Raw genomic sequence first — 560,345 nt, 5'->3', positions numbered from 1 at the left:
TGTCTCAGTGCTGGGTGAAAGTACAAAGAGTGTTCTTTATGTCCTTTTGCGTAACAGGTGATTTCAAATAAACCGTGACGTTTGGTTAAAGTCCTGGCGATCGTTCTGTCTGAGCAGAGCACACACATATATTTGTGGAGTTGCAGTAATGATGTTATACCGCAGATTGAGCACCAAGGTTTTTGGAACAACCTCTGCCCTCATCAGTCTTGTTAACAGGGTGATTATGCATTTGTCTATTACGCCCGCTATTCTATTTACGACTGGACGAACCTGTGTGAATGCCAGATGAGACTGTGTCCCATATTTATTTGATGTGCTGTAAGCCTCTTCATTAAGAAGTCATTAGAAACATTAACACTTCATCAGCCCCTGGCTCCAATCTCTTGTCAATAGAATCCTCGGGATTCTCTTGTTGTTTCACTGCTGCCGTTGGGTATACAGAGGACTAGATTGGCAAACCGACCCAACAGAATAGAGCTGTCAAAGAAAGGGCCCATTCTTTATGACAATGTTTCTGTTTCCTTTTCTTTTGAATTGGCTGGAGAGGAACAGAGAAAATTAAATTGCGACGTGATGAGTTTTTTTATTTATTTTTATTTAACCTTTATTTAACCAGGTAGGCTAGTTGAGAAAAGTTCTCATTTGCAACTGCGACCTGGCCAAAATAAAGCATAGCAGTGTGAACAGACAACACAGAGTTACACATGGAGTAAACAATTAACAAGTCAATAACACAGTAGAAAAAAATGGGCAGTCTATATACAATGTGTGCAAAAGGCATGAGGAGGTAGGCGAATAATACAATTTTGCAGATTAACACTGGAGTGATAAATGATCAGATGGTCATGTACAGGTAGAGATATTGGTGTGCAAAAGAGCAGAAAAGTAAATAAATAAAAAACAGTATAAAAACAGTATGGGAATGAGGTAGGTGAAAATGGGTGGGCTATTTACCAATAGACTATGTACAGCTGCAGCGATCGGTTAGCTCGGATAGCTGATGTTTGAAGTTGGTGAGGGAGATAAAAGTCTCCAACTTCAGCGATTTTTGCAGTTCGTTGGCTCTGTCATAACCTCACATGGTCTCTCCTATCATTGCTATGCAGACGACACACAATTAATCTTCTCCTTTCCCCCTTCTGATGACCAGGTGGCGAATCGCATCTCTGCATGTCTGGCAGACATATCAGTGTGGATGACGGATCACCACCTCAAGCTGAACTTCGGCAAGACGGAGCTGCTCTTCCTCCCGGGGAAGGACTGCCCGTTCCATGATCTCGCCATCACGGTTGACAACTCCATTGTGTCCTCCTCCCAGAGCGCTAAGAACCTTGGCGTGATCCTGGACAACACCCTGTCGTTCTCAACTAACATCAAGGCGGTGGCCCGTTCCTGTAGGTTCATGCTCTACAACATCCGCAGAGTACGACCCTGCCTCACACAGGAAGCGGCGCAGGTCCTAATCCAGGCACTTGTCATCTCCCGTCTGGATTACTGCAACTCGCTGTTGGCTGGGCTCCCTGCCTGTGCCATTAAACCCCTACAACTCATCCAGAACGCCGCAGCCCGTCTGGTGTTCAACCTTCCCAAGTTCTCTCACGTCACCCCGCTCCTCCGCTCTCCCACTGGCTTCCAGTTGAAGCTCGCATCCGCTACAAGACCATGGTGCTTGCCTACGGAGCTGTGAGGGGAACGGCACCTCAGTACCTCCAGGCTCTGATCAGGCCCTACACCCAAATAAGGGCACTGCGTTCATCCACCTCTGGCCTGCTCGCTTCCCTACCACTGAGGAAGTACAGTTCCCGCTCAGCCCAGTCAAAACTGTTCGCTGCTCTGGCTCCCCAATGGTGGAACAAACTCCCTCACGACGCCAGGACAGCGGAGTCAATCACCACCTTCCGGAGACACCTGAAACCCCACCTCTTTAAGGAATACCTAGGATAGGATAAAGTAATCCTTCTCACCCCCCTTAAAATATTTAGATGCACTATTGTAAAGTGGCTGTTCCACTGGATGTCATAAGGTGAATGCACCAATTTGTAAGTCGCTCTGGATAAGAGCTTCTGCTAAATTACTTAAATGTAAATGTAATGTAATGTTCCAGTCACAGGCAGCAGAGTACTGGAACGAAAGGCGGCCAAATGAGGTGTTGGCTTTAGGGATGATCAGTGAGATACACCTGCTGGAGCGCGTGCTACGGATGGGTGTTGCCATCGTGACCAGTGAACTGAGATAAGGCGGAGCTTTACATAGCATGGACTTGTAGATGACCTAGAGCCAGTGGGTCTGGCGACGAATATGTAGTGAGGGCCAGCCATTTAGAGCATACAAGTCGCAGTGGTGGGTGGTATAAGGTGCTTTAGTGACAAAACGGATGGCACTGTGATAGACTGCATCCAGTTTGCTGAGTAGAGTGTTGGAAGCCATTTTGTAGATGACATCGCCGAAGTCGAGGATCGGTAGGATAGTCAGTTTTACTAGGGTAAGCTTGGCGGCGTGAGTGAAGGAGGCTTTGTTGCGGAATAGAAATCCGACTCTTGATTTGATTTTCGATTAGAGATGTTTGATGTGAGTCTGGAAGGAGAGTTTGCAGTCTAGCCAGACACCTAGGTACTTATAGATGTTCACATATTCAAGGTCGGAACCATCCAGGGTGGTGATGCTAGTCAGGCATGCGGGTGCAGGCAGCGATCGGTTGAAAAGCATGCATTTGGTTTTACTCACTTTTAAGAGCAGTTGGAGGCCACGGAAGGAGTGCTGTATGGCATTGAAGCTCGTTTGGAGGTTAGATAGCACAGTGTCCAATGACGGGCCGAAAGTATATAGAATGGTGTCGTCTGCGTAGAGGTGGATCAGGGAGTCGCCCGCAGCAAGAGCAACATCATTGATATATACAGAGAAAAGAGTCGGCCCGAGAATTGAACCCTGTGGCACCCCCATAGAGACTGCCAGAGGACCGGACAGCATGCCCTCCGATTTGACACACTGAACTCTGTCTGCAAAGTAATTGGTGAACCAGGCAAGGCAGTCATCCGAAAAACCGAGGCTATTGAGTCTGCCGATAAGAATATGGTGATTGACAGAGTCGAAAGCCTTGGCGAGGTCGATGAAGACGGCTGCACAGTACTGTCTTTTATCGATGACGGTTATGATATCGTTTAGTACCTTGAGCTTGGCTGAGGTGCACCCGTGACCGGCTCGGACACCAGATTGCACAGTGGAGAAGGTACGGTGGGATTCGAGATGGTCAGTGACCTGTTTGTTGACTTGTTCTTTCGAAGACCTTAGATAGGCAGGGCAGGATGGATATAGGTCTATAACAGTTTGGGTCCAGGGTGTCTCCCCCTTTGAAGAGGGGGATGACTGCGGCAGCTTTCCAATCCTTGGGGATCTCAGACGATATGAGAGTTTGAACAGGCTGGTAATAGGGGTTGCGACAATGGCGGCAGATAGTTTCAGAAATAGAGGGTCCAGATTTTCGAGCCCAGCTGATTTGTACGGGTCCAGGTTTTGCAGCTCTTTCAGAACATCTGCTATCTGGATTTGGGTAAAGGAGAACCTGGAGAGGCTTGGGCGAGGAGCTGCGGGGGGCGGAGCTGTTGGCCGAGGTTGGAGTAGCCAGGCGGAAGGCATGGCCAGCCGTTGAGAAGTGCTTATTGAAGTTTTCGATAATCATGGATTTATCGGTGGAGACCGTGTTACCTAGCCTCAGTGCAGTGGGCAGCTGGGAGGAGGTGCTCTTGTTCTCCATGGACTTCACAGTGTCCCAGAACTTTTTGGAGTTGGAGCTACAGGATGCAAACTTCTGCCTGAAGAAGCTGGCCTTAGCTTTCCTGACTGACTGCGTGTATTGGTTCCTGACTTCCCTGAACAGTTGCATATCACGGGGGCTATTCGATGCTATTGCAGTCCGCCACAGGATGTTTTTGTGCTGGTCGAGGGCAGTCAGGTCTGGAGTGAACCAAGGGCTGTATCTGTTCTTGGTTCTGCATTTTTTGAACGGAGCATGCTTATCTAAAATGGTGAGGAAGTTACTTTTAAAGAATGACCAGGCATCCTCAACTGACGGGATGAGGTCAATGTCCTTCCAGGATACCCGGGCCAGGTCGATTAGAAAGGCCTGCTCACAGAAGTGTTTTAGGGAGCGTTCGACAGTGATGAGGGGTGGTCGTTTGACTGCGGCTCCGTGGCGGATACAGGCAATGAGGCAGTGATCGCTGAGATCCTGGTTGAAGACAGTGGAGGTGTATTTGGAGGGCCAGTTGGTCAGGATGACGTCTATGAGGGTGCCCTTGTTTACAGAGTTAGGGTTGTACCTGGTGGGTTCCTTGATGATTTGAGTGAGATTGAGGGCATCTAGCTTAGATTGTAGGACTGCCGGGGTGTTAAGCATATCCCAGTTTAGGTCACCTAACAGAACAAACTCTGAAGCTAGATGGGGGGCGATCAATTCGCAAATGGTGTCCAGGGCACAGCTGGGAGCTGAGGGTGGTCGGTAGCAGGCGGCAACAGTGAGAGACTTATTTCTGGAGAGAGTAATTTTCAAAATTAGTAGTTCAAACTGTTTGGGTATGGACCTGGAAAGTATGACATTACTTTGCAGGCTATCTCTGCAGTAGACTGCGACTCCGCCCCCTTTGGCAGTTCTATCTTGACGGAAGATGTTATAGTTGGGTATGGAAATTTCTGAATTTTTGGTGGCCTTCCTGAGCCAGGATTCAGACACGGCAAGGACATCAGGGTTAGCAGAGTGTGCTAAAGCAGTGAGTAAAACAAACTTAGGGAGGAGGCTTCTGATGTTGACATGCATAAAACCAAGGCTTTTTCGATCACAGAAGTCAACAAATGAGGGTACCTGGGGACATGCAGGGCCTGGGTTTACCTCCACATCACCCGCGGAACAGAGAAGGAGTAGTATGAGGGTGCGGCTAAAGGCTATCAAAACTGCTCGCCTAGAGCGTTGGGGGCAGAGGATAAGAGGAGCAGGTTTCTGGGCATGGTAGAATATATTCAGGGCATAATGCGCAGACAGGGGAAAGGTTGGTGTGCGGGTACAGCGGAGGTAAGCCCAGGCACTGGGTGATGATGAGAGAAGTTGTATCTCTGGACATGCTGGTTGTAATGGGTGAGGTCACCGCATGTGTGGGAGGTGGGACAAAGGAGGTAACAGGGGTATGCAGAGAGGATCTAGGGGCTCCATTGTGAACTAAAACAATGATAACTAACCTGAACAACAGTATACAAGGCATATTGACATTTGAGAGAGACATACAGCGAGGCATACAGTAATCACAGGTGTTGAATTGGGAAAGCTAGCTAAAAACAGTAGGTGAGGCTAATCAGCTAGCACAACAAACAGCAGGTCAAATGGCGTTGACTAGGCAACTGGGCCGACAGATAAAACAAACAAGCAGAATGGAGTACCGTGATTAATGGACAGTCCAGCGTGCGTCAGCTATGTAGCCAAGAGATCAGTGTGGCTCCCTCCATTTAGTATGATATGTAACATTCCGTATGGTATGTAGTTTAATTTGTGGATGTATGTCCATCATCCACTTTGTATGATATGTTACGAATTTAATTTTGTTGTGACTAACTTTAGCTAGGTGGCTAACATTAGCTCAGGGTTGGGGGTTAAGGTTAGGATTAGGAATTAGGGTAAGGGTCAGCTAACATGCTAAGTAGTTTCAAAGTAGCTCAAATGTAGTTGCAAAGTTGCTCATTTGCTAAATTGCAATGTTTCATTCCAAAACGCTATATATCTATTTTCAGGTTATATTTTGTTTTAAAGAAATTATGAAAGAGATTGGTGTGTTTTTCACTATCTAATCATTGCATGGGGTTGTTCAATGACATATGTATTTGTTTAAAATTTGTCACTCGATGGTTTCATTTCAGAGAAACAATAATCATGTTATTTTCTTAAATTCTTTATATCCGCCTCACTCTCATAGAAATAAGCAGTACTGCTAGGTTTTACACTGTCAAATATAACATATAACAAATAACGACATGTTTTGTAAAGTTGTTAAATTATTCAATACAGTAATATGTGATCTGTATGTAAAACATGTAAATTTGACATTTCAGTCATTTAGCAGATGCTCTTATCCAAAGCAACTTACAGAATGTGCATTCATCTTAAGATAGCTAGGTGAGACAATCACACTATATACAGTGCCTTGCGAAAGTATCCGGCCCCCTTGAACTTTGCGACCTTTTGCCACATTTCAGGCTTCAAACATAAAGATATAAAACTGTATTTTTTGTGAAGAATCAACAACAAGTGGGACACAATCATGAAGTGGAACGACATTTATTGGATATTTCAAACTTTTTTAACATATCAAAAACTGAAAAATTGGGCGTGTAAAATTATTCAGCCCCCTTAAGTTAATACTTTGTAGCGCCACCTTTTGCTGCGATTACAGCTGTAAGTCGCTTGGGGTATGTCTATCAGTTTTGCACATCGAGAGACAGATTTTTCCCATTCCTCCTTGCAAAACAGCTCGAGCTCAGTGAGGTTGGATGGAGAGCATTTGTGGACAGCAGTTTTCAGTTCTTTCCACAGATCTCGATTGGATTCAGGTCTGGACTTTGACTTGGCCATTATAACACTTGGATATGTTTAAGCGCATACAAATTGTCTGTCCTCGGTTGCAACACTCACCACCAAGTTCCAAACTGCCTTTGGAAGCAACGTCACCACAAGAACTGTTCGTCAGAAGCTTCATAAAATGGGTTTCTATGGCCGAGCAGCTACACACAAGCTTAAGATCATCATGCACAATGCCAAGCATCTGGAGCAGCAGAAATGCGTTCTCTGGAGTGATGAATCACATTTCACCATCTGGCAGTACGGACGAATCTGGGTTTGGCGGATGCCAAAGGTGAACGCTACCTCCCTGAATGCATAGTAAAGTTTGGTGGAGAAGGAATAATGGTCTGTGCCTATTACAGTAAAATATACAGGATTCAAGCATTCCATTCCAGCTAAACAGTGGATATACACAGATTTTAGAAAACATTAAGAACAGTTTCCTAATATTGAATTGCTTTTCTGATAACAGTAACATTTTAGAAACACGTGAAGGTGCCCATAAGCAAAAATGTCTGATGAAAAAACGTGAAAATGAGTGGATAGAGCTTTTTGGAAATAGTCTTCAATTGCTAGTTTCCTCTGAGTGTGGTGGTGGTGGTGGTGCAGGCTAGATCAATAGCAGCCCCAGACCCAGACAAACTCCACTGACGAGGGCCCAGATCAATTGGTGGAAATTAGCTTGGGGGGATGGGCAAAACAATAAACAACTATCTATCGTTTTCTTCAGGGAAAAGACTGAGATATAATGCGGTGCGTAACCGTCTCTGGGCAAAGGCAGAATTCAGTAGTTTATGATGACAGGATTTCATGGGGGAGCTTATCGACATATTGTGACATGTACATTTAATTGCCACTCTGATTTCTTTCGAGAAGTCATCTGAAGAATGTCCTGCATGAATTCCAAAATAAAAAGTGGACTGTGTCATTCCATGAAGGGGCAATCTATGATTGGTAAAAAAAAACAACTTTTAAATGAATGATGTATACCTGTTGATTCTTGAAGAATGTAAATTATAAATGCCTCATGAACTTAGTTCAACTGCCATACTCCATCAGAACCCAAAATATAGGCTTGTTTTACTCAAAACATACACTTTTTGATGGTGGTAAATAGTAAATAGTCTGTGGTAGGTATCCTGCGGACAGTACTGTTTATAGATATTTCAATAACCCTTTATTTTAAAGCCCGCTATTTACCAGGTAGTGACTTTACTTAAATCAGGTTGTTACTTAAATCAGTAAATCAAATCAAATGTTATTGGTCACATACATGTGTTTAGCAGATGTTATTGTGTTTAGCAGAACCTCGTCTGCAGTGAAATGCTTGTGCTTCTAGTTCTGACAGTGCAGTAATATCTAACAAATTACATTTACATTACATTTACATTTAAGTCATTTAGCAGACGCTCTTATCCAGAGCGACTTACAAATTGGTGCATTCACCTTATGACATCCAGTGGAACAGCCACTTTACAATAGTGCATCTAAATCTTTTAAGGGGGGGGGGTAGAAGGATTACTTTATCCTATCCTGTGTATTCCTTAAAGAGGTGGGGTTTCAGGTGTCTCCGGAAGGTGGTGATTGACTCCGCTGTCCTGGCGTCGTGAGGGAGTTTGTTCCACCATTGGGGGGCCAGAGCAGCGAACAGTTTTGACTGGGCTGAGCGGGAACTGTACTTCCTCAGTGGTAGGGAGGCGAGCAGGCCAGAGGTGGATGAACGCAGTGCCCTTGTTTGGGTGTAGGGCCTGATCAGAGCCTGGAGGTACTGAGGTGCCGTTCCCCTCACAGCTCCGTAGGCAAGCACCATGGTCTTGTAGCGGATGCAAGCTTCAACTGGAAGCCAGTGGAGAGAGCGGAGGAGCGGGGTGACGTGAGAGAACTTGGGAAGGTTGAACACCAGACGGGCTGCGGCGTTCTGGATGAGTTGTAGGGGTTTAATGGCACAGGCAGGGAGCCCAGCCAACAGCGAGTTGCAGTAATCCAGACGGGAGATGACAAGTGCCTGGATTAGGACCTACGCCGCTTCCTGTGTGAGGCAGGGTCGTACTCTGCGGATGTTGTAGAGCATGAACCTACAGGAACGGGCCACCACCTTGATGTTAGTTGAGAACGACAGGGTGTTGTCCAGGATCACGCCAAGGTTCTTAGCGCTCTGGGAGGAGGACACAATAGAGTTGTCAACCGGGCAGTCCTTCCCCGGGACGAAGAGCAGCTCCGTCTTGCCGAGGTTCAGCTTGAGGTTGTGATCCATCGTCCACACTGATATGTCTGCCAGACATGCAGAGTTTCGATTCGCCACCTGGTCATCAGAAGGGGGAAAGGAGAAGATTAATTGTGTGTCGTCTGCATAGCAATGATAGGAGAGACGATGTGAGGTTATGACAGAGCCAAGTAACTTGGTGTATAGCGAGAATAGGAGAGGGCCTAGAACAGAGCCCTTGGGGACACCAGTGGTGAGAGCGCGTGGTGAGGAGACAGATTCTCGCCACGCCACCTGGTAGGAGCGACCTGTCAGGTAGGACGCAATCCAAGCGTGGGCCGCGCCGGAGATGCCCAACTCGGAGAGGGTGGAGAGGAGGATCTGATGGTTCAAAGAGCTTCCTAGGGTTAGAGGCAGATGAAGGTGGCAAGAGGCAGATGAAGGTGGCAAAGAGCTTCCTAGGGTTAGAGGCAGATGCTTGGAATTTAGAGTGGTAGAAAGTGGCTTTAGCAGCAGAGACAGAAGAGGAAAATGTAGAGAGGAGGGAGTGAAAGGATGCCAGGTCCGCAGGGAGGCGAGTTTTCCTCCATTTCCGCTCGGCTGCCCGGAGCCCTGTTCTGTGAGCTCGCAATGAGTCGTCAAGCCACGGAGCGGGAGGGGAGGACCGAGCCGGCCTGGAGGATAGGGGGCATAGTGAGTCAAAGGATGCAGAAAGGGAGGAGAGGAGGGTTGAGGAGGCAGAATCAGGAGATAGGTTGGAGAAGGTTTGAGCAGAGGGAAGAGATGATAGGATGGAAGAGGAGAGAGTAGCGGGGGAGAGAGAGCGAAGGTTGGGACGGCGCGATACCATCCGAGTAGGGGCAGTGTGGGAAGTGTTGGATGAGAGCGAGAGGGAAAAGGATACAAGGTAGTGGTCGGAGACTTGGAGGGGAGTTGCAATGAGGTTAGTGGAAGAACAGCATCTAGTAAAGATGAGGTCGAGCGTATTGCCTGCCTTGTGAGTAGGGGGGGAAGGTGAGAGGGTGAGGTCAAAAGAGGAGAGGAGTGGAAAGAAGGAGGCAGAGAGGAATGAGTCAAAGGTAGACGTGGGGAGGTTAAAGTCGCCCAGAACTGTGAGAGGTGAGCCGTCCTCAGGAAAGGAGCTTATTAAGGCATCAAGCTCATTGATGAACTCTCCGAGGGAACCTGGAGGGCGATAAATGATCAGGATGTTAAGCTTGAAAGGGCTGGTAACTGTGATAGCATGAAATTCAAAGGAGGCGATAGACAGATGGGTAAGGGGAGAAAGAGAGAATGACCACTTGGGAGAGATGAGGATCCCGGTGCCACCACCCCGCTGACCAGAAGCTCTCGGGGTGTGCGAGAACACGTGGGTGGACGAAGAGAGAGCAGTGGGAGTAGCAGTGTTATCTGTGGTGATCCATGTTTCCGTCAGTGCCAAGAAGTCGAGGGACTGGAGGGAGGCATAGGCTGAGATGAACTCTGCCTTGTTGGCCGCAGATCGGCAGTTCCAGAGGCTACCGGAGACCTGGAACTCCACGTGGGTCGTGCGCGCTGGGACCACCAGATTAGGGTGGCCGCGGCCACGCGGTGTGGAGCGTTTGTATGGTCTGTGCAGAGAGGAGAGAACAGGGATAGACAGACACATAGTTGACAGGCTACAGAAGAGGCTACGCTAATGCAAAGGAGATTAGAATGACAAGTGGACTACACGTCTCGAATGTTCAGAAAGTTAAGCTTACGTAGCAAGAAAATGATTAAATGATACAGTACTGCTGAAGTAGGCTAGCTGGCAGTGGCTGCATTGTTGACTTTGTAGGCTAGCTGGCAGTGGCTGCGTTGTTGACACTACACTAATCAAGTCGTTCCGTTGAGTGTAATAGTTTCTACAGTGCTGCTATTCGGGGGCTAGCTGGCTAGCTAGCAGTGTTGTTTACGTTACGTTGCGTTAAAAGAACGACAATAGCTGGCTAGCTAACCTAGAAAGTCGCTCTAGACTACACAATTATCTTTGATACAAAGACGGATCAAACAAATCAAACCGTTGTACTGTAATGAAATGAAGTGAAAATGTGATACTACCTGTGGAGCGAAGCGGAATGCGACCGGGTTGTTCTATTCGGTAGACGTTGGCTAGCTGTTGGCTAGCTAGCAGTGTCTCCTACGTTAAGGACGACAAATAGCTGGCTAGCTAACCTCGGTAAATTAAGATAATCACTCTAAGACTACACACCTAAACTACACAATTATCTTGGATACGAAGACAGCAAAGACAGCTATGTAGCTAGCTAACACTACACTAATCAAGTCGTTCAGTTGAGTGTAATAGTTTCTACAGTGCTGCTAAATTACACAACATATACCCAATACACACACATCTAAGTAGGAATGAATTAAGACTATATACATACAGTTGAAGACGGAAATTTACATACACCTTAGCCAACTATATTTAAACTCTGTTTTTCACAATTCCTGAAATTTAATCCTAGTAAAAATGCCCTGTCTTAGGTTAGGATCACCAGTTTATGTTAAGAATGTGAAATGTCAGAATAATAGTAGAGAGAATTATTTATTTCAGCTTTTATTCATTTCATCACATTCACTAAATTAGTATTAGGTAGCATTGCCTTTGAAATTGTTTAACTATGTCAAACGTTTCGATAGCCTTCCACAAACTGCTCACAATAGGTTGGGTGAATTTTGTCCCTTTCCTCCTAAAAGAGCCTGTCTTAACTGAGTCAGGTTTGCAGGCCTCCTTGCTCGCACATGCTTTTTCAGTTTTGCCCACATATTTTCCATATGATTGAGGTCAGGGCTTTGTGATGGCCACTCCAATACCTTGACTTTGTTGTCCTTAAGCCATTTTGCCACAACTTTGAAAGTATGCTTGGGGTCAATGTCCATTTGGAAGACCCATTTGCGACTAAGCTTTAACTTCCTGACTGATGTCTTGAGATGTTGCTTCAATATATCCACATAATTTTCCTTTGTCATGTTACCATTTATTTTGTGAAGTGTACCAGTCCCTCCTGCAGTAAAGCACCCCCACAACATGATGCTGCCACCCCCGTGCTTCACGGTTAGGATGGTGTTCTTTCCTCCGAACATAACGGTGGTGGTCATTATGGCCAAACAGTTGTATTTTTGTTTCATCAGACCAAAGGACATTTCTCCAAAAAGTATGATCTTTGTCCCCATGTGCCGTTGCAAACCGTAGTCTGACTTTTTTATGGCGGATTTGGAGCAGTGGCTTCTTCCTTCCTGAGCGGCTTTTCAGGTTATGTCGATATAGGACTTGTTTTACTGTGGATATAGATACTTTTGTACCTGTTTCCTCCAGCATCTTCACAAAGTCCTTTGCTGTTGTTCTGAGATTGATTTGCACTTTTCACCAAAATACGTTCATCTCTAGGAGACAGAACCACGTCTCCTTCCTGGGCTGTATGACAGCTGCGTGGTCCTATGGTGTTTATACTTGCATACTATTGTTTGTACAGATGAATGTGGTACCTTCAGGCATTTGGAAATTGCTCCCAAGGATGAACCAGACTTGTGGAGGTCTACAATTGTTTTTCTAAGGTCTTGGTTGACTTATTTTGATTTTCCCATGATGTCAAGCAAAGAGGCACTGAGTTGGAAGGTAAGCCTTGAAATACATCCACAGGTACACCTCCACTTGGCTCAAATTATGTAAATTAGCCTATCAGAAGCTTCTAAAGCCATGACATAATTTGTTTAAATTTTTCAAGCTGTTTAAAGGCACAGTCAACTTAGTGTATGTAAACTTCTGACCCACTGGAATCGTGATACAGTGAATTATATGTGAAATCATCTGTTTGTAAACAATTGTTGGAAAAATGACTTGTGTCATGCACAAAGTAGGTGTCCTAACCGACTTGCCAAAACTATAGTTTGTTAACAAGAAAATTGTGGAGTGGTTGCAAAACGAGTTTTAATGACTCCAACCTAAGTGTATGTAAACTTCCGACTTCAACTGTAGATGGACGAGCGATGTCAGAGCAGAATGGACTAATCTACAGTAGAATAGTATAGAATACAGTATATACATACAGTGGGGCAAAAAAAGTATTTAGTCAGCCACCAATTGTGCAAGTTCTCCCACTTAAAAAGATGGGACGGTAAGCAAATTGAAGTGGGTCTATCGTGGCAGGTAAGGTAGAGGTGATATGATCCTTTGCTAGCCTCTCAAAGAACTTCATGATGACGGAAGTGAGTGCTACGGGGCAATAGTCATTAAGTTAATTTACCTTTGCCTTCTTGGGTACAGGAACAATGGTGGCCATCTCGAAGCATGTGGGGACAGCAGACTGGGATAGGGCGAGATTGAATATGCCCGTAAACACACCAGCCAGCTGGTCTGTTCATGCTCTGAGGACACGGCTAGGGATGTCGTCTGGGCTGACAGCCTTACGAGGGTTAACACGTTTAAATGTTTTACTCACTTCGGCCACGGATAAGGAGAGCCCACAGTCCTTGGTAGCCTTGTGGAGTGAATAACTACACTGTTTATATTCTGTCATATTCCCAGTCACCTTGCCATGGTTAAATGTGGTTGTTCGCACTTTCAGTTTTGTGCGTATGCTACCATCTATCCACAGTTTCTGATTAGTGTAGGTTTTAATACTCTCTGTGGGTACTACATCTCCTATACACTTCCTCATAAACTCAGTCACCGTATCTGTGTATGCGTCTAGATTATTTTCACAAGCTACCTGGAACGTATCCTAGTCCACGTGATCAAAACAATCCTAGAGCGTGAATTCCGGTTGGTCAGACCAGTGTTGAATAGTTCTTAGCACGGGTACTTCCTGTTTGATATTATGCCTATAGGAAGGGAACAGGAAGATAGAGTTGTGGTCAGATTTGCCAAAAGGAGGGAGGGGGAGGGCTTTGTCAGCATTCCGGAAGTTTGAAAAGCAATGGTTGAGAGTCTTAGCAGGGCGAGTAGTACAGCCAATATGTTGATAGAACTTCAGCAGCCTAGTCCTCAAATATGCTTTGTTAAAATCCTCAGCTACAATAAATGCAGCCTCAGGATATGTGGTTTCCAGTTTGCATAAAGTCCAGTGAAATTCTTTGAGGGCCATTGTGGTATCAGCTTGAGGGGGGATGTAAACGGCCGTGGCAATGATGGAGGAGAATTCTCTTGGGAGATAATATGATCTGCATTTGATTGTGAGGTATTCTAGGTCGGGTGAACAAAAGCACTTGAGTTCCTGTATGTTCCTAGAATTACACCATGAGTTGTTAATCATGAAACACACCCCTCCACCATTCTGCTTTCCGGAGAGATATGTATTCCTGTCTGTGCGATGTACTGAGAATCTTGCTGGCTTTACTGACTCTGACAGAGTATCCCGAGAGAGACACATTTCCATGACACAAAGTAGGTCACAATGTCTCTCTGGAAAGAAATTCTTGCTCTAAGCTCATCAACTTTGTTATCCAAAGACTAAACATTAGCGAGTAATATACTCGGAAGTGGTGGGTGGTGTGCGCTCCTGGTAAGTCGAACCAGCACGCCGCCTCGAGCGCCTCTCCTCCGTCGGTGATGTTTTGGGTCGCCCTCTGGAATAAGTTCAATTGCTCTGGGGATAGTGACCAAAGGATCTGCTCCAGGGAAGTAGTATACCTGGTCGTAATGCAGGTAGTTCTGGTGAGTTACCACCACTCTAATATCCAATAGTTCTTCCCGACTGTATGTAATGACACAAAACATTTCCTGAGCCAATAATGTAAAAAATAGTACATACAAAAACAAAATACTGCAAAATTTCCTAAGAGCAAGACGCAATGCTGAAAGTCGCACAAGCATCACTATGTACTGTTTTGTACTACTACGTGGTTATCAATTAAATTATTTGAGATAAGTACCAAAAAGTAGACAAACAAAGAGGTGTAATGGGTTCACACTAAAAAGGTGTGTTACATAAAGCTTCATTATTCAATGTTTTACATTTTTTACTGCATCAGGGATAGCGTACACAGATGTTTCGGCTTTACAGCCTTATGTTTGTCTGAATTTGCGGGTTTTACGCACCAGCCAAGCTTTTGGGAGACCGCGTCGGTTCTCTTTAGAATAGGTACCATAAAGTATCCATTGTTCCCACATATTTTCTTAGTTACATGTAAACATCAGGTACAGTACAATACAGTAACAGCGTAAACTGGGATTTCAAATAATTGTACTGGTATGCTTAATGACTCGTGAATTCTGTCAAGTCCTCCATGAACATTTAACCCTGATATTTCTGCACCTCATCTATTCAACCCATGTCAATGTGTCCTCTTCCAGTCTCACCCAATCAGAGGCCTCGAAATGAATTACATTTCCCTTGTCGGGTAAGTTGGCATTGATAACTCTAAAGCAGAATTAAACTGTTGGAAGCAGTTTGTTGGAGTGACAGTTGCAACAATCAGTGTGTGCAGTCTCAGTAATTTGTGAGTCGTTAATCTTGTTTAGCAAATCCTCTCCCATTTAGATGAAGGCTTGTGTTGTTCATATGTGACTCGTTTCAGGAAACTAGGCATATGTCGTGGGTCATTATTTCACAGGAGCGCCATTTGAACATAAACTTTTTTGTTGTTGTTAGAAATGCCTTCTAGAATATTGTGAACTTTCATGTTCCTTAATAACAAACGTGTATGCCATCTGTAAATACGAATACAATTGTTAAATTATGAGCCTAGTTGGTTTAGCCCTGGAAAAAGGCAGCAACCTTCCCGCTAGCCATGGTTGGCTGAGATAATGAGTGGGCTGGACATGTCAAGAGATGAGTTCGGATTGGTCTGCCATGTAGCTCGCTTCTGTCTATAATATGAGCTGGTCAGAATGTGAGGTAATCCTTTTTAACGCAGCTTTTTTTGTTAAAGATATCATGTAGTAAAGCTGCATAAGTGTTGCTCTCTACTTTCTGGAAGACCGGGTTTTGAAATCAGTAGAATTAGAGTATGCTAGCTAAGACAAATTCTGCTGTTTGATTGCAAATATGCAGACGGAGTTGAAAAGAGAACACAGAAGATTGTTGTAAAACACCTGTCTCCGGATTACATCTTCAAACTAAGGGAACCATTGCATTTCTGACATAGAGGGAAAAGCGTCCATCCATGTATATGGGTAAGAGAGTCTTAGCTAGATTTTCAAATATTATACGTTTCCATTTTTGTCAGAAAGTCGTTTTCATTTCAAGTTCAAAGTGTACTATTAGCTAGCTAGCTAACGCTAGCAGGCTCGCTGGCTAGCTAGCTAACGTTACATGAATGATCTGTGTGGTAATATTATTTGTTTCTCAGAGCCATTTGCATGTGTTGATCATATCAGCAGGCATGGCAGGATATGTGACATACCCTAAACTCTTAGAGAATACGGTTCCAAAAGGGTTCTTCGGTTGTTCCCATAGGAGAACCCTTTACAAATTAAATTTTATTTGTTACATGCACCGGATACAACAATACCATGAAATGCTTCCTTAACCAACAATGCAGTTCAAGAAATAGACTTAATAAAATGTTTACTATAATATAAACTAAATAAAAAATCAAATAAAAAGTAACACAATAACGAGGCTATATACAGGGTACCGAGTCAATTTGCGAGGGTACAGATTAGTCAAGGTCATTTTTACATGTAGATAGGGGTAAAGTGACTATGCATAGATAATAAACTGCGAGTAGCAGCATTGTAAAAACAAATGGGGGGAGGTCAATGTAAATAGTCTGGGTAGCCATATGATTAATTGTTATATGGCTTGTGGGTAGAAGCTGTTAAGGAGCCTTTTGGACCTAGACTTGGTGTTCCGGTACTGCTTGTCGTGTGGTAGCAGAGAGAACATTCTATGATTAGGGTGACTGGAGTCTTGTTTTGGGCCTTCCTCTGACACCGCCTAGAAAATACAGTGGCTTGCGAAAGTATTCACCCCCCTTGGCATTTTTCCTATTTTGTTGCCTTACAACCTGGAATTAAAATAGATTTGGTCCTTGCATGCTCTGAGTACACGTTCTGGAAATCCGTCTGGACACGCGTCCTTGTGTATGTTGACCTGTTTAAAGGTCTTGCTCACATCAAAGCGAGCATAAAAGGCATTTAGCCCATCTGGTAGGCTCGCTTCACTGGGCAGCTCGTGGCTGGGTTTCCCTTTGTAGTCCGTAATAGTTTGCAAGCCCTGCCATATCCGACTAGCAACAGAGCCGGTGTACTAGGATTCAATCTTAGTCCTGTATTGACGCTTTGCCTGTTTGATGGTTTGTCTGAGGGCGTAGCTGTATTTCTTATAAATGTCCGGATTAGTGTCCCGCTCCTTGAAGCGGCAGCTCTAGCCTTTAGCCTGTGTGTGGAGTAAAGGTGGTCTAGAGTTTTTTCTCTCTGATTGCATGTGACATGCTGGTAGAAATGAGGTAAAACGGATTGAAGTTTGCATGCATTAACGTCCCCAGCCACTAGGAGTACCGCTGTTGGATGAGCATTTTCATGTTTGCTTTTATGGCCTTATACAGTTCGTTGAGTGCGGTTTTAGTGCCAGCATCAGTTTGTGGTAGTAAATAGATGGCTATGAAAAATCTAGATGAAAACTCTCTTGGTAGATAGTGTGGTCTACAGCTTATCATGAGGTACTCTACCTCAGGCGAGCAATACCTCGAGACTTCCTTAATATTAGACATCGCGTACCAGCTATTATTGACAAATAGACACACACCACCACCCCTCGTCAGACCGGACATAGCTGTTCTGCCCTTTTGAAGAACCCTTTTTGCTTCCAGATAGAACACTTTTGAGTTCTACATGGAACACAAAAGGGTTCTACCTGCAACCAAAAATTGTTTTTCAAAGGGTTCTCGTATGGGGACAGCCAATGAATCATTTAAGGGACAGAGTTGAACCATCTATTGAACTGTATACGTGTTTACTATAGACATTATTGGTAGAGATGCCGTATAGAAACCACCCCTGTAGTTATTTGAGGTATGAAAACATCTAACAAACTATTCCTTTAAATGTGCCATTAAATTATATGATTATATAATTATAGATTGATCTGCAGTATGCCATCTTAGGAGACCATGCCTATTGTATTGCTCAGCATGTGTAATATTTAAAACGTACCTTGATCAAAAGATCAAGTTTTCCAAAGTAGAACATATACATTCAGTGAGCTTACACTATTGCAGACCCTGTGCGTCTATTCATATCAGGACGGTGCTTAATAAATATTCACCTGATCAAGGACCTTTATAATTGGTTGAATGTTGTCCTAGGGCGGGCGCACACTTCAAAGGTTGGCATGCTCAAACAGACAGAGCCCTGCCAAACATCCCATCCAGAAATCCAATGCATCTTCCAATCTGTCACAAAGCACACAACATCAACTCATCATTTGTCTCGTGTTTCTCCTTTCATCCCATTCATCTGTTTCTATTAGAGTTCTATCACGTAATGACAACATATCATGATGTGTATCCCCATATCTATCTACTATACACCCAGGAGGGAGCTCTGGTGCAGGCAAGGTATGGGTTAATAACAGCATTCGTGTCAGCCGATTTTGCCACGGCAAAGGTGAAAGACATGAACATGATAACAAATGATAACCAATGATAACATGATAACCAGGGCTACACCTGTGTGCTGGGTAGAGAGGCATTGTTAAGATGACGCATGAAGGGTCATTCTTGAGTTGCAGTGGCTTTTGGGCATTTTGGAAGCAATAAATAAATGTTCTATTAGTTTTATTGATTTGAATGTATTTGGGAACATCTTCCCATTCTAAATCAAGTGTACTGAACAAAAATATAAACGCAACGTTACAGATCATATAAGAAAATCAGTCTATTGAAATAAAATAATTAGGCCTTAATCTATGGATTTCATATGACTGGGAATACATCTGTTGGTCACAGATACTTTTTTTAAAGGTAGAGGCATGGATCAGAAAACCAGTCAGTATCTGGTGTGACCACTATTTGCCTCATGCAGCGCGACACATTTCCTTCGCATAGTTGTTCAAGCTGTTAATTGTGGCTTGTGGAATGTTGTCCCACTCCTTTTCGATGACTGTGCAAAGTTTCTGAGTATTGGCGGGAACTGGAACACGCTGTCGTACACCTCGATCCAGAGCATCCCAAACGTGCTAAATGGGTGTCATGTCTGGTAAGTATGAAGGCCAAGGAAGAACTTGGGCATTTTAAGGATCCCAAAATTGTGTACAGATCCTTGCGACATAAGGCCGTGCATTATCATGCTCAAAAATTAGATGATGGAGGCGAATGAATGGCACGACAATGGGCCTCAGGATCTTGTTATGGTATCTCTGTGCATTCAAATTGCCATCGCTAAAATGCAATTGTGTTTGTTGTCCTAAGTTTATGCCTGCCCATACCATAACCTCACCGCCACCATGGGGCACTCTGTTCACAACATTGACATCAGCGAACCGCTCACTCACATGACGCCGTACACATGGTCTGTGTTTGTGAGGCCGGTTGGACGCACTGCCAAATTCTCTAAAACAATGTTGGAGGCGGCTTATGGTAGAGAAATTAAGATACAATTATCTGGCAACAGCTCTGGTTGACATTCCTGCAGTCAGCATGCCAATTGCATGCTCCCTCAACTTGAGATATCTGTGGCATTGTGTTGTCTGATAAAACTGCACATTTTAGAGTAGCCATGTATTGTTCCCAGCACAAGGTGCACCTGTAATAATCAGCTTCTTGATATGCCACATCTGTCAGATGGATGAATTATCTTGGCAAAGGAGAAATGGTCACTAACAGGGATATAAACATATTTGTGCACAACATTTGAGAGAAATAAGCTTTTTATGCATATGTAACATTTCTGGGATCGTGAGACCAACACTTTACATGTTGCTTGTATATGTTTGTTCAGTATATTTAATGACATGTCTTTAAAAAATGACTAGACTATTATTAATTAATACTGTAATATTCAGGTTTCCATGACTTTTAACAGAGCTGGCTTTTGTGTTTTCCGGACTCCCTCTTCCTCTTGGTTTGGAGGCATTGGGGAGATGTGTTGATGCATGTCCCATGTGGCTCAAATGCGATCAACTCAAAGCTCTCCTCAAACCAGAACAGATAGCAGTCGGGGGGAAGGATGGGGGGATGGGGTGTTAATTTGTGTACTCTAGCACTAACACTTTGCGATTGAAATGGGTAAAGATCCTTTTTTCTAAGTATTACACAAATATTGGAATAGCTTTGATTGCATTGAAAACACTGGCTGCCTGAGTTGGGCCTTTATTTGTAGACTGATGCCCCTTACAGAAAAACAACATGAATTTCACGTGATCTTATGTGAAGTTAACGTGATTAAAAGGAACAACCTGTAAAAGCAATGTGGTAACATGAATCTATACATGTGAAAACATTTGAGCACGTGAAAATATGATCTCATGTGAAATAAATTTGACAAGGGGGAAGGGAAATTTCAACGTGATACCATGAACCTACACGTGACAACATTTGAAGGTTTGTTTTCACGTGATAGTGCATATTTGATTTTCACATGAACGTTTTTCACGTGTGAAAATGCAATTCCACATGTGAGAGTTTTATTTTCATATGTGAGGTAAAAACATGTTATTCTCCTCACACGTGAAATGGTGGTGTTAACATGTAAACTCTATATTGAATACATGTGAACATATAACTTTTTTTGGTAAGGGAAGTACTGAAATGCTATGGGGGTTTTAAAGCTGGAATCCTTAGTTGCTACATCCATTTTGGGAGATCAATTAATGATATATACCCATTGAAGCTTGAGGAATCTAACTTATACAGTGGGGCAAAAAAGTATTTAGTCAGCCACCAATTGTGCAAGTTCTCCCACTTAAAAAGATGAGAGAGGCCTGTAATTTTCATCATAGGTACACTTCAACTATGACCTGTTATGCGGGTGAGTGAGGACCCAAAAGCGGTTTAACAGAAACAGAGTCTTTTAATGTCCAAACACAGGGAAGACATATATCCTCTTCAGATGTATCGATTGACAAAATAGACAACCCGCAGAGAGGGCGACAAATAAATCATAAAGTCCTCTGATCTTTACAGGAGAGTCCCCTTCTAGCAGCAGAGGAGAATAGCAGGGTTAGTGGCAACAGACTGCTGGTCTCTCCGGGTAGGCGCGGGTTGTAGAGGACAGAGGTCCCTGATCACACGTAGCATCTGATGAAGAGGCAGATTACGACAGGACGGGACAAGGGTGAAGCAAACGAGAATCTAACAAAGACAGAAGCAGAAACAGAGAGAAAAATAGAGACCTAATCAGAGGGGTAAAAAGGGAACAGGTGGGAGAGAGTAAACGAGGTCGTTAGAGGAGATGAGGAACAGCTGGGGGAAGGAAAGGAAGAGAAGGTATCCTAATACGACCAGCAGGGGGAAATGAAGTGAAGAGAAAGAACAGGAACAAGACATAACATGACATGACCGACAAAATTAGTAGAATAAAATACAGAAAATCACATTGTAGGATTTTTAATGAATTTATTTGCAAATTATGGTGGGAAATAAGTATTATAAGCCTAAAAACATGGTTAAAACTTTCATGGATGGTCAGTCCATAGTATCCATAGCTCTGTCTTTGAATTTGAGAGTGGTTACGTTTCTCCAGGCCCATCCCGCCGCTTTTCATCAAAACACAGGCAGGGTAACTGCTTTCTTATTGTTTCAATTAAGGATTCTAGATTTAAGGTAAGTGGTACACTGTTGAGATAAAAAATGTGAAACTCTTGAATCAATGATAATATGATTACATTTTACATGATCACTAACTACTGACTTTGCAATATGACCCCACCTTGGATTTGAACTCACAACCTCTGGATTTGGGTTACGCTGAGCTTTCTGCTGCACCACAAAGTTTGTAGCATTTTCAGAAGTCCCCTACACATTCATTACCTATAATACATCTCATCACTTAGCAAAAGAGTGCCAGCTACGCTGATACACCATACAGTAAATACAAAGTATGTGGACACCCCTTCAAATTAGTGGATTCGGCTATTTCTGCCACATCCGTTGCTGACAGGTGTATAAAATCGAGCACAGAGCAATGCAGTCTCCATAGACAAACATTGGCAGTAGAATGGCCTTACTGAAGAACTCAGTGACTTTTAACATGGCACCGTCATAGGATGCCACCTTTCCAACAAGTCAGTTTGTAAAATTTCTGCCCTGGTAATGCTGCCCTGGTCAACTGTAAGTGCTGTTATTGTGAAGTGGAAATGTCAAGGAGCAACAACGGCTCAGCCCCGTAGTGTGTAAAAAAAAAAAATCTGTCCTCGGTTGCAACACTCACTACAGAGTTCCAAACTGCCCCTGGAAGGAACGTCAGCACAAGAACTGTTCATTGGGAGCTTCCTCAAATGGGTGTCCATGGCTGAGCAGCCGCACACAAGCCTAAGATCACCATGCGCAATGCGAGGTGTCGGCTGGAGTGGTGTAAAGCTCACCGCCATTGGATTCTGGAGCAGTGTAAATGCTTTCTCCGGAATGATGAATTACGCTTCAACATATTTTTTTAATTGAACCTTTATTTAACTAGGCACGTCTGTTCAGAAGAAATTCTTATTTACAGGGATGGCCTACACCGGCCAAACTTGGACAACGCTGGGCCAATTGTGATCTGCCCTATGGGGCTCCCAATCTGTGGTGGTGGGCCAGCCAGTGGAAAATGCGGAGCATAGGGGTTGATTATGTTCTCCAGTTGTGCTGTGATTGGCTCAGTATTCTGTCCCTCATGGGGACACTACGTCGCTGCAAAATCTACAGGGAGAGCTCGAAAAGAAGGCTCAAGGTCATTGGCCACAGATAAAATGAAGTCAAATCACATTGTATCTACCATAGCTTTAATTGGACTGATCATGTCAACATCATACTTTCAAAATCTTAGCATGCAAGCTAGCAGTCATCATCATGAATCAAGTCGACAATCTACTGGCAAATCCTTTTCAATCCTTGTCGTATGAAGAGAAAGTATGAAGAGAAATTATATATAAAATGTATTGGGGCTCATCGGCCATTGGACATTAACATTACACCAGGTGAGCAACTTTGGTTTTAGAAGTGGGTGGGACATCACTCATTTATTAATTTTATTTTTTAATCCAGTTGGATAAACACTCCAAAAATCCCACCTAACAGCTCGGAGGCATCCGCATGTTCCTAAAGTACACAGTTGTTTTGGTTTTGTATCAAAAATGCAATTTCAGAATGTGGGTGGGACATGTCTCCCATCCCCAGTGAAGGTTGTGCCCCTGCATTACACAACAAGTTGGAAATCCCAAATTCAATAATGAGTGGTTTGGAAGGGGTCCGTGGCTTACTGCAAGCATTGCAAAGCAATCACTAGCCTACTATTCAGTGGACTGGGTGTGTGGTCCAAGTCTGGGTTTAAGGGCCTCTTTTCCATTCTTTAAAGGATAAACATTCAACATTGGTACTGCCACGTTCAAAACAATTGGAAATCTCAGACTTCAGTAAGTTCACCACAACTTGGAACTCAGGAATAAAAATTGCTCCGACTGGAAAAATACGCTTTAAACGGTGATCCAACTTGGAATTCCAAGTCGGAAACTCTGGCATCTTTCTACAGCTTTGATCTGAAGATCACTGATGTCATGATTCAACCTTGTATTTTTCAGAGTTCCCAGTTGTCTTGTAAGTACCATAAATCCAAGGAATGCCAGACTTTGATGACAAAATTTGTCCACGAAGGACCGTTGTGTCACCTTCCTGTTCAAGTGAGCACAGCACAAGGTGAGTCCAAAAATGGCTTGTATGCTGCTGCAGAAATGATGTAATATGCCATGGAGATATGTATACTGTAACTAAGAAAGTGATAGTATGTTGTGATACACAACATACTAACCGTATGTTGTGTAGTAAGCTGTTAGTAGCCCATGTGCCTCGCCCTAATAATTTGGTCCCTTTTCCCCTAATAACTTAGCCTACTGTTCGGACTTGGTGGTGCACATGAAGCCTCTGCCTCATGTAGCCTCTCTAGTTTTTAGAGAAATGTCATCATTGAATATTGTAAAAGAGCTTTCATTGTGTGCTTATATGCCCCCTTTATTTATCCTACGGTTCTATAATAATGGCCCATGTTCTGAATTCTGTCACTTCAAAAGTGCTGTACAAGTAATTATATTGACTATGTCCTTCCTAGCTCAATCTTTATTGTCTTAATCGAAATTATGAATTGCCTCTTATCCACTCGTTGTCCCCTTATGCCACAGTTTGTACATCTCAATTGTCAGTAGAGACCGCATTTGTTTAAGCAAGTTAGCTATTTCAGCTATGTGTTTTTAAAGACAGTAAATGAGGCTGAATTAACTGTTTCGCTGCCAGACAAGGCTCCGCTGATAGCCAGGTGTAGCAGTTGTAATGTGTTGGGACTTACAGCTTTATGTAGGCCCTAATAGTTTGTAGGCACTGTTTGTCACCATTATAGTGCAATAAATGTGTTTTCTGGGGGGGGGGGTGTAGTGGCTTTGTGTAGTGGCTTTGCTGGCAGGCATAAACATTTTTTCTTTAAATGGTTTGCTCCACAAAGATTTACATGCAAAAATTGCCACCGGTTCCAACTCATGTGTTGATGTTAAAGCCAACTTATTTTTACATCGCATGTACACTTTCGATAACCATTTTATGTATGATTTAATTTGGCTTGAGGAACAGTATTAGTGATATTAACATATCTGTGTATAATCTAAAATCTATGTCATGCAGCAGCAATACGACCTGTGGCCTTCAATATCATGATCAAAATGTAATGATATGATTAGGGTTCTATCTTGAACATTACAGCAAACTTATGTGAGCATGGAAATAGGAACTTTTCACTCACCATAATTCATGTCTGTCTCATTTGTATTCAAAATATGGAGGATGGAGTTAATGCACAGAAGGCTGCACAGCATTCATAAAGAAAGCATGAGGCATGTGTTACCCAAATGTTGTTTTGAATTTCATCAGATGTTTTTAGGACGCTTAACATGCAACCTAAAAGGATATCTCTTTAGATATTTTATTGCATTGTATATCCCGGATATAATTTAACATATCCTCGCTGCATGTGATAGACATATATCTTTCAGAGGTCACACCAGCTAGTTGATATCTATACCATATTGTTCTCGGATATGATATCCTATAGCATCAGGTTTCAGGTAAGACCCAAATGCAGACTGCGTTGAAGTGGCAATATGTATTACAGCAACAGGGGCAGGCAAACGACAGGTCAAGGCAGGCAGGAGTCGATCATCCAGAGTAGTGGGGCAAAGGTGCAGGACGGCGGGCAGGCTCAGGGGCAGGCAGAGTGGTCAGGTATGCGGGCTCAGTGTCAGGCCTGCAAGGGTCAAAACCAGGAGGGCGAGCAAAATTGACTGGGAAAAAGCAGGAGCTGAGACAAAATGCTGTTTGACTTGACAAACTGGCAACAAATAAATAGAGAACACAGGTATAAGTACCCAGGGGATAATGGGGAAGATGGGCGAAACCTGGAGGGGGGTGGAGACAAGCACAAGGACAGGCGAAACAGATAATAGACCCAGCACCTTCCCTCCGGGCCATAACCCTCCCACTCAACCAGGTACTGGAATCACATGCCCCGACATCTCACCCTGTACGCCAGTTGGCCGTCGATGAGACGGGGGAGAGGGGTGGGCCTGGAAACAGGAGACAAAGGACTGTGAGACATGGTTTTAATTCTTGGGTGGAAGGTCTCGGCTTCAGGGGCTGTAGCCGCGGGACTATAGTGGCGTTCCAGCACATCTGGCTTGACCTTCTTGGAAACCGGTCGGTGCTGCGGAAGCAAAGTGGCCCGGGCCTTACTGAACCCCTCCGTAGATCCTGGTACTCCGCCCGGCTGGCGGAGAGGTCCGGGGCAATTTCCAAGCCCCCAGGAAGACGTCCTATGGCAGGCAGAGCTGATTTCAGGCAATGAGTGTGGCAGAACAGGCCCCAGCCCCCGATGGCACCAGTAGAGCGGTCAATTGAGGGATTGTGTCGCTGGAGCCAAGAGATTTCCAATACCACTGGAACCTGCAGAGACTCAATTATCAGGAAGTGGATCGTCTTGCTGTGGTTCACTGACACTCGTAGGTTGATGGGGATGGTATGGTGGGTGACCCGGCCTATAGAGCACCCGTCCAGCGCTCTAACATCCATGGGAATCGAGAGAGATTGAGTGAGGATGCCCAGCTTGGACAACAGGGTAACGTCCATAAGACTCATATCGGCCCCCGAGTCGATGAGTATCTGGAGAGACTTGGACTGGTCCCCTCTCTGCAGGGTGGCATGGAAAGGGGTGCGAGTAAGGGGAGAAGCAAAATTGTCCTAAAGACACACCAGAGTACTGATTCTTACAAATGAGCTAGGCCTCTTGAAGGAACAGGAAAACACATATTGTCCGGCAGTACCGCAATACAGACATCTCTGGGGGTTGAGTCTGCGTATGTGGTCGGCTGGAGACGACAGGTCAAGGCAGGCAGGGGTCGATAATCCAGAGTAGTGGGGCAACGGTACAGGACGGCAGGCAGGCTCAGGGTCAGGTCCTGCAGAGGTCGGTATAATCCAGAGTAGGGGCAAAGGTACAGGACGGCAGGCAGAGTGGTCAGGCAGGCAAGCTCAGAGCCAGGACAGACAAGGGTCAAAACCAAGAGGGCGAGAAAAAGAGAGATTGGGAAAAAGCAGGAGCTGAGACAAAGTGCTGGTTGACTTGACAAACAAGACAGACTGGCAACAGACAAACAGAGAACACGGGTAAAGTACAAAGGGGATAATGGGGAAGATGGGCAACACTCGGACGGGGGTGGAGACAAGCACAAGTACAGGTGAAACAGATAAGGGCATGACAATAGAGGGGGTTCAAATAGACGGACAGTTGGAATAGAAAGGAATGATTTGTATGTATTTTTCAGTAGCCTACAGAGACAATACTCGGAGTAATAATCGGGTTCACTTCTTAGTGTTTCTTAGTGTTTCACACCCCCTCTCATCGCCGTCTCTGCAGAATCGTCATTCACAGAGGCTAGCTTACAGGGGAATACATCACCAGATAGCTCTTTCGCACCACCATAGAATTAAATATTACAGCGCGCCACCACGTAAAAACGAGGAACGCTGACTGCGAGCTGGCGACACGAGTGCAAACGTGCTCGGAGTGGGTTCTCGGTTCAGTGGTCCCATGGGGGGCTTTCCACGTGTTCATTTAACAATTTAGGGCATGTATTTTTAGAAGGCAGCAGCATTACACTTCACATGGCAGTGTGTTCTGCCTTGGAGCATCTAAAGAAGTCTCGTTTCTCAGCAAAGCACTCTTCTAACCAATACCGATGAAGACGTTTTTCCATGGTGCGCGGCTGATGCAAGAGACTTGAAAAAGCCTCCCCACATCTTATTCCCTTAAGAATGGTGTGAGAAAGAGAGAAAGGAAGAAGAGATTGAAAATAGATGAGCAATGGTAGCAGTCTAGCAGCCTTTGTGCCAGACACAGGTCCTATGAGGTTGGAAGGGGATGTTATTGTAGAAAGACCCACTGATTGTGCCCAGAGTAGGGTACTGCTTTACATTTCACATAGGGCATTAGAAAGTCATAGGGGTTTCAAGGGAGAGCTTGTTGGTTTTATTAAGCATGTCATGTCGACCCCTCTACTATGCAAGCAAGCTGTCACGTTCTGACCATCGTTCGTATGCGTTTTCCTTGTTTTAGTGTTGGTCAGGATATGAGCTGGGTGATCATTCTATGTTGTGTGTCTGGTTTGTCTATTTCTATGTTTGGCCTGATATGGTTCTCAATCAGAGGCAGGTGTTAGTCATTGTCTCTGATTGGGAACCATATTTAGGTAGCCTGTTTTGTGTTGGGTTTTGTGGGTGATTGTTCCTGTCTCTGTGTTTGCACCAGATAAGACTGTTTAGGTTTTCACACGTTTTTGTTAGTCTATTCATGTATAGTGTCTTTATAAATTAAACATGAATAACCACCACGCTGCATTTTGGTCCGCCTCTCTTTCACCAGAAGAAAACCATTACACAAGCAACATATTTGATAGCTGCCAATGCAAACCCACAGGCTTACATAGTTATCCTTTTGAGGCACACACACTCTCTTTTACACAGACAAACACACACAAAAACTGCATAGCTGCCGAGGGCTGCAGTGCTGACCTCCTGTCCCCCTGCTCCCTCTCCTGTGTTCCTAGCCGGCAGCGCAGAGGTTGTGGCGTGACTGTGATTTATCTCCTAGGGTGCAGGTGATCCGTGGCAGATTCAAATGCCCGGGCACCCCCAGAGCCCAGGCAATTAGTGCTGCTTCCCTCTCTCTGCTTCTCCCTCTCTCATCCTCTCTGTATCTATTTATCTTTCTCTCACTAGCTCTGACTCCCACTTACTTTCTTTCTCTCTTTCCATCTGTCACAATCATCGCGCTTGAGAGAAAGTGTTTTTCCTCTCTGTTTTGAGTGCATCTAGGAGAGAGGTATCTGAGGGGGGAAATAATGTCGTAATAAAGCTGACCCCCGAGGAATGGAACTTGTAGAATGATTATACACTTGATCATCTCACAAAAGTTACCCACAGTTAACTTTTGAGGAAGATTTGACAATGAATTAATAATCGCAAAATCCTAATTACAAACAGTACAGTAATCACAGTTGCCATATTTTGGATGTGGTGGGAGTCAATATTAGGAACTGCGTTGTAGTTTCCAACACAGATTTGGCAATACAACTTATCTTGTTGACTTCAACTACACATATCCTCTAAATCTCTGTGACTATCTGCATTATTATTATAAGGATGTTCATTTGTGAAATTTTCAATACCAAAGTTCCATAACAAAACAGGCACCAGTAGCACGAATAGAACGCAAAGGGGAAGTTTATTATGGATTTTCGTACACGGGGAAAGAAGAGAGAATTCACCAATCACCTCACAGTCCACAAGTCATTCTCTTAGTCTGTTCTGTTTTCCAGGGGTAAATCCTCACACTCGGGTCCTTGGTTAGTCCGACAGTCCAGGTCACAACGTGTAATCTCACAGATAGTATGCTTTTTATTTGTTTTATTTTTGCAGGCTGCTTCCACCTTTATCCTCAAGCACTCCGTGGCTAATGAAATACAGTCTTGCCTCGTTGGGGCAGGAAGTGCATTTAAGGCTTGTGGGTGGATTCAGCAACCTGCAAGATATCTCTCCTCAATTACCACTCCCCTCGCCTCTCCCTGCCGGCTGCCACAGTAGTTTGAGTCTTTGAGATGAATAAATGATGATCTAACAATTACTTCAGCAACAATTAAACATTTCTAAGACATCAGTCACTGCAGGGTTAACATTCCAAGGAAGTCATTTAGATGCCAGAGGTGTCTCTTTACTCAGTAATTTGGAGAGACCCCTTTAGACTCCTGAGGGAATCCTTGTACACTCTCAACATGATAGCATTGACCGAGGAGGCCACTAAGTCAACCATGTAGACTTAATAACCAAGTGGAATTGACCTTGTCAATTAGTCGACAGAGAGAGGGAAAGTTTCAGTGTCGCCAGAAAACTTAATGACTCAGGGAAATATTTGAAGTGGGAGGGAGCTCAGCATTAATCAGGCCCACAGCGGTGCACTCGCCTGCTCTCCAAAAATCGTTGACGAGCCTCCCCACTGATGATCAATAGGTCACAATGCCCTCCAAAGTAATTTTTCACTGGCAGAGCTCCCCATGACGCTGGCTATTTATTTTTTAAATACAATTTCATTGGCAACTTATAGAGGGGACATGTCTTGCTGTTGAGGCATATTCCTGTGCGGGTCATGTTTATTAGAGCACATAACAGAAACGTTTTGAAATGTTTTGCAACTGAAACCAACATTTGCATTTCATATTGGACAAGTCCAGGTTGTCCCTTCCGGTTTCAGTCCCTTTCCCTCCATTTGGTGCTGAATGACCATGTCCCTTATTTCATTTTGGAGTTTCCGATCAGGGGATGTGAACACAATGGAAAAGTGGGCTAATGTTCAATTTGACCCTGTGCCCTGTGTTGCCTCCCTGCTGAGGCCTTGGATGATTATGGATTCTACCCGGTGACTTAGTGTCAGCACACGTCTCCCCAACAGTAAACCTTTCATGATAAGCCGGCAGGACTTGGGGAGAATTCCTTATCCGATTAGGATTGGCAGGAGAAGATTTGTCGGCGGATGGCTGCGAGAGGCACATCTTGAGTCAGCCATGAAATTTGGAAAAACTCACCTGACAACACGGTGACCGTGTATACATGTTCATGATCAAATTATATATATATTTAAGATTGGAGACCTTTTGACATGCGTCTATCTCAACCAATCATCAGCATGTTCCAATTGAGTTTGTCTTGGTATGAAATACATGTGCTTCAATAAGGAGGATTAAACTACCACTAATGTTTGCTTGATTTGATTCTTTCATTTATTGTCTGAAGACAAAATGTGATAGTCATTAGCCGACTCACAAGGCCCCAGCTGATTAATGGACGTTATGGCTTCTCTAGTAAGAGTCAATGGGCAGAACTGGCAGATATGTAGAGGAAGGCTGTTTCTTGCGAGGGACATTTCCAGAAGAGGTGCATTCCAGAAGAAACAGGCCCTGTTCGAAGGTGTTAAGATTGGATCCTTTCTTCCTCCCTTCTTGGAGGAATTTGCTGCTCTGCCATGGCTGGATTGGTGAAAGCTATGTGATATGTGGTTAGTGACACTTATCAATTTGTGTCAAGTCAGTGAATACCAGCACTGCCCCCAGTTTCTGTTGTAATGTCAATCTTCTCTGAACTCTGTAAGGTTCTCCAAAGGATTTTACTAGGAGTTTATTTTTTCTATGATGCAAGATATCTTATGTCCCAAACCCAAATCCCATTTTAGTGGTGTTTTTTTTTACATGTGTTATACAGCTATTGTTGTGTAACCTATGATGGTACAATGTCGTTGCTGGGAGAATCTGTAAAGACCTGAAGCCTTTCTAAAAACAGACAACTGTGTTTATTGAAAAACTGTCTAAATGTTGTATTTTGTGAGGATCATTCTACTGTTTTGGAAAAGAGTATTGGGATCCCTTTCTGGGCAAAGACCCAGCTTAGCAGAGATTCTCATGCAATTGTTGATGTTAGGGATAAGTGTCTACTGTGAGGACTCTTTCATTCTCTATCAGGCTTTATTGAGGTATCTACTGCAGGAGACTGATGGTGTTGTGAGCTCAGGTTGAGCTGTAGTCTGTTCTGCACTAAACTTGGCAAGCAAGGCTAGGAACTGTCTAGCTAATGTAGAAGCTCTCCGTGGTTCTGACTGACTGGCTTAGACCTATATGGTGCTGAATGAACTGCATGGGAGTCAGGAGTTGTCCATGGTCCTGAAAGACTTGTGGCACTAAAGGAAAGCAGGGTTTTGACCACATTCTCTCCAATGTTCAATAGTTTGGCAGCCACAACGTGCCACACATCTACCAAATAGAAACAAAGGTCAGATATTCTCCAGAGAAACACTTTTGAACAGTACACTCTAGAGGAATTGTTTACTGAGTACATCAATATAACTCATAGCAATCAAGCAAGATCCTAGGCCAATTTGACCTCAATACCATACCTTGATACAGTAAGAGGGCTCTCTTTGTAAGAGGAGTCCTTGAAAGGTGAGGCAGACTTCTCTTGAGACTGGACCAGGCATAGGTACAATGGAAGTCTGCCAAAACCAACTTGAAATATGTCATTGTTTGTTAAAGTGTCAGAAAGGGCAATTTGTCCTCTTGCTCTTCAAAATGCCTAACTCTGCATTCTATTCCGATATTGTTGAACTGTTACTTTAGAAAACATAAATAGCTTATTTTGTATCTTTTTTTGGCATGCCTTGACATTTTTCCCTTGTTAATCTTTCATGTCTTTTTGGCAGGTTTTCTTTTTGAGCTTGTGTGTGGAATGCAGCAACTATCTTCAGTTTCTTTTGCAGGAAATCCCAGGGTTCAAATAGGAAAAGCTGGTTACTTAGTATCCTGATTTCACATGGTTCACAACCTAATATGAAATAGCCAAAGAGACAACAATATCATTAAACACTTGAATAGAAACATGTTTAGAGAAGTATATGCTTTGATAAAATCATATAGGCCTATAGGCTAATTCTGTTATGTGCATATCATATGCCATGTACTGTGAGATAGGCTAATCACAGTTGGACATCGTTTTTGTATAGTTTAATTTTGGGGGGGGGAAATCAGTCTACTGTAGTTTGAATTAATATAGTGTGTATGTATAGTCACACTTTCTGTCACGCTGTTAAAAACTTTAATAACGAAAACGTGTCAGAGTGATATTAGCCTACTTCAATTATTCTAGGCAAAAACAATGCCATCTTTCTTTGAAACCAAACAAGGTATCATGCGTCGTTTGAAGAAAGATATGAGGCTATGATTATTGTAGCATTCAAATTGTGATTGTTCGCATTTATAATTTATCTAAGGTTTTCGTTATTATAGTAATATTACTATCATAGGAAATGGCAACACGTAGGGCTCGTTATAGGTCACACTATAGTCTATAACAGGTGGCGCCTTAACCCCTTCGAGATTATGCTTTGAATAGAACTAGCTGGAACCTCCGGAGTAGCATACATTTTTAATGAGGAGTTCAAGGGGATATCTCACGGAGGCGATAAAAGCTGGTCAAATATTTCTGTTAGAGCTTGTATTTTTATAATTATGCTACTCTCCTGTAGAAAAAAATGGAAAAAGGCTAAACGCATTTTCTGTTATTTCGGGGGGGGGGTGTATGAGGTAATAGGCGTGTAGGTGATAGGTGATTGTCCCTACCGATACAAAATATATCATCTACAAAAACTGCATGCAATTACAGAATTTTTCTCAAATAAAAGAAAATCTATGAAAAATAGAGGCAGGTTTGTAGGTTTCTTTCTCTTCTTGGAAGGAGAGACAGTCATTCATACAGCTTTCATCCATATTAATGCATGCTTTTGAAATCAAAAGTGTATTCCACTGGGGAAAGAAAATACAAATGAGCTTCTGATTGACGAAATGTGTGAGCAATATTAGCAAAAAAAAAGTTTTATATATATTTCATATTGCTTTAACACATTTTAACATAGACCTAAATATAAAAAATAATCACGAGCTGAAGCCCACAACGTTCATTCCTTAGGGACATATTGTTTTATTAATCGTTAAGGTTCACGCAACGCAGACGCCTGTCGCCTGCCACTCCTAATCTCGATTTCAATTCATCTTTATCACATTAGGATGCTTTATTGGACATATTTAAATCAGTATTGTTCTTCTAAATACTGTAGCCTGTTTCAATGTTTCTATTTTTCCTAGCCAGTTTCTGTTTGTCCTAGCCACGGTAGTCAGTCGCTTTGAGATTTTACGTTTTTGCCCAGAAAGACAAACAGCAGTATGGTCTCTTGCTTTCTCTCCCTAAATCAATGAAGTGACTCGGTGTGTGTGTGTGTGTGTGTGTGTGTGTGTGTGTGTGTGTGTGTGTGTGTGTGTGTGCGTGCGTGCGTGCGTGCGTGCGTGTGTGTGTGTGTGTGTTCGAGTGAATACTAAATGATTGACTGCTTTATCTCGTTTGCTTCAAAGCCATGAATGAACTCAACATCCAAAGATCTTGTTGCCAAAGACACCTGTCAACATCATTGAGTTAGGTCAAAATCAGCTGTGATGATTTACACACAACCAATGTACACATTTTGACAGCATAATGTAGGCTACACATTTTGGAACAAAACTACAAATAGTAACATGTTCAAATCTGAACCACACACTTATTTTCAAACATTAACTGTTTTATTCAATATTCGTCGTACTTTTAGCAATCAGATTTGTTATATAATAATCAATCTATTTTTAAAAATGTTTGGGATAAAGTATTAGTATATATATTTTCAAAATTCCTTATATATACATAGTCTCTTATTTACTTACATGATTTGAAATAGTGAAGTGTTATATGCAACATCCCCAAAAACAAACAAACATAATACACATATTTTGAAGGCAGTAAAAAGTGGTCTATGCAACATCAAATAAAGCTAGCTTAATTTCTTTTCATCCAGCTATTGATTTCGCGTTCCGAGTATTCTCGTGCTACTGTAGCCTACTTTGGAAAATTATGGTTTCATGTACACTATACCCCATGGGTAGCTTCTATTTGTTCGTAAATTGATGGGTAAAGTGCCAACATAATGGCAACAGTCATATCACTCTCCGGCCACTGTTTTCGTTCCCTACATTGACCAACTTTGTCATCATATTGCCATACGCTACTTTTCACGTAATAACCAAACTACCATTGAATGCTTGTACTGTTTTTTTCAGAGTACTCTTTTTTTTCATTCTTATTACTATGCTATTTTACATGTATTTTTTCTAGGGTGATAGTTAGGTTATTAGCATCGTGTGAAGGTAGAAACATCATATCCTCAAACAACCCTTTCCATTTATACTTGGCTCGACATGATACATTTCGCAAAGTAAAGTAAATAACATATCTAAACGGTGAATATTGGAGACCGATCTGGAGATTTCGTTGGGCTAAGCGCACCTCGCATTAGCCTACAGAGTACGAGCAGTTTGCAATCACCTGAAATAACAGATGTCAAGGCCTAGGCTACTAATATAAATAATTCATCGTCGACTTTAATAGTAAACGGGCGAGGATCCATCTAAATGTCATCATAATTTAAACTCAATACCTGCTAAATATTTAATGTAATTGACCCCATGTCAGAGAAATATGGTGCACCAGTCCCGGAAGACGACCCGCCAATGTCTCTAGCAAAATCAGGTCGCCTTCCCCGGATGAAGTATAATCCATTTGGGTGTAAATGAATTCAAACGTCTCTTTTGTTTTGTATTTTTGTGTCAATAGCTAGCATTTTTTCCCCTTTATCTTCTTCTTTGTTTGTTTTTGCTAAAATGCAAGCCAAGTCACTAAGGCAGAAAGTGCCGTTAGAAGTATGATGAGACCTAAAGCGACTGTGGATTTGGAGGCCCCGTTCCCCCCGCCACAGAGTTCAAACAAGCTCCCTCGGAACTCTAAGTTTCTGGACTCCTTTTTGAGCTTCTCCCATAGGTCTGTGGCTCCCTCTTGGCAATCCACCAGCGCAGTGGTCGCACATGAGTGGAAGTCATCCCAATATCTGCAAATCAAATGCAAAATAAACAAGACAGGCGTTAGAGTATTATATTACTGTTATAATCCTGTTCTCTCTCTTCATCAATTGTCCATGCTGTATTCAAATAGAGTAAATAGTTTTCTTTTAACACTGTTTTAAAAACAATAGAACGCCAAAAATAATTCCAGTAACAAATGCATAGGCCTAAAGTCTTGTTTAACAGCTCCCTAGTAGGAAAACAAAAGCTACATTGGTTTTAATTCACAAGCTCTGAAAAAGATTCCCTGAAGTCACGTGATTTTATCCAACCCCTCCAATTTCTCTCATTCTCTCTCTCTCTCTCTCACACACACACACACACACACACACACACACACACACACACACACACACACACACACACACACACACACACACACACACACACACACACACACACACACACACACACACACACACACACACACACACACACACACACACACACAACCTATTCCTGTCTTCAGGGCCGTCCTCCACCTTTGGGTGGAGAGACATTTTTGCAGTTTTAAAACTAATTTCCTGCAGTTCTACATAATTTGCCAAAACTTATGCCATGTTAAAGGGATATTTCGAAATTTTGAAAAGGAAGCCCTTTGTGTACTTCCCCAGACTCAGATGATCTCGTGGATACCATGTTTGTCTCTGCATTCAATATGAAGTAAGTTAGAGATAGTAGTTAGCATTGACATGCAAAACTAACTGCTAACTACTAGCATGCTAGCAGTTACCATTGACTACCCATTGTGCTAATGCTAGTTAGCAATAGCAATTTCCTTCAAAGAGCATGTAGAGACATAAAAATGATATCCATGAGTTCATCTGACTCTGGGAAAGTAGACAAAGAGTTTCAGGTGCCTGGCCACATGGCCGGTAGATATTCGGCTATGATTATTCCAAGTTTAGATAGCTGGCTAGACTAACTTACAAAACAAAAAATTGTTAGCTGAAATGGCTAATTGAGTGACTGTCAGTGACTGACATAACAAGAGAAAAACCACTGATGCACAATTTCTTTTTTGCCGAATAGCACTTTGTAAATTCTACTATTCTGAGTGTATTCTACTATTTGTTTTTGTTTTTTTGAGGGGGAGCGCTGACGGCCCGGGGGCCCTAAACGACCACTTATGGCGAACTAGCTAGCCAAAGACAGATCATCAGCACCCATGCTTGTCGATCCCCCATTCTCACATGCCTAACGTCCAATCACATGTACAGTTTTTGGGCTATAATATTCCATTTCCACATAGGTTGTTCATTTCAAATAAGCCACTACCCCATTTTTTCCCACATTGAGCTGGCACGTGGCTCCCCCTGAACCCGACTCTGTATCTAATCCAATGGAGCTGTCGAGTTAAACTGGGCCCTCATGCCATTTTGCACCAACCGGTTTGGAATACAGGGTGGGGGTTGTGCCTACTTGATCCTTTTTGGAGTTGATCAAATGTAGCATGTTTTTTTTTTCTTTCCTTTTTTAAATTCAACTTACGTGCAGATGGTCTGTAGGTTTTCCTTCTCATCCAGCTCCTGTGGATAGTTAGCCATATTCTCCCCCAGTCTCAGCAAGCAATTGGAGAACCCTTTGAATACTGTATCACATTTCCCCGTTGCTCTCACCACATGTAGCAGATAAACTGGAATTGGGGGGGGAAATAATTTATTCACTTTTGTATAGGGCTGTCAGAGTTATTAATCAGTTAAAGCAAGTTCACTTTTTGTCATTTTAGTGCACTCTTTTTCTAATCATTATTAATTGCATTGTCTGAAAACATCAACATTTCATAATCTATAAGGCTAAAAACAATGCAAGGCCAAAAGAAGTTTAACATTGAGGTTAAAGTAAGTATGCTTTATCAATTGACCAGATTTAGCTTACTGTTACATTGGACAAAATCAAAACCTCAATATTCTTGTAATGCTTTTTGAATGACAAAAATCTTAAATTAGGCCTACAGCTAAATTTGAGCAAAGGACATAGAGGAAAGCCAACCAATAAAAGCACAGCCCTCTTCATTATCGACGCATTGTGACACCAAATAGTCAGGAGGACTTAAAGGGTTAGGTGTTAGGCCAGACTATGTTTCATATACTAATAGTTCAAAATTAGCCATATAACTTAAGATCAAGAAATATCGGAATGTTTTCCCATAGTATAATGTTCGTCTTAATATGTCCAACAATTTCCTTGCACTTGATCATACACTAAGATTTGGAGATTACATCCGGAGATCCCAGCATTGAACGCCACGAAAACAGCAACAAAGGAGGATGAGGTAACGCACCGCCGAGCTACAGTGAGAAGGGGGGGGGTCTCACTGCATGGCTTTTGTATGCATGTCAAATCACATTTTTTATTGGTCACATACACATGGTTAGCAGATGTTATTGTGAGTGTAACGAAATGCTCATATCTGTGCTTGCACGTGTGCGTGTGTTTGTGTGGGAGGGTGTGCGGGGGGGGGGGGTACCCTATGCTATAATACATTTTAGTCATATCTGTGTCTGTGTTTATTCAACCAGATTATGGGGCGTTCTACGTCTTTTATAATTCGTTAAATAGAGAAAATGACAATGTTGTTGCCAAACGTGCACGTCTTCAATCCAACCCTTTAACCCCCTCGAACTACATTTGTTGTTTGCCAATGGTGGACGCACGGAGCATCTCTGGTTCGTTACGCGGGAGAATCGCTCGATTGACCATTTGTTACAATGGTGTCCAAGGTCGATTGGTTGTAGAATAATGCACAACCTCTGTTATAGGCATTTAGGTTTAGGTCATATGTTGACAATATCTGCATCACGTTTTCGTTAAATAGTGTTGTAAAACATGCGAGGCTACTCTTATTGCCATCATGCCCTTTAGTAAATCGGGCTGTAGCCTACAAGCAATCCAATGTCACCAAATACATTATGCGGATTTGTAATAGTCTCTGTCGAGGTCAGATTAATGCGTAAATTCGAAAGGCAATAATTCATGTCGCTGCGTCTCGAGGAGCAACCTGCTTGCATTACACATTTTGCAGGGATTATTTATAAAGTGGCAACGAGCGAGATTATATGATCATTTGCATTGTAAAATGACACATAACCCCCATATAGCCTAGCAGTTCACCGTGTGCCTCTTACACTTGGCACAAACTCTGTCTCTATATTCGACTTCGAAATGCAATCATCATTATGGTCAGAAATGATATGATGCCAGATCGCAAGTTTACAGCAATGTACTACATGCCACCTTCTAATTATAGAATGTTAACATTCGATCCGATACAGTCTATAATGCAGAACTGCATATATCAAGACAACCTAGTTTCAATCGTTTTAGTAGCCTGAGAATAATATTATCTTGTAAATGGGGTAATTATTTTGACAAGTGCAATAAAAGGTTTGAAATAGATATGCCCTCTGATTTAAATTTTAGGGACCCTTTATTTTAATGTGTGAAATGAGGACAGCGTTTTAGAGAATCCATCACACGTGTTTCTCGCACTCAGCATAGACTCAGCTCTTAGCTCTGTAGCTAGCTACAGTAGCCTTCGTGCTACTATTAGTCAATCCTTCACACCCACACTATAGATTTAGCTAAAGCAAAACACCGCACATCAACGTAGAATAACACTCTAAATGCCACCGATGCGGACGACCCTGCAGTCACAGACAAAACACCAGGTAATATCCAAGTGATAAAAACGACTATCCATAATTTACCAGTTGCCGTTTTCTAGGTTAATGCTAGGCTACACGATGAAACAAATGGATATGGCTAGCCTACATTCTTAGATATACTCTAAATTATAGCCTCAACATGAAATAGACCAAATAGCCCATATGCATATAATAAACACTTAATATCTATGCGGTTGGCTACATTTGTTGATTTTTAACATTATCTTCGTATACTAAATTTAGTTTAATAGTCATATTCGTTAATGAAAAATGATCTCACACTTTTTCGAAATCCTACGATACATTAGACAGTTCGACAATAGCGCACTCAATGCATTTCGTTTGAAAAAAGAGACGACGCACCTGCTAGACACTCATATATTAAACGAGCGTCAATTGCCTTTTAGATGTATTTCTGTCAAATGTTTCATTCACAAAGCATGTCAAGTCAAATCATTTCTGTTTTTCCAACAATGGCTCGGCTGCTATGGCATGCATTATTTATAATGAATTCCCTTGCCACCACAGGACTCTAAGGAGCAGCGTCTTCCACTGACAGCGTTATGCAATGCAAACGAAACACTGGCCTACTTGTGCGAACCACAGGCGGCTGGTGGCACCTTAATTCGGGAGGTCGGGCTCTTAGTAATGGCTGGAATGTTATCAATGGAATGGTATCAAACACATCCAACGCATGTGTTTGATACCATTCCATTCACTCCATTCCAGCCATTATCATTTGCCGTCCTCCCCTCAACAGGCTCCTGTGGTGCGAACGTCCCCATACACGTTTCCAATCGAATTTACATATGCATTCGCATAGATTAATACAAAATAAATAATAATTGGTTTCACATTTTTTCATTATAACTACTAAAACGTGGAATGTGACAGCATTTGTTTTGTTGTGGCTATGTTTGCATGCATCCCATTGCAACCCGAAAATAAACTGATTTCATGCATTCCTTGCAATACAAAATCTATATATTTTTTTCCTGAAATTGTCAAATAGTTTACATTCCAAATAGTTTGACTATACTTCTTACAATTCGCTATTCATCATCTCAAATATAAAAACAAGACAATAACGAGTCGACTGTGACAGAGTCACTCACCTAACTGAACAGCAAGAAACAGTGAGATATATTTGCCGGACCAAGTTAATCCCATTCTACGTGTGGTAAAACCATTGGCATATGCAGATCTTAAAAACTCTGATTGAAAAACGATGTTGAGGTCTGAGCATCACACATAGCCATCAACTTCCAGCAGCACTCGGGGAGCTTTTTCTCCCGTTGCCTGTTACACAGCGTGGCGAAGAGGAGTGAAATGGTTTACCCCTTGTAAAGCGAGGGCGTCTCTCTCTCTCTCTCTCGCTCTCTCTCTCTCTATCTCTTTGCTTCACGCCCACATGGCATGCTTGGTGTAAAAGTTACAGTTGGACTCCCGCTTTCTACGTTTTTTTCATTTGCTAGGCAAGGGTAGTCTTTCCCCCTTGCCCACACCGTACAGTCATTAAAAGAGATGTGGTGATATCCGCATCTGTGTCACGGGCACACGTTATCGCCAAGGACCACATTGCTGGTGTCTAGAGAGCGTGGAGCGTCAAGAGAGAAAAACAAATAACGAAAGTTTGTGGTGTATTATTTATTACAATACTGTATGCTCATAATAATTTGACCAAAGACGAAAAGACTCCGCTTCTGACAAAAATCAGTGTTGTTTAGCTATTATAAAATTGTCCACAGGCCTGTATACTATACGGGCCAAATCGCGTTTAGCTTTCAGGTGTAGTTCCCCTAGGAATCTAGCCAAAGTGGGGAGATCCAACATTTAGAATGACTGCCGGGTTAAGAAGGTTAAGGTATGAGACTACCTAATAGCACTCGTTATTAACACCAACCCCGGGGTTATTTTTAACACGTACAGTAAAATATCACACATGAACCAACACTATAAATGTTACTGAAAAATCAACACTAGCGAGTTTGCTGTGTATACATACAGAGTTGCCAATGCAAAAGAATTCAAGGATACTCCAAATGAAACCCGAGATGACTGCAAGTGGTAAATACATTATAGGCTATGTAGAGCTACATATTTCAATCACTTTGAAATACATTTTTATATTCATTCAATTGAATTATATTTAGCTAATGCTAGGGTCTGTATTTTGTGCCTCAATATATTTCAACGGGAATTATTTGTAACATGTGTGCGAAATCTTAAATGCATTATTATAGGGTAGCCTAACTTTTTAAAAATGTAACCTTTACTGAACTAGGCAAGTCAGTTACGAACAAATTCCTATTTAAAATGACTGGCAACCTGAACGACATTTTTTTACCTTGTCAGCTCGGGGATTCGATCCAACAGCCTTTCGGTTACCGGCCCAACGCTCTGACCTACGCATGTAGAACACGCCGCCTCAGTATTTGCAGCCACGGGTGGTATTGTCAGTGTTGTGGAATAATTATAATTCTATGGTAAGATTTGAATGGAGAAAGCTGATCCGAGAGCAACACTGTTTTTTCTCTCTCAATCTTATCATTATTGACGCATGGTCTAACGACGCATTTAGCGAACGTTTTCTCGATGTGGTTGTTTGTCAAACACTTAAAACTGGGAAACGAGGACCAGACACATTCTCATATTTGACTAATTTGTTTAATCATACGCTATTCTGAAAATGTCTAATGGAGCTATTGCATGCCTGCCTTTGAAGGCACACCAACAATATAGCCTATTCCGTGCCAAGACTAATATTTTTTTTTTTAATTCACATTAGTGACAAGGAAAAGGGAACCTCCCCCCATTCCTCCACATTAAAACTGACGTGAATGACTTACCCACTCACCCAGTAAATTCAGATTCAGTGCCCGTCGCAAGGTGTTTTATGTGAAGCTGTGTTGCAAGCTGCATTGTTTGTAGGTGCGTACGTTTGTAGATAGGTAGCTTGTCATTTCAGATTCACTTGAATGTGTCATGGACAGCTGTGTGTGTTTCTGTGTGTGTATGCATGCATGTGTGTGAGGAAGTCATACAAATTGTTTGCATAATGAAAAAAATAGGGAGGATAATATAATTCTCTCTCCTTCGCTGACGTCAGCAGAATTTATAGCGAGCCAATGAGTTTCACTTTTGTAGTGCCAGACCCGGGGGCACTCGCCAGAATACTAAAACGTTTCCGTCAGGCAAATTGCTAAAGGAGAATCCTCACACAATGAGAACGGTGGACTGCAAGCTCCATCTGCCTCGGCGGGTTACTAGCCCTCCAAAAGTTAATTTAGAACAGAGACCGCGCTGCAATAAGCCTTTAATGAAGGACTAGAAACGGTAATATTGGCCGGAGTCCAAAAGATTGTCCCTCCCCGTTGATAAATTAACCAGCATAGTTGTTAAACAAACAGCCGTGGATAAATGTATAGCCTACTTCCAATTGATCCTTCATTATGCAAAATATAATAAGCAAATGGACTCATAGGAATATCGGAGTATTCTGTTGAGCTATAAGGCTCTTTGGAGTCTTTTGTCGCAATTGTCTGATAAGATCCATGTTCAAATATGATCATCTTAAGATCATCAACTACAGTAGTAGCCTAGTAGACGTCATCATCGGGTGTATACCTTTTTTCCATCGATAAACTGATATTTAGTCGCCCTCTGGTGGTGGAAGCTTGTTTCTACAGTTAGAATGGTCGTAATCTCACACACACAAATTAAACTAATAGTGGAGATTTCAGAACCATGGACACCTGAGCTGATTTTCGAAGTTCCAACATTCAGCAGCATATGGCAGTGGATAGTGATAATAAGGCGCATCCCCTCCCCACTGCGCAGAACAGCTGGCAGGCATATTCACGGTCATTTTCAACCACTACCTGTCCCAGTCTGTAATCCCCACGTTTTAAAATTACCACATACATCCCTTTTCTTAAGAACTTTAAGGCATCATGCCACAAGGATTACCACCCTGTAGCTCTCACTTCTGTAATCATGAAATGCTTTGAGAGGCTGGTTATGGCACACATTAACTCCACCATCCCAGCCAGCCTAGACGCACTCCAGTTTGCATACCGCCCCAACAGATCCATAGATGACACAATCTCAATAGCACAATCTCCACACTGCCCTCACCCACCTAGATAAGTGGAATACCTATGTGAGAATCATGTTCATTGACTACAACTCAGCATTCAACGCCATTATCCCTTCCAAGCTCATCACCAAGTTCAGGACTCTGGGTCTGAACACCTCCCTCTCCAACTGGAATTCTGGACTTTCTGACAGGCTGACCCCAGGTGGTGAGGGTAGGCAACATCACCTCCACCACGCTTACCCTTAACACAGGGGCCCCACAGGGGTGTGTGCTTAGTCCCCTCCTGAATTCCCTGTCCACCCTTTGACTGTGTAGCCACGCACGACTCCATTATCATGTTTACCAACAATGACGAGACTACAGGAATGAGGTGAGGGCCCTGGTGGAGTGGTGCCAGGAAAATAACCTCTCCCTTACCTTCAACAAAATCAAGGAGCTGATCGTGGATTTTAGGAAACAGCAGAGAGAGAGCCCTCCTATCCACATTGATGGAACCTCAGTAGAGAAGGTGGAAAGCTTCAAGTTCCTCAGCGTGCACATCTCAAATGGTCCACCCATACAGACAGTGTGGCGAAGAAGGTACAACAGCGCCTCTTCAACCTCAGGAGGCTAAAGAAATTTGCCTTGGCCCCTAAGACCCTCAGAAAATTTTACAGGTGCACAATTGAGAGCATTCTGTCGGGCTGTATCACCACCTGGTATGGCAACTGCACCGTCCACAAGTGCAGGGCTCTCCAGAGGGCGGTACGGTCTGGTCTGCCCAACACCCTCCAGGACACCTACAGCACCCGATGTCACAGGAAGGCCAAAAAGATCATCCAGGACATCAACCACCCAAGCCACAGCCTGTTCACCCTGCTGTCATGTAGAATGCAAGGTCAGTACAGGTGCATCACAGCTGGGGCCGAGAGCCTGGAAAAACAGCTTCTATCTCAAAACATCAAACTGTTAAATAGCCATCACTGGCCGGCTACCACCAGGCTACTCATCCCTACACCTTAGAGGCTACTACCCTATATACATAGACATGGAATCAGTGGCCACTTTAATAATGGAACACTAGTCACTTTAATATTGTTTACATTTACATTACATTTAAGTCATTTAGCAGACTGCTTAACTCGTCTCATACTGGATTTTAATTCTACTGTATTTTAGTCAATGTCACTCTGACATTGCTCGTCCTAATATTTATATATTTCCTTATTTCATTCTTTTACTTTTAGATTTGTGTATTGTTGTGAATTGTTAGATATTACTGCATTGTTGGAGCTAGGAACACAAGCATTTCGCTACACCCACAATAACATCTGCTAAATATGTGTTTGTGACCAATAACATCTGCTAAATATGTGTATGTGACCAATAACATATGCTAAATATGTGTATGTGACCAATAACATCTGCTAAATATGTGTATGTGACCAATATATAGATCCATATTTTTATTTTATTTGGCTCACACCGAAGCACACAATTTAGCAAATTTATAAAACCAAAATTGGAAATATCACTTTTACATAAGTATTCAGACCCTTTACTCAGTACTTTGTTCAAGCACCATTGGCAGTGATTACAGCATCGAGGCTTCTTGGGTATGACACTACAAGCTTGGCACACCTGTATTTGGGGAGTTTCTCCCATTGTTCTCTGCAGATCCCAGAAGCTTTGTCAGGATGGATAGGCAGCGTTGCTGCACAGCTATTTTCAGGTCTCTCCAGAGATGTTTGTTTGGGTTCAAGTCCGGGCACTGGCTAGGCCATTCAAGGACATTCAGAGACTTGTCCTGAAGCCACTCCTGCGTTGTCTTGGCTGTGTTCTTAGGGTCGTTGTCCTGTTGGAAGATGAACCTTTGCCCCAGTCTGAGGTCCTGCGCGCTCTGGAGCAGGCTTTCATAAAGGATCTCTCTATACTTTTCTCCGCTCATCTTTCCCTCAATCCTGGCTAGTCTCCCAGTCCCTGCTACTGAAAAACATTCCCACAGCACGATGCTGCCAACCCATGCTTCACCAAAGGGATGGTGCCAGGTTTCCTCCAGATGTGATGCTTGGCATTCGGGCCAAAGAGTTCAATCTTGGTTTCATCAGACTAGAGAATCTTGTTTCTCATGGTTTGAGAGTCTTTAGGTGCCTTTTGGCAAACTTCAAGTGGGCTGTCATGTGCCTTTTACTGAGGAGTGGCTTCCGTCTGGCCACTCTACCACAAAGGCCTGATTGGTGGTGCTGCCGAGATGGTTGTCCTTCTGGAAGGTTCTCCCATCTCCACAGATGAACTCTGGAGCTCTGTCAGAGTGACCACCGGGTTCCTGGGCCCCGTCCAAGGCCCTTCTCCCCCGATTGCTCAGTTTGGCCAGGCAGTCAGCTCTAGGAAGAGATTTGGTGGGTCCAAACTTCTTCAATTTAAGATGGAGGCCACTGTGTTCTTGGGGATCTTCAGTGCTCCAGAAATGTTTTGTACCCTTTTCCAGATCTGTGCTTCCACACAATCCTGTCTCGGAGCTCTATGGACAATTTCTTCAATCTCATGGCTTGGTTTTTTCTCTGACATGCACTGTCAACTGTGGGACCATACAGCATATAGACAGGTGTGTGCCTTTCTGATAAAATAATAAAATAAATGTTGAAAGATAATGATGAAATAATTCACTCTGAAACCTTATAATTGTATGAAATGGATTAGAATCATAAAATTATAATCTGATAACTGTGTGTAGTTTTAGTCAGTAAAATTATAATTAATGATGTGTGTAGTTTTAGTCAGAATTAGGGTAAAACAATATATCTGTACAATATATCTTTATAGTATCTTAAACACAGACTGTCTGAGCAAAATTCGGTGCCGACCTGGCTCGGCCTCTGAGAGATTTGGGAGGGGCGGGGAGTACTCCTCACGGTCTCCCTAATCTTGGGGGAGGACAGGGAATACTTCTCACGGTCTCCCTAATCTTTGTCGGCTGGGTAGTGATACAGTATGTGTGTAGGATACCTGCTGTTTGTGTGTGAAGGTATGTGCGTAAGGAGCCAGTATAGCGTAGCCTAGTGGTTAGAGCGTTGGACTAGTAACCGGAAGGTTGCGAGTTCAAACCCCTGAGCTGACAAGGTACAAATCTGTCGTTCTGCCCCTGAACAGGCAGTTAACCCACTGTTCCCAGGCCGTCATTGAAAATAAGAATGTGTTCTTAACTGACTTGCCTGGTTAAATAAAGATAAAAATAAAATGGATGTTTTTGTACAACGGACTGGACGTCCTCGGGAGTAAACATTTGACTATTGTTGGGCCTCGGTCTGTTTTCATTTCAACCAGTATCTGGGGAATGATTTAAGATATCTTTGATTTGATGTTCTAAATACTTAGAATATATCAATAATAGGAGCTTGGTTATTCTGAACAGATTCACTTGGAGGCTTTTACTTTGTGTATTAACCTCTCTGGGATATGTTGGAACTGGTGTTTTTCTGGATCAAACGCGCCAAATAAATTGACATTTTGGATAAAAGCCAGGGAAAATGCAGAGCGCCAAATTCAAATAAATTATTATAAAAATCAAAATTTCATTAAATCACACATGCAAGATAGCAAATTAAAGCTACCCTTGTTGTGGATCCAGCCAACATGTCAGATTTCAAAAAGGCTTTTCGGCGAAAGCAAACAATGCTATTATCTGAGGATAGCTCCCCCGTAAAGAAAAGGGAAAGCATATTTCAACCCTGCAGGCGCTACACAAAACACAGAAATAAAAATATAAATCATGCCTTACCTTTGACAAGCTTCTTTTGTTTGTACTCCAATATGTCCCATAAATATCACAAATGGTCCTTTTGTTCGATTAATTCTGTCGATATATATCCAAAATGTCCAATTATTTGGCGCGTTCGATCCAGAAAAACACCAGTTCCAACTTGAGCAACATGACTACGAAATATCTCAAAAATTACCTGTAAACTTTGCCAAAACATTTCAAACTACTTTTGTAATACAACTTTAGGTATTTTTTAACATAAATAATCATAGAATTGAAGACGGGATGATCTATGTTCTGGTCATGCGCCTCTATCTAAAAGTACACTTCAAGTGACCCTCGTTCAAGATGGCCATACTTCTTCATTACACAAAGGAATAACCTCAACCAATTTCTAAAAACTGTTGACATCCAGTGGAAGTGATAGGAACTGCAAGACGGTCCCTTGGAAATCTGGATTCCCAATGAAACCCATTGAAAAGAGAGTGACCTCAAATCAAAACAAAATCTGAATGGTTTGTCCTCAGGGTTTCGCCTGCTAAATAGGTTCTGTTATACTCACAGATATGATTCAAACAGTTTTAGAAACTTCAGAATCTTTTATATCCAAATATATAATACTATGCATATCTTATCTTCTGGGCATGGGTATCAGGCAGTTGAATTTGGGCATGCATTTCATCCGGACGTGAAAATACTGCCCCGTCACCAAGAAGTTAACCAAAATCGATTGAGGGAGCAGGTCCGCAATGACCTGAGGTACATGTGCACTACCATAAATAAAATAATAATGGTAAAAAGTACATACACATAGATTGTGAAAATAAGTATGAAACATGGGTGGTAAATCCTCTAAGGGAATCCCGGAATTATCGGGAGATGAGAAATATATGCAGGGAAAAGATAAGAGGAAGATCTATTTTGGCCCGAAATGGAGGAAAAAGTATGATTTTGACGGACGTTTAAATATAGAAAACCTGGAATCAATGATTAAACAAATAAATAGGGTTTGTGATGACAAGGTAGAGAAGCAACGGACAGAAGGGCTCGACACCGCTCGTATTTGGCTGGCTGAAGCTAGAAAAAGAGCGGAGGGGGCCAAGAAAAAGAGGAGTAGTAGGAGCAAAAAGGCAAGTGTAGAGAAAGGGTGAGGGAAATGCTTGGACCTTTAAATTGTCGCTATTTTCTGGGAATTGTCTCGGTAGTACATGCCTGATTTTACGACTACAGACAATTATAAAAATAGTTATTTGTGTGGAGTCTCTGTCATTTCAAAAAGTGTTGGTGGTCCAGCGGTAGAATTCTTGCCTACCATGCGCGAGACTCTGGTTTGTATCCCAGCCTAAGCACCAATTGACTCAAATCTGGGTTTTGGATAGTAATTGAACTATTGATGTGTTTTGCCTGGAAATATATGGTTGTTAGTGTTTGTTTAAGATATAAACTGAACGTTTTAATAGCTTGTTTAGGTTAAATTGAAAGACTAATTCATTCTAAATAATAGCGAGGCGATTTCGATGTAATACGCTGTCTTGCCTAACTGATCTACTGGAATAACCTATTGAGAATGGAGTCGTATTTAAATGACTGAATCATAGAAGAGACAGTTACCTAAATCTAATGAATTCTAAATAATAGCGGAGAGATAATTTTTGATAGAGTTGTGCCCATCGACATTTGTTTTTATTCTTACGGATTGACTGATGTCGGATAAAAGTTTTGTGATAGTTTCTGGTTATTGATTCTTGGTTTGATTGTTTAGGTAACACCAGTGAATTGGAACAGAAAGTTAATGTATTCTAACATTATCATCTGTTTCCATTACGTGGAACAATGTCAGGTCAGCAAAGTGGATTGCAGGTTGAGTTCATTTTATTTTGCAGGGACAGTGCACATTCATCTCAGTCATGTGTGTCTAATGGCAGGGTATTCCTATCAAGCATTTTGAGAGACTGTTTGCAGACAGATTGAATGGGTTTTAATGTTGCAAAGCAAGCTTGGGTCAGACTAGTCAAGTAGTATGTTAAGTAGGGGTATTTCATAGATTTCAAGTACAGTATTGTATCCAAGGGTAGCACATGCTCAATTAAGTACATACAACCATTGAGGAAATTTAAAACTAATGATTGGAGGGAGTACAATGGAATTATCATTATTATTGGGTTTTGTTTGTAGTCAACGTTTGGGTTTCTGAATCGGGGTAGTAATAATGAATGCTGACCAAGTGTTTTTTTTTCTGGGAAAAGGAGTGCTTCATTTTCTATCTTCGGAAATGTTTTATGGGGGCTGTAATCTTGAAGGGAGCGAGTGAGATAGAGGCATATTTCTACTAAATTGAAAAGGTCTGTGTCACGCCCTGGTCGAAGTATTTTGTGTTTTTCTTCATTTATTTGGTCAGGCCAGGGTGTGACATGGGTTTTTGTATGTGGGGTGTATGTATTGGGATTGTAGCTTAGTGGGGTGTTCTAGGTAAGTCTATGGCTGTCTGAAGTGGTTCTCAATCAGAGGCAGGTGTTTATTGTTGTCTCTGATTGGGAACCATATTTAGGCAGCCATATTCTTTGTGTGTTTCGTGGGTGATTGTCCTTAGTGTCTTGATGTCCTTGCTCTGTGTGTATGTGCACCAGTATTAGGCTGTTTCGGTTTTCGTTACGTTTATTGTTTTGTAGTGTTTGTATTGATTCGTGTTTACGTTTGTTCATTAAACATGGATCGCAATCTACACGCTGCATTTTGGTCCGACTCTCCTTCACCACAAGAGAACCGTTACATAATCACCCACCACAAACGGACCAAGCAGCGTGTCAACAGGCAGGAGCCACAGGAGAAGCAACAAAGGCAGCAACAGCGGCGCAATGAGGATTGGACATGGGACGATATATTGGATGGCAAGGGTTGCTACACATGGGAGGAGATCCTGGCGGGAAGGGTTCGCCTTCCATGGGAACAGGTAGAGGCACTTAGGAGAGCAGAGGCAGCCGGAGAGAAGAGCCGGCGATACGAGGGAACACGGTTGGCAAGGAAGCCCGGGAGTCAGCCCCAAATATTTCTTGGGGGGTGGCTCACAGGGAGTATGGCTACGCCAGGTAGGAGACCTGCGCAAACTCCCTGTGCTTACCGGGGGGCTAGAGAGACCGGGCAGGCACCGTGTTATGCAGTGGTGCGCACGGTGTCCCCAGTGCAGGTGCATAGCCCGGTGCGGTATATTCCAGCTCCGCTTATCGGCCGGGCTAGAGTGAGCATCGAGCCAAGTGCCATGAAGCCGGCTCTACGCATCTGGTCTCCAGTGCGTCTCCTTGGGCCGGCTTACATGGCACCAGCCTTGCGCTCGGTGTCTCCGGTTCACCTGCATAGCCCAGTGCAGGCTATTCCACCTCGCCACACTGGCAGGGCGGCCAAGAGCATTCAACCAGGTAAGGTTGGGCAGGCTCTGTGCTCAAGAGCTCCAGTGCGCCTGCACGGTCCGGTCTATCCAGTACCACCTTCACACACCAGCCCTCCGGTGGCAGCTCCCCGTACCAGGCTTCCTGTGCGTGTTCTCGTTCCAGGCCCACCAGTGCCAGCACTACGCATCAGGTCTACAGTGCGCCTCGCCTCTCCGGAGCTGCCAGTCTGCATGGAGCAGCCAGAGCTGCCAGTCTGCATGGAGCAGCCAGAGCTGCCAGTCTGCATGGAGCAGCCAGAGCTGCCAGTCTGCATGAAGCAGCCAGAGCTGCCAGTCTGCATGAAGCAGCCAGAGCTGCCAGTCTGCATGGAGCAGCCAGAGCTGCCAGTCTGCACGGAGCTGCCAGTCTGCACGGAGCCGCCAGAGCTGCCAGTCTGTAGGAAGCCGCCAGAGCTCTCAGCCTACATGGAGCAGCCAGAGCCGCCAGTCAGCGTGGAGCAGCCAGAGCCGCCAGTCAGCGTGGAGCAGCCAGAGCCGCCAGTCAGCATGGAGCAGCCAGATCCGTCAGTCTGCCAGGATCCGCCAGTCAGCCAGACTCTTCCAGATCCGCCAGTCAGCCAGACTCTTCCAGATCCGCCAGTCAGCCAGACTCTTCCAGATCCGCCAGTCAGCCAGACTCTTCCAGATCCGCCAGTCAGCCAGACTCTTCCAGATCCGCCAGTCAGCCAGACTCTTCCAGATCCGCCAGTCAACCAGACTCTTCCAGATCCGCCAGTCAGCCAGACTCTTCCAGGTCAGCCAGACTCTTCCAGATCCGCCAGTCAACCAGACTCTTCCAGATCCGCCAGTCAGCCGGGATCTTCCAGATCCGCCAGTCAGCCGGGATCTTCCAGATCCGCCAGTCGGCCGGGATCTTCCAGATCCGCCAGTCGGCCGGGATCTTCCAGATCCGCCAGTCGGTCGGGATCTGCCAGAACTGCCAGTCGGCCGGGATCTGCCAGTCGGCCAGGATCCGCCAGATCCGCCAATCAGCCAGGATCTGCCAGTCAGCCAGGATCCGCCAGTCAGCCAGGATCTGCCAGTCAGCCAGGATCTGGTAGATCCATCAACCTGCCTGAGCTTCCTCTCACTCCTGAGCTTCCTCTCACTCCTGAGCTTCCTCTCACTCCTGAGCTTCCTCTCACTCCTGAGCTTCCTCTCACTCCCGAGCTTCCTCTCACTCCCGAGCACTCCCGACTCCCGAGCCCTCTCACTCCCGAGCTTCCCCTCAGTCCCGAGCTTCCCCTCAGTCCCGAGCTTCCCTCAGTCCCGAGCTTCCCCTCCCGAGTCCCCTCAGTCCCGAGCTTCCCTCAGTCCCGAGCTTCCCCTCAGTCCCGAGCTTCCCCTCAGTCCCGAGCTTCCCCTCAGTCCCGAGCTGCCCCTCAGTCCCGAGCTGCCCCTCAGTCCCGAGCTGCTCCTCAGTCCAGTGGGGTTCTGGGTGAGGACTACTAGGCCATGGTCGGAGGCGAGGGTGGACTATCCAAGGACGCGAGGAGGAGGGACTAAGACAGTGTTTGAGTGGAGTCCACGTCCCGCGCCGGATGAACAGACGTGAACAGACGCGCCACCATGAACAGACGCCCACCCGGACCCTCCCTATTGTTTTGAGGTGCGTTCGGGAGTCCGCACCTTAGGGGGGGGTTCTGTCACGCCCTGGTCAAAGTATTTTGTGTTTATCTTCATTTATTTGGTTAGGCCAGGGTGTGACATGGGTTTTTGTATTTGGTGTGTATGTATTGGGATTGTAGCTTAGTGGGGTGTTCTAGGTAAGTCTATGGCTGTCTGAAGTGGTTCTCAATCAGAGGCAGGTGTTTATTGTTGTCTCTGATTGGGAACCATATTTAGGCAGCCATATTCTTTGTGTGTTTCGTGGGTGATTGTCCTTAGTGTCTTGATGTCCTTGCTCTGTGTGTATGTGCACCAGTATTAGGCTGTTTCGGTTTTCGTTACGTTTATTGTTTTGTAGTGTTTGTATTGATTCGTGTTTACGTTTGTTCATTAAACATGGATCGCAATCTACACGCTGCATTTTGGTCCGACTCTCCTTCACCACAAGAGAACCGTTACATAATCACCCACCACAAACGGACCAAGCAGCGTGTCAACAGGCAGGAGCCACAGGAGAAGCAACAAAGGCAGCAACAGCGGCGCAATGAGGATTGGACATGGGACGATATATTGGATGGCAAGGGTTGCTACACATGGGAGGAGATCCTGGCGGGAAGGGTTCGCCTTCCATGGGAACAGGTAGAGGCACTTAGGAGAGCAGAGGCAGCCGGAGAGAAGAGCCGGCGATACGAGGGAACACGGTTGGCAAGGAAGCCCGGGAGTCAGCCCCAAATATTTCTTGGGGGGTGGCTCACAGGGAGTATGGCTACGCCAGGTAGGAGACCTGCGCAAACTCCCTGTGCTTACCGGGGGGCTAGAGAGACCGGGCAGGCACCGTGTTATGCAGTGGTGCGCACGGTGTCCCCAGTGCAGGTGCATAGCCCGGTGCGGTATATTCCAGCTCCGCTTATCGGCCGGGCTAGAGTGAGCATCGAGCCAAGTGCCATGAAGCCGGCTCTACGCATCTGGTCTCCAGTGCGTCTCCTTGGGCCGGCTTACATGGCACCAGCCTTGCGCTCGGTGTCTCCGGTTCACCTGCATAGCCCAGTGCAGGCTATTCCACCTCGCCACACTGGCAGGGCGGCCAAGAGCATTCAACCAGGTAAGGTTGGGCAGGCTCTGTGCTCAAGAGCTCCAGTGCGCCTGCACGGTCCGGTCTATCCAGTACCACCTTCACACACCAGCCCTCCGGTGGCAGCTCCCCGTACCAGGCTTCCTGTGCGTGTTCTCGTTCCAGGCCCACCAGTGCCAGCACTACGCATCAGGTCTACAGTGCGCCTCGCCTCTCCGGAGCTGCCAGTCTGCATGGAGCAGCCAGAGCTGCCAGTCTGCATGGAGCAGCCAGAGCTGCCAGTCTGCATGGAGCAGCCAGAGCTGCCAGTCTGCATGAAGCAGCCAGAGCTGCCAGTCTGCATGAAGCAGCCAGAGCTGCCAGTCTGCATGGAGCAGCCAGAGCTGCCAGTCTGCACGGAGCTGCCAGTCTGCACGGAGCCGCCAGAGCTGCCAGTCTGTAGGAAGCCGCCAGAGCTCTCAGCCTACATGGAGCAGCCAGAGCCGCCAGTCAGCGTGGAGCAGCCAGAGCCGCCAGTCAGCGTGGAGCAGCCAGAGCCGCCAGTCAGCATGGAGCAGCCAGATCCGTCAGTCTGCCAGGATCCGCCAGTCAGCCAGACTCTTCCAGATCCGCCAGTCAGCCAGACTCTTCCAGATCCGCCAGTCAGCCAGACTCTTCCAGATCCGCCAGTCAGCCAGACTCTTCCAGATCCGCCAGTCAGCCAGACTCTTCCAGATCCGCCAGTCAGCCAGACTCTTCCAGATCCGCCAGTCAACCAGACTCTTCCAGATCCGCCAGTCAGCCAGACTCTTCCAGGTCAGCCAGACTCTTCCAGATCCGCCAGTCAACCAGACTCTTCCAGATCCGCCAGTCAGCCGGGATCTTCCAGATCCGCCAGTCAGCCGGGATCTTCCAGATCCGCCAGTCGGCCGGGATCTTCCAGATCCGCCAGTCGGCCGGGATCTTCCAGATCCGCCAGTCGGTCGGGATCTGCCAGAACTGCCAGTCGGCCGGGATCTGCCAGTCGGCCAGGATCCGCCAGATCCGCCAATCAGCCAGGATCTGCCAGTCAGCCAGGATCCGCCAGTCAGCCAGGATCTGCCAGTCAGCCAGGATCTGGTAGATCCATCAACCTGCCTGAGCTTCCTCTCACTCCTGAGCTTCCTCTCACTCCTGAGCTTCCTCTCACTCCTGAGCTTCCTCTCACTCCTGAGCTTCCTCTCACTCCCGAGCTTCCTCTCACTCCCGAGCTTCCTCTCACTCCCGAGCTTCCCCTCAGTCCCGAGCTTCCCCTCAGTCCCGAGCTTCCCCTCAGTCCCGAGCTTCCCCTCAGTCCCGAGCTTCCCCTCAGTCCCGAGCTTCCCCTCAGTCCCGAGCTTCCCCTCAGTCCCGAGCTTCCCCTCAGTCCCGAGCTTCCCCTCAGTCCCGAGCTGCCCCTCAGTCCCGAGCTGCCCCTCAGTCCCGAGCTGCTCCTCAGTCCAGTGGGGTTCTGGGTGAGGACTACTAGGCCATGGTCGGAGGCGAGGGTGGACTATCCAAGGACGCGAGGAGGAGGGACTAAGACAGTGTTTGAGTGGAGTCCACGTCCCGCGCCGGATGAACAGACGTGAACAGACGCGCCACCATGAACAGACGCCCACCCGGACCCTCCCTATTGTTTTGAGGTGCGTTCGGGAGTCCGCACCTTAGGGGGGGGTTCTGTCACGCCCTGGTCAAAGTATTTTGTGTTTATCTTCATTTATTTGGTTAGGCCAGGGTGTGACATGGGTTTTTGTATTTGGTGTGTATGTATTGGGATTGTAGCTTAGTGGGGTGTTCTAGGTAAGTCTATGGCTGTCTGAAGTGGTTCTCAATCAGAGGCAGGTGTTTATTGTTGTCTCTGATTGGGAACCATATTTAGGCAGCCATATTCTTTGTGTGTTTCGTGGGTGATTGTCCTTAGTGTCTTGATGTCCTTGCTCTGTGTGTATGTGCACCAGTATTAGGCTGTTTCGGTTTTCGTTACGTTTATTGTTTTGTAGTGTTTGTATTGATTCGTGTTTACGTTTGTTCATTAAACATGGATCGCAATCTACACGCTGCATTTTGGTCCGACTCTCCTTTACACAGACAAGCACATAGGAATTTAAAACCATACAAAGCAGCACAGATAAATCTTAAAGAAGATAAGACATTTGAGAGAGAATTGTTACAGGATTGCCAAGAACGAAGTTCATAGAAGTGAGCGCTGGCCTCTAGCTGATGATATGTTCTCCGGGAAAGGTTGGGGATTTACAGGAGTGCTGATCGGTCTGAGCTGTCTGATTGTGGGAGCCAAACTCCTAATACACCATGATCCAACCGAGAAGGTGGTAACTTGACCCATAGTGTAGAAGATGAGGATTTTGTATTAACAAAGTACATAAGGTCACTTAATCTGGATAAACAGGAAGTGAGAGTAGAGCTAGGGAAGGATGTCTCAGTTGAGTTCTATGTAGACCAAATGGGGTCTCTAACCCCTTGGCAGTCTAGGACTATGAGCCATTATGGAAGATATCTGTGCAGGTCCCTTGTAGTTCATGGAAACAGGTCATAGCTCACACCGAGAGAGACTGCTATATAAATCCACAAACCCAGTATGGAAGAAAATGGAGTATAGTGAAGGTGAGGGTTTTTGACTGTAATCCGGAGCAAGGGAAGTATTGCATAAAGGTACGAATGACCATTAAAAACGTAAAGAAAGAGGATCTCAGGTTAAGGTATGTTGGTTTTGACCAGGTTTCGGTCGAGACTACGGTACCATTCCGGGTAGCAGAGGTTAGATCTGGTGATAGGTCTACAGCCAGCCAGAATACCAGCAGTACCCCGGACAAAACGGACATTACCTGTCGAGTCGTCCAGAGCCAAGGACCGGTGCGGATAGTTCAGACGAAAGATCTCAAGGAAGTGATTGAGGTGGAAACTGGTTATGGGGATTCCAACCAATGGTTGGAATGGATCCTGTATACAGCCAGATCAGTAGATAAAGAAGAATGTTATGCCTGTGCCACAGCCAAACCTCAGTTGACAACCATCCCCTTTCCACTTGATGGAATTGATTCACCCATGGGAATGGCCTTTATGGTAAAGCTGTCCATGAAGGCAGGGAAGCCAGACAATGACAGTTGCATTGATCTGCATTATCTGTATCCCCATGTGCCCATTACATCCAGACTTCCCCCTTTCACAGTTACAGGAGGAAATTATTATTGTATGGCTCGATACACCACATACGGACGTAATGTAGGGGAAGTAAGGACATGCAACCGGACAAAGAATGTTACCACAGACAAGACAATGAGGGACCTGACTGGGTGGTTGAGTTCCGAGGACTTTAGCAAGATAACAAGGCCTAGAGCGGAGGTTCGGTGGTTGTGTGGAGGTATGAAGCTGTGGCCTAACCTGTCCTTTGACAATAGAGTTTACATCGATAGCATTGGGGTTCCAAGCCTGATGAGTTCAAAGCTAGGAATCAGATACGGGCTGGATTAGAATCAAGCATTTTCTGGCGGTGTAGTCAGTTTCCTCCTCTTCTTCCGAAGAGGAGAGGCGAAACGGATGAGGACCAATATGCGGCGTGGTAAGTGTCCATGGTTCTTTTTAATACGTTAAGGTACACATGAACAACTGACTACAAAAAAACAAGAAATGTTAAAACTCAAAACAGTCCTATCTGGTGCAAACACAGAGACAGGAACAATCACCCACCAACACACAGTGAAACCCAGGCTACCTAAGTATGATTCTCAATCAGAGACAACTAATGACACCTGCCTCTGATTGAGAACCATACTAGGCCGAAACATAGAAATACCCAAATCATAGAAAAACAAACATAGACTGCCCACCCAACTCACGCCCTGACCATACTAACTAAATACAAAACACAGGAAATAAAGGTCAGAACGTGACAGGTGGTTAACTCTCAGTAAAAATGTAGATTGGATCAATTATATCTACTATAACCAACAGCGTTTCATCAACTATACTAGAGAGGCGATAAAAGGGTTAGCAGAACAAACAGCTACTACTAGCTGGATGGTATGGCAGAAGAGAATAGCATTGGATATGCTACTGGCTGAGAAGGGGGGTGTGCGTGTGATATTTGGAGCGGAATGTTGTACTTTCATCCCCGATAACATAGCTCCAGACGGATCAGTGAGCAAGGCCCTGGCTGGTTTAACCTTTCTAGCGCAGGGGTTCCGCTAGCAACATTCCGCTGAAACATTCTGCTGAAAAGGCAGCGCGCGAAATTCAAAAATATATATTTTGACACATTAACAAGTCCAATACAGCAAATGAAAGATAAACATCTTGTTAATCTACCCATCGTGTCCGATTTCAAAAATGCTTTACCGCTAAAGCACAACATATGATTAGTTAGATCATAGCCAAGTCGAAAAAACACAGCCATTTTTCCAGCCAAAGATAGGAGTCACAAAAAGCAGAAATATAGATCAAATTAATCACTAACCTTTGATGATCTTCATCAGATGACACTCATAGGACATCATGTTACACAAAACATGCATGTTTTGTTCGATAATGTGCATATTTATATCCAAAAATCTCAGTTTACATTGGCGCCTTACGTGCAGTAATGTTTTGATTCGAAAACATCCGGTGATTTTGCAGAAATACTCATAATAAACATTGATAAAAGATACAAATGTTATTCACAGAATTAAAGATAGACTTCTCCTTAATGCAACCGCTGTGTCAGATTTTTTAAAACTTTACGGAAAAATCATAATTTTACAGAAAAAGCATAATCTGAGAACGTAGCTCAGAGCCCAAATCAGGTAGAGGAATATTCACCATTTTGGAATCAAGTTAGAAATAACACCATAAATATTCATTTACCTTTGATGATCTTCATCAGAAGGCACTCCCAGGAATCCCAGTTCGACAATAAATGACCGATTTGTTCCATAAAGTTCCATCATTTATGTCCAAATAGCCACTTGTTGTTAGCGTGTTCAGCACAGTAATCCATCTTCATGAGACGCGAGCATTTCGTCCAGACAAAAGCTTGAAAAGTTCTGTTACAGTCCTTTAGAAACATGTCAAACGATGTATGGAATCAATCGTTAGGATGTTTTTAATATAAAACATCAATAATGTTCCAACAGGAGAATTCCTTTGTCTTCAGAAAATCATTGGAACGAGAGGTAACTCTGTCGTGAGCGCGCGTCATGAGACCGAGGCTCTCTGCCAGACCACTGACTCAAAGAGGTCTCATGAGCCCCTCCTTTATAGTAGAATCCTCAAACCAGTTTCTAAAGACGGTTGACATCTAGTGGAAACTCTAGGAAGTGCAACCTCATCCATATCTCAATGTGTATTCGGTAGGCAAAGCTTTTAAAAACTACAAACCTCAGATGTCCCACTTCCTGGTTGGATTTTTCTCAGGTTTTTGCCTGCCATATGAGTTCTGTTATACTCACAGACATCATTCAAACAGTTTTAGAAACTTCTGAGTGTTTTCTATCCAATAATACTAATAATATGCATATATTAGCATCTGGGACAGAGTAGGAGGCAGTTCACTCTGTGCACGCTATTCATTCAAAAGTGAAAATGCTGCCCCCTCTCCCAAAAAGGTTAACCACATTAGCCCATGAGTTAGCAGAGAACTCTGGGGTGGATAATTCTCTAACAAATTGTTTGGGAAATGGAAAAATTTCATAATCCCTGTGTTGTGGGCAACTTTCACCCGTATGAGTGTTTTGGTACGGTGTGGATGTTCTTTGGTCCCATGTGTGAGAGGTTTCATCACCAGGACTCTGAAAAGATCAATGACGAATGAGATGATGAGATACGGACCGATTCCGAGCTCCAGCTAGTGGGATGACGAATACAGGCCTCCAGGCCTAGGAGTTGGCTCCGTTTCTTTTAACAACGAGGAGCCTATGTTGGATAAGACCATTTTTTATGTTTAGACTGTTTTTTTATGAGGATTGTAATAAAAATCCTAACAGGAAGAGTTATAATTTGATATAGGCCTAGAACAGTCATGGATGAATATCAAATGTACATACAGGGGGGAGAACAAGTATTTGATACACTGCCGATTTTGCAGGTTTTCCCACTTACAAAGCATGTAGAGGACTGTAATTTTTATCATAGGTACACTTCAACTGTGAGAGATGGAATCTAAAACAAAAATCCAGAAAATCACATTGGATGATTTTTAAGTAATTTGCATTTTATTGCATGACATAAGTATTTGATACATCAGAAAAGCATAACTTAATATTTGGTACAGAAACCTTTGTTTGCATCCAGCGCTGCCACCATCCCCACCACTACCACAGTCTACAATGTGTAGGGAAGGAGGAGGCCCAATGGAGGAGGCCTGAACCAGCTGGCTAGCAGGTGCCAAATGACAGGGACAGGTTCAGGCCAGAGCACTTACAGTAAATTGACCTATCGGCTGCCTTCGATACTGTGAACCATCAGATCCTCCTCTCCCACCCTCTCCGAGTTGGGCATCTCCGGCGTGGCCCACGCTTGGATTGCGTCCTACCTGACAGGTCACTCCTACCAGATGGCGTGGCGAGAATCTGTCTCCTCACCACGCGCTCTCACCACTGGTGTCCCCCATGGCTCTGTTCTAGGCCCTCTCCTATTCTCGCTATACACCAAGTCACTTGGCTCTGTCATAACCTCACATGGTCTCTCCTATCATTGCTATGCAGACGACACACAATTAATCTTCTCCTTTCCCCCTTCTGATGACCAGGTGGCGAATCGCATCTCTGCATGTCTGGCAGACATATCAGTGTGGATGACGGATCACCACCTCAAGCTGAACCTCGGCAAGACGGAGCTGCTCTTCCTCCCGGGGAAGGACTGCCCGTTCCATGATCTCGCCATCACGGTTGACAACTCCATTGTGTCCTCCTCCCAGAGCGCTAAGAACCTTGGCGTGATCCTGGACAACACCCTGTCATTCTCAACTAACATCAAGGCGGTGGCCCGTTCCTGTAGGTTCATGCTCTACAACATCCGCAGAGGACGACCCTGCCTCACACAGGAAGCGGCGCAGGTCCTAATCCTGGCACTTGTCATCTCCCGTCTGGATTACTGCAACTCGCTGTTGGCTGGGCTCCCTGCCTGTGCCATTAAACCCCTACAACTCATCCAGAACGCTGCAGCCCGTCTGGTGTTCAACCTTCCCAAGTTCTCTCACATCACCCTGCTCCTCCGCTCTCTCCACTGGCTTCCAGTTGAAGCTCGCATCCGCTACAAGACCATGGTGCTTGCCTACGGAGCTGTGAGGGGAACGGCACCTCAGTACCTCCAGGCTCTGATCAGGCCCTACACCCAAACAAGGGCACTGCGTTCATCCACCTCTGGCCTGCTCGCCTCCCTACCACTGAGGAAGTACAGTTCCCGCTCAGCCCAGTCAAAACTGTTCGCTGCTCTGGCCCCCAATGGTGGAACAAACTCCCTCACGACGCCAGGACAGCGGAGTCAATCACCACCTTCCGGAGACGCCTGAAACCCCACCTCTTTAAGGAATACCTAGGATAGGATAAGTAATCCTTCTTACCCCCCCCCCTTAAGATTTAAATGCACTATTGTAAAGTGACTGTTCCACTGGATGTCATAAGGTGAATGCACCAATTTGTAAGTCGCTCTGGATAAGAGCGTCTGCTAAATGACTTAAATGTAATGTAAATGTAAATGTTTGCAATTACAGAGATCATATGTTTCCTGTAGTTCTTGACCAGGGTTGCACACACTGCAGCAGGGATTTTGGCCCACTCCTCCATACAGACCTTCTCCAAAAAACTACTTCCTGAATGTTTCTCAGACAACTACTATGATTATTATTATTTGACCATGCTGGCCATTTATGAACATTTGAACATCTTGGCCATGTTCTGTTATAATCTCCACCCGGCACAGCCAGAAGAGGACCGGCCACCCCTCCTCTCTAGGTTTCTTCCTAGGTGTTGGCCTTTCTAGGGAGTTTTCCCTAGCCACAGTGCTTCTACACCTGCATTGCTTGCTGTTTGGGGTTTTAGGCTGGGTTTCTGTACAGCACTTTGAGATATCAGCTGATGTACGAAGGGCTAAATACATTTGATTTGATTTGATCCAGAATTCCGAATGCTGCCCCCTACCCCAGAGAAGTTAATTGAGATTCAGTTTAGGAACATTGAGAACATAATTCTCATAACACTTTCCAAGTCATGTCCAAGAAAATGAATTTACCACAGGTGGACTCCGTTCAAGTTGTAGAAGCATCTCAAGGATGACCAATGGAAACAGGATGCATCTGAGCTCAATTTCGATTCTCATAGCAAAAGGTCTGAATACTTATGTAAATAAGGTATTTCTGTATATTTCTTTTTATACATTTCCCAAAATGTATAAAAACCTGTTTTCACTTTGTCATTATGGGGTATTGTGTGTAGATTGATGAGGAGAAAATGCCTTTCATCCTTTTTAGAATAAGGCTGTAACGTAACAAAATGTCTAAAAAGTGAAGGGGTCTGAATACTTTCAGAATGCACTGTATTTATACTTTGTGTATAATGTGTCAATTTGTGTTCTGGTTTGCAGAGCACATTTGAAATAGAGATCTAGGTCTCAATATGTCTTCCCTGGTAAAATAAAGGTATCACCTGGAACCATCGATATAAAACCTGTTCCTGGAACATCAGAGACTGATGAACACTGTCTAATAGGATGTCATCCCAGCCTGCTATAATGTTACTGATTTAAGACTGAAGTGAAAGTTAGCTATTATTGCACTTATTTTAATGAAATTATAAATTTCTTGCACTTTCTCAAATTCATTTACAGTGGTTAATGAGGAACCTGTGTCGAGTTGATGGTCTGAATGTTTTCTAGCACTTTGTGCAAGCCTGTTTTTTTTTGGTCATAAAAAGGTTGGAAGGTTTGTAAGGTGTTTTAGAATTTTTTCATGAAACGGGACCAGTGAACATAACAATAATATTGGCAGTTAAGGGTGGCCTGTTAACTTTATCCCACTCCACCCGGAAATGTTTAAAAATACTAAATGATACAAAAAATGTAATGATGTGACAGTATTGATTTTGAAAATGATTTTATTGTTAATCAAAAGCAGTGCACAGCTGAAATTTTAAAAACAGTAAATGGCAGTGAATTAAAATGTTTAGTTTGATGCAAAGCCAAAAATGACGGTTTTCCAATATTACTGGCTATACAAAAAACAATCAAAAAAAATAACTGAGGAATGGTGCCCACATCCTGCTTTACATTGTGATTTTCTTCTTTTTTTATATCATACAATTAAATTATTTATATAAGGATGATAGGTGGGTGATGTGCAACATTTTGGCAACGAAAATCCCAGTCTAAAAGAAACATTTTTCACTTTGTTTCCCAAATACGCATAGCTTCTTTAAATGCAGCACCTTTTGTGCTTGATTAAAATCTACTGCAGATAACACTGGACCGTTGATTAGATTGAAGGTCATGATTGTGTGAGAAAGTCACATTCGGCAAAGGTTTGTAAGGTCGTCAATAACAGAAACCCGAATCTGAGTCGGCTGATTCGAAATCAAATTAAATCCCTGATATATAAATGTAATCTAATTAGACTGCATAAAAAAACTCTATCCATCATATTCATATGGATCATAACTTTTGAACGTTTTTAGTCCGAGAGTCTTTGGAAACACTTGTGAAGGGTTAACTTTTATGAAAAAACTATGTCAACAACTGTAAGTTTACACAGGATGTTTAGAGTCGACATGCAAGTGATGATACTCTGACATATCAAAAAAGTCACAGCGGTCTAAGGCACTGCATCTCGGTGCAAGAGGTGTCACTACAGTCTCTGGTTCATATCCAGACTGTATCATCTGACCGTGATTAGGAGTCCCATAGGACGGCGCACAATTGGTCCAGCAATCGTCCGGGTTTGGCCGGGGTAGAACGTCATTGTAAATAAGAATTTGTTCTTAACTAACTTGCCTAGTTAAATAAAGTCAGCTTGCAGTTCTACTGATTATGAATGTGGCATATATGGCTACTGAATGGGTGATGAAGTCCTTATGTAGGTGCCCTTCAACTTTAAGTGTCACCAATGCCTGAAAATACATTGATTTGATTGATATTTGGCATTGCAGAGAAAATAAAAAGATAAACTGATGCGTTTATTGCGGTTTGGCCCTCCCTCTTCTGCCCAATTCCAAATCAACTCCTAGCCCTTTCTGTAACAAATCTTATCGGTGTAAGCAATCCCTTACAGAAAAATCACATGTATTTCACATGTGATAACATCTGTGACAACATGTAAAAGCAACATCTGATAACATGAACCTACACATGTGAAAACATGATCTCGTGAAATAAATGTGACAACATGGGGATGCAAAATGCCTACGTACGATACCATGAAACTACACCTTTGAGAGTTAGATGTTCCTATGTGAACGTTTTCCACGTGAGGTGAAAACATGTTATTCTCCTCATATGTGAAAAGGTGGTGTTAACATGTGAACTCTAATTTGAATACATGTGAACATGTGGTTTCATATGTGAAGAACTGACCTCAAATCTCTTTTTTTATGTGAAAATTTCAGGTACTTCACATGTGAAAATGTGATTTTACATGTATTTTTGTGTAAGGGAATCAAATGATATGTGGGTTTTAAAGTAAATGGTACACTATTCAGCTAAAATAGTGTACAAAATATTTCATCAGTGACAACATGATTATTACTTAGTAGTGATCACTTAGTAGTGACTTTTCAATATGACCCCACCTGGGATTAGAATTGACAACTTCTAGGTTACGCTGATCTTTCTGCTGCCCATCAAAGTCTATAGCATTCCTATACACATTCATTATCTATAATACATGTCTGCACTTAGCAAAAGAGTGCCATCTGCACTTCTATTTTAGTTCATCTCATTATTCTCTCACCATAGATTTCATAGTTATTTCAGAATAAGTATAGTTTTCTGAATAGCTGTCTACTGTTTGTGGGGGATATTATTCTGTTTTAATGTTACTCCTGAATCACTATGATAACTATAATCGTTTTTTATAATAGTGTATTTTTAACAAAGCTGATTTCTACTTTACTCAAACCCAAAGTGTACAAATACAGGTTCAATCTGTAATTGACACCGATGTGATGGTGTAGCAGGAAGGTCGGGATGCTCGGAACCAAGAGTTTGTGAGTTCAAAACCCAGCTGAGGACATGTTCAATAATATTTTCTGTATAAATAAACATACACAATGTGATTATGTATGTCAAAAATGTACATTGAAAACACTATGTTAAAAATAACTGTTTGTGTGTATCCTAACGACTCAATTTTGTTTGCAGGGCATCATCTCTGGAATCTCATTTGAAAAATATTCACGTGACAGGTTATGTGATCACATTTAAAATCCACATGTAAACGTCAGTGTTCCAAAGAAACATGGTTGCACATGATTTCCCAGGAGGAAATTACACCTGTGAATCATGTGTTTTTTCCGTAAGGGGTATGTTATTTGCTTGCCCTCACCTTCTCATAAGCTAGATGGAATTGCTTATCCAGCAATCAAATCCTTTCAGATCTATACAAGAGCCTCTATTCGTCCATGGTTCTCCGGTCGATGGCAGGCGATTAGCAGGTGGGAAGGGCTTCCTGGGCGATGATCAGGCCTGGATGCCGATGGCCCAATTGCCTTGCACATTCCCAAGGACCGAGCAGTCCAGGACAGCAGAGACCATTGTATTCCCAGACCTCGTAGGGACAGAGGACTCTATCCAGGTGATGGAGGTGCCGGTAGCGATCTCACTACAAACACACACACGCACACACACACACACACACACACACAAACACACAGATTGACATACTAAACAGACTACATCTGTTTTTGTGATTGTGAGACTAATGTAAGTGTGAACATCCTCATGATGTGAGGTCTTGGAGTTGTAAATCCTCTTACCTGTACAACTTTTCCCGGTATGAGATGAAATTAGGCCCTTGTATGGCCATCCTCACGTTATGCAGGCTGAATGGGAACGGGTTGGTGAACTCCACCTTGACAAATATCTCCTGGTTCACCTTCGCTGGTCCACTCATCTGTTCAAATAGAGATGGTCCATTCACAACAATCTATGGTGATATAAGTCATTATTATAATCTAGGGATTATCAACTCCCCTGCGTTGGGAGCATGGATGTTTTTCGGAATGGCTGCTTTATCAAAGGCGAGGAGAGATGCAGCACTCCAGCAGCACAAATATGTTTTTAATTGGGTACACTACTACATTAGCTCTTGGGGAAAAACTAAATAAATGTCATATATACTTTTACGGAACACTTTAAAGGATAGTTCACGCAAATGACAAAAAAACAGTTTTCCTTACCATGTCAGCAGTCTATGGACAACGTAAGCGAGCAATCCATGATTTAATTTTGTGTACATGGCCACTGTCACCAAATTACTGCTGATACGGTAAAGATGACATTTTTTATTTGGGTGAACGATCCCTTTAAGGGAGGAAGGAAATACATCCTAATAAAGAGGACTAATGAAACTTCCAGACCCACCGCAAAGGTCAACTCGGGGCCTTTCAGGTTCACTATCTGTATGGCCATCAAGTCCTGGTTGTTCTCCATGCTCTTGGCCGTCACCACAAAGCGGAGGCTGGATTGGCAACCCAGCTTGGGCATGTAGTTCTGGGCCAGCACGCCCACCTGTATCCTCGACGCTGTTGGTTTTAGGGAGACCGAGTTTTGACAACGAAACAAATTCAATCAACAACAGGAGCATATTGTTAGGCAGAACATAACTTTTATAATTATTACCTGATAATTCATATTTAGATTATTTGGGATTCACCATTGTTTACCATTTGGTACCAGGTTGTTACCTGTAAAGTCTTTTGAGGTAAGTACTAGAGAGCATCCCATCGTTACCTCACGTTCTCTTACAATACAATACATACACACACCTGCTGAAACAGGACGTTGCCATAAAGCTGTAAAAGGACTGCAAAGCATTTTCTATAAACTGTTGAGGATTTTATTTCAGAGGAGGGGTCTGAAAGCTTTGCAGGACTATCATACAAAGTTGTGATACATGGAGACAAGCCCAAAAATACCTACAGTACAGTACGTATGTAAAGGATCACCCTGGTTTCTACTCACTCTCCATGGGTTTCAGAGTGATGTCAAAGGTCAACTGCTTGAACTGAGCCCTTTGGATGTTGGTGTAGTAGATCGTGGAGCCGACCAGGAGGCCATGGATGGTGCGTGTTTCTTCACTCATGTTCCTGAAGACCACAGCCATCTGGAAGTTCTGGCCAATCTTCACACGCTCCTGCGGGATCTCCAGCGTCATCGCCACGCCCTGCTCATCGTCATATTGCAAATGCGTCTTGTAGGTTCTCTCTGCATTCTTCATGGTCTCCTTATCTTTACTACTGCCTGTGTGTGTGTGGGAAGTTGGAGGGGAATAGAGTTAACATGGGACTGGTGGCCTAGGCTGGTCTAGGGATCTAAACCGCTCTCTTCGGAATACATATATCGCTGCAGCAAGGGTTTGAATCCGGCCCACTGCTATTTTAGCATCTCTCTTCTATATTTTCTTTCTCGCTATCAAATAGAATAGACAGACAAATATGAGAGGACTGGGACTTAAAAGAACAACCATGGGACTGATATGAAACTCTTGGCAATTGTATTTCACATATATATATATATATATATATACTGTATATACTGTACAGCCCAGGACCTCCACATCTGGCTTCTTCTGAGACCAGCCACCCTGACAGCAGATGAAACTGAGGAGTATTTCTGTCTGTAATAAAGCCCTTTTGTGAGGAAAAACTCATTCTGATTGGCTGGTTCTGGCTCCCCAGTGGGTTGGCCTATGCCCTCCCAGGCCCACCCATGTCTGCACTCCTGCCATTTGAAATCCATAGATTAAGGGCTAATACATTTATTTAAATCGACTGATTTCATTATATGAACTGTAACTCAGTAAAATCGTTGAAATTGTTGCATGTTGCGTTTATATTTTTTTTGCAAAGTAATTTGAAAAGCAGTAATAGCAAAGTCATTTCTATTCTTCATTCTTGTTGCATTAGTTTCATGAGACATTTTGCAAACTGCCAATAACAACCTTTAAAATGTGCAGTTACACCCTTGCCAGCCTACTCCATTGTCCAGGTGCCACATACCTTCTGGGTATTTGTACATCCCTGTAATGTCCATTGGCTCATAATTGTTTCCACCAATGGACTTTGTCAGGATTTTCATGCCGACATAAGTTGTGTCTACGCTTAGTAACTCAGTTTTCCCAGTTTGTGTATTTAGCTTGTATTTGTGAACGTCGCTATTCACCTGAGGTTAAAAGAAAGAGATAAATGTGAATATGATGATTGATTTGAATGAAATAAGATGTATTGCAAATTATAAAGCATAACTGTGTTACGCTTCATCATGGCATAGTGTGATGATGAAGTCATTATGGCTGAACATTCAACAGAGTGTTACTGGTCAAGCATAAAGAAGACGTATTGTTTTACCTCAGCAAACACAAACGGGGCATCAAATTGATAGCCAAGCATTCCTTCCTTGATGGCTTTGACAGAGCAAGGTCCACAGCGGAAATATCCTGCAAAAACAAATATCAACAACCCATGACCCTGTCTATTTGACTTTACAAGGGACAGTTCACGTTTCTAAATGTTTTCTTGTTTACGACATCCCTAGGGTGCTGTTATTTCATCCAAACGGTTTTGATATTTTGTTAGCTGGTTATTTAGCATCTTCTAGAATATATTGGCTTGCATTTTTGGAGAATACAGCAACGCAATTGGAAACGGATTGAATTCATTATCAGGGTATTGGTACATTTTCAAGATGCAGTCAATGCTTTTCAGAGCCATTTAATACATTTAAATTATTGCCTGTACAATTGCAGCCTAATATATTGGCACCCTTGCACTTTTTATCAATAATTCCCAATTTATTCTAAAATGAGTTTAGATTTAAAAAACTATTTGGTGAAATGACATGGACAAAATTATTATCACCCAAGAGCTAATACCTGGATGCAGAGGTTTTGGCCAGATAACTGCCAACAAAAGCTTCCTGTGGACATCAATGAGCTTGCTGCATCTTTTATTGGATCCCTAAAACTGCTGAAAACTGCTCCAATTCTGCAATATTTTAGGGATGCCTTCCACCAACTGCTGTTTTCAGTTCTTGCCATAGATTTTTGATGGGATTCAGATCTGGACTCAACACTGGCCACTCCAAAATAGTCCAGCTTTTCTTCTTGAACCATTCCTGGGTGCTTTCTGGTGTGTGTTTTGGGTCATTGTCCTGCTGATTGACCCAAAACCTTTGACAGAGACTCCTTTCTAGCAGAGGCGATGCTGTAATTCCATATTATCATATTTACCTGCAATCTGTAGGGCTGATCAGGTTAGTTGTAATTTTGCATAGTAATGCATCTTAATCCTTTTTTTCTCCATCAGTCACAATCCCTGCAGCCCACAGACAAGTTTGTCCTTTTCATGACTCATCTTTCACTGAATCTGAAGCCGAGGGATCTGGCCCACAGATTCAACATCCACCAGCGGACTGTGAGCTGCATCTTGACAACATGGGGCAACTTTCTTAACACATTTCTTTGTTTCAGCCCCATACGGAGGCTCTGTCAGTGAGGAGATCCTGAAGCAGTCCGACATCATTTCTCTGCTGAAACCAGCGATGGCCATAATGGTGGAAAAAGGTTTCCTTGTGGATGACTGTGTGCCCTGTAAGGTCTACAGACCATTGTTCCTCTGAAAGAGAGCACAGACGCCAGCAGCAGAATTCAGGGAGACGCAATACATCTCGGCTGATGGTCCCTGTGTAGCAGCTGACTTGCAAGAGAGAAGCATCAACCAGCTCTACACCTTTGCCTGCCTCGTCGTCAACTACCAGAATGGGCCCCTGGTCAAAGCATGGACTAGCGATGCTGTCAATTTCAATACTATTAGACTGGTAACTGATTTCCCGGTTTTTTGTTTCTGCTGCAGTTTTTCTCCAAGTCTACAGCCTGTGTTAACAGCTACATTCAGACACTTTCTTGAATATAAATGCCATTATGTAGGCCTGCGCTCTACTATTTTGTCCAGTGTTCTCAATAACAAAGCGACACGTTTCCCCAAAACATTTGACGTCACTATCATTTCAACTATATTGTTGGATTCAGGGGGATAAAACTGTTACCCACTGTTTTTGTGCAAATCTTTCAAAATCTAAAGCCTTATACTTCATAACTTTAGGGAATAATAACATCTGCTGAAATAATCACAGATGTGGTGAAGACGTACAAAATGTGTTTAATCTTTTAAGTTTAAAAATCATTAGAGACAAACAACAGGAACTGGGACAATTACATAATGCTCATTCGGGAGCTAACATGGCTGCCATAGACTATTGTAGTGTTATGTGAAGTCATCACAATGCAGAAACCTCAATGTCCCAACTCTCTAAACACATGGCTCTGGATATGTGAAACAAGTGTGTTGGGTATCTTGTTTTGCAACACAACACATTCTAAAGTAAATGTTTTACGTACGAGAACAGCCATAAACATAGAAAGGGCCCAAGAACATTCATTTCAGATGAAAAAATGCAAATGTGGAAAAATATACAGCGAGGTCAATAATTATTGCCACCCTTGATAAAGATGAGCAAAAAAGACTGTATAGAATAAATGATTCTAATACAAATACTGAGCTACTGTATATTGTATAAAAATATATATGTTCTATTATACTAATACAATTGCTTAGAGAAAGAGAAAAAACTAGCTCTATTTTCATGTTATCTGACCATACAGTAGCATCACCTAGAGTTTAATAAATGGCATTGGCACATGGATTGGAAACAGCGCTATGGTCAGATGACATGAAAATGAAGCTCTTTGGCCACTCGCACCAGTGGTGGGCTTGGTGTTGAAAAACAGAAGTGTATGCATAAAAGTACCTCATACCTATGGTAAAATAAGGTGGTGGATTTTTGATGTTTTGGGACTATTTTGCTTCCATTGGTTCTGGGGCCTTTAAGGTTAATGGCATCATGGACTTTACCAAGTACCAGGATATTTTATCCAAAAACCTGGTTGCTTCTGCCATGACGCTGACACTTGGCTGCAAGTGGATCTTCCAGCAAGACAATAACCCCAAGCACTGATCAAAATCCACAAACAAATGGTTAATTGAGTACAAAATCAACCTGTTGTTTGAATTGAAGAGGGCAGTCCATAAATGCAGATTAAAGATATCAAGGATCCGGAGAGATTCTTTATCGAGGAACTGTGATCTAATATCACTCCTAATGTGTTTGTTCTCCAATCTCATAAAACATTGAAGAAAAAGGCTCAGTAATATAATAATAATAATATATAATATATAATATAATAATAATAATAATATATGCCATTTAGCAGACGCTTTTATCCAAAGCGACTTACAGTCATGTGTGCATACATTCTACGTATGGGTGGTCCCGGGGATCGAACCCACTACCCTGGCGTTACAAGCGCCATGCTCTACCAACTGAGCTACAGAAGGACCGCTCAGTGTCGTTATCCTCGCAATGGGAGGGTGCTGGACTATTGAAAACAGGGATGCCAATCATTTTGACCCTCTTTTTTAGATGGTTGTGTATTGCTTGTTAAATAAACAAAATATATTTTGCTGAGCAATTGTATTAGTATAAAATAATGTAATGTTTTTCCATACAATGTAGCTCAGTATTTGCATTTATTTAGCCTTCAAATTATCATGGAACACACTATCTTAAATGGCTGCGTTTTCATGAATTTCATTATGCAATTTTGAATCCCATTCTAAGCATACAAAATGTGTATACAGAAGTGAAAATTAGGTCTCTCTCTCCCATTATCCTAATTTCTCTCTTACCATCACTGGTTTCCTGGGGGGTGGAATCCACCACCTGCCAGCCACCTAAGTTCTGGTATGCAGGGAGGTCAAATCTGGACAAGTAAGCCTCATTCCAGCAGTGGTAGTTCCTGTGGAGACAATGCACACCTCTCAATAACACAATAAAATCTGGCATCGTGCACCCATCAGGAACACTATCTGGCATCCTGCACCCATCAGGAACACTATCTGGCATCCTGCACCCACCATGAACACTATCTGGCATCCTGCACCCATCAGGAACACTATCTGGCATCCTGCACCCACCAGGAACACTATCTGGCATCCTGCACCCATCAGGAACACTATCTGGCATCCTGCACCCATCAGGAACACTATCTGGCATCCTGCACCCATCAGGAACACTATCTGGCATCCTGCACCCATCAGGAACACTATCTGGCATCATGCACCCACCATGAACACTATCTGGCATCCTGCACCCATCAGGAACACTATCTGGCATCCTGCACTCATCATGAACACAATCTGGAATCCGTCACCCATCAGGAGCACTATCTGGCATCCTGCACCCACCAGGAACACTATCTGGCATCCTGCACCACTCAGGTACGCTATCTAGCATCCTGCACCACTCAGGTACACAATCTGTCATCCTTCACCACTGAGATACACTATCTGGGATTTTGCACAATCATTTTCTTCTTGGGGCACATTGATTTAAAGATAACAGGGACATCTAGTCCATTTCACCCCCCATCATGCTATGACTAAACTGTTTTTACAGTACATACAGTGAAAGATAGGATTATAGAAACCTACGTTCTGGGATTTCATTTTCATTCAATACAAATGTATAAGCAGAAATATAACTACCAGATTGAGTCTCTGGTAAGGCGCTCGTTCAGTTCAAGTACATTTCCCACTGAGTTGAAGACGAGATCTGTGATTATGTTCCCTGTGTTGTCGTGGGCGGAGTTGAAGTTGGTGATCACCCTGGCAGGGATGCCCAGACACCGCAGAACTGGGGCAGGGGAGGGGACACTGTTAAAGAGACTAGGCAATACTTCAAAAATAAGCATATATTAATTAACATGCAATCGTTAACATTAATAAATGTTTAACTAATACATTAAATGTATTCAATCAATTGATTATGAGTAGATTTACCGATATAACTTTCAGAAGTGTGTTTTACTTGCACAGCAGCGGGCCTTGTCTGAGGAAACTGCTACCTATTTTTATCTGCTAATAGGATTTAATTACACATTTTCTACATCTCCTGCATACCTAGAAAGTGGCCTATGCTCCAGACTAGTCAGAAAACCGGGATTTGTGTATTGAGCTATGGCTTAGCATAATGAGCATGGCCTTATTTCTATTACAGCATACTGGATGACTGTCATTCAATGTAACAGCGGTAGGTTTAGGCTACTACACGATACAAAAATGTTCCCTGTACCCATCATGAGGTTCCTACAACCTAGTCTATGAATGAAAGTTTGCAACGTAGGTGCGCAGGTCGGGAGAATTTTGAGTAATCAAGGTGACAGACAGTGACACATTCAATACCGCCTTGCACACTCAGCATCTAGCTGATCTAGGGTGTAATATGTTTAGCCCTGTTTTGTTCCGTTTCCTTCAGTTTAAGAAATGTATTTCAACAGAATCGCCGGAATTAAAACACCTTTTATCACATAGCCACATAAAAACAGCACGATCACTTTACTTGTTGTTTACAGTTGAAGTTCAAAGTTTACACACACTTAGGTTGGAGTCATTAAAACTCGTCTTCAACCACTCCACAAATTTCCTGTTAAGGAACTATAGTTTTGGCAAGTCGTTTAGGACATCTACTTTGTGCACGACACAAGTCATTTTTCCAACAATTGTTTACAGACATATTATTTCACTTATAATTCACTGTATCAAAATTCCAGTGGGTCAGAAGTGTACATACACTTAAGTTGACTGTGCCTTTAAACAGCTTGGAAAATTCCAGAAAATTATGTCATGGCTTTAGAAACTTCTGATAGGCTAATTGACATAATTTGAGTAAATTGGAGGTGTACCTGGGGATGTATTTCAAGGCCTACCTTCAAATTCAGTGCCTCTTTGTTTGACCTCATGGGGAAATCAGAAGAAATCAGCCAAGACCTCAGAAAAAGAAATTGTAGACCGTCAACAAGTCTGGTTTATCTTTGGGAGCAATTTCCAAACGCCTGAAGGTACCACGTTCATCTGTACAAACAGTAGTACGCAGGTATAAACACCATGGGATGGCGCAGCCATCATACCGCTCAGGAAAGAGACGTGTTCTGTCTCCTAGAGATGAACGTACTTCGGGGCGAAAAGTGCAAATCAATCCCAGAACAACAGTGAAGACGGACCTTGTGAAGATGCTGGAGGAAACAGGTCCAAACGTATCTATATCCTCAGTAAAACGAGTCCTATATCGACATAACCTGAAAGGCCGCTCAGCAAGGAAGAAGCCACTGCTCCAAAACCACCATAAAAGCCAGACTACGGTTTGCAACTGCACATGGGGAAAAAGATCATACTTTTTGGAGAAATGTCCTCTGGTCTGATGAAACAAAAATACAACTGTTTGGCCATAATGACCATTATTATGTTTGGAGGAAAAAGGAGGAGGCTTGCAAGCCAAAGAACACCATCCCAACCTTGAAGCACAGGGGTGGCAGCATCATGTTGTGGAGTGCTTTGCTGCAGAAGGGACTGGTGCACTTCACAAAATAGATGGCATCATGAGGAAGGAAAGTGATGTGGATATATTGAAGCAACATATCAAGACAGGAAGTTAAAGCTTGGTCACAAATGGGTCTTACAAATGGACAATGACCCCAAGCATACTTCCAAAGTTTTGGCAAAATGGCTTAAGGACAACAAAGTCAAGGTATTTGAGTGGCCATCACAAAGCCCTGACCTCTATTGTAGAAAATTTGTGGGCAGAACTGAAAAAGCGTGTGCGAGCAAGGAGGCCTTCAAACCTGACGCAGTTAACACCAGATCTGTCAAGAGGAATGGGACAAAATTCACCCAACTTAATGTGGGAAGCTTGTGGACGGCTACCCAAAATGTTTGACCCAAGTTAAACAATTTAAAGGCAATGCTACCAAATACTAATCAAGTGTATGTACATTTCTGACCGACCTGAAATGTGATGGAAAGACATAAAAGCTGAAATTAAATCCTTCTCTCTACTATTATTCTGACATTTCACATTCTTAAAATCAAGTGGTGATCCTAACTGACCTAAAACAAGGAATCTTTACTAGGATTAAATATCAGGATTTGTGAAAAACTGAGTTTAAATGTATTTGGCTAAGGTGTATGTAAACTTCCGACTTCAACTGTATATAATTTATTCTCGTAACTATCTACAAGCTCTCCTCCTCTCACTTTTCCCCTTCCCTTGTGGACTCCAGTGCACAACACAACAGCTGTGGGTGACCAGGTGAAAAAACCTTTCCAAGCCAAACCATATCACGACCGCTAACCTCTATAGACAGCCTGCATACTGTAGTTGTCATATCATTGTCAACTAGAAAAAAATTGAACTAACACATTCCTTGCTGCTACAATCATGCTGTACAGTGTACAGTCAGAAAGCAGTTTAGCAGTTACACCAGCGGACCCCGATGGCAATAAATTAATGATGGAGTTGAAGTGTTTGATGAAGTGTGTACAACCCTCTCAAAAAACTAAGCAGAGCTCATGCCTTTGGTGCAACTTTTTTCAAATCATCATTAGAGGCGCATCATGCAGACTTACAATGCATTAAAAATCAAAACATATTCCCGAACATTTGTATCACAACTAACGTTGCATGAATAACTAAATGAAGCAACTGGAAGTGTCTGTTTCTTTGTTAAGCGCTCAGCAAAGAACAGCAGCATGTGCGCACTCCCTCAAATCATGGAGAAAATACCCTTTCTGTTTTATTCATCTATGTGCCTTTAGAGGCCATGCAATTCAATACTTATCTTTAAAATAAAAGCAATTTAGGTAAAAATTATGAAATAGAGGGACAGATTAATAGCAATAAAAACTTTCCCGTAGAGGCACAGAATATGTTTGAGGATAAACAAAAATACATTAAGGAGCTTATTCAAGAAGTAATATATTATTTAAAAAATATCAAACTAGTTGGAATGTGAGGGACAAATGCACCAAATCATTTCTTATCTTCAACATAGAAATGCTACCAAAAATAATTTACTGAAACTTGTTACAACTAACAGTCACCCATGATTTACCAAATAATATTTTGAAAGAGGGAAAGTACTTTTAAGCATAAGTTTTGGTTTCAGTCTCCTCCATCTCCAATATCCAACATTTTTTTCTATTAATAATGTAAAATGAACAGCTGTACAGAAAGACTCATGTGAAGGCCAAATTACAGAGGAGGAACATCTTGGTGCAAGTCCAGGAAAACCCTATGCCTGGATGGCATACCAAACCTTTTTTTATGTACTGTACTCAGCGGACCGTTTATTAGGATGTTTTAATCACTCCTATAAAACTGGTAGATTATCAGATACTCAACCAGGTCTGATTTCATTATTACTGAGGCATAAACCAAGTGGTAAATATATAAAGATCCAGTCCATTGTCACGCCCTTGTCGAAGTATGTATGTTTGTCTTCATTTATTTGGTCAGGCCAGGGTGTGACATGGGTTTATTTTGTGGTGTGTTTTTGTATTGGGGTTTTAGTAGGTATTGGGATTGTGGCTGAGTAGGGTTGTCTAGGAAAGTCTATGGTTGCCTTGAGGTGGTTCTTAATCAGAGGCAGGTGATTATCGTTGTCTCTGATTGGGAACCATATTTAGGCAGCCATATTCTTTGAGTGTTTCGTGGGTGATTGTTCCTGTCTTTGTGTTTGCACCAGATAGGGCTGTTTCGGTTTTCACATTTCATTATTTTGTAGTTTCTTCATGTATAGTTTTTTTCCTTCATTAAAATATCATGAATCATCACCACACTACATTTTGGTCCGACTCTCCTTCTCCACAAGAAAGCTGTTACATCCATTAAAAAAATTGGAGGCCCCTTACAACTAATGAAATATACTAACACAAATGCGTAGCGCACAGAATATTTTTTTTAATTGTTGGATATTATTCCATATAGATCGCAAAATACTTGAAAATAGATTTTTGATGTACAGATTCCATGGCACATGGTTTATGAACGGATACACAAAACGATGCTGGATTCTAAACTTATTGTTTTTCAATTTAAATTACTATACAAAATTATTGCAATGAATAGAATGTTATACTGTATAAATGAGGGATACAACCATCCCAGATCTGCAGATTTTGCTGCAAAGAGACAGAATATTTAGGTCATTTGTTTTGGTACTGTTCATGTTTACCTTGTTTGTGGTCGCAAGTTCAGGAATGGCTGAAGAATTATTGCTAACTCTGTAAATATAACTGCTGGGTGATTTAAAAAGCCATAGTGTCACACCTTGGTCAATATGTTTTGCGTTTTCGTTATATATTTTGGTCAGGCCAGGGTGTGACATGGGTTTTTGTGTTGTGTTCGTATTGGGGTTTATTAGCATTGGGATTGTGAATGATTAGGGTTGTGTCTAGTTAGGCTTGGCTGCCTGAGGCGGTTCTAAATCAGAGTCAGGTGTTTCTCGTTGTCTCGGATTGGGAACCGTATTTAGGCAGCCTTAGTTTCGCTTTGTATTTCGTGGGTGATTGTTCCTGTCTTTGTGTAGTGTTCACCAGATAGGCTGTAAATAGTTTCACGTTCTGTTTGTTGTTTTGTATTTATGAGTTATTTCATGTTACGCACTTCATTTATTAAAGTCATGAGTAACCAACACGCTGCATTTCGGTCCGACACTCTTCCTTCAACAGAAGAACGTTGTTACAGAATCACCCACCACTCACGGACCGAGCAGTGTGTAAACTGGCAGCGACATCGACAGCTTCAGCAGCGAAAGGAGGACGTTATGGACGGTAGAGGCATGGAGTATACGACGTGGGAAGAAATCGACAGGTGGGCGGCCGACCCAGAGAGAGTGCAGGCGCCCGCCTGGGATTCGCTGCAGCAATGCGAAGAGGGCTATAGGCGAATGGAGTCAATAAAAAAGAGAAGGCGGCGCAGAGCGAAAACCGAAAGTCACCCCAAAAAATGTATTGGGGGAGGGCTCAGGGAGAGTATGGCTGAGTCAGGAGATAGACCTGAGCCAACTCTCCTTGTTTATCGTGAGGAGCCAAGGAGGAGACCAGAACCAGAGCAAGTGTTAGAGGTGAGCGAAGCAGAGACTGTGAAGGAGTTAATGGGGAAAGTGGAGTGGAGAGTAATGAGGGAGTTGCTAGCTTGGTGCTATAGATACAATATTCGTCCGACGGATCGTGTCGGGGATTTGATAGCACCTGAGTTAGCGCTCTATACTCAACCTGAGGTGCGTGTTAGTCGGCTGGTGAAGTTGTTGCCAGCCTCACGCACCAGGCCTCCTGTGCACATCCCTAGCCTTGCACATCCTGTGCCTACACTGCTCTCAAGATCTCCTGTACGCTTTCACGGTCTAGCTCATCCTGTGCCACCTCCACACTCCAGTCCTCCGGTGGCAGCTCCCCGCACCAGGCTTCCTGTGCGTGTCCTCGATCCTGTAGCACCAGTTCCAGCACCACGCACCAGGTCTCCAGTGCACCTCGCCTGTTCAGCGCAGCCAGCGCTTTTCTCCTCTCCTGCGCTGCCGGAGTCTCCCGCCTGTTTAGCGCAGCCAGAGCCTTTCTCCTCTCCTGCGCTGCCGGAGTCTCCCGTCTGCCCAGCGCCGCCAGTGCCGCCAGTCTGCCCAGCGCCGCCAGTGCTCCCAGTCTGCCCAGCGCCGCCAGTGCTCCCAGTCTGCCCAGCGCCGCCAGTGCTCCCAGTCTGCCCAGCGCCGCCAGTCTGCCCAGCGCCGCCAGTGCTCCCAGTCTGCCCAGCGCCGCCAGTGCCGCCAGTCTGCCCAGCGCCGCCAGTCTGCCCAGCGCCGCCAGTCTGCCCAGCGCCGCCAGTCTGTCAGGATCAGTTAGATCCACCAGTCAGCCAGGATCCACCAGTCTGCCAGGATCCGCCAGAAGTGCCAGTCAGCCAGGATCTTCCAGTCTGCAGAGAGCTGTCAGCCTGCATGGAGCAGTCAGAGCTGTCAGTCTGCATGAAGCAGCCAGAGCTGTCAGTCTGCATGAAGCAGCCACAGCTATCAGTCTGTAAGAAGCAGCCAGAGCTGTCAGTCTGCATAGAGCAGCTAGATCCGCCAGTCAGCCATAATATTCTAGATCTGCCAGACAACCAGTCTCTTCCAGATCTGCCAGACAACCAGTCTCTTCCAGATCTGCCAGACAACCAGTCTCTTCCAGATCTGCCAGAGAACCAGTCTCTTCCAGATCTGCCAGAGAACCAGTCTCTTCCAGATCTGCCAGTCAACCAGAATCTTCCAGATCTGCTAGTCAACCTGAATCTTCCAGTTCCGCCAGCCAGACAGGATTTACCGGAGCCTACTACCTGCCTGAGCTTCATCTCAGTACTGGGCTTCCTCTCAGTACTGGGCTTCCTCTCAGTACTGGGCTTCCTCTCAGTACTGGGCTTCCTCTCAGTACTGGGCTTCCCCTCTGTCCCGGGCTGCTTCTGTCCCGAACTGCCCCTCTGTCCCGAGCTGCCCCTCTGTCCCGAGCTGCCCCTCTGTCCCGAGCTGCCCCTCTGTCCAGTGGGGTTCTGGGTGAGGACTATTAGGCCATGGTCGGCGGCGAGGGTGGATTATCCCAGGACGCGAAGGGGAGGAACAAGGACATTAATGGAGTGGGGTCCACGTCCCGAGCCGGAGCAGCCACCATGGACAGATGCCCACCCGGACCCTCCTTATGGTTTTGAGGTGCGTCCGGGAGTCCGCACCTTAGGGGGGTTTCTGTCACGCCTTGGTCAATATGTTTTGTGTTTTCGTTATATATTTTGGTCAGGCCAGGGTGTGACATGGGTTTTTGTGTTGTGTTCGTATTGGGGTTTATTGGCATTGGGATTGTGAATGATTAGGGGTTTGTCTAGTTAGGCTTGGCTGCCTGAGGCGGTTCTAAATCAGAGTCAGGTGTTTCTCGTTGTCTCGGATTGGGAACCGTATTTAGGCAGCCTTAGTTTCGCTTTGTATTTCGTGGGTGATTGTTCCTGTCTTTGTGTAGTGTTCACCAGATAGGCTGTAAATAGTTTCACGTTCTGTTTGTTGTTTTGTATTTATGAGTTATTTCATGTTACGCTCTTCATTTATTAAAGTCATGAGTAACCAACACGCTGCATTTCGGTCCGACTCTCTTCCTTCAACAGACGAACGTCGTTACACATAGTCAATCCATCAATAATATAATAATACTCAAAATGTTTCTCTTTAATTTACAATCTGTAGAAACTATGAGAATAGAAAGGTTCAGAACTTTTGTGAAACATCACATTACAGTTGAAAAATATTTGGCAAATAGAAATTAAAACTGGACGGTCTTCAGAAATAGATGGGAGGGTTTGAGGTTTTCTGAAGGATGGGATTCAAAACCAACAAAAGAGAACAATTTTAAAATATACTGTGTCTGTAAAATGTATATAGTATGTATAAGCTGGAAGTAGAAGCCTAAGTGTTGTTGTCCATTAGTTTACTCCAATTAGGGGAGGGTGGTAGGGTTAAGGCAAAATAATAAAGGAAAATATAATTTAAAAGATATATATGGGAGATTAAAAATGACAGACAATTATTATTGATGGAAGCCACAATCCATCTGCAATATTAAAGCTGATCTACCCACTAAAAGAAGGCAACCTTTTCTCAGTTGAAAACTGCAGTTTATAACTGGATGGGCCTGTTTTCTATTGACCATCAATCCCTCAGTGCAAATCACAGGTCATTTGGAAGACACATGACCTATGTTGTGGGGTGGACATTGAAAATGAAAAGGGAATTTAATCAGGCACTCACAGGTGTTGAACGTCCCGGCGTAGACCCAGCACTGGGCGAAGCTGACGGGCCCTTTGTTGACGTACTGGAGCAGGATCTGGTCACTGCCAATCCAGAAGGTTGGTGCAGTGCCGAGGGAGTAGTCATCGCTCCAGTTGCCCACCAAGACCCCGCGGTCATCCTGGGAGTTCATCTGGTTCCACAAGGAATGGAAATATATATAGAAAACCCCCCAAAGAGATTAATGCACCAGGTATAAGGATAGGTTAGTTTGAAATGAAATGTTCAGAGTAAGTTGGTAAAAGCATGCAAAAGGAAATTGAGTGTTTAATTAAGGCCAGGTACCGGGGTAATTGTTTCCTTTATTCATATCACAATCAACTTTTACCAGTTAAATGTAAACACAAATATACACTTTTTTTTAAAACACTTTTTCCTGAAATATTATATCAAAATAATCTAGTGAGGCAATATCTCATTCAATATGCACTGTATATGTGTAAGGACCGACCCTGGAGATTAGAAGCAGGTACGGGGAGTTGAACATTTAATATGGAACAGACAACAAACAGGCATACCCCGTCAGAACCGGGTATGCAACGTCAAACGAACATTAATCCTGAAGCGGGGAACAGACAGATATAGGGGAGATAATGACACAGGTGTTGAGTCTAGGTGAGTCCAATAATCACTGATGCGCGTGACAGGGGGGGGCAGGTGTGCGTAATGATGGTTGCAGGAGTGTGTAATGCTGGGGAGCCTGACGCCTTTGAGCGCCAGGGAGGGGGAGTTGGAGCAGGCGTTATTATATGTATAGTATCTACTGCGAATCACATTCTGTGGATGTAGACTGAAGTTCAGGTTAAATGCTTGGTACGTCTTGTGGTTGTGAAAAGCACTTGGCTGTTAGTGCTTAAACTAGGGCTCATTTTGGAATTTGTGTAGTGTGCTTATGTTATCTGCAAATATCACTCACCATTGCAGAGCCTATCCTGCAGACTTTGACAGCATCGCCTCTGTTTACTAGAGGCATGTGTGAGTCATCCAAGATTTTGATACAGGCATCAAGAATCCCTTCCACAAACTACAAGAGAGAAATATAGCCCACAGCCTCAAAAAAGGAACAATAATGACACAAATGTAAATGTGTGTGTAAAGTATACAGGACATTAAGGTATTTGATCTGTGTGTGTGTGTGCGTGGGGCATGTGTGTGTAGTCTTTTGATGTACCTGACCATAATACCATTGTCTTCCATCACCTGATTCCTCCTGGTATATGTAGCCATTTTCATTCATCACATACTCCTGCCTTTCTTCCTCATTGGGCATGTACACCTCATCATCTAAAGAAATCAGAAATAAATTGCAGCCTCATTACCAGAATATGGTCATCTGTTACTTTAGATGTGACTTGTAAGGATGAGAATTGGATGTTCATCATTGATTTCTAATGCCTGACCTGTGTCTATAAATTAATTTGTGTCACGTGAACTAATTGAGACCGTGGTCACATGTCCTGGAAGGAAGCCACATCCTGTTGAGCTCCGTGCTCTGTCTGGTGTCCAAGACTTTGCGTGCACACAGCTGATGTTCCACTATCTGAACCCTTCTAACAGTGCATTACATTGGTGGCAGCTGTGTCTTCTGAAGTTATCGCTGGACTAAAGTGACATGACCTCGCAAGGCTGCATGCATGCTAGCCAGGCCTACTCTAGCCCTATGGAGTAAGCATACGACGAGAAGCATGGGCAGCTTTCTCTGCACTATCATCTCCCTCACTGCTAGCTTATTGGATGGGTGAACAGTGAGTACTAGACTGCCCACATGTCTGAAATGTCATTACCAACTAAGTACATTTTACCCAGACTTTGACACATACTGGACCTTCCTTTTGCTTTGTGGATGTGATGGGAATGGAGCTTCTCCCGCCATTCTGGACGGGTTTGAGCCGTGGATTATACAACTTGGATGCGACAACAATTCTGCATGGAGGCACCCTCGAGTGGAAGAACTCTGCTCTCCGACCGGCTGGTTACCCATATGGGATGGATGGAGCTGTGTGGGAGAACTATGTTACCGGCTACTGTTTGTGTGAGGGACTTTTGTATGAATGTGAAACCGAAGGAGGCCTTGGTGATGCGTTTCCCATATGACTGTGGTCCTGCTACCTGCATGTGGACCGCGCCTGATCCTCTTTGATGGTTTGGTGAAAAAGTTTGTTTAAAAGAGAAAATATGGACTGAATGTTATTTACACTGTTGTTGTATCGGCTTTTGACATTTCATATTTTGTCAGTAGAATTTTGCATTTAACCTTGGAGCTTTAACAAAAAGAAAATTAAAAAAGTGACTCCATGTTTTTCTTTTGTGAATCAAAATATACTTTTCATGCAGGCTACAGTATCTCATCACTGTCAGATTTTTTTGGTGTCATGAATCAACAAATTAAACATTTAAATATTTCCCAAATGTTCTGTTCCTAAACAAGTATAGTGTATTTTTTCAATTTACGAAACAACAACATTTCTTAGTGGGAGGGGGATGAATGTTAGGATGAGAATTGATTTTCATCATTTAATACTCATGTCCAAGTCTTAGCTTTCATATAGCTGATGTTCCACTCTCCGAATCCTCCAACCGGCGTGTTAAAAATGACACCTGCCACCATGAATTACACTTGATAACATGTGTTTCTCATGTGATTGCATGTGATCACAAGCTAATGTGATAACTTTTGTTCACATATAAAAGCAACATGTGATAACATTGAACTACACATGTGAAAACATGATACCATGTGAAATAAATGTGACAACATGGTGATGCAAATTTCAACATGCGAAAAATGCAACTTTGTATTTTCAAGTGAAAGTTGTTTACATGTGAAAAATGCAACTCCACATGTGAGAGTTAGAATATTCAATTCAGGTGATGTGAAATGTTCTTTCTTTTTTTTAAACGTAAGAAATCACATTTTAAGCGTTTTCATTTTCAGTTTCACATATAGTGTCTCTTTTTTATTTACATGTGATAATTTCTGCTCAACATGTGACATTTTTTAATTTAATGTGATAATCTATATATATAATGTGATTTCACACGTAAAAAAACATAAAGGGGAATGAAATTATAGGGGGGTTTCAATGTAAGTGGTACGATGTTCAGATAAAATAAATACTTTTTACACTAATCAAGGATAATGAGATTCCATTTGACATGATCACTTAAAACTGACTTTTCAATATGACCCCACCTGGGATTTCAACTCACAACCAATGGATTTGAGGTACGCTGATCAATCTGTGGCGCTGCAAAGTCTGTACTGTAACGTTCCTCTACACTTTCATTACCTATAATACATCTCTGCACATGAGTTCCATCTGAATATTCTCTGATCATTGATGATGTGGTTTTCTGTATAGTTGTCATATGTTTGTGGGGCATATTATTATTGTAAATATGTTTTTTCTTGAGTGTATTTTAAACAAAACTAGGATTAAATTGACTTAAATCCCAATTTTTGGTATACTCATTGGTTAAATCAGTCATTGAATAAGACGTGGTGGAGTAGCAGGAATATTGGAATACCTTCAACTAAGAGGTTGCGACTTCATATCCCAGGTGAGGACATGTTGAATAATAATTACCATGTAAACATACACAATGTAATCATGTGAAAGTGTCAACTATTTACATAGTATGTTAAAAGCACTGTTTGTGTATTCATCCTAACGTCACATTTTTTGTTTGCCAAGGCATCACCTGTGAAATCCTGTGAAAAATATTAACGTGAAAATTTGAATCCACGTGTGAAAGGTTATGTGAGATATCATCACTTTAAGTTAAAAAAAAAACATTTCACATGATTTAACATTGAATGTCACATGTGAATTCATGTGATTTTCCATGTGTGAAATCATTTGTTTTTTCCCGTAAGGGGTGTATAATGCATATGTTTTATCTTATCTTAAGCGGTCCGAAGAGGACAAACAAAAATCCACAAAGATTCCACTCACTGGACGCCCAGGCGTTGAACAGGAGGTAGAAGTCTGTTCCAGAGTCCTTTTGTGTCCTTGAGACTCCATTGGACCCGATGACCGCCACACTCGTGTAGTACTTCCCGATGATGGCGTCCGCAGAAGGGGTGATGCCCACCACGCACTCATCCCCTTGTTGCTGTATCATGCGGCCGGTCCAATTCCCAGATTGTGAGCCGTCAAAGGAGATGATGATCTTTGTGCCATTCAACATGTAGGTATTGATACCTGAGGGAGAAGGTGACATGACAGGGGAAACGTCAACACATGTAGACACTCATGTTTCCACAGGAACTATCTTAGTATTTAATATGATGTTATGTGGTAACAATCAATACTTTCTGGTACATTCTTCAAATAATTAACCTCAGTTGGTAACAAATGGTACCAAGTAGCTACTTTTTTAATGAGTATTGAAGAAACAAAGCAAGTAAATCATAAGTTATTACTGTGTACTTGATTGTGTTACCATGACATTTATTTTATAAATACCTGATCATTTTCTGTACTGTAAAATAAAGTGGCACCCAAAAAATAGTTAACAACACATCAATCAACACAAGTCAAGGTCTGCTCAATATCACAACAACATTACAAAAGATACTGTTGTCGGTAGTCTGTGCAGCGCGACTGCAATAAAGGTGACCTGGAATGCAACAAACCATCAGTAGTGGAAAAAGTACTCAATTGTCATACTTGGGTAAAAGTACAATCTTTACATCAAATTCCTTACATTAAACAAACCAGACGGCAGGATTTTCTTGTTTTTTTATTTATTTATGGACAACCAGGGACACACCTCCAGCTCTCACACATCATTTACAAATGCAGTATTTGTTTTTAGCGAGTCCATCAGATCAGAGGCAGTAGGGATGACAACAAGTTACATTGATAGGTGTGTGAAATTGACCATATTTCTGTCCCGCCTGAGCATTCGAAATGTAATGAGTAATTTTGACTGTCAGGGAAAATATATGGATTAAAAAGTACTTATTTTCTTTAGGAATGTAGTGGAGTAAAAGTAAAAAGTTGTCAAAAGTATAAATAGCAATGAACAGCTACTCAAAAAAAAGTAACTTAAGTAGTACTTCAAAGTATTTTTTACATAGTTACTTTACACGACTGCAAACCATTAACTGCAGATGGATTGCTAGGGTATGCTGCTCTAGCTGCACATATTTAAATTCACATACTCTATCTTCATTCATAACACTCTCATAATTTCAACAAGGATGATGCATGTCCATTTGCACCATTATTTTAGAAGTGCCTCACAATTACCACGCAACCACTCTGCTTAGTTTTTTTATGTCCTATTCTCAAAACCTTTTGAACACAGTAAACTACGAATTTCACCGCAGATGTAAGAGACAACATCACATTCAGGGAGATAAAAAAAATATATTGAGCATGAAAGCCTTTTCAAGGCATAAGTGAAAGGTAAGTCGCTTGAAGGTTAAAAAAAAATGGTGTCATACTTCTTAAGCAGCCGTTTTGCTGTCGTTCCTATTTTGTTTGTACTTAGTTGACATATTGCAGTTTTGTAGCTGACACTAAAGAGCTCGATACAATCCGTGTCGCGGAATTTCCGTGGTATAATACGATTTAAATTTAAAGGCAATGTTCGTTGTCTCTGATTGGGGATCATACTTAGGCAGCCTGTGTTCCACCTGAGTTTGTAGGATCTTTTCTTTGTATAGTTGCTGTTTAGCGCTACAGAGCGGTACGTTCGTTTCGTGTTTTTCTTTGTTTGGTGTTCATCTAAAATAAAGAAAGATGTACGCTTACCACGCTGCGCCTTGGTCTCATTCCAACAATGGACGTAACACCTGGACACATCCCTATTCTACACCCTTCTTCCGAAGTGTACACTTGCACACTCTCTTTCATGGATTCAACAATAGTGGAAACTCCCTAAATCCATGATGGGAAGTGTGCAAGAGCACACTTGGGGAGAAGTTTGGAGAATCGGGAGGCACCCCAAGGTTACTATCAACAGACGTTACAGATGTTTAGATGGGAATATGTCAATAATCTGTTTTTCTTTCAACTTGGCACTTTTATATATTAGTGTTTCTGATTGGCTACAGAGGCAAAACACAGATGACAGAGAGAAGACTAGGAGAGGAACAATTTTAGTATTGAGATGCAACTTCAGCTCTAACACACCGACCACTCCCATTAAAACTATTATCAAATGGTGAACACTATAATTCATACATCACCGTCAGTGAAGTCAAGCAATGCATGTCATTTCATTTTTATCCAGCTAAAAGGAATTTACAGGGCATTGGTGAAAATATGTCAAATCTTCTTACCAATGTAAAACTCAATCTGGAAATTGTCACTGGGATTTACGGGCTGGTTGAACTGGAGGGTCATCTGAAACTCTTGGGCTCTGCGGACGATGAGAATGTTGTTTTTGCCTTCGTATAAGTGACAGTGGTGGTCGCTCTTGTTCTCATTTTGCATCATGTCCACTCTCACACATTCCAGGGTGGCTGCAAATAAGGAGATCACAAGCAAAATAATGATGTTTAGATAACCAGGTAACAAACGTAAAATCTTTTAGATTAAACTTTTTGGGCAAAAAGGGTACTTTTCAGGATGTCAGGCCTGAGTGTGCAGTCAAAATGGGAACAATGATTTCTGCTGACCACTTCGACCGTGCAGAGTTGGCACACATATACAGCAAATTCTCCATTGATAAAACAAGAAATCAATCAAAACGGAAACAGTTGAGTCTGTGGACTCATGTAGACACCAGAACAGTGGTAAATTAACACACTGCTTAGTGTAAAGCCTTAGTCAAACATTTCCCGGAGTGCCTTGCTTTTCAAGTAAATTGTCGATTTAACACCCATGACTGTATTTGTTAGTGACAGAGACATGATTGTTGCATTCATCCAATTTATGTCCTATACGTAGAGGAAAGGGTACCAAAAGGTTTTTTTTGCGGAGGGATAGGGTTCTACCAAGACTCTTTAACATCCTAAGAACAGTTTTTGGAAGGAAGGGTTCTTTGATTGTTCTTTGGAAGGCCAGAAGGATTCTACATTGAACCATATATGATATTAAACAACAGGCTCATTTGCAGGAATATTTTCAAAATGGTTTGTTTGACTATAATGTGTACACTTTGATTGGTTGGTACATTTTATGCTACACAAAACTAAATTGCATACAGTTTTCTAACCTAATCCAATCTGTTAGGAATTGGATGTATTTGACCAGTTACTGAGATGGTTGTTCCAGTTTAGGTGATTGAGGAAGACGGTTTTTAGGAAGAACCTTTATATGATAAAATGGTTATTGGTAGAACCCTTCATACGGGGTTCAAGGTAGAACCATCTACGTAGGTTTCTTTGAAGAACCCTACATAGAGGGTTCTAGATAGAACCCTCTACAACATATTCAGTCCAGCACCAAAAAGGGTCACCCTATGGGGACAAACCGAAGAACTCTGTATGGTTCTACTTAGCACCTTTTTCTAAAAGTGAGATCCTAAGTGATTATGTATTTATTTTATATATTATATAACACAATACCATATGTTCTTCCTAAGGCTTTATTTTGAAGGCTTAGTTTTACCCTAATACAGCTATTGATGTTACGTTTGATACCGAAGCTAAGAGGCATGTGTCAAAATCGCTAAGCAGTTTACTTCGAAGCAGTGTGCCAGTGCCTCTGACACTTTATCAGAAGCATTTGATTAACAATGTCCAAAACTTTGTTTTGTCAACCAACCACCTGATTGGTTTGGTATTAGTTTCGGTAGAAGAGAAAAAGACTACCCTGCGCAAACGCTATGGCAGCGTTTCCCAAACTCGGTCCTCGGGACCCCAAGGGGTGCACGTTTTGGTTTTTGCCTCAGCACCACACATAAATTCAAATGATCAAAGCATGATGATGATGATGATGATGAATTCATTGGTTGAATCAGCTGGGTAGTGCTAAGGCAAATAACAAAATGGGCAGCCCTTGGGCTCCCTAAGACTGAGTTTGGGAAGTTTCATCAACACAGTGTAGGCTTGTGGCGCCGTAGCACGTGCTCACTGTGCTCACTCTCCAGCTTCAGAGATTTTTGCAATTCGTTCCAGTCATGGGCAGCAGAGAACTGGAAGGAAAGACAACCAAAAGAGGAATTGGCTTTGGGGGTGACCAGTGAGATATACCTGCTGAAGCGCGTGCTACGAGTGGGTACTGCTATGGTGACCAGTGAGCTGAGATAAGGTGGGGCTTTACCTAGCAGAGACTTGTAGATAACCTGTAGCCAGTGGGTTTGGCGACGAGTATGAAGCGAGGGCCAACCAACGAGAGCGTACAGGTCGCAATGGTGGGTAGTGTATGGGGCTTTGGTGACAAAACGGATGGCACTGTGATAGACTGCATCCAGTTTGTTGAGTAGAGTGTTGGAGGCTATTTTATAGATGACATCACCGAAGTCGAGGGTCGGTAGGATGGCCAGTTTTACGAGGGTATGTTTGGCAGCATGAATGAAGCGCTTTGTTGCAATATAAGAAGACTATTCTAGATTTAATTTTGGATTGGAGATGCTTAATGTGAGTCTGGAAGGAGAGTTAACAGTCTAACCAGACACCCAGGTATTTGTAGTTGTCCACGTATTCTAAGTCAGAGCCGTCCAGAGTAGTGTAACATCACTAGTTACAGGCCATATCAGACATGCAAGTCACATTATGCTAATTTATAAGGCTATGTGTAATTCCTATTAGAATTCAGACAGTGTGTGGATATATCCAACTCTTCAAATGTGTTTCATCTGCAACCAGTATTCAGAATGACTTGAAGAATTGACAAAACACATTTATAAAACTACCCAAACCATCAGTAATGGGTGCAATAAATCCGAGTAACATATTGGATTACTTTAGAAAATGTTTGTCATTTATATTTCAGTAGCATAAGATTAATGATACTGAAACAAACAATTAAAAAAGTCTACCTGCAATAGAGCATGCTGGGAAATATGATAATGATGTGCATGGTTATGAGCTTCAGGCACCTGTGTTAGGATAAAACTAGGCCCTCAAAATAAAGCCTTTTGAAATACATAATTGTATTGTATTGCTTTATATATCTCTCTCTCTCTATATATATATATATACATATATATACATTAATCATAAAATATTTGCTTAGGATCTCACTTGGTGGATGAATGCAACAGCCATCTATCTGTCACTAACCATTTATCTGCCTCGCAATTGGTGCTGCATCTCAGTGCTAGAGGCATCACTACAGACCCTGGTTTGATTCCAGGCTGTATCACAACTGGCCATGATTGGGAGTCCCATAGGGCGGCGCACAATTGGCCCAGCGTCGTCCAGGTTAGGGTTGGGTGGGGTAGGCTGTCATTGTGAATAAAAATGTGTTCTTAACTGACTTGCCTAGTTAAAAAAAGGTTCAATAAAAAATAAAAAATGCAGTCATGGGTGGTAACTCTACAGTTTACTTGGAAGGCACTCTGGAAAATATTTGAATAAGACTTTACAATAAGCAGTTTCTTCATTTAACACTTTTCGGTGTCTATATGGGTCCACAGACTCTGGTATCAGTGTTGTTTTAACACTCTTAGTGTTAATTTATCCTTTTTTTTAACACTGAAGAATTTGCTCTGTAATGTGTGTTGATCTCATTTATCATAATCGGCCAAGGACTGGGGTAAGAAATGGTAATGCACATTTTTTTTGTGTATGATGAATTACTTACTGATGACAGAGAATTGACTAGTTCTCTCTCTTTTTTCTCTCTCTCGCACATTCGCACGCACGCACACACAAACACATACTCTCAACACTTCAATTCTATTTATCTTGTACCATCACTGGAGGGGCCATGGGGAATTGCCACAGCCTCTCCAAAGTCCTCAAACTTGGGAAGAAGGTGGTCATCTTGCTCAGCATTGGAGCTACAGATGGGGCTTTCCAGGCGCCCGGGGAAGTTGGACCCGGTACAGTGTGCAGAGGAAGACATGTTGAAAGCAGGGATCAACAGTTTTCGCTGTTCTGTAGATCAAAAAAAAAATGTTTTTGTGGTCAAGGAGATATGTATTGTATTTACAAGCAGAAAATGCTTGTATCTATGATAATTGCATAACATATTGCAACCAGGGCCGCACCCAGGACCTCGGAATTTTTTTCAAAATTAACAAATCGAAACTTAGTGGGGTTCTCAACTACAAATCAAATCAAATTTTATTCATCCCATGCTTCGTAAACAACAGGTGTAGACTAACAGTGAAGTGCTTACTCAAAGGAACTTTACTGTTGAGAGTTAGGATATCAGAATTCACAAGGTGCAATTTCAAAACTTGGTAGTGCATCAGTTAACCCATGTCAGTTAAAATGTTTTAGATTGGTATATTAATCTACTGCTAGGTATAGTTGTAGTAATCCTGGCCAAATTACCAATTTGACTGTGCCCGGAGTACCTGACCTTTAGGGGGCCCCCATTGATTTTGTTCGTCACTCTCATATTTAGATATCATATTAACATGGCATAAGTCATGGATAAAACAATATATATATACACAAGAATTCGTCAAAATGCATTGAAATATTTCAGGATGGACAATCATCTGGAACCACTGGTACAGGCACGTCAATATTCATGAACTAACATGATACATCACTGATTTGATTGTTATCAACAGCTAGGTTTCCATCCAATTGGTGACAGATTTTCATAGGATATTCTAAAATCCGCATTCAAAACCATATGCGCAATTCCCCACATTATGTATTTCCATCAAATTGACTTGTTACAGATAAAAGACTTAGCATTGTCACGAGTCCGACCGAGGGTGTTTCCCCTTCCCGGGCGGGTGGAGCTCGGCGGTCGTCGTCACCGGCCTATTAGCTGTCACTGATTGTTTCCCCCCCCCCTTCCTTGTATGTTTAGTGGTAGCACCTGTTCATGTTAATTCGTTTGTCTTTATTAGACAGCCAACCCGCCTGGTTGTTGTGCGGGATTATTTCATTGTAACCTTCGGCTCTGTTGTAAAGGTACGTGTTTGTGCCTGGTCGTGATTTTTTTTTCCATTGTATTTTTTGATTCCCTGTGTTTGGGTACGTAATTTTTGTGAGCACCCTGTGTTGCGTTGGTGCTATTAAAAGACGCACAGCATTGAATGTCTCCTGCATTTGACTCCACACCCACGACACCTGGAGCATTACAAGCATGCTGATGTAGTGTACATAAAAATGACTTAAAGGGGTTGAATTCCGATGTATCACATTTTCAACTCTACTGTTGGTTTTGTCATGAAAAATGACCACTCTGGTCTTGGCACGTGTGTTCTAGTCAACAGCTTGTAGATACAGTGTGGGTAAAGCCTACATGATGAGATTGTTATGGACACAACAGCAAGATCATAATTTATTTCATCTGTAGCCTAATAAACTGCAAGCTTTCATAAATTGTAGTGGGAGGACAGTTACACCCCCCCCCCCCCCTTTAATTCATATTAAGACCACCAAATTATTTTTGGTGTCAGATGTCACCATATTATTTACTCAACACCTTCCCTGACGGCAACTGCTCTTGCTCAACAACAACAAAAATGTTTTGAGATATTTAAACAAAATTATTTTGTGGTAAGTTGATCAAATTGTTTAACTTTTAAAAAGAAAGTTCTATATATATTCCAATGAAGTTAGATCTATAATTTATAGAGAGAAATTTAGATAACTTTTGAGTAAAGTAGTGATATGTTGGATGAGCGTGCTGTGGGCAACTCACAAAAATGGCAAAATTTTTCAAGACGATTTGGTTCTCTGGTGAGTACTATCATCAGAACAAATTAATCCTACTTTTTTAACAGGCTAAGGCCGATTTATCTATTTGGAAATCGTTCCATACAACTCAAATGTTTTTCCTCATTTACCATGATACATTAAGACCACCATTATCCCACATGTAATTTCCAAGTTATGTAATCCATTAATTAAAGTGTATCTTTAAATGTATAGTATAGTATAGTCATTTCTTATTAAGATCAGGGGGAAATATCCCTGCACTTTAAACATTTGAAATGTGTAACTAAATCAAGTAATAGTGATGCGTTATTTAATCTATAATTTTTCACGAATGAAAATGTAGGCTAATAAAGTTATTTCAAACGGAACACGTATTATTTTGCCATTTTAGACGAAACGTTTGAATAAAGTATAGTCCTACTACTCCTATATTCTTATAAGTATTGACGTTCAGCAGCCTTACGGTTTTCGATGATCTTGATAGGTTGATATTTCATTGGAGGCGGGAATAGAGAGCATAGACAAGGAAAGTTGCAGCTGTCTGGTATCAACGTAAGATCAGCTAAATCGCTGGTTTGTTCGTGTGGGTTTTTCGTTGCAATCAAGTTTATTTTAGCATGCAGGTGCACGTAATCTCCTGTTACTGTAGTATTGGTTTAAGAAAACCAGCATTTAACACAGTGCTCCATGTGAAGTTCTGTGTCTTCGTTCCAATCCAGCCTATATGACTGCAGTGTTACTGATTATAATGTTATTATTGCCAGCCAGAGTAGTATAGGCTCAGTATTCAGGAAATAAATACATTTGCCTTAATTAACTGTTTGCTATATTTATTAAACATTGTTAGATCGTTAAAAAAGGCTTAACAGTTTATAAGCTCATTATAAATCCTTTATACATCCTTTGTAACATAAAACTTTATGTAAAGTATTACCCTTCTGAAAGAAGATAGACTGTTATGGAAACCATGATGGAGAGCTTGAATATTGATATATCCAGCCATATATCTTCGTTTGGAAATTAGATTTACAAGCAAATTTCAGTCACAAAATAGGGCCAGTTTCCCTGACAGCAATTAAGCAAAGTCCTTGACTGAAAAGCATGCTTAATGGGGAATTTCCGTTGACATATATTTTTTTGTCCAGAACTAGGCTTAATCTGTGTCCAGGAAACTGACCCACAAACTACTGAGAAGAGAATTCCCACTCACCTTCAAAAGCTCAGGTAGAGATGCAGTTGGATGAAGAGTCACGCCAACAGATGTCAAGTGAATGTCGCCCATGTGTTTATATAGACCATAGAGTTCCCCTTCCCAAACCTTCCCCTGTCAGTGACAACTCTCATCCTGTGTCATTTAGGGGAAGTCCAAAAGAAGTTGCTGACAGGAGATTTTTGAGAAGAGGTTGTTCTGACCTTCATGAAAACTGCTTTGAAAACATAATTCTGTCTTTTTTCAATTAAAATATAAATGATTTATCAATAGTAATGGAGGTCACAAAGGACATGAATTGAACTGAATAAACCTTATTAGGTTACACTTTATTTGGATAGTTCCATCAAGATGATCTACAGATCCTCAAACTACCAAATGCAACTGATATACAACAGCTTGCTCCAGTTATGGCTAGGTTTAGGGTTAGGAGATGGCAGGGTTAAGGTTAGGCTTCGTGGATAGTTAGTTGAAATATTGACAATTAGTTGAACACCTACTAAACATCTACGAACCATCTATTTGGGACTTTTGAAATAAAGTGCTACCAATTATTAAGCTCTAAGGGGGAAATATGGATTCATCACCATCATACAGGAGCAAAACAACAACAACAACATAGGCCCACTTCAGTGATAATGCCCGAGAAACCAATGTTAGGAGGATATATAGGCATGGGTGTTGTTAGAGACAAAGTCAAGTTATGAGGATGCTATTTAAAATGGAACTAACATTTCAGTAACTGGTGCAAATAATTCAACTAACACATTGGATTAGTTTATAAAATGTATTGTATCTATCTTTGTGTAGCGTAGGATGAATCAATGAATCAACCTAAATGCACAAACATAGATATTGAAACAAAGCAATAGAGCATGCTGGGAAGTATCATAAAGAAGGATGTGATATTGGTTCAAAGTGATCTGTATGAGTTATTTTTTAAATGATAACATATTTGTTTAGGATCTTACTTGGTGACGTTTATAGGACCAGAAATTGATAAATGCAACAACAATGTCTATGTACTAATAAAAACAGGCATAGGTGGTATCACTCTACAATTTACTCAAAAGGCAAGGCTCTCTACAAAATATTTGAACAAGGTTTTACACTAAGCGGTATGTTAATTTAACACTGTTCTGTTGTCTATATGAGTCGACGGATTCAACACTTTCAGTGTTTATTTAACACTCAGTGTTAATTTAAAAAAAATATATACTGGAGAATATCCTGTTTCAGTTTTGGGTTACTAGTGGATAGAGCAAATTGAATTCTAATCTTTCATATTGATAATTTTGAATGATTTTGTTAGGGATCGGAGGACCAAAATGCGGCGTGGTTATTCATACATCTTTAATAAAGATAATGGCGAACAATACAAAATTGTAACGAGAAAAAACAAAACAGCCCTATCTGGTGCAAACAAGCACAGAGACAGGAACAATCACCCACGAAACACTCAAAGAATATGGCTGCCTAAATATGGTTCCCAATCAGGGACAACGATAAACACCTGCCTCTGATTGAGAACCACTCCAGGCAACCATAGACTTTTCTAGACAACTCCACTAACCACAATCCCATTACCTACAAAAAAAACAAGACAAAACCAACACATAATTCACCCATGTCACACCCTGGCCTGACCAAAATAATAAAGAAAACACAAAATACTAAGGCCAGGGCGTGACAGATTTAAAGAAAAATCAGCACTTGGGGCCAGAGTTAGGGGAGAGGGGGTCCCTTACAGGAAAAACACATGAAAATCTCAGCTTTATATAATACACTCAAGAAAAACTATTATATTCAGGAGTAACATTAAAACAGAATAATTTCCCACACAAACAGTTGACAACTACCCAGAAAACCTTCAAATTGCTGAAATAAGTAAATTAAATCAATGTTGAGAGAATTGTCAAATCAACTGATAACTAAAATAGAAGTGCAGATGGCACTCTTTTACTAAACGCAGATATGTATTATAGGTAATGAGGGACAGAGGACTTCTGTGACTGGTACAGACTAGTTGGCACAGCTGAATGATCAGCATACAGCTAATGCAGAGGCTGTGTGTTCAAATTGCAGTTGGGGTCATATAAAAATGTCACTACTAAGTGATCAAATGAAATCATATTGTCATTGATTAAATATTTGTACACTATTTTATCTGAACAGTTGCAAAATCCATGAATGAATAAAACATTTTCTGCTGTAAAGACAGAAGGCTATCATCTTGATTAGCTTAAAGACATGCCTCCACTTCACTTAGCAAATGAAAATAAATTGTGTGTGGGCTAGTGACGGCCCTGAATTTTTCTGAACCGTCTCAGTGCTTCTCCTTCCAATAGGGCGCTTCCCCTTTCATTCCCAATTAAATAGCCAGCATCAGCTGCACAAAAGTGGGGTTGTGATGGAGACTGAGGATGTGTTCAACCCTCAGTTCCGAAGCTTCTCTATTCCATTTGTTTTGTTGCCTTTAAAAGTGTGTTTTGTAGCCTAATAGCAAGTTTACCCAGGGTCGGATCCACTCTTTGCGTCCGTGGACTTACACCTCTCCGTTGTTCTTCGTGGCCTTTCTCAGCAGGAGATCTGTGGCCTTTCTCAGCAGGAGATCTGTGGCCTTTCTCAGCTGGAGATCTGTGGCCTTTCTCAGCTGGAGATCTGTGGCCTTTCTCAACAGGAGATCTGTGGCCTTTCTCAGCTGGAGATCTGTGGCCTTTCTCAGCAGGAGATCTGTGGCCTTTCTCAGCTGGAGATCTGTGGCCTTTCTCAGCTGGAGATCTGTTGGCGGATTGGATTGTCTGACTGGCCACAACCTTTTTGTATACGGTATTTCATTTGTTTAGTTGTAGTTGAGGTCACTTGAGTTCCATGAACTTTTTTACCGGCCTGGACTCTTTTAAGGCCTGAGAAACATAACATTTCTGGAGGAACCAGAGATCATTATTTGTTATATTGTGATGTGTGTGTGTCATCATTTATGTTGGTAATACAACCCACGTAAAATAATAGTTGTTTTTGAAGTTCTTTTCAATGTTTTAAGGTTTATGAAAAGTGTATTTCCATCCTGACTTTTACATAAGTCCTTTGTATTGGTGTAGACTTGACGTACCAGATGGGACTCATTCCCTCCCAAACCAAATGAAGAAACCAATGTTTTCTCTGGTAGGCACAACCTACCTGGCACCCCTATAAATAATAACTTCAAGTCAAAACCGTTACAGACTACAATCACAGATATTGTAGAACAAGGAGCATAAACATATTTGGTTCAGCTGTCCGAGAACTGCCATTCTATTCTATTCTATTCATATGATCTATTCTAAGGATTTGTCAGTGTGTGGTTAGACAGACAGAACCTCACCCAGAGAGCTGTACATGTCAGTGTGTGGTTAGAAAGACATGTACAGCTCTCTGGGTGAGGTTATGTCTGTCTAACCACACACTGACATGCACAGCTCTCTGGGTGAGGTTCTGGTCTGTCTAACCACACACTGACACGCACAGCTCTCTAGGTGAGGTTCTGTCTGTCTAACCACACACTGACACGCACAGCTCTCTGGGTGAGGTTCTGTCTGTCTAACCACACACTGACATGCACAGCTCTCTGGGTGAGGTTCTGGCTGTCTAACCACACACTGACACGCATAGCTCTCTGGGTGAGGTTCTGGCTGTCTAACCACACACTGAACTGACATGCACAGCTCTCTGGGTGAGGTTCTGACTGTCAAACCACACACTGACCTGACATGTACAGCTCTCTAGGTGAGGTTCTGGCTGTCTAACCACACACTGAACTGACATGTACAGCTCTCTAGGTGAGGTTCTGGCTGTCTAACCACACACTGACATGCACAGCTCTCTGGGTGAGGTTCTGACTGTCTAACCACACACTGAACTGACATGTACAGCTCTCTGGGTGAGGTTCTGGCTGTCTAACCACACACTGACATGTACAGCTCTCTGGGTGAGGTTCTGTCTGTCTAACCACACACTGAACTGACATGTACAGCTCTCTGGGTGAGGTTCTGGCTGTCTAACCACACACTGACATGTACAGCTCTCTGGGTGAGGTTATGTCTGTCTAACCACACACTGACATGCACAGCTCCCTGGGTGAGGTTCTGGCTGTCTAACCACACACTGACCTGACATGCACAGCTCTCTAGGTGAGGTTCTGTCTGTCTAACCACACACTGAACTGACATGTACAGCTCTCTAGGTGAGGTTCTGGCTGTCTAACCACACACTGAACTGACATGCACAGCTCTCTAGGTGAGGTTCTGGCTGTCTAACCACACACTGACCTGACATGTACAGCTCTCTGGGCGAGGTTCTGGCTGTCTAACCACACACTGAACTGACATGTACAGCTCTCTAGGTGAGGTTCTGGCTGTCTAACCACACACTGAACTGACATGTACAGCTCTCTAGGTGAGGTTATGTCTGTCTAACCACACACTGATATGCACAGCTCTCTAGGTGAGGTTCTGGCTGTCTAACCACACACTGAACTGACATGCACAGCTCTCTAGGTGAGGTTATGTCTGTCTAACCACACACTGAACTGACATGCACAGCTCTCTGGGCGAGGTTCTGGCTGTCTAACCACACACTGAACTGACATGTACAGCTCTCTGGGCGAGGTTCTGGCTGTCTAACCACACACTGAACTGACATGCACAGCTCTCTAGGTGAGGTTCTGGCTGTCTAACCACACACTGACATGCACAGCTCTCTAGGTGAGGTTCTGGCTGTCTAACCACACACTGAACTGACATGTACAGCTCTCTGGGCGAGGTTCTGGCTGTCTAACCAATGCCACTTGTCTCTCGTCTTTCATCTTCTCTAGTCATTCAGAACAGATACTGGACCTATAAACTTTTTTTTCTGATGGTACATGTTAGTCATCATCCCCCTCGTGTGGTGTCCCATACAAGATAGTTCCCTGACATATCTCTCCCGTACCATTCAATAATAACTAAAGACAATGAAAAGTTATAGATGTGTCTCGTTTCATTTTAATACAGAGTATAAGGTCTCTTCCGGTTCAGACATCTGTATCAACTTGTCTTTTAATTAAGGGATTCCATGACAAACCATCTCTCCTGTCCTCCATCTGTAGAAACACAAGGTGATGTTGATGCACACAGCACTGCTAACATTATCAATGGTTGTTAGGTCAAATCCAGGACAGACAAATGATAGTATTTTGACCTATAACCAGACAACATGTGACCAACCTGAAGTGTGACTGGTGCCTAGCCACTTACTGCCTCAGCCTTCTGCTCCTGATGAGGTAGGGTGGTTTCCCATGGCACTGCTGAACAGTTTAAATGAACACCACATGGCAGCTGGGGCTGGACCACACCTTGCTGTCTCTGGGCAATTGGGCATCATTGGCAATGTAAATAATCCGTACCCGACTCATCCATACCTGTCGTGCCACACTCAATTCCAAATTTCACTTTGGACGAGACTGAAGTTATGACCAAAATGATCCTATTTACTATCTGTAGTCAATTTTGACATCAGAATAATTGTTTCTGACTCATATTGATGCCACATATCCCGTTTTATATCCAGAAAAGTTGCTTCCAAGGAGGCAGTTCCCTTTTAATATCACCTTTTCACATGTGAGGAGAATACGTGCTTTCACCTCACATGTGAAAAACAAATGAGTTTAACCTAACTCTCAGAATGTGAAATAGCATTTTCATGTGAATATTGAATTTGCACTTTCACATGTGAAATTTCAAGTTTTGTCATGGTATCACATGTTGAAATGTTGCATCCCCATGTTGTCACATTTAATTCACATGAGATCATGTGCTTTGACATGTTGTCACATCTTATCACATTAACTTCACATAAGATTGCGTGTTTTTTCCGTAAGGGGTAACTTCAGCCAAAGGATTAGTTTAGCCACCCCTTGTTCCTTGGAAATATTTAGGAAGAGGTCGTCATTTCATGGCTAATATAGTAAAAATGTTTGCCTTGGGGTAAGTTGAGCCAATGGCCACCATACCCCATACAAATTATGATTCAATTGTATCAGTTTAATGCATAATATGCATAGTAGTTTTGCAATGTGTCATGCATAAGAGCATTTTTCTTGTTACAGAGTAGACCTCATCATGCCTGTGTACACAAATGTAAAACAAGCAGGAGTTATTGAGAGGGTTGCCAAGGAAGTGAGAGAAGGGAAGACATCAATTTGAGCAGCAGCAAGGGTAATTTTTTTTTTAAACATGTACCTGTGTGAATGAGATGCTATGATAAGGTAGCAGAGGCACACAAGGTCTTTTCTGATAACATAGCGTCTGAGCTTGCTAAATATATCAAGAATCTCGCGAACCAGTTTCATGGGTTTAGTAGCTTCAAATGCTGATAGCTTGCCTATGAATTGGCACATCGAAACAACATCCCTGTCCCAGACAACTTTTCATAAAAGTGATCGGAAAGTGATATTGAACAGAGATATACAGTATACCAAACCCCCATTCCATGAATTAAACGTTGACCTACCTGCACTATCACCAACTGTCACAGGACTCAATCAACCACTTGCCACAAGGCGACTCAACTTTCCTGTCCCTTAGATCGACTTACCCCATACCCGGGCCGGGGTAAGTTGTAACAAGAGACCACTTATTTTGGACAAGCTATGTTTAAAAAATATGTTTCCTTGAATTCTGATTATTTTCAGGGATATGCAACATCCTGAAATACATGTAGATATATTTGTTAGAAATAACTCTATATTTACATTGATGTAGTGATGCTGAATAAAAAAGGGCTCAAAATACCCACGTTGAAGAATTTCTAATAAGAGAATAATTATAAATAAATGCAAATAACATTTTGATTTAAAGTTGTGCCAAGTGACCCCTTATTTTGGAAAAGTTGTTTTGAATACTGTTATGTTTACATGAATTTATCATTTGTTTCCAGGTTTACACAACATCCTGAAATATATGAAGATGTCTTTGATAGAAAGAATACTATATTTTCCTTGACATAGTGATGAGGACTATAAAAAATGGCTCAACATACATAAGTTGAAGAACTTCTAATTAAAGAATCATCTTTAATCTGTTTTAAATAAATGCATTTTTTTTGTTTCTACTCTAGTCTTTCTATACTTCTTGGGAAGTACACAGGGAAGAAAGTTAACAGGGTACTCTGCAGTGGCTTATTACTTGAAAGTAGGCCAACTATACTGAAAACTCTAGTAGAGCAACTTAATACACAAGAGCAACCATTCATAATACACTTGCCATTATTATATCTTGAGGCCTACTGAACTCATTTAGAGCAGCAGACACTGATTTGTTTGACCTCTTCTTCTCTAAATGTCAGATATTAAAACATGACAGTGCACTTTCTGCGGCTAGTTGAATTTCCTCATTTGAACACTTCCTACAATCCAGATTGAGCACAAAGCACCCTAGCTGGGTCACTCAGACCCTTTCTCAGTAGATCACTGGCTGCTGACAGGGCTTTGACATGACTCGCACAAACTACTCAGCATGACCTTTGTTGAGATTCCACAAACATCTCCTGTTGATGACTCTCTGAAAGCGATGGCCGTCACGGCTCATTTTCCCAAAGAGACTCAGTCTATAAAAATATTTATAATCTATTAATACAAACAAAACGAAGTTAAATATTATCTTTAGTTTGAAGTAGAAAATAGACGGAACATTTTCAATCTTATTTGACCTATGCACTAACAAGGCTTTTCAGCATTTGCATCTTGACACCTGCTAGATTACTGTGAATGTGTTGATATATGTACTTCAACAACACATGTACTCACATTAAATGTGTTGATTAGGATTCAAACCTTCTCTCAAACAGCCTAATACAAACTCTTAGAATAGGTTTACTCCATTAATGTACTTGGTCACGTAAAAGTGTTTTTTCATTCCATTCCAGTTCTTTCTAGTCCAGGACTTGGTGTAATATGTGTCTGTGTAACTGCTGCTTTACATCAATCAATCACATTTATTTTTAAAGCCCTTTGTACATCAGCCGATGTCAAAAAGTGCTGTACAGAAACCCAGCCTGAAGCCCCAAACAGCAAACAATGCAGATGTAGAAGCACGGTGGATAGGAAAAACTCCCTAGAAAGGCCAGAATCTAGGAAGAAACCTTGAGAGGAACCAGGCTCTGAGGGGTGGCCAGTCTTCTTCTGGCTGTGCCGGGTGGAGATTATTACAGAACATGGCCAAGATGTTCAAACGTCCATAGATGACCAGTAGGGTCAGATAATAATAATAATAATAATAATAATAATAATAATAATAATAATAATAATCATCATCATCATAATGGTTGTAGAGGGTGACCGAGACTAATACATGTGACCTAGACTAATACATAGGCCTACTCCCTAGACGGGAAATGGACAAGGTAGTTGACAGATTTTGGAACATATTTTGAAGCTGTAGATGGTGTATGACCCTGCATAGGGCAAATTAAATGTAGAAATTCTCATCTTTTTTGACTTTAGAAACAAGGTCATATTTCACTTAAAACATTTAAATAATATATTTCCTCAGAAGGTGTGATACATTGGTGATTTCATCTGTGTGTGTGTATATGTGTGTGTGTGTGTATATGAAATGTATAGCTAGTTAGCAGTGCGCTAACGGTGATGTCATCCGCTCTGAGACCTAAAGTTGTTGTTTCTCTTGCTCTGGAAGACCTGTGGTTTTTGTGGCACAACTGGTAGCACTACCTTGTGGAGACACATGTCAATGTGTTCAGAGAGTCACTGGTTCAAGCCCAGGTTGAGCCAAGATATGGAAGCAACACTGTTATCCTCAGACAGCTCACACTCCCTGCAAGGACACCAATGTAATAGTGACACCTGTTGTAATGTGATACAATGTACTGATACTCACACTTTTTGACTGTGACACAATGTACATATACTTATGTATGGCTCAATTGATGATAGGAGTACACATCAACATTAAGCTGTTAAAAACAAATATGTTTTAAGTGGGAATAAGCATTGGTCTGAAGCCAAAAAAGAAAGGAAATTCACATGAGCACCACAATCCCTATTCCACCCATGCTCTACCAAGCACACAGCTTTGGTCTACTAGAGTAACTACAGTCTTAGAAAAAAAGGTGCTATCTAGAACACAATATGGTTATTCTGGTGTCCCCATAGGATAACCCTTTGAAGAACCCTTTTGGTTCCAGGTAGAACCTTTTTGGGTTCAAGTAGAACCGTTTCCAGAGGGTTCTAATAATGAAACCCAAAAGGGCTGTACCTAGAACCAAAAAAAAGGCTATAGCTGGAACCAAAAAGGGTTCTCCTATGGGGACAGCTGAAGAACCCTTTTGGAACCATTTTTTCCACGAGTGTATGTTGGTATTGTACTGTAGGTGGGTTGCTTATGATTCAAACCTTCTCAAACAGCCTAATTCATACTCTTAGAGGACGTGCTTCCACAATAATGTGATTTGTACCACATACCACATTGGATTTTTCACACACTACAGTTAGACACTACACTATATTTTCATGTTTTTTTTAATGGAAGCAAGCTTTGTCTTTATACTTACAAGACCATTAGGCTTGATTGAGTGGTTTGTCTTGTAGTAATGTGGCGCATGCTTGTATTTCCTTAAACCTTTATTTTAGCAATACATGTCATTGAAAAAAACCAGCAACATAACATCCTTTTTGGTCAGTACTGTAGGCGCCCAACAGGTGGTGGTGTATTGGACACAGTAGCTCAGATAGATAGAGCCTGTCTGCATTCCTGATTCCAGTAACTGTTCATATTGACGTAAGCTCAGAACCACTTGTTTCAGAGATGGTGCTATTTTATCAATTGCTGTGCTGATCAATGGACAGTTCATTACCTCTGTCAAAATAATATGTAGCTTAAAGTTATGTTTGTACCTGTATTTGTTTTAGCAATAAAGATGGTGATCAATTCAAATGTTATTAGTCACATGCGCCAAATACAACAGGTGTAGACCTTACAGTGAAATGCTTACTTACGAACCCCTAACCAATAATGCAGTAAAAAAATGAAGATAAGAATAAGAGATAAAATTAACAAGTAATTTAAGAGCAGCAGTAAAATAACAATAGCGAGACTATATACAGGAAGGTACCAATACAGAGTCAATGTGTGGGGGCACTGGTTAGTTGAGGTAATATTTACATGTAGGAAGAGTTATTAAAGTGACTACGCATAGATGACAACAGAGAGTAGCAATGGTGTAAAGAAGCGGGGGGGGGCACTGCAAATAGTCTGGGTAGCCATTTGACGTGATGTTCAGGAGTCTAATGGATTGGGGGTAGAAGCTGTTTAGAAGCCTCTTGGACATAGACTTGGCGCTCTGGTACCGCTTAACGTGCGGTAGCAGAGAGGACAGTCTATGACCAGGGTGGCTGGAGTCGTTGACAAGACAACTGTCTTGGTGTGATTGGACCATGTTAATTTGTTGGTGAACTTGAAGCTCTCAACCTGCTCCACTGCAGCCCCGTCGATGATGAGAATGGGGGCGTGCTTCGTCCTCTTTTTCCTGTAGTCCACAATCATTACCTTTGTCTTGATCACGTTGAGAGAGAGGTTGTTGTCCTGGCACTACATGGCCAGGACTCTGACCTCCTCCCTATAGGCTGTCTTGTCGTTGTCAGTGATCAGACACTGTTGTGTCATTGGCAAATTTAATGATTGTGTTGGAGTTGTGCCTGGCCGTGCAGTCATGAGTGAACAGGGAGTACAGGAGGGGACTGAGCAATCACCCCTGAGGGTCCCATGTGTTGAGGATCAGAGTGGCGGATGTGTTGTTACCTACACTTATCACCTGGGGGTGGCTCGTCAGAAAGTCCAGGATCCAGTTGCAGAGGGAGGTGTTTAGTCCCAGGGTCAATAGGTTATTGATGAGCTTTGAGGGCACTATGGTGTTGAACACTGAGCTGTAGTCAGTGAATAGCATTCTCACATAGGTGTTATTTTTGTCCAGGTGGGAAAGGGCAGTGTGGAGTGCAATAGAGTGCAATGGAGTGCATCATCTGTGGATCTGTTGAGGTGGTATACAAATTAGAGTGGGTCTAGGGTTTCTGGGATGATGGTGTTGATGTGAGCCATGACCAACCTTTCAAAGCACTTCATGGCTACAGACGTGAGTGCTACGGGTCAGAACTCATTTAGGTTACCTTAGTGTTCTTGGGCACAGGGAAAATGGTGGTCTGCTTAAAACATGTTGGTATTACAGACTCGGACAGGGAGAGTTTGAAAATGTCAGAAGACACTTGCCAGTTGTTCGGCGCCTGCTTGCTGTACACGTCCTGGTAATACGTCTGGCCCTGCGGCCTTGTGAATGTTGACCTGTTTAAAGGTCTTACTCAAATCCGCTGCAGAGAGCGTGATCACACAGTCTTCCGGAACAGCTGGTGCTCTCATGCATGTTTCAGTGTTATTTGCCTCGAAGCGAGCATAGTAGTTTAGCTCGTCTGATAGGCTCGTGACTGGGCAGCTCTCGGCTGTGCTTCCCTTTGTAGTCTGTAATGGTTTTCCAGCCCTGGCACGTCGGAGCCGGTGTAGTACAACTCGATCTTAGTCCGGTATTGATGCTTTTTCTGTTTGATGGTTTGTCAGATGGCATAGCGGGATTTCTTATAGGCTTCCGGATTAGAGTCCTGCTCCTTGAAAGGGTCAGCTTTACAATAGGCCTATATCTAAAAAAAACATGAAGCTAATTATATATACATTACCAGACAAATTTTGGACACGCAGCATTTTTCTTTATTTTTGAATATTTTCTACATTGTAGAATACTAGTGAAGATATCAAAACTATGAAATAACACATACGAATAGAATTTATATTTGACATTCTTCATTGTAGACACCCTTTACCTTGATGGCAGCTTGTCACACTCTTGGCATTTTCTCAACTTGTGATGAGGGAGGGAGAAGAATGAGGGAGAAGAATGGCACATTTGTCCTACCAACGGGACATTAAAAACGAATATCTTATGTTTCACTGAGTCGTGGCTGAACGACGACATTAATAACATTCTATGGGCAGGACAGAACAGCAGACTCTGGTAAGACATGGGGCGGGGCCCTATGCATTTATGTAAACAGCTGGTGCACGATATCTAAGGACGTCTCGAGGTTTTGCTCGCTTGAGGTAGAGTATCACACGATAAGCATGCAGCATGTGTATGCGTGGGCACACTGTTTGTAGGTGCGTACGTGTGTGTAGGTAGGTAGCTAGTCATTTCAGATTCACTTGAAGGTGTCATGGAAAGCTCTGTGTGTGTGTTTCTGTGTGTGTATGTATGTGTGTGAGGAAGTCATACAAATAGTTTGCATAATGAAACATAGGGAGGATAAAATAATTCTCTCTCCCTCGCTGAAGTCAGCAGAATTTATAGCGAGCCAATGAGTTTCACTTTTTTCATGCCAGACCCGGGGGCACTCGCCAGAATACTAAAACGTTTCTGTCAGGTAGCTTGCTAAAGGAGAATCCTCCATCTGCCTCGGTGTATTGCTAGCCCCCCAACACTTCATTTAGAATGGAGTCCATGCTGCAATAAGTAATAAGTGAAGGGCTAAAAAATGTAATATTGGCTGGAGCCCAGAAGATTATTACCCCCCCCTCCCCTTTCTGATAGGTTGACTATGATAAGAACCTTGACTTTTTTAATGAGATTATGGTTCTTGAACTTTTCCTAAAAAGCTTTTCCCTCACCGTTGATAAATTAACCAGCATAGTTGTTAAACAGCCTTGGATAAATGTATAACCTAACTTCCAATGGATCCTTGGCAGTGTGGTGCCGGAGCAACAACCTCTCCCTCAGTGTCAGCAAGACCAAGAAGCTGATCGTGGACTACAGGAGACGGGGGGGGGAGCAGTGGAGCAGTGGAGCAGGTTCACAGCTTCAAGTTCCTCAGTGTCCATATCATTAATGACTTAAAATGGTCGCTACCCCTCAGGAGGTTGAAAAAGTTTGGCATGGACACTAAAATCCTGAAAAGGTTCTGCAGCTGTACAATTGAAGGCATATTGACTGGCTGCATCACTGCTTGGTATGGCAAAAGCACCGCCCTCGATCGCATGGCTCTACAGTGGGTTGTGTGGACAGCCCCGTACATTACTGGGGCCAAGCTCCCTGCCATCCAGGACCTCTATATCACACGGTGTGAAAAGAATGCCCGGAAAATCAAAGACCCCAACTACTCAAGCCAAAGACTATTTTATCTGCTGCCGCACAGCAAGAGGTACCAGTGCATCAAGTCTGACACCAACAGGCTCTTGAACAGCCACTAACTCGTGGCCGACGTGAGTAAAACATTTAAGTGTGTCAACTTCTGTAGCTCAGTTGGTAGAGCATGGCACTTGTAACGCCAGGGTAGTGGGTTCGATCCCCGGGACCACCCATACGTAGAATGTATGCACACATGACTGTAAGTCGCTTTGGATAAAAGCGTCTGCTATATTTCATATATTATTATTATTATTATAACCCTCACAAGGCTGCTGGCGCAGACCAGCTAGCTGGAGTGTTTACAACTGGAGTGTTCAACCTCTCCCTATCCAAGTCTGCTGTTCCAACTTGCTTCAAGATGTCCACCATTGTTCCAGGACCCAAGAAAGCAAAGGTAACTGAGCTAAATGACTATCCGTAGCACTCACTGCTGTCATCATGAAGTGCTTTGGCAGGCTAGTCGAGGATGATATCACCTCTACCTTACCTGACACTCTAGACCATTTATATTTGCTTACCACCTTAATAGACCCACAGACGATGCAATCGCACTGCACACTGCCTTATCCTATCTGGACAAGAGGAATACCTATGTCAGAACGCTGTTCATTAACTATAGCTTAGCCTTCAACACCATAGTACCCTCCAAGTTCATCATTTAGCTCGGAGCCGTGGGTCTGAACACCGCCCTGTGCAACTGGGTCCTGGACTTCCTAACACGCTACCCCCAGGAAGTGAAGGAAACAACACCTCCAACACAGGGCAGGGGCCCCACAAGGGTGTGTGCTCAGCCTCCTCCTGTATACCTGTGACTGTGTGGGCATGCATGCCTCCAACTCAGATCATCTAGTTTGCAGACAACAAAAGGCCTGATTACCAACAATGACAAGACAGCCCACAGGGAGGAGGTAAGGGCCATGGCGGAGTGGTGCCAGGAAAATAATCTTTAATAATCTTCGAAGGAGCTGATCGTGGACTTCAGGAAACAGCAGAGGGAGCACACCCCTATTCACATTGACGGAACCGCAGTAGAGAAGGTGGAAAACTTCACGTTCTTCGGCGTACACATCACTGACGATCTCAAATGATTCACCCACACAGACAGTGTGGTGAAGAAGGCGCAACAGTGCCTCTTCAGCCTCTGGAGGCTGAAGAACTTGGCCTTTTTCAGGTTATTTACTCAGTACTTTGTTGAAGATCCTTGGGCAGTGATTACAGCATCAAGCACCCATTCCTCATAACAGAGCTGGTGTAACTGAGTCAGGTTTGTAGGCCCCCTTGCTCGCACACGCTTTTTTAGATCTGCCCACAAATGTTCTATACTTTCTAGGATTGAGGTCAGGGCTTTGTGATGGCCACTCCAATACCTTGACTTTTTTGTCCTTAAACTATTTTGTCACAACTTTGTAAGTATTCTTGGGGTCATTGTCCATTTGGAAGACCCATTTGCGTCCAAGCTTTAACTTCCTGACTGATTGCTTGAGATGTTGATTCAATATATCCACATAATTTCCCTCCCTCATGATGCCATCTATTTCGTGAAGTGCACCGGTCCCTCCTGCAGCAAAGCAGCCCTACAACATGATGCTGGCACCCCCGTGCTTCACGGTTGGGATGGTGTTCTTTTCCTCCAAACGTAACAATGGTCATTATGGCCGAACAGTTGTACTTTTGTTTCATCAGACCAGAGGACATTTCTCAAAAAGTACAATCGTTGTCTCCATGTGCAGTTCAAACCGTAGTCTGACTTTTTTATGGCGGTTTTGGAGCAGTTGCTTCTTCCTTGCTGAGCGGCCTTTCAGGTTATGTCGATACAGGACTCGTTTTACTGTGGATATAGATACAAGATGCTGGATTGACTTGCACTTTTCGCACCAAAGTACATTCATCTCTAGGAGACAGAACGTGTCTCCTTCCTGAGCGGTATGACGGCTGCGTGGTCCCATGGTGTTTATACTTGCATACTATTGTTTGTTCAGATGAACGTGGTACCTTCAGATATTTGGAAATTGCTCCCAAGGATGAACCAGACTTGTGCAGGTCTTGGCTGATTTCTTTGGATGTTCCCATGATGTCAAGTAAAGAGGCACTGAGTTTGAAGGTAGGCCTTGAAATACATCCACAGGTACACCTCCAATATACTCAAATGATGCCAATTAGCCTATCAGAAGCTTTTCAAGCCATGACATCATTTTCTGGAATTTTCCAAGCTGTTTAAAGGCACAGTCAACTTAGTGTACTTCTGACCCACTGGAATTGTGATACAGTGAATTATAAGTGACATAATCCATCTGTAAACAATTGTTGGAAAAATGACCTGTCATGCACAAACTACATGTCATAACCGACTTGCTAAAACTATAATTTTATTAACAATACATTTGTGGAGTGGTTGAAAAGCAAGTTTTATTGACTCCAACCTAAGGGCAAGTCAACTTCCTTCTTCAACTGTATGTAAATAAAGTATTTCTGTTTATTTATTTTCTAAAAAAATGTATATAAACCTGTTTTCACTTTGTCATTATGGGGTATTGTGTGTAGATTAATGAGAAAATGCCTTTAATCCTTTTTAGAATAACAAACTGTCTAAAAAGTGAAGTGGTCTGAATACTTCCAGAATGCACTGTATTTATACTTTGTGTATAATGTGTTAATTGTGTTCTGGTTTGCAGAGCACATTTGAAACAGTGATCTAGGTCTCAATATGTCTTCCCTTGTAAAATAAAGGTATCACCTGGAACCATCGATATAAAACCTGTTCCTGGAACATCAGAGACTGATGAACACTGTCTAATAGGATGTCATCCCAGCCTGCTATAATGTTGCTGATTTAAGACTGAAGTAAAAGTTAGCTATTATTGCACTTATTTGAATGAATTGATACATTTCTTGCGCTTCCTCATTCATTTACAGTGGTTAATGAGGAACCTGTGTCGAGTTGATGGTCTGAATGTTTTCTAGCACTTTGTGCAAGCCTGTTTTTTTGGTCATAAAAAGGTTGGAAGGTTTGTAAGGTGTGTTAGATTTTATTCATGAAATGGGACCAGTGAACATAACAATGATATTGGCAGTTAAGGGTGGCCCGTTAACTTAATCCCACTCCATCCGGAAATGTTTTAAAATAGCAAATGATATAAAAAATATAATGGTGTGACAACAGTATTGATTTTGAAAATTATTTTATTGTTAATCAAAAGCAGTGCACAGCTGAAATGTTAAACAGTAAATGGCAGTGAAATTAAAATATTTAGTTTGATGCAAAGCCAAAAATGCTGGTTTTCCAATAAAACTGGTTATACATAAAACTATCAAACAAAATAACTGAGGACTGGTTCCCACATATGGCTTTACATTGTGCTCTTCTTTTTTACATTATACAATTAAATGATTTATATTGCAAAAAAAATCTCAGTCTAAAGAAAACATTTTCATGTTGTTTCCTAATTCTTTAAATGCAGTACCTTTTCTGCTTGATTTAAAATCTACTGCAGATAACACTGGACCGTTGATTAGATTGAAGGTCATGATTGTGTGAGAAATTTACAGTCAGCAAAGGTTTGTATGGTCGACAATAACAGAAACCCGAATCTGAGTCGGCTGATTCGAAGCCAAATTAAATCCCTGATATATAAATGTAATCTAATTAGAACACATAAAAAAACTCTATCCATCATATTCATATGGATCATAACTTTTGAACGTTTTTCGTCCGAGAGTCTTTGGAAACACTTGTGAAGGGTTAACTTTTATGAAAAAACTATGTCAACAACTGCCAGTTTACACAGGATGTTTAGAGTCGACATGCAAGTGATGATATTGTCACATATCAAAGAAGTCACAGCGGTCTAAGGCACTGCATCTCGGTGCAAGAGGCGTCACTACAGTCTCTGGTTCGTATCCAGGCTGTATAACATCTGCCCGTGATTGGGAGTCCCATAGGACGGCGCGCAATTGGTCCAGCATCGTCCGGGTTTGGCCGGGGTAGGCCGTCGGTGTATATAAAAATGTGTACTTAACTAACTTGCCTAGTTAAATAAAGTCAGCTTGCAGTTCTACTGATTATGAATGTGGCATATATGGCTACTGAATGGGTGATGAAGTCCTTATGTAGGTGCCCTTCAACTTTAAGTGTCACCGATGCCTGAAAATACATTGATTTGATTGATATTTGGCAATGCAGAGAAAATAATAAGATAAACTGATGCGTTTATTGCGACTTGGCCCTCCCTCTTCTGCCCAATTCCAAATCAACTCCTAGCCCTTTCTGTAACAAATCTTATCGGTGTAAGCAATCCCTTACAGAAAAATCACATGTATTTCACAGGTGATAACATCTGTGACAACATGTAAAAGCAACATCTGATAACATGAACCTACACATGTGAAAACATGATCTCGTGAAATAAATGTGACAACATGGGGATGCAAAATGCCTACGTACGATACCATGAAACTACACATTTGAGAGTTAGATGTTCCTATGTGAACGTTTTCACATATGAAAAACAAATTCCACGTGAGGTGAAAACATGTTATTCTCCTCATATGTGAAAAGGTGGTGTTAACATGTGAACTCTAAATTGAATACATGTGAACATGTGGTTTCATATGTGAAGAACTGACCTCAAGTCTCTTTTTTTTGTGATTCTTCTTTTGTGAAATGTGAATTTCAGCTCAACAATGCGATTTTGCATGTCTTTTTGTGTAAGGGAATCAAATGATTTGTGGGTTTTAAAGTAACTGGTACACTATTCAGCTAAAATAGTGTACAAAATATTTCATCAATGACAACATGATTACATTTGACATGATCACTTGGTAGTGACTTTTCAATATGACCCCACCTGGGATTAGAATTGACAACTTCTGGGTTACACTGATCTTTCTGCTGCCCATCAAAGTCTATAGCATTCCTATACACATTCATTATCTATAATACATGTCTGCACTTAGCAAAAGAGTGCCATCTGCACTTCTATTTTAGTTAATCTTATTATTCTCTCACCATAGATTTCATACAGTTATTTCAGAATAAGTATAGTTTTCTGAATAGTTGTCTACTGTTTGTGGGGGATATTATTCTGTTTTAATGTTACTCCTGAATCACTATGATAACTATAATCGTATTTTAAAATAGTGTATTTTTAACAAAGCTGATATTTACTTTACTTAAACCTAAAGTGTAGGAATACAGGTTCAATCTGTAATTGACACTGATGTGATGGTGTAGCAGGAAGGTCGGGATGCCCTGAACCAAGAATTTGAGTTCAAAACCCAGCTGAGGACATGTTGAATAATAATTACTGTATAAATAAACATACACAATGTAATTATGTATGTCAAAAATGTACATTGAAAACAATGTATGTTAAAAGCACTGTTTGTGTGTATCCTAACGACTCAATTTTGTTTGCAGGGCATCATCTGTGGAATCTCATTTGAAAAATATTCACGTGAAAGGTTATGTGATCACATGTAAAACCCACATGTAAACTTCAGTGTTCAAAAAAACCAAACACGGTTTCACATGATTTCCCAGGAGGAAATTTCACCTGTGAATCATGTGTTTTTTCCGTAAGGGGTATGTTATTTGCTCGCCCTCACCTTCTCATAAGCTAGATGGAATTGCTTATCCAGCAATCAAATCCTTTCAGATCTATACAAGAGCCTCTATTCGTCCATGGTTCTCCGGTCGATGGCAGGCGATTAGCAGGTGGGAAGTGCTTCCTGGGCGATGCTCAGGCCTGGACGCCGACGGCCCAATTGCCTTGCACATTCCCAAGGACTGAGCAGTCCAGGACAGCATAGATCATTGTATTCCCAGACCTCGTAGGGACACAGGACTCTATCCAGGTGATGGAGGCGCCGGTAGAGATCTCACTATACACACACACACACACACACACACACACACACACACACACACACACACACACACACACACACACACACACACACACACACACACACACACACACACACACACACACACACACACACACACACACACACACACACACACACACACACACACACACACACACACACACACACACACACACACAGAGAGATTTACTAACCAGACTACATTGGATCTGTTTTTGTGAGTGTGAGACTAATGTAAGTGTGAACATCCTCATGATGTGAGGTCTTGGAGTTGTAAATCCTCCTACCTGTACAACTTTTCCCGGTATGAGATGAAATTAGGCCCTTGTATGGCCATCCTCACGTCATGCAGGCTGAATGGGAACGGGTTGGTGAACTCCACCTTGACAAATATCTCCTGGTTCACCTTCGCTGGTCCACTCATCTGTTCAAATAGAGATGGTCCATTCACAATAATCTATCGTGATATAAGACATTATAATAATCTAGGGATTATCAACTCCCCTGCTTTGGAAGCATGGATGTTTTTCAGAATGGCTGATTTAAAAAATGCGAGGAGAGATGCAGCACTCTAGCAGCACAAATAAGGCTTTAATTGGGTACACTACTACATTAGCTCTTGGGGAAAAACTAAATAAATTTCATATATAGTTTTACGGAACACTTTAAAGGATAATTCACTCAAATTTCAAAATTACAGTTTTCCTTACCATGTCAGCAGTCTATGGACAAGGTAAGAGAGCAATCCATGATTTGGTTTTGTGTACCTGGTCACTGTGACCAAATTACTGCTGACAGGGTAAGGAAACCAAGATGCCATTTTTTTTATTTGGGTGAACTATCCCTTTAAAGGACTAAGGAAATACATTCTAATAAAGATGACTAATGAAACATCCAGACCCACCGCAAATGTCAACTCGGGGCCTTTCAGGTTCACTATCTGTATGGCTGTCATGTCCTGGTTGTTCTCCATGCTCTTGGCCGTCACCACAAAGCGGAGGTTGGATTGGCAACCCAGCTTGGGCATGTAGTTCTGGGCCAGCACGCCCACCTGTATCCTCGACGCTGTTGGTTTTAGGGAGACAGAGTTTTGACAACGAAACAAATTCAATCAACAACAGGAGCATATGTTTGGCAGAACATAACTTTTATAAATATTACCTGATAATTCATATTTAGATTATTTGGGATTCACCATTGTTTACCATTTGGTACCAGGTTGTTACCTGTAAATCTTTTGAGGTAAGTACTAGAGAGCATCCCATCGTTACCTCACGTTCTCTTACAATACAATACATACACACACCTGCTGAAACAGGACGTTGCCATAAAGCTGTAAAAGGACTGCAAAGCATTTTCTATAAACTGTTGAGGATTTTATTTCAGAGGAGGGGTCTGAAAGCTTTGCAGGACTATCATACAAAGTTGTGATACATGGAGACAAGCCCAAAATGACCTACAGTACAGTAGGTATATGAAGGGTCACCCTGGTTTCTACTCACTCTCCATGGGTTTCAGAGTGATGTCAAAGGTCAACTGCTTGAACTGAGCCCTTTGGATGTTGGTGTAGTAGATCGTGGAGCCGACCAGGAGGCCATGGATGGTGCGTGTTTCTTCACTCATGTTCCTGAAGACCACAGCCATCTGGAAGTTCTGGCCAATCTTCACACGCTCCTGCGGGATCTCCAGCGTCATCGCCACGCCCTGCTCATCGTCATATTGCAAATGCGTCTTGTAGGTTCTCTCTGCATTCTTCATGGTCTCCTCATCTTGACTACTGCCTGTGTATGTGGGGGGAGTTGGAGGGGAATAGAGTTAACATGGGACTGGTGTCCTAGGCTGATCTAGTGATCTAAACCGCTCTCTTCGGAACACATATATATCATAGATCGCTGCAGCAAGGAGTGGGACTTTTTTAAGGAGTGGGACTACAATTTTATTTCACCTATAGGAATATACTGTATATACTGTACAGCTGGGGACCTCCACATCTGGCTTCTTCTGAGGCCAGCCACCCTGATGAAACTGAGGAGTATTTCTGTCTGTAATAGAGCTCTTTTGTGGGGGAAAAACTCATTCTGATTGGCTGGTTCTGGCTCCCCAGTGGGTGGGCCCAGGTGCCCGAATGGGTTGGCCTATGCCCTCCCAGGCCCACCCATGTCTGCACTCCTGCCCAGTCATTTGAAATCCATAGATTAGGGCCAAATACATTTATTCAAATTGACTGATTTCATTATATGAACTGTAACTCAGTAAAATCGTTGAAATTGTTGCATGTTACGTTGATATTTTTGCAAAGTAATTTGAAAAGCAGTAATAGCAAAGTCATTTCTATACTTCATTCTTGTTGCATTAGTTTCATGAGACACTTTGCAAACTGCCCCAATAATTAACTTTAAACATGCAGTTACACCCTTGCCAGCCTACTCCATTGTCCAGGTGCCACATACCTTCTGGGTATTTGTACGTCCCTGTAATGTCCATTGGCTCATTGGTCTCACCAATGGACTTCGTCAGGATTTTCATGCCGACATAAGTTGTGTCGACGCTTAGTAACTCAGTTTTCCCAGTTTGTGAATTTAGCTTGTATTTGTAAACGTCGCTATTCACCTGAGGTTAAAAGAAAGAGATAAATGTGAATATGATGATTGATTTGAATGAAATAAGATGTATTGCAAATTATAAAGCATAACTGCGTTACGCTTCATCATGGCATAGTGTGATGATGAAGTCATTATGGCTGAACATTCAACAGAGTGTTACTGGTCAAGCATAAAGAAGACGTATTGTTTTACCTCAGCAAACACAAACGGGGCATCAAATTGATAGCCAAGCATTCCTTCCTTGATGGCTTTGACAGAGCAAGGTCCACAGCGGAAATATCCTGCAAAAACAAATATCAACAACCCATGACCCTGTCTATTTGACTTTACAAGGGACAGTTCACGTTTCTAAATGTTTTCGGATTGTATTAATTACCAGGGCATTGGTACATTTTCAAGATGCAATCAATGCTTTTCAGAGCCATTTTATTACTTTTAAGAATTGCATGTACAATTGCAGTGTAATATATTGGCACCCTTATAGTTTTTTTATAAATAATTCCCAATTTAAGTTTAAATAAAAAAAATATTTGGTGAAATGACATGGACAAAATGATTAGCACCTAAGACATTTACATTTACATTTAAGTCATTTAGCAGACGCTCTTATCCAGAGCGACTTACAAATTGGTGCATTCACCTTATGACATCCAGTGGAACAACCACTTTACAATAGTGCATCTAAATATTTTAAGGGGGGAGGGGGGTGAGAAGGATTACTTTATCCTATCCTAGGTATTCCTTAAAGAGGTGGGGTTTCAGGTGTCTCCGGAAGGTGGTGATTGACTCCGCTGTCCTGGCGTCGTGAGGGAGTTTGTTCCACCATTGGGGAGCCAGAGCAGCGAACAGTTTTGACTGAGCTGAGCGGGAACTGTACTTCCTCAGTGGTAGGGAGGCGAGCAGGCCAGAGGTGGATGAACGCAGTGCCCTTATTTGGGTGTAGGGCCTGATCAGAGCCTGGAGGTACTGAGGTGCCTAAGAGCTACCTGGATGCAGAGGTTTTGGCCAAAATAACTGCCAACAAATGCTTCTTGTAGCCATCAATGAGCTTGCTGCATCTTTTACTGGATTCCTCAATCTGCTGGAAACTGCTCCAATTCCGCAATATTTTAGGGATGCATTCCACCAACTGCTGTTTTCAGTTCTCGCCATAGATTTTTGATGGGATTCAGATCTGGACTCAACACTGGCCACTCCAAAATAGTCCAGCTTTTCTTCTTGAACCATTCATGGGTGCTTTCTGGTGTGTGTTTTAGGTTGTTGTCCTGCTGGTTGACCCACAACCTTTTGACAGAGACTCCTTTTTTGGACACTGATGACTCACAAACATCTCTAGCAAACTGCAGGGCTGATCATTTCAGTTGTAATTTTGCATAGTAATGCATCTTAATCCTTTTTTTCTCCATCAGTCACAATCCCTGCAGCCCACAGACAAGTTTGTCCTTTTCATGACTCATCTTTCACTGAATCTGAAGCCGAGGGATCTGGCCCACAGATTCAACATCCACCAGCGGACTGTGAGCTGCATCGTGACAACATGGGGCAACGTTCTTAACACATTTCTTTGTTTCAGCCCCATACGGAGGCTCTGTCAGTGAGGAGATCCTGAAGCAGTCCGACATCGTTTCTCTGCTGAAACCAGCGATGGCCATAATGGTGGAAAAAGGTTTCCTTGTGGATGACTGTGTGCCCTGTAAGGTCTACAGACCATTGTTCCTCTGAAAGAGAGCACAGACGCCAGCAGCAGAATTCAGGGAGACGCAATACATCTCGGCTGATGGTCCCTGTGTAGCAGCTGACTTGCAAGAGAGAAGGAGCACAAGCTGTTTGACACCGTCATCCCTCTCACCATCACTGGAAGCATCAGCCAGCTCTACACCTATTACATAATGCTCATTCGGGAGCTAACATGGCTGCCATAGAATATTGTAGTGTTATGTGAAGGCATCACAATGCAGAAACCTCAATGTTTCAACTCTCTAAACACATGGCTCTGGATATAGTGTGTTTTGGTCTGAAACAAGTGTGTTGGATATCTTGTTTTGGAGCAAAGCACATTCTAAAGCACATCAAAAGTGAATGTTTTAAAAGTATGAGAACAGACATAAACATAGAAAGGGTCGAAGAACATTAATTTCAGATGAAAAAAATGCAAATGTAAAAATATACAGCGAGGTCAATAATTATTGGCACTCTTGATAAAGATGAGCAAAAAAAAGACTGTATAGAATAAATGATTCTAATACAAATACTGAGCTACTGTATATTGTATAAAATATATATGTTCTATTATACTAATACAATTGCTTAGAGAAAGAGAAAAAACTAGCTCTATTTTCATGTTATCTGACCATACAGTATCACCTTGAGTTTAATAAATGGCATTGGCACATGGATTGGAAACAGCGCTATGGTCAGATGACATGAAAATGAAGCTCTTTGGCCACGCGCACCAGTGGTGGGCTTGGTGTTGAAAAACAGAAGTGTATGCATAAAAGTACCTCATACCTATGGTAAAATAAGGTGGTGGATTTTTGATGTTTTGGGACTATTTTGCTTCCATTGGTTCTGGGGCCTTTAAGGTTAATGGCATCATGGACTTTACCAAGTACCAGGATATTTTATCCAAAAACCTGGTTGCTTCTGCCATGACGCTGACACTTGGCTGCAAGTGGATCTTCCAGCAAGACAATAACCCCAAGCACTGATCAAAATCCACAAACAAATGGTTAATTGAGTACAAAATCAACCTGTTGTTTGAATTGAAGAGGGCAGTCCATAAGTGCAGATTAAAGATATCAAGGATCTGGAGAGATTCTTTATCGAGGAACTGTGGTCTAATATCACTCCTAATGTGTTTGTTCTCCAATCTCATAAAACATTGAAGAAAAAGGCTCAGTGTCGTTATCCTCGCAATGGGAGGGTGCTGGACTATTGAAAACAGGGATGCCAATCATTTTGACGCCCATCTTTTTTTAGATGTATTTGTATTACTTGTTAAACAAAATCTCTTTCGCTGAGCAATGGTATTAGTATAAAATAATGTTATGTTTTTGCATACAATATAGCTCAGTAATTGTATTTATTTAGCCTAGCGGTGATCAAGGGTGCAAATTATCATGGAACACACTATCTTAAATGGCTGCGTTTTCATGAATTTGATTATGCAATTTTGAAGCATACAAAATGAAGTGAAAATTATGTCTCTCTCTCCCATCATCCTAATTTCTCTCTTACCATCACTGGTTTCCTGGGGGGTGGAATCCACCACCTGCCAGCCACCAAAGTTCTGGTCTGCAGGGAGGTCAAGTCTGGACAAGTAAGCCTCGTTCCAGCAGTGATAGTTCCTGTGGAGACAATGCCCACCTCTCAATAACACTATCTGGCATCCTGCACCCACCAGGAACACTATCTGGCATCATGCACCCACCAGGAACACTATCTGGCATCATGCACCCACCAGGAACACTATCTGGCATCCTGCACCCATCAGGAACACTATCTGTCATCCTTCACCACTCAGATACACTATCTGGGATCCTGCACAATCATTTTCTTCTTGAAGCACAATGATTTAAAGATAACAGGGACATCTAGTCCATTTCACCCCCCACCATGCTATGACTAAACTGTTTTTACAGTACATACAGTGAAAGGTAGGATTATAGAAACCTATGTTCTAGGATTTCATTTTCATTCAATACAAATGGATAAGCAGAAATATAACTACCAGATTGAGTCTCTGGTAAGGCGCTCGTTCAGTTCAAGCTGATTTCCCACAGAGTTGAAGACGAGATCTGTGATTATGTTCCCTGTGTTGTCGTGGGCGGAGTTGAAGTTGGTGATCACCCTGGCAGGGATGCCCAGACACCGCAGAACTGGGGCAGGGGAGGGGACACCATTAAAGAGACTAGGCAATACTTCAAAAATAAGCATATATTAATTAACATGCAATTGTGAACATTAATAAATGTTTAACTAATACATTAAATGTATTCAATCAATTGATTAGAGTAGATTTATGAATATAACTTTCAGAAGTGTGTTTTACTTGCACAGCAGCGGGCCTTGTCTGAGGAAACTGCTACCTAGTTTTATCTGCTAATAGGACTAGTCAACTTAATTACAAATTTTCTACATCTCATGCATACCTAGAAAGTGGCCTATGCTCCAGACTAGTCAGAAAACCAGGATTTGTGTTTTGAGCTATGGCTTAGCATTAGCATCTACGGCAGTGGCTGTCAGTGCCATTTAAGATGATGTAGGATTACCTAGCATGGCCTTATTTCTATTACAACATATTGGATGACTGTCATTCATATTCTGTTCACCAAGCTCAATGTAACAGCGGTAGGGTTAGGCTACTACATGATACAAAAATGTTCCCTGTACCCATCATGAGGTTCCTACAACCTAGTCTATGAATGAAAGTTTGCAACGTAGGTGCGCAGGTCGGGAGAATGTTGAGTAATCAAGGTGACAGACAGTGACACATTCAATACCGCCTTGCACACTCAGCATCTAGCTGATCTAGGGTGTAATATGTTTAGCCCTGTTTTGTTCCGTTTCAGAAATGTTTCTCAACAGAATCAGAGGAATGAATACACCTCTTATCACACGCAAACAGTTCACTCTCATAGCAGCCAGATAAAAAAAGGATGATCACTTTGCACATTGTATATATAATACAGTACATTCTCGTAACTATCTACACGCTCTCCTCCTCTCATCTTTTCCCTTTCCTTGTGCACAATACATCAGCTGTCTGTGACCAGGCAAAAAAACTTTCCCAAGCAAAACCATATCACGATCGCTAACCTCTATACACAGCCTGCATACTGTAGTTGTCATGTCATAGTCAACTAGAACTAATAGAATTAACGCATTAGTAAACCCGCTAAAATCATGCAGTACAGTGTACAGTCAGAAAGCAGTTTAGCAGTTACACCAGCGGACTCCGGTGGCAATAAATGGATAAAACCAAAAGAGTTGTGTTGGATAGCCATAGCCAGCGTTGGATAGCCATAGCCAACTAGCTAACATAGCATCCCTCTCTGTTTGATTCGGGTGTATGAGTAGGCTAAACTAGCTAGCTGCATTTGCTAGCCAAGGGAAGGTGAAAGTAAAGAAACAATACAACCAAATTAAGCTATCTCTCTCTCTCTTGCTTCTTCTTAATGTTGGAAGAAATTAATTTGTTCAAAACTGTTCAACTTTTGTTTTTCTCTCTCTGAGTCAACTACCCGCAACATTAGCACTGCAGTGCTAGCTAGCTGTAGCTTACACTTTTAGAACTAGATTATTCTGTTATTTTTTTGATGGGTGGACTACATGCCTGTTCTCTGATAAGCCTCTGATAGGTTGGAGGACGTCCTACAGATGCTGTCATTATTACTGTTTAAGTCTATGGAAGGTGGTGAAAACCACGAGCCTCCTAGATTTTGCATTGAAGTCAATGTACCCAGAGGAGGACAGAAGCTAGCTGTGCCATGGTGCTACCATTCAGAGTGCTGCTGGGGCTACTGTCGACCTTCATTGCAAAACAGTGTTTTAATCAATTATTTGGTGATGTGAATATATTTAGTGTAGCTTTACCTAAAAAATTATAACGCTTTTAATGTTTAACTACAACGACCTTAAGCACACAGCCAAGACAACTCAGGAGTGGCTTCGGGACAAGTCTCTGTATGTCCTTGAGTGGCCCAGCCAGAGCCCGGACTTGAACCCAATCTAACATCTCTGGAGAGACTTGAAAATTGCTGTGCAGCAACGCTCCTCATCTGAGTAAGTGCTGAGTAAAGGGTCTGAATACTTATGTATATGTTTTATTATTTAAAAAAAATGTTTTTATACATTTGCTAAGATTTTAAAAAAAATGTTTTTGCTTTGTCATTATGGGGTATTGTTTGAAGATTGATAAGGGGAAAAAACTATATAATCCATTTTAGAATAAAGGTGTAACATAACTAAATGTGGAAAAAGTCAAGGGGTCTGAATACTTTCAAAATGCTCTGTATTGGAACTAGTGGATATATGGAAGCTTAAATATCCTGACCTAGTGAGATAAACATGGCTGAGGCTCAATCAAGTTATTCGTCTTGACTACTTTCTTATGTCATTCTCACTGGCAAAAGTTTAAAAAGTGTTGATAGCGGACAGAATATGGTCGGACTAGGGCTGTCACAGTGACCATATTACTGCCACACCGGTGTTCATGAGTCAAGATGGCAGTCAAATTCCATGTGACTGTTTAGTCACGGTAATTAGGCTTCTCCAAGCTCTGATGCTGCTGATGATCATTAGTAGCCTACCAAACTTGCTAACTGCCTGGTAATCAGTACTGTATTGTCCCTCTAATCACTCTGAAATCAATGCAAATGTCATTGAAAATCTCCTCAAACACTTCATGGGAGCCCATGAGCTCATGTTGCGCAACATTTCTATAGGCTATACAATTGCATGAGAAAACAGAGGAGGAAACAGAGGAGGATCCCATCCGCTTTCTATAGGCTAGGCCTACTATATTTTCCTAATATAAAGCACATTGCTTCTATTTACAACAGGAGTATAGCCTACCTGGCTGGCATGAAAATGAACCACGGGAAAAGTGTCCTCATTTCACTATATAAGTGCATAGACGACCTGCATTTTTTCCCACTGCACCTGTTTCGAGAGCGGTGCATGATAATGATCCATTCTAAATCAAAACCAATTTCACACATATATATGATTTAGTATATGTAAAGACAAGATTAAATCAATAATAATGTTATGGGTGACAGGGTAGCCTAGTGGTTAGAGCATTGGACTAGAAACCGCAAGGTTGCAAGTTCAAATCCCCGAGCTGACAAGGTACAAATCTGTCGTTCTGCCCCTGAACAGGCAGTTAACCCACTGTTCCTAGGCCAACATTGAAAATAGGAATTTGTTCTTAATTAACTGACTTGCCCAGTTAAATAAAGGTAAAAATGTGTCTATTTTGAATGACATATTATCACATGTGAATGATGCCCAGCTTTTTTTTACATTTTCAAATCATAGTCGCACACATCATGTAGCCTAGCCCATAGATCTATATGTTTCGATAAGGTTTGTAATCACAACTAAAGTGGCCAAATAACTTCTTAAAATGAAACACAAACAACGCACCGAATTGAAAAATAATCAATAACACCTAAGGAAAGAAACAAGTGGAGTGACAGATATAGGGGAAGGTAATCAAGGAGGTGAAGGAGTCCAGGTGAGTGTCATGAGGCACAGGTGACAGTTGTGCGGGATAATCAGCAGCCTGATGACCTGGAGGCTGGTGAGGGAGTATACGTGACATCACTACAATCAATCTTTAATTGAAAGTTAGCAAAAATAGATAAGACCTTGCTACCATGGAAAGGAAAATACCTATCTATTTGTGGAAAAATCACCCTGATTAACTCTTTAGTCATATCCCAGTTTACTTTTGGCCCTGCCTTCATCAAGTGACTTGTTTTTTTAGAAGTATATGGCAAGCCAGACAAAGTTGAACAGGCATATTTATATACTGAATATGAATTCAGAGGGCAGAAATTATTCAGTATTAAACTGAAGGCTTCAGTCATACAAAAGTTACAGTATACTTAAATCCATTCTGGTTCTCTGGCAAATTAGTAAGAATGTCTCTCCCCCTGTTCAAGAATGGCCTTTTTCCCTTTATTCTGATTGCAACTTCTCGCTTTCGGTTATTTGAAAATGAAATCATCTCCAAAATATTGCTTTTTTAAAAACAAGCCATAGAAAGTTGTTAGCAATTTCAATTTAATCCACCAGAAAAGACAGAACAAATATTACAACAAACATTATGGTTAAACTCAAATATGCTAATAGATTTTTTTTTAATTAATTGAACAAATATTTAGAAACTGTATAATCTTTGTAAAAAATATCATAAATGGGACTAGTGGAGTCATGTCACAGATGCAGCTAACAAAATTATATGGAAATGTTTGCTCTTCAAAAAATTACAACCAACTAATTGCAGCATTACCGCAAAAATGGAAGAGGCAAGTGGAAGGGTGAGATAGTAAAGAATTTGTCTGTTGACCCCCCCATTAAAGACCATTAACACCATTAAAAAATGGTGTTAAATAAAAAAGTATATACATTTAATTTAGAGCTGTGCCATATAGATGGCAAGATAGTTGAAAATAGATTTTTGATGTACCGATTCCATGGCATATGGACTACGTCATTAGCCTTTTTCCCTACCTGTACTGTTACCTTTTTGGATTTTCTGTGTATGACCTTCTACCTGTCCCTGGACCATGCTACCTGCCTCCTCCTGCCTCCTTGGCCCTGTACTAAATAAACACCTGATGCACCCTGCACTTGAAACCAGCACTCTGTCTCCCATCATACTCATTACACAATCAAAACATAACTATTTTTTAAATATACTGTATCCGTAAAATGTATATAGTATGTATAAGCTGGAAGTAGAAGCCTAAGTGTTGTTGTCCATTAGTTTACTCCAATTAGGGGAGGGATGGTAGGGTTTTGGGAAAGATTGGAAATGATACAGACAATTATATTGATGGAAACCACAATCCATCTGCAATATTAAAGCTGATCGAACCACTAAAAAAAGGCAACCTTTTCTCAGTTGAAAACTGCAGTTTATAACTGGATGGGCCTGTTTTTTATTGACCATCAATCCCTCAGTGCAAATCACAGGTCATTTGGAAGACACATGACCTATGTTGCGGGGTGGACATTGAAAATGAAAAGGGAATTTAATCAGGCACTCACAGGTGTTGAACGTCCCGGCGTAGACCCAGCACTGGGCGAAGCTGACGGGCCCTTTGTTGACGTACTGGAGCAGGATCTGGTCACTGCCAATCCAGAAGGTTGGTGCAGTGCCGAGGGAGTAGTCATCGCTCCAGTTGCCCACCAAGACCCCACGGTCATCCTGGGAGTTCATCTGGTTCCACAAGGAATGGAAAAATATATAGAAAACCCCCGAAAGAGATTAGTGCACCAGGTATAAGGATAGGTTAGTTTGAAATGAAATGTTCAGAGTAAGTTGGTAAAAGCATGCAAAAGGAAATTGAGTGTTTAATTAAGGCCAGGTACCGGGGTAATTGTTTCCTTTATTCATATCACAGTTAACTTTTACCAGTTGAATGTAGACACAAATATACCCTTTTTTTCAAACTTTTTCCTGAAATATTATATGAAAATAATCAAATGAGGCAATATCTCATTCAATATGTACTGTATATGTATAGTATCTACTGCAAATCACATTCTGTGGATGTACACTGAAGTTCAGGTTAAATGCTTGGTACGTCTTGTGGTTGTGAAAAGCACTTGGCTCTTAGTGCTTAAACTAGGGCTCATTTTGGAATTTGTGTAGTGTGCTTATGTTATCTGCAAATATCACTCACCATTGCAGAGCCTATCCTGCAGACTTTGACAGCATCACCTCTGTTTACTAGAGGCATGTGTGAGTCATCCAAGATTTGGAAACAGGCATCAAGAATCCCTTCCACAAACTACAAGAGAGAAATATAGCCTCCAGCCTCAAAAAAGGAACAATAATGACACAACTGTAAATCTGTGTGTAGTATATACAGGACATTAAGGTATTTGATAAGTGTGTGTGGTCTTTTACTGTACCTGGCCATAAAACCATTGTCTTCCATCACCTGATTCCTCCTCATATATGAAGCCATTTTCATTCATCACATACTCCTGCCTTTCTTCCTCATTGGGCATATACACTTCATCATCTGAAGAAATCAGAAATAAATTGCAGCCTCATTACCAAAATCTGATCATCTGTTACTTTAGATGTGACTTGTAAAAATTGTAAGGATGAGAATTGGATGTTCATCATTGATTTCTAATGCCTGACCTGTGTCTATAAATTAATTTGTGTCACTTGAACTAATTGAGACCGTGGTCACATGTCCTGGAAGGAAGCCACGTCCTGTTGAGCTCCGTACGCTGTCTGGTGTCCAAGTCTTTGCGTTCGCACAGCTGATGTCCCACTATCTGAACCCTCCTAACGGCGCATTACATTGGTGGCAGCTGTGTTTTGAGCGTTTTTAACGTCTGTGGAACCTGTGTCTTCTGAAGTTATCGCTGGACTAAAGTGACATGACCTCGCTAGGCTGCATGCATGCTAGCCAGCCCTACTCTAGCCCTATGGAGTAAGCATACGACGAGAAGCATGGGCAGCTTTCTCTGCACTATCATCTCCTCACTGCTAGCTTATTGGATGGGCGAACAGTGAGTATTAGACTGCCCACATGTCTGAAATGTCATTACCAACTAAGTAAATTTTACCCAGACTTTTACACATATTGGACCTTCCTTTTGCTTTGTGTATGTGATGGGAATGGGGCTTCTCCCGCCATTCTGGACGGGTTTGAGCCGTGGATTATACAACTTGGATGCGACAACAATTCTAACTACTTGGCTGCATGGAGGCACCCTCGAGTGGGAGAAATCTGCTCTCCAACCGGCTGGTTACCCATATGGGATGGATGGAGCTGTGTGGGAGAACTATGTTACCGGCTACTGTTTGTGTGAGGGACTTTTGTATGAATGTGAAACCGAAGGAGGCCTTGGTGATGCGTTTCCCATATGACTGTGGTCCTGCTACCTGCATGTGGACCGCGCCTGATCCTCTTTGATGGTTTGGTGAAAAAGTTTGTTTAAAAGAGAAAATATGGACTGAATGTTATTTTACACTGTTGTTGTATCGGCTTTTGACATTTTGTATTTTGTCAGTAGAATTTTGCATTTAACCGTGGAGCTTTAACAAAAAGAAAAAGTGACTCCATGTTTTTCTTTTGGGAATCAAAACATGCTTTTCATGCAGGCTACAGTATCTCATCACTGTCAGAATTTTTGGGGTGTCTTGAATCAATGAATGAAACATTGAATTGTTCCCCAAATGTTTTCTTACTAAACAAGTATAGTATATTTTTTCAATATGACCCCACCTGGGATTTCAACTCACAACCAATGGATTTGAGGTACGCTGATCAATCTGCGGCGCTGCAAAGTCTGTACTGTAACGTTCCTCTACACTTTCATTACCTATAATACATCTCTGCACATGAGTCCCATCTGAATATTCTCTGATCATTGATGATGTGAGTGGTTTTCTGTATAGTTGTCATATGTTGGTGGGGCATATTATTATTGTAAATATAATATTTTTCTTGAGTGTATTTCTCTTAATTTGACAAAGCTGAGATTAAATGTAAGTCCAAATTGTTGGAATACAGGTTAAATCAGCCATTGACAGGAGTAGCAGGAATATTGGAATACCTTCAACTAAGAGGTTGCGAGTTCATATCCCAGGTGAGGATATGTTGAATAATAATTACTGTAAAAACATACACAATGTAATCATATATGTGAAAGTGTCAACTATTTACATTGTATGTTAAAAGCACTGTTTGTGTATTCATCCTAACGTCACAATTTTTGTTTGCAGAGGCGTCACCTGTGAAATCTTGTGTAAAATATTAACGTGAAAATTTGAATCCACATGTGAAAGGTCATGGGATCACGTAATAATCCACATGTGAAACTTCATGTGAAATATCATCACTTTAAGTGTTCCAAAAAAACTATCTCACATGATTTAACATTGAATGTCACATGTGAATTCATGTGATTTTCCATGTGTGAAATCATTTGTTTTTTCCCGTAAGGGGTGTATAATGCATATGTTTTATCTTATCTTAAGCGGTCCGAAGAGGACAAACAAAAATCCACAAAGATTCCACTCACTGGACGCCCAGGCGTTGAACAGGAGGTAGAACTCTGTTCCAGAGTCCTTTTGTGTCCTTGAGACTCCATTGGACCCGATGACCGCCACACTCGTGTAGTACTTCCCGATGATGGCGTCCGCAGAAGGGGTGATGCCCACCACGCACTCATCCCCTTGTTGCTGTATCATGCGGCCGGTCCAATTCCCAGATTGTGAGCCGTCAAAGGAGATGATGATCTTTGTGCCATTCAACACGTTGTCATCGATACCTGAGGGAGAAGGTGACATGACAGGGGAAACGTCAACACATGTAGACACTCATGTTTCCACAGGAACTATCTTAGTATTTACTATGACGTTATGTGGTAACAATCGATACTTTCTGGTACGTTCTTCAAAGAATTAACCTCCGTTGGTAACAAATGGTACCAGGTAGCTATTGTTTTAAATGAGCCTTGAAGAAACAAAGCAAGTAAATCATCAAGTTATTACTGTGTAATTATTGTGTTACCATGACATTTATTTGATAAATACCTGGTAATGTTCCGTACTGTAAAATAAAGTGCTACCAAAAAAAACAGTTCAGTTAACAACACATCAACCAACACAAGTCAAGGTCTGCTCAATATCACAACAACATTACAGAAGATACTGTTGTCGGTAGTCTGTGCAGCGCGACTGCAATAAAGGTGACCTGGAATGCAACAAACCATCAGTAGTGGAAAAAGTACTCATCTGTCATACTTGGGTAAAAGTGAAAAGTAAATGCTATTCATCAAATTCCTTACATTACACAAACCAGACGGCAGGATTTTCACACCTCCAGCTCTCACACATCATTTACAAATGCAGTATTTGTTTTAAGTGAGTCCATCAGATCAGAGGCAGTAGGGATGACAACACATTGCATTGATAGGTGTGTGAAATTGACCATATTTCTGTCCCGCCTGAGCATTCGAAATGTAACGAGTAATTTTGACTGTCAGGGAAAATATATGGAGTAAAAAGTACTTATTTTCTTTAGGAATGTAGTGGAGTAAAAGTAAAAAGTTGTCAAAAATATAAATAGTAAAGAACAGCTACTCAAATAAAAGTACTTATTTAAGCAGTACTTCTAAGTATTTTGTACTTAGTTACTTTACACCACTGCAAACCAATAACTGCAGATGGATTACTAGGGTACTACTAGTACGCTTCTGTAGCTGCACATATGTCAATTCACATACTGCATCTTCATTCATAACACTCTCATAATTTCAACCGGGATGATGCATGTCCATTTGCACCATTATTTTAGAAGTGCCTCACAATTATCACACAACCACTCTCTCAGACCCAATAAATGTAGGCTAAAGGATATTTTGTGTAATATTGTGCTCTCTGCTTATTTTTTGTATGTCCTATTCTCAAAACCTTTTGAACACAGTAAACTAAGAATTTCACAGCAGATGTAAAGAGGACAACACCACATTCAGGGAGATAAAAATATATTGACAATGAAATCCTTTTCAAGGCATAAGTGAAAGGTAAGTCGCTTGAAGTTTTTTTTAAAAATGGTGTCATACTTCTTAAGCAGCCATTTTGCTGTCGTTCTGATTTTGTTTGTATTTAATTGACCTATTGCAGTTTTGTAGCTGACACTAAAGGACCTAGGGCGTGATACAATCCGTATCGCCGAAGTTCCGTGTTACAGAGCGATTGATATTTAAATGCAATGTTCCTGTGTTTGTGGAGACTGCATTCACAGTAAACGCTGCCATCTCAATCGGAAATTACCTTGAAATTTCAATCGCTCTATACCCCGGAACTTCCGCAATATGGATTGAATCGAGCACATAGATATATTTTCAGCAATTCCCATGTGATTATAATGTAAGCATTCAGTATAATGTGTGAGAGAGACCCTGGACTCATCCCTGTTCTACACCCTTCTTCGGAGGTGTGCACTTGCACAATCTGTCATGGATTCAACAATAGTGGAAACTCCCTAAATCCATGATGGGAAGTGTGCAAGAGCACACTTGGGGAGAAGTTTGGAGAATCGGGAGGCACCCCAAGGTTACTATCAACAGACGTTACAGATGTTTAGATGGGAATATGTCAATAATCTGTTTTTCTTTCAACTTGGCACTTTAATATATTAGTGTTTCTGATTGGCTACAGAGGCAAAACACAGATGACAGAGCGAAGACTAGGAGAGGAACAATTTTAGTATTGAGATGCAACTTCACCTCTAACACACCAACCCCTCCCATTAAAACTATTATCAAATGGGGAACACTATAATTCATACATCACCGTCAGTGAAGTCAAGCAATGCATGTCATTTCATTTGTATCCAGCAGAAAGGAATGTACACTACATTGGTGGAAATGTGTAAAAACGTCTTACCAATGTAAAACTCAATCTGGAAATTGTCACTGGGATTTACGGGCTGGTTGAACTGGAGGGTCATCTGAAACTCTTGGGCTCTGCGGACGATGAGAATGTTGTTTTTGTACAAGTGACAGTGGTGGTCGCTCTTGTTCTCATTTTGCATCATGTCCACTCTCACACATTCCAGGTTGGCTGCAAAATAAGGAGAGCACAAGCTAAATAATGATGTTTAAATAACCAGGTAACAAACGTAAAATCTTTTGGATTAAACTTTTTGGGTAAAAAGGGTGCTTTTCAGGATGTCAGGTCTGAGTGTGAAGTCAAAATGGGAACAAGGATTTCTGCTGACCACCTCGGCTGAGCACACCACAAACCTGTGGGCCTATACAGCAAATTCTCCAGTGATAAAAAAATAAGAAATTAATACGGTGTTCAATCAAAATGGAAACAGTTGAGTCTGTGGACTCATGTAGCCACCAGAACAGTGTTAAATGAATACACTGCTTAGTGTAAAGCCATATTCAAACATTTCCCAAAGTGCCTTGCTAGTCACGTAAATTAGATGTAACACCCATGACTGTATTTGTTAGTGACAGAGACATGATTGTTGCATTCATCCATTTAAGTCCTACATGTAGAAGAAAAGGTTACAAAAGGGTTCTTTGTGGAGGGATAGGGTTCTACCAACTACTTTCAACATCCTAAGAACAGTTTTTTGCCAGGAAGGGTTCTTTGATGGTACTTTAGAAGGCAAGAATGATTCTACATAGAGCAGTATATAATATTAACCAGCATGCTCGAATTGCAGTACTATTTTCAGAATTGTTTGTTTTCCTATAATGTGTTTTTGCATACACATTGATTGGTTGAAACATTTTATGTGACACAAAGATAAATGATATACAGTTTTCTAAACAAATCCAATCTGGTAGTACTGAAATGGTTGTTCCAGTTTAGATGATTGAGGAAGACAGTTTTAGGAAGAACCTTTACATGATAAAATTGTTATTGGTTTAACACTTCATAGGGGGTTCAAGGTAGAACCATATACAGGGGGTTCTTTGAAAAATCCTACATAGAGGGTTCTAGATCGAACCCTCTGCAAAGTATTCAGTCCAGCACCAAAAAGGGCCACCCTATGGGGGACAAACCGAAGAACCCTGTATGGTTCTACTTCGTACCTTTTTCTAAAAGTGAGATCCTAAGTGAATATATATTTTTTATATATATTATATAACACAGTACCATATGTTCTTCCTAAGGCTTTATTTTGAGAGCTTAGTTTTACCCTAATACAGCTATTGATGTTACGTTTGATACCGAAGCTAAGAGGCATGTGTCAAAATCGCTAAGCAGTTTACTTTGAAGCAGTGTGCCAGTGCCTCCGACACTTTATCAGAAGCATGTGATTAACGATGTCCAAAGCATTGTTTTGTCGATCAACCATCTGATTGGTTTGGTATTACTTTTGGCAAAAGAGAAAAAGACTACCCTGCGCAAACGCTATGGCAGCGTTTCCCAAACTCGGTCCTCGGGACCCCAAGGGGTGCACGTTTTGGTTTTTGCCTCAGCACCACACATAATTCAAATAATCAAAGCATGATGATGATGATGATGATGATGATGATGAATTCATTGGTTGAATCAGCTGGGTAGTGCTAAGGCAAATAACTAAACGTGCACCGCTTGGGCTCCCTAAGACTGGGTTTGGGAAGTTCTCAATAATTTCTCAGCATGCTCTATTGCAGGTAGATATATTTAAATTGTTTATTTTAATATCTATTTTTTGTGCAGGTTCATTGATTGATTGATTAATCTCATGCTACACAAAGATAAATAGGGTACGTTTTTGTAAACTAATCATAGCTGTAAAAAAATAAATGGCACTCATTACAGGAATGTTTGTTGCAGTTGAAAGGTTTTTAGGTAGTCTCTACACAATGTTCCTAACTCTGGCACTCATTCCGAATGCAGGTTGTAGGTGAATAAAAAAAAATCTAACTATTGCTTATTCTAACTATACATCACTTTGCTAGTCAGCATAATGTGACTTGCAGGAAGGTTTGCAAAATACTGTTAACTTTCCCAAAACTCCTAGGTTTCCAGAAACCCTGGTTGGAAGTTTCCTGGAAACAGAACATCCAAAATCTTTCAAAAACAAAATGTGAAACTCTACTTGCAGGCCTGGTGTGGCCTGACGTATGAACTGGGATACAATAATGCACTTATAACTAAAGGTACAAAGGATGACCTGACAGTGTACCACTACAGTGACAAGTGTTTGTACCCCTGTAGGAACAAATCTAAATCTGAAACTCATGGTTTACATTAGTGATGGGGAAACAAAGCTTCTTGAAGCATTGAGGCTTTCCAGCCAATTGTGTTGAAAATACGTTCATTACTAGATGCTTTCATCAACACAGTGTAGGCTTGTGGCGCCGTAGCACATGCTCACTGTAGCCATGTCAGGTGGTTGTTCGACAAAGCAAAGCTTCAGACATCATTGATCACAGTTTTCTGCTAAAATACAGGCATCGGCAACCTGCTACAAAGTTAACTGTATCAAACGTAACATCATTAGGCCATATCAGACATGAAAATCACATTATGCTAATTCATTTTAGAATAGAGACAGTGCAGAGATAGCCAGCTCCTCAAATTATTATCACCGCAACCAGTACCCAGAATTACTGGAAAAATTGACAAAGCATGTTAACAAGACGAACTAAAACAACTATTTCAGTAACGGGTACAAGAAATCCAAGTAATAGTGGATTAGTTTAGAAAATGTTTGTCATTTCTATTTAGTAGCATAAGATGAATGAATTAATAATGTACAAACATAGATACTGAAACAAACAATTTAAAAATCTACCTGCAATAGAGCATTACTGTGAAATATAATAATGATGTGCATGGTTATGAGTTTCAGGCCCCTGTATTAGCGCTTAGGATCTCACTTGGTGGATGAATGCGGCAACCATCTATCTGGTTGCCGAGTGGCACAGCGGTAGAAGGCACTGCATCTCAGTGCTAGAGGCATCACTGCAGACCCAGGTTTGATTCCAGGCTGTATCACAACCAGCCATGATTGGGAGTCCCATAGGGCAGTGCACAATTGGCGCAGTGTCATTCGGGTTGGGTGGAGTTAGGTTGTCACTGTAAATAAGAATTTGTTCTTAACTGACTTGCCTATAAAGGTTAAATCAAAACAATAAATAATGCTGTCATGGGTGGTAACTCTCCAGTTTACTCGGAAGGCAAGACTTTACACTAAGCAGTTTCTTAATTGAACACTTTTCTGGTGTCAGTATGGGTCCACAGACTCAATGGTTTCAGGGTTGATTTAACACTCTTAGTTTTATTTCTATATATTTTTTTAACACTGAAGAATTTGCTTCGTAATGTGTGTTGATCTCATTTATCATAGACAGCCAAGGACACTTATTCTATTTATCTTGTACCATCACTGTAGGGGCCACGGGGAATTGCCACAGCCTCCCCAAAGTGCTCAAACTTGGGAAGTTGGTGGTCATCTTGCTCAGCGTTGGAGCTACAGATGGGGCTTTTAAGGCGCCCAAGGAAGTTGGTCCCAAAACAGCGAGCAGAGGAAGACATGTTGAAAGCAGGGGTCAACAGTTTTTGCTGTTCTGTAGATCAAAAAAGATAAAAACATGGTCAATGAGATATGTACTGTATTACAAGCAGCAAATGCTTGTATCTATGATAATTGCACAACATATTGCAACCAGGGCCGTACCCAGGACCTGGGTGAAATTAATCAATTGAAACTCAGTCGGGATCTCAACTTCAAATCGAATTTTATGCAGAATAACAGTGAAGTGCTTACTCACAGGAACTTTACTGTTGAGAGTTAGGATATGAGAATTGGTAGTGCATCAATTAACCCATGTCAGTTAAAATGTTTTAGATTGGTATATTAGTCTACTGCTGGGTCCATTTGTAGTAATCCTGGCCAAATTACAGTACTGACCGGGCTGTGCCCAGAGTACCTGACATCCAGGGGTCCCCCGTTGATTTTGTTAGTCACTCTCACATTTAGATATCATATTAACATGGCATAAGTCATGGGGAAAAAAACAAATCTGTGAAATATACACAAGAGTACATCAAAATGCATTGAAATATTTCAGGATGGACAATAATCTGGAACCACTGGTACAGGCACATCAATATTCATGAGCTAACATGATGCATCACTGATTTGATTGTTATCAACAGCTCGGTTTCCATCCAATTGGCGACAGACTTTCATAGGAATATTCTAAAATCTGCATAAAAACCATACGCAATTTCCCACAGAATTTCCAGCTTTCCATCAAATTGACTTGTTGCAGATAAAATTGGCGACAGACTTTCATAGGAATATTCTAAAATCTGCATAAAAACCATACGCAATTTCCCACAGAATTTCCAGCTTTCCATCAAATTGACTTGTTGCTGATAAAAGACTTAGCATGCTGATGTAGTGTACATAAAAATGACTTAAGGGGTTGGTTGAATTCCCATGTATCACATTTTCAACTCTACTGTTGGTTTTGTCATGAAAAATGACCACTCGGGTCTTGGCACGTGTGTTCTAGTCAACAGCTTGTAGATACAGTGCGGGTAAAGCCTACATGATGAGATTATTATGGACACAACAGCAAGATCATCATTTAATTCATCTGTAGCCTAATAAACTGCAAGCTTTCAAAAGTTGTAGTGGGAGGACATCACAATGTAAGGTACTAGGAGGTAACTTCCCCCCCTGTAATTCACATTAAGACCACAAGATGTCACCAAATGATTTAATCATCACTGTCCCGGCTGCTACTGCTCTTGCGCAACAAAACTTTTTTAGATATTTCAACAAATCGATTTTGTGGTTAATTGATCAAATTGTTTTAGATTTTGAAAAATCAATCAGTATTTGCATATAAAGGTGTTTCCTCCTCCGTTTCTCAAATAATTAATTTTACAGACACCAACAGATCCCACCTTGTCTTGCGCATTATGTTTTTTCGTTAAAGAATGACACATAAACTACACACATCCAAAGATTGCACCTTACATGAATGTATTAATTTATAAATGGTTTATAAGTAGTTACATTAACTGTTCCTTATTCGTTTTTACATATTTTATACATTTGTAATAAACAGTTATAACACAAAGGTTGGACTTTTGTGATTATTATTTTGGTGCTTGGCAAATAGTGATCTTGTTGGCCTATTGTAACGAACCAGTGTACTAACACCAGGTAATATTTCATTAAACCTCACAGCTGATCTCAATTGCAACCATCAATGGACACGATTTATCACTCACTAAATCGGATGTCGAGGTTCTCTTTTAGTCCTAATTGGTGGCAACATTTTTCAAGACTATTTATTCCTCTGGTGAGTAATTTTCATCAGAACAAATTAATCCTACTTTTTTGAACAGGCAAAGGACAATTTATCTATTTTGACAATAGTTCCATACAACTCAAATAACGTTTTTCCTCATTTACCATGGTACATTTACTGTGGTCATTTATCCCACATGTCGTTTCCAAGTTATGTAATCCATTAATTAAAGTGTATCTTTAAAAAGTATAGTCATTTCTTATTAAGACCAGGGGGAAATATCCCTGCACTTTAAACATTTGAAATATGTAACTAAATCAAGTAATAGTGATCAGTTATATAATCTATCATTTTTCACAAATGAAAATGTAGGCTAATAAAGTTATTTCAAACGGAACACGTATTATTTTGCCATTTTAGACGAAACGTTTGAATAAAGTATAGTCCTACTACTCCTATATTCTTATAAGTATTGACGTTCAGCAGCCTTACGGTTTTCGATTATCTTGATAGGTTGATATTTCATTGGAGGCGGGAATAGAGAGCATAGACAAGGAAAGTTGCAGCTGTCTGGTATCAACGTAAAATCAGCTAAATCGCTGGTTTGTTCGTGTGGGTTTTTCGTTGCAATCAAGTTTATTTTAGCATGCAGGTGCATGTAATCTCCTGTTTAGTATCGGTTTAAGAAAACCAGCATGTGAAGTTCTGTGTCTTCGTTCCAATCCAGCCTATATGACTGCAGTGTTACTGATTATAATGTTATTATTGCCAGCCAGAGCAGTATAGGCTCAGTATTCAGGAAATAAATAAATGAACCTTAACTGTTTGCTATATTTATTAAACATTGTTAGATCGTTAAAAAAGGCTTAACAGTTTATAAGTTCCGTATAAATCGTTTATACAACCGTTGTAACATAAAACTTTATGTAAAGTGTTACTCTTCTGAAAGAAGATAGACTGTTATGGAAATCATGATGCAGAGCTTGAACACAGCATGTCAATATCGTGAATGGCAAATATTGATATTTCTCTCCTTCAAGAATATGCAATCAAGTTGTTCAAGTGATCCAGCTAAATAACACAAATACATATCCAGCCATACATCTTTGGTCGCAAATTAGATTTACAAGCAAATTTCAGTCACAAAATAGGGCCAGTTTGCCAGACAGCGATTAAGCATAGTCCTTGACTGAAAAGCATGCTTATTGGGTAATTTCCGTTGACATATATTTTTTTGTCCAGAACTAGGCTTAATCTGTGTCCAGGAAACTGACCCACAAACTACTGAGAAGAGAATTCCCACTCACCTTCAAAAGCTCAGGTAGAGATGCAGTTGGAGGAAGAGTCACGCCAAACAGATGTCAAGTGAATGTCGCCCATGTGTTTATATAGACCATAGAGTTCCCCTTCCCAAACCTTCCCCTGTCAGTGACAACTCTCATCCTGTGTCATTTAGGGGAAGTCCAAGAAAAACGTTGCTGACAGGAGATTTTTGAGATGAGGTTGTTCTGACCTTCATGAAAACTGTTTTGAATTCATAATTCTGTCTTTCATAAGATTTTTTTCACTTAAAATATAAATAAATTATCAATAGTATGGAGGTCACAAAGGACATGAATTTAAATAAATTAACCTTATTAGGTTACACTTTATTTGGTTAGTCCCATCTACAGATACTCAACCTACCAAATGCAACTGATATACAACAGCTTGCTCCAGTTATGGCTAGGTTTATGGTTAGAGTTAGCAGAGTTAAGGTTAGTGGATAGTTAGTTGAAATATTGACAATTAGTTGAACACTTACAGTACTAAACATCTACAAACCATCTATTTGGAACTATTTAAACAATTACCAATTATTAAGCTCTATGATTAACCAATGAATCAATGTACATGCACAAACAGATATTGAAACAAACCAATAGAGCATGCTGGGAAATATCATAATGAATTGTGTGATATTGGTTCAAAGTGATCTGTATGAGTTATTTTTTTAAATGATAATATATTTGCTTAGGATCTCACTTGGTGACCTTTATAGGACCAGAAACAGATAAATGCAACAACCATGTTTCTGTACTAACAAAAACAGGCATAGATGATAACTCTACAATATACTCGAAAGGCTCTCTGGGAAATATTTGAACAAGGCTTTACACTAAGCGGTATATTAATTTAACACTGTTCTGTTGTCTATATGGGTCGACATATTCAACACTCTCAGTGTTAAGTTATTTATTTTTAACACTGGAGAATATGCTGTGAAGGTTTTGCGTTACTAGTAGAAAGAGTAAATTGAATACTAATGTTTCATATTGATCATTTTGAACGATTTAAAGAAAAATCAGCACTTGGGGCCAGAGTTAGGGGAGAGGGGGTCCCTTACAGGAAAAACACATAATTTCACATGTGGAAAATCTTAGCTTTATATAATACACTTAAGAAAAAATTATATATAAAATTATATATATTAGACAACTATTCAGAAAACCTTCAAATTGCTGAAATAAGTAAATTAAATCAATGATGTGAAAGAATAGTCAAATCAACTGATATAGCAGTGCAGATGGCATGCTTTTGCTCAACACAGATATGTATTATAGGTAATGAGGACAGAGGACTTCTGTGAAACAGTACAGACTTTGTGGCACAGCAGAAAGATCAGCATTCCCCTAATGCAGAGGCTGTGTGTTCAAATTGCAGTTGGGGTCATATTGAAATGTCATTACTAAGTGATCAAATGAAATCATATTGATTAAAGATTTTTACACTATTTTAGCTGAACAGTTGCTAAATCCATTTTTGGACTTATGAATGAATTATATCTACCCATTGATTCTTGAAGAATATTACTTATAAATGCCTCATGAGCTTAGTTCAACTGTCATACCCCATCAGAACCAAAGATGAGAATGGGTAGCCAGGCAAGGCTACATATGAACATTGCACAAACATGGCCAGCTTGAGTGTAGATACATGTATCAACAAAAAAATCAATGGGTGTGTTTGTGTTACAAAGACAAAACATGTTCTGCGGTAAGACAGTAGGCTATCATATTGATTAGCTTAAAGACATGCCTACACTTTATCTAGCAAATGAAAATAAGTTGTGTGTAGACTACAACCACAGATATTGTAGAACAAGGAGCATAAACATTATGTACAACTTCAGCTGTCCCAAAACTGGCATGGCATTCTATTCTATTCATATGATCTATTCTTAAGGATTTGTCTGTCTAACCACACACGGACATGTACAGCTCTCTTGGTGAGGTTATGTCTGTCTAAGCACACACAGACATGTACAGCTCTCTGGGCGAGGTTATGTCTTTCTAACCACACACTGACATGTACAGCTCTCTGGGTGAGGTTCTGTCTGTCTAACCACACACTGACATGTACAGCTCTCTAGGTGAGGTTCTGTCTGTCTAACCACACACTGACATGTACAGCGCTCTGGGTGAGGTTCTGTCTGTCTAACCACACACTGACATGTACAGCTCTCTGGGTGGGGTTTTGTCTTACTAACCACACACTGACATGCACAGCTCTCTGGGTGAGGTTCTGTCTGTCTAACCACACACTGACATGTACAGCTCTCTGGGTGAGGTTGTCTGTCTAACCACACACTGATGCACAGCTCTCTGGGTGAGGTTCTGTCTGTCTAACCACACACTGACATGTACAGCTCTCTGGGTGAGGTTATGTCTGTCTAACCACACACTGACATGTACAGCTCTCTGGGTGAGGTTCTGTCTGTCTAACCACACACTGACATGTACAGCTCTCTAGGTGAGGTTCTGTCTGTCTAACCACACACTGACATGTACAGCGCTCTGGGTGAGGTTCTGTCTGTCTAACCACACACTGACATGTACAGCTCTCTGGGTGGGGTTTTGTCTTACTAACCACACACTGACATGCACAGCTCTCTGGGTGAGGTTCTGTCTGTCTAACCACACACTGACATGTACAGCTCTCTGGGTGAGGTTGTCTGTCTAACCACACACTGATGCACAGCTCTCTGGGTGAGGTTCTGTCTGTCTAACCACACACTGACATGTACAGCTCTCTGGGTGAGGTTATGTCTGTCTAACCACACACTGACATGTACAGCTCTCTGGGTGAGGTTCTGTCTGTCTAACCACACACTGACATGTACAGCTCTCTGGGTGAGGTTCTGTCTGTCTAACCACACACTGACATGTACAGCTCTCTGGGTGAGGTTCTGTCTGTCTAACCACACACTGACATGTACAGCTCTCTGGGTGGGGTTTGTCTTACTAACCACACACTGACATGCACAGCTCTCTGGGTGAGGTTCTGTCTGTCTAACCACACACTGACATGTACAGCTCTCTGGGTGAGGTTGTCTGTCTAACCACACACTGATGTACAGCTCTCTGGGTGAGGTTCTGTCTGCCTAACCACACACTGACATGTACAGCTCTCTGGGTGAGGTTATGTCTGTCTAACCACACACTGACATGTACAGCTCTCTGGGTCAGGTTCTGTCTGTCTAACCACACACTGACATGTACAGCTCTCTGGGTGAGGTTGTCTGTCTAACCACACACTGATGCACAGCTCTCTGGGTGAGGTTCTGTCTGTCTAACCACACACTGACATGTACAGCTCTCTGGGTGAGGTTATGTCTGTCTAACCACACACTGACATGTACAGCTCTCTGGGTGAGGTTCTGTCTGTCTAACCACACACTGACATGTACAGCTCTCTGGGTGAGGTTCTGTCTGTCTAACCACACACTGACATGTACAGCTCTCTGGGTGAGGTTCTGTCTGTCTAACCACACACTGACATGTACAGCTCTCTGGGTGGGGTTTGTCTTACTAACCACACACTGACATGCACAGCTCTCTGGGTGAGGTTCTGTCTGTCTAACCACACACTGACATGTACAGCTCTCTGGGTGAGATTGTCTGTCTAACCACACACTGATGTACAGCTCTCTGGGTGAGGTTCTGTCTGCCTAACCACACACTGACATGTACAGCTCTCTGGGTGAGGTTATGTCTGTCTAACCACACACTGACATGTACAGCTCTCTGGGTCAGGTTCTGTCTGTCTAACCACACACTGACATGTACAGCTCTCTGGGTTAGGTTCTGTCTGTCTAACCACACACTGACATGTACAGCTCTCTGGGTGAGGTTGTCTGTCTAACCACACACTGACATGTATAGCTCTCTGGGTGAGGTTCTGTCTGTCTAACCACACACTGACATGTACAGCTCTCTGGGTGAGGTTGTCTGTCTAACCACACACTGACATGTACAGCTCTCTGGGTGAGGTTATGTCTGTCTAACCACACACTGATGTACAGCTCTCTGGGTGAGGTTCTGTCTGTCTAACCACACACTGAACTGACATGTACAGCTCTCTGGGCGAGGTTATGTCTGTCTAACCACACACTGACATGTACAGCTCTCTGGGTGAGGTTCTGTCTGTCTAACCACACACTGACATGTACAGCTCTCTGGGTGAGGTTCTGTCTGTCTAACCACACACTGACATGTACAGCTCTGTGGGTGAGGTTATGTCTGTCTAACCACACACTGACATGTACAGCTCTCTGGGTGAGGTTATGTCTGTCTAACCACACACTGACATGTACAGCTCTCTGGGTGAGGTTATGTCTGTCTAACCACACACTGACATGTACAGCTCTCTGGGTGAGGTTATGTCTGTCTAACCACACACTGACATGAACAGCTCTCTGAGTGAGGTTCTGTCTGTCTAACCACACACTGACATGTACAGCTCTCTGAGTGAGGTTCTGTCTGTCTAACCACACACTGACATGCACAGCTCTCTGGGTGAGGTTCCCCTTTAACACTACATTTTCACATATGAGGAAAATAAATGTTTCCACCTCACATGTGAATTGCAGATTCACAAGTAGAAATTACAGTGTGACATGAAAAACTGTCATGTGAAAAACAAATGATCATTTAACCTAACTCGCATGTGGAATTGCCTTTTCATGTGACTGTTCACTTTCACATGTGAAAATCGAATTTCCACTTTCACATGTGATAAAATGTCAAATGTTGTCACGTGTAGCTTCATGGTATCTATGAGGGCACAAGGCGAAACCCAAATGCAGACACAGGAGGCAGATGGTAGGGGTCCGATATTTATTATAACAAAGGGAGTAGGCAAAGGCAGGTCGGGGATAGGCGAGAGTTCATGAACAGGTCAGAGTCCAAACTGTACCAGACGACAGGCAGTCTCGAGGTCAGGCCAGGCAGGGGTCAGAAACCAGATCCGAGTCCAAAACAGTACAAGAGGATAGGCAGGCTGGTAGTCAGAACAGGCAGAGAGGTCAGGCAGGCGGGTTCAGAGTAAAGACAGGGCAAGGATTAAAACCTTGAGAACTAGAAACAAACCGAGACTGGGGAAAACCAGGAGCAAGGAAAACCGCTAGTTGACTCTGCAAACAAGACGAACTGGCACAGAGAGAAAGGAAACGCAAGGATATATACACTGGGGATAATAAGCGACACCTGCACGGGGTCGAGACAATCGCAAGGACAGGTGAACAAGATCAGGGTGTGACGGTGTCACATGATGTCACATTTATTTCACATTAGATCGTGTGCTTTTACACGTTGTCACATCTTATCACATTAACTTCACGTGTTTTACCGTAAGGGGTAACTTCAGCCAAACGATTAGTTTAGCCACCACTTGTTTCTAGAAAACCGTACACAAACTTAATCATGTGGCCAAATATTTAGGAAGAGGTCATGATTTCATGGAGTCTGTGAAGGAAAAAAACACATGGAAAAAGTGGTGAGAACGTTAGTCCAAAAAACAGGTTTTCACAAAGTCGAATTCATTTGTGTTACAGGTCATGCTTGCGTCTAAACCAAAGTACATAGTTAAAAAGAATGTACAACGGGAGGCCTCCCGGGTGGTGCAGTGGTCTAGGGCACTGCATCGCAGTGCTAGCCGTGCCACCAGAGACTCGTTGGCTTAGCAATTGGCTTAGCGTCGTCCAGCTTAGGGAGGGTTTGGCCTTTAGGGATATCCTTGTCTCATCGCGCACAAGGGATTCCTGTGGTGGGCCGGGCACAGTGCACACTAACCAGGTTGCACGTGTTTCCTCTGACACATTGGTGTGGCTGGCTTCTGAGTAGGATGTGCGCTGTGTTAAGAAGCAGTGCGGCTTGGTTGGGTTGTGTTTGGCTTTTGACATTCGTCTCTCCCGAGCCCGTACGGGAGTTGTATCGATGAGACACGATAGTAACTACTAACAATTGGGTACCACGAAATTGGGGTAAAATTTAAAAAATTATTGTACATCAGTTCGGGCATCTATAAAATACAATATGAGGTCCTAAACTGAGCATGAAAGTGCATCCTTCTAGTTGCCTGGCTATTATAGTCAAAATGTTTGCCTTGGGGTAAGTTGAGCCAATGGCCTCCATATCCCATACAAATGATGGTTCAATTGTATCAGTTTTATTTGTTATTTTTTATTTCAACTTTATTTAACCAGGTAGGCAAGTTGAGAACAAGTTCTCATTTACAATTGCGACCTGGCCAAGATAAAGCAAAGCAGTTCGACACATACAACAACACAGAGTTAGACATGGAGTAAAACAAACATACAGTCAATAATACAGTAGAAACAAGTCTATATACGATGTGAGAAAATGAGGTGAGATAAGGGAGGTAAAGGCAAACAAAAGGCCATGGTGGCAAAGTAAATACACTATAGCAAGTAAAACACTGGAATGGCAGATTTGCAGTGGAAGAATGTGCAAAGTAGAAATACAAATAATGGGGTGCAAAGGAGCAAAATAAATAAATAAATAAAATAAATACAGTAGGGAAAGAGGGACTGTAGTTGTTTGGTGGCCTATGTACCGATGCAGTAATCTTTGAGCTGCTCTGACAGCTGGTGCTTAAAGCTAGTGAGGGAGATAAGTGTTTCCAGTTTCCAGTTTCAGAGATTTTTGTCGTTCATTCCAGTCATTGGCAGCAGAGAACTGGAAGGAGTGGCGGCCAAAGAAAGAATTGTTTTTGGGGGTGACTAGAGATATATACCTGCTGGAGCGCGTGCTACTGGTTGGTGACCAGCGAGCTGAGATAAGGGGGGACTTTACCTAGCAGGGTCTTGTAGATGACATGGATGACGTTTATGCATAATATGCATAATATTTTTGTAATGTGTCATGCATATGAACTCAAGAACTCAAGCATTTTTCTTGTTACAGAGTAGACCTCATCATGACTGTGTACACAAATGTAAAACAAGCAGGGGTTCTTGAGAGAGTTGCCAAGGAAGTGAGAGAAGGGAAGAAGTCAATTTGAGCAGCAACAAGGATACAATTTTTTTACTGAATGACACTGAATAGGTACATTGATAAAAAAAAAATCTAATGAACATGTACCTGTGTGAATGAGAGGCTATGATAGGGAGCAGAGGCACACAAGGTCTTCTCTGATGACATAGCGTCTAAGTTTGCTAAACATATCAAGAATCTTGCGGATCAGTTTCATGAGCTTAATAGCTTCAAGTGCTGAGAACTTGCCTATGAATTGGAACATTGACACAACATCCCTGTCCTAGACAACTTTTCAATACATTTAACAGTAAGTCATATTGAACAGAGAGATCTATATCTAAATGTAGGCATGCATTTAAGATATAATGTATACCACACCCCCATTCCATTAATCAAACTTTGACCTACCAGCACTATCACCAACTGTCACAGGACACCATCAACCACTTACCACAAGGCGACTCAACTTCCCTGTCCCTTAGATCGACTTACCAAGAGACCACTTTTTTTGGACAAGCTATGTTTAAAAAATATGTTTACATGAATTCGGATTATTTTCAGGGATATACAACATCCTGAAATACATGTAGATATATTTGTTAGAAAGAACTCTATATTTACATTGACGTAGTGATGCTGAATAAAAAAAAGGGCTCAAAATACCCACGTTGAAGAATGTCTAATAAGAGAATAATTTCAAATTAAAATAAATGTGTTTCTACTCGACTCTAGAGTCATTTCTACATGGGAAGTTCTACAGCTGTACCATCGAGAGCATCCTGACTGGTTGAATTACAGCTTGGTATGGCAATTGCTCGGAATCCAATTGCAAGGCGCTACAGTGGGTAGTGAGTATGGCCCAGTACATCACTGGGGCTGAGTTTGCTGCCATCCAGGACCTTTATACCAGGCGGTGTCAGAGGAAGGACCTAAAAATTGTCCAAAACTCCAGCCACCCAAGTCATAGACTGTTCTCTCTGCTACCGCATGGCAAGCAGTACCTGAGTGCCAAGTCTGGGCTCAAAAGACTCCAAGCTTCTACACCCAAACCATAAGAATGCTGAACAGTTAATCAAATGGCTACCTGGACTATTTGCATTGATCTTCTTATTTATTTATTAATACTACATTTTGCATTGACTTTCTTGCACAGCCTCGATGTAAACTCACTGGACTCTAACCACACACTCACACATACTACACTGACACTCCAACACACACGGACACACACGGACACACACATTCCTTCACACTCTTCACATATGCTGCTGCTTCTCTGTTTATTATCTATGCATTGTCACTTTATCCCTACCTACATGAACATATTACCTCATCTACCTTGACTAACCTGTACCCCTGCACATTGACTCGGGAACCTACCGGTACCCATTGTATTTTAGCCTCGTTATTATTGTTTTATTGTGTTACTATTTTTCCATTTGTTTATTTAGCACATGTTTCTTTTACTTTTTAAAAAACTCTGCATTGTTGGTTCAGGGATCGTAAAGCATTTCACGATAAAGGTTGTATTCTACACGTGACAAATAACATTTGATTTGATTTGATTTAATTTGATTTTTGATTTAAACCCCTTATTTTGGAAAAGTTATGTTTGCATGAATTATCATTTATTTCCCGGTTTACATAACATCCTGAAATATATGAAGATATCTTTGATAGAAAGAATACTATATTTCCCTTGACATAGTGATGTTGAATCTAAAAATGGCTCCACATACACTAGTTGAAGAACTTCTCATTTAAAAGAAATGCATTTTTTTGTTTCTACTCTTTCTATACTTCTTGGGAAGTATACAGGGGAGAACGTTAACAGGGTACTAAAACTCTAGTATAGCAACTTAATACACTTATTGGGGGCAGCAGGTAGCCTAGTGGTTAGAGCGTTGGGCCAGTAACCAAAAGATTGCTGGATAGCTGACAAGTTAAAATAGTTGACAAGGTAACAATCTGTCGTTCTGCCCCTAAGCAAGGCGCCGAAGGATGTCAAATAAGGCAGCCCCCCGAATCTCTGATTCAGAGGGGTTGGGTTAAATGCGGAAGACACATTTCAGTTGAAGGCATTCAGCTGTACAACTGACTAGGTATCCCCATTTCCCATTAGATCACTCGCACAGAACTGCAATGAACATCAGGGGTGACAGAGAGCTAGTCTAAAGCACAGGGCGCAGCAGGTTTTTATTGCAAAGGACCGCAGGTAGCTGGGTCCAGGGTCAGGCAGAAGGTCATACACAGGTGGTCCAAAAAGGGCAACAGTACAGGCAGGGAGAAGGCTAGTAACGTCACCCAGGAGACCAGGCAATAGGTAGATAACAGAAAATCCGATAGGCTAAAGAACAGGCAGGGAATAGGCATCATTAGTGAGGCAGGCAAAAACGATCATACACAGGAGTACATCACGGGAACCACAGCGCTCTGAAAGCCGTGTGTCACAAAATAAACAGTACCTCACAGTGATGGGGTGCAAAGAACTGAACTAAATAGTGTGTGATAATGACATACAGGTGTGTGAACAGGTGATTAGAATGCAGTTGATTGGGATCTGGAGAGTGAGCTGCGTTCAGAGGATCTAGGTGTTTGAGAGTGTGAGCTAGAAAGTGGCCTGGAAAGTGAGCTGCGTTCAGGGGATCTACATGTTTGAGGGTGTGAGTTGGAAGTAGACGTTACAAGAACACAAGAGCAACCATTCATAATACACTTGCCATTATTATATATTGAGGCCTACTGAACTCATTTAGAGCAGCAGACACTGATTTGTTTGACCTCTTCCTCTCTAAATGTCAGATATTAAAACATGACAGTGCAATTTCTGCGGCTAGTTGAATTTCCTCATTTGAACACTTCCTATAATCCAGATTGAGCACAAAGCACCCTAGCTGGGTCACTCAGACCCTTTCTCAGTAGATCACTGGCTGCTGACAGGGCTTTGACATGACTCGCACAAACTACTCAGCATGACCTTTGTTGAGATTCCACAAACATCTCCTGTTGAAGACTCTCTGAAAGCGATGGCCGTCACGGCTCATTTTCCCATTGAGACTCAGAGTCAAAAAAAATATTTATAATATATTAGCTTTTGTTTGAAGTTGAAAATAGATGGAACATTTTCAATCTTATTTGACCTATGCACTAACAAGGCTTTTCAGCATTTGCAGCTTGACACCTGCTAGATTACTGTGAATGTATTGATATACTGTACTTCAACAACAGATGTACTCACATTAAATGTGTTGATTAGGATTCAAACCTTCTCTCAAACAGCCTAATACATACTCTTAGAATAAGTTTACTCCATTAATGTACTTGGTCACGTAAAAGTGTTTTTTCATGTAAAACATCATCCCATTCCACTCATCGCATTCCACATATTTCTAGTCCAGGACTAGGTGTATTCTATGTCTGTGAAACTGCTCCTTTACCCTACATGTGACTTAGACTAATACATATTCCCTAGATGGGAAATGGACAAGGAAGTTGACAGCTTTTGGAACATATTTTGAAGCTATAGATGGTGTATGTTCCTGTTATAGATAATGGAGTGGTGCTACCTTGTATTTTTCAGTTACGATATGGTAAGACAGTTGCGCTATGCTCTTAAGACATTTACAAGCTATATTATTTAAAGGGTCAATCTGCAATGGATACATACATTTTGTGACTTTAAATGACTTACACATTAAATGACTTACACACACCCATTGATTCTCATGAGCATAGTCATGAGCATAGTCCAATTGTTGTAACCCATCAGAACCCAAAATATGTGCTTGCTCTACTCGATTTTTAGATTGCAGATTGAATGTGTGTCTTACATGAAAAAACATGTTTACGTTACCAAGCACATTAATGGGGTAAATGCAAATGTGAGCACATCTGTTGTTGAAGTACAGTAGATTTACACTACTCTAGCAGGTGTCAAAAGCAATATATGCGAAGGAGCCTTGTTAGTGAATAGGTACCATTTTGGCTTTAGAAACAAGGTAATATTTTACTTTAAAGAAATGTATTTATTAATTTCCTCAGAAGGTGTGATAATAACACAAGTCCTGCCACATTATATAAGCATTATATAAGATTTATAGTGGAGCAACCATGACATTTAGCTAACACTGACTCCCACAAGAAACACTGCTTTCTTGGAGCCGGTTCAAGCTCGCAGGTGTCTGGAACATTGGTGATTTCATCCGTGTGTGTATATGAAATGGATAGCTAATTAGCAGTGCGCTAACGGTGATGTCATCCGCTCTGAGACCTAAAGTTGTTGTTTCTCTTGCTCTGGAAGACCTGTGGTTTTTGTGCCACAACTGATAACACTACTTTGTGGAGACACATGTCAATGTGTTCAGAGAGTCACTGGTTCAAGCCCAGGTTGAGCCAAGAAAAGACATGGAAGCAACACTGTTATCCTCAGACAGCTCACACTCCCTGCAAGGACACCAATGTAATAGTGACACCCGTTGTACTGTGATACAATGTACTGATACTTGTTAAGTGTGCTATATGTCCAGTATGTTTTTCACACATATTGGAGTGAGAATCTGACAATAAGGGCCCAGAGATAAGGGCCCAATTAGAGCACACACACTTCTTGACTATAACACAATATACAGATACTTGTGTATGGTTCAATTGATGATAGAAGTACACATAGGAGTACACATCAACATTAAGCTGTTAAAAAAAAATATATATATATGTTTTAAGTGGGAATAAGCATTGGTCTGAAGCCAAAAAAGAAAGGAAATTCACATGAGCACCACAATGCTTATTCCACCCATGCTCTACCAAGGTTTACCAGCACACAGCTTTGACCTACTAGAGTAACTACAGTCTTAGAAAAAGTTGCTATCTAGAACCTAAAATAACCTATTCTGCTGTTCACATAGGAGAACCCTTTGAAGAACCATTTTTGATTCCAGGTAGAACGAGGTCTCTCTTGGAAAAGAGATGTTATCTCAATGAGAAAATACCTGTATAAATAAAGGTAAAATAAATAAAATAAAGAACCCCTTTGGTTCCAGGTAGAACTCTTTTGGGTTCAAGTAGAACCATTTCCACAGAGGGTTCTAATTTGAACTCAAAAGGGTTGTACCTGGAACCTAAAAAGCGTTATACCTTGAACCAAAAAGGGTTCTCCTATGGGGACAGCTGAAGAACCCTTTTGGAACCATTTTTTCCACGAGTGTATGTTGGTATTGTACTGTAGGTGGGTTGCTTATGATTCAAACCTTCTCAAACAGCCTAATTCATACTCTTAGAGGATGTGCTTCCACAATAATGTGATTTGTACCACATACCACATTGGATTTTTCACACACTACAGTTAGACACTACACTACATTTTCATGTTTTTTTATGGAAGCAAGCTTTGCTTTTATACTTACAAGACCATTAGGCTTGATTGAGCAGCTTTGTCTTGTAGTAATGTGGCGCATGCTTGTATTTCCTTATACCTTAATTTTAGCAATACATGCCATAAAAAAAAAAACGTAACATCCTTTTTCGGTCAGTACTGTAGGCGCCCAACAGTTGGTGGTGTATTGGACACAGTAGCTCAGAAAGATTGAGCCTGTCTACATTCTTCATTTCTATAACTCTTAGCTTCCGTGTCTAATATTGACATGAGCTCAGAACCACTTGTGTTTCAAACATGATGCTCTTTTATCAATTGCTGTGCTGATCAATGGACAGTTAATTACCTCTGTCAAATTCATATTTAGCTTAAAGTTGTTTTTACCTGTATTTGTTTTTGCAATGAAGATGGTGATGCAACAGTAATACATATTTACAATAGGCCTATATCTAAAAGTACATGAAGCTAACTATATATACATTAACATTAACAGTCAAAAGTTTGAGCACACCTACTCATTCAAGGGTTTTTCTTAATGTTTTACTGTTTTCTACATTGCATAAATATAGTGAAGAGATCAAAACTGTGAAATACACATATGGAATCATGTAGTAACCAAAAAAGTGTTAAACAAATCAAAATATATTTTACATTTGAGATTCTTCTAAGTATCCACCCTTTGCTTTGATGACAGCTTTGCACACTTGGCATTCTCTCAACTTGCTTCATGAGTGAGAAGAGTGGCGCCGGAGGGGAAGGCTGCCGTCTTATCGTCTCTTAACCAACCACGATTTTTTGTTTGTTTTTCTTTTGTTTTGTTTGTATTTTTGCGTTGTTCGTAACTTGTTTTGTACATAATGTTGCTGCTACAGTCTCTTATGACTGAAAAGAGCTTCTGGACATCAGAAATGTGATTGCTCACCTCAAACTGGACGAACAGTTCTTCTTCAATGAGTCGGATCGGAGGGATATAATACAAACACCCGACCAGGCCCGGATCCCCGTTATTAGCTGGAGAAGGAAAAAGAGGTTTCACGGATAGAAATCAGGGTGCCTTGTAAGGATCGGCGGACGAGTGGCTAATCTGTCCTTGCCTTCCGTCCTGCTAGCTAACGTTCAATCGCTGGAAAATAAATGGGGCTAACTGAAAGCACGTCTATCCTTCCAAAGGGACATTGAAAACTGTAATAACTTACAGTGGGGAGAACAAGTATTTGATATACTGACGATTTTGCAGGTTTTCCTACTTACAAAGCATGTAGAGGTCTGTACTTTTTTTAAATCATAGGTACACTTCAACTGTGAGAGACGGATTCTAAAACAAAAATCCAGAAAATCACATTGTATGATTTTTAAGTAATTAATTTTCATTTTATTGCAAGACACAAGTATTTGATCACCTACCAACCAGTAAAAATTCCGGCTCTCACAGACCTGTTAGTTTTCTTTAAGAAGCCCTCCTGTTTCCACTCACTCTCCATGGGGTTTCAGAGTGACGTCAAAGATGTCCTGCATGAACTGAGCCCTTTGGATGTTGGTGTAGTTAGTAGAAGCCATGGATGGTGCGTGTGTCTTCACTCAGGTTCCTGAAGACCACAGCCATCTGGAAGTTCTTGCCACGCTTCACCGGCTCCTGCGGGATCTCCAGCATCAACTCCATGTTGGGATCTCTCCTCTGGGATCTCTGCTGGTCGTCGTATCGCATATGCATCTTCTAGGTTCTCTTGGCTTTCTTAATGGTCTCTTCATCTTTACTGCTCCCTGTGCGTGTGTGGGGAGAGAGGAATAGAGTTAACATGGGACTGGTGGCCTAGGCTGATCTAGTGATCTAAACCGCTCTCTTCGGAATACACATATCGCTGCAGCAAGGGTTTGAATCCGGCCCATTGCTATTTTAGCAACTCTCTTCTATATATGAGAGGAGTGGGACTGCCACACTCCTTAAAAGAATAACCATGGGACTGATATGAAACTCATTGGCTATTTAATTTAATCTATAGGAAACAAATATATACAGTATGTCATACTGGCACCCTTGCACTCTAAAATAAATTGAGATTTATGGTAGCAAAATTACAAGATTATGTTAAGATACTGTTTTTGTACCGGATGGTTGTTTTCATGTTCCAAAACTTCTCATGTTGCTGTTATACTGGTTGGCAAATGGACAAGACATTATAGGATTTGTGGTGGGGCTCAGGTGAGACGTTGAAATTGGGACAATGTCATGAGCCATCCACTTTGAACTGTCAAGCTACCTGATGACGAAAATTCAGAAATGCCATAATATTGAGTTCCGGGAAAGGGAGCAGGTTGGTCAACTGTGCCCGTAATTGATTTAGACTTGTCTGAAATTGTTATTTTGGGTTTCAAGTTGATTGAGTAGCTCAACACACTGCTAAATTTATAGTAATTTAGGCTAAGAATGCATTGAGATGCTGATCTGTAATTATAACCCTGATGAGAAGGCTAATGCTATAATTATATTGTATGTTTATATGAATGTACATTCCGCCAGTGTTGATGTGTGTTAAGTTTTGAGTGATAGAACCCATGTGAATCATTGAGAAATGTCACGGATCACTCTGGAACTTTCATTACGCACACCTGGCCCCTATTCCCAGTGATTAGTAATTGTATAAATCCCGTAATCAGATGATTACGGGTCTTGCCCCGTGTGTTAATCATTGTGCGCTTGTGTTATTTATTTGATGTACTCCTTGCTTTTTTGTTTGGGTTTCTACCCTGTGTTTTGTATAGTGTTTGATTGGTCTTCGTCCCCTTGCCTTTACACAGCATGCCGTAAGTTGGGTAAAGAAATAAAAAGCCCTATTATGCATTCCTGCGTCTGTCTCCCGACCCATTTATACAAGCTTGACAAGCAAAGTCATTCTGGATTTTTTTGGTTGGATAATTAATTGGGTTTTTAATTATGCTTTGGAAACTGACTTATTCCCTGTTCCTGACTACATCTCTAATGAAGAGAACCCCAAATCTGAGCATAAGGACCCAAATGTGGAGCTCATTTTCCACATTGTGTGTACAAAGTGCCCAGAGATGGGTCTCTGTCACTGGTGTAGGAAGGGTTCATAACTGTTTGGACATTTTCATCATGCTGACCCCTACCTTTGTGCATGGTTCAGGCAGAACGACAGATTTGTACCTTGTCAGCACTGGCATTACAAACTTGCAACCTATCGGTTAATAGTCGAACGCTCTAACCACTAGGCTACGCTGCTGCCCCATAAGCTACCGCCCCATAAGCGCAGACAAAGAAAATCAAGGATCTGGAAAGATTCTGTATATGGACTGGTCGAAAATCCCTACCAATGTGTGCTTCAATCTCATAAAACATTTCAGAAAAAGCCTGTGTCATTATCCTCACATGGGTAGGAAGCTGGGGTACTGAAAACAGTGGTTTAATCATTTTGACCCCTATGTTTTTTGTATTTTTTTGTATTACTTTTTAAATAAAATATCTTTCTGTGAGCAATTGTATTTGTATAAAATAACATAATTTCCCAATTTTTTTGGAACATACAATAAACCTCTGCATTTGTATTATTTATTTTAAACAAACTTTTCGGGGTAATCTTTATCAAGGGTGCCAATAATTATGGACCCCACTTCATCTTAAATGGATGCGTTTTCATAAATTTGACAATGCAATGTTGAAGCCCATTCTAAGTCTACAAATGTGTATACAAAAGTGAAAATTATGTCTCCCTCTCCCATTGTATAGCATTAATGTGTTTGTGGGCCCTATTTAAATATCCTAATTTCTCTCTTGCCATCACTGGTTTCCTGGGGGGTTGAATCCACCACCTGCCAGCCACCTAAGTCATAGACTGCAGAGAGGTCAAGTCTGGACATGTAAGCCTCATTCCAGCAGTGGTAGTTCCTGTGGAGACAATGCCCACCTTTCACAAACACTATCTGGCATCCTGCACCCATCATGAACACTATATGGCATCCTGCACCAGTCAGTTACACTATCTGGCATCCTGAACCACTCAGGAACACTATATTGCACCCTGTACCACTCAGGAACACTATCTGGCCTCCTACACCACTCATGCTCATTTTCTGGCATCCTGAACCACCCAGGTACACTATCCGCCATCCTGCACCACTCAAGTACACTAACTGGCATCCTGTACCACTAAAGTACACTATCTGGCATCCATTTTTGTCCATTTGGAACATGACCCACCATTCTACTTGAATAAACTGTTTTTACAGTACGTACAATGAAAGATATACTGTAAACATAGAAGATCTAGAAACCTACATTCTGGGATTTAATTTTCATTGAATGCGAATGAATAAGCAGAAATATAACTACCAGATAGAGTCCCTGGTAATGTGCTCGTTCAGTTCAAGTCAATTTCCCACTGAGTTAAAGACGAGATCCGTGATTATGTTCCCTGTGTTGTCATGGGCGGATTTGAAGTTGGTGATCACCCTGGCAGGGATGCCCAGACACCGCAGAACTGGGGTAGGGGACACCATTAAAGCGGCTAGGCAACACTTCAAAATAAGCATATATTAATTAACATGCAGTCGTTAACATTAATACATCTGTAACTAAACTGCTACCAAGTCCAAGGGAAATGGGCGTTGGGGTTTGTTCACCTTAGTTACAAATCTTCCACATCTTATGCATACCTAGAAAGTGGCCTATGGGCAGTGGTGGAAAAAGTACTGAATTGTTATACTCAAGTAATCGTAAAGATACCTAAATAGAAAATGACTCAAGTAAAAGTCACCCAGTAAAATACTACTTGAGTAAAAGTATAAGTGTTTGGTTTTAAATATACTTAAGTATCAAAAGTAATTGGAATTGCTCAAATATACTTAAGTATCAAAAGCAAAAGTAAAAGTATAAACCATTTAAAAATTCCTTATATTAAGCAAACCAGACTAAATCAATTTATAACATTTTTTACATGCGTTTTTCTGGATTCTTTTGTTGTTACTCTGTCTCTCACTGTTTAAATAAACATACCATTAAAATTATAGACTGATCATTTCTTTGTCAGTGGGCAAACGTACAAAATCAGAAGGGGATCAAATACTTTTTCCCCCTCACTGTATAGACAACTGGAGACCCATTAGCCTGTTGAATAATGATGGGAAATTATTTTCCCTTGTATTTATTTGCTAACAGGTTGAAACAAGGCTTGCATCATATAATTGATGACACACCATCAGGTTTTATGCATGGTCGACACATTAGTAATCATTACATTTACATTTAAGTCATTTAGCAGACGCTCTTATCCAGAGCGACTTACAAATTGGTGCATTCACCTTATGACATCCAGTGGAACAACCACTTTACAATAGTGCATCTAAATATTTTAAGGGGGGGGAGGGGGGGTGAGAAGGATTACTTTATCCTATCCTAGGTATTCCTTAAAGAGGTGGGGTTTCAGGTGTCTCCGGAAGGTGGTGATTGACTCCGCTGTCCTGGCGTCGTGAGGGAGTTTGTTCCACCACTGGGAGGAGGACACAATGGAGTTGTCAACCGTGATGGCGAGATCATGGAACGGGCAGTCCTTCCCCTGGAGGAAGAGCAGCTCCGTCTTGCCGAAGTTCAGCTTGAGGTGGTGATCCGTCATCCACACTGATATGTCTGCCAGACATGCAGAGATGCGATTCGCCACCTGGTCATCAGAAGGGGGAAAGGAGAAGATGAATTGTGTGTCGTCTGCATAGCAATGATAGGAGAGACCATGTGAGGTTATGACAGAGCCAAGTGACTTGGTGTATAGCGAGAATAGGAGAGGGCCTAGAACAGAGCCCTGGGGGACACCAGTGGTGAGAGCGCGTGGTGAGGAGACAGATTCTCGCCACGCCACCTGGTAGGAGCGACCTGTCAGGTAGGACGCAATCCAAGCGTGGGCCGCGCCGGAGATGCCCAACTCGGAAAGGGTGGAGAGGAGGATCTGATGGTTCACAGTATCGAAGGCAGCCGATAGGTCTAGAAGGATGAGAGCAGAGGAGAGAGAGTTAGCATTAGCGGTGCGGAGCGCCTCCGTGATACAGAGAAGAGCAGTCTCAGTTGAATGACTAGTCTTGAAACCTGACTGATTTGGATCAAGAAGGTCATTCTGAGAGAGATAGCGGGAGAGCTGACCAAGGACGGCACGTTCAAGAGTTTTGGAGAGAAAAGAAAGAAGGGATACTGGTCTGTAGTTGTTGACATCGGAGGGATCGAGTGTAGGTTTTTTCAGAAGGGGTGCAACTCTCGCTCTCTTGAAGACGGAAGGGAAGTAGCCAGCGGTCAGGGATAAGTTGATGAGCGAGGTGAGGTAAGGGAGAAGGTCTCCGGAAATGGTCTGGAGAAGAGAGGAGGGGATAGGGTCGAGCGGGCAGGTTGTTGGGCGGCCGGCCGTCACAAGACGCGAGATTTCATCTGGAGAGAGAGGGGAGAAAGAGGTCAGAGCACAGGGTAGGGCAGTGTGAGTAGAACCAGCGGTGTCGTTAGACTTAGCAAACAAGGATCGGATGTCGTCGACCTTCTTTTCAAAATGGTTGACGAAGTCATCTGCAGAGAGGGAGGAGGGGGGGAGGGGGAGGAGGATTCAGGAGGGAGGAGAAGGTGGCAAAGAGCTTCCTAGGGTTAGAGGCAGATGCTTGGAATTTAGAGTGGTAGAAAATGACTTTAGCAGCAGAGACAGAGGAGGAAAATGTAGAGAGGAGGGAGTGAAAGGATGCCAGGTCCGCAGGGAGGCGAGTTTTCCTCCATTTCCGCTCGGCTGCCCGGAGCCCTGTTCTGTGAGCTCGCAATGAGTCGTCAAGCCACGGAGCGGGAGGGGAGGACCGAGCCGGCCTGGAAGATAGGGGACATAGAGAGTCAAAGGATGCAGAAAGGGAGGAGAGGAGGGTTGAGGAGGCAGAATCAGGAGATAGGTTGGAGAAGGTTTGAGCAGAGGGAAGAGATGATAGGATGGAAGAGGAGAGAGTAGCGGGGGAGAGAGAGCGAAGGTTGGGACGGCGCGATACCATCCGAGTAGGGGCAGTGTGGGAAGTGTTGGATGAGAGCGAGAGGGAAAAGGATACAAGGTAGTGGTCAGAGACTTGGAGGGGAGTTGCAATGAGGTTAGTGGAAGAACAGCATCTAGTAAAGAGGAGGTCGAGCGTATTGCCTGCCTTGTGAGTAGGGGGGGAAGGTGAGAGGGTGAGGTCAAAAGAGGAGAGGAGTGGAAAGAAGGAGGCAGAGAGGAATGAGTCAAAGGTAGACGTGGGGAGGTTAAAGTCGCCCAGAACTGTGAGAGGTGAGCCGTCCTCAGGAAAGGAGCTTATCAAGGCATCAAGCTCATTGATGAACTCTCCTAATAATAACATCAGGTTGATCTTAGATATGATTGACTATAATGACCTCATCCTTGATAATGTTTGTTGATTTTTATATAGCTTTTGACAACTGTAGATCATGAGTTTATGTTCAAGGCAATAATTATTTGGGGGTTTGGTGACTTTTAAAAAAAAGCAGTCCAAACTTTATATAGTGGTTGTACTAGCTCTGTAAAATTAGCTCACGGGACATCCCAAAGATTTGATATTGGCCGTGGCATTAGGCAGGGCTGCCCAATTAGTCCATTTGTATTGTTATTGGTTACTCAAATTATGGTTCTTCATATCAAAAAAGGGAATTTTCAAGGTGTTTCAGCACTTGGCAAGGAATTTAAACTATGTCAACTGGCTGATGATACCACCATATTTTTAAGAGAGGAATGAGGTTTCTAAAGCAGTTTCCTTTATTGAAGACTATTCCTTAGTTTCGGGTTTGAAAATTAATATCAACAAGTCAGTCTTATTTCCACTCAAGGATTGTGTTTTACAGGAAGTATATGGTATCCCAATTAAATATGAGGTTACTTATCTTGGAATTGTTATATGCAAGGTTGAAAAACAAAGGAGTGAATTGAACTTTAACCCCATTATTGAGAAAACAAAGAAGAAATTGAACCCCTGGTTGATGAAAGATACAGTGGGGCAAAAAAGTATTTAGTCAGCCACCAATTGTGCAAGTTCTCCCACTTAAAAAGATGAGAGGCCTGTAATTTTCATCATAGGTACACTTCAACTATGACAGACAAAATGAGGAAGAAAAATCCAGAAAATCACATTGTAGGATTTTTAATGAATTTATGGTGGAAAATAAGTATTTGGTCAATAACAAAAGTTATTCCTTGTGCTATATGGTAGACCAATCAATCTCTCGGGATGTCTAGCCCACTCATTATCTCAGCCAATCATGGCTAGCGGGAAGGTTGCTCACTTTTTCTGTGGGTAGACCAACTAAGCTTGTAATTTAACCATTTTATTAGCATTTACAGATGGCATACAAGAAGCCATTTCTGCCAAAAAGCACATTTTAAAAGATAAAAACGTAAATAACGTTCAAACAGCTCTCCTGTTTTGTGTCACATATACTCTCTACCTATCTCCCAACACATTCCTGGTCTCCAAGCCACCAACATCTCCAATGACCTTCTGAATTCTACTACAGTATACCTGTGGATAATACTCTCTCTTTTGCTCAGGTTAGATCGGTCCCAATCTTCTGGGAGATATGTCAAGTGTTTGCTGGCTGTTAGAAATGGGGAAGAGATGAATGACGTTGGAAGAGTATCCAACCTAACAAAAAGGTTTCTTGAAAATTGACAATAATTTCCTAAATGCCAACACTATCTCTGCTACTCTCACCATGATCTGGGTATGTGTAACATTCAATTTAACATCCTAATAGTCTCTATATTGTGCAGTTAGCTGTCCTCCCTCTCCTACGAGCTATCTCCTGTAACAATATACATAGTGGTATAATCCCAACCTTAATTTATGAGCCCCCACAGATCTCCCACAGTCACATTGCCTTCTGCTTACACCCTTATGTAAACATTCTGTCTCAAACACAGGCCTCTTATGTACCCCGCCTCCTGCTACAAATACAATGCACATAACTCATTCCCATCTAAACCATAACACATGATCCACTACTATAGTTGTAACCATACTAAAATATTTTCAAATCAATTAGTCCATTTCCACCAATCCCTCATCTGGAACAACGATCACTCTTATTGTCCACGACACCTAAAAACATATTGACTTGAACAGGGAATGAGAAAGAATACAAGTTTAATCATTTCACACCACCCTTGATGCGACTAAGACTGGGGAAAGAACCGTCCATCTGTTCCATTCTATGCTCATGGGATGCTAGTCTCAATTCCTGTCTCCTTCATTTTCATCCTTGGGTGTTAACGCAAGACACAGACTATGAGCCTTATATGCAATAGATTGTACCGTATCATCCACCAATCCATATGTATTGATGTGCTTTAACATTAGGATTATGATGACATTGTAAAATAAAAACCCTTTCCTGGTTGACTCAAGCTATCATCCAGTGAGTTCTCTAATAACCTTCTGGGGAGAAAAACCCTCCTTAGACCCAATACATTTGAGCAGTGCACCCACCCCTCACAGTTTGACAAATTATTCAAATCAAATGTAGAATGTCAGTCCTTAGTGCTTTACTTTGAGTCTATCACTTGAATTCAACCCCCTCAAGCTGCCTGGCACATATCATCATGGTTAGAATGTACATTTATAAACGGGAACAGATATTACCGGAAATAACTCCTCTCATTACAACTCCCGTTTGTTCCTGTTTTATGTTGTGAGTGGTATGGTAATGCCAGATCGGTATCTCAATGCATTCTTATTCTAAATTACTATACATTTTACAGTATGCAGACCTACACAATCAAACTGATACCCCAACTAAACAATTACGGGCACGTTTGACCACCCCCCCACCCTTCTCCCGGGACTCATCCTTCAAGCGTGTCTTCATAGTTTCTTCTTCAGATAGCGCTACAGTTCATTTCCCAACGGCACATTTGTAACTTATGCCTGTCACAGTTGATGGCCCTCAATAGTGCGCCGATTTCAATATCCAAACATATTAATCAGGTTTTCCCACTTATACGAGTCTCTCACCTGAACCGCCACCACCATTCTGTCTGGTCTATTTTCCCACCAGTACGCCAGCAGCATGAGAGAAGAGTAAACATGATCTCTCTCCATGCTCACTCCACATGCACGGTCTCAGGACTCATGGCGCACTCCTGCCGCCCGTACCCAGGTTGATAGCTCAGGTCACAGATAGGAGTGTGACAAAGACACGGTCGTATTGAACGCCTTTGTCACACTTTCTTCAGCCGGTTATGGATGGTTTTGTGCTTCACACACTGTTCGTGGTCAAATGATCCCTTCCCATGCATTAAAACATCATCTGATGCCACATTTGCCATAACTTGAGAAAGAACAGAGCAAAAGACACTTAAGAGACTTCTGAATCTGACAATTCAGACCATCCATTTGCCCTATGATAAATTATTACAATCTCAATTTTCCTAATACCAGTTACTTTTCTGGAGACTTCTCCGAATAGTTACCAGATCAGGAAGTTAGAACTGTTACCCATCGGGAGGAATCTCAAAAATTCAGCAGACCCAATCTCGTGAAATTTGTATCGAAACAAAGACAAAAATGAAATCAGCAATACACACTACCCTGAGACACGGCAACCTTTATCTCGCAAACCGAGTCTTAATGATTCACTGGTCTCTTTTTCCCATGATTCTCCATAACCACCACACCACAATGCCCTTCATGTTCATGAGCAAAAACAATTAAAAGTTAATTTAGGTTTGGTAACCCCAATGCTAATTCCTCCATGATCTGTCCTCCCTTTCATCCATTCTGCAAATCTATTTCATAACAAGATGACATAAAATGTCTCACGAGATTTAAATCCCCCCAAGGTTTTCTGAGTTTGCAAGAAGTGTTTGGCTAGATAATGTTGTTTTGTTAGCTCTTGAGAATCCATTCCCCTGGCATTTCGCATAGATTCTTCAACCCCAAACACCTTTTCCTTGGCAAATTTAGCAAATTTCTCATCATAAGGAATCTGTGATATTTGATCCCTGGCATCTATAAAAAAAAGTTGTGTAAGACGTGGTCTCCAATGTCTCCCTTCACATAAAAACAGTCATCTCTATGTACAACTAATGATCTAACCGAGGCTATACACTGCTATGTACCATTTTCCTGTCCCGCTTCTTTCAAGAGAATTTGTTGCTGCTCTTTTGAAAAAGATGCAAACACTTGCATGGCAGCATTTCCTCCGAATGCAGCAGGCTCCATTCCCACCGTACACTCTCTTTTCCAATGACCATCAGCCCCACACCTAAAACAGGACTGTTGATTTTCCCTTTCCTCCCTGTTTCCTTGTCTTACTTGGGCCATTGAAATCACTGTTAGTGACATTCACTGTGGCTGCATTAACCACCCGTACAGCTGTGGAATGAATGGAATTAGCTTCTACTCTCAACGCTGCTTGTACTATTTCATCGCAGTGAAAATGCTGGTCCACTACCTCCCCCATCAAAGCCGAGGTACAAATTCTATCAATGTTCTCACGTACCCAGTCTTTCTGCAGCTGAGTACGTCTTCTAATTCAGGGTTTATCGGTGTTTAGATTTCCTCACTCCCGGCTCTGATATACGCCTTTTATTAACTATTTTCCAAGGTAGCGATACCCACTTCCCCGGAGAATAGTTATGGTATTTGTGCCTATTAATTGGTCACGGCACTTAATACCTTGTATTAGAACTAATACTATATATTACTGGAGAATACGGGTGACCTAATGTCTTATTCCAGTGTTACACCTCAAATATCAGTGTTGTTGATAACTCACATTACCAAAATTATTTACACTTGTCTTCCATTTAACCATGAATGTGGCTTTCTTTCAGAATTTATAGGCAACCATCTATCACTATCCACATACACTCTACTGCCTCACTGCCACTACAGCTGGGACTTTTGTCCCTCTTACAGATCTCGCAGGGGAATACCTTGACTAGGGACCTATCCTATACGGAACATACCATACACTGTAATGTCACTCATGTATATCGCAGAGGAAAACCTCCACTTGGGACCTATCCTTAATGGAACCTACACTACACCTTATATTTATATGGATCTTACAGAGGATCACCCCTACTCGGGACCTATCTCTATGTAACCTACCCTACATCATTTATTTTCCTGGAACTCGCAGAGGTACCCCCAACCCCCCTTATTCAGGAGGTTCCCTACCCTACACCATATATTTACGACCGGTCGATACACAATGGGCCTACTGGATAAACTCTGGCTTTCTAGGTCCATATCCTACTTTTGTTCAGCCTACGATTCTCATATCCCCAAGTTGTCAAAATGAGTGGAAACAGGTGTAGGGACTGTGCCTACCTTGTTTGTTGCCAGCTCTTGCTCCACTGATCTGGACTCTCTGGTTTGACTATAAATCGTGGTGAACCCTGCTCGCAGCGCCAACTGTTAGGTTCTAAATATCATAGTAAGAAATTGACGGACACTATAAAAGCTCCAACCAAGTTTAATCACCCAAAGGATTGAACAGCTAAACAGACAAATATATATTTCCACCAGTGGTAGCATATATACCCCAATTTGGGTGGAGTCTCCTCCTTCTGTCTTAACATTACATCTTTATTACTAGGCAGGGAGTTAAGTGATACGGGCCACAAACTGTTACTTCTCCCTTAAGGTGACCTGACCTCAACCTCCTTCCTCACTAATCCACATCTCTCCATCTTTATAAGTGTCTGCCAACATGTGATTATCTTTCCTTCACTCAGTACATTCCAAGCTTAATTGCATCCACCATATACATTCCTCCTACAGATAACCATTAACATCTGGTGTAGACCCTAGAGACTTATGACACCCCTCATATCTCTAGTATAATTGATGATTGCCAATATCTAAAGTTTAGACATACGAACCCATCAAACTCAACTGGTTTTGGCATGAAGCAGCTCACAGAAGAATGACATCGGTAGCCGGTAGGGTAGGGAAGACATTTCAACTTATGATATTTACTAGTAAATGCTAACTAAGGCGACAATGGGTGTGCAAACCAGGTATTGAAAAAGTTTAGTCCGACGTGTTGGTTAGTAGGGTATTTGTCATCATGCACTGTTTGCATCAGGGGCTTATACAGGGATGGGCCTGGGTGGACAGAGGCTCAGTCAAAAATATGAAATACCCAGTTTATTTGATTTATTCCAGTTTATCTAATTTTAATTTTATTTAACCTGCTACAAAACCAACTTCATTAAAAAATATAAAAAAAATATTTAAAAAAGCCATTTAGCAGACGCTTTTATCCAAAGCGACTTACAGTCATGTGTGCATACATTCTACCCTGGCGTTACAAGCACCATGCTCTACCAACTGAGCTACAGAAACTTAAAAATAAGTTTTATTTGACTCAACGTTTCATGACGTACACTAAGGCTGTCAGGGTTTTCATGTGGTGAAGGAAAGTCGGACCAAACAGCAGCGCGTATATTGTGATCCATGTTTATTTACACAACGTAACACAAATCCAAAACACAAACTCTACAATACAATAAACGTAGTGAAAACCGAAACAGCCTTAACTGGTGCAAACTAACACAGACTAAGGACATCAAGACACTCAGGACAATCACCCACAATACAACCAAAGAATATGGCTGCCTAAATATAGTTCCCAATCAGAGACAACAATAAACACCTGCCTCTGATTGAGAACCACTTCAGACAGCCATAGACTCTCCTAGAACACCCCACTAAGCTACAATCCCACTAAGCTACACACCACATACAAAAACCCATGTCACACCCTGGCCTGACCAAATACATTAAGAAAAACACAAAATACTTCGACCAGGGCGTGAACAGAACCCCCCCCCCTAAGGTGCGGACTCCCGAACGCACCTCAAATCAATAGGGAGGGTCCGGGTGGGCGCCTGTCCATGGTGGCGGCTCCGGCTCGGGACGTGGACCCCACTTCACAATTGTCTTAGTCCGCCTTATTGTCCGCCTCCATGGCTTTCTCACCATGGCCACCCTTATCAATGACCCCACTGGACAGAGGGGCAGAAGCTCGGGACAGAGGGGCTCTGGCGCCTCTGGGTTGAGGGTCTCTTGCGCCTCTGGGTTGAGGGTCTCTGGCGCCTCTGGGTTGAGGGTCTCTAGCGCCTCTGGGTTGAGGGTCTCTGGCGCCTCTGGGTTGAGGGTCTCTGGCGCCGGACAGGCGGGAGACTCCGGCAGCAGCGCCGGACAGGCGGGAGACTCCGGCAGCAGCGCCGGACAGGCGGGAGACTCCGGCAGCAGCGCCGGACAGGCGGGAGACTCCGGCAGCAAAGGAGATGCGAGGCGCACTATAGGCCTGATGCGTGGTGCTGGCACTGGTGGTACTGGGCCGAGGATACGCACAGGAAGCCTGGTGCGGGGAGCTGCTACTGGAGGGCTGGGGTGTGGAGGTGGTGCTGGATAGACCGGACCGTGCAGGCGCACTGGAGCTCTTGAGCACCGAGCCTGCCCAACCTTACCTGGTTGAATACTCTCGGTCGCCCTGCCAGTGCGGCGAGGTGGAATAGCCCGTACTGGGCTATGTAGGCGAACCGGAGACACCGAGCGCAAGGCTGGTGCCATGTAAGCCGGCCCAAGGAGACAGACTGGGGACCAGATGCGTAGAGCCAGCTTCATGGCATTTGGCTCGACGCTCAATCTAGCCCGGCCGATACGCGGAGCTGGAATATACCGCACCGGGCTATGCACCCGCACTGGGGACACCGTGCGTACCACTGCATAACACGGTGCCTGCCCGGTCTCTCTAGCCCCCCGGTAAGCACAGGGAGTTTGCGCAGGTCTCCTACCTGGCGTTGCCATACTCCCTGTAAGCCCCCCCCAATACATTTTTGGGGCTGATTCCCGGGCTTCCGTCCGCGCCATCGTGCTTGCTTCGCCAAACTCATTCTCCTGTAACCTTCCGCGCACTGCTCCATTGAATCCCAGGCGGGCTGCGGCACTCTCCCTGGGTCGACCGCCCACTTGTCTATCTCCTCCCAAGAAGTATAGTCCATAATGTACTCCTCTTTGGGCTGCTCCTGTTTCCTCTTCTCCTGCTACACCTTTGGGCGGCTACACTCCCCTGGTTTAGCCCAGGGTCCTCTCCCGTCAAGGATTTCCTCCCATGTCCAGAAATCCTTAATATGCAGCTCCTCTTTGGGCTGCTCCTGCCTGTTGACACGCTGCTTGGTCCGTTTACGGTGGGGTTTTCATGTGGTGAAGGAGAGTCGGACCAAACTGCAGCGCGTATATTGTGATCCATGTTTATTTACACAACGTAACACAAATCCAAAACACAAACTCTACAAAACAATAAACGTAGTGAAAACCGAAACAGCCTTAACTGGTGCAAACTAACACAGACTAAGGACATCAAGACACTCAGGACAATCACCCACAATACAACCAAAGAATATGGCTGCCTAAATATGGTTCCCAATCAGAGACAACGATAAACACCTGCCTCTGATTGAGAATCACTTCAGACAGCCATAGACTCTCCTAGAACACCCCACTAAGCTACAATCCCACTAAGCTACACACCACATACAAAAACCCATGTCACACCCTGGCCTGACCAAATACATTAAGAAAAACACAAAATACTTCGACCAGGGCGTGACAAAGGCATTGTTGGCAGAATAGATGGATGCAGTTCAATGCATGATTCATGTAATTCACCAATACATTTCTTGGTAATCCAAAAAATATTACTATCAGGTTGTAAATCACAGCCGGCCTGGTACATTGTTGACTGCCTCCATTTGGGATGCACTGTTTCAGTTTCAAAGACTCAATATTCTGGACAAAAACAGACAAATATAACTAAGGCTGGGAATGTCAATACAATCAAACTAGCAAGGGCAATGAGCACAAGTCAGTCATAACGTAGCTAATAGGCTAGTGTATCTATTTATGTAGAAAGCTAAAAACACAGAGCCTAACGTTAGCTAGATATCTAGCTAGTTTGCTACTAGGAGGATGTCATAACATGCCATTGGAGGAGTCGGTGAGTGACTGACTTTTTCCCCTCATGTAGTTTTTTGGTGGCTATATACAGGTGATGAAGATGTCATTTGTTTATCTAGCAAGAACGTGAACAACTGTTATCCAGTTTGCATATCTCTTACATTCACAAATTCACTCTGGCTATCTACCACTCTAGCTATCTACTCCAATTTCAGAGTACTCTAGTCTGAGTGTGCCAGAGCGCAGAACAACTGATTAATTCAGGAATGTGCAACACCCAATGAATATGAACGGCAACAGTAAACATAGGCAAAATAATAATAGTAAGTCAAGAACTCTCTTGAACAAATGTGAACAGCCTAACCGGCTCTGCTACGGTAAGTAAAATGGTCAGAGTGAAGTATTCTCTCATTTGTGTCTGGAAGTAGCTAGCTAGCAAGCTAGCCAACTTTAGCCAGTTAGCTTGGGTGCTTGGTTGGGACAAACATGCAACCCGCAGAAGGAATACGAGACTACAATTTCCCATCTTTATCAGTGCAATTTTTACACCCAACTGGCTAAAAAAGTTTGAGAGGGTTTATCTAATGTTCATTTGTTTGATTTGAGATCATCTTGCTCTGGCTAGCATTAGTTGTTGATCTTGTTGTTGAGGTGCATAATTAAGGGAGAGAGAGCCTTCCTTTTCATGGTTGTTTGATCAATAGGAATGTAAAGTTCCCAAATATAAGAGCATACATTTGCAGAAATCCATTCAGGTGTATTTTGTGGCTTTTGGCGAATGCCTTCTAATAATCTAAAGTCGCCCTGTTGCAACTGCCTGTAAACACGCAGTCCAGATCAAAGTGAATGATAACATGTTGAACATTTTTAAAGTGTTATTTTTCCAGGGGTTGTATATTAACAGATTTTAATACGATTATGTTGCTAAAATGCTGTCAGTTCCACTTTAACTACAACGTTTCACACACGTCATTTTCAAAGAGATGGCTAAAAACAGAAAGCGTGTTGCAATAAGAAACACACTTCCACTCACCAGATAATGATAATTTTAAACTTATTTTTGCAAGTTATTCTTGAAAAGGAAGAAGCTAGCAAATTTACAACAACATCCTCTTTGATAACACCTGCTGCAGCCACTGCAAACTAGCTGACAACAAAAGCTAGCTAGCTAACTAGGCCGTGGGAACACTACTGCTAGCTATTGCGCAGTGACCTGTTGGCCTTCAAGTTTTTCTATAAATGGTCCCAGCCTTAAAGTCAAAATGTGATTGCTTGATTCTACTGTCACTCCAAAATGTTGCCCTAATACAGTTGAATGGCAGATGCCTTTATCTACTGTAGCTACTGATGGCCTAGCCAATGGCTGACTTAACTAGTTAGATTTATCTTCCCTGAGACCAACAGAGAAAAATCCTGATTGGATCTTTTTTTTCCTCCTCAGTGTTAAACCTTTCCAACACAAAACTGAATAGACTAAATAAGAACATAATTGAAAATAATAATATAATTGTATTATTATAATAATGATTTTATAAATCCTTAGCCCTTCTCTGAAGGTGTAAAATGTCCATTGTTCGTTCTCCACTATGTTTGGGTTAGTAATAATTTGTATAGTGGCTCTATTTCCCTCAGCGTGCATTTTTTCACTATTCTGAATGTCTAAAAAATGCCCATGTTATTCTGAAATATGAACACAGAAATAGTGGACATTTTAAACTCTTATTATGGTGATTTGAAAAAATTGAATTTGACTAGCATTTTTCTAGTCTCGGCCTTGACTCTCGGACCCCTTGTCCCCCTCCCGGTCTCGGTCTTGAGTCGGTCTCGCCCGCCTCTAGTCTTGGTCTTGAATCGGACTCGATTGGCTCTGGTCTTGGTCTTGAATCGGTCTCGGTTTAGGTGGTCTAGAACACAACACTGAATTCCCAGCAGCATGCATGCCTTTTTTAGATAACTGAAGGAAGCACACACATTCTCTTCAGGAAATGTACCTTTTCTAGTTTAGTTATATTTATCATACTTTATAAGTGTTTACTTTGCAGGTTGACTAGCATATTTTGAGTTGCAATGTTCCATACATTGAATGCCCAAATCACCTTGAAGTTCTGTATCTACAAAACAAGTTTTGCAGCCACGTAATCCAAAAGGAAAGCTACAGCTAATGTTTGTTCCCAAAATTACTGTTTGCGATTCACAAATTATTCCTTTGTTCCACATGATTCAATTCACCGATTACAATGGCGATGTAAATTGTTCATTTAGTTTAAAGAATCGATTGATATGAATCAAATCCATTTTTCAATTAAAACACAATTGAAATGTGAAGCAGGCCATCTGTTAAAAAGTAAATAAACTTTGTATGGACTTTATTGTCCATGAGATTATGGGTAGTTGGTTATTTGATTCAAAAGACATAGTCGAAAAACGGAAAACAGCTAGATTTTCGTTTTTGGTTTATGCATTAGAAAAACGAAAATTGGAAGTCGACTTGTTTTCTCATTTATTGTGTCAAAATTGGATATGGAATAACAGAAAAGAAGAATCACTGATCAACAAATAGTATTCCCTGCCAAATAACAGGCTTTGTGAAATTAAGATATGTAGAAATATGCCTCCCGCTACCAAACACACACGCAAAACCAGACTGTAGCATAGAGTAGGCCAGAAGGCTAAATTGAAAAACCTCTATCAAATAAAAAAATGGCGAGGCCGCAAAAGTACTTCTGTGCAAGGGTGTTTATTTACATAGTGATTCTGGGGGGAAAACAATACTGCCACCAAAAGTATACATTATGAGATAGCTAAAAACAATGCTGCCCCATCAAAAGCTCAATCAAAAGAATCCCCCTTTGAACTGAAATAGAGGCTCCTTTGTAGGGGAAGCCCCTCCCATCAGAACATACCAAACACTTTAATTAATTAAGCAAATACCAACATCCAAGCCTACATTTTCACTCAGCTAAACATATCATGAATTAGATACATTGCACCTTTGCAATCCATTTATAATGATACAATATAACACAATATAACACATTTACAAAATCCCGTCACTACTGACATGGTGTCTTCCAATACGTCCATTACCATACAAAAGAGCCATTCGGGACAGGCACTACAAAGCCAGCCCGATTGCTGAAGCTCTGGTCCTTATCCCAGCATACCCAGAAGCTACAGGGACGGAGAAAGAGAACAGAAACATACAAACACTGCATTCATCCATAATATTGATAAGTACAATAAACATTGCTTAAATTAAACATGAACTCTTGTTTGTATATTCTTTATACCATAACAAACTGTTACTGACGGGAGGAAAGAATAAAGTGTGTTAATTACAGTACACTACTGGTCGAAAGAACACCTACTCTATCAAGGGTTTTTCTTTATTTTTACAAGTGTAGAATAATAGTGAAAACATCAAAACTTTGAAATAACACATATGGAATCATGTTGTAACCATAAATGTGTTAAATCAAAATAGATTTTATATTTCAGATTCTTCAAATAGCTACCCTTTGCCTTGATGACAGCTTTGTACACTCTTGGCATTCTCTCAACCAGCTTCACCTGGAATGCTTTTCCAACAGTCTTGAAGGAGTTCCCAACATAAGATGAGCACTTGTTGGCTGCTCTTCCTTCACACTGTGGTCCGACTCATCCAAAGCCATTTAAATTTGGTTGAGGTTGGGGATTGGTGGATGCCAGGTCATTTGATGCAGCATTCCATCACTCTCCATCTTGCTAAAATAGCCCTTACACAGCATGGAGGTGTGTTGGGTCGTCATCCTTGTAAAACTATTGACAGTCCCACCAAGCGCAAACCAAATGGGATGGTGTATCGCTGCAGAATGCTGTGGTAGCCATGCTGGTTAAGTGTGCCTTGAATCCAAATACATCACAGACAGTGTCACCAGCAAAGCACCCCCACACCATGACACCTCCTACTCCATGCTTCACAGTGGGAAATGCACATGCAGATATCATCCGTTCACCCACACCGCGTCTAACAAAGACACAACGGTTGGAACCCACAGTTTCCAATTGGGACCCTCGACCAAAGGACACATTTCCACCGGTCTAATGTCCATTGCTCATGTTTCTTTGCCCAAGCAAGACTCTTCTACTTATTGGTGTCCTTTAGTAATGGTTTCTTTGCAGCAATTCGACCATGAAGGCCTGATTCACACAGTCTCCTCAGGAACAGTTGATGTTGAGATATGTCTGTTACTTGAACTCTGTGAACCATTTATTTGGGCTTCAATTTCTGTGCCTGGTAACTCTAATGAATGTATCCTCTGCAGCAGAGGTAACTCTGGGTCTGTCTTTTCTGTGGCAGTCCTCATGAGAGCCAGTTTCATCATAGCGCTTGATGATTGTTGCGACTGTACTAGAAGAAACCTTCAACGTTCTTCAAATGTTCCGTATTGACTGACCTTCATGTCTTAAAGTAATGATGGACTGTCGTTTCCCTGCTTATTTGAGCTGTTCTCGTCATAATACTTTTACAAAATAGGGCTATCTACTGTATAACCCCCATACCTTGTCACAACAGAACTGATTGGCTCAAATGCATTAAGGAAATAATTCCACAAATTAACTTTTAAGAAGGGACACCTGTTAAAACTTCTTGGCGCACTGATCTCTTTAGCGGGATCATTTTCGTCAACAACCGCTAAATTGCAGAGCGCCAAATTCAAATTAAATTACTAAAAACATTTAATTTTCATGAAATCACAAATGCAATATAACAAAACACAGCTTAGCTTGTTGTTAATCCACCTGGCGTGTCAGATTTGAAAAAAAAATAAGCTTTACAGCAAAAGCTATCCAAGCGTTTATGTTAGGACATCTATCTCAGCAGACAAAACATTACAAACAGCTAGAAGCAAAGTAGATTGGTCACAAATGTAATGTTTTGTCTTAATAAAATGAATTTTGCTTTTCCTTTGATGATCTTTGGATGTTTGCACTCTCCCTTCCTCTCTCTCTTCTCTCTATCGTTCGCCTGCTCCCAGTTATTCCCCTAATCAATCAAATGTTCCTTTTTTCCATAAAGATTATTTTTATGTCCAAAATACCAACATTTGGTTGGCAGTTCTTGATCGAGTCTCCAGTCTGTTCTCGTCATTACGAGTGGAATTATGTCTTATGATTGTAGATTTACTTTACTGGATTAAAGACTCTGTTTTCGCCAAGTCGCTTAAAATGAATCGTCTTTGGATGTTTGCACTCACGACGCTCAGAAATCCACAGGCTCGATCGGTCAGAACGGGGCAGACGAAAATTCCAAATAGTATCCGTAAAGTTCGTAGAAACATGTGAAATGTTTTTTAATAATCAATCCTCAGGTTGTTTTTACAATAAATAATCAATAATATTTCAACCGGAACGTAGCTTTTTCAATAGGAGAGAGAGAGAAAACGTCTGCTCCAAGCTGTTGCGCATGCAAAACTCTGCTGGCACCCAGCCATCCACTGACGCGATGTGATCATACTCGCTCATTTTTCAGAATAAAAGCCTGAAACTATGTTTCTGAAACTATTTCTAAAGACTGTTCACACCATGTGGAATCCATAGAGAAAGGAATCTGGTTGATATCCCTTTAAATAGAGGGAAGGCATGCAATGGAACAGAGAGGTTTCAGGAAAAACAGCACTTCCTGGTTGGATTTTCACCTGCAATATCAGTTCTGTTATACTCACAGACAATATTTTGACAGTTTTGGAAACTTTAGTGTTTTCTATGCTAATCTGACAAATATATGCATATTCTAGATTCTGGGCCTGAGAAATAGGCAGTTTCATTTGGGTACGTTTTTCATCCCAACATCAAAATACCCCCCACACTCAAGAGGTTAATTGAAATGCATTCCAGGTGACTACCTCATGAGGCTGGTTGAGAGAATGCCAAGAGTGTGCAAAGCTGTCATCAAGGCAAAGGGTGGCTATTTGAAGAATCTCAAATATAAAATATATTTAGATTTGTTTAACACTTTTTTGGTTACTAAATGATTCCATATGTGTTATTTCATAGTTTTGATGTCTTAACTATTATTCACAATGTAGAAAATAGTACAAATAAAGAAAAACCCTTGAAGGAGTAGGTGTTATAAAACTTTTGACTGGTAGTGTACGTACTAAGATAGCGAAGTTAACTTGTGTTTTGACCCACATTGCTAATGTATCTGAAAACAGAGCAGGGAGGGGGCGATGAGTTTTTGTGTGTGTATTAGTATACCAAAAGCTGCCTGCAGCCAGTGACGGACTTCTCCGTCACATTACTTTCCTCCTCTCCCGATGCGACCAGGTTCAGGAAGCCGGGATAGGTAGTCCACCGTGACAGTTCATTTTCCTGCCTTGTGACAGATACAGAACCGTAAGGGCTGGAGCTCGAGATACCACCTGGTCACACAAGAATTCCGGTCCTATGAATTCCGGTCCGGTTTTATGATCTGGATCTAGGTCAGAGCTCTGTGGTCCGTGTGTAGGTCAAATTCCCTCCCAAGAAGGTGGTACCGGAGGCTATATAGTGCCCACTTTATAGCCAGGCACTCCTTCTCGATGGTCGAATACCTGGTTTCCCTGGGCAACAGCTTTCGACTCAGGTACAGCACAGGGAGCTCTTCTCCTGGCTCCCCATGGGCCAGTACCACCTTGGCATAGATTCTACAAGTGTCTGGAACTTTATTGGAGGGATGCAACACCATTCTTCCATGAGAACCTCCATAATAACTTCCATAATTTGGTGTTTTGTTGATGGTGGTGTAAAATGCTGTGTCAGGCGCCACTCCAGAATCTCCCACAAGTATTCAATTGGGTGGAGATCTGGTGACTGAGACGACCATTGCATACTGTTTACACTGTTTTCATGCTCATCAAACCATTCAGTGCCCTGTGGATGGGGGCATTGTCATCCTATATGGGCATAGCCATAGTATCCAAATTAATGGTCTGCCCAGAAAAGCTGTACTGGCTCAACGCCCCATTAAGACACTTCATCTTGGTTTTTTATTTATTTTGGCAGTTACCTGTACATAAGCATAATAACACAGTCTGTATCACATTTAAACACTTCATCCAAAGTGCTTTACCTAAACACTTTTTTACATAACTAGGCAAGTCAGTTAAGAACAAATTCTTATTTACAATGACAGCCTACACCAGGCAAATCCAAACGACGCTGGGCCAAGTGTGCGCCGCCCTATGTGACTCCTAATCATGGCTGCTTGTGATACAGCCTGGAATCAAACCAGGGTGTCTGTAGTGATGCCTCTAGCACTGAGATGCAGTGCCTTAGACCACTGCACCAATCGGGAGCCCCTTAAAAACAGGTCTAAATAAATGTAATACTAGCTGAAGTGGATGGTGAATGAATTTGGGCAGTAGTGAATAGATGTGCAAATAAAGTAAATGTCATGAAATCTAATTTTGTCTTAGCTTTTAACTTATAAGATATTTGATTTTATATCACAGGTAAAATGCAGCAATTACATTCACTTCTAATACTCATCAAGAGAAGGATGGGAAGTAGGGGGAAAGGGAGTTTCTTCAACCAAACCCATCTACACCAATCTTCCCCACACCCAAATATCTCAAAACAAGTGTAATTTGTCAACTTTCAGTAAAAAACACACTTGAAGCTAATATAATATAAATATTGAATTAAACCAACTTAATCAAAGAACAGTTGAACAAGTGAGACACAGTTAGGATGAGGGTGTGCAAACACCATAAATCAACTTCCCCTAATGACTCCTGGAGTGAAAAAGAGAAAGCATTGGGCAGTTGAGGAATCATTCAATTTCTATGAGAGGGACACAGTATTTAAACACACAAGTAAAACGTACAGTGCATTCGGAAAGTATTCAGACCCCTTGACTTTATCCAAATTTTGTTACATTCGTTACATTCTTATACTAAAATTGATTATCTTTTTTTTCATTAATCTACACACAATACCCCATAATGACAAAGAAAAAACAATTTTAGACATTTTTGCAAATAAACTCTGCAAAAAAAGAAATGTCCTCTCACTGTCATTTACGTTTATTTTCAGCAAACTTAACATGTGTAAATATTTGTATGAACATAACAAGATTCAACAACTGAGACATAAACTGAACAAGTTCCACAGACATGTGACTAACAGAAATGGAATAGTATGTCCCTAAACAAAGGGGGGTCAAAATCAAAAGTAACAGTCTGTATCTCCTCCCCATGGACTGCACCAGATTTGCCAGTTCTTGCTGTGAGATGTTACCCCACTCTTCCACCAAGGCACCTGTATGTTCCCGGACATTTCTGTGGGGAATGATCTTCGCTGGCCATGGCAAAACACTGACATTCCTGTCTTGCAGGAAATCACTCACAGAACGAGCAGTACGGCTAGTGTCATTGTCATGTCATGATGAGCCTGCAGGAAGGGAGGGAGAAGGATGTCTTCCCTGTAACGCACAGCGTTGTAATTGCCTCACCTCGCTAAACAAAGCCTTTCTCCACTGATTGCTCAGTTTGGCCGCGAGGCCAGCTCTCGGAATAGTCTTGATATTTCCAAACTTCTTCCATTTAAGAATGATGGAGGCCACTGTGTTCTTCGGGACCTTCAATGCTAGAGAAATGTTTTGGTACCCTTCCCCGGATCTGTGCCTCGACACACTCCTGTCTCAGAGCTCAATAGACAATTCCTTTGATCTCATGGCTTGGTTTTTACTCTGACATGCACTGTCAGACCTTATATAGAGGGGTGTGTGCCTTTCCAAATCATGTCCAATCAATTGAATTTACCACAGGTGGACTCCAATCAAGTTGTAGAAACATCTAAAGGATCAATAGAAACAGGATGCACCTGAGCTCAATTTCGAGTCTCATAGCGAAGGGTCTGATTACTTATGTAAATCAGATATCTGTTTTTTAATTTTTAATACATTTGCAAACCTTTGAAAAAAATCTGTTTTCGATTTGTCACAGTATGTAGATTGATGAGGAATATTTTAGAATAAGGCTGTAATGTAACAAAATGTGGAAAAATGGAAGGATGGGGAAGGAGATGAAGGTCTCAGATGAAGTTCAAGCATTCTATCCAGATGTCCATCAAACAGGCCTGCAGGTGCCATCAACCAAGAAAGATGGTCAAGAAGGAGAGCGAGCGAGAGGGCAAAAGATCAATAATCACTGTTGAGCGTTCAATTTAAAATAGTGTCAAACTGTTCTAGTGTCATATTGTTTCAGCACAGTAGGGTACAGCAGGGTACCCTTGTAGGTGCCAGTAGTGCAGGACCTTGAGAGCATCACGTCCACTGTATAGGGCTGAGTGACTGAACTATGTGAAAGGTCCTGTGTGAGTGTGAGATAGCGAGGAATCAGAGTAAGGAGACAATGGACCTGATCGGACAGCTCAGAGCCTTTGCTATTTTCTGTCCATAAGAAACAATTGGATTGGTGGAAGAGGCAGGGCAGGCCTGGAGCAAGGAAGGAGGGTGTGGTCAGCAAGGCATCCCCCGAGGCTGAATGCTCTAAGGTTTTTATCAGAACGGTCGTAGATTAGTTTTGCCTTTTTGCTTTTCCCGACATGGAATCAGTAATTGTTATGCAGGTGAGTGAGGACCCAAAAGCGACTTAACAGAAACTGAGTTTATTAAAGTCCAAACAGAGAAAACATAATCCTCAATCCTGTACAGGAAATGTCCAAACAGGGAAAACATAAATCCTCTTTAGTTGTTGAGGAGAATTGCAGGATAAGCGGCAACAGACTGCAGGTCCCTTCTGGTAGGCGCGGGCCGTAGCGGACAGAGACACCTGCTCACACGCAGCATCTGATGAAAAGGCAAAACACGACAGGACGGAACAAGGACACAGCAAACAAGAATCCGACAAGGACAGAGGCAGAAACCGAGAGAGAAATAGAGACCTAATCAGAGGGCAAAATAGGGGACAGGTGTGAGAGAGTAAACGAGGTCGTTTGAGGAGAATGAGGAACAGCTGGGAGCAGGAACACTGGGAGCGTTTGAGGAGAATGAGAACAGATAGAGAGAGGGATAGAGAGAGAGAAAGAAACCTAATAAGACCAGCAGGGGGAAACGAAGAGAAGAGAAAGCACAGGGACAAGACATGACAATACATGACAGTAATCAAGTAACATCTTTTATTTACTGTATTGGCTGATGTAAGTACACACTAGCTTAATTTGATATGGTTGCATGTGTAACAATTGCTAAGTTAGCTATTCAAAGTGCCAGATGGGTAGAAGTGCCACATAGTAACTGCAGTTCATTATTACTCAGTCAATAAGCACCATCAGTCAGCCAGAAAGTCTAGCAAAGTTAGCGACTAAAAGTAATGGAGAATTCTCACCTTTCTTCAGCAGGTAACTCTGTCTGGGCATTCATCTTGTAGCATGTTGAGGGACTAACTTACTTACACTAGCTAGTATGACTATAGAAAGTATGACTATAGCCAGTAGCCATGTAGGGCTAGCTCGTGCAAGCCAACTTTGTTCAGTTGTTGTTGAGTTTGTTCTATTGGCACAAAATTAAAAATGGAATGAAATGTGTTATTTGTTTTTTGTAATTCCATGTCCCGTTTTTTACACAATAAAGGAGAAACAAGTCGATTTTGGATTTTCAAATTCAGAAACCAAAAACGAAAACGAGTCAATATATTTTCTGTTGTCTTCTGAAATAAATAACTAATGAACGTACGATAGACGGACCGGGTCGAATACAGTGGATTTATTCGGTTTTCATCGTTACTGTTGTTTTGCTTTCAAGTAATCGGTCTGGCTAACTGCACATAGCACAGGGACATTACGAAATAGACAGAAGTGAAAAATCGGTTAGAAAAGGCGACTTGATCGGACAGAAACCGTACGAACGTTAGCTAGCTAATCTCTGTCAAATTAAATTGGTCAAAAGGGATGCCGCTGAAATCCAAATCAGACGGATATTTGGATTTAATGTCGTCTCATTTAATCGGCAGAAACAGTTTTCCGATAAAAGGTTGTACGATAAATCAATTTCGAACGAGCGTATTTTTAAATTGCTGAATTTGAGGAACTAAACGTTAGTAGGTAACCTTAGTCTGACGAATTGAAATCACGGACCGAAAGTGCTACGCTAACATACTAGCTAATTTGGCTGGGCAGACAACAACAGCTCTGTTTTGCATTATTGCAAAATAAACATTGCGAGTGAAATTGGTGAAGACGTTTCAGTTCCACAAAAAGTGCTGACATTATCTTTGACTTTGGTAAGAAGGATTGTGTACATTAGCTACCTAGATAGTAGCAGAGGTTTTTTTAGTGGGGGAGGGGATTAACGTTATCTAGTAAGAAAGAAAGGGGTTGCTCGTTTTGGGACTTTACTTTTTGTTTACCTTCTATATGTTTCCACATACGGGGGTGTCTCCAATGATGTGTAAATGCTGATTATCTAGTGCTGAGCGATTAATGCTTTTTGAAATCAGTTCGATTATTAAAAAATAATCACGATTTCGGTTTCGATTCTTTTTTTTAAATATGACATATTTCAGTTGTTGTGTATATTACGTTTGTTTTATTTTGTTTACTATTATTTCATTCTAAGTTATCATGTCACCTCTTTAGAGCTGCTGTCTGAAATCACTATTTTGTAGTTCAAGGGGTCTGAATACTTTCCGAATGCACTGTATAATGCATACTCCCGAGTGGTGAGGTGGTCTAAGGCACTGCATCTCAGTGCAAGAGGCGACATTGCAGTCCCTGGTTTGATTCCAGGCTGCATTACATCCGGCTGTGATTGGGAGTCGCATTTGGGCAGCGCACAATCGGCCCAGCGTCGTCCGGGGTAGGCCGACATTGTAAATAAGAATTTGTTCTTAACTGACTTGCCTAGTTAAATAAAGGTTAAATAAAATAAATATGCATTTGGAAAGTATTCAGACCCCTTCCCTTTTTCCACATTTTGTTCCGTTACAGACTCATTCTAAAATGTTCCTCATCAATCTACTCACAATAACTCATAATGACAAAGCAATTTAATATTCAACATTTTTTTGTGATCTACAGTTGAGTTAACAGAAAAACAAACAAATGAAATGGAATTCCATTACTTGATCCGAAGTCAGTCAATTCGTTAAATAAATAAAAAAGTAACCACTATTTTGGTTCATCGCTCAGCACTAGTGGAATTCAGACCATTTTCTGCTAACATACCTTTCTGGGAAAAATTTGATCAGCCCGGTCTGAGCCAACCAAGTAGATCAATACCTACACCGTAGGGATAAAATATATTTGATACACCCCTCAGGAAGCAGTGAAAAAGTATTATTGAATGTCCGATGGACTGTCTATTTTAACATTTCCCTTTCTTCTCACAGGCAGCAATGAAACTGTTAGAGAACAGCAGTTTTGAAGCTCTGGGCTCTCAACTTTGTGTTGAAACGGGAGAGTCTCACATCCTGGGCAGGTATTTACCATTACAGCACTGGACCAGCAGTATCAGTAGATCAATTGATCTCATATCTAATCACATGGCACAAGGTGTTCTGCAAAGCCTGCAATACTTATTTAATATTAATATAAATAATATTTAACAGGGTGTACTGGCCATTAGGAGGCTTGTGTGTGAACTGCAAGTACATAGCAAATAGCACATATGAATACCCCTCCCCCCTCCACTCAGGGGTGTATTTCTGATGGGGTTAAGAGGCTCTATTTTAGAAGACAAGATTAACACTTTGGGTCTCTGGGAGCTTCAATAACAACATATGTCAGGGCTGAGGGCACTGGCACTGATATGTAAACACAGAGATAAACAGCAAACTGTCTGAATAAGATGGTCAACCGAACTTAAACAAAATAAACCGTACCTGTCAAAAGTTTGGACACCTACTCATTCAAGGGTTTTTCTTTATTTTTACTATGCTCTACATTGTAGAATAATCAAAACGATCTATCTGGAGCTCCAGCCCTTCCGGTTCTGTGTCTGTCACAAGGCAGGAAAATACACTGTCACTGCTCCGTTATCAGATACATTAGCAATGTGGGTCAAAACACAAGTTAACTTCGCTATCCTAGTACATACACTAACAGTCAAAAGTTTTAGAACACCTACTCATTTCAAGGGTTTTTCTTCATTTGTACTATTTTCTACATTGTATAATAGTGAAGACATCAAAATTATGAAATAACACTTGGAATCATGTAGTAACCTAAAAAGAGTTAAACAAATCCAAATATATTTTAGATTCTTCAAAGTAGCCACCCTTTGCCTTGATGACAGCTTTGCACACGCTTGGCATTCTCTCAACCAGCTTCACCTGGTATGCTTTTCCAACATTCTTGAAGGAGTTCCCACATATGCTGAGCACTCGTTGGCTGCTTTTCCTTCACTCTGCGATCCAACTCATCAGAAACCATCTCAATTTGGTTGAGGTCGGGTGATTGTGGAGGCCAGGTCATCTAATGCAGCACTCCATCACTCTCCTTATTGGTAAAATTGCCCTTACACAGCCTGGAAGTGTATTGGGTCATTGTCCTGTTGAAAAACAAATGATAGTCCCACTAAGTGCAAACCAGATAGGATAATGTATCGCTGCAGAATTCTGTTGTAGCCATACTGGTTAAGTGTGCCTTGAATTCTAAATGAATCAAAGCACTCTTACACTATCACATCTCCTCCATGCGTCACGGTGGGAACCACACATGCAGAGATCATCTGTTCACCTACTCTACGTTTCAAAAGGACATGGCTGTTGGAATCAAAAATCTCAAATTTGGACTCATCATGCCAAAGGACAGATTTCCACCGGTCTAATGTCCATTGCTCGTGTTTCTTGGCCCAAGCAAGTCCCTTCTTCTTATTGGTCTCCTTTAGTAGTGGTTTCTTTGCAGCAATTCAACCATGAAGGCCTGATTCACGCAGTCTCATTTAAACAGTTGATGTTGAGATGTGTCTGTTACTGGAACTACGTGAAGCATTTATTTCGGCTGCAATTTCTGAGGCTGGTATCTCTAATGAACTTATCCTCTGCAGCAGAGGTAACTCTGGGTCTTTTTTTCCTGTGGCGGTCCTCATGAGAGCCAGTTTCATCCTAGCTCTTGGTGGTTTTTGCGTCTGCACTTGAAGAAATTTTCAAAGTTCTTCAAATGTTACGTATTGACTGATCTTCATATCTTAAAGTAATGATAGACTACCTTTTCTCTATGCTTATTTGAGCTGTTCCTGCAATAATATGTATTTGTATAAGGTTATCTTCTGTATATCACCCTTACCTTGTCACATCACAACTGATTGGCTCAAACTCATTAAGAAGAAAATAAATTCCGCAAATTAACTTTTAACAAGGCACACCTGTTAATTGAAATGTATTCCAGGTGACTACCTCATGAAGCTGGTTAAGAGAATGCCAAGAGTGTGCAAAGCTGTCATCAAGGCAAAGGGTGGCTACTTTGAACAATCTCAAATATAAAACATTTTGATTTGTTTAGCAATTTTTTGGGTTACTACATGATTCCATATGTGTTATTTATAGTTTTGATGTCTTCACTATTATTCCACAATGTATAAAATAATACAAATAAAAACCCTTGAATGAGACGGTGTCCAAACTTTGGACTGGTACTAATATCTTTATATTATACAGTGCCTTCGGGGAAGTGTTCAGAGCCCTTTATTTTTTCCACATTTTGTTACGTTACAGCCTTATTCAAAAATGTATAAAAACATTTTTTTTTTATCCTCAGCAATCTACACACAATACCCCATAATGACAAAGCGAAAACAGGTCAATATCGTGTGTTATGCAGTAGAATTGCCATAGAAATGTTGCCCTATTCAATCCCTGTAGCAATTACTGGTAATGTGGAACGTTTAGCTAAATAGGCGTAATCTCGCTTGCAAAAAGTCTTAATCCCGCAAATAGGGTGGATGGATGAGTGTTTTGTGTTATGCGACAGAGGGTTAGATTAACTGAACTGCAGTTAGCCCACCAACTTTGATAAACAACCAGAAATAACTATTTACTTTCTGGTTCATGAAGAAAGCTGAACGTCTTTGTGTTTTTGATTGTTGAGTTAAGCCTGAAATGGGCATGGTCTACTTATCTTTAAAAATATTCAGGCAAGTTAGCAGGCTAACTCATTGATCCTTCTTAGTAGGAAGCCCTTCAGGCTTTGAGGTAACAGTAGGAACAGGGATGTTGCATAATGGACTCTAGGTTATGAGACCAGTGGATACAGTAATGGTGGTGATGACCCCTGTCCTGGCTATGATCAATAGGGGCAGTCTGATGCAGGACAGGGTGTACTCTTACAGGGCTTTGTGGCTATTTGTAGACTGTGTAATGGGGAGTGGTATGGAGCGTAAACCAGGGGAGAACGACTGACCCGTCTCATTGAAGCCACAACGTTCAAGGCCGAATGCTGAACTGCAGCATTGTTTTCAGAAAAACTATTATAGGTTAAATCTGTATGAATTCAATAACTTTTTGACAGCATCTCTTTTGATTTAGACAAAATTTTCAATGCATGTTTGCCCATGGAAGAAGAAGTCAGAAAGTTACTTTTTGGACTTAAATGCAAAAACATTCAGGGGATAGAGGTGCTCAAAGTTGACCCATTTTTGTCTTCATCACTAGAAAATATAAACGGTTGAGTTGGATATCATTTAAAAGCTTAAACAGGGTTGTTAAACTATTTTATTTCAGATGTTTTTTTTTGTTTTTTTTACTTCAATTATCTAAAAATGCGTAGCCTCCGATTTGTTTTTTCTTCTTCAGACTAGAGGTTAGCTTAGACTAGAGGTCGACCGATTAATTGGAATGGCCGATTAATTAGGGCTGATTTCAAGTTTTCATAACAATCGGAAATCTGTATTTTTGGGCACCGATTTGCCGATTTTTATTTTTTATTATTATTTTTTATATATATATTTATATTTTTATATTATATTTTATATTTTAAAAAAAATAAAATTAATACCTTTTATTCGACTAGGTAAGTCACATTCTTATTTTCAATGACGGCCTAGGAACGGTGGGTTAACTGCCTTGTTCAGGGGCAGAACGACAGATTTTTATCTTGTCAGCTCGGGGGATCCAGTCTTGCAACCTTACAGTTAAGTAGTCCAACACAATCACGACCTGCCTCTCTCTGGTTGCACTCCACAAGGAGACTGCCTGTTACGTGAATGCAGTAAGCCAATGCTAGCTAGCATTAAACTTATCTTATCAAAAACAATCAATCATAACCACTAGTTAACTACACATGGTTGATGATTTTACTAGATATTATCTAGTGTGTCCTGTGTTTCATATAATCTGACTGAGCATACAAGTATCTAAGTATCTGACTGAGTGGTGGTAGGCAGAAGCAGGCGCGTAAACATTCATTCAAACAGCACTTTCGTGCGTTTTGCCAGCAGCTCTTCGTTGTGCGTCAAGTATTGCGCTGTTTATGACTTAAAGCCTATCAACTCCTGAGATGAGGCTGGTGTAATATATATATATAGACACACACACACGCAAAGATTGACCTTTTCTCATTCTCAATCCCCTTGACTTTTTCTATATTGTGTTGTATATTGCCTTATTCTAGTTGAAGTCGGAAGTTTGCTTACACCTTAGCCAAATACATTTGGACTCAGTTTTTCACAATTCCGGACATTTAATCCTCGTAAAAATGCCCTGTTTTAGGTCAGTTAGGATCACCACTTTATTTTAAGAATGTGAAATGTCATCACATTCCCAGTGGGTCAGAGGTTTACATACACTCAATTTGTATTCGGTAGCATTGCCTTTAACTTGGGTCAAATGTTTCGGGTAGCCTTCCACAAGCTTCCCACAATAAGTTGGGAGAATTTTGGCCCATTCCTCCTGACAGAGCTGGTGTAACTGAGTCAGTTTTGTAGACCTCCTTGCTCGCACACACTTTTTCAGTTCTACCCACACATTTTCTATAGGATTGACGTTAGGGCTTTGTGATGGCCACTCCAATACGTTGACTTTGTTGTCCTTAAGCCATTTTGCCACAACTTTGGAAGTATGCTTTGGGTCATTGTCCATTTGGAAAAACCCATTTGCAACCAAGCTTTAACTTCCTCACTGATGTCTTGAGATGTTGCTTCACTATATCCACATAATTTTTCTCCCTCATGATGCCATCTATTTTGTGAAGTGCACCAGTCCCTCCTGCAGCAAAGCACCCCCACAACATGATGCTGCCACTCCCGTGCCTCACGGCTGGGATGGTGTTCTTCAGCTTCCAAGCCTCCCCCTTTTTCCTCCAAACATAACGATGGTCATTATGGCCAAACAGTTCTATTTCTGTTTCGTCAGACCAGATGGGGTGAAAAAAGTACTATCTTTGTCCCCATGTGCAGTTCCAAACCGTATTCTGGCTTTTTTTATGGTGGTTTTGGAGCAGTGGCTTCTTCCTTGCTGAGCGGCCTTTCAGGTTATGTCTATATAGGACTTGTTTTACTGTTTTATCTGTTTCCTCCAGCATCTTCACAAGGTCCTTTGCTGTTGTTCTGCAATTGATTTGCACTTTTCGCACCAATGTAGGTTCATCTCTAGGATACAGAACGCGTCTCCTTCCTGAGCGGTATAACGTGGTACCTTCAGGCATTTTGAAAAATTTCCCAAGGATGAACCAGACTTGTGGAGGTCTACAATTTTTTTCTGAGGTCTTGGCTGATTTCTTTTGATTTTCCCATGATGTCAAGCGAAGAGGCACTGAGTTTGAAGGTAGGCCTTGAAATACATCCACAGGTACACCTCCAATTGACTCAAATGATGTCAATTAGTCTATCAGAAGCTTCTAAAGCTGTGACATCATTTTCTGGAATTTTCCAAGCTGTTTAAAGGCACAATAAACTTAGTGTATGTAAACCTCTGACCCACTGGAATTATGATACAGTGAATTATAAGTGAAATAATTGTTGGAAAAAATTACTTGTCATGCACAAAGTAGATGTCCTAACTGACTTGCCAAAACTATTGTTTGTTAATTATGACTCCAACCTAAGTGTATGTAAACATCCGACTTCAACTGTATATATGTCATTTTTGTGGAAGACAATCATTGTACCAATATTTGCTTCTATTATGCAAACTGTATGTTCTTTAAGCAATTTATTTAAATATCGCACACAGAAGAAGTTATAAGGATAATTTTAATTGCTAATTGCAGCTGTCAGTACACCAGTCAGCCTTCAGCTTGAGATACTCAGTGAGAGGGCACAGCCCTGAGCTAGCTTGCAATGTCACTTCCTGGAGTAGCTGAAACTGCAAATTTTGGACGCCATCTTAACAAATGTTATTTGCTTCAAATGCGCTATTGAGTCTACACATAGGAATGAATGGTGTCACGTGATCAATGACTATCTATTTATACGCAGTCATTTGCATAGAGACACATACACACACAGCTAGGCACTGAAATAGCTACCAAGTGCTGGTGTTTAGACTGCTGCTTACTGAATTAGAATGGGCAACAATGGCAGCAAGACCCGTGCTGGCACCATGTGACCCAATGAGGCTGCTTCTTTCCACCCTAATAAAGAGCCTAAATCTGCCAATACTCAGCAAAGTTCAACTGGACCCATTACTAATGATAAACGGAGCACACACTCGCACATGAATTTGAGGAAGTTCACAAATTCTGTCAGTGATAGTTTTCCTTAGAATGTCAGTTTCTGGATAAATAATAATACTATTTATTTGATTGAACCGGGAAGTCTGTTTTGTCTGTAAATGAAAAGTAGGCCAGTCACGTCACCACCCCCGTGACCTTTGCTCCTTCCTATAATAAGACTGGGCCACAGTGTGTCTCTGAGCCAGATTTTGGGTTGCACAACCCCTGCTCTTACATAACTGGGGGTGAGGGGAAAATAAACACACGACTGGACTCTGCTCCACTCCGTCTGCATTCCACCCATACCCCTCAACTGGAACACAGTGAAACAGAGACACAGACATACAGAACACTGCCTTGCACAAGTATTTAGACCTCTTGGATTTTCTTCACATTTTATTGTGTTACAAAGTGGGATTAAAATAGATGTCAAAGTGGGGGGGGGTGACCTTTTTTTAATGATAAAACATTTAATAACTAATATTCAGCCATTTTGTTTATGCAAGCCTAAATTAGTTCAGGAGTAAAATGTTGCTAAACAAATCACAAAGTTACATGGACTCACTCTGTGTGAAGTTATAGGGGTTGACATTCTTTTTTAAATTTCTAACCCTTCCTCTCTCCCCTCAGCCAAGTATTGCATTTCAAGCACAGATTCGACTACAAAGACCAGGGAGCTTTTTGAAGGCCTGGTAAAAAAATAGGACAGTGATTTGTAGGTGGTTAACAATAACAAATCAGACATTGAATATATCTTTAAGCACGGTCTAGTTAATTATGCTGTGCGTTATGCATGGCTTGACGTAACTTTTTTTGCCACTTGTCCTTTTCTTTTACTTGTCCAATAGCACAAGTCACATATATATATATATATAAAAATATATATAAAAATATTTTTTTAAAGCATTGAGGCTGATGCAACAGATCAGACCGTTTAGCTTAAAATGTTTAAGTTTTATTTCTTCATATTATAAGCTCAACAATGCGCACATGGCTGTTGGCTACATGCGAATGTTCCAAAATGCAATTAGCAGGGAAACACCTTTCTCAAAAGCGCACCTCACGCGCAAGTGGTTTCATGTGACAGAGATGAAAGTATGGGGAGATCTAAAGATGCATCAACTAGCATGGGTTACTAATATGACTAGTATTATGCGTTTGGCTGTAGGACAATTAACGAACGTTGATTTGAAAGCCAGTAGAACATGATAAATGCTGGTTTTAATGACATATTAAGGGTTTATAAAATAATTCCTTCATTTCAGTGGTCGTATTTTGGCTAGGCTACTTTGAAACAAGACATACTTCATAAAATGACATACAATGTCCAGGTTTTAAACAATGAAGTTTTATGGTTAAATAGTTTTCAAATGTTGACCGCCTCCGCTCAGATTCAAGGTAGGTGATGTTGCGGTGCACAGCAGGCACTGTCCTTCTCTCTCTGGTCTTGTGATCATTTGATCTGCTGTTAATTATCCTTCATTATGTTAGTCAAACATGACTGGTGTTTCGCCTATATGTATGTAATTCAAACTCTCATTAAAGTTTGGCTACATTTTCCTGGCGCCTCTGTCATGTCAGCATCGGTTTGAACATGAGGCTGTAGCCAATATGCATATCACCTTCACTGTGACATGTCATTTTGTATTTTATTTATGTAGGCTACATGAAACAGATTTTAATATTATTCCAGTGTTGGTCTCTCTGATTAAATTCTGATCGGAGTAATTGTTTGATATTGTGAATTCTATGTTTTACATTTCTACTTTTCCATTCGGACTGCTTAAATCTACAGTGTATTCTTATCTGAATTTATTTTTTTAAATGTTACTTGTCGCAGACGGGAGGACTAGCGTTAATGTCGATTCCCACCTTATGTATTAAACCACCCAGAAACCTAAAAGATATAGTCGTCCTTCTGAACTGAGCTGTAGGACAGGAATGAAACTGCTCAGGGATGAGGCTATTGATGCTTTTAAAACGGTGTGGTAAACCGTTGGGTTGAGCGTGCAGAGATTGACACAGAGACAGGGAGGTTTTAGTCCGCAAAAAAACAACTTTACTAGGACAGAAAATAAACATTACAAAGAAAATCACTTAGGTCTTGAAATTCATCCACAATTACACCTCCAATTGCCTATCAGATGCTTCTAAAGCCATGACATAATTTTCTGCAATTTTCCAAGCTGTTTAAAGGCACAGTCAACTTCTGACCCACTGAAATTGTGATACAGTGAATTATAAGTTAAATAATATGTCTGTAGAAAATGACTTGTGTTAAGCACAAAGTAGATGTCCTAACCGACATGCCAAAACTATAGTTTGTTAACAAGAAATTTGTGGAGTGGTTGAAAAACTATTTTTAATGACTCCAACCTAAGTGTATGTAAACTTCTGACTTCAACTGTAGCTAGCTACATTTCCTAATGTTTTGCTTGATGTTAGTCTTGCATTTTAACTTGCTACCGGAAAACTACACAGCTGGAGGAAAGCACCAGAGAAAAGTAGCTTCACAACAGTCAGAGCGCTGTCTGGTGATCCAGTGGTGAAAGCAAAGATATTTCATCCAAGTGGAGAACTGCAACTGAAGCACAAAATTTGTCCATTTTAGATCTGCATTTTCAAAACACAGCAAGATATTGTTTGTGTTTTATCCTTCATTTTATGAGTAAAAAAAACGCAAAATCCTGCATTAGCATGACCCCTGAGTATTGAATAATATGTAGTTTGATACAATACCCATGTTCTCCTTAGTCAGTAGCTAAATGGATGTCCACTTGACAAAAGTTAACTCTGGGATTTTTATCTGTCTCTATAGGATTGAGAGCTACTCCTGCAAGATGGCTGGTGATGACAAGCACATGTTTAAGCAATTTTGCCAGGAGGGGGAGCCACATGTCCTAGAGGCCCTTTCGCCCCCCCAGTCCAGCGCCACCAGCCCACCCCAGTAAGTACCACAGCCACACCCCTTATTAATGTTTACATCACACTAGGAATGAAACGGAAGCAAAGGGAGGGACTGCCTGTTTTCCATTGCAGAATGTTTTGCACTAATGCATTGATACTGGTGTTGTGTCACAGTATTAGTCTCTTATGTGGCACACTAAGGGGGTGGCAGGTAGCCTAGCGATTAAGAGCATTGGTCTAGTAACCATAAGGTCACTGGTTCGAATCCCTGAGCCGACTAGGTGAAAAATATGTCTGTGCCCAAGATAATTAATTGTAACTTCCCAACCAAATTACTGAACTCTCTCCCTCTCTCTCTACTCATCTCACTTGTTTTGTGCAGACTGGGGAAGAGCAGTGAGGATGCCGAAAACCCTCTGAGTGACAAGTGTTGCAGGAAGACCTTGTTCTACCTCATCACCACGCTCAACGAGTCGTTCAGGCCCGACTACGACTTCAGCGCAGCCCGGGCCCACGAGTTTAGCCGTGAGCCCAGCCTCAACTGGGTCAGTAGCACTGCCTCTGCTCCTCTCATGATTACACCACTTTAGAATGACTTAAAACCAATCTAATTGGGCGGTCATTCATGCCTAATTTCAGAATTGCCCAGATACTCATATACAGATACGTTGCATCATCCCATGCAAGTCCCGGAAGCACATTGTTACAAAGCCATACACATAAGGGGAAGGTAGTGAGTTTTCTACAAGGGGCTTATGGAATATCACAGGCTGTAAGATAGGTGTCAAACTTAATTCCTGGAGGACCATGTCTGCTGGTTTTGTTTTATTTCGTTTTGTGTCTAATGATGACCTAAACCACCAGGTGACGAAGCATTCACCTTAATTATAACCTGATTTATCACAATAACCTTAAACGATCAATCAAGTGCAGACACTCGGCCCTCCACAAGATTTGAGTTTGACAGGTCCACACATCTGTGATGTGAATAAGTGGTCCTAACGATGGTGTGCCCGTGTCTCCTCCAGGTGGCGAATGCAGTGAGCAGCAGCCTGTACTCATCAGTCGGGGTGGAGTTCAACTCCCTGGGGCCTGAGCTGTGGAACTCCATCGACCAGGAAATTTGCCTGCAGGATTGTGACATTTACAGGTGTGCGTGGGAGATATGGTGGTTCCGCGTGGCTCAGTTGGTAGAGCATGGCGCTTGCAACGTCAGGCTTGTGTATTCGATTATCACGGTGGACCAGTAACATAAAATTTAAAAAATGCATGCATTCACTACTGTAAGTCGTTCTGGATAAGAGCGTCTGCTAAATGACTAACACGTGAGCGTAAATGTATATGCTGCTTGTTGTGTTTGTCGCCGGTATATGTAGTATATTTATAATGTCCTTATTTGTCCTCAGCTACAACCCTGACCTGGACTCAGACCCCTTTGGGGAGGAAGGCAGCCTCTGGTCCTTCAACTACTTCTTCTACAACAAGAAGCTGAAGAGGATTGTATTCTTCACCTGTCGCTCCGTCAGGTGAGCAGCCACAGCGGGCTTCAGTCGGACTCCATTATCAATGCAGTCTGTGACGATACACATATGAGTTTGTTAGTTCTATTCAGCCAGTCCGAAGCAGTTTCTGGCCTGTGGATGACTTTCTATGGTCCACTGTGTATGTTCTTAAAATTGGAGTTGAAAGTTGATTGGGCTTGATGTGCCGAGGCAGCTTGTTCACAACCCAAAGCCTGTCCTATCTCATGATGTGTCTGTGACTGTTATCCATTACCAGGAGGTCAAAAGGCCAGGAAAGGGGACTACCAGGTCAACTCCAAAAACTCCACAAACAATCTGTCAAACAGAGCAACCACATGTACCTGTATGATTGATTAATGAGGCATGGTTTTTCTGCTTTATTTCCACAGTGTCTTGAGTGGGTATGGCTGCGGTTGTCTGGACAACGAGTTGGACATGGAGCTGGATGATGAAGAGGAGATGGATGGATTCACTGAGGACAGGTGGGATCATGTTACTATAGTAATGTTACTACCTGCTTATACTCTTCCAGTGCACCGATGGGCCTCAGTCTTACATATATATACTTTTGTCTGTGCGTGGCGGTTACATTTAGGTTTTGTGTCTAAATAGAGCCATGATTGACACTGCCTTTTTCTCTCCCCGTCGGCAGGTTCCCCAGAGCTCTTTGTGTCTAGGCACACCCATGCCAAACTTCTACGCCTACACAACCTCCTCCCCCTTCACCTATCCTGTTTATTTTTTCCTCATCTAGTCTTGTTTTTTTTCTTTGTCTCGATGTTCTGTACAGCCTGACCCAGGAAGCCATTTGCTCATGTAGAGGAAAAACATTTTTTCCCCCCCATTGACAAGTGCATGTTTCACGCCTTTCACATCAGCTCGATCCGACCCATACCGTGAAGGACGTTTTCGAAATGCCCACGGTAACTGGGATCTAGGTCTCCTGTTTATTGTGCTTCCTCTATCTTCCGTTGTCGCTGAGCTAAGAACTGACTCTGTGCCTGATCATTTGATGGAAGGACCTTCCTATGCCTCTCAAACCACATCCTCGTCACCTGAAACCAGCCTCTGCTTGGATGCTGCACTCTTAAAGAAACCCTCCCAATACTTATTGGATCTGTCTTGGATATTTATGGTCAAGAGAGACCATGGACAGCTAACCCTGACAAGCAAACATTCTCTTTTATTAAAAATCGCAGCAGATGATGTCACAGAAACGGCTGTGTAAGTGGAGATAGAAGTCCACAGTGCAACACCAGCATGAGTAAGAGCCATGAAAGGGGAGGGACTTATTACATCAAACTTCTCCAATCCCACACTGGGTAGACGATGGAACAACGACAGCTAATTCGATTGACTGTCTATCCAGCTGATTTCCATTTGTGACTGCTTCCTTTGTGTGGCTTTTATGCTTGACAGTGGTGTTAATGTGAGAACTGAAAACTTTTATAGCTCCCAAGTTTTTAAACGAATGCTGCTTTTGTAATGGAAACATTGTAATATCTTATGTTGTCTTATTACTGCACATGACATGTGTAGATGGGAGATGGAGATGACTCTGCCAAGGAAAGCAATGACATCAGACTTGCAGCTTATACAAGATCACTTTCATGAGCGCCTCTGTCACATTGTTCTGCCTATCAGTAACCATGTTCCTCAATGTGTGTTTTTTCTGATTCCCTTATGATTTAGGCTAACCTATTGTAAAACTTGTACCCATTTTCCTCTGCTACAATCATCCACTTATTTTAATGCTCAAACATTACAAAGGCTTTGATGTAAAGCCAAGTGAATGTACTAAACACAGACAGCAAAGGCATCAGCGATAGTTCCAGTAATGTTATTAAAGTGTTTTACAGTATTTTTTAGAAAGAAAGACCCATTTATCTCTGTGTTCCCTGTGTAAGGCTTGTGAACCTCCCATGATGACCTCCGTTCAGGACCTGTTTTGATTATACAGCATATGTTAATAAAGTTGTGTTTGAACCAAAGAGTGTCCTCTGTGTTGTCATAGAGAGTGGACACGGGCAGCTCACCCAACACAACACATCCCACTCACAGGGAGGAAGAGGACCAAAATGAAGATGTTTTGAACAGTAATGACAACAATGTGATACAGCAGTGTAAGGTATAGTTAACCATGTTTCCTACAAGAGGAACGTGTTATGTTACACCTCACACCACAACCTTTTTAATAACTAAAAGTGTTCCTTTTGACATTTTTGAGTAATGCAAAGAAACATGGAAGGGGCTATAAACTTGGTCCTGCTCAATCGTCTTCCTTAAATTAGGTAAGAGGCAGTGAACAGACCTCCTATAACAATGGTAAACCTTCAATAAATAATTGGAATAGCACAAGCTATACTTCACCATGGGCGCAACTTTGGTTTTAGAATTGCTATTTCAGAAAAAATGCTTTTTCAGAATTTGGGGGTGACTTGTCCCTCCCGTCCCCAGTGAAAGATACGCCCCTGCTTATCACGACTGATTTAACATTTTAATGTTCTTACATTGTAAATGGCGGTCATCTTCATCTTGGAGACTAGAGGTATGATCAGTGGAGAAAAGGACCAGTGCATGAAAGTCCAGAAGCGAACTATGGCTAGGGAACACCAAACCAGGCAGCTAGAGGTTGACTTCAGACAGATGGATGCTACAGCTAGATAGAGGGGCTCAGAACCCCTCATGCAGTGGGGATGAAGCAGAAAAGAGAAACATGCAGTGGGGTTAATATCTCATTAAGCCAATAACCAAAACTTCTGCACTATAACAACACAGCTACAGAAACAAAAGGAGTCTAGGAACACAAATGAAAAGATAATTGAATGAAAAGTAAAAGTACAAGAATGGATAAAGGGGTTGAAGGGGCGAGAATGGATGGACAGAGAGAGGTTATACAAAGTTTTTACCTAATATAGAAATCCCTGCATGCTCCTCCTTCCTCCCTACCTGCCTCCCGCTTCCTCCCTGCACACCACGGGAGGCTGTTGAGGGGAGGACGGCTCATAATATTGGCCAAAATGGAGCAAATGGAATGGCATCAAACACCTGGAAACCAAAACGTTTGATGTATTTGATACCATTCACGAATACCGCTACAGTCCTTACCACGAGCCTGTTCTCCCCAATTAAGGTGCCATCAACCTACTGTGCTGCACACGTCCTCCTTAATCCGTGTGACCTGAGTGAAGCCAATGCAGCCGCTAGGGGCACACATAGCTCACAACACATCAACACAGTTGAAGATTGCTCCTCCAAGTTGCTGCTCCTTCCTCTCTGCGTGTGCAATCCTCCTTCCTTTCTCCATGTGACCTGAGTGAACTCAATGTAGCCGCTAGTGGCACAACAAGCTCAATACACATCAGCACAGGGAAAGAAGGCTCCAAGTTGCTGCTCCTTCTTCCCTGAGTACGCATCCTCCTATGAGAGAAATGGCAGTGGAAATGTCCTTATGCACAAATATTGATATAATAACCACCATATCGAAGTAAACTTGGAGTCATTCGATGATATGGTGTGTGGTCCTTCCCTACTATGACTCGGGAAACCATTGAGTTTATTAGGCTACAGATTAAATTAAGTTATGATGAACTTCACAGGTTGGTGAACGTGGCAGATAGTGTAAAATAATGCATTTGAAAAATGTGTTAGCTAGCTAGCCAGACAGTTTTAGAGGAATGATTCCAAACATGTTTAAAAAAAATAAAAAAATCTGTCCTTATTTGCAACACTCACTACTGAGTTTCAAACTCCCGCTGGATGCAGCATCAGCACAAGAACTGTTTGTCTGCAGCTTCATGAAATGGGTTTCCATGGCTGAGCAGCCGCACAATGCTCAATGCAAGCATCGGCTGGAGTGGTGTAAAGCTCGCCGCCATTGGACTCTGGAGCAGTGGAAACGCTTTCTCTGGAGTGATAAATCACACTTCACCATCTGGAAGTCCGACGGATGGACCTGGAGGAATGCTACCTGCCCTAATGCATAGTGCCAACTGTAAAGTTTGGAGGAGGAGGAGGAATAATGATCTGGGGCTGTTTTTCATGGTTTGGGCTAGGCTCATTAGATTCAGTGAAGGGAAATCTTAACGCTACAGCATAAAATGACATTCCAGGAGGACTGTGCTTCCAGCTTTGTGGCAACAGTTTGGGGAAGGCCCTTTCCTGTATCAGCATGACAATGCCACAGTGCACAAAGTGAGGTCCATACAGAAATGGTTTGTGGAGGTTGGTGTGAAAGAACTTGACTGGCCTGCACTGAGATAAGGGGGGACTTTACCTAGCAGAGTCTTGTAGATGACCTGGAGCCAGTGGGTTTGGTGACGAGTATGAAGCGAACGTCAGCCAGCGAGAGCGTACAGGTCGCAGTGGTGGGTAGTATATGGGGCTTTGGTGACAAAATGGATGGCACTGTGATAGACTGCATCAAATTGATTGAGTAGGGTAGGGGAGGCTGTTTTGTAAATAACATCGCCGAAGTCAAGGATTGGTAGGATGGTCAGTTTTACAAGGGTATGTTTGGCAGCATGAGTGAAGGATGCTTTGTTTGCGAAATAGGAAGTCTTCTGGCACGCGCTCCAGCAGGTATATCTCTCTGGTCTCCCCCAAAACCAATTCTTCCTTTGGCCGCAACTCCTTCCAGTTCTCTGCTGCCAATGACTGGAACGAACTACAAAAATCTCTGAAACTGGAAACACTTATCTCCCTCACTAGCATTAAGCACCAGCTGTCAGAACAGCTCACAGATTACTGCACCTGTACATAGCCCATCTATAACTTCCCCTACTGTATTTATTTATTTTGCTCCTTTGCACCCCATTATTTCTATCTCTACTTTGCACATTCTTCCACTACAAATCAACCATTCCAGTGTTTTACTTGCTATATTGTATTTACTTCTCCACCATGGCCATTTTTTGCCTTTACCTCCCTTATCTCACCTCACTTGCTCACATTGTATATAGACTTATTTTTCTACTGTATTATTGACTATGTTTGTTTTACTCCATGTGTAACTCTGTGTTGTTGTATGTGTCAAACTGCTTTGCTTTATCTTGGCCAGGTCGCAATTGTAAATGAGAACTTGTTCTCAACTTGCCTACCTTGTTAAATACATTTTAAATAAAAAATAAATTAAATAATGGAACGCAGACTGCGAGCCAGGCCTAATCGCCCAAAATCAGTGCCCGACTTCACTAATGATCTGGTGGCTGAATAGAAGCAAGTCCCCGCAGCAACGTTCCAACATGTAGTGGAAGGCCTTTTCAGAAGAGAGGTTGTTATAGCAGCATAGGGAGGACCAAATCCATACTAATGCCGATGATTTTGAAATGAGATGTTCAATGAGCAGGTGTCCACATACCTTTGGTCATGTAGTGTATGTTAGAGGCTATTGATATAGAAAATGTGTGTAAAACCCATGTAAACTGCATTTATGATTATATGACAATATTTTAGGTTGACAATGATTCTGTTACACAATTTTTGAAGTATCTCATACCTTTGTTTGATTTCCCGGCATAAGTAAAATCAGTATTATGTCTCTACTACCGTTCATTCCAATTAGAGTGGTTTGGATTTCTCCCTGATCAATATGCCTGCCATTTTCACACCATTCTGGAACTTCAAGGGTTTATGACTTTTCCCCTCTAGTAATTGAATAGGTTCTTATCAATACAATGTCACAATAAGGCAATAAAGTAAAGAATGTTTGAAATTTCCGATTATCCATGCAAAACAATTGCGCACATTCAGCTCATTCATCGTGTCATTTCAGATATATTAGGATAGCCTCAATATATCTCAACATTTTGGCCACCATAAATTGGATATTTGAGTGACATAAAGTAAAAGTACCTGACAAGTATGAGTGGTTTAGGTGAATTTTCATCCTTTTGGGCTCTGCCTGTCAAGCAGCCTAAGGGGGCATATTCCCGTGTTGGCTAGCCTACTGTTGATAATGTTTACTTTGCTAGCTACTGGTAGCTAGAAAAGTTATCCAGTTGGTGGTATGTAATGTACTAAGTAAGCTAACATCCCCGTTTAAACATTGTTTTAAGAGTGTTTAATCACGATGGCCGCTGAAAGACATGATAGGCTAGATACTGTGCCTTCAGAAGGTATTTACACCCCTAGACTTTTTCCACGTTTTGTTGTGTTACAGAAATATTGTTTTATGGATTCATAATGTCAAATTATGTTTTTTTAATTATGTCTTTTGAAAGGTTTACAAATGAATTAAAAATTAAAAGCTGATATGTCTTGAGCCAATAAGTCTTCAACCCCTTTGTTATGTCAATCGTAAATAAAGTTTAGGAGTAAAAATGTGCTTAACAAGTCACATAATAAATTGTATGGACTCACTCTGTGTGTAATAATAGTGTAGAATCGGACACATTTTTTTCAAATTTAGCCTAAAATGACAAGTCTAACTGCCTGTAGCTCAGTACCTGAAGCAATGCTAAGGCATGAAATTAATATTGCCAAAAAATGTGGTAAGGCAATTAACTTTTTGTTCTGAATATAGTGTTATTTTTGTGAATAATTCAATAGAAGTTACAGTTTTGAGTACCACTCTCCATATTTGTTTATTTTCTCCTGAATTAACTAGGCAAGTCAGTTAAGAACACATTTTTATGTATAATGACAACCTACCAGGGAACAGTGAGTTAACTGCTTTGTTCAGGGGCAGAATGACAGATTTTCACCTTGTCTGCTCAGGGATTCAATCCAGCAACCTTTCGGCTACTGACCCTATGCTCTAACTACTAGGCTACCTGCCACCCCAATTTTCAAACATAGTCGTGGCTGTATCATGCAAATGTTTCTAATCGTTAAGGACTGGGGAGTTTTTCAGGATAAAAAAAATATATTGAATGGAGCTAAGCACAGGCAAAATTCTAGAGGAAAACTTGGTTCAGTCTGCCTTCCAGAGACTGGGAGATTAACTCACCTTTCAGCAGGACAATAACCTAAAACACAAGGCCAAATCTACACTGGAGTTGCTCACCAAGAAGAAAGTGAATGTTTCTGAGTGGCCGAGTTACAGATTTGACTTAAATCTGCTTGAAAATGAATGGCAAGACTTGAAAATGGTTGAAGAATTTTGAAAAGAATAGTTGTCAAATTATGCACAATCCAGGTGTGGAATGTTCTTAGAGACTTACCAAGAAAGATACTCAGGTGTAATCGCTGCCAAAGGTGCTTCTTCAAAGTATTGACTCAGTGATGTGAATACTTACGTAAAAGAGATATTTCTGCATTTAATCTTCAATACATTTGCAGAAATGTCTAAAAACATGTTTTCACTTTGTCATTATGGGGTATTGTGTGTAGATGGGTGGCAAAAAAGATTTAATTAATTTTGAATCAAAGGGTATGGACCACGTCAAATTGGCTAGCTACAGCTAACAAGCTAACTTTCAGGGGATAAATTAGATACCTATATACAAATATTGTTGGATTTGTATGACATCTAGAGTAGTAATGATAGTAGTCAGACTGACAACTTTACCAGGATGAGTTGTGAAGAAAAGAAATGGCTACTTGCCTATGTCAAGCTCTTTCCAGAAAGCCTAATCCCTGATGAAGCAAGCTAAATTACACAAATGTTCCTCTCTGCCCCATAGCATGTGTACAATTGCCTGAAATTAACTTTAAAAATACAAAATTCTCTGTGCCTCATTGCCAAATGTGTAGAATAGCTTGAGATCAATTACAAAACTACATATTTTTCTCTCTGCCCCATGCAATATATGTAGTATTGCGGGAAATCATCTTTACAACAGCAATATTTTCTCTCAGCCTCATGGCAAAATGTGTTGAGTAGCTTTCTTTTGGGGGGTAAAAACAGCCCCAGACCATACAAAACTATCGGTAGTTGAAAATGAGTTGGAAACACACTGAGCTTTAGAGTTTTATTCGGTACATGGAAACTTAAACGAAAAAGTAAAGTTTGTGTGCACTATGTCATCACGCACTGATTTCTATCCGCAGCAAGTCTGTTTGGTGGAAACACCAATGGTGGGAAAATGCGCATATGCTGATTTGAAAATATATGCATGAAAATCTGTTGCCAATTGGATGGAACACGAGCTAGTGGCATGTTTATTTTTCTTAAAATTTTGCTTGTTATACTCTTTTTGATCGCACCTTTCAGTTAGTTTGGCCTTCTGAACAAAAGGTTTTGATTTGAGTCAGATTTGGCAGATGAACTGACAGATGTCAGCCTATGGGTATGAGTTGTAGAATAAACAAAGAAAGTAATATGAAAATATAACAATGGCAATATGACAGTATGTCTAGGTCATAAGGATGATGATAACAAACTTGGATACCTCCTGCGCCTCGTCGTGTTGCTTCGGCCTGTTGTTGACGAAGTTTTACTTTGTTTTATAATTTTCTTTGTTTTAGAATTGCTTGTGTCAACACCTGCTACCAACTAGCCAGCTAGCTAGCTAGTTTGCAAAGGCGCCTGCTTCACCTGGAATAGCTAACAAACTTTTCCAGCGCTGTAGAAGCTGTGTTTATTACATTCTTGTCCAGGACAATATTGACAATCCAGAGTTCCAATGCGGCAATTGTTTGCTAGCAGAGAAATATAGGAATAAAGTGGCTATGCTTCGCAAGCAAATATCAATGCAAACAGCACAGGAATGAAATCATCAACATGTATTGATCACATCTTTACTAATGAGCAGAAATTTGCTTTAAAGCAGTATCCAAATCTATCAATTCCAAATCACTTGTATAACACCCTATGCCATAATCTTTTACATTTACATTTAAGTCATTTAGCAGACGCTCTTATCCAGAGCGACTTACAAATTGGTGCATTCACCTTATGACATCCAACTGGCCCCCGGGGGCGGGGCATTTACCACGGTACTTTAAAAAAACGCACCTTTTCAAAAAGCAAAATTTCATGAAATAGCTAAAAAAAAAAGTGTAAACTGAGGCCATTTATTTCCCTTTACAGTTTATTCGCCTAAGCATGACCTTCATCCACATACCATATTCTTTTCCAAAACGTTGCTTTTTTTTGTGTCAGCAATTAGACATTGTTCTTATGGGGGGCTAGTTACACCCTGGTACCCTATACCCAAACGCACTTCAGCCCAGCTCAAATGAAAAAGGGGAGATCAGTGAGGGACATGAAAATCCCCAAAACATTCCTTACCCCAGGACACTTCAACTGGTGACCATGTGGGAGAATACAGAAAAGGAGCACTCTGTTTCTGCATAAATCCGATTTATTGACGGGACAAGCAAGCAATAGGTTTATGTTTCGGCATGAATCACCTTCCTCAGAGCCTTGAGTAGGAAAATGGTGGGAGTCACCTATATACCCTCGCAGGGGAGTGTCCCGCTCGTCATGTCAGATATGTCAATACCGCCAGTAGTAATGGCAAACTAGACAGGTTATTCAAACAAAAGTAAGATCATCATTCAAGGTTCCTACACATACATTCCACTTGAATAACAAAAGACAGAAATAAACAAAGAAAAACAGATTTACAAAAAAAGATGAGAAAGAGAACTGTTCATTCAGACCATTTGGCTTGACGCAATCTGAGCTGTCGATCCAAAGTGCCTCTCCCTGTAACAATTTCCTCACAATTATTGCCCCCTCTGGAGTAAAGAGAAACTTTCTCAATTCCCCAGAATTTCAAGGTTGAGGCTGAGCCATGATTGGCATTCACTCAATGCCACCCGATCGTATAGTCCATATTTTTGGTGTGGATAGCTGTTTTGTGTTTACCTATTCTTAATTTGAGCGTGCGTTTTGTCTGATAGATAGCTGCCTCCCACAGTTTTCCTACTCAAGGTTCCGATGAAGGCGATTCATGCCAAAACATAAGCCTATTGTTCATTCTAATATTGTTGGGATCCTAACATGGTCCTCACCCTTACGGAAAAACCACATGAATTTCAAGTGATCAAATGTGATCTTATGTGACAACACGTGAAGCAACATGTGAAACAACACAATTTCATACGTGAAATCGCGTGTTTTTTCCCATAAGGGCATTGACGTTCTCGGAATGTTGTATCATGGTCCCCTGGAGGTTTTGTCTAAGCTCCCAGTTTGTTCCAGGGATGTCGCCGAGGACAAGTTTGGGATGTTCTCGGGATATTGTCTCGTGTTTTTCTGGAGTTTTTTGTCTAGCTCAAATATTGTCACGTGTAGTTTCATGGTATCCCATGTAGAAATGTTGCATCCCCATGGCCACATTTATTTCACATGAGATTATGTTTTTACATATGTAGTTTCATGTTATCACATGCATTTACATGTTGATATTGTGTGAAATGCATGTGTTGTTTCTGTAAGGGAATATACATAACATTTTAAATCAAAGCTTCAAACTTTCTGCAGTTGGGTTGCAAAATTCCAGTTACCTTCCCAATATTCTCAGATTTTCAAAAAATCCTGGTTGCTGATTTCTTGTTTACTCCCTCTTCATCATGGGAATTTTATAACCAGGATCTCTGGACAACCTATGAATTGGGGGAAATCTACCATCATTTTGCAAACCCATCTGAAACTAGGCTCTGAGATGCAGTTGTTAAGTGTCACCTCAGAGACTCACAGACAATGATCTTCCGTGGACAGGTTGGGCTCCCAGATGTTCCAGATATTGGTCTTGCTGTCAAGGTGCACGGAACTGGGCTTGGCTGAGGGGCTGTACACAGACAGCATGGTCTGCCTCTGCACCAGGGAGAAGTGAACCAGGCTGATCGGACGACCTGCAGGCAGGGACAACAACAGCACAGAGACAAACTAGCTCGTATACAAACATGGCAAAAATACCATTGGTTGTTATGGGCGACACCTTTAGGTCCACAGGGCAGACCTTCAGTTCAGGACAGAGGCAAGACACAAGTTGTTGATTGAAAGTGCATGGTATGTGCTAATTAGGAGCAGGTGCCTTTTCTAGGGACTGTTCTGCACTGCAACGATTGAGGATTCACTCCCGGGCTGGGGTCCGCCCCTATATATAGACCCCATGGCCTCGACACATGTTCTCTTTAATTTTCTCGGCCGACATCCATAAGGCTTGATGTACACATTTTCTAAAGTTTGCTTGGTAAGTCACTGGTAAGTGTGAATATCTTGAAAGTATACTCACTAGCTGTTTGCACATGGCCCCTCATCTTGGGTGCTCCACTCACTGCTGCGGTTGGTCTGTATCTTCCGCCCGTGTTTTGTTAGCATTACACTACAACTCTGTGTACATCCATTAATATGGTGGCTCTTGCTGCCACAAACTGTAATTTACCTTACACAACTTGCTGAATGGCTTGTTCCATGTGTGTTGTGAATTTCATTAACATGCTGTTCCCCGTGCCAGGTTCCTATTCCTCCAAGCGGGTCACGACATAAGCTCTCCCAGGGCGTTGGAACCCTGCACCGTGGCCCTGTTGGCTTGGCTGAGCTTATGGCTACCCTTTGTGACAGGTGTGAGGGTGGCATCCCCCCTGGGGATCCACATACCTCGTGTATGCACTGCCTGGGTTTGAGCAATGCGGAGAGGGTGGTGGAGCGCCCTACTGGATGCCTGTTTTGTGTGATGTTCTCAGAGGGCCTACACCTGACGCGATTGGAGGCCTTGCGCGAGTGGGTCGGCCAGGCTCTGGCTCAGGCCGGGGACGAGCTCCCTCCCTCAGGAGTGGTGCACCAGCGAGCTGTTAGTCCATCCACTGGGACCACTACCCCTCCCAGGAAGTGTGGCGGAGTCCATCTGCTGCCAGTCCTGGATGGGGGCAGGAATCAGACCACTGGGACCACCTTGAATGGAGGGCGCATGCCCTGCGTCAGAAGGTTGATAGCTTCAATGGCGACGACAGCTGTTCCTTGTTGGCCAGTGACAGGCTGTTCCTGCAGGATGAACCTGGCACTGTTCACCACCGTGAGCGGGGCTACAAGGCCATCAAAAGCCAGCAGTGGGGCTTCCTTGCCCCCAGCGGCTCGAGAGCCTATGAGGAGCCAACTCACTTGGGTAGCAACTGCACTGGACATCAGACTGGTGGACAGTGATGGCTCTCCATCCATCCCCATCTCTGCTGAGTTCCACAATGGGGTGCTTCCGACTCACAGCAGAGACTGGACCATGGAGTTATGTTGCGGGTGCAGAATCACTCGGCCTCCGGGAGAACCTTACCATGGACACCATGATAATTGCCATGGTCCTCCCGGAAGATAATAAGGTGGAATTTGATGCGGACCTGAAAGCCACATATGGGTCCCTCTGCTCTCTTGGCTGCCTTTACTAACGCGGCCATGCTGCTGCAGGCCTACGTGCTGACTCTGTTGCCACGGCTGCAGGAGGGCTCAGAGGAGCTCCTCCGGGAAGCGATGGCGTTTTGCCTGCTTTCCCTGCTCCAGAGGGATGTGGCCCGCACCAACAGATGGGCCATGGCGCAGGTGGTTACCTCCCAGTGCCATCTCTGGCTGGTCCAATCCTGTCTGCCACTCTCCCCATCACCTGACATTTGGCCCAGGGGTTGATGACATTCTGGAGCAGACCGATAAGGTACGTACGGCCCGGGAGAGACTGAAACGGTTCATGCCGCCTCCTCAGGTCCCAGGTCCAAGGCATGGCCATCCACTTGCAACCAAATGACGGTGGGGTCCCTCTCCTGCCCCATCGCCTCGCACTGAGGGATAACAGCGGGAAGGGGCACAGCGTGCAGTGGAGCAACAACTTGTAAACTGTCACCGCCATAGGGACGTGCATGGGAGACCCAGGCACTCGGAGCGCCAGAGGAGAGGCGGGCCCTGGCAGGACCCCTGACACACCCTTCCCCGGCCGCTTCTCCCAGTCTCAAAGGGCAAAGTGGGAGAAGGGTGTGGCCTCCTCTGGGTGTTGTCCACAATGCTCGAGGGGTACCGATTCCAATTTCGGTGCCGGCCCCAGTCTTTCAGGGGCCTTTGTGTCACCACTGTGGAAGATCCCCTGAAGAAGAAAACCATTAGCATTGTGAGTCTGGAAGGAGAGTTTACAGTTTAACCAGACACCTAGGTATTTGTAGTTGTCCACATAGTTGAATTCAGAACCGTCCAGAGAAGTGATGCTAGACGGGTGGGGTCAGTGATCGGTTGAAGAGCATGCTTTTAATTTGACTTGCATTTAAGAGCAGTTGGAGGCCACAGAAGGAGTATTGTATGACATTGAAGCTCGTTTGGAGGTTTGTTAACAGTGTCCAAAGAAGGGCCAGATGTACACAGAATGGTGTCGTCTGCGTAGAGGTGGATCAGAGAATCACCAGAGTGACATCATTGATATATACAGAGAAAAGAGTCGGCCCGAGATTTGAACACTGTGGCACCCCCGTAGAGACTGCCAGAGGTCTGAACAACAGGCCCTCCGATTTGACACACTGAACTCTGTCTGAGAAGTAGTTGGTGAACCAGGCGAGGCAGTCATTTAAGAACCAAGGCTATTGAGTCTGCCAATAAGAATGCGGTGATTGACAGAGTCGAAAGCCTTGGCCAGGTCGATGAAGAAGGCAGCACAGTACTGTCTTTTATTGATGGCAGTTATGATATCGTTTAGGACCTTGAGCGTGGCTGAGGTGCACCCATGACCAGCTCGGAAACCAGATTGCATAGTAGAGAAGGTACTGTGGGATTAGAAATGGTCTGTGATCTGTTTGTTGACTTGGCTTTTAAAGATTTTAGAAAGGCAGGGCAGGATGGATATAGGTCTATAACAGTTTGGGTCTAGAGTGTCTCCCCCTTTGAAGAGGGATGGATGACTGCGGCAGCTTTCCAGTCTTTGGGGATCTCAGACGATACCAACGAGAGGTTGAACAGGCCATTAATAGGGGTTGATTTGTAGGGATCCAGATTTTGCAGCTCTTTCAGAACATTAGCTGTCTGGATTTGGGTGAAGAAGAAGCAGGGGGGGGGCTTGGGAAAAGTTTCTGCAGGGGGTGCAGGGCTGTTGACCGGCCAGGGGTAGCCAGATGGAAAGCAGGTCCAGACGTAGAAATATGCTTCTTGAAATTCTCGATTATCGTAGATTTATCGATGGTGGCAGATTTTCCTAGCCTCAGTGAAGTGGGCAGCTGGGAGGAGGTGCTCTTATTCTCCATGGACTTTACATTGTCTCAAAACTTTTTGGAATTAGTGCTACAGGATGCACATTTCTGTTTGAAAAAGCTAGCCTTAGCTTTCCTAACTGACTGTGTACATTGGTTCCTGACTTCCCTGAAAAGTTGCATATTGTGGGGGCTATTTGATGCTAATGCAGAACGCCACAGGATGTTTTGTGTTGGTCAAGGGCAGTCAAGTCTGGGGTGAACCAAAGGCTATATCTGCTTTTTTAAGATGGCGAGTAAAGCACTTTTAATGAGCAACCAGGTATGCTCTACTGACGGGATGAGGTCTATATCCTTCCAGGATACCCGCCACAGGTCAATTAGAAAGGCCTGCTCACTGAAGTGTTTTAGGGAGCGTTTGACAGTGATGAGGGGTGGTCGTTTGACCGCGGACCCATTACGCACGCAGGCAATGATCACTGAGATCCTGGTTGAAGATAGCAGAGGTGTATTTAGAGGGCAAGTTGGTCAGGATGATATCTAAGAGGGTGCCCATGGTTACAGATTTAGGGCTGTACCTGGTAGGTTCCTTAATAATTTGTGTGAGATTGAGGGCATCAAGCTTAGATTGTAGGACGGCCGGGGTGTTAAGCATATCCCTGTTTAGGTCACCTAACAGTACGAACTCTGAAGATAGATGGGAGGGCAATCAATTCACATATGGTGTCCAGGGCACAGCTGGGGGCTGAGGGGGGTCTATAAGAAGCAGCAACGGTGAGAGACTTGTTTCTGGAAAGGTGGATTTTTAAAAGCAGAAGCTCAAATTGTTTGGGCACAGACATGGATAGTATGACAGAACTGTCAGGACCCGGTTACGAACCCAGGTCTTCGGAGTGAGAAATAGTCACTTAACCAACTGAGCCATGAATAGTCGGCAGAACCCAGAAGATGAGGCAGACACAGCAGTACTTGAGACGGTGTATTTAATGAAGTAAAAAGTGAAGTTCTTCAGGAAAACATGTAACTCCACAACCTCAAAAGGAATTCCACAAGAACAAAGGTAATCCTCCAAGACAAAAGGTAAAGCCACAAGGTGGAAGGTAAAGCACAAAAAGCCTCAAAAGATACTCAAAAACAAACAAACAAGAACAAAAAAAACAGAATTCCACAAGAGTCCACCGGGATCAACAAGAGTTCACAGAGTACTAGGGCTGGGTGCTAACATACAAACACAGAGCAAAGAACTGAGGAAAACAAAGGGTTTAAATACAATCAGGGGAAACGATGCACAGGTGCAAATAATAATGGGGATCAAGGGAAAACAAAAGGTCAAAAGGCACAATGGGGGCATCTAGTGACCAAAAACTGGAACAACCCTGGCCAAATCCTGACAAGAACTCTGCAGGCTCTCTCTGCAGTAGATTGCATCTCCGCCCCCGTTGTCAGTTCTATCTAGTCGGAAAATGTTTTAGTTGGACTAGAGGGAGACGCAACGAATACAGCAAATAACTACTATAACTGCTGCAAATAACTGCTATAACTGCTGCAAATAACTGCAATAACTGCTGCAACAACGGGAAATGGTGCACGAGGCAGAAATAATGCAGTGCTACTTTAGTTCCACAATCAGCTGGAAGACTGTGTCCCCTTTTCTAAGCGGAGGGAAGGAGGGGGGAAGGCGGGGTGAGTTAGGTGAAGCTAGCCTCACCACTGCTCCCTCCCCTCAGACTGACCATCAGATGCAGGCCATCGATTCAGTAAAAATAAAAAGCTAATTATTATGCTCACTTAGCGGTGCCCCACAAGTAATACAATATATGATCACATACCTACAGTATTTAAACATTATTTTAAAATGCTCTTTGAAGAACAACATTGGCCGGGCAATTCAAGCATAGCCAATCTGCATTCAGTTTTGTTCAGCATTAACTACTTTGCGTGGCGGTTTGTACTAAATGACATGTTTCCCCAAAACGGTGCTTATTCTTACTTTTCGGTACGTTTGCTCTCATTTTGTGGGTGTTGTGGGGTGTGGCCTGGTCAGTATGGGTGTGACCATTTGAAATCACCAAACTTATGCAACACACCATACACAACCACCCTCTGGGCCATCATAATCACGCCATTCTTCAACTGGTCGTTCTGGGGTGTATTTTTTCCACTGATTCTGCAAAACTTTTCCTAAATGAAAGTACACAGACAAATACACAGTGTTTACAGTAAAAAGGGTATCCATGTGAACATTACCATGCAACAAGCAGGAGCAAGTGAAGGCAAGCAAAGCAATGAAGCCACCAACAGAAGGTGCCATTGCAAACATTTGCCAGTGAACAAAGGAAAAATATCAGGAAAGAGTAGAGAACACAATGCTGTATGTCTATAGACAATGTTGGTCCACCTATCTGATGTTAGATGCACTGAAATCAATACCAAATGCCTCAATCCATTTCGACACTCCCGATTTCAACACACAATGGTCCTGGTCTTCATAAATAGCCATGCTCTATTCTCATGCTAGCTGAAGGGTTGACGACAGACAGATATGGCCATGAGGGAAAACCCCCATTATCAAGTGTTATGGGCTCCTCTGTGTCACTTCATTGTTTCTGACTAGACCTCGAGGGTGACTCAGATCGCATCACTACTTCCTGGAACACAAAGGGAACACAAAGGAAAACAGAGTCATGAAAACCAATATACTTTATATGAGGAGTGTCTATTGAAAAGGGAGAGGGACTGTTAATGACTTGTTGATATCTCCATATTCACTTTCTCCTTTTCCCTATATTCATGTTTTCTTTTTGATTATGTAAAATGTGTTTTATAAATTACAATTTAATATGCACTTTGAATAAACTCGGACTTGACTTTGGAGTGATACTAACCTTAGCTTTAACAGGTTCTGTCTTTTCCTTTTGAACTCTGAGGTCAGAGGATGATGATTTCTTGGCGCTGGTCTGTTCTTTGGGATCCCTCTCAGGGTCAGCTCCTTCTCTGTGCCTCCTCTCTCGACGTTTACCCCTCTCTTCCTCCCTCTCTCTGTCCAACCCCTTATGTTCCCTGTGCACTTGCTCCTCTTCTCTGGATTCACCATCATGTCTCTGACTTTCACCTGCATCCTGTAACACAAATATACCCCAGGATGTGAGCCAGCAGTCTGTAGGGTGAAGTTGCCCCTAGCCTAGATGCTGATCTTGGGTCAGTTTTGCATTTCCCCCACTAATGGTTAAGGTTAGGATTGGGGGAGAGGAAGATTATCCTAGATCTGTACCTATACTCAAAAAATAAAGGTGCATGATGGAACCAAATAAGGTTATTGAGAGCGATGCCATAGGACACCTGTCAAACTCAGTCCACGGAGAGTCGAGTGGCTGTGGGTTTTCGCTCCTCCCTTGTAATTGATTGATGAATTAAGGTCACTAATTAGTAAAGAACTCCCCTCACCTAGTTGTCTAGGTCTTAATTGAAAGGAAAAAACATGGAATGAGTTTGACAGCCCTGACATAGGGGAACAATAAATGGAATGGTTATTTTAAGAATTTAGGGTTTTTATTCACATATTTCCCAGGGTGCCTTTTAAAGTACATTTTTGATTTGCCTGTACCACCCATGACTGTGTTTACTAGTGACAGAGATATAGTTGTTGCATGCACTCATTTTCAATTTTGTGGCCTTAACCAAGTGAAATCCTAAGTGAAGATGTGAAGATGATCATATAAATGGTGTTCTTGAAGACAATACATTTTGTATAGTAGTTCATAGGGCCTAGATTTTCCCTAATAAAGTGGCCTGAAGCAGACAGTTTTACAGGCCACATCAGGCCTGCATGTCACATTATGCTGGCTTTCAAAGTGATGTTAAATTCCTTTTGGAATCCAGCCAGTGGGGATATGCAACATATGGAATTTCTATTCACCTGCAACCTGCATTCAGAATGACTGCTAGGGTTGAGAAGACTATGATATGAGATTAACTTTTTAACATCAAACTCCAAGTAACAGACTGGAATAGTTTAGAAAAAATATATTTATATGTGAGTAGCATAAGATTAATGAATCAATCAATGCAATTTAAAAAAAATCTGCCTTCAATAGAGCATGCTGGGAAATATAATAATGATGAGAGTGGTTTTGGTTCAACTCTGGTTATTAGCACCAACACTGGGGATATTTAACACTACTGAGTGGTAATTTAATTATTTACAGGGCTAATTTAACTCTTTAATCAACACTAGAAATGTTACACTGAAAAGCAAGTGTCACACCTTGTCAGACCTTATATTGTCTCTATTTGGTTTGGTCAGGGTGTGATTTGGGGTGGGCATTCTATGTTAAGTTTTCTATGATTTTGTGTTTCTATGTTTTGGCCGGGTATGGTTCTCAATCAGGGACAGCTGTCTATCGTTGTCTCTAATTGTGAACCATACTTAGGTAGCCCTTTTACACTCCTTTTGTTGTGGGTAGTTAACTTTGTTGGTGGCACTAATGACCTGTCAGCGTTGTGGTTTCATTTGTTGGTGACATTTTGAAAGGAAAATGTTCACTCCCCACGCTGCACTTTGGTCCACTTATTCCTTCCAGGAAGACGACCGTGACAGCAAGACTAGTTAAAACTGATGAATTTGCTGTGTGCTATGAAAGGGACACAGCTGCATGCTTCCATATATTTCAAGAACCTTTTGGAATTCTGAAGAACTATAGACACAACGTCAGAAAGAACCATATAATAAGCTTTATTTTTTTCAGTGTAGGGGAAACTTCACCCCAGAGTGTGAGCCAGCAGAGCCAGTCAGGCTTTGTTTGTGTGTTGTTATCTAACATTCAATTTTTTTGGGGGAAAAAACTGTTTGGACAATATTGAAGACTCTTATGTGTTGTACTCTATCTTTGTGTCTCCTTACTTTCTCCTCTTATTTTCTATGTTGCTCCCTGTATTCTGAAATCAAGATGCAAAAAACAACAAAAAGTACTACCTCACTAATCATAGTCATTTAATATTTTTGTTGTCGCTGGCTCACACACTCTGGGGTGAAGTTTCCCCTTGCCTAGTTAAATAAATGATTAAGTAATCATAACTTTACCTTTGTCCTCCTTTTGTCCTGAATGCTCTGTCTGTGTATTTTTTTTCTGTCTGCTACTCTCTGCTACTCCATCTTTGTAGCATTCTCTCTTTCAGATGCTCCCTCATTATGTTTCTCTCTTCTCACGATCATGGTCTTTATCCCTGTCTCTCCCCCCTCTCCTCATCTCTCAGACCTTCGCTTCCTGTCCCTCACCTGTTTCTCTCTCCTTCTCCTTCTTTTTATCATTCTCATACGGCTCATCTCTTTCCCTCTCCCTTGTCCCCTCCTTACCCATTTCTCCTGCCTTTACTCTCTCCCTGTAGTTTGCCCTGACTGTCTGTTCCTATCCCCGTACTTGTCATTGTATGTGCCTTTAACCCCATCTTGCTCTCTCTTCTCCTTTCTTTGTCTCTCTCCTCCCTTTTGCCTGTCCTTTCTTGCGAGTCGTCTTTCCATCTGTCCTTCTCTGTCTCTGGGTTTTGACCTCTCACAGGCACTCTCTCTCTTTTGGCCTCACTCTTTGGTGTCGGTCCACGACCTCCTCAGTCCTGTGTCTTCTCATGTTCATCTCTCCCATAGTCTTCATCATGTCCTCCACCCGACATTGCACTTGATACAATCGGGACAATGTATTTTAACCCCTTATTCTCCCCAATTTCATTGTATCCAATTGATAGTTACAGTCTTGTCTCATCTTTGCAACTCCCGTACAGACTTGGGAGAGGCGACGGTCGAGAGCCGTGCATCCTTCGAAGCACAACCCAGCCAAGCTGCATTGCTTCCTGACACAATGCCCGCTTACCCCGGAAGCCAGCCGCACCAACTTGTCAGAAGAAACACTGTACACCTGGTGACTGTGGCTGCGTGCATTGCACCAGGCCCGCCACAGGAGTCGCTAATGCACGAAGGGCCAAACCCTCCCCTAACCCGGACGACGCGGGGCCTATTGTGCGCAGAGCTTGGACAGAGCCTGGACTCGAACCAGGATCTCTAGTGGCACAGCTAGCAGTGCGATGCAGTGTCTTAGACCACTGTGCCACTCGAGAAGCCCTGGGGGACAAGGTTATCATAACATGTTTAGCTCCCCTTATCATGCTGCCCCTATCATGCTGCCCCTTATTTTCTTCATAATTCGACAAGTAGCTAATACAATATTATTCTCATTGACAACACACACAGCAATAACAAAGACTGGCTTTGCTGCAAAGAATATTGGTGTAACGTTATAACCACTAACAAAAGAGTTGTGTACAAACATGTGTACAAATGTTGTGTATCTAGTCACCAGTTTACCTTCTCAGGATGCATGTTATTGCCTGTATGTTCTTCCTTGTGAAAAATTCAACTGAGTTCAGAAATAAAGATTCCAAACTTGTGTTGACATTATCCAGTGCCATGGCAACAGATTTCGATTGCACAATCGCACTGAAACTAAGGTAAATGTGTCATGTTCCCTTGACAACAGGCTCTTTAATCGATCAAATAGCAATTTCTGCAAGAAAGAACAAATCACCATGGATACACAGTTCAGTCCATAGAAATAGAATGACTAAATTCTTAGATTACTCAATTCCATTTCTATCGGGAAGCCTTTCATTATTTATTAAAAATTGCAATCTGTATTTAATAGTTTTGTTTAGTGTAGCCTGGGAGCCAGTCAGTTAAAATGATGATGGTGATTATTAGGCAGAGGTACTGCATTGATCACACTGAAAGCTATTCAAAGTTTTTATTGATGTGTGACAGAGATGATGAGACTAGAGAATGTTGCTATTCCTGAAATATGTAGTGGTCTCTACAGATGTTGGGCATGGGGTGGCGATTTTGTGTCACATGAAGCTATTCCTTGACCTACAGTTCCTTGAAGGAGGGTTTCCACTAGCTGAATGTGATTGGTTAATAATCTAACACATCTTGGGTGTGTTGTATAGTTTTCCACATTTAACACATTAACTGCAGGGATTGACACAAAATGTCTTGGATTTTTTTTTACACAAATCATGTTTTGCCAACACTGGGATTGGATGAAAAGTAACACCACCTGTCATCCCTAATTAGACACACGGATGTCTTTTTTTAAATCACTCAGCTGAGTGTAGAAATGGGCGGGGGTTATGACTTTGTGGAAAGAGATTGGTAGAAGCTCGTGACGACCCTGAAGTAGTACAGAACGCAAACGTGCGCTGGGAGAGGAGTGCGTTGAAAGAGTGCGGCTGCTGTAGGTTATTGCAAGTGGAGGACTATCCGGACTCTGCGTGGTATGAGGGAAGCAGCGTGATAATATTGAAGAATGAGACAAGAAAATTAGGCAAATGAGATGGTTGCGCGTATACTTTATTGCAGCGTGGAAGAATAATCAATGCCCACTTTTTCCAGGGCAAAATGGGCTCAGATGCGGTTGAACTAACGTGAGCGCAATCTGGGGTTGACTCCGAGAGGCTCTGCGCGCTCTCCGCGCATGAGGTTTAACATTGGTGACAGTTTAATAAAGAATAGAAGAAGGTTCTGTTGTTAAGGCCTTTACTCCAACATCCCATCAAAACTGTGGGCGCAAAGAAACGAATGTCAATAGACAGTATGACGGCTGTACGAAGCGCCCATGCACATAATGGGAGCTCCGTTGGATCAAAGGAGGATGGACAAAACACACCGAGCCCGGTTAACACCGGCCCCAATACAAACGTATTTCCACCGGCAGACACCGGCGATGACAAGTCTGGGTCTTCCGTCGGTGAACTAACTCAGACATGGATTCAGTTTACAAAGACATTCGTGCTCATTTTTCCCATATATGTTTTGGGATATTTTGAATTCAGTTTCAGTTGGCTCTTAATAGGACTTGTAATATTTTTCTGGTGGAGGAGAAACACAGGATGCAAGAACACCCGACTGTACAGAGCCTTGGCGTTCTTTGAACAGGAGGAGAGAACTGTCAAACAAAGTCTGACAGCTTCTGATTTGCCATCATGGGTAAGACCAAGATGCATTTATAAAGGGAGCACCAAAAAAAAGTGCACAAAATGTTATTTTTATCCCCCTATTCAGTTAGCCACTCTGGATTATTATTATATGGCTATATTACTACCACATTTGATTAGCCTACATCAAATGTATTTGAACATGTTTTTTCTATAACCTAAATAAGCCTAGTGCACAGAACACATGAATCATTTAGTTGTTTTTGAGTTTCTAAGAAAACCATCACTCTGGGATCTGAACACAGAACAGTGTTGACCTGTAAAGCTCTGATCACACAGCTGTCCCCAGTAGTGACATTAGACAAAGCCCCTCTAAATACAGCATTGCACAATGGTAAACCGGACACCAGAGTGGGAGGGACACATGGGCCCCAATCACATAACTAATAACACCTTGCATGCATGATTATGCCTGGAAGATGCACCCAATCGAACCATCACTTATTGTTTGCCTGGTTCTAGGTCTGATTGTACAATCATTGGCATGACGACGAGTGACAAGGAGTTGGTATGATGGCAAAAACAGTCTGGCACTCAGGCGAGCAAAACGTAGGGCCTTAGGAGAAACCCCCCATCTTAAACACAACTTGTCAATAATGTGCCTGACTCAAGTTGAAGACTTCAACTAGGTCTATACTTGATGAGGATAATTATTCATAATTTATAAGCTGCTTGAGATCTACTCAGCAAGTGTCAAATTAGGATAGTATCATTGTTTGTCTGTCTCTTCCTTTTTAGCTGACAAGGTGACTACTCATTTGGTTAATGGGGAAAAATGTGGGTGGAAATCAACTTTCACCCTATTTTTATCCTAAATGTTTGGCTTGTCACACTGTCATGCCTTGTGACTTCTCTCCTAAGACACATCTTTCCAAAGGGCTCTGTTAAAGTAGTTATTGCGGGTACTTCATCAACTTTTAGTGTGTATAGAACCCTGCTGGAGTTAGTGTGATGAACTAGCTCTGAAGGTCTCTCTCTAAAGAGGACTTAACTCGATTTAGAAGTAAATGAGATGTCTGCCTCAGTGCTGCTCCAAGCCGGTAGCTGCCAGCAGCAACGATTCAGTGAGTCAGTATATTATACTATTATACTTGCCTTCTTACCTTCTTCTCCGGGCTTCAGACAGCCAGGTATCTAACCCTCGACCTGCTGTTTCCCTCGACTATCTACACGTCTTATGTATCTACTTTATTGTTATTTTCCTACATCTAGACGTCTCTCAAATTCATACTTCTTTATCCATTACTACGGTATATTCTCACAATCTACGTATATACCTCCTTTCCGTTAGTTTACATAGGTAGTGGCCACAGATAGCATTTGGTAGTGGCCACAGATACCTCGTGTCATTCCAGACTCACTAATATACTCTTGATCAGGTTCCGCTTAGATCTCAAAATTAGCTAGTTTACATTGGTACTGCAGATACCTCGTGTCATTTCAGACGAGTCACTGGGGACTTCTTCCTTCCTAGGTGGCTTCTACGTAGAATGTATGCACACATGACTGTAAGTCTCTTTGGATAAAAGCGTCTGCTAAATGGCATATATTATATTATTATTATTACATCCAATTTCTGTCTTCCAATTGCATAGAATACTACCTATATCAGGGTTCTCTACACAAAATTCTAAAGACAGGTCACCAGATCAGTGTGCCCATCGGATTCTAAAGATCAATGTCCAAACCACACAACAATCATTAAAAATATTTCTCTAAATGTAGCCCGAACGTCAATTCCCCACATCCGTGAATAAAGATTTACTGATCTTTTTCTTGTAGGATGGGAAAAGCAATGATAGTTGGATTCCGTCACCGTCTCTGTCAACCTTAGATATATACCGGCCTGTTATAGAACCCCAATGTCAGGGGACAGGTCTTTCATTTTTGGGTCAAGGAACCGCAGGTGCACAGTTTTCGGAGTGTTACTTCGGGACGACAGGGGCAGGTATTGGAATCCGGCTCGAAGGACCAAATTGTTATGAGAATTTCGTTATCAATGTTCATAAATTTCAATTCATCTACTCAGTCTGCAACCGAGTTTGTAAGGTTCTGGTTTAAATGAAACGGACAGAGTTCCCAGTTTACAATAGTCAAAATGTGTATTCACGAGAGCATTCTCAAGTCTATTATACAAAGACATCCATTTTATACTTGTGCACATACTTCCACACAAACAGTAGGTATCCTACGCACATGCATACACACAAACAGTAGGTGAGTTCTATCCTTCTCCAGAGTTCTCACCCCTGTGTATCACTACTCAGCCGACAGTTCCATTCCCCCGAGATTAGGGAAACCTTGAGATGTACTCCCTGTCCTATCATAAGTTTCTCAGAGTTCTTGCCAGGTTGGGTCAACCACAGTTTAATTGTTCTCAGTATTTTCTTAGGCACACACAAACACACACATTTCTCTCCCTCCCAGTCCAACCTAGTTGGACTTATGTTTAATACTTTAATTATTCCTTATACATGCTACATAAACTATAATCCCTAATGGTTAAGTTTCAGGGTAGAATTATTTAATCATTATCTTTAAACATATCAATTATTTTATCACCAATTAATTGGAATGGCCGTTTAATTAGGGCCGATTTCAAGTTTTCCTAACAATCGGTAATCTGCATTTTTGGACACCGATCATGGCCCATTACATTGCACTCCACAAGGAGACTGCGTGGCGGGCTGATTACCTGTTATGTGATTGCGGCAAGGAGCTAAGGTAAGGCGCTAGCTAGCATTAAACGTATCTTATAAAAAACAATAAATGTTAACAATCACTAGTTAACTACACATGGTTGATGATATTAATAGTTTATTTAGCTTGTCCTGCATTGCATATAATCGATGCAGTGCCTGTTAATTTATCATTGAATCATAGCCACTTTGCCAAACGGGTGATTTAACAAGCGCATTTGCAAAAAAAAGCACTGTCGTTGCACCAATGTGTACCTAACCATAAACATCAACGCCTTTCTTAACATCAATACAAATATTATATATTTTTTAAACCTGCATATTTAGTTAATATTGCCTGCTAACATAAATGTATTTTAAGTTGGAAAATTGTGTCCCTTCTCTTGCATTCTGTGCAGCAGAGTCAGGGTATATGCAGCCGTTTGGGCCGCCTGGCTCGTTGCGAACTGTGTGAAGACTATTTCTTCCTAACAAAGGCAGCCAACTTCCCCAAATGGGGGATGATTTAACAAAGGTGCATTTGCGAAAAAATCACCATCGTTGCACGAATGTACCTAACCATAAACATCCATGCCTTTCTTAAAATCAATACACAGAAGTATACTTTTTTAAACCTGCATATTTAGTTAAAAGAAATCCAGGTTTGCAGGCAATATTAAACTAGGGAAATTGCATTCATTGCACGCAGAGTCAGGGTATATGCAACAGTTTGGCTCGTTGCGAACTAATTTGCCAGAATTTTACGTTATTATGGCATAACATTGAAGGTTGTGCAATGTAACAGGAATATTTAGACTTATGGATGCCACCCGTTAGATAAAATACGGAACGGTTCCGTATTTCACTGAAAGAATTAACTTTTTGTTTTCAAAATTATAGTTTCCGGAATTTACCATATTAATGACCTAAGGCTCGTATTTCTGTGTTATGTTATAATTAAGTCTATGATTTGATATTTGATAGAGCAGTCAGACTGAGCGGTGGTAGGCAGCAGCAGGCTCGTAAGCATTCATTCAAACAGCACTTTCGTGCAGCACTTCAAGCCTATCAACTCCCGAGATTGGGCTGGTGTAAACAATGTGAAATGGCTAGCTTGTTAGCGGGGCCGCGCTAATAGCGGTTCAATCGGTGACGTCACTCGCTCTGAGACCTTGAAGTAGTTGTTCCCCTTGCTCAGCAAGGGCCGCGGCTTTTGTGGAGCGATGGGTAATGATGCTTCGAGGGTGGCTGTTGTCGATGTGTTCCTGGTTTGAGCCCAGGTAGGGGCGAGGAGAGGGATGGAAGCCATACTGTTACACTGGCAATACTAAAGTGCCTATAAGAACATCCAATAGTCAAAGGTATATGAAATACAAATGGTAGAGAGAGAAATAGTCCTATAATTCCTATAATAACTACAACCTAAAACTTCTTACCTGGGAATATTGAAGACTCATGTTAAAAGGAACCACCAGCTTTCATATGTCCTCATGTTCTGAGCAAGGAACTTAAACGTTAGCTTTTTTACATGGCACATATTGCACTTTTACTTTCTTCTCCAACACTTTGTTTTTGCATTATTTAAACCAAATTGAACATGTTTCATTATTTATTTGAGGCTAAATTGATTTTATTGATGTATTAAGTTAAAATAAAAGTGTTCATTCAGTAATGTTGTAATTGTCATTATTACAAATGAATAAATACATTTTAAAAATTGCCCGATTTTAATCGGTATCTGCTTTTTTTTGGTCCTCCAATAATCGGTATTGGAGTTGAAAAAGCATAATCGTTGACCTCTAATAGGTATGCCTCAGGCACTGAAGGAGAGACTGAATGCTGGTGCTCAGCTTTCTCTTTCTGGACACGACCAGCTGCTCACTCAGACTGAGACGCTGAAACGTGCCACTTGGTTTGTGTTTCTGAGGAGAAGGAGAAGGAGGGGGAGAGGGCGGTAACTGAAACCATCATCTATACAAAAGCTTCCTGTCCTTCCTGTCCTCTAGGAGACACATTTGCTCAGCAAAGCTGTCATTTAACCTCTCTAGGGTATGTGGGACACTAGCGTCCCACCTGGCCAACATCCATTGAGATTGCAGAGCGCCAAATTCAAATACAGAAACTCATTATAAAAATTCAGAAAAGATACAACTATTTTACATTGGTTTAAAGATTAACTTCTTGTGAATCCAACCATGGTGTCAGATTTCAAAATTACTTTATGGCGAAAGCATACCTTACGATTATTTGAGAACATAGCCCAGCAGACAAATCATTACAAACAGTCAGAAATAGAGATAAAATTAATCTCTTACCTTTGATGATCTTCATATGGTTGCACTCAGAAGACATTCATTTATTCAATAAATGTTCCTTTTGTTCGATAAAGTCTCTCTTGATATCCGAAAACCTCCATTTTGTTTGTGTTTTCTTCAGTAATCCACTGGCACAAACGGCAGACAAAAAAATCAAAATTGTATCTGTAAAGTTCATAGAACCATGTAAAACGATGTTTATAATTCAAACCTCAGGTTATTTTTAGCCTAAATAATCTATTATATTTCAACCGGACAATAACGTCATCAATATAAAAGGTAAACAAGAAAGGCACTCTCTGGTCGCGCGCAAGAAAAGGCTCTTTGACACGGCAGTGTCCACTCATTCAGACTGCTCTTATTCCCTCATTTTTCAGAATACAAGGCTGAAACAATTTCTAAAGACTGTTGACATCTAGTGGAAGGCATAGGAACTGCAATTTGAGTCCTAAGTCTATGGATACGGTAATGGCATTGAATAGAAAACAACAACAACAAAAACATTCCTACTTCCTGAATGGATTTGTCTCAGGTTTTCGCCTACCAAATCAGTTCTGTTATAATCACAGACATTATTTTAACAGTGTGAGTGTTTTCTATCCAAATCGACTAATTATATGCATATCCTATCTTCTGGGCCTGGGTAGAAAGCTGTTTGATTTGGTCATGCTTTTCATCCAAAATTCCAAATGCTGCCACCTACCCTAGAGAAGTTTTAAAAATATATATGTTTCACCTTTATTTAACCAAGTAGGCTAGTTGAGAACAATGAATGTGCAAGTAGAGATACTGGGGTGCAGAGGAGCAAGATAAATAAATAAATACAGTATGGGGATTAGGCAGTTGGATGGGCTGTTTACAGATGGGCTATGTTTAGGTGCAGTGATCTGTGAGCTGCTCTGACAGCTGGTGCTTAAAGTTAGTGAGGGAAATATGAGTCTCCAGCTTCAGTGATTTTTGCAGTTTGTTCCAGTCATTGGCAGCAGAGAACTGGAAGGAAAGGCGGCCAAAGAAGGAATTGGCTTTGGGGGTGACCAGTGAGATATACCTACTGGAGCGCGTGCTATGAGTGGGTGCTGCTATGTTGACCAGCCAACGAGAGCGTACAGGTCGCAGTGGTGGGTAGTATATGGGGCTTTGGTGACAAAAGTGTTGACACTGTGATAGACTGCATCCAATTTGTTGAGTAGAGTGTTGGAGGCTATTTTGTTATTTTGTAAATGACATCGCCGAAGTTGAGGATCGGTAGGATGGTCAGTTTTACGAGGGCATGTTTGGCAGCATGAGTGAAGGATGCTTTGTTGCGAAATAGGAAGCTGATTCTAGATTTAATTTTGGGTTTTGAGATGCTTAATGTGAGTCTGTAATGAGAGTTTACAGTCTATCCAGACACCTAGGTATTTGTAGTTATACACATATTCTAAGTCGGAGCCGTCTAAAGTAGTGATGCAGGACTGGCGGGCAGGTGCGGGCAGTGATCGGTTGAAGAGCATGCATTTAGTTTTACTTGCATTTAAGAGCAGTTGGAGGCCATGGAAGGAGAGTTGTATAGCATTGAAGCTCATCTGGAGGTTAGTTAAACACAGTGTCCAAAGAAGGGCCAGAAGTATACAGAATGGTGTCATCTGCGTAGAGGTGGATCAGAGAATCACCAGCAGCAAGAGCGACATCATTGATGTATACAGAGAAGAGAGTCGGCCCGAGAATTGAACCCTGTGACACCCCCATAGACTGCCAGAGGTCCAGACAACAGGCCCTCTGATTTGACACACTGAACTCTTTCAATTAAGTAGTTGGTGAACCAGGCAAGGCAATCATTTGAGAAACCAAGGCTGTTGAGTCTGCCAAGAAGAATGTGGTGACAGAGTCGAAAGCCTTGGCCAGGTCAATGAATATGGCTGCACAGTAAAGGCAAAGGGTGACTACTTTGAAGAATCTCAACAATAAAATATATTTTGATTTGTTTAAAAAATTGGTTACTACATGATTCCATATGTGTTATTTCATAGTTTTGATAGTTAGTAAAAATAAAGAAAAAGCCTTGAATGAGTTTGTGTGTCCAAACTTTTACTGGTACTGTATATCATAAGACCTTTCATTGAGGGCCTAGTTATACCCTAACACAGTGATGTTAGGAATCTCCTGGTTTACAGGCCACATCAGGCCTGCAATTTACATTATGCTGGCATACAAAGTGATGTGTAATTCCTATTGGAATCCAGGGAAAGTTAGGATATCCAACAAGTGGAATTGTTAATCACCCGCAAGCTGCACTCAGAATGACTGCCAGGGTAGGGAAAATGTAGTATTGAGACTACCTCAATCATGTAAACTGGAACAATCATCTCAGTAACGGGTGAAATAAATCAAATTACTAACAGACTGAATTAGTTTAGAGAACTGTAGGTTATTCATCTTTGTGTAGCATAAAATTAGTGAGTTGCATCAGAACATTGCTAAAATGTCATACCTAAAATTGTGTTTGCCGACTGCTCCTGTTTGTTTTGGTTGAAAAATAAATCTGCTGTGAGTCCTAGGCTGCTGCGTAGCACTGCCCATACTAATGTAAAATCCTGCTGCTTATTCAGGCTCCTGTGAGACATAAGTAACATGTCAAGGTAGCTACTGTATGGAAGTTGTATACCTCCAGGTGTGTAATGTTTTTTAAACAAGTAGATCCAAGTTGCTTCTATAATATGCTTTGAAAGTATTTCCATAGTTAAATAACAGCATCCCCATTCAATCCACTTAAATGGACGGTACTGCGTTTAAATTACATCTCAATTTCTGTTGTGAGGTGTGAAGTACCTCTTGACTGTTGCACAGTAATTTGATATCACTAATTTATTCGTTGAGTAAATTATGTATCCGCAAGGCACTATCCTCTGACCACTATTTTGTGAATTTGTTGCTGTAACGGCGTTCGTCTGTTGAAAGAGAGTCGGACCAAAATGCGGCGTGGTGGTTACTCATGTTCTTTAATGCAAAATGAACAATACATGAAATAACTAAATATACAAAACAACAAACGAAACGCGCAAACCTATACAGCCTATCTTGTAACAACAAACACAGAGACAGGAACAATCACCCACGACATACTCAAAGAATATGGCTGCCTAAATATGGTTCCCAATCAGAGACAACGATAATCACCTGACTCTGATTGAGAACCGCCTCAGGCAGCCATAGACTATGCTATACACCCCACAAAAACCCCATGACAAAAACACACCACAATAACCCATGTCACACCCTGGCCTGACCAAATAAATGAAGACAAACATACATTACTTCGACCAAGGCGTGACAGTTGCTTTATAGTATGTGTCAGGCTAATAGAAACCATATCCACTTGAGTGCTCCTGATTGCATAACAGAGGCACTTGTGGCATGTAAAAAAAGCTAGGCTTGAATCTGTCAAACCCAGCAGTAGTTTATCTCCCTACTTCCCACTCCTCTCACTGTCTGATCCTATGCTCCTCTAAGCTGTCACGCTAATGCTGCATCAGCTCTTTTCTCACCTGCGTTAGCATTACTGCCTCCTGTAGCTCTCACATGCAATCTCGTTCCACGGCTACACCGCTGGAGCCGCTGCTCCTAAGGGGATAACGCATGACAGCACATTTCCTCTGTGTTGTGCTGGAAAGGTGTGGTAGCCTAATTAGAAAATATTTGCTTTTTGACTATGATGATTGTTGGCTTATGAGAGCCAGTGTTATTTATTTATGTGGTTTGTGTGTGTGTGTACGTGTGTACGTGTAGGTACAGTATGTGGGCAATGTGTATGCTCAGGGCTCTCCTCTCTTTCACTGATGCTCATACTGTGCGGAGTCTCCAGCTCCAGTACTGTTATGTCTTTGTAATAACCAGGAGGGGTTCAGGAGTACTGCAGGACTACGTCCCAAATGGCACATTCCCTAAATAGTGCACAAATTTTGACCAGAGTCCTATGGACACTGGTCAATAATAGTGCAATATAGGCAATAGGGTGCAATTTAGGATGCAACGCAGGCAGCAGCCATACTTCTGCTAAACCTAGGCAGAATATCTCATGTCCAACAGCTATTTCACTTAAAATAACAATGTACAATGTGTTTGTTTAGATGGAATCAGTGACTACTGGTACTGGGCAAATAAAACAGTTTTGACCATGTAAACAGTAATGATGTCTTTACTTTTTTTCTCTTTAGGTCAACTTCCCAGATGTGGAAAGAGTAGAGTGGCTGAACAAGGTACAAGAACAAAGAGGAACATACTGTTAGAATTTCCACTTCTATTTAGATGAAGACCTACTTTTCCTGCTTGGTTTTGCGGTGTAGATACATTTTGGTTCCAGGTCAAATGTTCAAATAGGGTTCTACCTGGAACCAGAAAGGGTTCTTCAAAGGGTTATCCTATGGAGACAGCTGAATAACAGGCACTTTGTGAATATGGGACCTGATATTAAAGAATTAATTCAGTGAATTCAGCTCCTTCACTCTGCCTCCTACATTTCTGTGTTGACTTACTGTATGATAGTCAGAATGCCCGGTACCAACTTACTAATCCGTTCCCCCTCCCTCTGGCCCTACAGACTGTGAGACAGATGTGGCCGTATATTTGCCAGTTCATAGAGAAGCTGTTCCGCGAGACTATCGAGCCGGCCGTGAAGGGAGCCAACTCCCACCTCAGCACGTTCCGCTTCAGCAAGATCAACATGGGGGACAAGGTGAACATCAAGACTTATCAGCAGGAGTCTCTACCTAACCATGCCATATGTTTATAAGATGGTTTTCAACCATTCAACAGGCGGTCAAACATCCCCAATCTGGTTTTAAAGGTCCATTGCAACCGTTTTTATCTAAATATCAAATCATTTCTGTCTGGGTAACAATTAAGTACCTTACTGTGATTGTTTTCAATTAAAATGGTCAAAAAGAAACATAATAGCTTCTTCGCAAAGGTGCATTTCTCAAGCAGGAATTTTGCTAGTACTGTCTCTGAGTGGGAAAGGGGAAAACAGAAAACTAGCTGTTATTAACAAATTCACTGCATGGTGATGTCACATTGGAAAGGACAAAGCTCCATCCTGTTATGCAGGTGAATGAGGACCCAAAAGCGACTTGGCGAAAACAGAGTCTTTAATCCAGTAAAGTCACTTTACAAACAAAAGGCATAATACTACTCGTAATGACGAGAACAGACAGGAGACTTGATCAAGAACTGCAGGTTGCCTCGGGAAGGCACTTGAACCTAGCAGACTCAGACACCTGCTCACCACGCAGCATCTGAGGGAAACACGACACGACAGGGCAATACATAGACACAGCACGGTGAATAATAGACAAGGATCCGACAGGGCAGGAACGGAAAACAAGGAGAGAAATAGGGACTCTAATCAGGGAAAAGGATCGGGAACAGGTGTGGGAAGACTAAATGATTGATTAGGGAATAGGAACAGCTGGGAGCAGGAACGGAACGATAGAGAGAAGAGAGAGCGAGAGAGAGAGAGGGAGGGGGAGAGAGAGGGATAGAAAGAGGGAAAGAACCTAATAAGACCAGCAGAGGGAAACGAATAGAGGGAAAAAGCCAAAATGACAAGACAATCTAAGACAAAACATGACAGTACCCCCACTCACCGAGCGCCTCCTGGCGCACTCGAGGAGGAATCCTGGCGGCAACGGAGGAAATCATCAATGAGTGAACGGTCCAGCACGTCCCGAGACGGAACCCAACTCCTCTCCTCAGGACCGTAACCCTCCCAATCCACTAAGTATTGATGACCCCGTCCCCGAGAACGCATGTCCATGATCTTACGTACCTTGTAAATAGGTGCGCTCTCGACAAGGACGGAGGGGGGAGGGAAGACGAACGGGGGTGCGAAGAAAGGGCTTGACACAGGAGACATGGAAGACAGGATGGACGCGACGAAGATGTCGCGGAAGAAGCAGTCGCACAGCGACAGGATTGACGACCTGGGAGACACGGAACGGACCAATGAACCGCGGAGTCAACTTACGAGAAGCTGTCGTAAGAGGAAGGTTGCGAGTGGAAAGCCACACTCTCTGGCCGCAACAATACCTTGGACTCTTAATCCTGCGTTTATTGGCGGCTCTCACAGTCTGTGCCCTGTAACGGCAAAGTGCAGACCTCACCCTCCTCCAGGTGCGCTCACAACGTTGGACAAACGCTTGAGCGGAGGGAACGCTGGACTCGGCAAGCTGGGATGAGAACAGAGGAGGCTGGTAACCCAGACTACTCTGAAACGGAGATAACCCGGTAGCAGACGAAGGAAGCGAGTTGTGAGCGTATTCTGCCCAGGGGAGCTGTTCTGCCCAAGACGCAGGGTTTCTGAAAGAAAGGCTGCGTAGTATGCGACCAATCGTCTGATTGGCCCTCTCTGCTTGACCGTTAGACTGGTGATGAAACCCGGAAGAGAGACTGACGGACGCACCAATCAAACGACAGAACTCCCTCCAAAACTGTGACGTGAATTGCGGGCCTCTGTCTGAAACGGCGTCTAACGGGAGGCCATGAATTCTGAACACATTCTCGATAATGATTTGTGCCGTCTCCTTAGCGGAAGGAAGTTTAGCGAGGGGAATGAAATGTGCCGCCTTAGAGAACCTATCGACAACCGTAAGAATCACAGTCTTCCCCGCAGACAAAGGCAGACCGGTAATGAAGTCTAGGGCGATGTGAGACCATGGTCGAGAAGGAATGGGGAGCGGTCTGAGACGACCGGCAGGAGGAGAGTTACCCGACTTAGTCTGCGCGCAGTCCGAACAAGCAGCCACGAAACGGCGCGTGTCACGCTCCTGAGTCGGCCACCAAAAGCGCTGGCGAATAGACGCAAGAGTGCCTCGAACACCGGGATGACCAGCTAACTTGGCAGAGTGAGCCCACTGAAGAACAGCCAGACGAGTGGAAACAGGAACGAAAAGGAGGTTACTAGGACAAGCGCGCGCGGACGCAGTGTGCGTGAGTGCTTGCTTAACCTGTCTTTCAATTCCCCAGACTGTCAACCCGACAACACGCCCATAAGGAAGAATCCCCTCGGGATCAGTAGAAGCCACAGAAGAACTAAACAGACGGGATAAGGCATCAGGCTTGGTGTTCTTGCTACCCGGACGGTAAGAAATCACAAACTCGAAACGAGCGAAAAACAACGCCCAACGAGCTTGACGGGCATTAAGTCGTTTGGCAGAACGGATGTACTCAAGGTTCTTATGGTCTGTCCAAACGACAAAAGGAACGGTCGCCCCTCCAACCACTGTCGCCATTCGCCTAGGGCTAAGCGGATGGCGAGCAGTTCACGGTTACCCACATCATAGTTGCGCTCAGATGGCGACAGGCGATGAGAAAATAAGCGCAAGGATGAACCTTATCGTCAGACTGGAAGCGCTGGGATAGAATGGCTCCCACGCCTACCTCTGAAGCGTCAACCTCGACAATGAATTGTCTAGTGACGTCAGGAGTAACGAGGATAGGAGCGGACGTAAAACGTTCCTTTAGAAGATCAAAAGCTCCCTGGGCGGAACCGGACCACTTAAAACACGTCTTGACAGAAGTAAGAGCTGTGAGAGGGGCAGCAACTTGACCGAAATTACGAATGAAACGCCGATAGAAATTAGCGAAACCTAAAAAGCGCTGCAACTCGACACGTGACCTTGAACGGGCCAATCACTGACAGCTTGACCTTAGCGGAATCCATCTGAATGCCTTCAGCGGAAATAACGGAACCGAGAAAAGTAACGGAGGAGACATGAAAAGAGCACTTCTCAGCCTTTACGTAGAGACAATTCTCTAAAAGGCGCTGTAGAACACGTCGAACGTGCTGAACATGAATCTCGAGTGACGGTGAAAAAATCAGGATATCGTCAAGATAGACAAAAACAAAGATGTTCAGCATGTCTCTCAAAACATCATTAACTAATGCCTGAAAAACAGCTGGCGCATTGGCGAGACCAAACGGCAGAACCCGGTACTCAAAATGCCCTAACGGAGTGTTAAACGCCGTTTTCCACTCGTCCCCTCTCTGATGCGCACGAGATGGTAAGCGTTACGAAGGTCCAACTTAGTAAAGCACCTGGCTCCCTGCAGAATCTCGAAGGCTGATGACATAAGGGGAAGCGGATAACGATTCTTAACCGTTATGTCATTCAGCCCTCGATAATCCACGCAGGGCGCAGAGTACCGTCCTTCTTCTTAACAAAAAGAACCCCGCCCCGGCCGGAGAGGAAGAAGGCACTATGGTACCGGCGTCAAGAGACACAGATAAATAATCCTCGAGAGCCTTACGTTCGGGAGCCGACAGAGAGTATAGTCTACCCCGAGGAGGAGTGGTCCCCGGAAGGAGATCAATACTACAATCATACGACCGGTGAGGAGGAAGGGAGTTGGCTCGGGACCGACTGAAGACCGTGCGCAGATCATGATATTCCTCCGGCACTCCTGTCAAATCGCCAGGTTCCTCCTGAGAAGTGGGGACAGAAGAAATGGGAGGGATGGCAGACATTAAACACTTCACATGACAAGAAACGTTCCAGGATAGGATAGAATTACTAGACCAATTAATAGAAGGATTATGACATACTAGCCAGGGATGACCCAAAACAACAGGTGTAAAAGGTGAACGAAAAATCAAAAAGAAATAGTCTCACTGTGGTTACCAGATACTGTGAGAGTTAAAGGTAGTGTCTCAAATCTGATACTGGGAAGATGACTACCATCTAAGGCAAACATGGGCGTAGGCTTGTCTAACTGTCTGAAAGGAATGTCATGTTTCCGAGCCCATGCTTCGTCCATGAAACAACCCTCAGCCCCAGAGTCAATCAAGGCACTGCATGTAGCACCCGAACCGGTCCAGCGTAGATGGACCGACATAGTAGTACAGGATCTAGATGAAGAGACCTGAGTAGTAGCGCTCACCAGTAGCCCTCCGCTTACTGATGAGCTCTGGCCTTTACTGGACATGAATTGACAAAATGTCCATCAAATCCGCAATAGAGGCACAGGCGGTTGGTGATCCTCCGTTCCCTCTCCTTGGTCGAGATGCGAATACCTCCCAGCTGCATGGGCTCAGTCTCTGAGCCAGAGGAGGGAGATGGTTGCGATGCGGAGCAGGGAAACACCGTTGACGCGAGCTCTCTTCCACGAGCTTGGTGACGAAGATCTACCCGTCGTTCTATGCGGATGGCGAGAGCAATCAAAGAGTCCACACTGGAAGGAACCTCCCGAGAGAGGATCTCATCTTTGACCACTGCGTGGAGTCCCTCCAGAAAACGAGCGAGCAGCGCCGGCTCGTTCCAGTCACTAGAGGCAGCAAGAGTGCGAAACTCTATAGAGTAATCCGTTATGGATCGATCACCTTGGCATAGGGAAGCCAGGGCCCTAGAAGCCTCCCTACCAAAAACTGAACGGTCAAAAACCCGAATCATCTCCTCTTTAAAGTTCTGGTAATTGTTAGAACAATCAGCCCTTGCCTCCCAGATAGCTGTGCCCCACTCTCGAGCCCGGCCAGTAAGGAGTGAAATGACGTAAGCAACCCGAGCTCTCTCGCTAGAGTATGTGTTGGGTTGGAGAGAGAACACAATATCACACTGGGTGAGAAAGGAGCGGCACTCCGTGGGCTGCCCGGAGTAGCAAGGTGGGTTATTAACCCTAGGTTCCGGAGGCTCGGCAGACCAGGAAGTAACAGGTGGCACAAGACGAAGACTCTGGAACTGTCCAGAGAGGTCGGAAACCTGAGCGGCCAGGTTCTCCACGGCATGGCGAGCAGCAGACAATTCCTGCTCGTGTCTGCCGAGCATGGCTCCTTGGATCTCGACGGCAGTGTTACGAGCCTCTGTAGTCGCTGGGTCCATTCCTTGGTCGGATCCTTCTGTTATGCAGGTGAATGAGGACCCAAAAGCGACTTGGCGAAAACAGAGTCTTTAATCCAGTAAAGTCACTTTACAAACAAAAGGCATAATACTACTCGTAATGACGAGAACAGACAGGAGACTTGATCAAGAACTGCAGGTTGCCTCGGGAAGGCACTTGAACCTAGCAGACTCAGACACCTGCTCACCACGCAGCATCTGAGGGAAACACGACACGACAGGGCAATACATAGACACAGCACGGTGAATAATAGACAAGGATCCGACAGGGCAGGAACGGAAAACAAGGAGAGAAATAGGGACTCTAATCAGGGAAAAGGATCGGGAACAGGTGTGGGAAGACTAAATGATTGATTAGGGGAATAGGAACAGCTGGGAGCAGGAACGGAACGATAGAGAGAAGAGAGAGCGAGAGAGAGAGAGAGGGAGGGGGAGAGAGAGGGATAGAAAGAGGGAAAGAACCTAATAAGACCAGCAGAGGGAAACGAATAGAGGGAAAAAGCCAAAATGACAAGACAATCTAAGACAAAACATGACACATCCCACCAAAACAGGCTTACATTTCAGGCAATCTTTTCAAACAGCTCTTACATTTTTCTTATAGGTGGGGAAAAGGGCAAGTGCTCAAGCACCCCTAGACCCGTATCTGTGCATGTGTCTGTATTGTAGGGACAGCTGGTGGGTGTTTCCCAAATAGTTTCCAGGAGGGGACACAGAGTAGTGGTGATGTTCATACTGGGTAGAACACAAGTGGGGGGGCTGAGGCCTAGTGGTGATATCGTGATGTCCTCTGTCTTGTGTTTAGCCGTTAAGGATCAACGGTGTCAAGGTTTACACAGAGAATGTGGACAAGCGTCAGATCATCATGGACCTACAGATCAGGTGACCTGACTATCTCCCTTTTTTTGGCAGATTGTAGCCTTTGGCTTGTAATAGAATGTACTCTGTGCAGTATGTAATTTTTTTTTTTACATAGATAAACATGTGATTTTGATGATGTTGAACTTTTTTCTCTAGTTTTGTTGGAAATACTGAAATTGATGTGGACATCAAAAGATACTACTGCAAAGCTGGTATTAAGAGCATACAGGTAATGCAGAAATTATGTTATTGTCTCATTCTGTTGTTTTAGGATTAATTAGAGGCATAAAAACCTAACGTAACATTTTTTGGGTGATAATATTTTAATATGCCATTTCTTAGGGATGTAAAACACTGGGGGGGACAAGTTTTATTTTATTTCATTTAACAAACACCCTTCACTTGAAGTCTGAATTGGATCTGGGGTTGGCCATACAAATATATTAACTATACAACTCTGTAATGGATGCTCTGATCGTTGATAATGTCACTAATAACCTGTTCATCAGAGTCGAGGACAGTAAACTCCAACCGAATGTTGTGAGTGCATGTAAAAGTGACTTTAATGATGCCTGCTTGCTCAATTACACTGGCTTGCAAACAACATTAGATTTGTTTTTACTGCAATGACTTGCGAGCAATATACTGTGTGATCAGTTACCCTTGTATGTGGTGTTAGTTTAGACTTCGGTTTTAGATGTAGTTTTAGTCTTAGTCTTTTGACTAAAATACCTTTTCATCTTCGTCGCATTTGAGTCATTTCATCCTCCTTATCAGTCGGCTAAAACTCTGGACAATTTTTGTCTAGTTTCAGTCACAATCATTTAAGTCACCTATTAGTCAGTGTGTTTCTTTACCCCATGAAATCATTTATATTTACCTTTTAACTTCCATCATGTGCACTTTCAGATGCCCTTTTTTATAACCCCCCCAAAAAATGTCCTATAAATATTTGACGACAATGTGATGAGAATTCCATGTGAGACTAATAAACATAACATTTGACATGAAGCTCCTTTTCATCTGTTTTGTCCAATCATAAGCATGCATGCCTTTGCAGAATATTTTTATGCAATCCTCTCATTGGCAGAATGAACGTCTTTCAGTTGCACAGTCTGATTGAGCTGATCTGTCTGGCTCTCCCATAGGCTACAGCTCTTGGCGGTCACTTCAGTCACTCGTCTCTTTTTGAACTGATGCGCAGCCAGGACACTTCAATTGTAACTAACCTCAACTAGAAATAATACTTTTTACTCTCTTACTTTCACGTAGGCTGTTTTTACTTTGACCACAACAGAAGCTCTATTTTGCCATGTGCGTTGTTATACATCTGTGTTGCTGCTCTCGCAGTTGGCAAAATGCGAGTGCAGTTGTTTTTTCTCTATTGAAAATGTTAATTATATTTGCTGAGTATTAGTACAGTAATAATTCTGACTTTGTTGGAAAGCTTGGATTCTCCACGTTTTTTCTTTATGGATTCACTGTTATGGCCACCCTTGTTCCTGTACCCAAGAAGGCAAAGGTAACTGAACTAAAAAAGACTATCGCCCGTAGCACTCACTTCTGTCATCATGAAGTGCTTTGAGAGACTAGTCAAGGATCATATCACCTCCACCTTACCTGCCACCCTAGACCCACTACAATTTGCATACCGCCCCAATAGGTCCACAGACGATGCAATCACCATCACACTGCACACTGCCCTAACCCATCTGGACAAGAGGAATACTTATGTAAGAATGCTGTTCATTGACTACAGCTCAGCATTTAACACCATAGTACCCTCCAAGCTCATCATTGAGCTTGAGGCCCTGGGTCTCAACCCCGCCCTGTGAAATTGGGTCCTGGACTTTCTGACGGTCCGCCCCAGGTGTTGAAGGTAGGAAACAACATCTCCACTTTGCTGATCCTCAACACTGGGGTCCCACAAGGGTGCGTGCTCAGCCCCTCCTGTACCCCCTGTTCACCCATGACTGTGTAGCCATGCATGCCTCCAACTCAATCATCAAGTTTGCAGATGACACAACAGTAGTGGGCTTGATTACCAACAACAACGAGACCGCCTACAGGGATGAGGTGAGGGCACTTGGAATCAGGAGTCAGGAAAATAACCTCTCACTCAATGTCAACAAAACAAAGGAGATTATCGTGGACTTCAGGAAACAGCAGAGGGAGACCCCCCCTATCCACATCGACGGGACAGCAGTAGAGAAGGTGGAAAGTTTTAAGTTCCTCGGTGTACACCTCAAGGACAAACTGAAATGGTCCATCCACACAGACAGTGTGGTGAAGAAGGCACAACAGTACCTCTTCAACCTCAGGAGGCTGAAGAAATTTGGCTTGTCACCTAAAACCCTAACAAACCTTTACAGATGCACAATTGAGAGCATCCTGTCGAGCTGTATCACCGCCTGGTACGGCAACTGCACTGCCCACAACCGCAAGGCTCTCCAAAGGGTGGGGCTGTCTGCAAAACGCATCACCGAGGGCAAACTACCTTCCCTCCTCGACACCTACAGCACCTGATGTCACAGGAAGGCCAAAAAGATCGTGAAGGACAACAACCACCCGACCCACTGCCTGTTCACCCCACTATCATCCAGAAGGCGAGGTCAGTACAGGTGCATCAAAGCTGGGACCGAGAGACTGCCTATAGCTTCTATCTCAAGGCCATCAGACTGTTCAACAGCCATCACTAACACAGAGAGGCTGCTGCCTACATACAGACTTGAAATCATTGGCCACTTTAATAAATGGATCACTAGTCACTTTGGTAATGCCATTTTAACAATGTTTACGTATCTTGAATTTCTCACCTCAAACACTACCAGTCAAAAGTTTTAGAACAGCTTCAAGGGTTTTTCTTTATTTTGACTATTTTTACTAATTAAAAAAACATGTTTCTACATGGTAAAATAATAGTGAAGACATCAAAACTATGATATAACACTTAAACGGTGTTGGGGTAGGGGGCAGCATTTTCACTTTTGGATAAATTGTCATGTTTTGTCTTAGATTGTCTTGTCATTTTGCTTTTCCTTCTGTTCGTTTTCCCCCTGCTGGTCTTTTTAGGTTCGTTCCCCTTTTTCTCTCTCCCTTCCTCTCTCTCTTCTCTCTATCGTTCCGTTCCTGCTCCCAGCTGTTCCTATTCCCCTAATCAATCATTTAGTCTTCCCACACCTGTTCCCTATCTTTTCCCCTGATTAGAGTCCCTATTTCTCCCCTTGTTTTCCGTTCCTGCCCTGTCGGATCCTTGTCTATTGTTCACCGTGCTGTGTCTGTGTATCGCCCTGTCGTGTCGTGTTTCCCTCAGATGCTGCGTGGTGAGCAGGTGTCTGAGTCTGCTACGTTCAAGTGCCTTCCCGAGGCAACCTGCAGTTCAAGATCGAGTCTCCAGTCTGTTCTCGTCATTACGAGTGGAAATTGTGCTTTATGATTGTATTTTTACTTTACTGGATTAAAGACTCTGTTTTCGCCAAGTCGCTTTTGGGTCCTCATTCACCTGCATAACAGAAGGATCCGACCAAGAATGGACCCAGCGACTATGGATTCTCTCTACTCTACTCTCGAGTTCCAGGGAGCGATGCTCGGCAGACACGAGCAGGAATTGTCTGCTGCTCGGCATGCCGTTGAGACCCTGGCCGCTCAGGTCTCCGACCTCTCAGGACAGTATCAGAGTCTTCGTCTCGTGCCACCAGCTACTTCCGGGTCTTCCGAGCCTCCGGAACCTAGGGTTAATAACCCACCATGTTATTCTGGACAGCCCACTGAGTGCCGCTCCTTTCTCACCCAGTGTGATATAGTGTTCTCTCTCCAACCCAACACATACTCAAGAGAGAGCTCGGATTGCCTACGTCATATCACTCCTTACTGGTCGGGCTCGGCAGTGGGGCACAGCTATCTGGGAGGCAAGCGCTGAGTGTACTAACAATTATCTGAACTTTAAAGAGGAGATGATAAGGGTTTTTGATCGCTCAGTTTTTGGGAAAGAAGCTTCCTGGTCCCTGTCTTCCCTATGTCAAGGTAATCGATCCATAACGGATTACTCTATAGAGTTTCGCACTCTTGCTGCCTCCAGTAACTGGAACGAGCAGGCGTTGCTCGCTCGTTTTCTGGAGGGACTCCACGCTAAGGTTAAGGATGAGATTCTCTCTCGGGAGGTTCCATCCAGCGTGGATTCTTTGATTGAACTCGCTATTCGCATTGAACGACGGGTAGATCTTCGTCACCGAGCTCATAGAAGAGAGCTCGCGTTAACTGTGTCCCCCCCTCTCCCCGACACTACCAGCTTTCCCCACTGACTCAGGTGTTGAGCCCATGCAGCTGGGGGGTATTCGCATCTCGACTAAGGAGAGGGAACGGAGAATCACCAACCGCCTCTGTCTCTATTGCGGTTCCGCTGGTCATTTTGTCATTTCATGTCCAGTTAAAGGCCAGAGCTCATCAGTAAGCGGAGGGCGACTGATAAGCGCTACTAGACGGTCCTCTCCGTCAAGTACCTGTACTACCTTACCGGTCCATCTACGCTGGACCGGATCGGCAGCTTCCTGCAGTGCATTAATAGACTCTGGGGCGGAGGGCTGTTTTATGGACGAAGCCTGGGCTCGGGAACATGACATTCCTCTCAGACAGTTAGGGGGAGCCCACGGTCATGTTTGCCTTGGATGGTAGTCCTCTCCCCAGTATATTATATGAAACACTACCTTTAACCCTCACAGTATCTGGTAACCACAGTGAGACTATTTCTTTTTTGATTTTTCGTTCACCTTTTACACCTGTTGTTTTGGGTCATCCCTGGCTAGTATGTCATAATCCTTCTATTAATTGGTCTAGTAATTCTATCCTATCCTGGAACGTTTCTTGTCATGTGAAGTGTTTAATGTCTGCCATCCCTCCCATTTCTTCTGTCCTCACTTCTCAGGAGGAACCTGGCGATTTGACAGGAGTGCCGGAGGAATATCATGGTCTGCGCACGGTCTTCAGTCGGTCCAGAACCAACTCCCTTCCTCCTCACCGGTCGTATGATTGTTGTTCTGATCTCTTCAAGAAGCGTTTTGCATCCGCTCCTATCCTTGTTGCACCTGACGTCACTAAACAGTTTATTGTTGAGGTTGACGCGTCGGGGGTGGGCGTGGGAGCCATTCTGTCCCAGCGCTCCGATACTGACGATGGGGTCCACCCTTGTGCGTATTTTTCTCATCGCCTGTCACCGTCGGAACGTAACTATGATGTGGCTAACCGCAAACTGCTCGCCATCCGTTTAGCCCTAGGCAAATGGCGACAGTGGTTGGAGGGGGCGACCGTTCCTTTTGTCGTTTGGACTGACCAAAAGAACCTTGAGTACATCCGTTCTGCCAAACGACTGAATGCGCGTCATGCTCGTTGGGCGTTGTTTTTCGCTCGTTTCGAGTTCGTTATTTCTTATTGCCCGGGTACTAAGAACACCAAGCCTCATGCCTTATCCCGTCTCTTTAGTTCTTCTGTGGCTTCTACCGATCCCGAGGGATCCTTCCTGTTGGGCGTGTTGTCGGGTTGACTGTCTGGGGAATTGAGAGACAGGTTAAGCAAGCACTCACGCACACTGCGTCGCGCGCGCTTGTCCTAGTAACCTTCTTTTCGTTCCTGTTTCTACTCGTCTGGCTGTTCTTCAGTGGGCTCACTCTGCCAAGTTAGCTGGCCATCCCGGCGTTCGGGGTACGCTTGCTTCTATTCGCCAGCGGTTTTGGTGGCCTACTCAGGAGCGTGACACGCGCCGTTTCGTGGCTGCGTGTTCGGACTGCGCGCAGAAGAAGTCTGGTAAAAAAAATTCTGCTTCTGCTCCTGGTCTTGCTGGGTCTCAGTCTGTTCCCTGCCATCGCATCTCTCCTGTTCTTGTTCCTGCCCTTGCTGTGTCTCAGTCTGTCCCTAGTTGTTACTCTCCTGGCCTGTTTGGTCCTGTTTGCTCTAAAGCTTTCAGTTCTCTACCCGTGTCTCATTTTTTTTTTAGAGTAGTACCCTAGTTTCCCTTATCGTTTTTTTTGTTACGGTCCTGAGGAGAGGAGTTGGGTTCTTTCTCGGGACGTGCTGGACCGTTTGATCTATGATTTCCTCCGTTGCCGCCAGTGTTCCTCCTCGAGAGCGCCAGGAGGCGCTCGGTGAGTGGGGGGGGTACTGTCATGTTTTGTCTTAGATTGTCTTGTCATTTTGCTTTTCCTTCTGTTCGTTTTCCCCCTGCTGGTCTTTTTAGGTTCGTTCCCCTTTTTCTCTCTCCCTTCCTCTCTCTCTTCTCTCTATCGTTCCGTTCCTGCTCCCAGCTGTTCCTATTCCCCTAATCAATCATTTAGTCTTCCCACACCTGTTCCCTATCTTTTCCCCTGATTAGAGTCCCTATTTCTCCCCTTGTTTTCCGTTCCTGCCCTGTCGGATCCTTGTCTATTGTTCACCGTGCTGTGTCTGTGTATCGCCCTGTCGTGTCGTGTTTCCCTCAGATGCTGCGTGGTGAGCAGGTGTCTGAGTCTGCTACGTTCAAGTGCCTTCCCGAGGCAACCTGCAGTTCAAGATCGAGTCTCCAGTCTGTTCTCGTCATTACGAGTGGAAATTGTGCTTTATGATTGTATTTTTACTTTACTGGATTAAAGACTCTGTTTTCGCCAAGTCGCTTTTGGGTCCTCATTCACCTGCATAACATAAATAGTGTGCCCAAACTGAACTGCCTCCTACTCTGTCCCAGATCCTAATATATACATATTATTATTAGTATTGGATAGAAAACACTCTGAAGTTTCTAAAACTGTTTGAATCATGTCTGTGAGTATAACAGAACTTATTTAGCAGGCGAAACCCCGAAAAGTCACTGTCTTTTCGACTTTCCTGCAGTTCCTACCGCTTCCACTGGATGTCACCAGTTAAAGAAAGTGTAATGAAGAAGTACCAAAGCTCAGAACTAACGTCACTTCATGTGTACCTTTTTGATAGAGGTTCGTAACCAGAAAAGTAGCGTCAGTTTGTTTTGCTCCTGTATTTAACACAGATCATCCCGTCTTCAATTTGCTCAATTATATATGTTTAGAAATACCTCAAGTTGTATTACAAAAGTAGTTTGAAATGTTTTGAGTATTGTTAGTATTGGTTTGATAGTACTGGTTTGTTTTCAGAAATTCAATGATAAAGGCCTGATTCACACAGTGTCCTCTGAACAGTTGAGATGTGTCTGTTACTTGAAATCTGTGAAGCTTTTATTTGGGCTGCAATTTCTGAGGCTGTAACTCTAATGAACTTGTCCTCTGCAGCAGATGTAGCTCTGGGTCTTCCATCCCTGTGGCAGTGCTCATGAGAGCCAGTTTCATCATAGAGCTTGAAGATGTTTAAGTTCTTGAAACTTTCCGTATCGACTGAATTTCATGTCTTAAAGTAATGATGGACTGATGTTTCTTTGCTTATTTGAGCTGTTCTTGCAATATTATGGACTTGGTCTTTTACCAAATAGAGCTATCTTCTATATACCCCCCTACCTCACAACACAACTGATTGGCTCAAATGCATTAAGAAGGAAAGAAATTCCACAAATGAACTTTTAAGGAGGCACACCTATTAATTGAAATGCATTCCCGTTGACTATCTCATGAAGCTGGTTGAGAGAATGCCAAGAGTGTGCAAAGCTGTCATTAAGGCAAAGGGTGGCTATTTGAAATATATTTTGATTTGTTTAACCATTTTTAGGTTTCTACATAATTCCATATGTGTTATTTCATATTTTTGATGTCTTCACTATTATTCTACAATGTAGAAAGTAGTAAAAATATAGAAAACCCCCTGAATGAGTTGGTGTTCTAAAACCTTTGACTGGTAGTTTATGTATATACTGTATTTTATACCATCTATTGCATCTTGCCTATGCCGCTCGGTCATCGCTCATCCTTATATGTATATGTATATATTCTTATTCCATCCCTTCACTTAGATTTATGTGTATTAGGTAGTTGTTGTGGAATTGTTAGATATTACTGCACTGTCAGAACTAGAAGCACAAGCATTTCACTACACTTGCATTAACATCTGCTAACCATGTGTATTTGACCAAGGTTATGATTGGGAGAAAAGAGCTGTTTGCCTAAATTGGTAACCTGTAGCCAAGGCTTTGTACTGTAGCCTATATGGTAAATCATGGCTGACAACAGTGTTATCGTTTTTGTCATGGCATCTCATCTTGTTTTTCCTCAGGAAAAGTAGGTTGTTGACTAATATTTTTTGTCATAGTTATTGTTGACAATAACTATTGTTGTGTGTGTATATGTGTAGGAGAAAATCGAGAGTAGGCCTTGAACAAAACCAGTGTTTATATGTCTTTGGCCATTGCGTAGCAGGCAGCAATGAAACATAGCTAGTAGGGAAAGCAATCAATCTGTCTCCTTAGAGCCAAAGAGCCATTAGTATCGTCCCTTGAAGATATTTACATCACAAACCCCTATTATAAAGCACTGGCTCACATTTCTCATACTCACAGTACATCGTATAGTGGAGTTGGGAAACAGCATACTTTGCGTCTTTTGAAGGGGAGTTTAAATCCTGTCTTATTTTGAAATTATTTTTATTAAACAAATACTGCGATTGAGACAATAGACACTGGGTTCTTTATATGGATAATTACCATTTTGTTTTAAACTCATGTCCATTGAACAAAAATAATAGTGGGGCCTGTTTTGCTCATATACAGTATCAGCACTTAAACGACCTGCTTGTCTAGAGAGAGAGGGCTAATTATATCTGTTCAGGAAGTTGAGGATGACAGATATGTTATGTCTGATAGTAATGCAGTAGTAGTGTGTGTGTGGGGGGGGGGGGCATCTTTGGAGTGAAATACCACTTTGGAGTGTCTCTGGAGACACGTGCCTGCTGTGGTGTCCAGTCGTCCACTCTTGAATGTTCACATACAGATCATTAGGTGGGTCAAGGGCCTGTAGTGTTGGTTCCCTGATACTGAAAGCTCCCTTAATGATGTGTGGTTGTGTGTGTGTTTTATCTCTGCGAGCGTGTTTTTATCTTGATGCTTCTTTTGTGTTTCACAGCTCCATGGAGTGTTGAGAGTAGTCATGGAGCCGTTGCTAGGTGACATGCCCCTGATAGGAGCCTTGTCCCTGTTCTTTCTGAAGAAACCTGTAAGTTCTAGTCTTGACACACACTACCTCTTTCTATCATTTGGAATTAAAGTCACTTGCATCATTAGCTGCTTGCAAGACAGTTGAAGACAGCAATGGCTATTTTATCACTGTCTTCCTTCCTGTAATGCTGAGCCTCCAGGCCTATGTTCTGCCTAAACATTTGGCCAATTTAAGTCAGATACGAGTCCAGAGTGGAGACACTGGAGCCTTAAATAGACATAGATCAGGCTAGTCCTACTTTGGTGGATTTCTTTGCACTGCCTATGCCAGCCGCATTGCAGACAGCAGAGAGAAGAAGCAGGAGGAGTGTAGTGGTAAGACTGTGAGTCGCAGTGTTGTTACATGTTGGGACACAAGCCACGCAGTGGGTGTTAACTACACAGTATCTGAGTGTAATTCATCTTCTTTGAGAGCAGACCAGAGACTCTGGACCAGGAGCTCCTGTTTCTGTGGCCTCGGGCCTGCTTATATTTCAATTTTCTGTCATCCTAATAATGGGGGAAAAGCACATTTTATGGAAGAACCTTTGAGGTAAAGGATGAAAAGGGGCCCTCTTCTCTCTGATTTAAGGGGGTAGGACTATGTAGAATATTCTCCAGAATGCTTCACAGTGAAGCGGACAACCCTTCATTCTCCTCCTTAAATTTTTCAATCTTGACTGCCAAATAAAATAGCATTCTGAGACAACTTGTGGATGGGAGGATACCATTTTAGGCGATGCCCTTGTCTGTACTGTGTTGCCAGCGAGGTGAAACGCAGAGAACTGGAGGGGAAACATCCTTAGGATGGCTGGTTCCGCAATGCACAGCTAAAATGCACAGCTGCAAAGTTCTGCAATGCGCAGCTGTTTTAATTGGTACACATTGTGTACATGGTCTCCAAGGACCCTCCATTAGTTGATCATGTTATGCTTGGAGAAGAAGCCACACTGCTCTGCCAGTTCACTGCTACGGTAAAGTACCCCCTATAGGGCTTCTCCACTGCAGCTGGTGTCACTCCAGCCTTCTTTGTATGCACCAGAGTTAGACACAAAAGGCAACATACAGTATTTGGGCCAAACATTGGCACCAATCCATGCAGTAGAAATGCACCATATGGAATTGGCTACTTTGGTTGCCTTGCAGTGTTCTGGACAGTCCTTGCTCAACTCTAGATCTGCTGCAGTGTATGTAGGCAACACACAGAGAGAGAGATAGGGGGGGTGGGGGCTGTAAAACGCATTGAAATTGATTCCTTGAGCCAAGAGACGCATCAAATCTCCGACTAGCATAAAGAAAAAAAAATACCCGTCGGCTTAGAAGTTACTACCTGTCCGACTCCTTGCCGGTAACTTTTTCTGGCTTAGCTGTGCTGTCACTCAGATAAAATGTTCACGTTTACCAATATGCAGGGTGATTTCAAACAGGCATTGTCCCCTTTTATCATAACATTGTATAACCACAAAACCTTTTGGTAAGAGACTTTGCATGGAAAAAATACACAGTCCCTGGCTCCCTGACCTTAATAGAACCAGTGTACATCCCAAATGGCGCCATATTTTCTACGTTGTGTGCTACTGTTGACCAGGGTCCATAGGAAATAGGATGTCATTGGAGACAGCCCCTGTATACGGATTTGGTTCCAGGGGATTGTTTTTGTAATAATCTTTCAGCGGGTCAAGTATTAGTCCAATCTGGGGGCGGTATCTTTGGTGTCAGTGTTCTAACACTGACTCATACACAGACTGTACAAAGATGTGTGTCCCCAGTTCAACAGTAACATATTTAAGAGAAAGCTGAAACAAGTACAACAGTTAGGTACAGTATTTAACTCTAGTAGCCTGTTAGAACCAGCCTGATTGTATACATATACTGTATTTCTCACCGTCATTGTGTATTGTTTTGTATATTGAGACATCAAGCCATGATAACACAAAATGGTAGCTCAGGGGTTGAGAACGGAGCAGAAGACACATTTCTGTTGTTCGTAAATAATAAAGTTGTATTGCGTATATTTACTACAGAATTGGAACACAGATTTAAGGCTGGTTCCATCAGGCTAAATATAGGGTAAAACTGCAGCAAACAAATATGCTTGTTGGCACACCATCTTGTCATTTTCCGGCTGCAAAATTGTCCGATTTCAAAGGAAATTGGTTCATTTGTCAAGAGGCAAGGAAATTAGCTCCTTTGGCTTCTGTTTTACTTTGCTGCACTTGTGAGTAATTACATCACAGGAGTCACACAACAATAAAGTTAAGTGCTTGAATCAATGTAGATCATTTACTCAATCTCACTCTTCTGGCTAGTTTCCCTGTGTGCTTTTTTCCCTTCTATAAGATGGTGCTTGTTTTTAGATCATTTAAGTTAAAAAGCGCAGGTGTGGCTTTTCAATCGTTCTCTGTACAGCGTGTTCTTCCAGATTCCATACCGCTAAATCTACATGTGTTTTGTTTTCATCTAGCTTTTGGACATCAACTGGACAGGCCTCACCAATATACTAGACATTCCTGGGCTCAAGTAAGTAATCTGGGTCTGTTTTGTGCTCTGGGGTGAAGTTTCCCCCGTGTTCCCCTCCCCCAATCCTAACCTTAACCACTAGTGGGGAAAATGTCAAACTGACCCAAGATCAGCATCTTGGGGCAACTTCACACTACACCCTCTTTTGTCAGGCAAGGCTTTCACTACTTTTAGGTACAACACGTTTTGGGGTTTCTACAACCATTTTTTTTATTGTTATATTAATGATATATACCCATTTTGTTTCTTAAAGAATATTACATATAAATGCCTTATGGGCTCAGTTCAATAGTCGTACCGCATCACAACCCAAAGTATACACTTGTTTTACTCCATTAGTTGTTAACAGTGTAGTTGCAAACAAACACTGTATAAACTATCATTTTGATATCGGGGATGGTGAGTCCTTGCATCCATATTGTATCTATGATTTGGATACATTTGGGCTTTGTTATTGTTTGAACTGCAGATTGCCACTAAACTAGAGGGATCATCGCCCTACAGCTGCTCACCGCAACACATGCCTGCCTGCAAGCTGTGAGACTAAAAAGGCTCAGAAAGCAAGGAGGTTTTTATGGTTGAACAAGCTGTCGCTTTCATTTGTGCAACTCAACTCTGACTTTATAGAGATCTATAGTGTGTAAATTGGGCTGCTCCACCAACTCTCTAAGGTTGCTAAAATACTCTATTCTGCACATCTCTCAACTCTGAAATGATGGGGTAATGGGCAGGGGACTTGGGGATTTCTTAGGGCTCATTTAAAGGAAAGAGCAAATTGGATGGTCTGCTTTTTGGAGAGCAACTGTTATGCTTTAGTGTCGAATATAATAGACGTGACTGTAAAGAGACATTGGCTAAGAAGTAAACACTTTTCTTGTGTTTTCTTTACATTTTGCTGTTGTGTGGCGGTGCTACTACTTGCATTGAATTGAATTCCACAAGAGCAAATTGGATTTGTAGCCACTCACCAGCAAGACACGTACAGCAACAACATGCAAACATAAGAGTCACATAGACAGAGAACTGTTGGCTGGGGAAACAAGCACAACTCATCCATAAGCCAATGGATCCATTAGAATAATGTATGTTTCCCCCTGCTGGTAAAGGAGCCAAGCCATTTGAAGTGCAGGTAGCCTTTGCTTTCTCTGCAGACGTCAGGCATCATCTCATTACATTACATTTAAGTCATTTAGCAGACGCTCTTATCCAGAGCGACTTACAAATTGGATCTCTGTTATTCACATTCACTTTTTAGTTTCTATATGGTTGTGAGTTAACAGTGGCTTTTGCCCTTTTAACTCATGTAAATGCTAATGTGGCGGTGGAAAAAGGCCCTAATAAAGATTTCATGATACAGCCACCCTCCTCCCCACAGTCTATTTATTTAGACACGGGTGTTGACACATCCACAGCTCAGTGACGGAAATCATCCCCTACACCGCTAGTTCTCTGTAGGGGTGTAATAGATCTGTGCAGTCAGGACACTGTGGGTCTGTTTGTGGAGGCTAGGGGATGTAACTCGAGGTCACCAGGCTGCTCATTATTACGCACACCTGTCACCATCGTTACGCACACCAGCGCCTCATCAGACTCACCTGGACTCCATCACCTGCCTGATTACCTTCCCTATGTCACTTTCTTTGGTTCCCTGGCATTATTGTTTCTGTTTCAGTGTTTCATGTCTGTACGCTACTTGTGTTTCTTGTTTTGTTATTTATTATTGAAGTCACTCCCGGTATTTGCTTCCTGACTCCCAGCGTACACGTTACACACTGTAACAGAGAACTGTAAATTATATGGTAATTTGGGGTATTATCAACAGTAAAAAACTCCTAAATGCTTTACTGCAGCATATTGTAAGTTATGTTGCATTATGGGAAAATGTTGTGGGTGGGAAAATAATTACTATATTTTGAACTGTACTGTAATTCCACCCCACATAATACAGTACCGTACCGTAACTTTAGAGCGCCAAAAAAACATTTGACCAATAGTGGGTGCATGGTATTGTTGTTTCTGTCTCATTTAACATGCCTGTAAGATGCTATATTTGTTGTAATGCTATATTTGTTGTAATCGTGAGTGAGAACACTCTACCCATTTAACTCCTATGTTGTTATACCTCTAGAAGTGCAAGTCATATAAAATACCATTAATTCATGTGTAAACACTTTACCTAGCAGCCAACTTGATTGCACCAATTCTTTGTAATTACAGTAAAATACAAACCTCTCCCCTTAATTCACATTGCGGTAGTATTTACTTTTTTACAGTATAATACAGTACATTTTACGGTATTGTACTGTGTGCCGTTACACCATACTTTCTTTGATACCGTATTTATAGTATGGTAGGTGTACTGTAATATTAAATACATTGTTTTACTTGCCACCGAGCTGCATGTATGCGACGGTCAACGCCAGCTGCAAGTTGAAAACAGTTCACCCCGCTCATTAATCATCATTAATCATTAATCAAATTTATTTATATAGCCCTTCGTACATCAGCTGATATCTCAAAGTGCTGTACAGAAACCCAGCCTAAAACCCCAAACAGCAAACAATGCAGGTGTAAAAGCACGGTGGCTAGGAAAAACTCCCTAGAAAGGCCAAAACCTAGGAAGAAACCTAGAGAGGAACCGGGCTATGTGGGGTGGCCAGTCCTCTTCTGGCTGTGCCGGGTAGAGATTATAACAGAAAATGACCAAGATGTTCAAATGTTCATAAATGACCAGCATGGTCAAATAATAATAAGGCAGAACAGTTGAAACTGGAGCAGCAGCACAGTCAGGTGGACTGGGGACAGCAAGGAGCCATCATGTCAGGTAGTCCTGGGGCACGGTCCTAGGGCTCAGGTCCTCCGAGAGAGAGAAAGAAAGAGAGAATTAGAGAGAGCATATGTGGGGTGGCCAGTCCTCTTCTGGCTGTGCCGGGTGGAGATTATAACAGAACGTGGCCAAGATGTTCAAATGTTCATAAATGACCAGCATGGTTGAATAATAGTAAGGCAGAACAGTTGAAACTGGAGCAGGAGCATGGCCAGGTGGACTGGGGACAGCAAGGAGTCCTCATGTCAGGTAGTCCTGGGACATGGTCCTAGGGCCCAGGCCAGTTGAAACTGGAGCAGCAGCATGGCCAGGTGGACTGGGGACAGCAAGGAGTCATCATGTCAGGTAGTCCTGGGGCATGGTTCTAGGGCTCAGGTCCTCCGAGAGAGAGAAAAAAAGAGAGAAGGAGAGAATTAGAGAACGCACACTTAGATTTACACAGGACACCGAATAGGACAGGAGAAGTACTCCAGATAAACAAACTGACCCTAGCCCCCCGACACATAAACTACTGCAGCATAAATACTGGAGGCTGAGACAGGAGGGGTCAGGAGACACTGTGGCCCCATCCGAGGACACCCCGGACAGGGCCAAACAGGAAGGATATAACCCCACCCACTTTGCCAAAGCACAGCCCCCACACCACTAGAGGGAAATCTACAACCACCAACTTACCATCCTGAGACAAGGCCGAGTATAGCCCACAAAGATCTCCGACACGGTACAACCCAAAGGGGGGAAACCCAGACAGGCCGACCACAACAGTGAATCAACCCACCCAGGTGACGCACCCCCCCCAGGGACGGCACGAGAGAGCCCCAGCAAGCCAGTGACTCAGCCCCGTAACAGGGTTAGAGGCAGAGAATCCCAGTGGAAAAAGGGGAACCGGCCAGGCAGAGACAGCAAGGGCGGTTCGTTGCTCCAGAGCCTTTCCGTTCACCTTCCCACTCCTGGGCCAGACTACACTCAATCATATGACCCACTGAAGAGATGAGTCTTCAGTAAAGACTTAAAGGTTGAGACCGAGTTTGCGTCTCTGACATGGGTAGGCAGACCGTTCCATAAAAATGGAGCTCTATAGGAGAAAGCCCTGCCTCCAGCTGTTTGCTTAGAAATTCTAGGGACAATTAGGAGGCCTGCGTCTTGTGACCGTAGCGTACGTATAGGTATGTACGGCAGGACCAAATCAGAGAGGTAGGTAGGAGCAAGCCCATGTAATGCTTTGTAGGTTAGCAGTAAAACCTTGAAATCAGCCCTTGCTTTGACAGGAAGCCAGTGTAGAGAGGCTAGCACTGGAGTAATATGATCAAATTTTTTGGTTCTAGTCAGGATTCTAGCAGCCGTATTTAGCACTAACTGAAGTTTATTTAGTGCTTTATCCGGGTAGCCGGAAAATAGAGCATTGCAGTAGTCTAACCTAGAAGTGACAAAAGCATGGATTAATTTTTCTGCATCATTTTTGGACAGAAAGTTTCTGATTTTTGCAATGTTACGTAGATGGAAAAAAGCTGTCCTCGAAATGGTCTTGATATGTTCTTCAAGAGAGAGATCAGGGTCCAGAGTAACGCCGAGGTCCTTCACAGTTTTATTTGAGACGACTGTACAACCATTAAGATTAATTGTCAGATTCAACAGAAGATCTCTTTGTTTCTTGGGACCTAGAACAAGCATCTCTGTTTTGTCCGAGTTTAATAGTAGAAAGTTTGCAGCCATCCACTTCCTTATGTCTGAAACACATGCTTCTAGCGAGGGCAATTTTGGTGCTTCACCGTGTTTCATTGAAATGTACAGCTGTGTGTCATCCGCATAGCAGTGAAAGTTTACATTATGTTTTCGAATAACATCCCCAAGAGGTAAAATATATAGTGAAAACAATAGTGGTCCTAAAACAGAACCTTGAGGAACACCGAAATGTACAGTTGATTTGTCAGAGGACAAACCATTCACAGAGACAAACTGATATCTTTCCGACAGATAAGACCTAAACCAGGCCAGAACATGTCCGTGTAGACCAATTTGGGTTTCCAATCTCTCCAAAAGAATGTGGTGATCGATGGTATCAAAAGCAGCACTAAGGTCTAGGAGCACGAGGACAGATGCAGAGCCTCGGTCCGATGCCATCAAAATGTCATTTACCACCTTCACAAGTGCCGTCTCAGTGCTATGATGGGGTCTAAAACCAGACTGAAGCATTTCGTATACATTGTTTGTCTTCAGGAAGGCAGTGAGTTGCTGCGCAACAGCCTTCTCTAAAATCTTTGAGAGGAATGGAAGATTTGATATAGGCCGATAGTTTTTTATATTTTCTGGGTCAAGGTTTGGCTTTTTCAAGAGAGGCTTTATTACTGCCACTTTTAGTGAGTTTGGTACACATCCAGTGGATAGAGAGCCGTTTATTATGTTCAACATAGGAGGGCCAAGCACAGGAAGCAGCTCTTTCAGTAGTTTAGTTGGAATAGGGTCCAGTATACAGCTTGAAGGTTTAGAGGCCATGATTATTTTCATCATTGTGTCAAGAGATATAGTACTAAAACACTTGAGCGTCTCTCTTGATCCTAGGTCCTGGCAGAGTTGTGCAGACTCAGGACAACTGAGGTTTGGAGGAATACGCAGGTTTAAAGAGGAGTCCGTAATTTGCTTTCTAATAATCATAATCTTTTCCTCAAAGAAGTTCATGAATTTATCACTGCTAAAGTGCAAGTCATCCTCTCTTGGGGAATGCTGCTTTTTAGTTAGCTTTGCCACAGTATCAAAAAGGAATTTCGGATTGTTCTTATTTTCCTCAATTAAGTTAGAAAAATAGGACGATCGAGCAGCAGTAAGGGCTCTTCGGTACTGCACGGTACCATCCTTCCAAGCTAGTCGGAAGACTTCCAGTTTGGTGTGGCGCCATTTCCGTTCCAATTTTCTGGAAGCTTGCTTCAGAGCTCGGGTATTTTCTGTGTACCATGGAGCTAGTTTCTTATGAGACATTTTTTTAGTTTTTAGGGGTGCAACTGCATCTAGGGTATTGCGCAAGGTTAAATTGAGATCCTCAGTTAGGTGGTTAACGGATTTTTGTCCTCTGGCGTCCTTGGGTAGGCAGAGGGAGTCTGGAAGGGCATCAAGGAATCTTTGTGTTGTCTGTGAATTTATAGCACGACTTTTGATGTTCCTTGGTTGGGGTCTGAGCAGATTATTTGTTGCAATTGCAAACGTAATAAAATGGTGGTCTGATAGTCCAGGATTATGAGGAAAAACATTAAGATCCACAACATTTATTCCATGGGACAAAACTAGGTCCAGCGTATGACTGTGAGAGTGAGTGGGTCCAGAGACATGTTGGACAAAACCCACTGAGTCGATGATGGCTCCAAAAGCCTTTTGGAGTGGGTCTGTGGACTTTTCCATGTGAATATTAAAGTCACCAAAGATTAGAATATTATCTGCAATGACTACAAGGTCTGATAGGAATTCAGGGAACTCAGTGAGAAACGCTGTATATGGCCCAGGAGGCCTGTAAACAGTAGCTATAAAAAGTGATTGAGTAGGCTGCATAGATTTCATGACTAGAAGCTCAAAAGACGAAAACGTCATTTTCTTTTTTTTGTAAATTGAAATTTGCTATCGTAAATGTTAGCAACACCTCCGCCTTTGCGGGATGCACGGGGGATATGGTCACTAGTGTAGCCAGGAGGTGAGGCCTCATTTAACACAGTAAATTCATCAGGCTTAAGCCATGTTTCAGTCAGGCCAATCACATCAAGATTATGATCAGTGATTAGTTCATTGACTATAATTGCCTTTGAAGTAAGGGATCTAACATTAAGTAGCCCTATTTTGAGATGTGAGGTATCATGATCTCTTTCAGTAATGACAGGAATGGAGGTGGTCTTTATCCTAGTGAGATTGCTAAGGCGAACACCGCCATGTTTAGTTTTGCCCAACCCAGGTCGAGGCACAGACACGGTCTCAATGGTGATAGCTAAGCTGACTACACTAACTATGCTAGTGGCAGACTCCACTATGCTGGCAGGCTGGCTAATAGCCTGCTGCCTGGCCTGCACCCTATTTCATTGTGGAGCTAGAGGAGTTAGAGCCCTGTCTATGTTGGCAGATAAGATGAGAGCACCCCTCCAGCTAGGATGGAGTCCGTCACTCCTCAGCAGGTCAGGCTTGGTCCTGTTTGTGGGCGAGTCCCAGAAAGAGGGCCAATTATCTACAAATTCTATCTTTTGGGAGGGGCAGAAAACAGTTTTCAACCAGCGATTGAGTTGTGAGACTCTGCTGTAGAGCTCATCACTCCCCCTAACTGGGAGGGGGCCAGAGACAATTACTCGATGCCGACACATCTTTCTAGCTGATATGCACGCAGAAGCTATGTTGCGCTTGGTGATCTCTGACTGTTTCATCCTAACATCGTTGGTGCCGACGTGGATAACAATATCTCTATACTCTCTACACTCGCCAGTTTTAGCTTTAGCCAGCACCATCTTCAGATTAGCCTTAACGTCGGTAGCCCTGCCCCGGGTAAACAGTGTATGATCGCTGGATGATTCGCTTTAAGTCTAATACTGCGGGTAATGGAGTCGCCAATGACTAGAGTTTTCAATTTGTCAGAGCTAATGGTGGGAAGCTTCGGCGTCTCAGACCCTGTAACGGGAGGAGTAGAGACCAGAGAAGACTCGGCCTCTGACACCGACCCGCTGCTTAATGGGGAGAACCGGTTGAAAGTTTCTGTCTGCTGAATGAGCGACACCGGTTGAGCGTTCCTACAGCATTTCCTACCAGAAACCGTGAGAAAGTTGTCCGGCTGCGGGGACTGTGCCAGGGGATTTATACTACTATCTGTACTTACTGGTGGCACAGACGCTGTTTCATCCTTTCCTACACTGAAATTACCCTTGCCTAACGATTGCGTCTGAAGCTGGGCTTGCAGTACAGCTATCCTCGCCGTAAGGCGAGCACAGCGGCTGCAATTAGAAGGCATCATGTTAATGTTACTACTTAGCTTCGGCTGTTGGAGGTCCTGACGAATCGTGTCCAGATAAAGCGTCCCATGTGCATGTGTGTGTACCTGTGTGTGTTCCACGTGATTGATCCCACACTAAAGATGAATCAAGTCCCTTGTATTGCTCCTTAGCTGCAAAAGAAATGATAGGATAAAATGATGACTACATTTCTTAGAGAAATAAGAGAGAAAGAGTGAAGGAATGTACTGTATATGGAGGTATTTAAATTGGTTCTATGCCTTTTCAAATATATACGGTTGTTTAATCTTTACAGATTGCTTCAACCCTCTCATGCAGTTATTTCTGTGTACAGAATTAGGCCGAAGTGGAGAGCCCAAAGGTTAACAGAAAATCTCAGCAGATACTAGACCACTTATGGCTATCGACTTCTCTTAACCAGGCATTGTAATTCCCAGGCCGTAAGACCTCCTTAATGTCACTGCTAAGTGTTGACTCCCTAGTGGATTACATTGATATTTTGAGGTGCTTGAACCCCTTCCAATGTTCCTTCCATCTTATAAAATGGAAAAAGACATGTTCCTTTGTGCTTGACTGAGATTAGGTGAGACTATTGTCATCCCAAGGTTGTACTGACTGACTGTGGGGTTTGCTGTGTTTCATTTTTTCCTCAGTGGCTTGTCTGACAGTCTAATTCAGGACATGATCTACAGCTACCTGGTGTCGCCCAACCGCATCACTATCCCACTGGTGGGGGATGTAGAACTTGCCCAGCTACGTTTCCCTATGCCAAAAGTACTGCAGCCTTTCACCTGTCTTTATATCTAATCACACATCATCATATTTCACACACTAATTAAAGGATCACTAAACTGAAAAAACACATCTTAGTATTTTGGCATGCACATTTTTGGGGGAATATATAAACCAACGGACTATTGAACAAAATACGAAAAGGTAGACTAATGTCAAGATGAAACCGTGTTTCAAGACATTGGATGTGTAGATCCAGCTGTATGCCTTCAACCCAAATTAATGGAAAAGATAAGCATTGTCTAATTTCCTGGTTTTCCCGGTTTTATTCAGTGCGTATCTTTTCCATTAATTTGGGGTGGAGGCATATAGCTGGATCCACACAACGGATGTTTTGTGGGACGTGGTTTCATCTTGACTACTTTAGAGTTTTAGACGACAATTCGATTACTTTAGAAGTTTGAAATCATCTGACAAACTTTGGTTTGAAAGTGCAATGTCCCTCTAATGTTTTACTGTGTCCTATTTTAAAGTGTCCCTGTGCTGTGTGTGTCACCAGGGAGTCCTGAGGATTCACTTCCTGGAGGCTCAGGACCTGGAAGGGAAGGATAAATTCCTGGGTGGCCTGATCAAGGGGAAGTCTGACCCTTACGGCGTCCTCCATATTGGAAACCAGCTCTTCCGGAGCAAGACCATCAAAGAGAGCCTGCACCCCAAATGGAACGAAGTTTACGAGGTAAACGAAATCAACTGAAAATGAACTCTTCCAATGGCACATATGGTTATATCATACAGTGACTTTCCCAGGGGCAGAAACGTCAATGAAACCTGCCCCTCTGTGCTAACTACCCCAGGGCACAGCAACATAGGGTATATGTAGAACCAGATACAACTTCCATACATATGTCCAACAGTCCAATATTTCCTCATATTTTTGGCTCTCATGCAGTTTTACCCACCGTGTCATGTTTTACAAGCCTTCGGCTATATTCAGTGTGACCTACTATATCTGAGATTGAAGATTCATTGACATAAGTCCTTTCCAGGCACTGGTATATGAGCACTCAGGCCAACACCTGGAGATTGAGTTGTTTGATGAGGACCCAGACAAAGATGATTTCCTGGGGAGGTAAGCTCATGTCCTGTCCTTTTTCTTATTACCTCGTGGTAAAAAGGCTTATTTCTCTGCATTGTGAGTTATCGTACCCAATATCAAACAAATGACCTTATAATAGCCAGAGCAGTCTGTTTAATAATTCTAGCCTGAAAATATGTCACAAACTTAGCTCTGGCCCAGAGCGTTACTTGCGGCTTGCTAATGCCGAGCCTTCAGTGTCAGCAAGCCGCAAGTAATGCCTTGGAACAGAGCTATCGCAAACTTAGCATCCATCTTCTCACCACAAAATGAAGGGTGACCCCTTGGAAGAGAGAAGAGACAAATTAAAGTATCTTGGATGTATTAAGTATCTGTGATCAGTCACATTAGGAGTTGGACTAAAGCCCTTTCTCTTGGGCCTCATCCCAATGGGAGGCTGATTTTGTTTTGTCTAAGCTCTAGTGCTGCTATAGCATAGCACCTAACAGGGTCCTGGCTGTGTCCCAAATGGCAACCTATTCCCCTATTGGCCCTGACTGGGTCAGAGTGCCAACATGCTGTATCAGAGAATCAATTTCGCTTCTGTTGTGGTGATTCAGGGTGTTTACTTAATGACCCCCTACTGATTTCTTATCCAATCTTTGTGTCTTCAATTGCAGCCTGATGATCGATATGAAAGAGCTTCACAAAGAGCAGAAGGTAGATGAGGTAAATCTGATATATTTTTTGCATCGTCAAATAAATGTGGTTCAAATCAAATTAAAACATGAACTTGGCTTCAGTTCGGCACTTCGATAGAGATTTATTTGCCTTCGTATATTATCTGTCTGTGTTCATTTAAAGATGCTGTGATGTCATCCATGAGAACTGTACACTATGTGTTGGGTGTCCTTTTTATTGTCTGATTCACTCACCACTTTACACTGTTGAGATGTGAGATATACAGTGGGGCAAAAAAGTATTTAGTCTGCCACCAATTGTGCAAGTTCTCCCACTTAAAAAGATGAGAGACCTGTAATTTTCATCATAGGTACACTTCACTATGACAGACAAAATGAGAAAAAAAATCCTTGAACAACCTGTCGTTCTAGTGGTTTGACCTGGAAGAAGTCTCCACGGGGAAACTACACATGAAACTGGAGTGGCTCTCTCTGCTCTCTACCCCTGACAAGATGGACCAGGTGCAGTATCAAAAAACCTTCTCTTTTTAAAGTTGGTATTTACTTACCCCCCCCCCCCCACCCCCCACCCCCAACATTTTACTAGGAGGCTAGCTTGGACACCTTGTCCACGTGCCAAATGGCACCCTATTCTCTAACTAATGTAGTGAACTACATTGCCCTTGGCTTAGCCTCTCTTTCAGTCTTGTTACTGCCAGATGCACGTTAATTCATTATGTAACACGTGAATTACAAGGCTGCTCACTTCTCCTAGTCCAGTTTGTCTGAGGAGTGACCTCCCCTGTCTCTCCTGTCCAATCAGGTATTAAGGAGTGTGCGAGCTGACCGCAACCTGGCCAATGATGGACTCTCGTCTGCTCTGCTGGTGGTGTACTTGGACTCAGCCAAGAACCTGCCGGTGAGTAGAACTAGGTGACAGGAATTTAGAAGTTAAAGGTTGAATGAGTGTGCTCTGGTGGCAGAATGCTACATTATTGAATTGCTGAATGTGAGGCATCTTTAGACTGCTGCAGGTGAAAGCACATGACACTGCAGTTGATTTGACATATTGTACATTTTTATTTTATTTAACTAGGCAAGTCAGTTAAGAACAAATTCTTATTTTCAATGAATGCCTAGGAACAGTGGGTTAACTCCCTGTTCAGGGGCAGAACGACAGATTTGTACCTTGTCAACTCGGGGATTTGAACTTGCAAGCTTCCAGTTACGAGTCCAACACTCTAACCACTAGGCTACCCTAAATGATAACATTTACTTCAGAATTATAATACATTTTGCCCATGCTATACATTAGTGTTAATTTTGTAACAAATGTAGACTTATTAAATGTTGTGAATAAGCATACAGAGAAGAATGTCATATATTTCTACTTACTGGACATATTCTACTCCACCCAAGGCAGCTATTGTGAATCATGCCAAATTGAACCTCAAAAGAATGTTCAGAAATATTTTTAACCCAGCTTAACAAGACATTTTCAGTACAAAATTGTAGTTTACTGCCGTAGTTGCCATAGTTTACTGTTCTCACCTCAACCCTGTCTGTCATGGTCTTCCACATACATAACACACCTTGAACATGACATGAGCACCTCAATGGCTTAATTTGAGTGTCTGTTTGTTGAAACTCCTGTTTTTTTCTCTCCTCCTTCAAAACACTCTTTCACCTTTTGAACGCTGACCTTAACCAACAGATGGGTCAATATCAGACCAAGACAGTCAACTCCTAAACGAGCCTGGCAGCATCTCTAGCGTCTAAGGCTGTAATGTGGAAAAGGGGAAGGGGTCTGAATACTTTCTGAGTGCATTACTTTGGAGCAGAGCCTACAGCATGGGCCCTCGTAAAAAGTAGTGCACTACGCAGGGAATATGGTGCCATTTGGAACATAGACATTGTTATATGTACAAAGTATCTTTTATAAACCGGTTGCCAACAGTGAGAGTTCTTGGGTTTCAAAACTGAGAATGAACTTGAAATTAGATTGAAGAATGTGGTCTAACTAAAACCAAGGTTGACTGTTTCCTAGCTACTGTGCATTGTCCAAAAAGCCCTCTAAGCCAAAGGCTACTAAATAAGGAAAAGAAAACAAATTTGAGATGCAGCCTAATTTATATTCTCTTTTATCTGAGGATAGAATTTCTGAACCATTTCTTCACTGATTTCAGTTTGTTTCTACTGTATAATATTTGTGTTACTACAATAAGCTGAAGAATATGAGTGTTTTCAGTGTGGGTTTTTGTCTTAGTAACAGTCATTCAGAGCCAATCTTTTCCTGGTCGTCTCTCACAGTCCGGCAAGAAAACGAGCAGTGAACCAAGTCCTTGCGTTCATTTCACAGTTGGGAACAAATCATTTGAGAGTAAGGTAAGAAACTACTGTGGGCATGGTTTCTATAGATAATTGTAAAGTATAATTGTAGACATCATATTCCACTCCTGTTCTTATGTTGATTCTATTATTTTCTATTACAGCATATTTGATTCTATATGTGTTTTCTTTAGATCCGCCATAAAACCAATGAGCCCATGTGGGAGGAAGCTTTCTCCTTCCTCATCCATAACCCCAGGAGGCAGGAGCTGGAAGTGGAGGTACTGCACACTTTACATACATTTTTCATCATACCACAACTGGTAGGTGATCTATTTGTATACATGTACTAGATGTTTTTTTATGTTTTTGCTTGGGTTAAACATTGAGTTTACAGTAAGTGTATGTGAATTATACAATATCTGATGTTAACCCTTTGTTGGCTTACCTGTCGATGTCCAGGTGAAGGACGACAAGCACAAGTGCACCCTGGGGAATCTTACAGTCCCCTTGAGTGGTCTATTGGTGGAAGAGGACATGATGTTCACTCAGCAATTTTCCCTGAGGAACTCTGGACCCAGCTCCACACTCAAACTGAAGTTGGCACTCAGGGTAAGGATAGACAGTGCCCCAAAATGGCACCCTATTCCCTATGTAATGCACTACTGTACTTTTGACCAGGGCCCATAGGGATCTACATTGTAGGAAATAGGGTGCCATTTGTGACGCAACCATATTAGACCTGCTGCCTATTTTCTTAAGTTACTGATTGAATAGTGTTTAAAGAAAACGTCCCATCACAATGTACAGTATAGCGCTGTGCTCTGCTCTTCTGTATGTCAGGTTCTGTTTCTGGAGAAGCAGACACGTGCGTCGGAACAGCCCTCCTCTGTCCAAGTGAGGAAAGCCAGCGTGGTCAACCCCACCGTCCCCTCCCAGAGACTCTCCACATCGGAGTCACCTCTTTCCCCAGACACCAACCCCCCAACACCACCAATGGAGGCCGCCACCTACACCCTCCATCGCAGAGAGGAGCAGAGGGAGGAGCTGTACGCAGGCAGCCCCATCAGGAGCACCTCCATCAGGAGCACCTCCAACCTGAACACCACCATATCCAGCTCCCAGAAACACCTGCCCCACAAGGACTCCATGGCCAGCCTGGCTTCGGACATCTCCCTGCCCTTCGCCACCCTAGAGCTGCAGCAGAGGCTCAGGCAGCTGCAGAAGTAAATAACACACACGCACACAATCACTATCATGAGGTAAGGTACATGTACAGTGGCTTGCAAATGTATTCATCCCCCTTGGCGTTTTTCCTATTTTGTTGCATTACAACCTGTAATTTAAATTGATTTTTGATTTGAATTTCATGTAATGGACATACACAATAGTTCAAATTGGTGAAATGAAATTTTAAAAAATGACTTGTTTTTACCGGAAAAGTGGTGAGTGCATTCAGTGGGGCAAAAAAAGTATTTAGTGTGACGACCCTCCCACTCTGTCTCAAAGCCCGTAACAAAGGGAGACAACGTGGAGATATATTTATTAACTAAAGCAACTAAGGAAAATATACAATGGTGTGTGTAATCAGTAATCAGTAGTGTAAGTGAGTGTTTTGCATGCATGAATGTGATAATGCAGGGTGTTGAAAGGTGCCAAAGCAAACAAACAAAAGGCCACCAAGAACCACAACACAATCTACAAAGGTGTCTGCATGGAGAGAGTATCTTCCATGAATGTGGAAGAGGTATATTTATCCTGGGACACACCTGGCTCAGGTGTTTCCCCATGTAGATGACGACGCTCCCAACTCCGCCCACCGGCATCCTAATAAGGAAACAAGAACAAAGACAGAATACGGCAGACAGAGTGGGAGGGTCGTCACATTCCCCCCCCCATAAAACCGGGGACCAACAAGGACCCCGGAACAACGACACAGCCCTCTGCGTCCCAAATTGATGAGGGGTTACGTGTTCACTTACAATTTGCCCCAGCCAACCTCCTCCCTAGACCTCAGCAACCTTACAACGTAGTTTCTCTGAAGAAACTCTATAGAACCGCTGACGAATGGGGTCAGCATCTCCAATGTCAATATCATGTTCTATTAAGGTTGTACGTGTAGGTGTATCAGAAAACAAACCTGGAAATCTCTGAATCACACCAACCATCTCTTTCCGCCCATCAACAGGTAGGTGAGTGAGTTTTGAGTTGTTTGCTTTACCATCTTTTCAACACCCTGCATTTTCATTATAGGTACACTTCAACTATGACAGACAAAATGAGAAAAAAAAATCCAGAAAATCACATTGTAGGATTTTTAATGAATTTATTTGCAAATTATGGTGGAAAATAAGTATTTGGTCAATAACAAAAGTTTATCTCAATACTTTGTTATATACCCTTTGTTGGCATTGACAGAGGTCAAACATTTTCTGTAAGTCTTCACTAGGTTTTCACACACTGTTGCTGGTATTTTGGCCCATTCCTCCATGCAGATCTCCTATAGAGCAATGATGTTTTGGGGCTGTTGCTTGGCAACACAGACTTTCAACTCCCTCCAAAGATTTTCTATGGGGTTGTGATCTGGAGACTGGCTAGGCCACTCCAGGACCTTGAAATGCTTCTTACGAAGCTACTCCTTCGTTGCCTGGGTGGTGTGTTTGGGATCATTGTCATGCTGAAAGACCCAGCCACGTTTCATCTTCAATGCCCTTGCTGATGGAAGGAGGTTTTCACTCAAAATCTCACGATACATGGCCCCATTCATTCTTTCCTTTACACGGATCAGTCATCCTGGTCCCTTTGCAGAGAAACAGCCCCAAAGCATGATGTTTCCACCCCCATGCTTCACAGTAGGTATGGTGTTCTTTGGATGCAACTCAGCATTCTTTGTCCTCCAAACACAACGAGTTGAGTTTTTACCAAAAAGTTATATTTTGGTTTCATCTGACCATATGACATTCTCCCAATCTTCTTCTGGATCATCCAAATGCTCTCTAGCAAACCTCAGACGGGCCTGGACATGTACTGGCTTAAGCTCTCTCATCTTTTTAAGTGGGAGAACTTGCACAATTGGTGGCTGACTAAATACTTTTTTGCCCCACTGTACGTATTCACCCCCTGTGCTATGAATCTCCTAAATAAGATCTGGTGCAACCAATTACCTTCAGAAGTCACATAATTAGTTAAAGAAACTCCACCTGTGTGCAATCTAAGTGTCACATGATCTGAGTGTATATATACACCTGTTCTGAAAGGCCCCAGAGTCTGCAACACCACTAAGCAAGTCGCACCATGAAGACCTAGGAGCTCTCCAAACAGTTTGGGGACATAGTTGTGGAGAAGTACAGATCAGCGTTGGGTCATAAATACATTTCCAAAATGTTGAACATCCCACGGAGCACCAATAAAGCCATTCTTAAAAAAATGGAAAGAATGTGGCACCACAACAAACCTGCCAAGAGAGGGTCAGGCAAGGAGGGCATTAATCAGAGAGGCAACAAATAGACCATAGGTAACCCTGAATGGAGTTGCAAAGCTCCACAGCGGAGATTGGAGTATCTGTCCACTTTTAAGTCGTACACTCCACAGAGCTGGGCTTTATGGAAGAGTGGCCAGAACAAAAGCCATTGCTTAAAGAAAAAAATAAGCAAACACGTTTGGTGTTCACCAAAAAGCATGTGGGAGACTCCCCAAACATATGGAAGAAGGTACTCTGGTCAGATGAGACTAAAATTGAGCTTTTTGACAATCAAGCAAAATGCTATGTCTGGCGCAAACCCAACACCTGTCATCACCCCGAGAACATCATCCCCACAATGAAGCATGGTGGTGGCAGCAGCATGCTGTGGGGATGTTTTTCATCGGCAGGGACGCTAAATGCAGGGACATTTTTGAAGGAAACCTGTTTGTCTTTGAGATTTGAGACTGGGATGGAGTTTCACCTTCCAGCAAGACAATGACCTGAAGCATACTGCTAAAGCAACACTCGAGTGGTTTAAGGGTAAACATTTAAATATTTTGGAATGGCCTAGTCAAAAGCCAGATCTCAATACAATTGAGAATCTGTGGTATGACTTAAATATTGCTGTACACAAGCGGACTTTGTGGGGGTGAATACTTTTGCAAGCCACTGTAATCCCAAATCTGTGCTTTGTTGTGTTTTCAGTGGGTCTGCCCCTAGTCCATACCCTATGGGGGAGATTCAACTGACTGTCCGTCACAGCTCCCAGAGGAACAAGCTCATCGTGGTGGTGCATGCCTGTCGGTCAGTCAGTGGCCTCACATAACACACTAGACCAGCCACATACAGTATAGGCTAGTTTCCTGGACACAGATTAAGGCTAGTCCTGGACTAAAAAACATGCTCATTGGAGATTCTCAATCGAAAAAATCCTTAGTCCAAGACTACGCTTAATGTGTGTCCAGGAAACCGCCCGTCTGTGTTCCTCTTAATTACCACATGTTCAGAATTTACTCTGTTCAGATTTCAATGTGCCTGATGGACCCCATGTATATTTTGCCCTCAGAAACCTCATTGCGTTCGCCAAGGATGAATCAGATCCTTTCATTCGGATTTATCTGCTCCCTGACAAGAGCCGGACAGGCCGGAGGAAGACCGGCATCATAAAGAAAACCCTGAACCCTGTGTATGATCAAACGTGAGTTCTGACTGACTGTCACTGTAGGCCACAACCATAGAATGACATATAAAACTTAGAAGTAATAGTAGCACGTTGGATCTCTATGGCCACCACCTACATTATGCAACCTTTTCACAACCATCAAAATAATTCACAACGTATCACTGCAGTAGGAAATCCTCACTCAGAAATAAAGGAGAATCCTACAGTGTGCTTTGTTTGTCTGCAGGTTTGAGTTTAGTGTGTCCATGGTGGAGCTGCACAGGAGAACTCTGGACATCGCTGTGAAGAATGGAGGAAGTTTACTGTCCAAACACAGAGGGCTCCTCGGGAAGGTAGTGTATCCTCACAAAAGATAATGTGTCCCAAAATGGCACCCTATTCCCTATGAAGTGCAATGTTATCTGATTGTTGTTGACTCTACCAATGCTACTTGACTTATTATAGGTGATTGTGGATTTGAGTGGTGAGGATATATCCAAGGGCTGGACGCAATGGTAAGATGCTCCTTCACCCAATTTGTGTTGTCAGCTCTGTGCTGTATTTGTGTTAACATTTGATATACATTTTATTTGGTTCAATAAACTAGGTTGTTGTTCATTCTATGGTTGTATCTTCGGGTGTGAGCAAATTTCTATAGAAATTCTGTGTATGTATTATATTTGTTGGTCACATTTTAGTTTTAAGCCATTGCCATTTGTTGCCCCACTGGTCTCTTGTAGGTATGACCTCACTGAAGATGGCAGCCGCAAAACGGTCCAGGCATAGAGAGGGACATAGGAAGACCTTCACCTCCATAATCATAATCACACATCCTGCTGTTTCAACCCTAGTGACATTCAATTCAAAAAGGCTTTATAGGCATGACAAAAATCCAATTTTGTATATCCAATTGACATTCATAGAAACACACATCACTCTGCTTTCATTTAGTGTTAGCACTTATCAAAGGGGACATCGTTTTAATTTTCTTACTTTTCCCCCCTTTCATTTGTGTTTTATAACATGTTGACGCATGTAGAGATACAACTTGAAGTGTCGCTGTAACGTGCTGTTCCTGCACTATTGAAAGACGTCAAAGTTTCACAAAATTGTCCTGATTTTGGTTAATGTGTCATAAAGCACATTTACTGCCTTGTTTTCTAACTTGTTCAGTGTTTATACATGCATAAATGGACTAAATCATTTTTATTGTCATTTGTTACTATTGAAGGAAATGACGTTTGAATCCTATTTGTTTTCTTTGACATTGAATGGACTGCATATCTATTGATGTGACTGTAATTCTCACCAAAAGGACAGATATTGTTACTATGGAAGTTACAAGATGTAAACAAGGATGACCAGTTAATTTGTTTTATATGTTTCTGTCATGCAGTGTTATTTGGTCTTTCTTTACTTTTGCCTATTTTGTTCATGCTAACGGTAATCAATTACTCCTACAGTGATCAAAAGTCCTCCACTGGATCACATTTAAAAATATATATATAAAATGATTGCTCAGTATATTCTATACTGTATATTTTGAAGGATCCAGTGCAATTTAGAATTATGTTCAGATGAAGGGGTATGTCAGGGCGGGGATATGTTCTGCTCTGGTGTAGAGGAATAGTATATCTAAACAGATACGAGTTTGAGTTTGTTTATCGTACTAAATCATTTGTAAATGAATAGAGGACCATATATGAATGGTCTCTTACACCAGACACATTATGCCATTTAAAAAAAAAAAAATGCAACATTGTGTGAAGTTTTGTTATTATTTTGTCGAATGATGACAGAATGTGCCATAGGCTACTCCTGTACGTATAAGCCATGCAATGCTGTTTTTATCTTGAAACACGTTCATATTATGCATAGTGTAATGGATGTGAAACGGCTAGCTTAGTTAGCGGTGCGCGCTAAATAGCGTTTCAATCGGTGACGTCACTTGCTCTGAGACCTTGAAATAGTGGTTCCCCTTGCTCTGCAAGGACCGTGGCTTTTGTGGAGTGATGTGTAACGATGCTTTGAGGGTGACTGTTGTTGATGTGTGCAGAGGGTCCCTGGTTCGGGCGAGGGGACGGTCTAAAGTTAAACTGTTACATTGGTGCCGTGACCCTGATCACTGGTTGCTGCGGAAAAGGAGGTCAAAAGGGGGTGAGTGTAACGGATGTGAAACGGCTAGCTTAGTTAGCGTTGCGCGCTAAATAGCATTTCAATCGGTGACGTCACTTGCTCTGAGACCTTGAAGTAGTGGTTCCCCTTGCTCTGCAAGGACCGTGGCTTTTGTGGAGTGATGTGTAACGATGCTTTGAGGGTGACTGTTGTTGATGTGTGCAGAGGGTCCCTGGTTCGGGCGAGGGGACGGTCTAAAGTTAAACTGTTACAATTACAAACATCTTAAATACTCTGTCAGTTATCTTTCCTGTGCCTTAACATTAAACACCTTCACACTTACTGTACAAATGTACCTTAAATATTTTAAGGAATCAAGTTCTCACATTTGGAATAAGTATATTCATGGTTTGTTTTGAATAATAAAATAGATGTTTCTCTTTAATAAAAAAAAAAAAAAGTTAAATTAAAGTTGTGTAATGACTAGATTTCCCTGTGAAAATTTGACTGGTCCTAAATACATTAAGCCTTTGTGAGACTTTCTATGTCTGAGAGTATGTATCTAACTAGGTCCTTGTTTTGCTGTACATAAGCTCCATCTAGTGGTTGTTTTAATTTATAATTATTTACTATTGTGTTACTTTATCATTTAAAAATAACCAATACAAATGAGAGAGACACTAACACAATGTGTGTGTGTGTTTACAGATTACTTTAAAGGCCCGGCCCAGAGCAGTCAATCTTTATTTTCTGTAGAAGGTTGAAATAAAACTGTGAAATTGTCAAAATGATGATCACGCCCTTTTAGTGTAAGAGCTGTTTAAATAAATTGCCTGACATTCCAGCCTGTTTTGGTGCGATTGAGTTTTGGCCTGCCTGGTGACATCACCAGGCGGTAAATTAGTTACTACACCAAAATCAATCACATAAGTAGCCTTGCTCCACACACAAAAATACTGCTTAAATAAAGTAGGCTATACAGTCAAAGATGGTTTAGTATGAAAATGCCTCGCAAGCTAAGCTCATGCGCAGAAACACCTGCGCTTGTGCTTGCCGTCCACTCAAAAGGCACTGCTTCGATTATAGTTACTTTTGACGAAAATGAAAACGTGTCTGTTTGTCACATTCAGGAGTTTTGGAGTAATAACATGTTCAGCTATTTACGACATTGGCTCAAATCTAGGTTGTACCTTCATACATCGAAAAACTAACGCCCTCCTCACTATGGCTTCAGACCCCAAGGCAGACCTACCCAGCCCTTCAGACCCCACTTATGGGCTCTGCCTGGCCAGAGAGCGGAGGCACTGATAATGGGGTGGCTTACTGTTAGGGCCCACTTTAGCAAGTATTGACGTTATTATTACCCTACTCCAGGTGCCCAGGTTCCCTGAGCTGTTGCGGGTAACCACAAGCAATATAGTTCATGGGCGGCAAGTAGACCGTAACCGTAAGTAAATCCCCGAGCTAAATAGTTGAAAAATCTGTCGATGTGGCCTTGAGCAAGGAACTTAACCCTAATTGCATCTGTAAATCGCTCTGGATAAGAGTCTGCTAAATGACTAAAACGTAAACTCAGGAAGAATTGTTCACTTCTCTCATTGACTTTCCAACCCCTGGTCTGCTTCGGATGTATCGTGATGTTGCGCACCAAGGTATATAAGATGGTGGATGAATGAAGATAGTTCACTCAGGCTGTTTAACATTGGACACAAAATAAAAAAGGATCTGTTCCGGGTTATTTAAGGGGGTGGCTCTCCCATAGACACCAATGCGATGGTCTCTGGTCTTCTTAGATAATTGACTTCTATTAAAAATGAGGGAGTGGGATGTCTCGCCTCCTCTTCCGTCTCTGGAGACTTCACAACAGTGTGTCACGTGGCTCTGGACGTTGTCAAATCAAAATTTGCGCGGGGAAGCTGCGAATATAATAAGAAAATAGTTGATGATTTACAAGAACAGCATACGACATTGGTATGTATTTAACATGAATTTAGCTAGTGGTTTATGATATGCTGATGTACTCTAGATTTCTTTTTGTCCTTAAAACGGAAATACGAAGCAAATTCGGTTTGTTAGCTAAAATTGTTATTCAGATTTAACGAGATATTTTACTTCTTATTTCACAGTACTGGCTAAACATGTCTAAGCGAGAGGCATTTTTAGACTCCATCTGCAAAGACAATGTGGGGGAATTTCTCATTTTCACTAAACTCCATGTGAGTAACATTACCTACAATGTTGTTTTTGCAAAACTTCAAATAGGTGTGGTTCCCAAGCTTTATAATAATAAATAAACAGTCAGGCTTTCAACTTACTCTTAAGTGGTAATAGTAGAATGCACTAGGTGCAATTTCGAAATTGGGTATCTAGTGTATCATCAGGTTTCCTTTTGTCATGTCAGTCATTGCCTACCTTAGCTTTTTATAACTTTTCAGAAATGCAAATGTTTTTTAGCCCATATATTTTGTTGTAATGTTTGAATCACTCAAATATCACATGAATACACACACATTAGCCATGGCAAACTGTACAGAATTGCAGGAAATAAGATTTAAATCCCCTGACAACAAGAGGGCAACCGTTTGTCAAAAACAGAAGGACACTGCTGAGCCCTTTGACCTGGATGAGGTCCTGCAGGAGCTGCCAAAGGGCCAGAGAGAGGCACTGTGGGCCCGACTAGTCACACTACTTTGTGACCAGCTGGCAGCCTTCGCACCAGAGCACTGGGATGCTGGCTTAGAGGAGGACAAGCAGGACAATGACATGGAGGTGGTGTCCTCAGACCGGGTGAGTAGAGTTGTCACAATACTACATTTAAGGGATACAGTCCTAATGTTGGAAAAACAATGCGTTATGTTGTCACCTAAAGTCAATTGTTTGTTTTCCCAAGCTATAGTGCACACTATTTGACATAAAGAAGGTTCGACCAAAGAGTTTAGTCTGCCTTGTTTTTCTGCCATGGAGAACCGTAGTCGCATGACAATTCCACATCCTGGCCACTCTCCCTCTCTTCTATATTTTTCCACACTGGGCTTGACAACAGTTGTTTAATTCTTGCTCTGACTTCATCTCCTACATCTGATGTCAGCGTTCAGTTGTCTACTATTCCTTGATTGAGAGGTGGTAATTGTTCCTCTGTTTTAATTCCCAGTCAAAATGAAATACTCTGTCAATTCATAAGAATTTGTATGACCCTTATTTTATAAGAATGGACAGAGCCCCGGTCTTAAAAGTCAAGTAACAGCCTTTAATTCAAGAGAGTACTGAGTTCATACACATTTTACCACAGGTTATAAACTGAAAATGACGTTTTCTAAATGTTCCGTCTCTTCTTGACACTGGTAGAAAGGCTCTATAGATCTCAAGCCTTCCCTCCTCGCTTAGAGCCAAGGTCAGTCAGTGTAGATAAGCATTCTAGACAGTCTGGAGATAGTTCATTCATTTGTACAAGTAACAGACCGTCATTGTTCCAACTTTTGCCCACGTTCACACACCTCCGTTCCAGTACCAAGGCTGTGTCTCAAGCCTTCCCACATCCGTCTCCCTACCAATTTAATATAATTTACGAGTCAAGGTTTTCTCGTGTAGGTAAGCATTCTAGCCAGTCTGATTCATTTGTACCAATGAACAGACCGTCATTGTTACTAAACTCTTGACCACATTCACTTCAGTACTGGGATCAGATAAGAACATTCATACATGTACAGTAACATTTAGTATTTTGATTAGTACATATACAGTAACATAATTGTATTCGGATTAGTCAGTCCTGATTTAAATGTATACATAATTAGTCATCATTGATAAAAAATTCCCTTCACAGTAATCTATTTCGTTATTTAGACACACACCATGTCTGTCCTTGAGGGAGTGACTCTAGTGGTCACAGCTTCTGTGGATGTCATTAAGGACGGCGACACCTACAATTCTCTCTTAGAGTGTGGCAACATATTAAATGGTGAGTTTTTTTATTTTTTTTAGTATGAACTCTATCCTTGTTTTATAGTAATAAGAATAAATGATTTAATTTCTATAGTCCTTTTTTTTTAGTATAGAAAGAATCTCAAAGCGTTTGAAAATACATGTTTTACGGAGCCTGGTTAACACGACTCACATGGTCAGTGAGGGAGAGCTGACACACTGGTCTGGACAGGAGGCCTTTGTAGATGCAGTATTTGTGCAGAGTTGTACTTATTTCTGGCTGAGCTTTGGCGGCGCTCGGGGGCCGTGTGGCTGTCCGTGTGTGTGTTTGAGTGAGAAAGACACAGAGGAGAACCAATCGGTAAAAAAGCAGTCATCGACACCATGCTGACAACATCAAAAGAGCCTTTCCAGACTGAAGTCAGGAGGACTTTGAGTTAGGTGTCAGCCAGACTATTTTAAGTACCCCAACCCTTCAGTCTGTCTCTGTCCAACAACCCCAGGTGTCCTGCCTTACCTTCCAGCCTCTGAGATGCCTCTGCGGCAGGCTATCCACGGTCTGTGCGAGGCTTGGTGGAAGAAAGGCCTCCTTGGTAAAGAAGAGCTGGGCCGCACAGCCTTCCGTGGATGCCTGGAGAAGACCCTCATACTGAAGAGACCAGTACGTACCCTTTAGCACCAACATGGCCTATTGTTGCTTTTCTGTTTTGCTCTCTGTCAGTCGTCCTTTTTCTCTAGCGAGCTTTCTGGACTTGCTTTCAGTTATTCTGGTGGGAAATAGAAAATGATAGGCTACCAGGGTTTTTTCTGGTGTGTGTGATGCGTGTGTGGCTATGGATGTGTCCAATGATGTGGTCTCAGACCGGACATTTTAGAGGCCCTCCTGTTGGCCCGTAATGACAAAATTGTTTCAAAGCTAATGTCCTGTAATTCTACACATTTGGCCGTGTGGTGGAGATAAAAATGTTTTGAGGCTCATTTCCTGCAGTTCTACACATTTTGCCATGGGTTATGCTGTCTAAGTGACAAACATTATACCAAAATCAATTGGGGCCACATGCCATGACCAAAATACTCCTGAATGCATAATTTGGGGAATTTGTTTCTCTCTGACTGTCTAGCTTTTATTTTGGTGATTGTTAGATATCAACAGTGATCTTGTTTAAAATAAATATATATTAGGTTCATTATCTTTTCTAAATACACTGCATTACCAAAAGTATGTGGACACCAGCTCGTTGAACATCTAATTCCAAAATCATGGGCATTAATATGGAGTTGCTCCCCCTTTGCTGCTATAACAGCCTCCACTCTTCTGGGAAGGCTTTCCACTAGATGTTGGGACGTTTCTGTGGCGACTTGCTTCCGTTCAGCCACGAGCATTAGTGAGGTCGGGGACTGATGTTAGGCGATTAGGCCTGGCTCGCAGTCGGCATTTCAATTCATCCCAAGGGTGTTCAATGGGGTTGAGGTCAGGGCTCTGTGCAGGCCAGTTTGGGAAAGGGCTTTCCCCAAACGTTTGCCACAAAGTTGGAAGCACAGAATTGTCTAGAATGTCATTGTATGCTGTAGCATTAAGATTCCCCTACCTTGGAACTAAGGGGCCTAGTCCGAACCACGAAAAACAGCCCCAGACCATTTCATCCTCCACCAAACTTTATAGTTGGCACTATGCGTTGGGGTAGCTGGCGTTCTCCTGGCATCCATCAAACCCAGATTCGCCTGTCAGACTGCCAGATGGTGAAGCGTGATTCATCACTCCAGAGAACGTGTTTCCACTGTTCCAGAGTCCGATGGCAGTTAACTTTACACCGCTCCAGCTAACGCTTGGGATTGTGCATGGTGATCTTAGGCTTGTGTGTGGCTGCTTCCAGAGGCAATTTGGACATAGGTGGCCCTAAAAAAAAACACTTAGGCAGCCCACCCAAGAGTTTTCTATGCAGGAAAAATCCTGGGTACATTTTTTTTTTCCTTTTTTTTTCTATGTGCTTGCTTTTTATCTTGTGCGCCCAATCTGATTGTCTCTCGTCCTCCTCTGTGTTTTGTGAAGCCCCCCTATATCCCTAATCATCTCCATAAGGAGCCTGAGTCAAAAATATGTTTTCTCTCCACTCCCTGGTCTCGACAACAGACGAGTGCTCTCTAATCACCCGGTACTCTCATTCAGGGATCAACTGAAGAATTAGTTTGTAAGACAGTATGTGCTCTTTATTTTATCTCTGTCAGAACTGAAGTCTTCTACACTAGTGTATCAGAGAGGTGGCTGTTTGCATTGGAATGATTTTATGATTTGTGATCCTCTTGTTTCTGACCTAGTGAGATGGATTCCTTGCAGGCAGTATCTGCATTTTAGGCTGTTCTCCAGTGTGGGTCTGTGGTTATCTGGGGAAGAATATCTCTGTACTAACCTTTTGTCTCATCTTGGCACCTTTTGGCGTTTTTGTATTTGGTTTGCTGAATGTTGTCGCTGCGTTGTGTGCACGTTCTCAGGGGGCTGAGATCCAACGGCTTTGGGGTTTCCATGAAGTGCTGTTCACTGTGGACTTTGCATCGGTGGGCAGCAAGGAGCTGATCGATCTGCTGCTACAGTGCTTCCTCAGTGTCAATCACATTAAAAACGAAGATGTAAGTATGTCTTATTATTGGGGGGGGGGAACTGTTTTTTTAAATACTTAAAAATGGATTGAATTTCAAATATTGTCTCTGTCCGTTTGAGCTTGCCTAGCTTAATAAACCGAAAGCAAAGTCCCACAATTGCAAACCCTGACCACCTGGAACTCCAGACAAAAGAAAAAGCTGAATGTTTTTATATATATATTTTTTCCCCCACGTATTTGAAACCCGGGTCTGGTGTGTGTGTGAGATCTTATGCTATGCTATCATGCTCACATTGTCGTTCCGATAACATGACTTTCGTTGACAGGGGAAGCGTCTGATGGTCTTCCTCTTTAGCTGGAATGTCAACTTCATCCGGATGATCCATGGAACCATCAAAAACCAGCTACCTTACTTTGCAAAGTAAGTGTTTGCATTTGTAGTTTCCTATTAAGGTACTAAGTGTCCTTGTTATAATGTCTGGGATGTTGAGGGTTCGATCCCCGGTCGAGTCATACCAAAGACTCAACAAAAATGGGACCCGATGCCTTTCAGCTTGGCACTCAGCATTTAGGGTAAGGCCCCATGACAGACTTAGTGTCCTGTCCAGGAGGTGTACTTGCACATCAAGCTGCCTCCCGCTACAGAAACAGGAGATGGGACGTTCTGGCTCGGTCAAGGTTTACTTATTCAAAAGTAGCTGTCAGGAGGTAATGGTTTTCTCCTATTCAATTCCTGATGATATACCTGATTTTTGACTGCTTGGTTGAACTCTGTTGATTTTTTTTCCCCAGGCCCCAAACTGACCACATAGCTGAGATCTACTGCCGGGCCTGGAAGAAGGCTTCTGGGGTCTGTCTGGAGCAGATAGAGAGCACGTGCATCCAGGACTTCATGCAGCACGCTGTGCTCCTGCACAGGACCTCACCCGTCCATACCAAAGTCAGACAGGTGGGTGCCGTGAACATTTCACTTCGTGTGTTTCAGTCATATTTCTCATTCTGTCTGCTTCAGAAATAATATATATATATATATATTCTTTTTTTACAAATCGATACTTTGAGTCAAATACCAATATAATATTGAGATATGTAACTGTATCGATTACATTTAAAAATATATATATATTTTTTAAATCATTAATATAAGGAAAAGTAGTACTTCACCAACACAAATTTCCTGTATTTATTTTCTATTTTTTTCATAAGACTAATGCTTTAGCATCATATCAGCAAACCTCCAGCTGGCTTACTTTACCACAAAGTCTACATATTCACTGTAATGGTTGACATTTATTTTATGTGTGTCACTTTAACTCTCATCTGTGTAGATACTGAGCTACTTTCACAAACGGAAGGGCCGCCATGGGTTGGATGAGATGCTTTACAGACTCTACAAGCCCATTCTCTGGAGAGCGCTAAGCGTACAGTCAAATTTTCCTTGATACACGTACTCTCTTTATTTCTGGATAGTGTTTTTTTTATGTTGTTGAACTAATGAAGGAGTCTTCTCTCTATAATTGCAGGCTGCCAACTCTGAGGTCCGGGCCAATGCCACTCTGCTCTTCACCGAGGCCTTCCCTATCAACAATCCTAGCCAGAGCAGTGAGAAGATGGACGAGACCATCCAGAAACAACTGGACACGCTGGTCGTAAGTCAATGTATTATGACGGTGAATTTCCAAGTGGTCGTTTTATGTTTGAATCCTTGAAATGCCATAAGTTGAGCTAATATGCGGCAGATAGCCTAGCAGTGAAGAGCGTTGGGCCAGTAACCGAAAGATTGCTGGTACGAATCCCCAAGCCGACTAAGATGCTAAATCTGTCTGTGCCTTTGAGCAAGGCACTTAACCCTGAAGTCAGTCTGGATAAGAGCGTCTGCTAAATGACTTAAATGTAAATACGACAATTTGGAATTATGAAACACAGAATGTTTCTGTGTGGATTTAAATGGTTTAAATAGTTCAAGTGTAGTGAGTCTTTTATCTGCATGTGTACAGTGTGTTCCTGTTTAATAAGTGATGTCTGCTTAATATTCGAAAGCTCTCACCTGTTTGTTCCTGTGTGTCGGTTTATAACATGTCAGTGCCTGCTAGAGGACCCTCAGCCTCTGGTGCGCTCCACAGCCACCCTTGGGGTCTGTAAGATCCTGGCCAAGTGCTGGGAGGTCATCCCCCCACTGTCATCACCGACTTCCTCAAGAAGCTTGTGGTAGAGCTGGCCAATGATACCACCTCCCCCGATGTCCGCTGCGCCGTCTTTAAGGTGAGTTACCACAGTATTGAATACAATAAAACACTCCATATGTTAGAGCATTATGGCTACGTCCAAAATGGCACCCTATTCCCTGTATAGTGCACTAATTTGACAGGTCCTTAAGGCTCTGGTCAAAAGCAGTGCCCTGTATATGGTGCCATTTGGGATGCAGACCTATATGAACTCTGACCCCCCTCTAGTCATCACTGCGGTTCTGTGTTGTTATTATGGATTACAATGAAATCTTCTCTCCAGTGTTTAACCATCGTGCTGGACAATGGCCACAGTCACCCGTTGCTGGAGCAGCTGCTGCCAGCTCTGAAGAACAGCCTCCATGACACCTCGGAGAAAGTACGCGTGGCCTTCCTCAACATGCTGCTCAAGATCAAAGCAGTCCGAGCCGCCAAGGTAAAAATACCGCTTGCGTGTATTTCTGTTTTGTGCAAAACCACAACTTATTACCTAACAAAAAGACGACAATGACTATATTCAAAGTACACCTATACATTATACTAAATGTATATTTCTTCATTGTTGTCATTTTGTCAGGAAATACACTGTAGTTATTTCTGTTTGTGTTGGGAGAAAGGTTTTTGATTCTCCGCTTATCTCAGTAGTACTGTCAGACATTTTGTGATGCTCACCCTGCCGTACCCCTCCACTCTCCAGTTCTGGAAGGTGTCCTCCATGGAACACCTGCTAGCCCGTCTGGCCGTCGACTCGCAGCCTGTCTCCAAGCGCATCGTCAACCTCCTCTTCAATTCCTTCTTCCCCGTCAACCAATCAGTGGAGGTGTGGTGCGAGCGCTGCGTCACTCTGATTCAGATGAACCCCAAGGCAGCTAGGACTTTCTACCAGTATGCACACATCTACACAGCCCCCACTAACATAGGTGAGTTTAGCCTGCAGTTACATACAGTAGCTCCTACACAGCCCTCACTAATATAGGTCAGTTTGGCCTTCAGCTACAGTATGTAGCAGATGTTATGCAAGTTGTTAGAAATCCCTGAATGAAAGTCTGTTTCACTGTACCGCTTGTGTCCCAGTCAAGCTGATGCTGATAATCCGCCAGTGTTTGAACGCCTGCATCCAGACTGAAGACCTGAATGAGACCAAATCAAACAAGGAGAACACAAGTGTAAGACTGATTTTTGTCGCACTGAATGTCAGCTCACTTACAAGACTAAGGAAATTGTCGTTTGTCAATGGAATGCATCTACGATAATCAAGTTTTTTTTTTTTCAACATTCAAATTGTAATATAAAATGAGTACATCCCACCCCTTCAGCTAAATGCCTCCGCTCATTCCTGTCGTACCCCATCACATAACCCAACGTATAATCTTGTTTTACTCAATTGTTTGGAAATGTAGTTCTAAACAAACACTTTCCAGCTTCAAGACATGGTAAAAACTATCATTTTGATCGGTCTCTCTGGTGTACTGGATGGTCAGTCCTTGCATCCGTAGCTCTGTCTATGAATTTAAGTGTTTACTTGTCTCCAGCATAGAAAGCTAGTATGAGGGTTTGCGCTCAGGCTAGAATGAATAGTGGCCGGTGCGAGAGGGAACATTTCCTTAGAGTTCAGTAGTTCTCGAACCGTGAGAAAGAAACAAGGAGGCTGATGTGCTACAATAGACTTCATTGAATGCCATGATCAAAAGGTAAGTGCAAAAAAAAATTAATAGGCATTTTGTATTCCTTCGAGCATGGTATTTATTTAAGCATATTTTGGCATCCCAGCCTCCTTGGTGTTTTCCTATTTGTGGTTTGAGGGCAAGTACCTACTGGACTCTATATTTCTCCAGCCCCATTGCTCAGTAGTTTACCACAACAAGTTGCATGATGACCGCTTTGTTGTATTTGAAATCCCAGATTTAAAACAAAGTTCCTTGCAGGTTCTGGATCATGTCCTGTCGGTCAAGGACACGGCGTCCATGGCCAGTCTGCTGGAGGTGGTGGTGATCTTGTGGAGGAGCATCCGGAAAGCCCTGGAGCTCAACAAGGACGCCCTCCAGTACACCACTGCCAAGTTTGGCTCTGTTGTGCCCAAGTACTTCAATGTCTTCCAGGTGTGAGATGGACTGGAGTTTACCCTGTGGCAGTCACAACTTCGGTTGTGTCCCAATAATCTCTCCTAAGTGAACTCTTGTTCACGTCCCTTCATAGATTTGAAAGGAAATGACTGGTTTATGGAAATGCCCTCTAGCCCATGCCAACACCAGTCCAATGCTTTTAAATGTGTGGGGAGTAGTGAACGAGTTCGCACTTAAAGGAAGAAGGTAAGATTATTGGTACGCACCCCAGATATCTTCCCCATCATTTAAGATGTCCTCACCTTGTTTCTCTCTCTTTCAGGAGGAGCGTTCCACAGTTCCCCTCATCCAACTGGCCTCCCTACTGCCCCCAGCTTCTGTCCCCACTTTCAGGTCTGTGGGGGGGGTCCTGCTAACTTGTCGTCCTTTTTGGCCTCCTCAGGCTCTCTCTGTGTCTGTCTGTGTTAACCCTGTCTCTCTGGTCCCTGTGTTCCAGCTGTGGGGTGCTGTCCAGGCTGAAGAGGCTGGAGGCGGGGGCCAAGGTGTCCCAGTACAGTCAGATCATCGAGTGCCTGTGTAGCTGGGGCCAGGCTGCACACGTCCTGGAGCTCATCACAGACTGGCTCACTGATGCCTTACCCACCCCTGCTGTAAGCAACACGCACAGAGGTTGTGTCACAAATGGCACCCTATTCTCTATATTTTGACCTACTTTTGACCAGGGTCCATAGGTTCTCTGGTCTAAAGTAGTGCACTATATAGGGAAAGGGTGCCATTTGAGATACAGACACAGATGAATAGGGATGCCTCAGAGAGACCCTCGGCAGCTCCTTGGGATATTTTATTAGGCATTGTAATGCAGAAAGGAGGGATGCATCTACATAGTAATAAGTCTTACTAACTTTATTCTGAGTAAACAAAGAGGTTTGTCTTCAATTTTTTTTTTGCCTTAATGCTCTTTATAGTAGTGTACTGAGATGTAATCATGACATCGTTGGACATTACCTCACCTCTCTGCTCCCCCTTCTCCTCTACAGGACAAAGGGAACACCAGTCGGAAAGTGCGCATCCAGGAGACGGTGGAGGCCAAGCCAGACCTGGGGCTAGATTACCTGGAGTACCTGGTCAGTCGTACCTCCACGCGGGACTGCATCCTGCCCTTCAGGCAGGGCCAGCTCAAACAGCTGCACAAAGCCCTCGGGGCCTGGAAGGTAGAGTAGATAATATAATTACACAGTTGTATAGATTGATTATATGTGCGGTGAGTGGGTATAAACAGAGGTGGTGTCATGTTTTCCTTCTCAGTCAGTGCTGTTATCCCATCTGAGCTCTTCTGAGGCCCAGGCGGATGTCCCCAGAGCAGAAACGGCACTAAGAGCATTTGCCCTTCACGCACGTCTCAGTGCCCATCTACAGCACAAAGTGAGTCCCATTGCCTACATGCCTCCGCTTTGGAACCAATCTGTGTACAGTATTGCCCATGATAAACTGACTTATTATGCTAGCAATAAATAACTTTATAACACTAATGTGCATCTGTTTTTTATTTTTTTATTACTACCCTTAAAGCTACTACTACTTTGTGTGTTGTAGCTATCAATTGTCCCATTAGCAGCCACTCATATTAGCAGACTTTTATTTAATTTCAAACATCACATATCTCTAGTCAATTATAGGCTACTAACAATATCAGCTAAATGTCCTTGATAAGTGTCGGTTTGAGCAGTGTACTGTAGGTACTTTGGTTTATCGTCCCAGATCTAGTAGACACTATTTGGGATATAACCACTGGTCTGTGCAGTGTTTTGGCTATAACCACCTGGGCTTGCTATAACCAGTTATAACCACCTGGGCTTGCTATAACCACCGTTACTTGCTTTCCCAGTCCTCGGAGGGGAGGGATTTCCTTGTCCCTGTGGAGAACACGGCAGCGTGGGTGGCAGAGAGGGTGCTGCCCTTCCTGGTCGGCCCCAGTGAGGGAGGCGTCACTGAGCAGCAGCGGGACCTCGCCAGGCAGGTAGTAGAGGTACGTGTGACCCTCTGGATAGGGAGGCAGGTATCAATCACAGGACCGGGTTTACACTATCATTTTGTACAGAAGACCTAAGCATTAATTCTGTGTTCAGTACTCCGCGGTACCTCAGAGGTGTCAAACTCAATTCCCGGAGGGCCGTATGTCTGCCGGTTGTGTTATTTTCTTTCAATTTGTGTCGTACTAAGACCTAGACAGCCAGGCGAGGGGAACTCATAACTAATCAATTACCTTAATTGGTCATTCAAGGCAGGAGCAAAAAAAAAACAGGAGATACTCGGCCTTCCAGGAATTGGGTTTGACACCCGTGCTTTACCAGTAGACAGAGGGAACATGAATCAAATCAAATGTATTTAGTTAACCAAATTGTGACAACTGCTGATGTAAAAAGGGGTTATCTGAAAACCTTAACACATGAGTAATATAGCATTAGACTTCTATCAAATATCAGACGTAAAAGAATAGCCGTAGAATATAGTTATGTGTATTACGCTGCTACAGTATTCGCCAGGACATTAGGCCCTAGTAATGTACGAGCAGCTTTAAGGTATTATGGTCAGTAGATCAATTCTTGTCATGGATCTCTCCTATGCTGTCAGTCTATGAACAGACGGAGGGTTCATCCTAAATTGCACCCTATTCCGTGCACTACTTTTGACCAGAGCCCTATTATAGGTCTTGGTCAAAAGTAATACACTACATAGGGAATAAGGTGCCATTTGGGACGCCACCTTGGTCTGTTTTATAGATTGTTATTCAGCTCTGGTCCACACTCACGTGTCAGCTCTCCGTTGTACGCCTCTCATTCCCAGAGAGCAAGATGGACTCATTTATTCTTTGAAATGGGCTTCCATAGTTATTTCTTCCATTACTCTCTCAAGTGTGTCACCCAGAGGCTGCTACTGTGATCAGATATTGAAAATAAACCCCTCATTTATCTTAATACCCACTTCTGTTGCTTCCACTAACTCTAGAGCTCCAGTACCAACACTTGAGATTAAGATACTATGGTATGGTGGCTTATTCAATATGTCGTTTTCAGGACAAATTAGCACAAAAATATCATTTTGAATTCTTTTTTTTTTTTTTTTTTTTTGTCCCATAATATAGTTTGTTTAGTTGGTCTTTCGGCAGTATTCCAGGTTCTTAAAAACAGTTGCGTTTTATAAATTCTGAATTACTATGCTGATACAATAAAAAAATAAAAACATCAGTCATTTTTCTGTCCTTCTTTGTGGATTGACAAGGTTGCTCTAACGTTGAGGTGATGTTTGGCAGTGTTTACTGACGGTGAGCAGAGATGTGATCCGGGTGGGCCTCGGGGACGAGGAGTTCAAAGGGCAGGTCCTTCACCTGTGCTCCATCGTGCTCCTCTCTGGTGAGTATATCTATACTTAACATATACTACTATAGAGACCTACAGAATCTAAATGAAGAAACATGCCATTTTCGACCATCTGTAAATCAACATTTCTATAAGGCACATTTAAGAACCGTAGATTCTAAAGAATAGTTGTTGACTAGACTAGGCCACTCATTTCATTGTGTCTGTGAGGAAAATTATGTGTGTGTGTGTGTTTTATTGTGTTCTCAGAGAAGGGCTACCTGTGTGTTCCTCTGCTGCTCTTTGTGCTGACGGAGGTGGTGGAGAACTACGTCCCCGAGAACCAGGACAACCAGTCCTCCATCATCCTCACCGTGGTCACCAACGTCTTCCAGAAGATCCTGGAGGTCATGGCTCGCTGCCTGAGGAAGGACCCCGAGGAGGGCCAGGAGGTGAGGAGGATGGCTTACGTCCCAAATGCCTTGATGGTTCGAGTGTCAATTAAAAGCACACACGTAGATCATTTAGAGGTAGTCTCTTCAGTCACACTTTAAATGGCTGTCTATAAATAATACCTATTTGGCCCAACAACCAAAGCAGCTCTGGGGCCATATGTATCAAGCTTCTCAGAGGACGTTTTTCAGTTACTGTGCCACCAACAAAATGTTGTTCTCCCCAGTCCACCCCCAACTCTGATACGCTATAGATGGATATGTCCACGTTCAGCTTTCAAATGTGAATAGATGACTTAAGGTTGTTTCTCTCCCCTGGCTCTTGTAGCTGTGGCACTTGGCTGTTACCGCTCTAGGAGACTTCCTCCGGGTGGTTCAGGCTTGGTCGGGCATCGGCTCCAACCCCCTAAACGGGGTGTTTTCAACCGTCTGTGCTGCCACCCTTGCAGCGACCCAACACTCCCTGCAAAAGGCAACAAAGATGGCTGATACACTATTTTCCAAGATAGAAAATGTGATTCCAAATGTTTGATAGGTTGCGAATAAAGAACATGGAACTGAAAAACTGTTCCATCTTAGATGTCACATCCTCAAGAGGTCACAACACCAGAGACGGTCCAGGATTTGCCTCCTCTCTCAAGCATCTTGTTGAGCGTTCTCCTCAAATCGCCCCCGGTCACAAGGTAAACAACCAACTACACTCCCAAGTGTTTTGTTGCTTTCTATTACTATTCACACTGACCCGGCTCAGTTTGGTTTCCCTCTTTTTTTGTTGTGATAAATGTTTTTACAGATATTTTTTTTTCCGCGCAAAAAGGAATAACGAGGAAGAACAGACACCAAACAGTCAACCCCACACGGTGTCGTACAAAGCAATGGAAAATATACTGTACTTTTCTCCTCCATTAGTGTTTCTAATCTGTGGCCTCTTCTCTTTTTCAGAGCCTTTCTGGCAGAGATCATCTCAACTGTCGACTCAGAGGTCATTGATGGTCTGACCGGATTGGCAGCAGTTCTTCACATTCTGGCAGTTGTCAGACAGAGTGAGTAAAATAAGTTGCAATAAAGAGAATTTCTCTAGTTTTAAGGAAAGAAAGAATGATTTCACATTCATGAATAGTTTCTAACAGGGCGTGGCTAAAAGTTTTTAGCTGTTAAACTGGGAGTTTTGCCAGTGTGGAGCAGAGCGCGTGCCATTATCCACTGTTCTCGGGCCTGAGCCGGTTGCTTATGCCCAGGTTTCATTGAAATGAATGCCAGAAGCTCAGTATCCAGTGTAGCTGGCCTGTAATGATTGTGCCTTTCTTTGTTCCAGCCGGGAGGTTTAAGGCAGATCTGAAGAGTACAGCCGTGTCCGTCCAAAGACAGCTTCAGAAACATTACGCTGTCCCGGCTGAGGGCGAAGGACACATCCAGAGGTGACTAGGTTAATGAACGTTGTACGGTCTGTCCCATATGGCATCCTGTAGTGCACTACTTTTGACCAAGACCCATTTGGCTACTGCTACCTTTTTGTATGTTTTTGATTTGTTAGCTAGCTGTTATGGCATTTTACCCTAAATGTTAAGGAAACGTGCTCGTAAGTTGGGAATTGTAAGATGGCAAGATATATTTTAAAATGACCTAATAGCAACCACAAAATGACATTACATTATTTATTTGTGTACCCCTTTTCCAGGATCATCTACGAATCCGCTATCAACACTTTGAATGAGATTCTGATGCCATGCCCATGAGGGTGGCAAGAGAACCTAATTTACACATTTAACATGTACTAATTGTTTCTTTGTTGCCAGTGTCAGCTATTCCTCTGTTCTGTTGTTTCTAAGCTCTTCTATTCTGTGTGATCATGGCGTATGCAGCATGACTTGTATTTGCTCTTTGGATTTATGTATTGCGTCTGTATACTCTATGCTGCATGAACTGAACTGTGTGTAACATTGCTAAGTAACTGCTAAAAATACATTTGAAATGTGAGTTTCAACCCTGTCTTTGTGGATTCTCTCTAAAGGCCTCCACAAATCACTTCCACTGACACATGTTTTAGTTTATAACTTATAGTACACATTTGCACTATTTTATTGAAGGAAATATAGTTTGTTTAGTTATGCTCCACCACTGGCAGAGAAGGTTAGTTTCTGTGGCTAAGGAGGAAGGACAAGAATGAAGAACTAAAGGCCAGCTGCAGGGGATGACAGGCAGACGTCCCTGCCACTGCTCCGCCACCAGGAGACGTACCTGGATAAGGAGAGTAACATTGAGGAGTGGTGGTCCCCGGGTGACGACCCTCTAGCTGGTTTACAGGCACTGCTGGAGGTATGACAGACAGAGATGCCCAGCAGAAGGTTACCACCTATCTACCTGTATAAAGTATGTGTATCATATTGTAGCGAATAGAGGCTAGCCCCGACTGGGACTAGAACCCGTCAACTGTCAAGCCAACACCTTAACCGTTGTGCCAAGAGATCCGAACTGCTTGATGAAGTTGCAAGGTGTTGTGCTACGGTTGCTACAATATGCACTTGTTGTTTGAACAATTTATTGATGGAAATGTAGTTAGTATGCTTTTAGTTATGTTCTATCCAACACAAATGCTCCAGACATTTCAATGCATGTATGAACTCTGTATAAATTTGAGTAGCCATGCTATATTATGGTATTTTTAAATTGTTCTGCCACTGTTTATACAGCCTTACAATAAACACATATATTAACTTGTTTATTCAGATGCTGAGTCCAACTATAAATGAGCTCATTTACTTTACTGTTAGTGCACTACTTTTTACCAGGACCTATAGGGCTCTGGGCCCAGTTTCCCAAAAGCATCTTAAGGTCATATGATGAACTTAGCTTTAAGATGCTTTTGGGAAACCAGGCCCAGGTCAATAGTAGTGCACTATATATGGGAAAGGGTCATTTAAATCCATTTGTTCCACTCTTTCCAGCTGATGTTTGAACCCAGGTGCCAGTAACTGGCTTTCTGCGATAGACTTCCCTCATGCCCACTTGGATTTATTGATATTGCATTTTTTAAATCTCAATATTGCCTACTCTCGAGCTTTATTTCATAAACTTCTATTTTCGTGGTGAGACTCGCTAACCATTAACTATTTCGAACTGTGGGTGCAAGCTCAGAGACCAGGCACGGGCCCCTCGCCATGTGTTTGACGTCAGAACCTAGGAGGGGCGCCTTCTGAAGGTTGCTGTCCGCGGTGCTGAATCCTGACGCGACTGCGGAAGAGAAGTGGCGGACCCGAGAAATTGCTCTGCAAATCTTCTCATATTTTCACGTTCACTCGCAATTATCTCATCCATCAATTTTTGACCATCCTGTATTTAACACTGACACTATGTTTTAGCAAAGGTGTGTAATGGATTAGACTAGGTAGAGTAATGGATTCGCCGTGTTCCATCATCTTCGCTGTGTTGGCTCTTTGCCTGTCTCTTCCAACTACCTCCGCTGACAGCAAATTTGGTAAGTTGACAGTGGTTCACGGTCAATATATATCCATTTGTATGTAAAACAAACATACTTACCTGCCCAGGTGTTGCAGTGCGAAAGACAGGCTTTTAAACCACCATATGGTCTGGAAATCGGCTCTGGAAAAGCTAGCGTTTACGTCTTACTTTCCATGGAAATGTTTTTCTAATGTTCTGTAGATTACTCTAAAAAGGAACATCATGAGGTGTCAGGGACAGTGTATTCAGGACATGAACTGGATAAGAGCATCTTGTGTCCCAGATTTAATTCTGAAAAGAATGAACTATAATACCTGTAGTCTCACGTGACATCCTGATTCTGTGTGCCGAGATTATACAACGCTTTAGGTCATTATCTATTCTGTTAGTCAAGACCCACCACATTGTGTTTTCAGGATAAACATGTTTGTAAAATGGGTCAATCTGGGAATCGAAAAACATAGCGGCCACCCTAGCACTTGTTTTGTTAAGCAGCTGAGCGATGGAGCTGGAGAAATGTAACCACTATCTAATTCATATACAGATTTATGGATCCAAGGATTAACCATCCATGAGATCGCAACTATATAATTTTACCATGTTTTGAAGCTATACCGTGGTTGTTTACAATTACATTTTTTTAAATAAATAATGGTGTAAAACATTAATGCAGTTATATACAATTTTAAAATATTACATTCCGTAACACTTTTCAAAACACCCTCAGGCCACTACTCTACTACCACATATCTACAATACAAAATCTATGTGTACCTGTGTGTAGTGTGTCTGAACTAAGCTAATGACATTCTTCAATAATCAATGGCTATATCGTTCATTTAAAAGTCCAAAAATAGATGTACCAATTCCAGATTGCCCCTTTAAAGTGAGAACTATGTGTGGCCTGGGTGGCCCATGAGTTTGATGACATGTTCTAAAAACATACTACATGACATCTACTATGTGATTTGTAAGCATTTTGTTGTTTTTTTCCTTTTTCTAGAGACCTATTTCCTTAATGGCATGGTAGTCATCTCTAAAAGGACAGCACATACACTTTCTTGATTTATTTCAGTCTTGGCAGGGAAATCTGCCTTCATATTTTGATTGGTTTTCCCTCCCTTGCCCCAGTTTAACACTCAGTAAATGCCAGAGTGTAACATTTCGAAGCCATTGTGGATAAATGGGCCCTTCTGTTGACGTTTGCCTTGCGTGCAGAGACTGTATGGTTATTACCAGATGGAATAGACCTTAATCAAGGGGCAAGTGTTTCTGTCAGACTGATAAGCAGGGATGCCGTCATCTCACTGATCCTGCATCAGCGTGTGTAGCGTCTGTGTGGGACTGGTGACCTGAGGTATCATCCTCTCTCTGAACCAGGACCAGTCATGAAGTTGAGTCAGACGCCATCTGTATGTTTGGAAAGTGCCAACGTTTTTTTTTTACTCTGTCTATCTTGTACTGTCTATATTCCCACTCCTTTCTGTGTAGGCTTCTCAATCTAATTCCCTCTGACTGTTGGTCTCTCAACTTGTTTCTATCTGTGCCAGTCTAACACTATTGTAAGGAACCTACACAATCCTCAGTTAAGCTCTCATGGAGAAAGACTGTTGCTAAAACATTGTCAAATCGAGGGAGAAAGAATGTTGCTAAAATGTTGTGAAATTAATAGGAATAGGGAGGGGAATGGTACAGCATTCAAGATAACTGGGTTTTTGTTGCAAAGGAGACACTATTTACTCTGTCAGCATCCCAAATGGCATCCTATTCCCAATGTAGTTTGCACCACTTTGGACCAGAGCCAATAGTAGTGCATTACATAGGGAATAGGATGCCATTTGGATTGCAGATGTAACTGATGTGAAACGGCTAGCTTAGTAAGCGGTGCGCACTAAATAGCTTTTCAATCGGTGACGTCACTTGCTCTGAGACCTTGAAGTAGTGGTTCCCCTTGGTTCCCCGCGGCTTTTGTGGAGCGATGGGTAACGTCGCTTCACCGGTGACTGTTGTTGATGTGTGCAGAGAGTCCCTGGTTCGCGCCCGGGTATGGGCGAGGGTGCGGTCTAAAGTTATACTGTTACACAGGCTCTGTCTCAGTTCATCCTGAATGAGTCAGCCGTGTTCCATCAGAGACTTCTATACAACCATTAGAGAATCCCCCTCATTGTTAAAATTCATACTTGTGTAAAAAAAAAATGGAAATCTTTCTGGGGGTGGTCTCCATCAGTGTCTGTGTACTGCCTGGGTGGTTGAGACAGTTATTGTTTTTAATGAGTCCCAGTGTGCCTCGCACTGTGTCGCCGGGAAGTACCCTGATTGGTTTCATCAAAGAGCGCATTTCATTCCCCGTCGAGCTTGTGTTGTGTAGCCTACTGTGGATCTGAGCGGGTCTACTGTATCATCTGTATGTGTGTTATGACACCAAATAGCACAGGGAAGCTCTGAAAAAAAAGGAGTGGGAGGTAGAGAAGTAATATCCGAGCAGCTATAAATATCACTTACTTGAAGAGCTAAACAAAGGCCGAGAGGGGAATTAATAACCCTGGATGCAGGATCAGAGTATAGAGAGACTGTTCGATGACAGAGCTGCGGGTGATCAGCCTAGCAAATGACTTGTTATTTTTTTCCTTCAATAGATATAGACTACTGAACAGAAAGTATTAGTGGCGACAGATAGAGGTTGTGTCAAAGGGCAGTAAGCGAGATTCATTCCTCTGCGGCATGTCCTATGGATCCTGGTCAAAAGTAGGGGGAAAAGGTGGCATTTGGGGCGCAGACGTAGTTCATGGTTTCTATCTCATCAGACCACCTGGAAGGATTGCATGCCTTAGTTTAGGGAGACATAAGCTTTGCAATTCATCACACATGCATGACTAGAAAGTAATTAGACAGAGGAGATGCATAAGTAAATAGGTCTAGGTATGGTTGGGATTTATTTGGCATAGGGGATTGTTCATGCATGGTCTACGTTGGTGGAGCCTCTTGCCGGTTTAACTGGAGAGCTCATGGCCGAGGTGTGTGTCGAGTGAATAATAGCTGCTGTGACACCATAGCTATCTTCAAAGTCTGCTGTCTCGCTGTTCAATGTGCTCGGCTGTCGTCAACCTTATCTCCTAATACATCCAGACAAGTTTTGCTTTGATTCATTGGCTTCGCTCTATCGCCACGAGCCATGGTCATCTGTCATCCCACAAATCTATTCAGTCAATGGTGTAGACGTTACGTGGCAGTTCTTCTAAATCATCTCAGTGGATAGAGATGTGACATGAATGGTTGGTGGATATAGACGTGGGTACAATATGTGTGTTTTATTTTTGGATTGGCTCAGATACAATGATGGTCAGTGCCGTTTAATATGATGATTGTTTTTCATGAGCATGGCCTTATTTCTCTTACAGCATTTTGGATGACAAATGTCCTATGGACTGGGTGACAGCGATAGGTTTAGGATACTACATGATACTTGAATTTCCCCTATTCCCATCATGAGTTTGCTACAACCGAGCCTATGAATGAAAGTTTACAATGTAGGTGCACACAGGTCAAGACATTTGAGGCAATAGACAGTGACATCCAATACTTGTTTGCCTTGCACACTCTTGCCTGCGTCAAGCTGATATAGGAAGTAATCATTAGTTCAAGAGTCTCTATTGGCCAAATTCAAGCATGTTTATCCGAGTTTAGTTCCGTTTGCTTCAGTGTAAGGAACGCTTTTCAACAGAATCGGGGGGATTGAATACACGTGTAAACAAACAGCCACGTTATATTCCTTCTTGGAAGAGTTCCAGTGTTGTGTTGGAAAATCATAGCATCCATCATAAACTAGCTAGCTACATTTGCTAAGTAAGTGAAACGCATCTATAGAAACTCTATATATTTAACTCTTGCTTCTCCTTCAATTTTGGAATGAATGAATTTGTTCAAAAATGTTCAAGTGTTGTATTTCTCTCTCTGAGTCAACTACTCACTACATTTTATTCACTGCAGTGCTAGCTAGCTGTAGTTTATGCTTTGAGTACTAGATTAATTCTCTGATCCTTTGATTGGGTGGACAACATGTCAGCTCATGTTGTGAGTGTTCTGATAGGTTGGAGGACCTCCTCTGGAAATGATCATAATTACTGTGTAAATCTATGGAAGGGGGTGATAACCATGAGCCTCCTAGGTTTTGTACTGAAATAAATGTACCCAGAGGAGGACAGAGCCTAGTTGTCCTCCGGCTACACCATGGTTCTACCCTACAGAGTGCTGTTAATTAAGGCTACTGTAGACCTTCTTTTCAAAATAGTGTGTTTTAATAAATTATTTGGTAATGTGATTATATTTAGCATAGTTTTATCTAAAAAGGATGACTTTTTAAATGTTTTGCAATTTTTATTTTTATGACATTTACTGAGGAGGATGGTCCTCCCTTTCCTCCTCTGAGGAGCCTCCCCTGAAGATATCCTCCCAAGGTAGGCTACTTCCCATATGAAACCCAATAAAGACCCCACCTTAACTACGTTTTGTTTTCTTGCTGTTGCTTGTGTGTTTTCAGGTGCAGGCAGGGTGAAGTTGCCCCTAGATGCTGATAATGGGTCAGTTTTGCATTTCCCCCTTTAATGGTTAAGGTTAGGATTGGGAAAGGGGAATTGATCATAGATCTGTACCTAGGGAAAACTTTGCCTCATTGCTATGTTTTCATTGGTAGTTCCCCTGTTGCCACGGCACCCCAGTCAGTCTCAGAGGACAAATCCGACCTGTGTTGTCCTTGTTGTTATTCCTCTCAGAGGTCACTGAGAAAGATGTAGACACAGGTGTGTGAAAGAGTATGTCTCAGGGTTAAAGATCACAACTTGTAAGATATTTTTAACAAGGTTTAATAATGCTTTATAGAAAGTTACAACGTTTAGCTCTTGTCACTCGTCATCTAGCTAACTATCACTTCTAGCTAGCCTAGCAGTCTCAGTCCGGATGTCAACACAACTTCCATTACAATGTGCATTTCCAGTTGTATTCTTTTAACTACACTTTAAGACGTTTCTGTAATTTCAACACCAAAACACTAGAATGCACAGTAATATTACATTACATATTAAATACTGAAAATGCATTAATACTGTAGATTGCACTGCATTATGGTGAAAAATACTGTTAGAATTGGAAGCCTGTAAAAATGACTTTAACACACTGTGTTTGTTTACAGTAATAGCGTATGCCTTCTCGACAGTGTAATTGCCTACAAATGATCCATTTCAGGTGCCAACCTCATGCTGTCAGTTGAAACACAGACTATTTTAGTATTTTGAAGCCGCTGTGAAATGGAAGAATATTTTCAGCAGCTGCTGGGTACGTACTTTGACTTGTTTACAAGTATCTATTTCTAGCCAACGCTGAATTACTGCATGTGTTCTTTGTCAGCTAGCTAGCTAGGTTAGCAATCGTTTCGGTCTGCTCCAAATGTCTTGCTGTGAGACCTAGAAAAAAAATCTTCCAAATAATAATTGTTGCGAATGGCCTCGCTGTACCACAGATTCTGAGTGCCATGGAGAATAAACTGAGCGCAGATTCACGACTGTTAAGTTATCACCATTACTACAGACAAAGCGTCTTGTTTCTAGCAGTTCAAAAGATATAATATATTTTTCGGATTGACGGGCCCGCATTTTACACAAAAACCAGTCGTGGACGCGAATGACCAGTGTTTCTGTGTTGTATCGAGGTGTGTGCTGACCGAAGGTGCTTTCCACTGGGCAGCATATCAGGGTGGCCGGGCAGTAGCTAGTAACGTGCACAATCCCCCCCCCCCCGGGATTATATTTCAAGTAGGATAGCAGCCCACACAAGCTTGAACGGTAACAACACCGAGAGACCTAATTAGCTGTCACAACTCTGTTTGATTCTGTGCACTCGGCTCTCAGCTGCGCAACATACAGTGCCTTTGGAAAGTTTTCAGACCCCTTGACTTTTTCCACATTTTGTTACATTACAGCGTTATTCAAAAATTGATTAAATATATATATATATATTTTCTTAGCAATTTGCCCACAATACCACATAATGCCAAAGCAAAAAAGTTTTTTAGACATTTTTACAAATTAATAAAAAAATCAAAAACTGAAATACTTTATTTACATAAGTATTTAGAACCAAGACTCTTCCTAGAGCTGGCTGCCCGGCCAAACATAGGAATCGGGGGAGAAGGGCCTTGGTCAGGGAGGTGACCAAGAACTCGATGGTCATTCTGACAGAGCTCTAGAGTTCCTCTGTGGAGATGGGAGAACCTTCCGGAAGGACAACCATCTCTGCAGCACTCCACCAATCAGACCTTCATGGTTGAGTGGCCAGACGGAAGCCACTCAGTAAAAGGCACCTGACAGTCCGCTTGGAGTTTGCCAAAAGGCTCCTAAAGACTCTCAGACCGTGAGAAACAAGATTCTTTGGTCTGATGAAACCAAGATTGAACTCTTTTCTCTGAATGCCAAGTGTCACATCTGGAGGAAACCTGGCACCATCTCTATGGTGAAGCATGGTGGTAGCAGCATAATGCTGTGGGATGTTTTACAGCGGTAGGGACTGGGAGACTAGTCAGGATAGAGGCAAAGATCAGAGAGCAAAGTACAGTGAGTAAAACCTCCTCCAGAGCGCTCAGGACCTCAGACTGAAGTGAAGGTTCACCTTCCAACAGGACAACGACCCTCAGCACACAGCCAAGACAACGCAGGAGTTGGCTTCGGGACAAGTCTCTGTCATTGAGTGGCCCAGCCAGAGCCCGGAGTTGAACCCCATCGAACATCTCTAGAGAGACCTGAAAATAGTTGTGCAGCAATGCTCCCCACCCAACCTGACAGAGCTTGAGAGGATCTGCAGAGAAGAATGGGAGAAATTCCCCAAATACAGGTGTGTCAAACTTGTAGCGTCATGCCCAAGAAGACTTGATGCTGTAATCGCTGCCAAAGGTGCTTCAACAAAGTACTGAGTAAAGGGTCTGAATACTTATTTAAATGTCATGTGTGATTGAAGATTTTTTTTTTTTTAATCATTTTTAGAATAAGGCTGTAACGTAACAAAATGTTGAAAAAGTCAAGGGGTCTGAATACTTATCGAAGGCACTGTAGGCTAAGTCATTGTTTTGCAGGCCAGGAGTGTCCTTTTAGCCTCTCCCAACTAACCATTTGTTTAATTTAAACAACATTGTTATAGTATTAGCTAAACCTGTTCACTTTACCAGTAGTAAGCAAATATTTGGTGGCACAGAAAGAAATGATAATGTCTGGTAAAATAAGCTGGTAAAATAATCTGTGGTATTGTGTAGGCTATAGCAATGTTTTATTAGTTAGCTAGGGCATGAAGTAGGTGTATCTAGCTGTCTCTTTAGTATGTTTTTCAATACCTCAATTGATTTCATAAACCATATTGGATATGGCTGTACAGGTTCCTGGTTCGAATCAACCAAGATGATGAAACCTGAAGATGGGACAAATTATATGAGAAGGTGGCCCAGAGAAAGCCAACTGTTCTCAACCTCTCCATTGCCCCATTCTTCCAAGAGCTCACTGACTTTGAATGAAGACCTCTAGTGAGGTAAGTACACACACACACACACACACACACACACACACACACACACACACACACACACACACACACACACACACACACACACACACACACACACACACACACACACACACACACACACACACACACACACACACACACACACACACACCAGCTTGATTTGTCCCTTGTCACCTGTCTGAACCCCCTTACCACATTAGAGTAGCATCTGATCATAGATCCGAATCCCAATTTTGAACTCCCTCACTCTCTTACCAATTTTAATCAATGTATTTTATGTTACATTACATTACATTTAAGTCATTTAGCAGACGCTCTTACCACACATTCACCTTATGACATCCAGTGGGACAGTCAACAATAGTGCATCTAAAACTTAGGGGGTGGGGTGAGAGGGATTACTTCCTAGGTATTCCTTAAAGAGGTGGGGTTTCAGGTGTCTCCGGAAGGTGATTTGTCCCTTTTGACTGGGCTGGGAGCTGTCTTCCTCAGTGGTAGGGACCCCCCCTTGTTTGGGTGTACCACATTAGAGTAGCATCTGATCATAGGATGGAGAGAACCGAATCTTGGGAAGGTTGAACAATTTTGAACTCCCAGCCAACAGCGAGTCACTGACAAGTGCCTGGATTAGGACCTGCGCCGCTTCCTGTGTGAGGCAGGGTCGTACTTAGAGCATGAACCTAAATTTTAATCAATGTATTTTATGTCCAAATATATTGTTTTTCTTACAATTAGATTTCAGGGAGAGTTTCACTGTAAATTTGCAGCATTATCCTGGGAAAGTTTTTCCAGTGTATGAAAGCTGGGCTGAAGCATGTCTCGGGTTACCTCCCAAATGACACCCTATTACCTACAGGATGGCATTTGGGAAGTAATTAGCCTAAGTGTCCCTTATCAACCTTGGTTGACATCTTAAATGGGACACCTGTTTTGAATGATCTACCTAGTTAATGGGTAAATGAGCTAAAGGAACCAGTATAAGTGACAGACCGCATGAGTTGTTATTAACCAGACAATAATACCCTTCTTTACACACGCATTCAAATGGAAAACAAATTATATTATGCTCTACGGTGAAATGATGATCACCGAGCAGTTGGTCTGTCATTTGCAAAGCCTGTTTTCATATATTTAAAATGCCGACAGCTGCCGCGTTCAATTGGAGTGTAATCTATCTAACATCATGTTCAACATTTTCAGCTTGCGCCTGTTCTCCAGTGTAATAAATGGTTATTGATTCCGACTAACAAGGAACATGTTATGATAGACCTTGTTCAGTTGCACCGAACCGAGATACAGCTGTTGTAGCATTCATTTTTCAATATGAATTACAATGCAGTATAATCCAATATTGGATTTGGAAATGTAAGCCCTGCTCAATATACTTTTCTATAGTCATGAGTCATAAAAGGGCAGATGGGATTCTGAGTCAGCCTTTGTAGATGTAGTACTTTCTCACACATCCTCACTCTCTTTGGAATGTAATATATAATAATATATAATATAATAATAATAATATATAATATATAACATATAATATGTTATGTCTTGTTTAGATTTTTACATTTTTTATTTGTGATATTGTATTTGCAAGATATTCTACTGCACTGTCGGAGCTAGAAACATAAAGCATGTTTGCTGCACCTGCTATAGCACCTGAAAATCTGTATACGCAACCAATAAACTTTTATTTGATTGGATTTTGACTAGCAGTAAAACCTCTAAAGCAGGCTGCATATTCAGAACTTTGGTACTCTGCCATGGATGGTGTGATGGCAGATGAAGCAAAGCCACTGCTATGAAACAGAGCAAATGCGCTGAGGACTACAGTGTATATTGACATTTGAGTGGTTATTGAGACGGGGAGAGAGAGCAAAGCGGCAGTGAAAGGAGGGAATATTTATGATTTAATTATTTCAGAGACACTAAGTGGGGACATATTCGCCAACTGCTTTTTGGGGAGAGGATGCTCTGTTCTGAGTGTTCTCGGTGAGGTCAGGGCTAAATTGAGGTCAGGGCTAAATTCTTCCCTTTAGGAGTAGACAGAGACAGGTGGAGAACAACTGTGTTGTATTCATTAGGGCACACCGCAGCAAAATGCTTTGCAATCGAAAACTAAAACGAGTGTTTGTTATTGGACAAGTTCAGGTATTCCCTCCCTGTTTCAGTCCATTGTCTTCTGTTTGGTGCCTAATGGATAGCACCCAGATGGCACTCTGGCGCTCTAAAAAACACTAGGCTCAAAACTGATCAGGTGTTCTCGAGGAATCTATTTACTTTCAGGAAGTTGTTGGGTGCTCTAAGAACAGAGACATTGATGATGATGATGATGATGATAGAACAAAATCAACTGAATCCAATAACACATCTATGGAAAAGTATCACTTATTACTGTGGGTAAGAACCTTCTTTATGGTAGCCAACCTTTGGGAATATTTGGGATCTACTATCAAGATTTAGCACACAGAATTGTGATAGGTCTGCATCCTAAATGGCACCATGTAGTGCACTACTTTTGACCAGAGCCTTCTGTAATTTATGCATGAAATAAGGAATAGGTTGCCATTTGGGACCTATACAGGGACATTTTTCAGGTATGTCAGTATCATTCCTCCTGACTATCTTGCTTCAGGGGGACTGTGTCCTGGTATTAAGTGTAAATTAGAGGGAACTGATTAGAGGAGGTCACTCACAAGGTCAGTCCTGTACGGCGGTGTCACTGTGTATAATGAGGACACTAATGCGCTAATAAGCATTCAGGACACTGTGATCCCGTCCAGATATGGCGGCCGGACAGAGGAATTCATCTCTGCAATCGCAGGCCTGATTAAATGCAGTAATGGATTTGCTAGCGCTATTGATTAACACTCTGGGCCATTTCAGTATGCACCGTTGAAACAAAATAACTTCCTGTCAGACAGAGCCAGAGTGTCAGACATGATTCTAACACCCGGTATTCAGCTTTCAATAAACAACAGTATTGGTATGTGAGGATTCAATTGTGGTTAGTTCATAAGAACCAGTTGTATCCCATGCAAAACGAGTTACAGTAGTGCGTGCTTACATTTATGTATACGTGGCCATAGCAGGACTCAGACCTACTATCCTATCCTGCACCAAGCACCATGCTCTACCAACTGAGCCACACTACTCTGTTAAAAAATAAAGGTGGAAGTTCTCTAAAGAATCAAATAAGATTCTTTAGAGTGATATATTATCGAATAGATATTTGAAAAACACTTTGAAGATTGATTATAAACAGCGTTTGCCGTTTGCCAAGGTGGAAGTTGTCTAAAGAACCAAATAAGGTTCTTTAGAGTGATATATTATCTAATAGATATTTCAAAAACACTTTGAAGATTGATTATAAACAACGTTTGCCATGTTTCTGTTAATATTATGGAGCTAATTTGGAATATTTTTCAGCGTTTTCGTGACCGTAATTTCCGGTCGATTTCTCAGCCAAACGTGAAGAACAAACAGAGCTATTTCGCCTACAAAAATAATATTTTTTGAAAAAATGAACATTGGCTATCTACCTGGGAGTCTCGTGAGTGAAAAAACCTGAAGCTCATCAAAGGTAAACGATTTAACTTGACTGCTTTTCTGATTTCCGTGACCAAGTTACCTGCTGCTAGCTGGACAAAATGCTATGCTAGGCTATCGATAAACTTACATAAATTATTTGGTGTATTGCATGTGTGATTTCATGAAAGTTTTTAATATTTATAGTAATTTAATTTGAATTTGGCGCTCTGCCATTTCACCGGATGTTGTCGAGGGGTTCCGCAAGTGGAACGTCTAGCCGTAACAAGATAACCTAGTACGCACTGAAAGGGAGATATGTTAGTGGCGGCGTGAGTTTTGGGCCATCTCTGCCCAGGGGATGAAAGCTGCCCACTCCCCCGGCCGGTCCTGGCAATAGGACCGCAGAAACCTACCCACATCCTGGTTAACTCTTTCCATCTGCCCGTTACTCTCGGGGTGAAAACCTGAGGTGAGCCTGACCGAGACCCCCAGACGTTCCATGAATGCCCTCCAGACCCTGGACGTGAATAGGGGACCCTGATCAGAAATTATGTCTTCAGGCACCCCGTAGTGCCGAAATGCGTGGGTGAACAGGGCCTCCGCAGTCTGTAGGGACGTAGAGAGACCGGGCAAAGGAAGGAGACGGCAAGACTTAGAAAACCGATCCACAACGACCAGGATCGTGGTGTTTCCCTGTGACGGAGGAAGATCCGTCAAGAAATCCACCAACAGGTGTGTCCACAGCCCTTGTGGAACGGGTAGGGGTTGTAATTTCCCTCTGGGCAGGTGTCTAGGTGCCTTGCACTGGGCGCACACCGAGCAGGAGGAAACATAAACCCTCATGTCCTTAGCCAAGGTGGACCACCAGTACTTCCCACTAAGACAGCGCACGGTCCGACCGATGCCAGGATGACCAGAGGAGGGTGACGTGTGGGCCCAATAGATCAAACGGTCGTGGACAGCAGACTGAACGTACAGACGGCCAGCTGGACACTGGGTGGGAGTGGGCTATGTACGTAACGCCCGTTCGATGTTCGCGTCCAGCTCCCACACCACCGGTGCCACCAGGCAAGAAGCCGGAAGTATGGGAGTGGGATCCATGGGCCGCTCCTCTTGTGTCATACACGTGGGACCGTGCATCTGCCTTAGCATTTTTGGAACCTGGTCTGTAGGAGAGGGTGAAAACAAAACAGGTGAAAAACATGGCCCACCTTGCACGGCGAGGATTCCGTCTCCTCGCCGCCCGGATGTACTCCATGTGGTCAGTCCAGATGAGAAAAGGGTGTTTAGCCTCCTCAAGCCAATGCCTCCACCCCTTCAGAGCCTTTACAACAGCCAACAGCTCCCGGTCCCCCACATCATAGTTTCGCTCTGCCGAGCTGAGCTTCTTCGAAAAAAAGGCACAGGGGCGGAGCTTTGAGCGATGAGACAGCACAGCTCCTATCCCAGCCCCGGACGTGTTCACCTCCACTATGAATGCCAAGGAGGGATCCAGATGAGCCAGCACGCGAGCCGATGTAAACAGAGCCCTCAGGTGACCAAAAGTCCTGTCCGCTGCAGCTGACCACTGCAGTCACACTGGTCCCCCCTTCAGCAGTGAGGTAATGGGAGCCGCTACCTGACCAAAGCCCCGGATAAACCTCCGGTAGTAGTTGGCAAACCCTAAGAACTGCTGCACCTCCTTTACCGTGGTTGGTCATTTACGCAAGGCTGAAATGCGGTCACTTTCCATCTCCACCCCTGACGGGGAAAGGCGGTACCCTAGGAAGGAGACGGACTGTTGGAAGAACAGCCATTTCTCAGCCTTGACGTACAGGGACACATGCTTGGCGCATGTAGCGAAGTATTTCAGAATGTCGTCGATATACACCACTACACCCTGCCCGTGCAGGTCCCGGAAAATCTCATCTACAAATGCCGGGAAAACTGATGGTGCATTCATCAACCCGTACGGCATGACGAGGTACTCATAGTGCCCAAAGGTGGTACTAAATGTCGTCTTCCACTCGTCCCCCTCCCGGATACACACCAGATTGTAAGCGCTCCTGAGATCCAATTTTGTGAAGAAGCGCGCCCCATGCATTGACACGATCGCACTGGCTATGAGAGGCATTGGGTAGCCATACCTCACAGTGATCTGATTGATACCTCGATAGTCAATACGCGGGCGCAGACCTCCATCCTTCTTCTTCACTAAACAGAAACTTGAGGAGGCAGGTGAAGTGGAAGGCCGAATGTATCCCTGCCTCAGAGATTCGTAGACATATGTTTCCATAGCCGCCGTCTTCTCCTGTGAAAAACGTGACTCCTGGGAAGTGCTGCGTCTACCAGGAGATTTATCGCACAATCCCCCCATCGATGCAATCCCAACCACACTGCACACTGCCCTAACCCATCTGGACAAGAGGAATACCTATGTGAGGATGCTGTTCATCGACTACAGCTCAGCATTCAACACCATAGTACCCTCCAAGCTCGTCATCAAGCTCGAGACCCTGGGTCTCGACCCCGCCCTGTGCAACTGGGTACTGGACTTCCTGACGGGCCGCCCCCTGGTGGTGAGGGTAGGCAACAACATCTCCTCCCCGCTGATCCTTAACACTGGGGCCCCACAAGGGTGCGTTCTGAGCCCTCTCCTGTACTCCCTGTTCACCCACGACTGCATGGCCACGCACGCTTCCAACTCAATCATCAAGTTTGCGGACGACACAACAGTGGTAGGCTTGATTACCAACAACGACGAGACGGCCTACAGGGAGGAGGTGAGGGCCCTCGGAGTGTGGTGTCAGGAAAATAATCTCACACTCAACGTCAACAAAACTAAGTTTTAAGTTCCTCGGCATACACATCATAGACAAACTGAATTGGTCCACTCACACAGACAGCATCGTGAAGAAGGCGCAGCAGCGCCTCTTCAACAGGAGGCTGATGAAATTTGGCTTGTCACCAAAAGCACTCACAAACTTCTACAGATGCACAATCGAGAGCATCCTGGCGGGCTGTATCACCGCCTGGTACGGCAACTGCTCCGCCCTCAACCGTAAGGCTCTCCAGAGGGTAGTGAGGTCTGCACAACGCATCACCGGGGGCAAACTACCTGCCCTCCAGGACACCTACACCACCCGATGTTACAGGAAGGCCATAAAGATCATCAAGGACATCAACCACCCGAGCCACTGCCTGTTCACCCCGCTATCATCCAGAAGGCGAGGTCAGTACAGGTGCATCAAAGCTGGGACCGAGAGACTGAAAAACAGCTTCTATCTCAAGGCCATCAGACTGTTAACCTCTTGCTCCTACCTGACACGCAGGGGTCCCATCTAGACATCTGGAAATGCAAATGCGCTACGCTAAATGCTAATAGCACTCTTGAATTAAAGTTACACTCGTTGTGAATCCAGGCAACAAGTCAGATTTTTAAAATAATTTTCGGCGAAAGCATGAGAAGCTATTATCTGATAGCATGTAACACCCCAAAAGACCCGCAGGGGACGTAAACAAAATAATTAGCATAGTCGGCGCTACACAAAACGCACAAATAAAATATAAAACAGTCATTACCTTTGACCATCTTCTTTGTTGGCACTCCTAGATGTCCCATAATCACTATTGGGTCTTTTTTTCGATTAAATCGGTCCATATATAGCCTAGATATCGATCTATGAAGACTGTGTGATCAACAAAAAAAAATTGTGTTTTATAACGTAATGTCATTTTTTTTAATTAAAAAAGTTGACGATAAACTTTCACAAAACACTTCGAAATACTTTTGTAATGCAACTTTAGGTATTAGTAAACGTTAATAAGTGATCAAATTGATCACGAGGCGATGTATATTATATAGCTGTACGTCTGGAAATAATGTCCGGGTAAATCTCAACCAAAATATCCGGTCGGAGACCTGAAGAAATGGGCTGTCTCTTCTTCCTTTGACCAAGAAACAAAGCCTAGGCAAATGACAAGACTGTTGACATTGTATGGAAGCTGTAGAAATTGCAATCTCGGCTCCAGGTAATTTGCTTTCCCATAGACAATACATGCAAGTGGCGGATTGATATATTTTCCCATTTTCAGTGATCAGATATTCCTGCGCTTTTCAATGAAACGCACGTTCTGTTATAATCACAGCCGTGATTTAACCAGTTTTATAAACGTCTGAGTGTTTTCTATCCACACATACTAATCATATGCATATACTATATTCCTGGCATGAGAAGCAGGGCGCTGATATGTTGCGCAATTTTTCCACTGTAGTCGCACCGATGGAAACACCTACACACCTGCCTGAGCACTTTCGTGACCATCCCTTGAGAGCCCTCTGTTGCCATGAAATAGGCCCAACACCACGGGAAACGCATGAGAATCAATAAGGAAGAGACTGATTCTCTCCTCAAGACCCTCCTGCGTAACCATGCATAGTGGAGCGGTGGCCCCCCCTAATTACCCTGACCCTAATGGTCGACTATCTACGGCGTGCACAGGGAAGGGCATATCAACAGGAACAATGGGTATCCCTAAACTATGGGCAAATGAACGGTCAATAAAGTTCCCAGCTGCGCCTGACTCTACTAGCCTTATGCTGGGAATGCGGGGAAAACTCAGGAAATTCTATAAACACAAACATGTGAGCAACAGGGGGCTCTGGGTGAGGCTGGTGCCTACTCACCTGAGGTGACACGACAGTGCCCTGCCTGCTGCCTCGACTTCCTGAGGAACCTCCCCAGCACCGACCAGCAGTGTGCCCTCTGTGGCCACAGATGGTGCAGGGAATGCACTGGGACCAGGTGAATGATGGGTGGACAGCGGTGTGGGTTGTTGTGATGATGATGGGGACGCTGGACAACCTCCTCTCTCCCATCGCTCCATTGTTTGCAGCACGTGATCCATGGCTGTGCCGAGACTATGCAACATGGTCGCGTGCTGCTGGACGTGCTCCTCTACTAACAAAGGAGGGCTTTGTGCACCTGCTGACATCGACCGCCGAACGCCGCCCGAACAAGGAGAGGGACCAACTTCGGCGGAAGTCGTGACATTAACAGTGGTTGGCATCCAATATGTTGCATTACCACCCCGAACTGGATAATACAAATCCATTATACTTTGTGATACGCAAACAAACAAAAATATAACACCCTTCAAGCTAACCATACACTCATTAAAAACCCATTACCCCATTCCACTACTTAGACCCTATCTGCTCCAGCACCATGCAAACGGCATGGGAGGACGGGACACCACCACTCAACACACCCTGTAACTCTTCTGAAGTCAAATCTCTTATACCCAAATATTTATCTGCAGCTGCCACCACACCACTGTTTTCTGTGATTTCCAATCCATTTCTGCAGTACAGTGAATAACCATTGCTATGAACGCTAAGAAGTCAACCTTACAGAAGCATTTATCACTCGTTGGCCTATCCCTCTGTGCTGGCACAGATCTACTACTCACAAGGATCCTCTCAGGATCCCTAACCCTTGAATCATCCTCCTCTACTTTCTTCACTTCCTCGTAATACGACACCTTTTGCACTACTCTGACTAGCTACCACCCTCTCTCGCAACTGACATTTCCGATCCCCAGCATCATGGACACTCCTACAGTTGACACACACAACTTTATCCACCGAAACTACACAATCCTCTGTCCCATACCTTCTTGCATATTTCCCACATCTTGTAATCTCCCTCCTACACACTGTTGCAACATGACTCCTGAAATAACACATTGGATTTGCCACAAACACTCAGGATAACTGACTCAAAACTCAAAATGACTGAAAGTGACTCCTCTATTTCACCACTCTCACCACATGGTCTGCGTGCGCACCAAACGGCGTGTGCCACAAACACCAGGAATCTTCAACTTCAATTGCTCCACCACCACACTTAACGCTACCCCAGACATCACTTCTTTCAATGGTGCCCTATTTCTAAGAGCAAAGCAAGAAACAGATCTTGATCCAAGTTACGTGACACGGAGTACCCGCTCCATCTGGTCAGAAGAAGCACAAACGCATATCACAGTCCACTACAGGTTACCTAGGTTACCTTCACTGATTCAACTGCACCCAACTCCTTTCCCACCGCCCTGAAACCACAAATGGATCCGCCAAAAGGCAAGGATCCACTTTCTCAACAAAATGTCACTCTTACTGGATCAGATTCTTCTTTATCATGTCAATTGATGCCAAACTCAGGCTCCGAGCTATTCACCACACCTTCCACCTCACTTAACTCGCCCTCATTCACTTCCATTTCACCTCCAGAAATCGGTCGGGTGCACTGCTCATTCTGTTTGCAATTGACACCAATATTATTCGACACCATTTCTGATTTGATCACCATCTGCCTAAAATTCAAATCCAACCTCTGCTTTTCTTATTCTCTTTGACCTCTTCCTCCTCCTTTCTCCCCTCCATTCCTCCTCAGCGATCCACCTTTCTTTGTCCCTGTCCCAATATTTATCTTCTCCCAACTTTGCTTCCAACCCGGGGAATTCTGAGATAAGTCCATCTCCAGTCAGAAGTCTTCGTCTACCGCAGGAGACAAACAATTCTAAAATTCAACCTACAATAGAGCATGCTAGGAAATATGATAATAGGGTCACAGTTTTGGTTCAAATCTTCTTATTACATTTTTTTCTGATTGCTTAGGCACTATCTTTGAAACTATAGGTTATTTTTTGCAAAACTCTACACACTAACCACAAAACCTTACACCAATCCAGCAAAACATTATACATCTCTTGCAAAAGCAAACAATTCTTGCAAAACTCTTCAAACCCTTTAAATAATGTGTTTTTGCGTCCACACAATACACACAAACCATCATTTGAATAAGCACACGAAGCACCAACTACGCACTGATAGTTTAAATGAAAAACATTTGTGGCTTTTGCTTTTTCTGTGAGCAGGGCATAGCAGTTTGCAATAAAGTTTTGTCATACATGTAGTAAACACACATACACACAGGTATCCAAATGTGTAAAGTATGGACAAAACAATGTAGCACAGTATGAAAAGACAGGGAATAGTCAATATTATGTAGCACCATACACTTCCAGATCCAATACCAATGATAGTATAGCTTACCTGCACATATTCATATCTCAGTTGTTTTACACGGTCTGAGTTTCTTTCGAAAGGGACTCTGTACAACTGCTTCATCCTAATTGTATTGCGTTTCAGTAGACGACACAGTGCAGAGTGACTCACTCTGTTGACGTTTTGGAATATGGTGTTATCTGCTATTATGTGGTCCTGCAGTTCTCTGAGTCCGATGCAATTATTTGCAATGACCATATTTACAATGTGGGTCTCCTGCTCTTGGGTGAACAGTCGACCTCTTCCACCAGATACTGGTTTTCTTGCATTTCTGTAAAAACATTTGAATGGTTTTAGTGATTTTGATTTTGAAAGTACAGTACATATTACTGTACCAGTAAGACTACAGCACTTACAGTTTAAGCATTCATTAAAAAAAAAACTGATGAAACACTGGGGTTATTTTACATCGCTGAGTGTTTATTTAACTCTTTACAGTGTTAATGTAACTCTTGAATCAACACTTTAAATGTTAGACTGAAAGGTCAACACTAGTTAGCTCTGACCAATTGGCTGCAGGATTCCATACATTTCAAGAACCTTTAAGAATTCTGAAAAAAATGTAGCTGCCACTTCAAGAACTCCCCACTTAACTCAAATGTTTTTTTTTAGAGTTCTCCAAGGAACCTTAAGAGCTGAAGAAGAACCATTTAAAAGAACCTTCATTTTATTCAGTGTACTGTAGAGTAAGCACTTGGCTAGAGTATACATGCTGTAGTAGATAAAGGCCATAATATTAGTTGTTTTATGTAATGTTTCATCAGTTTGTTTTTTAAATTAAGACCTTCCTGCTTTGGTTTTGGTATTGTATCGGCTTTCTTTTGAATCAGTTGTATCAGATTGTGTTCTAACAGATATATGGGGTAAAAAATACTATATAATATAATTGTCACGCCCTAATCTGTTTCACCTGTCCTTGTGATTGTCTCTACCTCCTCCAGGTGTTGCTGATTTCCCCCATTGTATTTATCCCTTGTTTCCTGTCTCTCTGTGCCAGTTTGTCTTGTCTGTTTTTCCAAGTCAACCAGCGGTTTTCTCGTTCTCCAGCTTTTTGCTTTCTCCTTTTTTCTAGTCCTCCCGGTTTGTCCCTTGCCTGTTTCTGGACTCTGTACCCGCCTGCCTGACCATTCTGCCTGTCTGCCACTCTATACCTCCTGGGCTCTGATCTGGTTTTGACCTGTTGCCTCTCCACGACCATTCTCTTGCCTACCCCTTTGAATTAATAAACATTGTAAGTCTCCAACCATCTGCCTCCTGTGTCTGCATCTGGGTCTCGCCTTGTGTCATGACAGTAATATGGTGTCAATAATAATAGGTTACAGTTTTTATCTCTTTGGTGCAATTTTCACAAGTATGTGGTACATTTTCACACCTCTTTGTACAAAACAGATCATGAAAAAGGCAGTGGTTTGAAAACTATGAGGACATTTTCAATTGACAAGTACAACGCACAAAACCATATGGTCACTTTTTCACCAAACTTCAGTTTTCATCTAATATATAATATATAATAATATATGCCATTTAGCAGACGCTTTTATCCAAAGCGACTTACAGTCATGTGTGCATACATTCTACGTATGGGTGGTCCCGGGAATCGAACCCACTACCCTGGCGTTACAAGCGCCATGCTCTACCAACTGAGCTACAGAAGGACCACATTTACACATTTCACATTGCAATCAATACATGTTCATATAAGGTAATTGCCTTTCACAATGCAATGCTTACATTACTTATGATATGATTATTTTCTCCTCTTCAGTTAAAATACATTTGACTATTACTCAATCGGACTCCTCTTACTTGATCAATTAAACGTTTGGTAAACCTTTAGGTTTTACACAGCTTTACTAAAATTAAATTGGCCAATACAGTAATATATGCCATTTACGAAGCAGACAACAAAGTGACAACAGTCCACACATTTTGGTATGTGACCCCAGTGGGAATCGAACCCACCACAACTGGTGTTGCTATTGCCATGCTCCTATGAACTGAGCCACATACAGGACCACTACAATCACATAAGTACAATACACAGTTACAATACAGGTAGTAAGTGTGTGAATGCCATCACCATGACCGTACCACCCTCATTCAGGCCATGGATGATGCATGCAATGATTTCAATCCAGACCTACTGTATGTCAGGCTTGGATTCACCATGCCAAAAGTTTTTTTTTTCCCAAGTGCAAGAACAAGCAGGATATTTACTGTGATTTCGATGGGAACCTATGACCAAATGCCTAAGACAGGCTTGAAACAAACTAGAGCCTTCTAAACATTGTTTCTTTCATTTATTTAATTTGATTACATTGTGAAAGATGTCACCAACGCTCACACCTTTGATCAGATATGGGATAGAAATTATGGAAATGTGATCTTCAGACTTTTTAAAATGGGTAGTCCAAGTGTATTACCTAATGTGAAAACAGTGTAATGTACTGTAATTTACACTACTGTAACATACTACATTCAATTTTTAAACATGTATCTCATATTTGTTCTGTTGGATTAAATGGTTAATAAAATAACTCAATTGAGAAGATGTTGTGTTTTGGTGATTAAACCAATGTTCTCATTATATTTAATGGTACATTTATAATTTGGATCAATGGTTGTGTGGTGAAAGATGCACAATGAAAAGTGTTGAATGTAAGACTGGCTGTGTTACCAATTTGCAGTTTTGTACTAAGAGTTTAGAAAATTCACCACATGCTTGTGAAAATAGTACCATGGCGATACATTTTTAAAAATTAAACAGGTTTAATGGGTATATTTTTTAGATGGAAGGTTACAAAGAGGATCCCTGAGGAGGAATCATGTGATAAGCAAGCCTGGTGGAGAGAGAATGTGGAGGCTTTCGTACACCTCAGAGCTGCTCGCTCTCGACATAAAAACCCAATTACTCCACAGTACGGGGGAGAAAATCAAAACATTCCACCGGTCAGGCAAAAAGTCAACCTGCCTGTTTCAGGGGCCTCAGTTGTGTGCTGCTATGTTTAATTTATAGAGTCATTTTGCCTGGAGAGTCCCTGACCTCCCCAGAATTTCTGGGAACTCTCAGGAAATGTTTGACCACACCGTTCCATGTGGCCAGTGGTTCAAGGGTGCTAGGGTCCTATTCAATCAATGTTTTGACCTCAATGTCATGCATGTCACTGGGCCATTTCAGCAGGAAGTGATTAATTATGGTGAGTTATGAAGGTGATTTACAGGAGCAAAAAGAAGACTGGGGTATTAGAGTATGGTAATAGAAATCCAAGGTTGGGCATCTTATCATGATTTATTAAAGAGAAACAACCCTGTTGACTATAAGCCTATACAGTATGTAAACTGAAAGGAGGGCATGAATGATTGCGTAATGATAAGAAGATGATTTGCATCATACTGTATACGGCTTGTCATGAGAGGTTCCTTTTAAGAAACAAACCTTTTCAGTTAAAAATTGTCTTGCCTTAGGAACATTTCCCCAGTTTTAGGCTCAGAGTGTTACAGTATAATGCAACATGGTGCTTACATTAGTAGAGTGATGCTAATTTGCCTCCAGGTTATGTTCCCTTTCCTTGATCCTCACTAAGCACTAAGTTCTTTGTCCAATGTCACCACATGTTATTAGACTTTCTTGCTGTCACCTACCTGCTGCACTGTTCATTTTTAGGGGGCTGAGTACTTACAGAGTAGAGTGTCCTTGGAAGAAGCCATAATGATAATAAAAGGTCCAAATTGGCACCCTATTCACTTTATAGCGCATTACTTTTGACAGTAGCTCTTTGGACCCTGGTCAAAAGTAGTGCACTATTAAGGTAATAGGGTGCCATTTGGGATTATATGAGATACAGTATGTTGCTAACAGCACTCTGTGGGAGGTGTCTGTACTCACTGCCAACCTCAAAGCATCCTTTTTGTCCCTGTTGAAATAAGGCACAGCAACCACATGTGAAGGGGCATACTAAATGATACATCACAGGAATGAAATACTGTATGGCTGTTTTGATTTTGCAGGTGCACATAATCATATAGATTAGAACTGCAACACAAATTCTTCATTGTTAAAGGCCCAGTGCAGTCAAACATGTAATTTGTCTGTGTTTTATATACAGTACCAGTCAAAACTTTGGACACACCTACTCATTCAAAGGTTGTTCTTTATTTTTACTATTTTCTACATTGTAGAATAATAGTGAAGACATCAAAACTATGAAATAACACATATGGAATCATGTAGTAACCAAAAAAGTGTTAAACAAATCCAAATCTATTTTATATTAATAAGTAGCCACCCTTTGCCTTGATGAGAACTTTGCACACTCTATTTGGTAAAAGATCAAAGAAGCAATGAGAAACGACAGTCCATTATTACTTTAAGACTTGAAGGTCAGTCTTAAAAATAACTTTTAAAGTTTCTTCAAGTGCAGTCACAAAAACCATCAAGCATTATGATGGACCTGGTTCTCCTTAGGACTGCCACAGGAAAGGAAGACCCAGAGTTACTTCTGTTGCATAAATTCATTAGATTTAACTGCACTACAGATTGCAGCCCAAGTAAATGCTTCGCAGAGTTCAAGTAACAGACACATCTCAACATGAACTGTTGAGAGGAGACTGTGTGAATCAGGCCTTCATGGTCAAATTGCTGCAAAGAAACCACTACTAAAGGACACCAATAAGAATAAAAGAGTTGTGTGGGCCAAGAAACACGAGCAATGGACATTAGACCAGTGGAGTCCAAATTTGCGATTTTTGGTTCCAACAACTGTGTATTTGTGAGACGCAGAGTAGGTGAACGGATGATCTCCGCATGTGTGGTTCCCACTTTAAAGCATTGAGGAGGAGGTGTGATGGTGTGAGGGTGCCTTGCTGGTGACACTGTCTGAATAATGTAGAATTCAAGGCACACTTAACCAGCATGGCTACCACAGCAATCTGCAGCAATACGCCATCCCACCTGGTTTGTGCTTAGTGAAACGATAATTTGTTTTTCAATAGGACAATAACCCAACACACCTCCAGGCTGTGTAAGGGCTATTTGACCAAAAAGGAGAGTGATGGAGTGCTGCATCAGATGACCTGGTCTCCACAATCCACCTGACCTCAAATCAATTGAGATGGTTTGGGATGAGTTGGACCACAGAGTGAAGGAAAAGCAGCCCACAAGTGCTCAGTATATGTGGAAACTCATTCAAGACTGTTGCAAAAGCATTCCAGGTGAAGCTGGTTGAGCGAATGTCAAGAGTGTGCAAAGCTTTAATCAAGTCAAAGGGTGGCTACTTTGATTTTTCTAAAATATATTTAAAAATAAGTGTTTAACACTTTTTTGGTTCCATGATGCCATGTCTTGTTTCATAGTTTTGATCTTCACTATTATTCTACAATGTAGAAAATAGTAAAACTGAATGAGTAGGTGTGTCCAAACTTTTGACTGGTACTGTATATTTCCACACTATAATACTGTCAAATTAAGAAAATGATGATCATGCCCTTTTAGTGTATGAGCTGTTTGAGAAGATTGCCTGAAATTTCAGCCAGTTTTGGCCTGCCTTGTGACAACTTTTCCAGGCTAGGGTCTATTTTTCTCCATTTCCGCCTGACTGACTTGCCCAAAGTAAACTGCCTGTTGCTCAGGCCCTGAAGCCAGGATATGCATACAATTGGTACCATTGGAAAGAAAACACTCTGAAGTTTGTAGAAATGTTCAAATAATGTAGGAGACTATAACACAATAGATATGATTGGAGAAAATCCAAAGAAAAACCAACTGGAATGTTTTGTTTTTGAGAGAGCCCATGCTCTTCCATTAGAACGTATAGGGATAAAATGTAATCTAACTCCCAGTATGCAATTCCTATGGCTTCCACTGGATGTCAGTAATTGTTGTTCATGGTTTCAGGCTTCTTCCCAAACGAGGAAGAATTATGAGTTTTAGTACTGGGATAAAGACTTGGAAATCAGTCTATGCGTGCACGCCGAAGAGGTCGCGCACCTGCTAATATCATTTTCCTATTGAACATAATTCATACTGTTTGAAATATTATAGTTTAATTACATTTTGGGGTACCTGAGGATTAAATATAAATGTATTTTGACTTGTTTTAACACAGTTTAGTGGTAGCTTTTTGGATTTCTTTCTCTGCATGTTGAACGAGTGGATTACTTAAATCGATGGTGCCAACTAAACAGAATTTTTGGGATATAAAGAAGAATTTTATCTAACAAAACGACACTACATGTTGTAGCTGGGACCCTTTGGATGACAAATCAGAGGAAGATTTTCAAAAAGTAAGTGAAAATTTAATCGCTATTTGTGAATTTATGAAACCTGTGCTGGTGGAATTTGTTTTTGATGTGGGGCGCCGTCCTCAAACAATCGCATGGCATGCTTTCGCTGTAAAGCCTATTGTAAATCGGACAGTGCAGCTAGAGTAACAAGAATTTAAGCTTTTAACCGATATTAGACACTTGTATGTTCCTAAATTTGAATATCCACAATTCTTATGATTATTTGTTTGAATTGCGTGCCCTCCAGTTTCACCGGAAGTTGTCCCGCTAGCGGGATGCCTAGTCTATCATTTATTTTAATACACCAATAAGAAGGAGTTCCAAACCTCTCTGCCAAAAACAGCTAGTGTTCAGTATTCCCCTTCCCCAATTGTAGAGGATTTACCACCCATGACTGTATTTGTTTGTGACGGAGACTTGGTTGTTGCCATTCCTCCCTTTTCAGTCCGACTTCACGAACACTATGGTTGGGAATTTCCTCACATACAATATTATCACGATACTTAGGTGCGATTTTCATGATTCTATATGTATTGCGATTCGATACTGTGAGTTTTGTCACGATTCTATATTCCAAATGTATTGCTCACGATATGTTTTCTGAAGAGGGAGAAGAGAGAGCCATGAGAAAACGAGTTTTGATCAGTCATGGAAATGAAAGTGCCAGAAAAAAATTGGCTCCCTATTTAAAAAGAAGATGGAGAACAATGTAGAAAGTAAAAATACTGGCGTTTTGGTGCAGGTATAGCCAACTGTAGTAAAAATACTATTGCAATATTGTCAAATGTTACAGTACGATATATTGTAAAAAATAATAATATCCCGATGTGTAACTGTATCGATTTTTTCCCACCATCACTATTTAACACAATACCATACATATTTCATAAGGCCTTATTTTGAGGGCCTAGTTTCACCCTAATAAAGGGCACTGAGACACATACTGTCATGTTTTGTCATTTATTATCTTGTCTTGTCCCTGTGCTTCCCATTCTATTCGTTTCCCTCTGCTGGTCTTATTAGGTTCTTTCCCTCTTTCTATCCCTCTCTCTCCCCCTCCCTCTCTCACTCTCTCGCTCTCTCTTCTCTCTATCGTTCCGTTCCTGCTCCCAGCTGTTCCTATTCCCCTAATCAATCATTTAGTCTTCCCACACCTGTTCCCGATCCTTTCCCCTGATTAGAGTCCCTATTTCTTCCTTTGTGTTCCGTTCCTTGTCTAGAATTCACCGTGCTGTGTTTGTGTATCGCCCTGTCGTGTCGTGTTTTCCTCAGATGCTGCGTGGTGAGCAGGTGTCTGAGTCTGTCTGGTTCAAGTGCCTTCCCGAGGCAACCTGCTGTTCACCTGCTGTTCAAGATCGAGTCTCCAGTTTGTCCTCGTCATTTCGAGTGAAAGTTGTGTTTTTTTGTTTGTATTTACTTTACTGGATTAAAGACTCTGTTTTCGCCAAGTCGCTTTTGGGTCCTCTTTCACCTGCATGACACATACACATCACTTTAAACCAAAACCAGCATGCTCTATTGCAGGTAGATTTTTTGAATTGTTTGTTTCAATATCTATGTTTGTGCATGTACCTTGATTGATTGATTAAGTATTTAATCTTAAACTACTTAAATATAAATGACTAAATGTTGTGAACGAATCCATTGTATTAGTTGGATTTATTGCACCCATTTCTGAAATGGTTGTTCCAGTTGAGATGCTTTAGGTAGTCTCATAGCATAGTCTTCCCAACCCTGGCAATCGTTCTGAATAAAGGTGATTAAAAATGCTAAACATTGGATATGCTCACACTGACTGGATTCCAATAGGAATTACATATCATCTTGCAAGCCTGGTTGTATTACACTCTGAAGAAAAGGTTTGGATTTGTTCCTAAATGGGTACAAACACTTGTCACTGTAGCTGTACCCTGTAAAGTCATATGTTGTATCTTTAGTTATAAGTGCATGATTTTACCCCAGTTCATACCTCAGGCCACATCAGGCCTGCAAGTATGGTTGCAAAATTCCAGTGACTTTCCCCAAAATTCCCTGATTTTCCAAACATCCTGGTTGATGGATTTCAGTCTGCTTCGTTTTCCAGGAAACTTCCATGCAGGATTTCTGGAAAGCAGGGACTTTGGGGAAAGTTACAATAATTTTGCAACCCTACACAACAAATTTGAGATCTGAATTTTAACAACCACAGTGTTAAATTTCACACTTTCTAAGAAATTATATGTGACCATGTCACATTTCAAAATGTTGATAAACTAACACCCCAAAAGTGTTGGGTCCCTAACACCATGGGTGTTGCAAATTCAGAATTAAATGAACACTTTATTAGTACTGATGCTGTAACACTTTCTCAGTGTTAGGGAATTAACATCTGTGGGCTTACAGTAACACGTTTTGGGGAACTGTTTTAACACTGTAGGGTGTAAGGCCTGATTTGCATATTTATTTCCCAGGGTGCCTTTCAAGTGGATTTTAGAGTTACCAGTACCACCCATGACTGTGTTTGCTAGTGACAGAGATATGACTGTTGCATTCATTTTCAGATGACTATTATGATTATGAGCATGTGGGGAATGGTGGCCCTTGAGAGTGCCAGAACAAGATGAATGTCAGGAGAAGTGCAGTATTATCATAAGAAGAATTCTACTTGGATGAGAGGAGAAATGGAAGTGAATGAGGGCGAAGTATTGTAGGTGTGGTGAAGTTCTCGGGGCCCGAGGGTCAGGATAAAGAAGAGTCTGTGAATGTAGGAGAGACATTTTGGAAAAAGTGGACCCTTGCCTTTTGGCTGATCCATTTGTGGTTTCAGGGTGGGTGAAAATGGAGTTAGGGGCTGTGGAATTGTTGAAGTGGACAAGCAATGTGAGTTGTTTTGCTCTCAAGAAAAGAGTGCCATTGAAAGGAGTGTTTACTGGGGTAGCGGTAAATGTGAAAGGGGACCAACTGAGGCGGAAGATTCCTGCTATTTGTGATGCTCGTCGTTTGACGCGACGCAGACAGCATGGCATGAGTGGAGAAACATAAGTAATTGTCTGTTCTTTTAAGTTTGATGTTGAGTCTTTGCCCGACAAGCTGATGCTAGGATATATCAGTTATCCCGCGCAAACGTTTGTACCGAATACATTATTTTGTTACAGGTGTCAAGCTTATGGGCATGTGGCAGCAGTGTGTAGGAGGGAGGTTCAGAAGGGCATGAGACAAAGTTATGTGTAGCATGGGGGAAAGAAGCGGTATGTGTTAATTGTAGTGGTGCTCATGGCTGGGGATCAGAAATGTCCGGTGAGAGAGAGGCAGGTTGAGGTTACCAGGGTTAGAGTAGTGCAGAAGTTGTTGTATGCTGAGGCAGTGAAGAAACTAGAGGAAGATGGTTCAAGTGGGAGGAATCCTGAGAGAAGTGGGGTGAGTAGTACATCTGTACCAGTACAGAGGGAAAGACCAAACAGGGGATCTATGCTTTAGTACGATTGGGTTTTTAGCGTTTATAGCGATGGTTATCAACTGTACTGCAGGGATGGAACATAAGCCGCAGAAAATTGAGGTTGTGGTGGCAGCTGTAGAGAAGTATTTGGGTGTACGAGATTTGAGTTACAGGATGGTGGTGTCGCCGTCCTTTCAGGCTGTTGGCCTGAGGTACGACTAGATAGATTTAGTGGAGTAGGGTCGCGGGTTTTTAATGAGTGTAGGGTTAGATGGTAGGGTATTTGTTATTTCCTTTTTTTCCAAGCAACTATGAAGAAATTATACTCCAGGAGTATATTTCACCAACTGAGTTCCTAAGTGAATATTTTATCATAAAATGTCATTATTTATGACGATACATCATTTTTTTTATACCATACTTTGAACGTTTTAACTTAACACAGGGGTCTGAAACTCCGTGTTTGCAGGCCACATCAGCAAGTCACATTATGCTGGCTTGCAAAGTGTTGTATAATGCCTATTGGAATCCAGCCAGAGTTAGGATAGCCAACCGTTGGAATTTTTTATAGCCCACAGTTGAAGTTGGAATGACTGCCAAGGTAGGTAAGGTTGATAAGACTACCATCCTAAACCATCTAAACTGGAACAACCATCTCAAGAACGTGTGAAATATGTCCAACCACTTAGAGATTGGATTGGTTTTGATAAAAAAAAAATGTGTATCATACGATCAATCAATGCGCATGCAGAAACATATATATTACAACAAACTATTCTAAAAAGCAATCTGCAACAAATCATGCTGGGGAATATGATAATAAGGCCCCTCCCATGTTGTTTTTCACTCTGAGAGCGGTAAAGGAAATGAAATCAACACAGTGAAGTAACAACAACACCAAACAGCGTTGATCCCACTGTGATTCAAATAACACTTAATGCATCCACTGCAAGTGGTGTCAAGTTCAATCCCACTTGTGTTAAACACCTGTTAAAGATAGGGCTGACTACTGCCCCCTTTGGAGGAATTGCGTGCCCATCGTAAACAGAAATAAAATCTGTCCAAAATTGCTAATATATGCATATAATAATTATTATTGAATAGAAAACACTCTAAAGCTTCTAAAACCGTTCAAATTATGTCTGTATGTAAAGCAGAACTCTCAGGGCAGCCATTCTCTCAAACTCTCTCTTGTCATCAAGAAAGTTGGGCCAACTTTGACGTCATCGACCCACCCTTCCCAAGCAGCTACAGATCTGGGAACAGTTTCTATGTCTTCAGCGCGATGTCTGCTTTCAATGGGGCTTGTCATTGTGAGAATCGCGCGCTGCCTCCACTTTTGGCGGGCTGAAACCTTCAGGTCACTCGAAAATACATGCACTTTGATGCGCTCGTCGGGTCCAGAGCTCTCTTTCTTCCAGGGTTGACCAAATGATGTGTGTTTGTCTTTTCGAGCTAAGGATTGGTTTGCGTGTTCAGAACATGTTAAAGCTTGATTCTGCACTTAGTTTGACCAGTTTCGTCGACATATAATATGTAATTTATATGTAAGTTTAGATGCGCATCTACTAGAATTTTGGCTGCATTTCATACGGAATTTGTCGTGTTTGATAGCCCAAAGACACAGACTTGAAAACCAAACGTAGTTTTTGGTAAGTATGACTACTTCCATGGCTTATGATCGAAGAACATCAAAGGTAAGGGAATATTTATGTGGTTATTTTTGTGTTTCTGTGGAGTCCAACATAGTGGAGACATAATGCTAATGTGTGAGCGCCGTCTCATATTATAGCCTAGTGAACGAATTCTGTAACGTTAAAAATAAATGTAACACAGCGGTTGCATTAAGAAGAAGTGTATCTTTCTATCTATATGTAGAACATGTATATTTAGTCAAAGTTTATGATGTGTATTGCTTGTTATCTGACGTTATCTGCCGGAGCTATAGTCATTTCTCCGGATATTTGAGTAGCATTTTTTGAACATTGCGTCATTGTAAACAGAGATTTATGGATATAAATAGCATATTATTGAAAAGAAACATAAATGTGCTGTGTAAATGTCCCTATTACTGTCATCTGATGAAGATTTTCAAAAGGTTAGTGAATTATTTTTCTTTGAATCCTGTGTTTGTTGATTGCATATTTTGTTCAACTTGGCTATTCAAATTAGCTGTGTCTTTGGTGGTGGTTTGACATAAATATGTGCTATGTTTTCGCCGTAAAACATTTGAGAAATCTGACTCGCTGGCTGGATGAACAAGGTGTTTATCTTTTCATTTGAGCTATTGGACTTGTTAATGTGTGGAGGTTAAATATTTCTAAGAATATTTTTGCATTCCATGCGCCACCGTTCCAGCTGAACGTGCGAGGGGTCGTTCCCAAAAGGGAACCCTACCCCGTCAACAGGTTTTAACCCCACCAGAATCAACACACAGATATAACACTTTTTACCTCAACACAGAGACTTAAACACCTGCACATTTCCTGTGTGTCCTTACACAGAACATGCTGGCGGGGACCACCACAGCAGGTGGTGATGTAGCAAGGCAGGGGGGCATCTAGGGAGAGCGCCTTTCTTTGCCAAACAGCTGCGGAGATTGTGGCGCTCATGATGTGAGGTCTTATCTAGAGCACCAGTTTTTACATAAATGAAATATAATAGATTTAAGAAAACCCCTCTGTGTGCTAATAGACGGTTTCTCTAACTAACACATGAGCAGTAGCACCTGTAAGTGTTCAGTCGATACATGATGTGTCTTCCGGAGCTATTTCCATTCATTTAGATCTGGCTGGTGAACATGGTAGTGCTCTATGGGATTTATTTAGTTGAGGAATCATAGTTGGGCGATGTTATGACTGTCATTATACTGCCTTAATAAGTAACCATGTGAAGATGTATTATTGATTCAAATGACATTCTACAGCTCATAAACCCTAGGAATCAGATTGTAATACGTCCTGCTGAGACTGAGGCTGTCCTAATATGGACACCACGGGCTGGTTCAGATCTCTTCTTCTTGATCATCCACATATCACTACAAATCAGGTCACCCGGCTCTAGCTATATTTAGCAGCTGCAGCTCCATTTAGCCTACCTGCAGTTAAGCACATTCTGTTCAGCAAATAAATGTTGCATTAGGTTATAATAATGTACTGCTGTACTGTCTGGTGTTGGATTATCACAAGCAAAGTCGGAGCCTGGAAAAAGTGAATGAGAGAAGTCTGTATAAATGAGTGACTCAATCAATGTTTGCTCATTTATCAAATTCTACAGTAACACAATCAATGTGGTTTGAACCTGTATCCATTTGGTGTAGTGGAGGACTCTCGAAGAGGATGCTCATTATGGTATAGGTTTGGCCGCACAATGATAACCTGATGGATTGGTCTTGATGTGGTCGCTGTGTTAACAGGTGGTTAGTGAAGCCTGGGGGAATGGAGATGAAACCACCTACTGAGAACCCTGAGAATCCTGGTTAGGACTCATACACAGTCAGTGGTGGGAAAAGTAGCCAATTGTCATACTTTAATAGAAAATGTCTCAAGAAAAAGTGAAAGTCACCCAGTAAAATCTTACTTGAGTAAAAGTCTAAAAGTATTTGGTTATAAATATATTTAAATATCAAAAGTAAATGTTATTTCTAAAATATATTTAAGTATCAAAAGAAAAAGTATAAATAATTTCAAATTACTTATATTAAGCAAACCAGATGGCACCATTTTCTTTTTTCTTTTTATTTACGGATAACTACGGGCACGCTCCAACACTCAGTAGTCATTTACAAACAAAGCATGTGTTTATTGAGTCCTCCAGATCAGAGGCAGTATGGATGACCAGGGATGTTCTCTTGATAATTGTGTGAATTACACCATTTTCCTGTCCTGCTAAACAATCGAAATGTAACGGGTCATTTTGGGTGTCAGGATAAAAGTATGGAGAATAAAGTACATAATTTTCTTTAGGAATGTAGTGAACTAAAGTAAAAGTTGTCAAAAACATAAATAGTTTAAGTACAGACACTACTTAAGTAGTACTTTCAAGTATTTATACTTAAGTACTTTACACCACTGTACACACTCCTAAATGCTGAGACTACTCCTAAATGCTGAGACTACTCCTAAATGTTGAGGCTACTCCTAAATGCTGAGACTACTCCTAAATTTGTATTCGTATTTATTAAGGATCCCCCTGCTAAGGCAGCAGCTACTCTTCCTGGGGTCCAGCAACATTAAGGCTGTTACATACAATATTACATGACATAACACTTTTCAAAAAACACTGTGTGTGATCTCAAGCCGGTGTGTGTGTCCTGTCACTGTCCCCTTACTCTACACTCTTATCTGTTTAAAAAAAATCAGATTCTACTGCTTGCATCAGTTACCTGATGTGGAATAGAGTTCCATGTAGCCATGGGTCTATTTAGTACTCTGCACCTCCCATAGTCTGTTCCTGCCTTGGGGATTGTGAAGAGACCTTTGGTGGCATGTCATGTAGGGTATGGATGGGTGTCCGAGCTGTGTGCTCGTAGTTTAAACAGCCACCTCTGTGCATTCAGGATGTCAACACTTCTCACAAAAACAAGTAGTGATGAAGTCAATATCTCCTCCACTTTGAGCCATGAGAGATAAGCATGCAAATGATTCATGTTTGATCTCCGTGTACACCCAAGGGCCAGCCGTGCTGCCCTGTTCTGAGCCATTTTGTAATTTTCCAAGGTCCATCTTTGTGGTACCTGACCACACGACTGAACAGTAGTCCAGGTGCAACACAACTCGGGCCTGTAGGACCTGCCTTGTTGATAGTGTTGTTAAAAGGGCAGAGCCGCACTTTATTATGGACAGACTTATCCCCATTTTAGCTACTGTTGTATCAACATGTTTTGACCATGACCGTTTATAATACAGGGTTAACCAAACTTGCTCAATTTCCATATTATTTATTACAAGATGTAGTTGAGGTTTAGGGTTTAGTGAATGATTTGTACCAAATACAATGCTTTTAGTTAATTTTTCCTTATTCCTTGCCACCCATTCTGAAACTAACTGCAGCTCTTTGTTAAGTGTTACAGTGATTTCACTTGCTGTAGTAGCTGATGTGTATAGTGTTGCGTCGTCTGCATTCATAGACACAATGGCTTTATTCAAAGCCAGTGTCATTAGTAAAGATTGATAAAAACAAGGGGCCTAGACCGCTGCCCTGGGGAAATTCCTTGTTCTATTTGGATTATGTTGGAGAGGCTTCCAATAAAGAACACCCTCTGTATTCTGTTAGACAGGTAGCTCTTTATACACAATATAGCAGGGGGTGTAAAGCCATAACACATATGTTTTTCGATCAGCAGACTATGATCGATAACGTCAAAAGCCTCACTGAAGTCTAACGAAACAGCTCCCCCAATATTTTTTAAATATATATTCTCCCCAATTATGATCTTGTCTCATCGGGTTTGGGAGAGGCAAAGGTCAAAGGTCCTCCGAAACATAACCCTCCAAACCGCGCTCCTTAAACACATGACATCTTAACCCGGAAGACAGCTGCACCAATGTGTCGGAGGAAACACTGTTCAACTGACAACTGAAGTCAGCCTGCAGGTGCCCAGCCCACCACAAGAAGTCGCTAGAGGGCAATGTGCTAAGGAAAGCCCCCCCTGCCAAACCTTCCCCTAACCCGGACGACATTGGACCAAATGTGCACTGCCCTATGGGACTCCCGGTCACAGCCGGTTGTGACACAGGCTGGGATCGAACCCGGTTTGAAGTAACGCTTCAAGCACTGTGATGCAGTGCCTTAGGCCCACCCACAATATTTATATTTTCAATTTCTCTCAGCCTATCATCAGTCATTTGTGTAAGTGCCATGCTTATTGAATGTCCTTCCATATAAGCATGCTGAAAGTCTGTTGTCCATTTGTTTACAGTAAAGTAGCAGTGTATCTGGTCAAAACAATTTTTTTCAAAAGTTTACTATGGGTTGGTAACAGACTATTTGGTCAGCTATTTGAGCCAATAAAGGGGGCTTTACAATTCTTGGATAACGGGTTTACTTTTGCTTCCCTCCAGACTTGAAGGCACACACGTTCTAGTAGGCTTAGATTGAATAGGAGTGGCAATATTGTCCGCTCTTGTTTTCCATCAAAGTTGTCAGACCCTGGTGGCTTGTCATTGTTGATAGACAACAATAATTGTTTCACCTCTTCCACACTTACTTTATTAACGGAATTCAAAATTACAATACTTGTCTTTCATAATTTGATCAGTTATACTTGGACGTGTAGTGTCAACGTTTGGTTGCTGGCATTTCATACTTAAGTTCGCTAATCTTGCCCATTCAAAAAAATTAATGCCAATATCAGTGGGTTTTGTGATGAATGAGCCATCTGATTCAATGAATGACGGAGCTGAGTTTGCCTTTTTGCCCAACATTTCATTTAAGGTGCTCCAAAGCTTTTTTTTACTGTCATTCTTTATACAATATTTTTTTTGTCTCATAGTATCGTTTCTTCTTATTTTAGTTTAGTCACATGATTTCTCAATTTGCAGTATGTTTGTCAATCGTTTGTGCAGACATATTTATTTGCCATTCCTTTTGCCTTATACCTCTCAACCATAAAATGTTTCCATTCCTCATCAGTCCAGAGGGATTTAACTGTTTTTACAGTAATTGTCTTAATGGGTTATTGCTTATTAGTAACTGGAATAAACAATTTCATAAATGTGTCAAGTACAGCATCTGGTTGCTCCTCATTACACACCACAGACCAACAAATATGATTTACATCAACAAAATAGGAATCATTACAAAACTTGTTGTCTGACCTGTTATACACCATATTAGACCCAGCCTTTGGATATTTGGTTTTCCTACATATGGCTACTATATTGTGATCACTACATCAGATGGATTTGGATACTGCTTTAAAGCAAATTTCTGCAACATTAGTAAAGATGTGATCAATACACATTGAAGATTTTATTCCTGTGCTGTTTGTAACTACCCTGGTAGGTTGACTGGTAACCTGAACCAGGTTGCAGGCCCTGGTTACAATTTGAAGCCAGTCAATATTTAAATTACACAGAAAATGTCTGTTGATCACATACTATACACTATCAAGCATTTCACACATGTTATCCAGATACGGACTGTTAGCACTTCATGTTCTATAGCAGCTTCCCACAATAATGGGCTTTAGGTTAGGCGGATAAACCTGTAGCCATATTACTTCAACATTATTTAACATCAGATCCTCTATAAGTTTTACAGGAATGTGGTTTTGAATATAAACAGCAACGCCTCCACCATTGGGATTTCTGTATTTTCTGTAGATGTTATAACCATGTGTTGCTACCACTGTATCAAAGGTATTATACAAGTGACGTTGCTTTATACAAGTGAAGTTGCTTTACTGAGAAGTTTAGAAGAAGTAGACATGCTCACGTTATTTATGTTAGTACAGGGTGAGCTGCACACAGTGGACTTCTTACCAGGACACACCGTCTCAGTGCTAACAGTATAAGTCTTGTTCATAGACACATGATTACTGCATACAATAGCTGTAGGATCATCACAGGCATTCAGGGCACTTAGAGGGACATAAATTAGGTTACTTACATTGTGTCTACCAATGCCCATGGGATAATGTATATTTGCTGAAGCATTATGACAACTTAGTGACAAAATGGTAGGGATTTGTTTAACTGGGCTAGATTCATTGTCTCAAATCAAAGTTTATTTGTCATGTGCACCGAATACAACATGTGTAGACCTTATAGTGAAATGCTTACTTACAGGCTCTAACCATATTGCAAAAAAGGTGTGAGGTGAACAATAGGTAAGTAAAGAAATAAAACAACAGTAAAAAGACAGGCTATATACAGTAGCGAGGCTATAAAAGTAGCGTGGTTACAAACAGACACCGGTTAATCAGGCTGATTGAGGTAGTATGTACATGTAGATATGGTTAAAGTGACTATGCAGCCTTATAATGTTATGAAAGGATCCAAGAACTAAAAGGCTAAAAGCCTGCTGAAACATTCAATGCCACAATTTAGGGAGGGCACAGGGCTAGATATTATTGGGTGTTTGTTGGTGTCAAGCTGAGACCCAATCAGATCTTTAAAATCCATCATTAGCTGTTCTGAGCTGTCTTTCATAATGTCATTGAATCCCACGTGAACTATGATAGACTCAATTGCCTGATGCAATGTTTGGGAGCAGCTGATTGATGTCCTGTACTCGTGCTCCTGTATAGCACAACATTTTTGCTCCAGGCACTGAGACATTTCTCACCATTAAACTGCCTAATACAAAGGTCAGAGAAGGGGATTGAGAAATCCACCCAATCCAAACCCTCACACAATTATTGGAACCTTTCAGAGGCCGGATAGCTGAGGCTACTCCTAAATGCTGAGGCTACTCCTAAATGCTGAGGCTACTCCTAAATGCTGAGGCTACTCCTAAATGCTGAGGCTACTCCTAAAGTTAAAAAATAAAACTAGACTGTGTTATCCAAGCAAGTACAAATCCTTGCTGCTGTGTGTGTTCCATGTTTGATATACCCCTATCTGTGATAGTTCTGATCAGTTAGTGCTCCTTTACAAGATAACAAATAGTAATGTGTTGTAATATGGATGTTTAATTTAGATATGAGTTTCTCTCTGAAGATTTTCTCTCCTCAGATACCTGATGATAACCACACGATACATTTAGCATTTTTGGGGTCCTGAGGTAATCAACATTATCTTCCCTGATTGCATTACCCCGAATTACAAGTCCATTTTAATAATCGCTGCCGCCGCCTCCGGGAGTGGAGAAGTGGCGATGGTGGCGTTATCAATTGGACGTCCTGCCCATCTCACATTCACTGAGTACTATTGGACACACACACACACACACACACACACACACACACACACACACACACACACACACACACACACACACACACACACACACACACACACACACACACACACACACACACACACACACACACACACACACACACACACACACACACACACACACACACGGCAGACAATTCATTCAATTGAAGGCATTAATTAATATTGAGAGCTGACAAGCCCTCAGAGACAACATGATGAATGAAGTAGTTGGTGGAGTGATTAGGTGGTAAAGTTGAGGGCACTGACAGTAATTGCCATGCGGTGAGGAACATAATGAAGAGGACATCGGATGGTTTGTTGAGGGTCTTGAAGCACTGACGCATGGTCCGTGTTGCGTTCAAAATGCATAGGCTTTTGCCTTTTTGATCATACTGAAAATGCTTACATACAGGGGGGACTTGATCCTAAGTCAGCGCTTCTACTCTGAGATGCTTCGTGAAGTTGATTCAGTCTGAAGGGTTTGCAACATTGCGGAGAGTTGAGATGTGGAAGATTGAGTATGGAGTGGCTAAGGGAAGCCTTGGGTGCAATTTTCCAGGCACTTGACAGTTGAGTGACAGTCTTTCCTCAGGCTTTTATATATCTGGACAGCAGTGGAGGAGGCTCCTCAGAGGAGGATGGGGAGGACCATCCTCCTCAGTGAATTTCATAGAAATAACCATTTTAAAACATTTTAAAAGTTATCCTTTTTAGATAACACTATACTAAATATATTCACTGCAGCAAATAATAGATGGAAAACCCACTTTTTGCAATTAAGGTCTACAGTATTCTCAACAGCACTCTGTAGGGTAGCACAATGGACAGCTAGCTTCTGTCCTCCTATGGGTACATTGATTTCAATACAAAACCTAGGAGGATCTTGGTTCTCAGCCCCTTCCATAGACTTACACAGTAATTATGACAACTTCTGGAAGACATGAACTGACATGTTGTCCACTCAATCAAATTATCTGAGAATTAATCTAGTGCTAAAAGCATAAGCTAGCACTGCAGTGCCAAAAATGTAGTGAGTAGTTGAGTCGAAGAGAGAGAAAGACAATAGTTGAACAGTTTCAAACAAGTTAATTTATTCTAAAATGAAGGAGAAGCTAGAGAGAGAGAGAGAGATTTAAAAAAAATCATTTTCAGTTTCACTTACTTAGCAAGCAAATGCAGCTAGCTAGTTTAGCCTACTTAAACACCCTGCTCAAACTGAGGATTGCTATGTTAGCTAGCTGGCTATGAGTATTGAACACAACACTGGAACTCTTCCAAGTCAAGGTAAGCTTTTGGTTTGACTATTTTATTATCACGGGGCCCGCGGGTGTAAGTGCTAAACTGCTTACTGACTGTAGACTGTAACATTACTGCGTGATTGTAGCAGGTTTACTAACGCCTTATTTCTATTAGCTATGTTGACTATGATGTTACTTTAGCTAATATGGTGACAATGATGTAGGCTGTGTGAAGCGGTTATCATATGGTTTGGCTTGGAAAGTTTTTTTTTGCCTGGTCACATATAGCTGATGTGTTGTGCATTGGAGTCTACAAGCAAAGGGAAAAGGTGAGTGGAGGAGAGCGCATAGATGTGAGAAGGAATATAATGTGGCTGCTATGGAAGTGTATTCATTCAGTTGCCTCCCGAGTGGCGCAGTGGTCTAAGGCACTGCATCGCAGTGCTAGCTGTGCCACTAGAGATTGTGGGTTTGAGTCCAGGCTCCGTCGCAGCCGGTCGTGACCGGGAGACTCATGGGGCGGCACACAATTGGCCCAGCATCGTCCAGGTTAGGGGAGGGTTTGGCCGGCAGTGATGTCCTTGTCCCATGAAGCACTAGCGACTCCAGTGGCAGGCCGGGCGCAGTGCACGCTGACACGGTCGCCAGGTGTACGGTGTTTTCTCCGACACATTGGTGTGGCTGGCTTCCGGGTTAAGTGGGCATTGTGTCAAGAAGCAGGACAGCTTGGTTGGGTTGTTTTTCAGAGTTTGTATGGGAGTTGCAGCGATGAGACAAGACTGTAACTACCAATAGGATACCACTAAATTGTGAGGAAAAAAAGGGTGTAAAAACAATTCTAAATCAACATTTCTTAAATGGAAGAAAAAATAAGGAAACAGGGAAAAGCCTACCTTAATTTGTCCAATAGAAACTCTTGTTTGCAACTGTTGGACTAATGATTACACCTTACTGTATATCAGCTAGATGCAGGCAAGAGTGTGCAAGGCACTGTTGAATGTGTCACTGTCTGTCCATGTGTCAATCTGTCACCTCAAAATTCTCTCGACATGTGTGCACCTACATTGTAAACTTTCATTCATAGGCTAGGTTGTAGCAACCTCATGATGGGTATAGGGAACATTAGAGTATCATGTAGTATCCAAAACATATCGCTGTTACATTGAACCGGGTGAGGGGAATAGGAATGACAGTCATCCAACATGCTGTAATAAAAATAAGGCCATGTATATAAAAAAAAACAATCATACAATCATCCTCCATCTTAAACAACACCGACCGCCACTGCTGAACAGCTGGAGTCATTTGGTGTGAAAGAGAAAAACTGTATGTGTGTGTGTGTTTGTCCCTGAAAGCAGAGCTACATAATGGCTTTGTGATTATGTCCCTTTGTGGAATGGCACTCCCCTGACTATTAAATAGCTATTAGTGCATTGTGTGACTCTAATCAAATTTGGCCAAGAGAACATTACATTTTTAATGATGTACCTGAAATAAATGTAAAAAAGCTGTCGCTAAATATATAGATATAGATATAGATGACTCCCATTCGTTTTCTTAACTTAAGGCTAGGCGCAATTCAAATAAATAATCAGAAAAATTATGGATATTAAATATGTAGGTACATACAAGTGTCTTATATCAGTTGAAGGCTTAAATTCCTGTTAATCTCACTGCACTGTCCGATTTACATTAGCCATTACAGTGATATAATGTCTAAAAAAAAATCCACCGGCACAGGTTTCATAAATTCACAAAAAGCGATTAAATATTCACTTAGTTTTGAACATCTTGCTCTGATTTGTCATTCAAAGGGTCCCAGCTATAACATGTAGTGTTAAAAAAAACATTTGTTATATCCCCAAAGTCTGTTTAGTTGGCGCCATCGAGTAATCCACTTGTTCAACATGCAGAGAAAGGAATCCACAAATCTACCGCTAAACTTTGTTAAAACAAGTCAAAATGTTTCTATTGACTCTTCAGATACGCTAAAACCTAATCAAACTATAATATTTCATTCGGAAAGAAGTATGTTCAGTAGGAAAACAATATTAGCAGGTGCGTCTTGTCTTCATCGCGTGCGCATATACGGATTTCAAATAGTGTCGCCCAGTACTAAAACTCATTATTCCCACTTGTTTTGGAAGAAACAAACTTGAAACCTTGAACATAGAGTGCTGAAACCCCGTGGAAGCCATAGGAATTGCATACTGGGAGCTAGATTGAATTATTTCCCTATATACTTTCCATTGTAAGAGCATGGGCTCTCCCAAAAAAAATCTGGTTGTTTTTCTTTGGATTTTCCCCTATCATATCGATTGTGTTATAGTCTTCAACATTATTTTAACATTTCTACAAACTTCAGTGTTTTCTTTGTAATGGTACCAATTATATGCATATTCTGGCTTCAGGGCCTGAGCAACAGGCAGTTTACTTTGGGCATATCAGTCAGGCGGAAATTGAGAAAAAAGGACCCTAGCCTGAAAGTATTCTGTCCAAGGCTTCTCTTCCTACTCAGTCCATTCTGCCATGCACCTGTTTCCTAGGGGGAGATCATTCTGGACGGAGGCTAATGACTGTTTACACTACAGTGTCCTTGATATAGGGTGACATTGCTAAAGTAGGCAAATATTTAGTAGGAAACAACTTTGCCATCATTATCAAGTTGTCAAATTCCTACTGTAGACAGATGACAATGTTGTCATTAGCTAGAAAAGTTTGTCAAAATTAGCTAACAATGCTAATGTTAGCTAGCAAGATAGCGAGCGAGAGAGATTATTAAAGATCATTCTGATGACGTCTACCATGACATTGTCCCACATCACATAAGCAGAAACCCTGAGCAGACCACAGTTACACACACAGCAAATTGGCCAGTGGTACCTAGTGTTGATTTGTAAGTGTAGTATTTCTAGTGTTGATTCAGGTGTTAAATAACCTCAGTGTTGATGTTAATAACGAGTGTTAAACCAAAACCACTCCCATCATTACCATATTTCCCAGCGTGCTTTTTGAATCATTTGTTTCAATATCTATGTTGTTGCATGTAAATTGATTAATTACTCAATTTTATGCGACTTAAATATAAACTACATATTTGTTTCTTGGAATTATTGTTCCCATTACTGAAATGGTTGTTCCAGTTTAGATGGTTTAGGCAATCTTGTATCTTAATCTGCCCAACCCGGCAGTCATTCTGGATGCAGGTTGCAGGTGAATAAAAACATCTAGTGTTTGAAATCCCAATTCTGTCTGAATGCCTTTAAACCAGGAGATTGAGGCCACTGTGAGGGTAAAACTAGGCTCTCAACATGATTTGTATTTGATTTATTTATTTAACCTTTATTTAACTAGGCAAGTCAGTTAACAACAATTTCTTATGTACAATGACAGCCTACCAAAAGGCAAAAGGCCTCCTGCAGGGACAGGGGTTGGGATTTTTAAAAACATATACATAGGACAAAACACACATCACAACAAGAGAGACAACACAACACTATATAAAGAAAGACCTAAGACAACAACATAGCAAGGCAGGTAGCAACACAACATGACAACATGGTAGCAACACAACAAGGTAGCGGCACAACACATGGTATAAACATTATTGGGCACAGACAACAGCAAAGGGCAAGAAGGTAGAAACAACAATACATCACGCAAAGCAGCCACAACTGCCATTAAGAGTGTCCATGATTGAGTCTTTGAATGAAGAGATTGAGATGCAACTTTCCAGTTTGAGTGTTTGCTGCAGCTCGTTCCAGTCACTAGCTGCAGCGAACAGAAAAAACAAGCAACCCAGGGATTATTTACCTTTATTTAACTAGGCAAGTGTCACACCCTGGTCGAAGTAATGTATGTTTGTCTTCATTTATTTGGTCAGGCCAGGGTGTGACATGGGTTATTGTGGTGCGTTTTTGTCATGGGGTTTTTGTGGGGTGTCTAGCATAGTCTATGGCTGCCTGAGGCGGTTCTTAATCAGAGTCAGGTGATTATCGTTGTCTCTGATTGGGAACCATATTTAGGCAGCCATATTCTTTGAGTATTTCATGGGTGATTGTTCCTGTCTCTGTGTTTGTTTTCACAATATAGGCTGTATAGGTTTTCACGTTCCGTTTGTTGTTTTGTAGATTTAAGTTATTTCATGTATCGTTCATTTTCCATTATAGAACATGAGTAACCACCACGCTGCATTTTGGTCCGCTTCTCCTTCGACGGAAGAAAGCCGTAACAGAATCACCCACCACACCAGGACCAAGCAGCGTGGTGACAGGCAGCGACAGCAGAAGCAGCGAAAGGAGTAATGGACATGGGAAGATGTTTTGGATGGCAAGGGTTGTTACACTTGGGAGGAGATACTGGCTGGAAGAGATCACCTCCCATGGGAACAGGTGGAGGCACTTAGGAGAGCAGAGGCAGCCGGAGAGTGGAGCCGACGATACGAGGGAACACGGTTGGCAAGGAAGCCCGAATGTCAGCCCCAAAAATGTATTGGGGGGGCGGCTCAGGGAGAGTGTAGCAGAGTCATGGTTCAGACCTGAGCCAACTCCCCCTGTTTATCGTGAGGAGCAGCGATCACAGGACTTCTGGACATGGGAGGAGATATTGGACGGAAAAGGACCATGGGCACAGCCTGGTGAATATCGACGCCCCAAGGAAGAACTGGAGGTGATGAAAGCGGAGAGGCGCTGGTATGAAGAGGCAGCACGGCGACGCGGATGGAAGCCCGAGAGTCAGCCCCAAAAATGTATTGGGGGGGGCTCACTGGGAGTATGGCTACGCAAGGTAGGAGACCTAAGCAAACTTCCTGTGCTTACTGGGGGGGCTAAAGAGACCGGGCAGGCACCGTGTTATGCTATGGAGCGCACGGTGTCTCCAGTGCGGGTGCATAGCCCGGTGTGGTACATACCAGCTCTTCGTATTGGCCAGGCTAGAGTGGGCATCGAGCCAGGTAAGGTTGGGCAGGCTCGGTGCTCAAGAGATCCAGTGCGCCTGCACGGTCCGGTCTATCCAGTGCCACCTCCACACACCAGTCCTCCGGTGGCAGCTCCCCGCACCAGGCTTCCTGTGCATGTCCTTGGTCCAGTACCACCAGTGCTAGCACCACGCACCAGGCCTTCAGTGCGCCTTGCCTGTCTAGCGCTATCAGAGCCTTCCTCCTCTCCAGCGCTGCCGGAGTCTCCCGCCTGTTCAGTGCAGCCAGAGCCTTCCTCCTCTACAGCGCTGCTGGAGCCTCCCGCCTGTTCAGCGCAGCCAGAGCCTTCCTCCTCTACAGCGCTCCTGGAGTCTCCCGCCTGTTTAGCACAGCCAGAGCCTTCCTCCTCTCCTGGGCTGCCGGAGTCTCCCGCCTGTTCAGCGCTGCCAGAGCCTTCCTCCTCTACAGCGCTGCTGGAGTATCCTGCCTGTTCAGCGCAGCCAGAGCTGCCAGCCTGCATGGAGCAGCCAGACCTGCCAGTCTGCATAGAGCAGCCAGAGCTGCCAGTCTGCATGGAGCAGCTAGAGCTGCCAGTCTGCATGGAGCAGCCAGAGCTGCCAGTCTGCATGGAGCAGCCAGAGCAGCTAGATCCGTCAGTCAGCCAGGATCCGCCAGTCAGCCAGACTCTTCCAGCTCTGCCAGCCAGCCAGGATCTGCCGGAGCCAACTACCTACCTGAGCTTCCTCTCAGTGCTGGGCTTCCTCTCAGTGCTGGGATTCCTCTCAGTGCCGAGCTTCCCCTCAGTGCCGAGCTGCCCCTCAGTCCAGTGGGGTTCTGGGTGAGGACTACTAGGCCATGGTCGGCGGCAAGGGAGAGGAACTAAGACATTGATTGAGTGGGGTCCACTTCCCGAGCCGGAGCCGCCACCATGGACAGACGCCCACCCGGACCCTCCCTATTGTTTTGATGTGCGTCCGGGAGTCCGCACCTTAGGGGGAGGTTCTGTCACGCCCTGGTCGAAGTAATGTATGTTTGTCTTCAATTATTTGGTCAGGCCAGGGTGTGACATGGGTTATTGTGGTGCGTTTTTGTCATGGGGTTTTTGTGGGGTGTCTAGCATAGTCTATGGCTGCCTGAGGCGGTTCTCAATCAGAGTCAGGTGATTATCGTTGTCTCTGATTGGGAACCATATTTAGGCAGCCATATTCTTTGAGTATTTCGTGGGTGATTGTTCCTGTCTCTTTGTTTGTTTTCCCAAGATAGGCTGTATTGGTTTTCACGTTCCGTTTGTTGTTTTGTAGATTTAAGTTATTTCATGTATCGTTCATTTTCCATTATAGAACATGAGTAACCACCACGCTGCATTTTGGTCCGCTTCTCCTTCGACGGAAGAAAGCCGTAACAGCAAGTCAGTAAGAACAAATTCTTATTTTCAATGACGGCCTAGGAACAGTGGGTTAACTGCCAGTTCAGGGGCAGAACGACAGATTTGTACCTTGTCAGCTCGGGGATTCGAACTTGCAACCTTTCGGTTACTAGTCCAACACTCTAATCACTAGGCTACCCTGCCGCCCCATGGGATGTGTGTGCTTTGGGGACCTTTAACAAAATGTAACTGGCAGAAAGGGTTTTGTGTGTGGAGGATAAGGGCTGCAGTAGATATCTAAGATAGAGGGAAGTGAGGCCTAAGAGGTTTTGATAAATAAACATCAACCAGTGGATCTTGCGACAGGATGACCAGTTTACAGAGGAGTGTAGAGTGAAGAGATGTGTCCTGTAAGGCGAATTGGTGGCAAATCTGATGGCCCGAATGGTAAAGAACATCTAGCTACTCGAGAGCCCCCTTACCTGCCGATCTATAAATTATGTCTCCGTAATCTAGCATGGGTAGGATGGTCATCTGAATCAGGGTTAGTTTGGCAGCTGGGGTGAAAAAGGAACAATTACGATAGAGGTAGTAGCCATGTCTAGATTTAACCTTAGCCTGCAGCTTTGATATGTTCTGAGAGAAGGACCGTGCACTGTCTAGATAAACTCCCAAGTACTTGTATGAGGTGACCTTAAACTCTAAACCCTCAGATGTAGTAATCATAACTGTGGGGAGAGGGGCATTCTACTTACCAAACCACATGACCTTTGATTTGGAGGTGTTCATAACAAGATTAAGGGTAGAGAAAGCTTGTTGGACACTAAGAAAGCTTTGTTGTAGAGCATTTAGCACAAAATCCAGGGAGATGGCAGCTGAGTATGACACTGTATAATCTGCATATAAATGGATGAGAGAGCTTCTTACTGCCTGAGCTATGTTGTTGATGTAAATTGACAAGAGCATCGGGCCTAGGATTGAGCCTTGGGGTACTCCCTTGGTGACAGGCAGTGGCTGAGACAGCAGATTTTCTGACTTTAAACACTGCACTCTTTGAGAGATGCAGTTAGCAAACCATGCCAAAGACCCCTCAGAGACCCCAAATACTCCTTAGCCAGCCCACAAGAATGGAATGGTCTACCGTATCAAAAGCTTTGGCCAAGTCAACAAAAACAACAGCACAACATTGTTTAGAATCAAGGGCAATTGTGACATAATTGAGGACCTTGAAGGTTGCAGTGACACATCCATAACCTGAGCAGAAACCCGATTGCATACCAGAGAGAATACTATAGACACCAAGAAAGCCAGTCAGTTTATTGTTTTTTGCAACACTATTGATAAACAGGGCAAAATAGAAATAGACCTATAACTTAGGATCAGCTTGATATCTGCCTTTAAATAAAGTACAAAGCGTGCCTGCCTTCCAAGCAATGGGAAACTCCCCAGAAAGTAGAGGCAGGTTAAAAAGGTTGGAGACAGGCTTGGCGATAATAGGGGAAGCGACCTTATAGAAGAAAGGGGCTAAACCATCTGATCCAAAAAAAAATTGGGGGGTGAAGTTGCAGGATCTTTTTTAGCACCTCGGACTCTGCAGTGACTCCCTGCAGGGAGAAACTTTGTAGCAGGGAAAAATAGGGAAAAGGGAAAAAGAGGTAGAAGCATCGGGGATAGTCACATTAGAAGGGGTGGGAGATGAGGAAATGTTGGACGGGCAAGAAGGCATGGTTGAGTCATATAGAAATCCTGACTTAATGAAGTGGTGATTAAAGAGCTCAGCCATGTGCTTATTGTCAGTAACAACCACATCATCAACTTTAAGGGACATGGGCAGATGTGAGGAGTAGGGTTTATTCTCCAGGTCTTTAACTGTTTTCCAGATCCTCTTGGGGTCTGGAGAATGGCTCCTTAAAGTTACTAACTTTGGCCTTGTGGATAGCCTGAGTGCACTTATTTCTCATTTGCCCGAATGAGAGCCAGTCAGCCTGAGCATGCTTGTGCCAAGCCTTTCGCCAAATGCAATTCTTGAGGTGGAGTAACTCTGCAAGATCACAGTCAAACCAGGGGCTGAACCGGTTTTTAATTCTCATTTTCTTGATGGGGTGTGTTTGTTAACAATGCCACTGAAAATAAATAAAAAATAAGGTCCAAGCGTGTTCAACAGAGGGGATCTGTTACGCGTGGTGGAGCAGGTGAACCCTAGAGCAGACTCAGACGAGGAGACAGGGATAAGGTAACCAAGGTATTTATTGAAAAGCTGGGGGCGATGGGCTGCAGGCCAGGGGGAGCTCGGGCAGGTAGCAGGGAACCAGGAACTGAGGCTGCGGCTGGGGAAAGGGGAGCAGGGGCAGGTTAAGCAGTTCCGGAGCGGAATTCAAGGAAGCAGTAGAGCGGGAGTCCTGGGCAGGGAAGAAGGACTGACGAGACGAGGTACTGGCAACAGGGACCAGAGTCAGCGGACGAAATGAGCAGCGGCTGCGATCTGGCAGTGTGGAAGTGGCAGGGCTGAGTATTTGTGGAGGTCTTGATTATGGAACAGTTTGCAGCTGGTGGGGATCTGCTATGACTCCAGCACACCTGTCTCCACTCACACAATCAGATACACCCACACAGAGAGAGGGAGAGAGCACTGGGGGTCTGGCAGCAGGTTAGGGAGACACAAGATGAGAAGTAGAGGGTGTGGCAGATATAACAGGATCAAGCTGATTGTATACCATTTTACAGAGGCCAGTTTGTGAAGGAATTCAATTTTTTTTTAGCAAGCATCGATGACAAATCAGGACAGGCCGTTTCATTGGCTGTACACAGGCTGTAAAACAGTGATCACTACAACAACCACATCTCTGTCACAAAAAAAAATAGTCATGGGTGGTTACTTTAGAATTCACTTGAGAGGCAAGGCACTCTGGGAAATAAGCAAACAAGGTTTTACACTAAGCAGTGTGTTAATTTAACATTGAAAAGTGTGGAACCGTGGCTGGCAGCTGGTGCTCTTGGAACACACTGGCATAGAGCTCATGCTAAAAGCCAATGGCACATGATAGTGCTGTGTGCCTCTGTACTCCTCAAATGTGGTTATATGAAGAGCCCTGATGTACAATCAGTGTTGTTGTTAATGTTGCCTTTTTTAGCGTTTTATCTCACTCCTTGACCCTTATTAACGGGGACATTTAGATTTAATCGAGATGACAGAGATTAGCATAGGGACGGGAAAGGGGATACCTAGTCATTTGCACAACTGAATCTATTCAACCCGAAATGTGTCTTCCGCATTTAACCCAAGCTCTGTCAGGTTGGATGGGGAGCGTCGCTGCACCGCTTTTTTTCAGGTCTCTCCAGAAATGTTAGATCGGGTTCAAGTCCAGGCTCTGACTGGGCCACTCAAGGACATTCAGAGATTTGTCCCGAAGCCACTCCTGCGTTGTCTTGGCTGTGTGCTTAGGGTCGTTGTCCTGTTGAAAGGTAAACCTAGTCTGAGCAGGATTTCATCAACGATCTCTTTATCCTTTGCTCCGTTCATCTTTCCCTCAATCCTGACTAGTCTCCAAGTCATTGCTGCTGAAAAACACCCCACAGCATGAGGCTGCCACCACCATGCTTCACCGTAGGGATGGTGCCAGGTTTCCTCCAGACGTGACGCTTGGCATTTAGGCCAAAGAGTTCAATGTTGGCTTCATCAGACCAGAGAATCTTGTTTCTCATGGCCTGAGAGGCCTTTAGGTGCCTCTGGAACCTGATTCCACATGTGTTATTCATAGTTCTGATGTCTTCACTATTATTCTACCATGTAGAACAAAGTAAAAACAAAGAAAAACCCTTGAATGAATAGGTGTTCTAAAACTTTTGAATAGTATCTCTGTCAGCCGAGTTTTCTTTTGTGAGGGTGGAGACTTCACAAACCGCCGGAACCACACAAGCTTCTACTTCTGGGTTAACAAAGATAACAACATATCACATCTTGAGTCAGGGGGGAAATGTGGAGGCTTTGTTAATTTGGCCTTTGGTAAGAATTGTGTACAGTTGCATTAGGTCAGGGGTACTCAAAGTGGCAGGGGTCCGTGGAGGTACTGCAAGGGGTCCGTGGCCAGAACTCAAAATATAAAAATAAACATGTATATTTTTTTGTACATCTCGGAGTAGGAGTGCTGGTCCAGGATCAGCTTCACTCTGTCCATCTAGGCTTATTCATTGTGATCTACATTCAAAAGGGAAAACTGATTTTAAATCAGCACTTCTACTCTGAGACGCTTGATACATACAGTATGGTCCGTGTTGTTTCGAGACATCACATCTGTTTGATTTTTCTATACACCAGGAAACATAATGACTAAACATTTGGGTTTAAATGTTATTTAGCTTAATTTAGCCCAACTGAGCTTATTATAAAATCAATGCAGCAAATGAGGTGAGGTTTGCAAAGGAACACTTACATTGGATCTCTATCTTTTCACACTGATTCTACATTCCAAACTCCTAACATAAAATCTGAAGAAAATTTTAAGAAAAAATATTTTTTTTAAAATAGTTATTTTGATCCTGGAATTTCTCTCTCTGTACATTACGCTCTGGCCTCACAGCGTGTAGACAGAATTGAGATTATGTCTCTACCCTCATTTCTCTATTAACCCAATTTAGCAGGAGGGAACTGTGTGAGAGGAGGCACAGTGCTGAAATGAAAAATCGGGTTTGTGTTTAATAACCCTGACTGGTGTGCTTTACATAGTCTAATAAAAGGGAAATTGCTGACACCTCTCGAGCAGAATACCCAGAGGCTCTTTGGATAGAGAGTGTGGTGTTGAGGCCTTTCTTGCTTTACGTTGAAGACCGAGTGTGCTGAGCTACTGTCATTTAACTAATGGATAAGAAAGCAGAAGAGGATTCTTGAACGAATCCAAGAAGGATTTTGCCTGATAAAAGGTGGTATTCTTCCATTTCAGCTGCAGGGAAATTGACTATCGGTTTTTAAATGCCAATCAATCATTGGAGACCCGTCCAAAGTGGGATTACAGTCTATGAGGTGAAGAGGGCACAGCGCATGGAGATTGTTATTTCCTTTCCCCACCTAATATAGCCTCATATCCTCAGTCAATGAAATAGTGCTGTGGGAAAAAAAAATAGGTTTACATGGTGGAAATGTGTGCATCTCTAACGATTCAGAGAGCAATGCTAAGGGGTGTTATTGAGTAGCAGCTTTAATGTGGGCACCCGTATTCATATCTAAGATTATGCTCTGACACTCTATAGACCCATTCACTCATAATGAATGACACTGTGAGAAGAGTGTGTGGTTGTATAACTAGCTCTGCCACTTAGTCTCTGCTTGTGGTCCCTGAAGAATGTACCTGGTTTATTGGTTCAACCGTACTCTGTTTCTCATTCGGCCTGGCTGCTGGCATGGCGGTCATTGACACAGGAGGGAGATTTCTAGAGGGAAGTCATTTCACACCCTCACCAGGAAATGGCCCCTCTTCTGTGGCAGAAGATTTTTAGCGAAACTCTTAGCGTCTCCATTAACTCACGGTAACAAATTGCAGTTCAATTGCAGCATAAGATTGACAGTTAGCTACTGCAATTCTATATTACAATACAGTACCGTAAAGAGCAATGCATTATAGGGGCTCAATTATATTTACAGCAGCATACTGTGAATTATGGCATAATGTGGGAAAAGGTTGTGGGGGCGGGGTAAGAATCTCTGGTTCATATATTTTTTTTTTAGATGTGCCTTGTAAGAGGCTATATTTGTTGCACCCATTAGTGAGAATGCTGTACCCCACAGAATACAGTACTATACCGTATTTTTAAAATCTAAAAACATAATTCTACATTAGCTTACTTTCTACTGTGCAACCAGTAATTTACAGTAATTCATTGCAACCCTACAAACTTCAGTACTGTATTTTGGTAAAAAGCCTTTCCTGTAAATCAACAGTAATTTACAGTAATTAATTACAACCCTACAGACTCCCGTACTGTCATGTTTTGTCATTAATTATCATGTCTTGTCCCTGTGCTTCCCCTTCTATTCGTTTCCCTCTGCTGGTCTTATTAGGTTCTTTCCCTCTTTCTATCCCTCTCTCTCCCCCTCCCTCTCTCACTCTCTCGCTCTCTCTTCTCTCTATCGTTCCGTTCCTGCTCCCAGCTGTTCCTATTCCCCTAATCATCATTTAGTCTTCCCACACCTGTTCCCGATCCTTTTCCCTGATTAGAGTCCCTATTTCTCTCCTTGTTTTCCGTACCTGCCCTGTCGGATCCTCATCTATAATTCACCGTGCTGTGTCTATGTTTTGCCCTGTCGTGTCGTGTTTCCCTCAGATGCTGCGTGGTGAGCAGGTGTCTGAGTCTGCTAGGTTCAAGTGCCTTCCCGAGGCAACCTGCAGTTCTCGATCAAGTCTCCTGTCTGTTCTCGTCTTTACGAGTAGTATTATGCTTTTTGTTTTGTAAAGTTTCTTACTGGATTAAAAACTCTGTTTTCGCCAAGTCGCTTTTGGGTCCTCATTCACCTGCATAACAGAAGGATCCGACCAAGGAATGGACCCAGCGACTACAGAGGCTCGTAACACTGCCGTCGAGATCCAAGGAGCCATGCTCGGCAGACACGAGCAGGAATTGTCTGCTGCTCGCCATGCCGTGGAGAACCTGGCCGCTCAGGTTTCCGACCTCTCTGGACAGTTCCAGAGTCTTCGTCTCGTGCCACCTGTTACTTCCTGGCCTGCCGAGCCTCCAGAACCTAGGGTTAATAACCCACCTTGCTACTCCGGGCAGCCCACTGAGTGCCGCTCCTTTCTCACCCAGTGTGAGATTGTGTTCTCTCTCCAACCCAACACATACTCTAGAGAGAGAGCTCGGGTTGCTTACGTCATTTCACTCCTTACTGGCCGGGCCCGAGAGTGGGGCACAGCTATCTGGGAGGCAAGGGCTGATTGTTCTAACAATTACCAGAACTTTAAAGAGGAGATGATTCGGGTTTTTGACCGTTCAGTTTTTGGTGGGGAGGCTTCTAGGGCCCTGGCTTCCCTATGCCAAGGTGATCGATCCATAACGGATTACTCTATAGAGTTTCGTACTCTTGCTGCCTCTAGTGACTGGAACGAGCCGGCGCTGCTCGCTCGTTTTCTGGAGGGACTCCACACAGTGGTCAAAGATGAGATTCTCTCTCGGGAGGTTCCTTCCAGTGTGGACTCTTTGATTGCTCTCGCCATCCGCATTGAACGACGGGTAGATCTTCGTCACCAGGCTCGTGGAAGAGAGTTCGCATCAACGGTGTTTCCCTGCTCCGCATCACAACCATCTCCCTCCTCTGGCTCTGAGACTGAGCCCATGCAGCTGGGAGGGATTCGCATCTCGACTAAGGAGAGGGAACGGAGGATCACCAACCGCCTGTGCCTCTATTGCGGATTTGATGGACATTTTGTTAATTCATGTCCAGTAAGAGGCCAGAGCCCATCAGTAAGCGGAGGGCTACTGGTGAGCGCTACTACTCAGGTCTCTTCATCTAGATCCTGTACTACTATGTCGGTCCATCTACGCTGGACCGGTTCGGGTGCTACATGCAGTGCCTTGATTGACTCTGGGGCTGAGGGTTGTTTCATGGACGAAGCATGGGTTCGGAAACATAACATTCCTTTCAGACAGTTAGACAAGCCTACGCCCATGTTTGCCTTAGATGGTAGTCATCTTCCCAGTATCAGATTTGAGACACTACCTTTAACTCTCACAGTATCTGGTAACCACAGTGAGACTATTTCTTTTTTGATTTTTCGTTCACCTTTCACACCTGTTGTTTTGGGTCATCCCTGGCTAGTATGTCATAATCCTTCTATTAATTGGTCTTGTAATTCTATCCTATCCTGGAACGTATCTTGTCATGTGAAGTGCTTAATGTCTGCCATCCCTCCCATTTCTTCTGTCCCCACTTCTCAGGAGGAACCTGGCGATTTGACAGGAGTGCCGGAGGAATATCATGATCTGCGCACGGTCTTCAGTCGGTCCCGAGCCAACTCCCTTCCTCCTCACCGGTCGTATGATTGTAGTATTGATCTCCTTCCGGGGACCACTCCTCCTCGGGGTAGACTATACTCTCTGTCGGCTCCCGAACGTAAGGCTCTCGAGGATTATTTATCTGTGTCTCTTGACGCCGGTACCATAGTGCCTTCTTCCTCTCCGGCCGGGGCGGGGTTCTTTTTGTTAAGAAGAAGGACGGTACTCTGCGCCCCTGCGTGGATTATCGAGGCTGAATGACATAACGGTTAAGAATCGTTATCCGCTTCCCCTTATGTCATCAGCCTTCGAGATTCTGCAGGGAGCCAGGTGCTTTACTAAGTTGGACCTTCGTAACGCTTACCATCTCGTGCGCATCAGAGAGGGGGACGAGTGGAAAACGGCGTTTAACACTCCGTTAGGGCATTTTGAGTACCGGGTTCTGCCGTTTGGTCTCGCCAATGCGCCAGCTGTTTTTCAGGCATTAGTTAATGATGTTCTGAGAGACATGCTGAACATCTTTGTTTTTGTCTATCTTGACGATATCCTGATTTTTTCACCGTCACTCGAGATTCATGTTCAGCACGTTCGACGTGTTCTACAGCGCCTTTTAGAGAATTGTCTCTACGTAAAGGCTGAGAAGTGCTCTTTTCATGTCTCCTCCATTACTTTTCTCGGTTCCGTTATTTCCGCTGAAGGCATTCAGATGGATTCCGCTAAGGTCCAAGCTGTCAGTGATTGGCCCGTTCCAAGGTCACGTGTCGAGTTGCAGCGCTTTTTAGGTTTCGCTAATTTCTATCGGCGTTTCATTCGTAATTTCGGTCAAGTTGCTGCCCCTCTCACAGCTCTTACTTCTGTCAAGACGTGTTTTAAGTGGTCCGGTTCCGCCCAGGGAGCTTTTGATCTTCTAAAAGAACGTTTTACGTCCGCTCCTATCCTCGTTACTCCTGACGTCACTAGACAATTCATTGTCGAGGTTGACGCTTCAGAGGTAGGCGTGGGAGCCATTCTATCCCAGCGCTTCCAGTCTGACGATAAGGTTCATCCTTGCGCTTATTTTTCTCATCGCCTGTCGCCATCTGAGCGCAACTATGATGTGGGTAACCGTGAACTGCTCGCCATCCGCTTAGCCCTAGGCGAATGGCGACAGTGGTTGGAGGGGGCGACCGTTCCTTTTGTCGTTTGGACAGACCATAAGAACCTTGAGTACATCCGTTCTGCCAAACGACTTAATGCCCGTCAAGCTCGTTGGGCGTTGTTTTTCGCTCGTTTCGAGTTTGTGATTTCTTACCGTCCGGGTAGCAAGAACACCAAGCCTGATGCCTTATCCCGTCTGTTTAGTTCTTCTGTGGCTTCTACTGATCCCGAGGGGATTCTTCCTTATGGGCGTGTTGTCGGGTTGACAGTCTGGGGAATTGAAAGACAGGTTAAGCAAGCACTCACGCACACTGCGTCGCCGCGCGCTTGTCCTAGTAACCTCCTTTTCGTTCCTGTTTCCACTCGTCTGGCTGTTCTTCAGTGGGCTCACTCTGCCAAGTTAGCTGGTCATCCCGGTGTTCGAGGCACTCTTGCGTCTATTCGCCAGCGCTTTTGGTGGCCGACTCAGGAGCGTGACACGCGCCGTTTCGTGGCTGCTTGTTCGGACTGCGCGCAGACTAAGTCGGGTAACTCTCCTCCTGCCGGTCGTCTCAGACCGCTCCCCATTCCTTCTCGACCATGGTCTCACATCGCCCTAGACTTCATTACCGGTCTGCCTTTGTCTGCGGGGAAGACTGTGATTCTTACGGTTGTCGATAGGTTCTCTAAGGCGGCACATTTCATTCCCCTCGCTAAACTTCCTTCCGCTAAGGAGACGGCACAAATCATTATCGAGAATGTGTTCAGAATTCATGGCCTCCCGTTAGACGCCGTTTCAGACAGAGGCCCGCAATTCACGTCACAGTTTTGGAGGGAGTTCTGTCGTTTGATTGGTGCGTCCGTCAGTCTCTCTTCCGGGTTTCATCCCCAGTCTAACGGTCAAGCAGAGAGGGCCAATCAGACGATTGGTCGCATACTACGCAGCCTTTCTTTCAGAAACCCTGCGTCTTGGGCAGAACAGCTCCCCTGGGCAGAATACGCTCACAACTCGCTTCCTTCGTCTTCTACCGGGTTATCTCCGTTTCAGAGTAGTCTGGGTTACCAGCCTCCTCTGTTCTCATCCCAGCTTGCCGAGTCCAGCGTTCCCTCCGCTCAAGCGTTTGTCCAACGTTGTGAGCGCACCTGGAGGAGGGTGAGGTCTGCACTTTGCCGCTACAGGGCACAGACTGTGAGAGCCGCCAATAAACACAGGATTAAGAGTCCAAGGTATTGTTGCGGCCAGAGAGTGTGGCTTTCCACTTGCAACCTTCCTCTTACGACAGCTTCTCGTAAGTTGACTCCGCGGTTCATTGGTCCGTTCCGTGTCTCCCAGGTCGTCAATCCTGTCGTTGTGCGACTGCTTCTTCCGCGACATCTTCGTCGCGTCCATCCTGTCTTCCATGTCTCCTGTGTCAAGCCCTTTCTTCGCACCCCGTTCGTCTTCCCTCCCCCTCCCGTCCTTGTCGAGAGCGCACCTATTTACAAGGTACATAAGATCATGGACATGCGTTCTCGGGGACGGGGTCACCAATACTTAGTGGATTGGGAGGGTTACGGTCCTGAGGAGAGGAGTTGGGTTCCGTCTCGGGACGTGCTGGACCGTTCACTCATTGATGATTTCCTCCGTTGCCGCCAGGATTCCTCCTCGAGTGCGCCAGGAGGCGCTCGGTGAGTGGGGGGGTACTGTCATGTTTTGTCATTAATTATCATGTCTTGTCCCTGTGCTTCCCCTTCTATTCGTTTCCATCTGCTGGTCTTATTAGGTTCTTTCCCTCTTTCTATCCCTCTCTCTCCCCCTCCCTCTCTCACTCTCCCGCTCTCTCTTCTCTCTATCGTTCCGTTCCTGCTCCCAGCTGTTCCTATTCCCCTAATCATCATTTAGTCTTCCCACACCTGTTCCCGATCCTTTTCCCTGATTAGAGTCCCTATTTCTCTCCTTGTTTTCCGTACCTGCCCTGTCGGATCCTCATCTATAATTCACCGTGCTGTGTCTATGTTTTGCCCTGTCGTGTCGTGTTTCCCTCAGATGCTGCGTGGTGAGCAGGTGTCTGAGTCTGCTAGGTTCAAGTGCCTTCCCGAGGCAACCTGCAGTTCTCGATCAAGTCTCCTGTCTGTTCTCGTCTTTACGAGTAGTATTATGCTTTTTGTTTTGTAAAGTTTCTTACTGGATTAAAAACTCTGTTTTCGCCAAGTCGCTTTTGGGTCCTCATTCACCTGCATAACACGTACTGCATTTTGGCACTCTAAAAACCCTTTCCTGTAAATCAACAGTAATTCACTGGCTACTGTGCTGCCAGTAATTTACTGTAATTCAGTATGTTAGGGTTCGTTCCATTTGTCCTTGTCAATCATTGGCTCAATGGTGAAATTAGCATTATGACAATATCTTTAATTAAATAATTCAAAAACCTTTATTAAGGCAATTGCAGACAGAAATTGACCATCAGGAACATAGCACGTATGTTTCCGAGTAAGTTCTGCATCAAACAAAAAGTCTCAAGTTGTTTTGTTGCACCCTCAGTCGAGCCTGGTGATGTCACTACCTATGTCATTACCTTTTTACCCCTGAGACCAAAACCCTGCCTACCAAGCTATATAAACAATGGCTTTTAGTGTTATCTAAAACTTTGCAGTAAACATCCACTCCCCAAAGTTGATTTATTGTGGAATGTTTGACTCGTCTTATCTCCTACACTCCCCTGCGGAGCTCCTTCTTCACAGTCACACATTTCTCAGAGGGACCACTTTATAATGTGGCAGAGAGAGAGAATTAGAAAACAACTGTGGAACAATATTAAAACCTCATAATGTATATATATTGTTAATCTGTAGTCTAGGACCCTATAAATGTAAAGAGGGAGTTTTATAACCCCTCCCCTTCTATTAATACAACATAAGTATATAATCAATTCTAATACTTCAAACATTTCGGTACAACCCTTATTATGACGCCTAGGTGAACCCGACAAGTACCACGCCACAGAATAAAAGTACCGTAATGTATTTTTGGAGCGGCAAAATCTTTTAACACTGAAGGGCGCAGGGTATTATTTTTTTCTGGCTCATTAAAATATTTTGAGGAGTACCTTGAGGCGTGCCTTGAGGAGTGCCTTGAGGAGTGCTGTACTAATTGAACTGCTATGTGGTAGAAGTGCCCTAATAATTGAATGTGTGTAGGCACATTGCTGATATTGCAATTACAGTGCCTTGTGAAAGTATTCGGCCGCCTTGAACTTTGCGACCTTTTACCACATTTCAGGCTTCAAACATAAAGATATAAAACTGTATTTTTTTTGTGAAGAATCAACAACAAGTGGGACACAATCATGAAGTGGAACAACATTTATTGGATATTTCAAAAAAATGTAAATCAAAAACTGAAAAATTGGGTGTGCAGAATTATTCAGCCCCTTTACTTTCAGTGCAGCAAACTCTCTCCAGAAGTTCAGTGAGGATCTCTGAATGATCCAATGTTGACCTAAATGACAAATGATGATAAATACAATCCACCTATGTGTAATCAAGTCTCAGTATAAATGCACCTGCACTGTGATAGCCTCAGAGGTCCGTTAAAAGCGCAGAGAGCATCATGAAGAACAAGGAACACACCAGGCAGGTCCGAGATACTGTCGTGAAGAAGTTTAAAGCCGGATTTGGATACAAAAAGATTTCCCAAGCTTAAACATCCCAAGGACCACTGTGCAAGCCATAATATTGAAATGGAAGGAGTATCAGACCACTGCAAATCTACCAAGACCTGGCCCTCTCTCTAAACTTTGAGCTCATACAAGGAGAAGACTGATCAGAGATGCAGCCAAGAGGCCCATGATCACTCTGGATGAACTGCAGAGATCTACAGCTGAGGTGGGAGACTCTGTCCATAGGACAACAATCAGTCGTATATTGCACAAATCTGGCCTTTATGGAAGAGTGGCAAGAAGAAAGCCATTTCTTAAAGATATCCATAAAAAGTGTTGTTTAAAGTTTGCCACAAGCCACCTGGGAGACACACCAAACATGTGGAAGAAGGTGCTCTGGTCAGATGAAACCAAAATTGAACTTTTTGGCAACAATGCAAAATGTTATGTTTGGCGTAAAAGCAACACAGCACATCACCCTGAACACACCATCCCCACTGTCAAACATGGTGGTGGCAGCATCATGGTTTGGGCCTGCTTTTCTTCAGCAGGGACAGGGAAGATGGTTAAAATTGATTGGAAGATGGATGGAGCCAAATACAGGACCATTCTGGAAGAAAACCTGATGGAGTCTGCAAAAGACCTGAGACTGGGACGGAGATTTGTCTTCCAACAAGACAATGATCCAAAACATAAAGCAAAATCTACAATGGAATGGTTCAAAAATAAACATATCCAGGTGTTAGAATGGCCTAGTCAAAGTCCAGACCTGAATCCAATTGAGAATCTGTGGAAAGAACTGAAAACTGCTGTTCACAAATGCTCTCCATCCAACCTCACTGAGCTTGAGCTGTTTTGCAAGGAGGAATGGGAAAAAATGTCAGTCTCTCGATGTGCAAAACTGATAGAGACATACCCCAAGCGACTTACAGCTGTAATCGCAGCAAAAGGTGGCGCTACAAAGTATTAACTTAAGGGGGCTGAATAATTTTGCACGCCCAATTCTTCAGTTTTTGATATGTTAAAAAAGTTTGAAATATCCAATAAATGTCGTTCCACTTCATGATTGTGTCCCACTTGTCGGTGATTCTTCACAAAAAATACAGTTTTATATCTTTATGTTTGAAGCCTGAAATGTGGCAAAAGGTCGCAAAGTTCAAGGGGGCCGAATACTTTCGCAAGGCACTGTACAGTAGCATTAACTTCCTAACAGTATAGTAGGCTAACTTTACAGTATTGTACTAAATCGTTGCTCTGATATTACAGCAACTTACAGGAAGCTGGTGACAAGTTACAGTGACTATTACAGTAATTCCAGAGATGGGAAGGAGACATCAAAAAGTTTCTTGTTACAAATGCAAAATATCTTGAAGACCAATGTATCCTTAATTACAACACCATAATTTTTAAAATTTTAATTCAAGATACTTTGCTCCCTCCCAGGTGTCTGTTTCTGGTGAGCACTTTTTAAAGAAGACAATCTTCATCCTTTAAACCAGAAACTTGTGTGAGAAGCATAAACTGCATTGGTTAAGGACTTGATCCCCCCCCCCAATCTAGATCTGTTAAGAGCTTCCTACTTCATAAAGACCTCACTTCACCTTCCTTTTTCTGTTCCATTAATTTATTTTTATTTTTTACATTTTTTATTTCACCTTTATTTAAACCAGGTAGGCAAGTTGAGAAAAAGTTCTCATTTACAATTGTGACCTGGCCAAGATAAAGCAAAGCAGTTCGACACAAACAACAACACAGAGTTACACATGGAGTAAAACAAACGTACAGTCAATAATACAGTAGAAATAAGTCTATATACGATGTGAGCAAATGAGGTGAGATAAGGGAGGTAAAGGCAAAAAAGGCCATGGTGGCAAAGTAAATACAATATAGCAAGTAAAACACTGGAATGGCAGATTTGCAGTGGAAGAATGTGCAAAGTAGAAATAAAAATAATGGGGTGCAAAGGAGCAAAATAAATACAGTAGGGGAAGAGGTAGTTGTTTGGGCTAAATTATAGATGGGCTATGTACAGGTGCAGTAATCTGTGAGCTGCTCTGACAGCTGGTGCTTAAAGCTAATGAGGGAGATGTGTTTCCAGTTTCAGAGATTTTTGTAGTTCGTTCCAGTCATTGGCAGCAGAGAACTGGAAGGAGAGGCGGCCAAAGAAAGAATTGGAAAGAATCTAATCAAATCTAATCAAATCAAATCAAATCAAATGTATTTATATAGCCCTTCGTACATCAGCTGATATCTCAAAGTGCTGTACAGAAACCCAGCCTAAAACCCCAAACAGCAAACAATGCAGGTGTAAAAGCACGGTGGCTAGGAAAAACTCCCTAGAAAGGCCAAAACCTAGGAAGAAACCTAGAGAGGAACCGGGCTATGTGGGGTGGCCAGTCCTCTTCTGGCTGTGCCGGGTAGAGATTATAACAGAACATGACCAAGATGTTCAAATGTTCATAAATGACCAGCATGGTCAAATAATAATAAGGCAGAACAGTTGAAACTGGAGCAGCAGCACAGTCAGGTGGACTGGGGACAGCAAGGAGCCATCATGTCAGGTAGTCCTGGGGCACGGTCCTAGGGCTCAGGTCCTCCGAGAGAGAGAAAGAAAGAGAGAATTAGAGAGAGCATATGTGGGGTGGCCAGTCCTCTTCTGGCTGTGCCGGGTGGAGATTATAACAGAACGTGGCCAAGATGTTCAAATGTTCATAAATGACCAGAATGGTTGAATAATAGTAAGGCAGAACAGTTGAAACTGGAGCAATCAACCGATATTACTAACAATGTCACTTAACATAGACCTACTGCGTCATACTGTGTAGCCAGCCCATAGCTTGTAATTACGAGGTTACAATTGTAAATCAATGTGGGTTACCATGTTCATTTCCGATTTGGCTCTGGTCAAAACTTGTGCACTATGTAGGGAATATGGTGCAATTTGGGATGTATTGGCCTTGTGTAAAAGAAGTCCATTATTTGGGAATATGGTGCCATTTGGGATGCTGCCAGGGACATTTCCAATGGTATTGTCTCCAGAGCCTGTTTCTCCCAACTTCAGATTGGCAGGTCTCCTCCTGAAATGCTTGCTGTCCTTGATTGCCTGTCAGCTTTAGTGATTCGTTGTGTTATCCTTAAGCATTGGTGCTCACAGATAAATGACTTTACTGGTGGTAGGATTCTGGCTGTCTGTCACAATGGGGAAGGATAGAAGGTCGGGATTGAGAATTATTTACCTGGGGCAAAGAAAGCCTCATATCTGCCAATCAACATTCTACTGATTTATTTTCCAAGGCCTCCCACACAAAACAACTCTATGTGTCTATTTGGGACAGGTGAATACTCCTGTAGCCTTGACAAAGCAATATTGGAAAAGTGTGCTCTGTTGTCCATCAGCGTTTTAGCTCAGACCCCAATGATTTGTTCAGATATCATTTTGGCCCTCTTTTGGCATGTTACCTACTTGTCATACACATATTTAATTATAAGTGTCTCAATATTTGATAACTCTGCAGTTTTGCGTGTTGTCTTTTGTTTGTTCAACTCTCCATGTGGCCCACAAAAAACATGTACTGCTCGTTCAAGCGTGAAATTAAAACAGTTTGAAATACATTAAAAAGTCAGTGTTAGGTGTCTTTTTGGCTAGCAAAATGCAAAAGCAAAGGTATAACACTGTGTGCAGATCCCTATGCGTTGTACAATACCTCTAGTTTCCCTGTATTTAGGCGGGAAACAACTGTGAAGGAGCTGTACTCTATTGCGTGTTTGAGTTTGTTATTAATTAACTTTTACCGCAGTGTGTTAAATCAGGGTCACACAGTGTTACTTAGTAGTCTTAAACAAATCTACTTTGAAACAAAAGTATACACCTCACACAGGGTTAAAACCTGTACCATGTCAGATATAGAGTTGAAATGTATTCAATTTTGAGTTTGCATCCCATCACAAAAATATGAATAACGTTCCACCCATGAGGCTCTGCCCCACCTGCCCTGAGTGACGTGTCGCCACTGCCCCAAGGAGAGAACAAGGCACCTACATCCAAGGTAAAAACCCTCGATTCCAACATGGATTCTCTACTCAGGGAAAACAGGGTGATGAGGTACTAGACATATTATTATATTATTTTCTGGGATTCCTGAGGACACATCCAATAATCCAGAGGGAGCGATCAGAGAGTTCATGCATTCCGCCTTAACTTCCTCTAGAGACAACTTCCTCTAGAGACAACAAGGGGGCTTTCCACCGAGTGCACAGACTTGGAGCTCGGAGCGACAAGACCAAAGAGTCCCCGACCTACAGTTGAAGTCGTAAATTTACATACACCTTAGCCAAATACATTTGAACTCAGTTTTTCACAATTCCTGACATTTAATCCTAGTAAAAAGTCCTGTGTTAGGTCAGTTAGGATCATCACTTTATTTTAAGAATGTGAAATGTCAGAAGAATAGTAGAGATAATGATTTCTTTCTTTCATCACATTCCCAGTGGGTCAGAAGTTTACATACACTCAATTAGTATTTGGTAGCATTGCCTTTAAATTGTTTAAATTGGGTCAAACATTTCGGGTAGCCTTCCACAAGCTTCCCACAAAAAGTTGGGTGACACGCCCTGACCATAGTAAATCAAATCAAATGTATTTATATTTATATATATTTATATAGGTTCTTACATCAGCTGATATCTCAAAGTGTTGTACAGAAACTCAGCCTAAAACCCCAAACAGCAAGCAATGCATGTGTAGAAGCACGGTGGCTAGGAAAAACTCCCTAGAAAGGCCAAAACCTAGGAAGAAACCTAGAGAGGAACCAGGATATGAGGGGTGGCCAGTCCTATTCTGGCAGTGCCGGGTGGATATTATTACAGAACGTGGCCAAGATGTTCAAATGTTCATAAATGACCAGCATGGTCAAATAATAATAATCACAGTAGTTGTCGAGGGTGCAGCAGGTCAGCACCTCAGGAGTAAATGTCAGTTGGCTTTTCATAGCCGATCATTAAGAGTCTACCGCTCCTGCTGTCTCTAGAGAGTTGAAAACAGCAGGTCTGGGACAGGTAGCACACCCGGTGAACAGGTCAGGGTTCCATAGCCACAGGCAGAACAGTTGAAACTGGAGCAGCAGCACGGCCAGGTGGACTGGGGACAGCAAGGAGTCATCATGCCAGGTAGTCCTGAGGCATGGTCCTAGAGCTCTAGTCCTCAGAGAAAGAGAGAAAGAGAGAATTAGAGAGAGCATACTTAAATTCACACAGGACATCGGATAAGACAGGAGAAGTACTCCAGATATAACAGACTGACCCTAGCCCCCCGACACAAACTACTGCAGCATAAATACTGGAGGCTGAGACAGGAGGGGTCAGGAGACACTGTGGCCTCATCCGATGATGCCCCCGGACAGGGCCAAACAGGCAGGATATAACCCCACCCACTTTGCCAAAGCACAGCCCCCACACCACTGGAGGGACATCTTCAACCACCAACTTACCATCTTGAGACAAGGCCGAGTATAGCCCACAAAGATCTCCGCCACGGCACAACCCAAGGGGGGGCACCAACCCAGACAGGAAGATCACGTCAGTGACTCAACCCACTCAAGTGACGCACCCCTCCTCGGGATGGCATGAAAGAGCATCAGTAAGCCAATGACTCAGCCCCTGTAATATAGGGTAGCTGTTTTCTCTGTGTTGGTTGGGGCGTGATAGTGACTAGGGTGGGTCATCTAGGTGTTTGTATGTCTATGTTGGCCTGATATGGTTCCCAATCAGAGACAGCTGTTGATCGTTGTCGCTGATTGGGGGTCATATTTAGGTAGCCATTTCCCCATTGTTAGTTGTGGGATCTTGTCTACAGTAAGTTGCCTTTGTGCACTCCAGTAGCGTTTCGTTTGTGCTTTTGTTGTTTTGTTTAGTGAGTTTCTCTTTATTAAAATGATGTGGACCTCTATGCACGCTGCGCCTTGGTCTCATCATTACAACGAACGTGACAGAAGATCCCACCAACAATGGACCAAGCAGCGTGCCCAGGAGGAGGAAGTATCCTGGTCTTGGGAAGCGATCCTGGACTTGGCAGGAAATCCTGGCAGGCCTGGATCGCCATCCTTGGCGGGAGTCACCTAGGAGCATGAGAGAAAAATAGTTTACTATGGTCAGGGTGTGACATTGGATGAATTTTGGTTCATTCCTCATGACAGAGCTGGTGTAACTGAGTAACTGAGGTTTTATAGGCCTCCATGCTCGCACACGCTTTTTCAGTTCTGCCCACACATTTTCTATCGGATTGAGGTCAGGGCTTTGTGATGGCCACTCCAATAACTTGACTTGGTTGTCCTTAAGCTATTTTGCCACAACTTTGGAAGTATGCTTGGGGTCATTGTCCATTTTGAAGACCCATTTGCGACAAAGCTGATGTCTTGATGTTGCTTCAATATATCTAGATAATTTGTGAAGTGCACCAGTCTCTCCTGCAGCAAAGCACCCCCATAACATGATGCTGCCACCCCGGTGCTTCACGGTTGGGATGGTTTTCTTTGGCTTGCAAGCCTCCCCCTTTTTCCTCCAAACATAACAATGGTCATTATGGCCAAACAGTGCTATTTTTCTCATCAGGCCAGAGGACAATTCTCCAAAATGTACGATCATTGTCTGCATGTGCACTTGCAAACCGTAGTCTGTTTTTTTTAAGGCGGTTGTGGAGCAGTGGCTTATTCCTTGCTGAGCGGCCTTTCAGGTTATGTCGATATTGGACTCGTTTTACTGTGGATATAGATACTTTTGTACCTGTTTCCTCCAGCATCTTCACAAGGTCCTTTGCTGTCGTTCTGGTATTGATTTGCACTGTTCACAGCAAAGTACGTTCATCTCTAAGAGACAGAACGCGTAGTCTTACTCTTATCCAGGCATTATACACACACTCACTAAATCACGTCCAATATCATACACATCCACCTACTCAGATTTACTACACACATAATATCTTGACTCAATTTTCTAACATCTGTGGCATTGGCTCCCCGTCAAACAGGCAAGGGAATAAAACAAACATTGCTGGAACCTGTTTCTTGAATTCTAAACATCAGACATTTGACATAATACCTCCCATGGCAATAACTTCACAAGCACTAATTTTGGTCAATTTAGATTGATAATAGTATCTAGTTACGGTAAGTGGTGAAATAAGTATAGCCAGTTATAATTGTTTCAGCAGATTATAAAAAATAAGATCAATCTTTACGTGGCTAAAAGATAAGGAATATAACATATACTGTTTATAGGAAACTCATTATGGTGGGAGACTATAACACAGTGTTAAGTACATCAATGGGCCGTAAAGGAAATAACTCCACAAACTTTCATCACCGTGTCCTTAAGGAAATCACAAATATTATGGACACATTAGAAATAGTGGGTATTTGGAGACTAAAAAAATCCCGAACTAGTGAGATATACACACAATATTTTACTGGAGGACAATTTATTTTTAACTAACACAAAATAATGTATAACTGAATTTTTCAAGTACAATATAGGTTCAGCAAATCCCCTTATTGTTTGGGATACATTTTTAAATGTATCTTCAGAGTTCATTCAATTCAATATTCATCAATAATTAAAAAGCAGTTTCTGGCTAAAGAAGGTTAGCGGAAGGTTGCAAGTTCAAACCCCCGAGCTGACAAGGTACAAATCTGTCGTTCTGCCCCTGAACAGGCAGTTAACCCACTGTTCCTAGGCCGTCATTGTAAATAAGAATTTGTTCTTAACTGACTTGTCTAGTTAAATAAAGGTAAAATAAAAAATAAATACAAATATATAGTATAGGCTGTTTTTAGCCTTAAGCCTTTTTATAGGCTACAATATTATACCCATATGAATGAATTTTAGGCCATAACTGAACCAATGTCTGTAGTCTATACAGTATTTACAATATTCTGCCCATGTGAACGAATGTATATACAATATTTATAGCCATAAATTATTGAATTAAAAGCAGTAAAAATTCACATTATTTCACATTATTCAATAACACTCATAAACCCAACCACGCAAAAGGCTGCAGCTCACTTCACGGCTTCCCCAACGCTTCACAGCTTCCCCGGGAAATTCGACATGTTGTAGCCTCACAGGAAGGAAAGAGCAAGGAGCTTGTATCTGCTGCAGTGTTCGCGGTAAAATATAACTCATTGTGACTGTGCTTCGATCCATACCCGAGTCTCCACAATGCTTTTATTTTTGATTTTGTGTTTTTCTTTAGGGAAATCAGTTGAGACCTAGGTCACTTTCACGACTGAGCCATGAACAATAAACAAACATTTAAAAAAAGGCACAAGACACACATTTGGAAAGAGCCATTCCGTCATAGCATGTGCAGTCCTCCAGGTAAAGTTTGATGTGGTCCATCACATTCAATTTAAAGTGGTTAGGTAAGCAACACTTTAAAAATTATCTCTGCATTTTGTAATTCTATCGGCCTGGGGATACTTGTAGAAAATGTAGAGCAATGACAGAGTACAATACTGTAAAATGTCCCTACTATACTGTAAGAAAGTTAATGCCACTGTAATCATGTTGGCATTTTACTGTAATCACATGGGATTCATGCAAGCAGGTTGGCTGCATGAATTTGTATATTACAGCATATTTATGAATATTTGGTGTTTTATATCACTTGAGTTTCTAGTGGCCTAAATAAATGCTTCCAAACTGGCTGTGATTTAAAAAAAACAGATCAAAACGACAATGCTTAATATTCAAACATAAATTATAAAGAGTTAATGCAGTCTACTCTGTTTTAAGTCCTTACCACTGAATAGTGTCTGTTCCAGGTGCGTAGGAGTCAAAGTAAGAATACTTCAAGAGATGGAGAGCAGCACACTGTCAAAAAAGGAATAAATACAAAACTGAGGCTTGAATGCAAAATAAAGATGTTTATTAAAACATGGTGCCCAGAATATATTAGTGCAAGAAATTGCAACAAATATACCCTCTTACAAGGCACACCTCAAACACTACCTGACCAAAGGTATGTGGACACTTGCTCGTCGACCATCTCATTCCAAAATCATGGGCATTGATATGGAGTTGGTCCCCCCCCCTTTGCTGCTATAACAGCCTCCAGTCTTCTGGGTAGGCTTTCCACTAGAAGTTGGAACATTGCTGCGGGGACTTGCTTCCATTCAACCCCATGAGCACTAGTGAGGTCGGACACTGATGTTGGGCGATTAGGCCTGGCTCGCAGTCGGCGTTCCAATTCATCCCAAAGGTGTTCAATGGGGTTCAGGCCAGTCAAGTTCTTCCACACAGATCTTAGCACACCATTTCTGTATGGACCTTGTGCACGGGGGCATTGTCATGCTGAAACAGGAAAGGGCCTTCCCCAGACTGTTGCCAAAAAGATGGAAGCACAGAATAGTCTAGAATATCATTGTATGCTGTAGCGTTACGATTTAGCCTAGCCCGAATTATGAAAAACAGCCCCAGACCAATAATCCTCCTTCTCCAAACTTTACAGTTGGCACTATGCATTGGGGCAGGTAGCGTTCTCCTGCCACCCGCCAAACCCATATTCATCTGTCGGACTGCCAGATGGTGAAGCGTGAGAACACATTTCCACTGCTCCAGAGTCCAATGACGGCGAGCTTTACACCACTCCAGCAGACGCTTGGCATTGCGCATGGTGATCTTAGAACGAACAGTTCTTGTGCTGATGTTGCTTCCAGAGGCAGTTTGGAACTCAGTAGTGAGTGTTGAAACCGAGAACAGGCGATTTTTACACGCTAAATGCTTTAGCACTCAGTGGTCCCGTTCTGTGAGCTTGTGTGGCCTACCACTTTGTGGCTGAGCCGTTGTTACGCTTAGATGTATCCACTTCACAAAAACAGCACTTACAGTTGACCGGGGCAGCTCTAGTATGGTAGAAATTAAATGAACTGAGTTGTTGGAAAGGTGGCATCTTATGATGCCGTCATATTGACGGTGCCACGTTGAAAGTAACTGAGCTCTTCAGTAAGGCCATTCTACTGCCAATGTTTGTCTATGGAGATCGCATGGCTCTGTGCTCGATTTTATACACCTGTCAGCAATGGGTGTGGCTGAAATAGCCAAATCCACAAATTTGAAGGGGTGTCCACATACTTTTGAATATATAGTGTATGTTAATGAGCCAGAGATTTGTTTTCGCCATCCACAACATTTTCCCAAAATGCACCATAAATCAGAGTATGCTGCTGTACATATACAGCAAAACAGGTAATACAGTACTTTACTGTAAAATTGTATTTAACTTTTTTTTCTGTGTGTGTGTGTGTGTGTGTGTGTGTGTGTGTGTGTGTGTGTGTGTGTGTGTGTGTGTGTGTGTGTGTGTGTGTGTGTGTGTGTGTGTGTGTGTGTGTGTGTGTGTGTGTGTGTGTGCAAGCACGCCCGCGTGTGCGCAGTCTTATGTGGATGTCTGCTGGGAATGTCCTGTCAACTGTGGAGAAAACAACACATTTACAGTGATAGTTGTCATGGAAACTGGTGTAGGAGCACAACATTATATCAGACAGTCACCTGTCGCTTATGTCACTGCCATCTCTTCATCTATTACATCTATTATAAACTCAATTTGTAAAACTAAAATTCACAATGTATGTTCACACTGAAATAATGGCTTCTCAACATAAAGATAAAATGAGTCCCATACTTATCTTGAGCATCCTTTGGAAACAGTTGAGATGAGTCCTGCACATTTTCTCTATTCCTATTTGTTTCTCCATCTCCTCATCTCACTTGTATTTATTTTCTTTCTTTCCTGTCAAGTCATTCATTCAGACATAATCTAGGCTACATGTCTGCAGTGCTCTGTATAACTACATGGAGATGTAAAGTTATTTTGTCAGCTTGTATTTTATTTTTAACCAGGCAATTCAGTTAAGTACACATTTTTATTTTACAATGACAGCCTACCCCAGGCAAACCCTCCCCCTACAACGCTGTGCCAATTGTGCGCCGCCCTATGGGACTCCCGATCACGGCCAGTTGTGACACAGCCCAGACTCGAACTAGGGTCTGTAGTGACACCTCTAGCACTGAGATGCAGTGCCTTAGACCGCTGCGCCACTCGGGAGTACAGTATATGTGGAGTGTGAAAATAACTAGTTCCCTACGTATTTATTTATTTGGACAGTGAAGCTAAAACTTTTACTTTGGCTCTATACTCCAGCAATTTGGATTTAAGATCAAAATGTTTTATTTGAGGTGACATGTTTTAATTGAGGGTGTTTTCATACATGCACTCTCAGAAAATATGTATTAGTAAGGGTCGACACATGTTGTGTTACTTTGAACAAAATCACTGTGTTGGAACCGCATGGTTTGTGTACATTTTTCAACACATTTTGTGTAAATTCCTGCAATTAATGTTAAAAGCTGAAAACCATACAACACACCCTAGACGTGTTAGATTATTGACCAATCACATTGCGGACCCGAAGTCATCATGCAGCTACACTCTTAGAACAGATGTATTAAAAACAACACACGTTGTGTTACTTTTAGCACAATCACCGTGTTGGCACATTTAACACATGATCTGTGCACATTTTTCAACACAGTGATTATGTTAAAGGTAACACAACTTGTGTCGTCCCTAACTAGACACGCAGATGTGTAATTATTATTTTATTTTTTTACCCATATTGTGTCGGAATCCACTTTTAAAAGTATGTAAATGACTGGTGAAGATGTGTAGAAAAAAGTAAAAATGTATTTAATTAATACAGTGAGCGCTCCATATACAAAATCTTACATGAAACCAATTATGTACATTGCAAAATATCCTCCTTGAAAGATTTCAAATGTTTTAATGCTCGTAGATATGCAGTCCACGAAAACAAACTCAAACAATGTTGTACCTGAGATACAGGAGAACAGACCACAGGTGACCAAAAATAACAAACTGAAAGACACCCATGCCCCCACCAAGCAACACATTCAATATAATGTACCTCTACCATAGACAAGTTAAACTGGTACAACACTTCCACTCACGGGTAGCCTAATAACACCATGACAATCCATATTTCATTAGGCCTTATTTAGAGTCCTAGCATAGGCTTATGCAGTGGCCTGAAACTAATGGTTTACAGGCCACATCAGGCCTGCAAGTAGGGTTGCAAAATTCCAATATGTTTCCCCATTCTCTGGAATTCTGGTTGAAGGAGTCCACATTGTATGCTTTTCAGCTTTTAACACATTAATTGCAGGAAGTGACACAAAATGTGTAGGAAAAATGTACACAAATCATACGTCAACACGGTGATAGTGTTTAAAGTAACACAACATGTGTCGTCCCGAACTAGACAAACGTATGTGTTAAAAAAAACACATTTTCTAAGAGTGTATATGATGTACCATTTAGAAATTAAGATACTTTATCAATCTAGTCCCCCCATTTGAAGGTGTCATAAGTGTTTGGAAAAAATTAACTTATAGTGTATTACATTTAGTCAAAGGTTTAGTATTTGGTCCCATATTGACTTGATTTGATATTACATATTGATTTGGTCCCGCAATGACTTCATCAAGCTTGTGACTCTACAAAGTTGTTGGATGCATTTGCACTTCGTTTTGATTTGTGGTTCGGATCATGTTGTGTACAATAGAAATTAAGGGTAAATAACAACACAGCGTCCTACCACAGCCACCCCAACAGTCCCTACACCACCTCACGTCCATACATATCGGCGGGGACAACGCTGTTGCTAATTTATTGTACTAGACACATGGAAGGCTACATTATCAAGGCTATATCTTGTTAAATCTAGTTTCTAAAATGTATTTTTGTTGTATCAACCCAAAATAAATACCATGTAACAATAGCACAATTGAATAAATATGTGTATAAATTTGATTTGGGAACACTGAAGAGACATTCAATTAAAAAAGTTCTCAAATGAGCTGAAGCTGAAAGATAGTGACTGGTGGTGTGTACAGACCATGGATGAATAGTGATACATAGGATAAACCTAGTAAATGACTGTGAGAAGGCAATGTGTAGCTGGTTCAGGACAGCCTAGTGGTTAGAGTGTTGGGCCAGTAGCTGAAAGGATGCTGGTTTGAAAACCTGAGCCAACAAGGTGAAAATTCTGTTGATGTGCCCTTGAACATGGCACTGAACCCTAATTTTCTCCAGGGGTGGGTGCACTGCACTAAAACAACACATTTCACTGCACCTATCCGGTGTATGTGCCCATCAAAGATGTTCTTTTTATATTCCTAACACCATGTCCTGACCCCCAATCTCCCAGCCATCACAGCTTGCTCCTTCAGTCCAGAAAACCATTGAATTATTGTCCAGACAGGAGCCACGTCATGGGTTGCCTAGCAACCTGCATTGGGAAAAGTGAGTGGCCTGCTTATAGGGAGATAACAGGGTCTCTGATAACATCTAAGCTCCGATGATGGCTGGGTGCTTATTGCATTGCTGTCAAAAAAATGGTGTCAGCTATTAGCTCCCAAACAGGAACTCAAGCTTACAAGAAACTGAGGGGAACACACAACTTTTTTGCGCGACAAAGGTTACGTTCCACCCTCACAGCAGCACTGCTAAAGCACTGTTGTCAACGCTTTCACAAATTTGATAGCCCATTCCAGTACTCCATTATCCTAACATAGCCTGCAGTACATGACAGGGATGGGCAAAAATGACAAAATACAAATGTTCATTTTTACATGTATATTTTCATCTTTTAGCTATTATCCAGAGAGACGTTCAATTAGTGCATTCATCTTAAGATAGCTAGGTGAGACAGCAACATATCACAATCGTATCAAGTACATTTATTCCTCAAAGTATTTATCAAAATTTTTACATTTAGCAGACGCTCTTATCACATCATAACGCTACAGACCCGGCACCAGGATGAAGTGAATTAGGGGGCAGTTGAAATCTGTAAGGGGGCACAATTTTGGGGCTTTCTTGCATTGGAATTATATTGAATTCTGCTTATAGTGCATTCGGAAAGTGTTTAGACCTCGTAACTATTTCCACAATTTGTTACGTTACACACTTATTCTAAAATTGATTAAATTGTTTTTCCCCCTCATCAATCTACGCACAATACCCCATAGTGACAAAGCAAAAACAGGTTAAGACATTTTTGTATTAAAAGTTAAAAAGTGAAATATTGCATTCACATAAGTATTCAGGCCCTTTACTCAGTACTTTGTTGAAGCACCTTTGGCAGCGATTACAGCCTCGAGTCTTCTTGGGTACGTCGCTACAAGCTTGGCACACCTGAATTTGGGTAGTTTTCCCATTCTTCTGTGCGGGATCCTCTCAAGCTCTGTCAGGTTGGATGGGGAGCGTCGCTGCACAGCTATTTTCAGGTCTCTCCAGAGATGTTCGATTGGGTTCAAGTCCCGCTCTGGCTGGGCCACTCAAAGACATTCAGAGACTTGTCCCAAAGTCACACCTGCGTTGTTTTGGCTTCGTGCTTAGAGCTGTTGTCCTGTTAGAAGGTGAACCTTCGCCTCAGTTTGAGGTCCTGAGCGCAAGGAGAAGATTTTCATCAAGGATCTCTCTGTATTTTGCTATGTTCATCTTCCCTCGATATTGACAAGTCTCCCAGTCCCTGCCACTGAAAAACATCCCCACAGCATGATGCTGCCTCCACCATGCTTCACTGTAGGGATGCTATTGACCAGGTAACGAGCGGTGCCTGGTTTCCTCCAGACGTGATTCTTGGCATTAAGGCCAAACATGTTCAATCTTGGTTTCATCAGACCAGAAAATATTGTTTCTCATGGTCTTTAGATGCCTTTGGCAAACTCCAAGCGAGCTGTCATGTGCCTTTTACTGTGGAGTGGCTTCCGTCTGGCATTTCTACCATAAAGGCCTGATTGGTGGAGTCCTGCAGAGATGATTGTCCTTCTGGAAGGTTCTCCCATCTCCACAGAGGAACCCTGGAGCTTGACAATCGGGTTCCCTCACCATGTCCCTTCTCCCCAGATTGCTCAGTTTGGCTGGGTGGCGAGCTCTAGGAAGAGCCTTGGTGGTTCCAAACTTCTTTCATATAATAATGATGGAGGCCACTGTGTTCTTGTGGACCTTCAATGCTGCAGAAATAGTTTGGTACCCTTCCCCAGATCTGTACCCTCGACACAATACTGTCTCAGAGCTCTACGGACAATTTATTTGACCTCATTGCTTGGTTTTTGCTCTGACATGCACTGTCAACTGTGGGAACTTATACAGACAGGTGCCTTTCTAAATCATGAGAGAAATTCCCATAGGCTGTTTGTAATAGGTGAATTAATTTCATTTAAGCAGGCAAGTCAGTAAAGAACAAATTCTTATTTCCAATGATGGCCTACCCTGGCCAAACCCCTGGGCCAATTGTGCACCACCTTTTGGGACTCCCAATCAAGGCCAGATGTGATAAAGGCCTGGATTTGAACCAGGGACTGTAGGAATGCCTCCTGCACTGAGATGCAGTGCCTTAGATCCTGCACCACTCAGGAGCCCAAATGCAGCTGTACGCACTGTTGTATTACCAAAATAATGCAAAATAAATGCTGAAAGCAGTAGCCTAGTTATTCATGCGTGCATGCAAACAAATATACTGAGTAGCAATTTGGCTCAGAATACTGACACGACTACGAAAGCGAACAAATCAATGCGAACAGAACAAAAAAACACAGTAAACATAAGGTGAATGGAGATCCCAATAACCAAAACACAGCCTACTACCCTGAGATGCAGCCATGCACGTTCAGCAACACGTTGTGATATGGCACCACACTTCTGTTAATCTAATTTGTACCCCGTGATAAATTAAGCAATGCCAGCCTACCATGAACATGTTTCTGATACGTACAGTTCCATTTACAGCAACACAAATATTCCAAATTAGATCCATAATATCGACAGAAACATGGAAAACATTTTTTATAATCAATCCTCAAGGTGTTTTTCAAATATCTATTCGATAATATATCAACCGGGACAGTTGGCTACCCAGTAGGAGCGAGTGGCACAATGGCCGCCTTTGTCTATTACGCACAAATCAGAGCCACCAGCTGACCACTGACGCAATGTTGTCGTTCACACTCATTTTTCAAAATAAAGGCCTGAAACTATGTCTTGTGACACTAGACACATTAGGGAAGCCATAGAAAAATAAATCTGGTTGATATCCCATTCACTGCTCAATAGGGACGCATAGGAACACAGAGCTTTCTAAATAAGAGTCCCTTCCTAATCGAATTTTTCTCATGCTTTCGCCTGCAATATCAGTTCTGTTATACTCACAGACAATATTTTTACAGTTTTGGAAACTTTAGAGTGTTTTCTATCCTAAGCTGTCAATTATATGCATATTCTAGCATCTTGTCCTGACAAAATAGCCTGTTTACTTTGGGAACGTTATTTTTCCAAAAATAGTGCCCCCAAGCTTCAAGAGGTTAATTAAGGGGAAACATTTAAATGTCTTGGAATGGTCTAGTCAAATCCCAGACCTCAATCCAATTGAGCATCTGTGGTATGACTTAAAGATTGCTGTACCCAGCGGAACCCATCCAACTTGAAGGAGCTGGAGCAGTTTTGCCTTGAAGAATGGACAAAAATTCCAGTGGCTAGATGTGCCAAGCTTATAGAGACATACCCCAAGAGACTTGCAGCTGTAATTGCTGCAAAACGTGGCTCTACAAAGTGTTGACTTTGGGGGGGTAAATAGATATGAATGCTCAAGTTCTGTTTTTGTTGTCTTATATCTTGGTTATTCCTCAATAAAACATATTTTGCATCTTCAAAGTGGTAGGCATGTTGTGTAAATCAAATTATACAAACTCCTAAAAAATATATATTTTAATTCCAGGTTGTAAGGCAACAAAATAGGAAAATGCCAAGGGGGTGAATACTTTCGCAAGCCACTGTAAGCGTCAATTAACATAAACACATGTATCATCTCCTTGCTTCTACACATGGCTTATAAGACATTTTTTAAAGTCTAATAAATCCATGTAATATAGCCTACACCTTCAAAATAAATCCATGATTTATTTTAGGCAGGTCTACAGAAGCATGATATTAAGAAAATGCAGTCCATTTCAGAAGAAAATAATAGCATACTCTGAGTTGTCCTTATGTTAAATCCTGATGTGGCTATGCCAAATGGCTGTGGGCTGCATTAGTTCATTTAGCAGACAAGATTTGGTTATAATTCCATGGCAGTTTTTATATTATATTGTAGTATGAATAATACAATTGAACAAAGCTAAATAAAATATAACTATTTTCTCCAAACAATTTGAGGGAATGCGCACATGCGGATAATCTGTGTTGAGCAGTTAACAAAGCAATAGGTACTCCTATATGCTTCATTTAGAGTTATTCATTTAACTTTAGTTGTTCTACAAACATTGAGCTATATGTTTTGATTTTTAATGCATTGTAAGGCTGCATGATGAGACTGTAATGATGATTTGAAAAAAGTTGCTTGAAATGCATGAGCTCTGCTTTATTTTTGTTTTTGCGCAGGCTGAACACACTCCAATAGTACCTCATTCACAATTTGACAAGCACTTGATAATGCCTTAAAATTTCATGACGGCACCCCCTTTGTGGCCTTAATTAACCCCCCCCCCCCCCCCCCCCCAAAAAAAGAGTCCATGGCTTTTGCGGCCTGGAGTGCTGCCTTTTGCCCTTCTCCCTGAGCAATCCGAAGTGCCCCTCACTCACATGGCTCTCTGTCATGATGATTGTGTCTTTCTCACAGGCTACAAGTTGAAGACATACACATCCGGGATGCAAGTGTGAGCGTCCTGATCCAATTCCGAGGTGGATATTAAACATTTTGGAAGAACTGTCCACATTTACTTTTCGTCAGCCAACAAGATGAGTAGGCCTAATGAGTAGGCCTAATGAACAGCAAAAGCACTAGCCTATATCAATCTACTATCCCTCAAAAGTGGACCTATTCTGTGCGAGAAATACATTGTCCAAACATAGTCTGGGACAGTTGTGGGATGCGATAGACACCAAATGAATACAATCACTAGCATCAAAAACACTTTATGCAATGTGGCTGACGCAACAGATCAGAACCTTTTAGCATAAAATGTAGATAATCTATTAGGCTATTTCTTCACATTATAAGCGCTGCAATGCGCACATGGTAGAAGGCTATAAGCACGAAGGTTCTATTAGCGGAAAATGCAAGTATGCATGTAATGCTTTTATTATCAAGGTGCATTTTTATGTTGACTATTTTCTTCTCCAAACTTGAAACTCAGGCGCTATTTATATATGCCAATTTGGCTCTACTCCCCTTGTAAAGTGGGTTAATGTGCTTAATTTTAATAAGTAATTTGGCCTCATTAGTTGTGATACTAAACTTATTAAAATACATAGACCTACGGTCTAGGGTACATGAGGTATGATTAGAAAAAATTAAAATGCTGGGCATCATTCAAGTGATAATATAAAATTCACAATATTGTCACCCATCAGACTATTCTTTATTTATACTTGCCTTTACATATACTAAATAATATACAGTCAAAAGTTTGGACACCTACTCATTCAACAGTTATTCTTTATTTGTACTATTGTCTACATCCTAGAATAATAGCGAAGACTTCAAAACGAAGAAATAACACATATGGAATCATGTAGTAACCAAGAAAGTGTTAAACAATCAAAATATATTTTAGATTTGAGATTCTTCTCTGGTTGACAGAATTCCTCTGGCATTCTCTCAACCAGCTTCATGAGGTTGTCACCTGGAATTCATTTCATATTTTTAGAGGTTAACAGGTGTGGCTTGTTAAAAGTTACTTTATGGAATTTCTTGGTTTGAGCCAGGTATTATGGCAAGAACAGCTCAAATGAGCAAAGAGAAATGACAGTCAATCCGAAAAAATGTCAAGAACTTATTTTTATTAGTGGCTATCGCTCTGTTTTCTCCCGCATTTCCATAGCCTATAGAAATGTTGCGCAACATCAGCTCATGGGCTCTCGTGAAGTGTTTGATTCGATTTTCGATTCGATCTATGCAAAACAGATTTGTTGGAAGCTGAGTTTAGTGGCGCTCGCCAGTATCTGCAGACTGAAATTGCCCACTCTGGCTCCAATGAAGACAAATGGACCCCACTTGATATCCTGTAACGATTCTCTGGGCCTCTCTCTGCTATGCCGACTGTGGCTGCTGCACTGAAATATGGAATGACTTTTGGAGTGTCCACAGCTACAATGTGTTCAGTCAGCACAGAAGAATGTTACATGTTACACCCGAGGCAAACTCAAGTAATCCAACTGGCATTTGAGGAGGATCTTACAAGAAGATTTTGGTGAGAATGGAACCCTTGTCAAAGGGTCGCAAAATGTGACTCAATGGTCACAGTCTGGAGCCCTGCCTTGTAGGATTTTCACTATAGGCATACTCTCAAGCTTTTGTTTTACATCACTGAAAAAGGCCTCCATTTTCGCAATCAATATTAGCCTAGGACAAGGCTCCTCTCTCACTTTTTCTCTCTCCTTAGCAGCAGGGCAGTTCTGGACAATTTGGCCCGCTGCAATTTTACATATGGGTTTTCATTTATTTTATTGGCCAAAAGCCAGCAATTATCGGCTAATGGAAACCCTGTGCCCCAGTGGCTTTCAATAGCCCCTGTACACACACCGTGGCATGTTCTGTCCATTGTGCTGACACAGCGCAACAGAGATACACATTTTGCATCAACTTGTCATCCAATCTCTTTTTGCTACACCCTTAGAAGAAAATAGTTATATATACAACGTTTTGAATCTTTAGAAGAGATTAAATAACCCTTTTCTAAAGGTTCTATATATAAACCCAGTGCATGCAAATAACCTTGAGGGTTAAAGCCCTACCCCAGAGTGTAGTGAGGATTTTAGAAATCAACAGCTAACAAAGCTAAACCAGTCACATCAAACTCTGAAATGACAGCTAACATACACTTTTAATTCGTTTTAGATATTTTCCATTGACATTTATATCCATATTAATGATGCTGCTATATGATTTCGCATGGTCAGAAAAAGGGCTAGGAATGATCAAATTCATATTTTGCAACACTTTTGCCAAGGTCTGAGTGGCAAACAGCAAGGTTTATAGAAACCTGTGCTGTTGCAAACTAAACGCTAGCTAGAAGCAAGAGGAAATCATATCTAATCTAATTTTTACTCATAGATTTTAAAAAAATAGTTGTATAACCTTTTGGTTAATTCAAAATCTATCTGCCACTACGATTCAAAAACCAACTGCCAATCCATTCCAGCATGACGACGCAAAAGGACAGTGGTTGAACCAACTTGCAAGTAGCCTACCAATAAGAACGTTATTTTTCAATCTATTAAGGTAAGCAAAGTTTCTTATTTAATTCAAATATATGAAGCCAAAGTCATATGATAAACTGTAGGCTCGATAAATAAAGTTGAAACTTTATTGGAATTTGGGCATGTTTGTATGCTAGCTAGCTAATTTAGCTAGCTTAACAGAAGACGCGGGGCTATCTTAACTCATCACTTTACAAGCTAGACAGATAATTATTTAAAAGAAACTTTTTAAAATTATTATACCAAATAGAGCTGCGGACCCAGCCTGACATTGGCAATTAGCTAATTGTTCATTTTATTTCAGTATTTGTGTGAAGTCAATTGAGGGTTGTACCCTATCTTTCATGAAGCCATTAGAAGACTTTTGCTGACTGTGATTATTTATAATAAATCATGTATAATAAGTCTGGGTGTTTCAATAGCCTAGTTAATCCTTACAGTTAGGAGTTGGAGTCAATATCATTGTATTTAACACCATGGACATATTTTACAGTTTATGATCAAACTTCAAATGTATAAGTTGATGGTTCGCATTACGGGATGTCAAGGTCATATATTTCCATATTCTGTTCCAGTTAAAGGGTTCTTCAGATTCAATTAGATATGTGGACCATACCTTTTTAATAGCTAGCTCAGAATATGAGCTTTCCAAATGTTGTTTATATATTATAGAGATCGTCCTTTTTGGAGCCCAGATAAATCCCATCATTGCATTGTTCGGTAGTTGGGTTTCCCAATAAGTTGTAAATATAGACACAAATATTTTCCTGGTAATGTGTATGTGTCTTTTAAATCTTGAAATGTTCTCAAATCAAATAAAAATGTTCTGTGTCACATACTCCGAATACAACAGGTGCAGACCATACCGTGAAATGCTTACTTACCAGCCCTTAATCAACAATGCAATTCAGGAAAGAGTTAAAAAAATATTTACTAAATAGACTAAAGTAAAAAATAAAAATAAAAAAGAACACAATAAAATAACAATAATGAGGCTATATAAAGGGGGTACCGGTAACGAGTCAATGTATAGGGGTACAGGTAGTCAAGGTAATTTGTACAGGCAATTTAAATAGTCCAGGTGGCCATTTGATTTACTGGTTCAGTCTTATGGCATGGGGGTAGATGCTGTGAAGAAGCCTTTTGGTGAAATATTGGTATGGGCATGCCATTTTGATTCCCAATTACACAGTTGTTAAACTTTGCTCCAAATAGAAATTATGTGAGCAATAATAGGATCAAAGCGTAGTTTACATTGTTGTACCTCTTGGCACACCGATCCCTTTAGCGGGATCATTTGTCAACATCCGCTAAATTGCAGAGCGCGAAATTAAAATTAAATTACTAAAAACATTTAATTTTCATGAAATCACAAGTGCAATATACCAAAGCACAGCTTAGCTTGTTGTTAATCCGACTGCGGTGTCAGATTTCAAAAAAGCTTTACAGCGAAAGCTCTCCTTCCAGTTATCTGCTGCCAATGACTGGAACGAATTGCAAAAATCACTGAAGCTGGAGACTCCTATCTCCCTCACTAACTTTAAGCATCAGCTGTCAGAGCAGCTCACAGACCATTGCACCTCTACATAGCCCATCTGTAAATAACCCATCCAACTACCTCCTTTGCACCCCAGTATCTCTACTTGCACATTCATCTTCTGCACATCTATCACTCCAGTGTTTAATTGCTAAATTCAAATCAAATCAAATGTTTATTTGTCACATACACATGGTTAGCAGATGTTAATGCGAGTGTAGCAAAATGCTTGTGCTTCTAGTTCCGACAATGCAGTAATAACCAACAAGTAATCTAGCTAACAATTCCAAAACTACTACCTTATAGACACAAGTGTAAGGGGATAAGAATATGTACAAAAAGATATATGAGTGAGTGATCGTACAGCGCGGCATAGGCAAGATACAGTAGATGGTATTGAGTGCAGTATATACATATGAGATGAGTATGTAAACAAAGTGGCATAGTTAAAGTGGCTAGTGATACATGTATTACATAAAGATGCAGTAGATGATATAGAGTACAGTATATACATATACATATGAGATGAATAATGTAGGGTATGTAAACATTATATTAGGTAGCATTGTTTAAAGTGGCTAGTGATATATTTTACATCATTTCCCATCAATTCCCATTATTAAAGTGGCTGGAGTTGAGTCAGTGTGTTGGCAGCAGCCACTGAATGTTAGTGGTGGCTGTTTAACAGTCTGATGGCCTTGAGATAGAAGCTGTTTTTCAGTCTCTCGGTCCCAGCTTCGATGCACCTGTACTGACCTCGCCTTCTGGATGATAGCGGGGTGAACAGGCAGCGTCTCGGGTGGTTGTTGTCCTTGATGATCTTTATGGCCTTCCTGTGACATCGGGTGGTGTAGGTGTCCTGGAGGGCAGGTAATTTGCCCCTCGGTGATGCGTTGTGCAGACCTCACTACCCTCCGGAGAGCCTTACGGTTGTGGGAGGAGCAGTTGCCATACCAGGCGGTGATACAGCCCGACAGGATGCTCTCGATTGTGCCTCTGTAGAAGTTTGTGAGTGCTTTTGGTGACAAGCCGAATTTCTTCAGCCTCCTGAGGTTAAGGAGGCGCTGCTGCGCCTTCTTCACGATTCTGTCTGTGTGGGTGGACCAATTCAGTTTGCCTGTGATGTGTACGCCGAGGAACTTAAAACTTACTACCCTCTCCACTACTGTTCCATCAATGTGGATAGGGGGGGGTGTTCCCTCTGCTGTTTCCTGAAGTCCACAATCATCTTCTTAGTTTTGTTGACGTTGAGTGTGAGGTTATTTTCCTGACACCACACTCCGAGGGCCCTCACCTCCTCCCTTTAGGCCGTCTTGTTGTTGTTGGTAATCAAACCTACCACTGTTGTGTCGTCCGCAAACTTAATGATTGAGTTGGAGGCGTGCGTGGCCACGCAGTCGTGGGTGAACAGGGAGTACAGGAGAGGGCTCAGAACGCACCCTTGTGGGGCCCTAGTGTTGAGGATTAGCGGGGTGGAAATGTTGTTGCCTACCCTCACCACCTGGGGGCGGCCCGTCAGGAAGTCCAGTACCCAGTTGCACAGGGCGGGGTCGAGACCCAGGGTCTCAAGCTTGATGACGAGCTTGGAGGGCACTATGGTGTTAAATGCCGAGCTGTAGTCGATGAACAGCATTCTCACATAGGTATTCCTCTTGTCCAGATGGGTTAGGGCAGTGTGCAGTGTGGTTGAGATTGCATCGTCTGTGGACCTATTTGGGCAGTAAGCAAATTGGAGTGGGTCTAGGGTGTCAGGTAGGCCGGAGGTGACATGGTCCTTGACTAGTCTCTCAAAGCCACTACGGCCTATTTATTGCCTTACCTCCCTAATCTTACCTCATTTGCACACACTGTATATAGATTTTCTCTATTGTATTATTGACTGTACGTTTGTTTATTCCATGTGTAACTCTGTGTTGTTGTTTGTGTCGCACTGCTTTGCTTTATCATGGCCAGGTCGCAGTTGTAAATGAGTACTTGTTCTCAACTGGCCTACCTGGTTAAATAAAGGTGAAATTAAACATTTAAGAAATGTAATGACCAGGAACCCGTTGGTTACGTTGACAGTGCTCTAGAGTTCCTCTGTTGAGATGGGAGAACCTTCCAGAAGGACAGCCATCTCTGCAGTACTCCACCAATCAGGCCTTTATAGAGTGGTAAAGTGGCCAGACGGAAGCCACTCCTCAGTAAAAGGCACTTGACAGCCCGCTTGGAGATTGCCAAAAGGCACCTAAAGACTCTTAGACCATGGGAAACAAGATTCTCTGGTCTGATGAAACCAAGATGTAACTTTTTGGCCTGAATGTATTGTCATGTTTGATGGAAACCTGGCACCATCCCTATGGTGAAGCACGGTGGTGGCAGCATCATGCTGTGGGGATGTTTTTTTAGTGGCAGGGACTGGGAGACTAGTCAGGATCGAGGCAAAGATGAACAGAGCTAAGTACAGAGATCATTGATGAAGACCTGCTCCAGAGCGCACATGACCTCAGATTGGAGAGAAGGTTCACCTTCCAACAGGACAACAACCCTAAGCACACAGCCAAGACAAAGTAGAAGTGGCTTCAGGACAAGTCTCTGAAGGATCTGCAGAAAGGAATAAGATAAACTCCCCAAATACATGTTTGCCAAGCTTGTAGCGTCATACCCAAGAAGGCTTGAGGCTGTAATCACTGGCAAAAGTGCTTCAACAATGTACTGAGTAAAGGGTCTGAATACTTATGTAAATGTGATATTTTACTTTTTTAAAATGTTGTACACATTTGCAAATATTTCTAAATACCTGTTTTTCTTTGTCATTACGGGGTATTATGTTTAGATTGATTAGGAATAAAAAACAATAGTAGCGTAACAAAATGTGGACAAAGTCCAAGGGGTCTGAATACTTTCCGAATGCACTGCATGTAACAGAAATACTGACCATCGCTGGTAGATGATCTGTTTGTTGACAGTGTGTATGTGTGTGTTCTCTCATAGACAGAGTGTTTGGAAGGTGTCTGGAGTTACCTAGTGCGGACCTATACACCTATGATGTGTCAGCCTCTGCTCTACAGCACCTGAGGACTCTCCTCCAGAAACTGTTCCACAGAGGTACTGTCTGTCTGTCTGTCACTCTGCTTGTCTTTCTGTCTGTCTCGCTGTCCCTGTACAGATGCGTGTGTATGTCTGATTGGTCCGTCTGTCCTGTCGACATTATAAAACAGATTCAGCTCTGATGTGAAAGCAAGCCAAACGGTCGGATTACACATTTGGCCCAGAGGTAAAGGACAGGTAATTTGCCTCATACAGGCCTTTGTTCCCTGATCATATAACGGCAATAGGAATCTAATTGACTCGTACGATTGCATGACATTTAGTGCTTATTTTGTGGATGAGTGACTGTGCTGCATGCGGTGTAATTGCGTTAGATTTTCTCTCCTGCTCAATGAATGAGAGCACAGCAGCTAATGTGTTTGTTAAACAGGGTAGATACAGGAGAACAGGACACAGAACTGGCCCAAGGATGTCCTCAAACAACAGGAGAGAGAACAAAGTTGGAAAATATTGTCTGTGCAGGGACGCAACTTATATTCTCCTGTATTTACCCCACCAAAATGAAACGTTAATTAGCTGCTAATGTGGCTATCATAAAGATCTACAAATGCCATGATGATCTGGACGAGACTGACGAATCGAGACAATGGTAAAAAAATCTCTGGATTAACTATCTAATGTTAGCTAAATGTAGTAATGAATAAATTGGCCAAATGTCTTTAAATGGACAATTCTGTGAACTGCCTTGCACTGCCTTGTGTCCACTAGAGAGGACGTGCAGGAGCTTGCAGGAATTTGTAGTTTTGCATGATGTCTACTTTGACGCTAATTAGCATTTTCAAATCTGAGAGTAAATAGAGCCGAATATATTGATTAAATATTTACATGGTTATCAAAACGTCACTCCAGGGTAAGCCTACACGAGACACAGCCCTTATTTTAAGTGTTTCTAAAATCCCCTATGGGAAAAATGAATGGTGGAAAAACAATTGGAACCATTTCCCTGTTTGACCATTACCCTGTTTTATGGGCATTATAACACCTCCACTGTGGGGCTTTATATTAGAGATCTGCACACGCACCCGCAGCTTTTCATACCACACCCGTTGGCTTTCTGTCCGATTCCCACCCACTACCACAACAACTGGTCCCAAACCTAATTGCAATCCCGCAATGTTATTTTAGGCAGTTCACTTGCCAGCCATGGTCGAGGAATTTTGAGCCCTGTATACAATGTCAAATGCGCAAAAATAACTTAAGAAATAGGTTAAATTACAAGAGATGCTCACATGGCCCATTTATATTAGGCTATCTGTATTACTGGGCTATATCAGCCAATATGCTAGATGTAGTTTGAAGAGAGCAGAGTTGGAGAGACTTGCACTTTCTCTTTAGTTATTTGTATAGTCTACCTTTTAGGAGTGGGAAGATTTTCAGACAGAGAAATATGGGTGATCAACATTTATATCTAGGCAATGAAGTAAACTATAGCCTAATCATAGGAAATCTGATAACTGCCCCGTGCTTCTCCGCCCATGCATAAGCTATAGCCTACTCTATTTAATTGAGACCACACTGAACTTGAAGCAGCAAGAACGATGACAGCAACACTTGCTACGTTTTGTATATAGGATATGGCCTAGGTTTTAGGAGGACGATTTGCAGTCAGAGACAAAGAAGTGGGTAATCAATAATTATTGAAAATGAAAAGGTACAATGCTCGACTCACCATAGTAGCCTAACGTGCTGATTAGACCGGGCACGTGCAGACGTGCGCAATTGCGCGCATGTTGATTTTGTCCATCCACACCATACGCGATCAGGACATGCAGGTTGAAATATCAAAACATACTCTGAATCAATATTCATTTTTGGACAGGTTGAAGAAACACATGAAACATTCATGGACATTTAGCTAGCTAGCTTGCTGTTGGTAGCTAATTTGTCCTGGGATATAAATATTGGGTTGTTATTTTATCCTTTTTTTTCTGGATCTTTGTAGAATTATGACCCATTTTGAGTTACACAAAATCGTGTGTTCTCTACCCAGATAATTACAGTTTTAGACAACTGCTTACACATGATTTCTGAAACTATGGCTAATTTTCTCTAAACTCGACACACAAAACCCCAAAACATACACACGGCATGCAACACTTCACACATCTCTTGCAAAACCAAACACTTAATTCAAAATGATTTTAACTCCTCAATATTGCATTTTTGCCGCAAAACTCTACACAAAAACCATCAAATGATTAGCCCTCATACATGGATGTTTTGCATTTTCAGTGGAGTCCACTGCAGTTTGTCATAGCACTCACACGTGCATGTATGTGCACATATATATACAGTATGTATGCCTACAAGTATATATTTACACTATAAACAGAAATGCAAGGGGAGTGGATCAAATGTATTTCTATCTCAAAACATTGTATTTTCATCCAGATTTTGGGATGAACAGTAACAGACAAAACAAATTCAGTAGAAGATAAACAAATAGGCTTGTTACTATAAAGAAAGAAAAAAACGATTAGGGTTCATCCTGTCTCCTACTTGGGTCTGGCCACAGCACCTCATCAACATCACAAGCGATGTTCTCTCTGGCTAAACAGTGGGGGAAGTAGCGTCTGGAGTGGCATATCCAGCCCTGGCATGCCCCCTTACCTACGTCACCACAGGCCTCCTCCATCGCCTGGAGAAGGGGTAAACGTTGGTGGGGTTGGCAATCATATACCTTATAACGCCACGCTGAAAATAACTCTTCTTTTGGGTATTAGAAATGGAGAGTATGGTGACAGGTTGAGCGTCCACTTGCGGATGGTCAATAAACCAATTGTGGACCGGTGTAAATTTACATGGTCCCAGATGACAACAAACCTGGCCTGCTCTGGTCCATTCCTCTGGTCATTGGGAATGAGGATATTATGCATAGTGTCAAGGACGGCAATAATGTGGGCAGTATTGTTAGGTCTAAGAGTGGTAGGATGATGAAGGTCACCATTCTGACTAATGGCTGCACACATTGTGATGTTGCCACCACACTGTCCATGGACATTGACGATGGCACAGTATCCTATAAGGTTTCTTCCTCTGCGTCTTGGTTGAGAGAATGCAAAGCGAGTGCAAAGCTGTCATCATGTAACGGTTTTCCTCCTCTTCTGAAGAGGAGTATGAAGGATCGGATCCCCCCCCCAAAAAACTAAACCCCTAGGGGAGGGTCTGGGTGGGCATCTGTCCGCAGTGGCAGCTCTGGCGCGTGATGTGGACCCCACTCCACCATAATCTTGGCCTACTTACGTGGCGCCTTTGGGGCGGCGCCGACCACGGACTGGGGACCCTTGCAGCGGGCCCCGAATAGACGGGAGACTCCGGCGGCTCCGAATAGACAGGAGAAGGGCACACCGGAGTGAAGGGCGGCTCCGGCGGCTCCGGAGTGAAGGGCGGCTCCGGCGGCTCCGGAGTGAAGGGCGGCTCCGGCGGCTCCGGAGTGAAGGGCGGCCCCCGGCAGATCCCGACTGACGGGCGGCTCTGGCGGCTCCCGACTGACGGGAGACTCTGGAAGCGCCAGACAGGCGGGAGAACCTGGAGGGAGGAGACGGAGAGACTGCGTGGGGCTGCCACAGGACCCACCAGGCTGGGGAGACCTACAGGAGGCCTGGTGCGTGGAGGAGGCACCGGATGGACCGGGCTGCGGGGGAGCACTGGAGCTCTGGTGCACAGACTTGGCACCACTCCTCCAGGCTGAATGACCACTTTAGCCGGGACCCTCCAGAGTGCAGGCACAGGTTGAATCGGGCTGTGGGTGATCACTGGAGATCTGGTGCATACCACTCGCACCTCTCCCTTAGGCTCAATGCCCACATTCACCCGGCACGGGCAGAGCGCAGGCATAGTGCGAACTGCACCCTCCCAGCGCCTTGGAAACACAGCACGCAGCGCCGGCGCAGGATATAAAACGGCGTACCCAAGACCAAACACGCTGAGCTGGCACAACATGCCTTGGCTGGATGCCCACTCTCGCATGGCACTTGCAGGGGGCTGGCCGCGCACCGGGCTATGAGCGCTTACTGGCGACACCGTGCGCTTCAATCAGAGACAATACCAGGCCAAACACAGAAATACCAAAACATAGAACAACACATAAAATGCTCATCCCAACTCACGCCCTGACCAAACTAAAATAGAGACATAAAAAAAGGAACTAAGGTCAGGACGTGACACATCAAGGCAAATGGTGTCTACTCTGAAGAATCTCAAATATGAAATACATTTTGATTTAACAATTTTTGTGTTATTACATGATTCCTTGTGTTTTTTTCATAGTTTTGATGTCTTCACTATTATTCTAGAATGTAGAAATAGTACAAATATATAAAAACTCTGGAATGAGTAGGTGTGTACAAACTTTTAAATGGTAGTATATATATATACGCAGTTGAAGTCGGAAGATTACATACACTTAGGTTGGAGTCATTAAAACTTGTTTTTCAAAAAATGTTCTTGTTAACAAACTATAGTTTTGGCAAGTCGGTTAGTACATCTACTTTGAGCATGACACAAGTCATTTTTCCAAAAATTATTTTACAGACAGATTATTTCACTTATAATTCACTGTATCACAATTCCTGTGGTTCAGAACTTTACATACACTAAGTTAACTGTGTCTTTCAACAGCTTGGAAAATTCGAGAAACTGATGTCATGGCTTTAGAAGATTCTGATAGGCTAATTGGCATCATTTGAGTCAATTGGAGGTGTACTTGTGGATGTATTTCAAGGCCTACCTTCAAACTCAGTGCCTCTTTGCTTGACATCATGGGAAAATCAAATGAAATCAGCCAAGACCTCAGAATAACAATTGTAGACCTCCACAAGTCTGGTTCATCCTTGGGAGCAATGTCCAAACGCCTGAAGGTACCACGTTCATCTGTACAAACAATAGTACGCAAGTATAAACACCATGGAACCACGCAGCCGTCATACCGCTCAGGAAGGAGAAACGTTCTGTCTCCTAGAGATGAATGTACTTTGGTGCGAAAAGTGCAAATCAATCCCAGAACAACAGCAAAGGACCTTGTGAAGATTCTGGAGGAAACAGGTACAAAAGTATCTGTATCCACAGTAAAACAAGTCCTATATCGACACGATCTGAAAGGCGACTCAGCAAGGAAGAAGCCACTGCTCCAAAACCGCCATAAAAAAACAGACTACGGTTTGCAAGTGCACATGGGGACAAAGATCGTACTTTTTGGAGAAATGTCCTCTGGTCTGATGAAACAAAAATAGAACTGTTTGGCCATAATGACAATCGTTATGTTTGGAGGAAAAAGGGACATGCTTGCAAGCCGAAGAACACCATCCCAGCCGTGAAGTACAGGGGTGGCAGCATCATGTTGTGGGTGCTTGCTGCAAAAGGGCTTGGTGCACTTCACAAAATAGATGGCATCATGAGGCTGGACAATTATGTGGATATATTGAAGTAACATCTCAAGACATCAGTCAGGTCAAGTTAAAGCTTGGTCGCAAGTTGGTCTTCCAAATGGAAAATGACCCCAAGCATACTTCCAAAGTTGTGGCAAAATGGCTTAAGGACAACAAAGTCAAGGTATTGAGATGGCTATCACAAAGCCCTGACCACAATCCTATGGAAAATTTGTGGGCAGAACTGAAAAATTATGTGCGAGTAAGGAGGCCTACAAACCTGACTCAGTTACACCCGCTCTGTCAGGAGGAATGGGACAAAATTCACCCAACTTATTGTGGGTAGCTTGTGGAAGGCTACCTGAAACATTTGACCCAAGTTAAACAATTTAAAGGCAATTCAACAAAATATTAATTGAGTGTATGTAAACTTCTGACCCACTGGGAATGTGATGAAATAAATTAAATCTGAAATAAATAATTGTCTCTACTATTATTCTGACATTTCACATTCTTAAAATAAATTGGTAATCCTAACTGACCTAACACAGGGAATTTTTACTAGGATTAAATGTCAGCAATTGTGAAAAACTGAGTTTAAATGTATTTGGCTAAGGCGTAAACTTCTGACTTTAACTGTGTGTATATATATATATATTATATATATATATATATATATATATATATATATATATATATATATATATATATATATATATATATATATATATATATATATATATATATATATATATATATATATATATATATATGTGTATATATATATATATGTGTATATATATATATATATATGTATATATATGTATATATATGTATATATATGTGTGTGTATATGTATATATATATATATATATGTGTATGTATATATATGTATATATATGTCCTTGGCGTCCACGTCACCAACAAACTGGTCCACAACAAAACCTATTCCCCCTCAGGAGCCTTAAAAGATTTGGCATGGGTCCTCAGATCCTCAAAAGGTTCCACAGCTGCAGTATCGAGAGCATCCTGACCGGTTGGATCACTGCCTGGTATGGCAACTGCTTGGCCTCCAACCACAAGGCACTACAGAGGGTAGTGCGTTCAGCCCTGTACATCACTAGGGCCAAGCTTCCTGCCATTCAGGATCTCTATACAAGGCGGTGTCAAAGGAAGGCCCTAACAATTGTCAAAGACTCCAGCCACCCTTGTCATAGACTGTTCTCTCTGCTACCGCACGGCAAGCGGTACCGGAGCGCCAAATCTAGCTCCAAGAGGCTTTTAAACAGCTTCTACCCCCAAGCCATGAGACTCCTGAACATCTAATCAAATGGCTACCCAAACTATTTGCACTGCCCCGTCCTTTACGCTGCTGCTACTCTCTGTTATTATCATACATTTTACTAGGCAAGCCAGTTAAGAACATATTCTTACTTACAATGACTGATTTGTACCTTATCAGCTCAGGGATTAAATCCAACAAACTTTCGGTAACTGCCCCAACGCTCTAACCACTAGGCTACCTGCCACCCCAAAGTGATCTATGCATAGTTTAATAACTCTACCTACATGTATAGATTACCTCAATTACCTCCGACTAAACAGTGCCCCCACACATTGACTCTGTACCAGTACCCCTTGTATATGTGAGGTCTACAACTTTTGTATTCGGCATGTGACAAATAAAATTTGATATATATATATTTAAATTGTAAGAATCTATTCAACTGAAATGTGTTTTCTGCATTTAACCCAACCCTCCTTATCAGAGACGTGCGGGGGGCTGCCATAATTGACAACCACGTTTTCGGCAAACAGTGGGTTATCTGCCTTGCTCAGGGGCACAATGACAGCTTTTTTACCTTGTTAGCTCGGGGATTCGATCCAGCAACCTTTCAGTTACTGGCCCAACCCTCTAAACACTAGGCTATCTGCTGGGTCCCAAGTGTGCTCACCACAAGAATGCCTAATTGTTGTCACTTAATGTTATATGCTTTCTTGTAATCAGAAAAGTTAATTGAAGGTACAATGAGCTACTGGCAGCTATTTGCAAGTATGTTGCTGTGCTTTCAAAGATAACTTACTGAGTTAAGTTGCCAGTATGTTACTGGCAGTTAGTTGCTAGTGACTCTGACACTCGTCAGATGTGGCAGGGCTTGCAAACTATCACAGATTACAAAGGGAAACCAAGCCGCGAGCTGCCCAGTTACACGAGCCTACCAGACGAGCTAAATTCCTTCTATGCTCGCTTCGAGGCAAGCAACACTGAACCATGTATGAGAGCACCAGGTGTTCCTGATGACTGTGTGATCACTCTCTCCATTGGCCGATGTGGGTAAGACTTTTAAACAGTTTAACAGATGGATTACCCAGACGTGTACTCAGAGCATGTGCTGACCAGCTGGCAAGTGTCTTCACTGACATTTTCAACCTCTCCCTGATAGGGCTGTTATGGTGACATATTACTGCCACATCGGCGGTCATATCCGCAGTTCAAATCCATGTGACCGTTTAGTCACGGTAACTAGGCTTCTCCAAGCTCTGATGCTGCTGATTATCATTAGTAGTCTACCAAACTTGCTAACTGCCTGGTATTCAGCACTCTTCTGTCCCTCTAATCACTCTGACATTGATGCAAAAGAGCCCATGAGCTTGTGTTGCGCAACATTTCTATAGGCTGTGCAATTGGCTGAGAAAACAGAGTTTTGATGGCCTCTGTTAAAAAGAGGAGGATGCCATCAGCTTTCTATAGACTAGGCCTACTATATTTATGTATCAACTTTCCTAGAATTAAGCACATTGCTTTGCTTTACAACAGGAGTATAGCCTACCTGGCTGGCATGAAAATGAACCATGGGAAATTTTAACCAAAACATTTAGGCTTTTATGAGCTCTATACAACCATCACAGCTGTAAAGAACCATTCCTGATATGCAAAAAAATGCAGTTAGAAAAAATACAGTTACAGTTAGATTTCTAGAATTGTTTGCTTGAATATCTCTGTTTTTGCATGTACCTACAAAGATATATATATATTTTTTTTTTTACTAATACAATCTGTTAGTTGTACTTATTGCACCTGATACTGAACTGGTTGTTCCAGTTTAGATGCTTTAGGTAGTCTAATTTATAAATTTCTCCATGGTCCAAAACACCACGAGGTCTAGTGACCAACAAAAACACAATGAAGGCTGGTCTATGCTGTTTTTTTCAGCAGGTTTTTTTCTCTCTCTCTCTCTCTCTCTCAATTCAATTCAATTCAATTTACTTTATTGACATGGCAAGTTCATTATTACTTACATTGTCAAAGTATACATATCTAAAAAATAAAATATATATATATTTATATATAAATAAATGGTGGGACCAACATCACTAATAATAGTAGTAGTGGACATGGGATTACCATTAACAACAACTACAGCAACAATATTAATGAGAACAACAATACATTAAAGCAATGGTAGTAGACCAGTGTCACCATGACTGAGAAGACACATGACATGGTATGAAAGACAAAACAAAACAAGATGGGAAATAGTATTGACATTACTTTGCACTGTTCACTGGCTGTCCCTCAGGTTGTGGCAGGAGGACACATATTTGGCTGCCAAAACTGCACATTTAGGCTTTTCACCCAATAAATATTAGATTTTTTCTTCATCTTTTATAGTTTCAAATTATTTGTATTGAATTATAATTTTGGGAAAGAAATATTCTCTTAGGTCTGAGTATTTGTCACAGTGTAATAGGAAATGCAGCTCTGTCTCTACCTCTCCCTTGGAGCAGAGTGAGCACAGCCTGTCCTCTCTGGGCAGCCAGGTTTGTCTGTGACGACCGGTCTCTATAGCCAGACTGTGCTCACTGAGTCTGTACCTAGTCAATGTTTTCCTCAGTTTTCTATCAGTCACAGTAGTCAGATAGTCTGCCACCGTGTACTGTCTGTTTAGAGCCAAATAGCATTGAAGTTTACTTTGATTTTTTTTTGTGGTGTCTTTCGAATAGGTGATATATTTTTATTTTTGTTTTGTGATGATTTGGTTGGGTCAGATTTTCTGAGTGCTGTCCTCTCGTCCTCTCTCTCTCTCTCTCTCTCTCTCTCTCTCTCTAATGTTTTTCTGATGTCTGTCACGGTGGCAGATGAAATCGACCAATCGTTTGGTGCCTCCAGCCAAGACCAGACATCTGAAGCTTTTTAATTGATACAGTGTAATAGCACGAATGGATTCACTAGGCTAATTAGTTCTTGCGCTCTAGCAGTGTATCCAATGGAACTAAAAAAAGTTAAGTGTTAGAGACAGTTGATTGTATGGCTCAGTTTAGTTTTAACATTAGGTTTTTACCAGTGCATTACCAAAGTAAGTATATGCTTTAATACATGACCTTTAAAAAAATCATAAAATTAAATGATATATTTAATTCCAGGTCTCATTCACATTTATGCAGTATACATAACATCCTATATCGTTATCCTCAGTTGTATTCTGGCTACAAGACTATCTGAAAAATCTGCAACTACAGGCGGTGTCAGCCAGAGGGCAGCAGATACCTTCAGCACAAACCGTGACCACAAAGCACAAACCTCCCCCAGGTAATTGGCTTTACAGGCCACTTTAAGCTTAATCTTTTATAATAGACCTAAACGAGTGTTGAAAACCATAAAAAAAATAAGCGGGCATCCATAGGAAATTATAATCGGAGAAATGAATACTAGGCACAGCGTGAGACCACAGCATTTAATCGAATTACTTCTCTGAAATAAACGGATGAGACTGAGGAGGATGAGAGTAGGTGCGTCAGTTTGTTCCAGCTCTATTTCCAGGTGTTAATATCTCTGAAATGTCGTCCTCTCTCCATCACACACTTTTGCTGGCACTGCTCAGTCTTGAGCTCCGGTTAAACCCGGCTCAGTTTTGCTTGTGTCTCGTAGAACCATATCTAAAGACTGCAGTCTTATCTTTAAAAAAATCACTACACTGTCTATGCTCCAATGTGTTTTATATCTTATCAGCTTTATCCCTATTGAAGTGTCTGTCATCGTCGAGACGTTCCCCTGTTGAAGAGCAGACAGGGCGATTGAGACTAGAGTGCACTGTAACCTAAATGGAAGAGAAGAAAAGAGGAACATCAATTGCATCGATTTGCAATTCTCTTTATCTTGGATCTGAGTTGCTGTAGAAGAAATCATACAATCTGGGCTCTGCGCACAACATCCAACGTCATTAGATCAATAGAAATTGACCCGACACAAAAAAGGGGTTCTCTTGTTTTTCGTGTAACCTTGCTTTGTTTGGCCGTATCCCTACTGGGAGGGAGCATTATCGGATTTTACATTTTCCACATGCCGCCTCCAAGTGCAAGAGACTGTCATCCACTGCAAATGACTTTAAATTAGCCTGCACCGATGGGGCTTTGTGCGAAGGCGACTTTGGGATTCATAGCGCGCAAACACAGTGTGTCCGCACCTCATATAGCGAAGCTTTCAAGTCTTCTGTCTTATTTGTTTTAGAATCAGGCTTTTGATAGCATTGTATAACATTGCGCGCATGCGCGTGTGTTTGTGTGTGTGTGTGTGACATGCAAATGATCTCTTGATAATTTGGTATTTTCATTTGATTATGCCACATTTCGTGCAGGGGATCCTATATCAGATGCGAATGCATTTCTTCACCTGACTTCAAGAGTGTTTTTCGTACGTCAATATCGATCTCTGTCTCGACGCCCTCACTGAATACCCTTTCCCCTCACTTTATTCAGACAGTTGTAAAACAATAAGGGGAGGCTGGCAGATGGAAGAAAAGACACAGGCACCGAAGCCTGGTCTTCAGTGGGGAGAAGCACATATTAGGTTAGAACCACGTGTAATAACGACCAGGCTCCCTTGCTCTACAGTAGGTTGACCCTTCAAGCATCACCCTTGAGCCATGTGCAAAAGCAGAGTGAATCCTCATTCCTCACTCACTCTCAAGACAAGTGAAGTAAGATCATTCATTGTGACCTTTGCATCACCACAAACAGACAGTGGGTGATTTCAGCACGACTGATTTTCCTCTACACAGGTTCTATGTGTGCTCATCGGTGGCTGTGTGTCTTTGCGTTGAGGGGTATCTTCCAGAACAGCAAAACATACAATCAGACCTGGTTTTAAAATACTATTTTAACTCATTCAAATTCTGTTATAATTTGCTTTAGCCTGCCTGTAGCCTGCCTGTAGTGCCAGATGGGTGGGTTTCACAGCTTTGTGACTATACCATTGATTCCATTGCAGCCAGGCAAGCTCAATTAAACCCAACGGAATGATTTGAAATGACTTCAAATAGAATTTGAACACAGGTCTGCATACAATATGTCATTTCTCACCCACACTCTGTTATAATTACATTATATACGGTTTGCTGTCTTAGATGTGCATAGGGCATGCTTATTCACACAGACTCACAAATGTAAGCTGTTATGTAAGCTATTTTGAAGAGCTTTCTATAGCTAAGCTAATGACTCCAGCTGTATTTGGTGTTGAACATCTCGGGTCGAGTACTACTTTTGGAGCATGTAGGCGTATTTACTTCCTCTATGCCACTGTATGTGAAAATGGAACTCTTAGGTAAAAGAAAAAGTGGAGTATTATTGTTGAACAACTTGTGAGTCATGTGTGGGTTGGACATTTCTTAGTCCACAGTTGATTTGAGCCAACGCATGGGTTTCTGTAAATGGGAATATCAACTGCTGAAACAGTGTTCTGACAAGTGGAATATTTCTGCAGAATGTTTGTGTCACGGCGTTCAGAGGAAGAAGGTGAAGGAATCGTCAGACCAAAATTCAACGGGGTACTGAACACTAAATACAAAATAACAATAGGAATAACCGAAAACAGTCCTGCAAGGTGAAAACACTAAACAGAAAACAACCACCCACCAATAACAGTGGGAAAACAGGCTACCTAATTTTGGTTCTCAATCAGAGACAACGAAAGACAGCTGTCCAAAACCTAGACATACAAACATAGAATGCCCACCCACATCACACCCTGACCAAACAAAAAATAGAAACATACAATGCAATTTATGGCCAGGGCTTGACAGTACCCCCCCAAAAGGTGCGGACTCTGGCTGCAAAACCTGAACCTATAGGGGAGGGTCTGGGTGGGCATTACTCCGCGGTGGCAGTTCTGGTGAGGGACGTGGACCCCGCCCCACTTTTGGCTCGGCCCACTTTAGTAATGCCTCTGGAGCGGGAACCTCGACCCGGGACTAGAGGACGCCACTGGACTGATGGTCAAGTCTGGAGTGAGTGGCGCCTCTAGCACCTCTGGACTGACGGGCGGCTCTGGCGCCTCTGGACTGACGGGCGGCTCTGGCGCCTCTGGACTGACGGGCGGCTCTGGCGCCTCTGGACTGGAGGGAGACTTTGGCAGCTCCGGACTGGAGGGAGAACCTGGAGGGAGGAGACAGAGAGACAGCCTGGTGCGTGGGGCTGCCACAGGGCCCACCAGGTTGGGGAGACCTACAGGAGACCTGGTGCGTGGAGGAGGCACCGGATGAACCGGGCTCTGGGGGAGCACTGGAGCTCTGGTGCGCAGCCTTGGCACCACTCCTCCAGGCTAGATGACCACTTTAGCCCGGACCCTCCAGAGTGCAGGCACAGGTCGAACCGGGCTGCGGGGGAGCACTGGAGATCTGGTGCATACCACTCGCACCTCTCCCTTAGACTCAATGCCCACATTCGCCCGGCACGGGCGGAGCGCAGGCATAGCACCCTCCCAACGCCCCGGAGACACAGTACGCAGAGCCGGCGCAGGATACCTTGGACCGAAATGGCACACCGGAGACCAAACGTGCTGAGCTGGCACAATCCGCCCTGGCTGGATGCCCACTCTCGCATGGCACTTGCAGGGGGCTGGCATATAGCCCTCCAGGCTATGAGCGCGCACTGGCGACACCGTGCTCTTCATCGCATAACACGGTGTCTGACCAGTACCACGCTTCTTCCGGTAAGCACGGGGAGTTGGCACAGGTCTCTCACCTGACTCCGCCAATCTCCCTGTTTGCCTCCGCCTAAAATAATTTGGGGGCTGCCGCTCGTGCCTGAACAGCAATCCCTCACCTCATACTGGAAGAAGATTTATTAATGAATGAGTCAGATGCAAAGGATTTACTTCAGACACCCAATGAGGCTTTCATCCCCATCATTCGCAGGAGACAGAGATATCGGGGACGTAGGTTGGAGTGCCTTGTAAGGATCCGACGGCGAGTGGGTAATCTGTCTTTACTGTAAGTCCTGTTTGCCAACGTACAATCATTGGATAACAAAATAGACAAACTATGCTCACGTATATACTACCAATGGGACATTAAAAACTGTAATATCTTATGTTTCAACGAGTCGTGGCTGATCAACGACATAAATAAAATACAGGTGGTGGGTTTTACGCTGCATTGGCCAGAATAGAAGAGCCGCCTCCGGTAAAACAAGGGGTGGTGGTCTGTGTATATTTGTAAACAACAGCTGGTGCACGAAATCTAATAGTAAGGACGTCTCGAGGTTTTCCTTGCCTGAGGTAGAGTATATCACGATAAGTTGTAGACCAAATGTAACGGATGTGAAATGGCTTTCACATCCAGGGACTTTAAAGCAGGGAAACATATCAGTTTTACCAAATTTTCTACCAGCATGTTAAATGTGTAACAAGAGGGGAAAAACTCTAGACCACCTTTACTCCACATAGAGAGACTCATATAAAGCTCTTCCTCGCCCTCCATTTGGCAAATCTGACCATAATTCTATTCTCCTGATTCCTGTTTACAAGCTAAAACTAAAGCAGGAAGCACCAGTGACTTGATCAATAAAGAAGTGGTCAGATGAAGCAGATGCTAAGCTACAGGACTGTTTTGCTAGCACAGACTGTAATATGTTCCGGGATGTTCCAAGACTACAAAGGGAAGCACAGCCGTGAGCTGCCCAGTGACACTATCCGACCAGATGAGCTAAATTACTTCTATACTCGCGTTGAGGCAAGTAACACTGAAGCATGCATGAGAGCATCAGTTGTCCCGTACGAATGTGTGATCATGCTCTCTGTAGCCGATATGAGTAAGATCTTTAAACAGGTCAACAGACTGATTACCATGAAGTGTACTCCGAGCATGCACTGACCAACTGCCAAGTGTTTTCACTGACATTTTCAACCTGTTCCTGACTGACTCTGTAATAACATGTTTCAAACAGACCACAATAGTTCCTGTGCCCAAGAACACTAAAGTAACCTACCTAAATGACTACCGACCCATTGCACTCACGTCTGTAGCCATGAAGTGCTTTGAAAGGCTGATCATGGCTCACATCAACACCATTACCCCAGAAACCCTAGACCCACTCCAATTTGCATAAAGCCCCAACAGCTCCACAGATGATGCAATCTCTATTGCACTCCACACTGCACTTTCCAACCTGGAGAAAAGGAACACCTATGCGAGAATGCTATTCATTGACTACAGCTCAGCGTTCAACACCATAATGCCCTCAAAGCTCATCACTAAGCTAAGGACCCTGGGACTAAACACCTTCCTCTGCAACTTGATCCTGGACTTCATTACGGGGTAGGTAACAACACATCCCCCACGCTGATCGTCAACACGGGGTTCCCTCAGGGGTGCGTGCTTGGTCCCCTCCTGTACTCCCTGTTCACTCACGACTGCATGGCCAGGCACAACTCCAACACCATCATTAAGTTTGCCGATGACACAACAGTGGTAGTCTTGATCACCGACAACAATGAGACAGCCTTTTGGGGGGAGGTCAGAGACCTGGCCATGTGGTGCCAGGATAACAACCTCTCCCTCAATGTGATCAAGACAAACGAGATGATTGTGGACTACAGGAAAAGGAGGACAGAGCATGCCCCCATTCTCATCGACGGGGCTGTAGTGGAGCAGGTTGAGAGCTTCATGTTCCTTGGTGTCCATATCACCAACTATCATGGTTCAAACTCCCCAAGATAGTCACAAAGTGGGTACGACAAAGCATATTGCCCCTTAGGAGACTTAAAAGATTTGGCATGGGTCCTCAGATCCTCAAAGGTTCTACAGCTGCACCATCGAGAGCATCCTGACGGGTTGCATCACTGCCTGGTATGGCAACTGTTGCCCTCCGACACAAGGCACTACAGAGGGTAGTGTGTATGGCCCAGTACAGCTTCCTGCCATTCAGGACTTCTATACCAGGCGGTGTCAGAGGAAGGCCCTAACAATTGTCAAAGACTCCAGCCACCCTAGTGATAGACATTTCTCTCCCACCACACGGCAAGCGGTACCGGAGTGCCATGTCTAGGTCCAAAAGGACCTAGACATAGAACAACCATTTCAGTAATGGGTGCAATAAATCCAAGTAACATGTTGGATTAAACATGTATGTCATTTATGTTTGCACAGCATAAGATTAATCAATCAATACACAAACATAGGTATTGAAACAAACAATTCAAAAATCTTACCTGCAATATAGTGTGCAAGGAAATATTATAATAATGGGTGTGGTTTTGGTTCATAGTAATGTGTATGAGTGCCAGACCCCTGTAGGGTAAAACTAGACGTTAAAATAAGACCTTGTGAAATACTGAACATAGGGTATTGTGTTAACATTCTGTGTTGAATTAACACAGGATAATTTTCTGTGTACAAACATTATAGCAAAAATAAAAAAATCCATATGGAACTTAACTGTGGAAAATAAAGGTGTCTCATTGTGGCACATTAAATCAAATAAGACGCCGTAAAAGATGATCAAAGTGGACACATTTTTATTATCTTTCTGTCACAATTGTTCTATTCTATTCAACTCTTATCATCTCAATTCATTTGTTTGAAACTTGTTGAAATATTAATTGAACATCAGTTGATGGACACATTTTTTAATAATCTATCACACTTCTTTACTTCTGTTTTTTAATACCACAGCTGTTGCCACTGAGACTTGAAGGGGCAATCTGGGATTCAAACAACAACAAAACAACAATTCATTTAGAAAACCAAAAATGTATGCAAAAGCTCTTCCACACACACAGTGTGTGTGTTGCAGACGGCCCAGTACATCACAGGGGCCGAGCTCCCTGCCATCCAGGACCTTTTTTATTTATTGTATTTTATTTAACCTTTATTTAACTAGGCAAGTCAGTTAAGAACAAATTCTTATTTACAATGACGGCCTACCAAAAGGCAAACGGCCTCCTGGGGAACAGGGGCCTGGGATTAACAATAAAAAAATAAATACAATATAAATATAGGATAAAACACACATCACAACAAGAGTGGCAACACAACACTACATAAAGAGAGACCTAAGACAATAACATAGCAAGGCAGCAACACATGACAAGACAGCACGGTTGCAACACAACATAACAACAACATGGTATGAACACAACATGGTACGAACATTATTGTGCACAGACAACAGCACAAAAGGCAAGAAGGTAGAGACAGCAATACATCACACAAAGCAGCCACAACTGCCAGCAAGTGTCCATGATTGAGTCTTTGAATGAAGAGATTGAGATAAAACTGTCCAGTTTGAGTGTTTGTTGCAGCTTGTTCCAGTCGCTAGCTACAGCGAACTGAAAAGAGGAGCGACCCAGGGATGTGTGTGCTTTGGGGACCTTTAACAGAATGTGACTGGCAGAACGCGTGTTGTATGTGGAGGATGAGGGTTGCAGTAGATATCTCAGATAGGGGGTAGTGAGGCCTAAGAGGGTTTTATAAATAAACATCAACCAGTGGGTCTTGCAACAGGTGACCAGTTTACAGAGGAGTATAGAGTGCAGTGATGTGTCCTATAAGGAGCATTGGCTTAGTTTGGCAGCTGGGGTGAAAAAGGAGAGGAGCAATTACAATAGAGGAAACCAAGTCTAGATTTAACTTTAGCCTGCAGCTTTGATATGTGCTGAGAGAAAGACAGTGTGCTGTCTAGCTACACTCCCAAGTACTTGTATGAGGAGACCTCAAGCTCTAAACTCTCAGAAGTAGTAATAACACTTGTGGGAGGAGGGGCATTATTCTTACCAAACCACATGACCTTTGTTTTGGAGGTGTTCAGAACAAGGTTAAGGGTAAAGAAAGCTTGTTGGACCCTAAGAAAACTTTGTTGTAGAGCATTTAACACAAACTCCGGGGAGAGGCCAGCTGAGTATAAGACTGTATCATCAGCATATAAATGGATGAGAGAGCTTCCTACTGCCTGAGCTATGTTGTTGATGTAAATTGAGAGTGTGGGGCCTAGGATCGAGCCTTGGGGTACTCCCTTGGTGACAGTCAGTGGCTGAGACAGCAGATTTTCTGACTTTATACACTGCCCTCTTTGAGAGAGGTAGTTAGCAAACCAGCCCGAAAACCCCTCAGAAACACCAATACTCCTTAGCCAGCCCACAAGAATGGAATGGTCTACCATATCAAAAGCTTTGGCCAAGTCAATAGAAATAGCAGCGCAACATTGCTTAGAATCAAGTACAATGGTGACATCATCGAGGACCTTGCAGTGATACATCCATAACCTGAACGGAAACCAGATTGTATACCCAAGAGGATACTATAGACATCAAGAAAGCCAGTCAGTTGATTATGGACTATTATTGATTATTGAAGTTTTTCCAACACTTTTGATAAACAGGGCAAAACAGATATAGGCCTATAACAGTTAGGATCAGCTTTATCTCCCCCTTTATTTAAAGGACGAACCGTGGCTGCCTTCCAAGCAATGGGAACCTCCCCAGAAAGGAGAGACAGGCTTAGTGATGATAGTGGCAGCAACCTTAAAGAAGAAAGGGTCTAAACCATCTGACCCAGATGTTTTTTGGGGGTTAAGTTCAAGGAGTTCCTTTAGCACCTCGGACTCAATGACTGCCTGCACGGAAAAACTTTGTAGCGGGGCAGGGGAAAAAGAGGGAGAAGCGCCGTAACACTAGGCGGTGTCTAAGGAAAACCCAGACTATTGCCAAAGACCTCAGCCACATATGCCATTGTCTGTTCTCTGTGCCAGGCAAGTAGTACCGGAGCATCAGGAGCATCAGGTCTCAGCTATCCAGACTATCTCTAGTGACTCTACCTGCACTGGCTATATGCACACTCACAGTTCTCTATCCATACACTTACACTGACACACACATGCACTCACATACACCCGAAATACACACACACAGACGCACACAGGCACACACACACACACACACACAGCAGATACTTCTTTTGACTTTTAGTATTATATATCCTGTTGACTAGTCACTTCACCCCTGCCTATATGTACACATCTACTTTGATCACCACATATCCCTGCACATTGCAATGGTTATGGTTCTCCTTGTATATAGCTTCATTCCTGTGTGTTTTATTTTTCATTTGTGTTTATATTATTTTCTTATTTAACTCTGCATCATTGGGAAAGAGCTTGTAAGTAAACATTTCACTGTGATAAATACAATTTGATTAGATTTTTATGTGTTGTGATGGGGCTGACGGTCGGATTACTTTCCACAACCCTGGACACTATACGCTCTACGGTCTAGTCAGGGGTATCATGGGATACATCAGTGGCAGATCGACATTGTTCCAAAACCTCATCTAGTGGTCATGAATAGAGATGAGCATTATAACATACCAGTCGTGTTATGGATGACAGGCCAGGCTAATGAAGTCATATTGTATGTAGACACTTTTGGTTAAACATTCCTGCCCTGCTGGTTGCTAGCCTATTGCTCTCCTCTACCTGTCCATCATTCACAAATTCCATTAGTCTCTTTGTCTCTCAGAAATAGGACCTCTACGAAGGCTAAGTTTGTAGGAGAGAATATCTGAAATACTTGCGAAATATCATGGATTCTATGGTCTATGGATAAGACCCATACATTCCAATAACGAGTCTTTTCATTAACTTAAAGGGCAAGTCCACCACTTTCCACCCTCATTTTTGTTATCTACAACACAGACCGCTGTCTTTATACTGTATGTGAAAACAGCGCATTTCGACGTTGTATAGGAAAACATATAAAGTTAAGTTCTACCTGACGACATCAAAAGTGAAAACATTTTAAAAACAGTGATTTTCAAACACTATCAGATTCGTAGTAATGTTGGGAGCAAGAAAACACCCTCTCTCTGGCTAGAAACGCTTTGCAGGTTGTGAAAATCACAGAGAAGCGTTTTTTCCGGACCATTCTTCTTATCTTTTTAACCACAGGTCATAGAAATGTTCCGTTTTCACATACCTAGACACTGGTATTGTGCTCCAGATAATGAATATGAGGTTGAAAAGTTGTGTTATTGTCCTTTAACTTTGTCAATGCTATTAGAATAACAGTAAAACTGTGTTCCATGTCTGACCCATGCAGATTGACACTGCACTGCATTGTTATATTATCAGGGGTATTTTTGTGGGCTTTTCTGCAGTGGAATGCAGCCGTCCCTGTCGGCTCTTTGGGAATGAGGCCAGGCGGCCATGTTGTTTTGGGTCTCTTTTTGCCCGGGTAGCTCCATCTGGCCTTGGCAGCGCTATGTTGTGCCCCTGCCCGGGAGCCTTGCATTCTGAGTATGTGTTGGCAATTAGTGGAGATGTTGGCGTTGCATTTGGCTGCAGTGTGACATTCTCACAGGGCTTGTTGACTTGCTGCGAGGGTGCCATGTATCGCTTTTCCTCAGGTTCACTGCAATCGAAATTCAAGAGAGGCCACCGCCAGATAACTCCACGCTAGTGTTCACTGATTGCATGACCCTCTGTTTTGTTGCTGTCTCAGGTTCTCAAAGTTTTCCAATATAATTGTTTTAGTGTTTACTTTTATAATGAGGCACACAAAGCCAACCTTGAACATCAAACTGTAAGATGCTAGGGTCACACTTTATTTGGTTATTCCCATATAGATGATCGACAGAGGGTCATACTATCAACAATCTGTTGATAAGCAAATGCTTGCTAATGTTACGGTTATGTTTAAAATAAGGGTAAGAGTTAAGGTTAGGATAAGGTTTGGGCTACCATCTACTAGCCACCTACAAACCATCTCCTTGGGACTCAATTAATGAATCAATCAATCAGTGTACATGCACAAACATAGATATTGTAACAACAATTCTAAAAATCTATCTGCAATAGAGCATGCTGGGAAATATGATAATGATGGGCATGAGTTTTAGTTCAAAGTGATGTGTATGAGTTTCCTGCACTTGTATTAAGGTTAAACTAGGCCCTCAAAATAAGGCCTTATGTAATGGCCGTTGTTGGTGGAAGAAGGTCAGGACCAAGGTGCAGCGCCGTATGTGTCCATATCTTTTCGTAAAGAACTTGAACACTGAACAAAAACAATAAACCGACAACCGAAAACAGTTCTGGCTGGTGCAGACACACAATAGAAAACAGGCTCCCTAAATATGGTTCTCAATCAGGGACAATGATTGACAGTTGCCTCTGATTGAGAACCATACCAGGCCAAACACAGAAATAGCAAATCATAGAAAAACTAACAAAGACAACCCAACCAACTCGCTGACCATACTAAAACAAAGACATAACAAAATAAGGTCAGAAAGTGACACCTTAGGAAATCCATATGATAGTGTGTTATAAAATTGCATAAATTATGAAAACATATTCATTTAGGATCTCACTTGGTGAAGTCCATGGTGTCATGGGTGGTAACTCTACAATTTACTCGAAAGGCAAGTCACTCTGTGAAATATTTGAATAAGGCTTTACACTAACCAGAGTGTTAATTTAACACTGTTCCGGTGTGTCTATGGGTCCACAGACTCTACAGTGTTGATTTAGCACTCTCTTTTCATTTGCTGTGGATCAACACGGGAGAATGTACGTTGGTATTCTTGTACAAACAGAGTGGTAACTTGGGTTACCTCTACTAGACGCAAAATGGAAGAAAACAGACAGAAACGAGGAGGGACTTGTCCAATTTTCGTTTTACCATTGCAAAATGTTTTGCTATGTGTGCACTAATGAATATGACCATGATTTAACATCAATTCACTCGACTCCATCTCTCTAGGGTTGACATGGCAGGATGCTACCACCCAGCAGGTGATCTCCAGAGAGCTTTCCAAGATACGCAAGGTTCCTATCCGAAGGCCGGAACCCCCTTCTGCCTCTCTGACACTCTATGGTGGAGCCAGGAAGCTCAAGACTGGAAAGGGAGAGCTTGGCGTCCAGAAGTACCTGCAAGAGCTTGGTCTCCTTCCCCAGTCTGTTGGCACTGCTCGCCAGGGGCCCCAGCGAGAGAGCCCCCTCACCAAGGTAATATCCCTATAGAGAAGCCATTCCATGGGAGGGGAATGGTTCCAAACCACCTGTGTTTCGTAGCTATAGGGGACCATGGAGAGAGAGGCCCCGACCTTGGTGGACCCTGGTTTACCATGTCCTTTTTTGGGGCCCCATGTTTTCATCTTCTTTCTGTCCTAATGAGTAAGAGGAAGAAACCATCTTGGCAGAAGTTAGCTAAGTTGTCTCTGCACTGCTTTAATTTCCTGTTTCTCCTCTTTACAATCCTGCTGAGAATGTATGATGCCCATTTAGAAAGGGGGTCCCATCACTTCTTGACTATATATATATATATATATATATATATATATATATATATATATATATATATATATATATATATATATATATACTGTATATATTCATGGCAGAACCCCAGGGGTTGCACCGCTACCCAGCCAACCCAAAAGCTGCCTGGCTACTTCCCATTCACGTATTACCGTAGCGATGATGGTGTCCAGAGTTGAGGAGTTCAGGACCCTCCTTCATAACGAGGTGGGGTTCTTTGTTGCATTGTGGGATAGAGCATGACAAACTTGGTTAGCATGAAAGGCGGAGGCCCATCCTGCTGGGTTAATGCCATTAGGGTCTCCCAATACTACCAAGCTAGGGAGAATCACATTATCTCTGGGGACAGAACAACACAAAGTAGGAAGATTGCATACACACTGATTTCCAGAGCCTAGGGGTCTAACACCTTATCCTTGTGTTAATTGTGTCAATGTATCTATGTTAATGCTTGTATTTCTTTTGAATCGACTGCTTTAATTCAGTAGTTTCTAGGTTGGTTTATGAGAAGCTAGTGGTGCTCTGTTTGATGGGGGAGATGTGTTTTGAAAATCTGTTCTGAAAATGCACAAAATGGCTATTGAGTGACACTATTTCCTTTTAGAATTTCCATATGCAATTGCCAAGGGCAGTTGATAAACATGGTTGTGTTACAGAATGAAGACTTCCAGCCCAAGAAGGGAAAGTCTACATTCTATCGTCTACAGTCTGCAGAACCACCCCAGGGGGGTAAGGTCTTCACAAAGGGGGCCGTGGGGAGCTGGAGACCCCCAGTGGAGACAGCCTACTCCAGACAGGAGCCTGGGAGTGTCAGGGGAAGTGCCAAGGGGTTGACTGCCCAGCTGGAGCGCTACCTGGCTGGGGCAGCACACACCCAGAGCCGCCCTTTACAAGGGGCAGTGGTGGGATCGGTGGTGGGACCCAAGGGGAAGCTCCACTATGTCAGCTATGTCAGCCCTGTACGCTCTGGTGATCAGGTGGAACCCCAGACACGACTTGGTGGCAGTGGCTCCAAACCTCCAAGGCCCAACATAGACAGGCTTCTCTTCAAGGCTGCTTCCAACCATCAGGTGCCCAAGGAACAGCTCAGTACAGTGGATGGTAAGGTCTTCTTTTTTCCACAATCATTTGTGTTTGCACTGTCTTGTGTGCTTCTGTGGACTTCAGATTAATTTGTAGTGGATCCACACTCACAAAAAAAAGAGAATTTCAAAGATGTATTGTATGATATTTTATTCATTTCGAGGCAGTCGTGCTTCTGTGAATATCAAAGCTACTGGACAGTTATAGTGGATCTCACATGAACCTTTCTCTGTGTTCCTCCTTTCTACCCTCTCCCTCAGAACGGTTCATCCAGAACGTGGTCAACCAGCTGGGGAGGCAGAGAGTGAACATGGACGGTTTGATGGGTAAAGACCTGAACCAGCTGGCAGACATCATCTCTGAGGCCCTGCATGTGGTGGATGGGGAGGGGCCCGGGGCCAGAGCTAAGCCCAGGGTCATGACACCCATACGGGACAGGCAGATGAAGAGAGAGCCCTTACCTTCCAAGGACCAGGATGAGGAGGACCAAGACGTCATGTTGGGGCAAGATGCAAGGCTTCAAGGTATGTATGAATGAATGAATGAATGAATACTTTCCTGCCCCATTGTTTGCCAACATTCCTGGGGTACATACATTATAATAATACATGACAAGACATACCACACTTCACTTATATGCAATATACACTGAATGTGGAAACATTAAGGACACTTTCCTAATATTGAGTTGCACCGCACCCTTTGCCCTCAGAATAGACTCAATTCATCGTGGCATGGACTCTACAAGGTGTCAAAAGCATTCCACAGGGATGCTGGCCCGTGTTGACTCCAATGCTTCCCACAGTTGTGTCAAGTTGTTTGGATGTCATTGGGTGGTAGACCATTCTTGACACAGAGGAAACGGTTGAGCGTGAAAAACCCAGCAGCGTTGCAGTTCTTGACACAAAACCGGCACCTACTACCATACCCTGTTCAAAGGCACTTAAATATTTTGTCTCACCCATTCACCCTGTCTTAAGGCTTAAAAATCCTCCTTTAAGATGTTGAGAAGCCTCCCCTTCATCGACACTGACTGAAGTGGATTTAACAAGTGACATCTATAAGGGATCATAGCTTTCACCTGGATTCACCTATGTCATGGAAAGACCAGGTGTCCTTAATGCTTTGTACACTCAGTGTACATCAAATCAAAGTGTATTTGTCACGTGCGCCGAATACAACAACCTTACAGTGAAATGCTTGCTTACAAGGCCTAACCAACAGTGCCATTTTTAAGTAAAAAATAGGTATCAGATAAGTAAAAAATAAATCAAATAAAAAACAGTAAAATGACAGTGAAAATAACAGTAGTGAGACTATATACAGGTGGTACCAGTACAGAGTCAATGTGTGGGGGGCACCGTTTAGTCAGGCTAATTGAGGTAATATTCAACATGTTGGTATAGTTAAAGTGACTATGCTTAGATGATAAACAGAGAGTAGCAGCAATGTAAAAGAGGGGTTGGTGGGGGGGGTCACAATGCTAATAGTCCGGGTAGCCATTTGATTACCTGTTCAAGAGTCTTATGGCTTGGGGGTTGAGAAGCCGTTTGGTCCTAGACTTGGCACTCCGGTACCGCTTGCCGTGCGGTAGCAGAGAGAACAGTCTATGACTAGGGTGAAATTTGGTTCTGTGGCTGGAGTCTTTGACAGTTTTTAGGGCCGTCTTCAGACACTGCCTGGTGCAGAGGTCCTGGATGGCAGGCAGTTTAGCCCCAGTGATGTATTGGGCCGTACACACTACCCTCTGTCGTACCTTGCGGTCGGAGGCCGAGCAGTTGCCATACCAGACAGTGATGTAACCCGTCAGGATGCTCTCGATGGTGCAGCTGTAGGACCTTTTGAGGATCTCAGGACCCATGCCAAATGTTTTCAGTCTCCTGGAGGGGGAATATGTTTTGTCGTGCCCTCTTCACGACTGTCTTGGTGTGTATATCACAGCACATATTTCACAAGTCATGGTCAGATTAGCCTAGGCAATCCAGAATGAAAATCTCGCACCAACTATTCAATTTGGTTCTAGGGGAGAGACTAGAACGAGGAGCTGAAGCAGGATGGTTGCTCCACTCCCCTCTCTCTGCAAGTTCCAGTCGAGTCTTTGAGCCAAATGTCCCCTTCCCCTTCCAAAATTTGAAAGATGCGGACACCTGCTAAGTGGTGAATCGAACAAACGACCAGTAGCTAAAAACCAACTCACTGGAAAATTGTCAACAGATGTTTAAGATACAGTACCATTTATGTTACGTAGACTGTCCACAAGAGTCAACAGACAGACATAAAGGTACGCTTGCATTTATCACCAGGGTGAAAGTAAAGTAAAACCTATGTGAAAAAGTTTTGGATTGTTTGGTTATTAGCCGTAAGGCCTTTACTTTAGTAAGTTTAATTGTCCACTGTTTTGTGGAAAACAATGGGAATTTGTATTTTATCTTGTGAATGTTTTCGGATTCTGATTTTTACAGGGCAAACAATGGAGGATGCAGACTCTGAGCCAGACGACAAGGTAGGCCTAATCCCCGTCATGTTTTTAGCAACCGCTTCTTCAATTGCCACTCATTGATAAAAGGCCTTTATAAAACTCTAATGAAAGACATTTTTTAAGGTAAATTACCACCTTCAACCGAAGGAATATCAATCTGTTCACTATGATTTTAAAGAGATAATTATAAATAAATAAAATATCCGTCTGCAGATGTTTAAGGTTTGTAAAACGTGTTTTCTGTCCTATCTGTTTCATATTAAATATTTGCTCGCGTAAACTTTAAAATAACCCTTCTTTAAACTTTTTTAGAAACAGTAGTATAGCAGTACTTGTACAAATCATTGAAGTTAGTGTTTGAGTAGACATTTCAGTCAGCATTTTGAAACCATTGTATCTGTCGAACAGAATGATGTCGACAAAGGAAGGAAAAAAAGAGAGTTCACGTTGAACTTTCAATGAATTACTTCTTTAAAACCTCAGCCTTGCTGGAAACACATGATTTTCTCATGGAACAAAAACCCTTCAATTTAAGAATAGGTTCGCTCTTCTTATAAAGCAAAACCTTTGCAGTAAAATAGATAGCACACGGATTAAATGGAGTGCTTTGTAACACCAAAACGAGTGGCAACTGAGCTTCAGCCAACTTGAAGGTGACGGAAACTTAACTTGGCTGGAGTATTGATGCACATCATCCTGAGATGTTCTGAAACATTACATGGTGAGTGGTAGCACCGCGAAATCAAGTGATGTGCAACATTATGCCAGGGACTGGGAGCACAAAAATAACAGGTTGAAAACACAATTTTTGTTTTTTCGAGTCCTGTTTAGTGCAGAATTAGGTGACGTTCGTTTCCTCTCTATAAAGCCGGGGTATCAAACTCATTCCATGGAGTGCCAAGTGTCTGCAGGTTTTAGTAATTTATGTTCAATTAAGCCCTAGACAACCAGGTGAGGATAGTTCTTTACTAATTAGTGGGAGGAGGGAGGAGCAAAAAAACCACAGACACTCAGTCCTCCATGGAATGAGTTTGACGTGCTTCTAACTCTTCTAAACACCATTATGAATCCTGTCTAGGGCAGCAGTATATCCCATTAACTGAAATGTCTTAATGTTTACCGTTGTTTCATGTGTTCGATTTGATATTAAATACCGTTTTGGCAGGCAAAGTCAAGCACAGGGTTCAAACCACCAGCAGTAATTGGCAGGTAATCTGCTGGAATTGTGGACTGTATTTTCCACTGATACTGTAGTCATGAATGTGGGTATGGCTGCTGTCCTCATTGAAGGTCAATTTGCCCGACGGTTTTCATATCCGTTCATCATGATCCATTACACCTCGTAGCACAACAAGCGTAATATTCTTTCTTCAAACATTTATACAACATTTGTGAAAGAACGTGGCAAAAACGAGGAAAAGCAAAGAGATTTAAACCAAAGACTTCCAATGAGTTCAATCCCTTTGTCTCTCTTTAGTTATCCTAATGAAAGATACTTACATTTTGAGCAACATATTAGGTTGGATTTACATTATTTTGGTGATATGAAATTGAAACGTCTTGCATACATTTCTTCTAATATATTTTGGGTGTATTTTGACACAGTTCTGAAATGACAGAGTGGATACAGATAGGTGTGAGAAAAAGATTGAAGAGTTGGAGCGGGAATCTAACCCTGGTGGGGAGAGGGATGACCTGTCTATAGTGGGTGGGTTACCGCTAGACCACGGGGTCTGCACGACTTGTATACAATGCCTTTGGAAAGTGTTCAGACGCCTTGACTGTTTGTTTGTTAGGTTACAGATATTCTAAAATGGATGAAACAGTTTGTTTTTTCCCTCATCAATCTACACACAATAGCCCTTCTTTTTTTTACACATAAGAACAAAAAACTCTCAAGCTCTGTCAGGTTGGATGGGGAGCATCGCTGCACAGCTATTTTCAGGTCTCTCCAATGATGTTTGATCGGGTTCAAGTCCGGGCTCTGGCTGGACCACTCAAGGACATTCAGAGACTTGTCTCGAAACCACTCCTGCGTTGTCTTGGCTGTGTGCTTAGGGTCCAGCCTGAGGTCCTGAGCACTCTGGAGCAGGTTTTCATCAAGGATCTCTCTGTACTTTGCTCCGTTCATCTTTCCCTCGATCTTGACTAGTCTCCCAGTCCCTGCCGCTGAAAAACATCCACACAGCATGATGCTGAAACCACCATGCTTCACTGTAGGGATGGTGCCAGGTTTTCTCCAGACGTGACGCTTGGCATTCAGGCCAAAGAGTTCAATCTTGGTTTCATCAGACCAGAGAATCTTGTTTCTTATGGTCCGAGAGTATTTAGGTGCCTTTTGGCAAATTCCAAGTGGGCTGTCATGTGCCTTTTTCTGAGGAGTGGCTTCCATCTGGACACTCTACCATAAAGGACTAATTGGTGGAGTGCTGCAGAGGCAGTTATCCTTCTGGAAGCTTCTCCCATCTCCACAGAGGAACTCTAGATGTCTGTCAGAGTGACCATCGGGTTCTTGGTCACCTCCCAATCTCTCTCGATTGCTCAGTTTGGCCGGGGGCGGCCAGCTCTAGGAAAAGACTTGGTGGTTTCAAACTTTTTCCATTGAAGAATGATGGAGGCCACTGTGTTCTTGAGGACCTTCAATGCTGCAGAAATGTTTTGGTACCCTTCACCAGATCTGTGCCTCGACACAAACTAGTCTCGGACCTCAACTGACAATTCCTTCGACCTCATGGCTTGATTTTTGCTCTGACATGCACTGTCAACTTTATATAGACAGTTGTATGCCTTTTCAAAATCATATCTAATTAATTGAATTTACCACAGGTGGACTCCAATCAAGTTGTAAAAACATCTCAAGGATGATCAATTGTAAGAGGATGCACCTGAGCTCAATTTCGAGTCTAATAGCAAAGGGTTCCGAATACTTATGTAAATAAGGAATTTCTGTTTTTTGTCTTTAACACATTTGCTAAAATTACAAAAAAAAACGTTTTTTTGCTTAGTCATTGTGGGTTATTGGGTGTAGATTGCTGAGGAATTTTTTTTTTAAAATCCATTTTAGAATAAGGCTTTAATTTACCAGTGTGGAAAAAGTCAAGGGATCTGAATACTTTTCGAATGCACTTTTTTTTGTCCATTTCAATGTAACCCAGAATAATTTATTTGTATATATGGTACATATCAACGAAATGTACCATCTTACTGCCCCTCCTGTTTCTAATCTGTTCAATTAAAGCATAATAAGGCCCTCATCAATCAATAGGGCTTTAAACCATTTGTGTTTCTCATACAACTATGGTGTTGAAATACAGTTTGTTGATTCTGCCTTTCACATGCACTGAAACCCCAAAAAGTGTTTTCACAGCACTGACAAAAACACCAATATTCAGGTTGAAGTACCACTTTGGGTGTTTCTGAGTACTACATTTCTGTTTTAAAACACAATCTGAGTATTAAAACACTTACATTTGGTTTACATTTCAACACCCTCCAAACACCAGATATCAGCTTAGTTGCACTACTTTTTATGGTTTCATTACACAATCATGTTGTTTTAATACTTTACATTTTTACAGTGCGGTGTTAGAGCACCAGTGTCTAATCCCCGTGTTGCTATCATAGAAATAGAATCACTAGAGCGGTTTTTCCCATTCAAGTCAATGGGTCTGAAATTCGTGGACCGGTGTCCATTTTAGAAGTGATTCTATGTCTATGGTTGCCATATCCTACCACAGGACCCAGTCTTCGTCAGTAAGCTGTTGGAGTACCTCAATATGAACCCCTTCAGTGATGAGCCAGATGCCCAGATGGAGGTTGATGGTGCTGGGGCAGCAGGCGGCCCCTCTATTGAGGGCCAGAGAACAGTGGGTCTGGAGAATGTGAGAAGCAGGACCACACAGGGCCATGTGCCTGTACCACACCCATGGGAGGAGAGGAACATAGCCATAGGAGGAGAGGATAGATCTCCAGACCAACCAATCGATATCAAGGCTTCTGAATCCATGGTAGACTCCGAGGTGGAGAGGTGGATCCACGGTACCAAAGCTCCTCCTCTGGAGGCTGAGACAGACCTCTTGGCAGATAAACCACAGAAGAAGAATCTCCTAGCAGAGCCACAGAAACAGGACATGCAACTCCAGGAGGAGGAGGAGGTGGTGCACATGGGGGTCAAAGCTTACTCAAAGGCACATCGAGGGAAAAACCACCTCGGCGACTTTGGCTACATCATTACAGACACAGCGTGAGTATGCTGAAGATTATACTTGCTGCTATTTACCAAACATAATGTATGCATTTATACTTTAACTTCACAATGAGCAGTTATCGCCAGCTCTGTGTGTTTCCTATTTTCTCTTCACCTCATAATTTTTTATTGTTGGGCATACTGTGGTTAAAATAGGCCTGAAGCAATCTTTGTTGCCTAAATTCATGCTACTGTTGAAAAAGCATACATCTTTCAAAACAACACCGACATATACAAACTTTTTCTTTTTCATAGAGAATGATCGCTTCATATCCTTGGTGGTGCACTTGGTCACAATAGCTGTGACGATTAGTCCTTCAGTGTGCGGGTATTACCGCACTGAATTACAGTGTTCATGATGATATGGTGTCAGCAAAGGGCCTCCACTCGGCTCAGCCTCACATCGCAAGATAGGTTTCTATCGACTGTGTTTCGCCTGTGGCACTTTCTCAAGTCCCTTTCTGGCGTGATCAGGGAGAGTGTCAGAGCGCTGTCCTTTACCTGTTCAACAGCACGCCTCTCGCTTTCTTGGGGAGGGGCGCTCGCCACCGGCCATCCGGGCTTGACATCTCAGAAACCCCACTGCGTGCGCCCACACTCGCGAGCACACACACACACACACAGTCAGGGGGAGACAAGAGGAACAGTTCACCTTCCAGACATACTTTTCTCTCTCTCTCTTCCTTCTTCTCCTCCCCCTGTTCCTGCATCCCCAGCCCGATGCTGCTGTAGCTAGCAGGAACCTGCCTACTGTGGTCTCCAGAGTTTGCTGCAGACCTGATGATTGTGCAGTTGTTATACCCATCTCCTTCCCCACCCGCAGTGGGGCCAGGCTAACTTGCTTATCTGACAGCTCCTGACATTGTGGTGGGGGGATGGGAGGAAGGATTGGGATGAGATGGGGGGGAAGAGGAGAGAGAGAACCAAGAGGAAAAGTGCTAGCATCAACAACCAAGTCACTCCTAGACGTCTCCAGTTATTAGAAATACCGCAGAGGGAGCCGAACGTGTCTGGAATCACTTGGTTGAATCTTTAACTTTCAAAAGCTCTCAAAACAGAAAAAGATATCTTCACTTTCTTAAAGGTAGAGTAAATCGAGCGCCTCATGGTGATAAATGTAATAACGTTATTAGAGGATGTTACAATTATGTGTAAACAGGCCAGTAAACTATCTGAGGATGCACATCAGTTTAGATTTACAATTGTGTGTATTGTTATTGGTTGGCATGGTCATTTTTAGCCCAATATTATCTTAGTATTACAATAGTTCTTAAAACCTTTAAAGGCAAAACATATGACAAAAGACCCCCCCAAAAGCTAGACAAATTCAAATTGTGTACCCAGATTACGCAAAATTTAAACGCTATATTGTGCAGCCTACATACTGCACTGTGCCTTCAGAAAGTATTCACACCCTTTGACTTTTTCTCGATTTTGTTCTTACACCCTGCATTTAAAATGGATTACATTTAGATGTTGTGTCACTGATCGACACGCAATACCCCATAATGTCAAAGTGAAATTATGTTTTTAGAAATGTTAATGAAAAATGGAACACTAAAATGTCTATTCTACCCTTTTGTTATGGCAAACCTAAATAAGTTCAGGAGTACAAATGTGCTTAACAAGTCACATAATAAGTTGCAAAGACGGACTCTGTGTGCAACAATGGTGTTTAACATTGTTTTTAAATGACTACCCCATCACTGTACCCCACACATACAATTATCTGTAAGGTCCCTCAGTCGACCAGTGAATTTCAGGCAGAGATTCAACCAAAAGACCAGGGAGGTTTTCCAATGATTCACAAAGAAGATATCTATTGGTATAAATTATTATTTTAAAATTAAACAGACTTTGAATATCCCATTGAGTATGGTGCAGTTATTAACTGGGGCGGCAGGTACCCTAGTGGTAAGAGTGTTGAGCCAGTAAATGCAAGGTTGCTAGATCGAATCCCTGAGCTGACTAGGTAAAAAATCTGTTGTTCTACCCTGAACAGCTTGAAGAAAGCTTGAAGAATGTTTGAAATATTGTGCAATCCAGAAATCGTAAAAGCTCTTAGAGACTTACCCAGAAAGAGTCACAGCTGTAATCGCTGCCAAAGGTGATTCTAACATGTATTGACTCAGGGGGTTGAATACTTGTCTAATCGAGAAATATTCGTTTTTTTTTCTCCAATTAGTTTTTTTAATATGTTAGCATGTTTCTAACACTTTGACAATTACAGAGTTTTTTGTGTAGATCATTGACAACAACAAAAAGGACAATTACATCCATTTGAATCCCACTTTGTAACACTACAAAATATGGAAAAAGTCAAGGGGTGTGAATACTTTCTGAAGGTAGTGTATAAATAAGCTTTAACTCCAACGATCTGTGTCTAGCCCTGTCAGTTCCTGCATACGGAGCTGCCTACCGAATGCTTTGCTTGCTCTGGCTAAGTCCAAAATAACAACCTATTCCTTGCACAGTGCCCACTTTTGACCAGGTCCCAAAAGTCTGGTCAAAAATAGTGCACTATGTAGGGAATAGGGGGCCATGTGGGATGCAGACTCTGTTTCCTTGGGTGATTTCCTCACTGTGTGAGAGAGCAGCCACTGGACTGAGCTCAGATGGAGCATGGCTTTATCATAGAGCCATTACACTTTCACACATCCATTACATTTTCACATTATTACTCGTGTGTGTGTGTGTGTGTGTGTGTGTGTGTGTGTGTGTGTGTGTGTGTGTGTGTGTGTGTGTGTGTGTGTGTGTGTGTGTGTGTGTGTGTGTGTGTGTGTGTGTGTGTGTGTGTGTGTGTGTGTGTGTGTGTGTGTGTGTGTGTGTGTGTGTGTGTGTGTGTGTGTGTGTGTGTGTGTGTGTGAGAGAGAGAGAGTGAAGAACGCCTATATGATACAGTCATTACACCTCGCGCAGGTTCCATTTGCACCTTACTGCTTGTCTCATTGCTGGAAAATGCAGGTTATTTACCAAACCAGAAGAGGCACCTGATCCCTATTCCACTGGTACAAGGCTGTTTGTGTGTGTGCTTGCGTTTGTGTGCCTGCATGCATGCACATCTATAATATGCGTGTGTGTGTGCACATCTATACATTGTGTATGTATGTATGCTTGGTTGTGTGTGTCTTGTTAGTTTATGTACATGTCAGTGGCTTGTGGAAACCCAGATATGCCAATAGGGCTGGTTGCTGCCGGTTCTGTGACTGGTTGGTTGTAATATAAAGGAGCTTCATGTCTGATACCGTGCTTTCTCTCTGTCTGCCCTCCCCCCCAGCTCCCTCACCTCTGACCAGGGCCTGGACCTGATGGAACATGTGGGTCGGAGGATCAACCTCCATGTGGCCAACATTCTCCACCTCTCGTATGTATTACAGGACACACAGGACCCATATGCACTAATGCACACACACCTTGTGTTTTCTTGTTGTCGAAAAGTGGGACTGGAAAGTATTATCGACATAACCTTCAAACCAGGGGTGTCAAACTCCTTTGTACATGATTGATCAGTGAAGGTTATTGATTGGGTAGAAACTCCCCTCATCTGGTTGTCTAGGTCTTCAAGAGGAAATCTGCATTTTAAACAGTAACAACGTGAAAACCAAGCCACTGTTTTGATGAACAGCTCGAGCTTGATGGGGCTGGATAAATATAACCTCTCTGAAATTCATAGAAGGAGCTATGGATGAAAGGACTGACCATCTATGAAATCGAAATGATAGTTCAAACGATGTTTTGAAGCTGTATTTGTTTACAGGCACTTCGTTTACATTACATTCATTTGTGTAAAACAAGCTTATATTTTGGTTTCAGGTGGGGTAAGAAAGATTCACTAATCTCATGAGGCATTTTATAACTCATATTCTTCTAGAATCAATGGCTATATATCCTTACTTTAAAGTCCTGAAATGGATGTAGCAACTGCAGAAAAGCAGCAGACACGCGGCCCTCTGGGAATTACGTTTGACACCCCTTGTCTAAAATAAAAGACCATTTAAAATTCTGAAGAGGAAGATGTTTTTTTCTTCTTCTCCAGTGTAAAGCTCAGGGAACCGAATAAAGGTTTCCAGGACTCCAGAAACGGGAAGCACTGTGTGTGAAGCTGCCCCTGCAGTGCAGTAGCGGAGTGCGTAGCCTTCTTATTCCGACCTTTTGTGTGTTTGTGTTCCTCTGGAAAGAGAAATCAGCTCTAATTACCTCCACATACTGTATGGGATGCTTCCCAAACGGAAGCCTATTCCCTATATATTGCACGACATTTGATCAGGTCATATTCTGGATTGAATTCTGTTCACATCAAATCAAATTGTGTTAGTCACATGCGCTGAATACAACAGGTGTAGACCTTACAGTGAAATGCTTACTTTCTAGCCCCTAACTAACAATGCAGCTTCAAAAAATAAGTAATTAAAGAGGAGCAGTAAAAAAATAACAATATATACAGGGGGGTGCCAGTACAGAGTCAATGTGCGGAGACACTAGTTAGTTGAGGTAGTATGTACATGTAGGTAGAGTTATTTGAAGTGATTATGCATAGATGACAACAGAGTGGTGTGGAGAGAGGAGGGGGGGCACGTGAATAGTCTGGGTAGCCATTTGACTAGATGTTCAGGAGTCTTATGGCCTGGGGGTAGAAGCTGTTTAGAAGCCTCTTGGACCTAGACTTGGCGCTCTAGTACCGCTTGCCGTGTGGTAGCAGAGAGAACAGTCTAGAACAGTTAATATGAGCCATGACCAGCCTTTCAAAGCACTTCATGCCTACAGACGTGAGTGCTACGGGTCGGTAGTAATTTAGGAAGGTTGCCTTAGTGTTCTTGGGCACACTAAGGTGGTCTGCCAAAAAACATGTTTGTATTACAGACTTGGACAGAGAGAGGCTGAAAATGTCAGTGAACTTGCTAGTTGGTCAGCGCATGCACGCAGTACACGTCCTGGTAAACCATCTGGCCCTGCGGCCTTGTGAATGTTGACCTGTCTAAAGGTCTTACTCACATTGGCTGGGGGGAGCATGATCACACAGTCTTCCGGTACAGCTGGTGCTCTCATGCATGTTTCAGTGTTATTTGCTTCGAAGCGAGCATAGAAGTAGTTTAGCTCGTCCGGGAAGGCTTGTTTCACTGGGCAGCTCTTAGCTGTGCTTCCCTGCCACATCACTGCCTTATTGTTGTTGATGGCTCTAAACACATTTAAAAACGGTCATGGTTCTTAATAATATGGTCTTTTTTTGTGGAAACACATGAGAAACACACACGTTCACACGCGCAAGTACATAAGTATGCACACACACACATGTGCTCACGCATGCACACACGCATTAATACACAGACACTAGCACACATGCATAAACACACGGACACCTGCACTCACACACATGCGCGCACACACACTCACTCACACAGAATCCCACTGGAGAGAGATAGCAGTGTTAATGTTTTATTGACTAGGTGAACTATCCTTGAACCCAGCTAGTTTCTCATGGTCGTTATGTGCTGCTGGAACCAGGCCATAGGAGGCAGAGAAGACATGTACAAACTGAGTCTGATAAGCCTTTCAAGCCTCTACTCCAGGAGAAGACAAGTCTGGTTACTTCTCACAGAACAGTATCATATGAAAGATGCCAGAGACGCAAACAGTATGCCTTGTTTCTATAAATTCCCACAGCTATTCAGGTGCTTAGTACCATTATTTGTGAGTTGAAGATGACATTATCTACATTGTGGTCCTGTGTGTCTCAGTACAAGCATGGCACTTGCATTGCCAAGGACCCGCTGGGGCCAACGATATAGAAATGAAATGAATGCACGCGTGACTGTAAATCGCGTTGGACAAAAGAGGTTGCTTAATATATATATATATATATATATATATATAATCTGAACAAAAATATAAACGCAACATTCAACAATTTCAATTATTTTACTGAGTTACAGTTCATGTAAGGAAATCAGTCAATTGAAATGCATTCATTAGGCAGTAATCTATGGATTTCACATGACTGGGCAGGGGCTCAGCTATGGGTGGGCCTGGGTGTGCATAGGCCCACCCACTCGGGAGCCAGGCCCAACCAGTTAGAATGAGTTTTTCTCCACAAAAGGGCTTTATTACAGACAGAAATACTCAGTATTCCTCAGCTGTCAGGGTGGCTGGTCTCAGATGATCCCGCAGGTGAAGAAGCTGGATGTCCTGGGCTGGTGTGGTTACACATAGTCTGTGGTTGTAAGGCAAAATGACATTGGACACGGCTTATGGTAGATAAATTATTACTCCATTCTCTGGCAACAGATCTGGTGGATATTCCTGCAGTCACCATTCCAATTGCATGCTCCTTCATAACTTGATATATCTTTGGCATTGTGTTGTGTGACAAAACTGCACATTTTAGAGTGGCCTTTTATTGCCCCCAGCACAAGGTGCACCTGTGTAATTATCAAGTTGTTTAACTTCTTTACGGATGATTGGGACGCTAGCATCCCACCTCGACAACATCCGATGAAATTGAAGAGCGCGAAATTCAAATGACAAAAATTGTAATATTAAACATTCACGAAAATACAAGTGTCATACATCATTTAAAATCTTAACTTCTTGTTAATCTAGCCCCTTTGTCAGATTCCAAAAGGGCTTTACAGCAAAAGCACACCATGCGATTATCTGAGGACAGCGCCCCACACACAAAAGCATCACATACATTTCCAACCAAGCAGAGGCGTCACGAAAGTCAGATAAAATAAATCACTTACCTTTGAAGATCTTCATCTGGTTGCAATAACAAGGGTCCCAGCTACATAACAAATGGTCCTTTTGTTCGATAAAGTCCATCTTTATATCCCAAAAAAGTCTGTTTCATTGGTGCGCTTGACTCAGAAATCCACCGGTTTCCCTCGTTCAAAATGCATACAAATTAATCCCGTAAATTACCAATAAACTTCTTCCAAACATATCAAACAACTTTCCTAATAAATCCTCAGGTATTCTAATAAGTAAATAAATGATAAAAGTTAAGACGGAGAATACCGGAGACCATTACTGGAGATAAATAACAAAGTACGCGCCATCACCGGAACGCGCAACAAACACTCCAGCCAAAATGGAAGCCACTTACTAAAACTACAAATTTTAGCTCGTTTTTCAAAAAACAAGCCTAAAACTCTTTCTAAAGACATCTAGTGGAAGTCCTAGGAACTGCAATCTGGGATGTGTACCTTTTATATTCCCATTCACAGCCACAGTAATCAGGGGTGAGCTGAAAAAAAGCCAATTCTGGATGGATTGTCCTCGTGTTTTCACCTGCTATATCAGTTCTGTTATACACATAGGCTTATTTTAACAGTTTTGGTAACGTTAGAGTGTTTTATATCCAATCCTACCAATTACATGCCTATCCTAGCTTCTGGCCTGAGTGTCACGTAGTTTACTTTGGGCACCTCATTCCTCCAAACTTCCAAATACTGCCCCCTAACCCGAAGAAGTTAACCAGCTTCTTGATATGTCACACCTGTCAGATGAATGGATTATCTTGACAAAGGAGAAATGCTCACTAACAGGGATGGAAACAAATTTGTGCACACAATTTGAGAAAAATATGTTTTTTGTGCATATGGAAAATTTCTGGGATCTTTTATTTCGATGTCATAAGGTGAATGCACCAATTTGTAAGTCGCTCTGGATAAGAGCGTCTGCTAAATGACTTAAATGTAAATGTAATTTCAGCTCACGAAACATGGGACACTTTACATGTTGCGTTTATATTTTTTTCAATACACTCGATTTTAGAAACAGTTCTAAATGAATAATTTTGCTCTCTAAAGGAGAGGCATTGACATGGCTGGCTGCAGTGTGTGTGCCTAGGTTTTATGAGGTTGAGTCGTGCATCTCCAGACTGGCTCTATTATACCACACCGAGATGATAGCTATCTCCTATCTATTCTGTTCCAGGAGACCGATATACAGAGATATAGATGCCTACTAATGTATCCTTTGTCTGCACTGTTTTTCCCTCCTTTTGGACTAAATGCGCTGTGTTAGAAGCATATTTATTGAGAAATGATGGGCGTCTGTTTGCCTGTGATGTGAGCCGGAGCTCATTGTGTTTCTCTCCAGTATGCTCAGCAGGTGAGACTATGAAAGCACCCGTCTCAATGTGAGCCAACTCTGGCTGCTAGTGAGGGTCAGAACACACTGAGACCACAGTTACGTCCCAAATGGAACCCTATTGCCTATGTAGTGCTCAATTTCAAGCTTCTCTCTCTGTATGCGTATGGCATGAGATTGAATGAGGTGAAAAGAGATACTCCATAGAGGAGAGAATACGAGACATATGAAAAGATTATCATAATACAAATGAGGTGGTTTAGCTTCGGGGTGCTTGTTTTGGATGGGATTTAAGTTTCTACATTGGATACTGTTATGTATAAAAACAGCACTTTACCTTGCCCATGCTGATGTTCTTTGCTCTACAGAGATGACGTAAATGTTTTACTGATCATATACACTAGGGGGAGTGGCCTCCTCAGACACTGAGGTACGCTGAACTGAACTGAACCTGGTGAACTGATGGACCCACACACACACACACACACACACACACACACACACACACACACACACACACACACACACACACACACACACACACACACACACACACACACACACACACACACACACACACACACACACACACACACACACACACTCACACACACAGAGACCAAGAGACAGAGAGAGAGATAAACCTGTACCCCCGCACATTGACTCGGTGTATATAGCCTCGTTATTGTTATTTCATTTTGTTAATTTTTTTCAATGTTAGCTTATTTAGTAAATATTTTCTTAACTCTATTTTTTTTAACTCTATTTTTTTTAAGCATTTCACAGGAAGGTCTACACCTGTTGTATTTGGCGCATGTGACAAATAACATTTGATTTGTGTCACACACACACAATGTCTGCACAAGCGCGAACACATGTACACGCAGACACGCGGACGAACACGTGCATAAACAAACACACACACACTTCCCTCAACTGAGCTAATATGAGCACTGAGCTTATAAACCCCATTCGATTACACAGAACACCAGTAGAGTTTGATAGATAACTTATCCAACTCAATCACCCATGAATTACTGTTTTTTCTATTTAGACAATTATTTTTAGGAAGAGATACACAACCGTTTCATTTCAGATGCATCTACGTAAATCCCTGGCAGACCATTGGCACCAGGAAGAACGTGGGACAGATTGTGAAAACATTAACATTTGACAGAGCAAACAGAAGAACATTCAAGCGTCCAGTTTTCTGAGAGTTAAGAGAATATTCCACCGAACATGGTCGTCACGTTCTCAGAATACAAGATATGAATGTTCTAGACACGTTTCATGAGAATGTTGCAGGAACATTCCTGTGTCCAGAGGGTTCGGAGAATATTCCTTACACGAACATGGTCATACCACATTCTGGGTATGATCTATTTGACATTAAGGGAATGGTCTCTTGGAAATATTCCTTGTACGTTACGGGAACATTCCTGTGAAGACTTTAGTTAGTAACCTAATGACACTTTTAAGGGAACATTCTCTAAAGTTGTGGGAACCTTTGTTGTTAGTTGGGTTGTCCATCAGAGAAGTAGAACAGATTTTTTACATGTCATAAAGCTCAGTCACTTGTCAAAAAAACAACAACAAAAAACAAAATGGTGACAGAAAGTTGTGTTGTATCATGCAAGGAACCACTTCACAAAATAAAATGCATTATTATGACTGGTATTGATAATGGAAGGCTGCTGGTCTCTGATCCCAAGTATTATATATCATGCAGTTGTGGCCATTTGGACAATTTAAATCTATAATCTGCTTGTCCGACAATTTGTTTTACAAGTGGACAAGCGTTAATGTTGAACCCTGGAAGGCATTAAACGGGTTTAACAGTGAGAAAAGTTGCTAATTCAATGCTCATTCAAAGCTATGCCCCTGATTGCATCCAAAAGGCACACTATTCTCTATATAGTGAAGGTGTGCACTATATAGGGATTAGGGTGCTATTTGAGACGCAACCATGTCACCGAGTGACGGATAGTTTTCTCTCAGGCTGGGTTACAGTAGGCTGGCAGTGTGATGATGGATCTCCTCCCAGTTTATACACTGAGGCTGGAAGTAACTAGACTTCCAAGGCCAAACACAACGGGTGAAAAATGACTTAAAATTCATCCCAAATGGCACTCTATTCCCTACGTAGTGTATTACTTTTGAACAGGGCCCATAGGGTTCCGGACAAGAGTAGTGCACTATGTAGGGAATAGGATGCCATCTGGGATACAGTCTGAATAAAGGTGGTTTATGAGGGTCATATTGGGGAGGCGGGGTGTCACTTCACCTAACGATGCCCCTTCACACCTCACGCTTCCTGGGATTCTGACTTTTCCCCTCAACCACTGCTCTACACTCTTTTAAAAAAAGGGCTCCTAAAGGGTTCTTCAGCTGTCCCCATAGGATAACCCTTTTTGGTTTAACTATTTTGAGTTCCATGTAGAACCCTCTGTGGAAAGGAATTGAACTTCTACATGGAGCTTTAACGGGTTCTACCTGGAACCAAAAAGGGTCCTTCAAAGGGTACTCTGATGGGGACAGCCAAAGAACCCTTTTATGTTCTTGATAGAAACAAAGGTACTAAAGTACTGCATAGGGCCGTAAGTGTCACGTTCTGAACTTAGTTCCTTTGTTATGTCTTTGTTTTTTAGTATGGTCAGAGCGTGAGTTGGGTGGGTTGTCTATGTTCCGTTTTCTATGTTGTGTTTTGCGTTTGGCCTGGTATGGTATGGTTCTCAATCAGAGGCAGGTGTCGTTAGTTGTCTCTGATTGAGAATCATACTTAGGTAGCCTGTTCCCACTTGTGTTTCGTGGGTGTTTATTTTCTGTGTCTGTGTGTTCCACACGGAACTGTTTCGGTTGGTCATTTCACCTGTCGTTTATTGTTTTGTTTCCGTGTTTTAGTTAAGAGCATGAACACGTACCATGCTGCGCATTGGTCCTTACTACTCCTCCTCGTCAGAGATACCGTGATAGCTCTTTTTGCAATACTGTTTCGATTCAACGGCTTGTGAATCATAATATTGTAATCAGGCAAAAGGTTTTCTCCCTGGCAAGATGTAAAAGACCTTAGTACCATAGTATATCAAATGTATTGCAATACAACAACGCCCTGGCTTGTACCTTAGACCTAAAGTTTGTCACACCACCATTAAACCCTGCAGAATATATTTTATTTTACCAATCGCTGTTGGCTTTCTGCCTATTGGTCTCAGAGAAGGATTTTTCTCTGTTGGGATTGTTGCTGACGTTGGGACTATGCTTCTGTAGATATTTTTGTTTTACTGTGACTGTAGGGAGTTTCTTCATCCCGTCCAGTCTGGTTAGCTTCTATTTTGACCATGATTAGCATAGTTAAACATGTATACTGCACTGGAGAGCAAGGAGTGTGTTCAGTTTACTAGCTCGACAGTGGGGACATAGGGGGCAAATAGACGGGTAGCCAGAGGGGCAAAGTGAAGGTTCTCAGCTGCAGTACAGTGCCACGCGTTCATGTTTGGTGTTTTGTTCAAATTCAAACAGAAAGAGAAAACAACCCCCCTCCACTGGCTGCTATCAAAGATGTTAGATGATTTGAAGCTTGCTGGTAGCTGAAGCTCTCAGGGAGTCACTCTGTCTTTCTCTGCTCTCCACTCTACTCTCTTAGTCCTCTGTCTCAGTCTTTTTCTACCTCGGTCTGCGGTTGAATGGAAGAAAACTGAGTTTTTGGGGGGGTGTAGCTAGCTTTTCCTCTTTTGCTTCTATATTTCAGAGTGCTGGGTCCAGCTGTGACCTTCAGGGTGGGCTCCAACCCTCGTAATGTCAGCACTGCAGATCTTGCCCACGTTGCAGGTACGACCACTCTCTCTCTCCCAAATCCACCCACGAATCATTACCTATATCGTGCTCATCATCGTTCATTGGTTTCACCATTGAGGGAAGTCACAGTAAAACCTCTGATCGTCTCAAAGCAGAGTTGATCATTGATTCGCGCAACTATTTTGTCATGTTTGTGTTCCACACAGGATGACAAGCGTGTCCTACTCAGATACTTAGGGGGTGGCCCAAATGGCAGGCCGATTCCCTATTTAGTGCACTCTCTGGCCACAAGGAGTGCGCTATAAAGGGAGTCGGTGCCATTTGGGATGCAGAGGGTGACCCTGGATGGGCTTCATCTGCTCTCCTCGCACATCCGCTAGACTGACGGACAGGCTCAGACAAGCTCGCCGTAAAGCCAGGCAGTTTGATGTGGTCTGATAGAAAGGTGTCATGATGAGAGTGGGGGGGGGGGGTTGTTATTTCAGTATGCATCGCTCCCGCACCACATTACACTACACCGCACCGCTGGCATTGTCTGAACTTGATCAACAAGGGAGTGTGACGCCCTTGCTTCGGCTGGAAATGACTTTGAGAAGCAGCGAGCAACAGTCAATAACATTGGGGTTGGAACAACAACAGTAATGACACTAACACAAACCACATGGAGCTTTTTTATATTGGCTAAAATGTGCTGTTGTTTCATTCAGTGGAATTTGGCACCACTCTCCTGATGTATTATTGGGTGGTCTATAGTGGTTGGTTTCTGTCCTATCCATTTACAGAGATGCTACAACAACACTAGGAAATAGGAAGAAGGTCCTTACGGAAAAGCCATGTGAAATCATGTGTTTTTGGAACACTTCACATTGCAATGTTGAAATGTGGTTTTTCGAACGTGATCACATAACCTTTAACGTGTGGTTTCAAATCTTCACCCATTTCACAGTATTTTTCATATGAATTTTCACAGGTAACGTCCTGCAAAAAAAAGAAAGAAAAAGAAACAGCAGAAACCAGAATGTCACGCGGTCACCGTGTTTTGCAATTGGCATATTTGACCCACTTTGACATACGTGATTACATAGTGTATGTGTAGACTAATTAGTGTTCAACGTGTGCTCACCTGGGATTTTGAACTCCCAGCTTCTTCTTCACGGCATTCTGATCTTCCTGCTACGCCACCATGTTTGTGTCAATAACTGATTTCACCTGTGTCCCTACACTTTGGACTTTAAAGTCAATCTCAGCTTTGTTAAAAAAAAAAACACTAAAGAAAAACCATTATATTTATCATAGTAATTGAGAGATAACACTAAACAGAATAATATTACACACCAACATTAGACAACTATACAGAAAAACCCTAAAATTGCTCATGAAATCAATGATGAGAGAATAGTCAGATTAATTAATGGACAACTAAAATAGAAGTGCTGATGACACTCTTTTTCTAAGTGCAGAGATGTATTATGGGTGATAAATGTGTAGAGAAATGCTATATACTTTGCAGCGCTGCAGAAAGATAATACCCTAAATCCAGAGGTTGGGAGCTCAAATCTCAGGTGGGGTCATATTGAAAAGTCAGTACTAAGTGATCATGTTAAATATAATCATATTCTCATTGATTAAAGATTTGTTTACACTATTTTAGCTGAACAGTGTACCGCTTACTTGAAAACCCCCATGTCATTTTCATTCCCAAACAGGTGATATTTTCAGATTTTTTTATTTTTCACATGTGAGGTCAGTGAAACCATATGTTGTATTAAATTGAGAGTTTACATGAAAGTACCACCTTTTCACATGTGAGGAGAATAACATGTGACAATTGCACTTTCACAAACTTTTACATGTGAAAATCTCCCACATGTTGAACTACAATTGTGAAAAACCTGAAATGTTGCAATCCCTTGTTGTCACATTTATTTCACACGAGATCATGTTTTCACATGTAGATCCATGTTATTACATTAACTTCACATAAGATCACGTGTTTTCAGTAAGGTGGGGTGGGTTCAGGGCTTGGGGTTGTGTGTGACTTGAGTCTGAAAGATGATGAAAAGGTGTCTGGATTGGTTGGTGCTACATGTGTATCGAAGCTGTGATTGTGCAAGCACCAGAATAACCGTCACTCCCCAATTCTAGTGCTGTAGACCCCTATGGGTACGTCTATCAGTACTCGGTTTGAGATGTCTGTGTGTGTGTGTGTGTGTGTGTGTGTGTGTGTGTGTGTGTGTGTGTGTGTGTGTGTGTGTGTGTGTGTGTGTGTGTGTGTGTGTGTGTGTGTGTGTGTGTGTGTGTGTGTGTGTGTGTGTGTGTGTGTGTGTGTGTGTGTGTGCGTGCGTGCGTGCGTGCGTGCGTGTGTGTGTGTGTGCGCGTATATGCTTTCATGCTTCCACGCTGGTGTGCGTCTGTCCGTGTCTATGTGGAGTGATTCGACTGTTGATTAGTCATCGTGGGGGGAGAGCTAATGACAGCAGCGAGTTCGGGCTGAAATGTCAGACCAAATGTTAAGTCGACATGATCAGCATCCTGACCACTATTGATGAATTATGAATCCGACCGACCAGAATACCAATGACTTACTGAGCGGTAAATAGTGTAACACATGGGGGGGGGGGGGGGGGATGTGTGAAACTTACTCCTCAGCCTTAAGTGTCCCGCTTGCGTTGCTTCCTTAGCTAGCTTTTGAGGTGGTGCGATCAGCTAAGACACTTGAGGGAGGGCGGTCACGTGTACTAGCAAGGCAGAGGTCGGAAGTTCACGGCAGGTATGGGCCGAATCAGGAGGAAGTGGTACTCACTAAGCAAGCAGCGTGTCTTTTACAATGGCAGGAGGAATACTTATATATCCCCCTTAGACAGTCACACTGTTTCCTTTGGGCAATGTATAGTACAGGGATGGGCAACTGCCCCCTCTCCCCCTTTTGTAGGCCCCTGGATCATTTTCCAAAAATGACAAAATAATTGAGAACTCATTCAGGGTCTAAACTTATTGTTGGGAGTTAGAATAGTAGAATAAACAAGGTAGAATTTTAACGCCAACGTTTGCCATGGTTGCTGTTAGCTTGAAGATGTAATACGGAGACAGGTGTTTTCTCCAGCTTCGTAGCTATCATACTCTGAAGTCTACTGATTTCAAAACTCGTTCCTCCAGAAAGTGGAGAGCATACACGTACCGTTAGCTAGTGAGCCAGCTAACATTAGCTAGCTAACAGTACACTTTAATTTGACATTAGGCTTCTGCACTTTTACTACGCGATACATAAAAAAAGCAGCATCAGACAGGATTACCGACACATACTGACCAGCTCAAATAGGCAGAAGCGCGCTATATGGCAGGCCAATCTAAACTAACCTCTTGGCATGTCCAGCCCACTAGCGGGAAGGTTGACAGCCTTTTCTGTGGCTAAACCAACTAGGTTCGTAATTTAAGTTTATTCGTATTTACAGATGGCATACAAGTTTGTTAAGGCACATGAAAGTTCACATGTTTCAGAAGGCATTTCTGCCCAAAAACGCATTTTGATTTTTTTTTTTAAATGTATGTTCAAACAGCTCTCCTGTGAAGTAGTGACCCTAGTTTCCTGAAACGGGTCACATATGTAATGGAAAAGCCATCTTATAGGGAGAGAAAGGTCCCATTGAAAATACTTATAGGTAGAGATCCCATTGAAAGCAAAGTGTGCACCCCAAATGGAACCCTATTCCCTATATAGTGCACTACTTTTAACCAGAGCCCAGTATAAAGAGGAGGAGATTTGCTACCTCAATGAAAGTATTGCCATCTTTTGGCTATGGGTTCTTACTGGTAGAAGGAGTGAAAAGCATGATGGGAGGTTTCATTGTATTAGTGAAGGTAAGAGCTACTAGGAGCTCTTGTGTTCTGCTCAACTGGAAAACTGGTGGACAAAGACCTGTTCTCACTAATCCCCGCATGGCTAGAAAACAAAAGATAAGGCGGCTGCTTTATCAAAACTATTAGGCTATTGTGTGTGTGTGTGTGTGTGTGTGTGTGTGTGTGTGTGTGTGTGTGTGTGTGTGTGTGTGTGTGTGTGTGTGTGTGTGTGTGTGTGTGTGTGTGTGTGTGTGTGTGTGTGTGTGTGTGTGTGTGTGTGTGTGTGTGTGTGTGTGTGTGTGTGTGTGTGTGCGTGCGTGCGGGAGGGAAATGATTGATTCAAGTTTTGATGACTTGCAGACCAAGCTGTAAAAAACAACGTTGCAATGTGTCATTAAAGACACTTTGTTTTTGCTCCTTTATTTGCTTATGCTCTCTCTCTCTCCTTATTCTCTCTCTCTCTCTCTGATCGAATGAGGTTCTGAATGTGGTGAAAAGCTGTATACTTCAGACTGCTCTGCAAACATGTAAATCACGTTCACTCGGGAAATTGGTTCTGTCAAAATTGGTTACGCTCACTGCTAACCAACGTTTCTTTAGCCACGGGAAATGTAATACCCCTCTCATTTTCCCTTCTTTTTTGTTTCTTCTGTGTACAGTAACTGGATAGGTGGAAACATGCATGGTTTGTTTTTGTTTCCTTAGAGCAATTACTGTATGTGAACCAAGATCATTCATACAGTGTTAAACACATTTACATGCATTTGTGAAACATCTGAAAAATAAAATGTTGTCTGTTTTTTTTTTAAAGCAATTTGCATTATCTTCCATTTATTTCAGCATATCATTGGATATGCAATTGATGATGCTTCATTTTTGTTGTTGCTTACTCTGGACAGATTGCTTCACAGCACTCTATTGGCAAATCTTGTCAATGACATCATGTATAAGTATGGCACACTATTCTATTCTGTTACGTCTACCAAGTATGTGTTTCTCTTCCAACCACTAGCATATCACACTAATTGCATTCGCCCCCCTATGAAGCTCAGACAGTGATCGGGACGCACTGTCCACACTCTGTGGTCAAGGATGGGTGGCTGTGTGGAGGATGTGTAGGCTGGCCGGCTGGGGGTGAGGCACACCTTTGTTTGGACTGTCATGGCTGGTCGACCCCAGGGGCCCAGCAGGGTGCCCCGGCCTCCAGACCAAACCACAGCCCTGGTCAATGAGCTGTGATCCTCTGGACTGACAGGGGCCAGCAGCCGGGGCCATCTGGAGCAGATCTGGAGAGGGGGAAGGAGAGAGGGAGAGAGATGCAGTCAGGGGGAGTGAGACAATAAGCAGAGATCTAATTCATATATAAATCATTTAGATACAATTTGAATGGAGAGAGACTGAGACACTGCATTCCCCTCAGTCAGGGAAAGATATCCACACACACACACACATATATTTATAACAGCCACACTATAGAATGCTGGCCTCTGTCTTCCCTCCAGCCGAGCAGATTAGCATAGATCACCACTGGAGAATATCTGTGTTTTATATCTATGGGTTTCATAGAACGCTGATTTCCCTCTTCTCTCCATGCAGAGCTGACCTTCAGTCCAACAAACACTTGTCAAAATGCCAAACATAATTACCTAGGCTCCTCACACAAAGTAATGGGATTTATCTCCCGCTCACCCAGACACTAACAGTAACGGCTGGAGAAATGGATGTGTGTGTGTGTGTGTGTCTTTGTGTTCATGTTTTAACATCTGTATCGATGATCATAGATGTTAGAGATCACTTTTATCTCTCTCTCTCTGTGTGTGTGTGTGTGTGTGTGTGTGTGTGTGTGTGTGTGTGTGTGTGTGTGTGTGTGTGTGTGTGTGTGTGTGTGTGTGTGTGTGTGTGTGTGTGTGTGTGTGTGTGTGTGTGTGTGTGTGTGTGTGTGTGTGTGTGTGTGTGTGTGTGTGTGTGTGTGTGTGCGTGCATGCGAGATCTTTGTCTGCTCTCTCTGGTTGAGTGGCCTCAGCGTGGTGATCAAAATCTTCCTCGCTCTCATCTCCGTCTGTACCCCTGGCAGCGTGTGTGTGTGTGTGTGTTTTGTGTGTCTGTTCTCTCTACCGTGTTACCATCACCTGTCAGTCCAGGCAGCACTCAAAGGCCTCCTCGCATCACCTCTTCCAGGAGACACACACACACACACTCACACAAGCACACAATGCAACACACTGTTGACGGTTACTCGATATGACACACATCACCACTCCATTTCCCATTTATACATTATGATCGACGCAATATCCATCTCATCTATGTTTACGGTCATGGGAATGAGTGACAATAATTTTTGTGTATGGTGCGCATGCACACGTTCCAATAGCTGCAGGCTAAGAGGAACTTCAGCTACGAGCATTGATCTCCCATATCAGGGGATTAAGTTTACTCTCGCTTGTAAGATCACCATGCTAACCCTCACTCCAGCACACTAACATGACTACATCCTGTAGTCTCGCAGGGATCACTGTCAGCCTATAATATACTCACATACTCTATTAAAGCACCAACTGTGAAGGCTGTCAGTTTATAAGCTGTCTAATTTTAGTGAGTGGTCAGTTCACTCTCCCTGGTATCCAGACTGAACTGAGAATCTATAATTTTGCCTAGAGACTGCAGTGTGCCCTGTAAACCCTTTTCTGTTGTTTTTACGGTAACTTACAGGAAGCCAGTAGCCTGTAAGTTACCATTAAAAAAAAGGTACAGTGTGTTACCGTACCATATTTTGCAGTATCCAATACTGTTACTGTGATGTTTTTTTTCTCCATTGTTTTTATGATAACTTACTGGCTGCCTGTAAATTTACTGTAAAACAACAGTACAATGCATTGTAATGCTATTAGGGTAACTGTAATGAATGAATGAATTCAATTCATTGAGGGGAGATGGGGGTTTATTTGACAGTATTTGACAGTATTTAGATGGGATTGCTGCAAACAGCTTGGCAGCTAGGTAATGTTTTTACATATTACGGCATATGCCAGAATGCCAGTTTGGAAGCCTTTGTTAAGTCCCCCAGAAGTGCATGTGATATAAATGGCCATATTTTGGTATTGTATATCACTTGCACTTCTAGATGCCATAACAAAGGCTTCCTAACATTTACTACAGCAAAACAAAAACAGACCAAAAGACATGGTAAATCCTACTCAACCAATAAACGTTTAAAGTAACCGTCCAGTGTTTCCAGATTTCTATGAAATATGACTGATAATTATTTACAATATGAGTGAAATAGTTTTTCTCCCCCCCCCAAAAAAAATGGTTAAAAAGGAGCTTTTCTGTGTTGGAATGGTATGGGCGTTCACCAACAACAAATGAGTGTGGGCAGTTTGAGTTTGAGGAAGGGTTTGTAAGCGTTTTTCCCCAATTTATGCTTTGGCCACAAATATGAATATAGGATGAGTCAACAATATTATTTGGTATGAATTAACAGCAACTGGACCTTTTTAAATAGTGCCCGGAGCTCCGAGGCATGAGTCGAAATCGCTAAGCAGTATACTTCGAAGCAGTGTTCTGATGCCTGTATCACTTTATCAGAAGCACGAGATCAATGACATCAGAAGCTTCGTTACCACCTCATTTGTTTGGTATTGATAGAAGACAAAAGGGCGCATGCACACTGCACATGCAGTATGGGGTGTGGGATGTCATCTATAGTAATTTGGCTGCTCTGATTTATTTTGAGCAGCAGGTGCCACTAGTGTACACTGTGTTGATCAAAGCCTCGAGTAATGAATCTACATTATTTTCAACCCAATCCGCTAGAAAATCTCAATGCTCCAGGAAGCTTTGTTTGAACATCACTACTTTTTAAAGCAAGATTTTCAATAGAGAGTTACTTTAAGCCTTGCTGCACTCCAATCTGTCCTATATACACATTTATTTGACGGTGCAGTGATACCACATATCAGTCAAATTGGTACAGCACTCTTACTATCGGGTGGCTAATTATGTGGGAGTTTCATTCAGGAAATCTGTTTACCAAGTATTCCCATAAATACATTTTAAAAAAGAGACGTGATTGCGTCTCAATGTAATTAAGTTATGAAATTATTGTTATTTTCAAATACATCTCTTTCTGGACTTAATTGTGGTAAATGTTCAGTGTACAAATTATTGTAATTGTGTTCTGGAACTCCAACCATACACTTTGACAAAAAAACAACCCATGGCTGAATCTAGTTGGCTATCCCTGCTTTAGTGGATGTGCTTTGATTTGGTTGACCTTGTGGTCTGTGTGGCATTTTATTTTGAACATTCCAAAATACAGTAAGTGAACTTCTGCTGTATTTTGTATAGCATATTTTATGGTAATGTCCGAAATACATCAATTACCATGTCATTTACGGTAATCTACTGTATTCAGTTTATACAGTAGGATACTGTTGATTATACAGTTATTAACAGTGAAAAAAACATGACGGTTTTACAGTGTGATTATGTCCCAACTGCACTCTATTCTTTTTACAGTTCACTTCTTTTGACCAGGGCCCATAGGTCTCTGATCAAAAGTAGTGCACTTTTTAGGGAATGGGATGCCATTTGGCATGCAAACTATAACTTTCATTTGACCAGTGTTAGAACATCATGTCTTCTATCCTGAGAAGAGAAGGAGAGGAGAGAAGGCAAGATGAAAATAATTTGTATGTGTACACACAATACCTTATAATAAAGTGAAATTTTTACAAATTTCTATTTTAAAAAATGGATACATTATTTACATAATTATTCAGACCCTTTGTAATGAGACTAGAAATTGAGCTCAGGTGCATCTTGTTTCCATTGATCACCCTTGAGATGTTTCTACAACTTGATTGGAGTCCACCAAGATTCTCTGGTCTGATGAAACCAAAATTGAACTCTTTGGCCTCAATGCCAAACCTTCACGTCTGGAAGAAACCTGGCACCATCCCTACTGTGAAGCATGGTGGTGGCAGCATCATGCTGTGGAGACATTATTCAGCAACTGGGAGACTAGTCAGGATCGAGGGAACGATGAATGGAGCAAAGTACAGAGAGGTCCTTGACGAAAACCTGCTCCAAAGCGCTCAGGACCGCAGACTGGGGTGAAGGTTCACCTTCCAATAGGACAACGACCATAAGCACAGAGCCAAGACAATGTAAGAGTGGCTTTGGGACAAGAGTGGCTTCCCAGACTCTAACTTCTCTGGAGAGACCTGAAAGTAGCTAACAGAGTTTGAGAGGATCTGGAATGGGAGAAACTCCCCAAATACAGGTATGCCAAGCTTGTAGCGTCATACCCAAGAAGACTTAAGGTTGTAATCGCTGTTTCAACCAAGTACTGAGTAAAGGGTCTGAACACTTAAGTAAATGTTATATTTTTATTTTATTTTTATACATTTGCAAAAAATGTTTTGTTTTGTCGTTATGGGGTACTGTGTGTAGATTGAGGAGTAAAATACAAATAATTTAATAATTTTTAGAACAAGGCTGTAACGTAACAAAATGTGGAAAAAGTCAAGGTGTCTGAATACTTTCCAAATGCCCTGTTACTGCTTCTCAGAGGTGTGACAATGGGGGGTTGGAGAGATAATACAGAGAATGCTGAATTCCTAAGACAATACAGAGGACATTCTGTCATACAGTTGACATGAAGAGTCATTCCGTGGGCTGCCTTACACAACCTCGTGATTGTTCCCCAGTATTATCCTACTAGTACTACGGCGGTGTGTGTGTGTGTGTGTGTCGTTCTGTAAACATGTTTATTGTGTCAACAGCTCTGTGATCGGCGAAGTTGAAGACAGTAACAGACGCCTGTCAACAGCCGGCCTGAGCTCTAGTGTATTAGAAGATCTCGCTGTAGACAGGGATTAGTGTCTCTGGCATTGTTTGTTTGCTAATTCCATCTCCAAGGTATTTGTGGAAAACAGGCATGAATAATTTAACATGGTTTCGAAGTGGACGAAAGGAAACAATCGGGGAGATTAATGAAAGTGAAAAATGAAAAGCCAACTCTAAAAAGCTCAAACTTTTCCAACACCAAGGGAGAACCCTTGGTAAACGGAAATTGAAGACGTATTGTGAATTGAAAGCATCTAAAATGAGGAGAAATGAATCGAAAGTGGTAGGCGGGTCAAAGCGTGTTGTTTTGGAATTAAGATAATGGTATCCGCACAAACGCCGCTGCGCCACATATCCCAATTGAATGAATGTACTGTTTGGTTGGGATAAATAGGTGACGTTTTAACCGGCAAACATCTCAAAACAGCCACAAGCCACAAGGTCGTGAATACATTTGCAATGCCAAGTGAGTGTCAGACTGCATCTTGTTTGTGTTCAGACTCATATTGATATCAGTGTAACATATGCACTCAACATATTTATCCAGGCTTTTAGATCCTCCAGAGCTCTGGGCCCCCGTGTGCGTTCTCCTGGAGACAGGAGAGGAGTGTGTGTGTGTGTGTGTGTGTGTGTGTGTGTGTGTGTGTGTGTGTGTGTGTGTGTGTGTGTGTGTGTGTGTGTGTGTGTGTGTGTGTGTGTGTGTGTGTGTGTGTGTGTGTGTGTGTGTGTGTGTGTGTGTGTGTGTGTGTGTGTGTGTGTGTGTGTGTGTGTGCTTGGACTCGCACAGCTTTCCAGACCAAGCACACAATCATGTGACAGAATGGTCCTCTTTACATCAAAGAACAGTAGTCATTTGCACTCTGGTTGTGTATGGGCCACTGTTGGCCCTTTTGTGCTTGTTTGTGGAGCCTGAAGCAAAGACTTGTGGTCACAATTTTAACAGGAGTTCTTGATGAAATGTCCAAATTCAAATACAGGTAAACATGACGCCACCACAAAGTTATCTACATAGCTATAAGGGTTTAGAATGGAAACTGAGCCTTCGGGAATTACACTAAGTATACAAGACATTAGGAACACCTGGACTTTCCATGACACAGACTGTCCAGGTGAATCCACGTGAAAGCTATGATCCTGTATTGATGTCACTTGTTAAATCCACTTCAATCAGTGTAGACGAAGAGCGGGAGACCGGATTTTTAAGCCTTGAGACATGGATTGTCTATGTGTATGGGTGAATGGGCAAAACAGAAATATGAAAGTGTTTTTGAAAGGGGTATGGTTGTAGGTGCCATGGTGCACCAGTTTGAGTGTGTTTTGAGTGTGTCACGCTCAACAATTTCCCATGTGTATAAAGAATGGTCCACCACCCAAAGGACATCCAGCCAACTTGACACAACTGTGGGAAGCATTGGAGTTAACACGGGCCAGCATCCCTGTGGAACGCTTTCGACATCTTGTAGAGTCCATGCCCAACAAATTTGACTGTTTTGAGGGCAAAAGGCAGTGCAACTCTATATTAGGAAGGTGTTCCTAATGTTTGTACACGGTGTACATTAAAGGAGAAGTTTCAGGGACCCCATACATTTAAACTAGTTCAGTGGTGTGTGTGCTCTCCCCCTTTTTCTTCCATGGATTGCAGAACTGAGACAGCTGTGACTCGTGACTTTGCTGGATACAGGCCTCGCTCTGCTCCGTTTTCAGTGAATTAAGGATTCACTGTGGACAAATTCATTGTTTTATTGAATGTATACGGGCCGATTTGAGCTATTTTTGTCAAAAGAACAATCTTTTTTTTAAGTCAGGAAATGTGTACTTTTCCACCTAAAACATTTGCGATTATTTTATGTCATTATTTTATATAGCCGACCACCACAGCAGCAGAGATGGGTAACAACTGTGCATGTGTAACCTCGTGGGGGAAACCCTGCACACGATATGCCCTTATATGGAGCTTGTCATCACAGTTGCATTTGGTGGGAGAAAGAGCTTTTGATCGAGTTAGGTCTATCGGAGGTAAAGTTAATTACGCAAAGTGGTAAAAGAGATAGTAGCAAGAACAGGCTGATGTTTGGTTCCTGGCTGCGCTTCATACAGGACGTCAATGGAAGAAGGCACCAAATTCCACCGTTTTCTGGTACAAGATACGCGTAGACGCAGAAGAGGGTTAGTAGCAATTAGAAATAGTCAATACAATGTAAAAACTCCTGATGCATATGAACGAGATATGCAATCTGAAATGACGGGGACAGGAAACCAAAGGATACTGAAAGATTCAGCTGTTGCTATTGTATTTCCATGGGCTGGCAACTCTTCTGCCATTATAGTGCTGCACATTTACAGGGAAAAGTTGTCCTGTGTAGTGCATTAAATAGGGAATAGTGTTCCAATTTGAGAATGAGGAGATACCTTTCTCAGTGTGTTTTTCCCCAGGTCATCTCAGACAGTGTTCGTAGGGGATCAGTTTACAAGGAACAGCATCAATCCCTTTCAACCACACTGTGAACGCCAGTCGAGCTGCAGCCCAACTTGTTCTGCTGCTCGAAATTTCACAGTTTAGACAGGCAGAGCCTTTCTCTGTCCTGTCCTCTTTTCCCTCGTGTCTTCGCCTCCCTTCGTCCTCCATCTTACCCTCTTCTACCTCCTTCCCTGCTATATATCTACCTCCTGCTCTTCTCCCACCACAAGATGAGGTCTGAAATGACCACGAAGTCCATGATGATGATGGAAACGAGACAGAACTTTAACCAAATCAGCTTTGTGCAAGATTTTCAACATGTTTGCATTAGAAGACTCCATTCCCCATATTGCACCGTGTTTTGCCCTTGCTTGTGTCATGAACATTTGTGCATGTGTTTCCCTGTATAGTCTGCACGTGTTCATTTCAATTATTGTTAAAGACCATCATGGTTCCGAAACCTGGGAATCTGGTAACGCGCATACGAGCAGGCGCAAACAACCAAATCGTGTTCTCGACTATCAATAGTGTGTTATCAGCCACAGAGTTTGTCTATACAGAACAAAGGGAGATGGTCAATATGGGTTCAGCCTTGACAGTTGTGTGGGTTTTTTGCCTTATTAATGAAGGCGTCAGCCAGTGTAAAGTGTCCCCTGAAAGCGGTGGCAGGCAGGCAGGCAGGCAGGCAGGCAGGCAGGCAGGCAGGCAGGCAGGCAGGCAGGCAGGCAGGCAGGCAGGCAGGCAGGCAGGCAGGCAGGCAGGCAGGCAGGCAGGCAGTCATTCTGCTTTGGAAGTGTTTTTTTTGTGAGATACAAGTGGAGAAAAACAAAAACCAGCCAGTCACCTTCAAAGCAGCTGGATGACATTTAGGGCTTTCTATCTCCAAAGACCTATTTGCTTTTGTAGTTCCACTTCTTTCGAAAGGATCATTACTAAGGATTGGTAGTAATTTCACAACATGTTTAGTCAAATAAATATGCCACGTATAGTCTGTGCGGTTGTTATTTCTGAGAATTCGAACGATTGATACTTTCAGCTTTAGTTTGTCAAGGTATTCAAATGTTAAAGTATGAACTTTAAAAAAAAAAAATTGTGTTCTGGCAACAAACAAAAAACATTGAGGCAAGGTCATTTCTATTAGTGTAGGATGACTCATTAGAAGGTACACTACATACAGCAAAGTTGAAATATATTATAACGTTGTTTTCACCAGACTGACTTTGTGTTCTAACCTTTTACTGCAGTGGGCTAAACCAGAGTCACACAGAGTGTTTCTTGGTAGTATTAAACAAATCTACTTTGAAACAAAAGTATACACCTCACACATATGGTCATGGGCTTAAAAACTTGTACCATGTCAGATATAGAGTTGAAATGTTTTCCATTTTGAGTTAATAGCCCAATATTATTACGCATCACAGAAGACTGAAATATAACAAACCAGAGGATTTTAGGCATAACAAATATTTAAAAAAATGTTTATTAATGATGAAATTATGAAAATGATTAATACCATTCCGCCCATGAGGCCACTAGAGGGCGATTTGTTCATTTAACTGCAGGAAGACCTACCTATCATGAATTTCATCCTACTCACATCAACTTAATTTTCTGCCTGCATTTGTGACCGTTTGCATACGTGCCTGTGTGCGTGTATGTGTGTGTGTGAGAGATTCTCATTCACATTCAACAGGTATAAGCACCCTAGTACCCGTGTTGCCTTCCTCTATAATTCATAGGCTTCATGTCTTTGCATTGCACCCTGGCACAATTTTCACCCGTTTTATTTTGTTTGTTACTTTCTTACCCACCCTTCCATTATGTTACATTATAGGCTTCAGCATGCGACCAGATGAGGGGACGGTTGCGGTCAATGTCATGGTCTCCACCTGCTAATTTCCAAGGGTTTGGGTGTGACTGACCTCTATCACAGGTGTACTCTCAGAAAGCCGAATACCATGTCCCGTTCTGTCTTAGGGTCAGGGCGGGGTCAAGAGATAATCCTGGTTGTGGTGTGTTAGTGTGACGTCTCATAAGTAAAGCTACATAATACTGTCCGGCTTTATAGAAGCACGATGTCAAACGTATCAGAATATTTGATCTGTTATCCCAAAAATACAGTATTGGTATTATTATTGTCTTAACAATAAGGGGGAAAAATGACACTACATTTTCTCAACATCTGTAGGTCCTCCTACAGGACATGTTTTCCATCACATCAATCCCATCCCAGTTCCCTGTCCATCTTCTCTGTGTGTAGGACTGTGTTCTCTCTCTCTCTCTCTGTCACTGGTCAGTGGCTCGTATGCACGGGGCTAGTCGGCTTCAGAGGAAACATCACGTCTTCCAGGGTCCTCTTTCCCAGTGATGACTAAGCCCTATCTGAAGCCGGACGCTCACTTTCAATTTAACTCCAATATTCGCCCAAGATTGACTGAGGGAGACAAGATGGAGAGGAATACACATATATATCTTCACCAGCCAGTCTCCTGGGGCAGTGACAGCTGTCTAAATACCTACTGTATGGTGGTTTTGCTTCAGGGAGAGGTATTCAGCACTATTATTGTGCAGTAGGCCTATTTTAGTCGCAATTACGCTATTCAGTTATTGCTGTGATAGTTAGGCACATGGACAAAGTCGGCGAGAAAATGACAGAATAGTGTGCTTTGAGAAAAGACAGACATGAACAGAAATAGAGAATAATGAGAAGTTAACTTTTCCCTTCGATTTCGAGAGCAGGAAGTTGAAATATCCATAACAAGACGCGTGATAATGACAAAGCACTTGTGCTTGAATGTTTTTAGAGGGAGTCCAATTACGTTTGAGATTGGAGGCTTCTGACCATTACAGCAGTCTCTCTCCCTGTCAACACACAGAGGCAGAACCTCCCTCCAGGAGGTGTAGCAGGTGTTACATTAGCACCTGGAAGTGTTAACAGCAAAACGAGTGACTTTTTAGACTCGCAGCTACAGTACCTGGGAAACTGTTTGGCTCTTTGTCTCCAGGGAATTCTCTCTCTCCTTCTCTCTCTCTCTCTGTCTTTCTCTCTCCTCCCTTTTACTCCCTCTCTTTCATGCTCTCTCACTGAACTTTTTCTCTTTATAACCCTGACAGGTGCCTGTCTAAATTCAGGAACTTGCCATTATTATTGTACAGTGGCCAATCCTACTCACAGCTGATGTCAGTCAAAATGTCACACCGCCTCTGCAGCACCTTTCAGAATTTTTTATACATTTTGCGATCTGTGAAAACGGTATACTTTTAAAACCCCTACAAAAACCCCCTCAGGTTTTACTGTAATGTTACCACAGTGCCCTGATTCTTTTTTTTAACATACCGCCAATCCACTTCACTTTCTGTAAAGTTGTCTATAGCTAATTTACCAAAATACCTACATTTTCCATAAATCGTAGTCCCTGGGAATCAGCAGGGAGGAAGGGAGTGAACATTGTTTATAATACGAGTTACATGGAGAAAATCTGACCTCTCTAAAATGGAAATGGATGTCCCTCCCTTCTGCAAAATATATTTTTCCTAAACCCTCCCTGAACGCTTGAAAAGAAAAGTGACCCTCCCCTACACCCAAGAAAAGTGACCCTCCCCTACTATCTCCTTCATAGTAAAAGCATTGCATGAATCTATCATGGTATTTGCAGACCCCCCCCCAAATTTCTTTTTTTTGTAATAATAATAAATTGCCTATTATAAATCTGTCACACAATTCTACATCTTTTTTTGTTGTTGTTCAGTATGTGTTCATCTTATTATCTTTCTCCAATGCCAAATCAGTGTATCTTGTTTGCAATGAATCTGTCCCTGTTTGCAAATAATGAAATCATTAGGAATCTGAACATGGTGCTTTCAAAAGTTGGGCCTACCTTTCCACCCCAGACAGAGTAGACCTACCAACACAGAAAAATATATTTTTTGACTGCTTGCTACTCTTCTTCCCGAGGCTTAACCTAACGAAAAAAGGTCACAAGTGTTTCCCTAAGAGCTAGCTGGGTTTAAACATCTATTGTACAGAAAGTGAATAGCTTAATCAATTGATCGTGACAGAATTAGATTACTTCCTAAGCAAAGTAAGCATTTTGTCTCCTCGGCTATAAAAGGTTGTAGCTCAGCCTCTGAATGTCAAAGAAATGAAACAATGATATACCCATATGCATCAGTCACTTCTTTCCTGGGTATTTTACAACTTGTTTGTAGTATAAAGCATCGTGGACCAAAGTGCTATTATAGATCACTTTTTATATAAATGTAATCCATTTTATTTTCTTCAAAATCTTAAGCTAACAAGGGAATGGCCTGTGCTTTTTGCCATTTTCTTTAATAAAAGGTAGGCCTATGGAATACCCACTCATACCAACTCAATTTGAATCCTGGTTTTAACTTTAACAGCCCTTAACTAACACAGAGATAGTCTATTTAAAGAGTGCATGGCTGGTGGAGGAATTGGCTGACAAATTTATGGATATAGTAGCCTATAGCCTAATTTCGTCTGTCAAACAGGTAGGCCTACCTCTTATTTCTTAAATAGGAAGAAATAGGCTCCAACCCAAAGCCCTCTTGTTGTTACCCAGCTAGCACAGTGTATCTGAGCCGATTCCGGCTGAGAATCGGGGCACTTACGTCTTGTGGCCACCTTCGGCAGCATTACTTATGGCTAGGATTCGGGGATTGAGCTCGGGCCGATTCCGGTGAGAGTTATCTGGCCCAAATGAATTACTTGGGGCTCTGGCCGATTGGGGCTACTCTCTGGCAGATGATTACACGGGCTGCATTATGTAATTAACATTTCATTATTTATTGAATGACTGCCCGGAATCGTCACAAGTACATTGGGCCATTTCTGTCTTCCGGAATACAGCCGATTTGCCGCCATTTTTCTCATTAGTTCTGTGCTCAAAAAAAATACAATTAACATCTAAATGAAATTATTTTAAAGTCCTGTGGAGTATTTTAGTGTTTTGATACTTTGTGCATAAGCATAAATGATTATAAGCATTAAAAACTTTGTTGATTGAGCCTCCCGAGTGGCGCAGCGGTCTGAGACACTGCATTGCTACAGATGCTGGTTCGAGACCCGTGAGGCGACGTGTAATTGGCCCAGTGTCATCCGAATTAGGGGAGGGTTTGGCTGGCCAGGATGTCCTGGACCCATTGTACGGTAGTGACTCCTGTGGCGGGCCAGGCGCTGACACTGTCACCAGGTAGGGTGTTTCTTCCGACACAAAATGTTTGTTTTTTGTGGATGGGTATAATTTGTATGTATAAAATGTATAATAGTAATATTTTAAATTGCTCAATCGGGTAATTTTGTATACATTTATTTACATTTGTATCAGGCCGCTTCTGGGGGCTATTGGTAAGATGGCGTCAAAGTCGGCTGAATTCCGGTAGACAAAAAGGGCCCCATGTACTTGTGACGATTCCGGGCAGTCATTCATTTTGATTTCCCAGGCGAGTCCCAACACCCAATTCCGGGCCGATTTAATCAGTTGAAATTAATTATGCATACTTGAATTTGCCTACTTTCAGCCCCATTCGCTAAATAGGCCTATTGCATTTTTGGACAAGGCCTAAAACTTAAACAAATCGTAACAATTATTTGACTCTCCTCCTGAACTGCCACTGTAAGCCTGCACAGCATTGGTCAGGCAGCACACAAAAAAGCTTTTGATCATCAAGAAGAGAGCAGGCTGGGGCTCAGGGTTGGCATATCCATTGTAGTGTGTAATGCAGCCTAGTTAAATGTACACCATCCCATCAGCTATCTTCGAAATATCCCTTTGCTCTGTGCTTCACCGAGCATGCACTTTATAGCCTATAGTCTATAGGGTATGGATCATTTTGATTGAGACCACAATAAATAGCCTATAGGCGCACTTGATATTGCGCACGTGGGAATCAGAGATGACATACAGTATAGCCTAATAACGAATTCTAAAACAGCAACTAATTCTGACATTTCATCAATTACAAATTACATGACCATCCCCTGGACTAGATTTAAAAAAAAAAATACTAAACCCTCCCCTTGACTAAAATTGAAAAATCATGACCATCCCCCATTGTCTTCCATGTACCAGTTCATTTCAATCTCTAAGCAGGAAATGTGAAAATCCTCCAACCAGGATTTCTGGAAAACCTGTGAATTTTGAGGTTTCCATATTGTTTCACCCCTAGATCTTTGTACTGTACAGTAGTTGTTGGCATAGACTACATTGACTGTGTCAGTGTGACAGCATGGCTACAGTCCCTGTGTCTGTGTGTGCAGATTCATATTGGTGTGCCTGAGAACTTAGCAGCAGCAGCAAGACACATGATTTCCTGGTTCTGTGCGTACCAGTCGCCAGCCAGGGACTCTGATTAGACTGATAAGCAGCGCAACTGGAATCAGCACTTCCTGGTAATCAGCCCACAGCCCAGACAGACCGCTAAAAGAAGAGGAAATGAGGCATTCAGCCCAACAGGTGTCCTTAAAGAGACATATAAGGATGCACAGCCATAGGATGTCTATAAATAGGGCTCTATGCTGATTTACCTTATCTACAGATCTTAATTTGATCACTGTTGTCACAGAGAATTTTCCTGCACCACAGGAAATGCAAATTGTAGCATATTCAAGGTTTAAAAAGGCTTCTAAAGTTTGTAATTTCCACTTTAAAATGTCAGACTGATTTATCCTAACTAAAAATATATCAACCCCTACAAAAATGTCCATTAATTATAATCCTTATAACACAGTATTTCACATTTCCTGTTGCTGCAGTACTATTTTCCTGCTTTGAGAAACTGGTCCAATTTTACATCTGTAATTGTACACCTAGTATTTAAAGATGTGAGTATGTTGGAATATGTGTTTCTGTGCACTGTTCCATGGTTCCTGAAGCTTCTTTTTCCTGTCTGTGGATATATACACTCCAAGATGTGATCTAGGGTCAAACTAACCAACAAACAACACAGAAGCAAGCATGAGAGCACCTGCTGTTCCGTACGACTGTGTGATCACCCTCTCTATAGCTGATGTGAGCAAAACCTTTAAACAGGTCAACATTCATGAAGCCGCGGGGCCAGATGAATTATCAGGACGTGTGCACAAACCTTGCGCTGACCAATTGGCAAGTGTATTCACTGACATTTTCAACCTCTCCCTGACTGAGTCTATAATACCTATGTTTCAATCAGACCACCGTAGTCCCTTTGCCCAAGGAAGCGAAGGTAACCTGCCTAAATGATTACCACTCCGTAGTGCTCACGTTGGTAGCCATGAAGTGGTTTGAAAGGCTGATCATGGCTCACATCAACAGCATCCTCCAGGATACCCTAGACCCACTCCAGTTCGCATACCGCCCAAACAGATCCACAGAACAACCACAGTTACCATACCCGGTCTGATAGGTGGTTGCTACTTAAAGTCCCCAGGACATTCACAGTATTAGGCAAGACTGCCTTCTCTTGTTGTGCACCAGACGCATGGAATAATTGACAATCCATGCTTTATCTAGATATGTTAGTGCCACTGAATGAATTTAAAATATTGATGGGAGTGTAAATGCTTTTTCTTAGGCTGGATCATGTATTGTATTGTTGTATGTTTTAATTCTGTAATGTATTGATTGTTACTGCCTTCTTGGCCAAGTCACCCTGTAAAAAAGATATTCTGGGTTTCAATGGGCTTTTCCTGGTTAAATAAAGGTTAAATAAAAATATAAAAAAATAATGCAATCTCAATCGCACTCCACATTGCCCTTTACCACCTGGACCAAAGGAACACCTATGTGAGAATGCTATTCATTGACTACAGCTCAGCAGTCAACAACATATTGCCCACAATGCTCGTCACCAAGCTAAGGACCCTGGGACTAAACACATCCCTCTGCAACTGGATCCTGTACTTCCTGACGGGCCACCCCCACGTGGTGAAGGTAGACAACAACACATCTGTCACGCTGATCCTCAACACTGGGGCCCTTCAGGGGTGCGTGCTTAGTCTCCTCCTGTACTCCCTGTTCACCCACAGTTTGCTGATGACACAACGACAACGATGCGACAGCCTATAGGAAAGAGGTCAGAGACCTGGCAGGGTGGTGCCAGAACAATAACCTCTACCTCAATGTGAGCAAGACAAAGGAGCTGATTGTGGACTATAGGAAAAGGAGGGCCGAACAGGCCCCCATTAACATCAAAGGGGCGGGTCGAGTGGAGCGGGTCGAGAGTTTCAAGTTCCTTGGTGTCCACATCACCAACGAACTATCATGGTCAAAACACACCAAGACAGTTGTGAAGAAGGTACGACAACACCTTTTCCCCCTCAGGAGACTGAAAAGATTTGGCATTGGTCTCCAGATCCTCAAAAAGTTGTACAACTGCACCATCGAGAGCATCTTGACTGGTTGCATCACCTCCTGTATGGCAAGTGCTCGGCATCTGACCATAAGGCGCTACAGAGGGTAGTGCGTACAGCCCAGTACATCACTGGGGCCAAGCTTCCTGACATCCAGGACCTATATACTAGGCAGTGTCAGAGGAAGGCCCCAAATATTGTCAAGACTCCAGTCACCCAAGTCATAGACTGTTCTCTCTGCTACCACACGGCAAGCGGTACCAGAGTGCCAAGTATAGAATCAAAATGCTCCTCAACAGCTTCTACCCCCAAGCCATAAGTCTGCTGAAGAATTAGTCAAATGGCCACCCAGACTATTTACATTGACCCCCCCCCCAATTGTTTTTCTACTGCTGCTTATTGCTGTTTATTTCCTATGCATAGTTACTTTACAAATTACCTTGACTAACCTGTACCGCCGCACATTGCCTCGGTACTGGTAACCCCTGTATGTAGCCTCGGCATTGTTGTGTACATTTCCTGTGTTACTTTTTTATTACATTTTATTACTTTAGTTTATTTATGAAATTATTTCTTAACCTGCAACTAAGCATTTCACAGTAAGGTCTACACCTGTTGTACTCTGCGCATGTGACACGTGCAATTTTATTTTATTTGTGTGAGTGAGGAAACCAACTAGCCGCTGTTGTGCTACACAGCTGGATGGTAAAAATCTATTTTTTGGTTTCTCTCCAGCAGCCTACCTAGTTTCTACCTTCCCTCTCTTTATTTTCCTTTCTCCCTTATCCATTTCTTCCTTTGCGCCACTATTGGTCTTTTCAGCAGTCAGATATAGTAATAATAATAATCATATTTTGTCCTGAAGCAATATGAAGGAAAAATAACAGAACATCAGACAGGTAGAATAAAAAATTAAATGAATTCAAATACCAACTCCGGTAGGATATGGAATGTTTCTTAATCTGACATTTGCGTCAGTGTTGGGTTCCACTTTCCTTTTACACCCACAACTCCTTTGAATACTGCACAGCAGGTGTGCAAGATTAACTCCGTGATTTAACTATTTATTGAAGGAGGGCATTAAAGAGCTCCAGCTTCCTCCTCTTCGTGGTCACAGATAGAAACGGACTGGCCATAGGGCAGTTCTGGTACATGCCAGATGAGCTGGTCCATCTTTAGCCCAGTAGGCCTGTCAAAAACAAAAAAGTTGGTTTATTTGGCTAATAATGGGGGCCTTGAGGAAAAAAATGGTCTGGTGTGTTCGAAATGTATGGTCCCAGTCCATCCCTGGCCATCCATCCCTGATACTGTCACGTTCTGACCTTAGTTCTTTTGTTATGTCTTTGTTTTAGTATGGTCAGGGCGTGATTTGGGTGGGTTGTCTATGTTAGTTTTTCTATTATTTGCTATTTATGTGTTTGGCCTGGTATGGTTCTCAATCAGAGGCAGCTGTCAATCGTTGTCCTTGATTGAGAACCATATTTAGGGAGCCTGTTTTCTATTGTGGTCCTCCTCTTCTCCTACATACGACGACCGTTACAGAATCAGCCACCACCAAAAGACCAAGCAGCGTGGTAAGGCGGAATGAAATAGAGAGGTGGTCGGTCGACCCAGGGAGAGTGCAGGAGCCCGCCTGGGATTCTCTGGAACAATGTGAGGAGGGATACCGGGGAATGGAGTTGGCACGGCGGTCAGAGCCTTCCTCGTGCCCAGCGCTGCCGGAGTCGCCTGTCTGTCCGGAGCCGCCGGAGTCGCCCGTCTGTCCGGAGTCACCCGTCTGTCCAGAGCCGCCGGAGTCGCCCGTCTGTCCATAGCCGCCGGAATCGCCCGTCTGTCCGGAGCCGCCGGATTTGCCCGCCTGTCCGGAGCCGCCGGAGTCGCCCGCCTGTCGGGAGCCGCCGGAGTCGCCCGCCTGTCGGGAGCCGCCGGAGTCGCCCGCCTGTCCGGAGCCGCCGGAGTAGCCCGCCTGTCCGGAGCCGCCGGAGTCGCCAGCCTGTCCGGAGCCGCCGGAGCCGCCCGCCTGTCCGGAGCCGCCCGCCTGCCCGGAGTCGCCCGTCTGCCCAGAGCCGCCCGTCTGCCCGGAGCCGCCGGAGTTGCCCGCCTGTCTGGAGCCGCCCGTCAGCCAGGAGCCGCCGGAGCCGCCCGTCACGCCGGCGCCGCCGGAATCGCCCTTCTCTCCGGAGCCGCCGGAGTCTCCCGTCCGTCCGGTGCTGCAGGAGTCTCCCGTCCATCCGTGGCTAGGGTCCCCAGTCCGAGGTCGGCGGCGAGGTGCTCTAGCGAGTCCTTGTGGCGGTTAGGCTGACTTCTGTCGTCAGTTGAACAATGTTTCCTCCGAAACATTGGTGTAGCTGGCTTCCAGGTTAAGTGAATGGGTGTTAAGAAGCGTGGCTTGGCGGGTAATGTTACGGAGGACAAATGACTCGACCTTCGCCTCTCCCGAGCTCGTTGGGGAGTTGCAGTGATGAGACAAGATCGTAATTGGATATCACAAAATTGTGGAGAAAAAGGGGGTAAAATTACAAAATTAGAAATACTGTGTGCAATCATCCGCCAACATGCCAGAATTGACCCGCATTTGGCGGGTGTTAATTACCCACCCTGATCTTAGTCTTCCTAACTCAGCAGTCATTCTGAATGTTGGATATCCCCACTTTGGCTGGATTCCAATAGGAATTACACATCACTTTGCAATCCATCATACTGTGCCTAGGGGCCTATCATGACTCCAGGCTGCTGTATTAAGGTAAAACTAGGCCCTCTAAATAAGGCCTTATTAAATACTTGTTGTATTGTCTATAACAATTACATTTTAATAATAACATATTTGCATAGGATCTCACTTGGTTAAGTTCACTGGACAGAAAATGGATGAACGCAACAACCATGTCTGTCACTAACAAATACAGGGTGGTATTTGGTATTTTATTAGGATCCCCATTAGCTGTAGTGAAACATGACATGACATAATACAGAACATTGGTAACTCTATAATTCAATCTAATGGCACTCTGGGAAATATGCAAATAAGGCTTTACACTAAGCAGTATGTTAATTTAACACTGAAAAGAATGGACCCATATAGACACTGAACCAGTGTTAAATGTAACACTTAAGTGCTTTGTTCAAGGGCACATCAACAGATTTTTCAGTCAGGTCAGGGTTTCGAACCAGTAATTTTTCAGATACTGGTCCAACACTCTTAACTGCTAGGCTGCCCTGCCACCCCCTGTGTTGATTTAACACTGGATAATTTGCTGTCTACCTCTGGCAAAACGCGTTAACGTTTTCAAGTATTCGACAGCTTTTAAAAACAGAAAGTCAGACCACCTCAGAAATAGTCATGTAGAAGACAAGGCAGCATTGTTTGTGATACATTTTTTTTGTGGATGATTTGAAGGTTGCGTTTTGGTTTGAGGAGAAGAGAACCGTTACATGGAACACTGAGGGTAGTGTGAAGGGCTTAGCAAACACAATACTGTGCAGTACTAGAACTACCCCCCCCCCCCAGAACAGGGTTTCAAAATGGAGGCTGCTGCTCTGGATTCGGCATATCACATCTTTCAGACAGACCCTGCAGCTTTTTATCTATCCCTTGAAACAAAAGGGGAAATTAAGTAAGGGAATAGTAATTTCAAAAGCCACCCTATTAATGAATATCAGTGAAGAGTCATATAACTCTTCACCTCCCTCCATATTTAGCAGCAGGCTGGAGATAACACTTTATTAGAATAAAATCCAGTATTACAATTCCTCATGATTAAACAGTATGGCTAATGCATAAGCTGAAAGTTTTAAACACATTTTTTGTAATTGGAATTGTATTCAAAGTTTTAGGGGGGTTGAAGTTTGTATGCAAAACAAATTCACAAATTGATATTGAGTATTTTTCAATATTGAGTACTAATAATACTTACTTATTGTTTTATGAGCATTCACATTGCAATTGTTGTTATTTTAGACAATCACAACTCTAAACTAAGCCATAATTGTCTCTCCGTCCATCCCCCCCCCCTCTCTCTCTCTCTCTCTCTCTCTCTCTCTCTCTCTCTCTCTCTCTCTCTCTCTCTCTCTCTCTCTCTCTCTCTCTCTCTCTCTCTCTCTCTCTCTCTCTCTCTCTCTCTCTCGAAAGATTTGAGTGACAGTGTGAATGATTTCTAATGACAGTCGGAACAAATCTGTCATAATGAGGTCACCTTGGGCGTTTTTTTTCTCATATTCGCCTTCACAGCTCGATGCAATTAACCACTACAGTATCTCTAACACATAGAGAGACACTGATATGACTCTGCTCTAGCGGATTTTAGCTCCACTGAGCATGTGTGAGAAAGATCAAATCTTGGGTATGTTCCAATAATCTCTTCTTCTTCCTGAAGTGTGCACTTGTTCACTACGCTCCACAAATGAAACATCATTGGATAGGAGTAGAGATGGGCTGGAGAGAGTTTCTTATCCCTGTCATTTCCTGTCATATCCATGAAGGGAAGTGTACAAGTGCACACTTTGGGAGAAAGGAGAGAGTCATTGGGAGGCAACCTAAGTCCTTCCCCTGACCGCCCTCCCACCAAACACGTGTCCTGTTCACCAGAGAGCAAATCCTGGTTGTAAATTCATGCTGTTCTGTCTCCAAATGCTCGAGATAAATGTCTATGGTGTTATTCCACGCACAACTCAGTATATCTTTGCTCATGGCAAGTCTGTGGGATAATGTACAGTACAGCGGTGTGTGTGTGTGTGTGTGTGTGTGTGTGTGTGTGTGTGTGTGTGTGTGTGTGTGTGTGTGTGTGTGTGTGTGTGTGTGTGTGTGTGTGTGTGTGTGTGTGTGTGTGTGTGTGTGTGTGTGTGTGTGTGTGTGTGTGTGTTTGACTACCGGTCATTGCATTGAGCAGGATTTCAACATCACCAGTTAATTGTAATTTATGTAAGCCATTACCTTGTGGACTGTTAACCATATCTAGGTGTTGTGACTGAGGGGCAGGTTGAAAACAGGTGTGCGTGCGTTAGTGAACTGATAACCCGGTCAGCTGGTTGTTCATCCGCACAAATCCGCATTTGCTAATAATCCATCCGCAACCACCTGACTATACACTACCGGTCAAAAGTTTTAGAACACCTACTCATTTAAGTGTTTTCTTATTTTTACTACTTATTTTTACTACTTTCAGAGTGAAGGAAAGCAGCCAACAAGGGCTCAGCATATGTGGGAACTCCTTCAAGACTGTTGGAAAAGCATTCCAGGTGAAGCTGGTTGAGAGAATGCCAAGAGGGTGCAAAGCGCCATCAAGGCAAAGGGTGGCTATTTGAAGAATCTCAAATATAAAATATATTTTGGTTTTGTTTAACACTTTTTTAGTTACTACATGATTCCATGTGTTATTTCATAGTTTGGTTGTCTTCACTATTATTCTACAATGTAGAAAGTAGTAAAAATAATAAAAACCCTTGAATGAGTAGGTGTTCTAAAACTTTTGACCTGTAGTGTATAGTCAGGTGGTTGTGGATGGATTATTAGCAAATGCGGATTGGTGCGGATGAACAACCAGCTGACCCACACACCACTTGCATGCGTGCATGTACTTCAGTGCACGTGCGTCCGTCCAAGACTGTGTGTGTGGTGAGAGCAGAGTAGCAGCTCAGTGATGTGGTTAGTAATGTAGAGCCCTGCTGGAGATGGTCCGTAGAGAGAGCTTGCTGGATAATTGCTGCCACAGTGACAGGTAGGGCTGTCTCTGTCACTGTTCTCGCTGCAAGAAGGGTACAGGTATGTCAGAGCGTGTGTGTTGGTGTGTGTTTGCGTGTGTTGGTGTGTGTTTGCACGTGTGTGTGAGTGAGCTCCTCCATCCCCAAACACCTGCTTCTCTGCATAGACTGCCTTCAGACGGTGGCAAACTGCCAGATGTTTTCAACTGTGTGATAGGAGTGTCACACACACACTCAGGGGAAGTAAATTAAGATCTCTGGTCAGAGAGCAATATTCTTAAGCATTTGAATATACATTTGACGTATAGGGAAAGGTCTCTCTGGTAATTGGTGTACTTGTTGTAGGCATATAGAATTATATGTATGATGATGAATCCACTATAAATGATCAATGAGTATAACCGGCATCTGATCCAAAGAGCATTCCTGACACTTGGATTCCTTTTTAACCCAATAAAGTTCTAAGGAGTCTGAGTAATGGAGTTTATTTTAATATGGTAATACGAATGTTTGAATGACAGCCAGATAGTTTGGCAAGGGAAGAGACATTCATTTTTCACTACTCTATTGTATTCTATTCTATCCATTCTAATAAGAGTAGCTGGGGAAAAAAGGGAGAGGTCAATACACCACTCACACTTTGATTGTTTTAGATTTGTATGGTAAATCTCGTCAACCATTAGGCTCCACTGCAATCTATAAACCTCTCTTTTGAACAATTGTCAAATGTAATTTATGCTGAACATGTCATGCATCTGCAGATTGTCCACTGTAATTTATGTTGAACATGTCATGCATCTGCAGATTGTCCACTGTAATTTATGTTGAACATGTCATGCATCTGCAGATTGTCAACTGCATCATGCATCTGCAGATTGTCAACTGTAATTTATGCTGAACATGTCATGCATCTGCAGATTGTCCACTGTAATTTATGTTGAACATGTCATGCATCTGCAGATTGTCCACTGTAATTTATGTTGAACATGTCATGCATCTGCAGATTGTCAACTGTAATTTATGTTGAACATGTCATGCATCTGCAGATTGTCCACTGTAATTTATGTTGACCATGTCATGCATCTGCAGATTGTCAAATGTAATTTATGTTGAACATGTCATGCATCTGCAGATTGTCAACTGTAATTTATGTTGAACATGTCATGCATCTGCAGATTGTCAACTGTAATTTATGTTGAACATGTCATGCATCTGCAGATTGTCAACTGTAATTTATGTTGAACATGTCATGCATCTGCAGATTGTCCACTTTGAAGGGGAAAAACAGCAGAAACAAATGCCTGGGTGGATGTAGAGTGGCATCCATGGGGTTTGTCTCACATCTGGAGGTGCCTAAGATCGAAATCATTTGCTGGGACTGCTTTGGTTCCCCCCTTCTCTCGCAGTCCGTGAAGAATTTGTGTCAGCGCCTATCAAACGGAAAATGCCTATTCTACACAGTGTCAGAGGAGCCACAATCTATTAATCAACCGAGTGGAAGGGAAACTGATAGAGGAGAGAGAAGGACAGAGAGAGAAGAGAGGGGTGGAGAAATACGCAGTGGGAGAGATCGCATGCATGGCGTATGTGTGTGAATGCATGTGTATGTGCATCTAAGTGTGCTTGTATGCGCATCTTTTCTGGGTGTGTGTGTGTCTGTGTCTGTCTCTGGTGGAGACTCATCCAGACTCATCCAGGTGGCCATCTTTAAAAAACTAACTGTCACAGGCTCACATCAGAATTATAGACTTTCATCCATGTTTCTCAAACATCAAACATTATTAAAGTGGCCAGTGAATTCAAGTCTATGCATATAGGACAGCAGCCTCTAAGGTGCTATTGATCGCTATTTAACAGTCTGATTGCCTTGAGATGGAAGCTGTTTTTCAATCTCTCAGTCCCAGCTTTGATGCACCTGTACTGACCTCACCTGTTGGATGATAGCGGGGTGAACAGGCAGTGGCTCGGGTGGTTATTGCCCTTGATGATCTTTCTGGACTTCCTGTGACATTGGGTGTTGTAGGTGTCCTGGAGAGCAGCTAGTTTGCCCCCGGTGATGGGTTGGACAGACCGCACCACGCTTGGGAGAGCCCTGCGGTTGTGGGCTGTGCAGTTGCGTACCTAGCGGTGATACACCCCCACAGGTTGCTCTCAATTGTGCATCTGTAAAAGTTTGTGAAGGTTTCAGGAGTCAAGCCAAATTTCTTCAGCCTCCTGAGGTTGAAGATGCGCTGTTGAGCCATCTTCTTTTCACTGTCTGTGTGTGTGGACAATTTCAGTTTGTCAGTGATGTGTAGGCCAAGGAACTTGACGCTTTCTACCTTCTCCACTGCGGTCCCATCGATCAGATCCTTTGTTTGGTTGACGTTTAGTGAGAGGTTGTTTTCCTGGAACCACACTCCCAGGGCCCTCACCTCCTCCCTGTAGGCTATCTCGTCATTGTTGGTAATCAGGTCTACTACTGTTGTGTCATCTGCAAACTTGATGATTGAGTTGGAGGCATGCGTGACCACTCAGTTATGCAGGGAGTACAGGAGGGGGCTGAGCACGCACCCTTGTGGGGCCCCTGTGTTGAGGATCAGCAAAATGGAGGTGTTGTTTCCTACCTTCAGCACCTGGGGGTGGCCCGTCAGGAAGTCCAGGACCCAGGTGCATAGGGTGGGGTTCAAACCCAGGGGCCCAAGCTTAATGATGAGCTTGGAGGGTACTATGGTGTTGAATGCTGAGCTATAGTCAATGAACAGAAATCTTACATACAGTTGAAGTTTACATACACTTAGGTTGGAGTCATTAAGAAAACTCGTTTTTCAACCACTCCACAAATTTCTTGTTAATGGCAAGTCGGTTAGGACATCTACTTTGTGGATGACACAAGCAATTTTTCCAACAACTGTTTACAGACAGATTATTTCACTTATAATTCACTGTATCACAATATCCAGTGTGTCAGAAGGTTACATACACTAAGTTGACTATGCCTTTAAGCAGCTTGGAAAATTTCAGAAAACCATGACATGGCTTCAGAAGCTTCTGATAGGCTAATTGTCATCATTTGAGTCAATTGCAGGTGGATTACCTGTGGATGTATTTTACCTTCACACTCAGTGCTTCTTTGCTTATCATCATGGGAATATCAAAATAAATCAGCCAAGACCTCAGAAAAACAATTATAGACCTCCACAAGTCTGGTTCGTCCTTGAGAGCAATTTCCAAACGTCTGCAGGTACCACATTCATCTGTACAAACAATAGTTCGCAAGTATAAACACCATGGAACCACATAGCCGTCATACTGCTCAAGAAGGAGACTCGCTCTGTCTCCTAGAGATGAACGTACTTTGGCGCAAAAAGTGCAAATCAATCCCAAAACAACAGCAAATGACCTTGTGAAGATGCTGGAGGAAACAGGTACAAAAGTATCTATATCTACAGTAAAATGAGTCGTATATCGACATAACCTGAAAGGCAACTCAGCAAGGAAGAAGCTACTGCTCCAAAACTGCCATAAAAATGCCAGACTACGGTTTGCAACTGCACATGGGGACAAAAATCATACTTTTTGGAGAAATGTCCTCTGGTCGGATGAAACAAAAGAAACAAAACAAAGAAACAAAGAACTGTTTGGCCATATTGACCATTGTTATATTTGGAGGAAAAGGGGGAGGCTTGCAAGCCGAAGAACACCATCCCATTCACGGGGATGGCAGCATCATGTCGTGTGGGTGCTTTGCTGTAGGAGGGACTGGTGCACTTCACAAAATAGATGGCATTATGAAGTAGGGCAATTATGTGGATATATTGAAGCAACATCTCAAGACATCAGTCAGGAAGTTAAAACTTGTTCACAAATGGGTCTTCCAAATGGACAATGAGCCAAAGCATACTTCTATATTTGTGGCAAAATGGCTTAAGGACAACAAAGTCCAGGTATTGGAGTAGCCATCACAAACCCTGACCTCAATCCTATAGCAAATTTGTGGGCAGAACTGAAAAATCATGCGTGAGCAAGGAGGCAGAGAAACCTGAGTCAGTTACACCAGCTCTGTCAGGATGAATGGGCCAAAATTCACCCAACTTATTGTGGGTAGCTTGTGGAAGGCTACCCGAAACGTTTGACCCAAGTTAAACAATTTAAAGACAAGGGTACCAAATACTAATTGAGTGTATGTAAACATATCCCAGTCCGCGTGATTAAAACAATCTTGAAGCGTGGATTCCGATTGACCAGACCAGCGATGAATACTCCTTAGAACGCGTACTTCCTGTTTGAGTTCCTGCCTATAGGAAGGGAGGAGTAGTGATACCTTATACCAGGGGCCATGGCTGGATTTGCAGAGGACATGCAGTGCATGCCAATTGCAGACACCGTTAGTACAAGAATCAGAGATGATGCGAGATGGTGAAGTATCTCTGAAACCCTGTCTGCTTCGCAAATGGCACCCTATTTCCTAGCCGTGTGGGTCCTGGTCAAAAGTAGTGCACTACATAGGGAATATGGTACCATTTGAGTCACAATCCCTGTCTCGTGGTCTGTTATACCACAGCTTTAGGGATTTCATCTTTTCACACTGTGTACATTGTGTAAACAGAAAACACACACCTTTGAAACCCATTTTGACATTATGAAGAAGTCATGTTCATTATGGCACACTATCAAATTGCAACAAAACGTTCTGCAATGGAAAATGAAAACAAACATTTCTTATTGGATGAATTCAGGCGGTTCTTCCCTGTTTCAGTCCATTTTCTTCTGTTTCACGCCTAATGAATGCAACCCAGGTATTTGAGCACTATGGAGTATTGGTTCAGACTGAGCAGTAGTAGTTGGTTGCCAGGCAGTAGTGCCTCTCCTCATACTCCATAGGCAGGTATTGATCAGGGTAAATAAACAGAAGCTCAATCAGCTCCGCTCCCTGCTACTAACAGCACGACTACCATGTGACGGACACAGACAGTATGCTTGGTGTTTATCTTTCTGCATTAGCTTCTAATGATGTCATACACATGGAGACAGCGAACGCATTACTTTCACAATTTGATCGGAGCAGGAAGAAAGTATTTTGTTTTTCCGCGACACTCTCCTCCTCTATTTTCCCTCTCCTTATTTCCTCCCCCTCCTCTTCCTCTTTCCTCGTCCCCTTTTTATTTGTAGGTTTATTCAGAGGTATAAGGTCTTTGATTTGGTGTCTAGATTTATCAAAGCGGAGGGAAACAATAAACCAGTGATATTCATGAGGACAAAAGACAAGGGAGAGGAGTGTTCCTTGATTTTCCTGGGGATAGATGGCTTCCTGTGTGTGTGTGTGTGTGTGTGTGTGACCGTGGTTACAGCTTTGAATATGGGTACACTAAAGTATTTGTCTTGTTACTCAACATTGTAATATATGCCATTTAGCAGACGCTTTTATCCAAAGCGACTTACAGTCATGTGTGCAAACATTCTACATATGGGTGGTCCCGGGGATCGAACCCACTACCCTGGCGTTACAAGTGCCATGCTCTACCAACTGAGCTACCATTGAGACATGGCAGGATACAAATAATATGTGATGCATATTTTTTCCTCCACCCCATCTGAACAAAATACCCCATAATGGCAAGGTGAAAACATGTTTTTAGAATTTGTAGCAAATTTATTGAAACTGAAATACAGATATCTAATTTACATAAGTATTCACAACCCTGAGTCAATACATGTTAGCATCACCTTAGGCAGCGATTACAGCTGTGAGTTTCTAGTACAATACTTGCACATTTATTATTTAAAAAATGATTCAACCTCTGTCAAGTTGGTTAGTGATCATTGCTACACAAGCCCAGCCATTTTCAAGTCTGCCATAGAAGTCAAAACTATAACTAAAGCCACTGTGGAACATCCAATGTCATATTGGTAAACAACTGCAGTGTAAGGTATATTTGCCTGGTGTTTTAGGTTATTGTCCTGCTGAAAGCTGAATTTGTCTCCCCGTGTCTGTTGAAAAGCAGTGTCTGTTGGTTTTCCTCTAGGATTTTGACTGTTCATTTTCATCCTAAAAAAAACCTCCCCAGTAATTGCCAATGACAAGCATACCCATAACATGATATAGCCACCACCATGCTTGAAAATATGTAGAGTGGTACTCTGATGTATTCTGTTGGATTGGACACATTTTAGTATTTTTTGATGTATTAAGTTAATTTCTTTGCCACAATTTTTGCAGTTTTAAATCAGTGCCTTATGTATGTTTTGGAAGATTTTTATTCTGTACAGGCTTTCTTATTTTCACTCTGTCATTTAGGTTAGTATTGTGGAGTAACTTCAATGCTGTTGATCCATCCTCAGCTTTCTGCCATCACAGCCATTCAACTCTGTATCTGCTTTAAAGTCACATTGTCCTCGTGGTGAAATCCCTAATCGGTTTCCTTCATTCTCCAGCAACTGAGTTAGGAAGGACCCCTGTATCTTTCTAGTGACTGGATGTATTGATATACCATCCAAATTGTAATTAATAATTTCACCATGCTCAAAGGGATATTCAATGTATGCTTATTAATTTTTTACCCATATACCTATAGGTGCCCTTTTTTGCGAGACATTGAAAAACCTCCCTGGTATTTGTGGTGGAATCTGTATTTGAAATTCACTACCTGACTGAAGGACCTTACAGATAATTGTATGTGTGCGGTACAGAGACGAGGGAGTCATTCATAATTCCTGTTAAATGCAACTTATTATGTGACTTGTTAAGCTCATTTTTACTACTGGACTTATTTAGGGTTGCCATAACAAAGGAGTTAAATACTTATTGACTCAAGACATTTCAACTTTTCATTTTTTATGAATTTGTTAAAAAATAATAATAATAATAATAATTGTAACAACTCCACTTTGACATTATGGTGTATGTACAGTACTGTACCTCCAAGAGTTTTTATCCACTTTTACTATTTTCTACATTGTAGAATAATTGTGAAGACGTCAAACTATGAAATAATGGATATGGAATCATGTAGTAACCAAAGAAGTGTTAAACAAATCGCAATATATGTTATATTTGATGCCAAGAGTGTGCAAAGCTGTCATCAAGGCAAAGGGTGGCTACTTTGAAGAATCTTAAATATAAAATATATAGAGAGATTATTTTAATACTTTTTTGGGATTCCATATTGTGTCATTTCATAGTTTGATGTCTTTACTACTATTAAAATAAAGAAAAAAAAAACCTTGTATGAGTTCAAACTTTTGACTGGCACTGTATGTGTAGGCCAGTGACACAAAATCTCAATTTAATCCATTTTAAATTCAGGGTGCAACACAATGAAATTTGAAAAGTGTTAGTGCTGTATGTACAATGTACAATTTCAGAGATGTTTATTTGTCTGTGCTACAAAGGCAGATCATGGGATCTTTTTTTTTCATTTCATCCCCCTGATTTTGACTGAAAAATAAATAGTGGGAGATGCATCTTATCTGTCTCGAGGATCGGATGCATCCATCCCTTCCTCTAGATCCTCATCTCCCCACCCTCTCTCACTCTCCTTCTCTTTCTCTTTCGGAGATAGCTATGTACAGACAGTATGTGCAGCAGGGGAAAGTGGCAGCTTTAATATTGGAGTGATAGCCGCTGATAAGGGTAACGGCTGTGGAGAGGCGTTAGTGTCATCCCTCCCTCCTCCGCAATAAACACTTTCATTTTGTTTTTCCCGGAGAGATGGCTGTAAAGATAGATGTGTTGAATAGATGACCTGAGGAGCAGTAGAGGGAAGGAAGGAAAGACGGATGGAGAAGGAAAATGGGAGGGGTGGGTATGCATATTCAGTATGAAAAGATCAATCAGAGGGTCGTGAAATATGCATTTTGTCATCTACCCTTCCTGTTTCATCGGCGCACCAACAACGCTGGCCACTCTGCCGAATCAAAATGCAAACCGAACTAACTATGATCTATATAGCATCCAAATCATATACAATTATTAGTAATATGTGTGGAACAGTAGAATTTCAACATAGTCATTGTGTCAGAATCAGTGATGAGCAATGCCTGAATATTGTCCTGAAAAAATCATTAGATCTGTACTGAGGTGTAGGGTACAGTGTACACTCTTAGAAAAAAGGGTTCCACTGTCCACATAGAATAACCCTTTTTGGTTCCAAGTAGAACCATTTTGAATACCATGTAGAACCCTCTGTGGAAAGGATTCTATATGGAACCCAAAAGGGTTCTTTAAAGGTGTCTCCTATGTGAACAGCCGAATAACCCTTTTGGCCAAGGACATTGAGGCCTCAGATTACTGATTTAAATGATCTCCTTTCCCAAAACTCAGACATCTTGACTTCTCAGGACAGGGCTGGAGGCTGTGAGGAAAGACCGCTTCTTATGATGTTATAATATGTGTTGTGTTTCAATTATTCCACTGTCCTCAACTCCAACCCAAGGCCTTCACTCCAACTCAAGTCAGCAGTTCAAATGATGTATTCCTGCACTGACTTTTCTATTGCATATATTTTGTGGTAACATTTTACCTTTTTAGGGTAATCACATTAATAAGGGTACATAGCTTTAGATGCTAAGCTTTAGAGGCTAAAGCTGATAGATTTTTTTGGTGTGTGTGTTTGTGTTTAATTTGTCTCAGGGCAATTAGACTGCGTGACCAAAACGATTATGTGAACAGCTGGGTAGCTGAAATCTGCATATCAGAAATAAAATCAGGGAGACACAGACGATTGCTCATTAAAATCACTGGGAAAACAACTTGAAAATGAGACTTGACATCAGTTTTCAAAGTCTGTCAAATATTTGTGGATGTTAAAATGAATAATAAGGTTGCAGTATAAGATCATAAGAGGAATACTCTTAATCTGGGTATGTGTTTATTCTGTAAATGACTCTAGCTATAGGAACAGAGAATTTGAAACATCTCAGAAAGCCCAGGCCAAGCATGCATCCCTGTAGACATTTACTATTGCCAAATAATGCACATTATGAACTCTCATGTAAACTCAGCAAAAAAAGAAACGTCCCTTTTTCAAGACCCTGTCTTTCAAAGATAATTCGTAAAAATCCAAATAGCCTCACAGATCTTCATTGTAAAGGATTTAAACACTGTTTCCCATGCTTGTTCAATAAACAATTAATGAACATGCACCTGTGGAACGGTCGTTAAGACACTAACAACTTACAGACGGTAGGCAATTAAGGTCACAGTTATGAAAACTTAGGACACTAAAGAGGCCTTTCTACTGACTCTGAAAAACACCAAAAGAAAGATGCCCTGCTCATCTGCGTGAACATGCCTTAGGCATGCTGCAAGGAGGCATGAGGACTGCAGATGTGGCCAGGGACATAAATTGCAATGTCCATACTGTGAGACACATGGGTACATGCTGGGTACATGAGTTCGATGAGTTGAAAGTTCAACTAGAGATAGATGGTGACCTTCAGGCTTCTTTGGTTTTAGCATACACTGTGTCCTTTTAGCTTGTCAGGCAAACTGCCAGCAGATAGAAGTTACATTTACATACATTTAAGTCATTTAGCAGACGCTCTTATCCAGAGCGACTTACAAATTGTCTCAGTTGTTGAATCTTGTTATGTTCATACAAATATTTACACATGTTAAGTTTGCTGAAAATAAACGCAGTTGACAGTGAGAGGACGTTTCTTTTTATGATGAGTTTATTTACCCAGCTAGCGCATAACATTCTGATAACCATATGATTCTTAAAGCTTGTTCCCGATTTACAATTCTGTGTTTTGATGTCAGGCTCAACTCAATGTTTTGACTGGCTCTCTACTCAGCCACAGCTCCAAGGGGCCAGGGTTCTGGTCTAGAAGCACCAGAACCCTGGCCCTACAGTTTTTACTACAGTTTTTCTTGGTTACTGCAGTTTAATAGATGCCAGGCCCACATAAATGTCCTTAGATAGCCACATAGAGAAGTTTGATTTGAAAATTCCTAATAAGACACTTTAGTCATCACCTTTTTGCACAAAATATCTATTGAATTATTCAAATAATTATTGCTGAAGCTGCTTCGTCTTTTTCATCACACAGGCGAATTGTATATTAATCTAATGTCTGCCATGTTTTTGGATGATGTGATGAAGTCGTCGCTGCTCTCGGTAATCCCTGTGTGCACTGAGTGCTAGTGTGCATGTGATGTTGATCCGTTTAAACCGGATACAAACTGGATATAGACGGTCCATGAATCGGAGTATGTGAACGTGAGTAGATGACCTATAAAACAACGGTTAGACTTATTGGACGCAGTCTCCACTTCTTATTATACCTGAGTGATCAGCTCCCTGAGAGGTCCTCCTCAAGACTAAATGCTGAGTGTGACCTTTCTGTTGCGCCACTCCTCCCACCCAGCTGGCCCTAATTACCTACCTTACCCCCCCCCCCCCCCCCCGAAATAACACACTGATCCAAGATGGCTGCCTTATTACCCACTCCTAAATAACACCAGCATCACCAGGTTGAATAATAATAATTTGTGGGGTGTTTATATTTGACCTGTTACACACTTGTACAAGTGTTCATTGTTCCAAGAGTGTAATGGAAATGTATTTCTTGCACATCCCAACTCCCCCTAAGACACCCGCAGGGAGACGGGTCATGGATAGGGTCACCATTGTCCAACACGCCTGGAGCAATTGGGATTAAGTTCCTTGCTCAAGGACAGATCGACAGATGTTTCACCTTGTCGGCTCCAGGATTAAAACCAGTGACATTTCAGTTACTGGCCCAACCATAGAGAATGATAGAGGCCTCTTGTAGACAAAAGGCTGTTTTAGCATATGCAGCTCCATTGAGGGCTTCCACCCTTCTTCCACCATTTTAAAGTAGTCAAAGTAGTCAACTGGGTGGGGATTCCTATGGGTTGTAGCCTCAATGGCGCTGGCCATGCTATCACAGACGCTATAATGGCACAGCTATAAAGATGAGTCCTCTATCTATCTCTATGGGCCCAGTGCTCTGACCTCAAGGCTACCTGCCACCCGAACCAAGATAGCTTCCTCATTTGACCCTCCTAAATCACAACAGGTAGATACACAGATCCAAGATGGCTGCTACTCCCCACAACTGATTTTCTATACTCTCTGCAATCTTTGTGTTGACATTTTAATGAACTGTACAGTAGCTTGCTTGATGCCTGCTGGCCTAATGGATATCTGTGCTCTGAATGGATCCCCCCTATTATTTCTCCCCCCTTCCTCCCGCCAGACTTCACTCCATAAGTCCTGACTATATATTCAAGACGTCGCCATCACTATGGTGATCGCTGATGAGACGATAGGGTGATCAGCGCTTGCAGGATGTCGGACAATAAACTGAGAGGGAGATGGAGAGAGAGAGGGCTGTAATTAGCCTTCCTAATGATGGCACTAAAGTAACGTGCTTAATTATATGGAATGCTGCATAAATTGCCAAGTGTGTGGAATCATTGGAATTGATTAAAATACTAATTAAACAGGCCCTTGCAGAATTTGGAGAGTGAGGTAAGGTTCAGCTCTTCAGGGTCATTTGCATACCCTTAATCTGGGGGAATGGGATTTAAAGGACCCTCTCTCTCTCTCTGGCTTTCCCTATTTCTCTTTTCTCCCTATTTCCCGGTTCACATGCTAACAAACTCAATTAAAATTATACTCTGTTTTCTCTTTTCACCATATAATTTGGCATAAGACCCCTTTGATTTTGTTTTTCAATATAAATGTATCCATCAAAGTGAGTGTTTCAAAGGCTAAACATGCACAGAAAAAAAAACAAGTCTGCCGAGTGTATGATCTTAAATGTTGCATGCCACTTGCTTTGATTTGTGTGAGAATATCTTTGTTAAATATTGCATTTAGAACTAGCGGGGGCATCCTTTAATAGATTTATGGATCAAACTCATTTGCAATCCTATTAACTACTGCAAGAACCAAGAGAAATTCATTACGCAGTACATCGACTAGCCCTTTTACATTCAAATAAATATTAAACATTCATTGGTACAGATATACAATCTTAATTTGACCAGTTTCTCACAGCAGACAAAATTGTCCTGCAGCAACAGGAAATGTGAATTATTGTGTGAATTATGAATGGACATTTTGGAGGAGTAGATAAAAAGAAAATTGTTAGGGCAAATCAAGTAGGACATTTTAAAGTAACAACTACAAACTTTAGAAGCCTTTTTATACCTTGAATATACTTCCTGCAACAACAGGGTGATCAAATTAAGATCTTACATATGTACCTCGGCAGCTGACAGTGTGCAAAGGTCTTGCTCATAAACCACTTTACAACCATTTTAAAAAATCGTCAGAGCAAAGTAACAAGAACATTCCCGTTGTGCGATGTCTATGTGCTTGATTCTAGACACTGTACTGTAGGGTATTCTGTGGTCGTGTACAGGTGTAGGATCTTAACTTGATCACCCTGTTGCAGAACATTTTTAAATCTGTAGGGTAGTTGGGCTAACTCTTGCATGTGTACCGTAGCCAACAGTATGTGAAACTTTGACTGGTCACTGATGAGTCTGGAGTTTGAGTTGAAGTCACATGTTGACAAAGACCTTTGGGTGAAAACGTTGCAATAAACTGTGAGAGAATCACTGTGTGGTTATCTATCTTTAATTTTCACTCACACTATGTCACACACTCTTTCGGTCACGCTCTCCTGTTTCCCTTCAAGAATTAGACGGTCAAACATGTTCTTCTGCGTCATTCATTCTCTTCACTTAATACTCCTCACACACAACTCATTCCTCTCACTCATTTAACTTTCCACTTACTCATTACATTATGTTTCTTTTTCTTTTTTTACTAATTCCACTCACACACAACTCTGGTCTTGTGCTGGTGTCTTCCCAAGCAGTTCAGCAAAAGAAGCAGCTGGAGAAGGAAACTGGTGTGAAGATCCTGGAGGCTGGTGTCAGTGATGTAAGTCCTGTTTCATTGTCTGCTTCAAGCTGGGAACCATAGAATGATTGACTTGAATGGGGTAGCCATTTCTAGTTGCTCTATTTCTGCGCTTTGAACATCCAACACTGACTATATCGGTGTCGAACGAAGTATAAAACTGACCCCCCCAAAATTATTTTTATCCGGAAGTCATCCGGATGCTGGATTGCTTCAATTTGATGTTATGTGACATTACAATGGTATTCAACTGAGGCTGTATATTGAATAGCATTTGTGTGATATTGTATAGTTATATCTTACCCCATAAAGTCCCTAAAGAGAATACTGAGCTCATCATCCAACACCCAACATGCATCATGTTTCATTGTTTCAAGGAATTGAACCGAACCTGAAAGCTCCCGGATCTTATAGAAGCCATAGTGTCTCTGGTACACTGGGCTCTCTCCGGTGATATGGCTCCAGATATGGCAGCTTGGCCATCTATACCGCCTGCATCCTTTACGAGGCCCCCATTATGCGACCAGACATTGATCGTGAGCTGAAATTAATGCAAAATGTATTTCCTGTGTCGCTTTGATACACATCCTCTGTATTCATTTCCTGTCCTCCTTAGGGTTGTTGGTTCCCATGGAGAATAAAGAACAACGAGACAAATTGCAGTGTGTTTTGACACTTTCAATAGCAGACAAGAAACAATGAGCAGATTATCTGGAGAGCTGTCATTTTATGGCTAGACATTAATGGCGGGCGGTGACATATTCATAAGAAATATTAAGAGTCCAAAAAAGATACTGAAGATGAGTGCCGGGATGAGAGCAGGGGAGATGTGCGTTCATTCGATGGCGACGCTGCTAATAAATATTCATAAGTAGTGTGGGGTAGGTGAGGATCTAATCAAACAGCCATTGATGGGCTGTAGCCCTCCTAGAATTATTTTCTACGGAAATGAGACAGACAGCGGTGGCACTGTGAGCCATGAAGATCATCGCGAGGCATGCTGGGAACTAAATGGACGTGGCCTGTGTGTGGGCTGCTGCCGTTGTCAATAGCAACAGGGTAACATAGTCGGGACCGTTTTCCTGGCTCAATCCCTCCTATGGACTTTGTCACACTCTTTTCGATTGATTTAATCCTACTGTGAATCGCTTGCTTATGCCTACGCATTTACCTCCCTCTTTTTTAAGTCCTCTTTTCCTTCGCCTCATCTACCCTTTCTCCCTTTCTCTTGCCCTCTGTCTTTCTGACTATCTTTTACTCCTCTTACTCCATCTTCACTCTTGTCCAACACCCAGAAAGCACAAGGCAAACAGTGACGGAGGGCTGTGATTTGTCATATTTGTCCTATTTGTTGATAATTAGCTGCAATTATAGGGAACCGGAGTGAGAGAGAGATCCTTTACCTCAGGAGTGGGAAATCAGAGACAGATGCTGTGTGTGTGTGTGTGTGTGTGTGTGTGTGTGTGTGTGTGTGTGTGTGTGTGTGTGTGTGTGTGTGTGTGTGTGTGTGTGTGTGCGTGCGTGCGTGCGTGCGTGCGTGCGTGCGTGCGTGCGTGCGTGCGTGCGTGCGTGCGTGCGTGCGTGCGTGTTCGTTCGTTCGTGTGTGTGTGTGTGTTCGTTCGTTCGTGTGGTGTGTGTGTGCGTGAGTGTGATTAGAATATGTGTATTTTAGGGAAGTACAGTCAGAGCCAAGCCCTGTAATTATTAATTTTCTGTATTGGCATTGTCATAGTCCAAACCCAAATAAGGCTCAATTCATCCCAGTGGTTTTTACACAGAGGGATAATTTTCTGAAAACGGTGGCAGAACATGCTGCTGAGAGTGCCTGTGGAGAGTGCTCTCAGAATGCATTAGTTTAAATGGAATTGAGCACAACTATTAGCTGGTGAATTTATGGGGTGACCGCTGATATATTGTTATTAGTGAGTACCTCAGCTAGATGCCAAAGCATGGGTCGGTAAACTATGCATTAGCTTGCAAAATGCACGTTTTAAATGGTGCCCTAGTTTTAAGAAGATAACTAAATACATTGGCAAATAAAGTAAATGAAATTAAGTTAATAAAGGCACAACCAGCTAGATGTCATGGGGTTTATATCCTGTCTCAATCAAATTGGAGGATTCCTACACTGTAGCACAGGCTTACAGAGACTGGTTGGAGTGTGCCTGCTCTTGCATGGAACGAACCAACCTGGTATTGTTAAGAGGACCGAGAGTGAAGCTGCAGGGAACGAACCAACCTGGTATTGTTAAGAGGACCGAGAGTGGAGCTGCATGGAATGAACCAACCTGGTATTGTTAAGAGGACCGAGAGTGGAGCTGCATGGAATGAACCAACCTGGTATTGTTAAGAGGACCGAGAGGGAAGCTGCATGGAATGAACCAACCTGGTATTGTTAAGAGGACCGAGAGGGAAACTGCATGGAATGAACCAACCTGGTATTGTTAAGAGGACCGAGAGTGGAGCTGCATGGAATGAACCAACCTGGTATTGTTAAGAGGACCGAGAGGGAAGCTGCATGGAATGAACCAACCTGGTATTGTTAAGAGGACCGAGAGGGAAGCTGCATGGAATGAACCAACCTGGTATTGTTAAGAGGACCGAGAGTGAAGCTGCATGGAATGAACCAACCTGGTATTGTTAAGAGGACCGAGAGGGAAGCTGCATGGAATGAACCAACCTGGTATTGTTAAGAGGACCGAGAGTGAAGCTGCATGGAATGAACCAACCTGGTATTGTTAAGAGGACCGAGAGTGAAGCTGCATGAAATGAACCAACCTGGTATTGTTAAGAGGACCGAGAGTGAAGCTGCATGGAATGAACCAACCTGGTATTGTTAAGAGGACCGAGAGGGAAGCTGCATGGAATGAACCAACCTGGTATTGTTAAGAGGACCGAGAGGGAAGCTGCATGGAATGAACCAACCTGGTATTGTTAAGAGGACCGAGAGTGGAGCTGCATGGAATGAACCAACCTGGTATTGTTAAGAGGACCGAGAGTGGAGCTGCATGGAATGAACCAACCTGGTATTGTTAAGAGGACCGAGAGTGGAGCTGACACAGGTTGTGTCCCAAATGGCAAACTATTTATTTTATGTTACACTAACTTTGACCAGAGCTCTAGGCACCCTATGTCCTTAATAGTTTAACCTAGGGAACACAGTGGAATTTAGGACACAACCAGTGCCTCTCCGTCTTAACCCTGTCTGACTTTGCTAAAAATGGGGCAGATTGACAAAACAGCTTAAGAACCACGGACATCGATTGCTGTTGATGTTGACCAAGATAAGCTCATGTCAAAGTGAGGAGATTGGACCCTAATCGATAGACTTCACAATATCTGGTCCTCCTATAGATTTTCTAGAACCCCGTTTCCTTAAAAATGTCCTTGTTTTGCGACTCATTAGCTACATTTACCACAACAACAGAATTAAAGAGCGACTGAAATCACTGATTCTGCATGTGTTTTTATGGTGCTCATTAAGATTTCAGTCTTGTGAGGTGTGGTTCAATGTGGGTGTGTTATCGTACTCTGGCAGTTACTGTTGTTTGTCCCTGTTGAGACACTGTAGCTGCTGCGGTGTCTCAGGAGAGACCAAAAAAACAGTATCAACAACATAGCCACTAACACTTCCTCGAAATAGTCAGAAATCTTCTGAGATAAATCAAGAAATTAGTCATTATTTGTGCCACGCAATTTTACATCTAGTTAAGGTGTTTAGTGCAGTAATTCTCAAGAAAACAAATGTGCATGAAAACTAGTAGCTATTGCTCTGCAGACAGTATCGAGTTTACTGCTGTGCTGGACTGATTTTTGATCATTCATCAGCAAGCTGTGAAAACTATACATAATAAAGCACAAGATACACACTGTTCATCAGTGCCCAGAATCACTGGCTAATTAAATTCCATCTGTGTTTGTCAATGAAGTTAGCTAGTAGTAGCTAGCAGGCGCATTAAGCAGGCAAGCCATCAAGTCATTGACAAGTGTGACGTGTGTGCTTCGGTGCCATTTTGTTTTACAACTTTCTAACTATCTATAACCAGAGTGTGCATCTGTCTGGCAGCGTTTCAAAGGGAATCATGTTACAAAATTGGTTGCGTTGTGACAAGATGCTTGCGAATGGATTTCGATTTTGAGAAAATGGACAAGTGGCAATTGGGAGACAAGTGCACATCATCTCAATTGTTTTCATTTTGCCCAAAACAGACTCAGTGCTTCACTTGGGCAGGAGGTCATAGGGACTGAGTACCGGCAGGTCACATTTTCTACTGCTTGAGTTCCTGCACCTCTTATAGAATATTAGCTAAAAAAGTATTATAGCGTTCCTGCACCTAAATATAAACAGTACCGGCACCCAAAATGCGTAGGCTACCAAATCAAATCAAATCAAATTGTATTGGTCACATACACATGGTTAGCAGATGTTAATGCGAGCGTAGTGAAATGCTTATGCTTCTAGTTCCGAACATGCAGTAATATCTAACAAGTGATCTAACAATTTCACAACAACTACCTTTTACACACAAGTGTAAAGGAATGAATTAGAATATGTACATATAAATATATGAATGAGTGATGGTCGAACGGCATAGGCAAGATGCAGTAGATGGTATAGAGTGCAGTATATACATATCAGATGAGTAATGTAGGATATGTAAACATTATATAAAGTGGCATTGTTTAAAGTGACCAGTGATACATTTATTACATCCAATTTTTTATTATTAAAGTGGCTAGAGAGTTGAGTCAGTGTGTCAGCAGCAGCCACTCAACTTTAGTGGTGGCTGTTTAACAGTCAGATGGCCTTGAGATAGAAGCTTTTTCAGTCTCTCTGTCCCAGCTTTGATGCACCTGTACTGACCTCGCCTTCTGGATGATAGCGGGGTGAACAGGCAGTGGCTCGGGTGGTTGTTGTCCTTGATGATCTTTTTGGCCTTCCTGTGACATTGGGTGGTGTAGGTGTCCTGGAGGGCAGGTAGTTTTCCCCCTGTGATGCGTTGTGCAGACCTCACTACCCTCTGGAGAGCCTTACAGTTGTGGACGGAGCAGATGCCATACCAGGCAGTGATACAGCCGACAGGATGCTCTCGATTGTGCATTTGTAAAGGTTTGTGAGTCTTTTTGGTGACAGGCCAAATTTATTCAGCCTCCTGAGGTTGAAGAGGCGCTGTTGCGCCTTCTTCACCACGCTGTCTGTGTGGGTCGACCATTTCAGTTTGTCCATGATTTGTACGCCGAGAAACTTAAAACTTTCCACCTTCTCCACTACTGTCCCGTCAATGTGGAAAGGGGGGTGCCCCCTCTGCTGTTTCTTGAAGTCCACGATCATGTCCTTTGTTTTGTGTGAGTTTATTTTCCTGACACCACACTCCGAGGGCCCTCACCTCCTCCCTGTAGGCCGTCTCGTCGTTGTTGGTAATCAAGCCTACCTCTGTACCGGCACCTATTTAAGTCCAAGTCAAGCACCTCACATACTCGAGTTATCACTATTGACCACATCAGCAAGTGGCAACTCCAAAAAGGGCTAGGGGCCAAGTGTTCTTTCAACATAACATTGGCGAAGTGTTGTCTTATGTTAACACGTCCGGGGTGCTGTGTAAGGGGCAGGTCTGTGTCACTGAATGGTTCTGGCTGCTACGTTTTGGATAGAGCTCAATCAGCGTTGCAGATAGAGTGCATTCATTGCAGGTGTTTCTCTGTGCATGACAATTATCCCTAGGCATTGTCCCGTGTTAGTGAGGAAGTGGGCATGATCAAAATCAAAACCCAACCCTTCTGTATATCATGATGACCTCAGTTACTCAAATCTATTTTTTTAGACTCTGTTTTGGAATAAACTTACATATTTATTGTCCATTTTGGCACAGAAATACATGTTTCTGACTAATATCAATAGGCTGTTTTAAACCTGAGAAGTTGATTTTCGAGTTCAGTTGCTCTTTAATAAGCATGGCATTTTTTAAGTCATTTAAGTTGTCATTGTGTTTTACCAATGATATTGCTGTCCAGATCACGTTAGTGTCTCCATAACAGCACTCCTGTGAATGTGTGAAAAACTCTCTCAGGGAAAAGTGAGAGGGCCAAGAGGAGTCATAGAAAAGGGGCTGTAAGAATGCTTAAAATATACAATGTTTTTGTTCATCTCAATCCTAGCACTCTATCATCAGTTCTTCGCTAGGGCTGTGAAATGTTGACATTGACAGTAAATGAAAATCCTACGGAGAATATCAGTGTGCACACACCTTGCAGCACCCCAGGCATCAGCTTGGAGAATCAGCCTGTAGTACTGGTACCATAGCAGTCCTCCTCTTTCATGGAGAGATGTTCCTAAAAGGCACACAGAGCTTCGTGACTGTGCATACTCTCCTCTCCTCCCGTCCTGTTTGTGATCAGGAGGGGTCGATGAGTCACTGTGCATCTGGAGAGAGAGAGAGAGAGCGAGAGAGAGAGCAAGAGAGAGATGGTGCAGGAGCAGAGGGTTGCAAAGGTTTGCGTTAGCCAGCTGTATGCAGACATAGACCCTTTTGTTACATTGACGAAAGTTGGAGATTCTTGAGAGGTATCGAACAAAATTCGGAGACTATACTTATTACCGTAATGTAAACTTGTGAACTTGTCAAGTCTTGACTACTACGTCCGGAGGTCACACACGACACTCGCACTTGGTCTTAAGTTTCCCCCCTCCATGCAGGGGAGTGTAAACAGAATTGTCGTGTTGAGCCCAACACTGATACAGTAAAAATGAAATGTTTTAATTATATTTTATATTATATTTATAACATTTGAATTATATTTCAGATTTGTTTTATTGAGTTTTCACCCGAAAATTGCTGTAAAAGCCTATTACACTCTGAAATTGATGCCGTAGCTTTAAAAAAAGCTAATCTCAATGGTGTTTTTTTCCCTTTGACTGCACTGATAATCCCGGCAAGATACAATCTAGCTTTGCAAGCAGTTTGCTTTTCATTCGCAGTTTGCTTTTTACCTCATATAATGACTTTCATGATATTGATTAAATTAAGCCTGTTTTGTTCTAAGGTAAGTTTAAAACACTAAAGTTGTAATGTAGGCCTAAGAAGTATGTAGCTATGGTTCAGCTAACATAACAGCTAGCACAGTGGATCTGGGCGAATTCCAGCTGAGAGTCGGGGCACGCGGCTAAGATTCAGACTCAGTCGACTTCATGTAGCCCAAGTCTGGCCCGCCTTTGGCGGTATTACTTATGGCTAGGATGCAGCAATTGAGCTCGGTCTGATTCCGGTGTGAGTTATATGGCCCAAATATATTACTTGGGACTGTGGCTACTTGGGATTGTGGCTACTCTCTGGCAGATGATTACACGGGCTGATTAATATAGTTAACATTTCATTATTTATTTTTCCATATTTTCTCATAGTTTTTTTTCCAAGAAATGATAGTTCAAATAGAATTGATACCGAAGACAAACTAAATTTAGATTTCAGCTTTGAAAGTAATTTGCGTGACCGTATTCATGGCTATCAGCTAACTAGCTGATGCAGCTAATACGATGTAGCTCAGAAAAAAATTCAGAAATAATTTTGTTTAGCTTGCTACCTAGGAAAGTATTTATATACTATGAACCACACTGTACTGTGCTTTTGTATTTGTATGAGAGGAGTAAACCTTTATGCTTGATATGCTAACATTACTAGCTAGCAGTATCTAGCCAGCTGTGCTATTTTTGTGCAAGCTAATTTAATGTGTGGATAAACAAGAAATAAACCCTTTAATTGTCTGCACATTATGAATTGTTGCATTATTGAAGAGTGTAATATGGTTTGGTTGCATTATTCAACTGTAATTATGTTATGTTTTAAATTAAAAGTTGCTCGACATTGTTGAGTTGGTAAATTGGAGCTGAAGAGCAAGAATGTCACATTGGGGGAGGGGGGGGAAGTAGTAATGTGTAATGTCTTCTTTTAGCACCTGAACATTTGGTGCCATCACAGTGGGCGACTGTGTATCATGTCCTTAAAATACAACATAATCAGGTTTTCCCTGATGATTTTCACCGTTTTGATTTTCAAATCATCGCATTTACATTAATGAATATTATTAGAATGAATATATGTTTTTTATCAGAGTACCAGTTGTCATTTTTTTAATCAGAATTTCTGAGTGCAGTGCAGGAGGAGGCTGGAGGTTTACAGTTACCTGTCCACAATCTGATTAAGATGGTGGGTACATTGAGATTCATTGACATTTTGACAACTTCTGCAAACTGCTTATGTGGATAGGCACTTATTAAGCACATAATTCCCTGAGCTGCATGTCAACAGATTATTCAACCAATTGTAAATCATATACAGGGCATTCAGAAAGTATTCAGACCCCTTGACTTTTTTCACATTTTGTCGTGTTACAGCCTTATTCTAAAATTAATGTATTCTAAAATTCATTAATTAACTTTTTTTCCTCATCAATCTACACACAATACGCCATGATGACAAAGCAAAAACAGGTTTTTGCTTTGTCATTTTTTTTGGAGTAATTTTAGCAAATATAGTAAAAATTCAAAACTGAAATATCTTATTTATGTAAGTATTAAGACCCTTTGCTATGAGACTCTAAATTGAGCTCAGGTGCATCCTGTTTCCATTGATCAACCTTGAGATGTTTCTACAACTTGATTGGAGTCCACCTGTGGTAAATTAACATTTACATTTAAGTCATTTAGCAGACGCTCTTATCCAGAGCGACTTACAAATTGGTGCATTCACCTTATGACATCCAGTGGAACAACCACTTTACAATAGTGCATCTACATATTTTAAGGGGGGAGGGGGGGGGGTGAGAAGGATTACTTTATCCTATCCTGGTATTCCTTAAAGAGGTGGGGTTTCAGGTGTCTCCGGAAGGTGGTGATTGACTCCGCTGTCCTGGCGTCGTGAGGGAGTTTGTTCCACCATTGGGGAGCCAGAGCAGCGAACAGTTTTGAGTGGGCTGAGCGGGAACTGTACTTCCTCAGTGGTAGGGAGGCGAGCAGGCCAGAGGTGGATGAACGCAGTGCCCTTATTTGGGTGTAGGGCCTGATCAGAGCCTGGAGGTACTGAGGTGCCGTTCCCCTCACAGCTCCGTAGGCAAGCACCATGATCTTGTAGCGGATGCGAGCTTCAACTGGAAGCCAGTGGAGAGAGCGGAGGAGCGGGGTGACGTGAGAGAACTTGGGAAGGTTGAACACTAGACGGGCTGCGGCGTTCTGGATGAGTTGTAGGGGTTTAATGGCACAGGCAGGGAGCCCAGCCAACAGCGAGTTGCAGTAATCCAGACGGGAGATGACAAGTGCCTGGATTAGGACCTGCGCCGCTTCCTGTGTGAGGCAGGGTCGTACTCTGCGGATGTTGTAGAGCATGAACCTACAGGAACGGGCCACCGCCTTGATGTTAGTTGAGAACGACAGGGTGTTGTCCAGGATCACGCCAAGGTTCTTAGCGCTCTGGGAGGAGGACACAATGGAGTTGTCAACCGTGATGGCGAGATCATGGAACGGGCAGTCCTTCCCCGGGAGGAAGAGCAGCTCCGTCTTGCCGAAGTTCAGCTTGAGGTGGTGATCCGTCATCCACACTGATATGTCTGCCAGACAAGCAGAGATGCAATTCGCCACCTGGTCATCAGAAGTGGGAAAGGAGAAGATTAATTGTGTGTCGTCTGCATAGCAATGATAGGAGAGACCATGTGAGGTTATGACAGAGCCAAGTAACTTGGTGTATAGCGAGAATAGGAGAGGGCCTAGAACAGAGCCCTGGGGGACACCAGTGGTGAGAGCGCGTGGTGAGGAGACAGATTCTCGCCACGCCACCTGGTAGGAGCGACCTGTCAGGTAGGACGCAATCCAAGCGTGGGCCGCGCCGGAGATGCCCAACTCGGAGAGGGTGGAGAGGAGAGGATTAAATTGATTGGACATGATTTGAAAAGGCACACACCTGTCTATATAAGGTCTCACAGTTGACAGTGCATGTCAGAGCAAAAACCAAGTCATGAGGTCAACAAAATTGTCCGTACAGCTCCGAGACAGGATTGTGTCGAGGCACAGCTCTAGGGAAGGGTACCAAAATATTTCTGCAGCATTGAAGGTCTCCAGGAACTCAGTGGACTTCTTCATTCTTAAATGTAAGAAGTTTGAAGCCACCAAGACTCTTCCTAGAGCCGCCCGACCAAACTGAGCAATCAGGGAGAAGGGCCTTGGTCACGGAGGTGACCAAGAATCCAATGGTCACTCTGATAGAGCTCCAGAGTTCCTCTGTGGAGATGGGAGAACCTTCCAGAAGGACAACCGTCTCTGCAGCAGTCCACCAATCAGGCCGTTATGGTAGGGTAGCCAGACAGAAGCCACTCCTCAGTAAAAGGTACATGACAGCCCGCCTGGAGTTTGCCAAAAGGCACCTAAGTGATTCTCAGACCATGAGAAACAAGATTCTCTGGTCTGATGAAACCAAGATTGAACTCTTTGGCCTGAATGTGAAGCAACATGTCTGGAGGAAATCTGGCACCATCCCTACAATGAAGCATGGTAGTGGCAGCATCATGCTATGAGATGTTTTTCAGCGGCAGGGACTGGGAGACTCGTCAGGATCAAGGGAAAGATGAACAGAACAAAGTACAGAAACATCCTTGATGAAAACCTGTTTCAGAGCACTCAGGACCTCAGACTGGGACGAGGTTCACCTTCTAACAAGACAAGGACCCTAAGCACACAGCCAAGACAACACAGGAGTGGCTTCGGGACAGGTCTCTAAATGTCCTTGAGTGGCCCAGCCAGTGCCCAGACATGAATCTGATCAAACATCTCTGGAGGGACCTGAAAATAGCTGTGCAGCAACACTCCCCATCCAACCTGACAGAACTTGAGAGGATCTGCAGAGAAGAATGGAAGAAACTCCCCAAATACATGTGCAAGCTTGTAGAGTCCTACCCAGGAAGACTCTAGTCTGTAGTCGCTGCCAAAGGTCCTTCAACAAAGTACTGAGTAAAGGGTCTGTAAACAATTTTTTATGTAAAAAAAACAGTTTTTGCCTCGTCATTATGGGGTATAGTGTGTAGATTGATGAGAGAGAAAAAAACGATGTAATACCGTTTAGAATAAGGCTGTAACCTAACAAAATGTGGAAAAAGTAAAGTGGTCTGAATACTTTCTGAATGCACTGTTTAACAGACAGGGATCTCAGCAGAGTCTCCGCACGGTGTGTGTGTACGAGTGCGCATGTCTGTGCATGTGTGTTGTGTTTGTGCATTTGCGTGTGTGTTTGTGTGTATGTATGTGTATGTGTATGTATGTGATTGCACTTGTTCATGTTTTGTAGATCACAAGAGGTTGGTGGCACCTTAAATGGGGAGGACAGACTCGTGGTAATGGCATTGTTATGAGCTGCCATTATCCAGCCATTATTGTGAGCCGTCCTCCCCTCAGCAGCCTCCACTGATGTAGATGTGTGTCTCCGCAAATAACATACATTAGCAAGACTTGTATACGTCTGTGTACACGTGTCTATGTGCGTTTGTGGTCTGTGTGTCTGCTTTCGCTCCGGAATTGCATTACCTGTCTTTCTGGAACCTTTAAGGATGACCATTATAATGGAAGTGGATGCAGGAGAAAAAAACATTAGTGTATAATCCCATCATATGTCATGTAGGAATACATGTCAATGGTAAATGCCACTATCTTAGAATTGGGGAAACCACTCATGGGCTCCCCCAATCAGAGTTCTGGGGAAGCACGGGCAAAACTCATTTCAGGGAAAGGTCACGGGCAATGTTGACCTCTGGCAACTGGATTTGGTGGCTTTCTTGCCAATTTCCTGCACCATAATGAATGTGAGGGCTAGAATGAGAGCAATGCCATTTGAAAAGATTTGAACATCTGAATGGTAGTGTAAAATAGGGGGCTTCTAGCAGTCGTAAGGACAAAGATTCAGCAGAAGGCAGTCAGGTAGAGGTGTAAATGGTGGGTGAGTCCAAGTGAAAGCTATGATCCCTTATTGATGTCACCTGTTAAATCTGCTTTCCACACTTTGTAGTCCCTGGCCCAATGAATTTAGGCTGTTCTGAGGGCAACTCAATATTAAGAAGTTGTTCCTAATGTTTTGTACACTCAGTGTATATACAAAGTTCTGCCTTCCACATGTCAGTATTCAAAACCAATCATAACCAATAAAGAACAGGCACCCCGCAAGACTCCGATACCAGACTCAGATACAGCCTCCCCTTGAGTAACCTAAAAGTGAGTAACCTAAACGTAAACTGCGGAAGGCCAAATGTCGATAGATAGCCTGCCATCTATTTGTGTTCAAGCGCGTGCTGTTCACACAACGCTGAACAAGACGGAGAAACCAGACATGTGCTCCGTAACGAAAGACAATGAAGCCATTGACATAAAACAGGTGAATAGAGCTAAACAAACCAAAGCTTCTTTATAACAAGTGTTGCGCATTTTGTGAGCTCTCCAAACAACATTTCCACTTTGAGAATGAGAACGGTCAGAATGTATATTATACTTAATTACTGAACAGAAATGAGCGTAACCAAACATTCTGAATCAATGGGGAAATGCGTGGATTAACAGTACCTCACTAATGAATATACAGCATATTTAAACGGGGAATTGATAGACATTCACAAACAAATGGCAAACAACATTGACACAATTAGTACACACGAATGGGTGCAATTCTGTGCACAATAATGCAGAGAGAGATGTGCCTATGGCGCATCTAAGCCACAGATGGTCCTACTGTATATGCGGTATGACCAACGAGGGGCATATAATAGGTACCCTATTTTCAACATACTGCATTACTCTTGACCAGAGTCCTATTGGCCCTGGTCAAAAGTAGTGAAGTAATAGAGAATAGGGTGCCATTTGGGATGCTCGAACAGTATGCTCATCCTATGTACTTCAGTGTGGTATGTGATTATGTAAATTAGTGTTTGTAAATACAGGTAACTACCAAAATAAAGGAAACACTCGAGTAAATGAGGGGTACAAAGTACATTGAAAGCAGGTGATTCCACATAGGTGTGGTTCCTGAGTTAATTAAGCAATTAACATCCCATCATGCTTAGGGTCATGGCTACCATAGCTAAAAGAAGAGATCTCAGTGACTTTGAAAAAGGGGTCTCAACAGAGCATAGGGGGTTTAAAGTGTGTCAGTTAAGATCAAACTGTTATTTACAATGACAGCGTACCCTGGCCAACGCTGGACCATTGGTGCACCACCCTATGGGACTCCCAATCACAGCTGGATGTGATGCAGTTTGGCTTTGAACCAAGGACTGCAGTGATGTGCCTTGCACTGAGATGCAGTTCCTTAGACCGTTGCGCCACTTGGGATAATGTGCCAGTTACCAGATTTCAACCCTTATGGGAGATTCTATTGGTGTCGCATTCCTCCAATAGAGTTTCAGGCACTAGTAGAATGTTAAGCCACATTGAAGCTGTTGATGAGGCTCGTTGTGGCCCAATGCCCTGTTAAGACACTTTCAAATCAAAGGTTATTGAGGTAATATGTACATGTAGGTAGAGTTACTAAAGTGACTATGCATAGGTAATAACAGAGAGTAGCAGCAGCGTAAAGGAGGGGTGGGGGTGAGGGTAGGCAATGCTAATAGTCTGGGTAGCCATTTGATTAGATGTTTAGGAGTCTTATGGCTTGGGGTTAGAAGCTATTTGGAAGCCTCATGGACCTAGACTTGACGCTCCGGTACCGCTAGCCGTGTGGTAGCAGAGAGAACGGTCTATGACTAGGGTGGCTGGAGTCTTTGACAATTTTTAGGGCCTTCCTCTGACATCGCCTGGTATAGAGTTTCTAGATGGCAGTAAGCTTGGCCCCAGTGTTGTACTGGGCTGTACGCTCTACCCTCTGTAGTGGGTTGCAGTCGGAGGCCGAGCAGTTGCCATACCAGGTAGTGATGCAACCAGTCACAATACTCTCGTTGGTGCACCTGTAGAAGCTTTTGAGGATCTGAGGACCCATGCCAAATCTTTTCAGTCTCATTAGGGGGAATAGGTTTTGTCGTGCCCTCTTCACGATTGTCTTGGTGTGCGTGGACCGTGTTAGTTTGTTGGTGATGTGGACACCCAGGAACTTGAAGCTCTGAACCTGCTCCACTACAGCCCCGTCAATGAGAATGGGGGCGTGCTCGGTCCTCCTTTTCCTGTAGTCCACAATCATCTTCTTTGTCTTGATCACTTTGAGGGAGAGGTTGTTGTCCTGGCACCACACGGCCAGGTCTCTGACCTCCTCTGACCTCCTCCTATAGTCTCGTCATTGTCGGTGATCGGGCCTACCACTGTTGGGTTATTGTCAAACTTAATGATGGTGTTGGAGTCCTGGTAATCTGTCTTGTGAATGTTGACCTGTTTAATGGTCTTACTCACATCAGCTGTGAAGAGCGTGATCACAGTTGTTCGGAATAGTGGGTGCTCTCATGCATGTTTCAGTGTTATTTGCCTTGAAGCGAGCATAGAAGTTGTTCGTCTGGTAGGCTTGTGTCACTGGGCAGTTCTTGGCTGTGCTTCCCTTTGTAGTCTATAATGGTTTGCAAGTCCTGCCACATCCGACGAGCGTCTGAGCCGGTGTAGTACGATTCGATCTTAGTCCTGTATTGTTGCTTTGCCTGTTTGATGGTTTGTTTGAGGGCATAGTGGGATTTCTCATAAGCTTCCGGGTTAGAGTCCCACTACTTGAAAGCGGCAGCTCTAGCCTTTAGCTCAGTGCAGATGTTGCCTGTAATTCATGGCTTCTGGTTGGGGTATGGTCACTGTGGGGACGACGTCATCGATGCACATATTGATGAAGCCAATGATTGATGTGGTATACTCCTCAATGCCATCGGAAGAATCCCGAAACTCATTCCAGTCTGTGCTTGCAAAACAGTCCTGTAGCTTAGCATCTCCTTCATCTGACCACTTTTTTATAGACCAAGTCACTGGTGTTTCCTGCTTTAATTTCTGCTTGTAAGCAGGAATCAGGAGGATAGAATTATGATCAGATTTGCCAAATGGAAGGCAAGGGAGAGCTCTGTGTGTGGAGTAAATGTGGTCAAGATTTTTTTTCCTCTGGTTGCACATTTAACATTCTGATAGATATTAGGTAAAACGGATTTAAGTTTTCCTGCCTTAATCCCTGGCCACTAGAGCGCCACCTCTGGATGAGCGTTTTCCTGTTTGCTTATGGCGGAATACAGCTCATTGAGTGCAGCCTTAGTGCCAGCATCCGTCTTTGGCGGTATGTAGACAGCTACGAAAAATACAGATGAAAACTCTCTAGGTAGATAGTGTGGTCTACATCTTATCATGAGATACTCTACCTCAGGCGAGCAAAATCTCAAGACTTCCTTAGATATTGTGCACCAGCTGATGTTTACAAATATATATAGTCTGCCCCCTCCCCCCTCCTTGTCTTACCAGATGCCGCTGTTCTATCCTGCCGATACAGCGTATGTTGATAATGTCATCTCCATGAATCATAAGGTATTACAGTTTCTAATGTCCAGTTGGTAGTTTAATCTTCCTTGTAGGTTGTCGGTTTTATTTTCCAATGATTTTCCATGTTCGGTGGTAGATCGGAAGGCAGAGGGGGTTTATTCGATCACTTACGAATTCTCAGAAGGCAGCCCAACCTCCGTCCTCTTTTTCTCCGTCTTCTCTACATGAAAATTACGGGGATTTGGGCCTGTTCCTAGGAAGCAGTATGTCCTTCAAGTTGGTCTCATAGGACTCGTTAAAGGAAAAAAAAGCTGCTGCAGTTTGTGGTGAGTAATCGCTTTTCTGATGTCCAGAAGTCCAGAAGTTATTTTCGGTCATAAGAGACGTTAGCAGCAACATTATGTACAGAATAAGTTTTAAAAAGTTTTATAAACAACCCAATTTTTTTTAACAAAAAGACACATTCGGTTAGGAGCACATAAAACTTCAGCCAACTGATGGCAGTTAGCTGTATTATGTTCATGGTCTGATAATAATCACTACTTACATATGTGCTGTATAATTTAAAGGTCCAGTATGTAGCTTTGTGGGCAATATTTTTGGTAATTGAAAAGATATTTCACAGTGGTTTAGATTGTACAATGATTGTCACAAACTGAAATGAGGCAAACATGATAGAATCTTTGCAACAGGGTAATGGTGAAGTTATTTCTACATATTGCACCTTTGAGTGCTTTGCATTTAGCACATTGTTATTCTAATTTGGCTATAAACATGTTCAGTCCGCAAAACATTATGTGAAACATACTTTTTTTAGGTCGGAAATATGGCCCATGGTCAGAAATAGTGCACTATAAAGTGAATAGGGTGCAATTTGGGATGCACAACAAACACCTATGTGACATTGAAAGCTTTTATCAGCCCGTGTAAAGATCACCTCTTCATCGCTACCAGGACAAGCATACTTATCAATTCCATCAACAACTAATGTCCTTCACACCAACCTCTTAAGGATAGGACCCTTTTTTCAATTTTCGCCTAAAATGACACACCCAAATCTAACGGCCTGTAACTCAGACCTGAAGCAAAGATATGCATATTCTTGATACCATTTGAAAGGAAACACTTTAAAGTTTGTGGAAATGTTAAATTAATGTAAAAGATAATACAAAGGGAAAAAAAAGAATATAAATGTATTATTCACATTAGATTTTGACATCTGTATGTAAAAGATAATACAAAGGTAGCCTAGTGGGTTAGAGAGTTGGACTAGTAACCGAAAGGTTGCAAGTTCAAATCCCAGAGTTGTCATTCTGCCCCTGAACAGGCAGTTAACCCACTGTTCCTAGGCCGTCATTGAAAATAAGAATTTGTTCTTAACTGACTTGCCTAGTAAAATGAAGGTACAATTAAAAAAGACTGCCTAATTGGTTTATTAATACATTTTCAAGTTCATAACTGTGCAATCTCCGCAAACAATAGAATGGTATTGTTTCACCGTAATAGCTTCTGTAAATTGGACAGTGCAGTTAGATTAACAAGAATTTAAGCTTTCTGCCAATATCAGGTATGTCTATGTCCTGGGAAATGTTCTTGTTACTTACAAACTCATGCTAATCACATTAGCCTACTTTGGCTCAACCATCCCGAGGGGGGTGCACCAATCCTGTAGAGGTTTTAACAGCTCCAGCAGAAACACTATCTCTAATGGCTGTTATCTGCGCTCTCTGCCAAACCCATGTCACAGCACTGTAGTACATCACTGGCAGGATTGATCAAACAATTGAGGTGTCTACTAAATGAAACTACAAAATGATCATTCTAAAATGTAAAATGTCTTCTTAACAACATTTTAAAGTCAAGTTTCGAGCAGAATTTTGGAGAGAAAAAAAACATTTGATTGTTTCCAAACTATTGCATATAATGGGCCAGCTACTGTATATGGAGTTAATGTGATTTGTATATAAGCAAAGTACAACCCTCCATTTACCATGACCTTATTGGTGACCCAGCTATAGTACAACTATAATATATAATGCGAAACCCCATGGAGGGAATTCATCTCTTTACTGGAGGCATCAAAGTAGACCCGCTCTGACCCCTAGCTAGTGAAAGGAAGAAACATACATAGGGAAATAAATAAGTAAATATGTACAGAGTTAACATATTGATCTTGAAGTAGCATGGCTATATGCTCTGCTTCAAAGATTCTCAACTTCATGTTTCTACACTTGTATTTAAAAAAAAAAAAATTAAGCTTCCACAGAAGACAAATATGCAGTACGGTCAAATTATGTAAGTAATTATCTAATTTCAATAGATTTTTATTTTTTATTTTACCTTTATTTAACCAGGCAAGTCAGTTAAGAACAAATTCTTATTTTCAATGACGGCCTGTTAACTGGTTAACTGCCTGTTCAGGGGCAGAACGACAGATTTGTACCTTGTCAGCTCAGGGGTTTGAACTCGCAACCTTCCGATTACAAGGCCAAAACTCTAACCACTATGCTACCCTGCCGCCCCCGATTTCATGTTTGTGTATTAGTGGCAGACATGCACATTAACTTTTTTTTTTAAAGTTGTCTATGGACTCTACCATCTTCAACTGTCGACTGTGTATGAGTGCTACAGTCTTAAAGGATTAATTTAAAACTAGGTTTGTATAAAAGTATTAAGCCATCCTAAAACTGTTACCCACAGATTTGTATTTTATCATACACCAATTGTTGTCCAGCCTGTATGGGCGTAAAGGCACAACTTATTTGAGTACTTTTTTACATTTTAACAAATTCAACAGCTATAATCGAGACTATAATCAACCATAGGGATTGATGTAATTTGCTTACTGTATGTTGTGAGGAGAGTGTGTTTGTGCGTTCATGTGTGCGTGTCTTTGTCTCTGCCTGTGTGTGCGTTCAAATGAGGTCGCTGGTTCGATTACCCGCGCCAATCAGGTGAAAAATCTGTCAATGTGCCCTTGAGCAAGGCACTTAACCCTAATTTGCTCCAGGGGCATAATACTATGGCTGACCCTGTAAAACAAGACATTTCACTGCACCTACAATATACAGTGTATGTGACAATAGAACACATGTTTTGTTAAACATCCACGACGGCCCTTAATTCCCACATTCAAGATCCACCAATGATCTTCCAAACAAATATAACACACTATCAAACCTGAAAACTCAAAACGCTTCCTATAAAAATGTCATCATCTGTGCCGACCGGGAAGCCATTCAAGCATTGAGGCTGTTATAAAAGTGCCTTAAATGCCAAGGCTGTGGCAGATAGATCTGGATGAGAAATGTCATGTGGGAGCATCCCCACTGTGCCTGCAGCCCTGTACAGATCTCTCTCTTCTCTTTGGAGACTCCAGCTGTTGCAGACTGATGAAAGCGAAGCTGCAGTGGGCTCCGTAACCCCGGCAACCTTTAACCATCACCTGACCTTATGGACTGGATAAATGCCTTTGATACTGTGCCATGTGGTTTGGTATTTTGGAGAGAGAGCATCTCTCTCTCTCTCTCTCTCTCTGACATTGTCCAAAGTAACGTCTGTCTTGTTTTTAATGAGAGCATAAGAATGTTAAGTATTCACACGGACACCTTTGACTCACTCTAACCACTGTGGTTGTTAGCTCGAGGCATACCTGGATATTAATCGCTCATTTGGAGAACATTCTGTACTGTACTGAGAGGAAAGAAAGATAGTGTTTTGTACATTTAATGATTGTTTCATGATTCTGTTTGAAAGAAAAACATTAGACATTTGGCTGGGTTAATATAATTAATAATATATTTACAAAATGTATCATCTTCCAATCCATAGTAATGTACATTCAAATATCCAAGAATAGTCCATTCAGTGAGCATTGACTTAGAGGAATGCTACACCTATGACTGGCCCTTTCTGCTGCATGTGAATTGGAGAGGCAGTGGGTCTGTGGGAAGAACGAGCACGGTGTGTTTAATCTGAGATGTGTTGGTTGGCATCGGGGAGCAGAGGAGTGGGAAGGTTGCAGACCCCCCGTGGGGTCACAGCTGGAGAGGATGCTGGAGTTTAAATGTCACGGTTGAAGGGGCACACAAGGGTGCCATTTTGCCTGACACGCTGCATGCTACGGGACTGCTAGCAGGACTCTGGCAGGTTAGAAACCGATGCTGATCCTGGCCCACGAGCCAGAAAAAAAGCATCCTTTTTCCATTTATCATGCGGCTGCCCAGTTAATACATCTGGCAAGTTAACATGGACAGGAGCAGAAGTATTCTGCAGTATCCTACAGACTCACAAGCAGATGGTGTATCTGTTATGTGAAGCCCTTTAATAGTACAAAATGGGCCCTTAATGACGCAATATACTTACTGTAACGGGTTAGCACAAATTAGCACAAATCTTACTCTCGTTATAATTTGATATTGATGGGAGTTAATGAATGAGGGAGAACCAGAGTATTAGTATTGTGGCCAGGGGTGGCATTGAGTAGAGTGGTCATACTGGACATTGTGATTGTGATGGCTCGGCGTGACGACAAACGTGTCAAGCACAGACAACTCTGAAGAGCAACAACAGATGCCTTCAGAAAGCACACACTCTCACTATAAAGCTGTAGGAATTGAACACAAGGACCGGGCCGTTTCCCAGCAGGGGGGCCACAGTACAGTACAATGCTGTGCTGTGCACACCTCCTCTGTAAACAGCATGTCTCTTTCCTATTTTGATATTCTTCTCTAAAGGTACAACCTTGCCCAGTACATCTGCTCATGGTTACAGGTTACACGTGCATACTCTGTGACTCAATGCCACTACACACTAAAAGATCTCAGTATTTGTGGGGGGAGGGGCATGGTACTGAAACTGAGCTCTGACAGAGGTATACTAAAGGTATACTGAAGTAACTGAGTTATACTGGACTATTGATTTATATTCTAGACTACAGCAGGGACAGACTGGGACCACAAACTGGCACAGGTATTTCTAACACATTGGCCCATTTTTTTCCCACCTTGAGACCCCAACACCAACCCATTTTTACTTAGAGGCCCCCGTTATTAGCCAAATAGTGATATTTCTGCACAATACAACAACAACAACATTTTGACAAGCCCACTGTACTAAAGATGGACAAGCCCATCTTGCATTTGCCTGGACTGCCCTATGGTCAGTCCGTTTCTGTACTAGAGGCCAACAAAAAGGCAAAGGAAAATACAATTACATTTCAATAACAGAAAACATATTCTACAACTATAATTTTTATGGATATATACCAAGAAATGTCAATAGAAAACAAGTCAAACAACATGAAATGCAGCTAGTTTGCTGTCTTACCAGCTTCCTTTTGAAGTGATTGTGTTAGCTGTGTAGTTGGCTAGCTCCTCTGAACAGTGTCCTGACGAGAGAGCACATTTCTATCCCAGGAGAAATCGCACATCATTAGTTCATTGTCGTGGATGCTTCCAAAACAGCTTAATCAAACGCAAATGCAGCTACTTTGCGGTTATGTTAGTTCTACTGTTTGACCTGACTGTGTTAGCTGTAGTTGGCTAGCTAGCAAGCAAGATATAGAACAAAAAAGACTTAACGACTGGGTCATCTCTCTGGCAACCTAACCAGAATGAACGGCCAGCTGGCATGGCTACCAACCATAGATGTGTCGAGACCAGGCCTATATTTTCGTTGAGGATGAAATAGTACCCTACGAATACATTTATCAAAATATTTAATTTAATTGGTAACCCGTTGTAGGAGAGCAATTGTACACTCAAGGTTGTGTGTACTACTATTTTAGCTTGTCTACGTGATTCCATATATGTTATTTCATAGTTTTGATGTCTTCACTAGTATTCTACAATGTAGGAAATAGTCCAAATAAAGAAAAACCCTTGAATGAGTACGTGTGTCCCGACTTTTGTTTGGTACTGTTTATATTTTTTTTTCTAATTTAATCGCTGAACTATTTTTCTTCAATCACAGTATATTCAATATGAAGTTTTTATCAACGCTATTTAGCGGATTTGGTTGATTTTGTGATCTCAAACCAGTGAGCTTAACATTCTTCATCAAGAACATGGGCAATAAAAAAGGTGCGACTGAATTTCCTACGTTATATAATTGGTACATTTACTATCAACATAGCATTAGAAATAGCTTTCCAGATTGCATTTTGGCAACAAAATAATCACGATGGGAATATTAGATTGGGAATGAGACAACCTGGTTCAATTTCAGTCCTGAGGTAAAACTAGTTGAGAACCACTGGTCTAAAATATATTGTTTTTGTGCCAACCGTTAGTAGAAGTGGATTTATCGTGATGTTGATGAAGGTTGAGCACTTCTTTTGTCCATGTCCAGTTCTACAATCGTTGTGAAGGTTTTTGACAATCAAGAGCTGCACTGGTATATGTTATACTGCATGTTGTGCACTTGTTATGACTTTACATCACATAGTTGGAGAGTTACTTATCAAATATAACATCAGTTATGTACAGTGCAGTATCCCTCAGGGCAGTTGCCTTGGGTCATTACTCTTCTCTATTTTTACAAATGATTTGCCACTTCTCTTACAAGTAGATAAAAGTATTTTGAATGCTGATGATTGCACACTCTACACATCAACAACTACAGCCAGTGAGCTCACTGAGAGTCTTAGCAAGGTGTTACAGTCCGTGTCAGAATGGGTCATTAACAATAAACTGGTCTTAAGTGCATCTGAAACCAAAAGCATTGTATTTGGTTCAAAACATCCTCTTAGACCTAAACCTCAACTGGAGTTGTGCATAAAGGGTGTGACCATTGAGCAAGTTGAAGGAGCTGAACACCCAGGAGTAACATTGGATGGTCAATTACCATAGTCAAGTCATATTGACAAAGTTGTTGTCAAGATGGGGACAGTTATGTCTGTTATAAAAAGTTATGCGTTTTTTTTACGCAAAGATGAACTGTTGTAGTTGTTCACGCTCTGGTCTTGTCCCGTCTTGATTACTGTCCTGTAATACGGTCAGGTGCAGCAAAGAAAGACCTAGCAACGTTTCAGCTGTCTCAAAGCAGAGCAGCACGGCTTGCCCTGAACTGCACACACAGAACTAACGTCAACAGTATGCATGATAGTCTACTTCGCTTTTTAAGTTACATTTGTGTGTTGAAAATGCCTAACCACTTGTATAATTTACTTGCATATACTACCAACATACACTATATATGCAAATGTATGTGGACACCCCTTCAAATGATTGTGGTTGGCTATTTCACCCACACACGCTGCTGACAGGTGTATAAAATTGGGCACACAGCCATGACATCTCCATAGACATACACTATAAATACAAAGTACTGTATATGGAGACCCCTTCAAATTAGTGGATTCAACTATTTCAGCCATATCTGTTGCTGACAGGTGTATAAAATCAAGCACACCGCCATGCAATCTCCATAGACAAACACTACCAGTAGAATGGCCTTACTGAAGAGTTCAGTGACTTTCAACATGGCACTATCATAAGATGCCACCTTTCCAACAAGTCAGTTCATTACATTTCTGCCCTACTAGAGCAGCCTTGGTTAACTGCCCCAATGCACAGTGTGAACTGTAGCGTTTGGTGGAAGAGGAATAATGGTCTGAGACAGCTTTTCATGGTTCGGGCTTGACATGCTGCAGTCACCTAGCTATGTAAACCACACCCCTCTGCAAACACGCCTTCTGCTGGTTACAAGGCGCTACCTATTTAAATTAGGTAAGTTAATATGACATTACCATTGGTGTAGAAAGACACACAGTAAAGCAGACGCACAAATATCATCCCCCCCCCCCCAAAAAAAGTGCTAACCTCCCATGTTATTTTAGTGCTGAGAGGTAAGCATGTCTTGGGGGTATGATATTTGTCTGTAATTTTCTCACTCATCATTATTCACAATTTATTCAGGACTATCCGTAACCATGGCATCACCCACATTAACGTAGAAGTGTTTAGAAACATATCCTTTTCTTATTTACAATAAAAGTGACTCCAAAATGACACATTACATTGTTAACCATTCATTTCTATTGGGCACAAAATCATCTGAAACCAAAACAAAGAGCAGACGCATCCAACAAATGTGTAGAGTCACAAGATGAATGTAGTTGTCGTGTGAAATGAATATGGGAACAAAAACTTTACTTTTTACTTCTCTAATACACATACAGTGAATTTGTCCCAAAAGTTTTGCTGTCATTTCTAAACGGTTCACCCGATGTGGATGAAAATACCATCAAGATAAATCTGACAGTCTGCACTTCGACCTTATAGTCATTGTTTGACTTCAAATCCTAACTGTTGGAGTATAGAGTCAGAAGAAGAAACAATTAGTCCCACCGTTTATACTGTATGGACAGTGTGTAAATTGTATGTTTTTGTTGTCTCATGGTGTCTTTCCAATATAAAACTTTTTTTATTTGCATTTTTTTATTTTGAATTTCAATTGGCAGTCGAGTCTAATTTTGACCTAATTTAACACCTGATTTACTTAACAAAAAGCATGTATTAATAGGTGGTCCAGACAAGTAGGGGGGGGCTTTCCTATTTCGTCCTCTATTGTTCCTTAAGCAAAGGGGATGCCGATGACATCAATGATTCTGATTCCTAGGGGGTACCGGTACCAAGTCAATGTGTGGGGGTACAGGTTAGTCAAGGTAATTGAGGTAATATGTCCATGTTGGTAGGGGTAAAGTGACTGTGCATAGATAATAAACAGTGAGCAGCAGCAGCTTAAAAACTGCATAACTGTTCTGTACTTTGTTATTTATTTGTATATGTTATGTGGACCCCGGGAAGAGTAGCTGCTGAATGTGCAGTAGCTCATGGGGATCCTAATAAACTAAACTGTTAAGAGGTTACTTTGCATTTCACAGTAACTTAATGGCAGCTTGTCAACAGGAAATTAATGTTTAATTTTCAATAACTTACTGTCAGCTAGTTGCAAGTGTGTTATTGATGCATTTTCTGTACTTACTGTGGCTGATCTTGGTCATGCTCATCGACCTGATGCTGTGGCAGGAAGTGCTCTTTGCAGCCAAACAAAGGCTGAGGGTTAAAATCCTAGATAAGGCTGAGTTACAAGTCTGCTCACAGTAAAGGATGATTAGTAGAGTCCCCATGTTGTCATCAGAAAATTTAATTGAAGGTACAGTAAATCACTGGCATCTAGTTGCAACTGAGTTACTTTGAATATTACTTTAACCTAAATTACAGATGCCATTGAGTTACTTGCAGTTACTGGGCAGTAAGTTATTGAAAAGTTATGTATAGTAACCCCAGGTGTAAAATAACAAATAATGGCTACTTTTCAGAAAGTATTAAACTGTCAAGAGGAGTAAAACAAGGATGTCCACTGACGGCGTATCTTTACTGAACAAAAATATAAATGCAATATGCAACAATTTCAAAGATTTTACTGAATTACAGTTCATATACGGAAATCAGTCAAATGAATTCAATTCATTAGGCCCTAATCTATGACTGGGAATACAAATATGCATCTGTTGGTCACAGATACCTTAAAAAAAGTAGAAAACCAGTCTGGTGTGACCACCATTTGCCTCATGCAGCGCGACACATGGAGTTGCATTGGTGGTTAATTGTGGCCTGTGAAATGTTGACCCACTTCTTTTCAATGGCTGTGCGAAGTTGCTGGATATTTGCGGGAACTGTAACACGCTGTCGTACATGTCGATCCAGAGCATCCCAAACGTGCTCAATGAGTGACATGTCTGGTGAGTATGCAGGCCATGGAAGAACTGGGACATTGTCAGATCCTTGTACAGATCCTTGCGACATGGGGCTGTGCATTATCATGCTGAAACATGAGGTGATGGCGGCGGATGAATGGCACGACAATGGGCCTCAGGATCTCATCACGGTATCTCTATGCATTCAAATTACCATCGCTCAAATTCAATTGTGTTCGTTGTCCATAGTTAATGCCTACCCATACCGTAACCTCACCGCCACCATGAGGCTCTCTGTTCACAACGATGACATCAGCAAACCGCTCGTTCACACAACTCCATACACGTGGCTTATGGTAGATAAATTAACATTAAATTATCTGGCAACAGCTCTGGTGGACATTCCTGCAGTCAGCATGGCAATTACACGCTCCTTCAAAGCTTGAGACAAGACATTTAGAGTGGCCTTTTATTGTCACCAGCACAAGGTGCACCTGTGTAATGATCATGCCCTTGAATCGGCTTCTTGATATGCCACACCTGTCAGGTGGATGGATTCTCTTGGCAAAGGAGAAATGCTCACTAACAGGTGTGTAAACAAATTTGAGCACAACATTTTAGAGAAATAAGCTTTTTGTGAGTATGAAAATTTAGGGGATCTTTTTTTTAGCACATGAGACACGGGACCAACCCTTTACTTGTTGCATTCATATTTTTGTTCAGTGTATTTATTATGGCCATTGAAATATTAGCAGATCCAACAATAATATAGAGGGACTAGAAATCCACGGTTTAAAAACAAGTTTCCTCTTAATTCCACAATTTGGATCCTGCAGAGTCTCATAGAGGATCTAAATCATTTTTCAAACCTCTCTGGATTACAACCAAACTATGATAAGTGGACCATATTACATATTAGACCGCAAAATAATTAAACTTTTACATCATCGTGTAGTTTAGCAATAAAATGGTCTGAGAGTGAAGTGGACATACTCCGTATTCATATCCCTTAAGAAATCAATTAAATAAATGAACTCACTACAACACATTTCTACACTTCAGCTCAGTGTGGATGTTGCCTGTAATCCATGGCTTCTGGTTGGGGTATGTACGTACAGTCACTGTGGGGACGACGTCATCGATGCACTTATTGATGAAGCCAGTGACTGATGTGGTGTACTCATCAATGCCATCGGAAGAATCCTGGAACATATTACAGTCTGTGCTAGCAAAAAAGTCCTGTAGCTTAGCATCTGCTTCATCTGACCACTTTTTTAAATTAACTTAGTCACTGGTGCGTCCTGCTTAAATGTTTGCTTGTAAGCAGAAATCAGGAGGATAGAATTATGGTCAGATTTGCCAAATGGAGGGTGAGGGAGAGCTTTTTACGCGTTTCTGTGTGTGGAGTAAAGCTGGTCTAGAGTTTTTCCCCTCTGGTTGAACATTTAAAATGCTGGTAGAAAGTTGGTAAAACAGATTTATTAAGTTTCCCTGCATGAAAGTCCCCAGCCAGTAGGAGTGCTGCCTCTGGATAAGCATTTTCCTGTTTTCTTACGGCCATTAACAGCTCATTCAGTACGGTCTTAGATTATTAAGAGCGGGAATATTTTTCTTTGTCAAATGGCAGTCAAGCATCGATCCTCATGTCACCAGAATAAGACCCTCCGATATTTATAAACTGCATGTTTTCACAAGTCGTAGTGGGAGGACCACAGAACATGTCATTGCTTGACTCCAAGTTTACTTCGATATTATGGTTATTATATCAATATTTCCCCATTAAGGCATTTCCACCACCATTTCTCGCATAATTAATTTTACAGACACAAAAATATCCCACCATGTCAAACGAATAAATAGCAGTAAAAACTCAGTAACGTATTGCCTATTTACCATATTTTCACAGCAACCAGTAGCATATAGTGTGCCGTAAAATTCCAGGACATTTTTAACAGTGAGTTACTTGTAAGTTACCATAAAACAACGGCATCAACGATTACAGTAAGAGTATTTGTTAACATAAAATGACTTCAGTAGCATTATTGGTAAATCAATTACAGTAACAGTAGTGAACACTGTAAAATACTCTAAGGTAACATTCTGTATCGTTTTTTTTATGGTACCTTTTTCTCTTACAAGTAATTGGCAGCCAATATGTTACCCTATAAACAACAGGACATTTGTGTAGTGTATTGTACAGAAACCATTTCCCTCACAGTAAATAAAAAAAGGTAATCATCTGTCCTATTAACTTTGATTGACTTTAATTTACTGTAATTATAAATCTTGCTGTAATTGCTGGATCCTCTCCACATTAGAAGGGCAAATGACTTGCTGTATGAGTTTGAGTGTCCCTTGAAGTTATGGCTTTGACTATGTTTGTTATTAACAAAAAACTTAAACCCTCAATGAGAAAGCGGTATAAAATGACATTGACTCAACACTGCGGATGCCAAGAGAGCATGCTTGGGGTACATCAATGACCTACATTACACGTTGTGTTCATGTTCCAAGTTTGTTCTCTGTCTTTGCAAAAAAATCCATGACACTTTCAGTGAAATGTGGTTTTATTTTATCACATTTTGAAATGTTGTCATCAAGTTGTCATCTCTCTCATTGTCTGTGCCTGTTTTTTTTGTGCATGTAGATTGGACACTAACTGTGACTCATTTCTAAATAGAATTGTTATTTATTCAGACATGATGTTGTTGTAACTCCTACATACGCTAGATGTATGTGTGTTGGCTGCCTACACATGCCCTAATGGCCTTTCGCTGCCCCATATTTGACATGACATTTTTGATTCAAATGCCAGGTACAATTATCCCTTGAAAAAAAAAACACTCCATTTCAAGCTTTTAACCAGTCATGACTTTCAGACTAAATTTCCCTTTTAAATGTATTTCCCACTTATAACGAGACTGATTCAATAGAGGTTTATAAGAAAGAAATTTTGAATAAATCAGCGAAGTGTTTTTATGTTTATTGGAGGTATAGGCGATGCAACTTGCTCTATTTCTGTGAAGGGAAAGAGAAATGGTTGGTTTGAGTAAAAAATTGCATTCACGGCTAATATGATAAAAGGATTCAGTGGCTAAGACGTTGGTGTGTGTAAAGCCCATGGCTACAGTACACTCCATATGGTGGCATATTCCCTCTATAGTGCCTTACTTTTAACCAGGGCCCAATAAATATAATTTAAATATAATAAGGAGTAGAGATTCATGGCTGGGTCTGTGTGCTGTTGATCATGATAAAACCACTATGACATGGTTGTGAGAGCCGGTCCAGAATGCCATGGTTGGCATCATGCAGGACACTGGTGAGGCATATAGTGTGACATGGTGTGGTTGGACCCAGGTGCAGAGAAGAGACTTGATGAGAGGAATCAGTGGTTAAAAAGAAACATAATCCTTTACTGAGAAACGGTAGGATCACAGCAACACTAGGAAAACACTCGGTCTCAAAACCTCACACAGAAGACAACCGCACACTGCACACAATTCAAGCTTCAGCAAAGGGACAACAGAAAACACATCAAAGTAAATAGGACACACCTGAGTGTCGTTAATGTCGCTAGGACATTCTCTGCCGCACTCTGGTGACAGGTGGAACCATGACATATAGAGCAAGGAGGCTGAGATTTCACAGGTGGAAGAATCCATTCAAAAACTTTTGATCTTTTTTTCATTAATCCACTGTTGATGCAGTCTCAAAATGTTTTGCATGTCAGCAATACCATTTTCAAGACATAACTTCAAAAAACTAATTGTAACTTGCCATATCGTCATGATGATGCAAAATGCATCATATGATACAAAACGCATCCTCATGATGAGCAAGTTACAATTAGCTTTTTGAAAGTCCTATATCTTGTAAACTTGATTGCTGACATGCAAAATATTTTGGGACTGTATCAACAGCAGACTAATGAAACAAGTACTAAAAGATAGTTTGTGAATGGATTATTCTTTTAACTCTTACCCCTTTACCTGAACTACAATCCAACGTGTCTTGTAACACGATACATTCGAGAGCTGTAATTTGTATTTTAAAATACAAAACATGTTTTTTAAATTTATTTTATTGAGTTCCACAATTTTGTGGCCCCCTTTCACTCTGCAATTGGTATCAGAAGTCTGATGGGACTGCTGTGACTAATGCTGTAGATACAGTTTTGATTGTTGATGCTATGTAATTGCCAATGGGAGTCTTTGAAGCCACTGGTCGGCCATATTGGCACTATCCAGAAGAAGCAGTCCCGCACAGGAATTAATGGAATTCATTATTCAATTAAATGTTTCAAAGACAAAATTATAGTGAGGACAATAACATAAGAACTTTAAAAATATACTTTAAGGAAAATGTTTTTATATATACAGTACCAGTCAAACTTTTACTCATTCAAGGTATTTTCTTTATTTGTACTATTTTCTACATTGTAGAATAGTAGTGAAGACATCAAAACTATGAAATAACACATATGGAATCATGTAGTAACCAAAAAAGGGTTAAACAAATCAAAATATATTTTATATTTGAAATTCTTCAAAGTAGCCACCATTTGCCTTGATGACATCTTTGCACACTCTTGGCATTCTCTCAACCAGCTTCATGGGGTAGTCACCTGGAATGCATTTCAATTAACAGGTGCACCTTGTTAATTTGTGGAATTTCTTTCTTTCCTTCTTAATGCATTTGAGACTGTTGTGTTGTGACAAGGTAGAGGTGGCATACAGAAGATAGCCCTATTTGGTAAAAGACCGAGTCCATATTATGGCAAGAACACCTCAATAAGCAAAAATAAACGACAGACCGTCATTACTTTAAGACACGAAGGTCAGTCAATCTGGAAAATTTCAAGAACTTTGAAGGTTTCTTAAGTGCAGTCGCAAAAACCATCAACCGATATGATGAAACTGGCTCTCATGAAGACCCCGAGTTACCTCTGCTGCAGAGGATAAGTTCATAAGAGTTAACTTCAATAGAGTTCATTACAGTTGACCAGGTCTCTCTTGGAAAAGAGATGTTATTTCAATGAGAAAAACCTGTATAATTAAAGGTAAAAATAAATAAAAACTGCACCTCAGATTGCAGCCCAAATATATGCTTCACGGAGTTCAAGTAACAGACACAACTCAACATCAACTATGGCTACTTTGAAGAATCTCAAATATAACATATATTTCTACAATGTAGAAAATAGTAAAAACATAGAAAAACCCTGCAATGAGTACATGTGTATATATATTAGTGATGCACCGATATGACATTTTTGGCTGATACCGATATCCAATATTTTCCTTGCCCAAAAGAAAACCGATACCAATAACCGATATTTAAAATTTTAGTGGCCTTTTAAGCATTCTAGTACAGTTAAATAGTTAACACACACATGGACACAGCAGTCTAAGGCACTGCATCTCAGTACAAGAGGCATCACTACAGTCCCAGTCCCTTAGGGCGGCGCACAATTGGCCCAGTGTCATCCGGGTATGGCCGAGGTAGGTCGTCATTGTAAATAAGAATTTGTTCTTGACTGACTTGCCTCGTTAAATAAAGGTTACACAAACACACACCACACTGACCAAAAAGTTATTTTGTTGGCATTTGCGTATGTCCTCATTACCAGTAAAACATAATCAAAACCTATTTCTTTCACTTACTTGCTGTGCTGTTTCGTTGTTCATTTGTTCAGTCATTTCCTTCTCAACCAGGATTTCTGTGGAACGCCATTTGGGTCTTTGCATGTCAAAAAAGATTCACGTTAAATAACACTATATGACGTGACAAATAAGATTGTTGACCAATCAGGACCTGAATATGACTGCACGTCACATAATAATTTAACGCGTTCATACATTTGTTATGTGGCGTGATTCCACCAATTTGAAACCTTCTGCATCACTTTCAAAGAAGGAAGGCAAAACACAAATTCCACTATTGTGCCTAATCCTTATTGTGGCTAGCTTCACAACACATAACCTGGTCAGGTGAAACTAGCTGGCTGCTTATAACATTAGCTTTGGGCAAGTAGCTGGGTTAAGTAGCTGGCTTGCTATTTATTTTCATGAACTGAAGTTCAATGTCATGCAGGTGAATGAGGACCCAAAAGCGACTTGGCGAAAACAGAGTATTTAATCCAGAATAAACTTTACAAAACAAAAAGCATAATACTACACGTAAAGACGAGAACGGACTGGAGACTTGATCGAGAACTGCAGGTTGCCTCGGGAAGGCACTTGAACCTAGCAGACTCAGACACCTGCTCACCACGCAGCATCTGAGGGAAACACGACACGACAGGGCAAAACATAGACACAGCACGGTGAATTATAAATGAGGATCCGACAGGGCAGGTACGGGAAACAAGGAGTGAAATAGGGACTCTAATCAGGGAAAAGGATCGGGAACAGGTGTGGGAAGACTAAATGATGATTAGGGGAATAGGAACAGCTGGGAGCAGGAACGGAACGATAGAGAGAAGAGAGAGCGAGAGAGTGAGAGAGGGAGGGGGAGAGAGAGGGATAGAAAGAGGGAAAGAACCTAATAAGACCAGCAGAGGGAAACGAATAGAATGGGAAGCACAGGGACAAGACAAGATAATAAATGACAAAACATGACATTCAATTTCAATAGGCAACCAAGAAGTGGCTACCTAGCTAATACTTACTCACAAGGATTCCTAAATCATTGCTAAGAATAGTGAAAAGGACTGCAGTTTCTACTAGTCATTGTTTTCAAGGTGGTTGTATTGGTGCTATCTAGGTACCAAGCTAAAGCTAGCTAGCTTCTCCAGAAGTTGCGGTCAAACAAATAATGCTTTATTACAAACGCAGTATTGTAAACATATCGTTTGTGGCCAGTGTTTGCTTGTTTGCAGACTCTTTTGTACAGCTTTGACAGTGCTACTGACAGTAGTAGTGGCTCTTGACTTGCACATGCAAATTCGGAACACAACATTCTATAATAGAACTGTGTTATTTTACGTGTCAAATTAAAAGCTTATTTAATGCATCAAATAGTGTTATTTTTTTTGACACGCAAAGACGCTATTAGTGTGTAACTCCAGTAGGGCAACATCTGTACAATCGCTAATTTCATAACATTAGTGTGTACCAGTGCTCGACCAGTCGCGAAAGCCAACATCACCCACGACAGAGAACGGTTGATTGTCAAGGGCAATGAATTCCATTATCTTGGCGTTAATGGATTTCACCTTTGAGTTGTCTCGCTGAAATGTTCTTACTCTTTCAAATGACTGCTCGACTTGTTGACTGCTCGATCCACACAGCAGACATTGTGGGCTAGGTTAGGAATGCTGTGTTGCACCTGTAGCGCAAAATGTTACTTGGCATCATTACGTCATGTACCTAGGTATGCACGTCAGCTTTGATATCGGTTTTTCACATCGGTGTTAAACTAGACATCGGGCTGATACCGATGTTGGCATTTTTAGCTAATATCGTCCGATTCCGATATGTTCAGCGATATATCATGCATCCATATTATTATTTCGCTCTCATAATGCATACTTTTAAATGATATTAAGGTGTATGTGATAGAATAAACATGGCCAAAACAAATAGTAGTAGACATATCTATAGCTTCCAAAATATTTCTACAATGGTGAGTGCCAAGATGGACATGTGGTGGCTTGAAAACAGCGCCCCGTCAGTCATCTAGTGTATATATAAATCGTTGGACGTCAATATGGTGTGATAAGAGCGTCTGCTAAATGACCAAAATGTACATGTAAAAATGAACACACCGTACAGTTTACTATACATATAGGAATGCTTCAAGGGATGATGAATTAGTGATAAAATATTCTTCTTTACAACATACATTGAAAAGGGCATTACATTTAAGGGTTGGGGGGATATTGTAAGATTGATTATATGCATTTCCAATAATGAGCTATTCAGCGTATGATTATGCTACAGTGCCTTAAAAATTCTGACATAAATCATAATTTTTGATCAGCTAGTTATACACTGTGTTTGTGGAGGCGGGCACGGAGAAGTGGGGGGGGGGGCAACAAAACAACCCTGGTATGCTAGAGCTCCACAATCAGACACAGACACACACACCATAGAATGAACATCATGAATTAACTGAGGTTGAGATGAGCAACACTGCTTTAGCTCCGGGGCAGACTTTTAAAAGCTGTGTGAGACACAGATAGAGCATCCAGGCGGGCAGGTAGGGAGTGTCTGTCTGTTGGCACGGTGGTGGCAGCGGTGCAACGCGGTGGTGACGGAGACACGCCTCGACCCCATTTCTCACAGATCGGTGTGGCTTCATTAGCATGGGCAGCAGCTCCTCAGATTAGCGGTAATTAAACAGTGAAATCAGAGTGAATGCCTTTGAGTCCAGACACACCGCAGCCTCCCTCCCACCTGTCAAGTGAGATGAGGGGGGATGGAACAAGAGTCCTGGCTGCTCGCCACGCGATCCACCCCCCAGGGCGGAGAGAGGGGAGGTATAGGGCCATACATGTGCACTAGAGTATCTGTTATTGAAATACTTTTTTTCTGTGTATTTGAGTATTTTCAGATACACGGCCCAAAACATGTACATTTATTTGAGGATGTATTTATTCAAATACTATTTTCAAATATTTGGGTTAAATGAAGGTGAGTGTATTTGAATCAGTGTAATTCAGTATTTAAAAACATGTACTAGCAAAGGTTCCTCGAGTCACTACTAATTCTAAGAGTGTACTGCGGACCCTCACCAGGGAGGTGTTGCCATGGAGAAGATAAGGCCAGGGGAAGGTGTCTCCGCAACCACTAGTTGTGTCTAATGAAGACACTAATGAGAATTTATGCGGCCGTGGCTTTGAGCATTTATTTATGTGTAGCACTATCCAAACACCATCCCCAATAGTGGCACACGTAGCCTATCCGGACTCACTCACTGATGAAACTAATTGGTTAATAAATTGTTTGTGAGTAGTGAGGGTCTAGCAGCCTATCCAACTAGTTGCATTGAAGCCTTAACATTTAATGCAAAGTATGTATCCTGATGTAATATTAAAACCATATCATGCAGTTCCTCATTAACCCTTAAGTCTTGTGCCCAAATTAACCAGTTGAGTTTCTATTCAATTCATGAGTAGAAGATGAGATATTTTCTTTTGCCTAATGAGTCATTCTCTATACCTCTGAAATGTTATTTTTATTCCTCATGCTGTCATACACGCTTCGGGATAAAGTTTCCCCTAGGTACAGATCTAGGATCAGCTTCCCCTCTCCCAATCCTAACCATAACCATTAGCGGGGGGAAATGCAAAACTGACAAGCCCAGTAAGCCTCACGTGACTTGGGTTTCAATTGTGAATGCTACTAGTTGCTTTATTATTCCATAGTGAATACCTGTATATCACTGGCATCACTCATGTGTGACTTGATTGGGTGCATTGCTTAATGGTCTCATGCCGTCTAAATAATTGCCTGTTATTTCCGAGATTTTAACAGTATCTTGCATGCAGCAGAGCAGCAGGGCACAATTCCTAAACATAAGTGTAAATGGTGTGTTATATATTTTGATGATGGACATACATTTTTGAGCAATTTTAGTTTTCAATAGAGCTCTTTTTATTTCATAGTCAAGCATCACTCCCAAGAAAATTACACAGGCATTTTATGGTTGGCTGGGGGTTTCCTTTGTGATCATTGTTAAATTACATTTTGTACTTTTACGTTTGCTCACGGTGTGTGGGATATTTAATTGGCTCACACTGTCATAAAATGCTCACTCACACAAGCTTCAGCGAAAAACTCATTACATCTTCCCGAAAGAAGTCTTCTCCATTTTCCCTTGGAAAAAGCAATCAGAGCTTAATTTGACTTGACACATGGTAACAATCCAAACACCTCTGCTGATGGTTGTTGACTTAACTTTAATTGTTCATTTGTAAGTGATACTTACAGTAATTGTTTTTAGCATTTCTCTGGGATTTGAACCATAACATGGAAACATTCCTGGTGTCAGAAAAGTATCTACTTTGATTAAGATGAAACCCCCCCTCCCGCACCCACCTCATCTAAATCAAACAATGACACTTTGTTTAATCAGGGTTGATGCCACTGGATTTCCAGTGGACTATAAAACCATATGGACTGATGTACTGTAGATCTTAGGATTGTATTTTACCTGTTGTGTTAGTTATTCTAACTCTGCACCTCCAACCCAAACTCCAGATAAAAAGTGTGTCCAGGGCACAACTTTGCAAGCAAGAATAAACCTGCACCTCACTAGTTAATACCACGTGTTTTACTCAGGCCCTTAGGTCTTTTACCATGCATTCCATCTTTAAACATGAAAAGAAACATAGTCCATTGAAACCCGTAACTGTAAAACATCTTTCAAGTGTGTGTATAAACAGTGGGGAGAACAAGTATTTGATACACTGCCGATTTTGCAGGTTTTCCTACTTACAAAGCATGCAGAGGTCTGTAATTTTATCATAGGTACACTTCAACTGTGAGAGACGGAATCTAAAACAAAAATCCAGAAAATAACATTGTATGATTTTTAAATAATTAATTTGCATTTTATTGCATGACATAAGTATTTGATACATCAGGAAAGCAGATCCAAATATTTGGTACAGAAACCTTTGTTTGCAATTACAGAGATCATATGTTTCCTGTAATTCTTGACCAGGTTTGCACACACTGCAGCAGGGATTTTGGTCCACTCCTCCATTCAGACCTTCTCCAGATCCTTCAGGTTTCGGGGCTGTCGCTGGGCAATATGGACTTTCAGCTCCCTCCAAAGATTTTCTATTGGGTTCAGGTCTGGAGACTGGCTAGGCCACTCCAGGACCTTCAGATACTTCTTACGGAGCCACTCCTTAGTTGCCCTGGCTGTGTGTTTCGGGTCGTTGTCATGCTGGAAGACCCAGCCACGACCCATCGTCAATGCTCTTACTGAGGGAAGGAGGTTGTTTGCCAAGATCCCGCGATACATGGCCCCATCCATCCTCCCCTCAATACGATGCAGTCGTCCTGTCCCCTTTGCAGAAAAGCATCCCCAAAGAATGATGTTTCCACCTCCATGCTTCACGGTTGGGATGGTGTTCTTGGGGTTGTACTCATCCTTCTTCTTCCTCCAAACACAGCAAGTGGAGTTTAGACCAAAAAGCTCTATTTTTGTCTCATCAGACCACATGACCTTCTCCCACTCCTCCTCTAGATCATCCAGATGGTCATTGGCAAACTTCAGACGGGCCTGTACATACACTGGCTTGAGCAGGGGGACCTAGCGTGCGCTGCCATGACGGCGTAGTGTGTTACTAATGGTTTTCTTTGAGACTGTGGTCCCTGCTTTCTTCAGGGCATTGACCAGGTCCTGCTGTGTAGTTCTGGGCTGATCGCTCACCTTCCTCATGATCATTGATGCCCCACGAGGTGAGATCTTGCATGGAGCCCCAGACCGAGGGTGATTGTCCGTCATCTTGAACTTCTTCCATTTTCTAATAATTGCGCCAACAGTTGTTGCCTTCTCACCAAGCTGCTTGCCTATTGTCCTGTAGCCCATCCCAGCCTTGTGCACGTCTACAATTTTATCCCTGATGTCCTTACACAGCTCTCTGGTCTTGGCCATTATGGAGAGGTTGGAGTCTGTTTGATTGAGTGTGTGGACAGGTGTCTTTTATACAGGTAAAGAGTTCAAACACATGCAGCTAATACAGGTAATGAGTGGAGAACAGGAGGGCTTCTTAAAGAAAAATGAACAGGTCTGTGAGAGACGGAATTCTTACTGGTTGGTAGGTGATCAAATACTTATTCATTTGCATTTTATTGCATGACATTACTTAAAAATCATACAATGTGATTTTCTGGATTTTTGTTTTAGATTCCGTCTCTCACAGTTGAAGTGTACATATGATAAAGAAATACAGACCTCTACATGCTTTGTAAGTAGGAAAACCTGCAAAATCGGCAGTGTATCGAATATTTGTTCTCCCCACTGTAGGTCATACCCTCCACCCGCCATACACACAGACTCAAACATAACAAACCATATCCTGAAATGTTTATTCATAGAGCACCGTTTAAAACATAATGTAGCGATAGGGGGAAAATATGCCAAAGACTTAACTTCACATCTGAGACTCCTACCATATGCGCCATACACACAGTCGATTTAACTCAAGCATAGGCATGTATCCATCTTCAAATGCCAGGATTATCAATCCTAACCCCATTTTCCTCGCCAGATTTGGTACATTTTTAAACTGGCAGCAATACCATCACCAGGCGTTTCTCTTTTTTGAGCTGACATTGTTGTGAATGTGTGTGTGTGTGGGGTTGCTACCATGTCTTTAAATATAGGCAAGATGAAAGGCATAGCATTTACCTTGATCAACAACATGTTTACAGCTTTGAACTACTTGGCATGGGCGATGGTTGGGCTGAGATTCACACACAATGAGAAGGTTTATTTAAAGCTAATCTGAGAAGAACGCTAGAATGACATGTTTGACAAACATTTCGGGGTTGACACACATTTGCAGTTAAACAGGTTCTCTAAGCTAAGGGATGAAAACACAAGACAGAGCAAATTCAGATGTTTCAAGTGGAACATAGAAATGGGAACTTTTTCAGATCATCAATCAAGAAAGATGCTCGCTCACACGTTTACGTTCCTTGTCTCCGTCAACTCTATTTCTGTTCTCAACATGAGAAGAAAGAAGGAGGACTCCAGATGGCTTTGCGTGTTCGAGTTCTTTCTCTCTCTCTCGATCCACTCTAGTCGTTCGTCCTAGGATTCTATCAAGATGCAATAGGACTATGCAATAGGATGTTATTGCACTCAAACACATTCTAAATCTGCTACTGCGCTTGATATTTTTGGGGTCAAATCACTAGTAAAATCACTAGTAAAAACATATGTACGGCTCAATCAAACATCAACAATCATAAGATTGTTGTAGAACCCAGACAAGATGTCATGTTTTCTTCTCTCACATCTTGTAATACAGAGGCAGCCACAACAATAACATCTGGAGTATCTGATAATAATGACCCCCTAAGTGTTTTGCACAACACTTCCTCCGCATGAGAGACAAAACTAATCCTCCAACACCTTCCCTAAACGTAGCTACAGCTAGAGACGTAAATAATGCTCACAAAAATCATTTATCCCCCCCCCCCATTTCAAAGACCATTGTTCTGTTTTGGTATTAGTACACATGTATTCACAGTTATCAGTGAGTGTATAATACATTTGAATGGTTTGTCTCCCGTACATGGCCAGGTAGCGAGCGAGTAGCAGGCAAGTGTCGAGGCAGTGTGTGGTTGCATTAGACTAATCTGATCTCATTATACCAGAGTTTGTATGTGGACCACACTTTCAACAGGCCTTTCATCAGCCCTCCCTGCTCTGCTCCCTCAGCTTTATCTCCTGTTTACTCAAATATATTACAAAACCTGAGGAGTCTCTGCTGTATGGCCTGTGGACATACACACACACACACACACACACACACACACACACACACACACACACACACACACACACACACACACACACACACACACACACACACACACACACACACACACACACACACACACACACACACACACACACACACACACACACACACACACACACATGGTTATGTGCATGCACACAAACGTACGCACGCCCACATATACACACATGGTTACGTGCATGCACACAAACGTACGCACGCCCACTATTACACACACACACATAGACAGAGGCTGTCATTGCTGTGTGGGCACTGTATTTCTGTGCACTGTACTGCTAGCTGTGACAGTGCACTTGATTCTGACATTTGTTTAACATTACTGCTGCTCTCTCCCCAACATTGTGAGGTGAATTGTACTTCCTGCCCCTGTGCAAACATTGTCTCTCCTGTTTTAGTTTTTTAAATGAAAAATGTGAAACGTGTCATAAAGGCAAACAGTGGGACAGCTGTAAGGTGTACAGATAGGGGCTGTTGAACTTGCTGCAAGGATTTCATTATGAGATGGTACTACCATCCCAGAATAACTTTCATAAAATGGCTACTGTCATTTACTATTAGCCTGATACTTTTGTTTGATGTGTTTTAACATGATCCTATCTGACTACTACACATACGAGCAGACAGTACATTTCACTGGGCTGGATTCCAATAGGAATTACAAATCACTTGCAAGCTAGCAACCATGACTGTGGATGCTTCCAAAATGGCACCCTATTCCCTATGCAGTGCACTGCCTTTGACTTGGGCCCCTGTCAAAAGCAGTGCACTGCATAGGTAATTGGGTGCCATTTTGGACGTAGACGGTGACATTTAGGCTTATTTTCTATCTGTGACGAGATAATCCAGAGTTCTATAAGGTTGAGTCTGAACCCTAGCTGGCTTACCATTGGTGAAGGACAGCCTTTTTAATGTCCTGCACAGGATGTGACACGAGTCATGAAATCTAGTGTGCAGCGTGTAATGGTTGTATTGTGTGAAATGTGGTCATTGTGCTGCTGAAGAACTGTTGGAGTTGGAGTGACTCTTCTCTTTCTCTTCTCTTGTCCTCCACTCTCTCTTCCAGGAGGTATAGTGTTGCTTGCTGGTGATCGGAGCTTGTCAACCATTTTCTAGTGATTCCATGGAGTGTCAATTTGGTTCCTGCTGCTTGGTTAGATTGAGGATGGGGTTAGGTTGGGTAAGTGTAGGGTACAGACCTGGGTTCAAATACTAATTTAAAATAATTTAAAATACTTTATCAAAAAAGGCTTGGTTTGTTAGTGGTCACAGGAAGTCCTTCCAGTTCAGATCAAAATATACATAATGTACTTTCAGAGGAACACATCATGATCTCACATGGTACTGTTCAGTAAATCAAATCAAATCAAATCAAATTTATTTATATAGCCCTTCGTACATCAGCTGATATCTCAAAGTGCTGTACAGAAACCCAGCCTAAAACCCCAAACAGCAAACAATGCAGGTGTAAAAGCACGGTGGCTAGGAAAAACTCCCTAGAAAGGCCAAAACCTAGGAAGAAACCTAGAGAGGAACCGGGCTATGTGGGGTGGCCAGTCCTCTTCTGGCTGTGCCGGGTAGAGATTATAACAGAACATGACCAAGATGTTCAAATGTTCATAAATGACCAGCATGGTCAAATAATAATAAGGCAGAACAGTTGAAACTGGAGCAGCAGCACAGTCAGGTGGACTGGGGACAGCAAGGAGCCATCATGTCAGGTAGTCCTGGGGCACGGTCCTAGGGCTCAGGTCCTCCGAGAGAGAGAAAGAAAGAGAGAATTAGAGAGAGCATATGTGGGGTGGCCAGTCCTCTTCTGGCTGTGCCGGGTGGAGATTATAACAGAACGTGGCCAAGATGTTCAAATGTTCATAAATGACCAGCATGGTTGAATAATAGTAAGGCAGAACAGTTGAAACTGGAGCAGGAGCATGGCCAGGTGGACTGGGGACAGCAAGGAGTCCTCATGTCAGGTAGTCCTGGGACATGGTCCTAGGGCCCAGGCCAGTTGAAACTGGAGCAGCAGCATGGCCAGGTGGACTGGGGACAGCAAGGAGTCATCATGTTAGGTAGTCCTGGGGCATGGTCCTAGGGCTCAGGTCCTCCGAGAGAGAGAAAGAAAGAGAGAAGGAGAGAATTAGAGAACGCACACTTAGATTCACACAGGACACCTGAATAGGACAGGAGAAGTACTCCAGATAAACAAACTGACCCTAGCCCCCCGACACATAAACTACTGCAGCATAAATACTGGAGGCTGAGACAGGAGGGGTCAGGAGACACTGTGGCCCCATCCGAGGACACCCCCGGACAGGGCCAAACAGGAAGGATATAACCCCACCCACTTTGCCAAAGCACAGCCCCCACACCACTAGAGGGAAATCTTCAACCACCAACTTACCATCCTGAGACAAGGCCGAGTATAGCCCACAAAGATCTCCGACACGGTACAACCCAAGGGGGGACCCAGACAGGCCGACCACAACAGTGAATCAACCCACCCAGGTGACGCACCCCCCCAGGGACGGCACGAGAGAGCCCCAGCAAGCCAGTGACTCAGCCCCCGTAACAGGGTTAAAGGCAGAGAATCCCAGTGGAAAGAGGGGAACCGGCCATGCAGAGACAGCAAGGGCGGTACCTTTTAGGATATACACTGAGTGTACAACATTTTAAGAACACCTTCCTAATATGTGACTTGTTTCAGGAAACTAGGCGTATGTCACACTTCACTACTTCACAGGAGAGGCATTTGAACATATACTGTTTTTTTTAATCAAAATGCATTTTTTGGGCAAAAATGTCTTCTGGAACATGAGAACTTTCATGTGCCTTAATAACAACCTTGTATGCCAACTGTAAATACAAATACAATTGTTCAATTACAAGCCTAGTTGGTTTAGCCACATAAAAAGGCAGGATGGGCTGGACATGCCAAGAGATGAGTTCGGACTGGTCTGCCATGTAGCGGGCTTCTGTCTATAACATGAGCTGGTCATTATGTGTGGGTAATCCTTTCTAACGCTGCCTTTTTTAAAGATATCACATAGTAGAAATGCAAAAGTGTTGTTCTCCACTTTCTGGAGGACCACCGAATTTTGAAATCAGTGGAATTCGAGTATGATCGCTAAGGAGAAGGAGATTCTGGCGTTCGATTGCAAATATGCAGAGGGTGTCAAAAAGAGAACACACAGAAGGCTGTTATATAAAACACCTGTCTCCGGATTACATCTTCAAACTAAGGGCAACCATGGCATCCGTGACAGAGAGGGAGAAGTGTCCATACATGTATATGGGTAAGATAGTTTTGTCATATATTGTTATTATGTTATTAGGTTCGTTCCCTTTTTCTATTTTCAGATTTTCTATCCCTCTCTCTCCCCCTCCCTCTCTCTCCTCTCTCTATAAGTAGTTCCTAACTCACACTTTTACTTCACATTTCTAATTTTGTCAGAAAGTCGATTTCATTTCAAGTTAAAGCGTACTGTTAGCTATATAGCTAACATTAGCTGGCTGGCTCGCTAGCTAACGTTACATGTATGATCTGTGTAGTAATATTATTAGTTTCTCAGAGCCATTTGCATTGCTAGTTATAGCCTAATGTTAGCTAGCTAACTAACATTCAACCTGGTTAGCTAGCTACCTGCAGATTCATGCAGTGTAGTAACGTTATGAGATGAGATTATGGTTATTGTTTAGCTAGCTACATGTCTAAACAAAAGACTCCACTATGGAAGTAACGTAACCATGTTCATGATGTCACTGCGACAACTGTTGACAGATGTAGCTGGTAAATTCGCTCTGGCTATCTACTCCGATTTCAGAGCACTCTCGTCTATCACAGAGACAGTTGCTAAAAAATGTCATTGAATTGTTCCCAGCAGCCCAGTTAGTCACCAATGCTCTGGATAACAAAAACAGCTAGCCCAGCTCTGCTAGGGCGAGTAAAATGGTCAGAGTGAGCTGTTCTCTCACTTATGTCTGGAAGTAGCTAGCAAGCTAGCTAACGTTAGCCAGTTAGCTTGGATGCTTGACTGCTGTTGTTAGCTCAGAACACTCGGATCAACCCTACTCCTCGGCCAGAGCATCCTGTGTGTGCTCTGAGTTCTCCGAGAGCAAAAAGCTCTGAATTTACGAATGGACAATCTGGGGGAAAATAAGCGACACCTGGGGAAAATAAGCGACACCTGGAGGGGGTGGAGGAGGTGGAGACAATCACAGGAACAGGCGAAACAGATCTGGACATGACAAAAACATATTTGGTTGTTTAGTATATGGCCTCACACGTGAATCCTTAACCTCTGGCGATGAGCAATCCCATATCCGGGAGCGTAATCATAGCCCCAAGCGCATTACCATAACGCAACGTTTCCTATTCATGAAAATCGCAAATGAAATGAAATAAATATATTGAAACACAAGCTTAGTCTTTTGTTAACAACAGTGTCATCTCAGATTTTCAAAATATGCGTTACAGCCAACACTAGACAAGCATTTGTGTAAGTTTAGCATGACATAATGCTATGCTAGGCTTTGCTGTGCTGGCAGCAGGCAACATTTTCACAAAAATAAGAAAAGCAACCAAATTCAATAATTTACCTTTGAAGAACTTCAGAAGCTTTCACTCAAGAGACTCCCAGTTAGATAGCAAATGTTCCTTTTTTCCAAGAATAATATTTCTGTAGGCGAAAAACGTCACGTTTGTTCATCCTGCTTGGCTGAGAAATCGACCGAAAAATACTTAAACTATAACGCCGTACTTTTTGAAAAATTTGCTCCATGATAGACAGAAACACGGCAGACGTTGCTTAGGATCCATCCTCAGTGTTTTTAACATATGTATTCAATAATATATCCGTGGAGGCAGTGGGTTTCTCATAAGAAACTATTGGAAAAATGGCTACCTCAGTATTTTACGCAATGTTTTCTCCGGGAGACACCATGCGTCCACTCGCCCTATATGGTCTCTTACAGCCATTATCCAATGGAAATGCCTAAAAAGACGTCACAATGCTGCAGACACCTTGGGGAAAACGTGGAAAATGTAAGCTGACTCCTAGCTCCTTCACAGCCATATAAGGAGTCATTGGCATGAGGCTGTTTTAAAAAATGCGGCACTTCCTGATTAAATTTGTATCTGGGTTTCGCCTGTAACATCAGTTCTGTGGCACTCACAGACAATATCTTTATAGTTTTGGAAACGTCAGAGTGTTTTCTTTCCAAAGCTGTCAATTATATGCATAATCGAGCATCTTTGACAAAATATCTTGTTTAAAACGGGAACATTTTTCGGGAACGTTTTTCATCCAGAAATTAAAATAGCGCCCCCTATATCCAAGAAGTTAAAGTGATGGGTGGGGCTAAGGCTTAAGAGGGTTTGAACGATGTTGAATGGGTGTAGGTAAAGAAGAGCTCTCCAGTAGGTTTACCAAAACATTCAAGTCCCATTTTCTCAACAGTGTGGTTACAAGTTTATCAACTTTCATGCCTTAAATAATGTCCCATTGTTCCTCAACTGTAGTGTATTATATACCATTTTCTAGCTCTGAGCCTCTACTTTTATCCAAAGTAAAAAACACAATTTCAAAAGTGTTGAAAGTAGTAGCAAAAAATAGTAGTACAAATACTCTTTATCTAGTCCTTGGCCTATATCCTAATCTGACTTTGGTGCAGGTCATGTTGTTCTTCACATTAGGGTCTTTGGTAAACACACACTATATCAAATCAAATCAAAGTGTATTTGTCACATGTACAGGATACAGAAGGTGTAAACGGTACAGTGAAATGGTTACTTGCATAGTGGAGTCTTTTGTTTAGACCCATAAGCCCAACCCATACTACCATGTGCCATGCAGGTAGCTAAAGCATCTGCAGGTAGCTAAAGCTAACCAACTAAGTTCAATGTTAGCTAGCTAGCTAACATTAAGGTGAAACCAGCAATTCAAATGGATTTCTGAGGTGCAAGTAATATTACTACATAGCTCATACACGTAACCCTAGCTAGCAAGCCAGACAGTTAAAGTTTGAATGGTGCCGGAGGGGATGGCTGCCGTTTTACGGTCTCCTAACCAACTGTTCTATTTTATTTGTTTTTGCTGTTTTTGCTGGTGCTGTGACTCACCGCCCCAGACCATGATGGACCCTCCACCTCCAAATCGAACCCGCTCCAGAGGACAGGCCTTGGTGTAATGGTCATTCCTTCAACGATAAACACGAATCCGACAATCACCCCTGGTGAGACAAAACCGCGACTCGTCAGTGAAGAGCACTTTTTACCAGTCCTGTCTGGTCCAGCAACGGTGGGTTTGTGCCCATAGGTGAGGTTGTTATCAGTGATGTCTGGTGAGGACCTGCCTTACAACAGGCCTACAAGCCCTCAGTCCAGCCTCTCTCAGCCTATTACAGACAGTCTGAGCACTGATGGAGGAATTGTGCGTTCCTGGTGTAACTCGGGCAGTTGTTGTTGCCAGCCTGTACCTGTCCCGCAGGTGATGTTCGGATGTACTGATCCTGTGCAGGTGTTGTTACACGTGGTCTGCCACTGCCAGGATGATCAGCTGTCTGTCCTGTCTCTCTGTAGCGCTGTCTTCGGTGTCTCACTGTACGGACATTGCAATGTATTGCCCTGGCCACATCTGCAGTCCTCATGCCTCCTTGCAGCATGCCAAAGGTACATTCAGGCAGATGAGCAGGGACCCTGCATCTTTCTTTTGGAGTCAGTAGAAAGGTCTCTTTAGTGTCCTAAGTTTTCATAACTGTGACCCTAATTGCCTACAGTCTGTAAGCTGTTAGTGTCATAACGACCGTTCCACAGGTGCATGTTCAATGGTGGTTTATAGTTCATTGAACAAGCATGGGAAACAGTGTTTAAACCCTTTACAAATGAAGATCTGTGAAGTTATTTGGATTTTTAAGACTTATCTTTGAAAGACAGGGTCCTGAAAAAGGGCTTGTTTCTTTTTTTGCTGAGTTTATGTATTTTTAAATCCATTGTGACCTACACCCTCTCTTGATCCTGTGCGGCATAGGCAAGATGCAATAGATGGTATGAAATACAGTATATACATATGAGATGAGTCATGTAGGATATGTAAACATTATTAAAGTGGCATTATTTAAAGTGACTAGTGAAACCTTTATTAAATCCATTTATTAAAGTGGCCAGTGATTTGGATCTCTATGTTGGCAGCAGCCTCTTCATGTTAGTGATGGCTGTTTAGCAGTCTGATGGCCTTGAGATAGATGCTGTTTTTCAGTTTCTCGGTCCCAGCTGTGAGGCACCTGTACTGACCTCGCCTTCTGGATGATAGCGGGGTGAACAGGCAGTGGCTCGGGTGGTTGTTGTCCTTGATTATCTTTTTGGTCTTCCTGTGACATCGGGTACTGTAGGTATCCTGGAGAGCAGGTAGTTTGTCCTTGTGGTTGAGGGCAGTGCAGTTGCCGTACCAGGCGGTGATACAGCCCGACGGGATGCTCTCGATGTTGCATCTGTAAAAGTTTGTGAGGGATTTAGGTGACAAGCCAAATTTCTTCAGCCTCTCCTGAAGTTGAAGAGGCACTGTTGCGCCTTCTTCACCATGCTGTTTGTGTGGGTTGACCATTTCAGTTCGTCCATGATGTGTACGCCGAGGAATTTAAAACTTTCCACCTTCTCCACTACTGTCCCGTCAATGTGGATAGGGGGTGCTCCCTCTTCTGCCTATACTGTAGTAAGGTACGAGCAAGATGGAGTCGTGGTCGGATTTGCCAAAGGGAGGGTGGGGAAGGGCCTTGTATGCATCGCGGAAGTTAGAGTAGCAGTGGTCCAGTGTTTTGCTCGAGCGGGTACAACTGTCAATGTGCCGGTAGAATTTAGGTAGTCTTGTTCTCAAATTAGCTTTGTTAACCTCTTACTCCTACCCCCTACTTTTTCGAACATTCTGTTAATAAAAATCGTGCAACATTTCAGCGCCCTGCTACTCATGCCAGGAATATAGTATATGCATATGATTAGTATGTGTGGATAGAAAACACTCAGACGTTTATAAAACTGGTTAAATCACGGCTGTGACTATAACAGAACGTGCGTTTCATCGAAAAGCGCAGGAAAATCTAATCACTGAAAATGGGAAAATATATCCATGCGCCACTTGAACATAATGTTGAATAGAAACCACATTAAATGGGCCGAGGTTGCAATACCTACAGCTTCCACACGATGTCAACAGTCTTGTCATTTGCCTAGGATTTGTTTCTTGGTCAAGCGGACACGAGGCAGCGCATTTCTTCCGGTCTCCGACCGGATATTTCGGTTGAGATTTACCCGGACATTATTTCAAGACGTACAGCTATAGAATATACATCGCCTCGTGATCAATTTGATCGATTATTAACGTTTACTAATACCTAAAGTTGCATGACAAAAGTATTTCGAAGTGTTTTGTGAAAGTTTATCGTCTACTTTTTTAATTTAAAAAAATGACATTGCGTTATAAAACGCTGTTTTTTTCCTTGATCACACAGTCTTCATAGAACGATATCTAGGCTATATATGGACCGATTTAATCGAAAAAAAGACCTAATAGTGATGTTTATGGAACATCTAGGAGTGCCAACAAAGAAGATGGTCAAAGGTAATGAATGTTTTATATTTTCTTTCTGCATTTTGTGTAGCGCCGACTATGCTAATTATTTTGTTTACGTCCCCTGTGGGTCTTTAGGGGTGTTGCATGCTATCAGATAATAGCTTCTCATGCTTTCGCCAAAATGCATTTTAAAAATCTGACTTGTTGGCTGGATTCACAATGAGTGTAGCTTTAATTCAGTACCCTGCATGTGTATTTTAATGAACGTTTGAGTTTTAACAAGTGCTATTAGCATTTAGCATAGTGCATTTGCATTTCCAGATGTCTAGATGGGACGCCTGCGTGTCGGGTGGAGGTAAGAGGTTAAAATCCCCAGCTACAATAAATGCATCCTCAAGATATATGGTTTGCCAGTTTACATAGAGTCTAGTGAAGTTCTTTCAGGGCCATCAAGGTATCTGCTTGGGGGAGATATACACGGCTGTGAATATAATCAAAGAGAATTCTCTTGGGAGATAATGCGGTCGGCATTTGATTGTAAGGAATTCTAGGTCAGGTGAACAAAATAACTTGAGTACCTGTATGTTGTTATTGTTACACCAGGAGTTGTTAATCATGAGGCATACACCCCCGCGCTTCTTCTTACCAGAGAGATGTTTGTTTCTGCACGGCGCATGAAGAAACCTGGTGGCTGTACTGACTCTGACAACATATCCCGAGTGAGTCATGTTTCTGTGAAACAGAGAATGTTACAATCTCTGATGTCTCTCTGGAAGGCAACTCATGCCCTAATTTCATCCACCTTGTTGTCTAGAGACTATACATTGCTGACTAATAGGCTCGGAAGTGCTGGGTGGTGTGCTCACCTTGTCTGACCAGTCTGACCAGGAGGCTGCTCCGTCTGCCTCTCCTCCGGCAACAACGTTGTTTTCGGTCTGTAGTGGCTTCCTTTCCTTTTTACCATAGCCACTGCCCAAGCCTGAAGCGTGGTTGTTTGGTACGCATACAGTCCACACTCAAGGTTTCCAAACGGCCAAATATTCAATGACATCCAGGGAGATGGTGCAACAAAAAAGTTTATTCTTCTTATATCTAACAAAGAAATGATTCTCCAATCAACTTAAAGCATAGATTACTTGATATGGAAAATACATATTATGACCTGTATGTATGTCTGTATGGTCAAAAAACGATACTGCTCCCGCATCTAGCAAGGACTCCCTCCCCCGAAGGCCCAACTTCCTGCCTTTATCCTAACACACTTACCACAATACAATGAATAGGCAAGAGAGGGGGCCAAAAACTGAATTACACTAACAAATGAATATATCTCAATCAGGTAAATATAAATCATAAAAGGTACGTACCTAATATTTCATCATATACATTAATATTTAATATATTTACACAAATGTACATGGAGCTCCATATGTTCAGTCTTTTATACAAATCGGCTCTAACATACCGGCCCCTAATTGTTGACTGCACTGAATGCACAACAATTACTTAATATTCAAACGTAGAGCCAATACACAAAACATTCTATACCAGAGCACTATTACAGTTCATAGCTATAGACAAATATACAAGGTGCCATATAGGAAAATAGTCCATAGATCTCAGTCTGAGTTGAAGTGTAAAGGTGTTCAACTTCCAAAAATGTCAAGAGTTTGACGCCCAAAAATGTATGCCTATGACATCAAAGAATGTGAGAGTACGACATCAACGAATCAGAGGTGCACGTGATTCTAAGATGGAGCAATGTGTGTGTGTGTGTGTGTGTGTGTGTGTGTGTGTGTGTGTGTGTGTGTGTGTGTGTGTGTGTGTGTGTGTGTGTGTGTGTGTGTGTGTGTGTGTGTGTGTGTGCGCGTGTCGCGTGCGTGCGTGCGTGTGTGCGTGTGTGTGTGTGTGTGTGTGTGTGTGTGTGTGTGTGTGTGTGTGTGTGTGTGTGTGTGTGTGTGTGTGTGTGTGTGTGTGTGTGTGTGTGTGTGTGTGTGTGTGTGTGTTTCACTCCGTCCCCTCAAGGAGCAGACAGAGTTTATTGATATGTCTCTGTAAAATATTGGTCTTAGTCTTAACCATGACGCTCCGGACAAGACCTTTGGCCCCTGGCAAAGCCTCTACCACAAGCCCCATTAGCCAAGAGTTCCTTGGGGCGGTGTCATCGACGATGACCACGAGGTCACCAGGACTGAAGTTTCTCTTAGTTTTGTTCCACTTGTTCTGCTCCTGCTTAAGTGGAAGATACTCCCTGATCCATCTCTTCCAGAAGATGTCATTGATATATTGTACTTGCTTCCATCTCCTTCGTGAGTATAGGTCACTTCTCTGGAATAGTCCTAGTGGCAGGACTGGCTTAGCTTTCAGATGAGGCAGATGGTTTGGAGTCAGGGGTTCTAGATCATTAGGGTCATTTGTTACAGTAGTGATTGGTCTGTCGTTCATAGTCACCTCAACTTCACACAAGGCTGTCTGCAAAGCCTCATCATCCAGTACTTGCACTTTAAGGACTGAATCGAGGATCTTTTTCACCAGTCGGATCAACCTCTCCCATATACCCCCCCTGGTGGGCTCCAGAGTGAGGCTTGAATGACCATGTCACTCCTTCCTTCAGCAATTCATTTTGAATCTTGTTGTGATCCAGCTCTTTCAGAGCTTCTCCTAGCTCTCTGTGTGTTCCAACAAAGTTGGTGCCATTGTCTGTTCTGATACTTGTTACTGGGCCCCTTCGACAGATGAACCTGCACAGGGCATCGATGCAGGAATCAGTATCCAGATAACTAGCAACTACTAGATGGACAGCCGACTCTAAAATCACACCATACCGCTTCACATGAATGCGGCCTTGCTTCACCTCTATGGGGCCAAAGTAATCTCTGCCCACATGGGTGAAAGGCGGCAAATCAGGTGACACCCGATGTTGTGGAAGGTCGGCCATCTTCTGTTCTCCAGCTCTAGCTTGCAGCCGCCTGCAGAAGACACAGCTCTTAAGGATCTTCCTTGCTAAGGAGTTGGCACAGGGTATCCAATATCGCTGGCGCAGTCTAGAAAGCATGTGACCTCTCCCAGAGTGGCCAACCTGCCCATGGATGTGGAGCAAGATTAATCTGGAGATGTAGGAGTCTTTGGGCAGGATCATAGGATTCTTTAGTTCCATAGGCATAGCAGCTTTGCTTAACCGTCCTCCTACTCTCAGAATGCCATTGTCAATAATTGGATCAAGCTTACAGATTGAGCCACTTCTCTTGGCACATTGTTTTCCTTTCACAACTAGTGCAATTTCTTGTTTAAAGTGCTGTCGTTGCTCAAATCGAATGATGACCTTTTCTGCTTCATCTAGGTCATCCACAGACAGACTTTTCCAAACGTCAGTTTAAACTTGTCCATTTGTTCCTTCAGTGAGTTTGACAGACTCTGATCAGATCAGTTTGAGAGAGAATTTTCCTTTTCTGGCTTAACTATAGAATACGTTTCTTCAGTTTCAGCATCCAGGCAACTGCTTTCTTCAAGCTGTTCCATGTTGAATAGTACTTTGCTGGTTGGACTCTTTTCCTCCACACCTGTACTGTTTACGATTACGTCTTTTCTCACCTCTGGATCATCCGGAGGGATGGAGCTAAGCTCCTCGGGGACTTTCGGCCATTGAGTTTCTGGTTTCTCCAGGAATTCTGGTCCATTGCGCCATCTCTTTGAGTTCAGGAACATTTCAACATGTAATCCTCTTGAGGCATCATCGGCTGGGTTGTGTTTGGAGTTCAAATACCTCCACTGTTTTGCTTTCGATAGGTCACGGATCATAGCAACCCTATTAGCCACAAAGGTATGGAATCTCTTGGTATCTTTGCGGATATATTTTAGCAGACTGGCTGTCCGTCCAAAAAGTTGACTCCTCAAGTTCAATCTGGAGCTCCAAACTTAACATCCTGTCCACTCGCACTGCCAATGTTGCTGCAGCAAGTTCAAGTCTGGGGATTGTCATCTGCTTGAGTGGAGTCACCCTTGACTTCCCCAGTATGAATGCAATGTGAACCTTTTCCATACCATTTGTGAACCTAAGGTAGCTTGTCGTGCCATAACCTTGTTCACTTGCATCACCGAAGTGATGCAGCTGTGCGGTCTTGACTTGACCAAAGTTCTCAGGCATCATACACCTGTCTATCTGGAGAGCTGGTCCAGCTCTGAGAGCCATCTCTGCCATGAAATAGAGTGTTCTTCAGGGATGACTTCGTCCCATCCACACTTTAGCTTGCAGAGCACTTGAAGAATTTGCTTTGCCTTTAATACAAATGGGGCGAGGAAACCTAATGGATCATAAATAGAGCCGACAGTTGAGAGAATACCTCTTCTTGTAAGGGGTCTGTTCTTGACAGTGACTCGGAAGGTAAACACATCACTTTCAATGTTCCATCGGATTCCAAGTGCTCTTTCAACAGGCAGCTTTTCTCTGTCCAGGTCCAGTTCTTCTATCTGCTTGGCTTTGTGTTCATCGGGGATAGAAACCAGCACAGTGCGGCTGTTGCTGACCCACTTGGTCAACTTGAACCCACCCTGAGAGCACACATCCCTGAAGTGTTTTGTGAGAGCTATGGCTTGTTCTTCTGTGGCCACTGACTTGAGGCAGTCATCAACATAGAAGTTGGACTTGACTGTTTGAATGACCTCTTCATCGTACCTCTCACAGTTGTCTTCTGCAGTCTTTCGCAGTGCAAAGTTTGCACAACTTGGAGAGGATATAGCACCAAAAGATGAACCGTCATTCTGTACTCCTCCAATCTTTTGTTAGTATCACCGTCCGGCCACCATAGGAATCTCAGGAAGTCTAAGTAATCTTCATGGACACGTACTTGATGGAACATTCCTTCGATGTCTGCCATCATGGCAATGTGCTCGTGCCGAAATCTTAGCAAGACTCCTATAAGCGTGTTTGCCAGGTCCGGGCCTTGAAGGAGTTCACTGTTAAGAGATGTACCTTTATAGGATGATGAATAGTCAAACACCACTCGTATCATTCCTTTGCACTTATGGTGAACACCATGGTGTGGTATGTACCATACCTTGCCTTTCTCTCTGAGGAGCTGCTCTTGTGGTACCTTCTCGGCGTAACCTTTTGTTATCATCTCTTCCATGAAGCCTTTGTACTCTGCAGCGTAACCTTTGTCCTTCTTGAACTTCCTGATAATATTTAGAGCCCGCTGCTTTGCCATGTCACGATTGTTTGGCAGGACTACATATTTTTTTGCGAAAGGGCAACGGTCAGTAGTAGTGATGGTCTTTGAGGGTTATGGAGCTTGATACGATCTCAATAAACCTACGATCCTCAGCTGACATCTCACTTTTCTCTTCATACCCTCGCTCAGGGAAGTCATGGTTGTACTGATTTACAAGAAGAACCCCCAGGTCGGCCATTGAGATACAATTGGCCATCACAGTAAGATGCCCAGATTCTTCTGCCATGGTACAATTGTTAAGAGGACCGTTCATCACCCATCCAAAGAGGGTTTTCACTGCAAATGGTCCATTGCCTGGACTATTTATGATTTGCCAGGGTTCCATTGTCTTTGGAGCATTTACGCCAATCAGGAGTTCGACGTCGGCGTCAATTTCCTTCAACTGAATCTCTTTCAGGTATGGCCACCTTTTGAGATCTTTCTGAGTGGGAATATTCTCTCTTGTCACTGGGATCTTATTTTGGGTGTAGACCTTTGGTAATGCAAGAAATGTGTCACCTTCCACATTGCCAATCTCTAATCCAGATATCTCAAAGCTCTTGGAAGGACTCTCCGGCCCCATTGTGCGTAGCAGAATTTCAGTCTCACTGCCTTTAGCTTGCAACTGCCTCATAAGTCTCTCCGTACAAAATGTTGCTGAGCTACCAGGATCGAGAAATGCATAGGTTAAAGCAGACTTGCTTCCATTTGACATCTTTACTTGAACTGGCACAATCGCAAGTGTACAATCTGTACCCGCCCCGGTATCTTCACCAGCTTCCAGTGAAACAAGAGCACTGCTGACAGTCTCCTCCCGCTTTACTGCTACACCCCTCGTATCTGCCTTAAGAGATCTAAATCTCTCTCTTCCTTCAATGTGCAGGATAGTGGGGTGCTTTCTTTGACAGCTCTGACAGGTCATCCTTCTTTTACATTCTTTGCTTAAGTGTCCTCTCATCAAACAGCCAAAACAAAGGCCTTTTGATCTCAGAAACTCAACCTTGGCTTCGTGTGGCTGTGCCTTCACCTGTTGGCAGTCGACCAAGAAATGCTCACCAGCGCAAAATACACAAGAGATACTGGGAGCATCAAAAGGGTAGGTGCCTGGTTTCTTGACTTTGAATGTTTGTTCTTTTAGAGTTTTTTCAGGGTCACAATCTGCCACTACAGCTACTGCAGTGGCAAAGCTGCTTCCCCTACTCTTGGATTTGAACTGCTGTTTAAAGTCAGCTTCTGTTTTGGTTTTAAAAAACTTTTTGTTGGTCAGGGGATCTTGGATATCTCCGTATAATGAACGTCACAAGGTCACTGAACTGGGCCCTCAGGTGGCTTCTCTCTAAAATAGCACATGCCATAGACCTCCATTTCTCCCTTAGTTTGTAGGGAAGTTTTGACATGATCAACTTTATGTTGGAGGGAAGATTAAGCTCTTCCATGTTCTGTAGGTCTTGCATAGCGTTACAGCAACCTCTAAGAGAGTGCATAGCCACCCAGTCCCTTTCCATCATCCAGTTTGATGTTTATCCAGTTCCAAGCTTTTTCCATGTAAGCAGTGGTGACTTTGATTTCATTGCCAAAGTGTTCCTTTAACAACCTCTTAGCCTCTGCATAGCCTCTTCTACCTTCCATATGCAGACAACTACGGACCAGATCCTTGGGCTGACTAGAGGTGTACTGTTCCAGGTAATAGAGCCTATCCTGGTGACTGCTTGTCTTATCTTCTATACCATGCTCAAATGCACGCATAAATGGCCTAAAGTTTAGAGGATCACCATCAAACATAGGTATCTTCCTAACAGGGAGTGTGGCCTGTTTGTGCTGTAGTACAAGGAGGTCAGCAATTTCATTCTGCCTTTGCATGACAGTAGAGAGGTTGTCATGGCTGGTATTATGGCTGATACCTGCAGTGTTGATTGCTAGACCTTACTGTTGGCTGCTGAAGTGTGTGGTTTATGACCGTTTTCTGAATAGGTTTTGATGGCTTTGTGGTCGGTTGTTGTAAAACTCTTTGTAGTGGGATCTTTGGAACTGCACCTAATGCAGCAAACTCAACAGGTGATGGTTCATGTTCCTTATAGACATTGGTTTCCTGGTTCTCAAAATAAGAGTTCATTCCATCTTCTTGGCTTAGAAAATGGGCTGTCACAGCATGGGATTGAGAAGTTGACTCAACACTCTCCAAGACCTTCAGTTTGGCATTATATGCTGCTATGTCCGTTTCCAGTGCCATTTTTTCCATCCTAACATTCAGTTGAGCTTTCTCCAGTTCCAATGCATGCTTGTCCTGTAATGATGCTTGGCGAGCTAGTAGAGCTGCTCGTTCTGCCTCAGCTTTTAGGCGTGCAGAGGACACTGAGGAAGCAGTCTTAGAATACTTTGTTTTACTTGATGTTTTTGACACATTGGAAATGCTGTCGTGTGGTTCGATGAGCGTTTGTTTTATTTCATTCATTTTGCGTGTACACACTCCAAGTTTGCCTCTCCGGGCTGCATAGAGTGAATTTAGATGCTCCTCTGCCCTCTCCAGTAGAGTCTTATTTGGGATTTCATCCTCCATCATTCACTTTTAGTTCACTCAATTTAAAATGACACAGTTGTTGGTTTTTGATTGTTAAACATAATGCCCCTTTAGACCTTTAACGCTTTAAAACACAGTCCTCCATTTCAGTATATTGACCCATTTTGAATTGAACATGTGCAAGTTCGGCATTTTAGATGCATTTTAAACATTTCATCCCATTATAAGTTGTCCCTTTAATTAATGAAGTTTAAACACGCAGTATCTTTGGATCCTTAAGTTGCATTCGTTGCGTTGATGCATTGCGTTTCCACTTTAGGCCAAATATTAGACATAAGATTAGGCTACATTGTGCGTAGGATCTCAGTGTTTCCCAAACTTAAACTTCTTAATTGTTTTCACAGGACTGTGTTTGAATTCCACTCCGAAGTTTATCAAACATTCCAATTAAAAGCACATTTGCGCTTCCATAATATGCATGGTCAAATGATCGCATTGAACAGGGCAGCTCATTCATTCGCAGTGGTTACTCAGGCTGGCGAATTCTAGGAGTTCAATTCCTTCCAAGCGAGCTGTCCTCATGGTCCGAATGCAACAACATATAGAACAATATCCAGGTGTGTCCGAACCGGAGATTTCCTTCCGATAGTAATCCTTCACAGAGTTTTTTGACTTGATTGTAGTGGCTTCCTTTCCTTTTTACCATAGCCACTGCCCAAGCCTGAAGCGGGGTTGTTTGGTGCGCATACAGTCCACACTCAAGGTTTCCAAACAGCCAAACATTCAATGACATCCAGGGAGATGGTGCAACAAAAAAGTTTATTCTTCTTATATCTAACAAAGAAATGATTTTCCAATCAACTTAAAGCATAGATTACTTGATATGGAAAATACATATTATGACCTGTATGTATGTCTGTATGGTCAAAAAACTATCCCGCCCCCGTAACTAGCAAGAACTCCCTCCCCCGAAGGCCCAACTTCCTGCCTTTATCCTAACACACTTACCACAATACAATGACTAGGCAAGAGGGGGGGGGCAAAAACTGAATTAAACTAACAAATGAATATATCTCAATCAGGTAAATATAAATCATAAAAGGTACGTACCTAATATTTCATCATATACATTAATATTTAATATATTTACACAAATGTACATGAAGCTCTTTTATACAAATATGTCCAAATCGGCTCTATGGGATTAGATCCAAAGTCCAAGGTGGAGGTCCAAACAAAGGATCCGCTTCGGGAAAGTCATTTTCCTGGTCGTAATGCTGGTAAGTTGACGTTGCTCCTATATTCAATAGTTCTTCCCGACTGTATGTAATAACACAAAATAAATCATATATAAACTACTAATTATTGCATAGTTTCCTAAGGCCTTGCAACGAGGCGACCATCTCTGTCGGTGCCATCTTGAAACAGTTTTCCACTTACAAGGAAAACCTGGATTTGTCACTGTGGTGGTACTAAGTACACTGCTCAAATAAATAAAGGGAACACTTAAACAACACAATGTAACTCCAAGTCAATCACACTTCTGTGAAATCAAACTGTCCACTTAGGAAGCAACACTGATTGACAATACATTTCACATGCTGTTGTGCAAATGGAATAGACAACAGGTGGAAATTATAGGCAATTAGCAAGACACCCCCAATAAAGGAGTGGTTCTGCAGGTGGGGACCACAGACCTTCTCAGTTCCTATGCTTCCTGGCTGATGTTTTGGTCACTTTTGAATGCTGGCAGTGCTTTCACTTTAGTGGCAGCATGCGACGGAGTCTACAACCCACACAAGTGGCTCAGGTAGTGCAGCTCATCCAGGATGGAACATCAATGTGAGCTCTGGCAAGAAGGTTTGCTGTGTCTGTCAGCGTAGTGTCCAGAGCATGGAGGTGCTACCAGGAGACAGGCCAGTACATCAGGAGACGTGGAGGAGGCCGTAGGAGGGCAACAACCCAGCAGCAGGACCGCTACCTCCGCCTTTGTGTAAGGAGGAGCAGGAGGAGCACTGCCAGAGCCCTGCAAAATGACCTCCAGCAGGCCACACATGTGCATGTGTCTGCTCAAATGGTCAGAAACAGAATCCATGAGGGTGGTATGAGGGCCCGACGTCCACACCGTGCAGGACGTTTGGCAATTGGCAGAGAACACCAAGATTGGCAAATTCGCCACTGGCGCCCTGTGCTCTTCACAGATGAAAGCAGGTTCACACTGAGCATGTGACAGACGTGACAGAGTCTGGAGACACTGTGGAGAACGTTCTGCTGCCTGCAACATCCTTCAGCATGACCGGTTTGGCGGTGGGTCAGTCATGGTGTGGGGTGGCATTTCTTTGGGGGCCGCACACCTCCATGTGCTCGCCAGAGGTAGCCTGACTGCCATTAGGTCCCGAGATGAGATCCTGAGACCCCTTGTGAGACCATATGCTGGTGCGGTTGGCACTGGGTTCCTCCTAATGCAAGACAATTCTAGACCTCATGTGGCTGGAGTGTGTCAGCAGTTCCTGCAAGAGGAAGGCATTGATGCTATGGACTGGCCCGCCCATTCCCCAGACCTGAATCCAATTGAGCACATCTGGGACATCATGTCTCGCTCCATCCACCAACGCCACGTTGCACCACAGACTGTCCAGGAGTTGGCGGATGCTTTAGTCCAGGTCTGAGAGGAGATCCCTCAGGAGACCATCCGCCACCTCATCAGCAGCACGCCCAGGCATTGTAGGGAGGTCATACAGGCACGTGGAGGCCACACACACTACTGAGCCTCATTTTGACTTGGTTTAAGGACATTACATCAAAGTTGGATCAGCCTGTAGTGTGGTTTTCCACTTTAATTTTGAGTGTGACTCCGAATCCAGACCTCCATGGGTTGATAAATTTGATTTCCATTGCTAATTTTTGTGTGATTTTGTTGTCAGCACATTCAACTATGTCAAGAAAAAAGTATCTTATAAGAGTATTTCATTCATTCAGATCTAGGATGTGTTATTTTAGTGTTCCCTTTATTTTTTTCAGCAGTGTATATAAAGGCAAAAGGCATGCTTTTGTACCTGTGGAGAAAGGTACTATCTGAGGTATGAGGCGGGGTACTTTCATTTACCTATAACTAAAAGTACAAAGGAGGACCTTACAGGGTGCCACCCTAGTGACAAGCGGTTGTACCCTTTAATTAAGGAACAAATCTAAACCTTTATTTCTGAGCATGTATCCAGAGACAAAACAGTTGCAGGGCCAAAGTCAATTTCACGTTATGTTGGTATACTTAAAAGTGTTTTTTAATGAAGTCTACAAAATACATTATACATGATTACTAGATATGTTGCCAAATGAGTTAGGAATTATATATCATGCATTTGTAAGGCAATCCCAATAGTTAAGCCCAATATATAGACCATATGAACTAGTAATACATTTTTTAAGGAGAATTTGACATGAGCCAATTTGTACAGTAAGTTACCTGCATCATAGTAGCCAATAGGTTACTGTAAATTTGCAGTAAATTACTGGTGAAACAGAAGCCAGTAGATTTACAGGACTTTTACTGTCACACAAATTTACAGCATATTATTGGAACACCTGAATACAGTAACATGCTATATTTTTAGAATGTACAGGACATTACTGGAAGATTAGTGAACAGTGATTGGTGAACTGTTGCAGATTTACAGTGCAGGCAGCTAGTGCCAACGACGGTAGTATTTCTATTACATGTCAATACTGTCAATACCAGTCTTTTTTATGTAACCTATTGTGTAACAGTTTAATTAGAATTCATGCATTTTGTATTTTCGAACACAAAAATACAGACATTGACTGACCAGGCGAATCCAGGTGAAAGCTAGAGTATGATCCCTAATTGATGTCACTTGCTAAATCCACTTCAATCAATGTAGATGAAGGAGAGGAGACCGGTTAAAGAAGGATTTTTAAACCTTGAGACATGTATTGGCTATGTGTGTCATTCAGAGAGTGAATGGGCAAGACAAAATATTTGTGTGCCTTTGAACGGGATTTGGTAGTACTGCCAGCAAATCAGTTAGTGTCACGCGCCACAACATTGCTGGATTGGGTGTTCCTGATGTGTTGTATGCTCAGTGAATACTTGCAAGTAGCATACTTAACTACAACATTCTCGGGAACATCATCTTTGTACTTGCAATAACTGTAGTATATTCTTGTTTACCTTAGTTTGCACTGACTGAAAATCGCTCTGGACAAGAGCGTCTTCTAAATGACCAAATTTAAATGTAAAAATGAACAATTGCAAAGCACACTGCTGTGTATTATTCTAATGACCTCCGCCCCCAAATAAGGCCACATTTTTTAAATCAAAATACAAATAGTTTGAGGGCAGAACTCATTAGAATAATCACCAGCAGTGTACTTTGCAAATACTAATTTAAATGTTGGTAGTTTAGCAGACGCTCTTGTCCAGAGTGACTTTCAGTCAGTGCATGTAATTTAAGGTTAATAAAAAAACATATCACAGAACGTTTTTGTAACCATTACTGGGAATGTTGTTGTTGTTGTTAATTATACATTGGTCAAAAGAAATGCTTTATTTGTTACATGATACCTTTGAATGGATCTCTGGCTAGTGCAACATATGTTATTGTAATATTCACAGTAAATTGCCACCAGCTTTCTGTGAGTTGCTGTAAAATGCAGAGCAATGCTATAGTGCAATACTGTAAAATGTGCCTACTATACTGTAAGAAAGTTAATGCCACTGTAATCATGTTGGTATTTTACTGTATTACATGGGATTTGTGCAAGCAGGTTGGCTGCTAGGTATGTGTATATTACAGAATATTTATGAATATTTGGTGTTTTATATCCTTCACACTTCTAGAGGCCTAAATGAATGTGATTACAGGGAAAAACAGATCAAAAGGAAACGGTTTAATATTCAACCATTAGAGGTTTAAGACCCGCTGTGACTCTGATCTTTCCCGATATAGGTTAAATTGTTGGGGCACTACCATATATCACGTAAATTGGTACAGCTCTCTCACTTACGGGTCCAACAAGTATAGCGTCTTACAAGGCAAACCTCAAGATTTATTAATGAGCCACAATAATACCATGCACCACAAAAGGTTTTTGGTACTCCAAATGTACAGAATGGTACTGTATTCTGTGGGGATGGTACTTAATTACAGTAAATTACTGGCAGACAATAAGTTATTGTAGATTTACAGGACAAATAAACAATTGTATGATACTGTATTCTGTGGGGTACAGCATTCTCACTACTGGGTGTAACAAATATAGCCTCTTACAAGTCACGCCTTAAAATATCTTAATGAGCCAGCGATTTGTTCCACTCCCACAATATTTTTCCACAATGCACAATAGTTTACAGTATGATACTGTAAATATATAGCAAATCAGGTAATATAGTATTACAGCAATTAATGTAATTTTACAGAAGTGTAGCGGAGCCCCCATAATACATTGCTCTTTACAGCACTGTACTGTAATATAGAACTACAGCAGCTAATTGTGAAAGTTTTGCAGCAATTTGTTAGTGATAACGTAGACTCTAGTCATTTGAAGTAGGTCCTGTTTGACATGTAGTCTGTGAAATTATAGGACTCCAGTGAACCACCCCTCAGCTGCAGCTCAGTGGGGGCCAATGCACTGGCTGAATTCTGAATATACACTCCTGGTGTAGGATAGTATAGTGGAGGACAGAGCCTGTTTTTTTTGTCCCCCTGTTCACACTGACAACTCCAGCTGTCACACACGGGGACAATGCAGAAGAGGGGGTGTGCTCTGAATACAAAAAATAAACTGGAGACCTCCCCAAAGACTCGTCATCTGCATTTGACAGGACCCCCTCCCTACCTCACCGCCCCCTTCCCTTTCTCCCTCCTTTTCTCTCTCCTCTCTCCATAATCGTCCTCCTTTCCCTGTAGCTCTCCGCAGGGTCATTTGTCCGCTAAATAACTAATTAGGAGTTTTAGTGGGATTTTGTCAAACTGATTTCTTTCTATGTTTTTCTTCATAGATTAGCATTTACTTATATAGGCTATCAGTTCATATGTTTCGCTCAGATAGGTCTTCACTGAACTTGTTGTTCAGTCTATGCTGTTATTACAAATTAGAATACTAGAATATGTGTAAACCTTCTTATGGTGGTCCAAAGGCCACTCATGTTGGTCAGGTCATTTATTATCTTGTCTTGTCCCTGTGCTTCCATTCTATTCGTTTCCCTCTGCTGGTCTTATTAGGTTCTTTCCCTCTTTCTATCCCTCTCTCTCTCCCCCTCCCTCTCACTCTCTCGAGGTGGTCAACTATTGTTTGCCAGTGCTGTGATATGACATTGTGTAAAACAATGAATGTGAAGAATTTAGATAGCCAGACAGTTTTAGAGGAATGATTCCATACATTTTTCAAATGAACTGCCAATATGCCAACATTTCATTTAAACAATGCAGTAAATCCACAGCCATACATACACTGGCTCAAATCAGTTGATGATAAAGCTTAGACAAGTTGTAAATGCAACAAGGACTGATATTGTATCATATAATAGTACTCACAGCTTTCCAAGAAAACAAAATCTGAGACATGTAGACCTATGGTCTATTTACAGCTATTTTAGAGGCTTGAAAGAAAAATGGTATCAAACCCATATAAACTGTATTTATAATTATATGACAATATTTCAGGTTGACTATAATTCCATTACACAATTTCTGGTACATCACATGCCTTACCTGTATACGTAAAAGCAGGAAATGCATCAGTTATGCCTCTACTGTCATTTATTCCAATTAGACTGACTAAGATGGCTGCCATTTTTGTACAATTACCATTATGGGACTAGACTCTCTAGTAATTTAACTGGTAAAAGGTTATACAGTCACTACTGATGGACACCCCATCCCCTCTTTCTGTAATGCATGCATTCATTCTGGCTATTAGCCTACTGTATTATTATAGGCTACTGTATTTAGGAGTGATAGGGAGAAAGGGTGGAGAGCACGAGAAAACAGCAATTCACACAGAACACAGAGACCCCAAGTAGCTTAACAAATGAGTGGCTCACCCAATGTCCATTCATGTCCCCCCTCAGCCCACAAGCCTATTAGGCAAGCATCCCTCCTTGAGCATTCACTGTCGACAACATGTGGAGGCATCGCTATAGCAACCAGTGGCTATGACATGTGCAACAGACAGGGACTCCTAAGGGCTGAATAAAAGGAGTGTCTCAACCATATATGATCTCAAAAAACCCAACCCCTCTCCCCTTCTTTCCATTGGGCACAGAGGCGCTGAAAGGACCCACTATAGGCATCTGCAGATTATTGCGAGGCTCAGGCGTGCATATCACCTCGTTCGTTCGTTCTCCTCGTCGTTATTTTATTTTTCTTCTCAATCTTCGTGCGTGAGCATTGGTAGCTGCAGTCTTTTGTTGACGAGGGGGGCGCACCGGACACTGGTAACTTTTGGGGAGGAGAGGTTTGAGTGGGAGGCTGGTTGTGCGCCGGCCACACTGGAGCTGCGGTAGTTGCACCTGCTCTCTGGAATACAACACATATTTCATATGTATTGCAAACCATCTGATTTGCGGATCAACATGGATTTTGGTAATTATTTTCCAGCTTGTGTTACATTTTGGCTGGTGCTGCTACAACTAGTCTACTGCAGCGGGGAAAGACGTGCACGTTGCACACTTGTCTGGAAGGCATGTATAGGCTAGGCTATCAGTTTTATGTGGAATTAGGTTATATATCTTTTTTTTTTAAATTAATATTTTGACCGCTGCTTTTGTTTCTGTAATTGATTGCATTTCAATTGATTTGCAACGCTTGCGTGAGTTGCCTCATTTCGTCACTCTGTCGATGCTCCAGTTACCCGAAAGATGCTATAGTGTCGGGAAAGAAATCTAACAACAACATAAATAGTTCAAATTTAGACGAGGATGATTAATGCGGTAGTAGGCTAAAGTGTTTCAGGCCTATTTTAAGTTATAAGCTAACAGGTGTTGAAAATATAGAACATATGTTTGCTTTACAGCAGCAGAGCGGGAAGATACAAAGTTTTCATCCCTGAATACCAATGGCATTAATTGATGAACTAAGCACATTGAGTTTTTGAGAAGATCATTGTCTTCCATTTGTGAGTTGTTACCTTTAATTAATTCGGTTGGTTTATTGCCTACAGACCGAAATTGATTTGAGATAGGAATATAGGCTTCATTTTGTTTAATTACAGTTGATTGGCAAAGCAATTATTTATAATAAAAAATGAAAAGCCGCATGGATTTACTTTGGCAAAGGTTCTTATTAACCGCATTAACACTTTTGTATAACTTTTAATTGAGGAATACTTGCATATTGCAAAATGTGAAATTATTGTTTGATTTGACTTAATCAGACTGGAAAATGGCTGAAATTTATGGAATAAGTGATCACAGGCCTGTGACTTTTATCTCAGTCATTTGAATAAACCAGAGCTACCGAAATCCATCTGCCCTTTGTCTTCAGCTAGGTCTACTAATCCGAGAGAGAGAGAGAGAGACCGAGAGAGAGAATAATTGAGTGTAAAAACTTCACTGAGCATCCTGTTCCGATGCAAGACAATTTCAAGTAGACTGTTTTCATTCAAGGTGATAAGCAAGTCAAGGTGAATTAAAAATAATAATTCTGATTCTGATTCTGGCAGTATATAGGAATTTAAGAGATTTCCTTAAGAGTGTTATTCATAATTGCACACGTTTATTAATCTAAATGTTAAGATGTATTAACTAGGCAAGTCAGTTAAGAACACAGGCGCATTTACAATGACTGCCTACCCCTGCCAAACCCGCGCGACGCTGGGCCAATTGTGCGCCGCCCTATGGGACTCCCAATCATGGTCGGATGTCATGCAGTCTGGATTCGAACCAGGCATTGCAGTCACCGTGCTTGTACTGAGACGCAATGCCGCTGCACCACCCGGAAGATCAACTACACCTGTCAATAATCATAGTGTGATTTTATAATGTTTATACACGTTAATATTTATAACATACATGGGAATGATGATCTGCAAAAAAAAAATCAATCTGATTTATTTGTTTATACTTTTTTAAATGGTTGTTTGGTTGTTTAAATGTTGTTGTTTTTTTCCTTCTTAGTTGACTACCTCTGTTTACGTTTCTCTATTCACGCTAATTAACATAAACTCCTCTCTGGCGTAAAATGGGAGTCCTCTCTCTCTTTCCCTCAAGAGAATATGCTCTTCGTTTGTTATCTTTATCCTCTTAGATACATCTGGAAAGGACATACTGCTTTTTTTTGCTAGGATCAATTAACAACTTCCTACAAAATATATTTTAGTCACTGCCTGTTGTCACTATAGAGGTTTTATATCATTTGCAGTTATATACCAGAATAATATTTTGACTATAGCACAGTATAATATTGTTGTAATTATGGCTTAACATATTTTTATACCATAAAAGCACAATCTGTGATTTTTCTCCCCAACATTTAGCAGAGCAAACTTGAAATAAACACTTGACATGTCACAATATATTTTCATGTTAATTGAATTCAAACTGATGATTTACTGTCACGTAAACTAAGAACTGGTGGAGAGAAAGAGAGGGAGAGAGGGAGAGGGAGAGGGAGAGAGAGGGCGAGAGAGAGAGAGAGGGTGAGAGAGAGAGAGAGAGAGAGAGAGAGAGAGAGAGAGAGAGACAAGGGGTGCACGGGATGCTGTGGTAGACTAAATCTACCTTCCTACAGTTTCATATGCACATACCAAGCCTCAACAATCCAGCTTACATTTATCCTTATCTATCATATTTAATAATTTCCCTCATATTCAATCTGTCAAAGGATGGTATTGATGTAATGGCTCAGAGGTAGCCAAAGCTTTGTTTCACTGTATGTTCTCTGTGGTTTATTAAAGGACTTGTTTTAGACCTCTCTATTGGTTTCAAATCCATTTGACTGTTGATTGAAGCTGTATTTCAGAGTTACATCCATTGTAATCAACAGAAACACACACACACACACACACACACACACACACACACACACACACACACACACACACACACACACACACACACACACACACACACACACACACACACACACACACACACACACACACACACACACACACACACACACACACACACACACACACACACACACACACACACACACACACACACACAGCAAACCTTGTGGGGACACACAATTCAGTCCCATTCAAAATCCTATTGTCCCTAACCCTAGCCCATACACTTACCCTAACCTTAACCCAAAACCTAACCTTAAACCTTACACTAAACCTAACCAAAGCTCCTAACCCTAAAACTATCCCTAGCTCCTAACCGTAACCCTTAACGTAATTCTAACACTAATTCTAACCTTAACCTCCCTAGAAATAGCATTTGACCTCGTGGGGACTAACAAAATGTTGGTCAAATTTTTGTTCTTTTCCTATTCTTGTACGGTCTTCTGGTCCCCACAAGAATAGTTAAATATGTCCATACACACACACACACTCATCAGATCTGCATGGTAATCTGTGTGAGCATATAAGCAAAGGCCTCAGCATCCACAAAGTCACCAAAGGTTAAGGTGTTCATGCGTTGTAATTATGAATGTATTTATTTCCTGATACAAATGATAGATGCTGCTAAATGTGTACCTTACCCTTTTGCCCCCTAGGACTAAGTACCGTGTTTCAGCGGTTGATGATTGTTTTGTGCTTTTGATTTGATTGAAGTTGAAAACCCCTCTTTAATTCTAATTGTTGGAAATTTGAGTGCCATTGACTAGATCGAGGTCGACAGGATACTTGATGGAGTTGGGCCGCTCGTCCCTGCAGTGCATCTGGGTTCATATTCTATTAAAAAGTGCTAAAACCTTCCCAGGGGTCCATGCACTTACTGAGACCCAGCCAGGCAGCCATACAGGGACCTGTGAGACAATACCATGCCAATACCAAGCTATTCTCTTGGGCTTAGATCTGACCACCGGGGAGGTGGTTAACAACATCTCTGAAAGGCCCATTCTAGTGGGCTTCTGCTGGGTACACACAATCTAAGATCCCACTTTCAGGCGCTCCTAGCCATTAGATCAGGGGCCTGGGCCAAGGCCTCAATTCAGCCAAACTCAAGGCTGGAAGGCTATTAGGGAAATATTTTACTGTCCAAACCTCTGTAGCTGCACAATGGCAGGTCTCCCCATGCCAGGACAAAATGGGCCTAAATGACTATAGAGCAGCCAGTTTGTGGGCTGGACAGGAGAGAGTAATAGAGCTTGAGGAGTTTGAATGCACATTATAAAAACGACTATTATTGTAAAGTAATGAGTGGGGTGGGCAGGAAGTTAATCTAGGTGGGGATGAGTGGGCGTGGGATAGACAGGGAGTGAAATACTGTGTGAATTTGCATCTGTATTTCTGTAAGACAAATGACAGAAATCCCAAGTCTTTACTAATATGGAGGTTATGCTTTTCCTTTTGCTGCCAGATTTATGTCCATTTCCTTGTTTGTACATTTTGTCACTGATGTAGGATCTTAATTTGATCCAATTTGCTACAGCAGGGAAATAATTCTGCAGCAACAGGAAACGTGAATTATTATGTGGATTATAATTCATGGACATTTTTGCAGGGGTTGATACATTGTTTGTATGGGAAAATCAAGTTTGACATTTCTAGGTGAAAATTACACATTCCAGAAGCCTTTTTAAACCTCAAAGCACTTTACGTTTAACATCTGTATGTGTGTGCGTGCAGATGGGTAGGGCATTTAATCATCCCCTTTTCTCTCTCTCTCTCTTCCCAGAAGGGCAGCTTGAGACAGATCCCGGTGGTCAAGGAGAGTCATCTGGAGTCTGGTCAGTTCATGGTCTTGACCATCATCTCCATGGTCCTGATCATGGGGGCGCTGGCAGTGTCTGGCTGGCTCTTCTGCCTGCGCCACCGCTCCCACCTCCAACTGAAGGAGAAACTAGCCAGCCTGGGGACTGACACCAGCGCTGATGCAACCGCAACCTATCAGGTGAGAGGAGCCTCCTTTCCGTCAGCCTATCACAGTGCAGCCGCTGAGTGCTCTGCTGGTAGAGAATGCACTCTGGTCCCGGTCCCTGACGCTAGCCTTATTCTGATTGGTCTGCAGTGGCACGTAGTCGTTGTGTTTTGAATTACTTGATTCGAAGGGAATATCTGGTTGATTTTGTCACATTTGTAACATTTGTATGTAAAATGTCTCTTTGTTCATGATAAGAGCTAGGTTGTGATTTAAGTGTGGTTATCAATAGAATGTAACGTGTGTAACGTTTTTGTAACCTAATTGCAAGATTACCCATCATTTGATTTTGTATTACGGAGAAATGTAATTTGTGATTTGGTTGTTATTTAAAATAGAAATAGAATAAACAATTGCTTTTTTTACCATCCAAGTCAAATGTTAGCCTTGTGAAACTTGACTGACCGCTGCACTCAGGCTGGTTTAACAAGGCTAGTCAAATGTATCCAGAGGTCTAAACTCCAGACAAAGCCTTGATATTCCATTGAAGGTTGTATTGGCTATGACCTGTGACTAGGGGAGAGCCTTTTCAGCAGGGGAACGGGTTCATTGTATGACCTATTCCTTCCATTCCTCCAGGACCAATGGCTGGCTGGCTGACTGACTGGGTGGCTGGCTGGCTGGCTGACTGGGTGGGTGGGTGGCTGGCTCGTATTGATTTTGTCCTGGGCTCAGCTGTGCTCAGCATGGGCACTCAGTGCACATCCACCCATCACATTCACATGCTCAATATTTAATCAGCTTTCCACAGTGTCGCCTTTCCCGATTGTACACACTAAAGAGGGACAATCATTAAAGAAAGCAGAGAAAGGTTTTGTTCTGTAACCGTTCATTCAGGCCCCTGTTTCTTCAATGTTCTTTTATTTTGTTGGTTTAATGGACTTTTACAATATGTACAATATATATGAATTTATTTTTACAATACAAAAGGTGTCGTTGGAGCCTATCATGTTTACTAGCAGAACAGATGAATTGCTATATGAATGTAGCGTGTCAACTGTTAAGGCAGGTATTGCCAGTTAAGTGGTGTAGCAATCAATCTCGACTCTATACCGTCTTTTTTTGTTGTTGTTATTTGCTTTGACATTGAACTTGAAGAAATGAGAATGTCTGGCATCCATGTGTGTATAACATATTTCATGGTTACAGATATAGCTCGAGGGTATAGCAAGTATAAGGGTTGCACAATTCCTGTAACTTTCCCCAAAATTACCAGATTTTCCCAGAAATCCCTGTTGGTGGCTTCACTGATTTCCTGCTCATTCCCTCCTCCTTCCTATTCCAACCGGGATTTCAGGAATAATTGGACATTTTGGCAAAGTTAACTAAATGATGCAACCCTAGCAAGGACAGTAATATATTCTCAGAGTAATCTGACTATAGTTTTAGCTGGATTACAATTTGTTTTCCTTTGTTGAAAAGAAACATGGCTTGCATCCCAAATGGCACCCTATTCTCTATTTTGTGCACTTTTTCCCCCGCCAGAACCCTACGGGCCTATGTAGAGAATAGAGTGCCATTTGAGACGCAACCCTTGTCTCTGTAAAGGTGTAGATTAGAGATACTGGATTAATTATTAAGTGGACGTGGAAAGTTCCCTAAGGCCGTGGCCCGCGGCAGATTCTCATTGTAATGATGATTAAGGTTAGACGTAGGGAAAGCTGATCCTAGACCAAGGCTTAGGTGCTGATCCCCGGAGGGAAATATCTCAATGATAGATCATGAGATAGACTAGTAGCTATGTGTTGCTTTCAGAAGACACTGCCTTCTGCTCTTCTGGCTTGCTGTTATGGGCCCTGGTCAAAGAAGTGCACTTCATAGGGAATAGGTTGCCATTTGGGATCCAACCCTGGTTATTAATTGAGGTTGAAGATCAGTCTGTGGGTCTGACTGGTGCAGGCCACACACCAAACACGATGGGCCTCACAGATTACTGTGAATATAATGGAGAAATCTCCAGCTCCACATAAGACTGACACTATCGGGAGTAGGGGAGAAAGAAGAGGGAGAGAGGGGGTTTGGGTCCTGTAAGATTGCACCCTTCAAACAATGAGGTGTTTTTTTCTCTTCTTCTCTTTTCTCTCCTTTTTTATATGTGGGAAGATGAGTGGCTGGCTAGATAACGCTCAGGCTCTGAATCCCTAATGGGGCATCTGTGAGCACAAGGCATGATGGGAGAAAAGCCGAGTCAATATGTAGAGAGGAGTAATCTTCATGGTGGGGTGGCGGCAGAGGGAGAGTTTTTTTTATATAGAATCCAATATAATCACACGTACAGATGTACGATCTTCATTTTGTCGCAGTGAAATATGTTGTTTTACAGGGTCAGCCATAGAAGTGCAGCGCTCCTGGAGCAAATTGCCGTTAAGGGCTCTGCTCAAGGGCAGATCGACCGATTCTTCACCGATTTAGGTGACATTTCGGTTACTTGCACCACCCCCCAACACTCTTAACCGCCAGGCTACCTGCCGCCATCGTACCTTACAAACCTCCAAAGCGTTTTTTAAAAAACCTCAAATGCATTGCAGGGAAATTCTCCTGCAACAGGGTGATCAAATGAAGATCCTACATCTGTACAAGTTCAATCCAAATGCCAAAGTAAAGGCCTACTGCACATGTGAATACATAGGTTGCTCATCCCTGTTGTAGTTTTGTTGTTATGAATAAGGGTGGATGCTCAATTCAAAGAAGATCCATTGGGCTTAAAGTATTGATTCCTTGTTCAATCCCTTTGAGTGATGGAAGCAGATATATTTCTTACCGAAAGATGAATATGGTTGTTAGATTTTGAACGTGGGCAGTCTTTTTGTTGCTCATGGGCAGTATCATTGATTTAGGTTGTTTTTGTTGGTCATCTTTTTATTAACTATTGTCTTCATAGTAACTTGTGCCTCCTTGTAAGAAGATACATAAGTAACTAATGCATTATTAAACAAGTGGCTCGTTGAAATTGTTACCACATTTGCACAAATGGAAATCAATACTTTAAAACAAATGAACACATCCCTTGCGAGCCAGCCACCCAATGTATTCTTACAGTTTATTATTATTTGCTTTGTCAAATGGTGGCAATACACTGGCTTGACCTTGGCAATTCAAGTTTTTTGAAGGTCACTTCATTGAACCTTAACTGTATTTCTACTTCCTGACATCATTTATATAAATAGGTTTGCTTACAAACCATGCTCCATAGGTCACAGTGATATCCCCGTCTGACACAATCTCAATCTCAAAACAATGTATGTTTGGTCTTTTGTACTGGAGTAATATTGTATTGTAATATTTTTGCCTTGACATAACAGCAAAGTCCTATACCATTTAGAAGTCCTTTTTATTTGCAATGGTAATGCACTAAGAATCAGCTAAGGGTCAACCAATGGCTGATCAGGTTCTCCACTCTCCTTTCCAGGAGCTGTGTCGCCAGCGGATGGCTGTGCGGACATCAGAGCGTCCGGAGCGTGCGGAGTGCCCGGAGCCTCTGCGGCGCCTCTCGCGGCTGAACAGCTCGTCTTCTCAGTTCAGCGACGGGGGACCCATAGCCAGCCCCTCGGCCCGTAGCTCCACTTCCTCCTGGTGCGAAGAGCCTGTCCCTTCCAACATGGACATCTCCACCGGCCACATGATACTGGTACAACAACATACGTGCCGCTACAGTACCCTATAGTCTGCCTGTCTTTCGGTCCTTCTGTCTGTCCTGTCTGTCTGAGTGTATGTATATATGCACAGTATGTCTGTCTGATGCGAGGAGCTGATGTTTGGAGTCAGTATGAAGGATAGTGTGTGTAATTTATAGGATGTCTCCCCTCTGCCCTCAGCTTCCAGCTTTGATTCTGTTTGTCTGTCTGGCTCTGTCTCTCTAACCCTTTCCCTCACTATGCTCGCTACATCTCTGCGGTTATCTCATTTTATTTCCAGCTCTGTCTTTCCTTCCGCCTCTGTCTCTCTTCCTCTTTTTTTTTCTTTTTCTCTCGCTTTATCCCGCCCTGCCATCTCTGCCATTCTTTCTCTTGCTCTTGTTTTCTCGCTCTCACTGTCACCCTCTTTATCCCTCCTCCTTGCCCCTCTCCTCTCTCTCTCTCTCTCTCTCTCTCCCTCCCTCTCTCTCTCCCTCCTGCTCGTTCTCTATTAAAGCCAAAGTGATACGGAAATTGCTTTGTGTGATGAGAGCTGCTCTAAAGTGAAATATCATTACCCAGCTGATTGTCAGTTGAATGTTTCAGAATGATTATTATTCTTTTTCCTTGTGGGGCCCCTCAGTTGCGCACACAATGGATTGTTTGGATTTTGCACAACTTCTGTCTTATTCACTGCAGACAAGCTTGATAAAAGAGATGGAAAGATGCCTGGCAGTGTTTTCATTCGTGCGGTAGAATTCATCATCCCAGTGCATGTCAGGCTTCTCCTATAAGGAAGGGAAATGAGTTTGAGTAACGCGTTGGATTTGTCATAATGAATGGGCTTTATTGCAAATGCCAAGGCTGGTTGAGACACCTCTATTGAAAACATTTGAATAGAACATGTTTGACCTTTACATTACAACAAAGTTCTACACCATGTAGAGGTCTTTTACATTTGCCTTGCTAAGAATCAACCAGATTCACTGCAGATTCTTGTATAATGCACATAAAAACCACACGGACCTTGACTCTGTTTTGATTCCTGAGTGATCGATTAACCACATGTGAGATTGCCTTGGTATCCCTGATCTCAGACCAGATGTTCTTTTTTTCATCTATCCTGCCCTGTCCTCTGTGGATCTCATGCAGCGTGGACTGTGGGAGTGATGAGTACCTTGCTCTCATGCTGGGTGGGGCTATCTTATAGCTCACACCTACATCTAACACACTGGATGGAGTAGGAGGCTCTTCCTAGCCCAATCTACACTTATCCATGCTTCACCTGGGTTTTTCCCCCAATGGCACTCTATGCCCTATATACTGTAGTGCACTACTTTTGCCCTGAGCCCTGTGGGCCCTGTTCAAATTTGTGCACTAAATAAGGAATAGAGGGCCATTTGGGATGTCGACCTGTTAATATTGTATCTGTAGTTCTGGCTCAGATCCATGAACCACATGCTGTTAAGTTACTCCAGGTGATACAGTCACACTTTAGTACAGGTGTTCAGAACTGTAGAGTGAAATGTATATAATAACTTCCTAGGTTCAATATCAGAGTCGGTGGGATGGTGGGATTAGTTTCTATGATTGCCTAGACTTTATTCTCTCCTATTTTGGTCGACCTTCTGGTGCTGAGGCATGTTGAAACATGCAGTCTGTGTGTTTCGGTCACCCATATTTATGCACCATAAATTAGAATGGGTAAGGATTTTTCAGTGCACAATATGTATCCAATTTCAAACCTATTCAAAGACAAACAGCCTTTTTATAGGAGCAGTAACACCAGCTATGTAATTCTACTGACAGGCTTTCAGCACCATGGATAACTCCATACAGTAATGCTTCTATTGCTTTTACATAGTTATGCTTTGTTTTTGGTACTGTTTTTATGATGTCCAGTAGATATGGTTGCGATGTTGATATAATTGCCGTTGTTACTGTATATGTACCCTCTGTAAATGCTTATTTGTTGCCTTTAGAAAATCGATAGCAAGCCCCAGGCAAGATTTCATTATTTTTGATGGCTTACTTCCATGTCTTAAAAAAATCTAATTGAAAATGAATAATTTTTTAGAGTAAGGCAGGCAATTTATTAAGGACAAGTGAGTTGTTCGCTTTTGATTATATCCCTGATTGATTGGGCTGATTGCAATGCCCTTTCTCTCCAGGCTGGAGAGAAAAGCTACTACGCTTTTCAGACACTTTCTACTTTCCCCATGGCATTCCCTGTGACTTCTCAGTATTTCGTATTCATCATCTTCAAATAGGTGTCTTCATATAGCCATGTCGGCTGACTGTACCCATTATTACAGTGACATCACAGTGGCACAACAGTAGCAACGTTGTGTCGCTTGTTGCGTCTCTATTTTCTCTGTATCTAATGTAGCAGCTCTTTATGGCAAATGAGGGCCATTGTGAGGGGGATTACTCAGTGTTTCCTTGACATCCATCCTCTCAGAACCTCTGATTGACAGCCCAGTTACTAATCCCTTATTTACTCAGCCCTGTTACTCTTGTTACGTTCCAAATGGCACCCTATAGTCCATAAGGCTCTGGTCAAAAGTGGGGTACTATGTAGAGAATAGGATGCCATTTGGGACACACACTCTCTGCCTCTAGAAGATGAGGTGATCCGCTGAATCATCCATCCACAATCAGGCTGCTACATCACTACCTACAAATCCCAGCTCCCACATAAACAACACAATTATTACAATTTGTGATGAAGAGTAGGTGCATAAGACAGTGACTGGCGGCAATTCTGTAGCCCTTCTGAAAGTATTGATCAAATATTTACTCATATAGGGTGTATAGGTCTGTGTAGGGAAGGTGGATGGGGTGTCATGCTGTGGACCTACAGTGTATGGGCCCTGGTCAAAAGTAGTGCACTATATAGGGAACAAGGTGCTAATTGAGACACACTTGTTCCACTCTGTCAAGAGAACTGCATGAAAATGGCTCTGTCAAGTGTTCCTGACACCCTGTCATTCAACCGTCACTTCTGAAAAGACTGCATTGTTTGTTTGTTGCGTCGGCGACACAGCAGCCAACATGCAGATTGGTGCTCACTGCTGACAAAGAACAGTCAACAGAATGATATGATAGAGATGGTGACAATTGCTTTTTTTTTTGTGAAAATTTGGTCATTTTCACTCAAAAGGAAAGCAAAGAATTCTTATTTCAAGTAGGTGATGTGTAGTCAATGACAGCCAACCCCTCTGAGTTGCTGGTGACTAGAGTACATATACTGTTATTATTGCAATGAGGCATAATAATTGGACCTACATGTGCCCTCTAATACACTGCTTGTCATTTTGTGCATTATCTACTATGACTGGGGCTGCATCCAAAATGACACACTATCCCTGACATAGTGCATGACTTTTGACCAGAGTCCTATGTGCCCCGGTCAAAAGTAGAGCACCATATAGGGAATAGGGTGTAATTTGGTACCCAGCCTGGAACTTTAGAAACAAAAAACTGCTGTGAAATACGATCTACTGTTTTTTGACAAAGATATGACTGGAAGTCATAGTGAATGGCGGAAGAGGGGCTAATGTCCCGTACTGTGCATGTCCCTGAATATATTTACATGTCAGTTGTATCCATGTTGAGATTTAATTGACAGCCTTAACTGTACTGTAGATAAACACGGTGCATCACCTCTCTCTCCCGACTCACCTCCGCTGCCTTTTTAATGTTTGATAAAAGCATAGCACTACTGGGTATAGCTTTCATTGTATTACTCGGCTGATCCCCCACATCAGTTTATGAGTCTGTAATCTCCTGCCTTACACAATGACGGCCTAAACCGTTTAACCCTGCGGGGAGCGGGGAGCGTTGATACAAGCGTCAGGCGAACACTGTTCCTCTGAAAAAGAGTCTTCTCCAGAGCCGCCCCAGCCTCTGAGCTCCATAAGACCTGGTTTGTTAGAGGAGCAACGTTGGCTTTTTTTTCACCCCCCCCCTGCTTTTCTTTTCTCCTTGTCTCTCTGGCGAATTAAATGTTGCTGTTCTCCAAGCGACAGCTTAAACGCAGACAATCTTATCAGGAGCTGTGCAAGCGGTTTGAAAGACGATGATTGAAGCACTGAAGTATTTCCAATGTAGAGAAACCTTTCAGGAGTCTTTAATTGCGAGGAGCGGTTCTTGGTGGCCCCTCCCCCCAACACCTCCATAACTTACACCCCCCCCCCCTATTCTAGACAGTGAATGACAATCAAAAATATTCTGGGGGTTCTCTCCCCATCCTTCCCCTCTTAATGCTGCTATATGTAGTTACTTTTCCATTTCAAAATCAGTATCTTTTGTTTGATTATTTAGTTATTGATTATTTACTCGTTTTAAAATGGCCACCTTATCTCTCTCCTTAGTCGTACATGGAGGACCACTTGAAGAACAAGAACCGCCTGGAGAGGGAGTGGGAGGCGATGTGTGGTTACCTGGCTGAGCCCGGTGACTGTGACGTGGGCCAGGGCCAACACAACACCAAGAGGAACCGCTCTGACGCCGTGGTTGTCTGTAAGTGTTGTTACACACCCCTGACCGTGTGCAGTCTGACCACATCTCAGGAGCCGATTACTAGGTTATTCAAGTGTTATTTCTGGCCATGTGAACTGACACTGAAATACAGTATTTTCGATTCCATGTCATTTATCAACAATGAAATGTTTCAATCGAGGAAAAGCAAATAATGTGTGGCGTATTATGTATTTCTACCACAGATGATCATTCCAGAATCACCTTGAAGGCTGAGAATAACCATGGCAACTCGGATTACATCAATGCTAGCCCAATTGTGAGTATCATTCCGCGTCCCATACTCCTTCACTTTATGTTTATTTTACGCTTTGTGGTTGCAACTCTACACAAAGACCTGTTGAGGTTGGATTTTATATTGAAATTAAATGTGTTTTTGTGACTTGTCATTAATTTTCCCATTGAACCTTTTGCCTTTGTTCCTCACATTTTGCACCTCAATGGATTCGTCAGTGTCTTGTGAATTAATAGTTTGTCACCTTCCTTGTTTTGAAATGGCTGCTCTCTTGAGATACCAGCTCTGCTTTGACGCATTCATCCCAAAAGAATGGTGGTTTATTATTATATGGACTCGGTAATGTTTCCCCTGAACAAATCCAAAATGGCCCAAATATCTGGAAAGTTTAGGGTTATATTCCTGTCTTTTTCACATTTCACAATAAAGGCTATTTCTGATTTCCCCTGCGGCTTCTAGAGAAGGATTCCATTAAAAAACAACAGTAAACTATGCATTTCAAATACAGTAGGAAATCTTTTGGAGAGAGATGGGGATGGGTTCCTCCACATTTGGGCTAAAAGCCTATTACTGTATAGCACAGAGCAAAACTAACCGGAAGTTTGCAAACATCTATTTATTGTATATTCTTCATTTTAATGCATACATAATGCATTACGTAATAATGATGCCATGTTTTTATGATAACAATCTATTTTTATTTTTGCTTCTGAAGCCGTAGTATTTTGAGTGATTGTCAGACAGAAATTCACTTTCGACTATGTCAAGTCATTCTACTTATCTGTGTTGTGGTTGAGCTGAATCTGCTCTCTCTCCTCCCTAAATCTCTCTCTGTTTAATATGAAAAATGTCCCTTAAAATATCTATGATCTATTTCTCTATTTGCATCTCTCCAATATTAGAAGGTTAAACTCAATTATTTCTTCCCTGTATTGTGTGTCGTTCAAAGAGGAAAACATGCTACATGGCGCCGACAGATATGGTCGCCTCGCTTCACATTCATAGGAAACTCATAGGAAACTATGCAGTATTTTTTTTACACTGTTACCCCAGGAAATCTTAAGTCTTATTACATACAGTCAGGAAGAACTATTGGATATAAGAGTAACGTCAACTTGCCAACATTACAACCAGGAATACGAATTTCTCGAAGCGGATCCTCTGTTTGGACCACCACCCAGGACAATGGATCGGATCCCAGTAGGCGACCCAAAACAACGGCGCCGCAGAAGGGGCAGACGGAGCGGTCTTCTGGTCAGGCTCCGTAGACGGGCACATCGCTCACTGCTCCCGAGTATACTGCTCGCCAATGTCCAGTCTCTTGACAACAAGGTAGACGAAATTCGAGCAAGGGTTGCCTTCCAGAGAGACATCAGAGATTGTAACATTCTCTGTTTCATGGAAACATGGCTCACTCGGGATACGTTATCAGAGTCGGTACAGCCACCTGGTTTCTTCACGCACCGCGCCAAACAGAAACAAACATCTCTCTGGTAAGAAGAAGAAGGGGGTGTATGCCTTATGATTAATGAGTTGTAGTGTGATCATAACAACATACAGGAACTCATGTCCTTACAATGAAATGCCAACCGCATTATCTACCAAGAGAATTATCTTAGATTATAATCACAACTCTATGTAAACTGGAAACCATATATCCTGAAGCTGCATTTATTGTAGGTGGGGATCTTAACTAGGGGTCCCGCTAGCAGGACAACTTCCGGTGAAACTGCAGGATGCGCAATTCAAATAAATAATCATAAATGTTATGGATTTTAAACATTTATGTACATATAAGTGTCATATATCGGCTGAAAGGGTACATTCTTGTTAATCTAGCTGCACTGTCCAATTTACAGTAGCTATTCCAGCGAAAACATGCCATGCGATTGTTTGAGGATGGCGCCCCACGTCAAAATATTTTTCCACCAGCACAGGTTTCATACATTCACATATAACGCACAATTATTCACTTACTTTTTGAAAATATTCCTCTGATTTGTAATCCAAAGGTTCCCAGCAATAACATGTAGTATAATTTTGTTAGATAAAATCCCCTTTATATCCCAAAAAGTCAGTTTAGTTGGTGCCATCAATTTGAGTAATCCACTCGTTCAATTTGCAGAGAAAGGAATCCGAAAATCTACCCCTAAACTTTGTTTCAACAAGTCAAAATATGTTTCTATTTACTCCTCAGATAATCTAAAATGTAATCAAACTATAATATTTATTTCGGAAAGAAGTATGTTCAATAGGAAATCAATTTTAGCAGGTGTGTAATGTCTTCATGGCGCGTGCAAACACGAATTTTCAAGACTGTGTCCCTCTACTATAACTAATGTATATTATTAGTTTTTGAAGTTACAAGCCAGAAACCTTGAACATAGACTGCTGACACCCTGTGGAAGCCATAGAAATTGCATCCAGGGAGCTAATTTTCAATATGACCTTTCTCTTGCTTTTGTAAGAGGATGGTCTCTCTTTGGATCTTCTCCTACAATATCTATTGTGTTATATTCTCCTACATTATTTTAACATTTCTACAAACTTCAAAGTGTTTTTTTTCCAGTGGTACCAATTATATGAATATTCTGGCTTCAGGGCCTGAGCTACAGGTAGTTTACTTTGGACATGTCATTCAGGCAGGAAGTGGAGAAAAATGGGGCCTAGCCCTAAGAAGTTAACAAAGCTAATCTGAAAACACGGCTCCCTAAATTTTATGAGCATATCGAATGCGCTACCTGACAGCATTCTGGATCATTGCTACTCTAACTTCCGTGACGGATGCAAAGCCCTCGCTCACCCTCCTTTCGGCAAATCTGACCACGACTCCATTTTTTTGCTCGCAGCCTATAGACAGAAGCTTAAACAGGAAACACCCATGCTCACGTCTGTTCAACACTGGTCCGACCAATCTGATTCCACACTTCAAGTTTGCTTCGATCACGTGGACTTGGATATGTTCCGGATAGCCTCAGACAACAACATTGATGTATATGCTGATTCGGTGGGCGAGTTTATTAGCAAGTGCATCGGTGATGTTGTACCCACGGTGACTATTAAAACCTTCCCCAACCAGAAACCGTGGATTGATGGCAGCATTCGCACAACACTGAAAGCGCGAACCACTGCTTTTAATCATGGTCAGTATAGAGTAGAGTCACAATTCAACGGCTCAGACACGAGACGTATGTGGCAGGGTCTACAGTCATTCATGCATTACAAAAAGAAAACCAGCCCCATCACGGACACCGACGTCTTGCTCCCAGACAAACTAAACAACTTCTTTGCTCGCTTTGAGGACAATACAATGGCACTGACATGGCCCGCTACCAAAACCTGCGGGCTCTACTTCACCGCAGCCAACGTGAGTAAAACATTTAAACATGTTAACCCTCGCAAGCCTGCCGGCCCAGACGGCATCCCTAGCCACGTCCTCAGAGCATGCACAGACCAGTTGGCTGGTGTGTTTACGGACATATTTAATCAATCCCTATCCCAGTCTGCTGTTCCCACATGCTTCAAGAGGGCCACCTGTTCTCAAGAAAGCTAAAGTAACTGAGCTAAATGACTATTGCACCTTAGCGCTCACTTCCATCATCATGAAGTGCTTTTTTATATTTTTTTATTTATTATTATTTTTTCTTTTACCCCTTTTTCTCCCCAATTTCATGGTATCCAATTGTTGTAGTAGCTACTATCTTGTCTCATCGCTACAACTCCCGTACGGGCTCAGGAGAGACGAAGGTTGAAAGTCATGCGTCCTCCGATACATAACCCAACCAAGCCGCACTGCTTCTTAACACAGTGCGCATCCAACCTGGAAGCCAGCCGCACCAATGCGCCGGAGGAAACACCGTGCACCTGGCCACCTTGGCTAGCGCACACTGCGCCCAGCCCGCCACAGGAGTTGCTGGTGCGCGATGAGACAAGGACACCCCTACCGACCAAGCCGTCCGTAACCCGGGCGACGCTAGGCCAATTGTGCGTCGCCCCATGGACCTCCCGGTCGCGGCCGGTTACGACAGAGCCTGGGCGCGAACCCAGGGACTCTGATGGCACAGCGCCCTTAACCACTGCGCCACCAGGGAGGCCCTCCATGAATTGCTTTGAGAGACTAGTCAAGGATCATATCACTTACACCCTACCTGACACCCTAGACCCACTCCAATTTGCTTACCGCCCCAGTAGGTCCACAGACGACACAATCGCAATCACACTGCACACTGCCATAACCCATCTGGACAAGAGGAATACCTATGTAAGAATGCTGTTCCTCGATTACAGCTCAGCATTTAACACCATAGTACCCTCCAAACTCGTCATTAAGCCTGAAACCCTGGGTCTTGACCCCGCCCTGTGCAACTGGGTCCTGGACATTCTGACGGGCCGCCCCAAGGTGGTAAACAGTAGCAAACAACATCCCCACCCCGCTGATCCTCAACACAGGGCCCCACAAGGGTGCATTCTCAGCCCTCTCCTGTACTCCCTGTTCACCCATGACTGCGTGGCCATGCATGCCTCCAACTCAAGTATCAAGTTTGCAGACGACACTACAGTGGTAGGCTTGATTACCAACAATGACGAGACGGTATACAGGGAGGAGGTGAGGGCACTCGGAATAACCTCATACTCAATGTCAGCAAAACAAAGTAGATGATCATGCACTTCAGGAAACAGCAGAGGGAGCACCCCCCTATCCACATCGATGAGACAGTAGTGGAGAAGGTGGACAGTTTTAAGTACCTCGGTGTACACATCACAGACTAACTGAAATGGACCACCCACACAGACAGCGTGATGAAGAAGGTGCAACAGTGCCTCTTCAACCTCAGGAGGCTGAAAAAATGGGCTTGTCACCGAAAAACTCACAAACTTTTACAGATACACAATCAAGAGCATCCTGTTGGGCTGTATCTCCGCCTGGTACGGCAACTGCTTCCCCCACAACCGTAGGCTCTCCAGAGGGTAGTGAGGACTGCACAATGCATCACCGGGGGCCAACTACCTGCCCTCCAGGACACCTACAACACTCGATGTCACAGGAAGGCCAAAAAGATCATCAAGGACAACAACCACCCGAGCCACTGCCTGTTCACCCCGCTATCATCCAGAAGGCGAGGTCAGTACAGGTCAGTACAGGTACAAGGCCATCAGACTGTTAAACAGCCATCACTAATATTGAGTGGCTGCTGCCAACATACTGAGTCAAATCTCTAGCCACTTTAATAATTAAAAATTCAATGTAATAAATGTATCACTAGTCACTTTAAACAATGTCACTTTTTATAATGTTTACATACCCTTCATTGTTCATCTCATATGTATATACTGTACTCTATACCATCTACTGCATCTTGCCTATGCCGCACTGCCATCACTTATCCATATATTTATATATACATATTCATATTCATTCCTTTACACTTGTGTGTAAAAGGTAGTTTTTGTGAAATTATTAGATTACTTGTTAGATATTACTGCACTGTCGGAACTGAAAGCACAACCATTTTGCTACACTCGCATTAACATCTGCTAACCATGTGTATGTGACCAATAAAATTTGATTTGATTTGATTTTGATTTGACAATGAAATGACAATTGGAGTTGTTTCTCCACTCTTCCATGTTGCTATTCATAGTTGTAGTGGGTTATGCTGTGCTTGCCCCCGTTAAAAATAATACATGTGTGAAATTTGTATTTTCACATGTCAATTGGCTGTTTTCACACATTTCAAATAACCATATTTTCACGTGTATTAAATTGACAGTTAACATGTTAACACCACTTTTTCACGTGAGGAGAATTACATGTTTTCACCTTATATCTGAATGGCAAGTTCATATTTTAAAACCATTAACTTTTTAGCTAGTCAATACACTGCTAGTCCGAAGAAAGTTCTTGCTTCCGTTGTCTCTTGATGAACAAAGTGTGTCTCACGACCATCAAGCTGTAAAGCAAGGGCGGTCAGTCTAGTCAACACGACCTGTGAGCGTGTTGTGCTAGCCAAGTTAGCTAAAGCTTTGTGACGAGAGTTAACCAAGTCTCGATAGCTAGCCTTATGAATTCTACCCTCAGCAAAACTTTCCTTCAGTCAGTACTCAACACTATCGACAGGAGCTGAGGTCCTATTTTCTGCAGCATTAACCTCACAATTCGCCTGAGAACATTTAAGCAGGAAGACAGGAATCTAGTCTTGCTGAGGAGAGCTTTTCAGGAGTGCAGTCACATCTGCAAGAAAGAGAGGTGAGAATGTCCAGTTGCAGGTGAGAGGCTCCCTTTATTGAGGAGAGGGGCTCACATCACTCGCCACTCAACCTGTTTGTCTCCAACAGAAGCTGTGCGGTTTGATTCTTTGAGCTTGATGACCCGCCCTAAGTTGTAAGCCATAAATGACACATCGAAACGAGTATTAAAAATAGAACAATCACATTTGAAAATCACATTTGCAGTTTCACATGTAAGAAAACTATACATGTAAATCTAACTTTCACATGTTGAACTGCAACTTCACAAGTGAAATCAATCACATTTGAAAATCACGTATGCAGTTTTATATGTAAGAAAGCTCCATGTTAAAATATGTCTTTTACGTGGAATTTCAAGTTCACATGTGGGAATGAAATAGTGTGAAAAGCTGGCATTAACATGTTGCAGTAGTAATATTTCCACATGTGGAATTGTAAATTCTGTAATACCATTCTGTAAAAAGCCTTCTTATCCTACCTGAGTGTAATAATGAATCCATCCACTGCATTATTATTGTAGTCCTCAATGGTGTTGCATTGATATACATGTATTCTTAGCGCTACCACTAGGGAGAGATTCTGAGAGTTCTGGTAGTTGATGTATAACTTAATTGTTTGGACCGAGTGAAAAACAAAATGCGATTTTTCCATTCACATGAGTGTAGCTAAGTTAAATAATTAGCTAGCCAGCTGACTTTTGTATGCAAGACAATGAGAACAAGATGGCATTTCGGATAATTTTATATTTCCTTATATTTTGGCTATAAAATGGTTTTACAAACGAGGGCCATATTGAGTGTATTTACATGTGATCATATGAACCATGCTAATGATATTTACAATATTTTAGAAGGTTACTTTTTATGACATTTCTATCTAATGGTAGCATGCTAATCGCTAACCGCTAGCTAGCTTAGTGATAGGCGATAACTAGCATTCCATTTCATCCTAAACTAGCTATTTTTAGCTTCTGTAATTGTTAGCTGTCGATTGGTTTTTGTTACATTTAAAACACACGCCTAAAAAGGATTTGAATGTATTTGAAAATGTGTGAATATGTTTGCTTTTGGAATGAATGTAAACATATACTTTTTCTACAGAGAGATGATTTCTGGGCTGTCTAGAGTTAGTCAGTTAACTCAAGTTAACTTTTTGTCATTTCTGTGGACTAACGTAAACTCACCCCATTCCGTACAAATGTGCGCAAACGCAACATTCAAACGAGGCTACAAAGAAAACTAATGGGACTGTAGCGACTGTGTTGACGTCAAAATCGGGGGTGTGAACGAGGTTTCTATTCAAGTATTGATCGACATGGTAATGGCTCTATAGTATTGGAGAAAAGTTTAAAAAACTGACCCTCCGTTACATCTTGACGTGTCATGTCGTAACGTACAGCGTGCATGAAGCAACTATTTATTTCTTACAATCTCTCTCCACCAGGTGTAGCAGTTCTATCATCCTTTAAAAACAAGAAATGGACAGTGAGGGGTAAGGGGGGGATACCTAGTCCTTTTTTTCATCATCATTGCATGCGATCATCATTCTCAAAGCAGCTGTTTACTTCTAAGATCACTTTAGCATCGCCCTAAAAACCCGATTCAAGTTCAACACAAACCTTCAAATAGGTATATAATGACACATTATATAAACTCTTTATGGTGTTTTATTTACATTTTAGAAGCGATAAGATGATAAGTTGGACAGATCAAGTGAAAAAAAAGCTATTTTCCCACACAACATCTCTCCTTCTCACTATCACGCATTAGTTTCGCTTCCCCACCCGCCATTTTTAAAAAGACCCGACGGGGCTTATTGCCTGCTTGAATTATGCAGAAACGGCTGCGTTTAGGTAATTGATTCTGTTGGAAAGGGGAGAAATTGTGCTTTACAATGGTATTGACATTACAGTTGATCTGGAAGTATTACGTTTTTGGGGCACTAAAATAAGGGCAATTGTACGGACCAAGGCGATGTAAGAGTTTACGTTAATCTTTTTAAATTGGGATTAATCACATTATCTTATAGCATTCAAAATACATTGAAAACATCCAAAATACATAACCTATACAGGTAAAAACAACAATGTGATGTCAAAACAAGTTGACATTGAGGTTAAAGGGATATTTTGGCAGAGGCGCTTTATCTACCCCATAGTCAGATGAACTTTTGGATACCATTTGTTCGTCTCTGTGTCCTGCATGAAGTAAGTTAGAGGTAGTTCCATGAGCATTGCTAACTAAATACCCTCTATACTTCCAGTTGTTGCGCTAATGCTATTTAGCGATTGCGCTAGTGCTGGTTATCATCTTCCTTCAAACTGCACGCAGAGACATAAAATGGTATCCACAAGTTCATCTGACTCTGGGGATGTAAATAAAGGACCTCATTGCCAAAATCCCTTTAAAGAATGTGTGATTTATCAATTTACCTGATTTTGCGAACAGTTACTTTGAACAAAATCAAGACATCAATATTCTTGTAATGCTTTTTATTTTAAGTAAATTACAGCTCAATTTGAGCAGATTCTGATTTCGCGATTAATCATGATTAATCCAAACAAATCCTGCAATCAATGCAATTACATTTTTAAACGTTTGAAAGCCCTATTTTAAACTGAACAGTCAATATTATGAGATTGAGAGAAATTGATAATAAATATATGTTGGAACTCAACCTCAGTGTTGGCCCTCAGTCTAATGGTCAAGACATTGTCTTTGCCTGTGGGAGACCTGGCTTCTAATCCCACTGGTTACAAAGGCACATGTGAAACTTAAAAGTAATAATTTAGAAAACCACAAATGAAAATGTGAAACATCCATGTGCAAGTGTCAGGAAACCATGTCTGACACGTGTAAAAATAGATATTTCTGTGTTCATACATTTTTTTTTTTTTACACTTTTTTTGTAAGCAGAGCAGAGTAGACAGTAATCAGTGATCCAGTGCGGTACGGATGAAAGCATGGTAATTATACCACAACGGGACCCCTGGCTGAGCCCTGTGAAACTGCCATAATTACGTCTGTCAATGCGCCCTCCTCCTCCTTATTATCCCAAGAGAAAAAGTCAATCATTTGTCATCTTTTTCTTGAAATGTGGAGTTCGAGTAGTAAGTGGGTGGTAAGAAGGACGTTTTCTCTACCCCCAACAGTCAGGGAGGGGTGACACACAACAACAACGTGGGGCATTTTCATACTAGTTTAGGGCTATAGTTCAAGTATTTGTTGCATTTTATTTGTTTCATTTGGTCTGGATGGTTTCACATTGCCAAATGTCAAACAAACAAAAATTCCTACAAAACCATGTGTCTATGCAAATAATTTGTTTATTTGTCTTCTGCACCCTACAGCCTTGTCCAGAGACTTGTAACTTATTTATGATGTTGGTGGTAGAGCTCATGCATGGGTTTGTCCCAAATGGCAACCTATTCCCTATATAGGGCTCTGGTCAAAAGTAGTGCACAGCAAAGGAATACTGTGCCATGTTGGACGTAGCCCTTGGTTTCAATCATGGTCTCAGTCATACTTGGCTTAGATTTTGATATTCTGTTTTATTGTTTCAGTCAGACTTACTTGTAAGGAAAGTCAGTAAGATTGAAGATGTGTTAGCAAGGCATTGAATTGCAAGATGTTTAATTGCAATGATATTTCCCTCAAACCTTAAACGAAAGCTTTTATTTGGTAAAGATTCTGGTTTTCCAAGGAGGGAAGCTGAAATACGGAGGCCACCTTTTCATGTCCTACTTTTAGTATTCATACGGTGATGTCTGGCTGCACGTAGCTACTGTATGTCTGTGTCCTTGAGATTGCCTAACAGGGAGCTGGAGCTCTAGCTTTTAGCATCGAGTCTTTCATTTCTGTCAGGATAAAAAAAGGCATCTGCAGAATTTCAACTAGGCAGGAGAGAGTGTGATGCTAACAAAGCGCTGCTACCTAATAGAGTGGAAAAGTGCATTCGTTTCTTTAGCTCTTCTCCAGAAATGCCATTTTGAATAACATGGTGAGGCAACGGGAATTCCAGGTGGTTTTATAAATATATGTGTAAAGCCAGGCGTGCTTTGGTGGACTATGTTAGCTAGCTTTATATTATGGAAGTGTGTTGAGTTTGTGCAGCTATACTCTTCTATATCTCATGCTGCACATCTGTACTAAAGGTTATTGGGATTTAGTTCAACCTCTATAATCATCTCCCCTGGTCGGTGCTAATAAAACCACTCTGATATCTCCTCAAGAAAGAAGTTCATAAAAGGAAGAGAAGACGGCCATTAAAGACAAGGCAATCTACGGTGTCTCTTAGCACATCCTGGTATTATTATCTGGTTGCATCCCAAAATGACACCCTATTCCTTATATAGTTTACTACTTTTGACCAGAGCTCCTATGGACCCTGGTTAAAAGTAGTGCAGCTCTCTGTAATTGCTCCAGCCCGAAATGGCTCCCTGTAACAATAAGGGTTGTGCTGCACGATTGCATCCATTTCCATAGTAATGGATGTGGATGTCACTCACTGGAGTGTCATCCGTTGGAGATTCAGGACTGATCTCTGGGCAACACAAAGGTTTCATCCCTGTCTTCTTCTCCCTATTACGAGATAGATGCTTATCTCAAATTGCAATGCAAGACTATTGCATGAATGTGTTGCATTATGAACCTTTGCAGTATAAAAACACTGAAGAGAACATAAAAGGCTATGATTCTTTTTTACTTTGCATTTAGCCTATCTAAGGGAAATCGGTCAGTTCTGCCTCCAGGACAAGACTAATGACAATAAACGTCAACTTGCATTTATTTGGAGAATACACATTTACATTTTTACATTTAAGTCATTTAGCAGACGCTCTTATCCAGAGCGACTTACAAATACAAATTCTGTTGCACCCCTTCATTACACTGAATTTCTACATCTCTTCCGTAAGGAAAAAAAATGGCTTTGTCTGAGTGTAACAAAATGGCTGAATTCCAAATGGTTTACTTATGCCTTTTCTATTCTGCTTCTCCTTTCAAATAATATTTCATTTGCAATTTGGCTTGCAATATCTGATATTTACATAAAGATCTCACTGTTTTAAGTTTCTCCAAGTGTCAAATATTGTAGTTGCTCCAAACATCAAATCTTGAAGTGTTTTGACACCCTGGGTTGACTCCTCCTGCTCAGCATTGTTTTGTTTCTCCAAAAGTTAAGGTTTTGGATAGGGCAAAAAAAAGTCTACCACTGGGATTGAACACGCGACCTTCGTATCCGGAATCATGGAATTATAGTGCTGAGTGATTAACTGTCATTTCGGGGGTTATCGGTTATTAAACAACTAATTGACCGACGTCGGTTCAATTCCATTTTGTGAAGTCAAATATTTTCAGAGATAAATAAAGTCAAGAACTACATATGTGGGATGCTGGGCCGAGTTGTAGTTTTCATTAGCAAATATTCAACAAAGGTAACCATAATCCTGTATTTTCAATCTCGGATAGAGACGTATCAGGGAGGAAGAGGCGAAGCACAAGATTTCACTCTTGCCAAAATCTGTCCAAAATAAACCCAATGTGTTTCTATGGGCTTATTTTGGAACTAAGCTTGTTGCCTGCTTTCCTGCCTTTGGGACAACGACTCCCATTGTTAGCACAGAGACATGAGCATCTCATCATTATATACAGATCTCTGGACAGATGCACTTTTACGCCTGTTACGTTATGTTAGATACACACAGACTGCATAGACCGCATGAGCGAGGAATGTACGCAACACAACGACGAGCGGGACAGAGACAGTTCGCCTTATCTACCTTGAAGAACTAGTCACATTAGTTTGTCAGACAGCTCTGCAGCATACTTAGGCAGGCTCGCTGAATAGGATGACTAAAGACAGTACAGTATGTGGAGCACATAGATAACATTAGATGGTTTGGCTGGCTGACTGCATCTGCCTGAGTGAGATGAGATCATGACTTTAAGACTTTAACGAATGAAATATAATAAAGTCATCAAATAAAACCAAAGTAATATTCCCAACTGAAATATTATATTATTTCATAGAATGTTCCCTATTGTTGGCTTTGGAATTTCCATTAAAAAGCTCTAAAAATCATTGTAATGTCATTATTTCATAATGTATTAACTGTTTTTTTTTTAAAAAACCGAACTGCCCTCAAAAAACACTAATCGCTCAGCACTATGGGTTAACGCCAATCCGCCACCCCCATCCACATCGCCCTAGCAAAACCAAGGCCTGTTTGATAGTAATAGCCCCTTGTGGCCGGTTTTGAAGGCATTTCCCGAGGTCCTCGGGACATGGACAGACGTCCAATTTCGAAGTTCATCTTGAGTGATTTGCCTGGATATTTGTTCCCCTTTGTTCATTGCCTTTCTCAGACTAATATGAATAGACAGAGAGGGAAGGCCAGGGTCTTGTTCTGTGGAGCTGGATGTAGAGCTGGTATCAAGCCCCTTGTCTTTAATAAAAAATAAAGCTTCAGGGGAAATTGCAGATCTGCTTTTATCCTTTCCTCAGCCCTCTGTATCGCTGGGTTCTGCATGCCAACGCTCAACACACACGGGTGCGCACACATGGACACACACTCACACACATACAGAACACGCAAACACTAGCCCAACCCTCGGAGACACCCCTATCCCCTCTTCTAAAGGCCTCAGTGACATTCTCTGACTATCATCAATAATATGTTGGAGAGGCGATGTCATTTCCTTTACACATGAGCTTCCTTTAATCAGAAGCATTAAAGAATAACCATGCCTGGAGGATAAAGAGGGGGGAAGTACGAGAGGGAGGAGAGAGAGGAGTGGATGGCTTGAGTGAAGAAGTGAGCAGGAAAACCTGGACAGCCATCGAGGAGAAAAGGCGGGAGCACTACCGATAGATGAATGGAAATGCTTTTACTCTGTCTTGATGCTCTAACTGAAGACACGGCCTGTATCCCAAATGGCACCCTATTTGCCCCATGTGCTCTGGTCAAAAGTAGTGCACTATTTAGGGAATAGGGTGCTATTTGGGACGCACCCCAGGCAGTATGTTCTTGTCCCTTTTTATACAATTTATAATAATAATAAACTCTTCTCCTTCCCCTCTTCTTCAAGATGGACCATGACCCGAGGAACCCCATGTACATCGCTTCACAAGGCCCTCTACCCTCCACAGTGTCTGACTTCTGGCAGGTAAAGCACAACCAATCATGAACGAACGATCAGTATTTGTTTGTGAGAGTGTGGGCGATATTTGTAAAAAATATATATATAAAAAAAACACAGTGAACTTCATTAGAAACTGGTAGCATGATTACATTGGAAACTTTTCTTCAACTATGTGTGTATTATAAGAGGAGATCATTTAACAATGAAGTATTTTTTTGCGCAGATCTGTGCTCTTTTCCGCCAAGAAAATGAAACTATGAAATGTAGGATTACTGCAGGATTGTTTTCTTTTGCTGTAAATTATTATGATTGCCCTCGTGTAACAAAGTTTGTTGCATTATGATACATAACAGTAGCTTTTACCACTGTGAATATGACTACAAGGGCGATTTTCCAGCTTGCCATTTAGACCTGGCAACCCGGCAATGCTTTGCTGCCTCAGACGTATGCCGGGTTGCCAAATGGTGTTAATATGCATTAGTGTGAAAGAACCCACGTCATTAGGGAGGATCATCACTCCCATACAGTCAAGTTAATGCATCAGCTGTAGCATTGCTGCATATGTAACATGTTAGCATGGACCAGAGACGTCCACAGGATGCATCCCAAATGGCACCCTATTCCCTTCATAGTACATTTTCTTTGATCATAGCCCTATGGTCCGTGGCCAAAAGTACTGCACTATGTAGGGAATAGGGTGCCATTGGAGACGCAGACACAGACCAGCTGGCACCTTTACACCCCATGTTGAACTGAAGATGCACTTACGGTAGGTACAGTTGAAGTCGGAAGTTTACATACACTTAGGTTGGAGTCATTAAGAAAACTTGTTTTTCAACCACTCCACAAATGTCTTGTTAACAAACTATAGTTTTGGCAAGTCGGTTAGGACATCTACTTTGTGCATGACACAAGTAATTTTTCAAAAAATGGTTTACAGACTTACAGATTATAATTCACTGTATCACAATTCCAGTGGGTCAGAAGTTTACATACACTAAGTTGACTGTGCCTTTAAATAGCTTGGAAAATTCCAGAAAATTATGTCATGGCTCAAGAAGCTTCTGATAGGCTAATTGAAATAATTTGAGTCAATTGGAGGTGTACCTGTGGATGTATTTCAAGGCCTACCTTCACACTCAGTGCCTTTTTGCTTGACTTCATGGGAAAATCAAAATAAATCAGCCAAGACCTCAGAAAAACAATTGTAGACCTCCACAAGTCTGGTTCATCCTTGGGAGCAATTTCCAAACGCCTGAAGGTACCACGTCCATCTGTACAAGCAATAGTACGCTAGTATAAACACCATGGGACCACGCAGCCGTCATACCGCTCAGGAAGGAGACGTGTTCTGTCTCCTAGAGATGAATGTACTTTGATGCGAAAAGTGCAAATCAATCCCAGAACAGCAGCAAAGGACCTTGTGACGATGCTGGAGGAAACGGGTCCAAGAGTATCTATATTCACAGTAAAACGAGTCCTATATCGTCATAACCTGAAAGGCAGCTCAGCAAGGAAGAAGCCACTGCTCCAAAACCGCCATAAAAAAGCCAGACTACGGACTATGTCCAATTAATCTACAATCAAGTTGTTGAATCATCTCAAGAATGAACAATTGAAACAGGATTCACCTGTTCGAGTCTCATAGCAAAGTGTCTAAATACTTATGTAAATACGGTATATCTGTTTTCTATTTTTAATGCACTTGCAAACATTTCTAAAAACCTGTTTTTGCTTTGTCGTTATGGGTATTGTGTGTAGGTAGATTGATGAGGAAAAAAGTAATTTCATCAATTTTAGAAGAAGGCTGTAACGTAACAAAATGTGGAAAAAGGGAGAAGGGGTCTGAATACTTTCCGAATGCACTGTACATTTCGTCATGGAGTCTGTATACCTGCCGTGCCACACAGAAGGAATGTTTTTCGCTTTTGACGAGTCAGTTTTATAAGAGATGATTGTTACTGTCTTTTATTAATGTACTGTCACTTCTCTTTAATGGAACATTTGTAAACGCCTAATAATAAAAAGTTTGATTGCTTGTTTGTTTTCTTTGTTGTCATTTCATAAAGTGAGTAAACAACATATCCATTATCAAAATGAAAATGAACCATTTACAGCTGAATATGTGTCTTAGTTGACTCTAAAACTATCTTATCTCAACTTAAAAACAATCGACAATTAAAACAACAGTATGTCCAGAGTGATGGCCTTGAAAGGATAGCAATAAGTAATGCTTCTTTCAACTTTAAATATAGTTACATTGGACTTGAATGCACTTAAAAACTCTTTACAAATAAACTAACAGAAAAATATGCAAATTGGTCTGTCTAATCCGCAGTGGGCTCCTGCAGTACTCGGAAAGTCTCTCTCTAATCCTCCCCTCCCTCCTTCCATCCCTCCGTATACCCAGCCTTCCACATTTCTTTCCTCCCTCTGTCCCCAGCCATTACCTCAGCTCCACCAGGGCCTCGCCCCCTCTGCTCGCTCTCGCTCTCTCTCTTTAGAGTTCAGGAAATAAGCCAATCACCAAGAATTTTCAAAGAGCTCCCAAACAGGGACCTTGACTTCGTTCTCTCGTTTTATTCTCTGCTTGTGTGCTCAATAATGGAGAGGGGATGTCTAGTGACTAAATTACTTCAGAAGTGAATTAAATAAAAAGTCTACATTGAGCTTATTTGTTTATTCTTTCTGGCAGTATTTGTAAATTAGTAAAAACAGGATTATTTCATTTGACACCTCTTCTTTGGTACGTACTGATAACCAACGTGGCTAGACGTGGGCACAGTTGGCTTGTAATTACACCGCTGGGCTGAATCACAGAGGTATGCCATTAGTTTATAGGCAGGACCATTGTGTTTTTATTGCTCTCATAAAACCAGTGTTTCTTCCTTATTTTCCTAATGGCCGCGCTGGGCCTTTCTATCGTCCAAGGACCATTAGATTTTGATAAGATAATCAGATGAAATGGAGCGGATCAGTTGAGCTAGCTCAGATGGCGGAGAGAGCCAGGGGCACACGGGAGGCACTGTGTGACATCATCTGATCTACAATACAGTAGTTGTACAGCTCAACTGATCACACGTTGGTGGCGGTACAGACCAATAACGATCGGTCACACAATCCTGTACGGTGTATAATAATGTATCTATGTTGCTGAATGGCTAACATTGACTTTGTTTGTTGAAAGCAGGAGAAAATAGAGATGTAGGAACATCAATTAATCACAACACATCATTATACATCTCTTAATGTGCTGCCAAAGTCCTTTGGGACCTTTCTGTGTTGCTGTATTAACTCCTACTGAATTAACTCCTACTGTATTAACTCTTACTGCATTAACTACTACTGCATTAATTCCTACTGCATTAACTCATACTGCATTAACTCCTACTGTATTAACTCTTACTGCATTCATTCCTACTGCATTAACTCATACTGCATTAACGCCTACTGCATTAACTCCTACTGTATTAACTCATACTGCATTAACTCCTACTGTATTAACTCTCAATGTATTAACTCATACTGTATTAACTCATACTGTATTTACTCATACTGCATTAACTCCTACTGTATTAACTCCTACTGTATTAACTCTCACTGTATTAACTCCTACTCTATTAACTCCTTCTGTATTTATTCATATTATATTAACTTCTACTGTATGAGTGCCCTGTCTTTGTTAATATGACTAGATTGGAGCCCTCCTATGTTCTCTTATGTCTTCAGATGGTGTGGGAGAGTGGCTGTGTGGTCATCGTCATGCTAACGCCCTTGTCTGAAAATGGAGTGAAACAGTGTCAACAGTACTGGCCAGACGAGGGCTCCAATGTCTACCATGTTTATGAGGTAAAGCAATTATCTTTGTTTAGGATGTGTTCTTTATTTGTTTAATATATTATTCATCTTTATTTTCATTAATTTGGTAACACTACTGTCCTTCCACATATCTGCTTGTAGTTGATTTGGTCCAGGGGTATCACTCAGGAAGAGTTCATGTAGAGTAATTGATATACTATAAGTGGTGATGCTGGCCAGAGGTTCTAAGCCCGTTCTAGTGATTTAATTTCTATGATTCTCACTCCCATCTCTTGTGTCTGCAGGTGAACCTGGTGTCAGAACACATCTGGTGTGAGGACTTCCTGGTCAGGAGTTTCTACCTGAAGAACTTGCAGACCAACGAGACACGCACTGTCACGCAGTTCCACTTCCTTTCCTGGGTGGACCACAGCATCCCTGACTCAGCCAGGACACTGCTGGACTTCCGTAGGTAAGCCACCGTCTCCGTCTGATCGTCATTCTATGTCCTCTTTGACCTAGGACTGCAAAAATTCTGGTAACTTTCCCAAAATTCCCAGGTTTTCCAGAAATCCAAGTTGGAGGATTCCGGAATTCCTGCATATTCCTGGAAAACCTAGGAAGTTTGGTAAAGTTACCAGAATTTTGTAACCTTAAAGGGATACTTCTGGATTTTGGCAATGAGGCCATTTATCTACTCCCCAGAGTCAGATGAACTCATGGATATCATTTTTATGTCTCTGCGTCCAGTATGAAGGAAGTAGTTTCGCGAGCCAATGCTAGCTAGGGTTAGCGCAATGACTGGAAGTCTATGGTATCTGCTACCATGCTAGCAGATACGATAGACTTCCAGTCATTGCGCTGGCGCTAGTTAGCAAATGCGCTAGTTAGAAACTTTCTTCAAACTGCACACAGAGACAAAACTTTTTTAAATCTTTGAGTTCATCTGATTCTTGGGAAGAAAAGGGCCTCATTGCCAAAATCCAGAAATATCCCTTTAAGTATTAGCTTGCGATAACTCTCCTTTTTTTGCTGCCATCCTTTCACCTGTCTACCTGTTCTTTCTGCTGCTCTGTTCCCTTTAACTCCTGTAGAGAATGGGTTTGTATAATGCCTCGATCACACCAACAGTGTCATTGCTCAAAATGGTACGCAGCATCATCTGGATAGGTGGGCAACAAAAGTTCAACATTCGCCTTCTGCTACCGCTGCAGTCAAGCCGTCTACGCATACGGTTTGATGCATACGTTCGATAAATCCAACGTATGCACCACACACAAAATATACTGCAACTGCCTCTGCAATGCAATGCTGCAAGGCAAACACAGTGTTTCATTGGAGTTGAGTGTACTTCTGGTGTAACAAAATGCAATGACACTGTCGGTGTGATCGAGCAACACTTAATTGATCGTAGGGCTATTTCTCCCCTGCTCATGCAAGGCAGCAAATGAACCGTCCGCATGGCATGGCTTGAAAAAAAACTTAATTCAAACAGCCAATTAAATGGGACATGTCAAGCTAAAAAACCTGGGTGAATCGAAGGGAAAGCCAATGACTGCCTAACCTTTCCTCCCTGTTCTTCATCTGATGTGCACTGACAGAAGAGACCCCCAGGGAAACGGCCTGAAAGGAATGGGAAATCCCACTCCAAATGAGAATGTCACAATTTAGACCAGTATGTTGCAAGCCCTCTAATTGTAGAAGTTCTGCAGGTTAGAGAGAGCTCACCATGCAAAAGGGTAATTGCAGTCACACTAGAGGTTATTTAATATCCAGCTCTCTCACTACAGAACACTACAGCCTCATGTAGCTGACGTGAGTCGGACTCACGCTCTCATGATGAGGTTTTCCTGCATACTACTTCAAAATCAGTGTCATCCTCAGCCACCGAGGGAAATTCCACTAGGTCTAATGGTTAAGATGTTGGTTTCCTTGGTGGGAGTCTGAGGCTCAGATCCCACATGTGACACTCAATATGCCAGTCATGTAGCGGTTTTGGCCAACTATGAAATTAGCGGTTGCCAGTGTCATTTTTGTGATGTTGCAGCTAGTAATATGAGTCCAGTTGCATAGTCACAAAAGTGATCATTGGAAACTGTGTCTCTTCAGCCAAGCCTGTGCACACAATCTCTCTTTCCACTCCTCCCCTCAATTTCCTTCCCCTTTAGGTTTGCACGATACCTCCCACCTGCTCAGATCACTCAAACTACTCAAAATGCCGGGTTCATTTGATGAATTACCTGTAAAAATGCATTTCCTTTTCACCCTACTTTGTTTCACATTTTTTCTTTCGCAAACAAATCTTTCCTCGTCTCGTTTAAAAAGTGTGTATTTCTCATTCATTTAGATGTTCCTTTTAAAATCTGGAATTATTTAGAATATAGTTTGTTTATAAATGTTAGCTCATGAAGATGACATGTGAAATGACATAGATACAGTGCTAGTGTGTCACTAATGACTGTATATTGAATGATACGAGGGCAAATAATATTCCTGTGTAGGGTTAGAGAAAAATGTTCAGATGTATTCTTTCTGAACTTTTGTCTAAATCACCTCTGATATAGACCAATGTAGTCGATAGTTTCCATGGCAACGTCTTGGTGTAGACGGCTTGTTGGCCCCCACTGTGTGCCTGTGGTGTGTAGCGTTCATAATTGGGCAAGGTTAATGCGTCGCAGATCACGATATCTCGCCACCGGATCCATCATGGCAGTAAAATACATGTCACAATATGGTGTTTTAAAATGGTGCTTCATTCATTCTCGTTGTTCAACATGGACTTGACATTTTTTGGGGGGGAGGATTGACAACGGGACTCCAAAGGTTTAAGCATTACGGACATTTTTTTTTTCTTTTGGTATATAAAGTACAGAATGCATAAGCAGAATGATCTGAGAAGAACAGCTGCCTCTAAACGTATAAACTGAATTTGTCCAGTTCAGTGAAATACAGTAAGCAGCCTACACAGTATGTGACCCTTTTTTTGCGAGTCATCCACATATTTAAATTGATGCTACATAATATGCTATATGACTTTTATCCAATGTTATAGTGTACAAAGTTGAGCAGATGTTTTGTCCACATTGATACATTTTAAAGTGCTTCATGTTTTTACCCCTATTGTCGTGAAGTGTGATATTAAAGCAGATGCTTCTTTTATTACAGAAAGGTTAACAAGTGCTACCGGGGTCGGTCTTGTCCAATAATTGTCCACTGCAGGCAAGTATACTACAATAATTATAACCTTGTAACGATGCACAGGCTGTGTAGGTGTCAGTAACAATACATGACAGACTGAGAAGGAAGACACAGTTCAAGGTGTCAGCATGCTTCAGTTCGACTGGTGGCTCTCCGAAGTCGGCTAAGTGAACCTAACGAGGCTGCTCGCATACTCCCTTAAAGACCTTTGTTTGGAAAAAATGTACAGTTTGTCCATTTTGAGACGGCGTAGTCATCCTCAAAATAATCAAAGATGATTCATTTTGATGTTTGGTGCTGTCTTTTTTAATGAAACAATGTGCATGAAAACGAGTCATCTCTTGTTCAATGACAACAAAGACTTTATTGAAGAATCGCTACTGTTGACCAATGACCGACAAAGAGGCGTAGACTTTAGCTCTGAACTTCGGCTTGCCTCCAGAAAAAATGTTGTGTCGAAAGTCCAAAACGAAAAAAAACTTTACGAAATGTCATCATAATATATGCACAAACTCTACTGAACTGTTTAGGCTGGGAAGCATGCGGACGGCCTTTAGTCACACTTACAGTACCTAAATGATGGATATATTTTTTTCTGATCATAATCACTGACCATACAAATGTGTCCTTATGGAAATCATATTGTATTTTTTTTTTCTTTCTTTAGTTAGTGAAGTTCCACTCGTTATTTAATATGGCAGGTATTTGCCTCCGTATTTTTAATAGTGAGTAGTGTTCAGTCATGCATGGAGAGCATCTGTCTGTCCGTCCGTCCATTTGTCTGTCTGGCCATAGAGGTCTCTAGTGTCTAGATGAGAAGCAGTGGATTAATGAAACAGTGGCGCTCCTCACGCCTCACGCTGCTCGCTCTCTCTCCTGTTTTATTTGGCTTTGCCTTTATTGGAGAGATGGTGCACGCCTTGTTTGCAATTAACATGCAGACAGATTGAATGCCCGGCGGGCTCAAAGAGAGGCTTTTCATGCAGCTATCGCTGGTGGAATGGAAAAGCAGGATCTCCAAAGCTGCTCTGCTAATGGCCTCTGGCCTCTTCACCTCCCCTCTGCTCCTGAGGTGCCTGCCTGCTGCAGGCTCACGCTGCTGCTTTTAGAAGCTTTTGTCCCTTATAACATCAGTTCCAAATCAGTACCCTAAAGTATTTGGACCACACATGCGTGTGTACACCCACAGACATTCTTTTAAAAACGTTTTAAAAATCTCATTCTAATTTTGCACAAATATTTGTGTGTTGATAACAGCTTTGTACTCAAGGGTTATTCAAGCTTTTATTAATGTCCTATTATCTTTCATTTAACATCTTATAAACAAATACCTGCTATTACTTGTGTGTGCTTATACAATAATATATTTTACTTTTTAAATGCTCGGTTAATGCTCTTCTTATCATTTGTATTTTCCTCAGGATTTACAGCTATAATGCAAGAAAATCTAAATGAGCTAGGCCTATTTGTTTTCACGTAAGAGGCAGACACTAACTGTGGTATTGAGCAAAGCTGCCTTGTGTTCTTTTTCTGGCTCACTAATGAGTGTCTTCTCCTCTCTGGCTGCTTTGCAGTGACGGGGCTGGCCGAAGCGGAACGTACATCCTGATTGACATGGTCCTCAATAGGATGGCTAAAGGTAGGAGTCGATGGGCCTCTCCGTCTCGCACTCTTTTCTGCTTGTGTGATGACGTTACCATGGCAACGACAGAAAGCCTCCATTTTCAGCCAAAGGTCTTGGGATGCATTGGAGGGTAACTGAGTAGGCCTCTGCTGTTACTCTGGGAGGGCTCTTCAGAAGGAAGGAGAGAGAGAGAGAGTGATGTAGAGAGAGGGAGGGTGGGAGGGAGGGGGTGAGGGAGAGAGAAACAGAGAGAGAGAAACAGAGAGAGAGAGAGGATGAGACGGAGAGAGAGAGGATGAGACGGAGAGAGAGAGAGGGTAAGAAATAGCATTGATACTAATAACATTCACAACCACATTTGAATATGTTTTCAGAACGTTAAGCGCATACAGTATACTACACAAGGCTCGGTATTGCATAATCGGAAATAACTCAGGAAACGTATACAATAGAATCAAAATCAAAAATCAAATCAAATCAAATGTATTTATATAGCCCTTCGTACATCAACTGATATCTCAAATTGCTGTACAGAAACCCAGCCTAAAACACCAAACTGTAAGCAATGCAGGTGTAGAAGCACGGTGGCTAGGAAAAACTCCCTAGAAAGACCAAAACATAGGAAGAAACCTAGAGAGGAACCAGGCTATGTGGGGTGGCCAGTCCTCTTCTGGCTGTGCCGGGTGGAGATTATAACAGAACATGGCCAAGATGTTAAAATGTTCATAAATGACCAGCATGGTCCAATAATAATAAGGCAGAACAGTTGAAACTGGAGCAGCAGCACGGCCAGGTGGACTGGGGACAGCAAGGAGTCATCGTGTCAGGTAGTCCTGAGGCATGGTCCTAGGGCTCAGGTACTCCGAGAGAGAGAAAGAATGAGAGAAAGAGAGAATTAGAGAGAGCACACTTAAATTCACACCGGACACCGAATAGGACAGGAGAAGTACTCCAGATATAACAAACTGACCCTAGCCCCCCCGACACATAAACTACTGCAGCATAAATACTGGAGGCTGAGACATAGAAGCCCCCTGCCTTCCCACCCCTATCAGGACAGGTCATCTGTACATCTGGCTCTGACCCTGTCCTCCCCTTCCCCCTGCTCCTTGTCTTTGGCGCCCTGCTCGGTAACTTTGGTCTTAATGGGACATCAAAGGGCAGAGTCAGGGTAATATGGTTCTGCTTGATGGAGGTCTTTCTCAGGCTGTCACACACATCCCTGGTCTGGGTCCTGGGTTTGTGCTATGGGTTTGGACTGGGGATGGGACTCGGGATGCAGTGTGTTCCATCAGTGGCGGCCGTCGACTAAACAGTCAAACACCTTCTACACATCATATTAAGTAGGCTACTTTTCATTTCAAAGTTCAAACTCACTAGTCCGATCTCCTATATCCCTTTGCCATTCATAAATCATGCAACGTTGTTATATGTCCATTTTATCGCGTCGGGACAAATAAACCAAAGGATTTCCTAGGATGTAGGGGCTTGCCCGACAGTGACGCTAATTGAGTGACTCTCATCTCGTCGGGCAGTGTTGCCTACCGAATCGCATCGGTTAGAGAGCCATTCCTTTGGCTCCCTAATTTGCATAGGCTACTGGTAGACCTAGGCTTTCTGGCGATTATCTGCAGATCAATTATGAAAACATTAGTTGAAGATGGGCAATCATCACTGAAGGAACAATACATAGTGGAGAGCCTCATTTTGGTCCAAAATATGATAATAAGTGCCCTCACGGAATCCAGGCATTAAAATGGAATGCAACAATATTCAAGAATGTATTGACCTTAGTAGAGGAATCAATTAATTAGAAAATTAATTAATTAGCCCTAGTTTATCATAAGACATGAACAGAATGCATCAGTGATTCAGGTTTCCTGCAACTTTCTGAAGAGGCAATGATAATGTAATATATATGCCATTTAGCAGACGCTTTTATCCAAAGCAACTTACAGTCATGTGTGCATACATTCTACGTATGGGTGGTCCCGGGGATCGAACCCACTACCCTGGCGTTACAAGCGCCATGCTCTACCAACTGAGCTATATAATGCCCCGTGTGTGTGTGTGTGTGTGTGTGTGTGTGTGTGTGTGTGTGTGTGTGTGTGTGTGTGTGTGTGTGTGTGTGTGTGTGTGTGTGTGTGTGTGTGTGTGTGTGTGTGTGTGTGTGTGTGTGTGTGTGTGTGTGTGTGTGTGTGTGTGTGTGTGTGTGTGTGTGTGTGTGTGTGTGTGTGTGTGTGTGTGTGTGTGTGTGTGTTTATCACTTTGTGTAGCCGTTAACGATTATGCTAACGAAACAGTATTCTGGTAGATTGATAGGCTTTCCCAAAAACTTTATCAGTGAAATGTACCTGGCAGAATGATATCCTGATTATTTTCATCATTACTGTGGGTATTTGTTTTTCAAACTCTACCATCACATGTGCACAAGAAAACACTGCTAAACAACAGCCTCTTGCTAGGTGCACACCTGAATTAAAGGTATTTAACTTACACCCAAAAATCTACATTTCTCAAAAATGTTCCAGAGCTCAATGTGTGGTTTAAGCATTGCTGTGGACTTAGAACATCCAGTTTTGTGGTTTTTCTATGTACAAATGTGATTTTGAGACCGAAAACCTGAATTTAAAAAACAGGGAAAAATGGAAACCTGGAAAAACTCAACGGAGAAAACAGAATTTGGGAAAGAACAAAACGTATTCGGGCATAACATTAAACAGATTTTATAGGTCCCTACCTAATGATAATTGTAAAAACAAAAATAGGCTACGTCAAATCAGAAAGTTATAATACTTGACCCTGATATTTAATACATTTTCCAAAATAATGTTGGTTATTTACTTCATTTTTCTGTTTAAAAAAGTACATAATTTGTGACAATTCGTATCTTGCAGTAAAACTGTAAATAACACTTTAAAGAAGACAGGTTTAAAAATGGTTTTAATGTTCTCTTACTTAGAAAATGGTCCTGATCATATAAGCCTAGACCTACTGTAGACAATATCCAAAACAAGGCATCAAGGCATTATAATGTACCAGAGGCCATCAAAATAGAGCTACACTTCTGGAGAGAAATAAATACCCCACCGGACCCTCCCAGCCTGGGGGTGCCTGGTTGGCTACTTTTCTATTTGGCTGCCTACTCTATGTACGTGTGGAAAACACTGGCTGGGGCCAGACCCACAGGTTTTTGTTATGTTGAGCAATGAGCAACCCAGAGTATGAGTGCCCTTTCCATCTTTGTCTGGTGTGAGGCTCATCTGCTCTTGAGGAGTGTGAGGCCTTGTGTTTCCAAACAGAATGAAAAGCCCAGAGGCCCAGACATAAAATCCCACATTCTCCTTCTTCTTCCTCCCCCTCTTCTTCGTCTCTTCTTTACTCCAGAGTGTGAATTGTACACAAGAATGAGAATTTCACTCCAAAGCCTTTTTTCTTGTTTGAGGAGATTCTCCCCTCCTAAACTTGAGAATCCAACACTTCTGAAACATGAAAGTATTGGAGCACTTTGAGCTTGGAGTCCAGCTGCCTTAACCGGTCCCTTTCCTCCCTCCCCTCTCTCCCCCTTTTTCAAAAAGTCTCTAAGGGCTTGAGGATTTCTCTCCCTCTCTCTATTTATTTTAGGGGGATTAAATCTCAAATGAGCCCCTCCAACTCGCCATTTATTAGAAACTCCAACAACAGTCTGGTTGTTGAAGTCATTCGAGCTAAAGGTGAAAGGAGATTTTCAAACCAGTGTTCACTGCTAGTTTCTACCACTATGTTTGTTACTCAGACATAACATCCCGTAGCTCACATAACTTGCTGAGTTTTAAAATGACACAACGTAATTAAATGCACATGGAAGGTGAACTACATCACATCCAGAATTTGTTTCTTTTTTTTCAAAATCATAACAAGTACAGTAAATTGGCTTGATTTTGCACACATCATTCTGAAATCTGATTCTCTAAGATATATCAGAATTTAAGCTTCTGAAAACTTGAATCACAGTTGGGCATAGTGTAGTGCTGCTACTACAATGCATGGTTCCAATTTAAGCGGTGCTCAGTTTCTTTGATTGCATCATTCATTGTACAAGGTTCCCTGCTCCAGAAATATCTCCATGCATACATTATTCTAGTGAAAACAGTCAGTGGCTCCTGGCCAAGTCTTTCGAGGGATGAATGTAATAATTTTCAATCACTGTGCCGTTCCAAAGGGAGCCGGTAGAAAGGAGATTGACAGATGTGAGCTGGATTAATCTGCTGCTTTGAACTCAGTCCAATTTGCGGTCTGTTGCAGGTGCTAAAGAGATTGATATTGCCGCTACCCTGGAGCACTTGAGAGACCAAAGAGCCGGCATGGTCCAGACAAAGGTAAGGTCCCTAGCTCTGAGCGGGAGATGGAGGGGGGAGTGGGGGGTGGTTCATGTCATTCACACAGAGGTGCATCTAGTTCACGGGTAAGCGCATAATGACATGAGCCTTACGGGAAATGAAATGATCAAGCGATTTCATAGGTTGTTCGAAATGATCAAGCGATTTCATAGGTTGCTTGAAATGATCAAAACCATTTCTTTACTGGAGGAGCTATTTTGAATTATACTCAGTCAGTTCATATTCCAAATCACAAACGAGGAGGTTTATGTCCACAAACACCAAGGGCTGGTTTCCCTGACATATATAACTAGTTCTGGATTAAAAAGCATGCTCAATGGAGAATCTCCATTGAAAGGGCTATTTAGTCCAGGGCTAGGCTTAATTTCTGTCTGGGAAACCAGCCCTGAGCCCTCAGAGTTTAAGATCTCCAAGCAGATGTAAGTGGTTGGCCTTTTGCAACTTACTAAACTCATGTAATTCTTGTTTGCCTCTGGAATTTAGAGAAGCCTCTTAACTCCAATTCCCCTGTTCTTAACTCAAATAATTTAACTCATTTTAGCGAGGGAGATTTGAAACGTCTCATGACAATCAAGTGGGTTCTCTGGAGAATTTCTGTATTTATGAACACTGAATTATTATGATGGGCAGCGAAAGCTTTTTGTGTCTTTTAAGACAGACGCATTGAGCTCCGGAATATCAATTAAGGCAAACTCAGTGCGAAATTAGGACATATGACACTTGTGAAAGTTGTTTACTAAAAGACTGGAGACTTCCTGAATGTTTTATTTATGTAAATTATATTGATTTAATCCAGCTTTCGCTGAATCCCATTTACCAGTGACTCAGGTCTCTGATTGGAGCTTGTTAGGGAAGTTTTCATTTTGCCAAAAATAAATGTTTAAAGTCTTTTACTATAACATCTAAGGGCAAATTAAATTACATCAGAGAACTAGCAATATTATTGATGTGGTGCCTCACTGTTTCATGAAGAGCATAAATTGGAGATTGTAGGATTTGGGACAGCTTTTAGCTGTACAAAATATACAGCATTAGCTGTTCTGGTCTTACATGTAGATATTACAGTGTTACACTTTTTGTCATACCAATAGACAATACTTACTCTATGCTCAAGCAAGCATCCTGTAACTGTGTGGTGAAGACAGAGGTTTGTCTCCCTCTGGTGGTGGAAATGTAAAACCCTCTTCCTAGGCCACCATAATGCACCTTAAAGCTATTAAAGGTCCTGTATAAAAACATATAAAAATAGGAACAACCTGAGCAACAAAAAACTGTCGACATTACTTGTTGTAAAGAACTCCTCAGTATAGATTTTATTTTACCCGAGGCGAAAATGTGGCATGTTTTGTGTTGACAATTCTGAAGCCGGATTCTTGTGAACGCCTACCTCTCTTCAGTAAGTTTATTTTAGCGCCTGCAGGCTGAATGAGAGTTGAGGTGTGGAATGTGAAACAGTAGGTCTTCAGGGTGAAAATCGACCGGCCCTGTTGTGCTCTTCAGGGAGCAGAGTGAGTCACACACAAACACACACACACACACAAACACACAAACACACACACACAAACACACACACACACACAAACACACACTTGAGAGAAGAGTTGACTTAGGCCTAGATTCAAACAGTTCAAGCGCTAACCCGCGCTAACCCGCGCTAACCCGCGCTAGCCAACACCTGTGTAGCTGGTGTTTTGGAGATGTCAGAGGTGTAACTGCACTGAAGCTGTCAAATCGGTGAGCAGCTGCTCTTGTGGTCATTGTCTAGAAGCCACTCCCGTTCCAAACACGTAAGTTCCGAACGGGAAAGTGTAGGCTATATAGAAATAATGATACTCAAATAAATAACTAAATTAAATAATCAGCATTTATATCAGCCTAATCGAGGTGTAGATTACATCACACATGCCATTGTTCAAACTTGCAACATGGCTACATGTGATCTTGACATGTGACTTGGTGCGTCCAATGGCAACGTCCAGTGATAGGTATAACGCCGGGAGCCGCTTGTGCATTTGACACCTCTGACGCAGTTCCGCTGCCAGAACATCAGCTATGCGGGTGTCGGCTAGCATGGATGTGATTGAATCTAGGCCTTTAGAAGCTTTTTTTAAAGACATCCCTGGCTGGGTCTACAGTGGCACTGACTTCCCTCACACACTCAAGAGAGGGAGCTCGGAGAAGGGCACAACTGCTCCCTCCATTTTCTCTGTAGCCACAACACAACAAGGGGGGGCATTAGACAAAGTGTCACTACGATATGACTCACTGACAGTCATAAACCTTTACACACCGGACAAGAGGTAGTTATAAACCAGCCACTGAACAACTCTCTCTCTCTCCACAGGAGCAGTTTGAGCTTGCGCTGACAGCCGTAGCGGAGGAGGTGAATGCCATCCTTAAAGCACTTCCACAGTGAAACTCGATGCCGCCCCACACCGTGCCACGTCTCGCTGTCTAAACACATGTTTTTCTGCCCACTCAAGTCTGTCATCTCGCTTTTGTCCCAAATGGCACCCTATTCCCTACGTAGTGCGCTACTTTTGAACAGGGCCCATAAGGGTCTGGTCAAAAGTGGTACACTATGTAGGGAATAAGGTGGTGCCATTTGGGACATACATACCTATCTTCTCTTGTTTCTCTCTCCTCTGATTCCCGCTCTTGGTATACTTATGAATGTTGTGCCAGATACTTGACCGACCTGGTCTTCTTAAGTGTGATGTATTCTTTTTGCAGTTGTGTTCCAGTGCCACTTACAGATAGCTAGACAAAGTCATGTGTGTTCTCTCTCTCTCTCTCTCTCTCTCTCTCTCTCTCTCTCTCTCTTTGTGATCTGAATAATCTATTATACTAAGAATCAGATAATTGGTTATTGATGTGTGAAGAATATGATATTGTATTCAAGGCCTGAACATCTGTGTCCTGTATATAGAGAAGATGCTTCAAAGAACAATGTCGAAGTGATCTTTACTATTAAAGTTCTGAACCACATTCTATGGCCCTGTTCAAATGCATTCGAAAAGTATCCTTCCTTCCTTGAGAATCTGTAAGTGATATACACTACCGGTCAAACGTTTTAGAACACCTACTCATTCAAGGGGTTTTTCATTATTTTTACTATTTTCTACATTGTAGAATTGTAGAATAACACATATGGAATCATGTAGTAACCGAAAAAGTGTTCAACAAATCAAAATATATGTTATATTTGAGATTCTTCAAAGTAGCCAGCCTTTGCCTCGATGACAGCTTTGCACACTTGTCATTCTCTCAACCTGGTTCACCTGGAATGCTTTTCTAACAGTCTTGAAGGAGTTCCCACACATGCTGAACATTTGTTGGCTGCTTTTCCTTCACTCTGCACTCCGACTTTTCCCAAATCATCTCAATTTGGTTGAAGTCGGGTGATTGTGGAGGACAGGTCAACTGATGCAGCACTCCATCACTCTCCTTCTTGGTCAAATAGCACTTACACAGCCTGGAGGTATGTTCGGTCATTATCCTTTTGAAAAACAAATTATAGTCCCATAAGCCCAAACCAGATGGGATGGCGTATCGCTGCAGAATGCTGTGGTAGCCATGCCGGTTAAGAGTGCCTTGAATTCTAAATAAATCACAGACAGTGTCACCAGCAAAGCACCCCCACACCATAACACCTCCTCAGTGGGAACTACACATGTGGAGATAATCCGTTTAATCATAAAGATAAGATTAATCATAAAGATAATAATTTGGACTCCAGACAAAAGGAGAAATTTCCACCGGTCTAATGTTCATTGCATGTGTTTCTTGGCCCAAGCTAGTCTCTTCTTCTTATTGGTGTCCTTTAGTAGTGGTTTCTTTGCAGCGATTCGACCATGAAGGCCTGATTCACTCAGTCTCCTCTGAACAGTTGATGTTGAGATGTGTCTGTTACATGAACTCTGTAAAGCATTTATTTGAGCTGCAATTTCTGTGGATAGTAACTCTAATGAACTTATCCTCTGCAACAGAGGTAACTGGGTCTTCTTTTCCTGTGGCAGTCCTCATGAGAGTCAGTTTCATCGTAGCGCTTGATGGTTTTTGTGACTGCACTTGAAGAAACTTTAAAGTTCTTGAAATTTTCCTGATCGACTGAACTTCATGTCTTAAAGTAATGATGGACTGTCGTTTCTCTTTGCTTATTTGAGCTGTTCTTGCCATAATATGGACTTGGCCTTTTACCAAATAGGGCTATCTTTTGTCTACCCCCCCCCCCCTACCTTGTCACAACACAACTGATTGGCTCAAATGCATTAAGAAATTCCACCTATTAACTTTTAAAAAGGCACACCTGTTAATTGAAATGCATTCCAGCTCACTACCTCATGAAGCTGATTGAGAGAATGCCAAGAGTGTGCAAAGCTGTCATCAATGCAAAGGGTGGCTATTTGAAGAATATAAAATATATTTTGATTTGTTGAACACTTTTTTTTTGGTTACTACATGATTCCATGTGTTATTTCATAGTTTTGACGTCTTCACTATTATTCTACAATGTAGAAAATAGAAAAAAGAAAGAAAAACTCTTGTGTCCCTCGAAGAACTCCCTAGAAAGGAAGGAACCTAGGAAGAAACCTAAAGGAACCAGGCTCCGAGGAGTGGCCAGTCCTCTTCTGGCTGTACCACCACCCTATTGCTTTCCCCCAATCCAACCGATTCATATCTGTGATAACTTGAAGTAGGAAGGAAGTGTTTAAACAGGGCCTGTATGTGAGGTTCGATTTAGTCAGATACGCTTTAGCCAATATCCGCATAGCAGTTGTTTTGACTGTGTCGGAGGTGGAACTGCGTTAAGAGCTGTCAAATCCACAAGCAGCTCCCGGCATTATACCTAAAGCGGACAATGCCATTGGCTGCGCAGTCGCATGAACAGAAATCCCATGCAGCCATGCAGGTCGAACCCTTGAATGTGAGATCTTATTTTGTTGAATGATTTTTCAATTCGATCATCATTATTTCTATATAGCCTACAATGTCTCGTTGTGAACTTATAACACGATTGGGGCGGGTGTGGCATCATGACAATGACTAAGAGCATCTGCACACCGATTTCACGGCTCCAAGGCAATTCAACCTCCGACACAGTCAAAACATCCGCTATGTGGGTGTCTGCAATCGCTGGTTAGTGCTTGATCTGATTTAATCTAGTTGTCCTCTTGTGCAGACTGCTTTTGTTTGTTATGTACATTGTTTTGTATATTAATTTAATACCGTTAATATTTAAAATCACTGAAATGTAATGATTATAAACACAAGTGTACAAAACATTGAGAAGACCTTCCTAATATTGAGTTGTTTTGCCAAGTTACCCTCGGAATGACAAACATACACAATCCATGTCTCAATTATCTCAAGGCGTAAAAATCCTTCGTTAACTAAGCTGTCTCCTCCCCTTCATCTGCACTGATTGAGGTGGATTCAACAAGTGACATGAATAAGAGATCTTATCTTTCACCTGGTTAGTCTATGTCATGAAAAGAGCAGGTGTTCTTAATGTTTTGTACGCTCAGTGTAGAGTGAGCAATATAGATATTAACAATATGATGTGATATGATTAACCTGAATTATATTGGCATTGTTAATATGTTTGTTTTGTCCTCTTAATCGACAGAATATTGTGACTCATGTGTACAGGTGAAGTCCATGTATAGAATATCAATTGTTGGAAACTTGTTGTGCTATTAAAATGTTTTACTGAACTTGTTAATGAAAACGATATATTTTGTGTGGAAAGAAAATTCTATCAGATTGATAATAAACCATAGAACGGTTGACCAGACATTTGTCTGTCAATTGGTCCACTACTGTAGCTCTTTAGAAAACATTAAAAGGAAGAAGTACCAATGGCATTTGATCAGCTGAATAAAAGCCAGCCTCTTTTACCAGAGGGTGATCATTGACTGAATGCCATGCCTGAAATAAAGATGGATACCCACACGCAGATGAATTCTCCTGCAGTTTTATTTTGCAACGCATCCACCTGAAGGTCTTCAATAGGCTTAACCCACAGTGAAGAAAGCAGTGATATTTTTTAGAACTCCATGCCTGGACAGATGAAATGATTGGCTCACCGCCTTTTGTCAGTTGAGAGACAGGGCAGGCAATGAAACAGATAATCAGCCCAGTGATTTACATTAGAGAGTAATACGAGGAGAGACATTTCTGGGCAGCAGTCAGATTGTCTTCATTTCTTTTTTACCCGCTTTTTTTCTCCCCAATTTCGGGCTATCCAATTGGTAGTTACAGTCTTGTCTCATTGCTGCAACTCCCGTACGGACTCGGGAGAGGCACAAGGTCGAGAGCCATGCTTCTTGACATAATGCACATCCAACCCAGACGCACCAATGTGTCGGAGGAACACTGTACACCTGGCAATCTGGTCAGAATGCACTGCGCCTGACACAGGAGTCGCTAGTGCGCAATGAGACAAGGATATCCCTGCCGGCCAAACCCTCCCTAACCTAGACGAAGCTGGGCCAACTGTGCGCCGCTCCATGGGCCTCCCAGTCACAGCCGGCTGCGACAGAGCCTGGGCTCGAACCCAGAATCTCTGGTGGCACAGCTAGACCACTGCGCCACCCAGAGGAGGCCCTTGATTGTCTTCAATTCAATCTCACATCAGGTTTGTGTAGCATCTTGCACCGAGAGCAGGGCACTTGATCATCTTTACTTCCTAAGTTGTCATCACACTTTTCAGTTTCTGAAAGTTGTTGAGCACATGGTGGCTGTCCATATTCCTACTCACAAGTCATTGCCATACACTTGTGCATAACTATTCATATTGGAGCAGTTTACTCAGGATCAGCATTTCTACCAGACAGACAGAAGAAGAAAGCGAACGAGGGACAAGGATATTGCCCAGCAGCGCAAACTAGTTAAAAACCGTATTCGTTTGTGAAGAAGATCAAAGTTATCAGTGCCTTGGATAGACATGAGAGACTGCCTCAGCAATTTTCTCCCCATTCATTCTCAACAACACCAGGCCCTTTTTCTTTGGGGGGGGGGGGGGGATCCTGGAAAGCATCCCAGCCAGCTCCCAGTAAACACTTGGGATTTCCGTATGCTCTCCATGGCCAAGTGGCATGTTTGTAAGCTCGTTGTGTTGCTCATCCATTGATCAGCAGGTGTTTGGTTCTGTAACAACAACACACCTCTATGATTCACAGCCACAAAGCAGCTGCTTGAACAGCTGAGTAAGTTGTATAGTGTAAAACTCTGCTTTCACTGCGATAATCGCATCTAAAAACTACCTAGCCTGGCCAATCGGATTCCACCCGCGATTGGGAATTTGACGTTGCACCTTGTAATTCAACCAAACCAACACCAACCTAGTAATGAAATCAAGAGCAATACCGCGACGTAGATGTACACAGAGGCCCTATTGATTGGGGAAGTATTAGGTTTGCTCAGACCAGCACACAAATGTGACCATGAATTTACAAGTGTATTAAGGGATTGAGAGTTAGCAGTAATTAAAACAAAGTAGTGGTTGGGAGTCAGAGGAGAGGAGAACACGTGAGAACATTAAAAGGGTGGGTTGTTACAGATTTTAAACTGGGTGGTTCGAGCCCTGAATGCTGACTGTGCCACAGGTATGAAAAACATGTATTTTTACTGCTCTAATTAAGTTGGTAACCAATTTATAATAGCAATAAGGCACCTCAGGGATTTGTGGTATATGGCCAATATACCATGGCTAAGGGCTGTATCCAGGCACCTCGCGATGCGTTGTGTGTATGAACAGCCCTTCGCTGTGGTATATTGGCCATATACCTCACCCCCTTGGGCTTAGTTTATTTGTATTTATTACGGATCCCCATTAGCTGCTGTCAAGGCAGCTAATCATCCTGGGGTCCAGCTAAAATAAGGCAGTTTATACAATATTATTTCAATTACATTACAATACATTCACAACAGATTTTATAACACATTCAGTGTGTGCCCTCAGGCCTCTACTCTACTACCACATATTTACAACACAAAATCCATGTGTCCATGTGTGTATAGTGCGTATGTTATCATGTGTGTGTATGCATGTGTCTGTGCCTGTGTTTGCGTCTCTTCACAGTCCCCGCTGTTCCATAAGATGTGTTGTTATCGTTTTTAAAAAATCTGATTCTACTGCTTGTATCAGTTACCTGATGTGGAATAGAGTTTCATGTAGTCGTGGCACTATGTAGTACTGTGCATCTACTCTGGACCTGGGGACTGTGAAAAGACCTCTGGTGGCATGTCTTGTGGGGTATGCATGGGTGTCCGAGCTGTGTGCCAGTAGTTCAAACGGACAGCTCGGTGAATTCAACATGTCAATACCTGCAACAGAGTGGATTGTAAGAGCATTTTAAGTGCAATTGAAAAGGTCTGAGACTGAAAAGGTCCACTCGTCGTTCAAGGTTTGGTCTGTGTCTTCGGGACCTGCACTATTATCAAAGGATAATTGGGTTTTCAAGCTGCTCATTCGGGGTCTGAGTGAGCCATGCACTTGAGGAGAGCTTCAATATTTAACGTTGTTGCTGGGACAGATACATTTTCCCATTTGACATGACTCATTCCTCCCATTTCTGTACCCTTGGACCAGGACCTGTCAAACTCACGGACGGACCACGTTGTGAAAGTACAAACAAATGCCTGATAGTTGAGTCCGATGGAGCTGTCACGCTAGACTAGAGGAAGCATCCTAGCTATCTGGAAACCTAGTCACTTGGTTAAACCAATGGTCATTAAAAAAGCTGTGCACTTTTTAATTTTGTAATATTTAACTACTTGAAACGTATTCATCCTCCCAAAGGAGAGATGACAGAGAGGCAAAAGGCATTGGAACCCACTAGGTAAGCGACAGCAGGAGAAAGCAATTACCATGAATACATTTTCTAATAAAATTGTATCCTTCGGATGATAAGCAATTAAATATGTGTAATTATGGTTTCCATACAGTCATTTCTAAGCTGATTAGTGCTGTGTACTTTAAATCCTGTCATGGATCTGTGGATGGTGCTATGGATGGCCGTGGCAGCTCATCTGCACATCTATGATGATAATGAGGTCTGAGGAATGCAGAATAGCGGCAGTAAGCCTGTTCTCCGCCCCAGTTATACGAGCTGTCAGGGGAGGGATACGCCAGCAACAAGAAAAGGAGACGCAGCCCATATGTACCCCCTCTATGCACACAGACAGTGTCACTGTCACCAACGGCTCAACGGGGATAAGGCCGTTTCTAATTTAGTCTTCTTTGCCTTGGTGGGTGGGAGACTGAGACTTTGACTATTAATCACATCAAATTTTATTGGTCACCTGCACATATTTAGCAGATGTTATTGCAGGTGTTCGTGAAATGCTTGTGTTTATTGCTCTGAATGAGAGAGATGATGAGCAGCTCGAACTGATCCACTCAACTCTAGAGGGTTGATCAGTATTATGAGGAGGTATGGTCTATCAGGTCAGGTGTGTTGACTCAAGTCTCAGGTTAAGGTTTTAACCCGTCAATTCAAGTCAGATGTGTGTTTTCCCCTTGGAATATGACACCTGGGACATGACTAGAGTTTAAGTGGTTTTTGGGGAATGGCTAATAGACTTTTAACAGTTGGAGAAAAAAAAGAGTGCGATGAGATTTTAAGCAGCACAACATCTGGTGGGATAAAAAGGCAAGCCTTCAATCATGGTGGATATCTCTGCTCATTAGTGACACACACACACACACACACACACACACACACACACACACACACACACACACACACACACACACACACACACACACACACACACACACACACACACACACACACACACACACACACCCCTTTTCCCTCCCCGGTTGTTAACGGGCAAACAGGTGTGACACTGACATTTTACAGTTTCATCACTGTCCCATCATGCATCTGGGAAACTCCTGGCACTTTGCCTCTGTGTGTTTTTATCAGCGGTGGCTGCGTGACTGACCAGCGCGACCCCAATGTTGCTCACTGTCACTCATCATAAGTGAGTTTATCAACACACATCTAATCCGCGCACTCCAGTGGGACCGTAGCCATTTGCATACTAAGATTGCTTTCTTCTGCTTGGCAGAGGAGCCGCCTCCTTTGCATAATTAAAAATGAGAAGGACGCCGCCATCAAAATGTGTCACAACATCGTTAGACACACAACTACATTTTAAAGAATACATTTCGAGAGGCAATGGATTGCATGGATTTTTTTTTAAAGGGCTAAAGGGTACAAAACATTACAAATTCCAAATCAAATAGCTAAATGATCCTTAGGATGACCTTCTTAAAACAATTCCATGTAGCTTAGTAGAACCCCCCCCCCCCCGGCTTAGACAGGTCTTAAACTGTTATGGGCATTAAGGACAATTGCTCTTTACATGAAATAGACTGACCAGATGAATCCAGCTATGAACCCTTGATGTCACCTGTTAACTCCACTTCGAATCAGTGCCGATGAAGGGGAGGAGACAGGTTAAGGAAGGATTTATAAGCCTTGAGACAATTCAGACATGGATTGTGTATGTGTGCCATTCAGAGGGTGAACTGGCAAGTTGTTCTTAATGATTTCTACATTTAAGTGCATTTAAGTGCCTTTGAACTGCGACGCTGCTGGGTTTTTCACGCTCAACATTTCCCCCTCTGTATCGAGAATGGTCCCACCACCCAAAGGACATCCAGCCAACTTGACACAACTGTGGGAAGCATGAGCCAGTATCCCTGTGGCCCAACGCTTTTGACACCTTGTAGTCCACGCCCAGACAAATTGAGGCTGTTCTGAGGGCAAAAGGAGGTGCAACTCCACTGTACATGGGTCATTCTATGAAAACGGTTGCTTATTGAACAGCCAACTTTTACAAATCTGTCATTCTTTTTTATTTTTTATTTATCAAAACTTATAGTCAGATAATAATTAACCCCTTAATTAACCCCCAGCATAAATGACAGCTCAACATATTTTTCAATTTTTTTGTTTGGATTAGTAATAATTTACATTAAACATGCATGTGTAAAGTTTTATTGTCTGACATTTTTCCATTTATACTATTGCTTTTTTGTAACATTGGAAATAATTGAGGTTGATTCATCAAAATTGAATGATCATATCCTTAAAATGTTTACTAATGAATGTAGCAACAGTTAGGTAGATACAAAAACTATACTCAATTAAATTTGGCAACTCTGATGCCAGAACACTAATATGCCATAAAGTAACACCAGTGGCGCAATGTAACACCAGGGACGCAATGTAACACCAGTGGCGCAATGTAACACTAGTGACACAATGTAACACCAGTGACACAATGTAACACCAGTGGCGCAATGTAACACTAGTGACACAATGTAACACCAGTGACACAATGAAACACCAGTGACACAATGTAACACCAGTGACACAATGTAACACCAGTGGCGCAATGTAACACCAGTGACCCATTGTAACACCAGTGACACAATGTAAAACCAATGACAAACATACGATTATTTCAAACATATTTGATCAATTTATTAGTAATATGCTTAATTACAAATTATTTCAGATTTCATAAAATGGGTTGATGTAATATGAACAATAAAATTAGGATTATTGGCCAAAGATTAAGAACAAAAGACGAGGCCTATTGACTAAATTGTGTCTTTCATAACACAACAGATGTGTTGTCTGTAAAGATGTAATATATAATTGCATTCGATTTCCAGTGTAAGATACATGCAACATAATACAAACATGAAATACTACTCTTCCACGCCTATCCACAAAACTACTTAGTTGTTAAAACAGTATATGTACATTCTCGTGCCATGTGACAAATATTGTGTAGGCCTACTTAAAGGCATAGTTCATCTGAATTACAATATGACATATTGGTTTCCTTACTGTGTAAGCAGTCTATGGACAAGGTATGACAGCAATTAATGCTTTGGTTTTATGCCACAAATGCAAAATAATTAGCATTTGAAACAGTAGCCAGGTTAACAAAAGTATGGCGTGCTGTTATACTTTGTCCATAGACTGCATACCAGGTAAGGAAACCAAAAATGTCATTTTATAATTTAGGTGAACTATCCCTTTAAGTAACTCTGTAGATACAGAGTACATATGTCTTCCTACAGACACATTGTCTTAATTCTGACCTTGCAGTAATGGGTTCACTGACTGGAGTGGATGGGGGAGGGGGGTCAACACTGTCGTCAACACTGTTGTGTTTTTTCTGTCTGACCCGCCATTTCCTTCACTGTCTTTTTTACCCTCTCTATGAGATCCTTCACTTTCTTTTTTAACTCTCTAAATGCTTTCAGTAAGTCTGGTGTTTTTTAAGGTAGGCTTCTCTGCGGTGTGTGTAAGCATCCCTGCACTGTCTGTAGAGTCAGCATTTTTCCATATTTATCAAAAGGAAAGCCATATTACGTAATGACAATATTGAAACAGTAATAAAATGCTAATTAGTCTTTTTGAATATAATTGTTCAGGCCCGCTTTTCATAACAGTCCCGTCTCTAACGAACCTTTGACCCAGGAAGAATTTGGCAAGGGTGTTGAATTTTTCAAAGTGGTGTTTTTTTGTACATTTTAACACCAGTGACATGAAATTGAGGAACAGCTATTACTTGTAAATAATTTGTAATATTTAATTTATATTTTAGTTTTTTTAAGTAGTCCACTAAATAACTATATTACTTTCCTTTGTACTATGACATTTAAAGGGAGAAAAAAATATTTTACTCAAAATATGTCACTAAACCATGACTCCTGACTTGAGGGACAAGCCAATTTCATGGTACTGACAGTGGACTACAATATATAAAAACACATTGTTTGCAATATAACTGTCTTACATATGTTTATTAATAATAAAAACACTTCAATTAAAACATTTAAATAAATTAGGGGGTCATTATCTCACACTTTGAAGTGTTTTTCCTTGTGAATAAGGCCGGGACAGGAAAGCCACCATTTTTTGTAGAACGACCCATATGTGACAACTGCTCCATATGAACAGTTTAAGTGTTTACTTTTTTATAGACAGCAGCTGCAGACTTTTCATAGGACCAAAAGATTACCCAACTGGAACCTGATTCATTGGAAAAAATAAATATTTTGTGTCCCAAATGACAACCTATTCCCCATGGCCCTGGTGAAAAGTAGTGCACTATAAAGGGAATAGGGTGCCATTTGGGAAGTAGACCATGTGTTCCACCCTACCTAATACAGACCTGTGTTTACGTTGCACAATTCAATAACATGATATTAAAAATGCCCACAGCGATTGTTGTCACACGCTGCACGTTTTCACCAAGATGGACGACCTTTGGTGCATTTTAAAGAGGCAGTTTCATGAGTTTTCTAAACCAAACGATAGCAATACTGTACCATGAGGAACAATAACTGGGGTTAGATATTTCTGTTGTCAGGCAGCACCTAAATGTTTTTAACACTGCTAAAAGAGTCAAATTATATCAAAAACAGTCTTTAGTATTTGTGCTCAATGGTATTCCCAATACTGTCAAAGACAAAGCAGTTGCAGAGACAGTGGTAGGTTGATATTCTGAAAATATGTATTGATGATGAATATTGAGATTAATATTAAATAAGGATTTTTCTGGCACCAGGAAGTAAACCATATGAATAATGAGTACCAAAAGTTACTCCGGGAGAGCAAAGCAAAGACTGGTGCACAGTGTGAAACTTCAACTACACCAGGAGAATGTGTTAGGTCAGGATGAAGGTTCTGCATCAAGTCCGGTCTAAGTCTGAAGGTCAGGCACCTCTCCTCAGTGTGAGAAAGGCAGTGTACTTAAATGCTGGTGTCCCAAATACATTCCCTATGTAGTGCACTTCTTTTGACCAGAGCCCTTTGGACCCTGGTCAAATATTGTGCACTATATTAGAGAATACGGTGTCATTTGGGATGCACCCTAGATCCTTTTATCTCCTTTCAGGAGGTGAGGCTATATCTCTGGCTTGTCTTGTGCGCATGTCATTTGTCATTCGGGGTCACAGTGAGTCCCCCATGCCTTTCCTGAACAAATAACTGATCATGACCTTTGTTCTTCTCATTTGCATAACAATGTACATCAATATTCCGCCAGTCACAGCTGTGGCAACCATAGACTATGCGAAATGCCAGCCTCCTGATTCCAAACTTAGATTTTTAATGAACCCTCACTTTGGAGGGGGAGGGGCTGGTGAGGGGGTTGAGAGGCAGCACCTGCGATACATAGTAGGCTGCTCAGAAGCCTCGTTTGTACCTGGGGCTAACATGCGACCTTGGTCCTGATCTTATGCACATTCTGATTGTGCCCACATTGTAGCCGTTGTATCTACACACACTAGTAAAATATCTATCTTATCCACCCACTGTGTCCTCATTGTGACCAGATTTCCTGATATTCTTAAAACAATAATAATAATAATAATAATTTTTGAAGACACATATTGATGAAATAAGTCAATGGCACCACCTGTCAATGACTGTAGAGGGCGGGATAATGATGATTAAAATGTTTTCACTGTCCAGATCTGTCTGCGCTGTGTGTCTGACGACCTGCAGAGGTGGTCAGGAAGATCCAATCAGATCACAATGTCTTTTAATTGTCTACCCCTGTCTAACAATGTGGGCACAGTCATAATGTGGACAAGCTCAGGACAGAAGACGCATATTAGAAAAGTACCTTCAGAAAGTATTCACACCCCTTTTGGCTATGTTACAGCCTGAATATCCCATAACATCAAAGTGGAATTTTGTTTGTGGGAAAAAAAGAAATCAAATCGTTAAGTATGCATCAATCAATAAGTATGCAACCTCATCTGTGTTCAATAACAGTGGTTAACATGGTTTTCAAATGACTACCACATCTAAACTCAGCAAAAAAAGAAACGTCCTCTCACTGTCAACTGCGTTTATTTCAGCAAACTTAACATGTGTAAATATTTGTATGAACATAACAAGATTCAATAACTGAGACATAAATTGAACATGTCCAGCCATGTGACTAACAGAAATGGAATAATGTGTCCCTGAACAAAGGGGAGGTCAAAATCAAAAGTAACAGTCAGTATCTGGTGTGGCCACCAGCTGCATTAACTACTGCAGTGCATCTCCTCCTCATGGACTGCCCCAGATTTGCCAGTTCTTGCTGTGAGATGTTACCCCACTCTTCCACCAAGGCACATGCAAGTTCCCGGACATTTCTGTGGGGTGAATGGCCCTAGCCCTCACCCTCCGGTCCAACAGGTATCAGACGTGCTCAATGGGATTGAGATCTGGACTCTTTGCTGGCCATGGCAGAACACTGACATTCCTGTCTTGCAAGAAATCACACACAGAACGAGTGGTATGGCTGGTGGCATTGTCATGTTGGAGGGTCATGTCAGGATGAGCCTGCAGGAAGGGTACCACATGAGGGAGGAGGATGTCTTCCCTGTAACGCACAGCGTTGAGATTGCCTGCAATGACAACAAGCTCAGTCCAATGATTCTGTGACACACTGCCCCAGACCATGACGGACCCTCCACCTCCAAATCGATCACGCTCCAGAGTACAGGCCTCTCTGTAACTCTCATTCCTTCAACGATAAACGGTATTCAGTTGGTAAGAGATAGACATTCCGTAAATACTAGGAATAGATTGTCCACCATCTGTGTTGTCCAGACAGAAAAGAGAAATATGCAAAAGAACATTTCGATTTAGAGCAATAAAGAAATTGAATAAATTAACTGAGCAAACTAGAAACCTTTCAATATATAAATTTAAACATTATTTTAAAACAATTTAAATATAGTACATAGAAATGGTGTGGGATTATAGTAGATAAAGAATCAATATCTTTTTAGATTGAGTATTTATTGGGTCATTATGCTAGTATTATGTATGTTTGTAATTTTATTTTTATTTTTTACCTTTATTTAACCAGGCAAGTCAGTTAAGAACATATTCTTATTTTCAATGACAGCCTGGGAACAGTGGGTTAACTGCCTGTTCAGGGGCAGAAAGACAGATTTGTACCTTGTCAGCTCGGGGTTTGAACTCGCAACCTTCCGGTTACTAGTCCAACGCTCTAACTACTAGGCTACGCTGCCGGCCCGATAGTGTGTTATATGTGAAAGTGTGTTTGTATTATAAATTGTATTTTAATGTTTAAGGACTCTTGGAAGATTAGTCCAAATGGGGACTAAAAGAGATCCAAATCAAATCAAATCATAAACGCAAATCCGACAAGCACCCCTGGTGAGACAAAACCGCGACTCGTCAGTGAAGAGCACTTTTTGCTAGTCCTGTCTGGTCCATCGACGGTGGGTTTGTGCCCATAGGCGACGTTGTTGCCGGCCATGTCTGGTGAGGTCCTGCCTTAAAACAGGCCTACAAGCCCTCAGTCCAGCCTCTCTTAGCCTATTGCGGACAGTCTGAGCACTGATGGAGGGATTGTACGTTCCTGGTGTAACTCGGGCAGTTGTCGTTGTCATCACACCTGTGGGACAGGTACAGGATGTTCGAATGTACCAATCCTGTGCAGGTGTTGTTACACGTGGTCTGCCACTGTGAGAATGATCAGCTGTCCATCCTGTCTCCCTGTAGCTCTGTTTTAGACATCTCACAGTACGGACATTGCAATTTATTGCCCTGGCCACATCTGCAGTACTCATGCCTTCTTGCAGCACGTTCACATAGATGAGCAGGGACCCTGGGCATCTTTCTTTTGGTGTTTTTCAGGGTCAGTAGAAATGCCTCTTTCGTGTCCTAAGTCTTCATTACTGTCCTAATTTTTCATTACAGTGACCTTAATTTCCTACCTTCTGTATGCTGTTAGTGTCTTAACGACCGTTCCACAGGTGCATGTTCATTAATTGTTTATGGTTCATTGAACAAGCATGTATTACAGTGTTTTAACCCTTTACAATGAGGATCTGTGAAGTTATTTGGAAAAAGGGACGTTTCTTTTTTTTGCTGAGTTTATGTACCCCACACATACAAATAAGTGTAAGGTCCCTCAATCAGGTAGTGAATTTCCAGCACCGATTCAACCACAAAGCCCAGGCAGGTTTTTCCAATTCCTGGCAAGAAGGGCACCAATTGATAGATGTGTTTAAAAAGTCAGTTGTCGGAAAGAAAGGGAAATGCGCAGGTATTTCACCATGAGGCCAAAGGTGATTTTGAAACAGTTAGTTTAATGGTTGTGACATGAAAAAACTGAGGATGGATCAACAACATTGTAGTTACTCCACAAAACTAAATGGTAGAGTGAAAGTAAGGAAGCTTGTACAGAACAAAAATATTCCAAAACATCCTGTTTGCAACAAGGTACTTAAGTAATACTGCAAAAACATTGACAAAGAAATTAACGTTTTATCCTGAATACAAAGCATTATGTTTAGGTAAAATACAACACAACATCACTGAGTTACACTTCATATTTTCAAGCATTTTGGTGGCTGTATCATGTTAGGGGTATGCTTGTCATTGGCAAGGACTAGGGAGGTTTTAGGATAAAAATAAGGAAAACAGCTATAAGCACAGGCAAAATCCTAGAGGAAAACGTGGTTCAGTCAGCTTTCCGTCAGACACGGGAGACTAATTGACCTTTCAGCAGGACAACAACCTAAAACACAAGTCCAAATCTACACTGGAGTTGCTTACCAAGATGACAGTGAATGTTCCTGAGTGACAGACTTTGAAGAATTTTGTGTGCAAAGCTCTTAGAGTCTTGCCCAAAAAGACTCACAGCTGTAAGATGCTTCTACAAATGATAGACTCATAACTTTTGAAAAAGTCAACAAAAATGTCTTATTAATAAGACATGTTTTCACTTTGTCATGATGGGGTATTGTGTGTAGATGGGTCAAAAAATAACATATCTTGAATCCATGTTTAATTCAGGCTGTAAGACAACAAAATGTGGACTAAGTCAATGGGTATGAATACTTTCTGAAGGCACTGTATAAACGGGGCCAGACAGAAATCAACCATCCATGATTCATTGCATGTTTCCCGCTGAGCCGCCTGAGATGGCAATGAACCTAGCAACAGGATCCTAGCAACAGGAATGACTCTCTGCTGCAGCCTATCAGGAACTTTGATGGCTGATCCAAATTGAGCCAATGGGTACAGGGAGGCAGAGGGAAAATATTTAGTGTTTCCTCTAACAACTGGTCAGACGGCCATAGAATGGTGTGTCTGGGACCACATAAATAGAATCAGTAGAACGGTAATCCCTATTCAAGTCCATGATCTGACTGGAGGCATCACTGCCTGGTATGGCAATTGCTCAGCCTCCGACCACAAGGCACTACAGAGGGTAGTGTGTACGGCCCAGTACACCACTGGGTACAAGCTTCCTGCCATCCAGGACCTCTATACCAGGCGGTATCAGCGGAAGGCCTTAATAATTGTCAAAGGCTCCAGTCACCCTAATCATAGACTGTTCTCTCTGCTACCGCACGGCAAGCGGTACCGGAGCGCCACGTCCATGTCCAAAAGACTTCTTAACAGCTTCTACCCCCAAGCCATAAGACTCCTGAAGAGCTAATCAAATGGCTTCCCAGACTATTTGCATTGCCCCCCCCTCTATCTTTTATGCTGCTGCTACTCTCTGTTTATTATCTATTGTCACTTTAACTTTACCTACATGTACTTATTACCTCGATTACCTCGACTAACCGGTGCCCCCACACATTGATTCTGTACCAGTACACCATGTATATAGCCTCGCTACTGTTATTTTACTGCTGCTCTTTAACTATGTTATTTTTACTTGTATTTTTCACGTATCTATTTTTTTACTTAACACTTATTTTTCTTGAAACTGCGTTGTTGGTTAAGGGCTTACAGTGGTAAGCATTTCACTGTAAGTTCTACTACACCTGTTGTATTCGTCGCATGTGACAAATAACATTTGATTTGATTTGATGCCATAATGTGTGGACTGTCAGCCATTTAGAGTGTATCTTCAAGAGGTTCACTCCCTGTTCTAGTGATTCTATATCTGGGTCTTCCTGTCAGGTTGATAGGAAATATACATAGGAGGATCATTAGATTCATAGCTAGAGTATATGCATATTTGTTTCGAAGGACAAGGTACATGCAATATCGTCAGCTAATCACAAAATGTAGGCCTATCAACATTAACATGAATGAAAATGCCTACCTCAAATTAGTCATGTTCATGTTGATCACACTCGATATTACAATGCATTTCCTTTTCAATACTTACTTGTTATTTGTTATTCTCACTCAGAGCATGGGTCCCAAATGGCACCCTATTCCCTATATAGTGCACTACTTTTCAGCAGTCAAAAGTCTGGTCAAATTTGTGTCAGCCTGGTCAAAAATAATGTCGAGAATATGGTGCCCATTTGGGACATAGAGGGAGTGATTGCTCCTCAGCCTCCAGTCCCTATGTCCTCCAAACTTCCTTCTCTTCATTCACACTACATTTGAAGAAACCCTGAGCTTATTCCTATTCTCAAAGTCAATCCGTGTAAAAACCCAGATTGTCTCCACTGATCCCTCCAGTACACAGAGACAGCACTGGGGGCGTTCCTCAGACAGACGTAGATTCCCTTTACGTTCCTGAGACTCAGCATCATAAATACCGCTAATGCAATTACAAACAACACAGGCAAACAAACTAACAATGAACCAGGGCATAAATGCACACAGTACAGTCAGAAATCAGAAGTTGGGGGAAATTCCAAGGTTGTTGAAATTTGAAAGGGAAGAAGTTGAAAAGTCCATCAATTGAAATCAACTGAGGACTTACAGTGGCTTGCGAAAGTATTCATCCCCTTGGCATTTTTCCTAATTTGTTGCCTTTACAACCTGGAATTAAAATAGATTTTGGGGGGGGGGGGTTGTATCATTTGATTTACACAAAATACATATCACTTTGAAGATGTGAAATAATTTTTTATTTAAACAAGAAATAAGACAAAATCAACTGAAAACTTGAGCATGCATAACTATTCACCCCCCCCCCCCAAAGTCAATACTTTGTAGAGCCACCTTTTTGCAACAATTACAGCTGCAAGTCTCTTGGGGTATGTCTCTATAAGCTTGGCACATCTAGCCTCTGGGATTCTTGCCCATTCTTCAAGGCAAAACTGCTCCAGCTCCTTCAAGTTGAAGGGGTTCCGCTGGTGTACAACAATCTTTAAGTCACACCACATATTCTCAATTGGATTGAGGTCTGGGCTTTGACTAGGCCATTCCAAGACATTTAGATGTTTCCCCTTAAACCACTTGAGTGTTGCTTTAGCAGTATGCTTAGGGGGGATTGTTCTACTGGAAGGTGAACCTCCATCCCAGTCTCAAATCTCAGGAAGACTGAAATAGGTTTCCCTCAAGAATTTCCCTGTATTTAGCGCCATCCATCATTCCTGCAATTCTGACCAGTTTCCCAGTCCCTGCGGATGAAAAACATCATGGGGTTCTCGGGGTGATGAACGGTGTTGGGTTTGCGCCAGACATAGTATTTCCTTGATGGCCAAAAAGCTCAATTTTAATCTCATCTCATACCTTCTTCCATATGTTTGGGGAATCTCCCACATGCCTTTTGGCGAACACCAAACGTGTTTGCTTATTTTTTTCTTTAAACAATAGCTTTTTCTGGCCACTCTTCCATAAAGCCCAGCTCTGTGGAGTGTATGGCTTAAAGTGGTCCTATGGACAGATACTCCAATCTCCACTGTGGAGCTTTGCAGCTCCTTCAGGGTTATCTTTGGTCTCTTTGTTGCTTCTCTGATTAATGCCCTCATTGACTGGTCTGTGGGTTTTGGTGGGCGGCCCTCTCTTGGCAGGTTTGTTGTGGTGCCATATTCTTTCCATTTTCTAATAATCGATATAATGGCGCTCCGTGGGCTGTTCAAAGTTTCGGGATATTTTTTTATTACCCAACGCTGATCTGTACTTCTCCACAATTTTGTCCCTGACCTGTTTGGAAAACTCCTTGGTCGTCATGGTGCCGCTTGCTTGGTGGTTCCCGTTGCTTAGTGGTGTTGCAGACTCTGGGGCCATTCAGAACAGGTGTATATATAATGAGATCATGTGACAGATCATGTGACAGATCATGTGACAGATCATGTGACAGATCATGTGACAGATCATGTGACAGATCATGTGACAGATCATGTGACAGATCATGTGACAGATCATGTGACAGATCATGTGACAGATCACGTGACACTTAAATAAAGTCCACCTGTGTGCAAACTAACTAATTATATGACTTTGAAGGTAATTGGTTGCACCAGATCTTATTTAGGGGCTTAATAGCAAAGGGGGTGAATACATATGCACACACCTCTTTCAGCTTTTTATAACAAGTTATTTTTTTTTCATTTCACTTCACCAATTTGGACTATTTTGTGTATGTCCAAATAAAAATCCATTTAAATTACGGGTTGTAATTGCAACAAAATAGGATAAACACCAAAGGAGATAAATACTTTTGCAAGGCAATGTAGTAACTGACCGTGCCATTTAACCGTTTACTGCATTGGGCTGAATCAGGGTCACACAGAGCGTTTCTTGGTAGTCTTAAACAAATCTACTTTGTAACCAAAGTATATAGTGCCTTCGGAAAGTATTCAGAAAGTATACACCATAATGACAAAGCAAAAACTGTTTTTTTACATAAGTATTCAGACACTTTGCTATGAGACTCAAATTTGTTTCCATTGATCGTCCGTGAGATATTTCTACAACTTGATTGGAGTCCACCTGTGGTAAATTCAATTGATTGGACATGATTTGGAAAGGCACACACCTGTCTACATAAGGTCCCACAATTGACAGTGCATGTCAGAGCAAATCGCAAGCCATGAGCTCCGAGACAGAATTGTGTCGAGGCACAGATCTGGGGAAGGGAACCAAAGCATTTCTGCAGCTTTGAAGGTCCCCAAGAACACAGTAGCCTCCAGAAGTTTGGAACCACCAAGGCTCTCCCTGGAGCTGGCCGACCAGCCAAACTGGGCAATCGGCGGAGAAAGGCCTTGGTCAGGGATGTGACAGAGATCTAGAGTTTCTCTGTGGAAATAGGAGAACCTTCCAGACGGACAACCATCTCTGCAGAAACTCCTCAAATACTGGTGTATTGTTACACCATACCCATGAAGACTTGATGCTGTAATCGCTGCCAAAGGCGCTTCAGCAAAGTACTGTGTAAAGGTTCTGAATAATTATGTCAATTTGATATTTCTGTTTTTTTTTAAACCTGTTTTTTCTTTGTCATTATGGGGTATTGTTTGTAGATTGAGGGGAAAAAAAATATTTAATCAACTTTAGAATAAGGCATAACAAACGTAAACAAAATGTGGAAAAAGTCAAGGCGTCTGAATACTTTCCGAAGGCACCTCACACACATGGTTATGGGCTTTAAACAAAAGAGGAAACATGTACCTTGTTAGATATATATTTTTTAATTTAACTAGTCAAGTCAGTTCAGAATAAATTCTGATTTACAATGGCGACCTACCGGGGAACAATGGTTTAACTGCCTTGTTCAG

General features: G+C 42.3%; 8 protein-coding genes across 11 annotated transcripts; 4 read left to right on the top strand and 4 right to left on the bottom strand.

The window, feature by feature from the left end:
• Positions 1-34,482: 34,482 nt before the first annotated feature.
• LOC123990186 (neuritin-like) lies at positions 34,483-40,031 on the bottom strand. The gene is made up of 3 exons (XM_046290757.1): positions 39,804-40,031; positions 36,512-36,656; positions 34,483-35,007 (listed from the first exon to the last, which is right to left on the bottom strand). Exons 1-3 carry the CDS (start codon positions 39,856-39,858, stop codon positions 34,779-34,781), a joined length of 429 nt encoding a protein of 142 aa, XP_046146713.1. The 5' UTR covers positions 39,859-40,031; the 3' UTR covers positions 34,483-34,778.
• A 21,741-nt stretch (positions 40,032-61,772) lies between these two features.
• LOC123990185 (coagulation factor XIII A chain-like) lies at positions 61,773-66,984 on the bottom strand. Its single transcript, XM_046290756.1, has 5 exons — positions 66,829-66,984; positions 65,792-66,070; positions 65,192-65,352; positions 64,585-64,721; positions 61,773-64,430 (listed from the first exon to the last, which is right to left on the bottom strand). The coding sequence occupies exons 1-5, from the start codon at positions 66,905-66,907 to the stop codon at positions 64,289-64,291; spliced, it is 798 nt and encodes a 265-aa protein (XP_046146712.1). The 5' UTR covers positions 66,908-66,984; the 3' UTR covers positions 61,773-64,288.
• Positions 66,985-67,140: 156 nt separating this feature from the next.
• LOC123990389 (coagulation factor XIII A chain-like) lies at positions 67,141-89,542 on the bottom strand. Its single transcript, XM_046290948.1, has 9 exons — positions 89,389-89,542; positions 85,867-86,049; positions 83,528-83,776; positions 80,743-80,855; positions 80,488-80,595; positions 79,533-79,704; positions 71,431-71,578; positions 70,573-70,682; positions 67,141-67,265 (listed from the first exon to the last, which is right to left on the bottom strand). The coding sequence occupies exons 1-9, from the start codon at positions 89,540-89,542 to the stop codon at positions 67,141-67,143; spliced, it is 1,362 nt and encodes a 453-aa protein (XP_046146904.1).
• Positions 89,543-108,955: 19,413 nt separating this feature from the next.
• LOC123990184 (coagulation factor XIII A chain-like) lies at positions 108,956-132,049 on the bottom strand. The gene is made up of 14 exons (XM_046290755.1): positions 131,887-132,049; positions 128,438-128,614; positions 126,067-126,315; positions 123,934-124,046; positions 123,702-123,809; positions 123,064-123,235; positions 118,013-118,160; positions 117,520-117,629; positions 114,475-114,563; positions 114,130-114,289; positions 113,182-113,460; positions 112,584-112,744; positions 111,967-112,103; positions 108,956-111,673 (listed from the first exon to the last, which is right to left on the bottom strand). The coding sequence occupies exons 1-14, from the start codon at positions 132,038-132,040 to the stop codon at positions 111,532-111,534; spliced, it is 2,199 nt and encodes a 732-aa protein (XP_046146711.1). The 5' UTR covers positions 132,041-132,049; the 3' UTR covers positions 108,956-111,531.
• A 31,752-nt stretch (positions 132,050-163,801) lies between these two features.
• Positions 163,802-188,476, top strand: LOC123991110 (repressor of RNA polymerase III transcription MAF1 homolog). 3 transcript variants are annotated; one of them, XM_046292322.1, is made up of 8 exons: positions 163,802-163,820; positions 175,797-175,885; positions 184,874-185,002; positions 185,345-185,507; positions 185,991-186,112; positions 186,369-186,488; positions 186,875-186,967; positions 187,138-188,476. In XM_046292322.1, the coding sequence occupies exons 2-8, from the start codon at positions 175,803-175,805 to the stop codon at positions 187,160-187,162; spliced, it is 735 nt and encodes a 244-aa protein (XP_046148278.1). In that variant the 5' UTR covers positions 163,802-163,820; positions 175,797-175,802; the 3' UTR covers positions 187,163-188,476. The 3 variants fall into 3 exon arrangements, with proteins under 3 accessions (XP_046148278.1, XP_046148277.1, XP_046148279.1); XM_046292321.1 differs by lacking the exon at positions 163,802-163,820 and adding an exon at positions 174,105-174,689; XM_046292323.1 differs by lacking the exons at positions 163,802-163,820; positions 175,797-175,885 and adding an exon at positions 181,106-181,166.
• Positions 188,477-207,767: 19,291 nt separating this feature from the next.
• Positions 207,768-254,917, top strand: LOC123991108 (extended synaptotagmin-2-like). Of its 2 annotated transcripts, XM_046292319.1 has the most exons (22): positions 207,768-208,560; positions 217,755-217,796; positions 218,138-218,272; positions 224,233-224,309; positions 224,445-224,517; positions 233,333-233,422; positions 235,868-235,923; positions 244,374-244,494; positions 245,012-245,188; positions 245,499-245,581; positions 246,208-246,256; positions 246,640-246,729; positions 247,031-247,126; positions 248,518-248,592; positions 248,730-248,816; positions 248,998-249,147; positions 249,379-249,761; positions 252,704-252,802; positions 253,065-253,196; positions 253,408-253,513; positions 253,626-253,675; positions 253,901-254,917. In XM_046292319.1, the coding sequence occupies exons 1-22, from the start codon at positions 208,153-208,155 to the stop codon at positions 253,944-253,946; spliced, it is 2,625 nt and encodes an 874-aa protein (XP_046148275.1). In that variant the 5' UTR covers positions 207,768-208,152; the 3' UTR covers positions 253,947-254,917. The 2 variants fall into 2 exon arrangements, with proteins under 2 accessions (XP_046148275.1, XP_046148276.1); XM_046292320.1 differs by lacking the exon at positions 252,704-252,802.
• Positions 254,918-257,132: 2,215 nt separating this feature from the next.
• Positions 257,133-272,583, top strand: LOC123990183 (condensin-2 complex subunit G2-like). The gene is given in 28 exon segments (XM_046290754.1): positions 257,133-257,246; positions 257,402-257,491; positions 257,871-258,062; positions 259,119-259,233; positions 259,700-259,857; positions 261,687-261,821; positions 262,120-262,214; positions 262,586-262,742; positions 263,122-263,214; positions 263,317-263,442; positions 263,877-263,964; positions 263,967-264,055; positions 264,302-264,454; positions 264,716-264,938; positions 265,093-265,184; positions 265,944-266,117; positions 266,404-266,474; positions 266,578-266,731; positions 267,119-267,292; positions 267,387-267,503; positions 267,967-268,107; positions 269,392-269,491; positions 269,708-269,889; positions 270,218-270,361; positions 270,469-270,572; positions 270,832-270,932; positions 271,205-271,307; positions 271,568-272,583. Coding segments are annotated over 27 exon segments (3,417 nt in total). The 5' UTR covers positions 257,133-257,246; positions 257,402-257,413; the 3' UTR covers positions 271,626-272,583.
• A 510-nt stretch (positions 272,584-273,093) lies between these two features.
• Positions 273,094-541,019, top strand: LOC123991107 (receptor-type tyrosine-protein phosphatase N2-like). Its single transcript, XM_046292318.1, has 21 exons — positions 273,094-273,364; positions 355,219-355,332; positions 376,732-376,976; positions 377,945-378,389; positions 378,632-378,895; positions 380,834-380,874; positions 384,588-385,093; positions 388,374-388,460; positions 396,936-397,015; positions 436,018-436,082; positions 502,821-503,036; positions 506,473-506,691; positions 511,054-511,201; positions 511,405-511,478; positions 524,792-524,869; positions 528,575-528,694; positions 528,949-529,115; positions 531,809-531,862; positions 533,416-533,480; positions 537,750-537,823; positions 540,189-541,019. The coding sequence occupies exons 1-21, from the start codon at positions 273,283-273,285 to the stop codon at positions 540,258-540,260; spliced, it is 3,216 nt and encodes a 1,071-aa protein (XP_046148274.1). The 5' UTR covers positions 273,094-273,282; the 3' UTR covers positions 540,261-541,019.
• The last annotated feature ends 19,326 nt before the right edge of the window (positions 541,020-560,345 follow it).

Source organism: Oncorhynchus gorbuscha, linkage group LG12, assembly GCF_021184085.1.
Source record: "Oncorhynchus gorbuscha isolate QuinsamMale2020 ecotype Even-year linkage group LG12, OgorEven_v1.0, whole genome shotgun sequence".
Lineage (NCBI taxonomy): Eukaryota > Metazoa > Chordata > Actinopteri > Salmoniformes > Salmonidae > Oncorhynchus > Oncorhynchus gorbuscha.
Note: the sequence above shows the minus strand (reverse complement) of the source record. Positions and strands in the feature narration are given on the sequence as shown.

Bases quoted from the DNA above. Each gene is read 5' to 3' on its own strand.
- LOC123990186 (XM_046290757.1), bottom strand. From the start codon at position 39,858: ATGGGATTAACTTGGTCCGGCAAATATATCTCACTGTTTCTTGCTGTT. The intron at 36,657-39,803 runs GTGAGTGACTCT...CCCCAATTCCAG, and splicing joins GTTTCTTGCTGTTCAGTTAG to TTTATCTGCTACATGTGGTG. The intron at 35,008-36,511 runs GTAAGTTGAATT...TTTGATTTGCAG, and splicing joins AACCTACAGACCATCTGCAC to ATATTGGGATGACTTCCACT.
- LOC123990185 (XM_046290756.1), bottom strand. From the start codon at position 66,907: ATGAAAATCCTGACAAAGTCCATTGGTGGAAACAATTATGAGCCAATG. The intron at 65,353-65,791 runs GTGAGTAGAAAC...TAAAACCAACAG, and splicing joins CACTCTGAAACCCATGGAGA to CGTCGAGGATACAGGTGGGC. The intron at 64,431-64,584 runs GTAAGAGGATTT...GTGTGTTTGTAG, and splicing joins TACCGGGAAAAGTTGTACAG to TGAGATCGCTACCGGCACCT.
- LOC123990389 (XM_046290948.1), bottom strand. From the start codon at position 89,542: ATGTCTTCCTCTGCACACTGTACCGGGTCCAACTTCCCCGGGCGCCTG. The intron at 80,596-80,742 runs GTACATCAAAAG...TCTCTCTTGTAG, and splicing joins GACAATGGTATTATGGTCAG to TTTGTGGAAGGGATTCTTGA. The intron at 79,705-80,487 runs GTGAGTGATATT...TTGTGGAACCAG, and splicing joins GCAGGATAGGCTCTGCAATG to ATGAACTCCCAGGATGACCG.
- LOC123990184 (XM_046290755.1), bottom strand. From the start codon at position 132,040: ATGTCTTCCTCTGCTCGCTGTTTTGGGACCAACTTCCTTGGGCGCCTT. The intron at 118,161-123,063 runs GTGAGTGCCTGA...CCCCTGCCCCAG, and splicing joins CGCCGGGACGTTCAACACCT to TTCTGCGGTGTCTGGGCATC. The intron at 112,104-112,583 runs GTGGGTCTGGAT...CTATTTGAACAG, and splicing joins GCCCCGAGTTGACATTTGCG to ATGAGTGGACCAGCGAAGGT.
- LOC123991110 (XM_046292322.1), top strand. From the start codon at position 175,803: ATGAAACTGTTAGAGAACAGCAGTTTTGAAGCTCTGGGCTCTCAACTT. The intron at 186,113-186,368 runs GTGTGCGTGGGA...ATTTGTCCTCAG, and splicing joins CAGGATTGTGACATTTACAG to CTACAACCCTGACCTGGACT. The intron at 186,968-187,137 runs GTGGGATCATGT...CCCCGTCGGCAG, and splicing joins GATGGATTCACTGAGGACAG to GTTCCCCAGAGCTCTTTGTG.
- LOC123991108 (XM_046292319.1), top strand. From the start codon at position 208,153: ATGTCAATAGACAGTATGACGGCTGTACGAAGCGCCCATGCACATAAT. The intron at 245,189-245,498 runs GTAAACGAAATC...AGTCCTTTCCAG, and splicing joins AATGGAACGAAGTTTACGAG to GCACTGGTATATGAGCACTC. The intron at 253,197-253,407 runs GTGAGTTCTGAC...GTTTGTCTGCAG, and splicing joins AACCCTGTGTATGATCAAAC to GTTTGAGTTTAGTGTGTCCA.
- LOC123991107 (XM_046292318.1), top strand. From the start codon at position 273,283: ATGGATTCGCCGTGTTCCATCATCTTCGCTGTGTTGGCTCTTTGCCTG. The intron at 388,461-396,935 runs GTATGTATTACA...TCTATATTTCAG, and splicing joins GCCAACATTCTCCACCTCTC to AGTGCTGGGTCCAGCTGTGA. The intron at 529,116-531,808 runs GTAAGCCACCGT...CTTTTATTACAG, and splicing joins ACACTGCTGGACTTCCGTAG to AAAGGTTAACAAGTGCTACC.